The following is a 576716-nucleotide window of genomic DNA, read 5'->3' as shown; positions in this document are numbered from 1 at the left end:
GAGAAGACAGGAATTTCCAGCTTAATCCCTCAGAATTTTTCTATAGGGGATAACTATAAGACTCACACCCAGCACAAGAACCCTAGGAAACCAATGGGGGAAACACTTAGAACTCCACCAAGCTCAATGAGAAAAAAACAATATCACTTAAGATATAAACAATACCAGTAAATCCCCAAAATGTTTTTAGTGAAAAATAATTGGGATGTTCAATGAAATGATAGCACAGGAGTCAACAAAGCATAGGAAAGTATGAGAGTGGAAATTTTAAAAAATGCAGTAAGAAATGACAGAAATGAAGAATATGGTAGATAACATAATACAGTCAATAGAAACTCAATAACATAATAATAGCAGAATAACAGACGCTGAGCAAAAGATTAAAAAGTTCCAAGATGAGAAGAAGGAAACCACTAGGAAACAACAAAAGGTAGAAAATAATCTGAAAAGTAATGAACAGCATAGCAGAGAAGTATGGAATGAGTTCAAGAGAAAGAAAACAAGAATTATTGGAGTCCCTGAAGAAAAGGAAGGCAAATGTGATGAAAAACCATTAAAGAAATTTTCTACAAGAACTTCCCAGAGTTGAGTATTACAAGCAATGAGATCCAAGGCCCAAGAGTACCAATAAAAATAGAGCCAGTTAGGAAAACTCCAAGATACTTTATACTCAAAATGACAAAATCCAATGATAAGACAGAATGTTGAATGCAGCAAGAACAAAAAAAGAAACTTAAAAACAAAGGAAAGCCCATAAGATGTACAGCAGATCTATCAAATGAAGCCCTACAAGCCAGAAGAATATGGAAGGTTATAGTACAAAAAGTCAATGAAATAAACACCTAAGAACAAATCTATACAGCTAGATTATTATTCTGGATAGGAATAGTCTCTCCAGCTAGATTCAAAAGAACTATACAGAGATCATGGAGAGGCAAAAGCTTAGGGTACTTGTAGCCTTGAAACCAGTTTTCAAAGAACTTTTAAAAGACCCCCTTTAAAGGATAAGATAAAATTCCCATACAATGAGTATGGCACTCACTAATGGTGCATATGGTGGTTGTCCAGCTAAGGTAAGAAAGGTTAAAAACGGGCTAGAGAGATAGTATAATGGGTAAGGCATTTTCCTTGAACATGGCCAACGTGCATTCAATCCCTGATATTCCATATGGTCCTCTGAGCACCTGCAGGAGTGATTCCTGAGTAACACTGAATAATCAGGAGTAACACCTGAGCATCACCAAGTGTAGTTCAAACTGCTCTTCCTACAAAAAAATTTAAATATAGAAATTAATAACAGCCAATTGATTTACTGATAATTGTATTTGCCATTCCTCTAACTTTTACTAGGACAAACTAATATGAAATAAATTTATTATATGCCAGCCAAGGGGGCAGGTTGAAAGGTCAGGGGGAACCAGGGAATATTGGTGGAGGAATGGGGACATTGGTGGTAGGATTGTTGTTGGAATGTTGTATTCCTGAAACAACTCTATTATGAACAACTTTGTAAATTACAGTGTCTCAATAAATATTCCTGAAAAGAAAGAAAGAAACAGAGGCACTGAAGGAAGAAATGCAACATCTGGGTTTAATAGAAATTTACAGTGCTTTTATCCCCAGAAAGTTTCCTATACTTTTCCCTCCAGTACACATGGGTCATTCTCTATGATCCACTATATGCTGGGTCATAAAAAACAAGCCTATACAAAATCAACAAAATACAAATTATATCAATTATCTTCTCAGATCACAAATAGGAAACTGGGGAAATTTGAACACCTGGAAGCTGAACAACACACTCCTAGATAACCACTGACTCAAAGAGAACAACAAGACACATTGTAATAAACATGACAAGTACCAGAGAGATAGTCTCCTTTAACCAGCAAGAGAGACACAAAGTCTTAAATTCAAGGAAACCCATAACATTCATATAAGATTGTTTTAATTTGGGGGGTAACACGCAGCATTTCTCAGGGGTCACTCTTGGCTATATTCAGGGGACCATATGGGATGCTGGGGACCGAGCATATAAGGCAAGCACCTGACCTGCTGTATTATTTATTCAGCCCTCACATCAGATCTCTCAAATGAAACTCTGCAAGGAAGTAGGGAAAGGAATGATGTATTTCAAGTTCTGAATAAAAAGAAGTCCATAACCATAAATCTTCAACTGTAAGGTGATTTGAGGGAGTGAACATTCTCAGACAGACAACAACAGCTGAAGACATTTGTAGCATCTAAATTGGCTCTTCAAGAAATACTGAATGGACTCCTAAGTAATACAAATATTGGGTGGCAAAAATAACTAAAATACACATAAGGAGAAAGGGTACATTTTCCCTTCATATAAGTAATTTCTCTAAATATCAATGGACTGCAATCTCTTATCAAATGTAAAAGAGTAGTGGAATGGATTATAAAGCAAATTTTAACTTCCTGATGCAACAAGAGACACACTTGAAGTCTCACAATAAACACCAGCTCAGAGTAAATGATTGGAAAACAATAATACAGTCCAATGGTAGCATAAAAATTAAAAATTAGAAACAGTCATATTTGTAACAGATCAAAAGAAAATTCAGACTATATAAAAGATAAGATTGACAATAAATATTGGTGAAGGAATCAGTAGATCAAAAGAACTTAATTCTTGTTAACTTATATACACCAAAGAAGGGGCAACAACATTTAGAAAGGAACTACTAGTGAACTGAGAAGATACATAGCCAGAATAGCACATAGCCAGAATAGTCCCTGAGTACCACGTGGGTGTGACAAATGATGAAGAAAGAAAGAAAGAAAGAAAGAAAGAAAGAAAGAAAGAAAGAAAGAAAGAGAGAGAGAGAAAGAGAGACAGAAAGTCAGAATAGCCCCTGAGCACCACCAGGTGTGACAAATGAATAAGAAAGGAAGGAAGGAAGGAAGGAAGGAAGGAAGGAAGGAAGGAAGGAAGGAAGGAAGGAAGGAAGGGGGAGAAGGGGAAAGAGAGGAAGAGAGAAAGGAAGATATAAAAGGGAAGAGAAAAGAATTATAGAGAAAATGACACCCTTTGCTGCCATTTCTTCAAAGTACACCAGACCTGTGTATAAAATAAGCCTTTCATGAGATTCACTGTGTCACTGTCATCCTGTTGTTCATCAGTTGCCTTGAGCAGGCCCCAGTAATGTCTCCTTCGTCCTAACTCTGAGATTTTAAAAAGTGTCATATTCGAGGATCTTTCAGGGTCAGGAGAATGAGACCGATCATTGTTAGTGGTTTTGGGCATATTGAATATGACACAGGGAGTTGGCCAGACTCTGCCGTGTGGGAAGGATACTTTTGGTAGCCTGCCAGGTTCTCCAAGTAAGAATTAGATGATAAGATGTCATGCTGACACAGATGCCTCCGAGTGCTTCAGGGAGCAGGGTTTTATAGTCTCTGGGTCTTGGCGGTTGATGGGATTACATGGCACCGGGGGCAGTTGGTTTAATGCCTACATACTGGAAGACATGGATCTGGGTGGAGGAGGCCCCAGTCCCAATCTGAGCAGGCTTGGAGATCTACTCAAGAGGTCCCGCACACCTGGGTTCCTCTGCCGGTTACTTCATGCATGAGGCTCGTCCAAATGCGTGGAGAGTGGCCTTAAGCATGGCTGTGGCTAGTTCCGGAGGTCTTTGGCTGTGAAGGCTCTGATCATGGAGGGGAAGGAAACCCACCCCCCCCCCGGGGTCCTGGTGAGGATAGCCAGGAACAAAGGCAGGAGACTCTGCACTGTTCTCTTCCAGGAGCAGGATTTTATAGTCTCTGGGTCTTGGCCATTGATGGCATTACACGGGCGTCGGGAGCAGTTGGTGAGTGTAACGCCTACATGCTGGAAGATGGGGATCTTCATGAGATTAACTAAATAATACACCTGGTATTCTTAAAAGATTACATGAAGTTTATATTATGTTTACAGTTGTAAGAACTGAGAAAATCCTGTTCACTCAATAAGTAAATTAATCAAAATAGCTTTATTACAGGAGTCACTACTGCTACTCCACGTATTTTTTGCCAAAAATCAAATAGAGGTTGTGTTAACGATGTGTTATGGATAATAATTATGTCCTCCTTTCAATTACTTGAGAAGAAAAAAGTTGAAAGCATATGATTTGCAAAAAGAATTTTTAGCCAATCTCTTTCTAATTTGCTAAGAATTATGTAAAAAAAAGGTTTTACTGTAAAGTTCATAAAATGGCAATTTATTATTCCCGTTACGCTTTCACTTAGCAGTAATTTGTGTAATATGTATACAGAGCGGACATTGTTCAGTTTTATATTATCTTTTAATCTATAAAAATGTTTTTCAGTGCGTTTATTTTATCATGTAAATCAGACAGTATACCAAAATCTTGGTTTTGAAAATAGAGAAGAAAACATGAGTGAATGAAGTCTCATTTTCTTTATTAAAGAGTGGGACAACTAGCCCATCCCCACCCTAGAATTTCTGGGAATGACCTCCATAACAATAAAGTAAAATAAGACATCACTTGCCATGCTAAAGATTCAATTGGTTTAAATGTTCTTTCTGCCTCCACTGCCACCAGTTAAAGTACTTGTGGCAAAAGTGGCTGTGGAAAAAAAAGAATCAGGCTCTGGAGTTCACCTGGATTGTCACTCATCCTGTAGAAAATAGAATCAGGGATGCTGTCAATTTTGAGTGTTTCATAGTAGTCAATTTTGAGTTGTTCAAGAGAGGATCAAGGTGCATTAAAAAGTTGGGAATCTTAGTGGAGGGGTTGAAACCACTGAACACAGCAAGATCAAGTTCAATGTCACACCTAACATGACTTTTCCCAACACGTCTTTGAAGCATCTTACAAAACTATTTGAAGAGATCTGCACGGGACGGGAACTGAGACACATCTCGCGGAAACAAAGCTGAATGGCTCCGGGCACTCTCTCCTCATTCAATCAGGTACTGCCTGGCGCCAAGCGCCAGGGACCCTTTCCGGAGAAGTGGCCACTAACGTGGCTGAGAAGTATTCTCCCACTACATATCCCATAGGAACCATAAATTACCCTCTTAGATGGAACCTTCTCTAAGTTAGCTCAACCACTAGAAAGAGATTAGCCAATAACTCGTTAAGCCTATCTCAATTCATTCTGCATATCAAGCAGAATAGTAACAGTGAACGTGAAGGTCTAAACCAAACTGGTGACAATGGTAAAGCAACGCAAAAGTCCACCAAACTTTCTTATTGAAGAGGCTAGCCCAGAAGACATCAACAGTATTGTAGTGTTAGACAACCTCTCTGACAAGGAATTCAGAAGGGAGCTAATTAGAATGCTTAGGGAAGTAAAAGAAACAATGGAAAGCAATGCCAATAAAAGACAAGAGGATTTGAAGGCAAAAATGAGGAAAATGCAAACGGAAATGACAGACCTGAAAAATCTGGTAGCCGAATTGAAAACCTCAGTGGAAGGCCTCAGCAGCAGAGTAACAGCGGCTGAGAACAGAATCAGTGAGCTCGAAGATCAAGTTCAGAGACTTGTCAGAAAAGAGCAGAAAATGGAAAAGAGACTCACAGTTCAGGAACAGATGGCAAGAGAAAATCGTGATGAAGCCAAGAGGGATAAGATAAAAATAATTGGAGTCCCAGAGGGACAGAGAGTAAACCTAGATGAAAAAGAAACTGTCGAGCCGCGTGGGACGGGCACAGAGGCCCAGCTCTGGGCAACAAAGCTGAACGGCTCCAATTCCAACAGGTACAGCCCGCCCCCAAGGGCCTGGGTTCCTCTCTGGGCACGCGCAGCTAGAAACAGCCCCGAGACAGCCGGTTTTCAACCCCTGAGCCGCGTGGGACGGGCACAGAGGCCCAGCTCTGGGCAACAAAGCTGAACGGCTCCAATTCCAACAGGTACAGCCCGCCCCCAAGGGCCTGGGTTCCTCTCTGGGCACGCGCAGCTAGAAACAGCCCCGAGACAGCCGGTTTTCAACCCCTGAGCCGCGTGGGACGGGCACAGAGGCCCAGCTCCGGGCAACAAAGCTGAACGGCTCCAATTCCAACAGGTACAGCCCGCCCCCAAGGGCCTGGGTTCCTCTCTGGGCACGCGCAGCTAGAAACAGCCCCGAGACAGCCGGTTTTCAACCCCTGAGCCGCGTGGGACGGGCACAGAGGCCCAGCTCTGGGCAACAAAGCTGAACGGCTCCAATTCCAACAGGTACAGCCCGCCCCCAAGGGCCTGGGTTCCTCTCTGGGCACGCGCAGCTAGAAACAGCCCCGAGACAGCCGGTTTTCAACCCCTGAGCCGCGTGGGACGGGCACAGAGGCCCAGCTCCGGGCAACAAAGCTGAACGGCTCCAATTCCAACAGGTACAGCCCGCCCCCAAGGGCCTGGGTTCCTCTCTGGGCACGCGCAGCTAGAAACAGCCCCGAGACAGCCGGTTTTCAACCCCTGAGCCGCGTGGGACGGGCACAGAGGCCCAGCTCCGGGCAACAAAGCTGAACGGCTCCAATTCCAACAGGTACAGCCCGCCCCCAAGGGCCTGGGTTCCTCTCTGGGCACGCGCAGCTAGAAACAGCCCCGAGACAGCCGGTTTTCAACCCCTGAGCCGCGTGGGACGGGCACAGAGGCCCAGCTCCGGGCAACAAAGCTGAACGGCTCCAATTCCAACAGGTACAGCCCGCCCCCAAGGGCCTGGGTTCCTCTCTGGGCACGCGCAGCTAGAAACAGCCCCGAGACAGCCGGTTTTCAACCCCTGAGCCGCGTGGGACGGGCACAGAGGCCCAGCTCTGGGCAACAAAGCTGAACGGCTCCAATTCCAACAGGTACAGCCCGCCCCCAAGGGCCTGGGTTCCTCTCTGGGCACGCGCAGCTAGAAACAGCCCCGAGACAGCCGGTTTTCAACCCCTGAGCCGCGTGGGACGGGCACAGAGGCCCAGCTCTGGGCAACAAAGCTGAACGGCTCCAATTCCAAACAGGAGACATTCCCAACTCCTCGCCCAGTGCCAGGGACTCTTTCCGGAGCCGCGGCCGCTAACGCGGCCGCGAAATATTTTCCCACTACATATGCCATAGGAACCATAAGCTAACTTCTTAGATGGAAACTTCTCTATTTTAGCTCAGCCACTAGAAATACAGTTGCCAATAACTCATAAGCCTATCTTAACTCACACTGCATATCAAGCAGAATAGTAACACTGAACGTGAAGGACTAAACCACACCTCTCACAATGGTAAAGCAACGCAAAAGCCCACCAAACATTCATATTGAAGAGTCTAGCCCAGATGACACCAACAGTACTGTAGTGTTAGACAACCTCTCTGACAAGGAATTCAGAAGGGAGCTACTTAGGATGCTTAGGGAATTAAAAGAAACAATGGAAACCAATGCCAATAGAAGACAAGAGGATCTGAAGGCAGAAATGAGGAAAATGCAATCAGAAATGTCAGACCTGAAAAATCTCGTAGGCGAATTGAAAAGCTCAGTGGAAGGCCTCAGCAGCAGAGTAACAGCGGCTGAGAACAGAATCAGTGAGCTCGAAGATGAAGTTCAGAGACTCTCCCGAAAAGAGCAGAAAATGGAAAAGAGACTCACAATTCGGGAACAGATGGCAAGAGAAGATCGTGATGAAGCCAAGAGGGGTAACATAAGAATTATTGGAGTCCCAGAGGGACAGGAAGAAAACCTCGATGAAGAAGAAACTGTCAAAGACATCATTGCTACAACATTTCCAGAGCTGAAGAAAACTTGTGACCACATTCAGGAGGCCCGAAGGGTACCAGCTAGAAGAAATCCGAATAAAAATACCCCAAGACACATTCTGATCAAAATGACCAAAACCTTAGACAGAGACAAAATTCTGAAAGCAGCAAGATCGAAGAAAGAAATCTCTTACAAAGGAGCATCCTTAAAATTCACAGCTGATTTTTCTGATGAAACCCTCATGGCCCGAAAACAGTGGTGGGACATAGTAAAAAAACTCAGTGAAATAAATGCCTCCCCCAAAATACTTTTCCCAGCAAGACTCTCATTCATAATAGAAGGAACAACACACAGTTTCACAGACAAACAACAGCTCAGGAACTTCATAGACTCAAAACCATGGTTACAAGAACAACTAAATGGGCTACTTTAAGGCAAGAAAGGCTCCTCAAATACACCCAATTTTAACAGAACAATGGGACAAAATCCCATAACAATAATCTCTCTCAATGTCAATGGGCTAAACGCACCAATTAAAAGACATAGAGTGGCAGGATGGATTAGAAAATTGAACCCAACATTCTGCTGCCTGCAAGAAACGCATCTCAATAGTCAAAGCAAACACAGACTCAGAGTCAAAGGCTGGAAAACAATCCTACAGGCAAACAGCTCCCATAAAAAAGCTGGGGTAGCCATCCTTATATCAGACCACATTGATTTCAGAGTGAGGAAGGTCATAAGAGACAGTGAAGGCCATTACTTATTGATCAGAGGATCTGTACAACAGGAAGAACTTACAATAATAAATGTATATGCACCTAATGAGAGACCAGCAAAGTACTTAAAACAACTACTCATAGATTTGGAAAAAGACATCAATAGCAACACAATACTAGTGGGAGACTTCAACACTGCTTTGTCACCTCTTGATAGATCAACCAGACTCAAGCTTAGCAAGGACATACTTCATTTGAGGGAAACAATGGAAGAAAGGGACTTAGTAGATATATACAGGACACTTCATCCACAAAAAGCTGAATACACATTCTTCTCAAGCGTACATGGAACATTCTCCAAGATAGACCACATGCTGAGCCACAAAACATGCCTCCATAAAATTAAGAAGGTAGAGATTGTATCAACAATCTTCTCAGACCATAATGCGCTGAAATTAGAAGTAAATCACACACAAAAACAGAAAACTAAATCAAACACCTGGAAATTAAACAGTGCACTATTGAACAACGAGTGGATTAGACAGGAAATCAAAGAGGAAATCAAAAGATTCCTAGAAACGAATGAAAATGAGAACACGAGTTACCAAAACTTATGGGACACAGCAAAGGCTGTGTTAAGAGGAAAGTTTATAGCTCTACAAGCATTCATCAGGAAGGAGGAGCGAGCACACATAAGTAACCTAACCTCACAGCTTAAGAGCTTGGAGAAGGACCAAAAAAAGGAGCACAACCCGAACAGGAGAAAGGAAATAATAAAACTCAGAGCAGAGATTAACGAGATGGAAACCCAAAAAACAATCCGAAAGATCAATGAAACCAAGAGCTGGTTCTTCGAGAAAATTAACAAGATCGATAAGCCTCTAGCAAAACTCACAAAGAAAGGGAGAGAGAAAACCCTAATAAACCGAATCAGAAATGAAAAGGGGGCCATTACAACAGAAACCACAGAAATTCAGAGGATCCTCAGGGAGTACTTTGAGAAGCTTTATGCCACGGAACATCAAAACCTCGAGGAAATGGATAAATTCCTAGACTCCTACAGACTCCCAAGGCTGAACCAAGAAGACCTGGAATACCTGAACAGACCTATCACCATCAAGGAAACTGAAATGGTAATAAAAAGTCTCCCCAAGCACAAAAGTCCTGGCCCGGATGGATTCACTAGTGAATTCTTCCAAATCTTTAAAGAGGACTTACTCCCAATACTCTTTAAGCTTTTCCACGAAATTGAAATATCAAAAACACTTCCAAACAGTTTCTACGAAGCAAATATCACACTGATACCAAAAGCAGACAGAGATACCACAAAGAAAGAGAATTACAGGCCGATATCCCTGATGAACACAGATGCAAAGATCCTCAACAAACTACTAGCAAATAGAATCCAACTACTCATCAAAAAGATCATACACCATGACCAAGTAGGATTCATCCCAGGGATGCAAGGATGGTTCAACATTCGGAAATCAATCAACATAATCCACCATATCAACAAAAGAAAAGATAAAAAGCATATGATCATATCAATAGATGCAGAGAAAGCATTTGATAAGATCCAGCACCCCTTTATGATGAAAACCCTAGCCAAAATGGGTATAGAGGGGACCTTCCTCAACATAATTAAAGCCATCTACCACAAGCCTACAGCAAGCATCATCCTCAATGGGGAAAAACTGAGAGCCTTCCCTCTAAGATCAGGGACGAGACAGGGATGCCCACTCTCTCCACTGCTGTTCAATATAGTACTGGAAGTACTTGCAATAGCGATTAGGCAGGAAAAAGATATTAAGGGCATTCAGGTAGGAAAGGAAGAAATCAAGCTCTCACTATTCGCAGATGATATGATACTCTACTTAGAGAACCCAATAACTTCCACCAAAAAACTCTTAGAAACAATAGACTCGTATAGTAAAGTTGCAGGTTATAAAATCAATACCCAAAAGTCCATGGCTTTCCTATACGCAAACAGTGAGAGAGAAGAAAGCAACATGAAAAAAACAATCCCATTCACAATTGTGCCCCAGAAAATCAAGTACCTAGGAATCAGCTTAACTAAGGAAGTAAAGGACCTGTACAAAGAAAACTACAAAACGCTACTTCAGGAAATAAAAGAGGACATGAGGAAATGGAAAGATATCCCCTGCTCATGGGTCGGGAGACCTAACATTGTCAAAATGGCAATACTACCGAAAGCATTGTATAAATTCAATGCAATCCCTATAAGGATACCCATGACATTCTTCAAAGAAATGGAGCAAACACTCTTGAAATTTATATGGAACAATAAGCCCCCACGAATAGCTAAAGCAATTCTTGGGAAAAAGAAAATGGGAGGAATCAACCTCCCGAACTTCAAACTGTACTACAAAGCAGTAATAATTAAAACAGCATGGTACTGGAACAAAGGCAGAACTGCAGACCAATGGAACAGGGTTGAATACACTGACATCTCTCCTCAATCATATGCTCATCTAATCTTTGATAAAGGTGCAAGTAATGTGAAGTGGAGTAAGGAAAGCCTCTTTAATAAATTGTGTTGGCATCACTGGACGGCTACATGCAAAAAAATAGGCTCAGAACTCTGCCTAACACCATGTACAAAAGTAAGATCAAAATGGATTAAAGACCTCAACATCAGACCAGAAACCATAAGGTACATTGAAGATAAAGTTGGCAAAACCCTCCATGACATTGAAGCTAATGGTATCTTCAAAGATGCCACGCCACTGGCCAAGCAAGTGAAAACAGAGATAGACAAATGGGACTATCTTAAACTAAGAAGCTTCTGCACCTCTAAAGAAACAGTGACCAAAATACAAAGACAGTCTACAGAATGGGAAAGGATATTCACCGAATACACATCTGACAAGGGGTTGATATCCAGGATATACAAAATACTGGTTAAACTCCACAAGAAGAAAACATCCAACCCCATCCAAAAATGGGGCAATGAAATGAACAGAAACTTTCTCAAAGAAGAAATCCGAATGGCAAAAAAGCACATGAGAAAATGCTCTACATCATTAATCATCAGGGAGATGCAGATCAAAACCACAATGAGATACCATCTCACACCTCAGAGACTGGCCCACATTCAAAAGAACAAAAGCAACCGATGCTGGCGTGGTTGTGGCGAGAAAGGGACACTCCTTCACTGTTGGTGGGAATGCCGACTGGTTCAGCCCTTCTGGAAAACAGTATGGACGATTCTCAAAAAATTAGAAATTGAGCTCCCATTTGACCCAGCAATACCACTCCTGGGAATATATCCCAGAGAGGCAAAAATGTATAGTCGAAGTGACATCTGCACTTGTTTGTTCATTGCAGCCCTCTTTACAATAGCCAGAAACTGGAAGAAACCTGAATGCCCAAGAACAGATGACTGGTTAAAGAAACTTTGGTACATCTACACAATGGAGTACTATGTAGCTCTTAGAAAAGATGAAGTCATGAAATTTACATACAAGTGGTACAATATGGAAAGTATCATGCTAAGCGAAATGAGTCAGAAAGAGAGGGATAGACATAGAAAGATTGCATTCATCTGGGGGATATAAAGTAACAAAGTATGAGATTAATACCCAAGAATAGCTGAGATCAGCACCAGGAGGATTACTCCATAACTTAGAGGCCAGCCGGGTATCCTAGAGGAAAGGGCTATTCAGATAAAGAAGGGAGCACCAAATAAAGGATGTTTGGAGGATCCTCCCAGGAGGGGAGATGCATGTCGAAAGTAGACTATGGACTGAACATGTTTGCCACTCAATGCCTCTTTTGCAGACCACAACACCCAAAAGGAGAGAGAGAACACAGGGGATTGCCCTGCCACAGAGACGGGGGGATGGGGGGATGGGGGTGGGAGGGATATTATCCATGGTGGTGGAAAATGGGCACTGGTGGAGGGATGGGTATCTGATCATTGTATAATTGAAACCAAAGCACAAAAAATTGTAAATCTACAACTTTAAAAAAAATAAAATAAAATAAAGGGGAAAAAAAAATAACAGCATAAGAAAATGGAGAAAAAATAAAAGTAATTTTTAATTTAAAAAAAAAAAAAAAAAAGAAAAAGAAACTGTCAAAGACATCATTGCTACAACGTTTCCAAAGCTGAAGAAAACTTGTGACCACATTCAGGAGGCCCGAAGGGTACCCGCTAGAAGAAATCCGATTAAAAATACCCCAAGACACATTCTGATCAAAATGACCAAAACCTTAGACAGAGACAAAATTCTGAAAGCAGCAAGATTGAAGACAGAAATCTCTTACAAAGGAGCATCCTTAAAATTCACAGCTGATTTTTCTGATGAAACCCTCATGGCCCAAAACCAGTGGTGGGACAGAGTGAAAAAACTCAATGAAATAAATGCCTCTCCAAAAATATTTTACCCAGCGAGACTCTCATTCATAATAGAAGGAATAATACACAGTTTCACAGACAAACAACAGCTCAGGAACCTCGTAGACTCAAAACCATGGTTACAAGAACAACTAAATGAGCTACTTTAAGGCAAGAAAGGCCCCTCAAATACACCAAATTTCAACTGAACAATGGGACAAAATCCCAAAACAATAATCTCTCTCAATGTCAATGGGCTAAACGCACCAATTAAAAGACATAGAGTGGCAGGATGGATTAGAAAATTGAACCCAACATTCTGCTGTCTGCAAGAAACACATCTCAATAGTAAAAGCAAACACATACTCAGAGTCAAAGGCTGGAAAACAATCCTACAGGCAAACAGCTCCCATAAGAAAGCTGGGGTAGCCATCCTAATATCAGACCACATCGATTTCAGAGTGAAGAAGGTCATAAGAGACAGTGAAGGCCATTTCTTATTGATCAAAGTATCTTTACAACAGGAAGAACTTACAATAATAAATGTATATGCACCTGATGAGAGCCCAGCAAAGTACTTAAAACAACTACTCATAGATTTGGAAAAAGACATCGATACCAACACAATACTAGTGGGAGACTTCAACACCGCTTTGTCACTCTTGATAGATCAACCAGACTCAAGCTTAGCAAGGACATACTTCATCTGAGGGAAACAATGGAAGAAAGGGACTTAGTAGATATATACAGGACACTTCATCCTCAAAAAGCTGAATACATATTCTTCCTAAGCGTACATGGAACATTCTCCAAGATAGACCACATGCTGAGCCACAAGACATGCCTCCATAAAATTAAGAAGATAGAGATTGTATCAACAATCTTCTCAGACCATAATGCGCTGAAATTAGAAGTAAATCACACACAAAAACAGAAAACTAAATCAAACACCTTGAAATTAAACAGTGCGCTATTAAACAACGAGTGGCTTAGACAGGAAATTAAAGAGGAAATCAAAAGATTCCTAGAAACGAATGAAAATGAGAACATGAGTTACAAAAACTTATGGGACACAGCAAAAGCTGTGTTAAGAGGAAAGTTTATAGATCTACAACCATTCCTCAGGAAGGAGGAACGAGCACACATAAGTAACCTAACCTCACAGCTTAAGAGCTTGGAGAAGGACCAAAAAAGTAGCACAAGCCAAACAGGAGAAAGGAAATAATAAAACTCAGAGCAGAGATTAACGAGCGGTAAACCCAAAAAACAATCCGAAAGATCAATGAAACCAAGAGCTGGTTTTTTGAGAAAATTAACAAGATCGATAAGCCTCTAGCAAAAATTCACAAAGAAAGGGAGAGAGAAAACCCTAATAAACCGAAACAGCAATGAAAAGGGAGTCATTATAACAGAAACTACAGAAATTCAAAGCATCCTCAGGGAGTACTTTGAGAAGCTTTATGCCACGGAACATCAAAACCTCGAGGAAACGGATGAATTTCTAGACTCCTACAGACTCCCAAGGCTGAACAAAGAAGACCGGGAATACCGGAACAGACCTATCACCATCAAGGAAATTGAAATGGTAGTAAAAAGTCTCCCCAAGCATAAAAGTCCTGGCCCGGATGGATTGACTAGTGAATTCTTCCAAATCTTTAAAGAGGACTTACTCCCAATCCTCTTTGAGCTTTTCCACGAAATTGAAATATCAAAAACACTTTCTAACAGTTTTTACGAAGCAAATATCGCACTCATACCAAAAGCAGACAGAGATACCACAAAGAAAGGAATTACAGACCGATATTCCTGATGAACACAGATGCAAAGAACCTCAACAAACTATTAGCAAATAGAATCCAACTACTCATCAAAAAGATCATACACCATGATCAAGTAGGATTCATCCCAGGGATGTAAGGATTATTTAACGTTCGGAAATCAATCAACATAATCCATCATATCAACAAAAGAAAAGATAAAAAGCATATAATCATATCAATAGATGCAGAGAAAGCATTTGAAAAGATCCAGCACCCCTTTATGATGAAAACCGTAGCCAAAATGGTATAGAGGGGAGTTTCCTCAACATAATTAAAGCCATCTACCACAAGCCTACAGCAAGGATCATCCTCAATGGGGAAAAACTGAGAGCCTTCCCACTAAGATCAGGGATGAGACAAGGATGCCCACTACCTCCACTGCTATTCAATATAGTGCGGGAAGTACTTGCAATAGCGATTAGGCAAGAAAAAGATATTGAGGGCATTCAGGTAGGAAAGGAAGAAATCAAGCTTTCCCTATTCTCAGATGATATGATACTATACTTAGAGAACCCAATGACCTCCACCAAAAAACTCCTAGAAACAATAGACTTGTATAGTAAAGTTGCAGGCTATAAAATAAATACCCAATAGTCCATGGCTTTCCTATATGCAAACAGTGTGAGAGAAGAAAGCTACATGAAAAAAACAATCCCGTTCACAATTGTGCCCCAGAAAATCAAGTACCTAGGAATCAGCTTAACTAAGGAAGTAAAGGACCTGTACAAAGAAAACTACAAAACTCTACTGCAGGAAATAAGAGGACATGAGGAAATGGAAAGATATCCCCTGCTCATGGGTCGGGAGAATTAACATTGTCAAAATGGCAATACTACCGAAAGCATTCTATAAATTCAATGCAATCCCTATAAGGATACCCATGACATTCTTCAAAGAAATGGATCAAACACTGCTGAAATTTATATGGAACAATAAGCCCCCACGAATAGCTAAAGCAATTCTTGGGGAAAAGAAAATGGGAGGAATCAATCTCCCTACCTTCAAACTGTACTACAAAGCAGTAATAATTAAAACAGCATGGTACTGTAACAAAGGCAGAACTGCATAAAAATGGAATAGGGTTGAATACACTGACATCTCCCCTCAATCATATGCTCATCTAATCTTTGATAAAGGTGCAAGTAATGTGAAGTGGAGTAAGGAAAGCCTCTTTCACAAATTTTGCTGGCAGAACTGGACGGCTACATGCAAAAAAGTGGGCTCAGAACTCTGCCTAACACCATGTAGAAAAGTAAGATCAAAATGAATTAAAGACCTCAACATCAGACCAGAAACCATAAGGTACATTGAAGAAAAAGTTGGCAAAACCCTCCATGACATTGAAGCTAATGGTATCTTAAAAGATGCCACCCCACTGGCCGAGCAAGTGAAAACAGAGATAGATAAATGGGACTATCTAAAACTAAAAAGCTTCTGCACCTCAAAAGAAACAGTGACCAAAATACAAAGAAAGTCTACACAATGGGAAAGAATATTAGCCGAATACACATCTGACCAGGGGTTGATATCAAGGATATACAAAATACCTGTTGAACTCTACAAGAAGAAAACATCCAACCACATCAAAAAATGGGGCAATGAAATGAACAGAAACTTTCTCAAAGAAGAAATCCAAATGGCAGAAAAGCACATGAGAAAATGCTCTACATCATTAATCATCAGGGAGATGCAGACCAAAACCACAATGAGGTACCATCTCAGACCTCAGAGACTGGCCCACATCCAAAAGAACAAAAGCAACCAATGCTGGCGCGGATGTTGCGAGAAAGGGACAGTCCTTCTCTGTTGGTGGGAATGTCAACTGGTTCAGCCCTTCTGGAAAACAGTATGGACGATGCTCAAAAAATTAAAATTGAGCTCCCATTTGACCCAGCGATACCACTCCTGGGAATATATCCTAGAGAGACAAAAATGTATAGTCGAAGTGACATCTGCACTTGTTTGTTCATTTCAGCACTCTTTACAATAGCCAGAAACTGGAACAAACCTGAATGCCCAAGAACAGATGACTGGTTAAAGAAACTTTGGTACAGCTACCCAATGGAGTACTATGTAGCTGTTAGAAAAGATGAAGTCATGAAATTTACATACAAGTGGTACAACATGGAAAGTATCATGCTAAGCGAAATGAGTCAGAAAGAGAGGGATAGACATAGAAACATTGCATTCATCTGGAGGATATAAAGTAACAAGATATGAGATTAATACTCAAGAATAGCTGAGATCAGCACCAGGTGGATTACTCCATAGCTTAGAGGCCAGCCAGGCATTCTAGGGGAAAGGGCAGCTCAGATAGAGAAGGGAGCACCAAATAAAGGATGTTTGGAGGATCCTCCCAGGAGAGGAGATGAGTGTTGGGAGTAAACTATGGACTGAACATGTTTGCCACTCAATGCCTCTTTTGCAGACAACACACAAAGGGAGAGAGAGAACAAAAGGGAATGCCCTGCCACAGAGACAGTGTGGGATTGGGGGATGGGGGTGGGAGGGATATTATCCATGGTTGTGGAAAATGGGCACTGGTGGAGGGATGGGTATTTGATCATTGTATAATCGAAACCCAAGCACAAAAAAAATTGTAAATCTACAACTGTACCTCATGTTGTTTCACTAATAATAATAAAAAAGTGTATTTATCTGGAATATTTTGTATGAGTTCTTGAATAAAAACTGAAAACCAAAAAAGAAAATACTAAATAAAATAATGGCTGTAGATGTGGTTCAGTGGTAGAGTATGGGCCCTGCATGTGTCAGACACTGGATTTTGTTTCCCAGCACTGTAAAAACCGTAAAGAAAACGGATATAGGAAAGGTTTAAAACACTATATATGAGTATTGTAATAGATTAATGTGACTCATATTGCTTCACTTGATCACTTGACCACTTGACATCCTGTTACTCATCGATTTGCATGAGCGGGCACCAGTAAAGTCTCCATTCATCCCTGTCGTGTGCTAATGTAGCGTAATGGTGTCTGCTTACTCCAGGAACACAAAGAGCCTCAAACCAATCGTTCAGGGTCTTGACTAAGAAGTCTGACCATCTTGTAGGTGAGCGGCCACGCGATCTTTTGACATCCTGTGGAATCCAGTCAGTATCGGCTCTAGTCAAGCGGTTATCTCCAAATCGCATTATGTGTCTGCACATCTGATTTTCAATGCCTTGACAAATGAGACAGCATCCCTGATTCCAATCGCTGACAGAGGTCAGAACTTCGGATTCTTTTTCTCACTTGTGTGAAGCGTGATACTCCAAGCATAGCTCTTTCGATTCCTCTTTGGGAGACCCGAATAGCATTCTCATCCTGTTTTCATGTGGCCAGGTCTCTGAGGCGTAAGTTAATGCAGGAAGAACAGTGGAATCGAAGAGATGTTCCCAGAGCCAGAAGTTCTTCGTCCTCTTAGCTATTTCTTCAATGCTCTTGAAGGCGTTCCAAGCCGCTCTCTTCCTCCTGCACAACTCAGGTGCCAGGTCATCCGCCATGTTGAGTTCTCAACCTAGGCACACATAAGTGTTACATTCAGAGATGTTCATTCCATTGAGAGCAAATGGACCATCAGGAACCAGACTGTTTCTAATAAACATTATCCTCGTGAGATTCAGCTGTAGTCCAACCTTTCCACACTCACGTTCGAAGTCGGCCAGAATTTGTGTTGCTTTGCTAATGTTTGGTATTAGAATGATGTCATCAGCAAAGCAGTGTTGGTGTAGTTGCCGACCACTTATCTTCACTTCCATTCCTTCCCATTCCAGTCGTCGCATGACGTTCTCAAGTGTGGCACAGAAGAGTTTCAGTAAAATGGTATCACCTTGCCGAGTCCCTCTCTTGACATGGATGATCACTTCCTTGTAGAATGGTGAGATCCTGGTAGTGAATCCATAATACAGCTCATGGAGGATCCTGATGTACTGAGTTTGAATGCCCTGTTTGGCTAGGGCTCTGATGACTGCTTCAGTCTCAACAGATGTAAAGGCCTTCTTTAAATAAACTAACGTTAGACAGAGTGGCATCTTGAACTCCCGAGAAACCTGAATGAGTTTGGCTATTGTGTGGATATGGTCGATCATGCTGAATCCTTTTCAGAATCCAGCTTGCTCACATGGCTCTCCTTCATCTAATGTTCTGCCAATCTTCTTCAGGATAACTCGAGTAAACAGCTTGTAGATGACAGACAAAGGCAGATCAGGCAATAGTTGCCAATGTCGGGCAAGTCTCCCTTCTTGTACAATAGAACAAGAAGGTTTTCCACTGGGACGGAATCTTGCATTCAGACAGGTATCATGTGAAGAGCAGAGCCAGTATATTGATGAGTACTGACGGCAGGTTCTTCAGGTGTTCGGGTATGACCTTGTCTGGGCCAGGTGCTGTTCACTTCTTTAACTATGAAATGGCGTATCGGATTTTGGAAGGGAGAACGTTGGGGACAACATATCCTTCCTGCGGAATTTGGTATCTGGAGAAGTGGACATGGCTATCGAAGAGGTCTTAAGTAGAAGTCATGGATAATCTTCTCCATTGACCTTCTAGAAGATGTGATAGATTTATTTAAAATGCTTCACAATTATTTAATATTTGTATTTTGAAAAGGTAATGTATGGAGTACTGTTCTGAACTCCATCAAGTAAGGTATGCAATCTGTATGGTTCTCACAAAGTCCTCCAGAAAAATGATTGTGGCCCCTTCCCTGGTAATTCGATGTTAGGTATTGTTCCTGTACCCAAAAGCAGACCCTGAAATGAAGATGCTCTTGCATGAGAGATTTATTAAGGAAGTAAGCTACTCACAGGAATTCAGGGAGTGAGGTAACCAGAGCATGCAGAGCTAGGGAGGAAACTAAACAGGAGTGAGATATCAGATGGACCTTATCTCTGGGAGATTCTGGAATTTAATACTAACACATTTTGTTCCATCTCACGGCAAAGGATTGAAGTTTTCATACTCTTATACTATTAGCCAAATAAAGTACTTTCACCTAAGGTCTTGTATTGTTTTATTCTGAAGGTAATACAAATAATTTCCTCATCCTGTTAGAAGAAACAGCTCTTCCCCAAACTTAGAGTACTTGCTCCATACCTAGGCATGTTTGAAGCAGAGCCTCTTCTCTTCAAAGTTGATTTTATTTTCTGAGTACCTTCTTACCATTTACTTCACTACATGCATAGTTATCAACTGGTTTTGCATAGTTAGGCATTAAATGAGTGCCTTTCCTTTGGCACTAATCTCCCCAGAAGGAGAGAACTTGAAGTTTTCCCACTCAAGCTTCTTAAAATTTGCTCTATTTATTTTTTGCACTTCTATATCAAAGCCCAAGTAACAAAATCAGAAAAATTAGTTTTATAAAATAATCTCTCTGATTGTATTCCTTGGGTGTCCAGTAATGTTACTACAGTATTTTCTATCTTGGTCATTCCTTTCTGGTCCCTCTCAAAACACAAGGATTCAATTGGATTATTCTCATCATTCCTAAATACACCACTTGAAAAGACAAATGAAAGTCTTCAAAAACTACTTGAAAAACACACTTCTATCAAAAGACTTGTACTCAAAATTCAACAATAAGAAGACAAACCATTTTTTTAAAAAATCAACTGATATAAATTTGTCACTAAAGAACAGATGCAGATGACAAAAAGTACATTAAAAAGATGTTTAGTGTAAGAGAGTCAACACAGTGGACTGAGTCATGTATGTTCAAGATGAGAGAGAGAACATAGTGGGATTTGCACACATGAGGCCTGGGTTTTATCCCTGGTACTGCATCATCCCCAGAGTAGTTCCAGGAGCAACTCCAAACACTGAGTTGGAGAAGCCCTTGTACATTTCCAGGTTTTCTCCCCAAATAAAATAAATAAGTAAATAACATACTAAATTTACCCACTGTACAATCGCCCCAGCCCCCTCTCTCATGAATTTTGTGAAATTCAGACTACACTAAAACACAGTTCAGGAGGGTCTCTCTGGCAGTTCTTAGGATGCATGCAGTCTTCTTCCAGGGATGGTCATTTAATGACAAAGGCTTGGGCCACCCTGGTGCTGCTGGAGGACCTCCCAGCCTGCACCTGGCAACGCTTGGACAACCACAGCAGTGCTAGGGAACAAACCAGGGATGGCTGCATATAAAGCAAGTGCTGCAAATCCTGAAACTATCTTTCCCTCCCCCACAGAACATTTTCTTTATTTTTGGTTTTGGGGTCACACCCAACAGTGCTTAGGACTTACTTCTATTTATTTTATTTAGTAATTATGGGTGTTGTTTTCATTTATACATGACAAATGTCATATTAATTATGCTGGGTTTACATTGTACACAATGTGAAACAAACTAAATAATGTCTAGCTAGAATCCATCAATATCCATCACTGCAATTTTTATTTTTGTGATACAAAACTATTCTCTTATGAACTTTATTAGTTTTTGTAATCTGTGGTAATTTTTTTAAATTTTATTAGTGAAACATTATGAGGTACAGTTGTACACTTACAAATTTTTGTGCTTGGGTTTCAATTATACAATGATCAAATACTCATCCCTCCACCAGTGCCCATTTCCCACCACCAGGGATCCCAGTATCCCTCCCACCCCCATCCCCCCCAACTCACACTGCCTCTGTGGCAGGGCATTCCCTTTTGTTCTTTCTCTCTTATTGGGTGTTGTGGTTTGCAAAAAAGACAACGGGTGACAATCATGTTTGGTCTATATTCTATTTTCAGCATGTTTCTCCCATCCTGGGAGGATCCTCCCAACACCCTTTATTTGGTGTTCCCTTCTCTATCTGAGCTCCCTTTTCCCAGAGCATGTGTGGCTGGCCTGCAAGCCATGGAGTAAAATTCCTGGTACTAATCTCGGCCATTCTTGGGTGTAAGTCTCCTATTTTGTTACTTTATGTTCCCCATATGAATGCAATCTTACTATGTCTATCCCTTTCTTTCTGAGTCATTTCGCTTAACATGATACTTTCCATGTAGTACCACTGGTATGTAAATTTCATGATTTCGTTTTTCTAACAGCTAGATAGTACTCCATTGTGTAAATGTACCAAAGTTTCTTTAACCAGTCATCTGTTCACGGGCACTGAGGTTTTTTCCAGATTCTGGCTATTGTAAAGAGTGCTGCAATGAACAAACACGTGCAGATGTCACTTCGACTATATTTTTTTGCCTCTCTGGGAAATATTCCCAGCAGTGGTATTGCTGGGTCCAATGGGAGCTCAATTTCTAATTTTTTGAGAATCGTCCATACTGTTTTCCAAAAATGCTGAAACAGTCAGCATTCCCACCAGCAGTGAAGGAGGGTCCCTTTCTTGCCACATCTGCGCCAGCACCGGTTGTTTTTGTTCTTGTGGATATGGGCCAGTCTCTGTGGTGTGAAATGATATCTCATTGTGGTTTTGATCTGCATCTCCCTGATGATTAATGATGTGTAGCATTTTCTCATGTGCCTTTTAGCTATTCGGATTTCTTCTTTGTGAAAGTTTCTATTCATTTTATCTAATCATTTTTTGATGGGATTGGATGATTTCTTCTTGTGGAGTTCAACCAGTACTTTGTGTATCCTTGATATCAACCCCTTATCGGATGCATATTTGGCGAATATCCTTTCCCATTCTGTAGACTGTCTTTGCATTTTGCTCACTGTTTCTTTTGAGGTGCAGGAGCTTCTTAGTTTAAGATAGTCCCATTTGTCTATCTCTGTTTTCACTTGCTCAGCCAGCGGCATGACATCTTTGAAGATACATTAGCTTCAATGTCATGGAGGGCTTTGTCAACGTTTTCCTCAATGTACCTTATGGATTCCAGTCTGATGTCGAGGTTTTTAATCCACTTTGATCTTACTTTAATACATGGAGTTAAGCAGAGATCTGAGCCCACTTTTTTTTAATGTAGCCGTCCAGTTTTGCCAGCACAATTTAATAAAGAGGCTTTCCTTGATCCATTTCACTTTTCTTGCCCCCTTATCGAAGATTAGATGGTTGTATGCTTGGGAGGAGATGTAAGTGTATTCAACCCTGTTCCATTGGTCTACAGCTCTGCCTTTGTTCCAGTACCATGCTGTTTTAATCATTACTGCTTTGTAGTAGAGTTTAAAGTTAGGGAGGTTGATTCCTCCCATTGTCTTTTCCCAAGAATTGCTTTAGCTATTAGTGGGGGCTTATTGTTCCATATAAATTTCAGGAGTGTTTGCTCCATTTCTTTGAAGAATGTCATGGGTATCCTAATAGGGATTGCGTTGAATTTGTAAAGTGCTTTGGGATGTATTGCCATTTTGACAATGTTAATTCTCCCTATCCATGAACAGGAGATATTTTTCCATTTCCTAATGTCCTCTTATATCCTGAAGTAGCGTTTTGTAGTTTTCTTTGTACAGGTCCTTTACTTCCTTCTAACTAAGGAAGTTAAGCTCATTCCTAGGTACTTGATTTTCTGGGGCACAATTGTGAACGGGATTGTTTTCTTCATGTCACTTTCTTCTCTTTCACTATTTGCATTTAGGAAATCCATGGACTTTTGGGTATTGATTTTATAGCCTGCCACTTCACTATACAAGTCTATTGTTTCTAGGAGTTTCTTGGTAGAGGTTTTAGGGTTCTCTATGTATAGTATCATCTAAGAATAGTGAGAACTTGATTTCTTCCTTTCCTACATGGATGCCCTTACTATCTTTTTCTTGCCTAATCGCTATTGCAAGTACTTCCAGTACTATATTGAACAGCAGTGGAGAGAGTGGACATCCTTGTCTCGTCCCTGATCTTAGAGGGAAGGCTCTCTGTTTTTCCCCATTGAGGATGATGCTTGCTGTAGGCTTGTGGTAGATGGCTTTAACTATATTGAGGAAAGTCCCCTCTATCCCCATTTTGGGGAGGGTTTTCATCATAAACGGGTGCTGGATCTTGTCATATGCTTTCTCTGCATCTATTGATATGATCATATGATTTTTATCCTTTCTTTTGTTGATATGATGGATTATGTTGATTGATTTACGTTACTTCTATTTCTGAAGGAAGGGGAGAATATCGACCAGAAGGATGAGACAGGAAGGGAAGACATGGTATATTATGTCAAATATTATAAAATATTTAAGCAAGTTTGTCAATATCAATGTAAATATTAAATAAAACATTTAGGCATTTGATACAAATATTGAAAACTTTTAAATTTGATTTGAAAATGTAGATATGTGAGCCTGTGAGTCTAGATTGTTAACAGCAAATATGAAATCTAGAGATAAAAATTTAACTCTTGAATTGAGATGAGTATTAAGTATAAAATATTCACTAAGTACAAAGGCTACACATTTTAAGTCTCAATAATTTTATGCTAATTATTCAATATGCCAAACACAGTAACCAGTCTCACAATTTTACTGGGCCCGCTGCAGCTAATCGATAAACAATGGGAAAACAGTGACAGTGACAGTGATTCAATGAAATAATGCTTTGTATGCCTCATTAAATCAATTATGTGAATGAAATCTTAAAAATTAAAAAATAAACATAACTAGTCATTGGTTAAATAAATTAAAACCACACTAAAAACAAACACGCTAGAATGGCTGAAAACTTTTAAGCATCATAATAGCAGATCATGCTAAGTACCAATGAAGATGTGAAATACCTAGAACTCTCATAGGTGACTCACAGGAGTACAAAATATCAACTTTACATAATAAAACTTTTTCTCCCCTTTCTGAGGATAGCTCACTTCCAGTGATTAACTAGTGAAGGAATATAGAGATCCAGAGATTTTCCCAAATTGGAACACTTCTGAAGGACCAGCTCAGCTCCAGCGTTCCACCAAGGGATTAGCTGAACTGACTTTTGAGACTTTACTCTCAATCTGACTTTTCCCTCTGCCAATTGTCATTCCTTATCTTGAGTCCTTCTCATCCTCTATAAATGCTGACTCCATGAGTATTTCCTAAGAAACTATCTGCAAACTTATCTTCCTCTTCAAAGCTACTTCTAGGGCAACCCCATTCGTAGGACATTTTCTATCTAGTTTCCTCTCTGAAGTTCCTGACATTTTTTGTTCATTGTTACCATGGGACAATATCCTATTTTAAGGATCCAAGGATAAACTCTTTTGAAATAAGATCTAAATCTCTAAACAGCTATTAGACTGTTACTTAAAATAGGGTCAAATCCAAAGGAAATCTCTACATAGTCAAGGATCTCCTAAGTGCCTGAAATTTAAGTCCACTACAAATGAATACTTATATATCCAGACTCTTACCCTCCTGAAGACTGGCTGGGTCCAAAAGAGAGTTGACATTCAGACAAACATGCAATTACATTACTAAAGAGTGTTCTTTGGATCAACACACTGGGAAAGTGACGGTAGCATGATCAGGCAGAATAAATTGGGCTGTGGTGCAACCACAACAAAGATATGATAGGCAAAACAATGATTCCTCCCCAAATATTTTCACATCCTAGTTCCTGGAACACTTGAATATCTTATCTTCAATGACAAAAAGGAATCTGTGTATGTGATTAAATTAAGGACCTTGAGATAAGAAAGTCATCCTAGATTATGCAGATGGGCCCAGTATAATAACACGGGTTATTATAAAGAAAAGAAGGAGGCAGGAGGGCCTGAGTCCCAGAAAGAAGGAAAAAAGCAAATGTTACTGAGAAAAGACGATGCTATACTGCTTACTTTGAAGATGGAACAAGATATTGTAAGCCAAGGAAAACGGAAACCTCTATATTCTAGAAAATGAATTAAAACATTCTCCCCAATCAGTGTCCAGAAGTAATGCATTTTTACTAACGCCTTAATATTTAGCCCACAGAAATTTATTTCAGACATCTGATCTCCATAATCATAAGGAAATGATTTTTTATTAAGAACCCCAATTTGTGGTAATCTTTTACAGAAAAAATTAAAACGCAGGCAGGAGCAATAGTACAGCCTTGCCTATGGCCACCTCGGGTTCAATCCCCAACATTTCAGATGATCCCCCAAGCACAGCCAGGAGTAATTTCTGAGTACAGAGGCAGGAGTAATCCCTGGACATCATCAGGTCTACCTCCCCACACCCCCCAAATTTAAAACACATGTAAAAGGCTTGGGATGGTTTTTTAGAATTATCTTAAATTGGATTATTATGCTGGAATTTAAACACGGTCAAACTTACTATCCACTGAATGTAAGCTCTGTCCCAAGAAAAAAGTGCCACGTTGTGCAATAGCAGTTTTTTCAACAAAAGGAAATTCTCAGAGAACACTTATAGCATTTCTAGGAATTGCTGAAATCAGTGCTTAGGTCTTCAAAAAGAAGGAGATGGAACTAGGTGGCATACCATAGAATCCAATGCACTATGAAAATCTGTATTCTCTCTGTCCTCACCTCCAGCTCTTTCAGTGCTAATATGTAGTCCCAGGAGGAAAAACAGATTTAGTTAGATATGCTATCATCAAGAAAATTAAACTCCTTTATCCTATTCTTACTTCAGCATTCTTGAACTTACTTGCTTTATTGGGGGAAAAGTGGAAATAGCAATATTTAAGTTCTCCACCATTCAATTCACCCGGGTTTTGAGATTTTAAAAACAAGCTTCCAAGTGCAGATGTTTTTCCTAGCAACTACTCAAGGAGCAAAATCAACGCAATTATTCTCAAACATGCAAAAAATGTAAGGAGGATAGCGTTTACCTAAGGATTCTAGGGGAAAAATAGAAATTCAATTTCCTGATAGGCTCAAGATGGCCAAATAGGGATAACCGGTGTTTGCATCATTCCATGATCACTGTAAAAATTATAACACCGTTGAATATACTGACATCTCCTCCCAAGCATATGACCATCTAATCTTCGATGAGGGGGCAAGAAAAGTGAAGTGAAACAGGGAAAGCCTCATTAATAAATTGTGCTGGCAAAACTGGACAGCTACATGCAAAAAAGTGGGCTCAGATCTCTGCCTAACCCCATGCACAAAAGTAAGATCAAAATGTACTAAAGACCTCAACATCAGACCAGAATCCATAAAGTTCATTAAAGACAAAGTTGGCAAAACCCTCCATGATATTGAAGCTAACGGTATCTTCAAAGATGTCACGCCACTTGGCCAAGCAAGTGAAAACAGAAATAGACAAATTGGACTATCTTAAACTAAGAAGCTTCTGCACCTCAAAAGAAACAGTGACCAAAATACAAAGACAGTCTACAGAATGGGAAAGGATGTTCGCCAAATACTCATCTGACAAGGGGTTGATAACAAGGATATACAAGTTACTAGTTGAACTCCACAAGAAGAAAACACCCAACCCCATAAAAAAAGAAGAAATCCGAATGGCAAAAAAAACACATGAGAAAATGCTCTACATCACTAATCATCAGGGAGATGCAGATCAAAACAACAATGAGATATCATTTCACAACACAGAGACTGGCCCACATCCAAAAGAACAAAAGCAACTGGTGCTGGCGCGGATGTGGTGAGAAAGGGACCCTCTTTCACTGCTGGTGGGAATGCCGACTGGTCCAACCCTTTTGGAAAACAGTATGGACAGTTCTCAAAAAATTGAAAATTGAACTCCCATTTGACCCAGCTATACCGCTCCTGGGAATATATCCCAGAGAGGCAAAAAAGTATAGTCAAAGTGACATCTGCACTTATTTGTTCATTGTAGCACTCTTTACAATAGCCAGAATCTGGAAAAATCCCGAGTGCCCAAGAACAGATGATTGGTTAAAGAAACTCTGGTACATTTACACAGAGGAGTACTATGTAGCTGTTTGAAAAGATGAAGTCATGAAATTTACATACAAGTGGTACTACATGGAAAGTATCATGTTAAGCGAAATGAGTCAGAAAGAACGGGATAGACACAGAAAGATTGCATTCATCTGGGGAACATAAAGTAACAAATTCAGAGACTAACATCCAGGAGTGGCCGTGATTAGTACCAGGAATTTTGCTCCAATGGAGGCCAGCCACATCTGATAGGGGAAAAGGAAGCTCAGATAGAGAAGAGAGCACCAAATAAAGTGTGTTGTGAGGATTCTCCCAGGATGGGAGAAGCATGCTTAAAGTAGACTATAGACCAAACATGATTGCCACTCAATGCCACTCTTGCAAGCCACAGGACCCAAAAGGAGAGAGAGAGAGAACAAAAGGGAATGCCCGGCCACAGAGGCAGGGTGGGATGCGGGGATGGGCGGTGGGAGGAATGCTAGGACCCGTGGTGGTGGAGGATGGGCACTGGTGGAGGGATGTGTACTTGATCATTGTATAACTGAAACCCAAGCACAAAAATTTGTAAGTCTATAACTGTACCTCTTTTTTTTATCATTTTTTTATTAGTGAAACACCATGAAGTACACTTATAGACTTATAAATTTTTGTGCTTGGGTTTCAGTTATACAATGATCAAGTACCCATCCCTCCACCAGTGCCCATCCTCCCCCACCACGGGTCCTAGCATCCCTCCCACCCCCCATCCCTCCCCGTCCCACCCTGCCGCTGTGGCAGGGCATTCCCCCCTGTTCTCTCTCTCTTCTTTTGGGTACTGTGTTTTGCCAGAGAGGCATTGAGTGGCAATCATGTTTGGTCTATAGACTACTTTTAGCATGTCTGTCCCACCCTGGGAGGGTCTACACAACACCCTTTATTTGGTGCTCTCTTCTCTATCTGAGATTCCTTCTCACCTAGCACATGTGGCTGGCCTTCAAGTCATGGAGCAAAATTCCTGGTACTAATCTGAGCCCTTCCTGGGTGTTAGTCTCCCGTTTTGTTGCTTTATGTTCCCCAGATGAATGCAATCTTTCTGTGTCTATCCCGCTCTTTCTGACTCATTTCGCTTAACATGATACTTTCCATGTAGTACCACTTGTATGTAAATTTTATGGCTTCAACTTTTCTAACAGCTACATAGTACTCCATTGTGTAAATGTACCAAAGCTTCTTTAACCAGTCATCTGTTCTCGGGCACTCAGGTTTTTTCCAGATTCTGGCTATTGTAAAGAGTGCTGCAATGAACAAACAATTGCAGATGTCACTTCGACTATACCTTTTTGCCTCTCTGGGATATATTCCCAGGAGTGCTATAGCTGGGTCAAATGGGAGATCGAATTCTAATTTTTTGAGAATCGTCCATAATGTTTTACAAAAGGGTTGGACCAGCCTGCATTCCCACCAGCAGTGAAGGAGGGTCCCTTTCTCGCCACATCCGCGCCAGCACTTGTTGCTTTTGTTCTTGTGGATGTGGGCCAGTCTCTGTGGTGTGAAATGATATCTCATTGTTGCTTTGATCTGCATATCTCTGATGATTAGTGATGTAGAGCATTTTCTCATGTGCCTTTTTGCCATTCGGATTTCTTCTTTGCGAAAGTTTCTGTTCATTTCCTCGCCCCATTTTTTGATGGGGTTGGGTGATTTCTTCTTGTGTAGTTTAACCAGTACATTGTATATCCTTGAAATCAACCCCTTGTCGGATGTGTATTTGGTGAATATTCTTTCCCATTCTGTAGGCTGTCTTTGTATTTTGGTCACTGTTTCTTTTGAGGTGCAGAAGCTTCTTAGTTTAAGATAGTCCCATTTGTCTATCTCTGTTTTCACTTGCTCGGCCAGTGGCGTGACATCTTTGAAGATACCACTAACTTCAATATCGTGGAGAGTTTTGCCAACTTTGTCTTCAATAAACATTATGGATTCCGGTCTGATGTTGAGGTCATAAATCCATTTCGATCTTACTTTTGTGCATGGGGTTAGGCAGAGATCTGAGCCCACTTTTTTGCATGTAGCCGTCCACTTTTGCCAGCACAATTTATTAAAGAGGCTTTCGTTGCTCCATTTCACTTCTCTTGCCCCCTTATCGAAGATTAGATGATTACATGTTTGGGAGGAGATGTCAGTATATTCAACTCTATTCCATTGGTCTGCAACGCTGCCTTTGTTCCAGTACCATGCTGTTTTGATTATTACTGTTTTGTAGTAGAGCTTGAAGTTAGGTAGGTTGATTCCTCCCATTTTCTTTTTCCCAAGAATTGCTTTAGCTATTCGTGGGGGCTTATTGTTCCATATAAATTTCAGGAGTGTTTGCTCCATTTCTTTGAAGAATGTCGTGGGTATCCTTATAGGGATTGCATTGAATTTGTACAGTGTCTTGGGAAGTATTGCCATTTTGACAATGTTAATTCTCCCCATCCATGAACAGGGGATATTTTTCCATTTCCTCGTGTCCTCTTTTATTTCCCGAAGTAGCGTTTTGTAGTTTTCTTTGTACAAATCCTTTACTTCCTTAGTTAAGGCGATTCCTAGGTACTTGATTGTCTGGGGCACAATTGTGAATGGAATTGTTTTCTTCATGTCACTTTCTTCTCTTTCATTATTTGCATATAGGAAAGCAATGGATTTTTTGGTATTGATTTTATAGCCTGCCACTTTACTATACAAGCCTATTGTTTCTAGGAGTTTCTTGGTAGAGGTTTTAGGGTTCTCTAAGTATAGTATCATGTCATCTGCGAATAGTGAGAGCTTAATTTCTTCTTTCTCTATCTGGATGCCCTTAATATATTTTCTTGCCTAATCGCTATTGCAAGTACTTCCAGTACTATATTGAACAGTAGTGGAGAGAGTGGGCATCTTTGTCTCGTCCCTGACCTTAGGGGGAAGGCTCTCAGTTTTTCCCCATTGAGGATGATGTTTGCTGTAGGTTTGTGGTAGATGGCTTTAACTATATTGAGGAAAGTCCCCTCTATCCCCATTTTGGCAAGGGTTTTCATCATGAATGGGTGCTGGATCTTGTCAAATGCTTTTTCTGCATCTATTGATATGATCATATGATTTTTATCTTTTCTTTTGTTGATATGATGGATTATGTTGATTGATTTCCGAATGTTGAACCATCCTTGCATCCCTGGGATGAATCCTACTTGGTCATGATGTATGATCTTTTGGATGAGTTGTTGAATTCTATTGGCTAGTATTTTGTTGAGAATCTTCGCATCCGTGTTCATCAGGGATATCGGCCTGTAGTTTTCTTTTCTTGTGGTGTCTTTGTTTCCTTTTGGTATTAGAGAGATAAGGGCTTCGTAGAAACTGTTTGGGAGAGTTTCCGTTTTTTTCAATTTCCTGGAAAAGCTTGAGAAGAACTGGCAGCAGGTCCTCTTTAAATGTTTGGAAAAATTCACTAGTAAATCCATCTGGACCTGGGATTTTGTTTTTGGGAAGACTTTTGATTACAGTTTCAATTTCCTTGATGTGAATAGGTCTATTCAGGTACTCTATATCTTCTTGCTTCAGCTTTGGGAGATGATAGGAATCCAGGAATTTATCCATTTCTTCTAGGTTCTCTTGTTTCGTGGCATACAGACTTTCAAAGTAGTCTCTGATGATCTCTTGAATTTCTTTAGTTTCTGTTGTGATATCCCCATTCTTATTTCTGATTCGATTTATTAAGGCTCTCTCTCTCTGTTTCTTTGTGAGTGTTGCTAGTGGTTTATCTATCTTATTTATTTTCTCGAAGAACCAGCTCTTGGTTTTATTGATCTTTCGGATTGTTTCTTTGTTTTCCATGTCGTTGATTTCTGCTCTAAGTTTTATGATCTCTTTCCTTCTGCCTGGTTTAGGCTCTTTCTGTTGATCCTTTTCTAAGGTCTTGAGCTGTGAGGTCAAGTTGTTTATGTGCATCGTTTCTACAGTCCTAAGATATGCTTGCAGAGCTATAAATTTTCCCCTTAATACAGCTTTCGCTGCATCCCATAAGTTCTGGTAGTTTGTGTCTTCATTCTCATTTGTTTCCAGGTATCTTTTGATTTCGTCCTTGACTTTGTTCTTGACCCACTCATTGTTCAGCATCGAGTTGTTTAATTTCCAGGTGTTTGATTTTGTTCTCCGTGTCAGTGTGTGATTCACTTCTATCCTCAGTGTGTCATGGTCTGAAAAGATGGCTGATACTATTTCTATCTTCCTGATTCTGTTGAGGTATGTTTTGTGTCCTAGGACATGGTCTATTTTGGAAAATGTTCCGTGCGCACTGGAGAAGAATGTGTATTCTTTATTTTGGGGGTGTAAAGCTCTGTATAGGTCTATTAGCCCTTTCGCTTCTATTTCTTCTTTCAAAGCCAATAATTCCTTGCTGGGTTTTGTTCTTGTTGATCTATCCAGAGTTGATAAGGGGATGTTGAAGTCTCCAAGTACTATTGTTATAACTGTACCTCTTGGTGTTTCACTAATAAAAAAAATTTAAATAATTTTAAAAATTTTATAACACCAAAGCTTGGCTTAATCACACAAACATACCTGAATCTGAGTTTGGTTTTAATTCTCCCTGAATAAAAAACAGGGAGAGCTCCCTGAAAAAAGTAGAGAGAATGGAACCCTCTTCAGGAAATAAGTGCCAAGTGTGCTGCACCAAGTGACAATCAGGAAGCTATTTGTAAGGGCCCACTAAGCTTTAAGCCTGACCAACAGCAATCTATAGCTCGCCTACACAATGATGTAGACCAGGATAAACATCTGAATACCTGATAAACAACAGGCAGAAGTGTTTGAGGAAATTCCAGGTAGGAATAAAGTCTTTAGGACCTAATCTGGGACCCAGGTCCATTTGACCTACACGGGAAAGAATTCAATCCTGAGTCAGAGAAATAAAGAATGGGAATGTTTATTAGAGAATAGTATGCACTTAATAATCAGAATACAGGCATAAACTAAAGAAAGAGGCATTGTTTCTGAGTCAGGAGATTTACTAAAAGCATTAATAAATGTTCGAGTAGTAAAAACAAGGGAACACTCCAAAGAAAGTAGCACCATTTATACACAGATCTCTACTTTATACTGTTATAGAAACAGGAAAATGAATATGGGATGGGAAATGAATAACATTTTCAAAAAGGTAAGTTTTGAGGCAATAATTAGAGTCAAGGTACCACACTGATTCTACACATATTTTGCACTTATATGATCCACTGAGCACCATTTCAAGTAAACCACCAACAATGAACCAGTAGTAGATTCTCAGCAGTACCAAGTGAGTGTGCGCCACAAACAACAAAAAATATCCTACAAGGTATAAACTGGGGTGAGATTCACAATCTTGCTGGGGGACACTGAAAACAGAAGTCACAGTTTCTCCTCTTTAGCTGCAAGAACCCTGCATGCTCCTTAGCACCGGGAAGCCACAGATTCTCAAGGTCAAAAATCATCCTTAAGTCCCTTTCCACCGCCCAAGCGGAGCTGGTCTCTCTTCCCCAATCCCCAGGTCAGTTTTCACGCCGTTTCTCTGACTCAGGACTTGGATTCCACCGTGCAAGCCGGGAGGCATCCCCCGGATTCCGGGAGACAAAGCTGATCTGAACCTCTCTGCCTCTAATTTTCCATGGCCCAAGCCGAGGTGGTCTCTCTTTTCAGATCCCCAGGTCAGCTTTCACACCATATCTCAGACCTGGGACTTGGTTTCCATTGTGCAAGCCCGGAGGCGTCCCCCAGACACTGGGAGACAAAGCTGATTTGAGCCTCTCTGCCTCTCCCTTTCCGCAGCCCAAGCCGAGCTGGGCTCTTCTCCCCACCCAGTCTTTACTCCCCAGACACACACCAGGTATCCGTGGGGGTGTGGCCACTTTAGAAGTGGGTGTGACCGTTTAAAAAGTGGGTATGGCCTAATTCTTAGCAGGCAAATGCTTACACGGCCACAGGTAGTTTACTCAAATCAAGAAATCTCACCCCTACACCTACACAACAACAAGAAGAAACAACGCAAATCCCCGCCACAGGGAGACCACGAGGAAATAAGTCCAGAAGCCTCAGTAGGTGCTAGCCACCTTAGGGACTTCTCTGACAAGGAATTCAGATATGAAGTCATTAAGATGTTCAATCAACTCGATGAAACAGTCAGACAGATACCCGCTCAATTAAAAGAGAACATGAAAGGAGCAATCAATCGCACAATCGACAAAATACAGCAAGAAATGAGAGCGGAGATTGGAAAGCGTCACATAGAAATGGCACGGATCACAGTTTCCATAGATGAAGTCAAAAACTCACTCTGTGCCCTCAAAAATAGAATGACTGCAGCTGAGGAAAGAATCAGTGAGCTGGAAGATCAGCTGCACCAAGCCAACACGCAACAAAAAACAGTGGCAAAGGACCTCAAAATAGCTCTACAGAGAATCAGAGTCCTACGAGACAATTCCAAAAGAAACAATATTAGAACCATTGGACTACCAGAAGCTCAGGGAAACAATCCGAATGAAAAAACCATGCTTAAACAAATCATTGCCGAGAAATTCCCAGAGCTCCACAATACAGCCATTCAGATTCAAGAAGCCCAAAGGGTGCCAGCTAAGAGACTCGAAGAGAAACACTCCAAGACATATCATAGTTAGAATGATCAATGCTGCCGATAGAGACACAATAATGCAAGCAGCAAGGGGGAGGAAGGAAAGCACATACAAAGGAGCACCACTGAGACTCACAGCAATCCTATCAGAGGAAACGCTACAAACCCGAAGGCAGTGGCGAGATATAGTGAAAAAAACTCACTGAAATGAATGCTTCACCAAGAATACTCTATCCAGCTAAACTCTCAAGCAAAATCGCAGGAACACTACACTATTTTCTAGATAAACAGCAGCTCAGGAACTTCATAGACTCGAAACCAAACCTAAAGCAAGGCCTAAAGGCTACTATAAGACAAGAAAAACCCTACAACCACACACACCCGCCGAGAAACATGACACAAAACCCCATAACCATACTCAATGTCACCGGTCTAAATTCACCATTTAAGAGACAAAGAGTGGCAAAATGAATACAGAGACAGAACCCAACACTCTGCTGCTACAAGAAACTCATCTCAACACTCAGAGCAAGTACAGACTCAAAGTCAAAGGATGGAAAACAATCCTGCATGCAAACAGCTCCTGCAAAACAGCTGGGGTGGCCATATTAGTATCTGACAACATTAATTTCACCTTGAAAAAGACTAGAAGGGACAGTGAAGGCTATTTTCTCTTCATCAAGGGATACGTACAACAGGAAGAAATCACACTCTTAAATGTATACGCACGTAATGAGGGAACAGCTAAATATTTAAAACAACTACTAACAGATTTTAAGGAGGACATTGCAAACAACACATAGTACTTGGAGACTTAAACATTGCCCTATCACCTCTGGACAGATCAACAAGCACAAAAACCAGCAAGGAATCATTGGCTTTGAAAGAAGAAATAGAAGAGAGAGGACTTATAGACCTATACAGGGCTTTACACCCCAAAAATAAAGAATACACATTCTTCTCCAGTGCACACGGAACATTTTCCAAAATTGACCATGTGCTAGGACACAAAACATACCTCAACACAATCAGTAACATCAAAATAGTATCAGCCATCTTTTCAGACCATGATGCACTGAGGATAGAAGTGAATCACACACAGTCATGGAGAACCAAATCAAGCACTTGGAAGTGGACAGCATTCAGCCGAAGAGAAGGACTACATGGAGGGCGGGATCCACAGATCCCGAAGGAAAAAAAAATAAACAGTTTCCAAAAAGAGCCGAGATCATCAGGAAGTCCGAGATGGGGTAGGTACCGCATCCCGCCTCCCCCAGATGGAACCTCGGTGACCAGAAACCTCTAAAAGCACAGCTCGAGTATGCAGGAACTAGGACTTTTTCTCAAGACCACGTGGCCGCTTACACGGCCGCGCGACATCTCTCTATATACAAAGTGATCCATGGGAAGTAAACCACCTAACGTTTCTCTCTGAAAATCATAGTTAAGCTTGGAGCACGGCCACAGCCCCAGAAACACAAGGACTTAATGCATAACCCAGCAGCTTGGAGCAGAAAAGTGAATGGGCTATGTGTTAACCCAGGCCATCAAGTATGCCAGAGGGGAAAGGGTGTTGGTCCCTTCTGCCCTCCACCCTCTGGAAAGAAAGGTGGCGGCCACATGGGAGCCTTGTGGACAGCAGGTATGAGCCGGGGGTGTGGGGGCGACTAAAACCTCATGGGAAGGGGGGCGTTCCAGTCCGTCCTTCACGCCCTACCGAGTTCACCAGTTGCCCCCCACGAGCGGCTCTCCAGCACGGCCACAGCCCCAGAAGCACAAGGACTTAATGCAGAACCCAGCAGCTTGGAGCAGAAAAGTGAATGGGCTATGCGTTAATCCAGGCCATCAAGTCTGCCAGAGGGGAAAGGGTGTTGGTCCCTTCCGCCCTCCTCCCTCTGGAAAGAAAGATGGCGGCCACATGTGAGCCTTGTGGACAACAGGTATGAGCCGGGGGTGTGGGGGCGACTAAAACCTCATGGGAAGGGGGGCGTTCCGGTCCATCCTTCATGCCCTACCGAGGCCACCAGTTGCCCCCCACGAGCGGCTCTCCAGCACGGCCACAGCCCCAGAAACACAAGGATTTAATGCAGAACCCAACAGCTTGGAGCAGAAAAGTGAACAGACTATGCGTTATTCCAGGCCATCAAATCTGCTGGAGGGGAAAGGGTGTTGCCCCATTCGCCCTATCCTCTCTGGAAAGAAAGATGGCGGCCACATGGGAGCCTTGTGGACAGCAGGCATGAGCCGGGGAAGCGGGGGCGACTAAAACCTCATGGGAAGGGGGGCGTTCCGGTCCGTCCTTCACGCCCTACCGAGGTCACCAGTTGCCCCCCACGAGCGGCTCTCCAGCACGGCCACAGCCCCAGAAGCACAAGGACTTAATGCAGAACCCAGCAGCTTGGAGCAGAAAAGTGAAAGGACTATGCGTTAATCCAGGCCATCATGTCTGCCCGGAGGGGAAAGGGTGTTGGTCCCTTCCACCCTCCTCCCTCTGGAAAGAAAGGTGGCGGCCACATGGGAGCCTTGTGGACAGCAGGTATGAGCCAGGGGTGTAGGGGCGACTAAAACCTCATGGGAAGGGGGGCGTTCCGGTCCGTCCTTCAGGCCCTACCGAGGTCACCAGTTGCCCCCCACGAGCGGCTCTCCAGCACGGCCATAGCCCCAGAAGCACAAGGACTTAATGCAGAACCCAGGCAGCTTGGAGCAGAAAAGTGAAAGGACTATGCGTTAATCCAGGCCATCAAGTCTGCCAGAGGGGAAAGGGTGTTGACCCATTCGCCCTCTATTCTCTGGAAAGAAGGATGGCGGCCGCATGGGAGCCTTGTAGACAGCAGGTATGAGCCGGGGGTGTGGGGGCGACTAAAACCTCATGGGAAGGGGGGCGTTCCAGTCCGTCCTTCACGCCCTACCGAGGTCACCAGTTGCCCCCCACGAGCGGCTCTCCAGCACGGCCACAGCCCCAGAAGCACAAGGACTTAATGCAGAACCCAGCAGCTTGGAGCAGAAAAATGAAAGGACTATGCGTTAATCCAGGCCATCAAGTCTGCCAGAGGGGAAAGGGTGTTGACCCGTTCCCCCTCTCTTCTCTGGAAAGAAGGATGGCGGCCGCATGGGAGCCTTGTGGACAGCAGGTATGAGCCGGGGGTGTGGGGGCGACTAAAACCTCATGGGAAGGGGGGCGTTCCAGTCCGTCCTTCACGCCCTACCGAGGTCACCAGTTGCCCCCCACGAGCGGCTCTCCAGCACGGCCACAGCCCCAGAAGCACAAGGACTTAATGCAGAACCCAGCAGCTTGGAGCAGAAAAGTGAAAGGACTATGCGTTAATTCAGGCCATCATGTCTGCCCGGAGGGGAAAGGGTGTTGGTCCCTTCTGCCCTCCTCCCTCTGGAAAGAAAGGTGGCGGCCACATGGGAGCCTTGTGGACAGCTGGTATGAGCCGGGGGTGTTGGGGCGACTAAAACCTCATGGGAAGGGGGGCGTTCCGGTCCGTCCTTCACGCCCTACCGAGGTCACCAGTTGCCTCCCGCGAGCGGCTCTCCAGCACGGTCACAGCCCCACAAGCACAGGGACTTAATGCAGAACCCGGCAGCTTGGAGCAGAAAAGTGAAAGGACTATGCGTTAATTCAGGCCATCATGTCTGTCTGGAGGGGAAAGTGTGTTGCCCCAGTCGCCTTCTCCTCTCTGGAAAGAAAGATGGCGGCCGCATGGGAGCCTTGTGGACAGCAGGTATGAGCCGGGGGTGTGGGGGCGACTAAAACCTCATGGAAAGGGGGGCGTTTCGGTCCGCCCTTCACGCCCTACCGAGGCCACCAATTGCCCCCCACTAGCGGCTCTCCAGCACGGCCACGACTCCAGAGCACAGAAACCAATTTCTTAACTATCTGACTTTCAGTATAAATACTTCCAGGGTCAATAAGTAAAATAGCAGAAATCCAAAACCAACATTTAATTTTTCAACCCAGCTGTAGAAAGCAAATCACGTCACAATGCTTTTTCAGCATGTCTGATTGGGGGGGGGGGGGTAAACTCTAAATAATAGTGGTGAATCTTTTATTGAAACAATGAATCTAATCAAAGCAGATAGAGTGTTAACTAGAATTCATCTGCCCCACAGGGACTGGGAGGGGTGGGGGGTGGGATTTTATTGGGGTTGGGAAATGTGTTTGATATTTGCATGACTGAGACCTAAACCTGTAAGCTTTGTAACCTTTCCCACGGTGATTCAATAAATAAATAAATAAATAAAAAATAAACAATTCAATGCTGAACAACGAGTGGGTCAGGAATGACGTCAAGGACAAAATCAAAAGATTCTTGGAAACAAATGAGAATGAAGACATGAGCTACCAGAACCTATGGGATGCAGCGAAAGTAGTTTTAAGGGGAAATTTATAGCTCTGCAAGCATATCTTAAGTCTGTGGAAACGATGAACATAAACAACTTGACCTCACAGCTCAAGACCTTAGAAAAGGATCAACAGAAAGAGCCTAAATCAGGCAGAAAGAAAGAGATCATAAAACTTAGAGTAGAAATCAATGACATGGAAACCAAAGAAACAATCAGAAAAATCAATGAAACCAAGAGCTGGTTCTTCGAGAAAATAAACTAGATAAATAAACCACTAGCAACACTCACAAAGAAACAGAGAGAACCCTAATAAACCGAATCAGAAATGAGAAAGGGGATCTCACAACAGAAACTAAAGAAATCTGAAAGATCATCAGAGACTACTTTGAAAGTCTGCATGCCACGAAACAAGAGAACCTAGAAGAAATGGAAAAATTCCTGGACTCCTATAATCTCCTAAAGCTGAATCAAGAAGATCTGGAGTATCTGAATGGACCTATTAACATCAACGAAATAGAAACTGCAATCAAAAGTCTTCCCAAAAACGAAAGCCGAGACCAGATGGATTCACTAGGGAATTTTCCCAAACATTTAAAGAGGACCTGCTGCCAGTCCTTCTCAAGCTTTTCCAGGAAATTGAAAAAACAGAAACTCTCCCAAATAGTTTCTATGAAGCCCATATCTCTCTAATACCAAAAGAAAGCAGAGACACCACGAGAAAAGAAAACTACAGGCTGATATCCCTCATCAACACGGATGCAGAGATTCTCAACAAAATACTAGCAAATAGAATTCAACGACTCATCAAAAAGATCATACACCATGACCAAGTAGGATTCATACCGGGGATGCATGCTGGTTTAACACTCGGAAATCAATCAACACAATCCACCATATCAACAAAAGAAAAGATAAAAATAATATGATCATATCAATAGATGCATAGAAAGCATTTGACAAGATCCAGCACCCATTTATGATGAAAATCCTAGCCAAAATGGGGATAGAGGGGACTTTTCTCAATAGAGTTAAAGCTATCTACACAAGCCTAAAGCAAGCATCGTCCTCAATGGTGAAAAACTGAGAGCCTTCCCTCTAAGATCAGGGACGAGACAAGGATGTCCACTGTCTCCACTGCTGTTCGATATAGTACTGGATGTACTTGCGATAGCAATTAGGCAAGAAAAAGATATTAGGGGCATCCAGGTAGGAAAGGAAGAAATCAAGCTCTCACTATTTGCAGATGATATGATACTATACTTAGAAAATCCTAAAACCTCTACTAAGAAACTTCTAGAAACAATAGGCTTGTAGAATAAAGTGGCAGGCTACAAAATCAATACCTAAAATTCCATGGCTTTCCTATATGCAAATAGTGAAAGAGAAGAAAGTGACATGAAGAAAACAATCCCATTCACAATTGTGCCCCAGAAAATCAAGTACCTAGGAATCACCTTAACTAAGGAAGTAAAGGACCTGCACAAAGAAAACTACAAAACCCTACTCCAGGAAATAAAAGAGGATACGAGGAAATGGAAAAATATTCTCTGTTCATGGATCGGGAGAATTAACATTGTCAAAATCGCAATATTTCTCAAAGCACTGTATAAATTCAACACAATCCCTATTAGGATACCCAGGACAATCTTCAAAGAAGTGGAGCAAACACTCCTGAAATTTATATGGAACAATAAGCCCCCAGAAATAGCTAAAGCAATTCTTGGGAAAAAGAAAATGGTTGGAATCAACCTCCCTAACTTCAAACTCTACTACTATGCAGTAATAATTAAAACATCATGGTACTGGAACAAAGGCAGAGCTGTAGACCAATAGAACAGGGATGAATATACTGACATCTCCCCCTAAGCCTGGCAAGCTCCCCGTGACGTATTCGATATGCCAGACACAGTAACAACAAAGTCTCCAATGGAGACGTTACTGGGCCCGCTCGAGCAAGTCGACGATCAACGGGAGGGCCTTTACCTTTACCTTTACCCCCTAAGCATACGATCATCTAATCTTTGAAAAGGGGCTAGAAAATGAAGTGGAGCAAGGAAAGCCTCTTTAATAAATTTTGCTGGAAAAACTGGACGGCTACATGCAAAAAAGTGGGCTAGATCTCTGCTAACTCCATGTACAAAAGTAAGATCAAAATGTACTAAAGACCTCAACATCAGACCGGAATCCATAAGGTACACCGAATAAAATGTTGGCAAAACCCTCCATGACATTGAAGCTAATGATATCTTCAAAGATTTCACACTGCTGGCCAAACAAGTGAAAACAGAGATAGACAAATGGGACTATCTTAAACTAAGAAGCTTCTGCACCTCAAAAGAAACAGTGACCAAAATACAAAGACATTCTACAGAATGGGAGAGAATATTCGCCAACAACATATCTGATAAGGGGTAAATTTCAAGGATATACAAAGTACTGGTTCAACTCCACAAGAAGAAAACATCTAACCCCATCAAACAATGGGAGATGAAATGAATAGAAACTTTCACAAAGAAGAAATCCGAATGGCTAAAAGGCACATGAGAAAATGCTACACATCATTAATCATCAGGGAGATGCAGATCAAAACCACAATGAGATATCACTGCACACCACAGAGACTGGCTCATATCCGCAAGAACAAAAGCAACTGGTGCTGGCGAGGATGTGGTGAGAAAGGGACACTCCTTCACTGTCGGTGGGAATGACGACTGGTTCAGCCCTTTTGGAAAACAGTATGGATGATTCTCAAAAAAATCGAAATTGAGCTCCTATTTAATCCAGCAAAACCACTCCTGGGAATATATCCCAGAGAGGAAAAAAGTATAGTCGAAGTGACATCTGCAATTGTCTGTTTGTTGCAGCACTCTTTACAATAGCCAGAATCTGGAAAAAACCTGAGTGCCCGAGAACAGATGACTGGTTAAAGAAACTTTGGTACATTTACACAATGAAGTACTATGTAGCTGTTAGAAAAGACGAAGCCACGAAATTTACATACAAGTGGTACTACATGGAAAGTATCATGTTAAGCGAAATGACTCAGAAAGAAAGGGATAGACATAGAAAGATTGCATTCATCTGGGGAACATAAAGTAACAACATAGGAAACTAACACCCAAGAATGGCCGAGATTAGTACCAGGAATTTTGCTCCATTGGAGGCCAGCCACATGTGCTAGGTGAAAAGGAAGCTCAGATAGAGAAGAGAGCACCAAATAAAGGGTGTTGGCCGGATCCTCCCAGGATGGGAGAAACATGCTGAAAGTAGACTATAGACCAAACATGATTGCCACTCAATGTTTCTTTTGCAAACCACAACACCCAAAAGCAGAGAGAGAACAGAGGGAAATGCCCTGCTCCAGAGACAGGGTGCAATGGGAGGGATGGGGGGTGGGAGGGATACTGGGATCCGTGGTGGTAGGAAATGGGCACTGGTGGAGGGATGGGTATTTTATCATTGTATAGTTGTAACCCACGCACAAAAATGTGTAAGTCTGCAACTGTACCTCATAATGTCTCACTATTAAAATAAATTTTAATAAAAAAATCATCCTTAAGGCCTTAGGCTAAAGAAATAAGGCAAATTTGACCTAGGTCAATGGTCAAATATGTGACCTAAAAAAAAAGCCCTAATCTGGAAAAATAGTATAGGGCTGTGAACCCCTCCACCATATTTCCTCCCCCAAGCCCTTCCAAAAATGATCTCTGAGCAAAGAGGAAAGAGCAAACTTAATATCACTGGGTTTGGCTCAAAAACTGAAAAATAAAAGACAAGACAGCCTCACCAATCTAATTGGGAATACAAGGTCTTTAGCTTTGAAACAAAAAAAGAGCCTCAATTAACAAGTCTTCTCTAGGAAAAGGTAGGAAACAAGTGAGAATCCTCTGATACTTTGTTTGATAAGAAACCCAAAGAGTTAATTATCCTATAAAAATCCAAGACAATGAACCATACTTTTAACTGAATCTTCTGTTAAAATTATTCCCTGTGTAGGTGAGTTTCTTCCTCTTCTTTTCAATAAATGTGTCTGCTTCTGAATCTAACCACACTCATTAAATATTTTCAATCAATAAATGGTGCTGAGCCAGTCGATCATATTCTTCATCAATGTTTTCAACGACAGCATCTTCCCATGTTGCCACAATAATGCCAAAGAGCTCCCAGTTGGTGGTCGTTCTGAGACTTCTCTTCTTAAACTTTGCAGCCCTTTCTCCCTACTCTGTGAAGTAGAATTTTTCATGAAGGAGAGGGTGGTCTAATGCCATTTGGAATTTGGAGACAACAGCGACATCAGTCAGGCAAGACCGTCGATTGAATATGATGTGATCAATTTCATTGTGGAACCGTCCACCAGGAGACTCCCATGTACAACGTTTAGATTCAGCCTTCTGGAACTGTGAGTTACCATGGATGGTCTTGTTTGACATGATAAACTCAATATCTCACCCTGTTCGTTCCATTCTAGGCCATGGGACCCATGACTGGTGATCAGTCCCATGACTAATCTTCTCGGTCCTATCTTGACATTAAAATAATCGACATTGATATTGTAGAAGGTGTAGTGTTCTTTATAGAACTTCTCCAGCTCCATGTAGAACTTCTCAATTTCTCCTTCATCATAATTGGATGTTGGTGTGTAGACAACGAAGATAGAAACTGCTGGCACTGAGCCACATCTATTCAAGTGTAATCGTCCAATTTGGGTTGTTAGGCATTTGAATGAATCAAAGCTCATGGCCAAGTTTGTGTTTACAAGGACACAGACACCACCAATGCCTCTTTTGCCGCATGTCCTGAGGAACAGTTCTCCAGTGTTGAAAATGGCGTGATATGATTGATGCCTTCTAGTTTCAGTCAGACCAATGATGGTGTACTTGATCTTTCGTGCTTTTACCATCAGGTCCTCGATTGATGCATCTGATGTCAGCGTACATGCATTGAAAGTACAGTCATTTTTGTCATTCTTCATTTTGGCAGCCTAGTTTGGCCTTGAGATTTTATCAGCCTCTCCTTCCTCATCCTTCTTAATGCTGCCATATTGGTTGCTCTTCAGGTTCGGGGGAATGGGACCCATTGTATTTACTGGTTTGGGCATCTCTAATACGTAATTGTGTAAGGAATGCTGAGAGAGAGAGCCACAAAAAGATGTCTGTTTCAAAAACTCTTGAGCTCATTTGCCAACATGGCTTGGCGCAAGCCTCAGGCAACTGCAAACAAATGTTCAAGCTCACAAAGCAGTGCAGAGAAGCAATAAAGGAAGATCTTAAAGAGAGAAGAGCAGCAGTGCTGGCAGATGTGGCAGAAGCTGGAAAAAGCATTCTCAATGCCCGCCTCTCTTTCACCAACTACAACACCAACATGACTGCCCTCCAATGTCTGACGGATCTATCACATCTTCCAGAAGGGCAATGGAGAAGATTATCCATGACTTCTACTCAGACCTCTTCGATAGCCACGTCCACCTGCCCACATACCAAGTTCCGCAGAATGAATATGTCGTCCTCAACGATCTCCCTTCCGAAATCCAGCATGCCATTTCATAGTTAAAGAAGTGAACAGCACCCGGCCCAGACAAGGTCAGATTCGAACACCTGAAAAACGTGCCATCAGTACTCATCAATACACTGGCTCAGCTCTTCACATGCTATGGTTTGAATGCAAGTTTCCGTCCCAGTGGAAAACCAGCAGGACTGTTCTAATGTACAAGAAGGGAGACATCCACGACATTGGCAACTATTGCCCAATCTGTTGTCTGCGGTCTACAAGCTGTTCACTCGAGTCATCTTGAATAGGATTGGCAGATCACTAGATGAAGGAAAACCATGCAAGCAAGCCAGATTCCAAAAAGGATTCAGCACGATCAACCATATCCCCACAATAACCAAGCACATTGAGATTTCTCAGGAGTTCAATATGTCACTCTGTGTAACATTCATTGATTTAAAGAAGGTCTTTGATTCTGTTGAGATTGAAGTGGTCATCGAAGCCCTAGCCAAACAGGGCGTTCAAACATCAGAATCTCCCATGAGCTTTATTACGGATTCACTACCAGAATCTCACCATTCTACAAGGAAGTGATCATCCATGTCAAGAGAGGGTTTTGGAAAGGTGATACCATTTCACTGTAGTTCTTCAAAGGGAGTGAAGATAAATGGTAGGCAACTACACCTCCTCTGCTTCGCCGATGACATCATTATAATAACACCAAACATTAGCCAAGCAGCACAAATGCTAGCCAACTTCGACCGTGAGTGTGGAAAGGCTGGACTACAGCTGAATCTCATGAGGACAATTGTTATGAGAAACAATTTGGTTCCTGATGTTCCATTTGCTCTCAATGGAACGAACATCTCTGAATGCAACAGTTATGTGTACCTAGGTCAAGAAGTCAACATGACGAATGACCTGGCACCTGAGTTGCACAGGAGGAAGAGAGCAGCTTGGAACACCTTCAAGAGCATCGAAGAAATAACTAAGAGGACAAAGAACCTCCAGCTCTGGCCAAATCTCTTCAATTCCACTTTTTTTCCTGCATTAACTTATGCCACCGAGACCTGGGCCACATGAAACAGGATGAGAAAGCTATTAGGGTCTCCCAAAGAGGAATCGAAAGAGCTATGCTTGGAGTATCACACTTCACTCAAGTGTGAGGAAGAATCTGGAGTTCTGACCTCCGTCGACGATAAAGAATCAGGGATGCTGTCTCGTTTCCCAAGGCATTGAAAATCAGATGGGAGGACACGTAATGCGATTTGGAGATGATCGCTGGACTAGAGCCATTACTGACTGGATTCCATGGCTGTCAAAAGATTGTGTGGCTGCCCACCTACAAGATGGTCAGAGTTCTTTGTCAAGACCCTGAACGATCAGTTTGTGGCTCTTCATATTCCTAGAACTAGCAGATGCTTTTGTGCTACACCAGCACATGATAGGGACAAATGGAGACGTGACTGGTGTTCTCTTGAGCAAATCGATGAGTAACAGGATGTCAAATGATCAAGTGATCAATCTAGAAATATTAAGGAACCTGGTAACCTTGGACTTACACCATGCCAAGTTGTATAGTTGTCATAGTAATGAAGTCACCGATAAGCATCCTTTTTGTGTCCTCTTGCAACTAGACTGGAAGACTATGTATCTTATTACAGTTGCCAGAGTAACTGAGTTACCAGCAGAAACCATTTTGGTGACCTTTTCAAACAGTGCTAGAAGACTGTCATGTCTTATTGGACCTCTTTTCTCAGGGGGAGACCCTGAGACCGAATTCCTTTTTTGTTTTGTTTTGTTTTGATTTGGGACCACACCCAGCAATGTCCAAGACTTACTCCTGATTCAGAGCTCAGGGATCACTCTTGGTGGTGCTCAGTAGACCATATGGGGTGCCTGGGATCAAACCCACGGTGGACAAGTGCAAGACAAGATATCTCGACTTTGATGTCTTAGTTGGGGAGATAATTTCCCACACAAATCAGTAGAAGCAAGGAAATAATAAATATTAGAGCATAAATAAATTGACCCATACTATTGATCCTGAAGACCCTAGACAGTGTGACACCTCCTACTTCTCAATGATAAAAGTCCACTAAGAGCACAACAAATAAATGGGAAAGTAACATGGAATCTGATTAAACTCAACAAAACAATAACACAGGCGGCTCCACCAGCAACAAACAGCTTAATAAATTCTTAGAAAAGGACTTAAACTGGTGATCAGATACAACAATTTTCACATTTTTACTTAATAATTTAATATTGGAACTTTGTTATCTAATCAATTTTAATTGTGGAAATGTATCAACAGTTGCTGTGGCTTTTTTCTACATTAAAATAAATTTTAAATTTTTTAAAAAGAAATTAAAGACTCTCCTAAAGATGAACTGGTTTCTTAAAAACCAAGAGTTGGTTCCTTGAAAGAATAAACAAGATTGATAAACTCTCACCTTAGGTCATAAAGTATAAGGAGAAAAATTCTAATCAATATATGGAGGTTACAACATATATCACAGAAATGCAAAGGATTCTACAAGGAGAGAATACTGCACAGATTTAATGACACTAAATTGGAAAATCTAAATGAAATGCATGAATTTTTATGTTCATACAACCTTTAAAGACTATAAAAAAGAAAACCTCAGAAGGCTAATTACAAGCAAGAAAACTGAAACAGTCATCGTCTCCCTAAATATGAAAGACAGATCATGACTGTTTTGTCACCAAACTCTACCAAATCTTCAGAGATGACTTAGAATATAACATCCTGAAGCTCTTGAAAAAAATCAGAAATATGGAAATTCTCTCTAAATTGTTTTTATGAGCACAACATTTCTCTGATACGAGAGCAGAGACATCACACACACACACACACACACACACACACACACACAAACACACCAAAATCAGTATCCCTAGTCTGGTATTACGGAGATATCAGAAGAACATACAATCAAAATTCAATAATACACTATAAGATTAGTATATAATGACTGAATGGTATTTATTCAAAAGATGGTTCAACAAAAGAAATAAATTTTATATTTTATAAAAGATAATCACTTAATCACTTAACTTCCCGTTAGTCGTCAATTTGCTCGAGTGGGCTCCAGTAACGTCTCCATTTGTCCCTGTCACGTGCTAGTGTACCCCAATGGCATCTGTTCGCTCTGGGATCATGAAGAGCCTCAAACCGATCGTTCAGGATCTTCACGAAGAAGTCTGACCATCTGGTAGGTGGGCGGCCACGTGGTCTTTTGACATCCCGTGGAATCCAGTCAGTAACAGCTCTAGTCCAGCGGTCGTCTTTAGATCTCATTACGTGACCAGCCCATCTGATTTTTGACACCTTGGCAAATGACAAGCATCCCTGATTCTTGATCGTCGACGGATGTCGGAACTCCGGATTTTTTCTCTCATTTGAGTGAAACGTGATATTCCAAGCATAGCTCTTTCTATTCTTCTTTGGGAGACCTGAATAGCATTCTCATCCTGTTTGCATAGGGCCCAGGTCTCTGAGGCATATGTTAATGCAGGAAGAACAGTGGAATCAAAGAGATGTGCCCGGAGCCGGAGGTTCTTCGTCCTCTTAGCTATTTCTTTGACGTTCTTGAAGGCATTCCAAGCCGCTCTCTTCCTCCTGTGCAGCTCGGGTGCCAGGCCATTTGTCATGTTGACTTCTCGACCTAGGTACACATAGCTGTTGCATTCGGAGATGGTCATTCCATTGAGAGCGAATGGGGCGTCAGGAACAACGCTGTTTCTCATAAACATTGTCTTCGTAAGATTCAGCTGTAGTCCTACCTTTTCACACTCACGGTCAAAGTCGGCCAGCATTTGTGCCGCATGGTTGATGTTTGGTGTTATTAAAACAATGTCATCAGCAAAGCGGAGGTGGTGTAATTGCTGACCATCTATCTTCACTCCCGTTCCTTCCCATTCCAGTCGTCGCATGATGTTCTCGAGGGTGGCACTGAAGAGTTTTGGTGAAATGGTATCACCCTGCAGAACCCCTCTCCTGACATCAACGATCACTTCTTTGTAGAATGGTGAGATCCTGGTAGTGAATCTGCAATACAGCTCACGGAGGATCTTGATGTATTGGGCTTGAATGCCCTGATTGGCTAGGGCTTCAATGACCGCTTCTGTCTCAACAGAATCAAAGGCCTTCTTTAAATCAATGAACGTTAAACAAAGTGGCATCTTGAACTCCCAAGAAACCTCAATGAGCTTGGTTATCGTGTGGATATGGTCGATGGTGCTGAATCCTTTGTGGAACCCAGCTTGCTCGCATGGTTGTCCTTCATCTAGTGTTCTGCCAATCCTATTTAGGATGACTCGAGTGAACAACTTGTAGATGACAGACAAAAGGCAGATCGGGCGATAGTTGCCAATGTCATGGATGTCGCCCTTCTTGAACGGTCCTGCTGGTTTTCCATTGGGACGGAACCTTGCATTCAGACAGGAAGAGCCTGGCAAGCTATCCGTTTTGTATTCGATATGCCAAAACCAGTAACTACAATTGGTCTCATTCACCTGGCCCTGAAGGCTTCACCAACATGGCAGCACTGAGAAGGATGAGAAAGGAGAGGCCAACAAAATCTCAAGGCCGACCTAGGCTGCCACAACGAAGGAAGACAAAAATGATTGTCTCTACTTTCAATACACGTACGCTAGCATCAGATGCATCCATCGAGGACCTGATGGTACAAGCGCGAATGATCAAGTACGACAATTTTGGTCTGACCGAGACAAGAAGGCACGAATCTCACCATGCCGTTTTCAACACTGGAGAAGAATTGTTCCTCGGAACATGCGATAAAAGAGGTGTTGGAGGCGTCAGTGTCCTTGTCAACACAAACTTGGCCAAAAGCATTGATTCATTCGAATGCCTAACAACCCGAATCAGACGTTTACATTTGAATAGATGTGGCTCACTGCCTGCAGTTTATATCTTCGTTGTCTACGCCCCAACATCTCATTATGATGAAAGAGAATTCGAGAAGTTCTACATGGAGCTGGAGAAGTTCTATCAAGAATACCACACCTTCTACAAGATCATTGTGGGTGATTTTAATGCCAAGATAGGACCGAGAAGATCAGCTGAAGAACTTCACATCGGGACCCAGGGCCTAGAATGGAACGAACAGGGTGAGAGACTGTCTGACTTCATCATGTCGACCAAGACCATCCATGGTAACTCACAGTTCCAGAAGGCAGAATTTAAACGTTGGACATGGGAGTCTCCCGGTGGACGATTCCACAACGAAATAGATCACATCATATTCAATTGACGGTTTTGCCTGACCGATGTCGCTGTTGTCCCAAAATTTCGAATGGGATCAGACCACCGTCTCCTTCGTGCAAAATTCTACTTCACAGAGCGGGGATAAAGGGTTGCAAAGTTCAAAAAGAGAACTCCCAGAACGACCACCAACTGGGAACTCTTTGGCACTATTGCGGCAACATGGGAAGATGCCATTGTTGACAACATTGACGAGGAATACGATCGACTGGTTCAGCACCTCCATGAATGTGCGAGGAACGCCAAGAGAGAGATAGCCACAAAAAAACGCCTGTCTTCGAAAACTCTTGAGCTAATTCGCCAGCGTGGTTTGGCGCATGCCTCAGGTAACCGCAAGCTAATGTCCGAGCTCACAAAGCAGTGCAGAGATGTGATCAAGGAAGACCTCAAAGAGAGAAGAGCAGAAGTACTGGTAGATGTGGCAGAAGCCGGGAAAAGTATTCGTTACGCCTGCCTGTCCTTCGCCAACTACAAGATCAAGATGACTGCCCTCCGACGTCCTGATGGATCCATCACATCCTCCAGAACGGCAATGGAGAAGATTATCCATGACTTCTACTCAAATCTCTTCGATAGCCATGTCCACTTGCCGACATACCAAATTCCACAGGATGGATATGTCGTTCCCAACTTTCTCCCTTTCGAAATCCGACACGCCATTTCGTCGGTAAAGAAACAAACAGCACCCGACCCAGACAAGGTCAGACCTGAACACCTGAAGAACCTGCCGTCAGTACTCATCAATACACTGGCTCAGCTCTTCACTCGCTACCTGTCTGAATAAAAGATAAAATGTATAATATTAATTGAGGCATAGAAAACTTTTGAAAAGATTCAAAAACATATGATAAAAACTCTCAACACCATAAGGATAGAAGGAACATACTTTAACACAGTAATGGCCATATATAAAATAATTACATCTAACAATACCCAATGTTGAAAAATTTTAAAGCAGTTCTCTAAGGTCTGATTCAAGACAAGTAGGTCAACTTTCATCACTGTCATTTATTAAACATAATGTTAGAAGTCCTGCCTACTACAATTAGGCAATAAGTCGGCAATAAATTAGGCAATAAATACATAAAGTGTAATAAATAATCATAAATAATAAATACATAAACTTGGTCAAGTTAAGCTATCACTATTTGCAAATGTTAGATGATATAGATAGAAAACCTAAGAGTATACAAAAAAAGTATTAAAATTCTAAACTAATACAATAAAATGGAAAGTTATAAAATCACTATAAAAATAAACTATATTCGGGGGTATGGTGCCACTAGCAGGTCAAACTGTACCTGTGAGGCGAGTGGATCAGCAGCCTGATGGCACCGTCAGACTTTCAGATACCCCAAAATTGCTGCTGTGCCTTTGGCCAGATGCCAAAAACTTGGGCAAAGTTTAAAAAGAAAGTAGAAGGCCAAAAGTTAGGTATGTGGGAGACACACCCACAAACCACCTCCAGCTAAGCTATATAATTGGAGGCATGGCCTCTCTGGTTCATGATCAAACTGATTAACGGCCATGATCCCAGAGACTCAGAAACAAATCTTGAACCCAAAGGCTTTTGGGAGAAATGCCTCCTGTTCCTGCAGTAGGTTACTGGCGCTGGGCAACTCCAGGTGGGAATAGGTTTCATGCCTTGGCCTGTTTGCCCTGGCAACCCAGTGACCCCATCCTCCAGAGGCCACTGAACTGTCAGGTTTGGACCAGCAGTGACGAGCCACGTGGGGCGTCACCAGATGGGGGTGGAACCGGCCCTTTCCTACCCATCCCAACGAGACCATGAGACACAAACTACAAATGGCCTCTCTGGCTCCTCATCAAACTGATTAACGGCCATGATCCCAGAGACTCAGAAGCAAATCTCAAAACCCAGCGGCTTTGGGCAGAAATCCATACAGATTTCATACAAGGTGGCTGCTGCCTCAGAGCTTATTGGAAAGCCAGGTATGAGCTGGTGGTGAAGGGGTAACTATAGCCTCATGGAATGGGGGCAGTACCGGCTCGTCCTTCACACCCTACCGAGGTCACGAGTTGCCCCCCACGAGCACTCTCCAGCACAGCCATGGCTCCAGAGGCAAAAGGACATAGTAAAGAGCCCAGCAGCTTGCGGCAGAAAAGTGTATGGAACATGTGTTAAACTACGGCGCCATGCCCCTCCGGGAGGGAAGGAGTGTTGCTCCCTTCTACCATTTTCACTCTCAGCAGCAAGATAGCTGCCACCTTAGAGCTTATAGTAAAGCCAAGTATGGGCCGGCGGTGATTGGGCAACTGAACTCTCATAGGAAGGGGGGTGGTACTGGCTCATCCTTCACGCCCTACTGAGGTCACGAGTTGCCGCCCATGAGAGGCTCACCAGCATGGCCATGGCTCTAGAGGCAAAAGGACTTAATCCTGAGCCCAGCAGCTTGCGGCAAAAAAAGTGAATGGACCATGCGTTAAATTATGGTGCCATGCCTCCCCGGGAGGGAAAGGGTATTGCTCCCTTCCGCTTCCCTCCTCCTCCCCCCCCCTGCAGTCTCATGGGAAGGGGGATGGTACCGGCTCGTCCTTCATGCCCTACCGAGGTCATGAGTGTCCCCCCCACAAGAGACTCTCTGGCACTGTCATGGCTCCAGAGGCAAAAGGACTTAGTCCAGAGCCCGGCAGCTTGCGGCAGAAAAGTAAATGAACCATGTGTTAAACTACAGAGCCATGCCTCCCCGGGTGGGAAAGTGTATTGATCCCTCCCTCCTATTTCCCCACTAGCAGCAAGGTGGCCGCCGCCTCAGAGCTTATAGGAAATCCAGGTATGAACCGGCTATGATGGGGCAACTGCAGTCTCATTGGAAGTGGGGCGGTACCGTCTCGTACTTCACGCCCTACTGAGGTCACAAGTTGCCCCCCATATGTGGCTCTCCAGCCCAGCCATAACACCAGACACACAGAAACCAATCTCGTAATTATCTGGCTCTTTGCGGAAATCCAAAATCGCGAGGCTGCTATTGCGGCCATGCGAGATTATATGATTCTCATAACCAGCAACAGAAGACAGAGTATTTCACAATACCTTTTGAGCAATTCTGATTGTTGAGGGGGAATTCTCAACAATTATGGTGCCTCTTTTGTCGAAATAATGAATGTAATCAATGTAGAGAAGAGTTAAGTGGAAATCATCTGCCCCACAGGCATTGGGAGGGTGGGGAGGGGCGTATACTGGGGACAAGCACAACATACCCTTACAGAAAGATGACACAAAGCCCCATAACTATAGTCTCTCTCAACGTCAATGGAATAAATTCACCAATTAGAAGAAACAGAGTGCCAAAATGGATTGAGAGACAGAAGCCAACGTTATGCTGCCTAAAAGAAACTCATCTCAACAGTCAGAACAAACCAAGACTCAAAGTGAAAGGATGGAAAACAATCCTACAAGCAAACAGTTCCTTCAAAAAAAGTTGGGGTGGCCATACTAGTATCTGACAACAATAACTTTAGGTTGAAAAGATTAGAAGGGACAGCGAAGGCTATTTTATCTTCATTAAGGGATACGTACAACAGAAAGAAATCACACTCTTAAATGTATAAGCACCTAATGAGGGAACAATTAAATATTTAAAACAACTGCAAACAGATCTTAAGGAGGATAATGCTAGCAAAACAATAGTAGCTGGAGACTTCATCATCAACGTCATGGAAACCAAAGAAACAATCCGAAAGATCAATGAAACAAAGAGCTGTTTCTTAGAGAAAATAAATAAGAGAGGTACACTGTAGGATAATACTCTTTTGTCCTTCCTCAGGTAGCTTAGGTTTGTCAGCTCACACTCATCTAAGGACACTGAACTTGTATTGTAAGCAAAGTCCTTTCTGTGTGGACACAGGAAGACAATTAATATTATGCTTTGTAACTTGGGAGTTGATTGACTCCGAATAATATTTACTCCTGGGCATCTGATTTCTTGACTCAGTTGCCATTAGTTCCTAGCACCCCAAAAGCAGGGTCCCGACGAGGGACTGAATGAACCCAGGGCAAGCAGTGAGCTACCCTGGCATCGAAATGGGCCAGGCCAAAGAGCCACGATACTCAACTATAAGTTGAGGGCATGATCATGGACAAATGCTGTCATGATCCAAAAGTAAGTAACGACGAGACTAGGACCCTGCTGGAGCTAGGAAGATTAACCTGGCCTGAGGACTGCGAACGTATAGTGAGATGTTCTCAGGAAGAACCAAACTAAATTTATATCTCTTACTGTGCTCATACAGAATGACATTGCTAGAAATATTAAAAGTAGATTTATTACAACTATTTAAGTAGATTACTAACTGAGGGAAGAACACACCCTTGTTGGGATCCCACCCTTGGGTGGATCTCCTAGTAATCTGAAGTAATCTCTGTAGATGAGATTTTATCCTTGAGCTAATATCCTGGAGGAGTGGTCTTACCTCTCTTTGCTGATTCGTCAGTATTCAACCCACCTTTATGTCACCGCCTTATGTGACTGCTTTATAAACTAAGATGTAAGCTCGGAAAGGGAGTCAGAAGCGAGAGAGCTCGGGCTCCAGAGATCCAGAGTCAGATCCAGGAGGAGAGAACTTCCAAGACTGGGGCCCAGGAGAGAAGGAGGCAGAGAAAGACAGGAGTGAAGAGGATTGGAATAAACTACTATTGATATAGACAGGCCTGGCCCCCGTTTCTCCTTCCGTCTGCCCTTGGCCAACAGCTGTTCCGATCCAGGCCACAAACAGCGGCTCAAGAGCACCAAACGCAGGCGGTGAGACAGTGCCGTCCAGTGAGCCCGTGAACACACAACCTTCTGCGTGATAAGATTTTACAGTACACCACTAGCAACACTCACAAAGAAACAGAGAGAGAACCCTAATAAATCGAATCAGAAATATGAATGGGGATATCACAACAGAAACAAAAAAAATTCAAAAGATCATCAGATACTACACTGAAAGTCTGTATACCACGAAAAAAGAGAACTTAGAAGAAATGGATAAATTTCTGGATTGCTATCATCTCCCAAAGCTGAACGAAGAAGATATAGAGTACCAGAATAGATGTATTAACATAAAGGAAATTGAAACTGTAATTAAAAGTCTTCCCAAAAACGAAAGCCCAGGTCCAGATGGATACACTAGCGAATTATTCCAAACATTTAAAGAAGACCAATTTCCAATTCTTCTCAAGCTTTTCCAGGAAATTGAAGAAACAGTAACTCTCCCAAACAGTTTCTATGAAGCCCATATATGTCTAATACTAAAAGGAAAAAAAGACAACACAAGAAAAGACAACTACAGGCCGATATCCCTATTGAACACGAATGCGAAGATTCTCAACAAAATAATAGCAAACAGAATTCAACAACTCATCAAAAAGACATTGCACTATGACTAAGTGGGATACATCCCGGGGATGCAGGGATGGTTTAACATTCGGAACTCAATCAACATAATCCATCATATCAACAGAAGAAAAAATAAAAGCCATATGATCATATCAATAGATGCAGAGAAAGCATTTGACAAGTTTCAGGACCCGCTTATGATGAAAACCCTTGCCAAAATATTAATAGAGGGAACTTTCCTCAATATAGTTAAAGCCATCTACCACAAGCCTACAGCATGCATCATTTTCAATGGGGAAAATCTGAGAGCCTTTCCCCTAAGATCAGGGACGAGACAAGGATGCCCACTCTTTCCAATACTGTTCAATAGAGTACTGGAAGTACTTGCAATAGCGATTAGGCAAGAAAAAGATACGAAGGGCATCCAGTTAGGAAAGGAAGAAATCGAGCTCTCACTATTTGCAGAGGATATGATACTATACTTAGAGAACCCTTAAACCTCTACCAAGTAACTCCTTGAAACAATAGACTTGTATAGTAAAGTTGCAGGCTATAAAATCAATACCCAAAAGTTCATGGCTTTCCTAAACACAAATAGTAAAAGAGAATAAAGTGCCATGAAGAAAACAATCCCGTTCACAATTGTGCCCCAGAAAATCACGTAGCTAGGAATCAGCTTAACTAAGGAAATAAAGAATCTGTAGAAAGAAAACTACAAAACGCTACTTCAGGAAATAAAAGAGGACACGAGGAAATGGAAAAATATCCCCTGTTCATGGATCGGGAGAATTAACATTGTCAAAATGGCAATACTTCCCAAAGCACTGTATAAATTCAATGTGATCCCTATTAAAATACCCATGACATTCTTCAAAAGAAATGGAGCAAACACTCCTGAAATTTATATGGAACAAGAAGCCCCCACTAATAGCTAAAGCAATTCTTGGGAAAAGGCAATGGGAGGAATCAACCTCCCCAACTTCAAACTCTAACACAAAGCAGTAATAATGAGAACAGCACGGTACTGGAACAAAGGCAGAGCTGTAGATCAATGGAACAGGATTCAATATACTGACATATCCCCCCAAGCATATGACCTAATCTTCAATAAGCGGGTAAGAAAAGTGAAGTGGAGCAGGAAACGCCTCTTTTAAAAAAATTGCTGGCAAAACTGGACGTCTACATGCAAAAAAGTGGGCTCAGATCTCTGCTTAGTGCCATGTATAAAAGTAAGATCAAAATGGATTAAAGCACTCAACATCAGACTGGAATCCATAAGGTTCATTGAAGACAAAGTTGGCAAAACCCTCCATGATTTTGAAGCTAATGGTATCTTCAAAGATGTCACGCCACTTGCCAAGCAAGTGAAAACAGAGATAGACACATGGGACTATCTTAAACTAAGAAGCTTCTGCACCTCCAAAGAAACAGTGAGCAAAATACAAAGACAGTCTACAGAATGGGAAAGAATATTCGCTGAATACACATTCGATAAGCGGTTGATATCAAGGATATACAAGGTACTCTTTGAACTCCACAAGAAGAAAACACCCAACCCCATCAAAAAATGTGGCGAGGAAATGAACAGAAACTTTCGCAAAGAAGAAATCCGAATGGCTAAAAGGCACATGAGAAAATGTTCTACATCACTAATCATCAGAGAGATGCAGATCAAAACAACAATGAGGTATCATTTCACACCACAGAGACTGGCCCACATCCAAAAGCACAAAAGCAACCAATACTGGCGCGGATGTGGCGAGAAAGGGACCCTCCTTCACTGCTGGTGGGAATGCTGACTGGTCCAACCCTTTTGGAAAACAGTATGGAAGATTCTCAAAAAATTAGAAATTGAGCTCCCATTGGACCCACCAATACCACTCCTGGGAATATATCCCAAAGAGGCAAAAAAGTATAGTCAAAGTGACATTTGCACTTGTTTGTTCATTGCAGCACTCTTTACAATAGCCAGAATCTGGAAAAAAAACCTGAGTGCCCGAGAACAGATGACTGGTTAAAGAAACTTTGGTACATTTACACAATGAAGTACTATGTAGCTGTTAGAAAAGATGAAGTCATAAAATTTACATACAATTGGTACTGCATGGATAGTATCATGTTAAGTGAAATGAGTCAGAAAGAGAGGGATAGACATAGAAAGATTGCATTCATCTGAGGAACATAAAGTAACAAAATAGGAGACCAACTCCCAAGAATAGCTGAGAGAATTATCTGGAGTTTTACTCCATGGCTTGGAGGCCAGTCACACACGCTAGGGGAAAAGGGAGCTCAGATAGATAAGAGAGCACCAAATAAAGGGTTTTGGGAGGATCCTCCCAGGATGGGAATTGCATGCTGAAAGTAGACTATAGACCGAACACGATTGCCACTCAGTGCCTTTTTTGCAAACCGCAGCACCCAAAATGAGAAAGAGAACAAAAGGGAATGCCCTGCCACAGAGGCAGAGTGGCATGGGGGTGATGGGGTGTGGGAGGGATACTGGGACCCGTGGCAGTGGAAAATGTGCACTAGTGGAGGAATGGTTACTTGATCATTGTATAACTGAAACCTAAGCACAAAAATTTGTAAGTCTACAACTGTACCTCATGGTGTTTCACCAATAAAAATTAAAAAAAAATAAACTGCATTTATGCTTACAAGCAAGAAACTAGAAAATAACCAAATAAAAACCATCCCTTTACAACTGTATATGAAAAAATCAAGTATTAGAAATCAACAAGGAGGTGAAAAACTTATACATCAAAAAGTGCTGAGAGTTCAGAGACTGGCCCACATTCAAAAGAACAAAAGCAACCAATGCTGGCGTGGATGTGGCGAGAAAGGGACACTCCGTCACTGTTGGTGGGAATGTCGATTGGTTCAGCCCTTCTGGAAAACAGTATGGACGATTCTCCAAAAATTAGAAATTGAGCTCCCATTTGACCCAGCAATACCACTCCTGGGAATATATCCCAGAGAGGCAAAAATGTATAGTCGAAGTGACATCTGCACTTGTTTGTTCATTGCAGCACTCTTTACAATAGCCAGAAACTGGAAGAAACCTGAATGCCCAAGAACAGATGACTGGTTAAAGAAACTTTGGTACATCTACACAATGGAGTACTATGTAGCTGTTAGAAAAGATGAAGTCATGAAATTTACATACAAGTGGTACAATATGGAAAGTATCATGCTAAGCGAAATGAGTCAGAAAGAGAGGGATAGACATAGAAAGATTGCATTCATCTGGGGGATATAAAGTAACAAAGTATGAGATTAATACCCAAGAATAGCTGAGATCAGCACCAGGAGGATTACTCCATAACTTAGAGGCCAGCCGGGTATCCTAGAGGAAAGGGCAGTTCAGATAGAGGAGGGAGCACCAAATAAAGGATGTTTGGAGGATCCTCCCAGGAGGGGAGATGCATGTCGAAAGTAGACTATGGACTGAACATGTTTGCCACTCAATGCCTCTTTTTCAGACCACAACACCCAAAAGGAGAGAGAGAACACAGGGGATTGCCCTGCCACAGAGACAGGGGGGATGGGGGGATGGGGGTGGGAGGGATATTATCCATGGTGGTAGAAAATGGGCACTGGTGGAGAGATGGGTATCTGATCATTGTATAATTGAAACCAAAGCACAAAAAATTGTAAATCTACAACTGTAAAAAAAATAAAATAAAATAAAAGGTAAAGGCCCTCCCGTTGATCGTCGATTTGCTCGAGCGGGCCCAGTAACGTCTCCATTGGAGACTTTGTTGTTACTGTGTCTGGCATATCGAATACTCTCGGTAGCTTGCCGGGCTCTCCGAGAGGGGCGGAGGAATCGAACTCGGGTCTGCCATGTTGGCCGCGTGTAAGGCGAACGCCCTACCTGCTGTGCTATCGCTCCAGCCCGTGGTCCAAAAATAAAATCAAAAATATTTTTCCTATGTCCTTATGCTATCAATCACCATTCCAATCATCTGTTCACTGTAGTCAGATTGATTTTTCTGAACATGTTCAATTAGGTCATGCTTTTAGTCAAACCCTTTTAGTATCTCAACATCAAACCAGTTGCAAAATGTTCTTCTCCCTAGCATCGAATGATGTTCCCCAAATACCTTTCTGGTTACTTGCTACTCCCTCCACCATCACCGTATATTTAAATTATGATAGAGTCAAAGTATAATGCTTAAAGTAATCTAAAATTTTGTATTGATCTTCTTTCATTACAGTTCATCCTTCAAACAGGTTCACTTTACCCATTCCTGGCAATTTAAATTCGACCCATATGAAAATGCAAATGTTATGAATAACCACTTAAAGTCTTTGCTGATTAAATGAGGTAGATGTGAACTCTAACACATTTACGTCTCGATAAGACCTGCTATATCCAAGTATTATTTTAACTGCAAGTAAGAGATATATACTCAGTGTCATGCTGAGTGAAATCAGCCAGAGAGGGACAGACACACAATATCTATTATATGTCAGATACAAAGAAGGAAAGTGAGGAAATAAAAATTGCCAAAGGCAACAGAAACTGAGAACACTTACCATGACTGGGATATGGGGAAGAGAGGTGGGGTATTAAAGGGAATTACAAGACAGTGGTGGAGGGCAGCAGACACTGTGGTAAAAGGGGGTAGTTTTGGATCATTGTATGCCTGAAACAGCATCATTAACAGTATTTTAAATCACAGTGACTAAGATAAAACTTTAAAAAAGGAATACAAAAGACAAAAGGAATCTAAAACAAAAATGGGAATTTAGCTGAAATATAAAGGTATGTAAAAAAATCCAAAGTTCCAAACTGCAATAGCGTGTCGTGAACTTTAAGGGGAAAATCTAGGGTTATTCGGGCCAGAGACTGCGTGGCGAGTAGGGTGCTTATGTTGCACACAACCAACCCAGGTTCAATCCCTGACACTACACTACACTACTCCCCCAAAATCAAAAAGAAACTAGGGTTAGAGAGTTTACTGGGTAGAGCACTTGTCTTGCATACAGCTGAGTTGCACTTGTATGCACTGATTCCCAGCATCACATATGGATCCCTGAGCACTGCCAAGTGATCCCCAAGTACAAAGTCAGGAGTAAGTCCTGAGTACAACTGGGAGTGGCCCCCTCCAAAAAAGAAAGAAAAATCTAACCCAGAATCCGAGGAGATTGCTTTTTTAAAAAGATTAAATAATCTCTTAGAAATTGAAAACATTGTTTGTGGTAAAAAAAAATTAATGGATTAAATAGCAAAATGAACATAAAGAAATAATCTTATACCAGATATCAGACCCAGGACTTCATACATGTAAAGCAGGTACTCTACCACTGGACTAGATATCAGTTCACCGTCTGTTGGGCTAATTTCAAAAATATATATATCAAAAAAGTCAAGACAGAAAACCAAAATATACTAAAGGGGGTTATATATCTTGAAAATTGAGATGTTGATAAAATATTAATTTTCAACTCCTAAACGTTTCAGCTAAAAAGCATTAGCAGGGAAATAAGATATATAGCTTCCAAAACACTATGGGTAGTATATAGAAGTAACAGGAGCAAAAAGAAAAATAATTTTATTCACCAATTTCCTTTATCAAAATAATTATCAAAATAATAGATAAGAGACCAAAAAATAGAGAACTCTTTTTTAATCTGCTGTTTTCCATTACTCACCTTTTAGGGTGCTTATTACATTATTTTCATCTATTCTTTAAATTACTGTTTGTACTTTTCCCATGAATATATATTATCATCTTAGTCATTTAAGAAATTGATTTATAGTACTATATGTATATAGTACTTTTTATGTGGAACTTCTCTGAATATCAATACTTTAATAACTGAACTGAAATAAAGTATATTTTATATACAAACCTTTTTTGTCACAACAATTTTTAAATGTTTAGAAAAATGTGACAGAATTATGTTCTGGATACTACAATTATATTATAATGCTTTTTGATCTCCCATTATTTCTTAAAGAAAAAATTAAATTCTACATCAAGACCATAAATGTTAACAGTATTATAAACATATTGTTTAAAATGTGTAAACTATTGTTATCTTAACTACAACAAGAATAGAATTTTTTTGGCTTTTTGGCTCACACCCAGCAATGCACAGGGGTTACTCCTGGTTCTGTACTCAAGAATCACTCCAAGCAGTGCTCAGGAGACCATATGGATTGCTGAGGATCAAACCCGGGTCAGTCATGTGCAAAGCAGACGCCCTGCCCGCTGAACTATCGCTCCAGCCCCAAGAATAAAATACTTTTGTTCTCTCTCTCGTTTGGGGTGTTGTGTGGCCATCATGTTCGATCTATAGTCTACTTTCAGCACTAATAAAAAATTTTAAAATAAATAAATAAGAATAAAATACTTTTAAAGGAGAAATGCGCATATAATCTAAGGAAGGTCAGGTGCTCAAAATAAAAACAATTAACAGGATAATAATGACAGATTTAACTACAGAATATTTTTTTAATTTTATTTGAAAAAGAATGAAGGTGATTTAATAGCAATATTATGCCTACTACAGAACACTTATGTACTTGCCCAAGGCCAAAGAATGTTTAAAGGCAAAGAATATTTCAACCTAAGTTGCCTGACTTCAGGACTCATGGTCAAAAATTCTGTTCTATGATGCTACCTCTCAGACTAACTGCAGAAAACTAACTTTCCGGAGCACAAGAAAGTTGGATGTGGACACACTTTTTCATAGCCACCTGGGTACTGACCTTACTTTAGTCCCTATGATGATATTGCTTGGGTGGGTGCTAAACTTGCCTTACAACCCAGGAAAATAAAATGTTTGCAAAAATTGCAATAAACTGAGCTATACAGATTTTTTGTGTATGATGGTCCAGAATAGTAATGGAAGGCACAAAAGGTCTGTTGCATAGCAACAAAAGAACTACTTTTCCCCCAATCATTTATCCAGTCAGTGCACCCAGTTTTCCTTTGTAATCTTTTCAGGTTAAAAAAGAACACTAATATACGCTTCACAGGTCCCTTCTCTGTATAGTACTTCATTTTCATAAAGCTGTGAATCATAGATACATATATCAAGCATTATGAAAGGAATGACACCGAAATTGAAAGAAAGACTATGAATTGTGCAACTGTAGCAGACCAGAAAAAGTGATTTTATAAATTAAATAGGGTTATAGAGATAATACAGTGGGTAAGGCAGCGATCCTGCATGTAGCCAATCTGGGTTCAATAACTGACACCACATATGGTCTCCTGAGCACCACCAGAGGAGTAATCCCTGAGCACAGAGCCAGGAGCAAGTTCTGAGTACAGCTTAGTATAGACCAAAAATAAATCAAATATAAATACATGCAAAATATGTTAAATAGACCCCGATTCATACGATCACCAATTTATATCCCCTGGTCTACATAAAAAGCAAAAATAACAAAATAAACAAGTGCTATTGTGAATGAAACTGCATTTGATGGAATAAATAATAACTGCAATATTCTGTGTCAATCATGGTCCCAGTAGGAAACATGTGGTACAGTCAAATTAGAATCACTTAAAAAGGGAGTATTACAGGTAATATTGCCCAAGAGATAGACTGAAATGGTGATTCACTGTCACTGTCCTCCCGTTGTTCATCGATTTGCTTGAGCAGGACCAATAACGTCTCCATTGTGACAATTGTTACTGTGTTTGGCATATCGAATACATCACGGGTAGCTTGCCAGGCTTTGCTGTGCGGGCGAGATACTTTTGGTAGCTTGCCAACTCGGGTCGGCCATATTGGCTGCTTGCAAGGCAAACACCCTACCCACTGTGCTATCGCTCCAGCCCAGAAATGGTAATTAGCAACAGGAATTTTCAGTATGAAGTGCTCTGTGGTTTCAAATTTTGAGGAAGAAAGGAAGGAGAATTGGAAATTGAGCTATGATGCTGTATCAGCCACAATCTCAGCAAACCCTACCGAGAAAGTAATGCTAGATTGGTCCTTCACAGTTGCCACGCATTGGAGTTAAGGAATCCTGGCCTTTATACTCCTTGCATTGACCACTCATTGAATACAGGCTATCCATGGGAACTGACATTACTTGGGGAAAGACATTTTTTAGAAGTCAATTGCCAGAAAGAAGAGAATTGATACCTCCAATTATCTACTGCAGTAAGTGAATTCTAATACAGTATCTAGTGCAGTAAGTGTATTCTGAACAGGAATCATGACAACACATCACAGCAGTTGCTAGAGTTTATTAATGAAAATATTTGCCAAACTTGCTCATATGCACAATGTATGAAAATTCCCATTGAAAATTGCTGGAAAACTTTATTCATAGAAGAATGTGTTAGCTCTTCCTCTTCGTCCCCAGTGCTGGGCGGGTCTTCTTCCCCTCCCAGGTAAGTTAACCCGCAAGTATTTGAACCCGGGACATGGCTCTCTCCAGGCAAGAGCCCCAGGCGTCCTCTAGGACCCTGGGACAAAAGCAGCACTGAGCCTCTTCCTTCTCATCCCCAATGCTGTGCCAGTCTTCTTCCCCTCTCAACTTCCCCCCCCACACACCAGGTTGCCATGGGGACGTGGCCTCTTCAGAAGTGGACGTGGCTTCTGCGAAGTGGGCATGGCCTAATTTTAGGCAGCCGTAGGTAGTTTACTCATAACAAGAAATCTAGTGTAACATCTCAGTTCTCATACCTACACACCAATATGAAGAAACAACACAATTCCCTACCAAATGGGACGAAGATGAAAAGAGGCCACAAAACATAACTCAATAGAATCAGGAAGATAGAAATAGTATCAACAATCTTTCCAGACGATGATTCACTGAGAATAGAAATGAATCACACGCAGAAAAGGAGAACCAAATCAAACACCTGGAAATTAAACAACTCGATGTTGAACAAGGAGTGGGTCAGGAAGGAAGTCAAGGACGACATCAAAAGATACCTGGAAACAAATGAGAATGAAGACACGAACTACCAGAACCTATGGGGTGCAGATACAGCCATGTAAGGGGAAAAATTATAGCTCTAAAATCATTTCTCAGGAAGGAAAAAAGGATGCACACAAACAACTTGACTTCACAGCTCAAGATCTTAGAAAAGAATCAATGAAAGGAGCCCCAAAAAGGCAGAAGGAAGAAAAACCAAGAACTGGTTCTTCGAAAAAATAAACAAGATAGATAAACCACTAGCAACACTCACAAAGAAACAGAGAGAGAGAACGCTAATAAACCGAATAAGAAATGAAAAGGGGGATATCAGAACAGAAACCAAAGAAATTCAAAAGATCATCAGCGACTACTTTGACACTCTGTATGCCACGAAACAAGAGAACCTAGAACAAATGGATAAATTCCTGGAATCTCAAGGCTGAATCAAGAAGACCTATAGTACCATAATAGATGTGTTAACATAAAGGAAATTGAAATTGTAAACAAAAATCTTCCAAAAAACGAAAGCCCAGGTCCAGATGGATTCACTAGCGAATTTTTCCAAACATTTATAGAGGACCTATTGCCAGTTCTTCTCAAGCTTTTCCAGGAAATTGAAGAAACAGTAACTCTACCAAGCAGTTTCTATGAAGCCCATATCTCTCTAATACCAAAAGGAAACTAAGACACCACAAGAAAAGAAAACTACAGGCCGATATCCCTATTGAACACAAATGCGAAGATTCTCAACAAAATAATAGCAAAGAGAATTCAACAACTCAGTGGGATTCATCCCCCGGATGCAGGGGTGGTTTAACATTCGGAACTCAATCAACATACTCCATCATATCAACAGAAGAAAAAATAAAAGCCATATGATCATATCAATAGATGCAGAGAAAGCATTTGACAAGTTTCAGGACCCGCTTATGATGAAAACCCTTGCCAAAATGTTAATAGAGGGAACTTTCTTGAATATAGTTAAAGCCATCTACCACAAGCCTACAGCAAGCATCATCCTCAATGGGGAAAAAATGAGAGTCTTCCCTCTAAGATCAGGGACGAGACAAGAATGCCCACTCTCTCCACTGTTGTTCAATAGAGTACTGGAAGTACTTGCAATAGCAGTTAGGCAAGAAAAAGAAAGGGCATCCAGGGAGGAAAGAAAGAAATCAATCTCACACTATTCGCAGATGATATGATACTATACTTAGAGAACCATAAAACCTCTACCAAGAAACTCCTAGAAACAATAGACTTGTATAGTAAAGTTGCAGGGTATAAAATCAGTACCCAAAAGTCCATGGCTTTCCTAAACACAAATAGTGAAAGAGAAGAAAGTGACATGAAAAAACAATCCCGTTCACAATTATGTCCCAGAAAATCAAGTACCTAGGAATCAGCTTAACTAAGGGAGTGAAGGACCTGTACAAAGAAAACGACAAAACGCTACTTCAGGCAATTAAAGAGGAAATGAGATGTGGAGCAAAGAAAGCCTCTTTAACAAATTGTCCTGGCAAAACTGGATAGCTACATGCAAAATAATGGGCTCAGGTCTCTGCCTAACACCATGTACAAAAGTAAGATCAAAACGGATTAAAGACGGGGGTTTGGCGCTGCCAGCAGGTAAATCTGTACCTGTGAGGTGAGTGCATCAGCAGCCTGATGGCAACGTCAGACTTTCAGATACCCCAAAATTGTTGCTGTGCCTTTGGCCAGACCCTAAAAACCTGGGGCAAAGTTTACCAAGAAAGTAAACGGCCAAAAGTTAGATATGTGGGAGACACACCCACAAACCACCTCGAGATCAACTATATAATTGGAAGCATGGCCTCTCTGGTTCCTGATCAAACTGCTTGATGGCCATGATCCCAGAGTCTCAGAAATGAATCTCGGAACCCAAAGGCTTTTGGCAGAAATGCATCCTGTTACTGGGTCTGGGCCACTCCAGGTGGGAATAGGTTTCATGCCTAGGCCTGTTCCCCCTGGAGGCCTGGTGAGCACCATCCTCCAGAGGCCACAGGAAAGTCAGGTTTGGGCCTGCAGTGATGAGACACACGGGGCCTCACCACATGGGGGTGGAGCCGACACTTTCTCCCCATCCCAACCAGACCCCGAGTCACCGCCTAAGAATGGCCTCTCTGGCTCCTGATCAAGCTGATTAATAGCCATGATACCAGAGACTCAAAAACAAATCTTGAAACCCAGCGGCTTTTGGCAGAAATTAATCTGGACTGCATACAAGGTTGTTGCTGGCTCAGAGCTTATTGGAAAGCCAGGTATGAGCCGGCAGTGACGGGGCAACTGCAGTCTCATGGGAAGGAGGGTGGTACCGGCTAGTCCTTCAAGCCCTATCTAGGTCACGAGTTGTCCCCCACAAGTGGCTCTCTGGCAAGGCCATGGCTCTAGAGGCAAAAGGACTTAATCCAGAGCCTGGAAGCTTGCGGCAGAAAAGTGAATGGACCATGCGTTAAACTATGGTGCCATGCCTCCCCGGGAGGGAAAGGTGTTGCTCCCTTTCACCTTTTCCTCCCTGGGCAGTAAGGTGGCCGCCACCTCAGAGCTTATTGGAAAGCCAGGTATGAGCAGGCAGTAACGGAGCAACTGCAGTCTCATGGGAAGGAGGGCAGTACCGGTTTGTCCTTCATGTCCTACTGAGGTCACGAGTTGCCCCCCACAAGTGGCTCTCTGGCATGGCCATGGCTCTAGAGGCAAAAGAATTTAATCCAGAACCTGGCAGCTAGCGGCAGAAAAGTGAATGGACCATGTGTTAAACTACGGCGTCATGCCTCCCCGGGAGGGAGGGAAAGGGTGTTGCTCTCTTCCACCTTTTCCCTCTCTGGCAGCAAGGTGGCCACCGCCTCAGAGCTTATAGGAAAGCCAGGTACGAACCGGCAGTGACAGGGCAATCACAGTCTCATGGGAAGGGGGGCAGTACCGGCACATCCTTCACGCCCTACCGAGGTCACGAGTTGCCCTCCATGAGCGGTTCTCTGGCATGGCCATAACACCAGAAACACAGAAACCAATCTCCCAATTATCTGTCTCTTTGCAGAAATCCAAAATTGTGACCTCGTGACATTATATGGTTCTCATAACCAGCTATAGAAAACAAAATATTTCACAATGCCTTTTCAGCAATTCTGATTGTTTGGGGGGAAATTCTAAACAATAATGGTGCATCTTTTGTCGAAATGATGAATGTAATCAATGTAGAGAACAGTTAAGTAGAAATCATCTGCCTCACAGGCATTTGGAGGGGTGGGAGGGGGAGTATACTGGGGTTCTTGGTGGTGAAGAATGAGTACTGGTGAAGGGAAAGGTATTTGATCATTGTATGACCGAGACTTAAAACTGAAAGCTTAGTCACTTTCCCCACAGTGATTCAATAAATAAATATAAGAACAAAAAATAAATAAAAATTAAGGTGGAGTTCATGACCAGTTCAATGGCTGAATAAATAGCAGTACTCCTACAAAAAAATGGATTGAAGATCTCAACATAAGACCGGAATCCATAAGGTACATTGATGACAAAGTTACCAAAACCCCCCAGGACATTGAAGCTAATGATATCTTCAAAGATGTCACGCCACTGGCTAAGCAAGTGAAAAGAGATAGACAAATGGGACTATCTTAAACTAAGGAGCTTCTGCACCTCAAAAGAAACAGTGACCAAAATACAGAGACAGTCTACAGTCTACAGAATTAGAAAGGATATTCGCCCAATACCTATCTGACAAGGGGTTGGTATCAAGATTATACAAAGTACTGGTTGAACTCCACAAGAAGGAAACATCCAACCCCATCAAAAAATGGGGTGATGAAATGAACAGAAACTTTCTCAAAGAAGAAACCTTAATGGCTAAAACGCACATGAGAAAATGTTCTACATCATTAATCATCAAGGAGATGCAGATCAAAACAACAACGAGATATCATTTCACACTACAGAGACTGGACCACATCCAGAAGAAAAAAACCAACTGGTGTTGGCGAGGATGTGGCCAGAGAGGGACCTCCCTTCACTGCTGTGGGAATGCCGACTTGTTCAGCCCTTTTGTAAAGCAGTATGGGCAATTCTCCAAAAATTAGAAATTGAGCTCCATTTGACCCAGCAATACTACTCCTGGGAATCTATCCTGGAGAGGCAAAAAAGTACAGTCGAAATGGCATCTACACTTCTGTGTTCATTGCTGCACTATTTACAATAGCAAAAATCTGGAATAAACCCAAGTGCCCGAGAACAGATGACTGGTTAAAGAAACTTTGGTACATCTACACAACGTAGTACTATGTAGCCATTAGAAAACATAAAGTCATGAAATTTACATACAAGTGGTACTGCATGGAAAGTATCATACTAAGTGAAATGAGTCAGAAAGAAGAAAGAGAGGGACAGACATAGAAAGATTGCATTCATCTGGGGAACAAAAAGTAAGAAAATAGGAGACTAACACCCAAGAATAGCTGAGAGAAGTACCTGGAGTTTTACTCCATGGCATGGAAGCCAGCCGCACACGCTAGGGGAAAAGGCAGCTCAGATAAAGAAGGGAGCACCAAATAAAGGGTTTTGGGAAGATCCTCCCAGGATGGGAATTGCATGCTGAAAGTAGACTATAGACTGAACATGATTGCCACTCAATGTCTCTTTTGCAAACCACAGCACCCAAAAGGAGAGAGAGAACAAAAGGGAATGCCCTGCCACAGAGGCAGGGTTGGATGGGGGAGATGGGGGTGGGAGGGATATTGGGATCAGTGGTGGTGGAGAATGGGCACTGGTGGAGGGATGGGTACTTGATCATTTTTTAATAGTGAGACATCATGAGATACAGTTGCAGAATTACAAATTTTTGTGCTTGGGTTTCAGTTATACAATGATCAAATACCCATCCCTCCACCAGTGCCCATTTCCCACCACCACGAATCCCAGGATCCCTCCCACCCCCCATACCCCCATCCCACCCTGTCTCTGTGGCAGGGCATTCTGCTCTGTTCTCTCTCTCCTTTTGGGTGTTGTGGTTTCCAAAAGAAATATTGAGTGGCAATCATGTTTGGTCTATAGTCTACTTTCAGCATGCGTCTCCCATCCAGGGAGGATCCTCCCAACACCTTTATTTGGTGTTCCCCGCTTTATCTGAACTCCATTATCCACTAGTATGTGTAGTTGGCCTCCAAGTCATGGAGTAAAATTCCTGGTTCTAATCTCGGACATTCTTGGGTGTTAGTTTCCTATTTTGTTACTTTATGTTCCCCAGATGAATACAATCTTTCTATGTCTATCCCTTTCTTTCTGAGTCATTTCGATTAACATGTTACTTTCCATGTAGTACCACTTGTATGTAATTTCATGACTTTATCTTTTCTAACAGTTACATAGTACTTCATTGTGTAAATGTACCAAAGTTTCTTTAACCAGTCACCTGTTCTCGGGCACTCAGATTTTTCCAGATTCTGGGCTATTCTAAAGAGTACTGCAATAAACAGACAATTGCAGATGTCACTTAGACTATACATTTTTTGCCTCTCTGGGATATATTCCCAGGAGTGGTTTTGCTGGATCAAATGGGAGCTCAATTTCTAATTTTTTGAGAATAGTCCATACTGTTTTCCAAAAGGGCTGAACCAGTCGGCATTCCCACCAACAGTGAATGAGTGTTCCTTTCTCACCACATCCGCACCAGCACGGTTGCTTTTGTTCTTGTGGATATGGGCCAGTCTCTGTGGTGTGAAGTGATATCTCATTGTGGTTTTGACCTGCATCCCCCTAATGAATAATGATGTGAAACATTTTCTCCTGTGCCTTTTAGCCATTCGGATTTCTTCTTTGTGAAAGTTTTTATTCATTTCATTTCCCCATTTTTTTGATGGGGTTAAATGTTTTCTTTTTGTGGAGTTCAACCTGTACTTTGTATATCCTTGAAATTAACCCCTTATCATATGTGTAGTTGGTGAATATCCATTCCCATTCTATAGACTGTCTTTGTATTTTGGTCACTGTTTCTTTTGAGGTGCAGAAACTTCTTAGTTTAAATAGTCCCATTTGTCTATCTCGGTTTTCACTTGCTTGGCCAGCGGTGTGACATCTATGAAGACACCATTAGCTTCTATGTCATGAAGGGTTTTGCTAACTTTTTCCTCAATGTACCTTATAGATTCCGGTCTGATGTTGAGGTCTTTAATCCACTTAGACCTTACTTTTGTACATGGAGTTAGGCAAAGATCTGAGCCCATTTTTTGCATGTAGCCGTCCAGTTATGCCAGCATAATTTGTTAAAGAGGCTTTCCCTGCTCCACTTCACTTTTCTTGCCCCTTATTGAAGATTAGATGCTCGTATGCTTGGGGGGAGATGTCATTATATTCAACCCTGTTCCATTGGACTACAGCCCTGCCTTTGTTCCAATACCATGCTGTTTTAATTATTACTGCCTTGTAGTAGAGTTTGAAGTTAGGGAGGTTGATTCCTCCCATTTTCTTTTTCCCAAGAATTGCTTTAGCTATTCGTGGGGGCTTATTGTTCCATATAAATTTCAAGAGTGTTTGCTCCACTTCTTTGAAGAATGTCCTGGGTATCCTAATAGTGATTGCGTTGAATTTATACAGTCCTTTGGGAAGTATTGCCATTTTGACAATGTTAATTCTCTCGATCCATGAACAGGGGATATTTTTCCATTTCCTCGTATCCTCTTTTATTTCCTGAAGTGGCATTTTGTAGTTTTCTTTGTATAGGTCCTTTACTTCCTTAGTTAAGGTGATTCCTAGGTACTTGATTTTCTTGGGAACACTAGTGAATGGAAATGTTTTTTCATGTCACTTTCATCTCTTTCACTATTTGCATATAGGAAAGCCATGGACTTTTGGGTATTGATTTTATAGACTGCCACTTTACTATACAAGTCTATTGTTTCTAGAACTTTCTTGGTAGAGGTTTTAGGATTTTCTAAGTATAGTATCATATCAGATGCGAATAGTGAGAGCTTCATTTCCTCCTTTCCTACCTGGATGCCCCTAATATCTTTTTCTTGCCTAATCGCTATTGCAAGTACTTCCAGTCCTATATTGAACAGCAGTAGAGAGAGTGGACATCCATTTTGCGTCCCTGATCTTAGAGGGAAGGCTCTCAGTTTTTCGCCATTGAGGACGATGCTTGCTGTAGGCTTGTGGTAGATGGCTTTAACTACATTGAGAAAAGTCCCCTCTATCCCCAATTTGGCTAGGGTTTTCATTATAAATGGGTACTGGATCTTGTCAAATGCTTTCTCTGCATCTATTGATATGATCATATTATTTTTATCTTTTCTTTTGTTCATATGGTGGATTATGTTGATCGATTTCTGAGTGTTAAACCAGCCTTGCATCCCCGGCATGAATCCTACTTGGTCATGGTGTATGATGTTTTTGATGAGTAGTTGAATTCTATTTGCTAGTATTTTGTTGAGAATCTCCGCATCCGTGTTGATGAGGGATATCAGCCTGTAGTTTTCTTTTCTCGTGGTGTCTCTGCTTTCTTTTGGTATTAGAGAGATATGGGCTTCATAGAAACTATTTGGGAGAGTTTCTGTTTTTTCAATTTCCTGGAAAAGCTTGAGAAGGACTGGCAGCAGGTCCTCTTTAAATGTTTGGGAAAATTCGCTAGTGAATCCATCTGGTCCCGGGCTTTTGTTTTTGGAAAGACTTTTGATTGCAGTTTCTATTTCGTTGATGTTAATAGGTCTATTCAGATACTTCAAATATTCTTGATTCAGCTTTGGGAGATTATAGGAATCCAGGAATTTGTCCACTTCTTCTAAGTTCTCTTGTTTCGTGGCATACAGACTTTTAAAGTAGTCTCTGATGATCTTTTGGATTTCTTTGGTTTCTGTTGTGAGATCCCCCTTTTCATTTCTGATTCGGTTTATTAGGGTTCTCTCTCTCTGTTTCTTTGTGAGTGTTGCTAGTGTTTTATCTATCTTGTTTATTTTCTCGAAGAACCAGCTCTTGGTTTCATTGATCTTTCAGATTGTTTCTTTGGTTTCCATGCCATTGACTTCTACTCTAAGTTTTATGATCTCTTTCCTTCTGCCTGATTTAGGCTCTTTCTGTTGATCCTTTTCTAAGGTCTTGGGCTGTGAGGTCAAGTTGTTTATGTGCATCGTTTCTACAGACCTAAGATATGCTTGCAGAGCTATAAATTTTCCCTTTAATATGGCTCTCGCTGCATCCCATAGGTTCTGGTAGCTCGTGTCTTCATTCTCATTTGTTTCCAAGTATCTTTTGATTTCGTTCTTGACTTCTTTCCTGACCCACTCGTTGTTCAGCATCGAGTTGTTTAACTTCCACGTGTTTGATTTGGTTCTCCTTGTCTGTCTGTGATTCACTTCTATCCTCAGTGCATCATGGTCTGAAAAGATGGCTGATACTATTTCTATGTTCCTAATTCTGTTGAGGTATGTTTTGTGTCCTAGCACATGGTCTATTTTGGAAAATGTTCCGTGTGCACTGGAGAAGAATGTGTATTCTTTATTTTGGGGGTGTAAAGCCCTGTATAGGTCTATAAGCCCTCTCTCTTCTATTTCTTCTTTCAAAGCCAATGATTCCTTGCTTGTTTTTGTGCTTGTTGATCTGTCCAGAGGTGATAGGGCAATGTTGAAGTCTCCAAGTACTATTGTGTTGCTTGCAATGTCCTCTTTAAAATTTGTTATTAGTTGTTTTAAATATTTAGCTGTTCCCTCAATAGGTGTGTATACATTTAAGAGTGTGATTTCTTCTTGTTATGCGTATCCCTTGATGAAGAGAAAATGGCCTTCACTTTCCCTTCTAGTCTTTTTCAAGGTGAAATTAATGTTGTCCGATACTAGTATGGCCACCCCAGCTGTTTTGCAGGAGCTGTTTGCTTGCAGGATTGTTTTCCATCCTTTCACTTAGAGTCTGTGTTTTTTCTCTGACTGTTGAGATGAGTTTCTTTCAGGCAGCAGAATGTTGGGTTCTGTCTCTGTATCCATTTTGCCACTCTGTGTGTCATAAATTGTGAATTTAGACCATTGACATTGACAGAGATTACTGTTATAGGGTTTTGTGTCATCGTTTTGTAAGGATCCGTTTTGGTTGTAGGATTTGTCTTGTCTTATAGTAGCCCCATTAGCCCTTGTTTTAGGTTTGGTTTTGAGTCTATGAAGTTCCTGAGCTGTTGTTTATCTTGGAAATAGTGTAGCGTTCCTTCTATTTTGAGTGAGAGTTTAGCTGGATAGAGTATTCTTGGTGAAGCATTCATTTCAGTGAGTTTTTTTCACTATATCTCGCCTCTGTTAGCTTCTTGTCCTTCTCCAGGATGGTCTGGTCACACTGTTGCAGGAGGCGCTTCAGGGACAGCACCTCCTCCTTCAGCTGCCTGATGAGGACAATATTGTCCATTCCCCCACTATCTGCTGAATGATTTATAGAGCTACTATCTCCGTTAGATAGCTTAGATTCCAATTTGGGCTTTTTCTTTGGAGTTTCATTCTGAATTGCAGCAGAAGATTTATGGCTCTGTTTCCACAGTCCCTGGTCTTGTTCTGGACCCAAATTGCTGATTTTGTGTTGGCCGCTGCTGTGCCGGTAGTGGTGGTGGTGGTGATGGTGGTGGTGCTTTGAGTGATGCTGGTCTTTCTCAGGAAGGGACGAGGAGGAGTTGGAATGGGAGGTGCCCAGGCTCTTCCTCTGCTCCTTTGTCTTCTGTAAGACTCTTTTGTATGACAGAGTACAAAGCCAGCAGAGTAACTTTCCATCAACCTTCCTCCTGCCCTCCTCCTTCCGATCGAAAGCACACTGCTGCTTGCAATGCTCACAAGTCTGAGGCGCCCCATACTTCTTTTCGGAATTCGTGCAACGCTGACACTTGGTGCCAATAAACGCGGCTATTATGTTACAGTACTGACAAGGCTTGGGCGTGCCAAACTGTTTCACATTTTGAGCACACTTCTTACAAATTGTGTTAGTTTTGCTCTCTTGCTGAAATTCGGATCTGCAGTAAGTACATTTTACAATAGGATGTGCAATCCGACATTCCTTGCAGAGCTGCTGTCCCTTCGAGAGTTCCTCGAAGGGGTAGCGCTGCGTGCACTTGGTGCAGGCCTACAGTGCTGACGCCGCCATCCCGCCGCCGCCGCCACTCCCGGACCGGCCCGCCCGGGCTGCCGGCGCCACCGCTCCCGCCTAGGCCCCACAAGCGGTGGAGGGACACGCAGCCCGATCCCTATTGTCTGTCATCTACAAGTTGTTCACTGGAGTCATCCTAAATAGGATTGGCAGAACACTAGATGAAGGACAACCATGCGAGCAAGCCGGGTTCTGCAAAGGATTCAGCACCATTGACCATATCCACACGATAACCAAGCTCATTGAGGTTTCTCAGGAGTTCAAGATGCTGCTCTGTTTAACGTTCATTGATATAAAGAAGGCCTTTGATTCTGTTGAGACAGAAGCGGTCATTGAAGCCCTAGCCAATCAGGGCATTCAAGCCCAATACATCAAGATCCTCCATGAGCTGTATTGCAGATTCACTACCAGGATCTCACCATTCTACAAATAAGTGATCATTGATGTCAGGAGAGGGGTTCGGCAGGGTGATACCATTTCACCGAAACTCTTCAGTGCCAACCTCGAGAACATCATGCGACGACTGGAATGGGAAGGAACGGGAGTGAAGACAGATGGTCGGCAATTACACCACCTCCGCTTTGCTGATGACATTGTTTTAATAACACCAAACATCAGCCAAGCGGCACAAATGCTGGCCAACTTTGACCGTGAGTGTGAAAAGGTAGGACTACAGCTGAATCTTACGAAGACAATGTTTATGAGAAACAGCCTCGTTCCTGATGCCCCATTCGCTCTCAACGGAACCACCATCTCCGAATGCAACAGCTATGTGTACCTAGGTCGAGAAGTCAACATGACAAATGACCTGGCACCCGAGCTGCGCAGGAGGAAGAGAGCGGCTTGGAACGCCTTCAAGAACGTCGAAGAAATAGCTAAGAGGACGAAGAACCTCCGGCTCCAGGCACATCTCTTTGATTCCACTGTTCTTACTGCATTATCATATGACTCAGAGACCTGGGCCCTATGCAAACAGGATGAGAATGCTATTCAGGTCTCCCAAAGAAGAATAGAAAGAGCTATGCTTGGAATATCACATTTCACTCAAATGAGAGAAAAAATCCGGAGTTCCGACATCCGTCGACGATCAAGAATCAGGGACGCTGTCTCATTTGCCAAGGTGTCAAAAATCAGATGGGCTGGTCACATAATGAGATCTAAAGACGACCGCTGGACTAGAGCTGTTACTGACTGGATTCCACGGGATGTCAAAAGACCACGTGGCCGCCCACCTACCAGATGGTCAGACTTCTTCGTCAAGATCCTGAACGATCAGTTTGAGGCTCTTCATGATCCCAGAGCGAAGAGATGCCATTGGACTACACTAGCACGCGACAGGGACAAATGGAGACGTTACTGGCGCCCGCTCGAGCAAATCGATGACTAACGGGAAGTTAAGTGATTAAGTGATTAAGTGATATCTCGGCACTGCCTTCGGGCTTGTAGGGTTTCCTGTGATAGGTCTGCTGTGAATCTCAGGGGTGCTCCTTTGTATGTGATTTCCTTTTTTGCCCTTGCTGCTTGCAGTATTGTGTCTGTATCGGCAGCATCTATCATTCTAACTATAATATGTCTTGGAGTGTTTCTGTTCGGGTCTCTTTTAGCTGGCACCCTTCGGGCTTCTTGAATCTGAATGGCTGTATTGTGGAGCTCTGGGAATTTCTCGGCAATGATTTGTTTTAAATCACAAAACCCATCTATAAAACTATAAAACCCAGCTCCCGGAAGAGAACAGCGCAGAGTCTCCTGCCTCCGTGCCTGGCTAAACTCGCCAGGGCTCCTTGAAGGGGAGCGGGTTGAGTTTTCCTCCCCGCCCCCACCAGGGCTCCGGCTGCCAAAGACCTCCAGAACCAGCCACCACCATGCTGAGACCACTCTCCGCACACATGAAGGTACCGGCAGAGGAACAAAAGACACGCGGGTCCCGGGGCTGAGATCTCCAAGCCTACTCTGATCGGGACTGAGCATCCTCCACCCAGATCCTCCAAATTCCAGTAGGCGGTGGTCACACCCACCAACTGGCCCCCTGGCGCTGTGTAATCCCATCAATGGCCAAGACTCAGAGACTATAAAACCCAGCTCCCAGAAGTGCGCTGCTGCATTCGCGGCCTCGAGAAATCTTATCAACTCATTCCTACTTTGGACAAACTGGCAGGCTACTGAATGTAACCTGCCCACACGGCAGAGTCTGGCAAACTCCCCATGGCATACCCAATATGCCAAATACCAGTAACAGTGAAGGGTCTCATTCTCCTAACTCTGAAAGAGCCTTGAATATGGCACTTTTTTAAAAAAAAATCTCAGGGCTATGACAAAGGTGATTTAACTGGGGCCTGCTTGAGGCAATCGATGAATAACAGGATGGTTGTGATTGTGATTGTTGATTTGTTTAAGCATGGTTTTTTTCATTGGGATTGTTTCCCTGAGCTTCTGGTAGTCCAATGATTCTAATGTTGTTTCTTTTGGAATCGTCTCTTAGGACTCTGATTCTCTGTAGAGCTATTTTGAGGTCCTTTGCCACTGTTCGTTGTTGTGTGTTGGCTTGGTGCAGCTGATCTTTCAGCTCACTGATTCTTTCCTCAGCTGTGGTCATTCTATTTTTGAGGGCACAGAGTGAGTTTTTGACTTCATCTATGGAATCTGTGATCCGTGCCATTTCTGTGCGAAGCTTTCCAATTTCGGCTCTCATTTCTTGCTGTATTTTGTCGATTGTGCGATTGATTGTTTCTTTCATATCCTCTTTCAATTTAGCAGATATCTGTCTGACTGTTTCATCGAGTTGATTGAACATCTTAATGACTTCATACCTGAATTCCTTGTCAGCGAGGTCCCTAAGGTTGCTAGCACCTACTGAGGCTTCTGAACTTATTTCCTCGTGGTCTCCCTGTGGCGGGGATTTGCGTTGTTTCTTCATGTTGTTGTGTAGGTGTAGGGGTGAGATTTCTTGATTTAAGTAAACTACCTGCGGCCGCGTAAGCATTTGCCCGCTGAGAATTAGGCCACGACCACTTTTTAAACGTCACACCCACTTCTTTTTTTTTTTTTTTGGGAGACATCATGAAGTACAGTTGTAGACTTACAAATTTTTGTGCTTGGGTTTCAATTATGCAATGATCAAATGCCCATTCCTCCACCAGTGCCCATTTCCCACCACCACGGATCCCAGTATCCCTCCCCCCTTCCCACCCCCCATCCCACACTGCCTCTGTGGCAGGGCATTCCCTTCTGTTCTCTCTCTCTTACTGGATGTTGTGGTTTACAAAAGAGGTAATGGGTGACAATCATGTTTGTTCTATAGTCTACTTTCAGCATGAAGAGCAAAGTCTTAGAGCAATTCTTAGAGCAAAGTCTCTTCAAGGAAATGGCCTGCATGTGTAGGGTCATTTCTGACTTTTGAATCAAACATCCAAGAGAAATTTCCTGGTATCAAAGGTACTTCTGAATGGTCTGGGGGAGACCCTAAAGGAAAACTCCTTCCCCCCTGATGAAGGCATGTTCTGGATTTTCTTTAATATAGTGTTTTAATTGACTTTTGCCACTATGACCAGGATCACAGTGTGGGTATCTTTAACAGCAGCATAGAGGTTAGAAGTCAAAGGTCAAGGTCTTGTGGTCCTCTCTGCTTGAGAGTGCAATCTTCTTGGGAGGTTCTTTCTTTCTTTCTTTCTTTCTTTCTTTTTTTTTCTGGTTATCCTATATCATCTATTTGTTTTTTTTCTTTTTTATTAGTGAAACAACATGAGGTACAGTTGTAGATTTACAAATTTTGTGCTTGGATCTCGGTCATACCACGATCAAATACCCATCCCTCCACCAGTGCCCATTTTCCACCACCAGGATAATATCCCTCCCCCCCATCCTCCCATCCCCCCATCCCCCCTGCCACTGTGGCAGGGCATTCCCCCCTGTTCTCTCTCTCCTCCTGGGCGCTGTGATCAGCCAAAGAGGCATTGAGGTCACACCCACTTCTAAAGTGACCATATCGCCACGGATACCTGGTGTGTGTCTGGGGAGTAAAAACTGGGTGGGAAGAAGAGCCCAGCTCGGCTTGGGCTGCGGAAAGGGAGAGGCAGAGAGGCTCAGATCAGCTTTGTTTCCCGGTGTCTGGTCGACACCTCGGGGCTTGCACGGTCACAAAGTATCCTATTTATATAAGAAGATAAGGAAGGGAAGTAATGAGGGAGTGGGGGTCAGGGGCTATGGGGACATGGGTCAGTTGGGGGAGTGATATGGTTTTATATTCAACCCACAGTGTCAACAACACTGAAAACATGAGATCCAAATGACAATGAGAAAGATTTAAAATGTGCCTGTTAAGGTAACACGCTATTGGGCTTGGAGGGAACTTGGGCACACTGGTAGAAGTCGACACTGGTGGTGGGATTGGTGCTAGAACATTATATGTCTAATATTAAACTATCAATAACTTTTTAAATCATGGTTCTTTAATAAAACTTTAAAAATAGAAGAAAAATTTAAGTATCATATTTCTAATTTAAAAAGATACTTGGTGTCTGGAGTGATAGAATCACAAGCAGCTGACCCGAGCTTGATCCCTGGCACATACGTGCCTATAAATGCCATGTCAAGTGTGGATAAAACAACGTAAGTTATATAAGCCATGTGGATTCAGAACTATAATGAAAAAAGAATGGATGGAAAGAAACTTTGGACATTGTTCAACTGCCTGCCCTATGCAGCCTGTAACTCTGAAGTATGTGATTAAGAAATATGATTTTTGTTTCAACTGAAAGCAGCAGCACCAAACCCTAGAGCAATTAGAAAAATGCTGGACAATGCTTCTGGACTCAGGAAGAAAAGGTGCAGTCAGGAGAGGGAGATAGGAAAGCAGAACTATAGGGAAGGTTCTTTCCTACAGAAGTGCTAGGAGGGCTGAAGGCTGTAAGGGTTTCTGGTAACTGTACTGTTCATTTACTCTCTTTGTGTTGCTGAAACATCACCAAAGGGCTTCAGAAAATATTGGACTTAATGGAAGGGTTGGTTTGGACTAGATGTCATGTACACATCCAGGGAGCAGAGAACAATTCAGATTATCTGTCAAGGAAATTTCAGTTTATGCTTTCATCTTCAATAAGATATTCCAGGCAGTAAGCATGAAGCCAATGTCTGTACCTCTGATATGGTAAGTACCACTTGGCCTCACATTATGGGTTGCAAACTGTTAATAGAAATCACAGATGCTCTATGTCCCACATAATTACCTAATTCCCTCCAATGAAACGAAATAAACATGTTGTTAAAACTATGATATTTTTTTCACATTAATGGAAGTTCCATGTTCTAACAGTGAATATATGATTTCAGGGAGTTTGTTAACAACAATTCATTAATTTAAACCATTCATTTGAAGGGGGTTTACTAATGGGATCCAGCTTCACTTACTTCAGGATCAAGAGACTCCACAGACATACTTGGAACACAACTAGAAACTTCACTGGAAGATATAATTTTACTAAAAACCCACATATTCAAGAAACATTAATGGGGGAGGGCAAGAGGTCAAAAGAAAAAGAGAAATCATAGAAGGTTAGAGAAAGAGAACAGGAAAGGGCAGAAAGGCAAAGAATAAGGGAAGCAGGTTCTAAAACAAAGGAGAAATGGAAAGGGAGAAAGAAAGAGTAGAGGGAAGAAGAGGAAGGAAAAGATTATGAGAAAAATGTATCACTGTATAACTGTCATCCCATTCTTCATTAATTTGCTGGAGCGGGCGCCATCCATCCCAGTCCAGAGATTTTATTTAAATTTTCTTCTGATATTTTATTTTTTTAATTTTTATTAGTGAAACACTATGAGGTACGGTTGTAGACTTAAAATTTTTTGTGCTTGTGTTTCAGTTATACAATGATCAAGTACCCATCCCTGGACCAGTGCACATTTTCCAACACTACGGGTCCCAGTATCCCTCCCACCCCCGTACTCCCCATACAACCCTGCCTCTGTGGCAGGGCATTCCCTTTCGTTCTTTCTCTCTCCTTTTGGGTATTGTGGTTTGCAAAAAGGCATTGAGTGGCAATCATGTTTGGTGTATGGTGGACTTTGAGCATGCATCTTCCATGCTGGGAGTATCCTCCCAACACCTTTCATTTGGTACTCTCTTCTCTATCTGAGCTGACTTTTCCCCTAGCGTGTGTGGCTGCCCTCCAAGCCATGGAGCAAAATTTCTTCTTTGAGAAAGTTTCTGTTCATTTCATCGCTCCATTTTGTGATGGGGTTGGATGTTTTTGTCTTGTGGAGTTCAACCAGTACCTTGTATATCTTTGATATCAACCCCTTTTCGAATGTGTACTCGGAATACTCGGGAATATCCTTTCCCATTCTGTAGACTGTCTTTGTATTTTGGTCACTGTTTCATTTGAGGTGCAGAAGCTTCTTAGTTTAAGATAGTCCCATTTGTCTATCTCTTTTCACTTGCTTAGCCAGTGGCATGACATCTTTGAAGATACCATTAGGTTCAATGTCATGGAGGGCTTTGCCAACATTTTCTTCGAAGTACCTTATGGATTCCTGTCTGATGTTGAGGTCTTTAATCCACTTTGATCTTACTTGTGTGCATGGCGTTAGACAGAGATCTGAGCCCACTTTTTTGCATGTAGCCATTCAGTTTTTCCAGCAGAATTTATTAAAGAGGCTTTCCCTGCTCCACTTCAATTTTCTTGCTCCCTTATCAAAGATTAGATGATCGTGTGCTTGGGGGGAGATGTCAGTATATTCAACCCTGTTCTATTGGTCTTCATCTCTGCCTTTGTACCATGCTGTTTAAATTATTACTGCTTTGTAGTAGATTTGAATTTAGGGAGGTTGATTCCTCCCATTTTCTTCTTCCCAAGAATTGCTTTAGCTACTCGTGGGGGCTTCATCGATTGCCTCGAGCAGGCCCCAGTAACGTCTCCTTTGTCCTAGCCCTGAGATTTTTTTTTAAAAAGTGCCATATTCAAGGCTCTTTAAGTGTTAGGAGAATGAGACCCTTCATTGTTATTGGTATTTGGCATATTGGGTAAGCCACGGGGAGTTTGCCAGACTCTGCCGTGTGGGCAGGTTACATTCGGTAGCCTGCCAGTTTGTCCAAAGTAGGAATGACATGATTCGCGGCCACGTGCTTCCGGGAGCTGGGTTTTATAGTCTCTGAGTCTTGGCCGTTAATGGGATTATACGGCACCAGGGGGTCAGTTGGTGGGTGTGACCCCCGCCTACTGGAATTTGGAGGATCTGGGTGGAGGATGCTCAGCCCCAATCCGAGTAGGCTTGGAGATCTCGGACCCGGAACCCACGTGGCTTTGTTCCTCTGCTGGTACCTTCATGTGTGCGGAGAGTGGTCTCAGCATGGTGGTGGCTGATTGTTCCATATAAATTTCAGGAGTGTTTGCTCCATTTCTTTGAAGAATATCATGGGTATCCTTATAGGGATCGCATTGAATTTGTACAATGCTTTGAGAAGTATTGCCATTTTGACAATGTTAATACTCCCAATCCCTGAACAGGAAATATTTTTTTCCATTTCCTCATGTCCTCTTTTACTTCCTGAAGTAGCGTTTTGTAGTTTTCTTTGTACAGGTCCTTTACTTCTGTTGTTAAGCTGATTCTTAGGTTCTAGATTTTCTGGGGCACAATTGTGAACGGGATTCTTTTTTCATGTCACTTTCTTCTCTTTCACTATTTGCATTTTGGAAAGCATGGACTTTTGGTTATTGATTTTATAGCCTGCAACTTTACTATACAAGTCTATTGTTCCTATGAGTTTCTTGATAGAGGTTTTATGGTTCTCTAAGTATAGTATCATATCATCTGCGAATAGTGGGAGATTGATTTCTTCCTTTCCTACCTGGATGCCCTTAATATCTTTTTCTTGCCTAATCGCTATTGCAAGTACTTCCAGTACTCTATTGAACAGTATTGGAGAGAGTGGGCATCCTTGTCTCATCCCTGGTCTTAGGGGAAAGGCTCTTAGTTTTTACCCATTGAGGATGATCCTTGCTGTAGGCTTGTGGTAGATGGCTTTAACTATATTGAGGAAAGTCCCCTTTATTAATATTTTGGCGAGAGTTTTCATCATAAATGGGTCCTGGATCTTGTCAAATGCTTTCTCTGCATCTATTGATATGATCAATGATTATTATCTTTTCTTTTGTTGATATAAATTATTTTGTTGATTGAGTTCCGAATGTTAAACCATCCCTGCATCACCGGGATGAATCCCACTTAGTCATGGTGCATGATCTTTTTGATGAGTTGTTGGATTCTGTTTGCTATTATTTTGTTTAGAATCTTCCCATTTGTGTTCAATAGCGATATCGGCCTGTAGTTTTCTTTTCTTGTGGTGTCTTTGTTTCCTTTTTGTATTAGAGATATATGGGCTTCATAGAAACTGTTTGGGAGAGTTTCTGTTTCTTTAATTTCCTGGAAATGCTTGAGAAGAACCTGCAATAGGTCCTCTTTAAATGTTTGCAAAAATTTGCTAGTGAATCCATCTGGACCTGGGCTTTCGTTTTTGGGAAGACTTTTGATTACAGTTTCAATTTCCTTGATGTGAATAGGTCTATTCAGGTACTCTACATCTTCTTGATTCAGCTTTGAGAGATTATAGGAATCCAGGAATTTATCCATTTCTTCTAGGTTCTCTTGTTTGGTGGCATAAAGTCTTTCAAAGTAGTCTCTGATGATCTTTTGAGTTTCTTTGGTTTCTGTTGTGATATCCCCATTCTTATTTCTGATTCAATTTATTAGGGTTCTCTCTCTCTGTTTCTTTGTGAGTGTTGCTAGTGGTTTATCTCTCTTGTTTATTTTCTCGAAGAACCAGCTCTTGGTTTCATTGATATTTTGGATTGTTTCTTTGGTTTCCATGTTGTTGATTTCTGCTCTACGGTTTACGATCTCTTTCCTTCTGCCTGATTTGGGCTCCTTCTGTTGATCCTTTTCTACGATCTTGAGCTTTGAAGTCAAGTTGTTTATGTGCATCCTTTCTTCCGTCCTGAGATATGATTTCAGAGCTACAAATTTGCCCCTTAATATGGCTTTAGCTGCATCGCATAAGTTCTGGTAGCTTGTGTCTTCATTGTCATTTGTTTCCAAGTATCTTTTGATTTCGTCCTTGACTTCCTTCCTGATCCACTCGTTATTCAGCATTGAGTTCTGAAATTCCCAAGGTGTTTGATTTGGTTCTCCGTGTCTTTGCGTGATTCACTTCTATTCTCAGTGCTTCATGGTCTGAAAAGATTGTTCATGCTTTTTCTATCTTCCTGATTCTATTCAGGTATGTTTTGTAGCCTAGGACATGGCCTATTTTGTAAAATGTTCCGTGCACACTGGAGAAGAATGTGTATTCTTTATTTTGGGGGTGTAAAGCCCTGTATAGGACTATAAGCCCTTTCTATTCTATTTCTTCTTTGAAAGCCAATGTTTCCTTGCTGAGTTTTGTTCTTGCTGATCTATCCAAAGGTGATAAAGCTGTGTTGAAATCTCCAGCTACTATGCTGTGATTTCTTCCTTTTCTACGTATCCCTTGATGAAGCGAAAATAGCCTTCACTGTTCCTTCTAATCTTTTTCAACCTAAAGTTAATGTTGTCGTATACTAGTATTGCCACCCCAACTTTTTTGAGGGAGCTGTTTGCTTGAAGGATTGTTTTCCATCCTTTCACTTTGAGTCTGTGTTTGCTCTGTCTGTTGAGATGAGTTTCTTGTAGGCAGCAGAATGTTGGGTTCTGTCTCTGAATCCATTTTGGCACTCTGTGTCTCTTAATTGGTGAATTTAGACCGTTGACTTTGAGAGAGATTATTGTTATGGGTTTTTTTGTCATCTTTCTATAAGGGTCTGTTGTGCTTGTAGGGTTTGTCTTGTCTTATAGTAGCCCCTTTAGACCTTCTTTTAGGTTGGTTTTGAGTCTACGAAGTTCCTGAGCTGCTGTTTATCTAGAAAATAATGTACCTTTCCTTCGATTTTGAGTGAGAGTTAGCAGGATAAAGTATTCTTGGTGAAGCATTCATTTCAGTAAGTTTTTTTCACTATATCCCGCCGTTGCCTTCGGGCTTGGAGGGCTTCCTCTCATAGATCTGCTATGAATGTAAGGGGTGCTCTTTTGTATGTGACTTCCTTCTTTGACCTTACTGCTTGCTGTATTGTGTCTCTATCAGCAGCATCAATCATTTTAACTATGATAGGTCTTGGAGTTTTTTTTATTAGGGTCTCTTTGAGCTGGCACCCTTCGGGCTCCTTATACCTGAATGGCTGCATTGTCGAACTCTGGGAGTTTTTCAGCAATGATTTGTTTTACCGTGTTTTTTTTCATTGGGATTGTTTCCCTGAGCTTCTGGTACTCCAATGATTCTAATTTTGTTCCTCTTGGAATCATCTCCAAGGACTCTGATTCTCTCTAGTGCTATTTTGAGGTCCTTTGCCACTGTTCGTTGTTGCCTGTTGGCTTGGTGCAGCTGATCTTCCAACTCAGTGATTCTCTCTTCAGCTGGGGTCATTCTAGAGTTGAGGGCACAGACTGAGTTTTTTATTTCATCTACCTGATCTTTTATTCGTGACATTTCTGCTCTCATTTCTTCCCCTAATTTGTCTATTTTTTCTGTCATGTTACTGGATATCTGTTTGACTGTTTCATTGAGTTGATTGAACATGTTCATGACTTCCTAACTGAATTCTTTGTTGTAGAGGTTTCTTAGGTGAGCTATATCTACAGAAGCTTCTGGATTCTGTTCGTTGTCCTTCCCATGTGGTGGGGATTTGCATTGTTTTTTCATTTTGGTGTGCAGGTATGGGGACTAGGTTCCTTGGTATGGCTTAACTATCTGCAGCTGCGTGAGCATTGGCCCGCCTAAAATTAGGCCACGACCACTTACACAGAAACCACGCCCCCTTCTGAAAAGGCCACTCCCCCATGGGTACCTGGTGTGTGGGGTAGTAAAGACTGGGTAGGGGAGAAGACCAGCACAGCTTGGGATGAAGAGGAAGAGGCAGAGGCTCAAGGCTGCTTTTCTCCCAGTGTCCAAGAGGATGCCTGGGGGGCTTGTAGGGAGAAATCCAAGTCCCGGGTTCGAATACCGGTGGATGAACGGACCTGGGTTTGGGAGAAGATCAGCACAGCTTGGGGGACAAAGAGGAAGATGCAGAGGCTCAGGGCTGCTTTTCTCCCAGCGTCCGAGAGGACGCCTGGGGGTTTGCAGGGAGAAATCCATGTCCCGGGTTCGAATACCGGAGGATGAACTGACCTGGGTTTTGGAGAAGAACAGCACAGCTTGGGGGACAAAGAGGAAGAGCCAGTCCTCATATTTTAGCAGCCTCTCCTTACTCATCCTTCCCAACAGTGCCATACTGGATGCTCTTTCAGGGTCAGGGGAATGAGGCCTGTTATTGTTACTCTTTTTGGCATATCATATATGCCATGGAGCTTACCATGCAAAATGAAAGAAGATAAAACCAAACGAAGCAATTGTGATTGAAAGGAAAACAATAACAAAAAATGTTTTTATTATTCTTTTTAAAAATATTTTAGGCAAGATGGCTTACAATACTGTTTATGGTAAGATTTTACACATAAATGTTCCAGCACATCCTCCACCAGAGCACCCGCATTTCTCTACCATTGTCCCAGTGTCCCCTCCCCCCGCTCTATCATGCCCATCTGTGCCTCCTCCCTACTCTGTTCATGGTTAGCTTCCTACTAAAAACCAGTTTTCAGTTTGTGACCTTTGGGCACTTGATGTTTCCTTACTATGTTTCTTTAAATCTCAAATAGAAACGATATCATTCTGCATCTGTCCTCCTTCTGAGCAACTTCACTCAACATGAACCAGCTTCACTCCAGATCCATATACATAACAGCATATTGCATGATTTTATCTTTTCTTACAGCTGATAAGTATTCTTTTGTGTTTATACACCACAATTTCTTTACCCAGTAACTTGTATTATTTCCTTATTTGGGCTACTGTGAATAGTGCTGCAATGAACATACGACTGAATAGAATTTTGGGACTCTTGGAATATTGCCAAAAAAGTAGAATTGCTCTGTCATGTGGAAGAACTAGCCCTAGGTTTTTTTGAGAAGTAATTATATTTTTTTCGAAAAAGGTTGGACCAGTCTACATTCCCACCAGCAGTGAATGAGGGTCCATTTTCCCCCACATCCATACCAACATTGATCATTTTTGTTCTTTTTTGTATGTATCAATCTCACTAGTGTGGGATTATGTCTACTTATTGTTTTATTTGCACTTATCTGATGAGAAGTGATGCAGATCATTTTTCATGAACCTGTTCGCCATGTATATGCCTTCTTCTGGAAATTTATGTTCATCTCACCCCCATTTATTGATGGGTTTGATTTTTCTCTTGTTGCATTCTGGTAGTGCTTTAATGTAACTTGGATATTAACTCCTTGTCAGAATAAAAAGACACCCCAAAAACTGGGGTGAATACTTTTCCCAGTTTTGTTGTATGTCTTTTTATTCTGATCATTATTTTTTGTTTAGTTTTGGGTTTTGCAGTGCAGAAATGTCTTAGTTTGATGTAATCACATTTGCTTATTTTTGTGTGGCTAATGGCATTGAATCATCAAAGGTATCTCTAGATTCAATGGAAATGCATCCCCCGTTCATAGATCAGAAGAATTAATATTGTCAACATGATAATCCAGCCCAGACTACTATACAAACTCAATACAGTCCCTATAAAGATACCCATGACAGTTCTTAAAAGACACAGACCAACTGCTGTTGGAAAATAGCCAAGAGCCAATCATAGGGAAAGACAAAGATGGGAGACTTCTTATGCGCCCAATGTTAAGCTACACTACAAAGCTGTAGTAATCAAAACAGTGTGGTAGTGTAATATGGACAGACCCCCCAGGCCAATGGAATAAAACTGAGACCTAAAGCCAGATCCTCAGGAATAAAATTGAGGCCTAGAGTCAGATCCTCAACTATTAATCTTTGACAAAGGAGCAAAATAGCATGAAGTGGAGTAAGAAAAGCCTCTGCAAAAAAATGGTGCTGGGAAAACTGGTCAGTTACATGTAAAAATACAAATTCAGAAATCTTTCTCATAACATGCACAAAACTAAATTCAAAATGGATTAAAAACTTCAATGTTTTACCTGAACATATAAATAATATTAAGGTAAATAGAACACTTCATGACATTATTATTTCTTAACACAGAGAAGGTTTGGGCCGCCTTTGCTGGAGTAGCCATACTCCTTGTTAGCTGAGCAATTTTATGGAGAAGAACAATAGAATCATATAAACAACCCTAAATAGAGAACAAAAGTAGACAGAAAGGAAGGCTGAAGATGAAAGGATGGTGTCATTTTTAGTTATTATTGCTAGAATGAAGGGAATCCCAAATAGGACAGCCTTCAATATATTTCTGGTCTGATTTTAGTTACATTTCTAACCTTGTTTAGAATTGCTGTAATTCACAGAAGACAGATTTTATTTTGGAGAGAAGAAAAGGGGAAAGCACATGTTATCAAATGTTATGTACCATTTTAGTTCCCACCTAGCATTGAAGCAAAAGTAGAAAGCAATGTGAAAAAAGTGAAGGTAGTAAGTTTCCAAAGGGTTTTCACAGAGTCACAGTGCAGTCTGACAGAGACAGAATCACACAGGAGCAGGTACTGAGCACTGTGGAAAGAGCGGCCTTTATCAGACTTTACCCTCTGTAAGTATTTTAAGTACTTTAAAGTACTTTAAGTACTTTAAACACTGTCAAGTCTGCCCCCCAAACTAATGGCGATAGCACAGCGGGTAGGGCGTCTGCCTTGCACGCAGCCAACATGGCCGACCCGAGTTTGATTCCTCCGCCCCTCTCGGAGAGCCCGGCAAGCTACCGAGAGTATTCGATATGCCAGACACAGTAACAATAATAATAATCACAATAATAATTGTAATAATTAATCAGATCCTGATTAAATGTTTATAGTACATGCATGAGTATGTTGTTACCAGTGAGGGTAAAGTGATACTCAGCAGCCTTTCAAAAGGTTTTAGCAAGTATCATTTTGTTCAGTAGTTTTCCTTTTAGAATGGTATGTTTCATTATTGCAAAATAATTGCAAAATATTTCAAAATTAATATTTTAGCAGGCAATCACAAAAATAAGATGTATTTTTGAAAAGTTTCAAAACTTAGTACTGAAAGCTGAGGTGTAAGGGTCAACAGTAGCAGCATCTGGGACTTGGTTACAAAAGCGGAATTTTGGCCCAAGCACTGGCATTTAAATCTGAATCTGCATATTTAATCAAACGTTTATGATAATCTAGCACTGAGGAAATTTGAACAGTCCTAGCTAAAAGATGATATGTAAACAACTCAAGTATTCATTGACCTGAGACCTCATTCCATCTAAGATAATTTCTGCCTATCAAGGTATAACTTGTAACTAACATGTACAAGCTCTAACTCCTTCCCCATTTCATAGCCTGGGCAGAAATTTCTAATTTTCTATAGTTTGTACCATAATCACTGTTCTGACTAGTAAAGCTAAATCTACCTTAGAAGAATCTGGTGGAAGGTATGATGCTGTAATGTTTTATGCATGAAACTCTATTATTAACCGTATTGTAAAATATGGTGCCTAAATAAGATATTAAAAATTAAACAGATAAATAAAGTGGAGCTGGAGAATATAGTACAGTGGGTAAGGTACTTGACTTGCATGTAGCTGACCCGGGTTTGATTCCTGGCACGTAAGGTCCCTAAACCCTTACAGTAGTAATCCTTGAGCAGAGAGTCAGAAATAACTGTTTGCACTACCAGTGTAGACCAAATACAAAAGAAATAAGGCTGGAGAGATACTACATGGATTAAGGCACTTACTTCCCTCACAAGGCAGTTGAATCAGCTTGATACCCAACATAGCACATGGTTCCATGAGCACTACCAGGAGTGATCCCTGTGCACAGAGCCAGGAGTGAGTTCTGAGCACTGTGAAGTCTGGCCCCCAAACTAATAATAATCATCATAATAATAACTGTAATAATTAATAAGATCCTGATTAAATGTTTATAGTGCATGCATGAGTATGTTGCTTTTAGTGAGAGTCATGCTGTAACAGTCTTATCATCTGCAGGACTTGCTAAAACACAAATTGCCAAACTCCAATCTTACAGTTTTTTAATCAGTAGGTCTGGGGTATGGTCTGAGAGTTTGCATTTATAATTTGTTTTCAACGATAATTGATATAATTAACAGTTATCTAGATAATTTGTTCTCTGCTAATACTGGAATCATACTCTAAAAACCACTAGTATGTATTCTCTTTCATATAAAGACACTGTTTCCAGAACCTTGTTATGTGCAAGGTTGGACCTATGTGCAAGACTGTTATGTGCAAGACTGCTTGATGCAATCTCAGATATTAGCTGCTTACTCTGTAATGCTTAGGATAACAAAAGATTTTTAAAGGAACTCCTAAGAACATTGTTTTAAATGGTTGAATTTTTCAAGCATCAAATGTTGGAGATTACTACCTGCATTGCAAAACCCAAAAGGAGAGAGAGAGGGAGAGAGAGAGAGAAAGAGAGAGAGAGAGAGAGTAAAAGGGAATTTTCCTGCCACAGAGGCAGGTTGGGGGGGTAGGGTTGGGATGGCTTGAGAACATTGGTGGTAGAAAATGTGCACTGATGGAGGAATGGGTACTCGATCATTTTATGACTGAAACATAATCACAAAAGTTTGTAAGTCTGTAATTGCACATCATGGTGATTCATCAAAAAAAAATTTAAAAGAACTCTGTCTCCTGAGTACCATCACCTAAAGAGTTGCTTCTCTAAGGCCTATCACCAGATCGTAGGACAGTCTCTGGGAATACAGTCAGCAAGGTACAGGTCACTCTCTAGGCAGGGCCTTTATTATATAAAGCTGGGAAGTGGGTGGGAAGTCTACGAAAAGTGAGAAAATACTTTCTTGCAACACTGTTGGGAAACAAAGAGGCCTTCACTGTTTCTGAAAATGTTAATTCCTCTTTATATTAAGGAATAAATTTAATGCTAGAGACAGAAAGTAAAATACAACAGAGTTTTAAGATCCAAACATGCAATTACAGGATATTTTGGATAATATTAACTGTTATATCACAATCCTGGTGTAATCTGAAACTGCTCCCCCGGACTCTCATTCATAGTGGGAAAAAAAAGAGAAAGACCGGTCTATACTGTCACATGGCAGTTTTAATCACCAAGAGGCATTAAAGAGGCTTTACTTGGGTAAAATTTATAAAACAAGCATGTCATTTTTTACATTCACCCAGTTAACAAATCTTAAAAGTTTATATATAGGGTATGACTTCGATTAAAAGCCAGGGGCCCAGGAGATGGCTCAAAGGTCTGAAAGCACATGATTTGCGTGGCAAAACTTGAGTTTAATCCCCAGCAATGCATAATTCTCCAACCACCATTCTGGGAGAGGCCTCAAGAGCTTCCCAATATTAAGCACAGCATCTGGATGGTGTTAGTCACACATTTATTCTTGGGAATATGTCCTGGGAAGTTTCTAGGATTCGAGAACGTTCTGAAAGTGAGGAAATCAAATCCACATTATTCCTTAGTGTATATAGAGAAGAGTGGCCTCTGATGTCCTTTATCCAGCTCCAAAATTAACAAATGTTCTTTTTATTGTCTTCCCCAATAATTGGACAAGTGAGAACAAGATGTTACAGAAAGAGAGGCTCATTCGGCCCAGTGATTTGACAGATTTCCTGGAATAGGGGTGACCTAATTGATTATTGAATAATGGTCAAGAATTAACCTTTGACAGAGAGTAAAATGGTAGATTCCCTTACTAGAATTATTACATGAGCAGCTTTGTGGAGTAGATATTGGAAGAGTTAAGTCTTAAAACAGGGAATTGATCAAAGATGATTGCAATAGGCCATGAAGATCCAAACTTAAAAAAAATCAATGATTAGAGCAAGAAAAGAATAATTCAGGATTATTACAGAAAAGAATGGTCAGATCCTAAATTAGCTGCTGATAGCTTTATGTAGTCATTCTTTTCAAGGCAGATGCCCAAAGGTCTGATCATATCTCATTTATCACTTCATTTCAAAGACTATCTTGTTTTATTCAATTCCATATTAACACTGATTTCTTTTCCTTCTATTCTCTGGGTTCCTCTAAAAGTGACCAATCATCTTCAATCTTCTAGGTTACAGTCATGTCAATCAAACAGAACTCCATATAGAACATGTCCTTTGTAACCTTCCTTTTCTATCTGCCCTGATGTCTCTTCCCTTGCTTATACATCAAACTCTACAATCAACCAATCTACAGATTTCAATATTACCTGGCCATCTGTGGAACAATCGTATATATATCAACTCTTCTAGCAAAGAGCATCACACATTTATACAATAATTTCTTGCTCAGTGGTACCTTAGTAATCTATTTATATTCCTACCACAATAAAGTACTAATTTTCTTTCTGAATCGAGTCTTAGTTGCCAGCCTTCTCAGTAAAGTCCCAACTCCAAGTGATTCAATAACTTGAGCCTCAGAGAGTTATGTGCCATTAATATTTTTATATTTAACCCACAAGGCATCTCAATATCCACCATTTGGCCACTCTAGAAGAAATTTCTACTACCCTAGTTATATACCAAGGAGCCTCTTCTATTGCTTTGTTGTCATTGTTGTTGCTTTGGGGCTCAGAATTTACTTTTGCCTTGGGGGTCACTTGCTAGTTCTTGGGGTACCATATTCAGTGCTGGCATTTAAGCTGGGGGCTGGCTACATGCAAGGAAAACGTCTTAATCTCTACACAATCTCTCTAGTCCCAGGCCCTCCTCTGATTTTAGCTAAAGTTATGAGTAGAGAGTGCTGTGCAAAATTCCATTTCTGCAGTCCTTTCACCTCAAGGCACACCTTTTAGCTTATTGCTCTAGCACCTTCTCCAATATACTAGCAGTTTGCTCGCTCTACATATAAACATGAATCAAAGGATAGGGACATAATGTCCCCAGGGCAATTCTCAAACAATGTGGGTTAGGGAGTAATGGGAAAAGAAGATAAAACACTCCAGTCTCTGTCTCTGTGCTTCTTAAGAAACCTCAGAGGGTCTTGTTTCTTACAGCAGTGACTTCCATTACAGACACTTATATTAGGTTTTCCACCTTCTCCATCTTATGCCACTTCATTTATCTTGATTCATGAAATCATCTCCTAAATAAACCACCTACACTCAGGTTTTGACTCTTAGTTTGAGTTCTGTCTTTGAAACCATATACTATATTTCAGATCCTCTTTAAAAATTATTATTCATATAAAATGCCATACAATATTATAAAATTTAAGTGGAAGAAATATTTAACTTAATCCTAACAATTAAGACTGTTAGATCATACTTACCACTTTGAATATACACATTCTCTGAGCATAACCCTAAAATGAACCCATCTTGCTCTCATAAAATGATGATACTGCATTTAGCTTCATGGAGGTGCACTACTACTAAGACCTCCCTTAGAGAAAGTGCTTTTCATTCAGCTGTGAGAGGTTCATCTGGCTGACAGTTTCATGTTTTTGAGTCAAGGCTGGGTTTCCTCTGAAGACCCAGTTACTAACTGAATACTAGAACTTGACAATTTTGTATAGTGTGGGATTCCTCTTATGAGCTACCTTTGCCCTGTAGCTCTCTGCTCTGTTAGTCAAGTTTGCAACACAGTCAGAGGCTTTCCTGCCCAGCCCAGTTTCTTTTTTTTTCAGATTAATTTTATTTATTTTTATTTATTTATATTTTAAACAAATGACTCACCGTGGGGTACAGTTACAGACTTACAAACTTTTTTGCTAATGTTTCAGTAATACAATGATCGAGTATCCATCCCTTCACCAGTGCTCATTCTCCACCACCAATGATTCCAGTATCCCTACCACCACCACCACCACCCCACCCCGCCTCTGTGGCAGGGAATTCCCTTTTGCTCTATCTCTTTCCTTATGGTTGTTATGGTTTGCAATAGAGGTATTGAATGGCCATAATTTGGTCTGTAGTCTACCTTCAGCACGTATTTCCCATCCCAAGCAGCCCCTCCATGCACCCCATACTTAGTGGTCCCTTCTCTATCCGAGCTGCCTTTCCCCCCAGCATGTGAGGCCGGCATCCAAACTGTGGATTAATTCTTCTGGTATTCATCTCTACGATTCTTGGGTGTAAATCTCCCATTCTGTTACTTTATATTCGACAAATGAGTGCAATCTTTCTATGTCTGTCCCTCTCTCTCTGACTCATTTTATTTAACATGATACTCTCCTTGTTGATCCACATATATGCAAATTTCATGACTTAATCCTTTCTAACAGCTGCATAGTATTCCATTATGTAGATCTGTTTTCAGTCATCTAATGTTCCAGTCATCTGTTTTTGGGCACTCAGGTTTTTTCCAGATTCTGGCTATTGTAAACAGTGCTACAATGAACACAGAAGTTCAAATGTCATTTTTATATATATTTTGCATCTCTGTGATATATTCCCAGAAGTGGTATTGCTAGGTCAAATAGGAACTCAATTTCTAATTTTTTGAGAAGCATCAATACTGTTTTCCAAAAGGGCTGAACCAGTTGGCATTCCCAACCAGCAGTGAAGGAGAGTCCCTTTCTCTCCACATCCATGCCAACACCGGTTGCTTTTGTTCTTTTGGATCAAGGATATCAAGGCACTGGTTGAACTCTACAAGAAGAAAACGTCCAACCTCATCAGAAATTGGGGCGATGAAATGAACAGAAGCTTTCTCAAAGAAGAAATCCGAATGCCCAAAAGGCACATGAAAAAATGCTCTTCACCACTAATTATCAGGGAGATGCAGATCAAAACAACAATGAGATACCGTTTCACACCACAGAGACTGGCCCAGGCCAGCTTCTATCCCCTTCACTCCAGAATCCACTCAGCATATAGGTCTTACAGCATTTTGGTCTTAAAGCTTTACTCTGTCCAACCCTGCTTCCTCTAACCTTCCTTGGGTATTTATTTCCCAATATACCACTTGTACTCTTAACTATTTCTCAATTTAGGTTTCCTGGAATACCCAACTAGAACACTGACTAGTGAGCAAATGAGCAAAAAAATATCAAGGGAAAATTGTTCTATTGCAAGATATATTTTCTTACGGATAAGTCAGCTGTGGTAAAGCAATGTAATTCTAGTTCAGTAAAGCAGATTGTGCTGAATATGCCAAATGCTTTCTCTTAGCAAGAGGGAGTGCTTCCCTGAGACCTGTCACCCACTAGTACTTATGGGACCATTTCTGTCTTAGTGATCCATTCCCTCTTTATGGAGATGATTGCTTTGCAGCCCTTCAATAGGTATTTACCATCAGGGCTATTATAGCCCACTGAGTCATCCAGGAGAGAAATCCAAGTTGATAATTAACATCCGGAAGAAGATAATTGTGGAACACTTAAGTATGGGGCCATAACTTCTGGTTCAGTGTCAGTAAGGACAACCTGTAGGGCATTTCATACTTAAATGAGTAGGTAGCTACCTAAGATGATTACAAAAATCCAAAGCATATTACTTTTATCACCATGTGCAAAAGCTGCAGATTATGTCCTTTTGACCTATTTTGTGCTTTCATTCCAAGTTAAATAATAACTATTCAGTAGTGGAGGTAACAAATGATTCTCCTCCTTATTAAAAAACATTATATGTTCACAATATGTATCTCTAAATAGGAAATTTGCAGTGCAGGAGATCTTCCTCTAGTACCCACCTAAGGTAATTTTCTCTTTTAACTACACAAATAATTTGTCTTCTTACTTTGGGTTAAAGAAAATTTGTGGGTACTCACACATTACAGTCCACAAACATAATATGCATCGATAATTAATGGGACAGAGTCTTCGTTTGACCTTGAAAATAAAAACTGAAGCATTTTCCATCACATAAAGGGGGACACATATCAGGGACAGTAAAACTTTCCAAGGAACAGTTTTAGTCTTTCTAAACTTGATCTATTAGTTTTAGACACTGATGGTTGAAATGTAACTTTTAATTAAACTCTGAAGAATACTATTTTATGCCTGCTTATTTCTTGGAATTTGTTCTCATCCTTTATACTTGTGCTATTCTCTGTATACACAAAACAGATGGTTTTTACCATTGCCCAATGGCATTAGTTCAGGTCCTGTGGTAAGGAGGCATTGAAAATGAATTAAGAGTGCAAGATGTAAGAGTAATGACTGTGAAAAATAAATGGAGGGAAGGTAGTATTGGGCTCAAAGATGTTTAAAACTATACTGCCAGTCAGACTCCTGTGAAAGTAAAGGTAAGGTAAAGGTAAAGGCCCTCCCGTTGATCGTCGATTTGCTCGAGCGGGCCCAGTAACGTCTCCATTGGAGACTTTGTTGTTACTGTGTTTGGCATATCGAATACTCTCGGTAGCTTGCCAGGCTCTCCGAGAGGGTGAAAGTAAAGAAGGAATTAAAATTCAACAGGCAGAGCTTTAGAATGAAAACAGGTATGACAAACTTGTCTAACATGGTAAAGAGTACTGGCACAAAGACTCGCCCATTAGCAAAGAAACAGCCAGTCCCTACTAAATTCCCATCGTGCTCAGTCATTGTCTGGGGGTTAATCTTAACTTGTTGCAGTGGATCTCAAAGGTGCTGCAGCTGTGAGCTACCTACATTACTTGCACTGGAGCTTACTGTAAGCTATTTATTGATGGGTGATACCAACAGCACATTTCCATGGATGCCATGATAACAAAGTTCAGAGAAACTGTGCTAGAACTAGCAATAGTTCCTTTCTCAATCACATTATATATTACTCAAAAGCTGACTGTCTCTATTCTTATTTGTACTCAATTCAGGACCCAAATTAAGAAAGCTGCCATGAGTTGAAGTATAGCCAATACATGACAAAGGATTTATCTTTAGAGGACTTCATACAAATAGGAGCTCACAATTCATGAGTCTAAAAGAGATATGGGGCTTGTGCAATAACAGAGCCAGTAGAGAGCTTGCCTTCCATGGAACTGACTAAGGTTCAATCCCTAGCACCCCATATGGTTCCCATATGCGGTAGCATCCCAGGGTCCTAGAGGACCTCTGGGGCACATATGCGGTTCAATCCTAGGTTCAATCCTAGATTCAATCCCTAGCACCCCATATGATCCCTGAGTACACATCCAGGAGTAAGCCTTAAGCGCCACTGGATCTGGCCGAAATAACAGAAACAAAGTGCCATATGACCCCATTCCAATACAAAAAGGCAGGAAGTTCAATCATACGTCTAAAAAGTGGAGAGCTTGAAACAAGCAACAATATAATTACAGCAATGAACAAACTGACACTTTTCTCAAAACTTCTTTCTACAGTCTATATAAAACTTAAAGTATAATTTGTGAAGTACTCAATAGGGTCAAATATTTGTTTTTCCTGATAACTTATGGTTCATCATTTCTCAATGAATTTTTCTATATATATTAATACAGAGAGTATTAATCAGACACTTGAATCAGACACTCTTTGTTTTGTAGGGAATAAATTAAGTTCTCCTTTTGATTGTAAAGATGCAAAAAATGCAAGTAAAACACTCTATTTGGGGAAGATAATTTGTATCACTAGTTTTTGGTAGTTGGGAGAGAAACACTCTCACCTATCAACCTCCCCACGTTCACCCGCCATGCCCAACTTGTTCCCGTTTCCATTCATTGTAAAACACTTTAAGCATTATGAAAAGTCTTGGGAAGTGATTATGGACAATTCCTGTAAGAAAAGAGGTTGAGCTTCTTCCTCCCCCAGGTCAGTCAGTATTCGAACCTGGGACTTGGCTTTCTCTGCATATGTGTGCCAGAGGTCCTCTAGGACCCTGGGATGCTCGCCATCACTGAGCCTCTTCCTGTTCGTCCATAACGGTGTACCCGGTCTTCTTCCTCCCCCAGGTTGTACCCCCCCACACACAGCAGGTACCCACAGGGGGCGTGGCGTCTTCAGAAGTGGGTGTGGTTTCTGTAAAAGTAGTCGTGGCCTATTTTGGGCCTGCGAACGCTCACGTGGCTGCCAGTAATTTACTCATAACCAGCAATCTCGAAGAACATCTCATTCTCCATACCTCCACACCAACATGAAAAAAAGCAAATCCCCAACACGAGGGGAGGATGATGAAAGGAGTGCAGAAGCCTCAGTAGGTGCTACTCACCAAAGGGACATTTCTGAAATAGAATTCAGATATGAAGTAATGAATATGTTCAATGAACTCAATAAAACAGTGAGACAGACATCCAGTAAATTAAAGGAAGACATGAAAGAAACAATGGAGAAAATATGTGAAGAAATCAGAGTAGAAATTAGAAAACTACTCACAGAAATGTCACGAATAAAAGATTCTGTAGATGAAATAAAAACCTCAGTCTGTGCTATCAACCGTACAATGGCCAGAGATGAAGACAGAATTAGTGAGCTGGAAGGTCTGCTGCACAAAGCCAACAGGCAACAACAAACACTCGCAAGAGACCTAAAAAATAGCTCTAGAGTGAATCAGAGTCCTAGGAGATGATTCCAGGAGGAACAACATTAGAATAATTGGAGCACCGGAAACTCAGGGTAACAATCTCAATAAAAAATCCACGGTTAAACAAATCATTGCTGAAACCTTGCCAGAGCTGGACAATGCATCCATTCAGATTCAAGGGGCCTGAAGAGTGCCAGCTAAAAGAGATCCTAACAAAAACACTCCAAGACATATCATAGTTATAATGATTGGTGCTGTCGATAGGGACACAATACTGCAAGCAGCAAGGTCAAAGAAAGAAATCACATGCAAAGGAACACCCCTTAGATTCACAGCAGACCTACCAGAGGAAACCCTCCAAGCAGAAGGTAATGCTGGGATATAGTGAAAAAACTCACTGAAATGAATGCTTCACCGAGAATACTCTAGCCGGCTAAACTCTCACGCAAACTGATGAGATGGTACACTATTTTGTGGATAAACAGTAGCTCAGAAACTTCATAGACTCAAAACCAAACCTAAAAGAAGGGCTAAAGTGGCTACTATAAGACAAGACAAACCCTACAAGCACAATATACCCTTACAAAAAGATGACACAAAACCCCATAACAATAATCTCTCTCAATGAGTCAAGGGTCTAAATTCACCAATTAAGAGACACAGAGTGGCAAAATGGATTCAGAGACAGAACACAACATTCTGCTGCCTACAAGAAACTTATCACAACAGTCAGAGCAATCACAGACTCAAAGTTAAAGGATAGTAAACAAACCTGCAACAAACAGCTCCCTCAGAAAAGATGGGGTGGCCATACTTGTATCTGACAACATAAATTTCAGGTTGAAAAAGATTAGAAGGGACAGTGAAGGCTATTTTCGTTTCATCAAGGGATACGTAGAAAAGGAAGAAATCACACTCTTAAATGTATACGCATCTATGAGAAAACAGCTAAATATTTAAAACAACTGCTAACAGATTTTAAGGAGGACATTACTAGCAACACAATAGTAGTTGGAGAATTCAATATCACCTTATCACCTTGGATAGATCAATAAGAACAAAACTCAGCAAAAAAGCACTGGCTTTGAAGGAAGAAATAGAAGAGAGAAGACTTATATACCTATACAGGGCTTTACATCCCAAAAATAAAGAATACACGTTCTTCTCCAGTGCACACGGAATATTTTCTAAAAGAGACCATGCGCTAGACCACAAAACATGTCTCAATAGAATTAGGAAGCTAGAAATAGTATCAACAATCTTTTCAGACCATGATGTACTGAGAATAGAAGTGAATCACACACAGACAAGGAGAACCAAATCAAAAACCTGGGAATTAAACAACTCAATGTTGAACAAAGAGTGGGTCAGGAAGGAAGTCAAGGATGAAATCAAAACATACCTGGAAACAAATGAGAATGAAGACACAAGCTACCAGAACCTATGGGTTATGGGGAAGATTTACAGCTCTGCACGCATTACTCAGGAAGGCATAAAGGGACCAACATAAACAACTTTACTTCACAGCTCAAGATCTTAGAAAAGGACCAACAAAAGGAGCCCAAATCAGGCAGAAGGAAAGAGATCATAAAACTTAGAGCAGAAATCAACTAAATGGAAACTCAAAAAACAATTTGAAAGATCAATGAAACCAAGGGCTGGAGCGATAGCACAGTGGTAGGGCGTTTGCCTTGCACGCAGCCAACATGGCCGACCCGAGTTCGATTCCTCCACCTCTCTCGGAGAGCCCGGGAAGCTACCGAGAATATCTCGCCCCCACGGCAGAGCCTGGCAAGCTCCCCGTGACGTATTCGATATGCCAAACACAGTAACAACAAGGTCTCCAATGGAGACGTTACTGGGCCCGCTCGAGCAAATGGATGATCAACGGGAGGGCCTTTTACTTACTTAATGAAACCAATAGCTGGTTCTTTGAGAAAATAAACAAGATACATAAACCACTAGCAAGACTCACAAAGAAAGAGAGATAGATAACCCTAATAAACCGAATCGGCAATGAGAAGGAGATATCACAACAGAAACAACAGAAATTCAAAAGATTATTAGCGATTACTTTGAAACTCTGTATGCCATGAAACAAGAGAAACTAGAAGAAATGGACAAATTCCTAGATTCCCATAATCCCCCAAGACTTAATATAGAAGATATAGAGTACCTGAATAGTCATATTAACATCAAGAACACTGAAACTGTAATCAAAAGTCTTCCCAAAAACAAAAGCCCAGATCCAGATGGATTCACTGGCGAATTTTTTCCAAACATTTAAAGAGAACCCATTGCCAGTTCTTCTCAAGCTTTTCCAGGAATTTGAAGAACAGCAATCCTGCCAAACAGTTTCTATGAAGCCCATATATCTCTAATGCCAAAAGAAAACAAAGACACCACAAAAAAAGAAAACTACAGGCCGATATCCCTAATGAACACAGATGTAAACATTCTCAACAAAATACTAGCAAATAGGATTTAACAATTCATCAAAAAGATAATATACCATGACCAAGTGGGTCATGGTATATTATGGTTTAACATTCGGAACTCAATCAACATAATCCACCTTATCAACAGAAGAAAAGATAAAAACCATATGATCATATCAATAGTTGCAGAGAAAGCATTTCACGAGAACCAGCACCTATTTATGAGGAAAAACCTCGCCAAAATGGGGATAGAGGGGACTTTCCTCAATATAGTTAAAGCCGTCTACCACAAGTTTATGGCAAGCATCATCCTGATGGGGAAAAACTGAGAGCCTTCCCTCTAAGATCAGGGACGAGACAAGGATGTCCACTCTCTCCACTACTCTTCAATAGAGTACTGGAAGTACTTGCAATAGTGATTAGGCAAGAAAAAGATATTAAGGGCATCCAGGTAGGAAAGGAAGAAATCAAGCTCTCACTATTTGCAGATGATATGATACTATTCTGAGAGAACCATAAAACCTCTACCAAGAAACTCCTAGAAACAATAGTCTTTTATAGTAAAGTTGCAGGCTATAAAATCAATACCCAAAAGTCCATGGCTTTCCTATACGCAAATAGTGAGTGAGAATAAAGTGACATAAAGAAAAAAATCCTGTTCACAATTGTGCCCCAGAAAATCAAGTACCTAGGAATCAGCTTAACTAGGTATGTAAAAGACCTGTACAAAGAAAACTACAAAACACTTCTTCAGGAAATAAAAGAGGACACGAGGAAATGGAAAAAATATTTCCTGTTCATAGATTGGGACAATTAACATTGTCACAATGGCAATAGTTCCCAAAGCATTGTACAAATTCAATGTGATCCCTATAACAATAACCATGACATTCTTCAAAGAAATGGAGCAAACACTCCTGAATTCATTTGGAACAATAAGCCCCCACGAATAACTAAAGCACAATCAGGATCACGATCATCCTGTTGTTCGTTGATTACCTCGAGCAGGCACCAGTAACGTCTCCTTCTTTTCAGCCCTGAGGTGTTAAGAGAGCCATATTCAATGCTCTTTCAGGGTTAGGAGAATGAGACCCATCATTGTTACTTGTATTTGGCATATTGAGTACGACACGGGAAGTTTGCTAGACTCTAAGGAAATTCTTGGGGAAAAAATGGGATGAAACAACCTCTCTAACTTCAACTTCTACTACAAAGCAGTAATAATTAAAACAGCATGACACTGGAACAAAGCAGAGCTGCAGATCAGTGGAACAAGGTTGATTATACTGACATCTCCAACCAAACATAAGATAATATCTATCTTTGTTAAGGGAGCAAGAAATGTGATGTGGAGCAAGGAAAGCTTCTTTAACAAATTCTGTTGGCAAAACTAGACAGCTACATGCAAAAAATGGACTCAGATCTCTGCCTAACACCATGTACAAAAGTAAGATCAAAATGGATTAAAGACCTCAACATAAGACCGGAATCCATAAGGTACATTGAAGACAAGGTTGGCAAAACTCTCCACAACATTGAAGCAAACGGTATTCAAAGATTTCACGCCACTGGCCAAGCAAATGAAAACAAAGATAGACAAAATGGACTATCTTAAACTAAGAAGTTTCTGCATCTCAAAAGAAACAGTGACCAATGGATGGGTACTTGATCGTTGCATAATTGAAATCCAAACACAAAATTTTGTAAGTCTACAAATGTACCTCATGATGTTTCACTAATAAAAATTAAAAAAAAAGAAAAAAGAAACTGTGACCAAAATACAAAGACAGTCTACAGAATGGGAAAGCATATTCACCCAATACTCATCCAACAAGGAATTGATATCAAGGTTATACAAAGTATTGACTGAACTCCACAAGAAGAAAACATCCAACCCCATCAAAAAAAGGGGCGACGAAATGAACAGAAACTTTCCCAAAGAAAAATCTGAATGGCAAAAAGGCACCTGAGAAAATGCTCTACATCATTAATCATCAGGGAGATGCAGATCAAAACAACAATGAGTTTGGCCCACGTACAAAAGAACAAAAATAACAGGTGTTGGCGTGGATATGGCGAGAAAGGGACCCTTCTTTACTGCTGGTGGGAATGCTAACTTGCTTTCGGAAAACATTATGGATGATTCTCAAAGAATTAGAAATTGAGCTCCCATTTGACTCAGCAATACCTCTCCTGGAAATCTATCCCAGAGAGGCAAAAAAAAGTACAGTCGAAATAACATCTGCACTTCTATGTTCATTGCTGCACTATTCACAATAGCCAAAATCTGGGAAAAAAACCGAGTGCCCGAGAACCGAATAACTTGTTAAAGAAACTTTGGTACATCGACACAATGAATTACTATGTAGCTGTTACTAAGTATCATGCTAAGTGAAATGAGTCAGAAAGAGAGGGACAGACATAGAAAGACTGCAATCATCTAGGGAACATAAAGTAACAAATTAGGAGACTAACACCTAAGAATAGCTGAGATAAGTACCAAGGAGGTTCACTCCATGGCTTGCAGGCCAGCCGCACATGCTAGGGGAAAAGGCAGCTCAGATAGAAAAGGGAGCACCAAGTAAAGAATTTTGGGAGGATCCTCCCAGGATGGGAGATGCATGCTGAAAGTAGACTATAGACCAAACATGATTGCCACTCAATGCCTCTTTTGCAACCCACAGCACCCAAAAGGAGTGAAAGAACAAAAGGGAATGCCCTGTCACAGAGGCGGGGTGGGATGGGGGGTATGGGGGATGGAAGGGATACTGAGATCATTGGTGGTGAAGAATGGGCACTCATCGTAGAATGGGTACTCGATCATTGTATAACTAAAACCCAAGCACAAAGATTGTACGTCTACAACTGTACTTCATGGTGTTTCACTAATAAAAATTTTTTTAAAAAAAGAAAAGAGGTTGAGATTATAAAACTTTTCCTGAGGCTCAAAGTTATAAAAGCCCATTATGATGGCTAGAGGTGTGTCTGGCTATGACCTGGTGATAGAAAAGACAGTCAGTCCCTGGTAGTGAAAACTTCCTGAAATTCGAAAAAAAATATGTCCAGGATGGTGGTTTCTATGTCTGGACTTACCTCGCTAAAGGGGACTATCCCTATGGTGTTTTTAAAGGCCAATAAAAAGAAAGTTCTGCCCCAAGCTTCCAGTTTGTAGAATTTGACCTCAGGTACGTGTCTATGAGTAGAAATTATAAACAAAAAATCATAGATAAGAACTTTAACTCAGAAACCCAGGCAAATATGGGGCAGTCTACAACTGTGGGTATCAAGAAATATACTACCATTTGATTAGTCACAGCACCTTGATAACCAAAGGTCACCTAATAAAAGCAGAACTGAATTTTTGGCAAGAAAAGAGGTTTCTCTTCAAATTCCAAATGTGGTTTTCTCCTCAAATTACCGCAATCAAAATGAATGCTTAGGATGAAGTAAATAACCACACTTGGTTTAGTACCAAATTCTGGAACCTAGAGAAAAGTGGCTAATATAAATACAGAAAAACAAGAGGGTCTCAGAGTACAGTATTTTCAAAAATTATATTTTCCTGCATCTAACATGACTCAGAAAATGTTCATATACAAAGATACATTTTTCAGACCGCAACAAAATCTCTGAAAGCACATTTCTATGTTTTTAAATGAACTGTCCTTATTCCTAAGGATATGAAACATAAAACTGTACAAGTCAGCAATATCAGACCTATTTCAGATTTTCCCCAGAATCCCTAAAGCAAGATCTTCAGGCTTGGATGGGTGGAAGTAGCAGGAGGAAGAGAAGCATTTTACAGAAGTCTTTAGGGACACCTCAGTTGAGTTCACGAGCATATTTCTCTTTGCTACTTCACAGCATCAGTCATTTCTCATTCTTCTTGCTATCTTTCTCTGTAATGGAGATGTCACCCCAGTCAGACTCTCAAGAGACAATGCCCTACAGTTTATAAAAAGTTGCCACGGCATTGACAACCTGTGAGAGAACTTTATGGAATGACTTAATGGGCTAGAGAGATCTCACCTATGTACTCATTATAGCTGGGCCATCAGAATTGGAGACAATTCCTCCAAACACATCTTTGTATTTTGAATGCTTTGAGTCCTTATGTCCCAGTTATTTGAAAGTGACTATTCTGCCCATTTTTACATGCATTTTTCTCACTCAAGGTCTCAGGCTAGATTATAGGACTGGCTGAGTGTTAGGCCATGCTGATACTGTACATCATTCCATTCATTCAAATTCAAGTTTGGGGGATAGTTCTTTGGAAGTAGAGTTAGATACTTCAGTTCCCTTCGAGGAGATATTTCTCAACAGACTTCTAGGTCCTCACTGAAGAATAAATATGGAAAACTCCTAGTTTATGGAGAGACTACCACTATACATACAAAAGTCATATGGTCCATGATTAATGTAACACAATGGCCAGACAGTTGGGTGGAGAGTGTAAAAAGTGAAATATCTTAGTACTTGAGAGCTGGGGTCATATATGTTTACTTCATATTTAAACTAGATCCTGCATCTGTCACTTGCACGGCACTAATCTATTATGTCTAGAAAATAGAAGTGGCAGAAAAATAAGGAAAAACCTTCTCAGATGCATATGGTACAGGTACTAAGATTGTCAAATGTGCTGGGGTACGGTAACATGATCTGTTTAAACGACATAAAATGATCCTGTAATGAAGGTAAAGGTAAAGGTAAAGGCCCTCCCGTTGATCGTCGATTTGCTCGAGCGGGCCCAGTAACGCCTCCATTGGAGACTTTGTTGTTACTGTGTCTGGCATATCGAATACTCTCGGTAGCTTGCCGGGCTCTCCGAGAGGGGCGGAGGAATCGAACTCGGGTCGGCCATGTGGGCCGCTTGTAAGGCGAACGCCCTACCCGCTTTGCTATTGCTCCAGCCCGTAATGAAGGTATGGAAGAATATTTGTGTGTGTGTGGAGATAATTTTTATTGAAACTCACCGTGTCCCCAAATGCCTAGTATTGAAAATGGTGCTGTGGAACTACTACTATTCCACAATTTTTGAATCTGCCAGGCTCTGTGCTAAGCACTCCAAATAGATGAGCTCATTAGTTCTCACTCTTTTTTTTTAATTTTTATTATTGAGACACCATGAGGTACAGTTGTAGACTTATAAATTTTGTGCTTGGGCTTCAATTATACAATGATCAAGTACCCATCCCTCCACCAGTGCCCATTTCCCACCACCACGGATCCCAGTATTCTTCCCACCCCCCATTCTCCCCATCCCACCCTGCCTCTGTGGCAGGGCATTCCCTTTTGTTCTCTCTCCCCTTTTGGGTGTTGTGGTTTGCAAAAGAGGCATTGAGTGGCAATCATGTTTGGTCTATAGTCTACTTTTAGCATGCTTCTCCCATCCTGGGGAGGATCCTCTCAACACCCTTTATTTGGTGCTCCCTTCTCTATCTGAGCTGTCTTTCCCTCTAGCTTGTGTGGCTGGTCTCCAAGCTATGGAGCAAAATTCCTGGTACTAATCTCGGCCATTCTTGGGTTTTAGTCTCCTATTTTGTCACTTTATGTTCCCCAGATGAATGCAATCTTTCTATGTCTATCCCTCTCTTTCTGACTCATATCGCTTAACAGGATAGTATGTAGTATCACTTATATGTAAATTTCATGACTTCGTCTTTTCTAACCACTACATAGTACTGCTATGGAAGAATTTTAAGGAATGTAGCTTGTGGGCAAATAGAAGGTGGTCTTAACTATCAGACTATCAAATTTCAATGGAATATTTTTATTATTTATAACATTCCTGCTGAAACAAGATTGCTGGTCAGGGTCCAAAGCTAGTACGTAGTTAGTACTTGCATGCACCTTATGATAAATATTTGCTAGTATGAGTTGAAAATTGAATTAAAATAGAAAGATTATTCAAAAATACCCTGACCTCAAATAGTTCTGTCTTTCATGCTTTATCACAGAAGGCCAAATTACAAAACAGTAAGTGCTATCAGAGCAGTAGATAGATATGGCTTTTCTGGGCATGCAGTGAAATCTATTTATCCTTGCTCTGCCTGGTGGAACCAAACAGAGGATCATGGATGAAGCAATGTCTAAACTAAATATTATTTATTTTCCCTTTCTTTCCTTCCCTATTTTGATGCTGCCACAACAATTAGGGGCCAGACGCATAACTGATTTTGGCATTCATACATTTGGTTCAAGTGCTTGCCAAGGGCCACAAATTTGGTTGAAGTTCCCGAACATTCCTTCTGAGCGCTCATCAGGGATCACTCTGGTGCGTGCCAGGGTCCCATTCCCTTAGTTGTGGTGCTTGGGAATATTCTAGTCGTAGTGCTCACCAGGGATTACTGCCAGGCTTAAACATAATCTCACTGGGAAAATAGGACGCCTGGCTATAATGTTCTCACATCATTTAAGTTGCAGATCTAAGTTACAGTCATACATGTTAATTGTGGCATTTGCACACACATGAATGTGGTATGGTAATTCCACTGTAAGTGTGCAGTTTCAGGAAGCACAAGCAACAGAATTGCTAGGTTCAAAAGACAGAGCTGGGGCTGGAGTGATAGCACAGCAGGTAGGGCGTTTGCCCTGCACACGGCCGGCGTGGGTTCTGTCCCCAGCATCCCATATGGTCTCCCAAGCACTGCCAAGAGTAATTCCTGAGGGCAAAGCCAGGAGTAACCCCTGAGCATTGCACGGTGTGATCCAAAAAGAAAAAAAAATACACAGCTGCCAGGATGCCACTGGACAATAGGATGGCACCAGGGATCAAACTCATAGCTTCACACTTGCAAGGCAATTACTAAGTTATCTCCAGACCTCTAAACATTATAGAATAGATATCCTTTTACCAGTACAAAATAAGGCCATATTCAGAAGAAAAATAAATATGCAAAGGTAGATAAGGCATGAAAGGTAAGGTGAGATTTGTTGGTCAGAAAAGTAGACATTTTTACTGAATGTCTTTGTTGTTCTGTTCTGTTTTGTCTTGACCTCAGGTTCTGCATTGAAGGCACGTGGCTAATAAAGTTTTGTGTGTAGGTAATGAGAAAATGAAAAAAAACTAATAGGTTTTTCTAGGCCATGCTGTTCCTAAATGAAGAGAAACAATGCACACAGAATATAAGCAATGTCTGAACAAGTACTCTGTGACCATATTTGGAACACAACAGGGACAAGGACACTCTATAACCACAGTAGCACACACCATGATGAATTATCCCCTTCCTGAGAAACATAAATAATGGATGCTGTTTATCAGTAACAACTGAAGAAAAGGCCTCTCTAACATGTCCAGAGTAGGCCTTCCAAAGATGTGCTACATTGCTGTGTGGATTATGTTGAGCTATGGAAAATCAAGGTCCTATAGGTTCAAGAGAAACATATGCTACTCCCTTAGCTACCTATAAAACTTTAAATTGCAGGTATTCTTCAGATTTTACAAAGCATATGGTCCTTTTGTCATCCTTTGGCCCCAGATGCTATCCTATTCCTTAGATCAGTAGAATAACCCTCATTTTATCTCATTTACTTAGAATTTATATTGATAGAGTACCTCTACATGTGCTTAGTCTGTACTTAAATTTTTTTCTACTAATAATTGAATGTTCCTTTGCTTACTTGATCAGTCAGCCCAGCAAAAACTCAGAGGGTAAAAGGGAAATTCCTCTCAGCCCCAGTGTAAACCTAGCTCTACTTTATTCTTCCTATCTCCTAAATAAAAATTAGAAAAAATAATGAATAACTCAATTACTTCTGCTTCCTTGTGACATCTAAATCAGAAGTGATACCAACTTTATAAGATCCTCTGCTAAAACCTCATGGGAAGGGGGGCGTTCCGGTCCGTCCTTCACGCCCTACCGAGGTCACCAGTTGCCCCCCACGAGCGGCTCTCCAGCACGGCCACGGCCCCAGAAGCACAAGGGCTTAATGCAGAACCCAGCAGCTTGGAGCAGAAAAGTGAAAGGACTATGCGTTAATCCAGGCCACCATTTCTGCCCAGAGGGGAAAGGGTGTTGCTCCCTTCCACCCTCCTCCCTCTGGAAAGAAAGATGGCGGCCACATGGGAGCCTTGTGGACAGCAGGTATGAGCCGGGGGTGTGGGGGCGACTAAAACCTCATGGGAAGGGGGGCGTTCCAGTCCGTCCTTCACGCCCTACCGAGGTCACCAGTCGCCCCTCACGAGTGGCTCTCCAGCACGGCCACGGCCCCAGAAGCACAAGGACTTAATGCAGAACCCAGTAGCTTGGAGCAGAAAAGTGAACGGACTATGCGTTGATCCAGCCCATCAAGTCTGCCGGAGGGGAAAGGGTGTTGCCCCATTCGCCCTCTCCTCTCTGGAAAGAAAGATGGCGGCCACATGGGAGCCTTGTGGACAGCAGGTATGAGCCGGGAGTGTGGGGGCGACTAAAACCTCATGGGAAGGGGGGCGTTCCGGTCCGTCCTTCACGCCCTACCGAGGTCACCAGTTGCCCCCCACGAGCGGCTCTCCAGCACGGCCACAGCCCCAGAAGCACAAGGGCTTAATGCAGAACCCAGCAGCTTGGAGCAGAAAAGTGAACGGACTATGCATTGATCCAGGCCATCAAGTCTGCCGGAGGGGAAAGGGTGTTGCCCCATTCGCCCTCTCCTCTCTGGAAAGAAAGATGGCGGCCACATGGGAGCCTTGTGGACAGCAGGTAGGAGCCGGGAGTGTGGGGGCGACTAAAACCTCATGGGAAGGGGGGCGTTCCGGTCCGTCCTTCACGCCCTACCGAGGTCACCAGTTGCCCCCCACGAGCGGCTCTCCAGCACGGCCACAGCCCCAGAAGCACAAGGGCTTAATGCAGAACCCAGCAGCTTGGAGCAGAAAAGTGAATGGACTATGCATTGATCCAGGCCATCAAGTCTGCCGGAGGGGAAAGGGTGTTGCCCCATTCGCCCTCTCCTCTCTGGAAAGAAAGATGGCGGCCACATGGGAGCCTTGTGGACAGCAGGTATGAGCCGGGAGTGTGGGGGCGACTAAAACCTCATGGGAAGGGGGGCGTTCCAGTCCGTCCTTCACGCCCTACCGAGGTCACCAGTCGCCCCTCACGAGCGGCTCTCCAGCACGGCCACGGCCCCAGAAGCACAAGGACTTAATGCAGAACCCAGCAGCTTGGAGCAGAAAAGTGAACGGACTATGCGTTGATCCAGCCCATCAAGTCTGCCGGAGGGGAAAGGGTGTTGCCCCATTCGCCCTCTCCTCTCTGGAAAGAAAGATGGCGGCCACATGGGAGCCTTGTGGACAGCAGGTATGAGCCGGGAGTGTGGGGGTGACTAAAACCTCATGGGAAGGGGGGCGTTTCGCTCCGCCCTTCACGCCCTACCGAGGCCACCGGTTGCCCCCCGCGAGCGGCTCTCCAGCACGGCCAGGACTCCAGAACACAGAAACCAATTTCTTAACTATCTGACTTTCAGTAGAAATACTTCCAGGGTCAATAGGTAAAAGAGCAGAAATCCAAAACCAACATTTAATTCTTGAACCCAGCCGTAGAAAGCAAATCACTTCACAATGCTTTTTCAACATGTCTGATTTGGGGGGGGGGGGTAAACTCTAATAGTGGTGAATCTTTTATTGAAACAATGAATCTAATCAAAGCAGATAGAGTGTTAACTAGAATTCATCTGCCTCACAGGGACGGGGAGGGGTGGGGGGTGGGGTTTTATTGGGGTTCTTCATGGTAAAAAATAAGTATTGGTAAAGGGAAATGTGTTTGATATTTGCATGACTGAGACATAAACCTGAAAGCTTTGTAACCTTTCCCACAGTGATTCAATAAATAAATAAAAAAAAAAGATCCTCTGTAGGATTATCTGGCATACAGTACTCTGATCCAGTAGGAAGTTCCTCTCTGTTCCTTGTTCCTGAGAAGTTCCCAGAGTGTCTTCTCTCTTGCTGAAATAAACAAGACAGACATATTTAATATTATCATTGTTATTATAATTATTTGCAAAAGATCTAGTAGTATTTCTTTCATGCGTTCTAACAATAATTTATTTGAAAATGCTATCTGGGCTCAAGTGTAGGGAACAAGAAGTGGGGTTATGAAAGGAAGAAAATTTAATATAAGGATGTGTTATCGAATTGTTTTCTACTATTGTGGTCTATATACACAATAAAACAGTGTTCAATTATTAGAAAAGATGAACTCTTGCCTTTTGCTGCAATAAGCATGGAGCAAGAGGGTCGTGTTAAGCAAGTGAAAGGGAAGAAAATTGACAAATTATTTCCTTCATGTGAAATATATATAATATATATAAATTAAATGAATGGACAATATCCAGTGAAAACATAACCTTTTATTTCACAACAAAACTGAGGTTATCAAGCAGGAATGAGGCATTGGAGGAAAGGTGGGGCAAGGGATAAGGTGAATCAGAAAGAACCTAGAATCAGAGAGAGATTCTAGGGATTCTGGCAGTTTGGGATTGGCAATACAGTAAGCGTATACAAGTAAAGTACAAACAATACAATTATAAAGCATGATTCCACAAAAAATATTTAAATAAATTGGCCACACTACAAGTGACCAATGACCTAAGAAACTTGTGAAATATGTCTGAGAATTTTCTAAGGAAGAAAAGCAGATTGCACTGGCTCATTAGTTTATGTTCGTCTATATGAAGCCTCATCAGAAAAGATCCTGGATTAGAAGCACAACTCATTGGAGGGTCAGGACCCAGGACTGTCTGGCAGCAGTTATGCGAAGTGGTAGAAGCCTGGTCAGGACTGGTCGTAAGGGCCGCATAAGAGACAGAACTATGGGCCGAAGTAGTCTATGTGTCTGCTTTGCAAGCAGGGTACCCAGGCACCATCCCAGCACCGCATGGTCCCCTGAGCACTGCTGGGAGTGACCCCTAAGCACTGAGCCAGGACTATACCCTGTGCTTCATTGGATGTGCCCATTCCCTGACATAAACAAAAGAAACGAATAAACAAAAATAGGTAGAGGAAAGTATATTTAAAGTTATATTCTTGCAGCTATTCCCCCCCAATAAACATTTCTTTTGCATGACAAATTCCAGTTCCAATATGAGAAGCAACTGATACAGGTAAAGGGTAGCAAAATATGTCACCCCAAATTATGCTTTTTTGGGATAAGGATTGTTTGGTGAAAGAGCAGACACAGAAAGTGATTGGAGAATAGTAGAAAATACCTGTTTTGGTAGGAAGCTTGCATTCTTGCATTTATATATATATGTGTGTGTGTGTGTGTATGTGTGTTTAATTTTATATATATATTTCCCTCTCTGTACCCAACCCAGAAGGATGCCTAAAAATAGGATAGTTTTATCAATGGAAAAGATACTAAATCAGGCTAAATCTGCTTAACAAATATTATTCTTGTTTACTTTGATTTTCTTGATCACCTATACATAACCTCCCCGCTGCCACCACCATCACCACCATAGCACTTTTTTCCCTGTTTTTAGTTGAAGATAGTATTTATGCCTGAACGAGGCTACCTTGAAGAGTTACTCAATTTTTCTTTGGATATCTCCCGTGTATACATGTCAATAAACGTCTCTTTGTTTTTCTCTTGTTGATCTTTTATTTCAGGAGATTCAGCCAAGAACTCAGGACTTGGAGGAAGAATTATATTTTCCTTCTCTTAACAACCATATAACATTTGTAAAGGAAGCCTAATCACTAGTGAAAATTGGAGGGGGGGGGGGGAGATGATAAAGCAAGCACCAGCTCCAGTGAGAAAACAAATAAAGACTATGAGCCCTTTGTGAGGTAGAGGGATAGAGTTTCTGGGAATTAATTACATTGACGTATGCAGCATCATGAAATAAACGTTTAATTCCTGAATGGTGAAAAATGGGGAGAAAGTGTGCAAAGAGACACAACAAAGAAAATTTGTTTTATTTTAGAAACTGATTTTTAAAGGACGACTTTTTTTTAAGGCTCGTTACTTAGAAGACAGCTGACCTCTGAAATAAGCAGATGTGTCTCCACCACCAGGAGACAGTTTTAGAAAGGATTCCCACTTGTTAGCCAGAGTTTATTCGTATCCCTAAGCACACACTGCGTAGGGGTTTGGGACATGGGTTGATTGCAGAACTGCATAAGTTGAAAGCCACAGAAGCATTCTGAGGAATACAAACGCTGGAACCAATCTGCCTGTGATGAAAGACTGGCTGTGACAGCTAACTAGTTGTTTGCTAGAGAGCAGTTAGTCCCTCTGAGTCTGTTATTCTTATTTGATATATAAAGATAGCTGCATCACACAACTCTGGTGATAATTACATGGCAATATATGAAAAGCACACAGTTACTGACACATAACCATTCAAAAGATGATTACATTAAACATTTTATATACAATTTTTTAAGATTAGCAAAATCAAAAATATATTTACTTATATATTTACAGACCTAATGTGCTTTGAAATTTCGTTTATAGTATTTCCTTATATATGTTTTATTTTTCAATCTATTTACATAAATATCCAGAAATCCATATTTGTTTTACATGCAAGGAAAAAGTCCACCATCTTGAACCTCATGGAAAATTAGTTCCCAGCAAACTGAAACTTTTAAGACTGTAGTACAGTGCTGGCATCTTGTGGCAAAAAGCTATATAACATGGAATTGAAATTCTTTCCGTTAAAATTTGTGGAATAGACCAACACCTATCACAAGCTTTCAGAGATCTGTGATGTTTGAGAACTTATTCAAGTTTTAAAATATAAAAGTCTTAAGCGTTCATAGAGAAGAACTTACAGATGGCCAATAGACAGATGAAAATATGCTCATCCTTTGTTGATTAAGGAAATGAAAACAATCAGATACTACGATGGAGACATCAAATTGTCAAACATTGAAAAGTCTACAGCTCTAACCAGTTGGTGACAAGGAAGTGGAAAATGGGAACTTTTAAATGCTGTTATCCAACTCTAAAGTACTATTTTGTTGTAACAACAGCAATTTAGTACTTGCTAGCACTGTAGAACTGCAGCACTGTCCTCCTGTTGTTCATCGATTTGCTTGAGTGGGTACCAGTAACGTCTCCATTGTGAGACTTGTTGTTAGTGTTTTTGGCATATCAAATACGTCATGAGTAGCTTGTCAGGCTTTGCCATACAGGTGGAATACTCTCAGTAGCTTGCCAGTCTCTCCGAGAGGGCAGAGGAATCAAACCCGGGTCAGCCACTGTGCAAGGCAAACACCCTACCTGCTATGCTATCGCTCCGGCCCATACTATCTGTATAAACACTGAATCACAATTAAAGCATGCAACTAATTCTGGTAGGAATAATACATACCAGTTTCAGCACATGGATTGACTCTGTTGAAGAGAACTGTGGGATTAAAGATAAAAAGCATAAAGAGACTTTATATCTACAATGATTCAATTCAAAAAATTTCCCAGTTTTTCTGTCATTTTATTTATATTATATATATGCCTATTTGTCTTTTCTTTTTCCTTTCTTTTACATTTTGCAGTGCCAGGAATCAAGGCCTCATACATGGAAGACAGGCATTCTATCGCTGAGCTACATACTTGGCCCCATTTTTTTCTGAATATTTTTAAATGCAAAAAAGAACTTCTGACATGATATAAATAAACCTTTAAGACATTGTGTTTCATAAAAAAATCCAGACAGAAAAGTGAAAACATTGTATGATTTCAATAACTTGAAGTTCCTTGTCAAAATCATAGAGATAGAAGGAAGAGCATAAGTTCTTTTCTATGAACGCTTAAGACTTTTATATTTTAAAACTTGAATAAGTTCTCAAACATCGCAGATCTCTGAAAGCTTGTGATTGATGTTGGTTTATTCCACAAATTTTAACAGAAAGAACTTCAATTCCATGACAGTGCTAAGTGCTAAGTTACGACAATGAAAATAAACACGTTTTTGAAACCCATAATCCAGGTAATAGAGAGATAGTTCCATGGACTGAGCACTGGCTTTGGAAGTGGAGGTTTCATTTCAATATCCAGAACTTCTTGGTCCCCCAAGTATAGCCAGAAGTAACACCCAAGCACACAGCCAGGAATAGACCCTGAACACCATGGGTGTGGTTCCAAAACAAAACCCAAAGGCAAACTAAAATACATAAACCAGTTCCTGCCCTGTAGGCAACAATCAAGAGTGTGGCAGGAATATAAATGGATGGACCTGGAGAATATCATGCTGAGTGAAATGAGTCAGAAGAAGAGGGATAAATAGAGAATGACTGTATTCATTTGTGGGATATAAAAAATATAGTTAACACTGTCCTCCAGTTCTTCATTGATTTACTCGAGCCGGGCCCAATAACGTCTCCATTGTGAGACTTGTTGTTAATGTGTTTGGCATATTGAAAACACCACGGGGAGCTTGCCAGGCTTTGCCGTGCAGGCGAGATACTCTCGGTAGCTTGCCGGGCTCTCCAAGAGGGTCGGAGGAATCAAACCCAGGTTGGCGGCATGCAAGACAAATGCCCTACTCGCTGCGCTCCAGCCCGGGAAACATCGCTGTATGAAAATTAATGATTTTCATAAAAATATAAAAATATTCCATTCATTGATAATTCATTAGATCTATAATAAATTATACAGGATGATAAAAAAAATAGTATGAGAGATATATCCAAGGTCAGAGAAAATGGGTGCCAGAAGCACTGGTCAATGTTTGGAATCTACCACAAATGGGGGCGGGGGGGCAGAGTATAGTTAGGATAGAGAAGGGACCAGTATGACAACAATAGTTGGAAATGATCACAATGAACAAAAAATGAGTGTTGAAAGTAGGTAAAGGGATATGTATGACCTTTCAGTGTCTGTATTGCAAACCACAATGCAGAGAGAGAGAGAAAGAGAGAGAGAGAGAGAGAGAGAGAGAGAGAGAGAGAGAGAGAGAAAGAGAGAGAGAGAAGTGCCTGCCATTAGAGGTGGGCTAGGAGCAGGTGTGTGGAGATGGAGGGGAAACTGGAGACATTGTTGCTGGGTAATGTACACTGGTGGAGTGGTGGGAGGAAGGGTGTTAGAACACAACATGACTGAAATATAATCATGAACAGTTTTGTAAGGGACTACTTCACAGTGATTCAATATAAACAAACTCTTTTAAAGAATGTGGCAGGGACATATGCTGTATCTTTGTTTATGTATGCAAGGATATGCTTGCAGTCACATTTGATAAATCATTGGAGAGATGGGGAGATTGTTGCAGCTATATATCCAAAACACGGAATCCACAACACTGAAAACATGACATCTAAGCTAAAACTTTGTAATGTGCCTGTCGAGTTGACAAGCAGGGATGGGGTGGGTGTTGGGGTTGGGAGAGAATATGGAAACACTGGTGGAGGGAAGCTGACACAGGTGGGTTGATGCCATGTGCCTGAAAAACAACAATTAATAACTATTAATTAAATAACTTCGTTTAATTTTTATTAGTGAGACACCATGAGGTGCATTTGTAGACTTACAGATTTTTGTGCTTGGGTTTCAATTATACAATGATCAAATACCCATCCCTCCACTAGTGCCTATTTCCCACCACCATGGATCCCAGTATCCCTCCCACCCCCCAACCCCCCATGCCACATTGCCACTGTGGCAGGGCATTCCCTTTTGTTCTCTCTCTCCTTTTAGGTGTTGTGATTTGCAAAAGAAGCATTGAGTGGCAATCATGTTTGTTCTATAGTCTACTTTCAGCATGCTTCTCCCATCCTGGGAGAATCCTCCCAACACCCTTTATTTGGTGCTCCCTTCTCTATCTGAGCTGCATTTTCCCCTAGCAAGTGTGGCTGGCCTCCAAGCCATGGAGCAAAATTCCTGGTACTAATTTTGGCCACTCTTGAGTGTTAGTCTCCTATTTTGTTACTTTATGTTCCCCAGACGAATACAATCTTTCTAGGTCTATCCCTCTCTTTCTGATTCATTTCACTTAACATGATACTTCCCATGTAGTATGTACTTGTATGTAAATTTCATGACTTCGTCTTTTCTAACAGCTACATAGTACTCCATTGTGTAAATGTACCAAAGTTTCTTTAACCAGTCATCTGTTCTTGGGCACTTAGGTTTTTTCCAGATTCTGGCTATTGTAAAGAGTGCTGCAATGAAAAAACAAGTGCAGGTGTCATTTCGACTGTACTTTTTTGCCTCTCTGGGATATATTCCCAGGAGTGGTATTGCTGGGTCAAATGGGAGCTCAATTTCTAATTTTTTGAGAATCGTCCATACTGTTTTCCAAAAGGGCTGAAACAGTCAGCATTCCCACCAGCAGTGAAGGAGGGTCCCTTTATCGCAACATCCGCACCAGCACTGGTTGTTTTGTTCTTATGGATGTGGGCCAGTCTCTGTGGTGTGAAATGATATCTCATTGTTGTTTTGATCTGCATCTCCCTGATGATTAAAATGTGGAGCATTTTCTCATGTGCCTTTTAGCCATTCGCATTTCTTCTTTGAGAAAGTTTCTGTTCATTTCGTTGCCCCATTTTTTGATGGGGTTGGAAGTTTTCGTCTTGTGGAGTTCAACCAGTACTTTGTATAACCTTGATCTCAACTCCTTGTAGGATGAATATGGGGCGAATATCCTTTCCAATTCTGTAGACTGTCTTTGTATTGTGGTCACTGTTTCTTTTGAGGTGCAGAAGCTTCTTAGTTTAAGATATTCCCATCTCTTTTCACTTGCTTGGCCAGGGGCATGACATCTTTGAAGATATCATTAACTTCAATGTCATGCAGGGTTTTGCCAACATTTTATTCAATGTACCTTATGGATTCCGGTCTGATGTTGAGGTCTTTAATCATCTTTGATATTACTTTTTTACATGGGGTTAGGCAGAGATCTGAACCCACTTTTTTGCATGTAGCCGTCCAGTTTTTCCAGCAAAATTTATTAAAGAGGCTTCCCCTGCTCCACTTCACTTTTCTTGGCCCCTTTTCAAAGATTAGATGATCGTATGCTTGGGGGGAGATGTCAATATATTCAACCCTGTTCCATTGGTCTACAGCTCTGCCTTTGTGCCAGTACCATGCTGTTTTAATTATTACTGCATTGTAGTAGAGTTTGAAGTTAGAGAGGTTGATTCCTCCCATTTTCTTTTTCCCAAGAATTGCTTTAGCTATTCGTGGGGGCTTATTGTTCCATATAAATTTCAGGAATGTTCGCTCCATTTCCTTGAAGAATGCCATGGGTAACCTAATAGGGATCGCGTTGAATTTGTACAGAGCTTTGGGAAGTATTGCCTTTTTGACAATGTACATTCTCCTGATCCATTAACAGGGGATATTTTTCCATTTCCTCGTATCCTTGTTTATTTCGTGAAGTAGCGTTATGTAGTTTTCTTTGTAAAGGTCCATTACTTCCTTAGTTAAGCTGATTCCTAGGTACTTGATTTTCTGGAGCACAGTTGTGAATGGGATTGTTTTCTTCGTGTCACTCTCTTCTCTTTCATTATTTGCGTTTAGGAAAGCCATGGACTTTTGGGTATTGATTTTATAGCCTGCAACTTTACTATACAAGTCTATTGTTTCTAGGAGTTTTTTGGTAGAGATTTTATGGTACTCTAAGTATAGTATCATATCATCGGTGAATAGTGAGAGCTTGATTTCTTCCTTTCCTACCTGGATGCCCTTAATATCTTTTCCTTGCCTAATCGCTATTGCAAGTACTTCCAGTACTATATTGAACTGTAGAGGGTGAACATCCTTGTCTCGTCCCTGATCTTAGGGGGAAGGCTCTCAGATTTTCCCCATTGAGGATGCTGCTTGCTGTAGCCTTGTGGTATATGGCTTTAACTATATTGAGGAAAGTCCCCTTTATTCCCATTTTGAAGAGGGTTTTCATCATAAACACGTGCTGGATCTTGTCAAATGCTTTCTCTGCATCTATTGATATGATCATATGATTTTTAACCTTTCTTTTGTTGATATGATGGATTATGTGGATTGATTTCCGAGTGTTAATCCATCCTTGCATCCCCGGGATGAATCCCACTTGGTCATGGTGTGTGATCATTTTGATGATTAGTGGAATTCTATTTTCTAGTATTTTGTTGAGAATCTTCGCATCCTTGTTCATCAGGGATGTCGGCCTGTAGTTTTCTTTTCTTGTGGTGTCTTTGTTTCCTTTTGATATTAGAGAGATATGGGCTTCATAGAAACTGTTTGGGAGAGTTTCTGTTTTTTCAATTTCCTGGAAAAACTTGAGAAGGACTGGCAGCAGGTCCTCTTTAAATATTTGGAAAAATTTGCTGGTGAATCCATCTGGACCTAGGCTTTTGTTTTTGGGAAGACTTTTTATTACATTTTCAATTTCCTTGATGTTAATAGGTCTATTCAGGTACTCTAGATCGTCTTGATTTAGCCTTGGCATATTATAGGAATCCGGGAATTTATCCATTTCTTCTAGGATCTCTATTTTTTGGCATACAGACTTTTGAAGTAGTCGCTAATGATCTTTTGAATTTCTTTGGTTTCTGTTGTGATATCCCCCTTCTCATTTCTGATTCAGTTTATTAGGATTCTCTCTCTCTGTTTTTTTTTTTGTGAGTGTTGCTAGTGGTTTTTCTATCTTGTTTATTTTCTCGAAGAACCAGCTCTTGGTTTCAGTGATCTTTTGGATTGTATCTTTGATTTCCATGTCGTTGATTTCTGCTCTACGTTTTATAATCTCTTTCCTTCTGCCTGATTTAAGCTCTTCCTGTTTATCCTTTTCTAACGTCTTGAGCTGTGAGGTCAAGTTTTTTATGTTCATCTTTTCTTCAGTCCTGAGATATGCTTGCAGAGTTATAACATTTTTCCTTAATATGGCTTTCGCTGCATCCCATAAGTTCTGGTAGCTCATGCCTTCATTCTCATGTGTTTCCAGGTATCTTTTGATTTCATCCTTGACTTCCTTTCTGACCCTCTCGTTGTTCAGCATTGAGTTGTTTAATTTCCAGATTTTTTTTGCTTCTCCGTGTCTGTGTGTGATTCACTTCTGTCCTCAGTGCATTGTGGTCTGAAATGATGGTTGATACTATTTCTCTCTTCCTGATTCTGTTGAGGTATGTTTTGTGGCCTAGCACATGGTCTATTTTGGAAAATGTTCCATGTGCACTGGAGAGGAATGTGTATTCTTTCTTTTTGGGGGTGTAAAGCCCTGTATAGGTCTATAAGCCCTCTCTCTTCTATTTCTTCTTTCAAATCCAATGATTCCTTGATGAGTTTTGTTCTTGTTGATCTATCCAGAGGTGATAAGGCGATGTTGAAGTCTCCATCTACTATTGTGTTGCTAGCAATGTCCTCCTTAAAATCTGTTAGCAGTTGTTTTAAATATTTAGCTGTTCCCTCATTAGGTGTGTATACATTTAAGAGTGTGATTTCTTCCTGTTGCACGTATCCCTTGCTGAAGCGAAAATAGCCTTTGCTGTCCCTTCTAATCTTTTTCAACCTAAAGTTAATTTTGTCGAATACTAGTATGGCCACCCCAGCTTTTTTGCAGGAGCTGTTTGCTTGCAGAATTGTTTTCCATCCTTTCACTTTGAGTCTGTGTTTGCTCTCACTGTTGAGATGAGTTTCTTTTAGGCAGCAGAATATTGGGTTCTGTCTCTATATCCATTTAGCCACTCTGTGTCTCGTAAATGGTGAACTTAGACTGTTGACATTGAGAGAGATTACTGTTATGGGGTTTCTTGTCATCGTTTTATAAGGGTCCATTGTGGTTATAGGATTTGTCTTGTCTTATAGTAGCCCCTTTAGGCCTTCTTTTAGGTTTTGTTTTGAGCCTATGAAGTTCCTGAGCTGCTGTTTATCCAGAAAATAGTGGAGCATTCCTTTGATTTTGGGTGAAAGTTTAGCAGGATAGAGTATTCTTGGTGAAGCATTCTTTTCAGTGAGTTTTTTTTCACTATATCACGCCATTGCCTTCGGGCTTGGAGGGTTTCCTCTGATAGTTCTTCTGTGAATCTACGGGGTGCTCCTTTGTATGTTATTTCCTTCTTTGACCTTGCTGCTTGCAGTATTCTGTCTCTATGGGCAGCATCGATCATTCTAACTATGATATGTCTTGGAGTGATTTTGTTAGGGTCTTTTTCAGCTGGCACTCTTTGGATTCCTTGAATCTGAATGGCTGCATTGTCGAACTCTGGGAATTTTTCAGCAATGATATGTTTAACTGTGGCTTTTTCATTTGGATTGTTTCCCTGAGCTTCTGGTAGTCCATTGCTCCTAATGTTGTTTCTCTTGAAATCGTCTCCTAGGACTCTGATTCTCTCTCGAGCTATTTTGAGGTCCCTTGCCACTGTTTATTGTTGCCTGTTGGCTTGGTGCAGCTGATCTTCCAGTTCACTGATTCTTTTCGCACCTGTGATCATTCTATTTTTGAGGGCATATACTGAGTTTTTCATTTCATCTGTGGAATCTTTCATTTGTGACTTTTCTGTGCATAGCTATCCAATTTCTGCTCTCATGTCGTCCTCTATTTTCTCGATTGTGCGATCCATTGTTTCTTTCATGTCCTCTATCAATTTACTGGATATCTGTCTGTTTCATTGAGTTGACTGAACATCTTTTATGACTTTATATCTGAATTCTTTGTCAGAGAGGTCCCTTATGTGAATAGCACCTACTGAGGCTTCTGGACTCTTTTCATTGTCCTCTCTCTGTTGTGGGAATTTGCATTGTTTCTTCATGTTAGTGTGTAGGTATGGGGACTAGATTTCTTGGTATGGGTAAACTATCTGGGGCCGCGTCAGCGTTGGCCTGCCAAAAATTAAGCCACACCCTCTACTACAGAAGCCACATCCTCTTCTAAAGTGGCCACACCCCCATGGGAACCTGGTGTGGGGGGGGGAGTAAAGACTGGGTGAGGAAGAAGACCAGCTCAGCTTGGGGGACGAAAAGGCAGAGGCAGAGGCTCAAAGCTGCTTTGTTTCCCAACTTCCGAGAGGATGCCTGGGGGGCTTGCAGGGAGAAATCCAAGTCCTGGGTTTGAGAAGCGGCTGATAAACTGACCTGGGTGGGGAGAAGACCAGCTCAGCTTGGGGACCTTAATTATATATCTTTAATAAAAAGGAATGAAAGAAATACTATAATAGAATGAAATGCAGACTTAGTCTTTGGTAATTTAAGACTAGACAGTTTTATTTTACTGCTTCTTGAAATACTGGACTTTCTTGCCCTCAGACTAACAAGGGACTCAGACCAGTGAAGTTTGCTTTTTTTTTCTTCTTTTAAAAATAAAGCCTAGGGGCTGAAACAATAGTACAGCAGATAAGGCACTTGCCATGTATGTGGCTGACCCAAGTTCAATCCTAGACATAACATTTAGTCCCCTGAGCACCACCAGGACTAATTTCTGAGTCCAGAGCCAGGAGAATTTCTGTGTGTGGCCTTAAAATCAAAAAATGAAATAAAATAATAAATAAAGTCTACTGAGGACAGAGTACAGTGGATCAGGCAATGATGGCCTTGCATGTAACTGACCCAGGTTTGATTCCAGGCACCCTGTATGGTTCCCCGCAGTCCACCAGGAGTGATCCCTGAATATAGAACCACAAGTTAGCCCTGAGAATTGCCAGGAGTTGTCCAAATTTTTTAATTAAATTTAAAAAAATTAAGTCTACTGCTTCCACTCCTCTTGGGCTTCCAATCCTCTGGAGAAATGCAACTTGGTTCATATTTTTTTATGAGTCTTTCTTATTCAGCGTAGAAATCAGCATGAGTAATAGTTAAAGTTTATCTTTAAGAGACTTTTCAAAAAATGTCAGACTCTAGGAGTGAATACTAGGGGGTTTGTATAAAGTATTAAATTTATTAATTTTCAGATTCAACATTGATAATAATGAGAGATATTAACATACAACTAACACAAGGTGGATGCAGAATATTACTTGCTTTTATTTGGGGGCTGGAGCGATATCACAGCAGGTAGGGTTTTTGCCTTACACGCTGCCGACCAGGCCGACCCAGGTTCGATTCTTTTGCCCCTCTCGGAGAGCCCGGCAAGCTACTGAGAGTATCTTGCCCGTACGACAAAGCCTGGCAAGCTCCCCGTGATGTATTCGATGTGCCACACACGGTAACAACAAGTCTCACAATGGAGACGTTTACTGGTCCCACTCGAGCAGATCAATGAACAAGGAGAGGACAGTGCTACAGTGCAGTGCTTTGTTGCTTTGACAGGAAACCAGAAGATGGCAGCAAAAGTCCATCCAGTGTAAAAGTTCTGCCAGATGCCAAAGTGAAACAGACAAAAGAACTTAGGGTGGGCTTTGACAGCCAGGCTCCCAACTCATTTCCAAACTGAGCTAGCTTAGTTTCTTCAACCAGTCATCTGTTCTTGGGCACTCGGTTTTTTCCCAGATTTTGGCTTTTGTGAATAGTGCAGCAATGAACTTAGAAGTGCAAATGTAATTTCAACTATACTTTTTTTGCCTCTCCGGGATACATTTCCAGGAGTGGTATTGCTGGGTCAAATGGAAGCTCAATTTCTAATTTTTTGAGAATCGCCTATACTGTTTTCCAAAAGGGTTGAACAAATCTGCATTCCCAACAGCAGTGAAGGAGCGTCCCTTTCTTGCCACATCCACACCAACACAAGTTGCTTTTGTTCTTTTGAATATGGGCCAGTCTCTATGGTGTGAGATGATATCTCAGTGTTGTTTTGATCTGAATCTCCCTGATGATTAGTGATGTAGAGCCTTTTCTCATGTGCCTTTTAGCCATTCGGATTTCTTCTTTGGAAAAGTTTCCGTTCATTTAATCACCTCATTTTTGATGGGGTTAGATGTTTTCTTCTTGTAGAGTTCAGCCAGTGCTTTATATATCCTTGATATCAACCCCTTTTCAGATAGGTATTGGGTAAATGTCCTTTCCCATTCTGTAGATTGTCTTTGTATTCTGGTCACTGTATCTTTTGAGGTGCAGAAGCTTCTTAATTTAAGATAATCCCATTTGTTTATCTCTGTTTCCACTTGGTTGGTCAGTGGAGTGTCGTCTTTGAAGGTACCGTTAGCCTCAATATCGTGGATGGTTTTGCGGACCTTGTCTTCAATGTCACTTATGGATTTTGGCCTGATGTTGAGATATTTAATCCATTTTGATCTGACTTTTGTGCACGGTGTTAAGTTGAGGTCTAAACCCATTTTTTGCATGTGGTTGTCCAGTTATGCCAGCACCATTTGTTAAAGAGGCTTTCCTTGCTGCTTTGGTACATTTGCACAATGGAGTACTATGCAGCTGTTAGAAAAGATGAAGTCATGAAATTTAAATACAAGTGGTACTACATGGAAAGTATCATGCTAAGTGAAATGATTCAGAAAGAGAGGAACAGACATAGAAAGATTGCATTCATCTGGGGAATATAAAGTAACAAAATAAGAGACTAACTCCAAAGAATAGCCGAGATAAGTACTAGGAGGTTCACTCCATGGTTTGGAGGCCAGCCACACATGCTAGGGGAGAAGGCAGCTCAAATAGAGAAGGGAGCTCCAAATAAAGGGTGTTGGGAGGATCCTCCCAGGATGAGAGATGCATGCTAAAAGTAGACTATAGAACAAACATGATTGCCACTCAATGCCTCTTTTGCAAACCACAGCACTGAAAAGGAGAGAGAAAACAGAAGTGAATGCCCTGCCACAGGAGTGGGGTGGCATGGAGGGCATGGGGGGATGGGGTGTGGGAAAGATACTGGGAGTACTAGAGGTGGAGAATGGGCACTGGTGGAGGGATGGGTACTCAATTATTGTATAACTGAAACACAAGCACAAAAATTTTTCCGTCTACAACTGTACCTCATGGTGTTTCACTAATAAAAATTCTTTTAAAAAAGAATAAACCAGTAAAGTAAAAAAAAACTGAGCTGGCTTAGTGTTCCGATGATGAATAATAAAGTTTTGTCTGAGCCAGGAGAGTGGCACCAGGTACAAGGTCATCAACATTTGTTCATTTAAGAAGGGCACTCACAAAGTGAGAGGAACAATCATAACAGAAAGGTGAATCAGCTTAGCTAAATTCACTGCAAACCTCCTAGGATCTAGGCTAGGTTGTTCCAAAGCTCAAAAAATATATCTTCCCGTGATATATATCTCTTGCCGTGAGATATTCTGCTTAGCGGGGATGTCAATCAGATAAGCCTGCATGAGGAAAAACACAAGACAGTCCTGTGCCCAAGATGTTTGGAATAATACCTGTGCTGGGTAGTTTTTCATTGCCCTCCAGATCAATTTTATTTTTATTTTTATTTTTAGGTTTTGGCAGTGTCAGGGGTGTCACCTGGCTGTGCTCAGGGCTTACTACTGGGAGTGCTTAGTGGTCCATATGTAATGCTGGGGATCGAACAAATGAAGGTCCGTCTCATGCAAAGCAACCACTTTAACTCTGTACTATCCATTTTATATCCTTTTTAGATCCACTTTATATCCTTTTCCTTACTGATCTCTACATTGAGAAACTGATCTGTATAGTATGGAAGACAGGCCGCAGGAGTTAGCAAATGCAGAGTGGGATATCTGATGGAAAAAGTAACTATCAGGTTTTATTCCCATTACACTCCCTACACGGGAAGCTTGGGCTCACCTTGTTGCAGAAGGTCGGTTCCCCTCAAGTGAATCCTGCCTTACAGAATTCTCTTTCATTCTAGTTTCCAGCAACAGTAATCTCCTCTCATGTTTCCGGATCTTGTGGTAGTAACAGCAGCTTCTAGTCTTGCGTTCCTGCACTATCTTTTGCAGATCTCTTTACTCACCTATATTATAATTAAACCCTTTATAAATAAAACCTCATTAAATCACCATCATTTGTTTGCCATCTGTTTCCTCTTAGGACTCCGTCTGATACAACAGCTAGTTAAGTCATTTTCATCCACTAGAATTGAGTTCATGGAGAGAAAGTTTATTAAAAATGATGTGATTTACATGGGAGATGTTGACATATTTTCATGGAGGATCATGAGTAATTCAGTACCACCAGAAAATAAGTAATTTGTAAGATACAGCAGTTCAGTTGAAGCGCAAAGACTTGTTATTATGACAAACAAGTTTTCCTTATCTGATATTCACTGTCAGAGAGTGTGTAAGTAAGAAAAGCAGCTTTTGAAGAGTGTTTATCAGTGTTCTAAAATTTTGAATATAGTTTCCAATCTAACATAAGAAATTGGAGTGGTTTAGGCAGACATTCACAACATTGAAAACCAGTTTATGCAGAAATTCCACAACTGAGGAAAGAAAAGAGATTATGATTAATAATAATGACATTTTGAACATATTTCATAAATAATTATATGATTAAAATACAGGAGAACTGGGTAAACATTAGAAGTGTCAAAGAACTAAGTAAGAACTGTCACAAGCTAAAAATTTACAAAGTTGAGTCTATTAAGTTCATAAGCAAAAGAATATATACTCGTGAAAATAAACACTTGTTTGTTCACTGGGGGAGTGTGGGATGGGGTGGAAATATGCCAGAAAAAGTTGCAAAGTGTTTTATTCACTGAAAATTAAAAACTAACACTCTGGATATATAAAAATTAATCCATAGGTCTGACATGGTTGGATTTTTTGAGTCCTATTAATTACTTGTCAGAAAAGTATCATAGGGTAGTTCCAGCTAGGGTCTGGCTTGCCTAGGGCACTCAAAAAGTGTGTTATTTTGCCATTTTTGGTGGATTATAGCTGATTGTAATGACACCCAGCACTCAGGTTTGATAGTTCCTAGGCATGCACTGCTAAAAGTGGAACATTTTTCTTTCATGGTATTAGGTTATGGAAATGAGATGATGAGATAGTTAATATTATCATTCAAATTTGAAGAAACTATACAGAGTTTCAATGGACAGGCAACAGATTAAGAATTCATAATATTAAAAACAGTTTTTTAAGAAGCATCAAAAGAGCTTCTTCAAGAGACAAGACAATCTTCTCAGCACTTTGCCACTGAGTATGGCATTCACTCATGGCACTGATGGTTGCCCTCTACTGATTTAAAAAGGTCTGTTTATACATGGAAAGTATCATGCTAAGTGAAATGAGTCAGAAAGAGAGGGACAGACATAGATAGATTGCATTCATCTGGGGAACATAAAGCAACAAAATAGGAGACTAACATCCAAGAATAGCCGAGATAAATACCAGGAGGTTTACTCCATGGCTTGGAGGCCAGCTGCACACTCTAGGGGTAAAGGCAGCTCAGATAGAGAAGGAGCACCAAATAAAGGGTGTTGGGAGGATCCTCCCCGGATGGGAGATGCATGATGAAAGTAGACTATAGACCGAACATGATTGCCACTCAGTGCCTCTTTTGCAAACCACAGCACCCAAAAGGAGAGAGAGAACAAAAGGGAATGCCCTACCACAGAGGCAGGGTGGGATGGGGGATTGGAGGGTAGGACGGAGACTGGAATTAGTGGTGGTAGAAAATGGGCACTGGTGGAGGGATGGGTACTCGATCATTGTATAACTGAAACCCAAGCACAAAAATTTGTAAGTCTACAACTGTACCCATGGTGTTTTTTTAAAATATAGTACCAGTTAAAAAGAAGATAAACAATTAAAAAGAATTTTAGCAACTTATCACTGATATATAATTTTGTGGAGTTTCAGGAGTTTAGCTTTATACGTCTATATGTGTGGAAATGTCACCACCTCCATAATAAAAGAAGTTCTTTTATGTATGGATATAAAGAAACATATTATGAGAACAACAAATAGCCAAAGTCATTAGAACTGGAGATTTTTTCCACAGAATTGAGTTTTCATGGTAGGAAGGTGGCTTAGAGGGCCCCTGGGTAACAGGTGGAGGGAAGTGGGTGCATGTGGCAATAGGTATGGTGTTGTGATGATGCAACCATAAAAAGAATAACTAGCATTACTGTACTAGTACCTCAATAAAAATTACTTTTAAAATACAGATTTTAGATTTATAACTTCCATAGTCAGATGAGCACTGATGTTTCACATCTTTATAAGGAAGTTGGAAAGACACAGGTAGCACTTAACCAAGTCTTATAAATGAAAATGGAAAGTACTGCATTCATACAAAGACATTTTTGGAAAGAAAAACATCCCATTCTCAACCATCAAACAACCTATGCAGGATTGCCTAGGGATTTTCGGCAAGGAATTTTCTACTGAGTCAGTTTGTGATCTAACTTCCTAAGATAAAAAAGGTACGAGACTATACCTAAGGTAACAAATTAGGCATAATGGATTTATAACTCTTTTAAAAATAATGTCATGAAACTCAGAGCTTAGGCCCAACCTCTGTGGAATGGTATAATAAATTTATAACTAAATAATATGAGCCTAGGTAAGTGTAGGGTGACATTGCTTTTTCCTTCTTCCACAAGAAGCTTAGGTTTATCTGGTTACACCCATCACAGTGCTCCTGAGGCACTTCCATTACATTATGTTTATCTGTAAACAGTCTTCCATATGCTCTCCTCCCCACCCAGTTAATCAGCTTTCCCCTTAATCAGACTCTGTTAATTTGTAAGGTCAGTTTCCCCGAAATCTATGATTTTATATGTATGAGTGAAATATTGCCTTTCTCCTCTCCTTATGCCTTATGAACAGTTTACTTTAAAGCAATGCCCTTTTGTATAGATACAGGAAGACCATTAACATTATGCTTTGTAACTTAGGATTTGATTGGCTTTGAATATTATTCACTCCCAGGCATCTGCTTTCTCGACTTAAGCCTCAGTTGCCCTTAGTTCCTAACACCCCAAAAGCAGGTTCCCGACGAGGGACTGAATGGACCCAGGGCAAGCGATGAGCTACCCTGGCATCAAAATGGTCCAGGCCAAAGTGCCATGATTCTTAAGAGTTTGATCATAGACAAATGCTGTCATGATTCAAAGGTAACGACGAGACTAGGATCCTACCAGGGGTGGGAAAGACTATCTGGCCTGAGCACTGTAGCCTGAGATCGAGATGGCCCTAGGAGAGCAATTCTATAAGTTATTTCTTACTGTATCCATACAAAATGATTTATATTATATATGCTTATATGTTTGCTAGACAAGGAGAGGAGAAACACACCCAGGAGAATCCGCTCTAGGGTGGATTGATCTGATAATGAGGATCTGTCCTAGGAAAGGCTTTTCCTGATGCTAAGATTTCTACCCCTATTGATTGTGATCACACCTATGTGTAATTATTACCCCAACCCCTCATGCTTTGGGATTTAACTAGACTGTAGGAGTGGGCTGGGGGTTCAGAAGGGATCAGAAGGGGATCAAAAGGAAGAGAAAGAGGGATCAGAACCCAGACTTCAGAGAAGAAGGATGAAGGGGAATGGAGAAGGAGAATGAAGTAGCATGGGGGAGGGGGAGGAAGAAGCGGGAGCAGAGGCAGAGAAGGGAGACTGGTGTAGATGGAGAGAGGATCGGAATAAACTGCGACTAATACCAACCAGCCTGGCCCTCGTTTCCTTCCTCCTCCTGACCATCGCCATAGACCCCCCCGGGGTGGGAGAAGGGTGAGACTACCAAACGCGGGCGGCGGGAGAGATAGAGCCACCGCCGCTGTGTGCTGTGCCCCCTTTTGTGTGAGTTTACACATCTGGCGTCCCTGGGTGGGCACGAACCACCAACCTTTCGGTTAACAGCCGCTGTGTGCTGTGCCCCCTTTTGTGTGAGTTTACAAAGTAAGATAGCTGCTTGTTTGAGGAAAAGGAAAAAATCTAATGAAAAAAATAAAATCGAAGAGGAAATAAATCCACTCAGGAAAGTCAACACTTGTTATGTCCTGACTTTAATGACACAGAGCAAAAGAAGAATCTAACTTTTGTACATTGGAGATCAATTCATAAGCCAGTTAAGATTTTAGAGGAAATGCACAAAAATTCTAAACATCTGTCATAATATGACAGAACATGGAGCAAACCCAGGAAAATTATTAGGACCAGATTAATCTTATATCAACAGGATTAGTAAACTGGATAGTACACTTGAACCAGCCTTTCTCAAGTTAGGAGCAAGCAAGATAGTTTACCTTGAAATGTAAGAGTAAATATTTTATAAACATTTTTAAACGAACAAAAAGAAAATTAAAATTACCGACAATCCCTCATCTCAGAGATAATGTGTATGTTACATCCTTTCTTGTATCTTTCTGCATATACATTTTTCATTTTCATTTTAAAAGTTGGGAGAAATACATAATGGTATATTGAGTTCTAAAATTGTTTTATTTATCGCATAATCAAAATTTAACATAAGTTATAAGACTTATAATGAAAATAAACGTTTTCCTTATTTCTAAACCTTAATATTTTATAAGTGAAGTTACCATGAAAAATGAGGCATTTAGTACTCTTACATAATATCAGCCTTTCTCCTTTCTAATATTATATCTATTTCTGACTAAACAAATATTTAATAGTTTCCTTACTCTGCTTACTTTGGTTCCCTTTTAAATAGTAAATATGACTATGATTCCTTTTGGATAATATCCTAACCCCACTTCTTGAATTTATTTGCCTTGTTTTCCTGTCTTTAATGTTATATACTTCGCTTTATGTGTTGAAACAGATACCTATCCATATTGTTTTTCACAGAATTTTTAAGTCCTAAACAGTAACTATTCTTTGATAATTTACCTATGATGCAAACTGCAAAGTAATACTTCTCTTATACTGTATGTCCAAAACCATATACATCTTCAGCATATTGATATTGATAGTGTACACTTTCTCATCATTAAGAAAGAGAAGAAAGAACAGCATAAAATTTGAATATAAAGTAACAAAGTATGAGATTAATACCCAAGAATAGCTGAGATCAGCACCAGGAGGATTACCCCATAACTTAGAGGCCAGCCGGGTATCCTAGAGGAAAGGGCAGTTCAGATAGAGAAGGGAGCACCAAATAAAGGGTGTTTGGAGGATCCTCCCAGGAGGGGAGATGCATGTCGAAAGTAGACTATGGACTGAACATGTTTGCCACTCAATGCCTCTTTTGCAGACTACAACACCCAAACGGAGAGAGAGAACACAGGGGATTGCCCTGCCACAGAGGCAGGGGGGGATGGGGGGATGGGGGTGGGAGGGATATTATCCATGGTGGTAAAAAACGGGCACTGGTGTAGGGATGGGTATCTGATCATTGTATAATTGAAACCCAAGCACAAAAAAAAATTGTAAATCTACAACTGTAAAAAAATAAATAAATAAATAAAAATATGGAAAAAAAATTTGAAAATGGGTTGTTTACTTTTCTTCGTATATTTTCGTCATTTCTTTTTTGAGTTCTGGGAAATTCATTACACTCACCTTCCCATCCATATTGTTTTGGATATTGTTAGTAAGAATCCTGAGCACCTTAATGAAGTGGCTAGTTTTATCTGCCTCTTCAAATCTGAAAGATGACCATAATCGCTCATTACCCAGTAGAGAGTTGGTATTGTTGCTCATGTATCCAGGTATTTTAAGTATTTCCATTGTCTAGAGTCAATGGATTTCCATAGGCTAGAGTCAAAGTGACAAATATTAGGGAAATTTGAAGGTATTTGGTATATCTATTTGAGCATCTGCCTCAAGTAGAGTTTCAAGGTTTGAAACACTCTACCAAATGGCTTAATGACTCATTGCTGTATTTACAGCATAATCGTTTGCTCACTTTAAATCTTTTTTTTCTACAATTTTCATTTGCAAATATAAGACCAGGCCCCTTTTTCGTGCCATACTATGGTGCCAAGACAACTTTCTCCTTTCATTACATTTTAAGACTGACTTGAGATGTGTGGAATTTTCTTTTCTTCTTCCCTTTTATTTTGCAGTCTTTTAACTTCATTTTTTCCAAGGAGAAAATACATAATATTCCAGCCTGTGCTCGCCGCGCCTCCCGCCGAGCGCCCCCCGGAGTGCGGCCTCCGCCGCCGCCGCAGCAGGCCTGGCCGCGCGTCCCCGCCACCCCGGCGCTCCCGGGCTCCCGGCTCCGCAGCCCGCGGCGCTGCCCAGAAATATTTTTGAATAATAATTATAGAAGCATACGAATTCAGAGCCCCAAACATTGTCCCAAAGAGCAGAAAGATAACGTCAAAAATTACATAGCCACTTGTAAATGGTTCCTTTGTAGAAAGCTAGGAGATGGCAGGCATGGGGCTGGGAGTTTGATGCCTGGTGCCACCGAAAGTTGCTGAACTCTATCTGGCAGCACTACACTCGCAGGGATTGCCAGCAGTTTCCTACCATGGGCAGCCAGGTATGAGATTTTTCTCAGGGCTGGAACAGTAGCACAGCAGGTAGGGCATTTGCCTTGCACGTGGCCAACCTGGGTTTGATTCTTCTGTCCCTCTCCAAGAGCCTGGCAAGCTACCGAGAGTATCCTGCCTGCACAGCAAAGCCTGGAGTTTGACAAGAAACCGAAGTTTTGGTCAGACATTTTGAATTTGAAATCAGACATGTGCTAGAGTTTAGATTCCTTCATTTGCTTAAGGTACAGCCCGCCCCCAAGGGCCCGGGTCCCTCTCTGGGCACGCGCAGCTAGAAACAGCCTCTAGACAGCCGGTTTTCAACCCCTGATCTGCGTGGGACGGGCACAGAGGCCCAGCTCTGGGCAACAAAGCTGAACGGCTCCAATTCCAACAGGTACAGCCCGCCCCCAAGGGCCCGGGTCCCTCTCTGGGCACGCGCAGCTAGAAACAGCCTCTAGACAGCCAGTTTTCAACCCCTGATCTGCGTGAGACCGGCACAGAGGCCCAGCTCTGGGCAACAAAGCTGAACGGCTCCAATTCCAAACAGGAGGCATTCCCAACTCCTCGCCCAGTGCCAGGGACTATTTCCAGAGCCGCGGCCGCTGACGCGGCCACGAAATATTTTCCCACTACATATGCCATAGGAATCATAAGCTAACTTCTTAGATGGAAACCTTTCTATTTTAGCTCAGCCACTAGAAACACAGTAGCCAATAACTCATAAGCCTATCTTAAATCACACTGCATATCAAGCAGAATAGTAACACTGAACGTGATGGACTAAACCACACCTCTCACAATGGTAAAGCAACGCAAAAGCCCACCAAACTTTCATATTGAAGAGTCTAGCCCAGATGACACCAACAGTACTGTAGTGTTAGACAACCTCTCTGACAAGGAATTCAGAAGGGAGCTACTTAGGATGCTTAGGGAATTAAAAGAAACAATGGAAACCAATGCCAATAGAAGACAAGAGGATCTGAAGGCAGAAATGAGGAAAATGCAATCAGAAATGTCAGACCTGAAAAATCTCATAGGCGAATTGAAAAGCTCAGTGGAAGGCCTCAGCAGCAGAGTAAGAGCGGCTGAGAACAGAATCAGTGAGCTCGAAGATGAAGTTCAGAGACTCTCCAGAAAAGAGCAGAAAATGGAAAAGAGACTCACAATTCAGGAACAGATGGCAAAAGAAGATCGTGATGAAGCCAAGAGGGGTAACATAAGAATTATTGGAGTCCCAGAGGGACAGGAAGAAAACCTCGATGAAGAAGAAACTGTCAAAGAAATCATTGCTACAACATTTCCAGAGCTGAAGAAAATTTGTGACCACATTCAGGAGGCCCGAAGGGTACCAGCTAGAAGAAATCCGAATAAAAATACCCCAAGACACATTCTGATCAAAATGACCAAAACCTTAGACAGAGACAAAATTCTGAAAGCAGCAAGATCGAAGAAAGAAATCTCTTACAAAGGAGCATCCTTAAAATACACAGCTGATTTTTCTGATGAAACCCTCATGGCCCGAAAACAGTGGTGGGACATAGTAAAAAAACTCAATGAAATAAATGCCTCCCCCAAAAACTTTTCCCAGCAAGACTCTCATTCATAATAGAAGGAACAACACACAGTTTCACAGACAAACAACAGCTCAGGAACTTCATAGACTCAAAACCATGGTTACAAGAACAACTAAATGGGCTACTTTAAGGCAAGAAAGGCCCCTCAAATACACCAAATTTTAACAGAACAATGGGACAAAATCCCATAACAATAATCTCTCTCAATGTCAATGGGCTAAACGCACCAATTAAAAGACATAGAGTGGCAGGATGGATTAGAAAATTGAACCCAACATTCTGCTGCCTGCAAGAAACGCATCTCAATAGTCAAAGCAAACACAGACTCAGAGTCAAAGGCTGGAAAACAATCCTACAGGCAAACAGCTCCCATAAAAAAGCTGGGGTAGCCATCCTTATATCAGACCACATCGATTTCAGAGTGAGGAAGCTCATAAGAGACAGTGAAGGCCATTTCTTATTGATCAGAGGATCTGTACAACAGGAAGAACTTACAATAATAAATGTATATGCACCTAATGAGAGACCAGCAAAGTACTTAAAAAAACTACTCATAGATTTGGAAAAAGACATCAATAGCAACACAATACTAGTGGGAGACTTCAACACTGCTTTGTCACCTCTTGATAGATCAACCAGACTCAAGCTAAGCAAGGACATACTTCATTTGAGGGAAACAATGGAAGAAAGGGACTTAGTAGATATATACAGGACACTTCATCCACAAAAAGCTGAATACACATTCTTCTCAAGCGTACATGGAACATTCTCCAAGATAGACCACATGCTGAGCCACAAAACATGCCTCCATAAAATTAAGAAGGTAGAGATTGTATCAACAATCTTTTCAGACCATAATGCGCTGAAATTAGAAGTAAATCACACACAAAAACAGAAAACTAAATCAAACACCTGGAAATTAAACAGTGCACTATTGAACAACGAGTGGATTAGACAGGAAATCAAAGAGGAAATCAAAAGATTCCTAGAAACGAATGAAAATGAGAACACGAGTTACCAAAACTTATGGAACACAGCAAAGGCTGTGTTAAGAGGAAAGTTTATAGCTCTACAAGCATTCCTCAGGAAGGAGGAGCGAGCACACATAAGTAACCTAACCTCACAGCTTAAGAGCTTGGAGAAGGACCAAAAAAAGGAGCACAACCCGAACAGGAGAAAGGAAATAATAAAACTCAGAACAGAGATTAACGAGATGGAAACCCAAAAAACAATCCGAAAGATCAATGAAACCAAAAGCTGGTTCTTCGAGAAAATTAACAAGATCGATAAGCCTCTAGCAAAACTCACAAAGAAAGGGAGAGAGAAAACCCTAATAAACCGAATCAGAAATGAAAAGGGGGTCATTACAACAGAAACCACAGAAATTCAGAGGATCCTCAGGGAGTACTTTGAGAAGCTTTATGCCACGGAACATCAAAACCTCGAGGAAATGGATAAATTCCTAGACTCCTACAGACTCCCAAGGCTGAACCAAGAAGACCTGGAATACCTGAACAGACCTATCACCATCAAGGAAATTGAAATGGTAATAAAAAGTCTCCCCAAGCACAAAAGCCCTGGCCCGGATGGATTCACTAGTGAATTCTTCCAAATCTTTAAAGAGGACTTACTCCCGATGCTCTTTAAACTTTTCCACGAAATTGAAATATCAAAAACACTTCCGAACAGTTTCTACGAAGCAAATATCACACTGATACCAAAAGCAGACAGAGATACCACAAAGAAAGAGAATTACAGGCCGATATCCCTGATGAACACAGATGCAAAGATCCTCAACAAACTACTAGCAAATAGAATCCAACTACTCATCAAAAAGATCATACACCATGACCAAGTAGGATTCATCCCAGGGATGCAAGGATGGTTTAACATTCGGAAATCAATCAACATAATCCACCATATCAACAAAAGAAAAGATAAAAAGCATATGATCATATCAATAGATGCAGAGAAAGCATTTGATAAGATCCAGCACCCCTTTATGATGAAAACCCTAGCCAAAATGGGTATAGAGGGGACCTTCCTCAACATAATTAAAGCCATCTGCACAGCGGGTAGGGCGTTTGCCTTACAAGTGGCCAACATGGCCGACCCAAGTTCGATTCCTCCGCCCCTCTCAGAGAGCCCGGCAAGCTACCGAGAGTATTCGATATGCCAGACACAGTAACAACAAAGTCTCCAATGGAGACGTTACTGGGCCCGCTCGAGCAAATCGACGATCAACGGGAGGGCCTTTACCTTTACCTTTACCTTACCTTACCACAAGCCTACAGCAAGCATCATCCTCAATTGGGAAAAACTGAGAGCCTTCCCTCTAAGATCAGGGACGAGACAGGGATGCCCACTCTCTCCACTGCTGTTCAATATAGTACTGGAAGTACTTGCAATAGCGATTAGGCAGGAAAAAGATATTAAGGGCATTCAGGTAGGAAAGGAAGAAATCAAGCTCTCACTATTCGCAGATGATATGATACTCTACTTAGAGAACCCAATAACTTCCACCAAAAACCTCCTAGAAACAATAGACTCGTATAGTAAAGTTGCAGGTTATAAAATCAATACCCAAAAGTCCATGGCTTTCCTATACGCAAACAGTGAGAGAGAAGAAAGCAACATGAAAAAAACAATCCCATTCACAATTGTGCCCCAGAAAATCAAGTACCTAGGAATCAGCTTAACTAAGGAAGTAAAGGACCTGTACAAAGAAAACTACAAAACGCTACTTCAGGAAATAAAAGAGGACATGAGGAAATGGAAAGATATCCCCTGCTCATGGGTCGGGAGACTTAACATTGTCAAAATGGCAATACTACCGAAAGCATTGTATAAATTCAATGCAATCCCTATAAGGATACCCATGACATTCTTCAAAGAAATGGAGCAAACACTCTTGAAATTTATATGGAACAATAAGCCCCCACGAATAGCTAAACCAATTCTTGGGAAAACGAAAATGGGAGGAATCAACCTCCCGAACTTCAAACTGTACTACAAAGCAGTAATAATTAAAACAGCATGGTACTGGAACAAAGGCAGAACTGCAGACCAATGGAACAGGGTTGAATACACTGACATCTCTCCTCAATCATATGCTCATCTAATCTTTGATAAAGGTGCAAGTAATGTGAAGTGGAGTAAGGAAAGCCTCTTTAATAAATTGTGTCGGCATCACTGGACGGCTACATGCAAAAAAATAGGCTCAGAACTCTGCCTAACACCATGTACAAAAGTAAGATCAAAATGGATTAAAGACCTCAACATCAGACCAGAAACCATAAGGTACATTGAAGATAAAGTTGGCAAAACCCTCCATGACATTGAAGCTAATGGTATCTTCAAAGATGCCACGCCACTGGCCGAGCAAGTGAAAACAGAGATAGATAAATGGGACTATCTTAAACTGAGAAGCTTCTGCACCTCCAAAGAAACAGTGACCAAAATACAAAGACAGTCTACAGAATGGGAAAGGATATTCACCGAATACACATCTGACAAGGGGTTGATATCCAGGATATACAAAATACTGGTTAAACTCCACAAGAAGAAAACATCCAACCCCATCCAAAAATGGGGCAATGAAATGAACAGAAACTTTCTCAAAGAAGAAATCCGAATGGCAAAAAAGCACATGAGAAAATGCTCTACATCATTAATCATCAGGGAGATGCAGATCAAAACCACAATGAGATACCATCTCACACCTCAGAGACTGGCCCACATTCAAAAGAACAAAAGCAACCGATGCTGGCGTGGATGTGGCGAGAAAGGGACACTCCTTCACTGTTGGTGGGAATGTCCACTGGTTCAGCCCTTCTGGAAAACAGTATGGACGATTCTCAAAAAATTAGAAATTGAGATCCCATTTGAACCAGCAATACCACTCCTAGGAATATATCCCAGAGAGGCAAAAATGTATAGTCGAAGTGACATCTGCACTTGTTTGTTCATTGCAGCACTCTTTACAATAGCCAGAAACTGGAAGAAACCTGAATGCCCAAGAACAGATGACTGGTTAAAGAAACTTTGGTACATCTACACAATGGAGTACTATGTAGCTCTTAGAAAAGATGGAGTCATGAACTTTACATACAAGTGGTACAATATGGAAAGTATCATGCTAAGCGAAATGAGTCAGAAAGAGAGGGATAGACATAGAAAGATTGCATTCATCTGGGGGATATAAAGTAACAAGGTATGAGATTAATACCCAAGAATAGCTGAGATCAGCACCAGGAGGATTACTCCATAACTTAGAGGCCAGCCGGGTATCCTAGATGAAAGGGCAGTTCAGATAGAGAAGGGAGCACCAAATAAAGGATGTTTGGAGGATCCTCCCAGGAGGGGGGATGCATGTCGAAAGTAGACTATGGACTGAACATGTTTGCCACTCAATGCCTCTTTTGCAGACCACAACACCCAAAAGGAGAGAGAGAACACAGGGGATTGCCCTGCCACAGAGACAGGGGGCATGGGGGGATGGGGGTGGGAGGGATATTATCCATGGTGGTGGAAAATGGGCACTGGTGGAGGGATGGGTATCTGATCATTGTATAATTGAAACCAAAGCACAAAAAATTGTAAATCTACAACTTAAAAAAAAAATAAAATAAAATAAAGGGAAAAAAAAGAAAATACATAATATTCCAATAGGGGGCTGGAGAGATGGTACACTGGATAGAGAACTTGCCATGCACACAGCTGACGTACCTGGGTTCAATCCTGGCATCCTATAAGGTCCTCTGAATACCATCAGGAGTAATTCCTGAGTGCAGAGCCAGGAGTAAGCCCTGAGAATCACTGGGTGTGCCCCCCAAAAGAGCATAACACTCCAACAGAAGAGAATTTTTTACTAAAAGGACAATTAACTTCAGGATATTTCACATACTCAGATTACATGCATATATATTTGTCATACTTATCTTGTTTTCTGGAAGTCACACCATACACATCACAAGAATAAAATTCTGTGGTTTCTTTCTATATATTTCCTACTAGGAAAGTGATTAAAGTAATCAAAATTTGTATATTCCTTTACATGGAAAATTATGAGTTTCCAATATCATAATACTGGATACAATCCCTTGAAATTTTTTCTTCTACAGTAGAAGTGCTACAACCCTCCAGACAAAAGTGGTAAATCTCAGGAAGGTGCTGAAAAGATGGGCATCAAGAAGGAACTTCACCTCTGAGAAAGGCTCTAATCTGGTTGAGGTTGTCAAGATGGAATCTGCTGCAGCATCACTCAGGGCTCATACAGTTGTCCAGCAGAGAGCGATGTATGACAACTCATACAGTTGTCCAGCAGAGGGTGATGTTACCTACAGACTCCAACGTGACAGTTAAATGGAGGGTTGGGTGGAAGCCACTTTTTAGAAGCTTTAAGTATCTAGCTACCCTTTTCCAAAAAGAGTTTTTGGAATACTAATCAGCTCAAAGAAAAGATGAAACCACACAATCTGCTGCTACATGGAGGAATTTGAAGAATATTATGCTAAATGAAGTTGGTCAGAGGAAGAGAGACAAAACAGAATGATGTCTCTCCTATGCAAGATACGAAGAAACATAGTAGGGGAATGACAAATACCCAAGGCAAAAGAAACTGAGAAATGGTCTTCAGTAAGAAGTTGGAGAGGGGAAAGGGGAGGGGAAAAGCATAGGGAGAAAGACATCAGGACAATGGTGGAGGAAAACAGGCACTCTGGTGGAGAGTGTGGTGCTGGGATGGTTTTGTGAAAGAAACCCTACCATTAACAGAACTACCAACTACACAGTGCCTAAAATAAAAATTTTAAAACCATATAGCTATCTCAGCCACAGAATTTGACAGCTTATAAAACTCAACCACAAGAGTATTATTCTGTTGTTTATTATTTTGTTAGTTTCTCATAACATTATCACTAGTTTCTTAGGCTCTACAATAGAATTTTAAAAAAAACATCATTATTCTCAAAATGTCACTCCTTTTTTTAAAAAAAAATTTATTAGTGAAACACCATGAGGTACAGTTGTAGACTTACAAATTTTTGTGGTTGGGTTTCAATTATATAATGATCTAATACCCATCCCTCCACTGGTGCCCATTCTCCACCACCACTGATCCCAGTAGTCCTTCCACCCCCCATCCCCCCCACCCCCCTGCCTCTGTGGCAGGGCATTCCCTTTTGTTCTCTCTCTCCTTTTGGGTGCTGTGGTTTGAAAAAGAGGAAAATGTCACTCCTTAACACATTCTGTGCTTGATGTCCTAGGATTAAAAGCTTCTCTAGTACACTATATATTTAGAATATCCCTCTAGTTTTCAGTGCAGTTATGAGAGTTATGGTTTCTGGATTCATAAAAGGACCTAAGCTTGGGGATTACATATTCACTGTGGACTTTTAAAATAATTTCTGTAGTTTTCAGCACTATTTCTCAGCTTACTTTCTGAGTTGCAGTATTTTGTGCTGCGGATTCCTTGTCAGCAGCCTGAATCAGAATATTTGCTAAATCTTCCCTAATAGCACTTGTTATTAAAAGGAGACAGAGAAGCTGAAAACATGTTCTTAGCTTCCAAAGATGTGTTGATTTTTTTCCGATGGTTCTAAATGCTTTAAAATTAGAGAAGTCAAACTGAAATGAGAGATAAGTATTAATCCTCAAAGGCAAACACTTCCAATTTAACATGTTTAAACATTAATCTTACAACCTTTTCCTCTTTAGGTTTTGTAAATTGTTACTCTGTCATTAACAGCTTTCATAGAAATAATTTGCATTATGAATTACAAATGAGTTAATACAAATGAGTTAATACTTCAGAAATTAGCATATTGACGGTTCTTTCCTATTCTCACTTTCCTCCAATAATTTGACTTTTCAGAGGGTGGGGAGGGTTGAACCACAGTCAACGATGTTCAGGACTTACTCCTGATACTGTTCTCAGAAAGCACGCAAAATGATGCTCAGGGAACCATATGTGGAACAGGGGATCAAACTAGGGTTGCCCACATGCAAAACAAATACCTTAACCGCTGTATTATGCCTCCACCCCCAACAAAAATCTGACTTTTACTGATTTTCTTATTAGTTTTTAGAGTGTAAGTTAAATACACATTAATTCTGTAGCACTGTCCTCCCGTTGCTCATCGATTTGCTTGAGCAAACCCAGTAACGTCTCCATTGTGAGACTTGTTACTGTGTTTGGCATATCAAATACATCACAAGGAGCTTGCCAGGCTTTGTGCAGCGAGATACTCTCGGTAGCTTGCCAGGCTCTCTGAGAGGGGCAGAGAAATCGAACCTGCGTCAGCCACGCCAGCGGCATGCAAGGCAAACGCCCTACCTCTGTGCTATCGCTCTAGCCCTATTCATTACATCAAATAATGTTGGCTATAAAAGATGAAGAAATAGGCACAGTAAATGGAAATAAACCCTACAAATATAGACAAGACAGTGATGTCCATCATCCCTTTACATTCTACTCTTAGTAGTAAAACAAAATGTTTTACTTAGTAGTAAAACAAAATGTGAAGGCCCAAACATCTTTTAGCCATTCACATACTTAGTTACATTTAATGAGTTATTTTACCATAGACTTCTTTTAGTAATCTGATAGGAATGAAAAAAACGGGAAGGAAAGAAATCAAGTGTGTGTGTGTGGAGGGGGGGTAGTAGAAAGAGGTGGATGAGAGGTAAGAAGGCAGGGCTCAGGGATCTCAAGCATATCAGAGCTTTGTATATGTAGATATCTAAACCACAGTTAACAACACTGTAAGCATGAGATTAAAACTTCAATAATTGCATGTTTTTTCTATGAAAGGGGTTCATTCCATGAGATATAGAATGATCATTAAATGTATTTGTAGTTGGGGTCTGAGAGATAAGGCAGTTAGCAAGATGCTTGACTTCCCACATCTGACCCAAATTCAATTCCCAGCACTACATATGGTCTCCTGAGACAGGTCAGGCATGATCCCTGATCACAGATACAGGAGTAAATCTGAGAACAGCAAGGTGTGGCCAAAGTACTAAAAAAAAGTAGACATTTACCCAATTATTTGTACAAATTAGGGCAAAAAAAGTATCCAAGCAAACAAAGCAAATAACCAAAGAATTTTATACATAGCAATCACTCCTTAAGTAGTGAACAGGGGCTGGAGCAATAGCATGGCGGGTAGGGCAATTGCCTCACACATGGACAACCCTGATTCAATTCCCAGCACCCCATATTGTCCCCTAAGAACCACCTGGAGTAATTCCTGAGCGCATCGCCGGGTGTGAGCCAAAAAGAAAAAAGAAGTAGTGAACATTGAAGAATGGGAATTTTCTTATTTATGAAAAGCTTTTAAATTAAAAAATACTAAACCAGGACCTAGAGGCAAAGAGATAATATTAGAAATGTTAATAGATTTCAGTGATGAGCGCTGTGACCAAAAATAAAAACCTTAAGCTGACAGGTAAGAGATCGCCAGTAATAAGAAAAAGAAAACATAAAATTGTAGATTAGTTATTGGTTTCAAGGCACTAAAAACTTAAGTGATAGCCCAGAGCAAATAAATGGAAAAAAGAATTTAAAAGAATAGATGAAAAAGAGTCCAGGGAGAGCTGGCACATAATTGTATTCTGTTTACATTCCATTCCTATTGCTTGCTGTGATGTTAGCAGCATCTATCTTCTTCCAAATCCTTTTTGAAAATCCCTTGATTATTTCCCCTTCCATTTAAAAGATGAGCTGACAGAACTTCTTAAATACTTTTTTCTGTCAGTATATTTTCCATGAGTGTATATATCTGTTTTGTGTAATGTTTTTTAAAAACTATTGGCTTTTATTTTTTTTTTAAATAAAAACATTTACTTTTTTCAGGTCAAAAATTCAAAGTTTTCATTTTTTATTGACGATATTTTTCTTATGAGTATTAGTCTCCTAAAGATTATTTCAATCCCCTCTGTTAATTTTGATCTATTGCAGGAGGTTTGTGGTAGACACATTGGACCCTATTTCAGGAAAAGAAACTTCCACTCAATAAATATTGATTTGTATAAGGAACACTGCCAATATGACTTCTCCCAAAAATCACATGAACAAAATGTGGTTTACTGTCTGCATTCTATTCTACTTCATCAACTTTTTCTCAGAACCATGGAGCCTGTAGCAACCACATAGTGCTTCCTAGCCAACTATGATAACCAAAGATTTTAGGTTGTTTCTCAGGTGTACTTCTCACTTTAGAGAACTCTGACAGTTTTGCTGCGATCCAAAGCCATAAGAATTCTCTTTCCCCTCGGAATCGGCTTAACTAAGGAGGTAAAGGACCTGTACAAGGAAAACTACAAAACGTTACTTCAAGAAATAAAAGAGAACACGAGGAAATGGAAAGATATCCCCTGCTCATGGATTGGAACAATTAACATTGTCAAAATGGCAATACTCCCCAAAGCAATGTACAAATTCAATGCGATTGAAGGATACCCATGACATTCTTCAAAGAAATTGAGCAAACACTTCTGAAATTCATATGGATACCCATGACATTCTTCAAAGAAATGGAACAAATACTCCTGAAATTCATATGGAACAATAAGCCCCCACGAAAAGCTAAGGAAATTCTTGGGAAAAAGAAGATTGGAGGCATCACCTTCCACAACCTCAAGCAAAACAGTAATAATTAAAACATCATGGTATTGGAACAAAGGCAGAGCTGCAGACCAATGGAACAGGGTTGAATATCCTAACACACACCTTCAAATATATGATCATCTATCTAATCTTTGATAAGAGAGCAAGAGATGTGACGTGGAGCAAGGAAAACCTCTTTAACAAATTGTGCTGACAAAACTGGACAGCTACATGCAAAAAAAATGGGTGCAGACCTCTACCTAACACCATTCATAAAAGTAAGATCAAAATGGATTAAAGACCAGAATTCATCAGGTACATTGAAGACAAGGTCGGCAAAACCCTCCACAATTTTGAAACCCAAGCACAAAAACGTGTAAGTCTGCAACTGTACCTCATGATGTCTCACTATTAAAAAATTTTTTAAAAATTTTTAAAAAATAAAGGTGACACACCATTAGCCAAGCAAATGGAAACAGAGATAAACAAATGGGACTACTTTAAACTGAGAAGCTTCTGCACCTAAAAAAATACAGTGAGGGACTTGGATTGCACCTTGCAAGCCCCGGAGGCGTCCCCAGGGCGCCGGGCGACAAAGCTGATCTGAGTCTCTCTGCCTCTCCCTTTCTGCCGCCCAAGCCAAGCTGGTCTGTCTTCCCCAATCACCAGGTCAGTTTTCGCGCTGTTTCTCAGACCTGGGATTTGGATTGCACCGTACAAGCCCTGGAGGCGTCCCCTGGACGCTGGGCAACAAAGCTGATCTCTGCTATCTGCCTCTCCCTTTCCACCGCCAAAGCCGAGATAGGCTCTTCGCCCCACCCAGTCTTTACTCCCCAGACACACACCAGATATGGGGTGGGGCACTTAAGAAGTGGGCGTGGGTTTTAAAAAGTGGGCGTGACCTAATTCTCGGACTGCAGCCTCTTACGCTTAGGCAGCAGCAGGTTGTTTACTCAAATCAAGAAATCTCACCCCTACACTCACACAACAACATGAAGAAACAACGAAAATCCCTGCCACAGGGAGACCACGAGGAAATAAGTCCAGAAGCCTCAGTAGGTGCTAACCACCTTAGGGACCTCTCTGACAAGGAATTCGGGTAGGAAGTCATTAAGATGTTCAATCAGATAAAACAGTCAGACAGATATCCGCTAAATTGAAAGAGGACATGAAAGAAACAATCAATCGCACAATCGACAAAATACAGCAAGAAATGAGAGCCAAAATTGGAAAGTTTCGCACAGAAATGGCACAGATCACAGATTCCATAGATGAAGTGAAAAACTCAATCTGTGCCCTCAAAAATAGAATGACCGCTGCTGAGGAAAGAATCAGTGAGCTGGAAGATCAGCTGCACAAAGCCAACACGCAACAACAAACAGTGGCAAAGGACCTCAAAATAGCTCTACAGAGAATCAGAGTCCTACTAGACGATTCTGAAAGAAACAACATTAGAATCATTGGACTACCAGAAGCTCAGGGAAACAATCACAATGAAAAAACCATGCTTAAACAAATCATCGCTGAGAAATTCCCAGAGCTCCACAATACAGCCATTCATATTCAAAAAGCCCGAAGGGTGCCAGCTAAAAGAGACCTGAATAGAAACACTCCAAGACATATCATAGTTAGAATGATCAATGCTGCCTATAGAGACACAATACTGCAAGCAGCAAGGGCAAAAAAGGAAATCACATACAAAGGAGCACCCCTGAGATTCACAGCAGACCTATCAGAGGAAACCCTACAAGCCCAAAGGCAGTGGCGAGATATAGTCAAAAAACTCACTGAAATGAATACTTCACCAATAATACTCTATCCGGCTAAACTCTCACTCAAAATTGAAAGAACACTACACTATTTTCTAGATAAACAGTAGCTCAGGAACTTCATAGACTCGAAACCAAACCTAAAATAAGGCCTAAAGGGGCTACTATAAGACGACACAAACCCTACAACCACAACACACCCACACAGAAACATGACACAAAACCCCATAACCATACTCTCTCAATATCAATGGTCTAAATTCACCATTTAAGAGACACAGATTGGCAAAATGGATACAGAGACAGAATCCAACATCCTGTTCGCTACAAGAAACTCATCTCAACATTCAGAGCAAACAAAGACTCAAAGTGAAAGGATGGAAAACAATCCTGCAAGCAAACAGCTCCTGCAAAAAACCTGGGGAGGCCATACTAGTATACGACAATATTAATTTCACCTTGAAAAAGACTAGAAGGGACAGTGAAGGCCATTTTCTATTCATCAAGGGATACGTACAAGAGGAAGAAATCTCACTCTTAAATATATACGCACCTAATGAGGGAACACCTAAAAATTTAAAACAACTGCTAACAGATTTTAAGGAGGACATTGCAAGCAACACAATAGTACTTGGAGACTTCAACATTGCCCTATCACCTCTGGACAGATCAACAAGAACAAAACCCAGCAAGGAATCATTGGCTTTGAAAGAAGAAATAGAAGAGAGAGGGCTTATAGACCTATACAGGGCTTTACACCCCAAAAAGAAAGAATATACATTCTTCTCCAGTGCACATGGAACATTTTCCAAAATAGACCATGTGCTAGGACACAAAACATACCTTAACAGAATCAGGAAGATAGAAATAGTATCAGCCATCTTTTCAGACCATAATGCACTGAGGATAGAAGTGAATCACACACAGACATGGAGAACCAAATCAAACACTTGGAAGTTAAACAACTCGATGCTGAACAACAAGTGGGTCAGGAATGAAGTAAGGACGAAATCAAAAGATACTTGGAAACAAATGAGAATGAAGGCACGAGCTACCAGAACCTATGGGATGCAGCGAAAGCCATATTAAGGGGAAATTTATAGCTCTGCAAGCATATCTTAGGTCTGTAGAAACGATGCACATAAACAACTTGACCTCACAGCTCAAGACCTTAGAAAAAGGATCAACAGAAAGAGCCTAAATCAGGCAGAAGGAAAGAGATCATAAAACTTAGAGCAGAAATCAATGACATGGAAACCAAAGAAACAATCGGAAAGATCAATGAAACTAAGAGCTGGTTCTTTGAGAAAATAAACAAGATAGATAAACCACTAGCAAGACTCACAAAGAAACAGAGAAAGAGAGAGAACCCTAATAAACAGAATCAGAAATGAGAAGGGGGATATCACAACAGAAACCAAAGAAATCCAAAAGATCATCAGAGACTACTTTGAAAGTCTGTATGCCATGAAAGAAGAGAACCTAGAAGAAATGGACAAATTCCGGGACTCCTATAATCTCGCAAAGCTGAATCAAGAGATCTGGAGTATCTGAATAGACGTATTAACATCAACGAAATAGAAACTGCAATCAAAAGTCTTCCCAAAAACAAAATCCCGGGACTGGATGGACTCACTAGCGAATTTTTCCAAACATTTAAAGAGGACCTGCTGCCAGTCCTTCTCAAACTTTTCCAGGAAATTGAAAAAACGGAAACTCTTCCAAGCAGTTTCTAATGAAGCCCATATACCCCTAATACCAAAAGGAAACAAAGACACCACAAGAAAAGAAAACTACAGGCCGACATCCCTGATGAACAAGGATGCGAAGATTCTCAACAAAATACTAGAAAATAGAATTCAACTACTAATCAAAAAGATCATACTCCATGACCAAGTAGGATTCATCCCGAGGATTCAAGGCTGGTTTAACACGTGGAAATAAATCAACATAATCCACCATATCAACATAAGAAAAGATAAAAATCATATGATCATATTAATAGAAGCAGAGAAAGCATTGACAAGATCCAGCACCCATTTATGATGAAAACCCTAACCAAAATGGGGATAGAGGTGCTTTCCTCAATATAGTTAAAGCCATCTACCACAAGCCTACAGCAAGCATTGTCCTCAATGGCGAAAAACTGATAGCCTTCCCTCTAAGATCAGGGACAAGGATGTCCACTCTCTCCACTGTTGTTCAATATAGGACTGGAAGTACTTGCAATAGCGATTAGGCAAGAAAAAGATATTAGGGGCATCCAGGTAGGAAAGGAAGAAATCAAGCTCTCACTATTCGCAGATGATATGGTACTATACTTAGAGAATCCTAAAACCTCTACCAGAAAACTCTTAGAAACAATAGGCTTGTATAGTAAAGTGGCAGGCTATAAAATCAATACCCAAAAGTCCATGGCTTTCCTATATGCAAATAGTGAAAGAAAAGAAAGTGACATGAAGAAAACAATCCCATTCATAATTGTGCCCCAGAAAATCAAGTACCTAGGAATCACCTTAACTAAGGAAGTAAAGGACCTGTACAAAGAAAACTACAAAACGCTACTTCAGGAAATAAAAGAGGATACGAGGAAATGGAAAATTATCCCCTGTTCATGGATCGGGAGAATTAACATTGTCAAAATGGCAATACTTCCCAAAGCACTGTATAAATTCAACGCAATCCCTATTCGAATACCGATGACATTCTTCAAAGAAGAGGAGCAAACACTCCTGAAATTTATATGGAACAATAAGCCCCCAAGAATAGCGAAAGCAATTCTTGGGAAAAAGAAAATGGGAGGAATCAACCTCCCTAACTTCAGACTCTACTACAAGGCAGTAATAATTAAAACAGCATGGTACTGGAACAAAGGCAGAGCTGTAGACCAATGGAACAGTGTTGAATATACTGACGTCCCCCCCCCCCAAGCATACGAGCATCTAATCTTTGATAAGGGGGCAAGAAAAGTGAAGTGGAGCAGGGAAAACCTCTTTAACAAATTATGCTAGCAAAACTGGACGACTACATGCAAAAAAATGGGCTCAGATCTCTGCCTAACTCCATGTACAAAAGTAAGATCTAAGTGGATTAAAGACCTCAACATCAGACCGGAATCTATAAGGTACATTGAGGAAAAAGTTGGCAAAACCCTGCATGACATAGAAGCTAATGGTGTCTTCAAAGATGTCACACTGCTAGCCAAGCAAGTGAAAACAGAGATAGACAAATGGGACTATCTTAAACTAAGAAGCTTCTGCACCTCAAAAGAAACAGTGACCAAAATACAAAAACAGTCTAAAGAATGGGAAAGGATATTCACCAACTACACATCTGATAAGGGGTTAATTTCAAGGATATACAAAGTACTGGTTGAACTCCACAAAAAGAAAACATTCAACTCCATCAAAAATGGGGAGATGAAATGAATAGAAACTTTCACAAAGAAGAAATCCAAATGGAAGGCACATGAGAAAATGTTCCACATCATTAATCATCAGGGAGATCCAGATCAAAACCACAATGAGATATCACTTCACACCACAGAGACTGGCCCATATCCACAAGAACAAAAGCAACCGGTGCTGGCGCGGATGTGGTGAGAAAGGGACACTCCTCACTGTTGGCGGGAATGCCGACTGGTTCAACCCTTTGGGAAAACAGTATGGATGATTCTTAAAAAATTAGAAATTGAGCTCCCATTTGATCCAGCAATACAACTCCTGGGAATATATCCCAGAGAGGCAAAAAAGTATAGTCGAAGTGACTCTGCAATTGCCTGCTTATTGCAGCACTCTTTACAATAGCCAGAATCTGGAAAAAAACTGAGTGCCCGAGAACAAATGACTGGTTAAAGAAACTTTAGTACATTTACACAATGGAGTACTATGTAGCTGTTAGAAAAGACGAATTCACAAAATTTACATACTAGTGGTACTACATGGAAAGTATCATGTTAAGCGAAATTACTCAGAAAGAAAGGGATAGACATAGAAAGATTGCATTCATCTGGGGAACATAAAGTAACAAAATAGGAAACTAACACCCAAGAATGGCCGAGATTAGTACCAGGAATTTTACTCCATGACTTGGAGGCCAACCACACATACTAGGAGAAAAGGGAGCTCAGATAAAGAGGGGAACACCAAATAAAGTTGTTGGGAGGATCCTCCCAGGATAGGAGAAGCATGCTGAAAGTAGACTATAGACCAAACATGATTGCCACTCAATGTTTCTTTTGCAAACCACAACACCCAAAAGGAGAGAGAGAACAGATGGGAATGCCCTGCCACAGGGACAGGGTGGGATGGGTGGGATGGGGGGTGGGAGGGATACTGGGATCCGTGGTGGTGGGAAGTGGGCACTGGTGGAGGGATGGTATTTGATCATTGTATAATTGAAACGCAAGCACAAAAATGTGTAAGTCTGCAACTGTACCTCATGATGTCTCACTATTAAAAATTTAAAAAAAAACACTGGAGAAATGACTCTAGTGAGATCTATTAATTTTAAACTATAATTTAATTGATGAAAAACATCCAGGTGTATATCAAAGCGTGAATTCAAATATATGTTTATATATGCACATTCATATATGTATATGTGTATACATATATATTATAAAGATATCAATATGATGTAATCTTTCTTATTTGCTATATTGAGTTGCTTGACTAAGAATTTCAGTATTAATATCCCATTTTCCCCAGTGATACTCTTTAATAAAGTTTTCCCCTCATAAAAATACAAAAGTCAGCTCAAACTGTTGGCTTTCATATCTTTAGTGTTACCCATTTTGAGCACTCCATATGTTGTCTTTTGTACCTTTGAAGATAAGATGTAATTATCGAAAAAATTGGATCAATAAAATAAGAGATTTGGGGGCTTAAAAAAAAGAAAATAGATAATTTTCTTATTATCTATGAACATTATTTTCCTCCTCAGAACACTGATCTGTTTTCATTGCAAAGGATCGTCTAGCACACAATAGATGTTTAAACAATCAGTTTCTTTTATGAATTTCTTTCTTTCTTCACTGCAGAAAATGGAAGGTATAAATATTAGTAAATATTCATAGAATGCTTCTAAGAATAAAATGATAGATTATTGGTGCATAGCAATGGTTTTGAGCTAGACAATAAAAGCTTTTCTGGAAAAAAAAATACAGTGACCAGAACACAAAGACAGTCTACAGAATGGGAAAGGGTATTCACTAAATACCCATCTGATAAGCGGTTGATATCAAGGATTTACAAGGCACTGATTGAACTCCAGAAAAGGAAAATATCCAACCCCATAAAAAAATGGGGCAATGAAATAAACAAAAACTTTCTCAAAGAAGAAATCTGAATGGCCAAAAGACATATGAAAAAATGCTTCTCATCACTAATCATCAGGGTGATGCAGATCAAAACAACAATGAGATACCATCTCACACCACAGAGATTGGCCCACATCCAAAAGGACAAAAGCAACCGGTGTTGGCGCGGGTGTGGCGAGAAAGGGACCCTCCTTCACTGTTGGTGGGAATGCGGATGGATTCAGCCCTTTTGGAAAACAGTATGGACGCTTCTCAAAAAATTAGAAATTGAGCTCCCATTTGACCCAGCAATACCACTTCTGGGAATGTATCCCAGAAATGCAAAAAAGTATAGTAGAAATGACATCTGCACGTATATGCTCATTGCACACTGTTTACAATAGCCAGAATCTGGAAAAAACCTGAGTGCCCGAAAACAGATGACTGGTTAAAGAAACTTTGGTACATCTACACAATGGAATACTATGTGGCTGCTAGAAAAGATGAAGTCATGAAATTTGCATATAAGTGGATCAACATGGAAAGTATCATGCTAAGTGAAATGAGTCAGAAAGCGAGGGAAAGACAGAAATATTGCACTCATTTGTGGAATATAAAGTAACAGAATGGGAGACTAACACCCAAGAACAGGAGAAATAAGTACCAGGAGGATTACTCCACAACTTAGAAGCCAGCCTCGCATGCTGGGGGAAAAGGTAGCTCAGAGAGTTAAGGGAACACCAAGTAAAGGGTGTTGGGAAGACTCTCTCAGGATGCAAGATGCATGCTGAAAGTAGACTATAGACTGAACACGATGGCCACTCTATACCTCTATTGCAAACCACAACACCTAAAGGGAATGCCCTGTCACAGAAGTGGGGCAGAGTGGAGGATTTGGGGAGGTGGCAGGGCTACTGGGTTCATTGGTGGTGGAGAATGGGCACTGGGTACTTGATCATTGTATAACTGAAACCCAAGCATGAAAGTTTGTAAGTCTACAACTTATATGGTGTTTCACTAATTTAAAAAAAAAAGAGTAAAATACTAGTTATGGTTAAAATATAAAGAAGCTTTTCATTTAACATTTCACAGAAGGGTAGTTAGTTTATTTTATGGGTAGTTCCACAAGAAGTTTTCAAACATATTTTAAAACTAGATCTACTGAATGTATCTTTTCTACTATAACTTTTACAAATCACTTTTTTTAAAAAATGGAGAAAACCTTGTTTCATATTTAAATTTTTTCTTAAAGCAATATTTTTTATAAAATATTTAAAATGTACACCATGATGGTTGATAATTGTATATTTTGTGAAAAGATCCATAATGTTATCAATGAAAATTTTATAACCTTTCATATTTTCTATGTGTTTTTTGTTCTGCTGAGAAAATTTATCAGTAAATTTCTATTAAATAACACAGTGTTATCAACAAAAGATAATATATAATACATTTAATTTTTAGAACTTGCAAGTTATAAGTTCATCTTATAACTAAAAATTTGAAAACTTTAGAAAGCCTATTCATATTTTATTCTCTCTAGTAACCCTCAACAACTGTTAAATTACTCTTTGTTTCTATGAGTATTCCCCCTGCCCTCCCTCCCCCAGTAAGTGATAAAATGCTCTATTTCTGTATTTTCTCTGACTGGACTATTTCATTTAACATAATGCCCCAGGTTTACCTAGTTGCTATTGGCAAATATATTCCTCTTTGTTTATTTCTAGACTATTTCTTATGCTCCATTGATCTGTATGACTGACTACTATAGTTTGGTAAAATAGCTTAAATCAGAATACATGATGTTTTGTTCCTATCTCTTAAGATTTCTGTACTCATTATGGGTTATTTGAGATTCAACACATTTTTTAAAAGTTTTTCTATTTCTTATTGAATGTAATCAAAGTAGTGAGAGAGTAATGTGGAAATCATCTGTCCCACAAGTAAGGGGAGGGTGTGGGATGGGGAGTATACTGGGGGTTTTGGTGGTGGAAAATGGGCACTGATGAAGGGATGGGGGTTTCATCATTGTATGACCGAGATTTTTTTTATTAGTGAAACACCATGAGGTACAGTTGTAGATTTACAATTTTTTGTGCTTGGGATTGATTATACAATGATCAGATACCCCTCCCTCTACCAGTGCCCATTTTCCACCACCATGGATAATATCCCCCCCACCCCCATCCCCCATCCCCCACCCCTGCCTCTGTGGCAGGGCAATCCCCTGTGTTCTCTCTCTCCTTTTGGGTGTTGTGGTCTGCAAAAGATGTATGACCGAGATTTAAACCCGAAAGCTTTGTAACTGCTCTCACAGTGATTCAATATATAAATTTATAAAAAGGAAAAAAGTAAGGAGGAGTTCATGCCCAATTCAATCAGCGTAATCAATGGCTGAATAAATAGCAATATTCCTACATTTTAAAAAAAAGTTTTTCTATTTCTGTGAAAAAAAAGTCATTTAAAGTTTTCTAAAAACTTTACTGAAAATTCAAATTCCTTTGGTTAGTATTGACATATTGCCACTATCAATTCTTCCAATCAGTAAGTAAACGTGGAGTGCCTTCTCATTTATTTGCTTTGAAAATAATCCTGTAGTATTTTACTGTTTAATGTGTAAGTAAACAATTGCTCTCTTAACTTCTCTTTCTGGTAATGTGGTTAATAATACATAGAAACAAAACCAATCCTTATATATACACTATGTATCTTGCAGCTGTACTAAATTATTTTTGGAGATCTTTTGGGTTCCCCTCATTAGTCCTCAGAAGCCCCAGAATGACTCCCAGCCAGCATTGAGCCAGAAAATCTCTCCTGACACTTTGGTGCTCAAAATGATGATGTAGTGCTACTTGAAACGGGTAATTCTGGGAAATACAGGTTGAGAGTGGAATGAGGGAAAACCATGTGTGCCTCTCTGTGAATACACCTGGAAATTTATCAACAAATAAAGGCTATTTTATTCTTTTGCTAAAAAAAGGTAATATTTGGATAAGTTCTTGTACTGCCCTCATATCTTCCCAGACTTTTGGCTTAGATCTGCTGGATTCTTTATAAGTTTTATAAAAAGACTTTAAAAGGAAATGATTTGGGGGACAGAGCAATAGTATAGCAAGTAGGGCATTTGTCTTAGATCCATGGAGTGGACACAGTAACGGGGATCAACCTATAAGGTTCTCGGGAATGAACAGATGCTGCGGACAGCATTCAGCCGAAGAGAAGGACTACATGGAGGGCGGGATCCACAGATCCCGAAGAAAAAAAAATAATAATAAACAGTTTCCAAAAAGAGCCAAGATCATCGGGAAGTCCGAGATGGGGTAGGTACCGTATCCCGCCTCCCCCAGATGGAACCCCGGTGACCAGAAACCTCTACAAGCACAGCTCGAGTATGCGGGAACTAGGACTTTTCCTCAAAACCGCGCGGCCGCCTATAAAAGTGATCCATGGGAAGTAAACCACCTAATGTTTCTCTCTGAAAATCATAGTTAAGTTTGGAGCACGGCCACAGCCCCAGAAACACAAGGACTTAATGCATAACCCAGCAGCTTGGAGCAGAAAAGTGAACGGGCTATGTGTTAATCCAGGCCATCAAGTCTGCCAGAGGGGAAAGGGTGTTGGTCCCTTCCGCCCTCCTCCCTCTGGAAAGAAAGGTGGCAGCCACATGGGAGCCTTGTGGACAGCAGGTATGAGCCGGGGGTGTGGGGGCGACTAAAACCTCATGGGAAGGGGGGCGTTCCGGTCCGTTCTTCACGTCCTACCGAGGTCACCAGTTGCCCCCCACAAGCGGCTCTCCAGCACGGCCACAGCCCCAGAAGCACAAGGACTTAATGCAGAACCCAGCAACTTGGAGCAGAAAAGTGAACGGGCTATGCGTTAATCCAGGCCATCAAGTCTGCCAGAGGGAAAAGGGTGTTGGTCCCTTCCGCCCTCCTCCCTCTGGAAAGAAAGATGGCGGCCACATGGGAGCCTTGTGGACAGCAGGTATGAGCCGGGGGTGTGGGGGCGACTAAAACCTCATGGGAAGGGGGGCGTTCCGGTCCGTCCTTCATGCCCTACCGAGGTCACCAGTTGCCCCCCACAAGCGGCTCTCCAGCACGGCCACAGCCCCAGAAGCACAAGGACTTAATGCAGAACCAGCAGCTTGGAGCAGAAAAGTGAAAGGACTATGCGTTAATCCAGGCCATCATGTCTACCCAGAGGGGAAAGGGTGTTGGTCCCTTCCGCCCTCCTCCCTCTGGAAAGAAAGGTGGCGGCCACATGGGAGCCTTGTGGACAGCAGGTATGAGCCAGGGGTGTGGGGGCGACTAAAACCTCATGGGAAGGGGGGGCGTTCCGGTCCATCCTTCACGCCCTACCGAGGTCACCAGTTGCCCCCCGCGAGCGGCTCTCCAGCACGGCCACAGCCCCAGAAGCACAGGGACTTAATGCAGAACCCGGCAGCTTGGAGCAGAAAAGTGAAAGGACTATGTGTTAATCCAGGCCATCATGTCTTGTCCGGAGGGGAAAGGGTGTTGCCCCAGTCGCCTTCTCCTCTCTGGAAAGAAAGATGGCGGCCGCATGGGAGCCTTGTGGACAGCAGGTATGAGCCGGGGGTGTGGGGGCGACTAAAACCTCATGGGAAGGGGGGCATTTCGGTCCGCCCTTCACGCCCTACCGAGGTCACCAGTTGCCCCCCACTAGCGGCTCTCCTGCATGGCCACGACTCCAGAGCACAGAAACCAATTTCTTAACTATCTGACTTTCAGTATAAATACTTCCAGGGTCAATAAGTAAAATAGCAGAAATCCAAAACCAACATTTAATTCTTGAGCCCAGCTGTAGAAAGCAAATCACTTCACAATGCTTTTTCAGCATGTCTGATTTGGGGGGGGGGGGTAAACTGTAAATAATAGTGGTGAATCTTTTATTGAAACAATGAATCTAATCAAAGCAGATAGTGTTAACTAGAATTCATCTGCCCCACAGGGACTGGGAGGGGTGGGGGTGGGGTTTTATTGGGGTTCTTCATGGTAAAAAAATAGTATTGGTAAAGGGAAATGTGTTTGATATTTGCATGACTGAGACCTAAACCTGAAAGCTTTGTAACCTTTCCCACGGTGATTCAATAAATAAATAAAGAAAAAAGGAAAAAAATGAACAGATGCTGCATCATGTACTTTACTGACCATGCTTTTGTTTTATCATCTTTTTTTTATGTAGGAGTACTGCTATTGATTCAGCCACTGATTAGCTGATTGAATTGGGCATGGACTCCACCTTACTTTTTAAAATTTTTTTTATAATTTTATTTATTGAATCACCATGAGAGCAGTTACAAAGCTTTAGGGTCTAAATCTCGGTCATACAATGAAACACCAGTACCTTCACCAGTGCCCATTATCCACGTTCAACAACCCCAGTATACCCCCATCCCACACCCTCCCCTTACCTGTGGGGCAGATGATTTCCACATTACTCTCGCTCTGCTTTGATCACATTAAATATTTTGAAACCAGACCCATCATTATTATTTGAGATTTTACCCCAACACTCAGATCTGCTGAAAAGGCAACAGTAGACAATTTGTTTTCTATTGCTGATTATGAATAACATATGATGTCGCGTGGCTGCAGGAGTGGATGTGCAATTTTGAAATTCTGAAATTTTATCACAAATCTGGAGGGATTTCTGTCAAAACCTGCTGGGTTCTGAGATATGTTCCTGAGTCTCTGGGATCATGGCCGTTAAGCAGCTTGATCAGGAACCAGAAAGGCCATTCATGGGCCGTGACTCGGGGTCTCATTGGGACAGGGAGGAAAAGGCCGGCTCCACCCCCATCCATGAGGCCCCAAGTGTCTCATCACTGAGAGCCCAAACCTGACTGTCCAGTGGCCTCTGGAGGATGATGGCCACCGAGCCACCAATGGGGAGCAGACGGAGGGACACCACCCTTTCCCCCCTGGGGTGGCCTGGTGACAGAAACCTAATGCAGGGTCCTGACGTATTTCTTCCAAAAGCCGCTGGGTTTCGAGATTTGTTTCTGAGTCTCTGTGATCATGGCCGTTAAGCAGCTTGATCAGGAGCCAGAGAGGCCATTCGTGGACGATGACTTGGGGTCTCCTTAGGGTGGGGAGGAAAGGACTGGCTCCACCCCCATCTTGTGAGGCCCTGTGTTTCTCGTCACTGGGGGCCCAAACTTGACTGTTCAATGTCCTCTAGAGGATGGCAGCCACTGGGCTGCCAGGGGGAATAGGCCAAGGCACGAAACCTATTCCCACCTGGGTTGGCCCAGCACCAGTAACATATTTCAGGGACTGGGCGCATTTCTGCCAAAAGCAGCTAGGTTTCGAGATTTCTTTCTGAGTCTCTGGGATCACGGCCATTAAGCAGTTCAATCAGGAACCAGAGAGGCCATGCCTCCAATTATATAGCTGAGCCGGAGGTGGTTTGTGGGTGTGTTTCCCACATACCTAACTTTTGGCCGTTTACTTTCTTGGTAAAATTTGCCCCAAGTATTTGGGGTCTGACCAAAGGCACAGCAGCAATTTTGGGTATCTGAAAGTCTGAAGGCGCCATCAGGCTGCTGATGCACTTGCCTCACAGGTACAGACTGACCTGCTGGAGGCATCATACCCCCATCTTTTATCATCTTTTGCAAGATTCTTTTCATATTTTCTCATGCTTCATGTTTTATTCTTGTTATACATCATGTGCTGTGAATTTCTGTTTAGGACATATGAATAAGATAAAAGGCCCTCCCGTTGATCGTCAATTTGCTCGAGCGGGCCCAGTAACGTCTCCATTGGAGACTTTGTTGTTACTGTGTCTGGCATATAGAATACTCTCGGTAGCTTGCCGGGCTCTCCGAGAGGGGCGGAGGAATCGAACTCGGGTCGGCCATGTTGGCCGCTTGTAAGGCGAACGCCCTACCCGCTGTGCTATCGCTCCAGCCTTTGAATAAGAGAAAGTGGGAATTCCCAGTCTATTACCATGTCCTTCTACACCCATTACTGCTTGTCTTTCTTGAATGGTCTTCATAAGAGAGAAAATCATGTAATTATATGAAGTTTGGGGTTTTTTTGGGGGGATGGGATTTTGGTTTTGGCTTGGTTTGGTTTTGCTTTGTTTGCTATTGTTGCTATTTCAAGAACTTTGGAATTATTCTCAAAAAATGTCTTTAACAGGTAGGATTTTACCATTGTCAGCCATCTAGAGTTATCTAAGTCATTTCCAAGAGATTTTAACTATAATTGAATGGCATGCTTATTCTAAAGTCAAGGCAGAACCTGGCAAGCTACCCGTGGCATATTTGATATGCCAAAAACTGTAACAATAACGGGTCTCATCCCCCTGACCCTTAAAGATCCTCCAATACAGCAGCGTTGGGAAAGATGAATGAGAGGCTGCTAAAATCTCAGGGCTGGGACAGATGGAGAAGTCACTGGCGCCTGCTTGAGTAAATCGATGAACACTGGGATGACAGTGATACAGTGATACCTATTCTAAAGTGTGAGTATATTAATTCCATACTATATTTGAACTCTTTAACTAAAACAGTGGACACAACAAATATTTTGATATCATACATATCATACATGATTATCTCTCAAATTATTTGAGAAATTAAGCTATACGTGAATTTTTTTTATAAAGCAGCCTAAGGAACTTCAGAAACTTGTCTACCTATCCCAGATCTCCTCAATGGTTTTAGAGATTTGAAAAGTCTTGACCAGGACAATTAGGCACCTCAGAAGCAAGGGCCTATCTCAGTGAGAATTTTCTGTCTCAACTTTAGGACTAAATATTAGGATTTCTTTGAAATTCGCATTTAATGCGGAACTTCTTGAATCAATAATAAGTAAAAAAAAGACTATTTTGAAATTAAATCAAAGAAATTCCTTGTGTTTTTACAAATTTTGTTGGTGCAAATATTTGTTTAAAACTACTATACATGTCTGAATTGTTTCATTGAAGTTTAAGTAGCATGGTGATAATAGTAATGATTTTCAGGGTATTCATGAACAAAGGTGGGCTTGACAGGAAGTGCTCTGGGATGATATCAACATGGTCAATGTAGCATCAAAACTGCAATTGTATGGACGTTTCATACAGAATGGAGCACTGTTGTTTCCAATTCTAGGCCTGTCTCCACTTCAGTAGTTGAGTCTTCTGGGAAATAATCTGTCCTATTAGACACCTTCAACTCCATTATATAATCACCTTTCCACGTCCTCAATATATTATTATTCCATTTTATTTCTAAGGGTTTAGAATCTAGTCTAAGGAAAGACCCTGCTCTCAGATAAATGTACAATAAGCTAATGCCTTAGAAGTATCTAGAAGAACAGCCTTATGTGGTGCTTAGTGAGATACAAAAGGAACTGTAGTCATAAAATGAGTTAGTGGTGCAGCTGGGCAAACCAAAGTTTGACTTAGAGTACCAAGGTTAGGAACCAAAAAGGGATTAGTCCCAGGAAACTGAGGAAGCTCAGTGACATTGGGGCCCTGTTTTAACTCAGGATCACCATTTTGTGCCCCAGGTCAGGATTGTCCCTGGTCCTCTAAGTGGTTAAGGACAGAGATTGCTGCTTAACCACACTGGCTTGGCTCCATCCAGCCCCAGTCCCACGAAAGTGAGGAAGTTCAGAAGAGTAGGTCACCCAGCTTTATTCTCAGGATCACCATTTTGACCCCCAGTTTGGGATTCCCTCCCTCCCATTTGCTATAGTCTGCAACCATGCATTTCTTCATCTCTCCATACTCACTGAAAACATACAAAAATATCTTTCTTTTTTTAATGTTACATAATTTATTTATTTATTTATAATTTTTTTTAAAAATGTAAAAAATTTTTATTAGTGAAACACCATGAGGTACAGTTGTAGACTTACACATTTTTGTGCTTGGGTTTCAGTTATACAATGATCAAGTACCCATCCCTCCACCAGTGCCCATTCTCCACCACCACTAATCCCAGTATCACTCCCACCCCTCATGCCCCCATCCCACCCTGTCTCTGTGGCAGGGCATTCCCTTTTGTTCTCTCTCTCCTTTTGGGTGCTGTGGTTTGCAAAAGAGGCATTGAGTGGCAATCATGTTCGGTCTATAGTCTATTTTCAGCATGCATCTCCCATCCTGGGAGGATCTTCCCAACACCCTTTATTTGGTGCTCCCTTCTCTATCTGAGCTGCCTTTACCCCTAGAGTGTACGGCTGGCCTCCAAGCCACGGGGTAAACCTCCTGGTACTTATCTCGGCTATTCTTAGGTGTTAGTCTCCTATTTTGTTACTTTATGTTCCCCAGATGAATGCAATCTTTCTATGTCTGGCCCTCTCTTTCTGACTCATTTCGCTTAGCATGATACTTTCCATATAGTACCACTATACAAAAATATCTTAACTGTAGGCACCTAGCCACAAAACAATACACATGAAACAGCTCCAGACTGCAAAGGTCACAATGGTAAAGCAATGCAGAACCCCACCAGGCTTAGTGAGTGAAGATGTTAGCCCAGAAGACTCAACCAATAATAACGAGCTATATAAACTCTTTGATAACAAATATAGAGAGAAGTTATTGGGATGTTTAAGGAAAAGAAACAATGGAACAGACTATCTATAAAAACAAGCAGAAATTAGGAAACTACAAACAGAAATACTGTCACTGTCACTGTCCTCCCGTTGTTCATCAATTTGCTCGAGCTGGCCCAGTAAAGTCCCCATTGTGACAATTGTTACTGTATTTGGCATATCTAATACGTCACAGGTACCTTGCCAGGCTCTGCCATGTGGGCGAGATACTCTCGGTACCTTGCCGGGCTCTCCAAGAGGGGCGGAGGAATCCTACTCAGGTCGGCCATGTTGACCACTTGCAAGGCAAACGCCCTACTGCTGTGCTATCGCTCCTGCCCACAAACAGAAATAACATATCTAAAATAGATGATAGGTGAAATGAATAACTCATCGGAAGGTCTCAGCAGCAGACTAACAGATGCTGAGGACAGAATCAGTGAGCTCCAAGATTCAGAAAACCTCCAGACTAAAGCAGAAGATGGGGGCGAAAACTTCAAAATAAGCCAACAGATGACAAGAGAACATTAGACGACTTAAAGAGAAACACAGAACCAATGGGGTCCTAGAAGGTCAGGAAAACATACCTGAGAAAGAAGTAACAGTCAAAGCCATCCCTGCTGAGATATTCCCAGAGCTGATGGGTGCATATACCCAGATCCAGGAGATTCAAAGGGCACCAGCTAAAAGAAATCCAAATAAAAATACTCAAGACACATACTAATCAGAATGATGAAAAACAGATAGAATACTAAAAGCATAAAAATCAAAGAGAGAAATTATATTCAAAGGAGTATTGAAACCTTCCGGGCCCGAAGACAGTGGTGGGATGTGGTGAAATAACTCAGTGAATTTGAATAGTGAAGTGGCAGGCTACAAAATCAAAACACAAAAGTCCATGATTTTCTTATATACAAACAATAAAATAGATAAAAGACATTAAAAAGCAATCCCATTCAGGGTCTGGAGCGATAGCACAGCAGGTAGGGCATTTTTCTTGTATGTGGCAGATCCGGGTTCGATTCCCAGCATCCCATATGGTCCCCTGAGCACTGTCAGGAGTAATTCCTGAGTGCAGAGCCAGGAGTAACCCCTGTGCATTGTCAGGAGTGACCCAAAAAGCAAAAAATAAATAAATAATTAAAAAAGCAATCCCATTCATACCTATGCCACAGAAAATCAAGTACCTTGGAATCAGCTTAACTAAAAAGGTGAAAGAGCTATACAAAGAAAATTATAAAACATGGCTTCGATAAAGTAGCAAAAACAATGAAGTGGAGCAAGGAAAGCTTTTTCAACAAGTGGTTCTGGGAAAACTGGCCAGCTACATGCAAAAACTTAAACTGAGGCTCTTTTAAAAACCATGCACAAAAAAAACAAATCAAAATGGACTGAAGACCTTGATATCAGACCTGAATCCATAAAGTGCAGGGAGGAAAACATATACAGAACTCTCCATAACACTAAGCTAAAGGCATCTTCAAGGATGAAACACCACTGGCCAAGCAAACAAATGGGACTACATTAAACTAAGAAACTTCTCCATGTCAAAGGAATCAATGGCCAGAATACAAAGATAGTCTATGGAATAGGAAAAATGATTTATCCAACACCATCTGATTAGGGGTTAACATCTACAATATATAAGGCACTGGGTAGAACTTTACAAGAAAAAAAAACACAACCGCATCCAAGAAGAGATGAACGGAAACTTCCACAAATAAGAAATACAAATACACATGTAAAAGTTCTCTATGTCACTTATTATCAGAGATGCATATCAAAAAAAATGAGATATTATTTCATGCCACAGAGGATGGCACATAACAAAAATAAATAAATTGCAGTGCTGGTATGTATGGCTGACTCTCATTTACTGCTGATTGATATGGTCTTTATGAAAATCATATGATCATTTCTCAAAAAAGTGGGAATTGAGCTTCCATATGATCCAGAAATACCGCTGTAGGGAATATAACCTATTGGCCCAAAAATACAATGTAGAAAAACCATCTGCACTCCCATGTTCATTGTAGCACTATTCACAATAGCCAGAATCTTGAAACAACCAAAGTGCCCAAGAAGAGATGACTGAATCAAGGTCTATGGCACATCTACGCAATGGAAAACTATGCAGCTGTTAGGAAAAAATCAAGTAATAAAATTTCCTTATACGTGGACGGAAATGGAGAATATCATGCTGAGTAAAATGAGTCAGAAGGAGAGGGATGAACATTGAATCATTGCACTCGTTTGCGGCATATAAAAAGAAAATATAGTATGTGAATATACCACAAAACAGTAGAAATAAAGGCCAGTGTAGAATAATATTGGTTTGCCCTTCCTTCCTGACCGCTGGGAGCTTGTGTTTGTTGATTGCCCCTCAACCTGGCAATCACCTTTGTCTCCTGATCAGACTCTGACTTGTAAATATTGTCTTTATCTTCTCCTTAATGTCCTTTGTATGGTTAGTTATTTTAGAGCAATTGCTTTTTGTAGGGCTGGATCAACAGCACAGCAGTAGGGCGTTTGCCTTGCATGCAGCCAGCCCAGCCGAGCTGGATTCAATTCCTCCACTCCTCTTGGAGGTCTGGCAAGCTACCGAGAGTATTTCGTCCGCATGGCAAAGGCTGGCAAGCTACCCGTGGTGTATTCAATATGCCAAACACAGTAACAACAAGTCTCAAATGGAGACGTTACTGGGCCCGCTCGAGCAAATCGATGAACAACGGGAGGACAGTGACAGTGACAGTGATGGATACAGGAAGACAGTTAAAAAGACAAGCCTGTGCCTTGAGATTTAAGATAATATTATCTCCTGGGCATCTGCTATCTCAACTTAAGTCTCAGTTGCACTTACATCCTAGATACCCCAAAGCAAGGTCCTAATGAGGGACTGGATGGAACCAGGGCAAGTGGTGAGCTAACTGCTCTGGCATCGAAATGGACCTGGCCAAAGTGCCATGATGCTTAATTATAAGTTAAGAGCTTGGTCATGGACAAATTCTGTCATGATCCAAAAAATAATAACTAGATTTGGACCCTGCTGGGGTTAGGAATGATTGATCCAGCCTGAGCACTGTAGTCTGAGTCCATACCAAGATGTCTCTAGGAGAGTCACCCTACAAATCTAAAAGTGTCTATACTGTGTCCATACAGAATGGTAAATATTAGGAAGGAGAATTAAAGATGTTAAAATGTTGCATGTCTAAGGAGAGTAGAAACACCCCTTAATGGCTGTTTTGTCTTCATGGGCTGCAGGTGGTCGGAAAGACTGAAAAAACGTTTTGATTGTGCTTCCCATGGGAAGGTGTGGTTGGGGAGGCGTGGTGAGAGAGAAGAAAAAGAGCAGCTGCTGAGGGACGGTGATGGACAGAGGGACAAGTAGATTAACAAAGTTAGACGGAAAAGAGACACAGAGAGAGACGGAAGGAGGAGTAGATTGAGTGAGACAGAAAGTTTGAGAGAGAGATTGAGGAAGAGACAGAAACAGAAACAAAGAGAAGAAAAGACATAGGGTTAGGAGAGAAGGTTGTGAGTTAGAGAGAAGGCTGAGATCTGAGTGTTATAAGAGTGGCTGGGGAGATTGGAGAGGAGTCACGGAGAGTGTTTCGGAGCGTGTTAGAAAGAGGGTTAGAGAGAACTGGGAGAGACGAGAGATTGAATAAACAGTAACTAACCAGCAACCAGCTTGGCCCTCATTCTTCCTTTGTCTATCCAAGCAACAGCCATCCCAGGTGGGGAAGTGGTTTGAGAGCACTGAACACGGCTGGCAAGAGAGAGCCGCCCAGAGAGCCCAAGAACATCTGTTAACGTGTACTCCTTGAACAAAGGAATTTACACAGCTCCGCAGAGAGGGGTTGTCACAGCCCAAGTGGAGATTGTCACAGGGCAGTAGGACTGGTCCATAGTAGGAAGCCTGCGACAAATGCAGAGGGAGTGTGCAGTTAGGATAGAGACAGGACCACTATGACAATGATACTTGGAAACAATCACTCTGGACAAAAACTGAGTTCTGAAAGGAGGTAAAGTGATATGTATGATGCCCTTTCAGTAACAGTATTATAAACCACAGTGCCTAGAAGGAAAATTAAAGGGGTGTGGGAGAGGAAAAGTGTCTGCCATAGAGGCAGGCTGTGGGGACAGGGAGAGGGGGGCCCAGGGGTGGAGGGTGGAAGGGAACCTGGGAACATTTATGGCAGAAAATGTGCACTCATGAAGGGATGGGTGTTGGAACTTTCATTGTATGACTGAAACTCAATCAAGAACAACTTTGTAGCCACATATCTCATGGTGATTCAATAAAAAAATAAGAAACTAAATGCAAAATTCTTTAAAATTCTAGGATCTTATAGTTTTGTTGCTGTAGCTTATGGTGATTCAATAAGAAAATAAAATTCCAGGATGCAGAGGTCAGGAGTTAGTACAGCAGTAACGGTATATGCTTAGCATATATCAGGCCCAGATCTGATCCCTGGCACCACATGGTCCCCTTATCACAAGATATAGCCCTGGAGGCCTCTAGCACCTCCAGAGCGACCCAGGACCAATATCACAGAGCCTGTGCAGTACCACATCTCAGGCTCATGTATTCAACCACCAATCCAGCTAGTTGAGAAATGCCAAGACCCAGACCTCCTGAGTACTGCTTGGGAGGCCCAAGAACAACAACAACAAAATTCCAGGATCCAGCAGAACATCTGGACACAAACTGAAATAAGATTGGGAAACTGATAATAAAGGAGAAATGCGCAAGTGAGAGGAAGAATCAAAGTCACTGTAGGACAAGCCACGCACTGATTAAATCTTACTTTTTTAGAAAGTAAAATTAATGTTGCTTTTTGAATTTACACGTCAACCCCATCTCTATATAAATCAAGAAAAAATGAGGCTTATAATGGCAATGTGAAATATGTGTCCACATAACTCATCATAGCCCAATTATTTATTCACATGATTATATGTAGAAAGAGTCTTCAATAAAAGCAATATCCACTTTGGATACAAACTTAGCAATTTAGAAAAACTAGTCATCTTAAATTTGATTAAAAAACTATAGTGAAAATGAGGGCTAGCATAATGAAAACAGAGTAAGTTAAGAAAAGAAAAAAGGACAACAAAGTAACATTAAAATGTATAAATAATTATGTGCAAAAAACAAACACAATGTACAAAATAATCTAATATAGTATGGGAACAAAATTCCAACATAGTAGTTTCTTCTTTTGGATTTTTACTATTCTAATTGGGTTGCTATATTTAATATGTTATTCATACTCTTCCTATACAGTTTAGCATCATAGTTAACATCCATCTGCCACATTCACACATATGTACACATTTCTGTATATAGAAAATATTTATTTCAATTTATTTGAGACATATTTATCATGTTAAATATAAAATGTTAAATGATATCTATCATTTATATCATAAAATATCAAAATATTATCATTTTGACAGTGATACAGATTATGGTCACATTTAGTCTCCATCATCAAAAAGGGTATGACTTACCTAAGTAAATTTACATTCAATTTTTATCACACCCGGCGATGCACAGGGGTTCCTTCTGGCTCTGCACTCAGGAGTTACTCCTGGTGGTGCTCAGGAAACCATATGGGATGCTGGGAATCGAACCCGGGTCGGTCACGTGCAAGGCAAACGCCCTACCCGCTGTGCTATCTCTCCAGACCATTATCTATGAAATTTAAAATATATATAGAGGATCAAGCACAAGTTTAGAGGTAGAAATTACTTATGGGTTACAAGTGAAGATTGAGACTGAATTAAAGTCATGAAAGGGAAGAAACTTAAATTTTTAGATTGTTTCCTTGTTTCCAGGCTGTAAACAGTAGTTTAGAACTTGTAGATATTACAGCATTCTAGTCTCTGAACTTCTCTGAACCTTTTTGTGAAGAAAAATAATGTATGATAGAGAAAAGAAGCGAAAGGAATTGTCAGAGGTGAACATATGTTTTTGGTGAGGGTCAGGGGCTGCAGGGAGGTTCCCAAGCAATTTTAAACCAACCAGGCTGGTGGTTCAAAGTAAGGGTCTGAAAATATTGAGCTTCTCAGGCACATCAGCAAGTGGAAATTCGGCCACATCAGTGGTGCTTGAGGGCCCTCAGGGCTGCACCCAGCATTACTCAGGGGACCATGTGGTGCTAGAGATAGAAACTGGGTGGAGTGTATTCTAGGCATACACCCAAAATGCTATAATATCTCTCTGTCCCTAGCCTTTTCTTTTCATTCTTTTCTCTTTTCTTTTCTGTTTTCTTTTTCCTTTCTGAGTCATACCCATAAGTGCACAGGGATTCCTCCTCGTTCTGCACTCAGGAGTGACACACTCCTGGCAGGCTGGCCAGACCAAATGGGATGCTGGGGATTGAATTTGGGTTGGCTGTGTGCAAGACAAGGCGCTCTACCCATTGTATTATGACTTAGGCCATCAAAATCAGCTTTTTGTTCTGATTTGGGGCTACACCCAGCAGTTCTTCCTTTCTCTCCTTAGTGAATGAAACTAGTATAAAGTAATCAGATTAGACTTTTATAAGGAAGACGTTCACAAAAATGCTGTCAGAAAGAATTGTGCAAAAATGTCTGTCCTTTCTTGGTATAGAGAAGGGGGACAGGATATGTGTGCATGTGTGCGCACACACAAACAGATACATAAATATGGTGGGAAATGACTAAGAGTGTACATATGATATGTTTGTTTTAAATTGCCAACATCATTGCAAGCAAATATTTCTGTTTCTCTTCTATTTTTCCTGCTTCCCAGTTTCTATAATCAATAAATTGTCTTGATGCTTACTTTATAAAATAATAATAAAATAAAGCCAGACAGCTTTTCTTTTCCTTTATTTTTACTTTTTATGCATTTTTAAAATGTTAGTAAAGCAACATCAGGCTGCTTTTCATAAGTGCTCGATATGATTCCTCTCCCATGCTTTAAAATTCCTTTTTTTATATTATCACATTAATGTTAACATCATAAAGTAAACTGTAGAAATTCTCATGTTTTTTTAAACTCTGCATCCAGGGAGTGCATCAAATGGGAGAGCACACTATTAGCACAGATGAAGCCCCTGAGCACCACTTGAAAAGGTCCTTGTGGCCCCTGAGCAATAAAAGGTTGTCCCTATTGACCCCTAAGCACTGCTGAGCTTGAGGAACAAGTCTTCAGGTCCAGCTCCCAGGCTGAACATCACAGGGAGTAGCCCTGGGCACCCACAACAACTGATTTTAGAGCAAAAGACAAATTATATTTTTTTCAAAGGTTCTTGCACAGAGAACTGTTTGTTCACTGACAAAGTACTTGGTCTTGCTGCCCATGTCCCAGCAGCACTACTGTAGTACAGTGTGCAATCTCTGAAGCACTGTAGCCACGTTTGTGCAAGTGCCATAACTGAAGATGACCAGGACCCAGGACTTAGATCCCCAGTGTCCAAATACCTAAGTAGCACAACAAAGCTGGTATGTGACCACCACCATTGCAACAATAGCAAAGGGCCTGGAGGGAAGTCTAGCATGATTTGCAAACCAATGCCCCACAAAAAAACTGTGAATACTTTGGAATTACAGCATTAAATTTAAAAGAAACCATTTAAAAAAAATCCTGGGGCCAAGGATATAGTTTCATTTGTGAGGCTCTGAGTTTAATCCCTCATACTAAGAAAACAATTGCATGTTTGTAGATTAAAATGAAAAGCCAGTTTTACTTAAATATAAAAAACTTTAAAGGTTCATATTATAATTTGCAGTTGCAATGACTTGGAGAGAAATATTTCTTGATACTCTTCCGCTAGTCTTTTCTGTATCTGTTATCCTAACTTAATAAGTGACAAAATAGATTACTTTCTCATTCTGAGCTAATTTTTAACTTATCACATCCAAACAGGAGCCTTTCACTGTCCATGATTTGTCTGCCAAGTGATTTTATGAAATTAAATCTCTATCCAACTCTGATTAGATCTAAAAAGTTTTAATATTACTAAGAGCAGGGAAAAAAACAGGTCTTTAGTGCTTTGCAAATGAAGAAACCCAAGATAAAAAGCTTTCTCCTGAATCCTAACCATATTAGAAAGACAAACTCATACATGAGCAAAAATCAAAAGAGGGAAAAATTATCAAGGCAATTGATCACAGAAGAGTCCAGAAAACACAGGGTTAGTCAGATTAGAACAGAAAAACAGCAGCATAAACTTCCACAGCTGAAGTTGTATTAACCCCAGCTAACAATCTGGGAAAGTCCTTTATTATGGCCTCTCTTATAAAGGTAAAGGTAAAGGTAAAGGCCCTCCCGTTGATCGTCGATTTGCTCGAGCGGGCCCAGTAACATCTCCATTGGAGACTTTTGTTGTTACTGTGTCTGGCATATCGAATACTCTCAGTAGCTTGCCGGGCTCTCCGAGAGGGGCGGAGGAATCGAACTCGGGTCGGCCATGTTGGCCGCTTGTAAGGCGAACGCCCTACCCGCTGTGCTATCGCTCCGGCCTCTCTTATAATTTGATTAAATAAAGAAAGCCCCATATTATTAGATTAATTTTGGCTAACTGATTTTAGAGCAAAAGACAAATTACATTTGAAAGTTACTGACAATTTGAACACAGCTGAATTTTGAGACCTAAATTTCTACTATTAGGAATGAGCAATGAAACTCACCCTCGAAGAAGGTTCTTTGGTTCAATGTTTTGTCATTATGACATATTATTGAGGGGGGAGAATGAATGCCAAATGGACTTGTTGTATATGTGGGGTTTGCATGTGATTACCATGTCTGCAGACATCCCCATATCTGCTCCCCATGTCTGCTTTGGTTTTCTCCAGGTATACTACTTCCCTCAAACAGCCCATAGATGTTCATATTAGGGTTAGGTTTATTTGTGTCTAAATTAATGGCCCCTGGTTGAGTTACTATGAATATGAATGTGTGTGAGCCCTGTGAATAAGGAGTGTCCTCTCTAGAGCTGGTTCCTACCTTCTGCCCTGAGCAGCTGATATAGGTCCATGAAACTCAACTAGAATAAGTGGGTTTGAAAACAAAATAACCGTATGAATGAATACAAATTGCTTAGGGGGCTGGAGAGCTAGTTTAGCAGACAGGGTGCTCCCCTTGCAAATGTCTGACCCTGAGTTCAATCCCTGACATCCCATATGGTCCTCTTCGCCTGGCAGAAGAGATCTCTGAGTGCAGTCAGAAGTTCTGAATACGGCCAGGTGTGTCCCATAAAAAGTTGTTTAATATTCACTTAATCACTTAATCCCCGTTATTCATCGATTTATTCGAGCGGGTGCCAGTAACGTCTCCATTCATCACGGTTGCGTGCTAGCGTAGCCCAATGGTATCTGTTCGTTTTAGGAACATGTAGAGCCTCAAACCGATCATTTAGGGTCTTGACGAAGAAGTCTGACCATCTTATAGGTGGGCGTCCACGTGATCTTTTGATGTCTCGTGGAATCCAATCAGTAATGGCTCTAGTCCAGCGGTTGTCTGTAAACCTCATTACATGTCCAGCCCATCTGATTTTTGATGTCTTGGCAAATGAGACAGCGTCTCTGATTCTTGAGCGTTGACGAAGATCAGAACTCCGGATTCTATCTCTCATTTGAGTGAATCGTGATATTCCAAGCATAGTTCTTTCGATTCCTCTTTGAGAGACCCAAATAGTGTTCTCATCCTGTTTTCGTAGGGTCCAGGTCTCTGAGGCATATGTTAATGCAGGAAGAATAGTGGAATCAAAGAGATGTGCTCGTAGTTGGAGGTTCTTTGTCCTTTTAGTTATTTCTTCAATGCTCTTGAAGGCATTCCAAGCCGCTCTCTTCCTCCTGCGTAACTCAGGTGCCAGGTCATTCATCATGTTGATTTCTCAACCTAAGTATATATAACTGTTGCATTCGGAGATGGTGGTTCCGTTGAGAGCGAATGGAGCGTCAGGAACAAGGCTGTTTCTCATAAACATTGTCTTCGTAAGATTCAGCTGTAGTCCAACCTTTCCACACTCACGGTCAAAGTCCGCAAGCATTTGTGCTGCTTGGCTGATGTTTGGTGTTATTAGAACGATGTCATCAGCAAAGCGGAGGTGGTGTAGTTGCCGACCATCTATCTTCACTCCCATGTTTTCCCATTCTAGTCGTCGCATGATGTTCTCGAGGGTGGCACTGAAGAGTTTCGGTGAAATGGTATCACCCTGCCGCACCCCTCTCTTGACATCAACGATCACTTCTTTGTAGAATGGTGAGATCTTGGTAGTGAATCCGCAATAGAGCTCACGAAGGATCCTGATGTATTGAGTTTGTACGCCCTGATTGGCTAGGGCTTCCATGACCGCTTCCGTCTCAACAGAATCAAAGGCCTTCTTTAAATCAATGAACGTTAGACAGAGCGGCATCTTGAACTCCCGAGATACCTCAATGAGCTTGGTTATTGTGTGGATATGGTCGATGGTACTGAATCCTTTTCGGAATCCAGCTTGTTCACATGCTTGTCCTTCATCTAGTGTTCTGCTAATCCTATTCAGGATGACTCGAGTGAATAGTTTGTAGATGACAGACAATAGGCAGATTGGGCGATAGTTGCCAATGTCGTGGATGTCTCCTTTCTTGTATAGTAGTACAGTCTTGCTGGTTTTCCATTGGGATGGAACCTTGCATTCAGACAGGTAGCGTGTTTAATATTATAAGAAGCATTTTTGATCTTTAGAAATTTGGTGATTTTTTTAAGTAGAAGTGTGATATTATGTTAGTGTTATCAGTTTATTATACTAATAATACATAAATAAAATGTTATATTTGCTAACGTATTGTATTAGCCTTCATTTGTTGAGGGTCTCTCTGTGCCAAGAGCCCCTTTAAACCTGGAGTTCCATTTTTTACTGCCTCTGCAAGGGAATAAAGAGGCTCTTTTAAATTTCTGGGCATTGTCTCCCCCACCTTCTCAGTATGGGAAAATGTAGTGGGGGAATTTACAAACCCTAACAGTTCTCATTGCCCCTTTTGGCTCATCTCCACTGTTGGACCCACCCTCTGTTGTACCACGAAGGCTATAAAATCCATGCAGAGGTGTCTTCAGAGCAAACGGTCTTGGCATCTCCATTCAAACAACTGACATGTGGCCCTTGGCTCCGAGAACTACAATCAGCTTTGTTTTGTTGGTTTTGTGGCAACACTCAGTGGTGTGTGTTCAATCTCTAACACCACATATGGTCCCATGAAGTCCATCTGGAGTGACCCCTGTGTCACTGTCACTGTCAACCTGTTGTTCATCGATTGCCTCGAGCAGGCCCCAGTAATGTCTCCTTCATTCTAGCCCTGAGATTTTAAAAAGTGCCACATTCGAGGCTCTTTCAGGGTCAGGAGAATGAGACCCATCATTGTTACTGGTTTTTGGCATATTAAATGCGCCCCAGGGAGTTTGCCAGACTCTGCCATGTGGGCACGATACTTTTGGTAGCCTGCAAGGTTCTCCAGAGTAAGAACTAGATAATAAGATGTTGCACAGCCGCATTTGCAGCCGTGCGCTTCCGGGAGCAGAGTTTTATAGTCTCTGGGTCTTGGCCGTTGATGGGATTACATGGCGCAGGGGGCAGTTGGTGGGTGTAACGCCTACATACTGGAAGGTGGGGGATCTGGGTGGAGGAGGCCCCAGTCCCAATCTGAGCAGGCTTGGAGATCTACGCCCCGAGTCCTGCACACCTGGGTTCCTCTGCCAGTTCCTTCATGTGTGAGGCTCATCCGAATATGTGGAGAGTGGTCTTAAGCATGGCTGTGGCTGGAACCAGAGGTCTTCAGCTGCAGATCCCTGTGTACAGAGCCAAAAGTAATCCTGAGCACCACTGGTTGTGGGACTCCCCCACCTCCCTAACCTCCCCCAAATAACCTGGTCTCCTTGCCTAAACTTTATTTTGTAGTTATGTTCCTTATCTGTTCCCCCTGCACTATTTCCTGATAGCATAGTCTGGTCCTAGTTGAGTGAGAACCTCAAAGACCCCTTCCCTGGGTTCTAATATGAGTTTCACTTAGCAGTGGTTGCAACTAAATTAACAGTGTCCAAAAACCTATATATAACAATAAAGATTTACGATACGGTACCTTATGCTTGGTTTCAATTAAAACCTAGAGTCTCATCCCAATTCAGTTACTTACTCAGTATCCATGAGCAACTACACAGCCAAAAAGTTTCAGTCGTTTGGTCATGAAGTAAAGATTTCACTGAGATGTCTGAATGTGAAAATAGAACAAAAATGGAAAAGCTTTGTGAGCTGTAAAACACTGCACAGTATAAAGCTCGTACTGCTGACAAGCCAAGATCTTAATTCTCTGAACCAAATATAAAAGTAGCATAGCACCAATTTCAAACAAAGTAAATCCTATTGTGGCAGGAATAATCTGCAAGTCTAATAAATCATTTTCAGTAGTCATTAAAATGTTTTTCTGAGATTTTCTTAATTAAACTTTAAACTCAGATCCAATAATAAAAGATAATTGTTTTCAGAAGAAAACTGACATGTGACCAGTGAGAATAGCACATATCAAAAATAGTAGGAACACTCTCTGTTGGCAGGGATGTGGTGGAAAGGGAAGTCCCACCCACTGCTGGCTGGAAGTGTTTTTCACCCCTGTGAAAAAAGTATGGAGAGTTCTCAGTAATCTTAGAATTAAACTGCCATGCGACCCTAAAATACCACTTGGGGGCATCTATGTCCCAGGGAATAAAAACTCTAAAAAAATCTCTCAAAAGCACATATGCACACATCATCATCCATTGTTGTACTCAGCACAATAGTTAAGATATGGAGTCAACACACACACACACACACACACACACACACACACATACATATATGAATACTATGCAGCCAAAAGAATGAAATCATGCAATTTGCTGCAATATCATTAGAACCGAATGATATCATGTTGAGTGAAATAAGCCAGAAGAAGAAAAACAAGCACAGGATGGTTTCTTAACTATCTTCACTCTTATTTGTGGTATATAGAATGCTGGATGAGGAAAAGCACTGCATTAAAAAGGGGATGCCAAGATCACCCTCAACCCCAGTGTTTAGAGAGAAGTAGAAAGAAGGAAAGAAATCAAGTTGAGATGGGGGGAAGAAAACAGGAAGTAATGGGTGAACAGACACTTACACTGGTAATATGGGTAAGTGGTATAGCAATCTACCCCAAACACAGACTCAACAAAACTGAAAACATGATATCTAAGCTTGCAACCATTGAAACTTTATAACATACCTGTCATAGGGAGGGAATAAGGGAAACGCTGGTGGAGTGATATTGTCACCAATGGTGGGTTTGGTGTTGAAATATTATATCCCTAAAACTCAACTATCAATAACTTTGTAAATCATAGTCCTTTAATTGATTTTTTAATTTATAAAAAAGGAACTTTACATACAAAAGAAAAGTCCATAAGATTCACAGCACATTGTTAGGCTCTACATGTCAGAAAAAGAGAATGGAGGGACATAGCACAAAAACTCAATGAAGTGAACATGTAACCAAGAATACTCCGTTCAGCTAGATTATCTTTCAGATCTAAGAAATGATACAGATCTTCATGGACAGGCAATAGCTTAGGGAATCCATGGCCTTGAAACCAGAGTTGCAAGAAACGTTAACGGAGCTTCTTTAAAAGGCAAGACAAACTCCTCAGTACTTGGTATTTAGTATGACATCCACTCATGGTGTTTATGGTAGCTCTCTACTAGATTAAGAAAGATTTATTTGCTCCTATCATGCTAAAGGAGTGTAGGTAATTGCAATAGCAAATTAACATTTAATTTATATTGAATGCTATATATCTGATCAGGTGTTTTTGCATCAATATAGATTTTTATTACAATCTTTACATACTCTGCAGATACTTAAATACTATCTATAATATAACATTTCCTAACAGAAAGCCAATATTATCTTTCTCAAGATAAAACACACCTTTTACTTCCATAGGCCTACTAAAATTCTCCCCTTAAATGTTCCTTAACTATCTTCACTCATTAATTTTACATTTGTAAGATTTGTCTAGTTCATGTAAATCTCAAAATGTATCTGTAGGATAACATTGATTTGTCCTTTCTCTTTGCCACAGGGAGCTTAGGTTTATCAGGTTACACCCATCACAGTCTTCCGGAGTCACTCTCATTCCTTTGCTTATCTATAACCTCTTTTTGGTCTGCTTCTCCAACCAGTCTATCACCTTTTTCCCCTAATAAGACTCTGTTAACTTGTAAGGTCAGATCCTTCTAAGGACACTGGACTTGTATACATAAGAGAAATATTGCTTTTTTTCCTCCTCTTATGTCCTTTTGCATAGTTTACTCTAAAACAATGTCCTTTTTGTATAGATACAGGAAGACAGTCAATATTATGTTTTTGTAACTTGGGAGTTAATTGACTCCAAAAAATATTCAATCCTGACCTCTGCTTTCTAGACTTAAGCTTCAGTTTCCCTTAGTCCCTAGCACCCCAAAAATCAGGGTTCTGGACAAGGAATGGGATGGACTCTGGGCAAGCGTTGAGATGCCCTGGCATCAAAATGGGCCAGGCCAAAGCACCACAATACTTAACTATAAGTTAAGAGCATGGTCCTGGAGAAATTCTGTCAAGATCCAAAAAATAACCAAATTAAGACCCTGCTAGGGTTAGGAAAGACTAATCTTGTCTGAGAACTGTAGTCTGAAGTTTACAGCAAGAGGGCCCCAGGAGAGGAGTCCTATAAGCTTAATGTATCTCTTACTGTGTCCATACAAAATGACTAATATTATGAATGTTTATATGATTATTTGACTAAGGGAAGGAGAAATGCACCCATAGATGGAATTTCGCTCTTGGGTGGGTCGTCCTATTGAGTGAGAATTTGTCCTAGAAGAAGTTTCCCCTGATGGAAGAAATTTACCTCTGTTGATTGTATGACCAAACCTACTGTAATTATTTCCCCAACCTCTCATGAGCGACAAGTACAACATCATTGGTCTGACCGAGACGAGAAGGCATCAATCATATCACTCCATTATCGACATTATAAAGAAGACCTCTCCATCTACAAGATCATTGTTGGTGATTTTAATGCCAAGAGAGGACCGAAAAGATCAGTCAAAGAACTCTACCTCGGGACCCATGGCCTAGAATGGAACTAACAGGGGGAGAGACTGTCTGAGTTCATCATGTCGACCAAGACCATCCATGGTAACTCACAATTCCAGAAGGCCGAATCTAAGCATTGGACATGGGAGTCTCCCGGTGGACGGTTCCACAATGAAATTGAACACATCATATTCAATGCATGGTATTGCCCGACCCATGTCACTGTTGTCTCAAAATTCCAAATGGGATTGGAACACCGTCTCCTTCGTGCAAAATTCTACATCACAGAGTGGGAAGAAAGGGCTGAAAAGTTTAATAAGAGAACTCCCAGAACTACCACCAACTGGGAGCTCTTTGGCACTATTGCAGCAACATGGGAAGATGCCATCGTTGACAACATTGACGAGGAACACGATCAACTGATTCAGCACCTCCATGATTGTGCGAAGAACGCCGAGAGAGAGATAGCCACAAAAAGATGCCAGTCTTCGAAAACTCTCAAGATCATTCGCCAACGTGGCTTGGCGCTAGCCTCAGGCAACTGCAAGCGAACATCCGAGCTCACAAAGCAGTGCAGAGAAGCGATAAAGGAATGTAGGATGACATTGCTTTGTCCTTCTTCCACAAGGAGCTTAGGTTTATCTGGTTACACCCATCACAGTGCTCCTGAGGCATTTCCATTCCATTGTGTTTATCTGTAAACAGTCTTCCCTATGCTCTCCTCCCCACCCAGTTAATCAGCTTTCCCCCTAGTCAGACTCTGTTAACTTGTAAGTTTAGATTCCTCAGAAATCTATAATTTTATATGTATGAATGATATATTGCCTTTCTCCTCTCCTTATGCCTTATGAACAGTTTACTTTAAAGCAATGCCCTTTTTCGTATAGATACAGGAAGACCATTAACATTATGCTTTGTAACTTAGGATTTGATTGGCTTTGAATATTATTCACTCCCGGGCATCTGCTTTCTCGACTTAAGCCTCAGTTGCCCTTAGTTCCTAACACCCCAAAAGCAGGGTCCCGACGAGGGACTGAATGGACCCAGGGTAAACGGTGAGCTACCCTGGCATTGAAATGGGCCAGGCCAAAGTGCCACGATTCTTAACTATAAGTTAAGAGTTTGATCAAGGACAAATGCTGTCATGATCCAAAAATAATGACGAGACTAGTATCCTGCTAGGGGTGGGAAAGACTATCTGGCCTGAGCACTGTAGTCTGAGATCGAGATGGCCCTAGGAGGGCAATTCTATACGTTTAAGATATTTCTTACTGTATCCATACAAAATGATTTTTATTATATATGTGCTTATATGCTTGTAGGACAAGTAGAGAAGAAACACACCCATGGGATTCAGCTCTAGGGTGGGTCCTCCTACTGAGAGAGGATCTGTCCTAGGAGGGCTTTCCCTGGGCTTTCCCTGAGGGAAAGAATTCTACTCCTATTGATTGTGACCACACCTATGTGTAATTATTACGGTAATCCCTCATGCTTTGGGATTTAACTGTACTGTAGGAGTGGACTGGGGGATGAGAAGGAAGAAGCAGAGGATCAGAAGGAGAAGAAAGGAGATCAGGATCAGAATCCAGACTCCAGAGAAGGAGGATGAAGGGGGGATGGAGAAGGAGAATGAAGTAGCATGGGGGAGGAAGAAGCAGAGGCGGAGGCGGAGGCAGAGAAGGGAGACTGGTGTGGATGGAGAGAGGATTGGAATAAACTGCGACTAAGACCAACCAGTCTGGCCCTCGTTCCTTCCTTTGCGTGCCCATCGCCATCGACCTCCCCGGGATGGGGGAAGAAGGGTGAGACTACCGAACGCGGGCAGCGGGAGAGATAGAGCCACCACCGCTGTGTGTCGTGCCCCCTTTTTGAGTTTACACAAAGGAAGACCTCGAAGAGAGAAGAGCAGCAGTGCTGGCAGATGCAGCAGAAGCTGGGAAAAGCATTCACAACGCCTGCCTGTCCTTCGCCAATTACAAGACCAAGATGACTGCCCTCTGACGTCCTGACGGATTTATCACATGTTCCAGAAGGGCAATGGAGAAGATTATCCATGACTTCTACTTGGATCTCTTTGATAGCCACGTCCACCAGTCCACATACCAAATCCCGCAGGATGGATATGTCATTCCCAAAGTTCTCCCTTCCGAAATCTGACATGCCATTTCGTTGATAAAGAAGTAAAGAGCACCTGGCCCAGACAAGGTCAGACCCGAACACCTGAAGAACCTCCCATCAGTACTCATCAATACACTGGCTCGGCTCTTCACACACTACCTGTCTAAATGCAAGGTTCCGTCCCAATGGAAAACCAGCAGGACTGTACTACTGTACAAGAAGGGAGACATTCACGGCATTGGCAACTATTGCCTGATCTACCTGTTGCCTTTTGTCTACAAGCTGTTCACTAGAGTCATCCTGAATAGGATTGGCAGAACACTAGATGAAGGACAACCATGCGAGCAAGCTGGTTTCCGCAAAGGAGTTAGCCCAATCGAACATATCCACAGGATAACCAAGCTCATTGAGGTTTCTCGGGAGTTCAAGATGACGCTCTGTGTAATGTTCATTGATTTAAAGAAGGCCTTTGATTTTGTTGAGACTGAAGTGGTCATCGAGGTCCTAGTCAAACAGGGCGTTCAAACTCAATACTTCAGGATCCTCCGTGAGCTGTATTGCGGATTCACTACCAGGATCTCACCATTCTACAGGGAGATGATCATTGATGTCAAGAGAGGGGTTCGGCAGGGTGATACCATTTCACCGAAACTCTTCAGTGACACCCTCAAGAACGCCATGCGATGACTGGAATGGGAAGGAATGGGAGTGAAGATATTCGGTCGGCAACTACACCACCCCGCTTTGCTGATGACATTGTTCTTATAACATCAAACATCAGCCAATCGGCACAAATGCTGGCCAAATTTGACCATGAGTGCTAAATCTCACGAAGACAATGTTTATGAGAAACGGTCTCGTTCCTGACATTCCATTCACTCTCAATGGACGAACATCTCTGAATGCAACAGTTATATATACCTAGGTCGAGAAGTCGACATGACAAATGACCTGGCACCTGAGTTGCACAGAAGGAAGAGAGTGGCTTAGAACACCTTCAATAATGTCGAAGAAATAGCTAAGAGGACGAAGAACCTCTGGCTCCAGGCACATCTCTTTGATTCCACTGTTCTTCCTGCATTAATATACGCCTCAGAGACCTGGGCCCTACGAAAACTGGATGAGAACACTATTTGGATCTCCCAAAGAGGAATCGAAAGAGCTATGCTTGGAGTATCATGCTTCACTCAAATGAGAGAAAGAATTCGGAGTTCTGACCTCCGTCAGCGATCAAGAACCAGGGACACTGTCTCGTTTGCCAAGGCATCAATAATCAGATGGGGTGGACATGTAATGAGATTTGGAGACAACTGCTGGACTAGAGCCTTTACCGATTGGATTCCACGGGATGTCAAAAGATCGCGTGGCCACCCACCTATGAGATTGTCAGACTTCTTCGTCTAGACTCTGAATCATCAGTTTGAGGCTCTTCGTGTTCCTAGAACGAGCAGACACCATTGGGCTACATTAGCACGTGACAGGGATGAATGGAGACGTTGCTGGCGCCAGCTCGAGCAGGTCGATGAGTAATGGGATGTCAAGTGATCAAGTGATCATTGATTTACAATTTTGTGGAATTCCAGGAGACCAACACTATTCACCCTTATGTGTGTCACCACCTCCATAATTAAAAATAGAAAAGAAAGATTTGTCCAAAATATAAGTCAAAATATAAGTCAGAGAAGAAACATAACAAATGACCAACAAATGGTCAAAGTCTAAGATCTGAATATTTTGTCTACAGAACTGAGCTTAGATATTTGGGAAAGAGAGGAGTCACTAGGACACTGGCAGAGGGAAATGGGCTCTCTGGTAATTGGTGTGGTGTTGGAATTATGTATCTACAAAAACTATAATTAACACTACTGTAAATCCAGGTACCTCAATAAAATGGCATTAAAATGAAATAAAGTATGCCCTATAGTTAATGATTATGCATTAATGTAATGATAACAATGTAACATTATAGCTAAGATATGAATTGGGGGAAATATGGGAACTTTCTGTTCAATTACTATAATTTTTCTTTAAGTCTAAACTTGTAAAAACAGCTTACTTAGCAAATAATTGATTGCATTTATGGCTTTTCTAAGTAGAAAATTCACAAATAAAGTTTCAAGTGAAAATAAATCAAGTAGTAGGCCAATGTTAAATTCTTTCTTTCATTCTTTTTCTGTGTATGGTACTAGGAACAGAATCCAAGCGACATGCACGCAAATCATGTGCTGAGTCACACTACTGGACCTTGATTTCTATTTAATTCTTTAAATGAAAATTACCCATTTATTATTGAATACTTGCATAATTTCAGAAATTGTACAAAACATTAAAACCGTCATTCATGCCCTTTAAGGGGAAAAATGGCCATTCTGTTGCACTTACTTTTGCCTGACATTAACATTTTTATTCCACTGTCATAAATAGCCATCCTTCAAGATCTGTGCAAGGGATACATTCCTAATCAACAGGAATAGACTTTGCAGAGTAATGCAGATAAAGTTAACTGAAGATTTTTCTTTTAACTGTTACTCTAAATGTCCTCTACTCTAAAATCACACCCCCCCAAAAGAAAATGTGGTATACATACACAAGTCAGCTATGAGAAAAGATGAAACCTTGTGGTTTGCTACAACTTGTATAGAACTGAAGTCATGCAAAGTGGAGTCAGAAAGAAAAAGAATACTAGTTGATCTCACTCATATGTGGAGTATAAAGAAACAAAGTGAGGGACTAGACAGTCTCCAAAGTGAAAAACCCTGAGATATAGTCAACAGAACCATGATCTGAGAATGCTGGATTGGGGGAAGCAATGTTGTGCTAATGATGGAAGGATCTAACACTCTGGTGGTGGGCATGGTGAAGTAGCAATAGGAGTATAAAAAATAATATTGATACCGAGAGTATCTCGCCCGCACAGCAAAGCCTGGCAAGCTGCCCATGACATATTTGATATGCCAAAAACAGCAACAAGTCTCACAATTTGTTGTGAGATGTTACTGGTGCCCGCTCGAGCAAATTGATGAACAACGGGAGGTCAATGCTACAATGCTGCTGTAAAAATAATGATTAAGTAGTCTATAGACCAAACATGATTGCCACTCAATGCCTCTCTTGCAAAACACAGTACCCAAAAGAAGAGACAGAGAACAAGGGGGAATGCCCTGCCGCAGAGGCAGGGTGGGGCGGGGGGGATGGGGGGTGAGGGGGATGCTGGGACCCGTGGTGGTGGAGGATGGGCACTGCTGGAGGAATGGGTACTTGATCACTGTATAACTGAAACCAAAGCACAAAAATTTATAAGTCTATAACTGTACCTCATGGTGTTTCACTAATAAAAAATTTAAAAAAATAATGATTAATTTAAAAGAGTCACATAATTCACATGATGGTTCACATCCTACTTGTTTGGAAAAACTAAAATATGCAATGATTATGTAGTGAAATATTGATATTAAAAAAGATAAAACACCTGTCAAAGAGGCAGGTGGGTAGGAAACTGAGGACATTGGTTGGGAGAAGTTGGCACTGGTTATGGGATTGGTTTTGGAATATTACATGCCTAAAATTCTATTATGAACAACTTTGTAAATCATAGTGCCTTAATAATAACTTCAAAATAAAAAGGAAAAACAAAACAAAAAGCAGATGATGAGCATCTAATAAGAGATGCCTATGACTGATAGGAGGCCATAATATATGAGATTGAATGGGTAAATATTAAGGAATAACATTGACGCAGTAAGCTATAAAATAGTTTCACTTCACATAGTCATGAAAGGCATGAGAGATCACAGAAGATTCTCTGGATCATAGGAAAGAGGGTAGTAGGTTTATAAAAACAATGATTGACACATTAGCTCACACCGATCAAAGACAATTTTAGGATGTTAAAGAGAAACAATTCGGGTTGAAAGATGCGTGCCAAAATTAGACTATAGACCAAATACGATGGCCTCTATTGCAAACCACCACACCCCAAGGAGAGAGAATAAAAGGTAATGCCCTGCCTCAAAGGCAAGGTGGGGTGGTGGGGGATGGGGTGGGGGTGGTGGGAGGGATGCTGGGAACATTGGTGGAGGAGAATGGGCACTAGTGGGGAAACGATCATTGTATGACTGTAATGCAAACACAAAGGTTCGTAAGTTTGTACCTACCTCACGGTGATTTACTAATAAAAAATAAAAAAATTTAAAAAATAAAATAAAGAGAAACAGATTCTTGTAGCAAGATTTTTCTGGGCAGAATTTCTTTAAGGCATTTATTGAATCATTATGAATTACAAAGCTACAATGTAATTCATTATTGGGTTTCAGGAGCACAATGTCCCAACACCAATCCCATCAGCAGTGTCCACTTTCCTCCACCAATGTTCCCAATTTCCCTACCACCCATCAGCCTGCCTCTCCTCTGCAGCACTTTTTTCTTCTTTTTCCCAGCCCTTTTTGACATTGTGGTTTACAATAATTTTACTGATAAGTTATCATACATATCACTTTACCTCCTTTCAGTACCTAGTCCTCATGCAAAGTGACCACTTCCCTCTATCATTGTCTTAGTGGCACCTCCCCTGACCTACTCTCTCCCCTTCCCCAGTGTCAAACTTCCTATTAAGGATAAATTCTTCTGCTCTCCATTTCTATTGCCTTTTGGCATTAGTTATTTCTCTAGTATGTTTCTTTATATCACACGTATGAGTGAGATCATTCTGCCTGCCCCTCTCGGAAGAATTTCTGCTGGTCTGCAAGGAACATTGTGAACACTGAACAAGGGTTATCTGTCATGAGTTTCACAAAATTTGTTGTTTCCAGGATTTCTGGAAGAGACCATTAGAATCTACTCCACAAATATTTTTTCAAAACATATTTTAACCCCAAAGACTTCAGCCTAACAACTTCACTAAATATCCTTTTGGTAGGGAAGCCTCTGGTACAGGTTGACCATGTGGGCTGATCTGGGACCCCTGATCCTGATCTTGACCATTAGGTGGTGTCACATATAGTTAATCCCATTCTGCTGTTCGAGACATCAAGGCACAAACCAACTGCGTTTCCCATTCCCTAAGATTCTTTGGGTTTTCTTCTTAATAATGAGATGATGTAGGCCCCAAACACTTCAGAAAAGTGTCTAATCTTTCACTGAAGTGTTGTATGGCCCAGTATATACTTGGGGATAAGATAACATGACCACTTAATGGCACTCTGGCCACTAATCCCATTCTCGAATTTGATTGTTATTGCTGGCATATATAAAAGTGGTCTGTGGTCCTGTACATTAAAGTCTTTATGGCTTTTAGCCAGAAACCAGACCTCTGTAAATCTTGTAACATGTGCCTGGGTAAAATGTTCTGGTGCCTCTGAAGATTTCCTTGATAATCTATTAGTGTCTTGTGCACTTAAAAACTGTCCTCTTCGTTCTGCAGACCCAACAGGGTCTCTCTTTCCCAAGCCAAGGATGCCTCTCCAGGTCTCTCTCCACAATCTTATGGTTGGACTCCATATGCTTCCCCATACTTCCAAAACGTTTCCTTGTATAAACTTTCCTTCCTCCACCCCATTTCCAACCATGATGTCTCTTTTCATATTATGCAAGACATTTACTACAAATGTCATGAACATATTCATAAATTAAAATTGGTTTAAAAACAGAGAATAAGAGAGGAATTGAGAAAAGGAGAAAAGCCAAAACTGGGTATTAAACCTAAAACACAGCAGGATAATACCATCAGAATAAGGAGTGTTAACCACATTCTTAACAAGAGTTTTAGTACCTTATGTTTTTAGAAAAGGGAAATATCACCACCCCCAAAAACAGGCTCCTGCGATACTTGACGCTTTGTGTGACTAATAGGGCCAGCTGTCTGCTACCAAACTCCACATAGAGAAAACTGAGGACTGTGCCATCATTCATCATCACAGAACCATGTGGCAAGATCCCTTGCTAACAGGAACCATATTTCTTTTTCTTTAATTTTTAAAATTTATTTCCATAAGGTTATTCACATTAATTGACTCCATTCAATATTGCAACACCAGTCCCACCACATTAAACCTTCCCACCACCATTATTTCAAATTTTCCCACCACCATTCAAGCCTGCCTGCCACAGGAAGATGCTACATAATTTACTTTCTATTGTTTATTATGAATATCACGAGATGTCACATGGCAGCTTTTGTGGCCATGCACTCCTGAGATTTTAAAATTGTAAATGACTGGGGTCTGAAGACATATCTACAGTGGGTTAATCCATTCTGAGATTCATTTATGAGACTTTGGATCAAGGTTGGTTAAAGTTCCTAAATGGCACCCCGAGGCAGTTCGTGGGATGATAGTCAGGATCCTTGAAGAGGCGAGAAAATGGGAAGGATTGGCCCATCCCCACCACCTTGTAGCCTGGAGTCTTCAGTCCCTGGTCCTGTGCACCTGGGTTTTTCTTCTAGAAGTTTGTGGGCACTGTAGGTTCATTTGGAGTAGGTGGAGAGAAAACTCCTGCTCCATCTGAGGTGCTCTGATAAAGTAGCTCAGCACCGGGGTCCAGAGAAATCTCCGGCAATCTGCTGCCTTTGGGATTCATTGCTGAGTCTCTGGATCAAGGCTGTTAATGAGCTTAAATGGCACCTGGAGGCAGAAACCATTTCTCTTGTGCCTATTGATACCTGGGACAAAATAATGGTCAAATTTCAATCTGATAGTTTTGGTATTTAGATTCAACATGAATATTTTCCTCCCCAAACAAAAACACTAAACCACTTCTAAACATATTAGAAGCAGTATCCACTCTATATGAGGTTTCTAATGTGGACACCAGAACTATCTTTGTTCCCGTCTCTCACAGGCTGGAGTGATAGCACAGCGGGTATGACTTTAACCTTGCACGTGGCCAACCCTGCCGACCCGGGTTCAATTCCTCCACCCCTCTTGGAGAGCCTGGCAAGCTGCCGAGAGTATCCTGCCCGCAAGGCAAAGCCTGGGAAGCTCCCTGTGACATATTTGATATGCCAAACACAGTAACAAGTCTCACAATGGAGACGTTACTTGGCCCGCTTGAGCAAACTGATGAACAACGGGAGGGCAGTGCTACAGTGCTAACTTAGCACAATCAAATCAAAATATGAGCTCTTCTCAGAGGATTCCTCTGGAGTTGTCAAAGCTCCAGAATATTGCAATGGCCTCTGATTTCATTAGCAGGACATCTGCATTGTCTTCATTACTTAGTGCTTCTTCACTTAATCACTTAACTTCCCATTAGTCGTCGATTTGCCGAGCGGGTGCCAGTAACGTCTCCATTTGTCCCTGTCGCGTGCTAGTGTAGCCCAATGGCATCTGTTCGCTCCGGGAACATGAAGGGCCTCAAACTGATCGTTCATGATCTTGACGAAGAAGTCTGACCATCTGGTAGGTGGGTGGCCACGCGGTCTCTTGACATCCCGTGGAATCCAATCAGTAACAGCTCTAGTCCAACGGTCGTCTGTAAATCTCATTACGTGACCAGCCCATCTGATTTTCGACACCTTGGCAAATGAGACAGCGTCCCTGATCCTTGATCGTCGACGGATGTCAGAACTCCGGATTCGTTCTCTCATTTGAGTGAAACGTGATATTCCAAGCATAGCTCTTTCTATTTTCTTTGGGAGACCTGAATGGCGTTCTCATCTTGTTTGCGTAGGGCCCAGGTCTCTGAGGCATATGTTAATGCAGGAAGAACAGTGGAATCAAAGAGATGTGCCCGGAGCCAGAGGTTCTTCATCCTCTTAGCTATTTCTTCGACGTTCTTGAAGGCGATCCAAGCTGCTCTCTTCCTCCTGCGCAGCTCGGGTGCCAGGTCATTTGTCATGTTGACCTCTCGACCTAGGTACACATAGCTGTTGCATTCGGAGATGGTCGTTCCATTGAGAGCGAATGGGGCGTCAGGAACAAGGCTGTTTCTCATAAACATTGTCTTCGTAAGATTCAGCTGTAGTCCTACCTTTCCACATTCACGGTCAAAGTCGGCCAGCATTTGTGCCGCTTGGCTGATGTTTGGTGTTATTAAAACAATGTCATCAGCAAAGCGGAGGTGGTGTAATTGCCGACCATCTATCTTCACTCCCATTCCTTCCCATTCCAGTCGTCGCATGATGTTCTCGAGGGTGGCACTGAAGAGTTTCGGTGAAATGGTATCACCCTGCCGCACCCCTCTCTTGACATCAACGATCACTTCTTTGTAGAATGGTGAGATCCTGGTAGTGAATCCGCAATAGAGCTCACGGAGGATCCTGATGTATTGGGCTTGAATGCCCTGATTGGCTAGGGCTTCAATGACCGCTTCCGTCTCAACAGAATCAAAGGCCTTCTTTAAATCAATGAACGTTAAGCAGAGCGGCATTTTGAACTCCCGAGAAACCTCAATGAGCTTGGTTATCGTGTGGATATGGTCGATGGTGCTGAATCCTTTGCGGAACCCTGCTTGCTCGCATGGTTGTCCTTCATCTAATGTTCTGCCAATCCTATTCAGGATGACTCGAGTGAACAACTTGTAGATGACAGACAATAGGCAGATCAGGCGATAGTTGCCAATGTCATGGATGTCTCCCTTCTTGAACAGTAGTACGGTCCTGCTGGTTTTCCATTGGGACGGAACCTTGCATTCAGACAGGTAGCGAGTGAAGAGCCGAGCCAGTGTATTGATGAGTACTGACGGCAGGTTCTTCAGGTGTTCAGGTCTGACCTTGTTTGGGCCGGGTGCTGTTTGTTTCTTTACCGACGAAATGGCGTGTCGGATTTCGGAGGGGAGAACGTTGGGAACAACATACCCATCCTGTGGAATTTGGTATGTTGGCAAGTGGACATGGCTATCGAAGAGATTTGAGTAGAAGTCATGGATAATCTTCTCCATTGCCTTTCTGGAGGATGTGATGGATCCATCAGGATGTCGGAGGGCAGCCATCTTGGTCTTATAGTTGGCGAAGGACAGGCGGGCCTTACGAATACTTTTCCCGGCTTCTGCTGCATCTACCAGTACTTCTGCTCTTCTCTCTTTGAGGTCTTCCTTGATCGCATCTCTGCACTGCTCTGCAAGCTCGGACGTTAGCTTGCGGTTGCCTGAGGCATGCGCCAAACCACGCTGGCGAATTAGCTCAAGAGTTTTCAAAGATAGGCGACTTTTTGTGGCTATCTCTCTCTTGGCGTTCCTCGCACATTCATGGAGGTGCTGAACCAGTCGATCGTATTCCTCGTCAATGTTGTCAACAATGGCATCTTCCCATGTTGCCGCAATAGTACCAAAGAGTTCCCAGTTGGTAGTCATTCTGGGAGTTCTCTTCTTGAACTTTGCAGCCCTTTCTCCCCGCTCTGTGAAGTAGAATTTTGCACGAAGGAGATGGTGGTCTGATCCCGTTCGAAATTTTGGGACAGCAGCGACATCAGTCAGGCAAAACCGTCGATTGAATATGATGTGGTCTATTTCGTTGTGGAATCGTCCACCGGGAGACTCCCATGTCCATCGTTTTGATTCTGCCTTCTGGAACTGTGAGTTACCATGGATGGTCTTGGTCGACATGATGAACTCTGACAGTCTCTCACCCTGTTCGTTCCATTCTAGGCCATGGGTCCCGATGTGAAGTTCTTCAGCTGATCTTCTCGGTCCTATCTTGGCATTAAAATCACCCACAATGATCTTGTAGAAGGTGTGGTCTTCTTTATAGAACTTCTCTAGCTCCATGTAGAACTTCTCAATTTCTCTTTCATCATAATGAGATGTTGGTGCGTAGACAACGAAGATAGAAACTGCAGGCAGTGAGCCACATCTATTCAAATGTAAACATCCGATTCGGGTTGTTAGGCATTCGAATGAATCAATGCTCTTGGCCAAGTTTGTGTTGACAAGGACACCGACGCCTCCAACACCTCTTTTATCGCATGTTCCGGGGAACAATTCTTCTCCAGTGTCGAAAACGGCATGGTGAGATTCGTGCCTTCTTGTCTCGGTCAGACCAATGATGTCATACTTGATCATTCGCGCTTGTACCATCAGGTCCTCGATGGATGCATCTGATGCTAGCGTACGTGCATTGAAAGTACAGACGATCATTTTTGTCTTCCTTCGTTGTGGCAGCCTAGGTCGGCCTTGAGATTTTGTCGGCCTCTCCTTTCTCATCCTTCTCAGTGCTGCCATGTCGGTGAAGCCTTCAGGGTCAGGTGAATGAGACCAGTTGTAGTTACTGGTTTTGGCATATCGAATACACAGCGGATAGCTTGCCAGGCTCTTCCATGCGGGCGGAATACTCTCGGTAGCTTGCCAGTCTTTCCGAGAGGGATAGAGGCTTTTGGGGTGACCTCTAATCACCCTTGTAGGTGTTACCATATTTGAACCCTATCAAATATGGTACGATTCCAGAAGATGGGTATTTAGTGTCTTATGATGTGTCGCGCGGCTGCAAGCTTCTCTACACTACTTCCACTACCCAGCCGTCGCCACACTCCAGGACGCTTTCCGGACCCGCGCGGCAGCTCTGGCCGAGACCCACGCACAACTGAAGACCCACAGAACAAGATAAGTGGAACTCTCTGAGACCTTGGACTCCAGGCTTGGCGGACCCAGGGACAGAGCTTCTCTGCTTGCTCCCACCACCACAGGTGACAAAGGGATTCTAATCAGGAGCCCCACCCTACCCTGCCCTGTCTGCTTCCATCAACCACCCAGGGATCGAATTGTGCACAGGAGACCCACCCTACCCTAGTGCTTCTTAGAGGAGAAATATTGCATTATAGAACAAGCTGTTACCATGCTGAGTAACTGGCAGCCCACCAACCAAATAACTACAAGGTGGCAAAAGAGACTGTCTCCGCCCATGAATACAATTGGAAAGTGCATATCAGTTGTCCAGACCTCCACCACTGAGATCATGTGATCACCTGCCTCATTGCAGGCATGAAGCAAGCATCCATGATATATATACACTGTCCTCCCGTTGTTCATCAATTTGCTCGAGCAGGCCCAGTAACGTCTCCATTGGAGACTTTGTTGTTACTGTGTTTGGCATATTGAATACATCACGGGTAGCTTGCCAGGCTCTGCCATGCGGGCAAGATACACTCGGTAGCTTGCCAGCCCAACTAGTCGCCACCCCAACAGGTCTGTGGACTAGCATCTGGACTGGCTGGGGATATGCCCACCACTTTAGAGGGCGAGGCTTCCTCAAAAGTGGGCGTGACCTTCTTCAAGGCAGGCGGCTGCAGTTATATTTCCCACTCCTGGCACTCTGGACTTTCATCCCAGCCTTTATCACCTAATTCTGTGGAAAAATTCTGGCCACCTCAACTACTATACAACAATAATCCGCTGTCCTACTCCAGTTCTAACAAAGACCAGTATGCAAGAAGCTGTACAAGCCCAATATTAAAGAGTTCCCACTCCAAAACTTCACTAAATGCCCGTCATAAGCCAAAAAATAAGAGGAAGGTCAGACTCTAGAAAGGGAGAAGGGTGACCTCCATCGACTGACCTTATCCAGAATCCTTTCCTACAATTAGAGGGAACAGTATTAGTGAATCTCACGGTTTTACCACTAGACAACCAAAACAACATGAAGAAAAAGCGCAAATCTCCACTACAAGGAAAGGATGAATAAAAGAGTCCCGAATCCTCAACCACGGTTATCCACAAATTTGCTATCTCCCATAAAGAATTCTGAGACAAAATGCAGAGGATTTTCAAGGATCTACTCAGAGAATCAATGGAGGAAATATCCAGAAAAACTAAAGGAAGAAATGAAAGAACCAGTAGTATGGATAGTTGAGAAAATACAGGAATAAATGAGAGGAGAATAAAAAAGCTACAAAAAGAAGTGTCACAAATAAACGATTCGGTACACAAAACTAAAAACTCAGTAGGTGCCCTTAGCAGTAGGATGAATACAGCTGAAGACAGGATCATTGAGCTTGAATCTGAGCAACAGAAATTGCATAGGGAACAACAAACAATGGGAAAAGACCTCAAAGTAGCTCTAAGGAGAATCAGAGACCTAGGAGATGACGCCAAGAGGAACAACATTAGAATCATTAGAGTATCAGAAGGACAGCGAGGCAACCCCAATGAAAATGCCACAGTCAAAGAATTCATTGCGCCTACAGCAAGCATCATCCTCAATGGGGAAAAACTGAGAGCCTTCCCTCTAAGATCAGGGACGAGACAGGGATGCCCACTCTCTCCACTGCTGTTCAATATAGTACTGGAAGTACTTGCAATAGCGATTAGGCAGGAAAAAGATATTAAGGGCATTCAGGTAGGAAAGGAAGAAATCAAGCTCTCACTATTCGCAGATGATATGATACTCTACTTAGAGAACCCAATAACTTCCACCAAAAAACTCTTAGAAACAATAGACTCGTATAGTAAAGTTGCAGGTTATAAAATCAATACCCAAAAGTCCATGGCTTTCCTATACGCAAACAGTGAGAGAGAAGAAAGCAACATGAAAAAAACAATCCCATTCACAATTGTGCCCCAGAAAATCAAGTACCTAGGAATCAGCTTAACTAAGGAAGTAAAGGACCTGTACAAAGAAAACTACAAAACGCTACTTCAGGAAATAAAAGAGGACATGAGGAAATGGAAAGATATCCCCTGCTCATGGGTCGGGAGACTTAACATTGTCAAAATGGCAATACTACCGAAAGCATTGTATAAATTCAATGCAATCCCTATAAGGATACCCATGACATTCTTCAAAGAAATGGAGCAAACACTCTTGAAATTTATATGGAACAATAAGCCCGCACGAATAGCTAAAGCAATTCTTGGGAAAAAGAAAATGGGAGGAATCAACCTCCCGAACTTCAAACTGTACTACAAAGCAGTAATAATTAAAACAGCATGGTACTGGAACAAAGGCAGAACTGCAGACCAATGGAACAGGGTTGAATACACTGACATCTCTCCTCAATCATATGCTCATCTAATCTTTGATAAAGGTGCAAGTAATGTGAAGTGGAGTAAGGAAAGCCTCTTTAATAAATTGTGTTGGTATCACTGGACGGCTACATGCAAAAAAATAGGCTCAGAACTCTGCCTAACACCATGTACAAAAGTAAGATCAAAATGGATTAAAGACCTCAACATCAGACCAGAAACCATAAGGTACATTGAAGATAAAGTTGGCAAAACCCTCCATGACATTGAAGCTAATGGTATCTTCAAAGATGCCACGCCACTGGCCGAGCAAGTGAAAACAGAGATAGATAAATGGGACTATCTTAAACTAAGAAGCTTCTGCACCTCCAAAGAAACAGTGACCAAAATACAAAGACAGTCTACAGAATGGGAAAGGATATTCACCGAATACACATCTGACAAGGGGTTGATATCCAGGATATACAAAATACTGGTTAAACTCCACAAGAAGAAAACATCCAACCCCATCCAAAAATGGGGCAATGAAATGAACAGAAACTTTCTCAAAGAAGAAATCCGAATGGCAAAAAAGCACATGAGAAAATGTTCTACATCATTAATCATCAGGGAGATGCAGATCAAAACCACAATGAGATACCATCTCACACCTCAGAGACTGGCCCAAATTCAAAAGAACAAAAGCAACCGATGCTGGCGTGGATGTGGCGAGAAAGGGACACTCCTTCATTGTTGGTGGGAATGTCCACTGGTTCAGCCCTTCTGGAAAACAGTATGGACGATTCTCAAAAAATTAGAAATTGAGCTCCCATTTGACCCAGCAATACCACTCCTGGGAATATATCCCAGAGAGGCAAAAATGTATAGTCGAAGTGACATCTGCACTTGTTTGTTCATTGCAGCCCTCTTTACAATAGCCAGAAACTGGAAGAAACCTGAATGCCCAAGAACAGATGACTGGTTAAAGAAACTTTGGTACATCTACACAATGGAGTACTATGTAGCTCTTAGAAAAGATGAAGTCATGAAATTTACATACAAGTGGTACAATATGGAAAGTATCATGCTAAGCGAAATGAGTCAGAAAGAGAGGGATAGACATAGAAAGATTGCATTCATCTGGGGGATATAAAGTAACAAAGTATGAGATTAATACCCAAGAATAGCTGAGATCAGCACCAGGAGGATTACTCCATAACTTAGAGGCCAGCCGGGTATCCTAGAGGAAAGGGCTATTCAGATAGAGAAGGGAGCACCAAATAAAGGATGTTTGGAGGATCCTCCCAGGAGGGGAGATGCATGTCGAAAGTAGACTATGGACTGAACATGTTTGCCACTCAATGCCTCTTTTGCAGACCACAACACCCAAAAGGAGAGAGAGAACACAGGGGATTGCCCTGCCACAGAGACGGGGGGATGGGGGGATGGGGGTGGGAGGGATATTATCCATGGTGGTGGAAAATGGGCACTGGTGGAGGGATGGGTATCTGATCATTGTATAATTGAAACCAAAGCACAAAAAATTGTAAATCTACAACTTTAAAAAAAAATAAAATAAAATAAAGGGGAAAAAAAATAAAAAAAAATAAATAAAAAAAAATAAAAATTAAAAAAAAAAAAAAAAAAAAGAATTCATTGCTGAAAAGTTCCCAGAGTTAAAGAATTCAGACATACAGATCCAAGGAGCCAGAAGGGTGCCAGCTAAAAGAGACCCGAATAAAAACACTCCAAGGCATGTCATAGTCAGAATGATGGATGATGTGGACAGAGACACAATATTGCAAGCAGCAAGGTCAAAGAAGAAAATCACATAAAAAGGAGCACCCCTTAAATTTACAGGAGACCTATCAGAGGAAACCCTCTAAGCCTGAAGACAACGGTGGGATATACTGAAAAAAACTCAATGAAATGAACACCTCACCAAGAATACTTTATCCAGCTAAATTCTCCCTCACACTCGATGAAATTATACACCATTTTATAGATGAACAACAGCTCAGAAACTTCATAGACTCAAAACTAAATCTAAAAGAAGGATTAGAAGGGTTCCTGTAAGATAAGAAAGAAAACACTTAGAAACACAACCACCCCCTACAGAAAGATGGCACAAAACCCCATGACAATAATCTCTCTCAATGTCAATTGTCTAAATGCACCAATCAAGAGACACAGAGTGGCAAAATGGAACCAGAAACTGAAACCAACATTCTGCTGTCCACAAGAAACTCATCTGAACACTCAGAGCAAACACAGACTCAGGTTACAAAATGGAAAACAATCCTGCAAGCAAACAGCTCCCTCAAAAAAGCTGGGGTGGCCATACTAGTATCCAACAACATAAATTTCAGATTGAAAAAAATTAGAATGGACAGAGAAGGCCATATTCTATTTGTCAAGGGATACGTACAACAGGAAGAAATCACACTTTAAATGTATACGAACCTAATTAGGGACCAGCTAAATATTTAAAACAACTGCTAACAGATGTTAAGGAGGACATTCCTAGCAAGACAATATTAGTTGGAGACTTAAACATCACCTTATCACCTCTGGATAGATCAACAAGAACAAAACTCAACAAGGAAACATTGGCTTTCAAGGAAGAAATAGAAGAGAGAGGTCTAATAGACCCATATAGGGCTTTACACCCCCAAAAGAAAGAATGCACATTCTTCTCCAGTGCACATGGAATATTCTCCAAAATAGACCACGTGCTAGGCCACAAAACATACCTCAATAGAATCAGGAAGATAGAAGTAGTATCAACAATCTTTTCAGATCATGATGCGTTGAAGATAGAAGCGAATCACACAAAGACATCGAAAAACAAATCAAACATCTGGAACTTAAACAACTCAATGTTTAACAACGAGTGGGTCAGGAAGGAAGAAGACGAAACCAAAAGATACCTGGAAACAAACGAGAATGAAGAAAGTGACCAGAACCTATGGGATGTAGCTAAAGATGTGCCAAGAGGAAAATTTATAGCGCTGCAAGCATTCCTAAGGAAAGAAGAAAGGGCCTATATAGATAACCTAACCACACAGCTCAGATCTTAGAAAAAGACCAACAAAAGGAACCCAAAATTGTCCGAGAAAAAGAAATAATAAAACTTAGAGCAGAAATTAATGACATAGAAATAAAAAAAAAATCCGAAAGGCCAATAAAACCAAGAGATGGTTCTTTGAGAAAATAAATAAGGTTGATAAACCACTAGAAGACTCAAAAAGAAAGAAAGAGAGAGAACCATAATAAACCAAATCAAAAATGAAAAAGGGTATGTCACAACAGAAACCAATGAAATTCAAAATATCATCATCAGAGACTACTTTGTTTGTCTGTATGACACGAAACAAGAGAACCCAGAAGAAATAGATAAATTACTGAATTCCTATAATCTCCCAGGATTGAATCAGGAAGACTTGGGATACCTGAATAGACCCATTGATATCAAGAAAATTGAAGTGGTAATCAAAAGTCTTCCCAAAAACAAAAGCCCAGGCCCAGACGGAATCACTAGTGAATTCTTCCAAACAATTCAAAGAAGACATTTTGCCAGTTATCCTCAAGATTTTCCTGGAAATTGAAAAAACAGCGTCTAAGAGGCACATATGTCCCTAATACTTAAAGCAAACAAAGACACCACCAACAAAGAAAACTATAGGCCAATATCCCCGATGAACATGGATGCGAAGATCCTCAACAAAATATTAGCAAATAGAATCCAAAAACTCATCAAAAAGATCATACACCACAACCAATTGGGATTCATCCCGGGGATGCAAGGATGGATTAACATTCAGAAATCAATCAATATAATCCATCACATCAACAAAAATAAAGAAAAAAAGCCAATGATCATATCAATAGAGGCAGAGAAAGGTTTTGACAAGATCCAGCACCCGTTTATGATGAAAACTAACCAAAATGGGTTTTGAAGGAACTTTCCTCAAGATAGTCAAAACCATCTATGACAAACCCATGGCAAGCATTATCCAGAATGGGCAAAAACTAAGGGCGTTTCCTCTAAGATCAGAGACAAGACAAGGATGTCTACTATCACCACTTCTGTTTAATATAATACGGGATGTACTTGCAATAGCGATTCACTTAATCACTTAATCACTTAACTTCCCGTTAGTCGTCGATTTGCTCGAGCGGGCACCAGTAACATCTCCATTTGTCCCTGTCGCGTGCTAGTGTAGCCCAATGGCATCTGTTCGCTCCGGGAACATGAAGGGCCTTAAACCGATCGTTCATGATCTTGACGAAGAAGTCTGACCATCTGGAAGGTGGGCGGCCACGCGGTCTTTTGACATCCCGTGGAATCCAGTCGGTAACAGCTCTAGTCCAGCAGTCGTCTTTAAATCTCATTACGTGACCAGCCCATCTGATTTTCGACACCTTGGCAAATGAGACAGCGTCCCTGATTCTTGATCGTCGATGGATGTCAGAACTCCGAATTCTTTCTCTCATTTGAGTGAAACGTGATATTCCAAGCATAGCTCTTTCTATTCTTCTTTGGGAGACCTGAATAGCGTTCTCATCTTGTTTGCGTAGGGCCCAGGTCTCTGAGGCATATGTTAATGCAGGAAGAACAGTGGAATCAAAGAGATGTGCCCGGAGCCGGAGGTTCTTCGTCCTCTCAGCTATTTCTTCAATGTTCTTGAAGGCGTTCCAAGCCTCTCTCTTCCTCCTGCGCAGCTCGGGTGCCAGGTCATTTGTCATGTTGACCTCTCGACCTAGGTACACATAGCTGTTGCATTCGGAGATGGTCGTTCCATTGAGAGCGAATGGGGCGTCAGGAACAAGGCTGTTTCTCATAAACATTGTCTTCGTAAGATTCAGCTGTAGTCCTACCTTTCCACACTCACGGTCAAAGTCGGCCAGCATTTGTGCTGCTTGGCTGATGTTTGGTGTTATTAAAACAATGTCATCAGCAAAGCGGAGGTGGTGTAGTTGCCGACCATCTATCTCCACTCCCATTCCTTCCCATTCCAGTCGTCGCATGATGTTCTCGAGGGTGGCACTGAAGAGTTTCGGTGAAATGGTATCACCCTGCTGCACCCCTCTCTTGACATCAACAATCACTTCTTTGTAGAATGGTGAGATCCTGGTAGTGAATCCACAATACAGCTCACGGAGGATCCTGATGTATTGGGCTTGAATGCCCTGATTGGCTAAGGCTTCAATGACTGCTTCCATCTCAACAGAATCAAAGGCCTTCTTTAAATCAATGAACGTTAAACAGAGCGGCATCTTGAACTCCCGAGAAACCTCAATGAGCTTGGTTATTGTGTGGATATGGTCGATGGTGCTGAATCCTTTGCGGAACCCTGCTTGCTCGCATGGTTGTCCTTCATCTGGTGTTCTGCCAATCCTATTTAGGATGACTCGAGTGAACAACTTGTAGATGACAGACAATAGGCAGATTGGGCGATAGTTGCCAATGTCAGGGATGTCTCCCTTCTTGAACAGTAGTACGGTCCTGCTGGTTTTCCATTGGGACGGAACCTTGCATTCAGACAGGTAGCGAGTGAAGAGCCGAGCCAGTGTATTGATGAGTACTGACGGCAGGTTCTTCAGGTGTTCAGGTCTGACCTTGTCTGGGCTGGGTGCTGTTTGTTTCTTTACCGCCGAAATGGCGTGACAGATTTCGGAAGGGAGAACTTTGGGAACGACATATCCATCCTGTGGAATTTGGTATGTCGGCAAGTGGACATGGCTATCGAAGAGATTTGAGTAGAAGTCATGGATAATCTTCTCCATTGCTGTTCTGGAGGATGTGATGGATCCATCAGGACGTCGGAGGGCAGTCATCTTGGTCTTATAGTTGGCGAAGGACAGGCGGGCGTTACAAATACTTTTCCCGGCTTCTGCCGCATCTACCAGTACTTTTGCTCTTCTCTCTTTGAGGTCTTCCTTGATCGCATCTCTGCACTGCTTTGCAAGCTCGGACGTTAGCTTGCGGTTGCCTGAGGCATTCGCCAAACCACGCTGGCGAATTAGGTCAAGAGTTTTCGAAGATAGGCGATAGCGATTAGGCAAGAAAAAGACATTAAAGGCATCCAGATAGGAAAGGAAGAAATCAAGCTCTCACTATTCACAGATGGTATGATACTATATCTTGAGAATCCTAAGTACTCTACCAAGAAAATCCTAGAAACAATAGACTTGTACAGAAAGTTACAGGCTATAAAATCAATGCCCAAAAATCTATGACCTTTCTATACACAGATAATGAGAGAGAGGAAAGTGACATTAAAAACAATCCCATTCACAATTGTGCCCAGAAAATTAAATACCTCGGAATCATCCTAAAAAGAGGTAAACGACCTCTACAATGAAAACTACAAAACGCTACTCCATGAAATAAAAGACACGAGGAAATGGGAACATATCCCCTGCTCATGGATAGGAAGAATTAACATCGTCAATACGGCAGTACTCCCAAAAGCATTATACAGATTCAACACGATCCCTATAAGGATATCCATGAAATTCTTCAAAGAAATAGATCAAGAACTCCTGAAATTCATATGGAACAACAAACTCCCAAGAATAGCTAAAGCAATTCTTGGGAAAAGACGTGGGGAGGCATCACCCTCCCCAACCTCAAACTCTACTATGAAGTGGTAATAATTAAAACAGCATGGTACTGGAACAAAGGCAGGGCTGCAGACCAAAGGAAAAGAGTGGAATATCTGTACACACAACTCCAAATGTATGAACATCTAATCTTTGATAAGGGAGCAAGAAATGTGAGGTGGAGCAAGGAAAGCCTCTTTAACAAATATTGCTGACATACCTGGACAACCACATGCAAAAAATATCAGCTTAGACCTCGACTTTACACCATGCACAAAAGTCATATCAAAATGGATTAAATATCTCAACATCAGGCCAAAATCCATAAGATACATTGAAGACAGGGTCGGCAAAAACCTCCATGATATTAAGGCTAACTATATCTTCAAAGGCGACACTCCACTGACCAACCAAGTGGAAACAGAAATAAATGGAACTATCTTAAATTAGGAAGCTTCTGCATCTCAAAAGATACAGTGACCAGAATACAAAGACAATCTACATAATGGGAAAGGATATTTACCCAATACCCATCTGATAAGGGGTTGATATCAAGGATATACAAAGCACTGGTTGAACTCTACAAGAAAAAAATCATCTAACCCCGTCAAAAATGGGGTGATGAAATGAACAGAAAGTTTTCCAAAGAAGAAATCCGAATGGCTAAAAGGCACATGAGAAAATGCTCTACATCATTAATCATCAGGGAGATGCAGGTCAAAACAACAAAGAGATATCATCTCACACCACAGAGACTGGCCCACATCTAAAAGAACAAAAGCAACCAGTGTTGGCGTCAATGTGACGAAAAAAAGACCCTCCTTCACTGCTGGTGGGAATGCCGACTGGTTCAGCCCTTTTGGAAAACAGTATGGACGATTCTCAAAAAATTAGAAATTGAGCTCCCAATTGACCCAGTAATACCACTCCTGGGAATGTATCCCGGAGAGGCAAAAAAGTACAGTCGAAATGACATTTGCATTTCTACGTTCATTGCTGCACTATTCACAACAGCCAAAATCTGAAAAAAACCCGAGTGCCTGAGAACAGATGATTGGTTAAAGAAACTTTGGTACATCTACACAATGGAGCACTATGCAGCTGTTAGAAAAGATGAAGTCATGAAATTTACATACAAGTGGTTCTACATGGAAAGTATCATGCTAAGTGAAGTGAGCCAGAAAGATAGGGACAGACATAGAAAAATTGCATTCATCTGGGGAACATAAAATAACAAAATAGGAGACTAACACCCAAGAATAGCCGAGATAAGTACCAGGAGGTTCACTCTATGACTTGGAGGCCAGCTGCACATGCTAGGGGAAAAGGCAGCTCAGATAGAGAAGGGAGCTCCAAATAAAGGTGTTGGGAGGATCCTCCCAGGATGAGAGATGCATGCTGAAAGTAGACTATAGATCAGACATGATTGCCACTCAATGCCTCTTTTGCAAACCACAGCACTGAAAAGGAGACATAAAACAAAAAGGAATGCCCTGCCACAGGAGTGGGGTGAGATGGGGGGATGGAGGGTGGGAGAGTACTGGCAGCATTGGAGGTGGAAAATGGACACTGGTGGAGAGATGTGTACTCAATCATTGTATAACTGAAACTCAAGCACAAAAATTTGTACATCTACTACTGTACCTCATGGTGTTTCACTAATAAAAATTAAAAAAAGAAAACATATCAACCTAAATTTTGAATTTGATGGCTACAGTATATTGGCAAGATATTTTATTGGCCACTATGCTTCTTGGTGTCGGGTGAAATTTATGAAAACTGGATTAGTTTCCACAAACCTCTCTACCCATTCTCCTAAATACAACTTTTGTATCTTTAAAAACTAGAGGGAAATTAATTAAGCCAATAATAGCTGGAGACAGCTAGACAGAGATGAGATGCTGGTCCATTTCATGGCCTACAGCTATAGTCAGTGCCTCGCTGACTCTGAGGTCCCCCTGAGGACTCTAGCACTAAGGCCAAATGGGTGTCCATGAGTTTCAACAACAGGATCATATGTCTGCTTCTCTTGTTACTAGAACTGGTGACTTCAATCACACCTACCCACCACCTGACAATTTTAGCAAAACCAAACACAAAAAGTAAAATTTTCCCACTACCCATACCTGGTGAATGCTTCTCCACTTCCAGCTTCTGGAACAACAGCTTGTGACCCTGATAATAAGCCATAAGGAGCCCATAGAGAATCTCCTTATTTATGGAACCCAGAAGCATATTCACACCCCTACATTCTCCATCACTTTGGGCAAATCTATGGTGAACCTAGATGTGGAAGGCACAAAATGGCATTTTTGGAAGATACTGTAGCCATGTTTTCTGCCTTACTGGACCAATTTATACCTCACCCGTTATTCTTATGGTGTTGATGGCCAGCCTAAGATTGGTTGCTTCACAGCACCATTAGCCTGATTACTAGATGGGCTCATTTTTAACAGCTAATTTGTAGTTCTCTTTTCCTCTCTGATTTCCCTGTGGGAATGCATTATCGCAACCAAATTACAAAATACGCTAATGGTCTTTATCTTCAAAATATGTACTGCCACAAAAAAACATTACAAATGACCTGAAATACCAACTGTTCTCACTGCAGTTCCTCTGAAAATCTGGAATGCCTCAATCCCAGGCTGTGACCTTTTTGTCATCACAGTACATGTACACCCAAAATAAATCCATATTTCCTAAAAAAAATTACCCCCAATAGCCTTTTAAAACCTGATGCTGTATAGTGGTTACTCCCCCTCATATAAAAATTTCTCCAATATGGATTCTTTAAACCCTGCTACATATCATGCAATGCTCCCATTTTGGCCATTAAAAAGTCAACCAATCTGGTACAAGACTTAGGAGCCATCACCAAGGTTACTCCCATTCACCCTATAATCCCAACCCATACACCCTCTCTAGTCACATCCGAATACAAAACAAGTGTTCACAGTACTGGATCTAAAGGATGCTTTTTAAAAATTTTTTTATGTAGGAGTGCTGCTATTTATTCAGCCACTGATTAGCTGATTGAATTGTGCATGAACTCCACCTTACTTTTTTTTTCATTTTTTTATCACTGTCACTGTCACTGTCCTCCCATTGTTCATCGATTTTCTCGAGCAGGCCCAGTAACGTCTCCATTGGAGACATTGTTGTTACTGTGTTTGGCATATTGAATACATCACGGGTAGCTTGCTAGGCTCTGCCGTGCAGGCGAGATACTCTCGGTAGCTTGCCCGGCTCTCCGAGAGGGGTGGAGGAATCGAACTCGGGTCGGCCATGTTGGCTGCATGCAAGGCAAACACCCTACCACTGTACTATCGTTCATTTTTCTATAATTTCATTTATTGAATCACCATGAGAGCAGTTACAAAGCTTTCGGGTCTAAGTCTCGGTCATACAATGAAACACCCGTACTTTCACCAGTGCCCATTCTCCACCCCCAACAACCCCAGTATGCCCCCATCCCACACCCTCCTCCTAACTGTGGGGCAGATGATTTCCATATTACTCTCTCTCTATTTTTATCACATTCAATATTTTGACACCAGACCCACCATTATTATTTGAGATTTTACCCCAACACTCAGATCTGCTGAAAAGGCAACAGTAGACAATTTGTTTTCTATTGCTGGTTATCAATAACATGTGATGTCACATGGCTGCAGTACTGGCCTCGCGATTTTGAAATTCTGAAATTTTAACACTTAAATCTGGAGGGATTTCTGCCCAAACCTGCTGGGTTCTGAGATTTTCTCCTGAGTCCTGAGATCATGGACGTTAAGAAGCTTGATCAGGACCAGAAAGGCCGTTTGTGGGAGATGACTTGGGGTCTCCTTGCAGTGGGGAGGACAGGACCGGCTTCACCCCCATCTTCTGAGGCCCAAAATGTCTCATCACTAGGGGCCCAAACCTGACTTTCCAATGGCCTCAGAAAGATGATGGCCACCAAGCCGCCAGGGGGAAGCAGGCAGAGGGACAACACCCTTTCCCCTCTGGGGTGGCACAGCAACAGTAACCTACTGCGTGGTCTGGATTCATTTCTGCCAAAAGCCGTTGGGTTTTGAGATTTGTTTCTGAGTCTCTGGGATCATGGCCATTAAGCAGCTCGATCAGGAGCCAGAAAGGCCATTTGTGGGCAATGACTTGGGGTCTCGTTGGGACAGGGAGGAGAGAACCGGCTCCACCCCCATCCCATGAGGCCCAACAAGTTTTGTCACTGCGGGCCCAAGCATGACTGTCCAGTGGCCTCTGGAGGATGGCGGCCACTGAGCCACCAAGGGGAAGCAGGCGGAGGGACAGCACCCTTCCCCCCCTGGGGTGACCCGGTGACAGTAACCTACTGTGGGGTCTGTACACATTTCTGCCAAAAGCCACTGGATTTTGAGATTTGTTTCTGAGTCTCTGGGATCATGTCCATTAAGCAGATTGATCAGGAGGCAGAGAGGCCGTTCGTGGGTGATGACTTGGGGGTCTCGTTGGGTTGGGGAGGACAGGACCAGCTCCACCCCCATCCTGTGAGGCCCAAAATGTCTCGTCACTGAGGGCTCAAACCTGACTGTCAAATGGCCTCTGGAGGATGGTGGCCACCGAGCCACCAGGGGGAAGCAGGCGGAGGGAAAACACCCTTTCCCCCCTGGGGTGGCATGGCGAAAGTAACCTACTGTGGGGTCCGGACACATTTCTGCCAAAAGCCGCTGGGTTTTGAGATTTGTTTCTGAGTCTCTGGGATCATGGCCATTAAGCAGTTCAATCAGGAACCAGATAGGCCATGCCTCCAATCATATAGCTGAGCCAGAGGTGGTTTGTGGGTGTGTTTCCCACATACCTAACTTTTGGCCATTTACTTTCTTGGTAAACTTTGCCCCAGGTTTTTGGGGTCTGGCCAAAGGCACAGCAGCAATTTTGCGGTATCTGGAAGTCTGAAGGCACCATCAGGCTGCTGATTCACTCACCTCACAGGTACAGATTGACCTGCTGGAGGCACCATACCCCCTAAAGGATGCTTTTTATATGTGTGCAACCATTTAGTCCTGCAACCATGCATCCAGGCTCCAACCCCAATTTAGTCACTGCACATGCTTGCACCAAAGTCATGACCTGACCCACAAGACACTCCACTCCCTAATCCTGATATATATATATATATATATATATATATATAGGAACATGCTTATATATAATATATATATTATATATATATACTGACCCGACCTGACATGCCCAAACACGTGTATGGGGTCTGGGCAGACGTGGGGCAAAGGATGACGGGTGTGCAGAGTAACATGCTCCAGGAGTAGCCAATGGCTGTTCACTTTATTCACTTTATAAAATACACACATATTTTATAGACGGTCTCAGCTTACAAGAAGGCCCAATCACATAAATTCAGCATTACTGGCCTATCACCTTTTCTTTTTGCTTTGCCCTGGTCCAATCCCAATCAAGGCTTGATGCTGTGGTTAGGATAACCTGCTAAGCATACATGACAGTTTCTATGTCTTTGGCACATATGACTAGGTGGTTGAGTGAGGCTCAAGGCCTAACACCCCGTGCTGACACCATGTTCTTGTCAACTTTACCCAGATACTCCCTTTTGTGAGGTTTCGCTTCTGGGCTACTTTGCATGGTCGGGTCTTATCTGCTCTAGTGCCCATCGCCATGTTCTGTGTGTATATATATATATATATATATATATATATATATATATATAGAGAGAGAGAGAGAGAGAGAGAGATACAGAGATACAGAGAGACAGAGAGGGATCCAACTGCACTGTAAACTGAAGACCTAAGCTACAATAATAAAGAAAAAGTGGCAGGGAAGGGGTGAAGAGACAGATGAGAGGGAACAGGGGATAAAGGTACAAAGGTGGTGTTAAGGAATGGTGTTAAGCCAAATATCAAAATCACAGAGTCAACAACACTGGAATCAAGAAATCAAAACTTTAACAACCAAATTTAGAAAGGTGCCTGTCTAGAGTGCAGACTGGAGGGGTGGAGGGATCTGGGAGGGAACCTGGGAAAATTGGTGGAGGGAAGCTGACTCTGGTGGTGGGATCGATGCTGCAATACACTAAGTCTAAAACTCAACTATGAATGTCTCTGTAAATCGTGGTGCTTTAACAAAAAAAATTTTTTTTACAAATGTGTCTGTAAAGGAGACAAACTGTTTATGGAGGGGTGGGACAGAAACTAGGGATATTGGTGGAGGGAAGTTGACACTGATAGTGGGATTGGTGTTTTTATGGAAAACACCAATGGTGGGAAAGTTGTTATTATTAACAACTTTATAAATGGTGGTTCCTTAATTAAAATAAGTACAGAAACAAAATAAAAGGAAAAAATACTCTGAAGTAGTTACAGTCCTTACAGATTACTAAATTCCTAGATTTGTTCTGCCACAATCCTAACAATCAGGTAGTGGGCTAGTCTTTTTCTCCAACATCACACGAACCATTAGTAAAATCCTACAAATCCAGGATCATCTACACACTTCCTGGCACCCCAATTCCTAGGTAACATAAAAAGAGCTTACCAAGAAATTAAAGGCACCTGACAAAACTAATGTGTGACACTCAACAATCATAGATCTCCCTACTACCCAGAGCTTTACTCAGAGCCAGAATAACCTGAAAGTTCTCCCTCAAATTAGTCCTTTTGAAATCCACTATGGCAGGCACTCTTAAGCTTTATCATTCCAAAGTTTACCTGCCTTAGGATTTATTCTTCAAGAATTTATCATTTATGGCTAGATATATATTTATGCTTTGTGTGGGTTTCTGGGCCTTTGTGTCTGAACTGAGTTCAAACTGGTTTCCTGCTTTTTTCCCTCCTCCTCCTCCTCCTCCTCCTCCTCAAAAAAAGAAACAGGGTATATGACCTAAACAACATTTTCCTATAGCCTGAACTCAATATATACTTGAATTCTAGGTGGAACGTTGAACTTGAAATTGTAACATTCTCCTCTGATTATCATTTTGTAAGTGAAAAGCTTCTCTGAAAATGTCTCAGAGGCTGACCCTGGAGTAATTCTTGACAGGCAGGTAAGAATATTTTTCTTATTAATTATTGAGCCATTTATCTTCCCTCCTCCATTTCATGGGTCCCGCTTTAAAATCCACTATCCTCCTCTCATTATCCATGACAAGCTCACTCCTGTCACAGCACCAAATCTCTTTTTCACACAACTGAGAAATTTATCACTTTGTTTCACCTTTTCCTATCGTGACAAGATAATTACAGTTACCAGAGTAAAGAGTGCCACTAAATAAACTCTTCCTTACTATATTATACTCTCACTCCATATTCTTTCACCCATTATTTGCCCTACTCCCCTCTTTTCCAAACTCCCTATCACTTTTATTTTGACATGAGCAGGACCAAATTCATAAGATATTTCAAAAGATACTTTGTTAGATTCTCATGGTCTCTTGCAGAAACATTAGAAACAGAACATTCTGTGACTATCCTATTATAGATAACCCTCACTTAGTATTCACAGCTGCTAAAAAGACCTTGCAGACTAGCAGAAATTGTGCCAGGTTTTCACCAGAAGAAAACTTGCTATAAGAATTTGAATTCTTTTAAACATTAAATTCCTTGCTTGGTATAACCTAATGCATAAATCCCTCTGTGTAGACCCACTCCCTCCTTTATTATGAGCCAGAGAATCTCCTATGATCTCTCATGCTCTTCCAGACTATGCAAAGTAAAACTTTACAATTCAATGTCTCCCTCTAGTCTCTAATATTTAACTGTTCAATCTCATCTGCTCCGACTTTCATGGAAATCTCTTACGTGTTCCATAAGAAACCATGGCTGGATCATCCAAGTCTGTGTCAGGAGTGCTGGCTTACTCACTGGGTACCACAAGTGCTGAGCCCAATTGACTCACCATATGTCTGTCAATTGCTAAGGAATTCTCATCATCACAGGAGTCTCAAGAGATCCAGCCAGTGAAAAGGCTGGAGAGGAGTGAATAAAAGAGAAACAGAGAGTTGTCCAACAACAAATACAGGTTAGCTTGAGTATACTACCATTATTTCCTATTCCAAACAATGGGAGTAGGTCATATCTCAAGAAAGTTCTACACCCTACAAGGCCATGCTTAGCTCCAAGGAAAAAAACCTGTTTCTTCCTATTCCATACAAACTTATTTTACTTTTCTAGGTCTTTGAAGAATGTCGTCTGAATTTGGATGGAGATTGCACTGAATCTATATAATAGCTTAGGCAGAATAGTCATTTTGACAATATTGATTCTTTTGATTCATGAGCATGGAATATTTTTTCCCATTTCCTAAGGTCTTCTTCTATTTGAAGTTATTTTGGTATAGATTTCCCACATCTTTTGTTAAGTTGATCCCAAGATAATTTTAATTTTCAGATATAACACACATATGCACACAATAAAATACTCTTTAGCTGTAATAAAGAAATCATGCCATTGTAAAACATTTACTTACTTAACAAGCTAGCACCCTAACAAGAGAGATAGCACAAGGAGTTGTCTTGCTATGGCTAACCCTGGTTTGATCCCAGTGATGCATATGGTCCACAGCATCAATATCAGTGACCCCTGAATACAGAACCAACAGCAAGCCTACGAAAAAAGGCTAGTACCCTATCTCTTAAGCACTACTGGAAAATGCATTGGATGCCCTCAACGTCACTGCGGTGACCTCAGCACTACAATTAGCATTATATCCTCAGGTTACTGCACTGAACCACTGCCCTAGTTGGCCAGGAATTGTTGGCAGTGGGCCCCAGATTTCTTCCTGAGCACATATTGGGAGTTCCCCCCCAAAAAGTTAGCACTGATTCAGCAACTGTAGTTCAGCTCCCTCATGGAGTTACAAAAACAAATTCACTCACTGATTTCTTCCTATCCATGACCTCAAAAGAAGAACATCCATACCCTGTTCTCTCTTCCAAATGATTAAAAGGACACAGGAAGGCCATCTCTGATGATTGTTATAAGATCCCACATTGCAATAATTGAATTGAAGATTCCTATGGAGCAATGCAAAATTTTCCAACAAAACACTTAAGTTTAGTGAGAACACTCCTTTGTTTAATTTAATCCTTTAAAACTCCTGTAGGTCCTCTCTCTGTTGAAACATGCCTCAGGACCGCCCCTTGTTTGTAAATCTGAAGCATAATTTCTGTTCTCCAATACAAGTTTTCTTAATTACAAAAGAATGATCTTATTCATCTATTATAAATTCTATTTATTTTAACATATAGTACAGGTTTCAAACTATGTATCTGCACTTAAAACCTCACATGTGTTTACCTGTCCCAAAAGTTACACGCTTATTAATGTAAAAAGGTTATACTTAACCCAACCTATGAATTTTAGAAATATACTATGAGCCCCTAACTTACTATTTATACTTATCACTTGTCTTTTTTGGGGGAAGTGTTTTATATCTGGCTGTTCTCAGGGATTACTCCAAGCCCTGCATTCAGGGATCACTACTGGCAGAATTGGGGGATTATATGTGGTGCCAGAGACCAAATCTCGGGTCAGCTACAGCCAAGGATAGCACCTAAGCTGCTTTACAATCTCTCTGGCCTTGCTAAACACTTTTTAAAGATGTTCATCTATTTAATTTTATTTTCTATAACAGAATTGTATTATCGAATTATAGCATAATAATGGTTGTCCTCACCAGGGCCCCTTGGAGGGGGGAGGGTTGAGTTTCTCTCCCCCCCCCCGCCCCGAGCAGAGCCCCAGCAGCTGAGAACCTCCGGAGCCAGCCACGGCCATGCTGGGACCACTCTCCACACGTCCGAACGGGCCTCATGCATGAAAGAACTGGCAGAGGAACCCAGGCATGCGGGTCGCAGGGCTGAGGTCTCCAAGCCTACTCGGATTGGGACTGGGCCTTCTCCAACCAGACCCCCCATCTTCCAGAAGGTAGGTATCACACCCACCAGCTGCCGCCAGCGCCAGTTTGGTCCCATCAACGGCTAAGACGCAGAGACTATAAAACCCAGCTCCCGGAAGCACGCGGCCGTGTGACATTTTATTATCTTATTTTTTTCCTTTGGAGAACCTGGCAGGCTACCAAAATTACCCTGCCTGCATGGCAGAGTCTGGCAAATTTCCCGTGTCATACTCAATATGCCAAATACCAGTAACAATGATGGGTCTCATTCTCCTAATCCTGAAAGAGCATTGAAATGGCTCTTTTAAAATCTCAGGGCTAGGAAGAAGGAGACGTTACTGGTGCCTGCTCGAGGAGATCGACGAACAACAGGATGATCATGATCGTGAGCATAATAATGAAACATAATGGATTTTGTCTTATTTACAAATAATATGAAATAATTCAGAGTATATCTAAAAGCAGACATGGTCCTTTACTAATTGGGGAAATTTTTTTCGATATGTTTGGATTACATGATCTCTAAAATAACAAATGTTAGCATTTGAAAGGTCACTGAGTAATGGAGCTACATAGCCGGAAGCTCTCTTGATCTCCACCCACATACATACCCAATCGGTATACTGCCTGCTAACTCCAATGACAAGCATCAGCATCTAGCAACATGTAGAAAACCTAATAGAACTTCAGGATCCAAAGAATATCTACAGAACTTGAATTTTTGATTCTCTGGAAGCAGATACTGTGATAGAGTTTGGGTTGCTAGATGCTTATTAGAAACTTACATTGATTGAAAGAGAGAGAAGAGGAAGAAATTGAGCTATAATGTAGTCTAATACAATTCTATCAATGAGGACTCTCATTGATTAATAAAAGAAAGGTTTATCCACTAGAGTGTTACCCGTTAGACCAAAATAGGGGATTTAGACATCAAATGTAGGTTATCCTTAAAGGGAATGTCATTCACCAAAGCTGTTATCTACAGACGAGACAGCCACTGAAGGTCCTGAAGGTCCTGAAGGACTCTGTCTGCTGAATGTACACCTAATAGTTGGGTAGTAACTGGGTAACATATTTCTATATTGAGCACAGAACCAGATACATCTTCCTCTGTAGGAGAGGATGTTGTTTTTCTGGGAAAAGAGTTATTCAGACTAAGAGATTTGAAAGAAGGGTTCTTGGGAAACAAAGAGGCCAAACCTTAGTTTAAGAAAACTGGTAGAGTGGCCTCTTCCACTGAAAAACCTGTCTCTGGAAAAATGGGAAGGACAGTCAAATGAATTTGGAATTCTAATTTCTATGTCCACTGTCTGTCATACTTTTTCAAAAAATGCTTTATCTCTTTAGGGAAAGGAGTCTATTATACACTATCTCCATCCCATGCTGTACACTATCCCTATCCCCCACCTCTTGACACAAACTTTCAGTCATATCTCGGGGAGAACACAGTTATTATTTCCGGCAGTGGAAAGTTTCCTACAAAGGGAACAGGAAGAACCAAGACTCTAAGAGAAATGTTCTAGATAGAACATATGCAGGAAATAAGATCAAACTTTTTAATTATGTTTATAGATTAGCAAATTATACCAATTAAGAAAGAAGGGAGTGATCCTAGGACACTCCTGATTTACCCACAAACATTCTACCTTGTGGAGTAAGGCAGATTTTTCTGAAACATTTGCCTTGGAGCCAGAATGTACTTTAACTTAACTTTAGTTCTGTCACAGGGTATTAATAGTGGTGGGGGAATTGATTAGGAAACTAGTAAATAACCCCAAAAATACAAATGGTTCAACACAATAAGAGATTATTTTCTCAACTGTATTCCAAATATTCAGTGATGCTATACTTTCAATCACTGGAGGCATAGAAGTTATACCATTTTGAGAAATAGACCATTCAGAAAACAAGTCCTCCACCCATCTCAACACCGAAATTCAGTCATATTGTTGCAAACTCAATGTAATGGAATTTGGGGAGCTATGTATCTACACAGTGGTAAATGAAATGGGATCTGTAAGTAGACAGCTATCTTTGAGGAGGGATAGCTGTGCAGTGGTGGATACTAATATAATTCTAAATTACACTTTTGGAGACACTTTAGTACCTAGCAATTACTGCCTAAACTTATCTATAAACCTTGAAAAATGTCAGGATATAACAATGATGAGTACTACTTTAAAACTATGCTAATGTGCTCAGGTTCAAATAATCTTCACAATTTTAAGAAGACTTGAATTGATAGGACTAGACTTTGACAGGACTTCAAAACATCAAGGAGAAAGATCAATCTTTCTATATTTTTCCTCAGAAATAAGTACAGTAACCACTTAAGATTGTTTCTGGTAGCTAATATCTTTTTTCTAAACAAGCTATTTTTCTTTTCCCCCCTTTATTCCTTTCGTTGCTTTTGTTGGGATGACTGGGGGCGGGGGTCACACATACTTGGTTTTGGTGTTTGTATAGTTTGCCAGGTATTGCATATCTCACTTTCGTGCTCATATATTCAACAGAAATACTCATCAGGGATCAGACACTTTATTTGTGGTACTTGCACATGTGCTCATTCAGGGTTATACTCATTTAGTTGTGCTGCAGCATATTATGGATGTAGTGCTTGTCAGGGTCACTGTGGGGTTCATACACACTAGTTCACGGGGGGAGGAGGAACTCACTTTTTCACATCTACCCTATATCTATTTCACTGGGATTCCCTGTAAACTCTCTTTCAAAAAGATAACTGGAATAATAGAGCTTTTTCATCTCCACTGCCTTCATTTACTTAATCAGTTTAATCACCGTATTGATTCAAGGCACTAGCACTTTCACCTTTACTACCAAAGTAGCATCTGTTAAAGGTTTAAAATTCAACTGAGTCAAATTTAATTATCCTGTCAAGTTCTATTAAGTAACACATAAATAAGAATCAGGTTACATTCAATATGGCAAATGTAAAGAAGCTCGAAAGAATTATGCAAGGAAATGCATGTTATAGGCAGAAGTGAGGAAGAACCCCGAAGTTGTATTATGCAAAACTGGGTTGGTTATTGCAAGTTTATTTTCCTTAGAGAAGGAGCATAGTATTATGCTCCTTAGTATTAGAAAAATTACCAAACTAGTGACAATCTGGAGATTCATGATTGATGGGTTTAAGATTTCACTTATGAGAAATCAGAAACTAAAATTCTCATTTAGGTTTAGTGATATGGGGTTTAGTCTGGATGTCCTGTATTTTTTTAATTGAATAACCATGAGATACACAGTTACAATCATAATTTGGAGCCCCAAAACTCACTGCAGAAAAGCCTTTTGCACTTCTATGTTCATTGCAGCACTATTCACAATAGCCAGAATCGGGAAGCAGCATGAGTGCCTGAGAAAAGATAACTGGATGAAGAAACTACAGTACATCAACACAGTGGAATACTATGCAGCCACCAGGAAAAATGAAGTCATGAAATTCACTTGTAAATGGATGGAGAATATCACACTTAGTGAAATGCATCAGAAGGAGAGGGACACACATAGAATGATTGGATTCATTTGTGGGATATAAGAAAACATAATATGAGAATAATACCGAAGTACAGTAGAAACAAGGGCCAGGAGGTCCACAGCTAGAAGCTTGCTACAAGTGGCGGGGAGCAGATGGCAGTCAAGATAGAGAAGGTCCCACTATAACAATGATAGTTGGCTATTTTGTCTTTATCACCTTCTAATCTGTCACATAACTACTCATCTCTTTCCATCCATTTACACACAGTGACTAGAACATATTATTACATTCTTTTATGCAACTCTTTCAATGGTTTCCAACTTCTCAGAAAAATCATAGCATTTTAATTATTCTCATAATACTTAAGACTATTTACAGTAACCTTATATGCTTTAGATTAATCTGTCTTGTCTTTATACCCGAAAAACTGAGAACTTCACTCCCAGTTCCCAGGAATATTGGTAACTGATAGATATCTGCTCAGGAGTTTCCAAAAGATTAAATGAGCCAACCAACTGCCTTAAGATCACGATCACTCTCTGAGGATAGCCTTTACCCAGAGATTAGTTAAGGTTGAAGTAGAAAGCCTGGTCTCCTAAATTCAAGAAGATAAAATAACTTTGAAGGGTTATCCTTATCTACATAGCTTCATTGGAGATTAGTTAAAAACCTTTGCTGTTATTGCAACATAGTTCAGATCTGCTAGTTCTTGCTTATTTCACTTTTCTTACATACTTTCCTGACAAAGATCCAAAATATCCTTCACCCCTCTCCTTAACCCTCTCCCTGGGATATTGTTTTAGGAGTAAGAAATTGAGAAACTTTGAAAACCGGTTAATATGAGATTGAGCAATAAAAAGGTTTATCTTAGATTTACTTTTGTTGTAAGCATGCATCAGTATGTGGTTATTTCAGAACTGCAGACCAAAGCAGATATACTGAGTTTTAATTTGTGGTAAATTTTTCAAGAAAAAAAATTTTTGATTTTTTTTTTGCTTTTTTTGGGTTAAACCCGGTTTTGTACAGGAGTTACTTCTGGCTCATGTACTCAGGAATTACTCCTGGAGATGCTTGGGGGACCATATGGGATGCTAGGAATCAAACCCGAGTTGGCCACGTGCAAGGCAAACGCCCTTGCCACTGCGCTATCCCTCCAGCCCCCAATTTTGATTTTAAATGCCTAAAATAAAGCAAATAAATAAATAAAATATTGATACTTCAGATATGTATTTAATGGAATAATAATATAACTCAAAAGTAATCAGTTTTTTAAAAAATATTTTAAGGCATAGTGATTTACAAAGTCATTCAAAGGAGAATTTCAGGCATACAATATTTCAATACCAATCCAACTACAAATGTCAACTTCTCTCCACCAATGTCCCCAGGCTCCATCCCAGCTCCTACACAAGTCTGCCTCTTTGACAGACACATTTTTGTCTACTATAGTTTATTGAAATGACAGGGAAGAAAGTAAAGTAATGGGGGATAAGACCTGGCCAGGAGGTAATGGAGCAAGAGTCAGGAGCTTCCGGCACATGAGTGGTATAGAAGTGAGGTATGTGTATGTATGTATGTATGTATAGTCAAGAGTAAGCATGACTAAGCATAATAAACAAACTTAAAAATATGCCTGTCAAAGAGGCAGGCTGGGGTAGGAGCTGGAGAGAAGTTTACATTTGTAATTTTAAAAGTTTGTAAAAACTTGGGAAATGCTCTTAACTTTAAGCTATGTGAATAAAAGAAGATACACACATTCTGTATTTATTCTTTGTTGAGTAGAAATTTTTTCTTCCAAATGACAACACTTTATTTTTTTTTATTTCATAGGTCATATTTATTTGGAAATGAACTTGTAAATTTGTTTGCTTTGAATCAGTTATATTTAAAACTGTTTCCAAAGTTAAGTAATCTTCCATTTAGTTAGTTAACAATGCAAGTAACCAAGGAGCGATATTATAGTGGAAAAGATGCTCTGTGTTGCACTTGGACAACCAGGGTTCAATCCCCAGAGTCCCACGGATATGGGCCCCTGAGCCGACTTGACATGAATGCTGCATTCAGAGCCCAGAGTAATCCCTGAGCACTGCCAGGTATGTCCAGAACACTTCTCCAACACCCCCCCCCCCAGAAAAAAAACTTATGTTCTATTTAGGCTTATTTATAAAGTCTGCTTGTGTTTACAATCTGTTCATCTGTCCAAAATATACTCTTGTTCTTTGGGGGAGGTATTTTTCTTTCCAACAAATTATTTGTAATAGCACTCTTTGTCTTTTCTAGATAGTAAAGGCCCTCCCGTTGATCATCGATTTGCTCGAGCGGGCCCAGTAACGTCTCCATTGGAGACTTTGTTGTTACTGTGTCTGGCATATCGAATACTCTCAGTAGTTTGCCGGGCTGGAGCGATAGCACAGCGGGTAGGGTTCGCCTTACACGCAGCCAACATGGCCGACCCGAGTTCGATTCCTTCACCCCTCTCGGAGAGCCCGGCAAGCTACCGAGAGTATTCAATATGCCAGACACAGTAACAACAAAGTCTCCAATGGAGACGTTACTGGGCCCGCACGAGCAAATCGACGATCAACGGGAGGGCCTTTACCTTTACCTTTCTAGATAGATGTAAGAATATAAAGGAGACTAAGGAAGTCAGTCTCATGCTGATCAGAGTAAAACTTCTAAAACAACAGAATCTTTCAAAAGTATTATAAAGGTAACATACTGAAATCGTAGATTAGATTGAAAATGACAACACTTTAAAAGAATTATATCCTGTACTCCAAAATATTTTTCTCTCAACAATTTAATACAGAAAAGACATTATCCATATGTTTTGTTAATTTTAAGGTAACTGTTATAATCTTGAACATGACTCTTCATATCAGTTTTCTCCAGGAATTGGACAGAATTTCTCATTGAAACTTTTAATGAAATACAATACAGTAGTAGGTTAAAAATTTGTCCCACTTTGGAATGATTTCCAAGAATGTAAGGTCTTTTAGACAGTCTAAAGTCCTGGGTGTTCACCTAAACTCTATCTGCTCTAGCAAAAGCAGTAAAAGACTTTATTTAGTAAACCACCAAAGGAATTTTGCCTCAAGGTCAATGGATGAGTAAAGCCCAAAGACTTTACGGTAAGAGGCTGTACTTCATTATTTACTAGCTATTGTCACATAATTTGAGCAGTATTAAATCAGAAATACAGTTCATGACTTTATATCTTATACAAATGTTTCAGAACTAATGCCAGAGAGAAGTACTAGAAAAATAAAATACTTGTATTATATGTGTCTACATTTCCATTCAGTAACATTAAGGGAAAAATTATCAGGAACCAGAAAGTTCAAGTACTAAGGTAAATGCCTTACATTCTTCCAGCTCCCATTTCATGCACAGCACTGCATGGCCCCCTCCCTCAAGTATCACTGAGTGTAGACTGGAAGCCCCTGAGCACCCAAGGATTCTCCTGAGCATTGTTACAGCATCCTTCAACTTCACAGTTGATCAAAAATCACCTGGTGTGACCCCTAGAGTCCCGAACACAAGGAAGGAAGGAAGGAAGGAAGGAAGGAAGGAAGGAAGGAAGGAAGGAAGGAAGGGAGGGAGGGAGGGAGGGAGGGAGGGAGGGAGGGAGGAGGAGAGGGAGGGAGGGAGGGAGGTCTTCAGATAGTTTGATCTATGACTCAGTCTTATTGCACAGGATTACTTTGATACACATTAAACCTAATCCTTTATGGGAGCAGTACTTTAAGACACATGTTACCAAGAATTGTGTTCATGATTAAACACCTTCAGTGTTTATTTTTTTCAAACCAAAAAGTGTGGTGAGAAATTAACTATATGCCCTCTTGACATGTGAATTTGTAAAAGTTATTCTTAATGCGTTAAATACTGTAGCTATTGAAATAAAAATCAATAGCTTTATTCGTTTTTATATCTGAATTTTATTGCCTTATTTGTTCCCAGTGGGCTGGAGCGAGAGCACAACAAGCAGGGCGTTTGCCTTGCATGTGGCTAGCCTGGACAAGCCGGTTCGATTCCTCTGCCCCTCTCAGAGAACCCAGCAAGCTACCGAGAGTATCGTGCTCGCACAGCAAAGCCTGGGAAGCTACCCCTGATGTATTCGCTATGCCAAACACAGTAACAAGTCTCACAATGGAGATGTTACTGGGCCCGCTCGGGCAAATTGATGAACAACGGAAGGACAGTGATACACTGCTACAATGCTATTTCTTCCCAGTGGGATATGACTTTCTATAAGGGGGCCATGGATTTTAGTAGCAAGAAAATTGATTAGAACATTATTATTATGTGTCCTAAGAAAAGACTTACATGCACTCCTATACTGGGATCCGTGGTGGTGGGAAATGGGCACTGGTGGAGGGATGGGTATTTGATCATTGTATAATTGAAACCCAAGCACAAAATTTGTAAGTCTACAACTGTACCTCATGGTGTCTCACTAATAAAAAATAATAATAATGAACTTTATTTATTTTTTATGTAGGAGTACTCCTATTTATTCAGCCACTGATTAGCTGATTGAATTGTGCATGAACTCCTCCTTACCTTTTTTTTCATTTTTTATAATTTTATTTATTGAATCACTGTGAGAGCAGTTACAAAGCTTTCGGGTCTAAGTCTCGGTCATACAATGAAACATGCGTACCTTCACCAGTGCCTATTCTCCACCACCAAAAACCCCAGTATGCCCCCATCCCACACCCTCCCCCTACCTGTGGGGCAGATGATTTCCACATTACTCTCTCTCTACTTTGATCACATTCAATATTTCAACCCCAACCCCACCATTATTATTTGAGATTTTACCCCAACACTTAGATCTGCTGAAAAGGCAAGTAGACAATTTGTTTTCTATTCTGGTTATCAATAACATATGATGTCGCGTGGCTGCAGTAAGGCCATGTGATTTTGAAATTCCAAAATTTTAACACTTAAATCTGGAGGGTATTCTGCCAAAAGCCACTGGGTTTCAAGATTTGCTCCTAAGTCTCTGGGATCATGGCCGTTGAGCAGCTTGATCAGGAGCCAGAGAGGCCGTTCCTGGGCGATGACGTGGGGTCTCGTTGGGACGGGGAGACCAGGACCGGCTCCACCCCCATCCTGTGAGGCCCAACATGTTTTGTCACTGTGGGACCAAGCCTGACTGTCCAATGGCCTCTGGAGGATGAACAGAGTGAACAGACAGACTGAACTGAGAGGGGGAAGCAGGCGGAGGCACAGCACCCTTTCACCCCTGGGGTAGCACAGCAACAGTAACCTACTGCGTGATCTGGACGCATTTCTGCCAAAAGCCACTGGATTTCGAGATTTGTTTCTGAGTCTCTGGGATCATGGCCATTAAGCAGCTTGATCAGGAGCCAGAGAGGCCATCCGTGGGCGATAACTTGGAGTCTTGCTGGGGTGGGGAGGACAGGCCTGACTCCCCACCCCTCTCCCATGAGGCCCAACAAGTTTTGTCACTGCGGGCCCAAGGCTGACTGTCCAATGGCTTCTGGAGGATGGCGGCCACCGAGCCGCCAAGAGGGAGCAGGAGGAGTGACAACACCCTTTCCTCCCTAGGGTGTCCCGGCGATCCGGGATCCAGATGCCAAAAGCCTTTTCTGCCAAAAGCCGCTGGGTTTCGAGATTTGTTTTTGAGTCTCAGGGATCATGGCCGTTAATCAGCTTGATCAGGAGCCAGAGAGGCCATTCGTGGGCAATGACTTGGGGTCTCGTTGGGGTGGGGAAGACAGGACCGGCTCCACCCCCATCCCATGAGGCACTGTGTGTCTCGTCACTGGGGGCCCAAACCTGACTGTCCAGTGGCCTCTGAAGGATGGCGGCCACTGGGCCGCTGTGGGGAACAGGCCAAGGCACGAAACCTATTCCCACCTGGGTTGGCCCAGCACCGGTAACCTACTGCAGGGACTGGACGCATTTCTGCCAAAAGCTGCTGGGTTTCGAGATTTGTTTCTGAGTCTCTGGGATCATGGCCATTAAGCAGTTCAATCAGGAACCAGAGAGGCCATGCCTCCAATTCTATAGCTGAGCCGGAGGTGGTTTGTGGGTGTATTTCCCACATACCTAACTTTTGGCCATTTACTTTCTTGGTAAACTTTGCCCCAAGTTTTTGGGGTCTGGCCAAAGGAAAGGCACAGCAGCAATTTTGGGGTATCTGGAAGTCTGAAGGCGCCATCAGGCTGCTGATGCACTCTCCTCACAGGTACAGAGTGACCTGCTGGCGGCACCATACCCCCCAAATAATGAACTTTAAAATAAAAGTCTTTCTTTTTATATGTAGTTAAAGAAACCCATAATGCAAAAGGGCAATAGAAAAAAATGATAAAACATCTTTGGGGGCTAGTTATTGGATACAATAATTTTCTTAAGTGTGATGATAGTTTCAGCTGTGTACATTTATGATAAAATGTGTGAAATTATAGGGACCTGAGAGAGAGTACAGTGGGTAAACCACTTGTTCTTGCACATAAACAACGCAGGTTCTAGTCCCAGTACCACATGTCCCCTGAGCTCTGCCAGGAGTGCTTCCTGAATGCAGATCGAGGAGTAAGCCCTGAGCACAGCCAGTGTGCCCCTCCCCCTCAAAAAACCCCCAAAATCATAAAATTGTATTCTTTAGATATGTGTATTTTGTTGATGACATTTATGCTTTAATGAAATTCATAAAACTAATATAAATAAGAAACAATATTCAGCAAAGCAAATGATGTAAAAAAATGTAAGATGTGCTGACTGTACTTCCTTTAGAAATAATATAAGATAAGCAGGTAAGGTGCTTATTTTGCATGAAGCTGACCCAGGTGAAATCCTCCACACCACATATGGTCTCCTTAACACCTCCGGGAGTGATCGCTGAGCAAAGTCAGAGGAAAGGAAAACAATCATCAAAACTGCGTGTGGTCCTCAAACTAATAAGATTTACAAATCCCGTTTTTTTAAAAAGATTTGTTTGGGAAATTTTATTTAGGATACAGTAGAAAGCTGTAACAATCATGTAAAATGAATAGTCACTAAAGAGTTTACTACGTATTCTGCTAGGTAATAACACCCCTGAGGTAGAAATATTCAATTAACATACCAACATGGTAGATATTTGGGGAGACAAAATGAAATACTGTGAAAAGTCTTGGTTTTGATTGACCTACTCCAGGTCAAGTATCACCTGAAGTTCCTCCATCCAAAATCAGAGTCTCGTTAAATACACAAAGGACACTTACCTGACCAATTATTTCTATTTTGATCGTGTGTGTGTGTGGGGGGGGGGGGGGGTAAGGTGGCTATACAGTGCATATGAGGATACATCATCCTGTAGAATTTCTTCACTTAATCAAACACCACCTGTGACCAATTTCCACCAGTATACACAACCATCCATTATTATTAAAACTTTTTAACCTAAAAGAAAAAACTTACATTTAACTTAGGTAAAGCCAAATAAAAAGAGAGAATGTGATAGCAAAGAAAAAATAGAGGCCTTAGAGTTCTTCAGTCCTTGATTTGCTTTGCCAGCCACAGAAGCTGATATCCTAAACAAGTTAGGAATATTGAATCTGCTTTCATCCTCGAGCAAGGGAATTAATCCTATTGATATATCTTCTCTCTAAGGCTGTTTTTATTTTTATTTTTTGGGGTCACACCCAACAATGCACAGAGACTACTCCTGTCTCTGCACTCAGGAATTACTCCTGGAGGTGCTCAGAGGACCATATGGGATGCTGGGAATCGAACCCGGGTCGGCCGTGTGCAAGGCAAACGCCCTACCCACTTTGCTATCAATCCAGCCTCCTCTAAGGCTGTTTTGAACTGCTGTTTCATTCTAAACCTTCTCTGAATCCAAAGCTTTGGGCTTTAGGGTCATTTTTTAAATGATCGTTATGTAAAAGGAAAGAATATGCTAATGTCTAAACATGGTTCAGGAAAATGAGGAGAAAGATAAGGAGAAAAGACAAATAATTCAAATAGGAATTAAAAGAAGTAAGAAATTCCCTTAAATATGATTGAGGGTAAAAAGGAACTGGATGGCCTAGAAAAACAGACCCTGGAAAAAACTTAGATCCCATTCTACAGCATTTGTTAATATAAACAACTTTCTAAGTACCAGTGATTAATTTAGTCTAGAAGAATAGGTGGACCTCATCCAGGAATAATTACATATAGAGGCAGAGTAAAGCCCAAATTCAGCACAAGTAAAAGCATCTCATGATAAAATATGGACTTGCTCTTGCTGGTGCACCATAAGAGGTTGTAGGGAACAAGTAGATGGAAAGGACAGTGGAGGATCAAATCAGGAAACTGATAGTGGCAAAATAATGAACTAACTAAACTATAACTCTTATATTTTACCAAATAACAATAATTTTGAAGTTGAAGTGTTCATGTTTAAATAGTAATGTGTATATAAATCAAGTATAATTGATTACTCAAGCTTACGTAGACTCATTTGGAAATAACTTTAGTGATGTGTTGGAGCAATAAATAGATGGGGCACTTGCCTTGTAGCCAACCCAGGTTCAATCCTTGGCACCATGTATGATCCCCCAAGCCCCTTCAGGGCCAGGAGTGATCATCCCTGAGCACAAAGCCAGGAAAAATCCTTGAACATAACCAGCTGTGGCCCCCAAACAAACAAACAACAAAAAAGAAATAACCTTAGTGGTTCTATTCAACATTCATCAGCCTATTTAAGTATACTTTCTAATGTGAGACACAGCCAAGACACTTCTTAGAGAAATGTGCAAACCACTTGGGTTTCTGAGGAAAGCAAATAAAGGAAAAAACACGATCCAAGTTGTTAATAAAAGTTCAAGGTGGAAACAGTCCTTTTAGAAGAACTACTTGCTGGTCTCCAGTGGTAACTCTATGTGATCCAAAGGTAACAGAGGAATAAATCTTTTAGTCTCTTAAAATGAAAATGGGGCCGGAGTGATGGTACAGTGGGTATGGCACTCGCCATTCATGTGGCCCACTCAGGTTTGATTCAAGGCAGCCCATATGGTCCCTGGAGTACCAACAGAAATAATTTCTGAGTGTAGAGCCAGGAGTAACAACTGAACATTGACATGTGTGGCCCCAAAACAAAACAATAAAGAAAAAAAGAAAACAACGACCCAAAATGAAAGCACTTATGCTAAGCCCAACAAGACTTAATGTCTAACATAACTTCAGTTCCAACACTTCTTTGGTTTCGAATTCCCCAAGTAAAGTAGTCTCAACTGGTCAGTATGAAATTTTCTGGTCAGCACCAATGAAGTAAAACATATGCGATAACCTGTCACAAGACTTTTATACCCTACTCAGAGGGAGATTACCTAAACAGAAATAATTATGTGTTCCTTTATCTCACCCTTTCTGCCTTCTAATTTCTACAGCTTTTCAGAAAACTCTGTACTTTCTATATTGGTTACCACCCAACACAGACACATACATATACATATATGCATATTTTTGGGCCACACTCAACAATTCTCTAGGCTTACTTGTGACTCTCTGCTCAGGGATCTCTCCTAGCGGTGTGTGGGACATCAAGTCGTGCCAGGTTGAACCTCGGGGAGCCACGTGCAAGGGAAGCTCCCTTACCCAGTGTGTTTTCTCTTGGGCCTGACTCATGAATCTTTAATAAAATAAATTATATCTTTAAAATTAAATTGGCTAAATACACCTTATTTAATAGGTGTAAATGTTAAAGTAGTCATTTGCTCTTTCTGCTGGGATAGCAACCATAGTTTGGAATAAGCAAATTATGACTCTGATCTATGAAGCTTGGCTCTTTGTCTTTTATTTCACATTTTGAAAACTTGGTTTCCAAAATGATGTAGGGAAGAATATGACTCTTTTTCCTCTACCTGTTTCTGGTATTCAAGGTGAGCACCTTATAAGTTAATTAAAACATAGATTAAGGGGACAGAAGAGATAGTTCAGCAGACAGGGTGCTTGCCTTGCATTCTGCTGATCTATGTTCAACCCCCAGAACCCCATGTGGTCCCCCAAGCATGGTCAGGAGTGATCTCTAAGCTCAGAGCCAAGAGTAAGCCCTGACTGCCATTGGGTGTGGTCCAAGAACTAAAAATTAAAATCCAAAGTAACAAGCATGGTGAGGATCACAAATTTATTAACATATGCACTACGCAAACACAGGAGAGCACTCAGTATATGTTAGAATTTGGGCTTATATAGTATCTTTTTTTGTTATATTTATTTATTGAATCACTGTGGGAAAAGTTACAAAGCTTTCAGGTTTAAGTCTTGGTCATACAATGATCAAACACCCTTCCCTTCACCGGTACTTATTTTTCACTAGCAAGAACCCCAATGTACCCGCCTCCCACCCCTCCTGATGCCTGTGAGGCAGAAGATTTCTACTTAACTCTCTCTCTGCTTTGATTAAATTCATTATTTATCAAAAGATGCACCATTATTGTTTAGAATTTCCTCCCAACAATCAGATTGCTGAAAAGGTATTGTGAAATAATTTGTTTTCTATAGCTGGTTAGGAGAACCATATGATGTCACGCGGCCACAAGAGTGATATTTTACTAATTCAGTCTGGAGGGATTTCTGCCAAGAGCCAGATAATTACGAGATTGGTTTCTGTGCCTCCGGAGCCATGGCTGTGCTGGAGAGCCACTCTTGGGGGGCAACTGTGACCTCAGTAGGGTGTGAAGGACAAGCGAGTACCGGCCCCCAACCCATGAGGCTGCAGTAGCTCCATCACCGCAGGCTCATACCTGCCTTTCCAATAAGCTCTGAGGTGGAGGCCCCCTTGCTGCTGGAGATGGGAGGAAGTGGAAGGGACAGACACTCTTTCTCTCCTGGGGAGGCATGGTGCCATAGTTTAATACATAATCCATTCACTTTTCTGCCACAAGCTGACGGGCTCTGGATTAAGTCCTTGTGCCTCTGGTGCCATGGCCGTGCCGGAGAGCAGCTCGTGGGGAGGCAACTCGTGACCTTGGTAGGGCGTGAAGGATGAGCCAGTATCGCCCCCCATCTCATGAGGCTGCAGTTGCCCTGTCCAGGGCTTATATAGTATCTTAACAAAAGAATAATAAACTTGCAGACCTGTAACAAGACAAAGGGAAGCAAAGAGAAAAAGTTTTAAGTTTCCAAGAGCAACAAACTGTGGGGAGGTATACATATGATAGGAACTAATAGAAGATAAGGATTATCTGAGCAGGTTGATTTTGGTGTTGATTTTACTTGTCATAAAATTTGCCTGTAATTAATGGAAGTCTGAATTTCTCCGTTTATGTTTTCAGTCAGATAAGAAAATCTCCACGAAGGTATAATTTTAATCTGTTGATTTTCTAATGAAAATCATTTGATAATAAGCTTATGTGAGAAGTGACAAGTTTTGATGTGACATACTCTGCTACCTTTCACTGGAAACAGAAGTAAAGGAGAATGAGTTCCTCTGAACCCAGGTGACAGTATTCTTAAATAACTTCTCCTTGAAAGTTACTCCACCTAAAATCAAATATCTATTTTATCAAAGAGAAATAGAAAAAGTGATGATTTATAACTGAAAGTCAATAGAGACGAGAAATGTCATTGATTTCCAAGTTAGAGCTAGTTGTTTAAGGCAAACTATCATAAAGATTTTGTCATTTGGATGTCTAGATAACAATTTTTCTAAATTAATAAAGTAGGGCCAGAAAGATAGCATTACAGGGTGAACTCATGCTCTCAATGCAGAAGACTGTGTTTTGATCCCTGGAATGACATGCTATCCTAAACATTGCTAGTGTAACACCAAAACGCATATAAATAAATATTAAGAAACCAAAATATTTTAGATTAGAAACAAGTTGCATCAAGACACAGTTAATAAAGCATTTAAATTTATAGAAATTAACATTTTTATTAGTGCATTAGATAGGAAGGTCTAAAGTGGGCTAGGCAATATGACTAATATTAAAATATTGTGATAAATATAGAAGACTTTCAATAATTGCTATATGAAGGGGCTGGAGTGATAGCACAGTGGGTAGGGCGTTTGCCTGCACTCGGCCGACCCAGGTTCGAATCCCAGCATCCCATATGGTTCCCTGAGCACTGCCTGAGTGCAAAGCCAGGAGTAACCCCTGAGCATCGCCGGATGTGACCCAAAAAGCAAAAAAAAATTGCTATATGATATGATGATGCATGTGATTCTTGTTGATGACAGTAATAGGCACAACTAACAGTACTGTGGTTTGTTACTTACACTTATAATGGATATAAATCATAGTTTTAGTTACAGAATGTTAAAAATGAAGAGTTGTTTTTTTTCTTTTTAAGATCACAAGTCCTCCTGAGTTCTGTTAGTTCAACCAAAGTTAATGACTCACAGTCTAGGGAGTGTGGTGCCACAAGCAGGTCAAACCTGTACCCGTGGGGTGAGTGCATCAGCAGCCCGATAGTGCCTTCAGGCTCCCTGATACCCCCAAATTGCCACTGTGCCCCTGGTCAGATCCCAACAACTTAGGACCAAGTTTCCCAAGAAACTATATGGCCAAAAATTAGGTATGTTATCCAGACCCACAAATCACCATTGGCTCAGCTATACAAGCTCATTTATAACCCTTGCTTTATAGACTGTATCACTGTCATCCAGTTATTCATCTATTTGCTCGAGCGGGCACCAATAATGTCTGCATTCGTCCTAGCCCTGAGATTTTAGTAGCCTCTTCTTACTCATCCTTCCAAACAGTGCCACATTGGAGGCTCTTTCAGGGTCAGGTGAATGAGACACATCATTGTTACTGTTTTTGGCATATGGAATATGCCATGGGAGCTTGCCAGGCTCTGCAGTGTGGGCAGGATACTCTCGGTAGCTTGACGGGTTCTCCGAGAAGGAGAACTAGACTATATAAGAGGTTGCTCTGCTGCTTATGCGGCCGTGCTTCTGGGGGCTTTGTTTTATAGCCTCTGGATCTTGGCCGTTGATGGGATTTAATGGTGCCAGGGGCAGTTTGTGGGTGTAACTGCCTAGCTACTGGAAAATGGAGGATCTGGGTGGAGGAGGCCCAGTCCCAATCCGAGCAGGCTTGGAGATCTCAGTCCCGGGTCCCGCACACCTGGGTTCCTCTGCCGGTTCCTTCATGCGTGATGCTCGTCAATTGTGTGAAGATTGGCCTTGAGCATGGCTGTGGCTGGGTACTGGAGGTCTGCAGTTGCTGGGGCTCTTCTCAGGGAGGGGAGGGAAACTCAACCCACCACCCCCTCCATTTAATTACACCACAAACTTCCCTCAGTGCATCATGAAATCCCATCAATGGCCAAGATTCAAAGACTATAAAACAAAACTCCCAAAAGAGAGTGACACAGTCTCCTGCCCATGTGCCAGGCTGTCTTCACCAGGGCCCCTCAGAAGGGGGCGGGTTGAGTTTCCCTCTCCACCCTGAGCAGAGCCTCAGCAGCCGAAGACCTCTGGTACCCAGACAGAGCCATGCTCAAGACCACTCTCCACACACTCAAAAAGCCTCACGCATGAAGGAACCGGCAGAGGAACCCAGGTGCATGGGTCTCAGAGCTGAGATCTCCAAGCCTGCTCGGATCAGAACTGGGCCTCCTCCACCCAGATCCCCCATTTTCCATTAGCTAGGCAGTTACTCCCACAAACTGCCCCTGCGCCATGAAATCCCATCATTTCTTCAGAGACACAAATCTCAAAAGAAATCAAAAGTCACAGTTAATCTCAGACCTGTGCAAGGCTGAACAGACCAGGGTAAATCAGAGGGTTGTGGGTCAGCCTGTTGCCTGCCCACGCAGAGCCCCTAGCAGCCACTTGTTCCCACAATATAAAATCACTGCCATGACCCTGGCCAGACTTCACCATTTCAGGACTGACCTCTCCAAGATATTAAACTGTTGAAAATTCAGATATGCAAGTGTTTTGACGAAAAACTTTAGGCCTTCTGAGAACTGGGATGGGCTACTTTCCCCCATTTCCCTATACTTCTGGAAGCATTGGCAGTCACCCCCACGAAACAACTCCAGTGGCACCATGTAGTTTTTCTACTGTCTCCCTTCTTCAGAGATTCATAATTAAATATCGAAAGAGATCAAAAGTCACAGTTATTCTTGGACCCACACAAAGCTGAACAGACCAGGGTAAACTGGAGGGGAGCAGGTCAGCCTTGTGCCCACCCAATCAGAGACCCCAGCAGCAGCTAGCTTCCACAATCCAAAATTGCTGCCATGCATCTGGCCAGACTCCACTGTATTGGGATGGACCTCATCGAGATACTAACCAGCTGAAAATTCGGGCATTGTGACTAAAATCTCAAGGCTTTCTTAGGGTCAGGATGGGCTTCCTTTCCTCACCTACCTGAACCTACAGAAGCCCCAGCAGTTACATCCACACCCTAAAGTGCCAAACAAACAAACAAACACTGTCCTCCCATTGTTCATCGATTTTCTCGAATGGGCCCAGTAACGTATGTCTCCATTGTGAGACTTCTTGTTACTGTGTTTTGCATATCGAATACAACACGGGGAGCTTGCCAGGCGTGTAGGCGAGATACTCTTGGTAGCTTGCCGGGCTCTCTGAGAGGGGCAGAGGAATCAAACTCGGGTCGGCCATGTTGGCTGCGTGCAAGGCAAACGCCCTACCCGCTATGCTATGGCTTCAGCCCAAAAGTGCCACCAAGTTTAAAATGCTACTCCAGCCTTATCTTCCTGATAAAAATACTGATCACCCTCAATAAACACAATGACCTCTTAGTACCTGCATTGCAAACCATAATGCACAAAAGGAGAGAGAGAGAAAGAAAAAAAGTGCCTGCCATAGAGGCAGGATGGGGGCTTGGGGGATGGTAGAAAGGAAATGGGGGATATTGGTAGTGGGAAATGTACATGGGTGGAGGGATGGGTGTTGGATCACTGTATGACTGAATCCCAATCATGAACAGCTTTGTAATCGTCTGTCTTACAAATATTCAATAAAAAATAAAACTAGAATTTCAAAAATAAAGAACTCCCAGTCTAAAAAATATTAGTAGTTTTATTGCATACCTCATACACGGAGTCTGCTATTGTGTCCTGAGAAAAATAATATTATATATCAAAGTTGGAGAGATAGCACAGCAGGTAGGGTATTTGCCTTGCGCGCAGCTGATTCTTCTGCCCCTCTCAGAGAGCCCGGCAAGCTGCTGAGAGTATCTCGTCCGCACGGCCAAGCCTGGCAAGCTACCCATAATGTATTCGATATGCTAAACACAGTAACAACAAGTCTCACAATGGAGACATTACTGGGCCTGCTCGAACAAATCGATGAACAACGGGAGGACAGTACTGCAGTGCTATATCAGAGTACATGCTCACAGATAGTAACAAAGTCTTTCCAGACAGGCTCCCCCTTCAAATCATAGAAAATAGTCAAGAGACTGTCAGTGGCTGGCAGGCCTGCAATTTGCATAATATCTATTATGAATTTTTATTCATAATTTTCTGCTTTCCCCAGTTGTTGATATATCTCTACATCACTCTCACTTTTAAAGAATATATTACAGCAATCAAAATTTAAGATTTTATTTCCCTCCAGGGAATATTTCTAAAATCTATCTTTAATATGGTTGTAAATTAAAGGAATTTCCACAGAACACAGGTGCTCTGTACTTGCACCAAGAGTTTTGAATTTTTCATTCAGAACATGAAGCAATAGAAACTAATGAGGTTGACTCATGCTCACACTAATACAAACAATTCAAAAAATTTTTATCCTCATGCAAAAGATTGTGGTGACTGAATGTTAGGTTTTACCTTCTCTTTTCAAATACTCTTTTTCTGCTCACAAATTAAAATGGCATACTCACCATGTGTATACATTACAATCTCATTTTGAAATATTTTAAGGGGGCACATTCCACTAGAAGTAAACATAGTTCCAAAGTCCTGCTTATCCATAGGTATATTGATGGGATTGACCATTAATTAGGGTTGTGATAAGAAATAGAAAAATTCACTTTAGGGTTTTTTAAATATATTTCTTAAGAAGAAAATATTTGAAAAGTTATGGACAGGGTTAAAAGAACCAATATGGTGTGCTGATGCACTCAGGGAGAAGCAATGATGAAAGCCATTACTTAGCCATTACAAAGCATGGGAGGAAAAATGGTATTAAAGAGTTACATCTTAAAACTGGAGTTATATATGATGGAAGGACAGAAGGTAGCATTAAGGGAGGCAACCAAGACCATGTCTTGATCTGAGAAGGGGAGGAAGGGGCAATATTGAGGTTGACTGAATAAAAATCTAGTCCGACTCAACCAATCCACACTCCCATGGCCCAACCAAACCAGATGCTAAGAGGCAAAAGTGCTCTGCATTTCAAAGGGTCAGAGCAGGATAGAGAAGGATGAAAAATCATTGTGGAGGAAGGAGAAATGGAGAAGAACCAGCACATGACCTCAGTCCTTTTAAGCACTGTTTATACAAATACAAGTTGAGAAAATTGAAGGCAGTTATCTAGTTTCCAATTCAAGTCCCTTTTTAAGATGATTCTTTTAAGGAAGGTTTTGTTTACCTGATATTCCCATTCCATACTGATCAAATTGTGTAGATAATTGTTTGTTTGCCTTACCATTTTATTTTTCCTTCCTGGTTTGAACCAGTGAGAATGCCTGGAGCGGCAACTCTTAAGTGAAACTGATTCGAAGTTAATTGTTTATTGGTTCAAAGGAGAGCACTGCCTGTTTTTTTCCTTTTAAATCATTCTTGTTGTTCAAATTCTGTCTTGAAATATTGAAAGTTAAAGGGATGATTTAGAGAAGAGCCTGAACTTTAAGTTGCCTAGAGCCACATGATTCAGAGGGTTCTCTGACTCTTGTCTACTTAGGTGAAGAGAGGAGTAAACACGTTTATAAATGTCAGACATGGCCCCTGTAGGGGCTATTGATGCAGACAGAGCCATAACTTAAAAATTATCTAAAGGGCTTGACTCAATATAATTACTGACCAGAAGTCTGAAAAAAAACTGATACTGATGTGCTTGGAAAGCCTTACATTTCCCTAATTCTGTCTCTGCACATAAGAACTCTTTAAAGGAACAAAAAACTCTTGCAACCTGAGTATCTGTATAAAAACTTCAACTTCAACCATTGAGCAGCTGGGCTTTCATGACTATCCCACATTACTCCTCTACATGCAATATCTTAATTAAACTTTAAGTTAACCTGTCGTTTGTTAAGAAATTTAAGGACATACATTTATATTTCTTCTCGAATCTGGGACACTTTTGAGAAATCAATTTAGTACATGTCTGTTATGTCTCAGTGATAGCATTATCAGCTATCATCATGACCATCAGTGTGGCTCTTTCCCACACAGATGCTGTAATTCAAAGTACTATTCTGATTGTGTTTTATGCTTTCCCAAGCCACTCTTCACTCTCACTGGTGCTTAAAAAGGTCCATTCTACTTCTTCAGTCTGCATTAAAGATAAAATAAAGGTACATAAAAAATTAAACGAAAACTAGAATGTGTCAAATAAAAAGTATCAGAAACATATGCCAGATTTCTCCTGAGATTAGATTCTCCCAGAGACAGATGAGAACTAAGGTAACCTGGAAAAAGATAGCAAAATTGAAACCAAGTGGAAACTGAAGAATAGGAGGAATATAGTTTCTCTCACAACAACCAGATAGCCGAATAAAAGAGCAAACCCTTTAGTTATCCTTAATCAACTCATAATCTGTGCAAAATCCACGTTTTAACAATACTAGACATCTTTAAGGTAAAGGTAAAGGTAAAGGCCCTCCCGTTGATCGTCGATTTGCTCTAGTGGGCCCAATAACGTCTCCATTGGAGATTTTGTTGTTACTGTGTCTGGCATATCAAATACTCTCGGTAGCTTGCCGGGCTCTCCGAGAGGGGCGGAGGAATCGAACTCGGGTCGGCCAGGTTGGCCGCGTGCAAGGCAAACGCCCTACCCGCTGTGCTATCGCTCCAGCCCCTAAATTCTCCCCAATTCACCCCTGACTAAAAGGTGGAGATGGGAAGTATAAAAGGAAAACCTAAGCCCCTGAATTGAACAAGAATGGTTAAGAATATTCTCATTGATCTGTTCTTTTATGCAACACATACACACATACACACACACTTCTTTTTGCTTAAACCTCTATTGCTTGGAGTTATCAGTTATGAACATCTGAACCTATTCCTTCTGTGTAGTTATTAAAATGTGTGTGAAATAGCTCAACAAGGATACACCCAACTTTTAAAGAAAACTTTTGGGTACTCTGACACATTTCTAATGATATCAACTTATGAGAATTTAGTCACACTGAGCAAGAAAGACTGATAAATTAGGATCCAGAGCAATAATGCCGCAGGTAGGGCGCTTGCTTTACACACATCCTACCCAGTTTTAATTCCTGGCATCCCATATGGTCACTTCAGGTCTGCCAGTAGTGATTCCTGAGTGCAGAGCCAGGAATAACCCTTGAGCATTACTGGTTATGGCACCAAAACAACAATAAAAAGACTGAGAAATCAGTTTTTATTTTAAACAGCAAAAGTTTTTAGTTTTATTTCTAAGAGAAGACAGATACTAAGTGATAACTATCTTTTTCATAAAATAAGAGTGATATTAAAAGGTAAAGGTAAAGGCCCTCCCGTTGATCGTCGATTTGCTCGAGCGGGCCCAGTAACGTCTCCATTGGAGACTTTGTTGTTACTGTGTCTGGCATACCGAATACTCTCGGTAGCTTGCCGGGCTCTCCGAGAGGGGCGGAGGAATCGAACTCGGGTCGGCCATGTTGGCCGCTTGTAAGGCGAACGCCCTACCCGCTGTGCTATCGCTCCAGCCGAGAGTGATATTTTAGTGATATTTTATTTTATTAAATATAACAGGTCCACAATGGGGTTGCAATGTTAAGTTTCATCTGACTAAAAAGACTTGAGTTAATTATAACTTGAGTTATAATTTCAGTTATCCCACAAATGGAACCTTAAACTAGTAAATCAGGAATAACCTGAGCAGATTTGTACACAATCTGCATAATTGGTGCTCTGTTTGCATATAAATTTATCAATGTTCTTTTTTGAGCAAGGGAATTTGCATTTTTATTTTCTACTGATCATGATAATTGTTAATCTGTCCCTGACCAGGCTCCAGCCTGAATAAATGTTTATCCCATGATTCCACTATGGGTATTATACCTCCTACTGCACATATTATAAACTCCTATATTAAAATTGCCTTTTTATATATATTCTTCTACAATATGAGCTACTATTTTTAGTATACTACAATTTTCTTTTACTGTAGTATTTTTGGTAATTCCATTAGCCATTTGGTTATAACAAGCAATATAAAACAAATTATTTGTGCCTACTAAGGGGCCAGGCACGGAAGGTGGCTGGGATGTTGAGGACATAGAGAGGGAAGATCTCTCTGGTGGTGGGATTATTATTGGAACACTGAATGCCCAACCACCACAACTATATCATGAACAACTTTATAAATCATGGTGTTCAAATAAAGAGGAAATAAAGAACTTAACATCAAAAAACACTAAATGGGGTCAGAGAGACAGTGTAGTGGATAAGGCATTTGCCTTAGCAAGCAGCCCTGGCATCCCAGATGGTTCCCTGAGCACAGCAAGGAGTGATTCCTGAGTGCAGAGCCAGAAATAAGTCCTGAGTATTACTGGGTATAGACCGAAAACAAAAACACTAAATGTGGGATATAAATAAACATAGTGAGGAAATAACTAATGTCCATAGGCAACATAAATTGAGAACTGCCCTTCAGTAAGAAGTTTACCATGGCAGGGAGGATGGAGGATAGGGCAAAGGAGGAGGGGGTTGCATGGAGAAGAGGGGAAGCAACACTGGGATAATGGTAGAGAAGCAGATACTCTGGTGCTAGAATATTTTATGTATAAAACCTTAACATTAGCAGTATTGTAAATCAAATTTCCTAAAATAAATTTTAAAAATTCATAAAACACTCAGCTGAAATGACATAACCAAAATCTGAAGCAGAGGCAGTAAAAAATAGAACTACAGAAAATCAAGTCAGTAATATGAAAGATAAATTTGATTAGTTTTTTAGAATTCAGAGGAAAAGGCCAGATATATGACAACAATTATAAATGACACTGAATGAGATAACCCAGTAACATAATTTTTATAGGTATTTCTCGGGAAGAAATCACTTAAAACAAATGCAATATTTGAAGTTAGAGTAGAAGAAAAATGTCCTTCTATTTTAGAAAGAGATTAATAAAAACTCAAAATTCAAACTTCATAGGTTAAAATAATTTATAAAACACACACATTCTCACAAAATTATTTAATTTTAAGGAAAAATCATAGTTTCCTAGGACTATTCTTAAAACAAAAATATCTTTTAAAATATATTATATAGGACTACCAAATATAAATTTTGCAGATTGCAAATAACATAAACCCAATGAAATTAATGAAAGGAATGTTTTCCATTTATGAGATGGGCCTAACATCCCTTTAATATATAAAATAAAGAATATGTAAGGCTATTACAAATAACTTATAAAGAAGAGTATAAAAAGGTACTCATTCCTCCATCTGGTAAAACTACTTATTCAAGCAACATAAACAAGTAAATCAATGTGTTATTTATGGGAATGTGGCAATAAGCAGGTCAGTATAACAGAAACAACAGGCCTAAACCAGAGTTCAGTATTTGTTAGGTGAGGTAAAACAAATCCATGGAAATGGAAGGAATTTTCAGTAGTCAATTTTGTTACCATTGTTTAACTATTCAGGGATGGGTGTAAGGTCCACTTAGAGCCTTGCCCTGTAGTACAGAGCAAAATACTTACCAGTAAATTAGGATTAGGTGATCATATTAAAAATAATAAATCATCAAAAATAATAAACCAGCAAAAGAAAATAGTTTTATCTGCCAGGTCTCTAAACAAAAACAATGAAAGAGATTACTAATAAAAGATACACGCATATGGGGGAAAAGGCAGCTCAGATAGAGAAGGGATCACCAAATAAATGATGCTTGGAGGACCAGCTCGGGATGGGAGATGTGTATCGAAAGTAGACTATAGACAGAACATGTTTGCCACTTAATACCTGCATTGCAGACCACAACACCCTAAAGGAGAGAGTGAGAGTAAAAGAGAATCAGCCTGCCACAGAGTGGGGAGGGAATGGAGTGGAGGTGGTGGGAGGGATACTGGGAACACTGGTGGTGAAGAATGGGCACTGGTGGAGGGACGGGTACTCGATCATTGTATGACTGAAATGTAACTGTATCTCACGGTGATTCATTAAAAACTTAAAAATAAATAAATAAATTTATTAATATTTTATAATTTTAAAAAATCTATGAGATGGTCAGACTTCTTCATCAAGACCCTGAACTATCAGTTTGAGGGTCTTCGTGTTCCTACAATGAGTAGATGCCACTGGGCTACATTAGCATTCGACAGGGATGAATGGAGACGTTACTGGTGCCCATTCGAGCAAATTGATGAGTAATGGGATGTCAAGTGATCAAGTGATCAATTCAAAAAAATATACAAGCATATACATTTTAAAATTTTCTGCATATTGAAAATGTCATAAACCACACCAAGGTGAGAAATAAAATCTCTGCACTGAAAATACCAAACTGTTTTAATGTTTTAAAGTACTTATAAAAGAAATCAACTACAGAAAGACATGAGTGTTCATTACTGAGAATAGAAATGGTTAAGGAATATATGAAAAGTAAGCTTCATCAAAAATCAAAGAAATAGTAGTTAGAATAGTAACACAATGCTGACTTTTCACCTTTCAAGTGAAAACCTTTACTGCTTAATACTGCATGTGGGGTTGGGGTATAAGAAGGCCAACACGCTGGAGGTGTACAGATATATAGCAGAGAGGATAAGGGAAATGTATTTTATATGGACAACAGAATCAGCACAACCGCAGGTGCTTGTACTGAAGCACCTGCTCACTGATTGAGAACTGCCCAGAGGGGTCCTAGGACCTCCCGAGAACCCCTTGGGATACTTACATGCCCCAATAGGAGAATAGTCATAGTTACATGACCTATAAATTTGTATGCTCTCTTTGGGCAAGTAACTTGGTAACTACAGCCAAAGAGTTTTAAAACTGCTAGTACTCTCTTACCTCATACATCTATTTTTTAGGATTCTATCTCAAGAAAATTCTAAGAAATTTGTATAATATTTTATGTGCAAAACATTTATCTCCATATGACGTGCTGTATTTAAAAATTGGAAAACAGGGGCCAGAGCAATAGTACAGTGGAAATCAGTAAATGCTCACTGCTAATAATGATAAAGTAAATTACAATTCACAACAATAAAGCTCTTGAATATTAAAATATAAATACGTATCAGTTGTTGGGTAACATTGCTTTGTCCTTCAAGAAGCTTAGGTTTTATCTGGTTACACCCACCACAGTGCTCCAGAGGCACTTCCACTTCCATTGTGTTTACATGTAAACATGTAAACAGTCTTTCCTATGCTCTCCTTCCTACCCAGTTAATCAGCTTTCCCCTTAATCAGACTTTGTTAGTTTGTAAGATCAGTTTCCCAGAAATCTATGATTTTATATGTATGAGTGAAATATTGCCTTTCTCCTCTCCTTATGCCTTATGAACAGTTTACTTTAAAGTAATATCCTTTTTGTATAGATACAGGAAGACCGTTAACATTATGCTTTGTAATTTAGGATTTGATTGGCCTTGAATATTATTCACTCCCGGGCATCATCTTTCTCGACTTAAGCCTCAGTTGCCCATAGTTCCTAACACCCCAAAAGCAGGGTCCCGACGAGGGACTGAATGGACCCAGGGCAAGCAGTGAGCTACCCTGGCAGCGAAATGGGCCAGGCCAAAGTGCCACGATTCTTAACTATAAGTTAAGAGTTTGATCATAGACAAATGCTGTCATGATCCAAAGGTAACGACAAGACTAGGATCCTGCTAGGGGTGGGAAAGACTATCTGGCCTGAGCACCGTAGTCTGAGATCGAGATGGCCCTAGGAGAGCAATTCTATAAGTTTAAGATATTTCTTACTGTATCCATACAAAATGATTTATATAATATTTTATATGCTTGTTGGACAAGGAGAGGAGAGGCACGCCCATGGAATTCTGCTCTAGGGTGGGTCCTCCTGCTAAGGAAGGATCTGTCCTAGGAGCGGTCTTCCCTGAGGCTAAGATTTCTACCCCTGTTCATCTCCACCCCTATTGATTGTGACCACACCTATGTGTAATTGTTCCCCCAATTCCTCAGGAGAGAGGATTTAACTGTACTGTAGGAGTGAGATAGGGGCAGGAGAAGGAAGAAGAGAGTTCAGAGAGGGGCAGGAGAAGGAAGAGAGTTCAGAGAGGGGCAGAAGGAAGAAGCAGAAGTTCAGAGAGGATCAGAAGGAAGAGGAGGATGAAGGGGGATGGGGAAGGAGAATGAAGTAGCATGGGAGCAGAGACAGGAGAGACGAGGAGAAACAGAGAGAGATGGGAGCAGAGAGAGAGAAGGAGAGACAGAAGGAGAGATGAGGAGAGAATCAGAATAAACTACGACTAATACCTACCAGCCTGGCCCTCGTTCCTTCCTCCGCCTGACCATCGCCATCGACCTCTCCGGGGTGGTAGAAGGGTGAGACTACCGAACGCGGGTGGCGGGAGAGATAGAGCCGCCGCCGTGTGGGTGCCGTGCCCCCCAATTTGTGTGAGTTTACACAATCAGTTATCTAGTATTAATCATTCACTGGCTGAACCCTCACTGCAAAGTACTAAATATCTTACCTTGGTCCTTCCAGATGCCCCTGCTAGGATGTTTGGTCTTCTGAAGGTTGACTTACATGGAGTGTATCAACATGCTCCCTTCTCTTCCTGGGTTAGGTCAATTGAGAGAGATGAGCAGGAGACTGGAGGGAGACAGGAGAGAAGATTGAGAATTTATTTATTTATGATTATTGAACCAGACCCTGCAGTGTTCGAAGCTTACACCTGGTTCTGCAATCAGGAATCAATCCTGGAGGGGCTCCAAGGACCACTTTGGGTGCTGGGGATGAAACCCAGATCCCCTGCATGCAACGAAAGTGTCATCTGCTGTACTATCTCTCGTCTGCAGATTATTTGTCTCCAGCCCCATTTTTTCTAGTTCTTTATGGGCCAGCTGACTCCCTGAACTACAGAACACAACTTAGGTCAGGGAGTACTTTCCAAACAGCTCTCTTCTGATTTTTTCCCTTTCCCCATTTCTCTTTCAGAGATGCCTTCTGTTGAAACCAACCTAGGGGTTCTGCATACAATTCTTTGGGGTTTCCACTGTCACTGTCCTCCCGTTGTTCATCGATTTTCTCGAGCGGGCCCAGTAACGTCTCCATCGTGAGACTTTGTTGTTACTGTGATTGGTATATTGAATACATCACGGGGAGCTTGCCAGGCTTTGCTGTGCGGGCGAGATACTCTCGGTGACTTGCTAGGCTCTCTGGAAGGGGCGGAGGAATCGAACTCGGGTCGGCCATGTTGGCTGCGTGCAAGGCCCTACCCACTGTGCTATCGCTCCAGCCCCTGTCTTGACTATACCTTTTAAAATATTTTCTTTAAGACATGCTCTCCAAATGATCTAATTAGAGCTTGCTTTTTTCCTGTTGGGACCCTGATTCAATAATTTATGAAATTCTATAGGGAGACAAGAACAGAGTAGTTAATTTGCTCAAGGTCACATAGGGGAGGAAATAATACATGTATATATTATTATCACCGTAATCTCAGACCTAATCTAAAATAAAATTTATTTTTATTACTAAAGATATAAAAATGTACAGGAGAAACAAGTCAAAGAGCAAAAACATATTTACTCTTCTTTATTCCATTTATTATTTATATATAAAGATCCACATTTTTATCTCCAGTCAAATTCCTGCTTTGATACTCAGGGTTTTTGTTTGTTTTACTATAACTTTCATCTGGATGTTCCAGAGGCATGTGAAATCCAACATATTGAAAACTCTGATCATGATCTTCCAAATCATATCAGTTTTACATGTTTATGTCTCTAATATATCTACAACTTCCCAGCTACACTGCCATACCCACCTCTGGCCAAGACAACATCACCTCTTTCCTCGAAGAATTCTAAACTTCAGTCTCCCTGTATCTATCAATTCTTGTGCCTTTCAATCCATTATTCACATAGCAGGCAAGGAGACTTTTTCAAAATGGAATCTAATCTCATGGCCTCTAGTTTAAAATCTTGCAGTGACCTACACTGCTTTAAAATAGAGTTGGCCCAGATGGCCTCAACAGCTTGATCTCCTGCACTTTACTTCCTATTGCCCTTTCACTGGCTTTCCAATGCTCTAATCAGCCACACTTCTTTCACTGCAAGCCATTGAATCCCTATTGTATTCTCTTCTGGAGATTTGTCTACAGTATTCAAAGGTACCATCCAGAATAATTAAAACAGCCTAAAGTGTACTTTAAGTATATTATTTCCTTTCTGAATGTCTCACAAGAAAAAATGGCCCCAATTTCATCTTAAATCTGAACTCCATTTCTAGGAAGCTAAAACTATTCAAACTTGATAAAATAAAACATTTGGGGGTGGGGGAAGTGCACCTAGCAGTGCTAAGGGATACTCCTATCGGGCTCCTAGGACCATATGGGTTGTCAGGCATGGAAACGAGGTTTTTAATCATATACAAGGCAACTAGGTCCCTACCCATTTTACTATTGCTCCAGCTCACGAAATTATTTTTTAAAAAAAAACAAGTATTTTAATTTAGGCACTGTGATTTATAAATGTGTCCATAGCAGGGTTTCAAGCATATTCTAAATTCAGTTCCCTAAGTTTATTTAACAAGGCACTGTTACAATGGATGGTGAAGGGGGTAAACGGTGAACGTGTAAAACAAATCTTACAGGTATTAACAGACATTAGTTTACCTTCTAGACTGCACTAAATTGGACTTAGATAATCACATCCATTTTTGAGGGTTCTATTGATAAAGAGAACCCAGATACGAAATGGACCTACTCATCTAGGCTTGGTTAAAAACCTCAGCCTGAAATACCCCAGAGAATCACTTATTGAAATTTTCCCAGCAAGAGAATTCCTACTCCCCCGCCCCGGCCCCAGGCCCCTCGAGGGGGAGGGCGAGGCCTCCAAGACCTTACCCCGCCCCTTTTGACGTCACAAAGGAACCAGCCCAAGTGGGGCGGACGTTTGGAGATGCCGTTAAGTTCGTTTGTTTCAGTTATCTGCTTCCCTAGGTCCATCCTGTCCCAACGTCTTTTCTCAAGAGGGGTCAAAAGGCATCGGGTTGAGACCCGCATGCCGTCGTTCTTAGGCTCTGCCAGCCAACGAACAAACCGGCCCTTTGCTCCGCCCAGTTTCCGTGGCACCGCCCAATCCTCGTGGAAGATAGGGGTTTAGGGCTGCGCCCGCCCAGCTGCACGCTAATGGGGCGGAGCCAGACCACTGCGACGCGCGGCCTCAACGCCAGGGCCGGACGGCCAGTCTGGGCGGGATTTTGAGAGAGGGCGGGATTACAAACTCTCGGGCCGGGAGTCGCCTGCTCGTGGGGGCGTGGCAAAGGACGACCGTTAGCCTAGGCCCCGCCCTGCCCCGCTCTAGACCACTCCGCGGTCCCACAGCTCCGCCCCTCCCACAGCGGAAGTGGTCGCAAGGCTGCGGCGCGAAGCGCTCAACGTGCTCGCAGCCATTCTCGGCGCCACGCTGCTTTCTACTCTCGGTTACCAGATGCAGATCGCAGAGGACTGATAAGGACTTCAGAGACTTAAGACTCGGGCTAGATGTCGACCACTCGCCCGAGTACCCCCGAGGGGGATGTCCCAGCCGTCGCTGCGGCCGTCCCTGAGGCCGTCCCTGCTGCCGTCCCAAGCGCCGTCTCGGATGATGTCCCAACCGCCCTACCCGCCGACGACTCAACCGCCGTATCTGCTGATGTCCCAGCCGCCGTCTCAGCCGCTTCAGATATTGACAACACACGTGCAGAAGTTTCAGGTCCTCATCTCCCTTTTGTCACTTCAGTGGGGTCCATCGCTGACTCCACCACGCCCACAATCTCCACCTACCCAGGGCTTTCCAGCGTGATGACTCCGTCATCTAGTATCTCCCCGCGAGTGTCGTCAATCGAGAGCGAGTCACCCATGCTCCCTAGTTTAGTGACACTAAGTGAACCAGGAGTTCCTTCTCCCGGTTACAGGTCTGAGGCATTGGCACATGGCGTCTGCCTGCCGCCCACTTTAGGCTTCCCGTGGGATATGCTAGGAGGATTTGAACCCGCCGGTGCCTGTCGCGCCTCAGCCCAAGAGCACCCCTTAGTGTGCGGCCTCCCTGACCCAGATGCAAAAGTCCCGTTCTCAGACTCCTCTCGAGAGTCCATCCAAGGGTCCGCACCCTCTTCGTTACCCATGTCGTCCCGGCTCTCAATCCTGGACCCTTCCTTCTCAGAATCCTCCCGCTACTCGTCGGAGTTAGGGTCCAGCCTGTCTTCCTTGCCTAGCACCGTCCGAGAAATGATGCTCCAGCCTCTCACTCCCATGAACTCCCTAGGATCGGGCATAGATTTCAGCTCAATAACGGGACTTAGCCCCCTAGTTTCTAGCCAAGACGCGTCTTCGTCCCTGGACTATTCGAGAGCCACGGCCGCTGGCTTGGTGCCGCCCTGCCGCGGCTTCGCACCGCCCAGCCAGCCGAGCTCCTCCCAGTTCGGGAGTGATGAATCGTCAATGCTCTCGCGCCCCCAAACCCGGAGACTGCAAGAGTCCGCCGCAGCACTGGACCTTTCCGCTCCTTTTCACAAGCATTGGGGCTCTGCGAGGCCAGCCATGGCGAGTCCGGAGAAGACCAGGATCCACAAGTCCGATGTCGTGGTGCTAGGAGGCGGCATCTCAGGTGAGTATAGACCTTCGCGGTATTCTTGTTGCGCGCGGAGCGGGGGGTGGGGGGGTGGCTTGTACCCCTGGGCCAAGAAATTTGCAGCCCAGCGCCGTGGCGTTGGATGGGGACGGAGGACTGGGGCACGGGTGGGCTTGCTGGTGCAGGACTGTGGATTATCAGTGTCCAGGCCCGGATCCTGGCGCGAGTGGGGGCTGGGCCAGCGTTACTGGTGTGAACTGGGAATGCAGTAGGGACAATCTTTTTACTATTACTACTCACGTGAAATGCTGACATGGAATTAGCTCATATTTTGCAGTTATGCGTTTGCCCTTTACGTGGAGCTTGTTATTCAGTCCTGTGATGTGAATACTCCTTTTGTGCCTGTTAAAGAATATTTAAAAACAAAACCAGAAAACGAGGCCAGGGCTAGGGTTGGAGGGATCGATAATTAGAAGTCAGTTTGCCTAACTGAGAAGTGACCGTGATTTTGTTCCTGTTTAAGACCCTCATGATTTCTGAGATGGTGGCTGCTTTTGATTTCATGTGCTTTGCTTTAAACCAAATCTGTCCTGTCGTATTTTAGTCTTGCTCTTTTCTAGTCATCCTTGAAAATTTGCTAAGTGAAGGTGGAAAAAATTTAGGAAAAGATTGAGAGGCTGAACACCTAGTTGTAATTTTGTCCTGTCGTTTTTAGAACTTGCATGCAGGAAGGCGTAGGGCATTTACTGACCGAAGAGAATTCCTTTGTGTTGTCGGGCTGAGGGTTGGTCAGGGAATTCCCTTGGTCCTAATTTAAAAATAATTCCACTGCCTGAATCTTGTCTTCAGGAAACTGCTTGGCAGTCAACCCTTTCGTGATCCTAGCTTGGGTTTGTTGTAGCTGACCAGTTGTGTGGTACGCGAGACTTTTTAGGAAATCTTATTGCAGTGAACACATCGCATTGTCGACGTATTGTGTCTTAATTTGGGAAAAATGTTTGAAATTTCTAAATTCCGTTTTAATATGATGTGCTTTATATTCTCAATTGTGTGTTATGCCTTTTGCTGTACATACGGAAGCTCAGAAGGACACACATTGTTTTATTCTTGACTGGGTAAAAAAAATACTTTTTTTAGCCAGACTTAGAAACCTACGCTGTCCACTCCCATAAATGTATTTCTGAAATAAATTTATAGGACCTGGCTTATAAAGAGGGGGAAAGGTGGGAGGGAGTATATAAGGGTTTCCTCTATTTACTCCCTGTAGCCATTTCTATGTATAACATTTTTGAAGAGACTGACAGCATGCTAATTGCTTCTGGGTGGAAATAGCTTTTGATGTAACCTGTTGAAGTTAGTCTTAGAGTGGAGACTGGTTTGAATTGTTGCTTTGACAACTATAGCCAGTTTCAGCAAAAACATTTTCATATCCTGGGGCATTGGAAGAAAGCAGATACTGGTGAAGAGTAAGAAAAAGAAATATTTCCCTTTTTTTGCTTTTATTCATCCTTTGAACACTTACTGAGAGCTGGCAATGAAGCGGGATAGTGGGTCTGAGAATCTGGTCCTAGTCAAGCCTCCTAGAAGCAATCTATATTTTTGTTACATGCAGAAATGAATATAATGATACTCAGTCGTGTAAATTGATTTTGGAGTTCTGTCTCTTCTTTATAACACATAAATTTAACAATTAAGGTTTTTTTCCCCTGGGATTGTATTGTTTTGGTGCTCCACTATTCCTAAAAGAGCATTTTGTTCTTTTTGCTCTCTCTCGCTCTATGTGCTGTTTTCCTTTTCCACACTTTACTCCCAGTTCTTGGTTGTGAACAGAGGTTTATTTACCATGTTGGTGCTTATACATTAGGACCTTTAAGCTGCAGTTTGCTTCTGATTTTCTTTCTAATTAAAATTACAAATTATGAGTGGTACTCTCAAAATCAATCTATGTCAAGGAAATTAGATTTCATTTTTATAATTATTTTCAACTGCAAAAATAATTGCAGCATTTTAATATTTCCTTTTTGTCAAAGTAAAATGCATAAAACAGCTAGGCAGCTTCCCCTCTTGTTCTGGCACCTTATAAACCATCTTTAAGTCACAATAATCCCTGGTTTCTGTCCACTTGCCACTTAAATCATTTTGCGTACTATGTGAGTAGTTGAGAGAGGGGAAAACGCTGCTTATTTCAGTGGAATACCTTCTTTAAAGTGCTTTCACCTTTATTCATCCATTACTCTTCAGCCATTCCTTTATGAAACTCCTTTCGTGTTTTTTTGTGTCACTGCTGGATCCTGAATTTTAATCCTGCATTGATCTGTGCTTTTTGTTCCTTTAATTGTGGCTGTAGTCTTGCAATCTTCCAGCTTCAAAATGGCTCAGAGAATCAGCTGTTCATCAGTTAGGGGCCCTGCATCTATCCTCATTTTACAACTTCTTTCCCTTATCTGTATAAAGTTCTTAAGTCTCTAATTTGGATTATTTTCTTTGTCTGAACTACCTATTGTCCCATAGCTTGTCTATTCCAGGGTGTGTTTTTTTTTTCACACTTGAATGTCTTGTTCCTACTTCATTGTCCACATGTCCCAAGAACTATATTCTCCAACCTAGCTTGTTTTCCTCATTCCTTTGACTGTCACCATTATCCCTTTTTTAAAAGCTTTACCTTAGCTTCTTTAGCTGTGAACTTCTGACACCATATGGGTTTACATAGCTGAATGTGGGGGTCCTGAATATTTGACAATAGTAAAAGGTTTCTGAGTGTATAATTAACAAAAGCGATAGCACAGCGGGTAGGGCGTTCGCCTTACAAGCGGCCAACATGGCCGACCCGAGTTCGATTCCTCCGCCCCTCTCGGAGAGCCCGGCAAGCTACCGAGAGTATTCGATATGCCAGACACAGTAACAACAAAGTCTCCAATGGAGATGTTACTGGGCCCGCTCGAGCAAATCGACGATCAACGGGAGGGCTTTTACCAATTCAAAATCAAATGCATAATAAATATGAGGTGTTTCTGGTAGCGCTCGCCTATCTTGTATTTTTTAGGTGAAAGGGAGTTGCTAGTGGAAAAAGTTTAAGAAACCCTGCTGTATCTTGTCAACAGAGATTTCTTATCTTTGTTGCTACTCCTATTTTCCATTCCCGGTGATTCTTTTGACTCAGCTGGTTATGACTCATCTTCCCAGTGGCCCCCTTTGCTTTGGGCTCCTTATTTGCGTACACCCTGTAGTGTTCTCTGAGACTTGATCTTTTAAACAATTCTTTCAATCCTTTGCTTTTCCTCAGATATTTAATAGTCTTTCACCAGCCTTTCACATTATCTGACTTCACCATGGGACAAGTAGCATTTCCTGCTATCTCTGTCATGGACTTGAGTTTTATTCATGCTGGTTTTTTTTATCCTCAGTGGAATACCATGTTTATTTTGTTCCTTCATTCCTTCCTTGTTCTTGCTATTTTAAACATACAAGTGCTTTATTTCTGGCCATTTATATCCTATCCATTTTTTTATCATTCTTGATTCCCCTTAATTTTTCTTCTCCTGGGAAGCATTTATCTGGAAATTCACATTTATTTTTATCTCTATTTTGTGATGCCATTTTAAATATAGCAGTTTAGTTGCTGACATTACATGCAAGTCCTCTCATTTATGACCTAATGTAGATGTGACAAATGACAGAAACTAAATAGCAGTAGACTTAAAAATCTGCCCTTAACGGAGAATTTCTGAATTGGATCTCTTTTGGGAAATCAAAAAAAATGAAAGGAAGGAAGGAAGGAAGGGAGGGAGGGTGGGAGGGAGGGAGAAAAAGAGAAATGCCCACCTCCAGGGTACAATGTAAATTTCAGTCTCTTAGAGTGAAAAGGCAGGCTTTCTCTAATTTGTTTCACTGAGCTTGATATCCTCTTTTCGTATTTGTATTGTTGTAAATGGAAATTTTAATACGTATTTTAATATGTTAGTATACTTTAGAAATATAGAAGCCAAGCTAAGTAAAACTCTAACAAACTTAGATTATCAGCTCAAATTAGTGGTTGCTAGAAGGATGGGGGAGTGAGGTGGGCAAATCAGGTAAAAGGGGTCTTTTATGGTGGATAGAATTGGACTTTCTAGTTGAATTATGATGCACACCTGCAACTTTTTGTTTTAATGCCATATTACTTTAATACAAAAATTTCTTAAAATAAATTTATTAAAAATAAAAAATATATTTTTAAATGGATGGAGCGATAGCACAGTGGGTAAGGCCTTGCATGCGGTCAACATGGCCGATCTGGGTTCGTTTCCTCCGCCCCCTCAGAGAGCCTGGCAAGCTACCGAGAGTATCTCGCCCGCACGCCAAAGCCTGGCAAGCTCCCCGTGATGTATTCGATATGCCAAACACAGTAACAACTCACAATTTCTTGTGAGACATTACTGGTGCCTGCTCAAGCAAATCGATGAACAATGGGAGGACAGTGCTACAGTGCTATATTTTAAAAAGACAGTATAGTTCAAATACTTAGGATTTTAACTATCCTCAGTGATTATTTGACTATCAATGGCTAGATCATGGCGAAAGAGGTATATAAAAATGAGATCAGGGCAGGGGAGATAGCTCAAGTGGTAGAGCACATGAGAGGTCCTGAGTTTGATTCCCCAGCACAGTAGGTCCCCTGAGCACTGCTGGGAATATCCGTGGTGCTGTCCACCAAGGCTGGGCTCTCAAACACCTAACCATCAGGCCTGCACAACTGGGCCAAGGATTGAAGGATGTGGTTCCTACTAACAACAAATGAGTAAATAGTGTCCCTGCAAGTAAGATGCCCCATTATTTGTAAGAAGTAATCAAATGGGAAAATAATTTACATTAATATTAATATGAGAGAAATGCTTACATCGTGAAATGAGCACCATGAGCACCAATATATAAAATAAGATGATAGGGAAAAAGGACCAAAATAAGGGCTAGAGAGATAATACAGTTTGTAGACTGCTTGCCTTGCACTGGCGACCCAGGTTTGATCCCTTGTACCACATGTGCTCCCTTTCCCCCTGCCACAAGTGATCCCTGAGAGCAGAGCCAAGAATAAGCCTTGAACACTGCTGGGTATTGCCTAATGGGAATGGACAGTATCCAACAGTGAAAACTCCTTAACCTTGGATTGCAAAAATGTTAGATAGTGGGGATTGAAGATTGAAATAGCTATGACTTTAGGATACCATTTTGGTGATGGAGTGCACTAACTTTGTATATCAAAGCCATAAACTTTATTTTTTAAAAAATTTTGTTAGTGAAACACCATGAGGCACAGTTGTAGACTTACAAATTTTTGTTCTTGCGTTTCAATTATACATTGATCAAATACCCATCCTTCCACCAGTGCCAATTTTTCACCACCATGGATCCCAGTATCCCTCCCACCGCCCATCCCCCCCATCCCACCCTGCCTCTTTGGCAGGGCATTCCCTTTTGTTCTCTCTCTCCTTTTGGGTGTTGTGGTTTGCAAAAGAAGTACTGAGTGGAAATCATGTTTGATCTATAGTCTACTTTCAGCATGCTTCTCCCATTCTGGGCGGATCCTCCCAACACCCTGTATTTGGTGCTCCCTTCCCTATCTGAGCTCCCTTTTCCCCTAGCATGTGTGGTTGGCCTCCAAGCCATGGAGTAAACCTCCTGGTACTTATCTCGGCTATTCTTGGGTGTTAGGCTCCTATTTTGTTACTTTATGTTCCCCAGATGAATGCAGTCTTTCTATGTCTATCCCTCTCTTTCTGACTCATTTCGCTTAGCATGATACTTTCCATGTAGTACCACTTGTATGTAAATTTCATGAGTTCATCTTTTCTAACAGCTACATAGTACTCCATTGTATAGATGTACCAAAGTTTCTTTATTTTTTTCCCCTTAAATTTTTATTAGTGAAACACCATGAGGTACAGTTGTAGACTTACACATTTTTTGCATGGGTTTCAGTTATACAATGATCAAATATCCATCCATCCCTCCACCAGTGCCCATTCTCCACCACCACCAGTTCCAGTATCCCTCCCACCCCCCATTCTCCCATCCCACCCTACCTCTGTGGCAGGGCATTCCCTTTTGTTCACTCTCTCCTTTTGAGTGCTGTGGTTTGCAAAAGAGACATTGAGTGGCACTCTTGTTCGGTGTATAGTCTACTCTCGTAACGCATTTCCCATCCTGAGAGGAACCTCCCAACACCCTTTATTTGGTGCTCCCTTCTCTGTCTGAGCTGCCTTTTCCCCTAGCATGTGCGGCTATCCTCACATCCATGGAGTAATCCTCCTGGTGCTTATCTCGGCTATTCTTGGGTGTTCGTCTCCTATTTTGTATGTTCCCCAGATGAATCAATCTTTCTATGCCTGACCCTTTCTTTCTGACTCATTTCGCTTAGCATGATACTTTCCATGTAGTACCACTTGTATATGAATTTCATGACTTCATCTTTTCTAACAGCTGCATAGTACTCCATTATGTAGATGTACCAAAGTTTCTTTAACCAGTCATCTGTTCTTGGGCACTCAGTTTTTTTCCAGATTCTGGCTATTGTAAAGAGTGCTGCAATGAACAAACAAGTGCAGATGTCACTTCGACTATACATTTTTGCCTCTCTGGGATATATTCCAGGAGTGGTACTGCTGGGTCCAATTTCTAATTTTTTGAGAATCGTCCTTACTGTTTTCCAAAAGGGCTGAACCAGTCGGCATTCCCACCAGCAGTGAAGGAGGGTCCCTTTCTCGCCACATCCGCGCCAGCACCGGTTGGAAAGCCATAAACTTTTATTACAACAGCAGTACAGAAACTATCATAATTTTTTTCAAGAAACACACAAAATACCCAAAGTAGCAAAAATGAGAGACTGTTGACATACAGAAAAGGTGTAATGAGTCTATAAATGATCAATGCCTGGTGTTTGGTTTAAGCCCATGAGAAGCATAAAAAAAAAAAGAAAGAAAAATAGTTGCCTGCTGTGATCCTGGTAACTATTAAGATCACCCTACGTGTGCCATATCTTCCCATGGTTTTTGTCATCTGTGATTAGAGTTTTTCCATTTTTTTAAATTAAATTCCAAATGTCACATAGTTATTTCAAGTAGTGTCTAAGTCATAGAACTCCCGTATAATTTTGTCTTTGAGCTGATCTCCACTAAAAGAATTAAGCATATTATTATGCTACATAAAATCAGCAGGGATTGAATCTTTCTCGATAACTGAAACAAAAATTGTTTTGCAAGATTAACTAATGTTCAGAATTCTAACAGTTCAGTCCACAGCACACCACAACTTCCCCTTTTTGTTGAAATAACCCTGAAAAAATCTTTTCTACTAGGAGTGTTTTAACCCAGAACTTGGCAGCACATACTATGTGGTTTTGTAATGATTATGAAAATCTTACATTTTAAACAATGATTATTTTGATGTCTTTTTTGCTTGGATACTCTGAGATTTAAGTATCTAAGTGTTATTTTCTGCATTTTAGGATGCTTCTTTCCCTTATGTTTTTCCAAACTATGATGCTTATATTTATAAAAGTACTTATACTTTTAAAGTATTTATAAACTTTCTTATGTTTAACAAAAAATATAAATGTTAAATTTATTTAGGTTTTGAATTTTTGTTGCCATCGTGGTTGAATGAACTTTGGGGTTTATTTGACATTTCGTGTATAGCTGTAGCATTTAATCAGTATTTACCAGTTTAAATCTGCAATCTTAAGGTAATGTGATAAATACATTTAATAAATAGATTTATATGTAGTATACTATGTTAGTATTGTTTAAATATAATAAAATTGGATCACAGTGACCTCTGTTGAAGAATATAAATATGTTTACTATTATTGGCATATGTTGGTTTATGAGGTTTTGCTGTTGGTTTATATTAAATTCAGTGGTTTATAAGAATGTCTAATCCAGTTACACAGAAAGTATAGATACACAATGGACACTTGTTTGAAGAATATGCTTGCTCGTATGATATCATTACCATAGTGAACGTTTAAGTTTGATTAGAAATGAACAAATGGAAAACAAAACAATTGGATTTACATTTTTCTGGGTTTGTTTATTTGGTGGGGGTGCTCCTAGGAGGTCAAGAGCCTCCAGGAGAATTTTGTCCAACAGTTCGATACAAAGGCATGAGGGTGCAGTGCTGCTCTGGTCCTGCAGTGCTGGGTATTATCCAGGCCTTTTTAGTTCTACTTGGGGTGCCTCTAGGTTGCACCTGGCCATGCTCTAGGGACCCTGTAATGCCCAAGATTAAATCAGCCAGACAAATGCAAGTCATGGCCCTTTATCCCTGTACTATCTTTCAGGCTCCTGAGTTGCAATTTTAAGATATTGGAACAAGTTAGGCTTTTAATTCATTGTGGAAAGCATTTTATAGATTTATTAGCAATTTGTATTTTCGTTTGGACAATCTGTTCCCTATTGTGTTGTGGTCTGATATTATGAATTAGAATAATTTAAAAATCTTTGGTTTTACAAAACCATGGTTTTGTAATTTGTAAGATTGGAGGCTGAATTGAGTTAAATATGATATATTTTCCAGTATCTTTCTTTTTGCAGTTAACTGGCTTGATAAAGATTTTTCTCTTTGATTTTCTTTTTTGCACTCCCTCCTCAACACTGTTTTTGTTTGCACATTTGGAGTGATTTGTTTTATTGCTTACTTTGACATAAATCTTTCACTAGCATAATCCAACTCTCTGTCCTTTATTTTGGTTTTGGTATCTCAGAGCTAACTACTGGCTATGTGCTCAGGCATCACTCCAGGCAGTGCTTGGGGGACCATATGCAGTGCTAGGGAACAAACTTGGGTCAGCAATATGCAAGACCATTGTCTTAGCATCTGTACTATCTTTTGGGCCCTGTTTTTCCTTGTTTAAATTTCAACTTCTCAAATGTATTTCAAACATGTTTTATGGTATGTAGTTCACTAGAATAAAAATATAAATTACTCCTTAAAAGAGAAATAACACTTTATATCCATCTTTTCAATGTTTTTAATTGAGATGATGTTGCTATCTTGTTCCCCTCTTTGAGCACTGTGGCTTGTAAGACTGTCCCTGATAAGGCATAGTGCACGCTGTCTGACCGCCTTTCCATGCCAAGTCTTGTCCAGAGTGGCCACTGCCCTCTTGTTGTTGTAGCTTCCTATGAGGAAAGTCCTGCTCTTCATGTCACTGCCTCCAGACATTAGTGAGTCCCCAACTACGTCTTGGGTTTATTTCTTGCTTGTGTTTGTGCTTGTGTGTGTGAGTGTGTGACTTGCATATACTAAACGATCCTCCCATCGTCTACCATGCTTTTCTTTAGATCCTGCACATGAGAGATGATTCTGTCACTCACACTCTGACTCATTTTACCCATCATCATTCTTTCAGATCCACCCACGGATTGGCAAATTTCATGACTTCATCTTGTACAGATATCTACAGATTCCATTGTGCAGATGTATCATAGTTCATAGTTCCTTTATCCAGTCATATGTTCTTGGGCACTAGGGTTTCTTGACCCTGAGTTAGCTTCCAATACGGCAGCATTGGGAAAGACGAGTAAGGAGGGGCCGCTAAAATCTCAGGGCTGGGACGAATGGAGATGTTACTGGCACCTGCTCAAGCAAATCAATGAACAGCGGGATGACAGTGATACAGTGATACAGTGATGTTGCTATACCAGACTATATTTTTAGTTTTTATTTGTATTTATTTATTTTTGGGTTTGGGGGCACACCTGGTTTTACTAAGGGCTTACATCTGACTTTGTGCTCAGGGATCACTCCTGGTGAGCTCAGGGGACCGTAAGAGTGCCAGGGATCAAACCCAGATTGGCACTGTGCAAGGCTATACAATCTCTCTGGCTCCCAGACTGTATATTTTAGAGGTACAGTTTCACACTTCTTCAAAATATTTGTTACCACACCACAGGTAAGGTTTTCCTTACATGTGCTAATATAATCCTTCTCACAATTCCTCTGATCCTTAGTCTAAAAGCTCTTTCCTGGTAGTTGGTAGACTAAAATAAATAAAACACCACTTTCTAGCAATATTTAATTGAATCATTAGATAAGAGTGTCAATAAGAACATAATATCCAAGTGATAAGCTTTGAGAATTTTGCATAATTGCTTATTAACCACACTCAAGTGTCAGAATTGCACCCAGAAAGAAATAAAAGGGAGTAAAACAGAAATTCAGAAGGTTCAGCTGAGTGACAACAAGACATTCTCTTTTTTTGTGGGCCACACCCATCCCTTAATCCTGACTTTGCACTCAAGTATCTCTCCTTGTGGGGCTCAGTGCCATATGGGATGCTGGGACTCAAATCAATATCTGCTGCATGCAAGGCAAGGACCCTACCCACTGTATTTTATCGCCAGTCATTCTTAGCGTATAATTTGACTTTAAATGCTTAGGACAGCACTCCTGTATATATCTCATCACTGGGTTGCTTTATGAGCTCTTTCATAAATCTTGTAAGGTCTCCATCGTGAGACTTGTTGTTACTGTGTTTGGCATATCGAATACATCACAGGTGGCTTGCCAGGCTCTGCCGTGCGGGCGAGATACTCTCAGTAGCTTGCCGGGCTCTCCGAGAGGGGTGGAGGAATCGAACTCGGGTCAGCCATGTTGGCTGCGTGCAAGGCAAACGCCTTACCCGCTGTGCTATCGCTCCAGCTACCGAGAGTATTCGATATGCCAGACACAGTAACAACAAAGTCTCCAATGGAGACATTACTGGGCCCGCTCGAGCAAATCGATGATCAACGGGAGGGCCTTTACTTTTACTTTATTCATAAATCTTATCTGCATTAAAGTACATTGTTGTTTTACTTTAAAATTTGATAGTCTAAAATCTAGTGACTGCAGTTTCATAGTGGTTTGGTTTTAGAATATTCTACATGGAATATTATACATGGAGTGTTACTGCTTTGTAAACATTTAAATTTAAAAATATTTAAAGGGGGCCAGTTCAGTTTGATTCCCAGCACTACATATCATCTCTTCCAGGAGTGATCCCTGAGAGCAGAGCCAGGAATAAGCCCTGAGCATCACTGGGTGTGGCTCAAAACAAACAGAAAGATATTTAAAGTATGGGGTTTTCTAATGGGTCAAATATCTTAGATATGAAGATTTTTTTTCCTTTCTGAAAATTCCAAGAGCGATGACCTTTAAGGTGACTTTCCAGATTCAGTGGAACTATGATTTAAAGACACCGTTTGCATGTATATATTCTTGATTTCAACAAATCTGCTGATTGAGTATTCACTGCGTGCCTTGAGGAATTTTTTGCTGTTTTTGTTCTTTAGGTACATTGCATCTAAAACTTCAGTATGAATCTGCAGCACTGATATTTGATTATGCCCTTTTGTTTGGTTTTGGGTCACATCCAATATTTCTCAGGGCTTACTGCTGGCTCTACACTCAGGCATCACTATTTGCTAGAGGGACCATATGACGTGGACCATCCTGGGATGCCATGGATCCAACCCAGGTCTGCCATGTGCAAGGCTGTGTGCCTTCCCACTATACTATCTCCAACTCCTGAGTAATGGGTTATTTATTTTATTATTATTATTACTGGGGTCACCAAGGCCAGCTATAGTGGTGCTTTCAGGTATGTATCTAGGGGTGCAGTGTGAGGCTGGGCTGTAAATTGAGCTCTGGGCCTCTCACCTAATAGGCATGTACTCTCTGCAAAGCTTTGCACTGACCCATAGCCAACTCCTAATTGATTATACTTTTTTATTGTTCTCTGAATATTCAGTCCAAGAATCCTAAAATGTAGTTTATGCAAAAATTTTGTTGATCAGAGGCCACTGAACAATAGAAAATTAACTTAAAATTTTAATATTTGATGCTACACTATTCATATTTCTAAGTTTTAGTGAACACAAAAATTGAAAAAAATACAATGTGGGGTAAAGAATCAGGAGAACCAGCAAAGCATAGCTTTGCTTCCATGCTCTTATTTGTGCTTTAGGCATTATTCTCCTAGGAGTTTATGACTATAAATATTTAGACAATATATTTTTGTATATTTTGGCCCACACCTAGTGATACTTGGAGGCTATTCCCAGATCACTGCTCAGGGGATGCTCCTGGCATGCTTGGGGACCATACTAGGGAACAAACCTTGGCCTCTCACATGCAAAATGTGCATCATCCTGGCAAGATATCTTTTCAACCTCTTTATTTAAGTATTCTATGAGCTAGAAAGAATAGGGTGCTTGCCATGGACATACCTGACCCTGGTTTGTCCCTGACAATGTATATGTCCTCCAGGAGTGGCCCCTGAGCAAAGAGCTAGGAGTAAGCCCTGAACACTTCTGTGACCCCTCCCACCAAAATAAAAACAAAAGCATTCTTTGAGTAATTTAAAAGATAAAATCAGTTTTCCCAAAGGGTTAAATATATATATTTTTTATCTCTTTTCAGGCAAAGAATAGAAAAATGCTGAATTAAATAGATTTCTTCACTATGGGGCTTATTCGGACCTTTAATTTACTATTGCATGTCATGCATTTTCTAGAAGGAAAATAGTATGAGATCTCCCAAGTTCTATGAATATTGATAATTTTCCCTGGAGCATTTTAAGAACTAGTGTTTCGTAAAAATATTTTGGAAACTTCCTCTTTAAACCACAGCACATTCTAGTATTGTGGACAGCAGTGTGAAGTGCCTTTGTTGTATTTTAAATTTCAGTAAAAGAACAGGGTGAATAATGAATTAAGGGATAATTGCATTCCTTAACTTAGATGAAATCCACTTATCTTAAAGTGAAAATGAATGCCGAACAGTAATCAAATAAATTAGGACTGTCTAGACAGTCAGTCTCTCCAATTCAAGGACAAATTGAAGTTAATCGTTATTCAGCTATTTATAATTTGAGAGACAGAGAGAGTGCTATCTTTTTAGCTTCTCCAAAAGATAAAAGATTTGTCATTTTCTAAAACAAAATTACTTATCTGAAATAAATTTTTTAAATATTCAGTAGTGTAAGAGGGACAGAATGTGACAAGTAACTTGATTATTTGTATTGGCAGTGGGGTCACTGGATATTTTTCATGCTATATTTCAAGATCTGTTTTACTGAGAGAGGAGGGGGTACACCAGATCATTTGTTGAAAAAGAAAATAAGAAATTGAACTGGAAAAGTTGCATGAGTAAATTGGATATTTTTTTACCCATAAAATAGAGCAATGCAATGGTGCTTGAAGAAGAAATGTAAAGGAAAGGGCTCATGATAAGGAAGAGAAAATAGAGGTAGGCTAGGTTCCCAGTGACAAGATAACCTGAGATTCATATCCCAAACACTTCCTTGAAAGTTTTATGACAAATATTAAGCCCTCCACCTGTGTTTTGTGGGCAAAATCATTTCCTTACTATTAGGAGGATTGCCATCTCAGGTTGTTGGAAGTACTGCAAAACCTCCGGGTAGTTTCCAGGGTCAGTGTCTTTAAGAAGCTTGAGGTGTCTGCATTCATCATCCTACCTAGGTTGTGCTGACCTAATAACTAGAACTAACATTGAAGTGTTTTGTTTTGAGACTTGAGAGTTTTTCCTTTCCCTAATCTCTCAAATCCATTAACTTGTTTTTAAAAATTTCTATAAAGCCCAAATAATTGAAAAGAGAGATGAGAAAATGAGATTTCCTTTTTAAATGTAATAATCCCTATTTAAATTGTGAAGTGATTAGCAGCCTTTCTGAGATTTCTGTTTTCAGTTTTTGCATTGTGAAAGTGATCAGATTCATATTTACACAGTAAAGCCTTGACAAACTCTTCCTGAATGTAATGTCTCTGGGTTTCCATTTGCATAGAAACCACAGGACATTTGGGACAGAATTCTGGGTCTTCTTTCTTCTAATTACCTTTACTTTTCATGATCCAGGAGAGGAAGACCTCTTGGTGCATGTGCAGTAGATTTTGCCAAAACCCACTTAGATCTCTTGCTTCAAACACACTAGTTCGGGAATTACAGACTTTTGGATATAGTAAAGTAAAGGCCCTCCCGTTGATCGTCGATTTGCTCGAGCGGGCCCAGTAACGTCTCCATTGGAGACTTTGTTGTTACTGTGTCTGGCATATCGAATAAGGACACCTGAATTTCTAAAACCTAGATTCTTAAATTTGGGCGAGAGTTGTGAAAGATTTCACAATTTTTTAAAGCTTTCAGAATGCATAAGCATCAAAAATCAATTCAAAATGAACCGCATAATTAAACTGAGGTGTTTGCAGAAGCATTTCCGTGTTACATTTTTCAGGTGAAAGGGGGCTGCAAGTGGAAAAATTTTTAGTGACCCTGGTCCAGAATACCCATCCAGGGTGGTCATTTACCCTCTGCAATTCTAATTCTAATGGCCTCATTTTCATTAAGCAAAGTGGTGTTTTGAGCATTCACTCATATCTTTTGACTCAGTAATCTCCATTCTAGGACATAAGCCAAAAGAAATAGAGGTAAGAAAAAGACCTTATGTCAAAACATGTTTTATAACATATCTTCATTCCCCTCCCACTTTTTTGTGGTGCTAGGGATCAGACCCAAGACCTTGCATGTGGAAGGCAACTGCTGTATAACTGTGTCAATTCCTGGCCCCAATACATCCCCCCCCACACACAATTTTTAAAAAATAATGACTAGTGTAAGAATCCTATGCTCTGTCCCAGGAAACACATTGCAACATATCGTATGCATTTATTTAAACTCACAGTCTTTCTTTGTGAGCAGATTGCTCACAATACCTAAATATATAAATGGATGTTAGTAGTGTAAGGACTTAGTGAATTTGAAGACAGAAACATATGGTGGAATATCTCAAGCACGTGGGTAGTGCTAAGAGAGGTAATATTCTGCACCAAAAGCAATACTGTTAATTAAGAAATAGGGTGAAGGACAAAGGTGGGAGGGAAGGAACATTGAACTGTAATAGATTGGCATGGGGGAGGGTCATGGACACTTCCATGACAGGGATGGGCAGTGTCTTTGTTATCAATAACAGGAACTCAAACACTATTGTAACCTTATCACATAAATTATACTAAAGATATGTATATTGTGGGCTGGAGCAATAGCACAGCGGGTAGGGCGTTCGCCTTACAAGCGGCCAACATGGCCGACCCGAGTTCGATTCCTCCGCCCCTCTCGGAGAGCCTGGCAAGCTACCGAGAGTATTCGATATGCCAGACACAGTAACAACAAAGTCTCCAATGGAGACGTTACTGGGCCCGCTCGAGCAAATCGACGATCAACGGGAGGGCCTTTACCTTTTTATATGTATATTATTAATGGTGTATAAATATACTTTGACTCACATAGAACATATGTAGTTTGTATCTGATTTTGAAGTATTTTTAAATTAAATAGTTAAGTTATTGGAAAAAGTAACTAAGGAAATTATTTTTTATTAAAGAAAAAAGTTTACAAAGAAATAAAAATGTATAAACATTGGACTGGAACTATAGCACAACGGGTAGGGCATTTGCCTTGCACACAGTCAACATGGCTGACCCGAGTTCGATTCCTCCGCTCCTCTCAGCCCAGCAAGCTACTGAGGGTATCTTGCCCACATGGCAAAGTCTGACAAGCGACCTGTGACGTATTCTATATGCCAAACACAGTAACAACAATGATGGATACATTGCTGGGCCCACTTGAGCAAATCCATGAACAACAGGAGGACAGTGCTTTGTAACCTAGATATAAATCATAGGTGAATATTAAAGAGCATTTTAAAATTGAAAAAAAGCAGTTATACTGTAGCTTGGTATAATGAAGGCAAGTAACTAGAAAAATATGCTTTTTGTTTACATAATTAGGATTTTTTGAAAGAAAAGAAACTAGAAATTGATTTACGGGTTCAGTCAACAAAGTCTCTTGCATTTGATCTGATCTGATCACTGAAAAGGTATAAGAAATTGATATATTGTTTCTGTCAATCAGTTTTACAGTAGAAAATAAAATCATGATAAAGTTGGTCATTTAGTTAATCACAGTATGGTTAGAATTTACTGGAGAGATCACAAAAATCAATCTGTTGTATATGATGTTCTACATTATTTTATGTACAGTCCTATTTAAATCCTGAGTTTTTTAAATGGTTATATTTATTCATGTTTTTTCTTTAGGATTGGCCGCTGCAAAACTCTTATCAGAATCTGGTTTTAAAGTTGTGGTTTTAGAAGCCCGGGACAGAGTTGGAGGAAGAACATTCACTGTACGGGTAAGTGGTTATAATACAAAGACCTCACACTGTATACAAATACAAATTTGTATACAAATACAAATACCGCAAACTGTAAGTGAAGCCATGTAAATTCACAAGACTAAAGGAGATTTTTTTAAATTCATGAAATTATTTATTTGTTTTAATTTAAATATTTAGGTAAATTTCTTTTAATTTGTTTTCCAAAGCCTTTAAGATAGCCTATTAAATAAATGTCTCTTCTCTCAGAATAATATAGTCACTCTGATCTACTGAAAGCAGATAACGTCATGTGAACAAATTAATAGTTTTACAAATTTCATACAAGAGATTTAAATAGAATCTCTAGTGTCCCAGGTGAGATTACAGTTCTGTACTGGAATTGTATACCTACTGTCACTGTCACTGTCACTGTCCTCCCATTGTTCATCGATTTGCACGAGCGGGCCCAGTAACATTGTGAGACTTATTACTGTGTTTGGCATATTGAATACTTCACAGGTAGCTTGCCAGGCTTTGCCCTGCGGGCGAGATACTCTTGGTAGCTTGCCGGGCTCTCTGAGAGGGGTGGAGGAATTGAACTCATGTCGGCCATGTTGGCTGCATGCAAGGCAACTGCCCTTACCCGCTATGCTATCGTTCCAGCCCTGTATACCTACAAAACACACAAACACAGTCTAGGTTCCTTTTTAAATCCAAGCATACACAACTAACAGGAAGTGCTGCAATGACTATAGTAAGCAGAAGCAGACATAGCTTATGTAGCATATTTTTGTGTAATTTGTCCCTTGGACATGTTCCCAGATATATGTGCTGCAGCTGGAATCACTCTTTGTCCAGGTAGGTTTGGCAGATAAGAGAAGCCCAGCACTACAGTACTGCCTTTTCCTACTTAGATTTACATCACCATTGTGGGAAAATCCACACTATTGTTTATTTTTCTTTCTTTATTTTTTCTATCTTTTGATTGTAGCACTATAGCACTGTCCTCTAGTTGTTCATCAATTGGCTCAAGCAGGCACCAGTAGTGTTTCCATTGTGAGATTTGTTGTTACTATTTTTGGCATATTGAATATGCCAGGCTCTGCCTTGTGGGCGGGATATTCTCGGTAGCTTGCCAGGCTCTCTGAGAGGGACGGAGGAATTGAACCGGGTCTTCTGCATGCAAGGCAAATGCCCTAACTGCTGCTCTATCACTCCAGCCCTCCAAAATCAATCTTTTGATTAAGGTTCTGTAGTTTACAATACCGTATATGATGGTTTACCATGCACATGTTTACTGCTATATAAAGAAAAGGCTATGTGTGGTTGAATCTGTGGGACCTTATGAACTTTTACAGGTAGAAAGGAAATAGGGTTAAAGGTAGAAGTTTGAGGAGAATGCATATGTAAAAGGGGAAAGCAGAGGAAGAAAAATCAGAAAAAAGTTGAAGCAGGGGAGGAGAACCAGACAAGAATATGTCATGCGAGTCAGTAAAGAGGAAGGGGTCAACAGAGTCAAATGCTTTTGACACTGACATACGGTGAGGGCTAAAAAGAGACTTTTGAGTTTGTCATTTAGGAAGTCATTAACAAGACCCTTTGCTAGAGCACACACATACCATATTGATTGGCAGCAAAGACACAACGAAACTTTTGAAATGACTGAAAAGTCCAGAAGTATCTAATTAGATGTATTAGACTTACTACAATGGTTTCTGCCTTACAAACATGCAATTATTTCATATAAGAAGTGTTATATAAAATAATAGGTCTTAGTCTATGTAAACTAATAAAACTTCTTAAATGAAATAGTGAGCTGGAGCAATAATAGCACAGCGGGTAGGGCATTTGCCTTGCATGCAGCAGACTCAGATTCAATTCCTCCACCCCTCTCAGAGAGCTTGGCAATCTACCGAGAGTATCCCGCCCACATGGCAGAGCCTGGCAAGCTCCCTGTGACCTATTTGATATACCAAAAACAGTAACAACAAATCTGACAATGGAGACGTTACTGGTGCCCGCTCGAGCAAATCGATGAACAACGTGAAGGACAGTTACAGTGCTACATATAAAACAGTAAGAATTTTATTTTTTATAACAATATTTATGACATCAATATATAATACTAAGAAGGAAGGTAGTTTTTCAGGCTGGTGTTCAGCTTTGCTATCAAGTCTAGGTTATTCCTGTATTGCTTGGTGATTTTTTTATATTAAAATGCCATGATTTACAAAGCCATTCATAATACAGTTGTTTCAAGTATACAATGTTCCAGCATCAATCCCATTACCAGTGTGACCTTCTCTCCCTCATCCCAGTCTGCCCCCTTAGCTTGGTGCTTTTTTGCACATTTTTTTATTGCTTATGTGGTAGCCACATATCTACTGTAACTTCAAGCATCAGAACCTATTCAAACAGCAAAGAACATGATGGCTGGAATCATTCCAGTCTTATCAATAATAAAACTTTTCCCTTACAAGAAGACTCCATCAGATATTTGCTTTGGTCTTGTCATCCAGAATTAGGACACATAGTGGTACTTGGAAGCCTGGGAAAGCAAATATTTAACACTTTCAAGATACATGGAATAGCTAACCACCAACATCTGAACCTAGGATATTGTACCAGCTCTTTTAAGTCGCCATGCCGTGACCTTTGGTCATTCACTTCTTATCTTTTGATATATGCTTGACTTATCAGCCTATTTCCACTATGTTCAGCTCCAAGTTTTCTATAGTTTTGCTAAACAGAATGTGATTTGTAGACCAGTAGCATTGGAATTCCTTAAAATTTTGATAAAATTATAAAAATATAAATACTCAGGCCCTGTGCCAGACCTGCTGAATCCAAAACTGCATTTTGAAAGATCTCTAGGTCTACCACAAAGATGCTGCTCTATGCTGTTTCTTTTCTTGCTTTAAATTTATATAAGTTCATGTCAATTGTGCTTCAAGAATTCCCAAATACTTGATTTAGTCCTCTAGGAAGTTATTGATGGGAAAGTGAGGTGACTAGGATTCTATCCCCTGCTCTGGTCTGATTGTCTTACGTTAGGTAAGTCCTATTAATATTTAGCATCTCAGTTTTCCCAGCTAGATAGTGAGATCTAGTACATCTAAATGTACTTGAAACTCTCTTCTGACTTTAAATTCTAATTGAAGATAGTGTGTTGGAGTGTGGAAAAATAGGGTTGCATATTTTGCTAGAATGTTAATCTTACTAGATACTATTCTGTCAGTTTCTGAAAAATAATCCTTCATTTTGGAGATGCTTATGAAGTTGTCCCTTATTCCTACTTTTCTTATCTCTAAAACCTTTTGATTATTAAATAGAAGCATCACTCATGTTGCAGATCTTCAGTTAAGAATGCATTTCATTGTATAAGGGAAATGAGAATTCCAACATGTTTGTCCTATCTATGTTATTACCTCAGGTTGCTTTCTCCTGATGTATCATTTATATATGTCAGCACTATACAGGGCCTGTTGTATATTGAGCATAGTTATGTGAGAAAGGAACTGAAACACTTTGAAATAAGGACTAATATGTAAAATTGTCAATTGAAGAAGAAACACTGATTTTAAAAAGTAGGTACAGAAAGAGGTTAATATGAAATTGAATTGAATATTGTTAGAATTTCTTCTAATAGCATAATCAGAATAAATTTAGGAGGATATGTCAAAAAAACTTCTAGATTTTTTTGGCTTTTTGGATCACACCTGACTATGCTTAGGGGTTGCTCTTGACTCAGCACTCAGGAGTTTCTCCTGCCAGTGTTCGGGGGACCATATGGGATGCCAGGAATTAAGCCTGGGTCAGCCGTGTGCAAGACAAATACCCTACCCTCTAGGGTTTTTTTTCATTTTTTATAATTTTATTTATTGAATCACTGTGAGAGCAGCTACAAAGCTTTCGGGTTTAAGTCTTGGTCATACAATGAAACACCCATACCTTCACCAGTGCCCATTCTCCATCACCAAAAACCCCAGTATACCCCCATCCCATACCCTCCCCCTACTTGTGGGGCAGATGATTTCCACATTACTCTCTCTCTACTTTGATTACATTCAATATTTTGACACCTGGCCCAACATTATTATTTGGGATTTTACCCCAACACTTGGATATGTCAAAAAGGCAATGGTAGACAATTTGTTTTCTATTGCTGGTTATGAATAACATATGATGTCACGTGGCTGCAGCAGTGACCACACAATTTTAGAATTTTGAAATTTTAGCAATTAAATCTGGAGGAATTTCTGCCAAAACCTGCTAGGTTTCTAGATTTGTTCCTGAGTCTCTGGGATCATGGCCGTTTAGCAGCTTGATCAGGAGCCAGAGAGGCCGTTTGTGGGCATTGACTCGGGGTTTCATTGGGGTGGGGAGGAAAGGGCCGGCTCCATCCCCATCCATGAGGCTCCGTGTGTCTCATCACTGTGGGCCCAAACCTGACTGTCCAATGGCCTTTGGCAGATGGCAGCCACCGAGCCGCCAAGGGGGGAGCAGTCGGGGGAACAGCACCCTTTCCCCCCTGGGGTGGCCTGGCAACAGTAATCTACTGCAGGGTCCAGACACATTTCTGGGTTTCAAGATTTGTTTCTGAGTCTCTGGGATCATGGCCGTTAAGCAACTTGATCAGGAGCCAGAGAGGCCGTTCGTCGTGGCGACTCCGGGTCTCGTTGGGACGGGGAGGAAAGGGCTGACTCCACCCCCATTCCTTAAGGTCCCACGTGTCTCGTTACTGTGGGCCGAAGCCTGACTGTCCAGTGGCCTCTGGAGGATGGCAGCCCACCAAGCCGCCAAGCGAAGGAGACGTACCCTCTAGATTTTTAAGCACTGAAATGAAGAGTCAATTTGACTTTGTCATTTAGCAGAGAGATGTTCAGAGAGGTTTTCTGTTATTGCAGATCTTCCTCTTTTTCCTTGTATGATACTTCTTAAATTCTTCAGGATCAAAATCATAGAGTTGAATGTCTACTAAAGAAACTATGTGTTTGTTTCTTTATACACTTGGATATAAGTCACCCATTAAAAAGATGAGATGACATCATAATCAAATCAGTGGAAAGACTGATGTGCAACTAGTTGAATGCAGTATTAGCTTTTAGCATCTTCTTTGCCCAACTGGATGAACCTACTTTAGACTTTATAAAGAAACGTTCTGTAAAGTTCCTCACACTTTTTACTACTTCCTTTAGGATAATTGATTTTAAAGATAGTGTCAGTGTTCTAAGACATCTTATTTCAAGGAGTTCTTTCTGTCTTAGAGCCAACAAATCTATTGTGGTACTCCAATTTTTTTGTAATGTGTGATAAGGGATGTTATGTTGGAAACTAGAGGTTTGGAAAATTGCACCAATAGTTAGTATAAGATAAAGAGGACTGGAGAGATCATGCAGCATGTAAAGCAATAGCATTATACCTCATATGACCCCCTGAGCCCCACCAGAAGTGACCCCTGACACACAGCCAGGAGTAAGTACTGAGCACCATTGGGTATGGTCCAAACATCAAAAAAGATAATATAAGGATTATATGAGGGGCAGATTTAAAAGAAGGAAATTTCATTATCATTATGACAATGAAAGCTTTGATTAACTCTCCCAATTGAAAAATTAAACAAAACAAACAAACACTGTCCTCCTATTGTTTGATTTACTCGCACAGGCCCACTAACATCTCCATTTTGAGACTTGTTACTGTGTTTGGCATATTGAATACGTCACCGGTAGCTTGCCAGGCTTTGCCGTGCAGGCAAGATACTCGTGGTAGCTTGCCAGGCTCTCCGAGAGTGGCGGAGGAATCGAACACGACTTGACTGGGCTGGCTGTGTGCAAGGCAAATGTCCTACCGCTGTGCTATCACTCCAGCCCAACTGAAAAAGTCACTGTACTCCCATTGTTCATCGATTTGTTCGAGTGGGCCCAGTAACATCTCCATCGTAAGATTTATTGTTACTGTGTTTTGACATATTGAATATGTCATGGGTAGCTTGCCAGGCTTTGCTGTGCGGGCAAGATACTCTCAGTAGCTTGCCGGGCTCTGGAGAGGGGCGGAGGAATCCAACTCGGGTCGGCCACGTTGGGCTGCTTGCAAGGCAAACACTCTACCGCTGTGCTATCGCTCCAGCCCAACTGAAAAAGTAAAACAATTAAAATATACTATCTTGCCCTGACATGGAAGTTAGAATTTTGCAGATAAACTTCAAGAGATATCTCAAACTGAAAACATTTAATCAAATTTCTTTTTATATTTTTTAATTTTGGATTTGGGGGGGCCACACCTGAAAGTGCTCAGGGCTTATTCCTGGCTCTGCTCAGGAGTGATCCCAGGCATCACTCCTGGTAGTGCTCAGTGTGCCATATGGGGTGCCAGGGACAGAACTAGAGTTGTTTGGAGTACAAGACAAGCACTTTAACTTCTTGCTTTATTTCTGATTCCTCAAATTGAACTTCTAATTTTCAACAAGGCACAAGACTCCTGCAACCTCCCCCATATCAGCCACTACAAAAATTTTTGGTATCGTGCTCAATACCTTCAGAACATACTCTGTCGGGAAATACTTTATTTTTTATAGCACACATGGTTTTATTGTTACATACATTTTATATAATCAGCTATAAAACATATTGGAGTTTCGGTATATAAACTTTTATGAAAAATTTACTTATCACTGTGTACATAACGTCCAATATAAGATATTCAGCAGAGCCCAAACAGCTAAATTAAGTGAATGATTTACAGTTAGGTTTATTTTTATTTGTTGAGAATATCCAAGTTATAATTTAATAGATTAATTATTTTATAGAATATTTACCAACCATGCTTTTTAGGTAAAGGTTATCAAGTGAGTAAAGAGTATACAAGAAGCAAATATTCAATAATGTTAATGTAAGGTTAAACAATATAAATATACACATACATGTAGAATGTTTAAGGAGATCATTTGTAGGAGCTGGAGAGATGGCACAGCAGGTAGGGAGCTTGCCTTGCACAAGACTTTCCCAGGTTCCATCCTAGCACCCCATGTGATCTCCTGGGCCCCACTAGCAGTGAATCTGAGCGTAGAGCCAGAAGCAAGACCAAATTGATTAACTGAGTGTGTACCACATCTTCTACCAAAACTGCTGTTTCACGAAGAGGCCTCCAAGCATCACCTAAAGAAAACATCATACTCTGTAATTCTGCAGCAAAGCTTATACGCTTTCCTGTACTTCGCCCACTACTTGAAGTAGCAGTAGACATTGGACTGGCTGCAGCATTATTCATCTCTGCTTTAAGGACATTTGTAGGCACAGCTGCATGTCCCGCGTGGAGAATTGTGTGGAAAGAGACCCTTCGGTGTCTGCTGCTGCGGCCACGCTTGGAAAGGGGCGAGTGAGGGGACTAGAGTGTAGAGAAGGGAAAAGGTGGCGGGGATGAAGGGGGGAGAACGCAAGATGGTGGGAGCCCGCTCTCTGTCAGGAAATACTTTAGACTTTATCTTCAGTGAGATAGCCAGAATTCACTTCTCACCACTTCCATGGCAATGATAGTAACTCTATTACTGCAGTAACTTCTTGACTGGATTCCCTGCTTCCACACTTGCCCCTTGTAATCTAATCTTAGTGTAGTAGCCAGAATGAACTTTTCAAGTCAAGACAGATCTTGTCATTTCTCTACTCACAATCCTCCAGAGGTACTCCTTCTCACTCAGAATAAAGCCAGTGTCCTTTTAATATCCTTATAAAGTTTTACATGATTTGCCTTCTCCACTCTCCCACCTAGCAACCTCTTTTACCTCATCCCCAATTCTCTTCCCCCCCTCACACTGTTCTAGCCACAATGGCTTCCTGTTTCTTCACCATATCAGATATGTTTCTGATAAGCACTGACTCTTCCTCTGCCAGGAATACTCTTGTCTGACATATATTTTGAATAATTATCTTGTATCCTCAAGTCTTCCTATTAATGCAGACTGTCAAAAGGAGGCTTACATCCCCACTGTATTTTAAATTTCCCCTTCTGTCTCTTTCCGCTGAAGGTATATTCCATGAAAATATTTCTTTGTTTTGCTCACTGATGTAACAGAGGTCCCCTGAAAGTATCTGATAGATAATATATAGATATAAAAGATGTATCAGGTATAAGATATATTTCTTGAGTAAACATAAAATCTGAAAAGTGAAAATAGAAGCATGAAGCCTAAGTTCTCGGTAGAGAACCAGTAAAAGATAGATTAATTTATTTGAAGTGACTAATTAAAAATGTCAAATGTTTGATAAGACTGTTCAAGAAAAAGAAAAATATCTTCATATAATAAAACCTAAATTGTACTCCGGGCATCTGGAGTAGACTCCTGATGATACTCAGCCAGCTAGGCCTGCAGTTTAATGCTAAGGGCCACAGGATGCAGTCCCTCTTGGGCCCTGAGGTACCAGGATACAGGGGATTGAATTAGGATCGACCACATACAAGGAAAGTACCTTAACCCCTATACATCTCTGACCTCAGTGTAAGTGTTTTATAATAGAATCAAAAGCCAGTCTGTGTGATGTCTTCAAGAGGTCATCTGATGGAAACCAGATTTAGGCCTAATAATTCGCAGAGTGTTTCTGCTAGCTTCAACTCCCCACCCCCCAGAACCTAAGTACTAATCTCAATGCCTTGAAAAGTATCTAGAGCAGCAGTATGTACTGCACCACTCATTTTTCTGTGCACATGTTCTTACTAAATCAATCACCGATGAATAGAGGTGGCGTTGCCTAATGATTAGTATCATACAGGGCTTACCCAGTTCTTGAGCGGATGAGAAAAAATTGTTATTTTCAGTTGCACTTTATAAGAGAGATATATAAGGGATTTCCCCTTGTGAAAAAGTAAATAGGGTTATTATTTTATGAGTACTTTTTTTTTCAAATTTTAGCTAAAATCATCTTACTACTTTTTCTACAGAATGAACATGTTGATTATGTTGATGTTGGTGGAGCTTATGTGGGACCCACTCAGAACAGGATCTTACGGTTATCTAAGGAGCTGGGTTTGGAGACATATAAAGTGAATGTGAATGAACGGCTCATTCAGTATGTCAAGGTAAGCATGATTTTTTTTTAGTAACCAATGTGGGAGGAACACTGCATTGGGGAAAACATTTTTATTTGCTTCTGCTTTTAAAGCAATCATTGGAAGCCTTTTAGTCTCAAAGAAGTAGGATTCTTCTTTTTTCTTCTCTCTTTTTAATCATCCATGTGGCCTCCTGGAATCATGGCAGGGTCACAGCTTTGCCCTCCTCCATAAAGTCCACTGAGACTGCATCCCTACTCCTACTTCAGCCAGAGTAGGGGTAGGAGACTCAACTTCCTTCCCTCTTCCCCTCTTTCCCTCTGGTCCTTTAACTGGAACATGGGTAGGGTGACTGCACCAAATGTACACATACAGACAGCCCTAGGCAACTCCAAAGGCACATATATGAAAACTCTAGGTCCCTTCTTAAGACTTTGGGGAGTTTATCTTAATTCACAGCCAGATATTTTTGCATGCTTTGGTAATTACCTCTGATTCTAGACTTTATTCTCGGGAAGTCTAGCTTAGTTGTGCAGTTTCCTACTGTTTAAATAAAATAATATTTAAATTCTAACCATTAATATCCTTCAAATAGCAGCTGTTGTGTATGTTATCATTTTTTACTAAAGCCAAACATGGAGTGTCTGGAGTTGGAAATGTGCCTTGAAAAATCAAAGGAAAGCATCATTCAGTCATTCTAATATCAGAATTTCCATATGAGTAAAGGTAAAGGTAAAGGCCCTCCCGTTGATCGTCGATTTGCTCGAGCGGGCCCAGTAACGTCTCCATTGGAGACTTTGTTGTTACTGTGTTTGGCATATCAAATACTCTCGGTAGCTTGCCGGGCTCTCCGAGAGGGGCGGAGGAATCGAACTCAGGTCGGCCATGTTGGCTGCTTGTAAGGCGAATGCCCTACCGCTGTGCTATCACTCCAGCCCAAGGTAAAGGCCCTCCCGTTGATCATCGATTTGCTCGAGCGGGCCCAGTAACGTCTCCATTGGAGACTTTGTTGTTACCGTGTCTGGCATATCGAATACTCTCGGTAGCTTGCCGGGCTCTCCGAGAGCGGCGGAGGAATTGAACTCGGGTCGGCCATGTTGGCCACTTGTAAGGCGAACGCCCTACCCGCTGTGCTACCACTTTATATATTTTTTTCATAATGTAGGAGTACTGCTATTTGTTCAGCCATTGATTAAGCTGTTTGAATTGGGCATGAACTCCACATTACTTTTTTTATTTTATTGTATCACCGTGAGATAGGGGATGGAGCGATAGCACAGCAGGTAGGGCATTTGCCTTGCACGCAGCCAACATGGCGGACCCTAGCTCGATTTCTCCGCCCCTCTTGGAGAGCCCAGCAATTTACTGAGAGTATCTCGCCCACACGACAAAGCCTGGCAAGGTACCTGTGATATATTCGATATGCCAAAAAAACAGTAACAACAAGTCTCACAATTTGTTGTGAGACGTTACTGGTGCCTGCTCGAGCAAATCGATGAACAATGGGAGGACAGAGCTACAGTGCTACCGTGAGATAGAGTTACAAAATTTTCATGTTTGAGATTCAGCCATACAATGATGAAACACCCATCCCTCCACCAGTGCACATTTTCCACCACCAATGTCCCAAGTATCACCCCCCCCACACACACACACACATAGTAGGCCTCACCCTGCCTCTATGTCAGTCTCTCCAATACTCTCTCTCTTTCTAATTTTGGGCATTAATCTTGCTCGAATTTTCCCACCACTATTCAAGCCTACCTGCCAGGGGCAGACTCTACATAATATATTTTCCATAGCTCATTTCAAATATCACAAGAGTTCACGCAGCCATGATTGTAAATGTAAATTTCTATATTGTAAATGTTTGGGTTCTATAGACATCTGTATATGGCACTAATCCATTTTGGGATTCAGTTGGGAGTCTCTGGGCCAGGGCTGTTGGTGTGCTAAGATGGTGCCCGGAGGCTAATTGTGGGCTTGACAGCCAGTCTTCTGGGTGGGCGAGGTGGGGGGCGGGGAACAGCAGCCACCATGCGGCCTGGAGATTTAGTTCTGAACCTGCATACCTGGGCCTTGCTTATGAAAGCTCTTGGTCACCGGTATTCCATCTGGAGTAGGTGGGGAGACTGCACTTGCTCCATCTGGGGTACCCTGGTGATACTGGCTCAGTATGAGCCCGGAAGGATCTCTGGTGCTGTGGTATCTTCTGGGACTTGCTGCTATGTTTCTGAACCAGGGCTGTTGGTGTGCCAAGATGGCGCCTGGAGGCAAATTGTGGGTGTTACTGGGACTTGCCCCTGTGTCTCTGAGCCAGGGCTGCTGGTGCGCTAAGATCTACATTACAAAATTTTCAGCAGATTATATCTTGGTGAGGTCCATCCTGAGACGGTGGTCAGGCTTGGGGTATGGCAGCAATTTTAGATTATGGAAGCAAGTGGCCACCGGAGACTCTGTTTGGGCGGGCACAGGCCAACCCACTCCCTCCAATTTACTCTGGTCTGTTCAGCCATGTATGGATCTGGGCTTACCTACAGCTTTTGATCTCTTTTGAGATTTATTTAGGGGTCTCTTAGGCAAGGCCAATAGTAGAGCTTACAGGGTGGAGCTGGAGTTGTTTTGTGGGGGTGACTGCCAGTGCTTCCCATGTATTGGGAAGTGGGGGAGGTAGCCCATCCCAACTCTGAGTGAGCTTGTATGGTTGAGCCGGAGGTGGTTTGTGGGTGTGACTCCTACATGCCTAACTTCTGATTGTTTAATTTTTTGGTAAACTTGTTCCCAAGTTGTTGGGGTCTGGCCAAAGGCACAGCAGCAATTTGGGGGTATCAGGAAGCCTGAAGGCAACATTAGGCTGCTGATGTACTTGCCCCGCAGGTGTAGGTTGACCTGTTGACAGCACCATACCCGGCCACTTTATTTCTTAACACATCTACACACCCAAGGCAATCATGTAGGTGTGGCATCTTTGGGACCTTTTGGAGCTGGGAATTAAGGGTTACTTGGGATTTAAGGTCTACAGCCCAATAAAAGGAGATCAGGGAATCTTGAGAAAGTTGATAGCCAGGGATGCTTGATAAAGTCTTGAGATAATACATGATTAAAAAGTAACCTTTGAAATATCCAGTAACTGTGATCCAGGTAGGAATTGTAGAAAATGTGTGAAAGTGTATAGAATGATGAGTAATTCTGGCTTCAGCAGACCACATACTATCTGCTAACAAGGAAAATCTTTTATTTCCTCACTTCCTTTTTTCTGCATGACAGTGTTTTCCTGGATAAGTAGTAATGATAATGGTAAAAATAATAGCAGCTAACATTTATGGAGTATTTTTTATGTACATTAGCATTTTAATGCAGGGTGAGAGACCAAATACTTTGGACTCAACTACCAATGAAACAGTCACATAAATTCATTATAATCCAATAGGATATGAAAGAAATGTGATGACTATTTTGGAATCTGAAAATACGTGCTTAAAATTGTTCATCCCTAACATTTCAGTGCTGTGAAATTTTCATTTCCCTTGAAGTGGCTCACAATGAACAAATAAAGTGCTTTTTAGGCATACACTCATTACATCCTTATACTCTGGTAAGCAGGCATGATTAGGATACCCACCCCACCCCATTTTAGAGGGGAAACCTGAGGTTCAGTTGGTAAAATGGCTTGACAAAGTTGTAAAACTAGTAACAGTACTCACTGAAAGCATATAATGATCCTGGTATATGACAGAAAAAAATAGGGTCCTGCTGGACCTCAAATATTTGTTTGGCTGAACACATAACCATTGTAAGGCACCTCACTGTCTATTTCTCGGAACTCTGTTCAAAACATTGTTAAGAACAAGCACCTAGGAATGTACTGCCAGCCCCTGAAGTTCTATGAGAGGTTGTAAATAATAACTTGGTACTCAAAAATAGAGTGAGAAGAGACATAAAACATGCAAACATAACATTGTGCAAATAAATAGTAACTCAGCATGCTGTTGAGTTTGCCAGGAAGTTAAGTGGGCAGAGGAAACTGAGAAAGATTGAATCCCAAGGGAACTAGAAGATATATATATATATATATATATATATATATATACATATACATATGTGTGTGTGTGTGTGTGTGAGAGAGAGAGAGAGAGAGACAGAGAGAGAGAGAGATGGGGCGACTTGAAAAAAAGGCAAACTGGATTGAGACTTGAGGAAAACATAATAGGATGTGAAAGATGTACCCACATCAACTATGAAGGATTTGTTTAGGTCAAGTAGATATATATATATATATATACATATATATATGAGAGAGAGAGACTTTGAATATGTGTCTTTGTAAAGGGGGGGTGATTTTTAAACTACTAATATAACACAATACTGTCATCTTATTTCATGGACCTCTATGTAGATTATTTATAATTTAATGCATTATTCTGTGGGGAGGGCCATACTAGATGGTGCTCAGGTTCTACACTTTGTTCAGTGCCTAGAGATTGCTCCCAGCAGTGCATAGGGGACCATGTGGTGCTATCATTGAGATTCGGGTTTTCACATGAAAACCATGCTTACCAGCCTTCTAAACTATTTACCTGGCTCATTTAATGCATTATTATGAACTGAGTTATTTGAAAAGAAATCACCAAAATATTGTCCTTACATACTTGTCACAAAATAGTGGGATTAAAAATGTACCAAAGGTACATAAGGGTTGGACAGACATGTTCCAAAATCAGAACAAAAGATGTCTGTTTATTTTTTAAATGATTAAAGGAAAGTATTTGGCAGCCTTTCTCAGTGACCTATGATACTCTTCAATAACACTAACTTCCTTTTTAACTGAACTATTAAAGTACATAGGGACGAAAGATTACAGTGTGCCAACAGTAAATGCTAGTTGCTCACTATAAACTTGGCTTATCTTATAGGACCAATAACCAAAAAATGATGTGAGGATCGTAAGCTGTTTTTCTAACAATAGTCTTCCATTATTATGAACAGTGGTTAGTTGAAGATAAAGTTACGCAGAGGGACTTAAAGTATTTTGGGCACAATTCCAGGGACCTTGTGTTCTAAGTAGAATATAAACAATTTCTGTTCTATCAAGGACACTGTTTTAGAAATTAAAGGCCATTTGGAAAGGGCAATAAGCTTCAGAATATAGACACAAAAAATGTACTTATCCTTTACATAAGATTTTCTGAGGGGCTGGAGGGATAGTACAGCAGGTAGGGCATTTGCCTTGCACGCGGCCAACCCGGGTTTGATTCCCAGCATCCCATATGGTCCCCTGAGACCGCCAGGAGTAATTCCTGAGGCATGAGCCAGGAATAACCCCTGTGCATGCATTGCCAGTTGTGACCCAAGAAGCAAAAAAAAAAAAAAAAGATTTTCTGAGTTCCTGTCTCACTCTTGGGACATAAAGGCATTCTTGCTAAGAAGTAGTTTAGGGTTTAGAAACTGCTCAGACTTTTGTGAGAAAACCATAGTATTACTATGTTTGCTATTTTTACTATTCTGTCTAAGAGACAGAAAAGGTCTGGTTCACACGTAGTTCTCTCTCTGCCAGATCATTTCCAGATCCTTTCACTTTATTACTGTAGTGGTTCGTATCTGCAAAAAGTTTTCTTAAGTTATCCTGTCAAGAAGCAGACCTTTCAGGCGTTTGAAAGAAAGAAAGAGATTCCCATTCCACATATATGTATTTCCTTACCAGATGTTTGTCTGTGGAATGAAAATGCCAAAGACTAGAAACTGCTGAAAATGAAATTAATGAAATTCCTTTATCAATTTGGTATCTCTGCGGAAGGATAAAAATTAACATCATGATGGATCTTAATAATCTTTTATAATAATCCACAACCCTTTTTTTATGTAGGAGTGCTGCTATTTATTCAGCCACTGATTAGCTGATTGAATTGTGCATGAACTCCACCTTACTTTTTTTTTTCATTTTTTTATAATTGTATTTATTGAATCACTGTGAGAGCAGTTACAAAGCTTTCGGGTCTAAGTCTCGGTCATACAATGAAACACCCGTACCTTCACCAGTGCCCATTCCAAAAACCCCAGTATACCCCCATCCCACACCCTCCCCCTACCTGTGGGGCAGATGATTACTCTCTCTCTACTTTGATCACATTCAATATTTCAACACCAGACCCACCATTATTATTTGAGATTTTACCCCAACACTCAGATCTGCTGAAAAGGCAACAGTAGACAATTTGTTTTCTATTGCTGGTTATGAATAACATATGATGCCGCATGGCTGCAGTAGGGCCATGTGATTTTGAAATTCTGAAATTTTAACACTTAAATCTGGAGGGATTTCTGCCAAAAGCCACTGGGTTTCGAGATTTGCTCCTGGGTCTCTGGGATCATGGCCGTTGACGCATTTCCGCCAAAAGTCACTTGGTTTCGAGATTTGTTTCTGAGTCTCTGGGATCATGGTGGTTAAGCAGCTTGATCAGGAGGCAGAGAGGCCGTTCTTGGGTGATGAGTTGGGGTCTCGTTGGGGTGGGGAGGACAGGCCCAGCTCCATCCCTATCCCGTGAGGCCCAAAATGTCTCGTCACTGCGGGCCGAGACCTGACTGTCCAATGGCATCTGGAGGATGATGGCCACCGAGCCACCAAGGCGGAGCAGTCCGAGGGACAACACCCTTTCCACCCTGGGGTGGCCCGGCAACAGTAAAGCACTGTGGGGTCAAGGCGCATTTCTGCCAAAAGCTGCTGGGTTTCGAGATTTGTTTCTGAGTCTCTGGGATCAAGGCTGTTAAGCAGCTTGATCAGGAGCCAGAGAGGCCATTTGTGGGCGATGACTTGGGGTCTCGTTGGGGTGGGGAGGACAGGCCCGGCTCCCCCCCCCCCCTCCCATGAAGCCCAGCAAGTTTCGTCACTGTGGGCCCAGGCCTGACTGTACAATGACCTCTGAAGGATTACGGCCACTGAGCCGCCAAGGGGGAGCAGGCAGAGTAACAATACCCTTTCCTCCCTGGGATGGCACAGCGACAGTAAAGTACTGTGGGGTGCAGGCGCATTTCTGCCAAAAGCCACTGGGTTTCGAGATTTGTTTCTGAGTCTCTGGGATCATGGTCGTTAAGCAGCTTGATCAGGAGGCAGAGAGGCCGTTTGTGGGTGATGACTTGGGGTCTCATTGGGGTGGGGAGGACAGGACTGGCTCCACTTCCATCCTGTGAGGCCCTGCGTGTCTCGTCACTGGGGGCCCAAACCTGACTGTCCAGTGGCCCAGATGGCGGTCACTGGGCCGCCGGGGGGAACAGGCCAAGGCACGAAACCTATTCCCACCTGGGTTGGCCCAGCACCAGTAACCTACTGCAGGGATCAGACGCGTTTCTGCCAAAAGCCGCTGGGTTTCGAGATTTCTTTCTGAGTCTCTGGGATCATGGCCATTAAGCAGTTCAGTCAGGAACTAGAGAGGCCATGCCTCCAATTATATAGTTGAGCCAGAGGTGGTTTGTGGGTGTGTTTCCCACGTACCTATCTTTTGGCTGTTTACTTTCTTGGTAAACTTTGCTCCAAGTTTTTGGGGTCTGGCCAAAGGCACAGCAGCAATTTTGGGGTATCTGGAAATCTGAAGGCGCCATCAGGCTGCTGATGCACTCGCCTCACAGGTACAGATTGAGCTGCTGGTGGCACCATACCCCCACATAACCCTTTTCGTAATAGATTTTCAGGCTAAATTTTTCTCTCTCCTTAAACTCACATCTCCTCCGACATCTGGGGTTATTCCTGACACTGCACTTTGGAATCAGTCCTGACAGTGCTCCGGGACTCTTATGCTAGGAATTAAATCGTGGTCAGCTATGTACAAGACAAGCCTCCCTAACCTCTGTGCTATCACTCTGACCCAAGATTTGTATTTTATGTATTTCAGAGTTACTGTTCATTTAGATGAATTTAAGATATCTTTAGAACAAACCTATTTACATTCCATCTGCCAGGTAGGAGGTGAAGAAGCTCAGTATTTGTGGGCAAATCTTTGAGAGCAAGAAATTTCAGTCTACTATTTTCTTGCTAATATTAATATTAATAATATCCTTCATATTTTTCATTTATGAAATATCAAAAAATGTCATGAAGGTGGTAGTGATAAAGTATTGAGTCTTGAAAGTTATATTGCATCGTTACAACATAGCTTTATCAAGTAAGAAGGCTGATTACATAATAGGCCAAAGACAGTTAAATTTTCTACTACTGTAAAGGAAATGTTACTCCTTTTTCTCTTAATGGCTCTCATATATTCTCACTCAGTTGAAGTGTGTATGCATGCATTCCATGTGCACACATGAATGTAGATATTTGTCTGTTTTGTGTCTCTACATTGTTGATTGTTAATCCTATATAAAAATAAAACACAGCTATTAATATTGTGCATTGCACACAGTGACATTTCTGTAAATATTAAATGTGTTTTTATTCAATGGAAAAGGTCAGATTCTGGGTCAGAGAAATAGTTTAGGGTTTAAGGCGTTTTCCTTGAATGTGGCCCATCATGGTTCATGGTTCATGTGTGCCCAGCACCACACACTGCCTGTTGAGAACTTCCATGAGTGATCCCTGAAATGTGATCCAGGAGTAACCCCAGGGTGCCAAAAAATAATGAATTATATTCTAGTGCAAAATGTGTACTAGTTGATAATCTTTTGACCTCCCAAAACAAAATTTTGTTTGAGAGATACATCTGGCCATGCTCAGTGGATTCTGGGGGACAGTAGGAGACGCTAGGAATCAAAATTGGGTCTCTAGCATGGAAAGCAAGGTATTTTATTCTTTACAGAAAAAAAGGAAGTATGTTTGACTTTAGACCACCTGGACTTGCTTTCTTTTCCTCATAATTCACCTTTCCCCTTAGCTAGCACCTCCCCTGCATTTGCATAGCACGAAATCTATTGTGGAATTGTACGATAGTAAAAATGGCTCATAAATTCATCATCTTCATGATAGAAATCTTGATATCAAGGAATGGTTACTAAACCAGGCAAAAGAAAAAGGGTTTACTGAAAGGAAGGTATTAATGAAAAAATATTACCAAATTTGGAAGCTAGAAAATGGGCAGACTGGGAAAGTTCTGGCAAGTTAGGACCAGGATCGACAGCTGTAGTTTTTGTAGCTACACCCATAAGTCTTTGTAGTAGGAAACATCTGCTTAGCATGCTGGTACAGGTTGGAGAAACCAGAATCAACTTTCTTCTGTCTTTGAGTGGCCCACTCCAGACCCACAGTTGTCTGATAGTATGTTTAGATTGCAGGCTAATGGCCTGACTCCACTAGGGGATAGAGGGGAAAGTAGTGCTGGGGAAGAGAAACACATAGAGTTCTGCAACAGAAAATGGTACATAAGACAGTTATCTGTATAGAACTATCCCCAAAGAAGAAAAGGTGTTTTCTCAGGAAGAAAATAGGGTATTACTAAGAAAACAGAACAGGTTTGAAGTCACCAAAAATGGAAACAGCTATTATTCCCCATTAATAAAAAATATTTTATGACTTGGGGCTTAGTCTGTAGTCTAACCTTTCTTTATTTAGCACATGTGAACCTTAAAGCACACTGGGATATTTGCTTTGTTATTCCAGTTCTTTATGAAGTCGAAGAACACTCTTTGTCATATTCCGCTCACATCTGAATGGGAACACCCTTTGAAACAGATTCAGTAAAAATTTAGAAGCTAACAGTAATGTAGCCCGACAATTATTATTTATAGTTTAACTAATATAAAAATCTTATAAACATATAGCATTAGTTTACAAAACTGTGTATGTTTGGGTAGTATATCTTGAAATGTTTGTTTCTATATCTTACCACACCTAATAACCCTCCACCACAGTCCATGGTAGCATCAGCTATAGGTACTAAGATGAGATACCTTTATTCATTTGTTTTTTCTGTGTAAGCAGAAATAAATTTAAAGTTATTATACATTTTAAAATACTAATATTCCTGGGAAATTTTATTAACGTAGTTGATAATTTGGCATCTCTGTAGGTAAGATATATTTTCCTACATTATCAAAAATGCTTTTGATATAGTAGAAGATACTTTGAAGATGGCTCTCAGGTTGACTTGTTTGGGGTTTTAAGAATACCATCCTAACTTATGGTATCATGCTTTACTTTTATGTTATAGGGGAAAAGTTACCCATTTCGGGGTGCCTTTCCTCCAGTATGGAATCCTCTTGCTTATATGGATTATAACAATCTGTGGAGAACAATGGATGACATAGGAAAGAAGGTAAAGTGTGTTCATCTTGCACATGACCTGTTACAGAAATAATGGTAGCAACTGTTTGATATCCTTACACAGTACAGGAAGCTGGATATTGATGTCTATAATTTCTAGTGTAGCCAACAACTGTGCTGATTTGCCAGTACTTCCAACTTAGAACCCATTTGACCCAGCAATACCACTCCTGGGAATATATCCCAGAGAGGCAAAAATGTATAGTCGAAGTGACATCTGCACTTGTTTGTTCATTGCAGCACTCTTTACAATAGCCAGAAACTGGAAGAAACCTGAGTGCCCAAGAACAGATGACTGGTTAAAGAAACTTTGGTACATCTACACAATGGAGTACTATGTAGCTCTTAGAAAAGATGAAGTCATGAAATTTACATACAAGTGGTACAACATGGAAAGTACCATGCTAAGCGAAATGAGTCAGAAAGAGAGGGATAGACATAGAAAGATCGCATTCATCTGGGGGATATAAAGTAACAAAATAGGAGATTAATACCCAAGAATAGCTGAGATCAGCACCAGGAGGATTACTCCGTAGCTTAGTGGCCAATTGGGCATTCTAGAGGAAAGGGCAGCTCAGATAGAGAAGGGAACACCAAATAAAGGGTGTTTGGAGGTCCCTCCCAGGAGGGAGGGGAGATGCATGTCGAAAGTGGACTATGGACTGAACATGTTTGCCACTCAATGCCTCTTTTGCAGACCACAACACCCAAAAGGAGAGAGAGAACACAGGGGATTGCCCTGCCACAGAGGCGGGGGGGGATGGGGGGATGGGGGTGGGGGGGACATTATCCATGGTGGTGGAAAATGGGCACTGGTGGAGGGATGGGTATCTGATCATTGTATAATTGAAACCCAAGCACAAAAAATTGTAAATCTACAACTGTACCTCATGGTGTTTCACTAATAATAAAAAAAAAAAGAAATGAGGAAAATGACTACCTTGGAGGATTTATATAATTTTCCCCAAGACCATAGAGCATAAGAATCAGGATTCAGATACATTGTCTCTGATATTAATGCCTGTGTGCTTACAGTTTCATGCCATTGAGCATTTATGGTACATTTTTCACATGCCTTATTTCTAGTTGCCCTAGTCTTATAATTTGTTACTTTAGATAGTAAAAAAGAGTTTGCCTCCTCTGACTTTTTTCTTCACTTATTCTGAGGCTCCATAACATCAATATTATAAAACTTAAAACTAGGAACTTTAAAAGGGTGTTAGCTTTTAATTATCTTCATTTTAATTATGTATTCATACATTTATATGTTATTAATATTGTTTTTACAACAGTTTAAGTTATGGAATCTAAGGAACTAAACATCGTGATCCCACCAATATTCAAACAAAAAATCCTATGCTAAACACACATTCCAAAGGAGAATGTGGACTTGTTTTTGGAGTTTTTCCTGAGAACCTCTTGGTAGGACAGTTAACAGTAATCAGTACACCTGAATGTCAACTCTTTCACTGCAGATTCCAGCTGATGCGCCTTGGGATGCCCCCAATGCAGAAGAATGGGACAAGATGACTATGAAAGATTTCATTGATAAAATCTGCTGGACAAAGTATACTTGACTATATGAAATTTTAGTTTATTCTCCCTCTGAAACTTTCTGTCCTATCCTGAGCTGCAGTGTTTTCTATAATCAACTTTTTAAAATCAGCAGCAACTTTGAAGTTATTTTAGATACTTTAGGGGAGGTTTGATTTTTATTGTTGTTTTATGTAGGAGTACTGCTATTTATTCAGCCACTGATTAGCTGATTGAATTGGGCATGAACTCCACCTTACCTTTTTTTATAATTTTATTTATTTTTATATTTATTTATTTATTAAATTACTGTGGGAATAGTTACAAAGCTTTCAGGTTTAAGTTTTTTTCCAGGAAGGGGCCACAGTGGATGGGGAACTGATTAGAAGGCAGGCTAGTTGGGAGTTTGAGGCATGGGAAAGTTCAAAGGTGGGAGGCAGACGTTGGTATCTTCCAGAAATTTTCTACAGAAAAGTAAGATAGGAAGTGTTGCAGGATGGTGCCATCTGGATTTGAGCAACAGATGATAGGGAAGAAGAAATTATTGTGGATGAAATGTTCTAGGAATGAGCCACAATGGTTAGGGTGAAGTAGACAAGAATCTTTGATGGTGTAGGGGCAGCATTTTCTTCCAAAAAGTAGCCAGTTCAATGGAGAAGTGGGTGGACAAAAAGGGTATGTTTGTGGAGTCACTGTTTTCAGAAATGAGCCACAGTGAACTGGGTAGTTGGGATGAATGGCTGTGTGAGGAGATACTGTCTTTTAGGAAAAAATGACAGATGAATGAGAAAAATAGAATGGTTTTATGGAGGGAGGAGATAGTATGTCTTCCAGTAATAAACCACAGTGAGTAGAAATGGTGAGAAACAAAATTGGTATATGGTGTACATGTGTGTATTTGCATGTGTTTGTGGGGGGGAGTGTTATATGCAGCAAATGATAGTAGGAAACAGGAGGTGTTTTATCAGGAACAAGCCACAGTGTATGTATTGGGAGAGACTAGTAGAAAGGTGTGCTATCTTTCAGGAAATAACCATGGCTAATATGAGAGAGAATGGTAAATTGGTATAGAGAATGGGATCTCCCAGGAATGCTCTACAGTAGTTGGGAGGTGGGTGGGAAACAGTTACGGTATATAAAATTTAGGGTTATACTTTCCTGAAGTTAGGTACTGATGATGGAGTGTTAGCGGATGGATAACAGGAACTGATAGGAAGGAGACGAAACTGTGGGTGAAATGATAGTATCTTTTAGGAATTATACACAGGAGCCATGGTATATGTGCAGAAATAGGAGTGGCTGGAATAATGGTGTCTTCTAGGAAGGAACCACAAAAATGGTGGATTGAGTGACAGGAAAGCTGGGGGAATAAGATGTTTTGTTCTAAGAATTGACCACAGTATATTGAGGTAGATTGGATGGGCAGAATGTATCTTCTGGAAATGAGCTATAGTGAATATGGAATATACAGAAGGGATACAATGTGTGAAATAATTTATTTGCCAGGACTAAAATACGGGAGACAGAAAAAGTGAGAGGTATTTAGGATTAAACCACAGTGACTGAGGGATTGGGCAGGTTAAGTTTTAGAGTGGTAATATGGTATTTTCCAAGAACAATCCACAGTGATTTGGTGGTTGGGACAAGATAATAATAATTGAAGTTAGCCCCATATTAGCATATTTAGAGTTACCCCACTGTTCCTTAGAAGCAAGAGAAACCCTTATTCCCCCAACCCAATAGTTAAACACTTTTCTTAAGCCATTGAGTCCATGGGTATTTTTTCCAAAATCAATAAGAATGCTTTTAACCATACTAAATTGTGATTTAAAACATGATATCTGATGCATTTAAGTCTAACTTCTGTTCTTGTTCTGTGTCAGGACTGCTAGAGAGTTTGCATCACTCTTCGTGAATATCAATGTGACTTCTGAACCCCACGAGGTCTCTGCCTTGTGGTTCTTGTGGTATGTGAAACAGTGTGGAGGCACCACTCGGATATTCTCAGTTACCAACGGAGGCCAGGTATGGAGGGCCCATTCTCACATCATAATGTATTTGTGGTTCTCCCCTGATTCAGAGCAGTCTTAGTATTTTTTTGTATTTTGAAACATGAATAATTAGCAGCTTGAAATGATCTCAACAAACATTTCTGAAGATAAAAATTGTTTTTTATTCATCCTAAAACTAAGTTCACAGCTAAAGAATGCTTTGTTTTGAATTAACTAGCTTTTGGGAATTCTGTTTTTTCCCTTTTGGAGAAAGGTAAGAATTTAGGTTATTTATGTAGAGGAACTGCATTTTAAAAGTACCTTTTCTAATAGGCAGAAATACCACATTATCCCCTTCACATATATTTTACTTCCTGGAGTATCAGACTTATGTTTAATATTCATATCTCTCATTCAGAAGAGCCAATATATGTCCAGCTAAACTGTTTGGGAAGTACATTTTTCATTATGACTATGAAAGCATTATAACATATTTTTTAAAGTACTTTGGTTTCTTCATTAATAATTAAGCAAATACTAAGCCAGGGAGATAGCTCACAGGGGTGAAGAACATGCTTTGCCAGCAGGAGTCACAGGTTTGATCCCTGGTACCACATGGCCCCTAAGCACTGAGCTAGGTGTAGATCATGAACATAATTGGTTGTGACCTAGAAGCACCCCCAACAAAAAAAATTTCAACTATACGAAACACTGAGGGCTAGTCATTGAACACCAAATGGAAATATGTTTGTGGTCTTTCCTCTATGCAAGAGTCTAAGAAACCTTTGAGAAACAGTCTTAAATCAAATGGCTTCAGTTTCTTAAGGAAAGTCAGATCATGAATTTAGGCCTAAACTACCATGTGATTACTTTTTGGGGGCTTCTTTTGGGGTCACAACTGGTGGTGCTCAGGGCTTTCTCTTGGCTATGCACTTGGGGATCAATCCTGGCAGGGCACAGAGGACCATATGGAGTGCCAGGGATTAAGTTCAGGTTGGCCACATGCAAGGCAAGCATCCTACCCACTCTACTATCTCTCCAGCCCTATACTGTGTGAATATTTTTACAAGAAATGTGAGTGTGATCTTAGACTATGCCCAGTTTTTTTTAAAAAATCACAAAAATTACTGAGACTGTTTTTTTTAGTCACATTTATTTTATTTTATTTTTTTTAATTTATTGAATCACTGTGGGAAAAGTTACAAAGATTTCAGGTTTAAGTCTCGGTCATGCAAATATTAAACACATTTCCCTTTACCAATACTTACTTTTCACCATGAAGAACCCCAATAAACACCCCCTCTCAACCCTCCCAGTGCCTGTGAGGCAGATGAATTCTAGTTAACACTCTATCTACTTTGATTTAGATTCATTGTTTTGACAAAAGATGCACCATTATTTAGAGTTTACACCCCCAAATCAGACATGCTGAAAAGGCATTGTGAAATAATTTGTTTTCTACAGCTGGTCACAAGAATCAAATGATGTTGCGCAGCAGCCGCACAATTTTGGATTTCTGGTATTTTACTTATTAAGCCTGGAAGTATTTCTGCTGAGAGTCAGATAATTATGAGATTGGTTTCTGTGCTCTGGAGCCATGGCAGTGCCGGAGAACTGCTCGTGGGGGACAACTCGTGACCTTGGTAGGGTGTGAAGGACGAGCCAGGAATGCCCCCCTTCCCATGAGGTTTCAGTCACCCCATCACGACCGGCTCATACCTGGCTTTCCATAAAGCTCCAAAGTGGCTGCCATCTTTCTTTCCAGAGGGAAGAAGGCGGAAGGGAGCAACACCCTTTCCCCTCCGGGCAGGCATGGTGGCATGGATTAACGCATAGTTCATTCACTTTTCTGCTGCAAGCTGCCGGGCTTTGCATTAAGTCCTTGTGCTTCTCTAGCCATGGCCGTGCTGGAGAGCCGCTCGTGGGGGGCAACTCCTGACCTCGGTAGGGCGTGAAGGACGAGCCGGGCACTGAGACTCTTTTTATTTAAGGTTTCTTGGAAGAGCATGATTCATATACCTAATTGTCCCATATTGGACCATGCTTCAGTTTCCATATAACATGTAAGGAAATGTAAGGAAATATTTCCTTTCTAATAATTAAAAGAAATTTGTACAATAGGCTAAAATTGTCCCCCTGATAATTATAAAATACATTGTATTGAAAACTTACTTTCTTAGATTTCTATGATGAGAGTAGCAGACTTCAGTGGAACAGAATAAACATGGTCATTGGGCGCTGCTCAAGGGAATGAATTCACTGATTAAGAGAAACTGCACCTGTTAAGAGAAGTACAGGATACTCCCTTTCCCAGAACTCCCTCTATGCACTGTACTTATGAGCATTTTTAGCTGAAAGACTTGCATATATTTGTATTACTGTCAAATTTGAACTGGTGTATATAGGGTCATTTGAACTCCCTCTATACACTGTACTTATGAGCATTTTTAGCTGAAAGACTTGCATATATTTGTATTACTGTCAAATTTGAACTGGTGTATATAGGGTCATTTCTTCTGATTCTGTGCTTTTGTAGACTAAAATTGCTTTTCCATTGCTGTGCAGAGCATGATGTTTGAGGTACCTTGCTGTAGACTGTGTCTCTGTCCTTATGAATTCCTCCAGCAATTAAATATGTGGAAGACAGAGCTATGGCCCTTTACGTTCTGGGAGTCTTTCTAGTCAATAGCAATATGATTTTCCTTCCTTGGACTTTAGTAACTTTCTCTGTTTTTCTCATAGGAACGGAAGTTTGTAGGGGGATCTGGTCAAGTGAGTGAACGGATAATGGCCCTGCTTGGGGACAGTGTGAAATTGAACAGTCCTGTCACATATGTTGACCAGTCAGGTGAAATCATCGTTATAGAGACACTGAATCATGAACAGTACCAGGTAATTCAGTTCTGTCAGAAGAAGCACATATGTACTAGAGAGAGTACAGGTGTTAAGGTACATAACTTGCATATGGCAAAACCTGGTTGATTCTCAGTGCCACATGGTTCGCACACCCTAGCTTCTACAGTGCCTGAATAGCACTGCATCCTCAGGTTCTCTCTTTAACTGGTGGACCACTTAGTTAAGTATCAGAGAGAGTCCCCAAGCTTGCTGAGCACCAGTTGAGAGGCTTTCCCCCTCCCAAAATGAAGCACATAGGAAATATTAGCCTTTGTATCATCTACTCCAGCAATTGCATAGTTAATACTGGAATTTATCCCCTACTCAGTCTTTGAACTTATCACCTTTGGTTGATCCCTTGTTCTATTGTGTTGCCTCATATAAGCCTCATTTTGTACCTTATACTTTCCTATGACTAACAATAATAAAGATATTTCATATCCTCTGGAAGATTGTAGTTCACAATTAAAGTTGGTATTTTTATGTTTGTGTTTTAGTGCAAGTACGTAATCAGTGCAATCCCTCCAGCTTTGACTGCCAAGATCCATTTCAAACCCCCTCTTCCACCAGAGAGAAACCAGCTAATTCAGCGTCTTCCAATGGGGTCTATCATCAAGTGCATGATGTACTACAAGGATGCCTTTTGGAGGAGAAAAGGTAGAGTACTCTTACTCTGGTTTAAATTACATAAAGTGAAACAGCTGTACTCTTTTAAGGCTTTATACTAGGCACTGAAAAGAGTTATGTATCAAAATCACAATCTTTCCATCCTCAGTAACCCCTAAAGAACACAAAATTAACCAAGAGCATGTGCTGGGAGTGGGAGAGAAAGAAGAGAATTATACCAGTTGCAGGGCCACCATTATCACTATAAAAAGAACCTTGCTTTGAAGTCACATGTCTCTGGGCTTGTTCAGTAGATAAGGCTTACTAGCTCTAGATGTGACACCTCTGCTCAACATTAACTTCTTCCTGTAAAATGTTTATAAGACCTATTATCAGTGTGTTATGCAGATTAAATTAATCAGGGTCTAAGTGGATATGATAACTTCAGATGGTCAGCCTTCTCCACTCAAAGAATTTTTTTCTGTCACTTCTTCCATGTGTCCATTGGGGGAACTGCCTCCAAAATGCCCCCCCATTGGGGTTGGAGAGATAGCACAGCGGGTAGGGCATTTGCCTTGCACACACCCAACCGGGGTTCGATTCCCAGCATCCCATATGGTCCCCTGAGCACTGCCAGGGGTGACTTCTGAGTACAGAGCCAGGAGTATCCCCTGTGCATCGCTGGGTATGACCCAAAAAGAAAAAAAAATGCCCCCTATTCACCCCTATTCCAGGACCATTTTACCCTTTCAGCCATATGTGACCTTTATATGAAAGTCATCAGTATGTGTCCTTTTTTGTGTCTCTGGGTGAACAGATATCCCTGAATAGTCAGTGTGTATTTAAAATGAATTAGCTTCTCTAAGGTTGAGTCACAGAGACTGATAGTTTAAGATTTGCTTTCTTCTTAATAATATACATCAAATTTTCTCCACTCCCTAAATTTCTAATGTCTATTATAATATTGATATTCTTACTAAGATTTCTGTGGGTGCATGATTATTGAGGATGAAGAAGCGCCAATTTCAATAACTCTTGATGACACAAAGCCAGATGGATCGATACCTGCCATCATGGGGTAAGCCCTGCTTTTTCTAAATTGTGTGGATGCTGCCCAAGCATATTGTTTTGAACAGAGTTCATGCACTAACAAATAAAATTACAGAAATGACTCATGTTTCCCTGTATTAAAATGATTCTATAATGTTATGTATGTGCTACAAAATTACTGGGAAACTCTTTACCAAAACTGATTTGAACTTACTATTATTTATTTCTTTGTCCCATAAAACTTACATGTTGAGGAGAGAATGAAAGAAATAACTTGACAGGTGACTAGAGTTGGTTCTCTGTGTTGTGGGTTAGGTATTATGGCATCTATATTTCATTCTTCAGAACTTTATGCAGCTTTGTTAATTATAACATACATGGCAAGTGCCTTCCGGAAGTTAATGGGTTACTTAGGAAGTTCCTTAAAATGAATATTTTAATCTCTTTTATATGGATAATTGTTCCCACCCTGTTCTTGCCTTCAAGATAGATTGTCTCCACCCTGCTCTTTGTTCTGGGCAAGGGCATCCTTGAAGATAGGAGTAGTAATCTCAGCACTCTGCCATAACTAGTGCCCTTTGGAAACGAAAGGAATTGTACTTTAGAGCAGTGTAAAGTTGTCGACCCAAAGCTCGCTTGTTTTTTCCTCAATAAAGCAAAGTTAAAGGATAAGTTGCCTGAAGTAATAATTAGATCAAAGAGGTTATTTCATTCACAACTTGAGATTGGATAGAAATAGCCAACACTAATATCCCTTTAAAATTTGTGTTGTGGAATTGTGGAAAGTACTCCCAAATCTAAAATGATTTTCAATTAAATTATTTTATTTAAAAATTAATTTTTATAATCTATTTATAATTTTCACTGATATATTGTATGTCTGGGTTTGAGCAATAGCACAGTGGGTAGGGTGTTCGCCTTGCGCGCAGCCGGCCCGGTGGAGCCGGGTTCAATTCCTCTGCCCCTCTCGGAGAGCCCGGCAAGCTACCGAGAGTATCTTGCCTGCACGGCAAAGCCTGGCAAGCTACCTGTGGTGTATTCAATATGCCAAACACAGTAACAAGTCTCACAATGGAGACGTTACTGGGCCCGCTCGAGCAAATCGATGAACAACAGGAGGACAGTGACAGTACTGTGTGTCTAAAATAATTTATTCTTAACATAAACTAAAAACATAAGTTATTAAACTGAACAAAATTATGAATATATCCCATAAATTTTAGTAGTTTTACTTGCTTTTATTTTTATTTTTATTTTTTTGCTTTTTGGGTCACACCCGGCGATGCACAGGGGTTACTCCTGGCTCTGCACTCAGGAGTTACTCCTGGCGGTGCTCAGGGGACCATATGGGATGCTGGGAATTGAACCCCGGTCGGCCGTGTGCAAGGCAAACGCCCTACCTGCTGCGCTATCTCTCCAGCCACCAGTTTTACTTGCTTTTAAAAGTCTACAACTTCTTTGGAAGTGCTTCTATTCTCTGGATCAACACTAAAGTGTTGCTTCTCCAGATGATCTTCAATAACAACACTATAAAACAGTTTCATTTGGGCACAAGGACGAGGATGAAGTCTATTTTCAACCCTCGAGTTTCAGTCCTGATCTACCTGTCTGTTTGGTAAGGAAGCAAAGAAGTGATTTTTAAAACATCCTTTTTTTGTGGAGAAATTACTTCCATTGTCATTTAAATAGTTTGAATTTTAAAAAGTTTTTCAAATAGTGCAATTAAGGACTCCTTATCACAGTTTTGTTCCTTTCTATCTTATTTTTTCAAACTTTGTTCTTTAAAATATATGTGATTAATAAGTGGCACACTAAATAGGATCCACTTGATTAAAAGGAAGCAGCTTGATTACAGTAAGGTTTTACTAAATTACTAAATATTGGAGGTTCTAGCAGGGGAGCGCAGCTACTCGTATACCCTCGACCGAAGACTGGTCCGTCTCTATCGGGGAAGGCCGTCCTCTTGGACCGAGCGCGCAGCTTCGGGAGGGACGCACATGGAGCGGTGAGGGAGGAAGGGGACACCCACCTAGCCAGCCAGATCAGCCAAATCAACCCTGGCGATCAATGGGGTGACAGATGTCGCAGCCAGCGATAGCACAGCGGTAGGGTGTTTGCCTTGCACGCAGCCAACATGGCCGACCTGAGTTCGATTCCTCTGCCCCTCTCGGAGAGCCCGGCAAGCTACCGAGAGTATCTCGCCCGCACGGCAGAGCCTGGCAAGCTCCCCGTGAGGTATTCGATATGCCAAACACAGTAACAACAAGTCTCCAGTGGAGACGTTACTGGGCCCGCTCGAGCAAATCGATGATCAACGGGAGGGCCTTTACCTTTACCTTACTAAATATTGGGATTCCATAATACTAGTGTCCCATGAAGACACCTCAGAGATGGAAATTTGGGTACAGGAGATTTTTCAGATGTTCTCTGGAGATAACTACCCATGGGAAGGGAAAGAAATCAGGAACAGGCACAGGGAGAGGTTGCCCCATGTTGGCCTTAGTCACTCCATAGGAAGGTCTGGATCTAGTTACCCTTCAGAACTATCCCACACTGAACTGAGGGGACTGTCCTAGGTTTCCACTGCGCCCCAGAACCAGCCATTCTGAAGATAGGGAAGACTTGAACCATGCAGTTCTTTGCTGTAACATGCTATTTCTAAGAAAATTGTTAGCTGTGAACGGAGGGCACAGCTTAGTCTTGAAAGAGGATCTCAATAACTCTCCATGATATTCGCTACAGGCACTTATTTATATTTGTTATTCCAGCTTCCATTAAGTATTGGTACAAGGCAACCATGATTAGCAGTATAATAACTTAATACAACATTAATCCATCCAGTACTTGATTTCCTAGTATTTGCCAAGAACTGTACTAAATTCGAGGGGTAAAATATTGAACAGGAGATAATCTATTATTTAAGAGTTCACAGCCTTGTAGGGATTTGGGACACAGAGGCAGAGTAAAAAGAGCATGGTGTTTGCTGTGGTAGTGGAAAATGATGAGAGAATGTGGGAAAACTCCTTAAATGCTCTAGGTAGAGCCAAGAACACTTCAAAAAGAAAGTTTTTAACCCCTGAAATTAATTTTTCATATGTATCCTCTTTTTCCAGTTTCATCCTTTCTCGCAAAGCTGATAAGCTTGCTAAACTTCATAAGGAAATAAGGTAGGAATTTACATCTGAAACATGTAAAAGGTTAACTTTGTGTTGTGCTGTATTGCAATGCTGACAAGCTTGGTAAACTTCATAAGGAAATAAGGTAGGGATTTACATCTGAAACATATATAAAAGGTTAACTTTATATTGTGGTACCAATAACAACTTTATGGAAAACCCCAAATCCTAGTGAATTAACCTTTAGCTTTTTGCTGCAATCCTTTGACACAGTCATTGCCAGTAGCATGTTAATTTAATTTCATAGGTTTGTGTACATTTTACACTGGTTAAAAAATAGTCTTCCCAGAATATAGATGGTGAAATATCACCCAAAAAAGCCTTAGAGAATGAGTTCTGGTCACCTTACAATGTTAGTAGCAGTTTTCCAAGGTTCTCTGACAAGTATGGAAATCTTACATACATAAAAGTAATTCCTCTACAGTTGATACTCCTTTTCCAGTGGCTTCTGATTATAAAATGAGTTCTTTTAGAACAGTCTCTCCCCCCCCCCCTTTTTGTCTTTCTGCCTAGTTGTATTTGTTTGGTTTTACCTTCAAATCTTTTGTTTGGTAAAATCTTACCAGAAATAGTCACCTGTCTCTTCCAGAGCTGAGAAGTTATAGGTTTCCCTTTCTTAGGATAGCACTAAATTCCTTTATTCATGCAAACATTTCTCTCCAAATTTAATTTAAAAATGAAGCAGTAAATCCACTAGAAGTCCTCACTTGAGAGTTGCACTGATGACTGGATGTCAGGGAAAAGCTACAGAATGACGTATGTTTGCACACAGAATTGTGTATTTAAATCACTGTGGCTTAATTTATGAAAGGGAATTCTTTTAATATCTACCCACTTAGTTTGTAAAGACAACTTTGGGTGTACAGTTGTTGAGGAATGATTAGTCCAATGTCGCACAACTTACGGAAAAAACTTAAGAAAATTCCAAGAGTGACATGCCTTTTTGCTATGCCTCACTAAGATTGAAATTCTCTTGAATTTCCTGCTTTCCCTACTTATTAATAGTAGTATAAATACCAACTTGAATGTAATTTCACATGCTATAAATAATTTCACATGCTATAAATTTGTAATTTCACATGCTATAAATACCAACTTGAATGTAATTTCACATGCATGCTATCTCCCTTACCTATTTATTGGTAAGATATAATGTATTCCACGTTCTGGACTAGTAATATATGTTACTAGTTTTCAACCACTGATCCATACTGTTGCAGGTTCACAGGTGTGAAAGGTTGAAAACCACTTATTGGGGGCTGGAGTGATAGCACAGCGGGTAGGGCGTTTGCCTTGCACGCAGCCGACCCGGGTTCTATTCCCAGCATCCCATATGGTCCCCCGACCACTGCCCGGAGAAATTCCTGAGTGCATGAGCCAGGAGTAACTCCTGTGCATCGCCGGGTGTGACCCAAAAAGGAAAAGATATAAATAAATATATAAATTTTTTTTAAAAACCATGTATTTACATATCAGATTAAGAGGGTAATTAACGATTGTGTCTTAGGTAATATCAAATTGCACATCATCATAAATTATTCTGTTAAGTAACAGGATGACCATAAGCCTCCCCTGATACAGCATATTTGATGTTGTGCTTAAAAGATTAAATAAACTTTCTATGTTTGTAAATTTAAAAAACAAATATCAAATAGTTAAAAGACACCATCATACGTACTGTAGACTTATCAAAGGGATTTTCCTAGAATTTTTTATATTCTGGTTAAGTGACTGCCTAGATAGAGTCAGTTCTTAAAACTGAATTTAATTTCATTTTTTTCTGATTTTGCTCTCAAATATTATATTGTGCAATGATAAAATATAAAAATGAAGGAAAATTCTATGGAATCATCAGTTTATTGCATCAAGGCATAGAGAATTGGAGTATAAAGATTTATGGAACTGTTTTGTATATTTACAGAAGGCCATTGGCCATTGATTTAAATTTTTCTTTAATAAATCTTGTTCATCGGCAGGAGCCCTGAAACTCATTGGATTTATTCTGCACTAACTACTTATTACTTCCTTATAGAAAGAGGAAAATCTGTGAACTCTACGCCAAAGTACTAGGATCCGAGGAAGCTTTACACGTAAGATACACCCAGCTTTTAATCCCTAACAAGTTTTGTCATTTGCTCTAAGTATAAAGAAAAGCAGATTATAGTTTCCTAATAGTCTTATAAGAGAGTATAAAGGGATATGCTTACTGAAGGATTAACTTTTGCAGTCACAAAAAGTCATTAAAAGCTGCTATCAGGTGATTGCAATTTCTTTTTTTTTTTTTGATGCAAACTAATGCATGACTTTTTTTTTTAATTTTATTTTTTTTTTATTAGTGAAACACCATGAGGTACAGTTGTAGATTTACTATTTTTTGTGCTTGGGTTTCGATTATACAATGATCAGATACCCATCCCTCCACCAGTACCCATTTTCCACCACCATGGATAATATCCCCCCCACCCCCATCCCCCCATCCCCCCCTGCCTCTGTGGCAGGGCAACAGGTGATTGCAATTTCTAATCTGGATTCCTTGTTATAATGTTCACTAAATAGCTGGTAACCATCTGTAATCAGAACCTGGAGCTGCTGTCATATTATATCTGGATGGTTGAGATCAGTTTCCAGAACAGAAATTCTGACCTCCTAAATATGTCACTATTTATTAATGAAAGCATAATATATATGTGTATGTGTGTATATATATATATATGAAAATAGAATCAATCTAGTCTCTGCTAAGGCCAAAGCCATACAAATTTATTATTCCATCTGTAGGGTCAGTACAGCTGTTTAGGAATTTCAGTACCCTTACTCACTGGAAGTGATTACAGAATGAAAGTTCTTTTTGAAAAATGTCCCAGCTGGGGGATTATCTCTGGACTATTGAAATAATAAGGTTGCATAATTTGTAGGGTAAATTAGTGAAGGCTCTCTCATATTCCTTGGGAAGATATTTTCATCTTTTTATTTTGGGGTCACACCCAGCAGTGCTTAGGACTTACTTATGACTCTGAGCTCAGGGCTCATTCTTGGGGGAGCTCTGGGGACCCTGTGGGATAGCAGGATTGATCCAGGGTTGATTGACCATGTGTGAGGCAAGCACTCTTCCTGCTATACTATTACTCAGGCTCAAGAAAATTTTCATCTTAATTGTTCCTCTTTTAGCAGGATTTCTGTCATTTAGTTCTTGAGCTAGGAGAAATTGTTCCGGGTGGGCGGGGAGAACTTTTTCATATACTGTGTTTGTCTTCTACTTTCTTTTCTCCCTGGTATTGCTTCCATAGATATGGAAGAACATCTGTTATTTAGAGCAGTGTTCTTTAGAAGCCTTTTTTACATCTGCTGACTGGTACTTGTCCCAGGTAACCCAGCATATGCAGACTGGAAATTACTAAAAGCCTATGATTTTTAGGCTTTCTTTTTTCTTTTTCTTTCTTTTTTTTGGCTTGTTTTTGCTTTGGGGATACTCCCAGCGGTGCTCAGAACTTACTCCTGGGTCTGTGCTTAGGGATTACTCCTAGGGGAACCATATGAAGTGACAGGAATCAGACCCGGGTTGGCAGCATGCATTTTTCAGACTTTCTATGCCTGGAGACCAACATCAGCCAATGAACTGGTGGTTGAAGACCATTGATTTAGAGAACCCAGAGATTTAAGCAGACCTTTCTAGAACCAGATTATTGATGGGTTTTTTGGTAGGTTTAGATATAAAGATTTCATGATCTAGGTAGAGATATCCTCTCTTCCAGATTCTGGGATACATTATGTTTCGGCTAATTAACAGTAGCAATCATATTTTGTCATTTGTTGCCTCATATAAGGCCATTTGTAACTTTCAATTGTCATTTTTCTCCTGTAATGAGTTAGAAAAATAAGGTCACCTTTTTTTAGTCTACACTATTTTTTGTTAAAGTAAAACACAAGTCATGGGTATTCGATCATTGTATAACTAAAACCCAAGCATGAAAGTTGGTAAGTCTACAATTGTACCCCATGGTGTTTCACTAATAAAAATTAAATTTAAAAAAGTAAAACACAAGTCTTCATTGTTGACCATAACATTTAAGCTTTGTTTTTCCTTTGTAATTTTCTCTGCACTGAACTGCAGCCAATACACTATGAAGAAATGAATTGGTGTGAGGAGCAGTACTCTGGAGGATGCTACACTGCCTACTTTCCACCTGGCATTATGACTCAGTATGGAAGGTACTATTCAGACACAATACCAACAATGCCAGCTATTAAAGCACATGACCATCAAACTTTAAAAAAGAGATTAGGATTTTAGAACCAGTAGTTAATATTCTTATTTCTAAAGTTCTAGAATGTGTATTTCTGGTTGTCTGTTATGTATGTGCATATATATAAATCAATGTATAGAACAATAGCTGCCATCCTGTCGAACAGTAGCGAACACTGACTTTCAGGTGTCAAGATACATGCAAGAATTCCACAAGGGGACCTTTCTGAAGTCAGCTCGACATTTAGTCTTACAGGACAACTTTGAACCCCTAGGCACCAGTCTGCATGGAAGGTATGGGCCAGCACCATACTCAGGAAAGCCCAAAGTTACAGCCTCTTACCAAGTAGCTACAATTCATGAATATTCTTCCCCAGTTTACCAATGTGGGATAAAAGGAGGCATGTTCTAGCATAAGCATTGCTTTCTGGCAATAGGTGACATTGTACCTTCATCAGATTTCTAGGGAACAGAAAATTAACTTAAGGTCATGGTTGTCATAGAGAAGGAATAAAAATTTGTTAACCTTTCTTTACATATGCTTCATGTTAATCTGTTTGATTCTCTTTTTATTTTTGAGCTATACCTGGCTCTGCACTTAGGGATCACACCTGGTGGACTCAGGGGAGCATGTAGGGTAACATGGGTTAAATCCTGGTCAATAACCAGGGTTGTTTCAATAAAGAAAAGAGACAGGGCTAGGGTAGGAGATTTATTGGGGATGTCTCTTAGGATGTAAACTGACCTGAATATGAGGTTCACTCCATAACTCGGGTTTTCCAGAACCCCGACCCACTGTACTGTCCCTCCACCCCTGTTTGATTTTCTTTAATTGAATCATCAAATATACTCTGTGATATCAGAATTGATTAGTTGCATAGTTCTGGAGTAAAAGTGGAAGCCCAGAGGATAGTGATAGGATCAGGAATAGATAAAGTCAGAGATTCCTGAATGGGTAAAAAAGTGATATGGATTGAGGTAAAAAGCCTTTGGAGTGGATGCTCAAGAGATGCCATGAAAGTCTAGGCAAAAGTCAAAGCCAACAGGGTAGGACAGATATGATAGGCATCCATAGCCCAGCCATGCGGGTTTCTTTTTAAGACCTCTTTGTAAGGGAAGGACCTTGTCACGTGTCCTCAAATACTCAGATACTCCGGTCAATACACAGAAGTTCACTATATAGGGGTTATTTGGGTGGGGATTGGTACCCAGTGGTATTGGTATAGTTCTATGCTCAGGGATCATTCTTGGGTGTACAAGGCAAGCTCCCTCCCTGCTGTATTATCTCTTTGGCTCCTATAGAAGTTATTTTTAAGGAAACAAACATAAAATCCTCAGGCTTTCCCCTTAACAGAAATCAGTTGATCTGTCTTGCCACTCACCACTATGATTTCTCTTGATATTTTTCACAGTGCTTGCAAGTCTAGAGTTTGTAGTCATATGCAGTTTCATAAAGAATGTACTCATTGGGAAAGATCGTTTAGGGAACAGGGTGAACCACGAACAGAAAATCATGGTAAATCTGAGTATGAGGGCTGGAGCGATAGTACAGTGGATAGGGCATTTGCTTTGTATGCAGGCAACCTTGGTTCAATCCCCAGCAACCCCTATGGTCCCCCGAGCACCACCCTGAGTGAAGATCCAGGAGTAACCCCTGAGCATAACCAGGTGTGACCCAAAAACCAAAATATATGAATAAATAAACCTGAGTATATATATGCATGTTATTGCATTCTAGTTTTGGTTGTCTTGGAAAAGGTCAGCTTCACTGTTAGTGAGGATCTGACAGTTTAATTGTCTTCATCTTGAAAGTTCAGATTCTTGAGTGTAGATCTGGGGGAAAAAATGAGGGGATTTTCTCCATTGAGTGGGTATTTGGGAGGGGAAGTTTCGACCACACCTCTTGGCTGTGTTCAGAGCTTTTTCTTTCCTTTTAAGTTTTTGGGCTTCACCCAGTGGTACACAGGTCTTACTCCTGGCTCTACAAGAATTCACCCTCGGTAGTTCTCAGGGGACCACGTGAGATGCTGGGATAGAACCCAGGTCCACCCCATGCAAGACAAACATCCTACCCTCTGTAATATCTCTGGGACCCATTGGGGCTTTTTCTTGGTGTGTGCTCAGAGATCCCTCTTGATAGTACTTGGGGGATGATATACAGAGCTAGGGATTGAATTCGAGTTGGATCTGGGCAAGGCAAGCACCTTAACTCCTATATTATATTTGAGGTCCCTTACACTATTTTTGAAGCCACTTAAGTTTCTCTGTTTTGTTGAACAAATAAAGGCAATTACCGATTCATTTACCCTCAACACCTTCCTAGGTAACTGTATGTGTTCTTCATGTTTCCTTGAAGGGTGATTCGCCAACCTGTTGGCAGGATTTATTTTGCTGGCACTGAGACTGCAACACACTGGAGTGGTTATATGGAAGGAGCAGTGCAGGCTGGAGAACGGGCAGCTCGAGAGGTAAGGGAGGAAGGTCTACTTTCTCACTCAATCTTGACAGATCTTCATACCAATTAATCTGTGTGTAAACTCACACAAGTAGGGGGCACGGCACCCACAGCGGCGGCGGCTCTATCTCTCCTGCCACCCGCGTTCGGTAGTCTCACCCTTCTACCACCCCGGAGAGGTCGATGGCGATGGTCAGGCGGAGGAAGGAACGAGGGCCAGGCTGGTAGGTATTAGTCGTAGTTTATTCTGATTCTCTCCTCATCTGTCTCTCTATCTCTGCCCCCATTTTTCCTCCCCCAGCTACTTCATTCTCCTTCTCCATTCCCCTTCATCCTCCTTCTCTGGAGTCTGGGTTCTGATCCTCTCTGAACTCTCTTCTTCCTTCTCTTCCCGTCTCTCTCTGCCCCCCATTCTTCCTCCTCCAGCTACTTCATTCTCCTTCTCCACCCCACTTCATCCTCCTCTCTTCTGATCCTCTATGAACTCTCTTCATCCTTCTGCCTGCCTCCAGACCCGCTCCTACAGTACAGTTAAATCCTCTCTCCTGAGGAATTGGGGGAACAATTACACATAGGTGCGGTCACAATCAATAGGGGTGGAGATCAACAGGGGTAGAAATCTTAGCCTCAGGGAAGACCGCTCCTAGGATAGATCTTTCCTCAGCAGGAGGACCCACCCTAGAGCAGAATCCCATGGGCGTGCCTCTCCTCTCCTTGTCTGTCAAGCATATAAAATATAATATAAATCATTTTGTATGGATACAGTAAGAAATATCTTAAACTTATAGAATTGCTCTCCTAGGGCCATCTTGATCTCAGACTACGGTGCTCAGGCCAGATAGTCTTTCCCACCCCTAGCAGGATTCTAGTCTTGTCGTTACCTTGGATCATGACAGCATTTGTCCATGATCAAACTCTTAACTTATAGTTAAGAATCGTGGCACTTTGGCCTGGCCCATTTCGCTGCCAGGGTAGCTCACTGCTTGCCCTGGGTCCATTCAGTCCCTCGTCAGGACCCTGCTTTTGGGGTGTTAGGAACTATGGGCAACTGAGGCTTAAGTCGAGAAAGATGCCCGGGAGTGAATAATATTCAAGGCCAATCAAATCCTAAATCACAAAGCATAATGTTAACAGTCTTTCTGTATCTATACAAAAAGGATATTACTTTAAGGTAAACTGTTCATTAGGCATAAGGAGAGGAGAAAGGCAATATTTCACTCATATATATAAAATCATAGATTTCTGGGAAACTGATCTTACAAATTAACAAAGTCTGATTAGGGGGAAAGCTGATTAACTGGGTGGGAAGGAGAGCATAGGAAAGACTGTTTACATGTTTACATGTAAACACAATGGAAGTGGAAGTGCCTCTGGAGCACTGTGGTGGGTGTAACCAGATTGATGGGTGTAACCAGATTAAAGGGTGTAACCAGATAAAACCTAAGCTTCTTGAAGGACAAAGCAATGTTACCCAACAAATCTGCACATTTACTTTTCCCCTTAATCTTTTCATGGGGTTCATCTTTGCTATAGATACGGGCTTGAATCTCACAACTACAAAGCTTCCTTTGCTAATACTGTAACCACTTCTTTCAGGTCTTACATGCTTTTGGAAAGGTGGCAATGAAAGATATATGGGCCAAAGAACCTGAATCAAAGGTAAATTTGGTAAATTCATCCCCATAGACCAATAACTTAACGTAAAACTTCTTTATCTGTGTCTGCTACTGTACCTCATGATGTCTCACTAATAAAAATTTTAAAAAAGTAAAATAAAAAAAACTTCTTTATCTGTGTCATTCTATCTATCCTTTGATGTGTCTGTGTTAAGATGCAACTCTCTGGGGTCTATTTATGCATTGATTGTCCAGAGAAGTTTTAATTGTTTCTTGTCGGTGCTGAAATTTTCTACTAATGGTCTGTGTTCATTCCTCTAGGATGTTCCATCTGTCGAAATCACTCGAACCTTCTGGGAAAGAAATCTACCATCAGTTCCAGGCCTCTTGAAGATCATGGGCTTTTCTGCATCAGTAACTATCCTGTTTATTGTGTTAAGCAAATCCAAGCTGCTAACACTATCCTGAGCTCCCAGTGTCCAGCTCTCTATTTGTTCTTTCTTTATATCAAAAGCAAAATGTTGATGATTGTCACCTTGGATAATTTCGAAGTCACAAAGTGTAATCCTTAAGTTTGGTTTGCTAGTGCTAATCGTAAAAACAACACAAAGAATCACTTTATCAGCTTCAGTAGTATCAACTTCCATTGTGGAGTCTGTGTGCCTAGCTAGTATTACATGGTAGAATGAAACCAACCATGTTCTCAGTCACTTAATTTCAAGATGTTACATTTGAAGTATTCGTCAGAAATATGTCATATTTTTTTCTGTCCTTTAACCACAAGTGGTGAAATGGTGAGGTCATGGTCCAGAGCTTTAGAGAGTCAGCTTCCTGGAGTAAGCTGGTGCACACTGAATAAGAGAATGAAAACTGGTAGTAGATCAACAGGGTTGCATCTTTCAGGCTCCTGCCTCAATTATCTTCTCACTATTTCTAATTCACATAATGTTTCTACACAATCCTAAAATTTGTGATATGTTTTTCTCTTCTTGAAGAGGATAATGCTCATGTTCTTTAAAAAATTGACTTGTGTAGTTCCCCAGGTGAGCAGAGTAAAGTAGTTGCAAGACTGTCTCCCTAAATGCCTCTTTGACTAGCTCCACAATGAGACCAATTGCAGTGGGCACTTTCTTATTTTCTTGGAAGGTGACTAGACATCATTTTGCATCAGAGATAGCATTTCTGCCAACTTCAGGGCATTTTTTCCTTCTTTAGGCACTCTAGCTATTTGAAATCCCCTTTTGGCACTTATTTTTTTTCCCTTTTCCCTATAACTATAGTAGAATTAGACAAATTTTGTTAGTGTAAATAAATCTTCAACAGGGAAAACTCTGGGTAAATAGCAACATGCCAATTTCTCTCAAATAAGTACTGAAAACACCTAGTTTATTTCTAATAGCTATTTGTTGAGATGGCCAAATATATAAAAGAAATGAGAGCACTATAGTATAAGAACACTTGTTTTAGTTACCAAATTTTATAGAAGACATCAAATTGAATGATTTTATATATGAAGACTAAATTCTCTATCTTAGAAATAATTGGGCTGAGAACATTGCTCACTTTTGGCCTTACCATTTTCGAAAGAGATTTTTTAAAACCCCTTCCAAAGATCTCAGCCATAAAATGCTTTTTAAAATATAAACATATGGAAAATCACAAATGTGAGCAAAAAAGCAGTTGAGAAGATTCAAGGGGCTTGTGCATGCAATGCAGGTATACAGTATTAACTGATAAACCACATAATAAATGAGACATTTTAAGTCAAGTTTCTGGATAGCTGAAGCTTACTCTTGCGTGCCAAATTTTTTAAAAAATATTTTGATGAACATACTGTAGCACATAAGTAAGCTAGATTCAAATTCTTATTTTTATTGCATGACATTGTGCCTCAGTTATTTTCTACTTTTATAAGAGAAATCATTGTGTTTGCCCCTATAGTGAATGTTGCACAATTATTTTATAGCTAGTATACTGCTTTTCCTATCTTTTTCCATTCTTAGAATTTTATTTTGTTATCTTCATTTCCTCAATACTTTTTAACATAATCTATTTTTTTATTGAACAGGAGTTAAAGATTACCAGAGGAATGTTTTACAAAATTAACCTTATCATAAATTCAAAATTAAGATTGGATACTGGTGTGAAGATTTAAAGTATTCTAACATTTGGCCTATCCCCCAAATAATGAGCAATATCAATTTAATTAGCCCTGTTAAGCTACATATGTTCAAAATGTATATCAATCCAGGTGCACCTGGAAATGAAATTCGAGCTAAGAATTTCCACCATATATTAGGTGGTACCAAGGTCTTTGGTCCAACCCAGATCAACTAACATCAATTTCAGCAGCTGATAAATGACCCCATTAAGGCATCCACTTCACAGATTAGAGGGCTGTTTGGCTTCACTCCATAGTAAGATTGAGAATTAGATTTTAAAAGTTATATTGTCACAACTATTAAGTAAAATCTTATACAACATTAAAGAAACATTAGATTGTGGATTGTGAACTCTGTTTAGTTTGATTGTGAGCTTGGAGTCTAATGTTCCTGTCTGAAATGTGCATCAGTACTAGATGTGGGAGTACGCATACATGTGTGTTTTGCCACTGAAATACAGTTTTGCCTGTATGGTACTGTTTTTGTTTAATAAAGTACACTACTGTTTATGAATCAGATATGGCTCCTTTGTTTAATCATCTTAAGATTCAATGGCTTCTTAAGCTGAAGGTCACTGTGCAGTGTTGTCTATGGAGGATGGGCTTAAAAGATCACTTCGTTTTTGTCTCCAGTTTCTCGTAGGTTTTTTTATTTAACTGTTTGAGATTTTAAGAGAACTGATTAAATACTAGAATGTTGTTATCTGGCTGACTGGGTCACAAAATGTGGAGTCTGATAAAACATTTTTATACCTGATTCACTTTATTATACCCTGAGAAAATTACTTTGGTTCTCTGCTTCAGACTCATCTGGAAAAGGGAAGGGTTGTTGCACTTGATGGATTCTAGATTCTAAGAATTCATTTCATGGAAGCATTGTATTATCTGTGCATTTACTGCCAGTACATTGTTTGCCTGTCAGTATGGTGAGAAAGTTACTCAGCCTTTCTATACTTGATTCATTCTTTGTCTTAGGTTGAGTTCACTGGAAACAGACTCTAAGAAACAAGGCTAGAGGGGTCAGAGAATTAGTACAGCTGGTAAGGCACTTGCCTTGCAGCAAATGTCCCTTGTTTGATCCCCAGCATCCCATATGACCCTCTGAATCTTTCGCTAGTGAGCACTGCTGGGTGTGGTCCAGAAACAAACATACAAGAAACAGGGCTCTAGTAGGAGATCTATTGGGATATCTCTTAGGAAGTGAAATGAAGTGAAAGCAGGGTGGTTAGGAGTTAATCTACAAAGAAATAGCAACTGAGGGGCCTTCAGAAAATTATATGGTGGACTAGGGAAGGCCCTTCCCAATTCATCATTGAGTCAGTGGGGGGGGGGGGCGTCAGGCCTCTTTCTTCTTCAGTTATCTCTGGAAGGAAAACTCAGATGATCCCTTGAATAAAGTAGGTTCAAGTACAGTGCCTAGTGAGGAACCATATTGAGAGGTAAACAGTGAGATCAGCATTTTGACAATTCATGGAAGGGTACCAAAAGTAAACACCTTATTACTCCCACCTCAAAAACATGTAATAAATAGCCCTTTGTCATGGAAAATATGTGGATTAAGACTTTGGCTTTACAAGTAGGATGGAGCTATTTTTTGTGAACCTATCTCTTAAGTAAGGGAAATGCATTTAGAGGATTATATTCCTATACTGCTCTAAAGACCGCAGGACTAGAGCTGTTACTGACTGGATTCCACGGGATGTCAAAAGACCGCGTGACCGCCCACCTACCAGATGGTCAGACTTCTTCATCAAGATCATGAACGATCGGTTTGAGGCTCTTCATGTTCCTAGAGCGAACAGACACCATTGGGCTACACTAGCACGCGACAGGGACAAATGGAGACGTTACTGGCGCCCACTCGAGCAAATCGACGACAAACGGGAAGTTAAGTGATTAAGTGACTGTTCTAAAAAATTAGGTACCCCTAGTTTACAATACTGACCATCAAAGGTTTAGTTGTCATTTACCATTAATTGGATTCCTCTATTCATCTTTCATTTTTTATATTCTTTTCCTCTGGTAGTGACCATTTTGTTATAAGAGTAAGGATTTGTTTTTGTTTGTTCATTTAGTTTCTTTATATTCTGCACATGAGTAAAATCACACAATTTTTGTCCTTGTTCTATTTCTCTAGCATCTCAAGATCCATCCATGTTGTTTCAGATAACAAGGTCTTATCATTTTGTATAGCTGTGTAGTTTTTCCCTGCTTGTACATACACATACACATGCATCAGTTTATGAGCACACATTGTTTCCCATGTCCTGGCTATAGTGAATAGTACATTTCTGAACTAGTATATGGAAGAAAAGAATAATTGGAAGGAATTCTGGAAATGTACCAATATTGTTTCATTGACCGAAGCCCTCTACAGCTTACTAAGAGAAAAATTAGATAGGAAAAATGTGTATTTACAATCAGGAGTCAAAAGTTCAGTGTTTTTAGGAATCAGACAACCAAAAATAAACAGCAGGGATCATAGAGTAGTGGAGAATGTGGCCGAAATTCTTTAAGAGGGCTGGAGCAGTAGCACAGCGGGTAGGGTGTTTACTTTGCACGCAGCCAACATGGCCGACCCAAGTTCAATTCCTCCGCCTCTCTCGGAGAGCCCAGCGAGCTACCGAGAGTATCTCGCCTGCATGGCAAAGCCTGGCAAGCTCCCTGTGTTGTGTTTGATATGCCAAACACAGTAACAACAAAGTCTCATGATGGAGATGTTACTGGGCCCACTCGAGAAAATAGATGAAGAATGGGAGGACAGTGACAGTGACCCCTTAAGAGTATTTGTATTCTAATTGATTTAAAAGATTATTCATCTACAGCCAGAGAGCTAGTGCAGTACTTAAGGCACTTACTGGCCTTCCATGTGACCATCACTAGTTCTCTTTCTGGTACCACAAATGAGCCCTGAATGCTGAGACAGGAGTAAACCCTGAGCCCAGGCAGATGTGCCCATAACGCGCCCCCCTACCCCCCCCCCCCCGCAATTAAAGCTTGCTAATCTAAGCATGTGAAGTACAAATTGCTGCATACTCATATTGGTATATGCAGGATTGAGCAGATACCTCAATCCTGTCATATAGGAATTTGTCATATAGATGACAGATTCCTTTTAGAGATCTTCACTTTTCTGAGAAATAAGCACCTAGACCTGCAATCATTTTCGTAAAACTGTCTGGAACAGTTGAAAAACGCCTCTAGGAAAGTAAAAACTAGGGTGGTAGGGATGCCAAAAATCCCTCTTGTACAAACGTCTCCCTTGAGAAATAATTATTTCTCCCAGACCATACCAAGGGAGTGCTTATCTCCTACCTTATCAATGACATGATTGATGAGAGTAGTGCCAAAATTTATTGGGAAAAAAAGCATTCTTAGAGTAAGAAATCATAGCTCTTCTCCCTAGCATTTAATCTGCTTACTGCAGTATAATTTCAGGGAAAAATAATAACATTGAATGGATTAATATTTATAAGGGCCACAGCCAGTGTAGCTGGAGTTCCTGGGGCCCACTCCAAGAATGTGGGCCCCATGTGTTGTGCTCAGGGCTCACCAGGGCTACATTGGACGGTGTTGAGGTCTGAACTTGGGGCTTTTGCACATACTATGCATGTACTCTATTAGAGCTAGCTCCCTAGCCTGAGTGGTTTAAGTTTTAGAAACGACACCATGTTGGGCATTTGGGTGGTGATAAGTTACACTAACAACCAAGTTATCAATACTATAAAATGTTACAGTACTTGGTAAACATGTTGCATAAGCAGAACTATAGAGTGTAAATTGGTGAGCTGGCTGAATAGGAATAAGGAATAGGATAGCAACAATGAAAAATAGTAGCAATTCATTTTAATAATAGCAATTCATTTTCCTCAATCAGAACTCAAAGTTTGGTTTCATAGCTTAGGCCATTCTCTTCAGAGTTCAAAGGTAGGTTTTGAAATGACAATAAGAACTAGTTGTTTTAGCTTATCGCCACATTTCTAAACACAGTGTTGTGACTTCGTGAAAAAATTGACTTGATGAAACCAGTTCCCTTAAGGTAGATCATGGGCCACTCAGTCTAGGTTCTCTTTAATGCTTATTTGACTCATAAAAGACTGTTATTTATTTATTTACTTTCCTTTACAGTTTACCTGTAACCTAATTAGCCTCATATATTTTAGAAGCTACTGAGATTCATGGATAAAATTGAAATGTAGTGGAGTATAGTGGTGTGAGTGAATGTTAGGGGTGGGAAGGAGCAAGAAAAGGAACGGAAAGGAAATGTATATAAAGAGCAACACTGAGAATCTTGTTTGGTTGATACTGCCTAAAGAAGGCAGTGCAACCCCTGAATTTTGTGTCATTGACTCTGTCTCTTGTGGAGAGTGGTCTCAGCATGGTGGTGGCTGGTTCTAGGAGGTCTTCAGCTGCCGGAGCCCTGGTCGGGGTGGGGAGGAAAACTCAACCCGCTCCCCTCCAAGGGGCCCCGGAGAGGACAGCCAGGCACGGGGGCAGGAGACTGCACTGTTCTCTTCCGGGAGCTGGGTTTTATAGTCTCTGGGTCTTGGCCGTTGATGGGATTACACGGCGCCAGGGGGCCAGTTGGTGGGTGTGACCCCTGCCTACTGGAATATGGAGGATCTGGGTCGAGGATGCTCAGCCCCGATCCGAGCAGGCTTGGAGATCTCAGCCCCGGGACCCACATGCCTTTGTTCCTCTGCCGGTACCTTCATGCTTGTGGAGAGTGGTCTCAGCATGGTGGTGGCTGGTTCTGGAGGTCTTCGGCTGCTGGAGCCCTGGTCAAGGTGGAGAGGAAAACTCAACCTGGGGCTGAGATCTACAAGCCTGCTCGGATCGGGCCTGAGCATCCTCCACCCAGATCCTCCATATTCCAGTAGGCAGGGGTCACACCCACCAACTGGCCCCCTGGCGCCGTGTAATCCCATCAACGGCCAAGACCCAGAGACTATAAAACCCAGCTCCCGGCTGTGACATCTTATTCTTACTTTGGACAAACTGGCAGGCTACCAAATGTAACCTGCCCACACGGCAGAGTCTGGCAAACTCCCCGTGGCGTACCCAATATGCCAAATACCAGTAACAATGATGGGTCTCATTCTCCTAACCCTGAAAGAGCCTTGGATATGGCACTTTTTAAAAAATTCTCAGGGCTAGGACGAAGGAGACATCACTGGGGCCTGCTCGAGGCAATCGACGAACAACAGGATGGTCGTGATTGTGATTGTGACTCTGTCTCTAGCCAATCACTTTGTGACAGAACACTTACATATAGGTTCTTAGGAAAAGAGACACAGATGAGTACATAGAATAACAAATGTCACTGTCACTGTCAATGTCCTCCTGTTGTTCATTGATTTGCTTGAGTGGGCCCAGTAACGTCTCCATTGTGAGACGTTGTTACTGTGGTTGGCATATTGAATACGCCACGGGGAGGTTGCCAGGCATTGTCCTACAGGCGAGATACTCTCAGTAGCTTGCCAGGCTCTCCGAGAGGGGTGAAGGCTGAGGAATCGAACTCCAGTCGGTGGGGCTGGCCGCGTGCAAGGCAAATGCCCTACACGCTGTGCTATCACCCAATGAAAATTCGCTGCTGTACATTGATATTCAGAATAAAAGGAGGGACATTGTTCTTTTGTTGTTTTGGTTTGGGGGTCTTGTGGTGCTCTCTGCACTCAGGGATCACTCCTGGAGGTGCTCAGAGGATTATATGGGGTTCCAGGGATCGAATCTGGGTCCTTCATGTGCAAGGCAAGCACCTTACTGGCTGCATTATCATTCTGACATCCTTTAAAAATATTAATAAGTAATTACCATTAACAATTTGGGGAGAGTTGGGGATGGGCCACACCTGGCTGCGCTTGGGGTTTACTCCTGGCTCTAGGTTCAGGGATCACTCATGGCAGTGCTTGGGAACCATACAGGGTGCCAGGAATTGAACCCAGTTGGCCACGTGCAAGGCAAGCACCCTACCCTCTATCCTATCGCTCTGACCCATAAAAAAATTTTATTTATTCACCTTGAATTTTTAGAATCTTTCAACACATATGTATTGAACGTGCACACATGCTGGCATTCTACAGTGACAAATTATATCCCAGTCCGTGGAGTACATAGTCTACTGTAGATATCAAGCAGCAGCATATTTGTTGTGACTCTGGTGAGTGCTATGGCAGAAAGGTGGAGGATACAATGAATGTAGGGGAAGTTTCCAGGAATACATTAGATTTCTTAAGGAGAATGATAATACCTTTAGTATTACCTTTTGCATGTCAGGAAGTGTACTGCATAGAGAAGAGGATGCAAGTTAAAAAATTGAGCGTCTTTTGGGGCTGCTGTAACAAACTACCATAGACTAAGTGGCTTACAGACAAACTGATCATAGTTTTGGACACTGGAAAGTCCAAGATCAAGGTGTTAGCACATTCTATGTATGGTGAGAGCCTGTTTCCACATTCAGAAATAGCCATCGTCTTCCTGTGTTGTCACATGCTGGAATGGATGAGAGAGCTTCCTGAGGTCTCTTTTGTAAGAGCCATAATCCTTTTTATGAGGGCTATGCCATATAGTTTCATCACTTCCTAAAGACCACATCTCCTATTTCAATTGAGGTTATGGGAACACAAACCATAGCAGACCATAGCAAATAGTATAGATAAATATTAAAGAAATCACATATATCAATAAACAAGTGCTGAGTGTTAAATCCATTTACCCCATCAGTTCACCCCATCAGTCTTTTCTATCCGTTTCTAGATCTTTATCAACTAGAACTCACTCTATCCCAATTCTCTGTATTAAGGGGACACCTATATTTGTTTTATGTTTTATTATTATTTTTTTTTATTTCACCTAGATTTGTTTTAAAAGAGTGCCATCTTCTGGCCAAATGCTGCCATTTCCTTCTAAAGGAAATAGCAAAGTATTAAAATCAGCAAAAATGTTTCCTAAAGAGGGAAGCTAAGAGGTACCACCTCCACCCCGAATTTCTTCCAACATATTTGCCAGTTCTTACTTTTCAGTTGTAAGATAAATTAAAAATATTAAAAACTTAATCTTCCAGGAAGTTTTTTGGTTAGAGCTGCTGGTTTCCTCAACTTCTGTTGTATCCATTTGGGTAATGGAGGAGAAAGAAAATTGGTGGGGACTGAGAGAGATGAAATTGATTAGACTATGCAAAAACAGTCCAAAGATCAGGAGAAGAGATGGGTATAAGAAAGAGAAATATTCAAAAAGTCAGCTTAAATCTATGCTGTATCGCTGGAAAGAGAGTAATTTCAAAATCTGTACCAGCCAAAGGAGACACAGAGAATAAAAGCATTTCTTTTAAGGGCTATGGCAAGAAAGTGTTTGGTGCAGTAAAGATCCACACCACTCTTTGGAATAATTGTTTGATAATTGAGCGATTATTATTACTCTAAAGCTTTGGAGGAATAATTGTATTTTGTTTTTAGATGCTGTATCTTTCTGAGACTACCTTCGAAATCTCCTGAGGCATATTATTCTGGACATCCAGAATATATCTGGTTAATAGTGGCTGGAATCTTGAATACTGTCTAAGAGTTTGGCTCAGTTTATGAAACTCAACAGCAATAACTGCAGCAACTTTTCCCTGAGAATATCAACATCTAAGCTAGTTTACTCTTCTCCCCAGGCTGAAGAGACACTATATCTAGCAGGGAATTCATCTGGGGAACATAAAGTAACAAAATAGGAGACTAACACCCAAGAATGGCCGAGATTAGTACCAGGAATTTTGCTCCATGGCTTGGAGGCCAGCCACACATGCTAGGGGAAAAGGCAGCTCAGATAGAGAAGGGAGCACCAAATAAAGGGTGTTGGGAGGATCCTCCCAGGATGGGAGAAGCATGCTGAAAGTAGACTATAGACCAAACATTATTGCCACTCAATGCCTCTTTTGCAAAACACAGCACCCAAAAGGAGAGAGAGAACAAAAGGGAGGCAGTGTGGAATGGGGGAGATGGGGAGTGGGAGGGATACTGGAATCCGTGGTGGTGGGAAATGGGCACTGGTGGAGGTATGGGTATTTGATCATTGTATAACTGAAACCCAAGCACAAAAATTTGTAAGTCTACAACTGTACCTCATGGTGTCGTCAGTTGTTCTGAGCATTAATAGTAAAATGGAGGTATCCTAAAATTTAATGTTAGCCTTACAGCGCGGGGGCAGGAGACTGCATTGTTCTCTTCCAGGAGCTTGGTTTTATAGTCTCTGGATCTTGGCCGTTGATGGGATTACACGGCGTCGGGGGCAGTTTGTGGGTGTAACTGTCTAACTACTGGAAAATGGAGTATCTGGGTGGAGGAGGCCCAATCCCAATCTGAGCAGGCTTGGAGATCTCAGCCCTGGGTTCCACACACCTGGGTTCCTCTGCCGGTTCCTTCATGGGTGAGGCTCGTCTGAGCATGTGGAGAGTGGTCTTGAGCATGGCTGTGGCTGGGCTCTGGAGGTCTTCAGTTGCTGGGGCTCTGCTCAGGGCGGGAGGGAAACTCAACCCACCCTCCTCTGTTGGAGTACACGGAGCTTAGGTTTATCAGATTGCACCCATCACAGTGCTCCCGAGTCACTCCCATTACTTTGTCTGTCTGTAACCTCTTCTATGCTCTCTTCCCCAACCAATTTGTAAGGTCTCATCCTTCTTAGACACTGAAGCTGTACTGTAAGTTAATATTGTCTTTCTCCTCTCCTTATGTCTTTTGAGCAGTTTACTTTAATGCAATGTCCTTTTGTATAGATACAGGAAGACAATTAATTAATATACTCCGTAACTTAGGAATTGATTGGCTTTGAATGTTATTCACTCCTGGGCATCTGCCTTCTCAACTTAAGCCTCAGTTGCCCTCACTTCCTAGCACCCCAAGGGCAGGGTCCCGACGTGGGACTGGATGGAACCAGGGCAAGCCGGTAAGTTATGTGCTACCCTGGCATCGCGATGGGCCAGGCCAAGGTGCCACGATTCTTAACTATAAGTTAAGAGTTTGATCATGGGCAAATGCTGTCATGATCCAAAAGTAACAACGAGACTAGGGCCCTGCTGCTAGGAATAGGAAAGATATCTGGCCTGAGCACTGCAGTCTGAGATCGAGATGGTCCTAGGAGAGCAATTCTATAAGCTCAAAGTATTTCTTACTGTGTCCATACGAAATGATTAATATTATGTATGCTTATATGTTGGTTGGACAAGGAGAGGAGAAACACGTCCTAGAAGCAGTTTCCTGAGTGTCCTGACTAGCTTGGATGAGACTGCTTTTTGGAGATGTAGATTCCAAGCTCTAGCAGACTGGTCTTTGTTGTGCTAATCTAAGTGCTTGTAGCTTGTGAAAAGGTGAGGCCAGGATTACTGGCCTGCGGATGTAAGGAAACAATGTATGTTTGCCACCTCAGTGTTCTTTCTGTAACTCCTTTTGATGACATCATTATATTGCGCCCTTTAGAGGTACTATAATCTATATAAGGGAGATTTCAGGGCTCTCTGGGGGGGACACGTGCATCAGAGAACCTGGGAAGATGGGGCTGAGGACAGAAGCTGAGAGAACAAAGGCGCACGTGCTCAAGGATTCCTGAGGCCTCCATGACATACATCTCTTCCATGTAATAAACGGCTACTAAGACCAACCAGCTTGGCCTCGTTTCCTTCCTTCACCTGACCATCGCCTTCGACCTCCCTGGAGTGGGGAAACGGCAAGACCGCCGGCCTTTTATTTTTTGTGTGTTTACACACTCCTCGAAGAGGCCCCGGTTAGGACAGCCAGGCAGCTGAAGACCTCTGGAACCCAGCCACAGCCATGCTCAAGGCCACTCTCCGCATGCTTGGACAAGCATCACACATGAAAGAACCGGCAGAGGAGCCCAAGTATGCGGGACCCGGGGCTGAGATCTCCAAGCCTGCTCAGATCGGGACTGGGCCTCCTCTACCCAGATCCCCCATCTTCCAATAGCTAGACAGTTACACCCACAAACTGCCCCTGGCACCGTGTAATCCCAACAATGGCCAAGTTCCAGAGACTATAAAACCAAGCTCTGGAAGACCTCTTATTGTCTAGTTCTTGCTCTCGGAGAACTCGGCAGGCTACTGAGAGTATCCTGCCTGCATGGCAGAGACTGGCAAGCTCCCCATGGCGTATTCAATATGCCAAAACCCAGTAACAATGTTGGGTCTCATTCCCCTGCCCCTGAAAGAGCCTCCAATGTGGCACTTGCTAAAATCTCAGGGCTAGGACAAATGGAGACATTATTGGTGCCTGCTCAAGGAAATCTATGAACAACAGGATAACAGTGATACATTGATACAGCCTTATAAAAGAAAATTCAAGATCAGTTTATAATCAACCACTCCTATCCCTCAAGTACATACTGAAATACTTTTCTCTTCTGTTACTTTTTCCCTTTCTAGTTACTAAACTCCTGTCCCAAAATGTCCTTGTTTCTCTTTGACCACACTATACAAATAGCTTTGGTGATATTTTAAGTATTGCCAATATGATTCTATCTGGTGGAACTCAGATCTCTCAACTACCTGATTGTTGTTGTACTTTGAAAATGAAAGATCATTGCTCCCAAGCCTTGCATGTTCTGTCCCCTTGTATATCCTTTCCTCAAACTACCTTCTTATCCCTCAAAACTTTTCAGACATCTGGTTCTGCTTTTATATCCTCAGACACATCCAGTTACTTTCTGTCTCGCTTCCCTCTTCTGGGAAGTTTCTTTCCTCCAATCATTATTTTGCTAAATCCTTCGGGTCACTGATGAAATATTACTTTCTCACAGATGCTTTTTCCTAACTATTCCAACAACTAATCTTCTATCATATAATGTTTTATAGTAGTCTTTACTTTCTCTGCATCAATATTTGAAGTAATGTTATTTATTTAAATGATTTTAATATATCCACAAATGACAGACCCTACAAGAAGTGTATTTTGTGTGTGTGTGTGTGGGTGTCCACAGGCAAGTGTAGACATGAAGTTCATCAGACTTCAAACCATAAGATGGGGTCTTTGATGTCTGATATCCCCAAACTCCTCACTTCTAAGCATAGAATCTTGTGACTTAGCTCATATGCCATACAAATTGAAATATTTTTCCCTTTATGTTATTATGTGGGAAATGTTAGGGAGCACTATTTTAAGCTAGTATTTTTAGTATTTCTGAGATAAAATCACCAATATTCATATTTTACTGTGAAATCTCTCGCACGAGAGTAATTAAAAACTACTCTTCTTTTTCTGGACCACAATTTCAGTGGTTTCCAGCAGCATAATAGTGATTACATAGCTTCAAATATATCTAACAACATATTCAGGTTTGTTGCAATTTAGTTATTTTACTTCTATTGTAACATGCCCTCAAAAGAAGGAATTTAAATGAGCCAATTAGTAACTGGAGGTCAGTCTGGAAGAAATAATTGACAAAAGCCCTTCTCAGATCTCATCCGGGCTACTTGGATTTAAATTGGAATCCAAGCGAGAAACATTTATTCATTATTTATTTTATTCAATCATTTATGACATGTCCAGTCCTGAGGGGAAACTGGGTAGCTGGCTGAAATATAAAATTTAAAAATTTAAATTAACAAGCACAGAAAGGACACATTCTGTCTTGTCCCCAGCTGAGTTCAAGAGCTTGAACTGACACTGGGCACACCTGGCAAGACTTCTCAAAGTTGGCTCAACCCCTCCTTCATCCCTTGCAATCCCATTCCCAGCTACACACATGGATCTTTCCATGACAGAAATTTCTGGGTAAGGTCAAGAGATGATGTGATTGTGATATAAAGGCATACATTTCTCACCTCAGCAGCTTTGTATGCCACACCACACTCACCACCAAATGTCCAGTTACCCTCTACCAACAACTGTCTTCCTCTACCTGTTCCAGAAGAAGAGATTTCCACAGAAATCATCCTGCTGTAGGCTAGTGTTCTGCAAAGGGAACTTCCTTTGATGAGAAGTTCCTCTTTCTCCACCCTATCTGAAACTCTCCTTCTGCCTCTTACTCATAAAGGGTTCACGGATGAAACCATGGTCCATGTGACTTTTGGCAGGTAAGTGGTCAGTGGTTGCAACTGTGGTCCAGTCAGGTTTTGTGTGATTCAACAGTTCTCAAAAATCATCTTCCTGCTGCAGCCTAGAGTCCATGATGAGGCCTTTGCCACAGTGTGGGTCTTCTCCTGACTTCTGGGTTACCTGGAAAAATCTCCCTCTGTCTCTCATTCACTGGGGCTCCAAGGACATTTATGTGATTAATCCAAATTTTGTTGTAGATTTTTCAGTGACCACCAAAGGATGCCAAGAGAGGTTCTCTATATTCTGCCATCGTGGGCCTGGTTCAGATAAGTGTTTCTTAAATAAGGGGATCACAGTTTTCTGCAATAGAGCACACATGCATTTATCTCAAACATTTGACATGTTATGTTTGGGTGTCTCAGAGTTCATCCTCAGGCATTTATCTATACTCAATTCAATAGCTCTTCCAAACTCTCCCCTAAATGTGTATAAGTATAGACAGCAAGATACATGACAGCTCCAATTGGATGACCATGGATATCTGGATATCTAATAGATATCATCTGTACATACACTGGATCAAGTCACCAGAATCTCTGGCTTGTATTGCTCTCAAACTATTCTTCCACATCCGTTCAAAAATAGCTGATTGTCCAAATTGCAAAATGTATCATAGACTAGATTACTCAGGAAGCCAATCTGAGGTTGAGATTTGCATATGGGAAGTTTATTGGGATATGACATTGAATCAACACCCATGAGGTAATGATGGCAACAAACTTGGGCAAAGGGTGAAGTTAAAGTCTGATGGAATTGGAATTGAGATTTCATCAGATTTCTTGGGGGCTCTGGAGTTTGGAAGAGATCTTTTTACACTGACATGGGGCCAGGAGGCCACAAACGGGTGTTAATCAATGAACTTTCAGCCTCCGAACTATTGAATTGGAAGAATAAATGCATCAATCTCGAAGGGATCTGGGCAGTTGCACCAGTTTCTACAACTGACTTTTTGATTCTTGTAAAATATTTGCCAAACTTTCTTCTCTCTTATTAGAAAGCTTGAGATTGGTCTTCACACTTAGAATGCAAGTGAATACTTTTACTAGGGCCTAAAGTGTTCTTTTTTTTTGTATGGGGTTACTCCTGGCCCTGGTAGTGTTCAGGGGACTGAATAGGATGCCAGGGATAAAACCTGGATCAGCAACGAGCAAGGCAAATGCCCTACCTTCACCCCTACCATACTATCGCCACAGTCTAAGATTTTTTTCTATGTCTTAAGTCACTTTTGGCTTCTCTCAAGTGATAAATTGAGAGAGATGTGTTCCCCATGGATCCTCAGAAGTTCTCTCTTGAGCCTCCGAAGCCCCTAGAAGTGACCAATTTAATAATAATTCCTTGGACTGACTTTCTCCTCTTCCTTCTTGGTTTCATTCTTTCCAGCTCCACTTATGCCACCTAATATTTCTTCCCAAAGAAAACTATTTACATGAACGTCCTTGTTTGAGACTTCTGGGAAGGAGCCATCCTAAGACAACCTGGCTTTTAAATTATGATAGCATTTATTCCTGAGCCCTGCCAGGGTGGTCCTAGTGGTCCTCAACATTTCAGGATTCTAGAATCACCAGAACCTCAGGAACTACACTGCTTAATTGGCTAAATATTGCCAAGTCACACTACCATGGAACAAATGATTCATAGCCTTTGGCTTAGAGTCAGAGCAAGTCTATGATGAATCTAACTCACTATGAAACCTGCTAAATAAAACTTTCCAAATAATTCTTATATTTCACTTGATCACTTGGTCCCCCATTTTTCATCGATTTGCTCGAGCGAGCGCCAGTGATGTCTCCATTCATCCCTGGTTGCGTGCTAGCGTAGCCCAATGGCATCTGCTCGTTCTAGGAACATGAAGAGCCTCAAACCTATCATTCATAGTCTTGACGAAGAAGTCTGACCATCTTGTAGGTGGGCGTTCACGCGATCTTTTGACGTCCTGTGGAATACAGTCGGTAATGGCGCTAGTCCAGCTGTTGTCTCTAAATCTCATTATGTGTTCAGCCCATCTGATTTTCGATGCCTTGGCAAACAAGAGAGTGTCCCTGGTTCTTGAGTGTTGACAGAGGTCAGAACTCCGGATCCTTTCTCTCATTTGAATGAAGCATGATACTCCAAGCATAGCTCTTTCAATTCCTCTTTGAGAGACCCGAATAGCGTTCTCATCCTGTTTTCGTAGGGCCCAAGTCTTTGAGGCGTATGTTAATGCAGGAAGAACAGTGGAATCAAAGAGATGTGCTCGGAGCTGGAGTTTCTTCATCCTCTTAGCTATTTCTTCAATGCTCTTGAAGGCGTTCCAAGCCGCTTTCTTCCTCCTGTGCAACTCAGGTGCCAGGCCATTCGTCATGTTGACTTCTCGACGTAGGTACACATAACTGTTGCATTCGGAGATGTTCATTCCATTGAGAGTGAATGTAACATCAGGAACAAGACTGTTTCTCATGAACATTGTCTTTGTGAGATTCAGCTATAATCCGACCTTTCCACATTCACGGTCGAAGTTGGTCAGCATTTGTGCCACTTGGCTGACGCTTGGTGTTATTAGAACAATGTCATCAGCAAAGCAGAGGTGGTGTAGTTGCCGACCATCTATCTTCACTCCCATTCCTTCCCATTCCAGTTGTCGCATGATGTTCTTGAGGGTGGCACTGAAGAGTTTCGGTGAAATGGTATCACGCTGCTGAATCCCTCTCTTGACATGGATGATCACTTCTTTGTAGAATGGTGAGATCCTGGTAGTGAATCCGTAATACAGCTCACAGAGGATCCTGATGTATTGAGTTTGCAACTCCCTGATTGGCTAGGGCTTCGATGACCGCTTCCATCTCAACAGAGTCAAAGGCCGTCTTTAAATCAATGAACGTTAGACAGAGCGGCATCTTGAACTCCTTAGAAACCTCAATGAGATTGGTTATCGTGTGGGTATGGTCGATGGTGCTGAATCCTTTTCAGAACCCGGCTTGCTCGCATGGTTGTCCTTCATCTAGTATTCTGCAATGATACATAGAGATAAAGTAGCATGGTATGTGTTCAAGGGAAAACAAGGGCTTGAAGAGCAGACCCCATCAAACACTCTTTTTAAAATTTTTTTTTATTTTTTAATTTTTATTAGTGAGACACCATGAGGTACAGTTGTAGACTTACAATTTTTGTGCTTGGGTTTCAATTATACAATGATCCCTCCAATTATACCATTATATCCATCCCTCCACCAGTGCCCATTTCCCACCACCACGGATCTCAGTATCCCTCCCACCCCCCATCCCCCCATCCCACACTGCCTCTGTGGCAGGGCATTCCCTTTTGTTCTCTCTCTCCTTTTGGGTGTTGTGATTTGCAAAAGAGGCATTGAGTGGCAATCATGTTTGATCTATAGTTTCAGCATTCTTCTCCCATCCTGGGAGTATCCTCCCAACACCCTTTGGTGTTCCCTTCTCTATCTGAGCTCCCTTTTCCCCTAGCATGTGTGGCTGGCCTCTAAACCATGGAGCAAAATTCCTGGTAATAATCTTGGCCATTCTTGGGTGTTAGTCTCCTATTTTGTTACTTTATGTTCCCCAGATGAATGCAATCTTTCTATGTCTCTCCCTCTCTTTCTGAGTCATTTCGCTTAGCATGATACTTTTCATGTAGTACCACTTGTATGTCAATTTCATGACTTTATCTTTTCTAACAGCTGCATAGTACTCCATTGTGTAAATGTACCAAAGTTTCTTTAACCAGTCATCTGTTCTCGGGCACTCAGATTTTTTCCAGATTCTGGCTATTGTAAAGAGTGCTGCAATGAACAAACAAGTGCAGATGTCATTTCGACTATACTTTTTTGCCTCTCTGGGATATATTCCCAGGAGTGGTATTGCTGGGTCAAATGGGAGCTCAATTTCTAATTGGTGATAAGGCGCCCATCAAACACTCTTAAGAGTGACTATTGTTTAAACTTTGCAATGTTCCTGTCAAGGTGGCAGGAGGGGGATGGGATAGGGGAAGAGATGGAGTACAGGAACACTGGAGGAGGGAAGCTGATACTGATGGTTGGTTTTGTATTGAAATATTATATGCCTAAATCTCAATTGTCAGTAACTTTGTAAATCACAGTTCTTTAGTTAAATAAAAATTATTTATTATTTTTTAAAGTGGCTATAGTTTCTTTGAGTCACAAATCACATTTTCAACCCAATAATTTGAATGTCCAATACTATGAAACAATAGAACCTCTAAATATGATTAAGAGTTTGTTTTTCTCCCTTATTTTAGTTAGGACCAGCTCCAGGTGCTCTAGTTACATCTTAAAGGAATCTAGGTTAGGTTAACTTTTGCCTCCTTTCTACTCCTTGATCACTTTGACAAAAGAAAGTATGTTACTAAACACTTCTACTCGAGAGTCCTCTTGTAATACTGTTTAATGTTTCTGGTTAAAAGATGTTATGATAACTGAACTTTTTTCTTTGCTAATTTTGAGGAGACATTAGTTTACGAGAATATAAATGTTTATGTTTTGGGTGTACAATACTACCGCTCCACACCCACCATCAATGTGCCAATATTCTCCCACCACTATTTTTGTTTGTTTTTGTTTGGGAACCACACTCAGTGATGCTCAAGGATTACTCTTGGCTCTGCACTCATGAATTACTCCTGGCAGTCTTCAGGAGGATATGGGATGCCAAAGATTGAACCTGAATTGGCAGTGTACAAGGAAATGCCATACCCACTGTACTATCAATTTGGCCCCTCTCCCACCACTATTGATACAATCTTTTCTTTCTACTTCCTCCACATACATATTTTAAGGTAGCCTTAATTCTGTTACCACTGTCTATGTTTTTCTTTTTCATTGTACATCCTTCCCTTGCTTGTTTCTGTATAGTGCCACATTAAGTGAAATAAGTCAGTATCAGAAATACAAATGCCACATGATCTCACTCATAAGTAGTAAATAAACTGTTATGGAGACACTTTTAGTTCCCCCCCCCCCCAGAGGACTTGTCTCAGTCCTCTGGCTTTGATTACCCTGGTATAGGCAGTATTTCTCCTTTGCTTAGTCATCACTTTTGGTCTGGACTCAGCTCCTGCTTTCTGTGGCATTCTCTCCCCTTCTGAACAAAAGCATCTTGAGCAGGATCCAGGATTTTAGATTTACAAGGGATATAATAGGCTCACGGGGAGGGGGGTCTCCTTGAAGCCCTTCTCACTAGATTTGGGGTGATAAAGTAGCCTCCTAACCCTCCTTTGTGGTGTAGACTGGATTCAAATCATGGCAGTTCTCTCTCTCTCAAGAGATCTCATAAATCTGACCTTTAAAAAATCATCATCGCACCCCCAAAACCTTTAAGAAATTTCAAGAGAGAAGAAACTGATTTTTAGGAACTTCTTTTGAATTTTCCCCCAAATTTGCCTATTTCAGGATTTAACTTTGTAACTGATATATAATAAACTTGGTATATCTGTCAACTAACGCAATTTAATAAGATGGCACAATGGCAGTATATGTAAATGAAGGACAAGATATCTATACATGTAGCATCGGGAAAACAAAGAAAGGAACTACCTTATCCAGCTGGAAAATGAGTGGTTCAGGACATTCCCAGATGAGACCATTCCTTTTCGACTTCCACACTTAAAATTTGACTTATCATTGGTTGACAATGTTATAGATCTTCAGGGGTTTATCTGCTTATCTTTTTCTGTGTGCAATAGTAAACCTCTCTACACAAATTGTAGTGCCATGCCTCCATTAAAAAGACCCCTCTGCTTATTCCTTCTACCCCATTCTCTTTCCCTCTGATAGCCTCCATAGTTTTCACCAAGAATTTGACTTTTTCTGAATGAACATGTTGAAGTAAGTAATATGATGATTTTGTGGTAGAGGGATGTTTTGGAAGGACAGCGTGTTCAAAAAGACATCACCATGCCAAATATATTACGTTTTAGACACATTCAAAAACAATGCCTACAAAGAAATCTTTAGTAATTAATTTCCATTTCTCATGTTCCAGTTAACTTACACATGCAAATATCACTGTAAAATCAGAATCATATAATATTGATTAATTCTGGTAGATTCCTTATATTTCATTTGTGCCAGTAATAAATTTCATTTTACAAAGGACAGTATGAAAATTGTCATGTATGGATTTGAAATATATCTTAATAAAAACTGACTTTGGAAGATCAGGGGTATTAGTACTCTGAAAATATTATTTCATTTAAAAATTACTTCAGAAAAGATTCAATGAACTGTGAAAAAAAGTAGTTTTAACTAAATGAGTTTATATAATAAAATGCTTTGTACTGATAGGTATGAAAGGTTAGCTGAAATATTGTGATGGTCTTAATAGTTTAAACATCTTTTTAAATATGCCAATTATTTTGACATATTTGAGAGAGATAAAAGCAAGGAACATTCTTTTAGCATCATTATCACATAATTATAAATCAGTTATTAAGGCTCACATATGAATACATGTATCATATCATCTGGGATTTATAGAAATTTTAACTGATTTTTTTTGCTTTTTGTGTCACACCCGGCGATACACAGGGTTACTCGCAGCTTATGCACTCAGAAATTACTCCTGGCGGTGCTCGGGGTACCATATGGGATGCTGGGAATCGAACCCGGGTCCCCTGTATGCAAGGCAAATATCCCACTTGCTGTGCTATTGCTCCAGCCCCCTAAATTTTTTAAAGTCACGATTTATGCCTCATGTTAAATTTTGACTTGATCTGCTAAAATCTGGAAATTCATTATCTCCAAAGAAAAGACAACAGACATCAGCCCAATCAACTTTATTTAAATGTTCTAAAATGCATACTAACTTTTAAATTTAGGCATATTGTAGGATACAAAAGGGAAAAAATATAACTACCCCTCCCCAAATATTTAGTGTCTTAAAGATACAAAGACTTAAGGAAACATACTGAGCAAGCCTTAAGAATACTCATTGGATAACATCAGAGTAATACATAGCAAGTTAGTTCAGAGCGAAGTCATATAAAGGAACACCAACAGTGACCATAGAAGGATGTGAAGGAGGGCGATTGGAACATAGACTTTCTGGGTGTTGGGGAAAAAGTCAATGGGTCTGTGTTCTGCTCTCCTAGCTTTCAGTGGCTTATTGTAGATATTGAGAATTTAGATCTGTTTCTCAGCTGCAGTATGTTCAACCCTAAAATAGAAAGTATGGGACAAAGAAAGTCTGCTAAGTATCCAATCAATTACAATATTGAACTCTAAATCGAAATTCGGAGAACTTGGAAGATAAGGATATTTCAGGTAAGAAGCAGGACACAAAGTCATAGAGACGGGAAGAAGTTTGTTGTGCGTGGGCAAATTGTGGGACAGCAAGGATCTTTAATAAGCTTATTTAACTACTTTAAAGATTTTGGGGATAGTAAATTTGCAAGTGGGGGAAACTGCACTAAGCCCAGTAAGGAACTACAAACAGGGGTCGAAATAAAGATTTTTTTTGTTATCATTGTCTGACTTATCTTAGTACCCCAACATCACTCTATGTTCTTTATCTTTTCATAGAATTTTACAGATGTTCTTTCTTTAGACCCTCACAAATAGCCCCCTTTTGTGGGCCAGGTATCCCAGAGCAGTTGCTGAAATGACGGTGGTGAATCCAATCAGCCTCAGCAGGCCTGGCACAGAGGGCAAATGTCTCTCCAGGAAGGTCATGGTAATTGGTCTCGCAGGAACATCCTAGATTCAGATAACAGTTAGGATCAGTACAGGGCTTGTTCACTTCACCCCAGAAAGTCTGCTATTTCCTGAACATCATGATCCCCCTTGCCAGTCTCTGGCCCATCTTCATAGTCCCTCCGCTCACAACATGGTCCCTCTGCTCACTCCAACCCCTCAAGTCTCAAGATATACCTCACTTTTTAAAAGAGATATTCTTGCATCCCCCAAATAACATTAACCCTTCTTATTACATTCCTAGAAAGTCCTATTCATTATACTTGTACTATTCAATTACCTGGTAATTGTATTTCGCACCACACATTGAGCTCCATGAAAGCACTGCTGCACCCTAATTCTATTGTCTGATGCAGAATGTGTACACAATGCCTATTTATTGAGTGTGACTGTATCTATGGTTCACTTAGCTCTCTCAATGTCATCTTAAAGAGGAGCGCTAAGAAAATGACTTCAAAGTAGCAGATACCTGTTTTTTAATATTTATAGAGGAATGATTGATTTTTTTCTGCCCCGACCCCAGAATGATTGATTTTTATTTCTTTTTTTCTTTGGATTATGGAACCTGGTTTCTTATTCATGGAAAGCATCTTCTTCACCACTGAGCTACATTCCTGGCTCAAGTAGTCTTCTGGACTACTTCTATAAGACTTCTATAAGTTTCACCCTATCCTCTGAATGTCTTTCCTTTTATTTCTTAATTTTTAGAGCATTACAAATCTGTTCATGATTGAATTTCAGTCCTGCAGTATTCCAACACCCATCCCTCCACCAGTGTACATTTCCCAGCCTCAGTGTCCCAAGGTTCCCTCCCATCACCTCCCACCCCCACCCTTTGCCTGCCTCTTTTTTATTGAATCACCATGAGATACAGTTACAAAGCTTTCACGTTTGAGATTCAGCCATAATATGATCAAGCACCCATCCTCCATCAGTGAACATTTTCCACCACCAATGTCCCCAGTATTCACCCCCTCCACACACACACCATCCCAGTGCTCACCCTTGCTTGCCTCTTTGGCAGGAACTTTTCCTCTCTTTGTCTCTATCTCTCTCTCTTTCTCTCCTTTTTGGAATTGTGGTTTGCAATGTTATCAAGAATATCCCTTACCTACTTTTAACGGTCAGATCTTGTCCAGCGTGATATTCCCCAGCTATTATTGTCATAGCAGTCTCTTCTCTATATTACTTATCCTAAGCCCCCCACCCCCCCACACACACACTTATGGTTAGTTCCAGCCATTGACCAGCCTCCTAAGCCCTGTTTATCCTGGCCATGGATATGTCTTTCCTTTGAGTTGGGAAAACTTCCTGGGGTTCCATTATAAAAATGGTAAGTATATTGAAAGTTCATTTTTCTTTAAAGTTTATTTTAGGCACTATGTAGTTTACAAAACTGTTAAGTGTAAGGGTTTCATGCATAAAACATACAGCACCACACCCCCCGACAAGAGTGTCCCCTTCCCTACATCATTGTTACAGTGTGCCCCCCCACCCCCCATCCCTTCCCTCCTACTGAAGATCAGCTCTCAGTTTCTATTGTTTTGGGACACTTTTCATTCCCGTACTTTTAAAATTTATCTGTTCTATATTATCCTACTCCTTTGCCCTGGGACAGGAAATGCTGAGATATCTTCGTTTTATTTTCTATGCCCTATTGAAAATAATCAGATTTGGTATTTTTGCAATTGGTGTCTATGAGATCTTGCCATGTATAGAACTCTTTGTGAAATGTGTGTACCAAGCAAAAATAAAATCACAACTCCTCTAATAACCTGAAGTAGATATGGCAGGTACAAATTTATTAAAATTCTTCTAAATTGTTCACCTCTGCCCCACTCCAAGCCTTCTCTTTAAACATTCATGGGTTGACTCACTTAGAGAAAGGTATGTGAAGATAAAGAACATTGCAAACAAACATTTCTAGAGAGATTTAAATTCACAAAATAAAATGTCACCTACCACAAACTCTGGTTCTGACTGCCATATTTCATCTTCTGGGATCTTCCCAATGGCATGCAGAATCTTAAAAGAAAGAACATCTTGGTGAATAAAATTACAGTCATTCTCTTAATTTGCCCTTTAAATAAAGGGCAAACTAAATGTCACTTGAGATATCTATGAAAACACCAGGGTAAAAGTCAGTGCAGTCCATTTAACCTTTAAAGGCTTTCAAAGGTCATTCTTTCTATACCATGGCCCTCCCATTGATCATCGATTTGCTCGAGCGGCCCCAGTAACGTCTCCATTGGAGACTTTGTTGTTACTGTGTTTGGCATATTGAATACGTCACGGGGAGCTTGCCAGGCTCTGCTGTGCGGGCGAGATACTCTCGGTAGCTTGCCGGGCTCTCCGAGAGGGGCAGAGGAATCAAACTCGGGTCGGCCATGTTGGCTGCATGCAAGGCAAACGCCCTACTGCTGTGCTATCGCTCCTATACCATAAAGAAGTTCTAACCATTAGGCTCATAAATATTAATAGTGGTGGAACATGCATTAGAAGAGGTGAAATCAGAGGAATTTTTGACAAATACATAAATAAACTCTGACTAATAATAGACACAGGCTTAGTTTTATAATATTAAACCTAGAATATCTCTCAAGAGAGATAGCCACAAAAAGACGTCTGTCTTTGAAAACTCTAGAGTTCATTCGCCAACATGGCTTGGCGCAAGCCTCAGGCAACCACAAGTGAACGTTCGAACTCACAAAGCAGTGCAGAGAAGTGATAAAGGAAGACCTCAAAGAGAGAAAAGCAGCAGAGCTGGCAGATGCGTCAGAAGCTGGGAAAAGCATTCACAACACCTGCCTGTACTTCGCCAACTACAAGACCAAGATGACTGCCCTGCGACATCCTGATGGATCTATCACATCTTCCAGAAGGGAAATGGAGAAGAATATCCATGACTTCTACTTGGATCTCTTCGAAAATCATGTTCACCAGTCCACATACCAAATTCTGCAGAATGGATATGTTGTTCCCAATGTTCTCCCTTCTGAAATCCAACACGCGATTTCATTGGTAAAAAAGCGAACAGCAAAATTCCTGGCACTACTCTCGGCCATTCTTGGGTGTTAGTCTCCTATTTTGTTACTTTATGTTCCCCAGATGAATGCAATCTTTCTATGTCTATCCCTTTCTTTCTGAGTCATTTCACTTAACATGATACTTTCCATGTAGTACCACTTGTATGTAAATTTCATGACTTTGTCTTTTCTAACAGCTACAGAGTACTCCATTGTGTAAATGTACCAAAGTTTCTGGAAATGGGCACTGGTGGAGGGATGGGTATTTGATCATTGTATGGTTGAGACCCAAGCACAAAATTTTGTAAGTCTGCAACTGTACCTCATGATGTCTCACTAATAAAAATAAAATAAAATAAAATAAAATAAAAATTTTAAAAAAGAAATGAAAAGCACCTGGCCCAGACAAGGTCAGAACCGAACATCTGAAGAACCTGCCGTCAGTACTCATCAATACACTGGCTCGGCTCTTCACATGCTACCTGTCTGAATGCAAGGTTCCATCCCAATGGAAAACCAGCAGGACTGTACTACTGTACAAGAAGGGAGACATCCACAATATTGGCAACTATTGCCCGATCTGCCTGTTGTCTGTCATCTAAAAGCTGTTCACTCAAGTCATCCTTAATAGGATTGGCGGAACACTAGATGAAGGACGACCATGCGTGCAAGCCGGTTTCTGAAAAGGATTCAGCATGATCGACCATACCCACACAATAACCAAGCTCATTGAGGTTTTGCGGGAGATCAAGATGCCGCTCTGTCTAACGTTCATTGATTTAAAGAAGGCTTTTGATTCTGTTGAAACTGAAGCAGTCATTGAAGCCCTAGCCAAACAGGGCATTCGAACTCAGTACATCAGGATCCTCTGTGAGCTGTATTACAGATTAGCTACCAGGATCTCACCATTCTACAGGGAGGTGATCATTGACGTCAAGAGAGGGGTTGGGCAGGGTGATACCATTTCATCAAACTCTTCAGTGCCACCCTCGAGAACGTCATGCGACTACTGGAATGTGAAGGAATGGGAGTGAAGATAGACAGTTGGCAACTACACCACCTTCGTTTCACTTATGACATCATTCTACTAACACAAAACATCAGCTAAGCGGCACAAATGCTGGCTGACTTTGACTGTGAGTGTGGAAAGGTTGGACTACAGCTGAATCTCACAAAGACTATGTTTATGAGAAATGGTCTCATTTCTGACGTTCCATTCACTCTCAATGGGACAAACATCTTCGAGTGCAACAGTTATGTGTACCTAGGTTGAGAAGTCAACATGACGAATGACCTGGCACCTGAGTTGAGCAGGAGGAAGAAAGCGGCTTGGAACGCCTTCAAGAGCATTGAAGAAATAGCTATGATGATGAGGAACCTCCAGCTCCGAGCACATCTCTTCTATTCCACTGTTCTTCCTGCATTAACATAAGCCTCAGAGACCTGGGCCCTACGAAAACAGGATGAGAAGGCTATTCAGGTATCCCAAAGAGGAATCGAAAAAGTTATGCTTGGAGTATCATGCTTCACTTAAATGAGAGAAAGAATCTGGAGTTCTGACCTCCATCGATGATCAAGAATCAGGGTCACTGTCTTGTTTGCCAAGGCATCGAAAATCAGATGGGCTGGACATGTAATGAGATTTGGAGATGACCACTGGACTAGAGCCATTAACAACTGGATTCCACAGGACATCAAAAGATCTCATGGCCACCCACTTATGAGATGGTCAGACTTTTTCGTCAAGACCCTGAACGATCGGTTTGAGGCTCTTCATGTTCCTAGAATGAGGAGATGCCATTGGGCTACACTAGCACATGATAGGGACGAATGGAGATGTTACTGGCACCTGCTGGAGCAAATCGATGAGTAACGGGATGTCAAGTGATCTCTCAAGCATAGCCACGGTAATCTTTGGCTCTCTGGTTTCTTTCTGTCTTGAATGGCATGCTAGATATCTTTATTCATAGTTTAGGTGTAGATATTCACTTTATTCAAGATTATTTAATTCATTATTCGTTATTTATGTTGTTTTCGGGTCACATCTAAATGTGTTCAATAAATATTCCTGACTCTGTGCTCAGAGATCACTCCTAGAAGGATGGAGAACCATACAGGGTGCCAAGGATCGAACTTTGGTCAGTCCTGTGCATGGCAAGAGCCTTATCCTCTGTATTTTCTCTCTGGCCCCATCTGAGACTATTTTTTAAATGGTGTTCCAGAAGTCTTCAGATATAAATGACTGGGGTTTTAAACTCTAAGTAAACAGAATATATATGTATTTTTCTCATATAATGTATTTATTTTTGGAGAAAACAATGATTCACCAAGATCGACATACCCCCACCTATTTCCTACTATCTCTTGCTTTTGACAATTTAATTAAAATATAACCTATAAAAATGTATCATTCCTCTTCACAGTAATTTGGAGGGGTGGGTTGCTGAAAGGGTTAACGTAAAAATTTTTTTTGACACAGTGATTTGCAATATTACTAATAATAGAATTTTAGTCAAACAGTGTTCCAATTCCATACCTACCATCATATCAGCATTCGTCAACATTTCAAGGCCCTCTAATACTCCCTCAACTCCTTGGTAAATTTTGAAAGATATACTTACTATAGTATTGATATCATGATTACAGTAGTGTTAAATGCATTTGATGTGCAAAATTACCTTCCCTATCCCCAGAGAAGTGCCCTAGATCCACCCCAATGACGTTATTTTATAGCCAATCTATCTCATTGTTAGCTGCCACCCATTCCCTGCCTTACTTGACATTCTCAGCTGTACTTTGGAGGCAGTGGGATTGGGGGCCACAATTGGTGGTACTCAGTTTTTACTCTTGGCGGTGTTCAGGGACCCCATGAGGTACTGGAAATTAAATTTGAGTTGGTCAAGTATGAGGCAAGAGCCCTACCTGCTGTACTCTCTCTAGCCTAGATATTCTCAGTTGTAATTCAGTATCAAGAGTTTGCCATTGTTTGAAACCTTCCACTCCCTTATTTGCTCGAGCGGGCCCAGTAACGTCTCCATTGGAGACTTTGTTGTTACTGTGTCTGGCATATCGAATACTCTCGGTAGCTTGCCGGGCTCTCCGAGAGGGGCGGAGGAATCGAACTCGGGTCGGCCATGTTGGCTGCTTGTAAGGCGAACGCCCTACCGCTGTGCTATCACTCCAGCCTGCACTCCCTTGTTTAGTTTCTTTAAATACCAAAGATAAGTAATATAATGCAGTATTTGTTTTTCTTTGATTTACTTTTTTTAACATGCTACCCATCAGTCCTATCCATCCAAAGATGCATGATTTTGTTTCTTCTTGTTACTTGACTGCATAGTATTACATTGTATGTATGAATAAGAAGTAGTGGTATGTATATGTACACGAGAATATTCCCTCAGCACTGCTGGGTGTGGCACTAATACCATCCTCACAAAAATATAACTGAGAATGTCAAGGCAGGAAGTGTGGGTGGCAGGGAACAAAGAGGCGGATTGGCTGCAATATAAGGTCATTATTCGTTCACTGCTATTGTAAATTTGTATTTTTGTTGTTTCTATATGCTGACTATTATACCAAGCTCTGCAATGAATATTGGATTGGTATGCCTAGTTTTAAAAAAATTTTATTAGTGAATCACCGTGGGGTACAATTACAGACTTACAAACTTCTGTGCTTGCATTTCAGTCATACAATGGTCAAGTACCCATCCCTCCACCAGTGCCCATTCTCCACCACCAATGATCCCAGCATCCCTCCCACCACCCCCGCCCCATCCCCTCCACACCACCCCGCCTCTGTGGTAGGGAATTCCCTTTTGTTCTCTCTCTCCTTTTGGGTGTTGTGGTCTGCAGTAGAGGTATTAAGTGATCATCATGTTCGGTCTATATTCTACTTTCAGTTTGCATCTCCCATACCGAGTGAACCCTCCTACCACCCTTTACTTGTTGGTCCCTTCTCTATCTGAGCTGCCTTTTCCCCCAGCATGCAAGGCTGGCTTTTAAGCTGTGGAGTAATCCTCCTGGTACTTATTTCTACTGTTCTTGGATGTTAGTCTCCTATTCTGTTACTTTATATTCCTAGTTTTTGAATTAATTTTGTATTCTTTGGGTAGCTGGCAAGAAGTGGAATTGCTAGGTTGTATAGAAACGCTATTCTTGCTTTTTGAGAAATCTTCAAGGACAATGAACAGACAACATTTTTTCACCATATCCCCACCATTGTTTCCAGTCTTATTGATATATGCAAATATCACTGGAATGAAATTATTTCATTACATTTTGATTTTTCATTTCCCTAATAATAAGTGACATTGAACACCTTTGCATATTCTTATTGGCCTTCTTTATGTCCTGTTTATGGAATTGTCTGTCCAACTCCTTGTCTCATTTTCTGATGGAGATAGAAATGTTGTTGCTGAGATTTCTGATTGCTTTGTGCATTTTCGAAGTGAGCTCTTTATTTGATGTGCCAAGTGCAAATATTTTCTCCTATCCACTACGGCATCTTTTTATTTTAGCCTGAGTTTCTATGGCTGTATAAAAGCTTTCCAATTAGATGTAGCTTCATTTGCTTATTTTTTTTGGTATCTTTGCTAATGGAATCAAATAATTGAAAACACCTCTGAGGTCCATAGCCTGGAAAGTTATGCATACATTGTCTTCAGTTTATTTTATGTAGTCTAATATTGATGTCTGAATCCATTTTGAATTAACTTTTATGTACAATGTGAGATATTAGTTTGATTTCATTTTGTATTTTTTTCAGGTGGCTCTTCAGTTTTTCTAACACCATTTATTGAAGAGACTTTCTTTGCTCCACTTCGTGTAGCCAAATATCAAGGACTCTAGGCATTTTTACCTGTTTTTTCAGGCTTATGATTTGTTTCTTTTGTAACTGTCCATAATCTCAGGTCCTACCTCTCGGGCTGCTCTCTCCCCGGCCTGCACGGCTCCCTCCATGTATCCACTCCACTGTGTGGCAGTCTCGGTGCCTGCAAAATAAATCCTTCCCACTGGCTGGCGCAGGACTCTTGAAACAAAAGCAAAGAATAAATCGATCAGTCACAGAAAGTGAGAAATGAGCCTTCCCACAAAAACCAAAGCTGATCATTTCCACAGATTCTAAACTCCAGGTACTGTATTTCAACAATTTTGGAATAATGGCTATAGGTTTCTTGAGTTCTTGCATTCTGTTTGTCATAAGCAAAATGAAATAAAAGTCAAAGTTTACTTTTGTATCAAGATATTACAGATAAGAGGACTAATATCAATATAAATAAAAGATCTATGTGAAGTGAGTGATCATAGGAGCCTACAGCTCCTCTTAGGCTCATTAGCTCAAGCAAGTTGACACATGCCCCCAGCTCCCCACTTGGCAATTATACCTACAAATTTTAAGTTACTTCCTCTTGGGCTTCAGAGATAGTACAGGGCTAATGCTCTTCCCTTTCATAAAATCAATGCCGGTTCCATCATGTTCCCCCGAGCACTATCATAAGTGACCCCTGAGAGCAGATCCAGGAACAAACACTGCAAGGTGTGAACCTCCTCCCCCTCCCAAATTACTTCTTGTTAAGCTCTTCTTTCCTCTTCTCCCAAATGACCAGTGACTTCTAATGCTCTTTCCGTAGTAGCTTGTAACAAATCTGTGCTCTGACTAATGCTCCAAATTATTGAGTATCTATCTCTACCAGTGTTAAGAACTCTAATGAGTTAAATCATAACAGATAACATTTGTTGGGTACCAAGCATACTTCCATGTGCTTTAATTCTAACCACAACTCTATGATGTTAGTATTATTAGTCCTATTTGCAAATGAGGATGTGGAGGTACAGAGAGTGTGCTGGAGACTGTGGAGACTTCCAAAAGCTCTCTTCAACAACTAAAAACTCCACAGTTTCTGAGAGTGCTGCAAGAAAATGACCTTTCTTGTGACAACCTTCTTTGGAGGTTATTTTTACTTTAGAAAATTGCCTTGCCCAAGATATGCCTCCTTTCAGAAGCAATTGCCTTCAGAAGGGTAGAAAAACGGATCTTTTCACCCCACTTTAGGGAAGATTTTATTTTTGCTTTTTTTCTAATTTAGATTTTTAAAGAAAAGTTATTTATTTATTTAATTGAGTCACTGTGAAATACAGTTACAAAGGCTGTTCATGATTGGGTTTCAGTCACATAATGATCCAACACCCATCCCTCCACCAGTGTACATTTCCTATCACCAATGATCTGTTTCTTTCCCACCACTGCCCCTCTCCCCAAGCCTGCCTCTCTGGCCCTATGGCAGGCAATTTCCTTATCTCCTTTTCTCTCTCCCCTGTCTCCTTCTGGGCACTATGGTCTGCAACACAGATACTGAGAGGTTATCATATTTATTCCTTTACCTACTTTTAGTGTGATGTTCCTACCCAGAATGATCATTTCCAACTATCTTTGTCATAATGGTGCCTTCTCTATTAGGACAGTTTTTAAGGGCTATCCTAGTTCTGTCGATCCCTGTGGAGTGAGTTGAAGTACAAAATTTCCATCTGCATCCTTCTTCTTTCTCCTTCTTTCCACAGCTGTTTATATAGAGGTGTCTCCTTAGTCTGTATCCTCTAAGCTAATCTTTGGTTCAGTCTACTCTCTGGAGACTATAACCAGGAGCAAATACAAAGTAATTTGCTCTAGATCACAGGTAGTAATAGCAGAGCAGGTATTTGATTAGGCTATCTGATTTTTAACCAATTACTTATACTGCCTTTCTTTTCTGATATATCTATCTCTTTTGGTTGGTGTCAAAGTGGTGATGGTGGTGGTATTTCTTCCACCACCTAACTCATTGGTCCTCCTGGCAGCACTTGGAGGATCTTATATGGTGCCAAGGATAAAAACCAGGGTGGGACACTGAGCTAAGCACTTTACCCTCTGTACTATGTCTCCACTCCCTGAAATATCTCTTAAAGTTTATTTTGGGGAAGTGATGGTCACACCACTAATGCCCATAGGTTACTCCCGGTTCCTAACTCAGGAATAACTTCTGGTCATGCTTTGGAGACCCCTAAGGGGTGACTAAGATCGCACCTGGGTAACTCACATGCAAGTCAAACACCCTACTCACTGAACTAGCCCTATGGCCCCATATCTCTTTAGTTTTTAAAGAACTTTAAACTTCTATGTCATAACTTCTATGTCATGAGGAAACTGATGATTAGAGAAGTATGCAGTGACTTTACGAGCCACATTGCCACAAAATAGTCTATCTAAGGGGCTTGTAGTGGGTAGTATAGTAAGTATGTAGGGCACTTGCTGACCCAGGTTCAATCCCTGGCACTCCATATGATCGATCCATCGAGCCACATCATGAGTGATCCCTGAGTACAGAGCCAGTAGTAAGCCCTGAGCACCGCCTGGTATGGTCCCAAGGCTTCTAAAAAAAGGAAAAAATATATAGTCTAGCTAGGATTTGGAATTAGATCTACAAGCAGTCAAAATCTGTTTTGTCCTCAATGCTTTACCTAATGTGTAATCATCATTACTTAACCAAGAACAGAAGTATCCAGAAGAGAAGCATCAGAGCATTGGACTTTCAAGAGGGACAGTGTATCATTATTCTGACAAAAATACCAAAAGGAAACCATTATCAGCACACCATTATGCATCCTATTCCAGGTCTCCATGATATCAGACAAGGGATGATATGAGTGTCTAAAGATAAAACCCATCCTCTATTTTAGTTGATAATGTAAGCCACTTGGATTTGCATGTGAGAACCAAACGGTTTGGACTGATGGATTTCCCTCTATCTTTCTTTATTGCAGCCATTAAGAAATTAAAATGAGACCAGGGAGTTAGCTCAACACTAGGTGTAGCTTTCAAGTCTTCTGGACACAAGTGAAATGGCCTTCGTAATTCCTGGCAACAGCTGGGCTCCCAAACAGCTTTACATCCTTGGGCCTCCCAGCACTAAACCCAGACCTGTTGACTAAGTATTACAGGAGTCACTCCTGAGCATTCTGAGCACTGCTTGGAATGCTCCCATAACAAAGAAAATTGGGAGAAAACAGAAAACAAGGTACTCTGGAATATTATAATAGCAATAATAATATATGGGATAATGTATGATTGCCCATAGCCAGCATGAGCTGAAAAGCCTAAGGGAAAATAAATTTGCAAGAGAAGTTAGATTTGTTCTCTCCATTTTCATTAGACAATACTGCTTTTCATCACATGTTCACTTTTTTTTAAACACAGGGAACCACTTTCAAATTGGAAACCTCTGGGAGGTTTGACTAAAACACTAGAATCAAATGTTACAAGAGAGTAAATAACTAATCATGTTAGCAATAGAAGTTTAAAAATGCAAAGCCAAGACTTAATTTTAAATATGTAGATAATTTCTACACTATTTGTAAGCATAAATTTTCTTTCAGGGAAAACCATTGAACAGGTGGAAAGAAAAATTATCCCTGTTCCTTCTTTTACAGACAACTGAGAAGACATACACAAAAAGGACAGTTCCATGTATATTTCTCATGGCCTGATGGAATTAAATATTTCCTTAAGTGTTCTACTGTTTAATTGACACAGTATGTTTTTAACTCTCCCTAGAACTAAAAGTTCCTATGAACTGTGTGATAAATACTTTACAAAATACTTCCTTACTAAATACTTATACTTCCAATGAGGCTAAAATTCCTTGAATATCTCAAATGTTATGGACCTGAAGGGTCAAGGAAAATTTATTGCTCAGACTAAAAGTTATCCCACTAAGATATTCTGCGCTTTCATTTCCTCTCTATAGATGGAAGTTTCTGAAATATATCTCTATCATTAATTTGACACATTATCTGGGAAGGAATAAAGATGAAAAGAACCATTATCATGTCACCACCAATGCCTGGCCCAATGGGGTTTTTCTTGATTATCTCATGTGCTCAAGGTCAGGCCAGTAAGTGAGTGTCTTTTTCGCTACTGTCTTATACAACCATCATCCAAAAGTATTTTTGGTGATGTATTTTTCTGATACTCTTTGTGAGATTTACCATGAAACTTGATGCTCCAGGTTCAGAAATCTAATCACACAACAAAACCAAAAACAAATGCTCTAATAGAGTCTTCTCTGTTGAAGACATAAATGAAACAATAAATTCCTGAATGAAATAAATGATCCTGCTTACCTGACTGATTTTCCTTTTCTTCCTCCAAATAACCCAGAGTCCAGTTATACAGATATTTTCCCCAGATGCTTCATACAATTGTAGAATTCTAAGCATTTGCTCATATTGTTCAATCTGCCTATAATCTTTTCTCTTTTGCCTTCAATAGTCTTCAGGTGGTATATTTACTATCAAACCTTCTCATATTTCCCTAGGAAAATCTAATCTTTCCTCCCTGTGTCCCTATGGCATTTAAATACCCTCTATTAGAGTACTTACACAGTACATTAGAGTCTGTGTTTGATGCTCTTTTCTTTCCCCATCCATTCCCACCCTCCAACATCATCGATTCCTTTCTATCAGAGAGGGATTTTCTGATACCAAAGATTTCAGCACAATGCTTGGTAAATGCTTAGTTGATACTTAACCAATAAAAATGGAACAAAATAATTACCATTGACATTTTATTTTTGTTTGTTTTTGGGCCACACCTAGTGATGCTCAGGAGTTACTCCTGATTCTGCACTCAGGAATTACTCCTGGTGGTAGATGGGTAGGGAGCAAGGTAGCTGTCCGTGTTCAAAGCAAGCACCCTGCCCATTGTGGTATCTCTTGTCCCTCTCTCTCTCACCTTTTTTTTTGGTTTTGGGGCCACACCTTGTGTTATCAAAGGTTACTCCTGTCTCTGTATTCAGGAATCACTCCTGGCATGTTCAGGGAACAATAAGGGGTGCTGGAAATCTAACCTGGGTCCATCGCGTGCAAAGCAAGCATCATACCTGCTGTAGTTTCATTCTGATCCCTCTTAAAGTTTTTTTTTTAAATGCATACTATCAACAGTCTTATACTCACTTTATGGTTCCTATTTTGTTTAGGTTGAGTTTTTGAGTTCTTAGGTTGAATTTAATATATTAATATATTTGATATAGCTGATAAGCTTAATATTACTATAATGGTCATGATCATAACTGCTCTATCATTGCTATTGGTATTCAAATATAATTGAAATCCAGAGAGTACATGCTTATATTTTTACATACTTGCACATCCAATTCTGTAAACGGTAAAAGTTATTCAATTGTTCACATTGAATTGGTGAACTGTGCAATATATGAATAACATCTCAATAAAGTTGTAAGAAAATAATTCATGCTATAATGAAATACTGGTTATTTTCCACCTTTGTACTTTCTTATGTGGTTGCTAAAGAAACTTCAGAAAAGAGAAGTGACATGTCTAGGATAAGAAAGTTGGCTGTTGGTAGAATTAGGAGTAGAACCCTAGTCCCTTCAATCCTAGTTTATTTTATTTTGTTGTGCTGTACCTATGTTGGAATTTATACAGTTTTATTGATAAAAACTTTACTGAACATTAAATTCAGGATAAAGACACTCTTTTGACAACATAAATGAATTCTTTGTCCAAAATCCTATACTTGCGCCACCAGCCTCTGTTTATACTGATTGGGGCTGCTGCTTCAGATGAATTCATAAAAGTGAAAGCTATCATGGCATTGAATTGTGTCTTCATTCATAGAATTCATGGATACACAAATTGTTTTTCTTTTTTTCTTCCTTTCTTTTTTTGATTTTTAGTATTTATAAGAAATGGAGAAAAATTACTTGAACTTAGAGTGTGAATTCAGGCTCAAAGAATTTCAGATAGAACTTAGTACACTTTTACTCTACCTTCCATACTGAGTCATGATTCCTGGTGGGAAGTAGGTTGTGTAGCAGCCTCCTGAGTACTGCTCTTCACACCAGTTCTTCTCTTCGTAGTGCACTGGCTGCAAGTCAGGGTGAAAAAAAGCTCAGAGGACACACAAAATATGTCATGTAGTCTATAATATATCAAGCACAGTCTAATGGAAATCGTATCAGAGAATCAATCTGTTCTGACACACAACCATATTATCCCCAATGACAGCGATATGTCTTTAGGCAGATAAGTGACCACAATAATAAACTAAGAAATTCTGACTCAGAATTGTTTTTTCATTTTGTTCGTTCAAGTCTCAGGAATTGTTCATAAACTACATGATATAAATCCTATTTCAAAATTTGTCTTATCTATTAAGACATGCTTAATGATTTCAAAACATTTTTTGAAGAATGTATGCTTACTGTAGCAATTGGAGCAGGAAAGAAAGTAATAAAAAATACACGTTATAGTATTTTATTAAGACTGCTGCTTCAGAGGAATTCGTAAAAGTGAAAAGTATGTTGTTGAATTGTGTCTTCATAAGATTCAAACACAAACACAAACACAGTCCTGCCATTGTTCATCAATTTGCTCGAGTGGGCCCAGTAACATCTCCATTGTGAGACTTGTTGTTACTGTGTTTGACATATTGAATACGTCACGAGTAGCTTGCCAGGCTTTGCAGCGCGGGCGAGATACTCTCGGTAGCTTGCTGGGCTCTCCGAGAGGGGTGGAGGAATCGAACCCAGCTCGGCAGGACTGGCTGCACGCAAGGCAAACGCCCTACCACTGTGCTATTGTTCCAGCCCTATACAAAAATTGTTTTTCTTTCTTCCTTTCTTTTTTTGCTTTTTAGTATATATAAGAAATGGGAGGGGGCTGGAGCGATAACACAGCAGGTAGGGCGATTGTCTTGCATGTGGCTGACCCGGGTTTGATTCCCAGCAACCTGTATGGTCCCCTGAGCACCGTCAGGAGTAATTCCTGAGTGCAAAGCCAAGAGTAACCTCTGTGCATAGCTGGGTGTTAAAAAAAAGAAAAAAGAAAAAAGAAAAAAAAAGAAATGGGAGAAAAGTTACTTGGAAAGGACAATGATGAAGGGATTAATGTTGGAACATTGTATTCCTAAAGCTCAACCACAAATGTCTTTGTAAGCTTGTAATTCACAGTGATTCAATAATAAATAAATTTAAAAGCTAAACATAAATACAATACAAAAACCAAAAAAAAAAATCCCTCTTTTGGTCATTGTTGCAATAACAAGGATATTGCATATACTTCGTTTCGGCACTTGAATGAATATTTGGTAATACTGATCCCTGAGGATCACATATTTCATTGTGCTGTCAGAAACTCCAAATGGCAATGCTGTCAGGATTTCACTTGGCATTTTGGAGTAGTACTATGGGTCAAATTCATGGGGTCATGTTTGTTAGGAAGGCTTTCTACCAAATGATCTATCTACATGGTCTCCTAAAATAACTAAGCTTAAGAATTAACAATAATTATTTGTGTTTAATTATTACAGTTTGGGTTATGAGATTACAATAGTGTTTCATGAGATTACAATAATGTTAACCCTACAATTTTTAGGTACAGTTACCTAACCATCATCAAAGTGCCCAAGACCCTCCACAAATGTCCTCATGTTATATTCAGTCCATCTCATCTTTTGCCCCTGCACCTACTGCCCCCTTGACTTGATATCCTCAGTTCTGTAATCCAGGACCAAGGGTTTGTCATCATTGGATACATTCCATTCTCTTGTCTTATTTCTCTATATACCACAGGTATGTGAGTTTTCCAAGGGATGGGGGTAGTTAGCAGGGAATCTTGATACAATGGTGGAGGGACACTAACAGTGGTGATGGGTGTGGACTCAGAAGATTGTATACCTGAAATCAACTATTAGAGTATTGTAAATCATGGTGCTTAAAAATATTGCAAAAAAAGATACAAGACATTATTCCATTTCCCTGAAAATATTTTAGTATACATTTGTAAAGTGTTTAAAAATATTTATTTAAAGATTGCATTCATCTGGGGAACATAAAGTAACAAAATAGGAGACTAACACCGAAGAATAGCCGAGATAAATACCAGGAGGTTTATGGCTTGGAGGCCAGCCACACATGCTAGGGGAAAAGGCAGCTCAGATAGAGAAGGGAGCACCAAATAAAGGGTGATGGGAGGATCCTCCCAGGATGGGAGAATCATGCTGAAAGTAGACTATAGACCAAACATGATTGCCACTCAATGCCTCTCCTGAAAACCACAGCACTCAAAAGGAGAGAGAAAACAAAGGGGAATGCCCTGCCACAGAGGCAGGGTGGGACGGGGTAGATGGGGGGTGGGAGGGATACTAGGATCCATGGTGGTGGGAAATGGGCACTGGTGGAGGGATGGGTATTTGATCATTGTATAATTGAAACTCAAGCACAAAAATTTGTAAGTCTACAACTGTACTTTATGGTGTTTCACTAATAAAAATAAAAAACAATATTTGGTTAATTTTGTATTAAAAACAAAGGTTTTGAAAAAATGAACTCAACATGGTAAGTTTAATGAGAAAAATGGTTAGTTTAAAAATACATTTAGAAAAGGTGTTTAAAAACTGTAGTCATAATATAGCTATGTGATAAAGTTTATTTAATATTTAGATGATTTGTTTACTGAATGAAATAAAGAGTGTATAAACAAAGTTTTAAATTTCCAAAAAAGTAATTTTGAAACATTGCAGCCATATATTTCACAGTGGATAGTCATTTGTTCTGTATCTTGTTTAAAGCCCAAGGTCATGCTTAAGGTGGGAAATGGCTCCTGATGCCTAACATACAGCCTCTCTCCTAGGCATTTAGAAGTGACAGATGAGATAGTTACAGTGGGTACGGTATTTGCCTTGTACATGGCTGACCTTGGATAAATCCCTGGCACTCCCTATGGTTTCCCAAACCTTTCAGGAGTAATCTCTGAGTGCAGGACCAGGTTTTAATATTTGAGCACAGCTGGGTGTGGCTCAGAAACCAACAAAAAAATAGAAAATAAAAGTGGCATTCAACTTCAGCTGGATATTTCCAGTTAAAAGAAATATTTGAATTAATCTTTCATCTTTTATTGCTCCCAGGAATTGTTTCCTTCTGCACAGTCAACACCAAAACAAGAATAAACAAACACTGTACAATTTCACTTTTATGTGAAATAAAGAGGAACAAAGCAAATGAAGAGAAGAAAATTAACAAACCTTTTTGATATAGAGTGTCTACCAGGATAAACTATCCTCACTTCTATTGATTTATCATTGGCTGAGAATACTATAGAATTTCAAGGTACAACTTCCCAGTATCTTTATATGTGTTTAGAATTTACCACACTTCCTCCCCACCCCCACCAATTCCAGGGCCATCTTACCACCAAACACTTTTCTAATGTTTCCTACTGTTCTCTTTTTCTTTCTGGTAACTACCATAGTTTTTACTGAGCCTAGGAGTTAGTTTTGTTGCTGAGCAGCATTTTAAAGCAGACAAAAAATTCCAGTAATTTTTAACAGATGTGAAATGACTCTTTGTGTTTGTGGTTTTTGTGTGCATGCATGCGTGTGTGTGTGTGTGTGTGTGTGTGTGTGTGTGTGTGTAAAAGCTATGCTTATGTTTAACTTTGTAAAATGCATTCAAATGCCAAAACTAAAACCAAATTTACCATTATTATGTTTCTCTCCAGAACAGTCAATGTATAATTATTTTTCATTTGTGGAAAAAGAGCTCCAAAATTTTTCTACCGTATGTGGTTTGGGTAGAAATCTGGCTTTAAAGGAATTAAGAAAAAAATTTCAAAAAGCTACAATAAATTAATTGACTAGGAAGAAGCAAGACAATACACAGTGAACAATATAAGTTTTAGAGTAGTAAGATTAAACTATGTAGCTATTCAACTAGGGTTAGTAGGTAGGAGTTTGCACTGAAGATATTTGACTTTTATTATTTTTTTTTTGTATTTGGATTTTAAGAAGATTAATCAGTTTTACCCCTCAGTTTTTTCTCTCAAGTTTTAACTGCTCATTTATTTGTAAGGTCTCCATTGTCTTCAATTAAACAAGAAACTATTGATTGAGATTGTGTGTTTTACAAAACTATTATTAGTGACTTCCTTGTCTTCAAATGCTTCATGGATCCCTAGACTTAATAACTGCTTTCAAAATGCAGTTTAATCCTTGTCAAAGCATCAAAAACTCAGGCAGGCTTGTAATGTATGAAGATATCACTGAAATATTGCTAGTGTCGGTGGTTGTGACTTCAAGCTCTGAGCACCTTGAACCCTCTGACCTTTGCCAGCTCCCTTTATCTCACTGCTTCTGGACCCCACCACAATTCTACCTTTAGTCAACTGGGCAGAAGGGGCGGGGTGCCCATGGACTGACACTTGTTTAACTTGAAGATCACCATTTCCTCAGGCTATATTCAAAGGTGTTTCAGTCAGCTGACAAGGCTAAGTGACAGACATTCTCTGAGTGAGTCTTCCTTGAACCCCTTCCTCTCACAAATGGTCCAGAGTAAAGTAAGGCAAAAAAGGATATTGAGGAGGTGGACAGACCATCATTTGGGGAGTGTTGTGTTTTCTGGGGGATAGGGGCACACCAGGTGATGCTTAGGGCTTATTCTTGGCTCTATATTCAGGGATCAATCCGAATGTTGCTTAGAGTACCATATGGGATGCTGGGGATCAAACACAGGTCAGCACATGCAAAGCAAATTCCCTACATGCTCTGTTATGGTCCCAGCGCAGCCCACCATAATTTTACCCTTGAGACAATCTGGACTAGGTTGGGTGTTAGGGAATTCTTATATTTTAGTTTATGTAAACAATGAAAGGCAAAGTACTTTTAAAAATCCCCATCCTAGGCTGCTATTGGAATGGGTTGCAGAATTTTCCTTCTTTTATCTTGTGGCAAAGCTGCAAGCATAATGTTACCATGTCCTGCTCCAGAAAAGTCCTGGAGCTCAGGGACAAATATTGCAACACCTCTGGTGTTGCAGGGTTCCTAAACTGCCACCAGCATGTTCAGAATCCATATTTTCTGGGACAGTTTATAAGTGGATGACAATCCTGCGCAGACCTCTTTGAGAATATATCAGGAAAATAAGAGCTCTAGGGTTTTAGTTGCATGAAATGATTCCTGCTAACCCCTCTGAGGACAAAGCGTGATCACTGTAGTTTATGACAGGGTGTGGAAGTAGCCTTACCTGCAAGGCTTCTGGGGATCGCAGAACTTTTGCATATTGCTCACAAAGTTTCTTCAGTCTATGGGGAGGGAGAAGGCAAAAGTGAAAATGAAGAATATGACGGTTGAGGTTTCTGAGGGTCGGGGTTGTGGCTCAAAGTGATGTGTTAGGCTCTGGTTTTAATCCCAGCATCGTATGTCTCCATGAGCACCTCTGCGTGTAGCTCTGACTATCCCAGCATAATCAGTGGGGTCCCCACAACAATAGCAGCAGTACAGACTTTTATAAGTTTCTGAAAGAAGTATCTAATACTTCATTAAAAAAGACTGAATCATTGCTTCCATTGATGCTTTATTCTAATTTTCTTTGAAATTTTTGGACCACACAAAACAGTGCTCAGGGTTGGTTATGTGCTCCGGGGACCATACGTGATGCTGGGGATCAAACACGAATCAGCCATGTGCAAGGTCAGTGCCTTTTCTGTTATTGCTCTGTCCCCATTCGAATTTCTAAAACACTGTTGGTAGGATTGGTGCTAGAATATTGTATGCCTAAAACTCAACTCTGAATAGCTTTGTAAGTTACAGTTTTTTTTAATTAAATAAGACATTTTAAAAACCAAGAAATTTTGTTCAATTTAAAACATTTGAAATCTTGGGGTCAGAGATAGTACAGCAGGTCATGTGCTTGCCTTGCACACTTCTGACCTGAGTTCAATCAATATGGCATTCAATGTGGTCCCCTAAGAACAAACAGGAGTGATTACGGAGTGCAGAGTCAGGAGTAATTCTTGAGCATCACCAGGTGTAGCACAAAAAAGTCTGAAATCTATAATGTCGCAAGTAGTAGTATTAAAGAAAAATAAAGTGATGCACTTTCTGAATCACTGGGGGCAATTTGTTCTTTCATTTAAGAATATGGTGTGTATCTCAAAAGTGTCAGTCCCTAAAACACTAGAGATTCTAAGAGGATGAGCATATAATCCTTGTTTGCTTGTCTTGCTTCCTCCACTCCCCTTCACAGCTAGAGACAGAATACAAGAAGGAATAAGAAAAGTTTGGAAATCTGCTTCTGCCTCATACATAGTATGAGGTCTTCAACAGGTTACTAACGTTTTCAAAGTTTCAGTTGTATCAAGATTTCTGCCATTCATAATGTAAAACGAACCAGGTTTTGAAGTATGAGATTATAATTTCAATTTGACTTTCTTAGAATGGTAATTCTATGGGGATCTTAAAGATGACTTAGAGTAGGTCAATGCTTTTCAAAAATATAATTATGTTATATATTTTTGAGAGGGTTTCTCAAGTAGTGTTCAGGTGTCCTGGGGGCTCCTTCTAGCCATACTCAATCTGGCTAGCTAGGTTCAAGGATGTGGTGCTGCTTAGGCACTGTGGTGCCAGGGGCCACCAGGGCCACCTCAGTTGTGCTCAGATATCTCCATAGCCATACTGGTGATTCTAAGAGAACTAGGCGATATCAGAGACTGAAAATAGATTGGATTCATGCACACCCTAACCCCTGTATGATCTCTCTGGCCCCTCATTATTTATTTTAATTCCAGGAACACTTTCTGTAAACAAGGACATATGAAAATGCTTAATTTTCCCTCCACTTTTCAACATTTTCTTATTTTGTTTCTATTTTGCTTTGTTTTCCAAAAATGACATCATTTGGCAAAGCAGTGGAAGAGTCAGAGAAAATAAATGCAAATAAGTTCATAAATAGAATCCAAAGCATAGGAAACTTGGACTACAAAAAGTGAGAGCTTTAAAAGACTGAGGAAAAGATAAATGACACTCAATAAATAAATGGCACTGGGGCAAATATCTAGTCATGAAAGAAGCAAAGCTGTATTTCTAACCAAAACATTTAAGAAGAATTTGGGCCATAATGATAATACTATGTGTAAGGCACCTATCTTGCATGCAGCTGACCTAGGTTCAATCCTCAGCACCCCATATGGTTACCTGAGCACCTTCAGGAGTGATTCCTAAGCACAGAACCAGTAGTAACCCCTGAAAATAGCAGTGTGTATCCTCCCACCAAAAGATTTACATGCAACAGCTAGAACAATAAAAGCAATGAGAAATATAAAATATTTAAAATAATCTCGAAACAGGAAAGTTATTCATAGTGTGGTATACCATTCAAAATCATGCTTTTTTAAAATGGACAAATTGCTTTGTAAAAAGTGAAAATTTTGTCATAGTACCAAAATAGGTTATAAACATGATTTAAAAAAAAACTGGGCAATATTTATTGTAAGCTTTGTTCCAGGCACAAGACATCCAGCAGTAAGCCATATAGACAAAACAATAGTCAGAGAGCTGGATAGTAATGGAGGAGTAGATATGTGCTATTATTTTAGAATATGTTATGATGGTGGTATAGGAATAAAGAATTGGCAGTGGTGAATTCCAATGGACACTTTCACAGAAATTAGTAGTTCCTCTGTACCTATAATCTTATAATTGTTTTACTTCATAGGTGCAGGATATACTGCAGACGCTCCTACCATATAGTCATTTGTCTATCTGGTATCTCCACCCTGTCAGTTTTTATCACCTGGGTTGTTTTCTATTTGTACATTTAACATAATAACAAGAATGGTATTTTATGCTCACAGAATCAATGGGTATTAATTTGAATTCTTTCTTCTTACATTATCAGCACTGGGTCTTCATACAAGATCCCTATAATTAATGTGACAATCTTATAATATTTAGAATACACATAGTGTTAAGGTAAAATATGCAAAATTGAATAGGCAGGGAAGTTTGCAGAATGAAAGGAGGACGGAAGAAAATGAAAGCTGCACTGGAAAGGGCGGGGAACTTTGAGGGAAGCAACAGAACAGAAGAGTGGAAGGAAAAAAAGACATTTTTCCTTTACCTTTCTTCTTTTGTAAGACGTGCCAGTTTTCTGGCTTTGTTGACAAGAATAAATCTGAAACATACAAATAAGAGAAGGGGAGAATATCAATGGCTGCTTTTATTCTAGCTTTGTCTCTTTAACTACAACTTTGTTCAATGAACAACTTAAAATTAAAGCAGAAGAAACAAAGTATACACCAGCACATTGCATGTTCAATGTTTACTATTTATAGGAAACATGAATGACACTGAAAGACAAGCTTCAAGGAACTAAGGGACAAAAATCCCAGATGACTGATTCAATAGGTTTAAGCCCTTTGTTTCCCATGTTCACTTAAGGTCTAAGCCTTCCATTAGCATCCAGTCCTTGCTCTTTGCTTCTATCTCTACTATGATATCTCCCCAGTGTCTGGTTTTCCAGTACCCACCTTAAGTTATAATCCTGTTTTCTTTTAACTAACAACTAGCTTTGAGCTCCTTGTTATAGTTTGTGTGTCGCTAGGATATGAGAGATTCATATTCTAGGGTCCATAACTAGGTTGGCTATCCCAAGTAACCATTGCTGTCTGATATCTCCCAACTGTGCTAGCATTCCCCAATGAGCCTGGGACCAAGTTTTCTGTAGAGGAGCTTGAAAAACCTTAGTGTTCCACAAAAGTATTATTGGTGTCCACAGGTAGGTCTCAATAAAAAACCCAAAGTTAGACCTTTATATCATGCTTTCATAAGAGATGATTACTAAACTATATCTACTCTAGCACTATATATATGAAGCAGAAAATTAATATAATAAAAGAAAGCTTTTACTGGTATTACTTTTCCTTTCTAAACACTCATTGGAAGATCTTTTTATAAAATCAGTAAGAATTTGTCCACTGTTATATTTGAAGAATATAGCCATTGTGTAATAAATTATTTAACAAAGTTTAGGGCACATTGATTCATAATATGGAAATATCCTATCAATCCTGACAACTATAACTGTGCCTTACCCCATTATGGCAGGATAGGTACCATCAGGTTTGGTATCATCCAAAGTGTAAGGAATTGGAGCATCCTCGTCTTCAACAATCATGGTTCCACAGAAATCTTGGGGGAGAGCAAGATACAAGATGGTTATTACCCTAGCAATTTACCCATAGAGGTTACAAGAAGAATTTACTTTTTTTACTAGAGAAGACAGAAATCCAAATATTGTATCATTTAAATTAAATGAAAATAGCAAGTCCTTTCTGCAAAAGAAATTCTAATAGCAAGTCCTTCTCTACAAAGTAAAAAGCAGTATGATATGAATGAATCCAGACCCCCTTTTATTTTTTTCATTTTTTATAATTTTATTTATTAAATCACTGTGAAAGTAGTTACAAAGCTTTTGGGTCTAAGTCTCGGTCATACCATGAAATACCCGTACCTTCACCAGTGCCCATTCTCCACCACCAAAACCCCAGGACACCCCCATCCCACACCCTCCCCCTACTGTGGAGCAGATGATTTCCACATTACTCTCTCTCTACTTTGATCACATTCAATATTTTGACACCAGGCCCACCATTATTATTTGGGATTTTACCCCAACACTCAGATCTGCTGAAAAGGTAACAGGAGACAATTTGTTTTCTATTGCTGGTTAAGAATAACTTATGATGTTGCGTGGCTGCTGTAGTGGCCGCACAATTTTGAAATTGTGAAATTTTAACACTTAAATCTGGAGGGATTTCTGCCCAAATATGCTGGGTTCTGAGATTTGTTCCTGAATCTCCGGGATCATGGCCATTAAGCAGCTTGATCAGGAGCCAAAGAGGCTGTTTGTGGGCGACAACTTGGGGTCTCATTGGGGTGGGAAGAAAAGGGCCGGCTCCACCCCCATCCCGTGAGGCCCAACGTGTTTCGTCACTGAGTTCCCAAACCTGACTGTTCAATGGCCTCTGGAGGATGATAGCCACCGAGCTGCCTAGGAGGAGCAGATGGAGGGACAGCACCCTTTCCCCCCGGGGTGGCCTGGTGACAGTAACCTACTGCGGGTCTGCACGCATTTCTACCAAAAGTCACTGGACTCCGAGATTTGTTTCTGAGTCTCTAGGATCATGGCCATTAAGCAGCTTGATCACGAGCCAGAGAGGCTGTTCGTGGGCAGCGACTCGGGGTCTCGTTGGGGTGGGGAGGAAAGGGCCGGCTCCACCCCCGTCCTGTGAGGCCCCACGTGTCTCATCCCTATGGGCCCAGACTGTCCAATGGCCTCTGGAGGATGGCGGCCACTGGGCCGCCAGGGGGAACAGGCCAAGGCACGAAACCTATTTCTACCTGGGTAGGATCAGTGCTGGTCAGACCCCCTTTTAATGTAACCTTATTTTCCTTGCCATTAATATTTGTGTCCCATATATCTCCTTATTAATAAAAATCCATATAAAACTAAAGATGTGTAGAGGAGATACTAATTCATTATTGCTCTTCGAAGTAGCCTCTGCACACCTAGATTGCACAGTTAAATAACAAATGAAAAAAATCAGAAACATCAGACCAGAAACCATAAGGTACATTGAAGACAAAGTTGGCAAAACCCTCCATGACATTGAAGCTAATGGTATCTTCAAAGATGCCACGCCACTGTCTGAGCAAGTGAAAACAGAGATAGATAAATGGGACGATCTTAAACTAAGAAGCTTCTGCACCTCCAAAGAAACAGTGACCAAAATACAAAGACAGTCTACAGAATGGGAAAGGATATTCGCCGAATACACATCTGACAAGGGGTTGATATCCAGGATATACAAAATACTGGTTAAACTCCACAAGAAGAAAACATCCAACCCCATCCAAAAATGGGGCAATGAAATGAACAGAAACTTTCTCAAAGAAGAAATCTGAATGGCAAAAAAGGACATGAGAAAATTCTCTACATCATTAATCATCAGGGAGATGCAGATCAAAACCACAATGAGATACCATCTCACACCTCAGAGACTGGCCCACATTCAAAAGAACAAAAGCAACCGATGCTGGCGTGAATGTGGCGAGAAAGGGACACTCCTTCACTGTTGGTGGGAATGTCCACTGGTTCAGCCCTTCTGGAAAACAGTATGGACGATTCTCAAAAAATTAGAAATTGAGCTCCCACTTGACCCAGCAATACCACTCCTGGGAATATATCCCAGAGAGGCAAAAATGTATAGTCGAAGAGACATCTGCACTTGTTTGTTCATTGCAGCACTCTTTACAATAGCCAGAAACTGGAAGAAACCTGAATGCCCAAGAACAGATGACTGGTTAAAGAAACTTTGGTACATCTACACAATGGAGTACTATGTAGCTCTTACAAAAGATGAAGTCATGAATTTACATACAAGTGGTACAATATGGAAAGTATCATGCTAAGCGAAATGAGTCAGAAAGAGAGGGATAGACATAGAAAGATTGCATTCATCTGGGGGATATAAAGTAACAAAATATGAGATTAATACCCAAGAATAGCTGAGATCAGCACCAGGAGGATTACTCCATAGCTTAGTGGCCAGTCGGGCATTCTAGAGGAAAGGGCAGCTCAGATAGAGAAGGGAACACCAAATAAAGGGTGTTTGGAGGATCCTCCCAGGAGGGGAGATGCATGTCGAAAGTGGACTATGGACTGAACATGTTTGCCACTCAATGCCTCTTTTACAGACCACAACACCCAAAAGGAGAGAGAGAACACAGGGGATTGCCCTGCCACAGAGGCAGGGGGGGATGGGGGGATGGGGGTGGGGGGATATTATCCATGGTGGTGGAAAATGGGCACTGGTGGAGGGATGGGTATCTGATCATTGTATAATCAAACCCAAGCACAAAAATTGTAAATCTACAACTGTACCTCATGGTGTTTCACTAATAAAATAAAATTTAAAAAAAATTAGAAACTGTTTTTTAACTTTGCCTTTTAAAAAGCCTATTTATAAGGGACCAGGAGATAGTACATCAATTATAGTATTTGCCTTACAATTGGCTAACCTCGGTTAGATCCTCAACACTCCATATGGTCCCCTGAGCACCACCAGGAGATATCCCTGAGCACAAAGCCAGGAGTATGCCTGGAGCACCAGCAGGTGTGGCCTCCAAAACAAAAATTCTACTTTTGTCTATTTTATAATTATAATATTACATTTTAAGAGGTCAGTGTGCATAATTTAGGGTAAATATTCAACAGTTAATGTTTAGCTTTTAATCTTTTAATGTGCAAAGTTACAGAAATATTTTTCACCTCATTGACAAATACTCAAGCGGGCCCAGTAATACTAATGTAATAAATTTACTAGTCTAGAAAACTCTCGTGCATATATGAAAATTCAGTAGGATGAAATAATCATAAATAAGTTTTTAAAAGTTTTTAATAATCTAGGGGGCTGGAGAGATAGTTCTCTAATTAAGTCACTTTCTTTGAAGAGGTTAAACTTGGTTTGATCCTGGCACTGCATATAGTCTCTGGAGCATAGCTAGGAATGATCCCTGAGCACACAGTCAGGAATAGCCTAGAACATGGCTGGGTATGACACAACTGGCCTTGCCCACAAACTAAAAAAATTAAAAAGTGATACATCAAAAGAAAATATTTGTGAAATAACAGAAAATATCATTTATCAAATAATTTAAAATAACATCTAAGCTTTATAATAATAAACCCTACAGATGTTAAATAGGTTATTTTTCTTTACGGAATGATGTAATGTCAAAATATGTGTAAGCTGTTGATACTCATATTAACTGACTTCATAATTTTATTTTTATACATCTATCAAAAAGAAACATCTATCCAAATATGCATTGCTATATAAAGGAAGCATTTATTGCAGCACAGTACATAACAGCAATAACTTGGAAACAATTAGAATGCATAGCAATAGTAAACCTATTGAGCAAGTAGTGATGAAGGTATGGTTTCTTTGGTTGTGATTTGTGCATATGTATTTTGACTTGATAACATTTTCATGCGTCTCAGTCATTATTTATTTTTAATTGAGATAGAATTAATTTAAAAGGTAGTTTATAGGTTTTTTTTTTGCTTTTTGGGTTACACCAGGCGATGCTCAGTGGTTACTCCTGGCTCATGCACTCAGGAATTACTCCTGGCGGTGCTCGGGGGACCATATGGGATGCTGGGAATCGAACCTGGGTCTGCCATGTTGGCTGCGTGCAAGGCAAATGCCCTACTTGCTGTGCTATCGCTCCAGCCCCGATAGTTTATGGTTTAGGAGTACAATCTCTGATCTTAAATGAGGTAGACTTATTTATTTATTTATTTATTTATATAAATGAATCACCATGATATTTATATAAATGAATCACAGTTACAGACTTATAAACTTTCGTACTTAAGTTTCAGTCATACAATGATGGAGCACCCATCCTGCCACCTGTGCCCATTCCCCACCACCAATATTCCCAGTGTCTCTCCCCCCCCACTCCATCCCACCCACCCTACTCCTGCCTCGGTGGCAGGTACATTCCCTTTTACTCTCTCCTTTTGGGTGTTGTGGTTTGCAGTACAGGTATTAAGTGGCCATCATGTTCGGTCTATAATTTATTTTCAGCACACATCTCTTATCCCGAGTGAGCCCTCCAGTCATCATTTACTTGGTGGTCCCTTATGAGGTAGATTTAAATGCAATATAACAATGGTCATATTGAGAGGTGGTCAATTTAAATGGTAGATTTAAATTGCAATATGCAATTTAAAATGACACATTGCCATCAGAAAATCAATGTTCAGTATAATATGTACCACAGTTTTAAAAATGCTCTTAAAATGTATAACATATTTAAAAGTATAAGTTATATACACACTGTTATTTTCATTTTGTATATACATATATATTAGTACACATAAATTTATTTAAAGTTTTACCTAATACAATATATTTGAGAAGAACCAACTGAATTTTAAAAAAAAGGTTTCTAACAGTGACCAAAATACAAAGACAGTCTACAGAATGGGAAAGGATATTCACCGAATACACATCTGACAAGGGGTTGATATCCAGGATATACAAAATACTGGTTAAACTCCACAAGAAGAAAACATCCAACCCCATCCAAAAATGGGGCAATGAAATGAACAGAAATTTTCTCAAAGAAGAAATTCGAATGGCAAAAAAGCACATGAGAAAATGCTCTACATCATTAATCATCAGGGAGATGCAGATCAAAACCACAATGAGATACCATCTCACACCTCAGAGACTGGCCCACATTCAAAAGAACAAAAGCAACCGATGCTGGCGTGAATGTGGCGAGAAAGGGACACTCCTTCACTGTTGGTGGGAATGTCCACTGGTTCAGCCCTTCTGGAAAACAGTATGGACGATTCTCAAAAAATTAGAAATTGAGCTCCCATTTGACCCAGCAATACCACTCCTGGGAATATATCCCAGAGAGGCAAAAATGTATAGTCGAAGGGACATCTGCACTTGTTTGTTCATTGCAGCACTCTTTACAATAGCCAGAAACTGGAAGAAACCTGAATACCCAAGAACAGATGACTGGTTAAAGAAACTTTGGTACATCTACACAATGGAGTACTATGTAGCTCTTAGAAAAGATGAAGTCATGAAATTTACATACAAGTGGTACAATATGGAAAGTATCATGCTAAGCGAAATGAGTCAGAAAGAGAGGGATAGACATAGAAAGATTGCATTCATCTGGGGGATATAAAGTAACAAAGTATGAGATTAATACCCAAGAATAGCTGAGATCAGCACCAGGAGGATTACTCCATAACTTAGAGGCCAGCCGGGTATCCTAGAGGAAAGGGCAGTTCAGATAGAGAAGGGAGCACCAAATAAAGGATGTTTGGAGGATCCTCCCAGGAGGGGAGATTCATGTCGAAAGTAGACTATGGACTGAACATGTTTGCCACTCAATGCCTCTTTTGCAGACCACAACACCCAAAAGGAGAGAGAGAACACAGGGGATTGCCCTGCCACAGAGGCAGGGGGGATGGGGGGATGGGGGTGGGAGGGATATTATCCATGGTGGTGGAAAATGGGCACTGGTGGAGGGATGCGTATCTGATCATTGTATAATTGAAACCAAAGCACAAAAAATTGTAAATCTACAACTGTAAAAAAATAAAATAAAATAAAGGGGAAAAAAAGGTTTCTAATGAGACAGGGGAACAGGACAGCAGGGAAGGGTTCCACTTACTTTCACTCTCTGATAGTTTTATAGCAAACAAGTTTACTCTTGTAGACCTTTTTGAAAGTAGCTACGGTTTCTATTAACTTAAATTGATATAAATTGGATTTAAGGCCTCATTCAAACAGGTACCCACCCAGATCCAGGGCCCCTTTCTGGACATGCACAGCTAACTAGATCCCCTGAGAACAGCCAGTTTTCACCCTTGGTCTGCGCGGGGCTGGAACTGAGGCTCACCTTGTGGAAACAAAGCTCAACCACTCTGGGCACTCTCTCCTCATTCAAAGAGGTACCCGCCCAGCGCCAGGGTTCCTTTCCAGAGCCATGGCCGCTAATGCGGCCGTGAGTTATTCTTCCACTACATATCCCATAGGAACCATAAGTTACCCTTTTACATGGAACCTTCATTAGGTTAACTTAACCACCAGAAAAACATTAGCCAATAATTAATTAAGTCCATCTCAATTCATTCTGCATCTCAAGCAGAATAGTAAGAGTGAACGTGAATGTCTAGACCACACTAGTCACAATGGTAAAGCAACGCAAAAGCCCACCAAAATTTCTTATTGAAGATGCTAGCCCAGAAGAAACCAACAGTATCGGAGTGCTAGACAACCTGTCTGACAAGGAATTTAGAAAGGAGCTACTGATGATGCTTAGGGAGCTAAAAGAAACAATGTAAAGCAATGCCAATAAAAGACAAGAGGATTTGAAGGTAGAAATGAGGAAAATGCAAACAGAAATGTCAGACCTGAAAAACCTAGTAGGCGAATTGAAAAACTCAGTGGAAGGTCTCAGCAGCAGAGTAACAGCTGCTGAGGACAGAATCAGTGAGCACGAAGATGAAGTTCAGAGACTCTCCAGAAAGAGAAGAAAATGGAAAAGAGACTCACAATTCAGGAACAGATGGAAAGAGAAGACCATGATGAAGCCAAGAGGGGTAACATAAGAATTATTGGAGTCCAGAGGGACAGAAAAAAACCCTGATAAAGAAGAAATTGTCAAAGACATTATTGCTACGACATTTCCAGAGCTTAAGAAAACATGTGACCACATTCAGGAGGCCCGAAGGGTACCAGCTAGAAGAAATCTGAATAAAAATACCCCAAGACACATCCTGATCAAAATGACAAAAACCTTAGATAGAGACAAAGTTCTGAAAGCAGCAAGATCAAAGAAAGAAATTTCCTACAAAGGAGCATCCTTAAGATTCACAGATGATTTGTCTGATGAAACCCTCATAGCCCAAAAAGAGTGGTGAGATATAGTGAAAAAACTCAATGAAATAAATGCCACACCAAAAATACTTTACCCAGCAAGACTCCCATTCATAACAGAAGGAATAACAGACAGGTTCACAGACAAACAACAGCTCAGGAACTTCATAGACTCAAAACTATGGTTACAAGAACAACTAAATGGGCTACTTTAAGACAAGACAGGCCCCTCAAATACATCAAATTTCAACAGAAAACTGTGACAAAACCCCATAACAATAACCTCTCTCAACGTCAATGGGCTAAACGCACCAAATAAAAGACACAGAGTAGCAGGATGGATTAGAAAATTGAACCCAATTCTGCTGCCTCCAAGAAACACATCTCAATAGTCAAAGCAAACACAGACTCAGAGTCAAAGGCTGGAAAACAATCCTACAGGCTAACAGCTCCCATAGAAAAGCTGGGGTAGCCATCCTAGTATCAGACCACATTGATTTTAGAGTGCAGAAGGTCACAAGAAACAGTGAAGGCCATTTCTTATTGATCAAGGGATCTGTACAACAGGAGGAACTTACAATACTGAATGTATATGCACTTAATGAGGGACCAGTACTTGAAACAACTACTCATAGACTTGGAAAAAGACATTGATAGCAACACAATACTAGTGGGAGACTTCAACACTGCTTTATCACATCTTGATGGATCAACCAGACTCAAGCTTAGCAAGGACATACTTCATCTGAGGGAAACAATGGAAGAAAGGGACTTAGTAGATATATACAGGGCACTTCATCCTCAAAAAGCTGAATACACATTATTCTCAAGCATGCTTGGAACATTCTCCAAGATAGACCACATGCTGAGCCACAAAACATACCTCCATAAAATTGAGAAGATAGGGATTGTATCAACAATCTTCTCAGACCATAATGTGCTGAAATTAGAAGTAAATCACACACAAACACAGAAAACTAAATCAAACGCCTGTAAATTAAACAGTGTGCTATTGGACAACGAGTGGCTTAGAGACGAAATCAAAAGATTCCTAGAAAAGAATGAAAATGAGGAAAAGATTTACCAAAAGTTATGAGACACAGCAAAAGCTGTGTTAAGAGGAAAGTTTATAGCTTTACAAGCATTCCTCAGGAGGGAGGAGTGAGCCAACATAAGTAACCTAACCTCACATCTTAAGAGCTTGGAGAAGGCCCAACAATAGGAGGCCAACCCAAACAGGAGGAAGGAAATAATAAAACTTAGAGCAGAGATTAACAAAATGGAAACCCAAAAAACAATCAGAAAGATCAATGAAACCAAGAGTTGGTTCTTCGAGAAAATAAACAAGATAGATAAGCCTCTAGCATAACTCACAAAGAGAGGGAGAGAGAAAACCCTAATAAACCAAATCAGAAATGGTAAGGGGGTGATTACAACAGAAACTACAGAAATTCAAAGGACCCTCGGGGAGTCCTTTGAGAAGCTTTATGCCATGTAACATTAAAACCTCAAGGAAATGGATAAATTCCTAGATTCCTATAGACTCCCAAGGCTGAATCCAGAAGATCTGGAATACCTGAACAGACTTATAACCATCAAGGATATTGAAATGGTAATAAAAAGTCTCGCCAAGTGAAAAAATATGGCCCAGATGGATTCACTAGTGAATTCTTCCAAATCTTTAAAGAGTACTTACTCCCAATCTTCCTTAAGCTTTTCCATGAAATTGAAATATCAAAAACACTTCTGAACAGTTTCTACGAAGCAAATATCACCCTGATACCAAAAGCAGAGATACCACAAAGAAAGAGAATTACAGGCCGATATCCCTGATGAACACAGACGCAACGATCCTAAGCAAACTATTAGCAAATAGAATCCAACGTCTTATCAAAAAGATCATATACCATGACCAAGTAGGATTCATCCCAGGGATGCAAGGATGGTTTAACATTCGGAAATTGATCAACATAATCCATCATATCAACAAAAGAAAAGATAAAAAGCATATGATCATATGAATAGATACAGAGAAAGCATTTGACAAGATCCAGCACCCCTTTATGATGAAAACCCTTGCCACAATGGATATAGAGGGGACTTTCCTAAATATAATTAAAGCCATCTACCACAAGCCTACAGCAAGCATCATCCTCAATCGGGAAAAACTGAGAGCCTTCCCTCTAAGATCAGGGACAAGACAAGGGTGCCCACTCTCTCCACTGCTGTTCAATAGAGTAGTAGAAGTACTTGCAATAGTGGTTAGGCAAGAAAAAGATATTAAGAGCATTCAGGTAGAAAAGGAAGAACTCAAGCTCTCACTATTCGCAGATGATGATACTATACTTAGAGAACCCTATAGTCTCTACCAAGAAACTAGTAACAATAGACTTGTATAGTAAAGTTGCAGGCTATAAAATCAATACCCAAAAGTCCATGGCTTTCCTATAAGCAAAGAGTGAGAGAGAAGAAAGTGACATGAAAAAAATAATCCTGTTCACAATTGTGCCCCAGAAAACCAAGTACCTAGGAATCAGCTTAACTAAGGGATTAAAATGACCTGAACAAAGAAAACTACAAAACGCTACTTCAGGAAATAAAAGAGGACACGATAAAATGGAAAGAAATCCCCTGCTCATGGATTGGGAGAATTAACATTGTCAAAATGGCAACACTTCCCAAAGCATTGTACAAATTCAATGTGATCCTTATAAGGATACCCACGACGTTCTTCAAAGCAATGGAGCAAACACTCCTAAAATTTTTATGGAACATTAACCCCCCACAAAAAGCTTAAGCAATTCTTGGGAATAAGAAAATGGGAGGAATCAATTTCCTTAATTTCAAACTCTACTACAAAGCAGTAGTAATTAAAACAGCTTGGTACTGAAACAAAGGCAGAGCTGGAGACCAATAGAACAGGGTTGAATATATTGACATCTCGCCTCAAACATATGATCATCTAATCTTTCATAAAGGAGCAAGAAATGTGAATTAGAGTAAGGAAATCCTCTTTAACAAATTGTGCTGGCAAAACTGGACGACTACATGCAAAAAATAGGTTTAGATCTCTCCCTAACCCCAGGTACAAAAGTAAGATCAAAATGGATTAAAGACCTCAACATCCGACCAGAATCCATAAGGTACATTGAAGACAAAGTTGGCAAAACCCTCCATGACATTGAAGCTCACGGTATCTTCAAAGATGTCATGCCACTAGCCAAGCAAGTGAAAACAGTGATAGATGAATGGGACTATCTTAAACTAAGAAGGTTCTGCACCTCCAAAGAAACAGTGACCAAAATACAAAGACAGTCTACAGAATGGGATAGGATATTCGCCCAATACACATCCGACAGGGGGTTGATATCAAGGATATATAAAGAACTGGTTGAACTCCACAAGAAGAAAACATCCAACCCCATCAAAAATGGGGCAACGAAATGAACAGAATCTTTCTCAAAGAAGAAATCCGAATGGCAAAAAGGCACATGAGAAAATGCTCTACATCATTAATCATCAGGGAGATGCAGATCAAAACCACAATGAGATATCATCTCACACCACAGAGACTGGCCCACATCCAAAAGAACAAAAGCAACCGGTGCTGGCATGGATGTGGCGAGAAAGGGACCCTCCTTCACTGCTCGTGGGAATGTCGACTGGTTCAGCCCTTTTGGAAAACAGCATGGACTATTCTCAAAAAATTAGAAATTGAGCTCCCATTTGACCCAGCAATACCACTCTTGGGAATATACCCCGGAGAGGCAAAAAATATAGTCGAAGTGACACCTGCACTTGTTTGTTCATTGCAGCACTCTTTACAATAGCCAGAAACTGGAAGGAACCTGAATGCCCAAGAACAGATGACTGGTTAAAGAAACTTTGGTACATCTACACAATGGGGTACTATGTAGCTGTTAGAAAAGATGAAGTCATGAAATTTACATACAAGTGGTACAACATGGAAAGTATCATGCTAAGCGAAATGAGTCAGAAAGAGAGGGATAGACATAGAAAGATTGCATTCATCTGGGGAACATAAAGTAACAAAATAGGAGACTAACACCCAAGAATAGCCGAGATTAGTACCAGGAGGTTTACTCCATGGCTTGGAGGCAAGCCACACATGCTAGGGGAAAAGGCAGCTCAGATAGAGAAGGGAGCACCAAATAAAGGGTGTTGGGAGGAACCTCCCAGAATTGGAGAAGCATGCTGAAATAGACAATAGACCGAACATGATTGCCACTCAATGCCTCTTTTGCAAACCACAACACCCAATAGGAGAGAGAGAACAAAAGCGAATTCTCTGCCACAGAGGCAGGGTGAGATGGGGGGTGTGGGGGGTGGAGGGGTACTGGGATCCGTGTTGGTGGGAAATTGGCACTCGTGGAGGGATGGGTATTTGATCATTGTATAATTGAAACCCAAGAGCGAAAATTTGTTAAGTCTACAACTGTACCTCATGTTGTTTCACTAATACAAATTTTAAAAAATGGATTTAAGATAAAGTATAAAATATATCAATGGCCAAAAGAGAAAAAGCTGAAATGAGTCAAGTTGTTGGTAACAGCGTCCTTTTTCCAAGTGAAAATAAAAGAAGAGTGTCAGTCATGAGTTCCAAGGGAAGTGGGGAAGGCAAAGCCCTAATGATAAGGGTAGCTAGCCTTAGGATGTAAAACTAATAAGTTGGTGGGGAAACTAACAAATCCACAAAGGTATAACTTATCAAAAGACTGAGAGTAAGCAATAAAAATGGCTAGGTTTAACTATCATCAAAGAACACAATGCAGGCCAGAACACTGTACAGCAGGTAGGGTGTTTGCCTTGCACGGGGCCAACTGGGGTTCCATCCCCAGCTTCCTATGTGACCCCCAAGCACTGCAAGGAGTATTTCTTGAGCACAAGGTAAACTCTGAGTCAGTAGTAACCCTTGAGGGAAAAAAAACGAAACGTTACCTTTTCCTTATAATCCAAACCATACAGCACTTTTCAACAAAATAGGCACACAAACAGAAATCTTTAATATTTGCTAGTCACTGTGCAAGGCTGTTGGGGGTGCAAAATCACCTCTTTTCTTCTTAACTCATATTCTCTGAGTTTTTTCTTACTCATTATATATAGGTGTTTGATGGTATTGAGTGTCTGCTACAAAGCAAAGACCCAATTATGAAGAGTCGACTTTTTCAGATTTCATTCCCTAATAGAATCCTCTAAAAGGTTATTATTGAATCGCTTATCATTATAACAGGAATTATATTGGATATGAGTTCGGGAAGGGCTGGAGCGATAGCACAGTGGTAGGGCGTTCGCCTTACAAGTGGCCAACATGGCCGACCTGAGTTCGATTCCTCCGCCCCTGTCGGAGAGCCCGGCAAGCTACCGAGAGTATCTCGCCCGCACGGCAGAGCCTGGCAAGCTACCCGTGACGTATTCGATGAACAATGGGAGGACTGTGACTGTGATGAGTTTGGCAGCCTTTCTATGTTTCTATAGTAACCTAGATAATGACAATATTGAATTCAATATATTGTCATGCAATTATCCATTCACATGATTATCATCCTCAATTTTTAGGTTAAGGAATGTACCTATGAATTTCCAATGTCTAGTATATTGCCTGAGCTGGAGCTATAGCACAGCGGGTAGGGCGTTTGCCTTGCACACAGCCGAACCGGGTTTGATTCCTCCGCAGCGGCAAGTTACCCAAGTATCTCACCCGCATGGCAAAGCCTGGCAAGCTACCCATGACGTATTCTATATGTCAACCACAGTAACAACAAGTCTCAAAATGGAGATGCTACTGGGGCCGCTTGAGCAAAATAGATGAACAACGGGAGCACAGTGCTACAGTTGCCTGTCTCATACTAGACGTGAACACTCGCGGCTGATGGAATAAACACATTAATACAGTAACAAAAGAAAATTGAAAATGCTTTGGTGAATCTATCATATTTATAATTTTCTAAAGTATAGTTCAAAGTCCTTTATCAACAAGAACTGAATCAGACTCGCCTTTCCTTGAGAGTGGAAAATGTGTATTTTCCTTTTTATTTGCTCATTTGTTATTGGGCTGCACATGGTGGTGCTCTGAGAGGTGCTTGGGCATCATATGTGGTTCTTGGGGCACCATATATGGTGCCAGGGATCAAACTCGGCCTCCCTCCTTCCATTGAGATATCTCATTGGCTTAGACTTTGCTTTTGGTAGTCACTGTCACTGTCCTCCCGTTGTTTCATCGATTTGCTCGAGCGGGCCCAGTAAAGTCTCCATTGGAGACTTTGTTGTTACTGTGTTTGGCATACGAATACATCACGGGTAGCTTGCCAGGCTCTGCCGTGCGGGCGAGATACTCTCGGTAGCTTGCTGGGCTCTCCGAGAGGGGCGGAGGAATCGAACTCGAGTTGGCCATGTTGGCTGCGTGCAAGGCAAACGCCCTACCGCTAAGTTTTGGTAGTAGTACCTAATAATTAAATGTCCTAGCACACTACAGGGATAAGAAAAAAGTTTATACAGATTGATGGAAAGGAATTTATTCTGCTCACAAAGGCATTCTCAGTCATTCACTGTATCACTGTCCTCCCATTGTTCATCGATTTGCTCGAGCGGGCCCAGTAACATTGTGAGACTTGTTACTGTGTTTGGCATATCAAATACGGCATGGGTAGCTTGCCAGGCTTTGCCGTGTGGGCGAGATACTCTCGGTAGCTTGTCGGGCTCTCTGAGAGGGGCAGAGGAATCAAACTCAGGTCGTCCACGTTGGCTGCATGTAAGGCAAATGCCCTAACCACTGTGCTATAGCTCCAGCCCATTCTCAGTCATTAAGAGAAAAATCTTAACTCCATAGACAAAGTTCTATCCACATGACCCCAGCCTCTGTAGTGGGTGAGCTTGATCACCACAGCATGCAGCTCAGCACCAGCAAGTTCTTTACAAAGTGCTCACTGCATTTTGTAAAGGTTGATGGAAAATTCTTTGCTCAACTGATAACTGATATATCAATATAATGACAGTCCTCGGTAGGATTTCCTGCAAAGATGGAGAATTAGGTTGTCGTGTGGTGAAAAAAAAGGGTAACTACAGGAAGAATGGCCCTAAAGTATAAGTTCACCCTTTTACATCAGTCATGACCTTATCCTTTCTATAGTCTTGTTTTTTATTTCAGTGACTTAGGCCCATGTACTGACTGTTCTTTTTGTGTATGTGACACTTGCAGCAGCATTCAAGGCTTACTCATGGCTCTGTGCTCAGGGATCACTCTTGGTGGTGCTTGGGAAACCATATGTGGTGCTGGATAAAACCAGGCTCAGCTGCATTCAAATCAAGCATCTTAATCCCTGTACTATCTATCTGGCCTCAGTACTGACTGGGAAAGGGAAATTTTGGTTCCTTAGTCTTATTACGTATTAGTTCCTTAGTCTCTTGGGACTAGTGACTGCCACACTGAACACAGCAGGTCCAGAACATTTTCATCATTGCAGAATCCAAGTAATCTAGTGGGCATAGCCATGATTTTCTACCTGGCACAACAGCACACATACTGAATATATATGTATGCACAACTAAATGAATTTAAATTAATTTGGTAGAAACTTGACCATAATTAGAGATTACCTAGAAATTTCTAGGATCTCATGGTTGTAAATTTTTAATAAACCAACACGTTTTTTGTTTTGGGGCCTCATCCAACAGTGCTCAAGGCTTACTCCTCTTGGGGTTCAGGAACTATATGTGGTGATCCCAGGGATCAAATTGGGGTCAGCAGATTCCAATTGAAAGGCAAGTGCCCTACCTGCTGTACTATCTCTCTGGCCAATGAATCCATACTTTTAAAAGGTTACATTAGGAAATGCTAATCTACTTTCATAAGGTTTTATGGGAATATTAAACATTTTTAATTATAAGGAGTAAGTTTTCAAAGGAAGTTAATTTTGTGAGTTTCTGTCATTTTGTTTTACTTCATGTAATTGCTCTTATAATCTGGGTTGATATTTAATCACTAATGTAATTCTAATTTAAAAACTCTATTACATGTAAATTAATAATTTTGTACTGAGTTTCCTGAAACACTTCTTAGAGGTATTTATCTAAGTGAAGTGCTCACCCTTTTTCCTCCAGAAGGGCTCTTTGTAATAAACCATGCATTTGATGACTGTACCCAGAGGAACACGGGAAATCAGCTGGTTTCTCATCATCGGCAGAGGTGGGTTGAAATGAATCTTCATGCCCAGAGTAGGAGGAATAGCACTAATAACATATTTAGCCTGAAAGAAAAGCAACATGGTTAAGCATTGTTAGTAGGTTTTTGCCCCCAATATTTTTCCCTTGCTTTAACCCTTGCTCCTTACCCCTTTAATCTCTTTCTAACTAAACTCAAGAAGGATTTTGCCTTAGCGATCCCTTCTCTATTACAGCTGCCTTCTCCCCCAGTTCATGAGGCAGGCTTCCAACTATGGAGCAATATTCCTGGCCCTGTGTCTACTGTACTTGGATGTCAAAATCGTTCGTGATGGGAGATGTGTGCTGAAAGTATATAAAGTACCAAACGTGATAGTCTCTCACTACTTTCAGGTATCTATATTGCAAACTATAATGCCCAAAAGTAGAGAAAATGTATGGGGGAAGTTGTTTGCCATAGAGGCAGGGGAAGGGTTGGGAAGGGGTGTTGGGGACATTGGTAGTAGAAAATGTGCACTGGTGGAAGGATGGGTGTTTGATCATTTTATGACTAAAACTCAAGCATAAAAGCTTTGTAATTGTTTCTCACGGTGATTCCACTTAAAGAAAGGATTTTACTAAAATCACAATGAACCTTTATTGTTCTCTAGTTTAAAATCTCCAAAGAATTCCCATAATTTGGTGTCAAAATCATGTTCCTTACAGAAACCTCAAAAATAGTCACCCACACATGAATAGATCCCATCTCTGATCTACCTCCTGTTATTCTTTCCATCACTCTTCTTCCATGAACCATTTCAATAATCTTGCTTCTTTTCTATATACCAGTTTTGTTTTTATCTCAGGATATTTTCACTGGCAGATCTCTTTACCCAATACACTCCAGCCCCAGAGATTTTCCTGACTCATTCATTCCCTCATGTCTTTTGGACCTGTGCTCAAATAGCACCTTTGATATGAGGCCATTGAAGTGAGACCTCATTTAAAGACCACTTTGAAGTGAGACCTCATTTAAAGACCACTTTGAAGTGAGACCTCATTTAAAATTGTATGACAATGATTCAACTCTGCCTTCTAGTACACATTCTTCTCCTCTCCTGCTTGACTGTTTTCCACAGTAGTTAGCACTATGTGGTATGCTTTATTTTTTAACTGTATATTTGATTATGGCAACTCTACAACATTATTTGATTATGGCAACTCTACAACATTAAGGGAAAATACTTCACTATATGATACTTAATGTAAGATACTTTTGTTCACTACTATGTTCCCAATTCACAGAATAATTTTAGGCACATAAAAGCCACTTTATTAAGTATTTTTTCATTTTGTAATTTTATAGGTTTGAAATTTTGTGCTGGATTGATATTTTTGAAAATTTTCATTTGGGGGTATGGTGCTGCCAAGAGGTCAATCTGTACCTGTGGGGTGAGTGCATCTGCAGTCTGATGGTGTCTTCAGATTTCCTGACACCCCAAAATTGCCGCTGTGCCTTTCATTGGATCCCAACAACTTGGGAGCAAGTTTACCAAGAAATTAAATGGCCAAAAATTAGGTAGTGGGAGCCATGCCCACAAACCACCTCCAGCTCAGCTATACAAGCTCATTTATTGACCTTATTTTAGAGACCCATAGATAAAGATCTTTCGAGATTTACCCGTAGATAAATCTCAAAAGAGGTCAAAAGCCACAGTAAATATTGGACCTGCGCATGGCTGAACAGACTGGGGTAAAGAGGAAGGGGGCAGGTTGGGCTGTGCCTGCTCAAGCAGAGACCCCAGCTTGATTCCACAATCCAAAATCACCAACATACTCCCAGCCTGTTTCCAGCATTTCAGGACGGACCTCACCAAGATATAATCTGCTGAAAATTTGGGTATGCAAGTTTTGTGACTGCAATCTCCAGTCTTTCATAGAGTTGGGGTGGGTTATCTCCCCCCACTTCCAAATACACGTGGAAGCACTGGCAGTCACCCCCACAAACCAACGCCAGCACCATCCTGTAAACTCTATCACTGGCTTTGCTTCAAAGTCCCATAAATAAACCTCAAAAAAGGTCAAAAGCCAGAAACACAGCAGTGAGTCCCTCAAGACACCACAGAGCCGGAGATCTCTCTGGGCCCCATACCAAGCCAATTTCACCGGGACACCCCAGATGGAGCAGGTGCAGTCTCCCCGCCTACTCCAGATGGAATCCTGGCAACCAAGAGCTTCCAACAAGTGAGGCTCAGGTATGTGAGTTCCAGGACTAAATTGGGCTATCCCTCCCCTGCTCCTTGTCTGCTTGTCGGCTTGGCTGTCACACCCACAATGTGCCTCTGGGCACCATCTTAGTGCACCAAGAGTCCTAGTCCAGAGATGCCCAATTGAATCCCCAAATGGATTAGTGCCCTACAAAAATGTCTCTGAAACCCAACCATTTACAATTTAGGATTCCAGAAGCGCACGGCCATGGATCTCATGATATTAAAAATGAGCAATGGACAATAAATGATCTAGCACCTGCCCCTGGCAGGCAGGCTTAAATGGTGGTGGGAAATTTTGAGTAAAATATAATGCACAAAAGTAGAGATAGACTATTGGAGAAATTGTGTACCATGGAGTCAGGGTGAGGATTGGGATGGGGGGGTGATATACTGGGGACACTAATGGTGGAAATTGTGCACTGGTAGAGGGATGGGTGTATGGCTCTACCAATCACTGTATGGCTGAATGTCGAACATGAAAGCTTTATAACTGTATCTCACGGTGATTCAATAAGAAAAAAAAGTAATGTGGAGTTCATGCCCAATTCAATCAGTTTAATCAATTGCTGAATAAATAGCAGAACTACTAAATTAAAAAAAGAAAATCTCCATCCTTTCCAAAAATTCCCTTTTGTTCTTTCAGATAGACGTAGTGCTTTCATTTTATTTTATTTGGCAAGAGATAGCCTATCAAATATGGAATATTCTTGGCTTAATTTAACCTTTGGTTACCTATGGGACTCTGATATCTTTCTTCTAGAGTAAGGCTTATGGTTACCTCATAAATCTCATGGTTTAGAGTTTCCACAAGGACACTTTCTCCGGTTTGGTCAATGCGGATCACAGGCCTCTCCAGTTTCACGCGATCTCCAAGGATCTCCATTATCCGTTCACTCACTTGACCAGATCCACCTATAAATTTCCTCTCCTGGAGAGATAAAATACTTAAGAGGTGATTAGGAGATAATATAACAGGTATAAATTTCTAAGGAGCTAGTTTTCTCTATGTCTTTATGTGAGAAGTGTAAAATCTCATAATGTTGTGTCTTTCACCATTGTGAAAGTTCTAACTGTGGTTCTGACTTTTGATAATATGACAGTTTCTTTTTAACAGTCACCTTCCATGTTATGCTTTAGAAGACTGCCAGGCCCCAACATTAGCTGGAAGTCCTTAGCCTGATTTCCATGTCCTTCCTGCCTTGCCATCTTCCCTGCTCTCTGTTATATCTATATATTTTGGTTGGGGTTCTGAGTGTGGTGACGGTCTCCTTTCAATTGACTACACACTTGCTTGCATATGCCTAAATTATTGCCCTTTCCTTATTTATTAATCAGGCTCAGAACTTCTATAGCCCAACCCATACCAGCTTACTCCCTACTGCAGACTACCTGCTTCATCTCAAATAAGGTGCATTGTGTCTATGGAGACCACATTTCACTTCAATGCATTACCCCCTACCCTAAGACCTAGTAAAGCTTCCAAATTTTCTGGATGGTTGTGCACAGGCAAGAACTAACTACCTTATGAAATCTCATTTTGGTTATGTCTTTATAACTATTTCAAATAGACCTGAGAATAAGGGCAAAGTGTAGGAGAAAGAAGGAGAAAGGAAGAGAGTGGGAAGAAGGGTAGGGTGATATCAATATGTCACTTAAGAGGTGATGGAAATGGATAGGCACCTGTCCTCCATTGGTTGTGGAGATGATCCTGGTTGTACCCCCACACAGCTTCACATACCACAGGAACCAGAGAGCAGAGATCTCATGGGTCTCTGCAGTGACACACAGGTTCACAAAGAGAGTAGCAAATCTCTTTGCAGCTCTATTCAGAAAAAGGAGAAAAACTGGTAAATTCAGGAAAGAATATTCATTCTTAGGAAGTCATTCTAGCAATACACGTACTTAGTTAAGCACAGTTGGATAAGCCACAGAAAATTGTTTCTGGAATCCAATATTAGAACGTATGAGATCAAAGATTTTGAGAATATGAGATTTAAGTTTTCCTTAACCTAAATTCCTCACTCACAATTAGCATGCATTACATACTCGGTGCTGCTGTGGCTTCTACTACACAGATCTGCTGTTCTTCCAGTGTCTCTCAACTGAATGAAAGGCATCAGGACCAGGAGGATGGCTCAAAGGTTTGGAGCCCATGCACACAGCCCTGGGTTGGATCCCTGACATCACATGACTTATCAAACACCTCTGGGGAGGATGTCCCATCCCTCCCCAACCCCGAAAAGGCTTTGCCATTCAACCAGTTTCCAAGCCCAATACTCTAGAAATCAACTCTCTCCATTTCTATTATGTTCCTTTGATTATTCGAAAGAGCTGAACAATCATAGCTGACGATTGCAAATTGAAGAATACATGCAGGTTTATCCTAATACATCAGAAACTTTGACCATATCATTAGAATTCGTTACCACCGATTTAGCATCATTTCTTAATAGGAATGCTAAAAACACTTCCTCCACACTAGTCTGTTTCCATTCATCCTTACCAGGTATTCACCATACTTAAAGCCATAAGTTCTCATCTCCCTATTTCTCAAGTGTAGTGGCACTCTTTTTAAAGTGTGGATCAAGTTATGCACTTCCCTTGCTTAAAATCATCTGGGAGCTACCTATCAAAACTAGAATAAAATTTATATCTTCACCAAAGCCTGCAAAGACTTAAGTGACCTAGCCTATGCTTACATTTTCTATCTCATCCTTACTTCCTCCTACATTTCTACTGTCTCCTCAAAAAGGCACAATCTTAAACGTCCATACAAGTGTGAACTAACTTCTACATCTCCAGCACACTGAAATTTTCTCCCATTCCACCATAAGATCTGCAGAACTTTTTCTACTGTGAAAAATCGTTGATTCTTCCAGAATAATGCCAACTAGTGAGAATACAGATCTTAACTTTTTTGTTCACCATAGTACCCCCTTTAATTAAATAGTATCTGACACAGTGCAAGCATTCCATAATTATTGCATGGATGACTGAATGGCCAGTTGATGAAAAATACCACTGAAATAACCAAGATACTGGGAAAGGAACAAATTTAATAGTGTACCTGGGGTCCCCAACAAAACCACAACAAATATATATATATATATATATATATATATATATATATATATTACAGAATCCAGTGAGGAAGTTCACTGAACAACTCAGAAACCATCTCAAGAACATTCTCCATTATAGAACAAGGAGCAATGGAGCAGACCTGAGAGATAAGGAGGCGCCAGTCCAAGTTGAGGGTGGAGCAGCACTGGGCTGACTGGCGTCTCCCTTATACAGATAAAAGCCTGACTCAGACATCTGCCTTACTCCAAACAAATTGGCAGACCCTCCCAACCAGAGCTGACTGATTGCAAATTGAGGAGAGAATGCAGATTTTCCTCAGAGACTAAGAAAAACTGGCAGCAGATTTAACTGTACCTGCTGTGCCCAAGCCCAATCTTTGTTTGAACAACTGAATTTGGTTAGAGACTAAGGCCTGTCAAGCCTAGCTTGAGACCACAAGCTATTCATAGGTCAACTTGAGCCTGGGAGGAGACTGCCAAGTGTTGTTAATTATAAGCAACCTATTTTAAATTATCCTTAATACATAATAAATATGCTGAAAGCTGTTCTAGATTAGTAATAATTATGTATTCTGTTATGTTACTGCCTTAATGGACTTATGTGTGTGTTGGGGGGTATGATGAATAGAGTATAGATAGGTGAACTTTGTTTGTGGTTTGTAGGAAGACAGAGAGTAGTTAATTGCACAGTATCTGGAAGCAAACCAGAAAAGTGAATAATCTCATACAATTTCAACATATTTAGAATATCACAAAAATTCACTAACAATAATGTGGACATTAGGCTATCTTCAGTAATAGTCATCTCCATTTTTTGAAAACAATTTAGAAAGAATTTTATTAATTAAACAATTGATAAGCTTTTCAGTTACGATGTCAGTGACAAGTTAAAATGTAATGATTTATGTTAATTTTTTTTATTAGTGAAACACCATGAGGTACAGTTGTAGATTTACAATTTTTTGTGCTTGGGTTTTGATTATACAATGATCAGATACCCATCCCTCCACCAGTGCCCATTTTCCACCACCATGGATAACATCCTCCCCAACCCCCATCCCCCCATCCCCCCCTGCCTCTGTGGCAGGGCAATCCCCTGTGTTCTCTCTCTCCTTTTGGGTGTTGTGGTCTGCAAAAGAGGCATTGAGTGGCAAACATGTTCAGTCCATAGTCTACTTTCGACATGAATCTCCCCTCCTGGGAGGATCCTCCAAAAACCCTTTATTTGGTGTTCCCTTCTCTATCTGAGCTGCCCTTTCCTCTAGAATGCCCGACTGGCCACTAAGCTATGGAGTAATCCTCCTGGTGCTGATCTCAGCTATTCTTGGGTATTAATCTCATATTTTGTTACTTTATATCCCCCAGATGAATGCAATCTTTCTATGTCTATCCCTCTCTTTCTGACTCATTTCGCTTGGCATGATACTTTCCATGTTGTACCACTTGTATGTAAATTTCATGACTTCATCTTTTCTAATAGCTACATAGTACCCCATTGTGTAGATGTACCAAAGTTTCTTTAACCAGTCATCTGTTCTTGGGCATTCAGGTTTCTTCCAGTTTCTGGCTATTGTAAAGAGTGCTGCAATGAACAAACAAGTGCAGATGTCACTTCGACTATACATTTTTGCCTCTCTGGGATATATTCCCAGGAGTGGTATTGCTGGGTCAAATGGGAGCTCAATTTCTAATTTTTTGAGAATCGTCCATACTGTTTTCCAGAAGGGCTGAACCAGTCGACATTCCCACCAACAGTGAAGGAGTGTCCCTTTCTCGCCACATCCACGCCAGCATCGATTGCTTTTGTTCTTTTGAATATGGGCCAGTCTCTTCTCTCTCTCCATTTTGATTGACAAAAAATTGTATACCTGTAATCTGGGGCTGGAGCGATAGCACAGCGGGTAGGGCATTTGCTTGCACGAGGCCAACCCAGGTTCGATTCCTCTGTCCCTCTCAGAGACCCCGGCAAGCTCTCTGGTGGTAAGCAGTTCACTAAGTGGCACAATTTCAAACCAGGTAATATCTGATTCAGACTTCATGCTTTTAATATCTTCAAGTGCTTTATATTGAGTCATCATGCTCACCATGGGAGCACCTTCCTATTGAGTAGGATCTCTTGAACTTTTTCCACTAATGACCCCTTTTTGCCTGAAGAGTTTTTACATGATCCCTGAAAAATAAGAATTCAGTGCTGGAGAAATAATACAGAAGTTAAGAAACTTGCCTTGCCTGCAGCTTACCCTCATTTGATTCTTAGCATCACATGGTTCCCCAAGCACTGCTGGGAACAACCTCTGAGCACAGAACCAGGAGAAGCCACTTAGCATTGCCAGCATCCTCCAAATAAATAAAATAAAGTAGGTATATAAATAAAACATTTACTGATAATATATCAAAATTATATTTATTTTGAAACACATTTTTAAAAAAGTTTCATGACTCTATATGGTGTTGCAACTAAAAGTTTCAGATACCAGGCTCTGAAATACCTGGACTTGGAAGATTGTAGAATCATGTCCAATACATATGAATATATTTCACAAAATTTACAGCTATAATGACAATATTATCAGTCTGATAGCACTTTTGTGCTAGCAACCATCATTTAACCTGTAAGTAGTGTGATGTGTATGTTGGAGTGCATAAAAGTTCATTTTCTGAGATAACTAGGTAGATGTTGCTGTCCTGTGCTTTCCCTGCAGAGGCAATTTGTGGCATCTATTGAAAGCAATAGCCAGACATCAGTTTACAATATTACTTCAATGCGAAAACAACTTTTGCTGTTTCCTTATGTCCTGTTTCTTTCTCCCCTTGTTTCTTTTTCCCCTTGTTTCTTTTTCCAGATGAATTCTGGTGGCATTAGGCAACAGGAGTAAAATATATATAAAACCTGATACTGACCTAGTTATATAAACAATACTAAACATAAATATATAGCTGTGATTCTAATTGTTATTATACACAATTTAAAAGAAAAGAAATAATACTGTTAGAAATGGTGAGGTATATATAAGTAATTGTCTCCAGAGGGCCAGGCCATTACTAATCCTTTATTTGATTTACTCTGGGAGCTTTATGAGAAAGAAAAAATAAGAACAATATCTGAGAAATGGAAGGTCAAAGAAGCCGGTGCAATAATATTTTTGTGTTCTTTGCTCTGCTGACTTTTCAAAAGATAAATGTTATTATATTTTTCTACATGAAAAATTTATACACATTATATAAAATTTGGAAAATTCATAAAATAAAAAGATGATGGGATGAGTATCCTTCATATTTGTGCTCCAAATATAATCACTTACTTTATTTATTTTTTTCCTTATTTTTAGAAGTATACTTACATAGCTGTGACTGGTTTGTAAATTTGTGTTTCTTTGTATTTTATTTTATTTTTTGATTTGTGAGCCACAAGAGCAATGCTCAGAGCTTATTCCTGGATCTTTGCCCAAGGATCACTCCTGAAAGTGCTCAGAGGCCCAGTGTTTCTGATGATTAAACCCAGGCTAGCTGTGTGCAAAATAAGTGCCTTATCCACTGTAATATCTGGCTCCTAATTTTTGTTTCTGTCACTGTCACTGTCACTGTCTTCCCGCTGTTCATCGATTTGCTCTAGAGGGCCCAGTAACGTCTCCATTGGAGACTTTGTTGTTACTGTGTTTGGCATATCGAATACATCACGGGTAGCTTGCCAGGCTCTGCCTTGTGGGCGAGATACTCTCGGTAGCTTGCCGGGCTCTCCAAGAGGGGCGGAGGAATCAAACTCGGGTCGGCCATGTTGGCTACGTGCAAGGCAAACGCCCTACTTGCTGTGCTATCGCTCCAGCCTAATTTTTGTTTCTGAATATGATTATTTTTATTTGAAGTGTCAGGGGCTGAGACTATCATGTAAGCCCTTGAGCCATATGTTCACCCTAATTTGTGTTTCTGAAAATTATTTTATGAATGATGAACATTAATCCTGAAATATGATTATGCATTAGTCTGAATAATAATAGGCTATATATTTTTGGAATCAATTCTTTTAAACCAGGAAATCTATACATAAATATATATTTATATATGAATCTTAGGAAGGGTTAGAAAATTACTCTGTGTTCATATATTCCTGATATCTCAGAATGTTTTATTTTCTCAGCAAATTACTTAGAATAGTCAATAAGGGGTGACTAGGCTAAGGAAAATGGTAGAAAAAGTCAAATCTTGATGTTACCGTAGGAATATAATTGGTCTTTAAGGAGCTTCAAAACTCTCTGGAGAGAAAGACAACTGAATTCATTAAAAGCTGTTAGGAATGATGAAGTCATGAGATCTGGTACATCTACACAATGGAATACTATGCAGCTATTAGAAAAGAAGTCATAAACTTTGCATATAAGTGGATCAACATGGAAAGTATCATGCTAAGTGACATGAGTCAGAAAGAGAGAGACAGACATAGAAGGATTTCACTCATCTGTGGAATATAAAGTAACAGAATGGGAGACTAACACCCAAGAATAGCAGAGATAAGTACCAGGAGGTTTGCTCCACGACTTGGAAGCCGGCCTCACATGCTGGGGGAGAGGGCAGCTCAGATAGACAAAGGAAAACCAAGTAAAGTGTGGTTGGAGGACCCGCTTGGGATGGGAGATGCGTGCTGAAAGTAGACTATAGATGGAATACAATGGCCACTCAATACCTCTATTGCAGACCAAAACACCCAAAGGGAGAGAAAGAACAAAAGGGAATGCCCTGCAGCAGAGGTGGGGTGGGTAGGGGGGGTGGGGTGGGGGGTGGGAGGGATGCTGGCATCTTCGGTGGTGGAAGGTGGGCACTGTTGGATGGATGGGTGCCCGAGCATTGTATGACCAAAATACAAGCACTAAAATATGTAAATCTGTAACTGTACCTCACCATGATTCACTGATAATAAATTTAAAAAAAAGAAATTGTTTATAAGTGGATGGTCACGGAGAGTATCATGCTAAATAAAATGAGTCAGAAAGAGAGGGACAGACATATAATGACTGCACTCATTTGTGGAATACAAAATATCATAATATGAGACTAACACTCAAGGGCAGTAGAGACAGGGTCAAGAATATTGCTCCATGGTTAGGAGCTGGGGCAGAAGGTAGCTGGGATAGAGAAGGGATCACTATGATGGTTGGAAGGATTGCTTGGGATGGGAGATGTGTGCTGAAAGTAGGTAAAGGGCCAAACATGATGACCTCTCATTATCTGTACTGCAAACCGTAATACTCTTGAATAGAAAGAGAGTAAGAAGGAAACTGTCTGCCATTGAGGCAGGAGGTGGGTGGGACAGGGTGGGGGGAAGTATACTGGGAACATTGGTGGTGGAAAATGTACACTGGTCGAGGGATGGATGGGTTCAATCATTATATGACTGAAATTCAAACATGAAAGTTTTGTAACTGTAGCTCATGGTGATTCAATAATAAAAACATTTTCATAATATAGGTTATAAATCAAATGCACATAATTAAATATAACTATATATTAAAAGTCTAATGTTTAATATTTAAAAATAAATGCCACAAGATGACTATAATTAACATAGATTGTGTTTCATGATGTAACCTGAAAAAGTGATAAGCAATATTAGATAACTATTGGAAAGAATAAATATAATAGGCTTAATAGTAACAACTATAGTAATTGGTTTTATGACAATAAAATAATTTTACTACTCCAGATTAGTTGCTTTCAAAGATTGAAGGCATAAAGAAGAACAAAGATATTTAGTACAGATATCAAATAATAATATAGAATACAATGATAATAGTAGTTAAAAATGACATCATCAAATTTCCAATAGGATGATAGTAAAGTCTATGTTATATATTAAAATTTTATGTAACATCCTGCAATCATGAAATATGATATTGATGAAACTTTTTTCTTATTGAGTTTTGGGCCATATCCAGCTATACTCAGGGTTTACTCCTGGCTCTCTGTTCAGGGATAGGATTACTCCTTGTAGTGCTCAAGTGACCATATGTGGTTCTGGGGATCAAACCAGCGTCAGTGTTTGCATACAAGGTCAGTGCCATAACCACTGTCCTATGACTCAGGCCCTGATAAAGTAATTTTAATGAAATAAGTGTAAATAAATGTTTTCTTTATAATTTTAAGTGCTAAAAAGTATTTTGATGATGTCAATTTATTTACAGTGCAAATAAAAAATTCAAGTTTTAGAAGTGTGATCACATACTACATTATTCGTAATCAATGACAAACCACTCTTCTATGCATTTAATATCATGATTTTTTCAGTCATTAAATATTCATCTACAACATGATTTTAAGACTTCAGTGCTTTTTATTTTTATATGTCAGTCAGATGCAATTTTAAATTATTGAAAATATATTTTATCTTTTTTAGCCACACCCATTAATACTCAGGTGTTAACCCCTGACTCTGCACTCAGGAATTACCCCAGGTGGTGCTCAGGGGACGACATGGGATGCTGAGGATTGAACCTGGGTCAGCCACATGCAAGACAGGATGATATCATTTATATGTGATATTTAGAATAACTGGATGAAGAAATGCAATGGTTTAAAGCAGGATGCCAAATACCCAGCAAATGCCTTGCTCATGGCCCATATTTTATCTTTTAAAAAATGGTTGAGTGCGGGGCTGGAGTGACAGCACAGCGGGTAGGGTGTTTGTCTTGCATGTGGCTGACCCGGGTTCGAGTCCCAGCATCACATATGGTCCCCCGAGCACCGTCAGGCGTAATTCCTGAGTGCATGAGCCAAGAGTAACTCCTGTGCATGGCCGGGTGTGACCCAAACAAAGCAAAAAAAAGATGGTTGAGTGGGGGCAAAATAAATGATCAAAAATATGATAAAAAATGATCAAGGAAAGATGGCGGCCGCACGGGAGCCTTGTGGACAGCAGGTTTGAGCCGGGGGCGGGGGGCAGCGGGGGCCTCATGGGAAGGGGGGCGTTCTGGGCCGTCCTTCACGCCCGACCGAGGTCACCAGCTGCCCCCCACGAGCGACTCTCCGGCACGGCCACGGCCCCGGAGGCACAAGGACTTAGCACAGAGAACCAGTCGCTTGGAGCAGAAAAGCAAATGGACTATGTGTTAAACTGAGCCACCAAGCCTGCCCGGAGGGGAAAGGGTGTTGTCCCGCTCGCCCGCTCCTCTCTGGAAAGAAAGATGGCGGCCGCACGGGAGCCTTGTGGACAGCAGGTTTGAGCCGGGGGCGGGGGGCAGCGGGGGCCTCATGGGAAGGGGGGCGTTCTGGGCCGTCCTTCACGCCCGACCGAGGTCACCAGCTGCCCCCCACAAGCGGCTCTCCGGCACGGCCACGACTCCAGAGCACAGAAACCAATCTCTTAACTATCTAACTTTTAATAGAAATACTTCCAGGGTTAATAAGTGAAACAGCAGAAATCCAAAACCGCGCGGCCGCTATCGCGGCCGCACGACATCATTTTATTCTTAAACCAAGCTGTAGAAAGCAAATCATTTCACAACACTGTTTCAGCATATCTGATTGGGGGGGGGGGTCGTAAACTCTAAACAATAATTGTGTATCTTCTATCGAAACAATGTATCTAGTCAAAGTAGATAGAGTATTAACTAGAACTCATCTGCCTCACAGGAATTGGGAGGGGTGGGAGGTGGGGTTCTATCGGGGTTCACGGTTAAAAATAAGTATTGGTAAAGGGAAATGTGTTTGATACTTACATGACTGAGACCTAAACCCGAAAGCTCTGTAACTTTTCCCACAGTGATTCAATAAAGAAATAAACTATTAAAAAAAAAAGGAAAAAAAAGATCAAAAAATAAAGGAGATCAAAAGAACAAATATAGGTAGCTAAAAGGTGACATAGGATAGTAACAGGTGATTTTTTGGTACATTGATGGTGGTGGAATAACTTTGTACACCAAAAATATAACCATTAATTATTTTGTGTTCATATATTCCTAATACCTTTCAGTATTATTTCAATTTCAGACACTGAAAAACTTTGATTCCTGCCCAGAGTGAGCTTCTTAGCGATCTTTTGACCACAGCCATTGGGACAAGTGACAGGTGATGTTGTTTCTAGCTTTGGCTATTGTAAATAATGTTATAGTAAACATTAGAGTAGCACTGTAGCACTATCCTCCTGTTGTTCATCAATTTGCTTGAGCAGACCAGTAACATCTCCATTGTGAGACTTGTTGTTACTGTTTTTGGCATATTGAATACGCCACGGGGAGCTTGCCAGGCTCTGCCATGCAGGCAGAATACTCTCAGTAGCTTGCCGGCTCTCCGAGAGGGACAGAGCAATTGAACCTGGGTTTGCTGCATGCAAAGCAAACGCCTACCCGCTGTGCTATTGCTCCAGTCCAACATTAGTGTAACACTGTAGCACTGTCCTCCCGTTGTTCATTGATTTGCTCGAGCGCCCGGTAACGTCTCCATTATGAGACTTGTTACTGTGTTTGACATGTTGAATAGGTTACAGGCAGCTTGCCAGGCTTTGCCCTGCGGGCTAGATACTCTCGGCAGATTGCCGAGCTCTAGAGTACAAAGAATTATTTGAACCCCTGCTTTTAAATGCTTTTGGACACACAATATTTTGGAATTTCAGGATTATGTTATAATACAATTATCTTTTTTCTTCTTTAAAGACCCACAATACTACTTTTTTCCTAGAAGATGACCCACAATACTATTTTTTTCTAGAAGTTTTACATTTCCACAGTTTAAGAGGAGAACAACGATACTTGTTATTTTCTGTTTAAAATCATCTTAGTGGATGTAATATCCTGTTTCACTGTAATTTTGATTTGCATTTCCTCATGACTAGTAAAATCAAGTGTTTTTTCATCTGCACAGTGGCCATTTGCACATTATTTGTTGAGAAAATATTTTTCACTTTCCTTACCAATTTTTATTTTATTTTTTGTTATTTTTTGCTTTTATTTTATTTATTTTTTTATTTCTATTTTTTAATTTTTTTTATCTTTTTTATTAGTGAAACACCATGAGGTACAGTTATAGACTTATAAATTTTTGTGCTTGGGTTTCAGTTATACAATGATCAAGTACTCATCCCTCCACCAGTGCCCATCCTCCACGGGTCCCAGCATCCCCCCTAGCCCCCCATCCCCCCCGTCCCACCCTGCCTCTGTGGCAGGGCATTACCCCTTGTTCTCCCTATCTTCTTTTGGGTTTTGCAAGAGAGGCATTGAGTTGCAATCATGTTTGGTCTATAAACTACTTTTAGCATGCTTCTCCCACCCAGGGAGGGTCCTCACAACACCCTTTATTTGGTGCTCTCTTCTCTATCTGAGCTTCCTTTTCGCCTAGCACGTGTGGCTGGCCTTCAAGTCATGGAGCAAAATTCCTTGCACTAATCTCAGCCATTCCTGGGTATTAGTCTCCCTTTTGTTGCTTTATTTTCCCCAGATGAATGCAATCTTTCTGTGTCTATCCCACTCTTGCTGACTCATTTCGCTTAACATGATACTTTCCATGTAGTATCACTTGTATGTAAATTTCATAACTTCATCTTTTCTAACAGCTACATAGTACTCCATTGTGTAAATGTATAAAAGTTTCTTTAACCAGTCATCTGTTCTTGGGCACTCAGGTTTTTTCCAGAATCTGGATTTTGTAAAGAGTGCTGCAAAAGTGAACAAACAATTGCAGATGTCACTTCGACTATACCTTTTTGCCTCTCCGGGATATATTCCTAGGAGTGCTATAGCAGGGTCAAATGGGAGATCAAATTCTAATTTTTTGAGAACAGTCCATACTGTTTTCCAAAAGGGTTGGACCAACCTGCATTCCCACCAGCACTGAAGGCGGGTCCCTTTCTCGCCACATCCGCGCCAGCACCAGTTGCTTTTGTTCTTGTGGATGTGGGTCAGTCTCTGTGGTGTGAAGTGATATCTCATTGTGTTTTGATCTGCATCTCCCTGATGATTAGTGATGTAGAGCATTTTCTCATGTGCCTTTTTGCCATTCGGATTTCTTCTTTGCGAAAGTTTCTGTTCATTTCCTCACCCCATTTTTTGATGGGGTTGGGTGATTTCTTGTTGTGGAGTTTAACCAGTACCTTGTATATCCTTGATATCAACCCCTTGTTGGATGTGTATTTGGTGCATATCCTTTCCCATTCTGTAGGCTGTCTTTGTATTTTGGTCACTGTTTCTTTTGAGGTGCAGAAGCTTCTTAGTTTAAGATAGTCCCATTTGTCTATCTCTGTTTTCACTTGCTCGGCCAGTGGCGTGACATCTTTGAAGATACCATTAGCTTCAATATCATGGAGAGTTTTGCCAACTTTGTCTTCAATAAACATTATGGATTCAGGTCTGATGTTGAGGTCATAAATCTATTTCGATCTTACTTTTGTGCATGGTGTTAGGCAGAGGTCTGAGCCCACTTTTTTGCATGTAGCCATCCAGTTTTGCCAGCACAGTTTATTAAAGAGGCTTTCCGTGCTCCTTTTCACTTTTCTTGCCCACTTATCAAAGATTAGATGATTATATCATCTAATTTGGGAGGAAATGTCAGTATATTCAACTCTGTTCCATTAGTCTGCAGCTCTGCCTTTGTTCCAGTACCATGCTGTTTTAATTATTACTGCCTTGTAGTAGAGTTTGAAGTTAGGGAGGTTGATTCCTCCCATTTTCTTTTTCCAAGAATTGCTTTAGCTATTCCTGGGGGCTTATTGTTCCATATAAATTTCAGGAGTGTTTGCTCCATTTCTTTGAAGAATGTCATGGGTATCCTTATAGGGATTGCATTGAATTTGTACAGTGCTTTGGGAAGTATTGCCATTTTGATAATGTTGATTCTACCCATCCATGAACAGGGGATATTTTTCCATTTCCTCGTGTCCTCTTTTATTTCCTGAAGTACCGTTTTATAGTTTTCTTTGTACAGGTCCTTTACTTCCTTAGTTAAGGTGATTCCTAGGTACTTGATTTTCTCGGGCACAATTGTGAATGGGATTGTTTTCTTCATGTCACTTTCTTCTCTTTCAGTATTTGCATATAGGAAATCCATGGATTTTTGGGTATTGATTTTATAGCCTGCCACTTTACTATACAAGCCTATCCTATCGTTTCTAGGAGTTTCTTGGTAGAGGTTTTAGGGTTCTCTAAGTATAGTATCATATCATCTGCGAATAGTGAGAGCTTAATTTCTTCTTTCCCTATCTGGATGCCCTTAATATCTTTTTCTTGTCTAATCGCTATTGCAAGTACTTCCAGTACTATATTGAACAGTAGTGGAGAGAGTGTGCATCCTTGTCTCGTCTCTGACCTTAGGGGGAAGGGTCTCAGTTTTTCCCCATTGAGGATGATGTTTGTTGTAGGTTTGTGGTAGGTGGCTTTAACTATATTGAGGAAAGTCCCCTCTATCCCCATTTTGGCTAGGGTTTTCATCATGAATGGGTGCTGGATCTTGTCAAATGCTTTCTCTGCATCTATTGATATGATCATATGATTTTTATCTTTTCTTTTGTTGATATGATGGATTATGTTGATTGATTTCCGAATGTTGAACCATCCTTGCATCCCTGGGATGAATCCCACTTGGTCATGATGTATGATCTTTTTGATGAGTTGTTGAATTCTATTGGCTTGTATTTTGTTGAGAATCTTCGCATCCGTGTTCATCAGGGATATCTGCCTGTAGCTCTCTTTTCTCATGGTGTCTTTGTTTCCTTTTGGTATTAGAGAGATATGGGCTTCATAGAAACTGTTTGGGAGAATTTCTGTTTTTTCAATTTCCTGGAAAAGCTTGAGAAGAACTGGCAATAGGTCCTCTTTAAATGTTTGAAAAAATTCGCTGGTAAATCCATCTGGGCCTGGGCTTTTGTTTTTGGGAAGATTTTGATTACAATTTCAATTCCCTTGATGTGAATAGGTCTATTCAGTTACTCTATATCTTCTTGATTCAGCTTTGCGAGATGATAGGAATCCAGGAATTTATCCATTTCTTCTAGGTTCTCATGTTTCGTGGCGTACAGACTTTCAAAGTAGTCTCTGATGATCTCTTGAATTTCTTTAGTTTCTGTTGTGATATCCCCATTCTTATTTCTGATTCGATTTATTAGGGCTCTCTCTCTGTTTCTTTGTGAGTGTTGCTAGTGGTTTATCTATCTTATTTATTTTTGCGAAGAACCAGCTCTTGGTTTCATTGGTCTTTCGGATTGTTTCTTTGTTTTCCATGTCATTGATTTCTGCTCTAAGTTTTATGATCTCTTTCCTTCTGCCTGGTTTAGGGTCTTTCTGTTGATCCTTTTCTAAGGTCTTGAGCTGTGAGGTCAAGTTGTTTATGTGCATCGTTTCTACAGATCTAAGATATGCTTGCAGAGCTATGAATTTTTCCCTTAACACGGCTTTCGCTGCATTCCATAGGTTCTGGTAGCTCATGTCTTCATTCTCATTTGTTTCCAGGTATCTTTTGATTTCGTCCTTGGCTTCGTTCCTGACCCACTCGTTGTTTACCATCGAGTTGTTTAATTTCCAGGTGTTTGATTTGGTTCTCCGTGTCTGTGTGTGATTCACTTCTATCCTCAGTGCATCATGGTCCGAAAAGATGGCTGATACTATTTCTATCTTCCTGATTCTATCGAGGTATGTTTTGTGTCCTAGCACATGGTGTATTTTGGAAAATGTTCTGTGTGCACTGGAGAAGAATGTGTATTCTTTCTTTTTGGGGTGTAAAGCCCTGTATAAGTCTATAAGCCCTCTCTCTTCTATTTCTTCTTTCAAAGCCAATAATTCCTTGCTGGATTTTGTTCTTGTTGATCTATCCAGAGGTGATAATGCGATGTTGAAGTCTCCAAGTACTATTGTGTTGGTAGCAATGTCCTCCTTAAAATCTGTTAGCAGTTGTTTTAAATATTTAGCTGTTCCCTCATTAGATGAGTATACATTTAAGAGTGTGATTTCTTCCTGTTGTACGTAACCCCTGATGAAGACAAAATAGCCTTCACTGTCCCTTCTCATCTTTTTCAACGTGAAATTAATGTTTTTAGATACTAGTATGGCCACCCCAGCTTTTTTGAAGGAGCTGTGTGCTTGCAGGATTCTTTTCCAACCTTTGACTTTGAGTCTGTGTTTGCTCTGGCTGTTGAGATGAGTTTCTTGTAGGCAGCAGAATGTTGGGTTCTGTCTCTGTATCCATTTTGCCACTCTGTGTCTCTGAAATGGTGAACTTAGACCTTTGACATTGAGAGAGAGTATGGTTATGGGTTTTTTTGTCATGTTTCTGTGCGGGTGTATTGTGGTTGTAGGGTTTGTCTTGTTTCATAGTAGCCCCTTTAGCCCTTGTTTTAGGTTTGGTTTTGAGTCTATGAAGTTCCTGATCTGCTGTTTATCTAGAAAATAGTGTACCGTTCCTTTGATTTTGAGGGAGAGTTTAGCCTGATAGAGTATTCTTGGTGAAGCATTCATTTCCATGAGTTTTTTTTTTTACTATGTCTCGTCAATGCCTTAGGGCTTGGAGGGTTTCCTCTGATAGGTCTGCTGTGAATCTAAGGGATGCTCCTTTGTATGTGATTTCCTTCTTTGCCCTTGCTGCTTGCAGTATTGTGTCTCTATTGGCATTATCGATCATTCTAACTATGATATGTCTTGGAGTGTTTTTGTTGGGATCTCTTTTAGCTGGCACCCTTCGGGCTCCTTGAATCTGAATGGCTGCATTGTGGAGCTCTGGGAATTTTTCAGCAATGATTTGTTTGACGGTGTTTTTTTCGTTGGGATTGTTTCTCTGAGGTTCAGGTAGTCCCATGATTCTAATGTTGTTCCTCTTTGAATCATCTGCTAGGACTCTGGTTCCCTGTAGAGCTATTTTGAGGTCCTTTGCCACTGTTTGTTGTTGGGTGTTGGCTTGGTGCAGCTGATCTTCGAACTCACTGATTCTATCTTCAGCAGCAGTCATTCTATTGTTAAGAGAACAGACTGAGTTTCTGATTTCATCTATGCAATCTTTTAATCATGACATTTCTGCTCTCATTTCTTCGTGTAATTTGTCGATTTTTTCTGTGGTGTTACTGGCTGTTTGTCTGACTGTTTCATTGAGTTGATTGAACATCTTCCTGACTTTCCATCTGAATTCCATGTCAGAGAGGTCCCTTAGGTTAGCGGTATCGACAGAATCTTCTCGATTGTTCACATTGTCCTCCCCTTGTTGTGGGGATTTTCTTTGTTTCTTCATATTGCTGAATAGGTTGGGGACTAGATTCCTTGGGGACTAGGTTCCTTAGTATGAGTAAACAACCTGCAGATGCGGGCCAGAAAATAAGCCACGCCCACTTGTGAAGAGGTCACGCCCCTACGAAAACCTGGGTTTGGGATGAGATGGGCGCCGTGTGAGGAGTGAAGAGGGCAGGGCAGACTCTCAAAACTGCTTCTCTCCAGGAGTCTCGGGAGACACCTGGGGTCTTGCAGGGAGAGATGGAGGTCCCAGGGTCGCGAACTGGCAGCTGAGCTGACCTGGGTTTGGGATGAGAGGGGTGCTGTGTGAGGAGTGAAGAGGGCAGGACAGATGCTCAAAACTGCTTCTCTCCAGGCGTCTCGGGAGACACCTGGGGTCTTGCAGGGAGAGATGGAGGTCCCAGGATCGCGAACCGAATGTATATTTTTTTTGCTTTTTGGGTCACACCTGGTGCTGCTCAGGGTTTACTCCTGGCTCATGCACTCAGGAATTGCTCCTGGCGGTGCTCGGGGGACCATATGGGATGCTGGGAATCGAACCTGTGTCAGTCATGTTGGCTGTGTGCAAGGCAAACGCCCTACCCACTGTGTTATCACTCCAGCCCCCGCTTGCCAATTTTTAAATCAAGCTGTTGTTGAATTAAAGAGTTCTTTGTATTTTGAACAGTGACCCCGGAAAGGATGTATACATTTTATTTTTTTGTATCATTTCACGAGTTGCCTTTTTACACAGTTGGTTATACTCTCTTGTGCAGTTTTCAATTCTGATGTAATTAATTTATCTTTTCTTCCTATTTTTGTTGTTTTTGGTGTCAGGATGTTGTTTTTGATGTTGCTATCTTTGAAAAATTCAATGTCATGCCATCCCCACCACTTTTCCTTTTGAGAGTTTTATACTTTTGTGTTCTATGTTATATAAATCCCAGTTCTGTCAACCAAAACTTAATGATTGACTCAAGACTACCTGCTTATCACACTAAACAGGATTAGTTTTTCCTTTAAGGGGATCAATCAGTTCAGTCCTACATGTTTTCTTCACAGATAGGAACTATCCAGAGAACTTCTTTGGAAGTTCCTCTTCAAATCTTGTGTTTCAAATGCCGATTTTAATGCATCATCTTTACAGTTAACACCACTAGATAGAATTACAAAAGTATTCCAGTTCAAGGAAAACAGGGAAAACTACGATAAGAAGCAAAAAAGGACTATCTCATGTATCTAAAGAACAAAGTGGACTTGAGACATCAACCTAGGCAGCCTTGTGATTAACAACTTCCTGATTAACAGATATCTTTGAATTAATGTTCTTGTGTACGTGTGGTAGATGCCCAGGAATTGAACACATCCCTATGTTTCATGAATCACGAATCACGACCATCCTGTTATTCGTCGATTGGCTCAAGCAGGCCCCAGTAACGTCTCCTTCATCCTAGCCCTGAGATTTTTAAGAAAGTGCTTTCCGGGAGCTGGATTTTATAGTCTTTTATCCTTATGTTTATGGAAGCATTATTTGCAATAGCCACGATCTGGAAACAGCCCAAGTGTGAAACAATAAATGAATGGATAAAGAAATTGTGGACTATATGCACAATAGAAATAGATGAATTTTTGCTGTTTGATGCAGCTTGTAAGAAGTTAAGCTAAGTGAAATGAGTCAAAAAGAAAAGGATAAACACAAGATAATTGTACTCATATGTGGAGTATAAAGAAACAAAACAAGGGATTCGACAATTCCTGAGGGAAACAAACCCTGAGACAGGACAAATAGAACTGTGATCTTAGGGTGCTAGAGCAGGGAGAGAAGAAGAGACCTTGAGATCATGGTGGAGGGATCCTAGTATTCTCGTGGTGGGTATGGAGTAGCAGCATCACGAGTATTTAAAAAATACTGGTACGTGCTGAAAGTAAACTATGGACCAAATATGATGGCCACTTAGTACCTATCTTGCAAATCATAACACCCAAAAGGAGAGAGAGAGTAAAAGGGAATGTGTCTGCCACACAGGCAGGGGATGGGAAGAGGTGGGGGTGGATGGGAAGAATGGTGGTAGAGAATAGGCACTGGTAGAGGGATGGGTACTCGAACATTGATTGAAGCATAATCACGGAACTTTATAAGTCTGTAACTGTATTTCACAGTGATTCATTAAAATAAAAAAATACTGGTACTATTGTAAACAACAACCATTTTTAAAAAGAAAATATATTGGAAAACCAGTTCTAGCTAACTACTGGAGCATGTTCAGTAAGATCAATCATCTTCACTTTTCTCTACATTAAGTTCAAAATACATATTAATTGAAATATCCTCTAGCTAAATAATTACACATTAATGATACATGGGACACATCAGAAATAATGTAGTTCTTATACACATATACAACTTTAACACCACCTTGATCATGCCCAACATTTAAAGTGGTGCAATCTAGTCTATTCTGAGGGCTATGGAGAATCAGAGGCTGAAGTGATAGCACAGTGGGTAAGGCGTTTGCCTTGCACACGGCTGACATGGCTGACCCAGGTTCGATTCGTCTGCCCCTCTCAGAGAGCCTGGCAAGCTACCGAGAGTATTTCACCTGCACAGCAAAGCCTGGCAAGCTCCCTGTGAGGTGTTAGATATGCCAAAAAATAGTAACAACAAGTCTCACAATTTGTTGTGAGACATTACTGGTGCCCGCCTGAACAAATCTGTGAACAACGGGAGGACAGTGCTACAGTGCTACATGGAGAATCAGACCATCTTTGTTATGCAAAAATCATTCTTTGAAAAGCAGATTTAGTATGTAGATGTCTTTACCCAAGTCCTAGTTCCAAAATATTTTTTATCATTCTGCATGTGACAGTTTTAGAAACAAAGCAGCTACTGTAATCCCACACTTGCTGAATAGCATTACTACATAAATCTGAAGCATTCTCAGTAAATGCCTATGCCTAACAGTAGTCTTACTTAGTCCAGCAGATGTTGTCCAGTAACTGCTTCATAGTCATGCGGTCCCACTTTTCTGCATGGGGTGCCTTCCATGGGGCTTCATTTGGAATCTACAGTTAGAAGAAGATTTTTTAAAAGGGGGAAGTGTTCTTTTCCACTTAAATAACTATTTCAATAGTACGTAAAAACTAACTTAAAGAAAGAAAATTTGAGTTTTATAAATTCCCCATTAGTAACTTTTACTAATGCTATCAATGATGGCTTTGTAGTGTTTCTATTATAGACACCTACACCATACAATATATGTATGACACTTTGTACACAATAAATAAATGGAGGCTATGTTGTAATCGAGGTGTTTCTACACATTAATTACTAAACTGCTAATTAAGAAAGAACATTATAGATTCAACTAGAATTAGATAGTTGCACCAAATCAGTTCTAAATTTGACTTCCAGGTGAAGCTTCGTGTGAATTTATTTATTGGCTATTGGTTTGAACAGGGGTGGAGCGATAGCAGAACGGGTAGCACGTGTGCCTTACACGCTGCCGACAAGGCCGACCCGGGTTCGATTCTTCCACCCCTCTCGGAGAGCCTGGCAAGCTACTGAGAGTATCTCGCCAGCACAGCAAAGACTGGCAAGCTCCCCATGACTTATTTGATATGCCAAACACAGTAACAAGTGTCGCAATGGAGACGTTACTGAGCCCGCTTGAGCAAATAGATGAACAATGGGAGGACAGTGCTACAGTGGTGACTCAAAGGTCCAGAATTAGGTCTAAAGGTTTTTGAAGTAAGAAACTGCATCTCAGGAAGACTGAGTGATACATGATCTTCTTTCCTCATCAGTAATATACAAACACCAGTCTGTTATATAGATACATTGTTCTTTATAAAGATTAGAAAAAGTCCCATCCATTAATTTCACAAATCTTTACTGCTAGTCACTGTGTAGTAGAAAATATTCTAGGTCATTATGATGGCATCTTATTTTGGGTTGGGATTTCTCCCAATAGGTTCTCGTCGGGGGATAAAGATCACTCCAGGGGATACTCAGCAGCTGGCTTAATTAAAATTAAAAAATATTTGTTTAAAGATTGCATTCATCTGGGGAACATAAAGTAACAAAATAGGAGATTAATACCCAAGAATAGCCGAGATCAGCACCAGGAGGATTACTCCATGGCTTAGAGGCCAGCCGGGCATTCTAGGGGAAAGGGCAGCTCAGATAGAGAAGAGAGCACCAAATAAAGGGTGTTTGGAGGATCCTCCCAGGAGGGGAGATACATGTTGAAAGTAGACTATGGACTGAACATGATTGCCACTCAATGCCTCTCTTGCAGAACACAACACACAAAAGGAGAGAGAGAACAAAAGGGAATGCCCTGCCACAGAGGCAGGGTGGGATGGGGGGATGGGTGTAGGAGGGATACTGGGATCCATGGTGGTGGAAAATGGGCACTGGTGGAGGAATGAGTACTTGATCATTGTATAATAGAAACCCAAGCACAAAATTTGTAAATCTACAACTGTACCTCATGGTGTTTCACTAATAAAAAATAAAATAAATAAAAAAATCACTCCAGGGGATACTCAGCAACTGGCTTAATATTGATTTAGAGCTGCTTGGACCCAGTGGCACTGGGAACCACAAGGACCACATCTGGTAGTACTTGCGGGCCTTTAAAACTTTACTCAGTGGTGATGGACATGGAGAGGTGAATGTGCTGCCAGAAATCAAACCTGGGTCCCTGCAAATGACCCCCAGGCCATTTTCCCATATACACAGCTTTTTTCTTTTAAGGACTAAACTTTAAAAAATATCACAAATGTAGTCAAAGAAGCTTTAGGAAATTTTACCTCTCTTCCCATGTCATCCATTGTCCTCCAGAGGTTGTTGTAATCCAGAATAGTAATTGGATTCCACATAGGTGGGAATGGTCCCCTAAAAGGGTAGGATTTTCCCTGTGAAATACAAGAAGAATTTTTAAAAAAATATTATATTTTAAAAGAAAACATTTGCTTCACATAAAAGAAGTTAAGTCTGTCAAACAGATAAATGTCTACAAAATCACACTAGTTATTCACATATATTACATACTAAAATGCTTTCATATTTTCTGTCTTCCAAGTTGTGCTCAGGAGACCCCTAACCACTTCTGATGATTCTCAGCTAACATGGTCAGTGGTTCATTCTGAGGAACTGAGAATCTGGTGTCGTTTTGTGCCTGTGATTTCATGGACCACCAGGGTCACCCCAACAGTGTTAGGAGACCATCAATGCTACAGTTAGCAGTGCTGTCTTCAGCGCTACAACTAATGATGATCGGGGTGGGGGTTAATTTGGTTCTGATGATTGAATCCAGATTGGGTGCATGTAAGGCATACTAGGCTTTTCAGCACAGGTAATTCCAGAAAAACTCCTGTTACATTAACAAATTTTGTGACATAACCAATGAAGCAAAATGTTTCTCTCTGAAATTGAAACCCTTATCACATAAAAATTAAATGGTGGTATAGAAGTGACATTACCTAAAGTAGTCTCATTTATCTATGATGCTTGCAAATATCTAAGAGTGGGAGATCATGTGAGCCTGATGGGTGTAAACATTTTATCTATAAATACTATATAAATTATAAGAGGGTAAAAAACCAATAATGTGAATGAAACAATCCATATGAAAAGCCAAAAAATAAGTCTCAGCAAGCTTTTCACAAGGAATCAAGCGTGCTAATTAAACATTTTTAAAGATCAGGAATTTCATGGCAGAAGACACAACTTCAAGTCTTTCCTTATGTTTACAGCTACCTGTTTACAACTATCTTATTCTCCCAACACAGCAGGCTCACCTTTAAAAAGATATAGAGGGCACATGTTTCTTCAAGTTATAACAATAAATGTTTATTGTTCATCTCTGGGAGGCTTGAGTTAAGGGACACTCAGAAATCACTTTAGGTTAGATAGAAATACTCTTATAGTAGTCAAGATTTTTTTAGAGAAAGGAGAGAGAGAGAGAGAGCGAGAGAGAGAGAGAGAGAGAGTGTGTGTGTGTGTGTGTGTGTGTGTGTGTGTGTGTGTGTGTGTACTGTCTGGGAGACGTATAGGCATGAGTTATGGGGAAACATGAGGGTCTGGTAACTCCAAAATCTCAAAATCTTTAGGGTAAGCCTATAGATCTGTTTCCAGATCTTCCTCTTTCTGGGGAGACCTCAGTATTTTATTTTATTTTTTTTATTTTTCAAAATATTGGACGACGTCCTTCTACTTTGAGGAGCAATCTGTTTTATTCAGTCTACTAATTGGTTTACTGTAATTTCAGAGGCATACCCAAAGGTGCTTAGAGGAACATGTTGTACTCACATATGCAGACGACACATTTCAACCCTTTGAATACTTCCCCAGGCCCCATCCATCATGTTCGGTCCATAGATTACTTTCAGCAGGCATCTCCCATCCTGGGCAGATAGTCCCAGCACCCTTTATTTGGTGCTCCCTTTTGTATCTGAGCTGCCTTTACCCCTAGAGTGTGCGGCAGGCCTCTAAGCCATGGAGCGAACAACCTGGTATTTATCACAGCTGTTCTCGGCTGTTAGTCTCTTATTTTGTTACTTTATGTTACCCAGATGAAGGCAATCTTTCTATGTCTGTCCCTCTCTTTCTGACTCATTTCGCTTAGCATAATATTTTCCATGTAGTACCACTTGTATGTAAATTTCATGACTTCAGTTTTTCTAACTGCTACATAGTACTCCATTGTGTAGATGTACCAAAGTTTCTTTAACCAGTCATCTGTTCTCGGGCACTCAGGTTTTTTCCATATTCTAGCTATTGTAAACAGTGCTGCAATGAACAAACAAGTGCAGATGTCACTTCGACTATACTTTTTGGCCTCTCCGGGGTATATTCTGAGGAGTAGTATTGCTGGGTCAAATGGGAGCTCAATTTCTAATTTTTGAGAGTAGTCCATCCTGTTTTCCAAAAGGATTGAACCAGTCGGCATTCCCACCAGCAGTGAAGGAGGGTCCCTTTCTCGCCACATCCGCACCGACACAGGTTGCTTTTGTTCTTTTGAATGCGAGCCAGTCTCTATGGTGTGAAATGATATCTCATTGTGGTTTTGATCTGCATCTCCCTGATGATTAATGATGTAGAGCATTTTCTCATGTGCTGTTTTGCCATTCTCATTTCTTCTTTGAGAAACTTTCAGTTCATTTCATTGTCCCATTTTTGATGTGGTTGGATGTTTTCTTCTTGTGGAGTTCAACCAGTACCTTGTATATCCTTGATCTCAACCCCTTGCCTGATGTGTATTTGGTGAATATACTTTCCCATTCTGTAGATTGTCTTTGTATTTTGGTCACTGTTTCTTCGGAGGTGCAGAAGCTTCTTAGTTTAAGATAGTCCCATTTGTCTATCTCTGTTTTCACTTGCTTGGCCAGTGTTTGACATCTTTGAAGATACCACTAGCTTCAATGTCATGGAGGGTTTTGCCAACTTTGACTTCAATGTACCTTATGAATTCTGGTCTGATGTTGAGGTCTTTGATCCATTTTGATCTTACTTTTGTACATGGTGTTAGGCAGAGATCTAAGCCCAGTTTTTTGCATGTAGTCGTCCAGTTTTGCCAGCACCATTTGTTAAAAAGGCTTTCCTTACTCCACTTCGCATTTCTTGCCCCTTTATCAAAGATTAGATGATCATAAGTTTGAGGGGAGATGTCAGTATATTCAACCCTGTTCTATTGGTCTCCAGCTCTGCCTTTGTTCCAGTACCACGCTGTTTTAATTATTACTGCTTTGTTGTAGTGTTTGAGGTTCGGGAAGTTAATTCCTCCCATTTTCTTTTTCCCAAAAAATGCTTTAGCTATTCGAGGGGTCTTATTGTTCCATATAAATTTCGGGAGTGTTTTCTCCATTTCTTTGAAGAATGTCATGGGTATCCTTATAGGGATTGCATTGAATTTGTACAGTGCTTTGGGAAGTATTGCCATTTTGACAATATTAATTCTCCCGATCCATGAGCAGGGGATATTTTTCCATTTCCTTGCGTCCTCTTTTATTTCAAGAAGAAGCGTTTTGTAGTTTTCTTTGTACAGGTCATTCCCTTCCTTAGTTAAGCTAATTCCTAGGTACTTGATTTTCTGGTGTACAATTGTGAATGGGATTGTTTTCTTCATGTCATTTTCTTCTCTCTCACTATTTGTGTATAGGAAAGCCATGGACTTTTGGGTATTGATTTTATAGCCTGCAACTTTACTATACAAGTCTATCGTTTCTAGGAGTTTCTTGGTAGAGGTTTTAGGGTTCTCTAAGTATAATATCATATCATCTGCGAATAGTTAGAGCTTGATTTCTTCCTTTCCTACTTGGATGCCCTTAATATCTTTTTCTTGTCTAATCGCTATTGCAAGTACTTCCAGTACTATATTGAACAGTAGTGGAGAGAGTGGGCATCCTTGTCTCGTCCCTGATCTTAGGGGGAAGGCTCTCAGTTTTTCCCCATTGAGGATGATGCTTGTTGTAGGCTTGGCTACTCACAATTCTTGGGCCTAGTATTGCTGGGGAACCACCAGGCTACACTGACAATGCTGGAGGAACATTAGGTTCTAGGGATTGAATTCAGGGTCTCACACATGCAAGTCATATTTATACACCACCCCCTCTGAGTGCTCTCCCATGCTCCTAGAATAGTATTTAATCACGTATGGGTACTGTGACTTAGGAAATTTGATACATAAAATTAACCATCACACTTTGTTTGTTTGTTTGTTTATTTTGGCCACATCCAGCAGCGCTCAGGGGCTACTGTGGCTCAGTGTTTGGGAGCTGTTCCTGGTAATGTCAAGAGGATCATGTAGTACCAATGATCATACCTAGGCCTTCTGCCTGTAAATCATGTGCTCCAGCCTCTTGAACTATCTCTCCTGCCCACATCACATTTATTTTTATTTTTCATTTGTTTCACATAACATTTGTTGACCACATTTGTAAAGGTATAATTTACATACAATATACCCCTTTACATTTTTTGTTTATTTAAATTTTGTTTTGGCCACTATGATTTACAACTGTACAATATTGACAATGGTAGTGTTTCATACAATTAACATTTCAACACTACACCCACCATCAGAGCATCCATTTCTCACCATTGTCTCAGGGTCCACCCTCCATCTCCCCTTACCTCTGTTGGCCTCCATATACCCAACTTCTCATGTCTCACTGCCAGGGTATTCTCTGTTCTATATACCAGTTATTAGATTCTGCTGCTTTTGGCCATTTTAGGAACAGATTAATTGAGTAGACTGTAAGAGGGCAGTGAAGGAATTCTGACAAGATGCAAATTCTTAAACGTAAATGGCTGGCTGTCTTAATCTATGTATGCACAGTTGTAACCACTAGCACAATCAAATATAAAATATCCTCATTAAAACCCAATGTCCTCTTTTACCCTTTTCCAGTCAATTCTTGTCACCTAATCAGTCCCAAACAACCTTTGATCAACTTTCTCTTACTATCAGTTGACTACCACCTATTCTAGAATTTCTTTTATATAAAAATGGAAGTATGATCAACAAATACTTATATTTACTTTTAGATTGGGTATATATAAGAGAAAAATATGTAACGTTAAAAACCATTCAACATGGCTGAGATTAGTACCAGGAATTTTGCTCCATGACTTGAAGGCCAGCCACACGTGCTAGGTGAAAAGGAAGCTCAGATAGAGAAGAGAGCACCAAATAAAGGGTGTTGTGAGGACCGTCCCAGGGTGGGAGAAGCATGCTAAAAGTAGTCTATAGACCAAACATGATTGCCACTCAATGCCTCTCTTGCAAAACACAGTACCCAAAAGAAGAGAGAGAGAACAAGGGGGAATGCCCTGCCACAGAGGCAGGGTGGGACGGGCAGGATGGGGGGTGGGGGGACCCGTGGTGGGGGGATGCTGGGACCCGTGGTGGTGGAGGATGGGCACTGGTGGAGGGATGGGTACTTGATCATTGTATAACTGAAACCCAAGCACAAAAATTTATAAGTCTATAACTGTACCTCATGGTGTTTCACTAATAAAAAAATTTTGAAAAAAAAAACCATTCAACAAAACATTATGAAGATTTCTCAATAAACTTAGAATTGAACTGCCATATGACTCAGCAATTCTATTTTTGGGTATCTACCTCCAGGACATAAAAGCACTCTCTCAAAAGGACATATGCACTCCATTATTCATTGCTGCACTCAGTATAATAGCTAAGATATGGAATCAGCGTAGGTGTCCAACGTATATAATGGAATGTGCAGCTGCAAGTAACAATAAAATAATGCACTTAGCTGAAGCATGGTTGGAAGTAGAAGATATCACGTTGAGCGAAGTAAGGCAGAAGAAGAAACACAAATATAGGATGATCTCACTTATCTGTGATATATCGAACACTGGATGTGGAAATGTATTGTAGTGAAAAGGGGGAGGTATAGATCACCCTTGACCCCAGTGTTTAGAGAGAAGAAGGCCAGAGAAGGCAAGAAATCCAGGGAGGTGGGCAAGAGAATAAAAATTAATGGATAAACAGGCATAGGACTTCAGTTATACTGGTAATATGGGTGAATGGTATAATAATATATCCAAAACACAGACTCAACAACACTGAAAACATGAGATATAAACTGCAAACACTGAAACTTCATAATGTGTCTGTTAAATTGACAAGAGAGGATGGATTAGGGGTTGGGGTGGGTACGGAATATGGGAACACTCGTTGTAGAGAAGTTGACACTAGTGGTGGGATTAATGTTGAAACATTAAATGCCTCAAACTCAACTATCAAAAATTTTGTAAATTGCTGGATATCAACCCTAAGTGTTTCAGGCTTCACCTGTGAATTGCCTCTTTCTTCCTCCTAGAGAAGTTTAATTTGCCCTTGCTAACATCCCTAATTTGGTTAAAGTCTATCTTCAACCTTTCCTTTGTGTTGGCTATTAACCCTAAGTGCTTCAGGCTTCATCAGTGAATTGCCCCTTTTCTTCCTCCCAGAGAAGTTTAACATGCCCTTGCTAGCATCCCTATCTTAGTTAAAGTTTATCTTTAACCTTTCCCTTGTATTTTACCTCTCATTGTCACAGTTCCACAAGTTATTCTTGATTACTTGTAGGCCAAAACTTTCTGGTAATTCTGAACTTGTATTTGCACTGCTTTGTATTTGAAGTGTTGTATATTTGTACCTGCTTTCCTATTTCCCCTATAGCCTTTTTATATTTTATATTTTATATTTTTTATATTTTACTATAGAGCAATGTTCTTTGGTTAAACAAAGAAAGACCATTAATGCTATGCTCCTATATTTGGGAGTTGACTGACTCCGAAATGTATCTGCTTTTGGGCATAATTCTTTGGTCATAATTACTTGACTCAGGCTTCAGTTTCTGTAGTTCCTAATACCCCAAAAGGAAGGCCCCACAGTGGGACTGGCTTGGACCCGGGGCAAGTGGCAAAGCTACCGGGCATCAAAATGGTTATTCTAGAAACCATAAATGCATGGTCTTGATGCAAACTTAAACCTAAGAAACAGGACCCCCCTGGGGAAGGACAAGCTGAATTGGCCTGAGGACTTAGTCTGGGATTTACGGTAAAATCCTTGCTTGCTCTTATAGCCCAGAGAACTAAGGGTTAAGAGACTTGCTTGCTCTCAGCCCAGAGAACTAAGTTTTGGGATCTTTGTCTCTTACTGTGTTTATGCAAACAACTGGAAGTATTGATAATTAATACAACTAGAAAGAAAGATAAAAGCAATGTAGATGTCCCTGGGAGACAGTGTCTTCTCGAGTTGATCTCCCCAAGAGAATTTCCTCTGCCAAATGTTTTTCTCTGTAAATGACCAATCACACCTGTCCTTACCTCAATCCCCCTTCAGATGTTCTATAAGTATGTTAGCAACTCTGCATTAAACGGGTCATTTTCACCATCAGAATGCAGTCCCCAACCTCCCCATCTCCCCGCCTCTGTGTCTCTGTTGGGGAGCCCTGTGGAGGTGGGGAGACGGGGAGGTGTCTCAGGACCATCAAAGGCACACGCACAGGCAGCAGCCCCGCGGATTACTTTGTGAATTTACAGTAAATCATAGTTCTTTAATTAAAAAATTAAAAATGAAATGAAAAAATTAAAAAAAAAACAAAATGTGGAAGTATGGGCCAGGGAGATGGCTTAAGTGATAGGAGGACATGCCTGAATGCATGGGACCTTGAGTTTGATCCCTAACACTGACTCCTGAGTTCTAGTTGGTGTTGCCCTAATGGTTATTGTGCACTGCTGGCCTGAGCACTGCAGAGTGTGGCTCAAGTAAAAATGGCCCATATAGTCTACATGAAACCATTTTTATCTCTGGCTCTTTTGCTCAGCATGATGTTGTGGAAATATGTCCATGCTTTAGTCTGTTCCTTTTAACTACTGAGTATTATTCCATTTGCAGCATGGATACATACACACACATATATGTTGGTTTGTTTATCCTTTTACCTGCTTATGTTTTTTAGTTTTGATTTATTGTGAATAAAAACTGCTATGAAAATTTTTGTTCTGCTCTTTCTGTGTACATATTATTTTTCAGGCAAATTCCTAGGAATGGACTGAACTGTATAGTGGGTAAATGTTCATTTTTTTGTTTAATAGTTTCTCAGAGTGGTTAGACTACTTGACATTCTTACCTTATAGTATGAATGTCTAGAGTTCTATTTGCTGCACATCCCAACAAATGCTTACAGATTTTTCTATCTTTTATTTTAAAATATTAGGTTTACAGATTTGCTCTAGCAGGCCCAGTAACATCTTCATTGTGAGACTTCTTGTTACTGTGTTTAGCATATTGAATACTTTCAGTAGCTTGCCAGGATCTCTGAGAGGGGTGGAGCAATCAAATCTGGCTCGGCCAGGCTGGCTGTGCGCAAGGCAAACGCCCTACCGCTGTGCTATCACTCCAGCCCAGGACAGCACAGAGGATAGGGCGTTTGCCTTGCATGCACAGTGGATAGGGTGTTTGCCTTGTATCTCGCCCGCACGGCAGAGCCTGGCAAGCTACCCGTGACGTATTCGATATGCCAAACACAGTAACAACAAGTCTCAGGATGGAGATATTACTGGGTCCGCTCGAGCAAATCGATGAACAATGGGAGGACCGTGACCGTGACCGTGGAAGGTTTACAGATAAATTGTTGAAGTAACACATGAGGAGCCCCATAGCTCTTAATTAAATTTTGAAAAGTTACTGACGTATATAATTATATTTCAGGAGCCAGAGAGGTAGTATAGGAGTAGTTTCAAGGGTCATTCCTGAAGAGCCATGAATAGCCACTGAACACTCCAGATGTAGCCAAAAATCCGATAACTATTTGTGAAATTTGAGACTTTATTTGGACTTCAAATGTTTGTCAACTAATGCAATTTTTACGTCCAGGATAAAACACTAATGAATGCATTATATCTACTTAGCTATCAAATTTCCATGTTGTGCTGGTCCACGAGAATTTCTGTCTTTACCTATTTTTCATGACCTAGTCAATTTTGAAGTATATTGGTCAGGTATTTTGTTTGTTTGTTTCAGGGCCATACCTGGCAGTGCTCAGGACTTACTTCTGCTCTGCACTCAGAAATCCCTCCAGGTGGTGCTCAGGGAACTATATGATGTGCTGGGGATTGAACCCGGGTCAGCTATGTGCAAGGCACTAAGTACATGCCATACTTACTATACTATCTATCTGGCCCCTTGATCAGGTATTTTGTAAGCTGTCCCTGAGTATGAATCTGCCCAAAGTTTTTTGTTTTCTTTTTTCACATGAAGTTTGTAAGTTTGAGGAAAGAATACAACAGAGGCAAAGTGTCTTGCTCATAACATTATCTCAGAGGGTACATGATTTATCATTGGTAATATTAACCTTTATCCCTTAGTTATGATAGTGTCAAACAGGTTTGTCCCTTTTTTAGTTATTGTTTCCCCTTTCCATAACTTGTTCTTTGTAAGAGTCCTTAAGTTCAATCCATAATCAAGAGGAGCTGGTGTAAATTAGCTTCCTGGAGGCCGAATATTCACACATTAAAAGAAATTAGTCTCAAGGTCAGAGCAATAGTACAGTGCACAGGGCATTCGACTTGCATGCATCTGACCTGGGTTTGATCCCTGGGGCCCTATATGGCCCACCGAGTCCATCAGGAGTGATCCTTGAACTCAGTGTCAGGATTAAGCCTGAGCACTGGTGGGTGTGGCCCAAAAAAACAAGACAAAAATAAATTTTAAAAAATTAGTCTCTAAGGAAGATTTGTCACATTTACCCCTGCTACTTATTTATATAATAAATATAAATTTTATGTACTTTTAATTTTATATTTTGGGTTATAAAATTTGAATGTTTTTGCTCAAATTGCTTCCACCTGTGGCCACTGGAAGTTCCACCAGAACAGTCCTCATCCTCTTGTTTTTTTGACCTATTCCTTCACCTATGGCACTAGAAAATTCTTCAGGCTCATCATTTATTATCTCTACACGAGCCTTAGAATCCATCATGTCTACAACAATCCTTTGTTACTTTTATATAAAGAATTGTATTTAGAAAGTGACTTAGGGCTGGAGGTTCATGATGTTTTGTTTTTTAAAACAAGATTAACTTTATTTAAACATAATCTATTTACCACACCATAAAATTTTCATGCTGATTTTTTTTTGGTGAGTCCTCCCAAATGGTGCCCAGAGGTCCCTCCAACAATTCTCAGCCAAACAGTGCAAATAGTTCAATGTGAGGTCCTGGGGATGTGCTGCCCAAGCCCTACAGTGTAAAGAATTAGGTGGGCGACCCTAGTGATGTTCCAGAGACCATATAGTGCTGGGGATCAAACCACAGCAAGCTGCTTGCAAAGCATGGCCTTAACCACTGTACTGTCTCTGCAGCCCCTCACACTGGCATTTAAAAAAACTTCTGCTCATGCCTCCATCAGCACACGCAATTTACTAAGTAGAAACTTCTGAGTTGATCCCTGGGATAATTTTCTATAGAAGACACATGGCTCCCATTTCAGTTCTGCAGTACCCAAGTAATTGGTACAGAGCAAACAAATTCCTCGTCTGCTTAGGCCTCAGGTCTTTCCCATTCATTCCTAGTCAACATCTTTGACTTTTAATTTCCTCTAGAAAGTCCAGATTATTCTAACCAACTGGGTTAGTTGGCCTCGTTGCTCCTGGGCTCACTGTTAATTTTTTTACCTGCAACTTCACTGTAATTGATTCATGAAATTTCCTTTCTGTGCCACCTGTTAGTCTTTAATGAGCTCTAGAGTCAAGTCGTGACTCTGTAACTCATTGGCTATGTTAAGTTTCTTAGTCTCTCTGTTTAGCTGGGCCTCTGTTTGCTTTTGTTTAAAATAGAATAGGGACCGGAGCAATAATACAATGGGTAGGACACTTGCCTTGCACATATTAAACCAAGGTTTGATCCTCAGCACTCCATATAGCCCCCGAACTCACCAGGAGTGATACCTGAGCACAAAACCAGGAATAAGTCCTGAGCATTGCTGGTTGTGACCCCAAACCTAATAATGATAATGATAATAATAATAATATAGTAAAATAGATTAACAGTAACTACCTCATAGCTATATTGAGAAGATGAGATGAATAAATTCTTTTAGATAACTTTGTGAATGGCTGGCATATTGAAAGTATTCAATAAATGTTGTTACTACCACTGTAATTATAATCTTTGCATGGCTAGGGCTTATTGGTGTAGATTACTGACAAAGTACGTTCACAGTAAGTATTTGTTATCAACTCAATCGTCACGATCACAATCACGATCATCCTGTTGTTCGTTGATTTCCTAGAGCAGGCACCAATAACGTCTCCTTCTTCCTAGCCCTGAGATTTTAAAAGAGCCATTTCAATGCTCTTTCAGAATTAGGAGAATGAGGCCCATTATTGTTACTGGTATTTGGCATATCGAGTATGACACGGAAAGTTTGCCAGACTCTGCCGTGCGGGCAGGATACTTTTGGTAGCCTGCCAGGTTCTCCAAAGGAAAAATAAGATAATAAGATGTCGCGCAGCCGCAAATGCGGCTGCGTGCTTCCAGGAGCTGGGTTTTATAGTCTTTGCATCTTGGCCATTGATGGGACCAACCTGGCACTGGCGGCAGCTGGTGGGTGTGACGCCTACCTACTGGAAGATGGGGGGGTCTGAGTGGAGAAGGCCCAGTCCCAATCCGAGTAAGCTTGGAGACCTCAGCTCTGGGACCCGCATGCCTGGGTTCCTCTGCCAGTTCTTTCATGCATGAGGCCCGTCCGGACATGTGGAGAGTACATGAAAGAACTGGCATGAAAGAACTGGCAGAAGAACCCAGGCATGTGGGTTCACCCAGGCATCAACGGCCAAGACGCAGAGACTATAAAACCCAGCTCCCGGAGGAGAACAGTGCAGAGTCTCCTGCCCCGGTGCCTGGCTGTCCTCACCAGGGCCCCTTGGAGGGGGAGGGTTGAGTTTCTCCCCCCCCCCCCCCCGTCCCGAGCAGAGTCCCAGGAGCTGAGGACCTTCGGAGCCAGCCACGGCCATGCTGGGACCACTCTCCACAACTCAATAGTATAACTTTGAATTTTTTATTTATTTGGGAGGGAACTACGTGGTATAAGGTTCGAACTAGGGGCCCCCACATGCAATGAACTCCATCCATTTGAGCATTTTTCCAAACTCAGAAAATTTTCCCCTCTCCATATTTTCACATTTCTAAGCACTGAGAGCACTTTATCTTCTGATTGCAAAACTGGAGGGAGAGGCAGACGGTAACAGCAGTATTTTTGTAATCTGTCAGCAACACTATCATATGAACAAGTGTTAATATTTCAAAGTAATTAAAGTACAGCTACAACCATTACAATAGAATTGTTAGTGATACAATTACAGGCAACTTAATATGACAAAATTAAAAGGAGAGTTAAATGCGAAAAATGTAATGAATAATAAAACAGCCATTTCAAATCTGTGAAAGACATAAGATTCAACACTTAAAGGTGAATCAGCCACGGTTCTTTGCAATGTGGACACAATTTGAACGTACAGTAATGTTACAAAAATTTTTGTGTCAGTTTTATTCAGGTGGGTGATGTCAGCGTAAGAATGACTAAAGAAGTAAAATTAACAAAAATGTGTAAAACAGGCATTTTATTAGCCTCAATAGCAGTTAACGTCCTGATATTGGGCCGGAGAGATAGCGCAGCTGGTAAAGTGCTAAGTTTCACGCAACTGACCTGGGTTTGATTCCCCGGACCACATAGGAGCACCTGAATTAGACTGAGGAGAAAACCCTGAACACTGCCAGATGTAGCACCAGCCGCCACGATTCCCCCAATAAATAAAAAAAATCGTCTAATATTATTCTTAATTTCTTTTTTTGGGGGGGTTAATATGGTGCCTATGATGCTTTGGTGAAGTGCCACGGGGACCAAACTGTGCCAGTATCAAACCAACTCTGCCATGTAAAGCATGATGGCTCTAGTTTCCTGAGTTGCTTCACAGCCCCTTGTCTTTTAAACTCATCTGGGCGCCTCCCAAGTGCTGCCCCGGATATCCAGGCTGTCCCATGCGTGGGTCAGATGGTTCGACACTTGCCTGTGCACCGGGCATTATGGCGTTGCTAAAGTACAGCAGTGCTGGGGGCCACCTAACGGCTGGGCATAGTAATTCGGGACTTCCACAGGTCAGGCTATCTCTCAGGAACGTTAAGTTATATTTTTGTCACAGTGAATTTTTCTGAGACACTTCCTTCCAAATAAGCTGTGGCTGATTTGCCCTCACACTTTCTGAGCAAAGGAAACTCTCAGGGGCAATAAAGTGCTTAAAAGCCATTTTAATCATGGAGGACCTGACCTTAACTTCCAGTTTGGGGGGGCAGCGTGGCGTCTTCTGCGCATGACCTGCTCAGGCAAAGACATACAGGAACAGCGGACAGTGCATGCGTTTAAGCTTTTCCTTGGTGCCGAGTCCTGTGTCCGAGGAGGTCGTGTTTTTTTGGCCGTTCTCTGCTTTCGTGCTTCCTCACCAGCTGAAATTCAGCAGGTAAGCCCCCAGACTAGTCTGTCTAGGGGATGGAGTGTGGGGAAAGTGTGAGGAGGGGTGGTAGCAGCGCCACAGAGGAACCTGTAGGGCAGCGCTGTCTGGCGTGTGAAAAGGCCTCGAGGTCGTCGTGGTAGTAGTCGTAGTCTTAGTCTTAGTTATGAATGCCTTGATGCCCTCCTTGACCTCATGGAACCGGGACAAGGGAAGCAGGCAGGGGTGAGGGGCAGCCAGAGTGACAGGGGCATCCCTAGAGGGCGTTTATTTGAAGTTGGGGGGTGGTGGCCGAAGGGGATGGGGTTAAAGGAAATGGAACAATAGTGGGACATTAAAATGGGGATTCATGGAGGGGGTGGCTGGGTGGAACAGGAAGGAGTTCTAGGGGAGGTGGGAGGATCTGGGGAGCATTATTTGTGGTTGTTTGGCGGGAGGCAGAGAACAATAGGAGGAGTCTGGGAAACATTACTTATAGGCAGAAGTGGCTGAAGTGGGACAAGTCAGGGGCTTATTATTTAAGGTATGGGGGCAACATAAGGGAGGTCAGAAGATAGAAGGATTATAGTGGACTGATGCTGGTTGGGGCATCTCAGTCTCAAATTGTGGAAGAACAAGAGTTAAAAGGGAGGTGCCAGAAACATGGGATGGAGACCACTGAAGGGTTCTAAATGCTTCCAGCAGTTGCAGCGTTGTAACAGAACCTGTTAAAGTGACCTCCATGATAGGCATGATGCCCTACAGATGGTCCATCTGCTTTAAATTTTAGAGGTGTGAAGGACAATGAACCTACTTTGATGAAAGCAGCATTTACTAAAGTTCTAACTCTGTTTTCACAATGCATCAAATTTATAAAAAGAAATTCTGTCGGGGAAGTCCACTGTTTTTGGTTTTGAGGGCCACAACACTTTGATGTTTGTGGTGACTCTGGTAAAGCCAGGACACCCTTGGCACTGCTTGGGGGACCATGTGTTGCTGAGGACTGGGAATGGAATGTGGGAATCATATACTCTACATCTTTAAGCCACCTCGCCAAACCCAATGCACCATCTTTTGCATTGCACAACAATTTGTGTCTGTTTGATACCTTTGGACACTTCATGTTATTTGAAACCATGGGCAGTTTTACTAGCTGAAAATACTTTCTAAATAAAGTAAATAGGGGAGGGCAATAGATAACGCTAAAGGATAGGGTGCAATAGACCTCCCATTTTGATACTTGGCACTTCACCCTTTACTTCCCTCTTCCATGCCAGGGTGTATCTGGTGTACTTTGAACAGTACTTGGGATATACTGTTTGTGTAGTTATCCTTTTTATAGATGCAGTGTCTAAATTATAGTGATTTGTTTTTAGTAGGAAATACGAGTGGGTATGCTGTTACCAGTCCAGTGTCCAAGAAGACAAAAAAACTGGAGATGCCCCAACTAACTGATTGTAAGACTGTGAGTGGTCAGCATTTGATATTTTATATTTCCAAAGTTTGTTTTTTCTAAAATTGCTGAACTAGTGTTGATACAGCTCATTGACAATGATAGAAAGTGATAGTAGGAACTCATAAAGAAAACTGATGCAGAAAGTTTACTTATGATGTTGCATAGATGTGTTTCTAACTTAAATGCCCATATTTTGCTATATGATTTCATTTGCGTTGATAATTTATTACATGCATTCATCCATTATGAATTAAAATAGTTTCACAAGAGAAAGATATATATATATATATATATATATATATATATATATATATGAAGGGAGAGAAGAGGGATGGAGGAGAGTGAGAGAGAGATCAGCAGGTAGACTGATTTGGGCTGCCTCCTCCCCAGGAGTAATCTTTGAGAGTACAGTCATGAATAAGTTCTGAACACCACAGGGCGTGATCGCGACAAAACCCCCAAAGTCTTAAAGGTAACATTTCACTCAGAGTTGGTTCTCTGTGAATTTAACAATATATAAATTTCTGTTGAAAAACTTTCAGACTTACTATTATATATCTCTCTATAGTACATATATCTATTTACATATATTGAGTTCTGTGTATATTTATATTTAGGTTTGTACAAACATTCATACTTCTAGAATCAGCAATACAGTGATGAACAACCTAACCTGCAAGATGCATCAGCTGAGATTCTGGATGTTTACTCTTCTGAGGAAATTGATGTTGAAGGATTCTCTGATAATGAAGGTGAAAGGAGAAGGGAATAAAAGTGTCTGGTGGGTCTGGTTGGTGAAGATATATTTGTATATAATATATTATGGTGATCCACTAAAAAGTATAAAGAAACAGAAGTTCATCTCAAATAATCGCTCTGGGGAGGAAGTGAGGCAAGTGCAAGTACAATTGTCATAAAACTTTCCTATCTTTTTTTAAAAATTGTTTTTTTTTATTGATGTGACAATTGCATGTAAGTCTTAGTTTCCAGAGCTCTTTTAGGATTTGTTCAGAACTTTCTGCCCATGGCTGATTTTCCTATGGGACCATTAGAGTTTGGAGATTCCTGGTCTTCCATTTTCTGCCATTTTACTGACATCGACATATATTTTTAATTTATTAATGAATTTGGGTCACACCTGGATATGCTCAGGGGTGAGAACTCCTGGTTCTGCACTCAGGAATTACTCCTGGCATTGCTCAGGAGGCCATATGGGATGCTAGGGATCAAATCTGGGTCGGCAACATGCATGACAAATGCCCTACTTGCTGTACTGTCTCTCTGGCCCCCCACATGTATTTTTGTTTGTTTGTTTGTTTTCTTTTTGGGTCAAACCCAGTGATGCACAGGGGTTACTCCTGGCTCTGCACCGAGGAATAACTCCTGGTGGTGCTCGGGGGACCATATGGGATGCTGGAAATTGAACCCGGATTGACTGTGTGCAAGGCAAATGCCCTACCTGCTGTGCTCCAGCCCCCCACATGTATTTTTAAGACAAACTTGCAACACATTTTATTAGTGCCTACTCACGCCAAGTAATATATGTAATATTACATATATGACATCAGTTGATCACTTGATACCCCGTTATTCATCAATTTACTCGAGCGGGTTCCAACAATGTCTCCATTCATCCCTACGTACTAGCGTAGCTCAGTGGCATCTGCCTATTATAGCAACATGCAGAGCCTCAAACTGATCATTCAGAGTCTTGACGAAGAAGTCTGACCATCTTGTAGGTGGACGTCCATGCGATCTTTTGACGTCCCGTGGAATCCAGTCAGTTATGGCTCCAGTCCAGTGGTCATCTGTAAACCTAATTACGTGTCCAGCCCATCTGATTTTTGATGCCTTGGCAAATGAAACAGCGTCCCTGATTCTTGAGCGTTGACGGAGATCAGAACTCCGGATTCTATCTCTCATTTGAGTGAAGCATGATACTCCAAGCATAGCTCTTTCAGTTCCTCTTTGAGAGACCCGAATAGCGTTCTAATCCTGTTTTGTAGGGCCCAAGTCTCTGAGGCATATATTAATGCAGGAAGAACAGTGGAATCGAAGAGATGTGCTCAGAGCTGGAGGTTCATTGTCTTCTTAGTTATTTCTTCAACGCTCTTAAAGGAATTCCAAGCCACTCTCTTTCTCCTGCGTAACTCAGGAGCCAGGTGATTCATCATGTTGATTTCTTGACCTAGGTATATATAACTGTTGCATTCGGAGATGGTGGTTCCGTTGAGAGTGAATGGAGCATCAGGAAAAACTGTTTCTCATGAACATTGTCTTTTTGAGATTCAGTTGTAATTCGACCTTTCCACACTCACAGTCGAAGTTGGTCAGCATTTGTGCCGCTTGGCTGATGTTTGGTGTTATTAGAACGATGTCACCAGCAAAGTGGAGGTGGTGTAGTTGCCAACCATCTATCTTCACTCGCATTCCTTCCCATTCCAGTCATCGCATGATGTTCTCGAGGGTGGCAGTGAAGAGTTTTGATGAAATGGTATCACGCCGCCGAACCCCTCTCTTGACATGGATGATTATTACTTTGTAGAATGGTGAGATCCTGGGTAGTGAATCCGTAATAGAGCTCATGGAGGATCCTGATGTATTGAGTTTGTATGCCCTGATTGGCTAGGGCTTCAGTGACCGCTTCTGTCTCAAGAGAATCAAAGGCCTTCTTTAAATCAAAGAATGTTAGACAGAGCGGCATCTTGAACTCCTGAGAAACCTCAATGAGCTTAGTTATCATGTGGATATGGTCGATGGTACTGAATCCTTTTTGGAACCTGGCTTGTTCACATGGTTGTCCTTCATCTAGTGTTCTGCCAGTCCTATTCAGGATGACTCAAGTAAACAGTTTTTAGATGACAGTCAATAGGCAGATTGGGTGATAGTTGCCAATGTCGTGGATGTCTTCCTTCTTGTATAGTAGTATAGTCTTGCTGGTTTTCCATTGGGATGGAACCTTACATTCAGACAGGTAGCGTGTGAAGAGCCGAGCCAGAGTATTGATGAGTACTGATGGTACATTCTTCAGGTTTTCAGGTCTGACCTTGTCTGGGGCGGGTGCTCTTTGTTTCTTTACCGATGAGATGGTGTGTTGAATTTCGGAAGGGAGAACATTGGGAACGACATATCCATCATGCGGAATTTGGTATGTGGGCAAGTAGACGTGGCTATTAAAGAGTTCTGAGTAGAAGTCATGAATAATCTTCTCCATTGCCCTTCTGGAAGATATGATAGATCCATCAGGATGTCGGAGGACAGTCATCTTGGTCTTGTAGTTGGTGAAGGACAGGAGGGCATTATGAATGCTTTTCCTGGCTTCTGCCGCATCTACCAGCACTGCTGCTCTCCTGCCTTTGAGGTCATCCTTGATCGCTTCTCTGCATTGTTTTGCCAGCTTGGACGTTCGCTTGTGGTTGCCTGAGGCATGTGCCAAGCCACGTTGGCAAATAAGTTCAAAAGTGTTCGAAGAAAGGTGGTTTTTTGTGGTTATCTCTCTCTTGGCATTCTTTTTTGTGGTTATCTCTCTCTTGGCATTCCTCGCACAATCATAGAGGTGCTTGATTGGGTACACCACGGGAAGTTTGCCAAACTCTGCCATGTGGGCAGTTTACATTCGGTAGCCTGCCAGGTTGTCCAAAGTAAGAATGAGATAATAAGATGTCGCACGGCTGCATTTGAAACACATATAATACACACACTAAATACTGTAAGAGATATTTTTTGCCTAAAACTCATAGATTGAAACAAACCACAGATTCAGTATAAGTAAAATAGCAGATAAGTAGAAAGGAAAGAGTTAAAGCAGCTTGTAGAAAGGCAAGGGTAATACTTGAAAAACATGTTTCCCTCTATCTGGTCACTCCTGCAATATGTAACTTGGGTTTTATATATATATATATATATATATATATATATATATATATATGTGTGTGTGTGTGTGTGTATAACTTTTTATTAGCAAAATATCCTTCAGGCTTTTGCTTCATAGTACTGAAAGGAATGAATATTATAATTTATTTATATGTTATGTCTCCTTAAATTAACAACTGTTATTTTTAACTTTTCTGAAGTGGAAAATAATGAACAGGAGGAGACTCTGATAAAAGTTGTGGATGAACTTGGAGATGGTCCAGATATTAAGGAGGGGGTTCTGCCAAGCCTGGAACCTGTTAAGCTTCCTAAAGCAGTTATGGTATCCATTTAGATACAAATTATTAGGTTTATGTTTTCCACAGCAGTATATTTCTAATAGAAGTAACACTACTGCTATTTTAATAACTTCATATAGCACCGTAGTACTGTCATCCCGTTGTTCATCAATTTGCTCGAGTGGGCACCAGTAATGTCTACATTGTGAGACTTGTTACTGTTTTTGACATCTTGAATATGATATGGGGAGCTTGCCAGGCTCTGCCATGTGGGCAGGATACTTGGTAGATTTCTGGGCTCTCCAATAGGAGATGGACGAAGGAATTGAACCCCGGTCGGCCGCGTACAAGGCAAACATCCTACCCGCTGTGCTATTGCTCTAGTTCAATAGCTTCATGTATAAAAGTTATTTTAAAAATTGTTAACACTACTTCCACTACCCAGCCGTCGCCACACTCCAGGACGCTTTCTGGACCCGCGTGGCAGCTCTGGCCGAGACTCACGCATGACTGAAGACCCACAGAACAAGATAAGCGGAACTCTCTGAGACCTTGGACTCCAGGCTCGGCGGACCCAGGGACAGAGCTTCTCTGCTTGCTCCCACCACCACAGGTGACAAAAGGATTCTAATCAGGAGCCCCACCCTACCCTGCCCTGTCTGCTTCCATCAACTACCCAGGGATCAAATTGCGCACAGGAGACCCACCCTACCCAGATAAATACCCCACTGGCAGACTTCCACTCTCGACACTACTTCCACTACCCAGCCGTCGCCACACTCCAGGATGCCTTCCGGACCTGCGCGGCCGCAAAGCGGCCGCGCGACACACCATAAGACACTAAATATCCATCTTCCGGAATTGTCATACCATATTTGATAGGGTTCAAATATGGTAACACCTACAAGGGTGATTAGAGGTCGCCCCAAAAGCCTCTATCCCTCTCGGAAAGACTGGCAAGCTACCGAGAGTATTCCGCCCGCACGGAAGAGCCTGGCAAGCTATCCGTTGTGCATTCGATATGCCAAAACCAGTAACTACAACTGGTCTCATTCACCTGACCCTGAAGGCTTCACCGACATGGCAGCACTGAGAAGGATGAGAAAGGAGAGGCCGACAAAATCTCAAGGCTGACCTAGGCTGCCACAACGAAGGAAGACAAAAATGATCGTCTGTCCTTTCAATGCACATACGCTAGCATCAGATGCATCCATCGAGGATCTGATGGTACAAGCGCAAATGATCAAGTACGACATCATTGGTCTGACGGAGACAAGAAGGCACGAATCTCACCGTGCCGTTTTCGACACTGGAGAAGAATTGTTCCTCGGAACATGCGATAAAAGAGGTGTTGGATGCGTCGGTGTCCTTGTCAACACAAACTTGGCCAAGAGCATTGATTCATTCGAATGCCTAACAACCCGAATAGGACGTTTACATTTGAATAGATGTGGCTCACTGCCTGCAGTTTCTATCTTCGTTGTCTACGCACCAACATCTCATTATGATGAAAGAGAAATCGAGAAGTTCTACATGGAGCTAGAGAAGTTCTATAAAGAAGACCACACCTTCTACAAGATCATTGTGGGTGATTTTAATGCCAAGATAGGACCGAGAAGATCAGCTGAAGAACTTCACATCGGGACCCATGGCCTAGAATGGAACGAACAGGGTGAGAGACTGTCTGACTTCATCATGTCGACCAAGACCATTCATGGTAACTCACAGTTCCAGAAGGCAGAATCTAAACGATGGACATGGGAGTCTCCCGGTGGACGATTCCACAACGAAATAGACCACATCATATTCAATCGACGGTTTTGCCTGACTGATGTCGCTGTTGTCCCAAAATTTCGAACGGGATTGGACCACCATCTCCTTCGTGCAAAATTCTACTTCACAGAGCGGGGAGAAAGGCCTGCAAAGTTCAAAAAGAGAACTCCCAGAACGACCACCAACTGGGAACTCTTTGGCACTATTGCGGCAACAGGGGAAGATGCCATTGTTGACAACATTGACGAGGAATACGATCGACTGGTTCAGCACCTCCATGAATGTGCGAGGAACGCCAAGAGAGAGATAGCCACAAAAAATCGCCTATCTTCGAAAACTCTTGAGCTAATTCGCCAGCGTAGTTTGGCGCATGCCTCAGGCAACCGCAAGCTAACGTCCGAGCTCACAAAGCAGTGCAGAGATGCGATCAAGGAAGACCTCAAAGAGAGAAGAGCAGAAGTACTGGTAGATGTGGCAGAAGCTGGGAAAAGTATTCGTAACGCCCGCCTGTCCTTCGCCAACTACAAGACCAAGATGACTGCCCTCCGACATCCTGATGGATCCATCACATCCTCCAGAATAGCAATGGAGAAAATTATCCATGACTTCTACTCAAATCTCTTTGATAGCCATGTCCACTTGCCGACATACAAAATTCCACAGGATGGATATGTCGTTCCCAATGTTCTCCCTTCCAAATCTGACACGCCATTTCGTCGGTAAAGAAACAAACAGGACCCGGCCCAGACAAGGTCAGACCTGAACACCTGAAGAACCTGCCGTCAGTACTCATCAATACACTGGCTCGGCTCTTCACTCACTACCTGTCTGAATGCAAGGTTCCGTCCCACTGGAAAACCAGCAGGACCGTACTACTGTTCAAGAAGGGAGACATCCATGACATTGGCAACTATCGCCCGATCTGCCTATTGTCTGTCATCTACAAGTTGTTCACTCGAGTCATCCTAAATAGGATTGGCAGAACACTAGATGAAGGACAACCATGCGAGCAAGCAGGGTTCCGCAAAGGATTCAGCACCATTAACCATATCCATATGATAACCAAGCTCATTGAGGTTTCTCGGGAGTTCAAGATGCCGCTCTGTTTAACGTTCATTGATTTAAAGAAGGTCTTTGATTCTGTTGAGACGGAAGCGGTCATTGAAGCCCTAGCCAATCAGGGCATTCAAGCCCAATACATCAGGATCCTCCATGAGCTGTATTGCGGATTCACTACCAGGATCTCACCATTCTACAAAGAAGTGATCGTTGATGTCAAGAGAGGGGTGTGGCAGGGTGATACCATTTCACCGAAACTCTTCAGTGCCACCCTCGAGAACATCATGCGACGACTGGAATGGGAAGGAATGGGAGTGAAGATAGATGATCGGCAACTACACCACCTCCGCTTTGCTGATGACATTGTTTTAATAACACCAAACATCAGCCAAGCGGCACAATGCTGGCCGACTTTGACCGTGAGTGTGGAAAGGTAGGACTACAGCTGAATCTTACGAAGACAATGTTTATGAGAAACAGACTCGTTCCTGACGCCCCATTAGCTCTCAACGGAACAACCATCTCTGAATGCAACAGCTATGTGTACCTAGGTCAAGAGGTCAACATGACAAATGACCTGGCACCCGAGCTGCGCAGGAGGAAGAGAGCGGCTTGGAACGCCTTCAAGAACGTCCAAGAAATAGCTAAGAGGACGAAGAACCTCCGGCTTCGGGCACATCTCTTTGATTCCACTGTTCTTCCTGGATTAACATATGCCTCTGAGACCTGGGCCCTACGCAAACAAGATGAGAACACTATTCAGGTCTCCCAAAGAAGAATAGAAAGAGCTATGCTTGGAATATCACGTTTCAATCAAATGAGAGAAAGAATCCGGAGTTCTGACATCCGTCGACGATCAAGAATCAGGGACGCTGTCTCATTTGCCAAGGTGTCGAAAATCAGATGGGCTGGTTACATAATGAGATTTAAAGACGATCGCTGGACTAGAACTGTTACCGACTAGATTCCACGGGATGTCAAAAGACCGTGTGACCGCCCACCTACCAGATTGTCAGACTTCTTCGTCAAGATCATGAACGATCGGTTTGAGGCCCTTCATGTTCCCGGAGCAAACAGATGCCATTGGGCTACACTAGCACGCGACAGGGACAAATGGAGACATTACTGGCGCCCGCTCGAGCAAATCGACGACTAACAGGAAGTTAAGTGATTAAGTGATTAATATCACAGTGACTGTCAAATTTATGAGATTTATATATAAATTTTATATTTATATTAAAATTTATATAAATTATCTCTAAAAATTTATAATTAGAGATAGAAAATAATTGAGTCAAAATTATTATTTCAATTTTTAGATCCACATTACTTTCTCCACTATAAGTCATTTAGCCCATAAGTATTTTATAAAGACCTTTTAATAAGTACATAATGTGGGGCTGGAGCGATAGCACAACAGATAGGGCATTTGCCTTGCACGCAGCCGACCCGAGTACAATTTCCAGCATCCCATATGGTCCCCCAAGGAATGCCAGGAATAATTCCTGAGTGCATGAGCCAGGAGTAACCCCTGTGAGACGCTGGGTGTGACCCAAAAAAGCAAAAATAAATAAATAATAAGTACATAATGTGAAACACAAAACATCACTTTATAATTTTCTGTCACTAGTGATAGTAATTGCTTAAAACTAGTGTGAACATCAAAAAATGAAATGCATTTATATATGTAAAGCAGAAATGCAGGTGGAAGTGGAGAATACATGTTTACCCCATCTAGAACGAATACATAAGGACAAAATTATATCAAATGTTTTTGCATGTTCCCACAATAGAGGCAATAGAAACACAATACCCTTTTATTCACCTAGCAGTTCCAAACACATCCCATATTCAGAGTATTATTCCAATCAAAACATTAAAATATTTTTCTTTTTTGTATGGTCACTAAAATATATACAAATTTTCCTTTGCCTATTTTTAAATAGCTTTATTTAGTTTATTCTGAACATAATATTATTGCATTATTTCTATTAAAATATAATTACTAAAATAACTAAATATAGCTGATTGATTAGCTTCAGTATATATACAGAAGTTAACCGACTATAACCAAATGGTTGCACTTGTGATTCTGGTTTTGATCCCTCAGAACTGTAGTGTCTTATGTATAGCTTTATAATTCATCTAATTCAAATTCTGGATAAGTAATGTACTCTGGGCTGGAGCGATAGCACAGCGAGTAGGGCATTTGCCTTGCATGCAGCCAACATGGCTGACCCGAGTTTGATTCTTCCGCCCCTCTCGTAAGGCCCGGTAAGCTACCAAGAGTATCTCACACGCATGGCAAAGCCTGGCAAGCTACCCGTGATGTATTCGGTATGCCAAACACAGTAACAACCAAGTCTCACAATGGAGACGTTGTTGGGCCCGCTGGAGAAAATCGATGAACAATTGGAGGACAGTGACAGTGAATGTACTCTAATTTCTGCTTTTATTACAGGTGAGGGACAGAACCAGCTGTAAACAAAGATAAAAAGAAGTCAGATGTGCTGTCATACTATTTGAAATAAAGCCGCAAATTTCTGGAAAGCATTCTAGCATAATATGTGAATTTATTTTTAGACAATGCTTTTGAAAATTCCCCTTTATCAAAAATATGTGTACATTGCTTTTTCTTGTCACACTAAGTTTAGATATTTGGGGATTTTTAAAGAGGAAACGTGGGAACATTAGTGAAGGAAAGTTGACACTGGTGGTGGGATTAGTGCTGCAATATTGTATGTCTAAAACTCAACTATGAATAACTATAAATCATGGTCTTTAAAAATATAATTTAAAAATTTTAGAAATAAAACATCTTTGAAATATTTTGCCATTTTCAAACATACCTTTTCTTTTGTACATTTGTGTAATTGAACAGGAAAACTCAGTACTATTTGAGTATAGCTAGTGGAAATGCACCTAGTGGTCTTTTTTCCTGCCAGACATGGAATTTTCCACACATGTATGCTTACTTTTTGCAAGCAAATTTTATTTCAGTATGGATAGTCCATTCTCTTTGTAGTTTGCTTAGCATAATTTGTTGAATATAGAATTTAATTTACATGGTGCTTCTGTTGAAATGATAGGACTTGATTTCCTCCACTAAATAATGTAGTGAATTGCGTTCATAATTATATCACATCATTCAGACCTCATTTGCCTCTTCACACCCCAATAAAAAGTTATGCTCAAAAGACTTTACTCAGTATATACCCTGCTGGAAGACTGTCAGCAATTACAAGAAAACATTTCTCCTTCTTTCAGAGGTTTTAAAATATCTACTGGGGCTGGAGAGTACAACAGGTAAGGCACTTGCCTCACCAGGGTGGGAAGAAAATGCCTGGGGGTCATTGGTGGAGGGAAGTGAACACCAGTGAAGGGATTGCCAAAGTGACTAGTTTTTTTTTTAATTTTTATTAGTGAAACACCATGAGGTACAGTTGTAGACTTGCAAATTTTTGTGCTTGGATTTCAGTTATACAATGATTGAGTGCCCATCCCTCCACCAGTGCCCATTCTACACCTCCAATGCTCCCAGTATCCCACCCCACCCCTGTGACAGGGCATTCCCTTTTGTTCTCTCTCTCCTTTTGGGTGTTGTGGTCTGCAAAAGAGGCATTGAGTGGCAATCATGTTCGGTCCATAGTCTACTTTCAGCATGCATCTCCCATCCTGGGAGGATCCTCCAAACACCCTTTATTTGGTGCTCCCTTCTCTAACTGAGCTGCCCTTTCCCCTAGAATGCCCGGCTGGCTTCTAAGCCATGGAGTAATCCTTCTGGTACTGATCTCGGCTATTCTTGGGTATTAATCTCCTATTTTGTTACTTTATGTCCCCCAGATGAATGCAATCTTTTTATATCTATCCCTCTCTTTCTGACTCATTTCACTTAGCATAATACTTTCCATGTAGTACCAGAAAGTGACTAGTTTTTATTTTTTAATTTAATTTTTTTTAACTTTATTTATTTAAATTTTTATTAGTGAAACACCCCTAAGCTCTGCCAGGAGTGAGACCCCCAAACCAAAATAAACTAAGTAAATATTTACTTGATTGAAAAAATACTGAATTGTCTGAAAGTATTAGGACTAAATTAGAAGAAAATGAAAATGACTAGGACACTTGTTGAAACAATTATTTGGGCTTTCCATACTGTCTCTTTTTTTATGTAGGAGTACTGCTATTTATTCAGCCACTGATTAGCTGATTTAATTGTGCATGAACTCTGCCTTACTTGTTTTTTCATTTTTTATAATTTTATTTATTGAATCACTGTGAGAGCAGTTACAAAGCTTTTGGGTCAAAGTCTCGGCCATGCAATGAAACACCCGTACCTTCACCAGTGCCCATACAACAACCCCAGGACCCCAACAACCTCAGTATATCCCCATACCACACCCTCCCCCTACCTGTGGGGCAGATGATTTCCACTTTACTCTCTCTCAACTATGATCACATTCAATATTTTGACACCAGACCTACCATTATTATTTGAGATTTTACCCCAGCCCAACACTCAGATCTGCTGAAAAGGCAACAGTAGACAATTTGTTTTCTATTGCTAGTTATCAATAACATATGATGTCGCATGGCTGCAGTAGTGGCCGCGCAATTTTGAAATTGTGAAATTTTAACACTTAAATCTGGAGGGATTTCTGCCAAAACCTGCTGGGTTCAGAGATTTGCTCCTGAGTCTCTGGGGTCAAGGCCGTCAAGCAGCTTGATCAGGAGCCAGACAGGCTGTTTGTGGGCGACAACTTGGGGTCTTGTTGGGGTGGGGAGGACAAGACCGGCTCCACCCCCATCCTGTGAGGCCCAACAAGTTTTGTCACTGCGGGCCCAAGCCTCACTGTCCAATGGCCTCTGGAGGATGGCGGTCACCGAGCCACCAAGGGGGAGCAGGCGGAGGGACTGCACCCTTTTCCCCCTGGGCGACAGTGACCTACTGCGGGGCCCGGACACACGTCTGCCAAAAGTCACTGGGTTTCGAGATTTGTTTCTGAGTCTCTGGGATCATGGCCGTTAAGCAGCTTGATCAGGAGCCAGAGAGGCATTCGTGGGCGATGACTTGGGGTCTCGTTGGGGTGGAGAGGCTAGGACCGGCTCCAGCCACAGACCATGAGGCCCTGTGTGTCTTGTCACTGCGGGCCCAAACCTGACTGTCCAGTGGCCTCTGGAAGATTGCGGTCACTGGGCCGCCAGGGGGAACAGGCCAAGGCACGAAACCTATTCCCATCTAGGTTGGCCCAGCACCAGTAACCAACTGCAGAGACTGGAAGCATTTCTGCCAACAGCTGCTGGGTTTCGAGATTTGTTTCAGTCTCTGGAATAATGGCCATTAATCAGTTCAATCAGGAATCAGAGAGGCCATGCCTCCTATTATATAGCTGAGTCAGTGGTGGTTTGTGGGTGTGTCTCCCACATACCTAACTTTTGTCCATTTACTTTCTCGGTAAACTTTGCCCCAAGTTTTTGGGGTCTGGCCAAAGGCACAGCAGCAATTTTGGGGTACCTGGAAGTCTGAAGGCGCCATCAGGCTGCTGATGCACTCACCTCACAGGTACAGATTGACCTGCTGGCGGCACCATATCCCCATTTCATACTGTCTCTTTTATGACTATGACATGAAATAGTCATGGGTTTCATCCCGGGCTCATGAAATACTGGCTTTGTGATGGTGCAAAATAATAAATTCTTTGGATTTGATCCTTCCTGTTTCTAAAATATAAAGTAGAATTTTACTCTGTTATTTCTATGAACCCTGAATAGCACTAAGTATATCCCCGGAGACCCACTGGGTGACCCTGGTGGCCCTTAAGCACCACTGGGGTAGCTGTAGGGAACCAAGAACCACTAGGTCCAGAAGCATCACATTTCCAGGCCTGAATATTGAACTATCTGGTCTTGATGGGCTGGAGCAATAGCACAGCAGTAGGGTGTTTGATTCCTCCGCCCCTCTCGGAGAGCCCGGCAAGCTACCGAGAGTATCTCGCCCGCACAGCGAAGCCTGGCAAGCTCCCCGTGATGTATTTGATATGCCAAACACAGTAACAAGAAGTATTACAATGGAGACGATACTAGGCCCACTCAAGCAAATTGATGAACAACGGGAGGACAGTGCTATAGTGTTGGTCTTGATGGAATGATCTTAGTATCACTGAAAGTGGCCTCAGGCTCTCTGAGCACCGCTTGGGAGGCCTTTCCAAAATAATTATTGCAATGAAAAATAACCAAACTGGAGTTTGGGAGGTTAGCTCATTGGTTAGGGGAATGTGCCTTGCATGTTCAGGGACCTGAGTTCAAATCCCAGCATTACATTGGCTCCCAGAGCACTGCAGAATGTAGCCCAAGAGGCCCCAGTGATCTTAGCATAATGGCCTGAGCTGCACAATGTCATTCGATCTGAGTATTGAGCCACCCTGCCCTATTTTTCAGGTATCTTGGAAGCCCTTCTTTCACAAAGAATAAGTGAAGATGCAGAGTAGGCATAACAGTAGAACTAAGTGTTATTTTACATCCATTATTTAAATTTATTTTGTTTTCATCTAGTGTTCTGCCAATCCTATTCAGGATGACTCGAGTGAACAGCTTGTAAACGACAGAACAGGTAGATTGGGCAATAGTTGCCAATGTCGTGGATGTCTCCCTTCTTATACAGTAGTACAGTCCTGCTGGATTTCCATTGGGATGGAACCTTACATTCAGACAGGTAGCATCTGAAGAGCTGAGCCAGTGTATTGATGAGTACTGACGGCAGGTTCTTCAGATGTTCAGGTCTGACCTTGTCTGGGCCAGGTGCTGTTCGCTTCTTTACCAATGAAATGGCATGTCAGATTTCGGAAGGGAGAACATTGGGAATGACATATCCATCCTGCGGAATTTGGTATGTGGACTGGTGAACATGATTTTCGAAGAGATCCAAGTAGAAGTCATGGATAATCTTCTCCATTGCACTTCTGGAAGATGAGATAGATCCATCAGGACGTCGGTATGGAGTAATCTTGGTCTTATAGTTGTTGAAGGACAGGCGGGCATTGCGAATGCTTTTCCCAGCTTCTGCCACATCTGCCAGCACTGCTGCTCTTCTCTCTTTGAGGTCTTCCTCTATCGCTTCTCTGCACTGCTTTGTAAGCTCCAACATTTGCCTGAGGCTTGCGCCAAGCCACGTTGGCGAATGAGCTCAAGAGTTTTCGAAGACTGGCGTCTTTTTGTTGCTATCACTCTCTCGCGTTCTTTGCACAATCATGGAGGTGCTGAACCAGTCGATCATATTCCTTGTCAATGTTGTTAATGATGGCATATTCCCATGTTGCGGCAATAGTGCCAAAGAGCTCCCAGTTGGTGGTCATTCTGGGAGTTCTCTTAAACTTTGCAGCCCTTTCTACCCGGTTTGTGAAGTAGAATTTTGCATGAAGGAGACAGTGGTCCAATCCTGTTTGGAATTTTGGGACAACAGTGACATTGTTTGGCAAAACCGTTGATTGAATATGATGTGGTCAATTTTGTTGTGGAACCATCCACCGGGAGACTCCCATGTCCAACGTTTAAATTTGGCCTTCTGGAATTGTTAGTATGGATGGTCTTGGTCGACATGATGAACTCAGACAGTGTCTCACCCTGTTCATTCCATTCTAGACCATGGGTCCCGATGTGGAGTTCTTCGGCTGATATTCTCAGTCTATCTTGGCATTAAAATCACCGACAATGATCTTGTAGAAGGTGTGGTCTTCTTTATAGAACTTCTCCAGCTCCATGTAGAACTTCTCAATTTCTCCTTCATCATAATTGGATGTTGGTGCATAGACAACGAAGATAGAAACTGCCTGCAGTGTGCCACATCTATTCAAGTGTAATCGTCCGATTCGGGTTATTAGGCTTTGGAGTGAACCAATGTTTATGGCCAAATTCATGTTGACAAGGACACCAACAATACCGATGCCTCTTTTGTCGCATGTTCTGAGGAACAGTTCTTCTCCAATGTTGAAAACAGTGTGATGTGATTGATGCCTTCTCGTCTTGGTCAGACCAATTATGTTGTACTTGATCTTTTGCGCTTGCACCATCAGGTCCTCAATGGATGCATTCGATGCCAGTGTACCTGCATTGAAAGTACAGATAATCATTTTTGTCCTTCTTCATTTTGGAAGCCTAGTTCGGCCCTGAGATTTTATCAGCCTCTCCTTCCTCATCCTTCTTAATGCTGCCGTATTGGTGGCTCTTTCAAGGTCAGGCGAATGAGACCCATTGTATTTACTGGTTTTGGCATATCAAATACAACACGAATAGCTTGCCAGGCTCTGTCGTGCGGGTGGGATTCTCTTGGTAGCTTGCCAGGCTCTCCGAGAGGGATAGAAGCTTTTAGGGCAGCCTCTAATTGCCCTTGCAGGTGTTCCCATGGTTCAAACCATATTTGAACCCCATCAAATATGGTGCAATAATCTTGTATTAAGTGTTTTGTGATGTGTCACAAAGCAGCCGCGTGGTCCAGAAAGTGTCCTAGAGTGTGGCGGTGGCTGGGTAGTGGAGATAGTGGAGGTAATGGAGGTCTTCCAGGCTGCTGGGAGGAGGCAGAGGATCTCTGTTCCTGGGTCTGTTGAGCCTTTAGTCCAAGGTCACAGAATTCCGTTTCCCTGGTTCTGTGGGGTTTCACTCGTGCGTGAGTCTCAGCCTGAGTGTCTGGAAATCGTCCTGGAGCGTGGCTGGGTAGTGGAGGTAGTGGAGGTAATGGAGGTCTGCCAGGCGGCTGGGAGCAGGCAGAGGATCTCTGTTCCTGGGTCCTTTGAGCCTGGAGTCCACGGTCACAGAATTCCACTTCCCTGGTTCTTTGGGGCTTCATTCATGCATGAGTCTTGGCCTGAGTGTCCAGAAAGTGTCCTGGAGCGTGGCGGCGCTGGGTAGTGAAGGTTAAGAATCAGGTATCACAAATATGCAGACAAAAGATCTTGCCTTGATCCCTCTGGGCTAGACAGTTGCTCAAGATTAAAGAAATGGTTCGTTCAGATTAAGAGTTGTCAAATCTGGAAAAAACCTGAGTGCCCGAGAACAGATGACTGGTTAAAGAAACTTTGGTACATCTATACAATGGAGGACTATGTAGCTGTTAGAAAAGATGAAGTCATGAAATTTACATACAAGTGGTACTACATGGAAAGTATCATGCTAAGTGAAATGAGTCAGAAAGAGACAGACACAGAAAGGTTGCATTCATCTGGTGAACATAAAGTAACAAAATAGGTGACTAACACCCAAGAATAATCGAGATGAGTACCAGGAGGTTCAGTCCACGGCTTGGAGGCCAGCCGCAAATTCTGGGGGAAAAGGCAGCTCAGACGGAGAGGGGAGCACCAAATAAAGGGTGTTGGGAGGATCCTCCCATGATGGGAGAAGCATGCTGAAAGTAGACTATAGACCAAACATGATCGCCTCTCAATGCCTCTTTTGCAAACCACAGCACCCAAACCAGAGCACCCAAAAGTAGAGAGAGAACAAAGGGGAATGCCCTGCCACAAAGACAGGGTGGGATGGGGGGCATAGGGTATGGGAGGGGTACTGGGATCATTGGTGGTGGATAATGGGCACTGGTGGAGGGATGGGTACTCGATCATTGTATAATTGAAATCCAAGCACAAAATTTTTTAAGTCTACAACGGTACCTCAAGGTGTTTCACTAATAAATAAATAAATAAATATTAAAAAGGAAAGAAAAATAAAGAAACTATAGTACATATAAAAAAAGATTTGTCAAAGTACTCAAGGTCTTGTGAGCTGAAAACTGTCTGAAAATAATGTTGAGAAAATTCAAGGAGAGGCATGGCAGAGAAGAGATGGAATATTCAGAACATAGGAAAATGCTTTGCAACCCAGGTGGTAAAATATGTCTTGTTCCAGGTTATAGTGTATGTGTGCTCTAGATACTGATGCATTATAGACACATTTTAATTTCCTTATTCATCATCACCCTACTCATCAAAAATGAAAGTGTGACTCAAAAAATGAAAGTCTGACTAGTTCAGTATTTCCATTTTACAGGAGACTACTGCATTTTAACATCTTGAACATATGTTCATGTAATTACTTTTAGTTTATTTACCTATCTATGCTTGCTTCCCCTGGACATGCTATATTGGATTGCCTTGTGCTTTTTTTTAGATTTTAATATACCTATTCTTGATTATTCTGGGCTCTTATGGTAATACACTTTTTTCTTGGAGACCTCATTTCTTTTGCTCCATAGTCAAGCCCTTTACTTTTTTTTTCTTTTCTTTTTTTTCCCTTTATTTTATTTATTTATTTTTTTTTACAGTTGTAAATTTACAATTTTTTGTGCTTTGGTTTCAATTATACAATGATCAGATACCCATCCCTCCACCAGTGCCCATTTTCCACCACCATGGATAATATCCCTCCCACCCCCATCCCCCCATCCCCCCTGTCTCTGTGGCAGGGCAATCCCCTGTGTTCTGTCTCTCCTTTTAGGTATTGTGGTCTGCAAAAGAGCAAGCCCTTTACTTTAACAGATGATCTTTCATTACACATTATTTATTTTGATAACTTCTGTTTTTCTTTTGTTTTTCTGTTAGCAGTAACTGGACATTTCTTTTTAGGCACTGTGGTTTACAATAACAACAACAACAACAACAACAGTGTATTATGAATAGAAACGTATTGCACCAGAATGGCTATCTGAGGACCAAAATTCCTCCATTACTTTCTCTAGGTTCCTTCTTGTACTCCTATAACCCCATACACCCTTAGCACTAAGGTCTGTAGGCAGAATATCAGGGTCTGTTAGCATCGGCTGTGGTTTATTTCCTTACTATATACTCTATATACAAGTGAGATGATTTGGTATTTGTCTTCCCTCTGACTCACTTTGCTCAGTATGATATACCTTCCATTTCCATACAAATTGCTATGAACTGTAAAAGTTTATCTTTTCTTATTCCTGCGTTATATTCCACTCTGAATACATAGAACAATTTCTTTATCCATGTATATATTGCACACATGATGTTTTTCCAGATCTTGGCTATTGTGAATAGTGCTATAATGAACATAGGCACACAAAATTCTTTTCAAAATAGTGTTTCTTTGTCTCAGGAAGTTTTGCCTATGTGGGAAGTTTTATTATTTCATTTAATTTTAGCATATTTGTTCCATGTTCCCAAAGAATGTCATGGGAATTCTGAAGGGGGTTACATTGAATCTGAATAGTGATTTGTGAAGGATGGTCATTTTACAATGTTAATTATTCCATTTCCTGTATTTCCAGTTTCTTCTGTCTTCTATTTCTTTTAAGAGTGATTTGTAGGTTTCTTTGCATAAGGCTTTCACCTCTATTGTTAACTTGATTCCCAAACTTTTTAACTGGGGTGGGGACGCAATTGTAAATGGCAATTAAAATTATTTCCTTCATCTTCTACCTCATTGCGTATAAAAATGAAATAGGTGGGAGGGGGCAGAGGGATGGTATCGTAGATAAAGTGCTTGCCCCCTCCATAGCAGACCCAGTTTTGATTCCCAGTCTTGGCATCTCTTGAATAAATCCCACTTTATGATGTGTATTAACCTTATAGTGTATTATTTGAATTATGTTTGCTAGAATTTTGTTGCAGATATTTGCAACTATGCTCATCAGGGATATTGGTTTGTAACTTTTCTTTTCCAGTGATATCTCTGTTGTTGTTATCGGAATACTATTGGTCTTCAAAACCACTGCCCAGAATTCCTGTATCTTCAGTTTTCTGGAAGAGTATGAGAAGGATAAGAAATAGGTCATTTTAAGGGAATGCCCTGCCACAGAGGCAGGGTGGGATGGGAGTATAGGGGTGGGAGGAATACTGGGACCCGTGGTGGTGGAGGATGGGCACTGGTGGAGGGATGGGTACTTGATCATTGTATAACTGAAACCCAAGCACAAAAATATTTAAGTCTACAACTCTACCTCATGGTGTTTCACTAATAAAAAATTAAAAAAAGAAATATGTCATTTTAATATGCAAATGGAAAGTATTTGAAGATTTAGAAGAACTCACTAATGAACCTGTCTGGACCTGGTTTATTGTTTTGAGGGAGACTGGAGTACTGTTTCAATTTCCAGGCTAGTATTGATCTACTTATCTTAATTCTGTCTTGGAGGACAATAATATTCTAAAAATTTATTTTTTTCTTCTAGGTTTTCTAATACCATGGCATGAAGTTGTTCATTATATTCCTGAACTAACTTCCCTTTTGTTTCAGATCATATTAAGTGGAGTTTTCTCTCTTATCTTGATGATTCTAGCTAAGGGCTTGTCAGTCCTGTTTATTCTTTCAAACACTTTGGGCTTCAGCAATACCAATTCTGGAAATATTTCCTTGGGGTGAAGAAAGCACAGTAAAAATGACATCTGCACCTGTATGTTCATCGCAACACTGTTCACAATAGCCAAAATCTGGAAACAACCCAAGTGCCCAAGAACAGACAACTTGTTAAAGAAACTATGGTACATCTACACAATGGATACTATGCAGCTGTTAGGAAAGATGAAGTCATGAAATTTGCCTATAAGTAGATGGATATGCAAAGTATCTTACTAAATGAAATGAGTCAGAAAGATAGGGACAGGCATAGAATATTTTCACTCATTTGTGGAATATGAAATATCATAATATGAGGCTAACACTTAAGGACAGTAGAGACAAAGGTCAGGAAGATTGCTCCCCGGTTAGAAGCTTGCCTTGTGAGCTGGGGGAGAAGGCAGCTGGGATAGAGAAAGGATCACTAAGTGAATGATTGTTGGAGTGTTTGCTTGGGATAAAAGATGTGTGCTGAAAGTAGATAAAGGACCAAACATGATGGCTTTTCAGTATCTGTATTTCAAACCATAATGCCCCAAAGTAGACAGAGAGTAAGAATGAAATTGTTTGCCATAGAGGCAGGGCTGGAGGTGGTGGGAGGAACACTACAGACACTGGTGGTGGACAATGTATACTGGTGGAGGGATGGGTGTTCTATCATTTTATGACTGGAGAGAATGTGTACTTGGCTTTTCAAGGATGGAAAGCCCTGTACATATCTATTATCACAGTTCCTCCATTTCTTCCTTTAAGGCTAACATATTTTTGTTGAATTTTGTCTAGTAGATCTATCAAGTTATAATAGGGAAGTATTAAAATCTAGTACTAATGTGTTGTTGTCAATGTCTTTGTTCACATGTCTGCAGTTGGTCACATATTTTAATGGTTTTTCATTTTATGCATGTATGTTAGTGAGCATTGAATCATCTTGATGTATAAATCCCCTAATCATTGTATAGTATCCATCTCTCCTTTTTATTTCTAAATTTGAAGTTTATTTTTTTCTAAATATGGTTTTCATGGCCTTTGTTAGACTTCTATTGGCCTGTAAGGTTATTTTCCAGCCTGATGCTTTGAGCAGGTGTTTATCATGACAGTTCAGGTTTGTCTTTTGTAAGCAGCAGAATGTTGAGTACAGTTTACTGATCTGTCCAGCCATGATGTGACTTTTGATTGGTGAGTTCAGGTCATTAACATTAAGTGAGATTATTGAAGTGAAGGTGTTTATTGCCATAGTTTGTATGGATTCGTGACGTTTGTGAAGTTTTTTCCTTGCTTTTGGGGCCTTCTTTAATTTTATTCTTTGATTCCTAAAAGAACCAGGAGTAAGCCCTACACACAGCCAGGTGGGGCTAAAATAACAAATAGAAAAAGAGTGAATAGGACGATATTTTAAAAGTTCTGAAAGAAAAATAAACAGGCTATCAATAACATTAAACTCAATAAAAAGGTTCTTAAAAATGGATAATTAAATTTTCAGACTCCAAAATCCTAAGGGAATTGATCACCACTAGACCTGGTTATGGTAAATGCCAAATAAAAGAAGTCCTTCATATAGAAACAAAAAGTCATTAAGTAATAATATGAAAACACTTGAAATTCTGAATCTCACTATTAGGGTACATATGCGTTCAGGTTCAGAATTCTTTAATGCAGAAATAGTGGTGTGTAAATATTTTTTCCTCTAAGAAAATAGTATTACATTACCTATATTTACAACACATTGTTAGCAGAAGGACAATATAAAATGTGTAGATGTGATCTCAGTAGCAGTAAATGTGGTTAGAGAAGAAATAAATCTATATAGATTAATTGTGATTGAAGGTAGTTATCAGAGGTTCATAAAATCCATGCATCTAGTATTCCTCATTCCTCTTTGTATATCTGATTTCCATTCACATTTATGTCTTTCTTCTGCCTTGAAACTAATTTTAATATTTCTTATAATACACTTCTGGTGATAATAAATTATCTCAGATTTTTTAGTCAGGAGAAATACTTATTTCTCTTTCTTTTTATATATTTTTTGTAATTATGGGGGAGGGTCTTTGTACCATATCTGGTGGTACTTAGAACTTACTCCAGACTCTGCACTCAAACAACCTCCCTACAAGGCTCAGAGAACCATATGGGGTTCCAGGGATCGAACCCAGTTCAGCTGCATACAAGGTAAGTGCCTTACCTGAAGTACTAAAATGCTCTGGCCCTCTCTTTCTATTTTAAAAGGTATTTTGGGAGTGGCACGGAATTTGATTTTGACAGTTTTTACTTTTAGAACATAAAAGATGTCACTTCATGTCCTGTATGGTTCTTCATCTGGATCTTTGGGGCTAGAGCATCTGCTCTTCATTCTCCAGTGACTTAAACCTTTTATTCTATAAAGATAGATTCAAACAGACATGCATGACTTTTACAGAAAACTATTACCTTCCTCCAGGCCTGCAAAGATTTCTTAGCTCTGTTGTATTTCCTCCATTTTTTTCTCATGAACATTCAGTGAACGTTTATGGAAAGCATGTATAAGTGGGTTAAAAATGCTGTTGTTTTTGTGGACCTCAAGATTTTTTATACACATGTACTATACACATATACACATACACATTTTTATACATGTATATACTACTACATACTTGGCCTTTACCAATTCATTAAAAATGCTAGCAGAAGTTTTCTCATCTACCTATATGATGGTCTGTCCTCTGTTCTCTGTCCTTAATGAGTCAGAGATCTTGTCTTGACTCCTCTTAGAGGCATCTTTCTTTCCTAGAGTTCAGGTAAATGAGCTGCCTCAAAATAGTTTTCTAATGAACTCAAGGAAAATTGTGACTTTTTCTTTTTTTTATCTTAAAGTCTTTATTATTTAAACATATAACTCTCTTTTTAATAAACATATCCTGAGTCCTAATTATTTGCTATGAGTTGATAATTTATCAAGAGGAAAAAGGATGAATAAAGTTGCTCAATATCATGAATCATACTTTTGGAACAGCTCTCTAGTACCTTTGAGTACCAGGAAACTTCTAGGTGTTAGGAAAGTAAAAGGTGAATCACAAACTCTCAAGAGTCATGTCTTACATTTTTCAAATTTGGAGGATGAAAAAAGACCATAACTATGATGATGATGCTGGCAAGTTTTAGAGCCCAGACAAATGCATTCTCTCCTAGGTTAGTAGGGTTGCAACAAGCTCACCCAAACTCAAGGAGAGATGGACAAGAAGCTTCCTTTGTCTTTCCCATTTATTTCAATTGTGACTTTTTCTTTTTATTAGTATGAAATTAATGTTCTTCCAAGCACTTTACATCCAAAATAGAAGCCACATCCTCCACATATTGTTAAAATTTGTTGTGTAAAATAGACGCAGTGCACTCACAATAAGCTTGCTTAAAATTCTATTTGATAAAAGAAATCTATCTTATCAGCTGCTTAGGCACACTTATTATTAATTGTACTATTCCCAAATGCTATAAAATGAAAATAGGTGATTGATTGCAATTAAGAATAATAACCTTGTGGGGGCTGGAGCGATAGCACAGCGGGTAGGGTGTTTGCCTTACACGCAGCCAACATGGCTGATCCAGGTTCGATTCCCAGCATCCCATATGGTCCCCCGAGGACCGCCAGGAGTAATTCCTGAGTGCATGAGCCAGGAGTAACCCCTGAGCATCGCCGGGTGTGACCCAAAAATCAAAAAAAAAAAAGAATAATAACCTTGAGCTAGAGAGAGAGTAGAATGGATAGGGTGCTTGCCATGCATGTGGCCGACCTGGGTTTGATTCCTAGCATACCATTGCTCTGAGTGATCCCTGGATACAGAGCAAGGAGTAAGCCTTAACCACCGTGCAAACTCCCCAAACAAAAATAAATAAATAAATAAATAAATAAATAAACTTGCTTTCTGATTAACCATCTGTGGTGGACCCATCTGCACCAAGTTGTAGATTTTTGTGAACTCCCCCTTATGGAGAAGACTATCATTCTCAAAGTTGAACCCTTGAATATAGTAAAAAATGTAAAGGACAAGATCCAGGATAAAGAAGTAATAACTTTTATGAACAAAGTTTGATCTTTGCTGGTAAATAACTTCATACATTGTCTGACTACAACATCCAAAAGGAGCTCACTCTTCATCTTGTTTTGAGATTTTGGGGCAGCTCTAAGAAAAGGAAGAAGTCTTGTATCACTCCCAAGAAGAATAAACATGAGAGAAAGAAGGTTAAATTGGCTGTCTTGAAATACCACAGGTGGATGAGAATGATAAAAATTGGTCGCCTTTGCTTGGAATGCCCTTCAAATGAATGATGTGTTGGAGTTTTTATGTATAGCCACTTTGACAGACATTGTTATGACAAATGTTGCCTCAGCTATTGTTTCAAAAAACACAAGATGGATTGATAAAAGGCATGGCCTCTAACATTAATTGTTACATTTTCTCTTTTGATTAAATAGTGTTTTAAAGCATAAAATGGTAAACTTGGGCCACACAGATAGTGCCAAAGTTAAGGCACTTGCTCTGCATATAGCCAAGTGTGGCTCAGTCCCTGGCACCACATGTTGTCTCTGAAGCACCACCAGGAGTGAATTTCTAAGCATAGAATAAGGAGTAAGGCCTTACTCCACCAGATGTGCATTTATAAGCATATTTCTATTGTGAATTCACCAGATGTGAATTCTAAGCATTCACTAGATGTGAATTTCTAAGCACCACCAGGAGTGAATTTCTAAGCACAAAGTAAGTAGAGTAAGCCTTACTCCACCAGATGTGGACCAAGTAAAAAAAAGGTAAATTTCCGGAAAGAACTGTATTACCTGTTTATAGAAAACTGGATAAAGATGTGGCATATAGGCATAATGGAAAACTATTTATTAATTAAAAGATGAATGTCAGAGCTGGAGCGATAATACAGTGGTTAGGGCATTTGCCTTGCACGCGGCCAACCTGGGTTTGATTCCTAGCATCCCATATGGTACCCTGAGCACCACCAGGAGTGATTCCTGAGTTAATGAGCCAGGAGTAAGCCCTGTGCATCGGCGGGTGTGATCCAAAAAACAAAAAAAAGAGATGAATGTCATCTATAGAACAATGGAAGGAAGTTGAGGGGACTATATAAAGCAAACTGAGTTAGAAAGAAAAAAATATTGAATGACTTCATCCATGTGTGCAATGAAAGGATATAAAATTGGTGAACAGAAAAAATAAAAATAAATTACTCAATACATAGAACTAAGGTCACTTAAAAGGAAGTGGGTGGTTGGGGAAGAAGAGTTTACAGAAAGGATAAACAGATGAGTGGTGGGCTTAAGTATTTTAAATGTTAAGTTATTTATTTTCCCTTTCACTTTATCTTTGTCACTGGTTCAATGACCAGGGGTTGCATACCTGCTTAATTGTGGGGCACACCCACTTGAGTATAGTGCTGCCAGGGGTTGAACATCTGGTTGCAGTGCTTGCACACTCCACTTTGGTACTCACTGGATGTTGCATCCTTTCATTGTGGTACTTGCACAATTACTCACTGGGGGTCACCCTCTTTTTAAATTGTGGTTGCATGCATTTATGTAGTAGTGCATTCTAAGGGTTGTTGTGTAGCTGCAGTCTTTAACATCTTTAGTCACAGTACTTACTAGGTATCACAAACTTCAGTCACAGTGCCCACACACACCTGTAGACCAGGGATCATACACTCTATTGTTCTAGACAGCACAGCCAAAGGGACCAGTCTCAGTATATGTGGGTGATACTGAGAATAGAACTCACGGTTTTATGCTTTCAAGGGAAGCACTTTTTTCTACTAACCTGTCCCAATGCTCCTTTTTGGTTTTTAAAAAAAATATGAAGAGAAATTCTTCAAGGTCTGGAATAGATGTTTTATTGTATGCATTTTAAATATAACCAACGTTAATTCCTTCTGAAAACATTAAAAATGTTTTCAAACTAAGTGGATGAAAATTGTAACTTTTCTCTCCTTTGAAGATTTAATCAGTATTTTTGATCTCTTTACTTTTATAATCTACTGCAAACTGACAATGATATAGGCCTGAATTTTACTGCGAAAAGTCTCTAAAATTATGTCATATAATTACCTCTGACAATAAGTATGTTTTAGGATTATAAAAACATTCTGAAATTTTGATGTGGTGATTTATACTCTTCTCTCGAACTAGGGATTCTCTGACAATCTGTGAAGAACCAGAGGAGCTCTTTGTTAAAGTGCATGCACACAGAGAGCAATTCTGTATGTAACATTGATGTGTGTACTTGAAGTTTTTAAGACCTGTTCTCAAGGAACAGGACTTTGAAGTTGAGAAAGTCTGATGACCCTGTAAAGCTTTTGTGTCAATAAGCAGCTCTAACTCTCATACTCAGCTAATAAGTATCTCATACTTTGGAAGACTGTTTAACCAGTCTTCTTGTTTAACTTAAGGTGCTTTTGTATATAACTGTGGCCAACTTTCTAGGTATATGCCAAAGAAAATATTCTACAAATTCATAAAGAAGAATCTTAAATCCGTTAAAAGTAATCTGGGGGTTGGAGCAATACCACGGCGGGTAGGGCTTTTGCCTTGCATGCGGCCGACCCAGGTTTGATTCCCAGCATCCCATATGGTCCTCTAAGCACCGCCAGGGGTAATTCCTGAGTGCAGAGCCAGGAGTAACCCCTGTGCATTGCCAGGTGTGACCTAAAAAGCAAAAAAACAAAAAAAAAGTAATCTGGATAGGTAATCTGGAGCAATAGCACAGCGGGTAAGGCGTTTGCCTTGCATGCAGCCGACCCGGGTTTGATTCCCAGCATCCCATATGGTCCCCCAAGCACCGCCAGGAGCAATTCCTGAGTGCAGAGCCAGGAGTAACCCCTGAGCATCGCTGGGTATGACCCAACAAGAAAAAAAAGTAATCTGGATAAATAAAACTGAATTATATTCCCAATAAAATACTATACAGCAATGGGGATAAGTAAATTATAGTTATATATAATAACATGGATTAATTTCACAACTTAAATTCACAAAAGAAGTCAGATGCATAGGTGGCAGAGCATATGATTCCATTTAAACCAAGTTCTAAAGCAGATGAACTTAACCTGTGGAAGTAACAGAACTAGGGGCTAGAGAGACTGTACAGCAGGTAAGACGCTTGCCTTGCATGGGGCTGAACCAGGTTTGATCCATGACATCTAATATGGTCACTCAAGTACTTTCTCCCTTTCTTCCTTCCCTCCCAGGAGAGATTTCTGAGCACGGAGCCATGAATAAGCTTTGAATACTATCAAATATGCACCCCGCCCCAAACAAAAAAAAATGTAACAGAACTCAAGATAGCAGTTATCTTTAGGAACAGAAGTGTCAGTAAAAGAGCATGATGAGGCCACTTGGGGGCTGAACTATGTTCTTTTTCTTGGTCTAAGTGCTTACTTCATAGTTGTACTTACTCTGAAAATTCATTAAGTATGCATTTACATTCCACCATCACCTCTTTTATGTTGACATGTCACACATCAATATAAATTTACATAATCTGAGTAGATGAAAAAACATTGAATTGCGCACTCTAAGTGGTAGTTTTTGCTATATCTGTTTAGCTGTTGAGTAAAATGGTCAGCTGGAGAGTCCAGGAAATTTCACTGATTCATTCTATTCTTTTTTCCAACCTAACTATCTTTTGGCCAGAAAACAACAATCTATTCATCTCTAAAACCACGGAATACAATTGATTAATTGTCTGGACTGAAAAACACCCTTGATTCCTCTTTCTCTCCTATTGCATACATAATCAGACACCAAACACTGCTATTTCTACATTCAGAATATATCTAGAATCCAACCATTCTTCTCTCAGTCCCTGAAGCCACTTAACTTCAATTATTGAGTCTTTGGCTTCAATTACTGTCGTTGCTTCCTAAATTCACCCCATCTTTTCGATTGGTCTCCAGAATCTCTCAGCATCCAGAACAAAATTTATAATATTCATTTCAGAAAATTTAATTACCCTGACCCAGTTTCTTGAGTGGCTGACCACTTATGGAAATCCAAAGTCATTTTGATGGTCAGCAGGACCAACATCCTTCTCTTTGCTCACTTACCAATTTCTCCCTTTGTTCAGAACACACTGACCACTTTGATGTTCTTTAAACATCAAGTTTCCTTCCTTCCTTCCTTCCTTCCTTCCTTCCTTCCTTCCTTCCTTCCTTCCTCCTTCCCTCCCTCCCACCCTCCTCTCCCTTCCTCCCTTCCTTCCTTCCTTCCTTCCTTCCTTCCATCCTTCCTTCCTTCCTTCCTTCCTTCATCCCTCCCTCCTTCCCTCCCACCCTCTCCTCCCTCCCTCTCTTCCTTCCTTCCTTCCTTCCTTCCTTCCTTCCTTCCTTCCTCCCTCCCTTCCATCCTTCCTTCCTTCCTTCCTTCTTTCCTTCCTTCCTTCCTCCCTCTTTCTTCCTTCCTCCCTCCTTCCTCCCCTCCCCCTCCATCCCTCTCTTTCTTCCTTCCTTCCTCCCTCCTTCTTCCCCTCCCCCTCCCTCCCTCTCTTCCTTCCTTCCTTCCTCCCTCCTTCCTTTCCTCCCTTTCTTCCTCCCTACCACCCTTTCTTCCCTTCCTCCCCCTCCTTTCTCCCTTTCTTCCTTCCCTCCCTCCCTTCTTTCCTTCCCCTCCCTCCTTTCCTCCCTTCCTTCCTCCTTCCCTACCTTCCTTCCTCTGTCCCTCCCTCCATCCCTTTCTTCCTCCCTCCCTCCTTTCATTTCTTCCTCCCTCCCTTCCTCCTTTCCTACCTCCCTCCTTTCCTCCCTTCCTCCCTGCCTCCTTTTCTCCCTCCCTTCCTTCCTTCCTTCTTTCCTTCCTTCCTTCCTTCCTTCCTTCCTTCCTTTTTTTCTTTTCTTTTTTTTTTGCTATCAGACTACACCTGACAGTGTTCATGACTTACTCCTGCTCTGTGTTTAGGGATCACTCCTGATGGTGCATGAAACCACATGCAATATCAGGAATCAAAGTCAGGCTGACCTGTGCCCAAGGCAAGTGCCTTAACCTCTGTTCTATTTTTCCAGCCCTAAATACTAGAAATTCTGTCAGTATACACATGAGTAACCAATTTTCTGATTTAAATCTCTATTCAAATGTTACTTCCTCACAAACATTTTTCTTGCCAACCCTTAATATTTTTATGCCAAGTGAGTGTGGTATAGTTTGCATATGGAACATGAGCCCCATGCATGTAGAAATATTGACTGTTTCACTGGTGTATTACTAGAACCTAGAGAAATGTTAACTATGTTCTTGATGAACACATACATTACAATATGATACACAAAAGTAGCAAAACTGAGAACTGGTTCTTTGTAAGAAGCTACCATAGAAATGTGATGGGAGAATTAAAATCAGGGGGAGACACTGAAACAACAGTGAAGTAAAGTGGACACTCTGTGGGAGGACTGTGTTATGCATGAAACCCTGTCATTAACAGTATTAGGAAATTATGGTACTAAAATTAAGCACTGTAGCACTGTTGTCCCGTTGTTCATCAATTTGCTCAAGCGGGCACCAGTAATGTCTCCATTGTGAACCTTGTTACTGTTTTTGGCATATCGAAATGACACGGGGAGCTTTCCAGGCTCTCCCATGAGGGCAGAATACTCCCGGTAGCTTGCTAGGCTCTCCAAGAGGGTCGGAGGAATTGAACTCGGGTCTGCCGCGTGCAAGGCAAACACCCTACCCGCTGTGCTATCGCTCCAGCCCACCTAAAATTAAATATAAATTAATAAATTAATTGGGTTGCCTACTATTGGGGAATGAGTGTTGGAATGATGGGGAGTGGAAGTAACCTCAGGTAGAACTGGAGGCAGTTGTTTGCTTGCTTAAAGAAACAAGAGGCAGTGAACAATGTTTTCTTTTTTTGTTGTTGTTGTATTTTCTGAAAAGGAGGTGGTAGACCAAGTACATATGGGAACATCTTGTAAAGGAACTCAATTCTCTGGTCTCTGGGCTAGCTAAACCTCATGAAAAACATCTAGAATGAGAGGAAATGTGGTCTCATTTGAGAATAGAGGTGCTGGAATCAGAATGGAGGTCCTAATGTATTTCTCCATGATTATCATTAGAGATTTGTTCAAGAAAATGGAAAATGCAGCAATAATTCCTTCAAGCATACTCAGATAGGTTAATAGACTGAAAGGAGAAGATTGAGTGGGAAAAGTTTATGGTCTAATCTAAGACCCACAAAGCACAGCTCACTTTTACACCACTGGTCATAATTTTAATGAGCAAGAGTAAATTTGCCATATTAAAAATGTCTCCAATGACCTTTAAGAAAACTGTGTCTTAGTACAGAAAACAGATTGGTGTATGATGTGTGAAATGACTGAAATGGGTCAGAAGGTATAATCATTCATGCCTTTTAATATTATCTCTAGCTGTACTAGCTTACATGCAATGTCACTGTCACTGTCCTCCCGTTGTTCATCAATTTGCTCGAGTGGCCCCAGTAATGTCTCCATTGTGAGTCTTGTTACTGTGTTTGGCAAATCAAATACGTCATGGGTAGCTTGTCAGACTTTGCTGTGCAGGCATGATACTCTTGGTAGCTTGCCAGGCCCTCCGAGAGGGGCAGAGGAATCGAACCTGGCTCTGCTGGGCCAGCCGTGTGTAAGGCAAATGCCCTATCCCTGTGCTATCGCTCTAGCCCTTGAAATTAGAGACAAGATACTTTTAGACTCACTAAATGGCTTCATAAAAATTTTACAGGATTATGTTATTGATTTCCGAATGTTAAACCATCCTTGCATCCCTAGGATGAATCCCACTTGATCATGGTGTATGATCTTTTTGATGAGTTGTTGAATTCTATTTGCTAGTATTTTGTTGAGAATCTTTGCATCCGTGTTCATCAAGGATATTGGCCTGTAGTTTTCTTTTTTTGTGGTGTCTTTGTTTCCTTTTGGTATTAGAGAGATATGGGCTTCATAGAAACTGTTTGGGAGAGTTTCTGTCTTTTCAATTTCCTGGAAAAGCTTGAGAAGGAGTGGCAGGTCCTCTTGAAATGTTTGGAAAAATTCACTAGTGAATCCACCTGGACCTGGGCTTTTGTTTTTGGGAAGACTTTTGATTACAGTTTGAATTTCCTTGATGTCAATAGGTCTATTCAGGTATTCCATATCTTCTTGACTCAGCTTTGGGAGATTATAGGAATCCAGGAATTTATCCATTTCTTCTAGATTCTATTGTTTCGTGGCATACAGACCTCAAAAGAAACAGTGACCAAAATACAAAGACAGTCTACAGAATGGGAAAGGATATTCTCCAAATACACATCCAACAAGGGGTTGATATCAAGGATATACAAAGTACTGGTTGAACTCCACAAGAAGAAAACATCCAACCCCATCAAAACAGTGGAGCAACAAAATGAACAGAGACTTCCTCAAAGAAGAAATCCGAATGGCTAAAAGGCACATGAGAAAATGCTCTACATCATTAATCATCAGGGAGATGCAGATAAAAACAACAATGAGATATCATTTCACACCACAGAGACTGGCCCACACTCAAGAGAACAAAAGCAACCTGTGTTGGCGCAGAAGTGGCGAGAAAGAGACCTTCCTTCACTGCTGGTGGGAATGCCGACTGGTTCAACCCTTTTGGAAAACAGGATGGACGACTCTCAAAAAATTAGAAATTGAGCTCCCATTTGACCCAGCAATACCACTCCTCAGAATATACCCTGGAGAGGTCAAAAAGTATAGTCGAAGTGACATCTGCACTTGTTTATTCATTGCAGCACTGTTTACAATAGCTAGAATATGGAAAAAACCTGAGTGCCCGAGAACAGATGACTGGCTAAAGAAACTTTGGTGCATCTACACAATGGAGTACTATGTAGCAGTTAGAAAAAATGAAGTCATGAAATTTACATACAAGTGGTACTACATGGAAAATATTATCCTAAGCGAAATGAGTCAGAAAGAGAGGGACAGACATAGAAAGATTGCCTTCATCTGGGTAACATAAAGTAACAAAATAAGAGACTAACACCTGAGAACAGCTGTGATAAATACCAGGTTTTTCATTCCATGGCTTAGAGGCCAGCCGCACACTCCAGGGGTAAAGGCAGCTCAGATAGAAAAGGGAGCACCAAATAAAGGGTGCTAGGAAGATCTGCCCAGGACGGGAGATGCCTGCTGAAAGTAATCTATGAACCGAACATGATTGCCACCCAATGTCTCTTCTGCAGACCACAGCACCCAAAAGGAGAGATAGAACAAAATGGAGTACCCTGACACAGAGGCAGGGTGGGATGGGGGATGGGGGTTGGGAGGGATACTGGGATTGGTGGGGGTGGAGAATAGGCACTGGTGGTGGGATGGGTACTCGATCATTACATAACTGAAAGCCAAGCACAACACCTTGTAAGTCTACAACTGTACCTCATGTTGTTTCACTAATAAAAATTTTTTTACAAGAAGGTAGTTTTCTAAGGTCTAATACTCTAGTTTAATCAATAAATCTAATGTACTTTTTCATAGACAAAAATCAATACAATCTTGTTAAAATCACAATTATTAAGGGATTGGAGAGATAGTATGGCGGGCAGGGTGCTTGCCTTGTACATAGCCAACCTGGGTTTCAACTTCATTTGTAGTCTACCTAGGGCCATATGTGGCAGACAACAGATGCGTTTCTACTATTTCAAAGATATTACCTGAATTCTTTTAATGTCTCTAAATTATAGAGAAGATGAAAGAGCACTTTGTAACCACAGTACAATAACAAAGAAAGAATAAGAGAGAAAGAAAGAGAGAGAGTCCAGAACAAACACAGAAGTGAAATAAAAACTTCTCTTTATAATTTATTATGTTTATTTAAAAGACCATGATTTACAAAGCTATTGATAGTTGACTTTTAGGCATAAAATATTTCAACAGCAATCATCACCAGTGTCCCATGCCTGCTCCTGTAGCCCCCACCTCCATCTGCTACCTTGACAGATGTTTGGTGATTTGCAGCTTAGATCTCATGTTTTCAGTGTTGTTGAGTCTGTGCTTTGGATGTATAGTTATACCAATCTCCCATATCATGGTATACCCAAGGTCACTGATACCTGATTCCCCATTACTTCCTTTTCTCATCTTTTTCTTTCCCCCTTCGATTTCCTTCTTTCTCTGCCCTCCTCCATATACTCTGGGGTCAAGAGTGATCTAAAGGCTGATCCCTTTGCTGCTTTACATTTTTTTCATGCAGTTATTCTATAAACCACAGATAAATGAGATCATCCTGTATTTGTCTTTCTTATTCTGGCTTACTTCACTAAACATGTTATCTTTCAATTTCCAACCAGGTTGCAGCAAATTGCATGAATTGGAAAAATGAAAGCTTATGCAATTATTTTTTTCTCAAATGGATTTTCCCCTCAGATATCAATGATCACCTTTATTTAAGAAACTATAGTTTTTAAATACCTGAACCTATAATGATTTAAGCCTGGATAAAAATTGTGTTTGAAAGAGCAATTTGTTTTTAAAAATTCCATCATAAACAGTTTCTCTACCACGAGTTCAAAAGAATGTCACTTTACCTGATATTTATAAAAATCATTGTATATCTCATCACACTTAATTTTCTTGCAGCACTGAGAGGCAGAAACTAATAGTTGCACTTTTCAGATCTGGTATTGTGGCTTCTAAGAAGCTGTAAATTACATGTCCAGGATCAATAATGAATTTTCTGAAAGCCCGAGGCTGTAACAGAGGTCTGTGACTCCATATTTAGTATATCGCCCTCTGTAAAGAGAGAGCCATGGAGGTCCTAATGGAACGGAAATTCATGTACTAGACTGTACTCCAAGCACAATATATATTCTCTTTGTCCAGTTTCAAAGTCAGTCTCTGATTAATACTGGCATAGATACCAATTTTTCAACCCAAAAGATGTTTGGGAAATGTGTTTAATTTCTCTAACTATACAAAACAAATTATATTTCACTTAGAATCATCAAAAGATAACCTTCCAAAGCAATCAAATGCTTTGAAATAAGAACTCCACTTTGAAATAAATGAAAGGAAATTTTAAGCATAAACAAAAAGGCTTCCTCAGCTCCACACGGAGATTGATTGTTATGAATATTAACCATTGTGTAAGATTGTGTTGATTTGAGGCAGTGAGAAGGGTGCTGGGGCAGATTCAATGATAAGAATATTCTGAGATCTAGTAAAGAAATCTAGTAAAGAAAATCTAGTAAAGAAATCTAGTAAAGAAAGTCTAAGTTCACCAACTGGACTGAGATGAAAGAAGTATCCCAGAGGCATCTGTTTATAGAAACAATTATTTTCAGGAAGAGTTTTCAAACAAATTCACTAAGGATATGGATGCCCATATGCTTATCACTATGACAAGGGAGAAGTTATGAGCAAGTTGAATGTGAATAAGATAAGTAAGAACTGTGAAAATCAAGTACTATAATTACCCCCTCCACCAACATAATCACACTTTCTGAACATTTGTTTTGTACCAATGATTCTATCCAATTTAAAAATGAAAGTCATTTATTTCTCCCACAGGCTCTATGAAGATGGTATTATCATCATCATTTTATATCAAGAAAGAGGGGCACGGCAAGGTTAATAAACTTGCTACATACCACACACTAAAATTAAATTAAATTAAAATTAGATTGCTCCGTGTTTGAACCTTGTGATCCCAGTCTCTATACTGTTGCAGCCTAGTTTTTATCTTTGATTTTACGAAATATAAATTATTTTCAATATGTGAGGAGCTTGAATACCCGAAAGATGATGGAAGATATTATCAAAAGACTACTAGGACAAAAGTTATTTATAGGAAAGAAGCTCCTTCAAATGTATGACTATTGGCCTTTGTTAAATTTATGAACATTTACCTCTTTCTCCTTCTTACATTACTTTAAATTCGGGTACTAGATACTTATGTATTGGTGATCAGGAAATCTCTCACTATACAAATGATTCTACTTTTCTTATGTGTATCATTTAGAATCATTCCAATAAATCTAAATATATGTTGAAGGTTCCTAAAACACCCCAGCAACATTTATTTGTTGGTTTGGGAGCCACACCCGTAGAACGCGTGTTACCCCTGGTTCTGCACTCACGGATCACTCCTGGCATGTTTTGGGAAACCATGTGGGATGCACAGAATCAAACCCAGGTCATTCATTTGAAAGGCAAGCACTCTACCCACTGTATTACCTACCCCAGCACTATTATTATATGCATAGTTTCAATTTAATTTAGGGATATTATTTCATTCATATGATTGCTTTAAATTCCAAGGAAAGCCTTAGGTACTAGATACGCTGACCTGAATTAGGTTAAAATTATAACCAGGATAATGAGAAATGCAGGATAGTTTGAGTGTAGTGTTAAATTGCTTCCTTCAAAAGTATTAAATGTCAATTGACAATAATTAAGTTTCTCAAATATATACACCAATTCTAATAGAATGCTTTGAACTTCAAAGCTAGAGAAGAGAGAAAGATCTTTAGAATACTTTCATCATCTACTAGCAAAATGAATGACTATAATTATAATGACAAGGCTTTATATGCATCTGAATTTCACTTTTATGAGAATACTTCTAGTAAGTGAGTCATATATTCTTAAAAAATCATGATGATATATATGCATTTTTATTTAAGGATGGGTGTTTTTGGTTAATTGCCAGGATGAAGAACATATCAGCCAAAGACAAGGTTTATATTATTCTTTTATATCTGCCGAAAGGGCTGGAGTGATAGCACAGCGGTAGGGCGTTTGCCTTACAAGTGGCCAACATGGCCGATCCGAGTTCGATTCCTCCGCCCCTCTTGGAGAGCCCGGCAAGCTACTGAGAGTATCTCACCAGCACGGCAGAGCCTGGCAAGCTACCCGTGACGTATTTGATATGCCAAACACAGTAACAACAGGTCTCTTGATGGAGACATTACTGGGCCCACTCGAGCAAATCGATGAACAACGGGAGGACCGTGACCATCTGCCGAAAAGCAAGAGCAGTCCGATAGCTCGGATGAACTGAACATATATAAAGAATATGCGTATAGACCTTATGCTTACTCCTATGTCAACCTAGATGAAACTTGCTTCTGACTAACATCACTGGGCCTAATAATGAATGGGAGGTAGAGTCTCCTCTCCTTTCCAGGTTGATCCTAGCAGCCTCCACACCTGACCTTTACCATATAAAAGGATTTGTATCACATCTCCTTACCTTCTTTGTTACTCTGCCATCCCAGGTCAGGCTTGCCTCTCCCTGACTTACTGGACCTAATCTGGAGGTGGAAGAACTCTCCCCTGTCTTCTATGTCCCAGCAGACTCCACATCCAACTTTTACCATATAAATGGGCCCAAGCCACAGCTCCTGAAGCATGCAGTCACATAAGCTGCCACACAACAGATCTACTCAGCACGCCACTCACAATTATTCTCCTGTCATTTGGTGAAGATCGGCAAAGAATAAAGATAAAATAAAAAATAAAGATGCCTAATTCCTCAGCATCTTCTGGGAGTGGGGGTTAGTCTAACTAAAAAGATTTACCTCAGCATAGCAAGAACACCAAAATACTGATGGGAAAAACACCATACTCAATGAGAAAAAAATCACTGAAGATATAAACAATACCAGTAAATTCTAAGACAATATCGGTTGTGACACCAGGATGAGGATGTTCAACTAGCTCAAAGAATGTTGGCACAGGGAAGAATAAGAGTTCAAATAGAAAAACTGCTACATTCAGAAATTACAGAAATGAAGAACATGATAGGTGATATTAAAGTCAATAGAAGTTTTGAATAGCAGAACAACTGAAACTGAGCAAAAGATCGAGGAGCTCCAAGATGAGAAGAAAGAAACTGCTAGGAAACAGCAGAAATGGTGAAAAATAGTCTGAAACAAAATTAGCTGTATGCCGAATAACTATGGGATGAGTTCAAGAGGAATGATAAGAGAATCACTAGAGTTCTTGAAGAACAGGAAGGCAAATGTGATGGAAAAAATAGTTATAGAAATCATCCGAAAAAATCTCCCAGAGTTGGGGTCGGAACACTAGTACACTGGGTAAGGCATTTGCCTTGCACACAGCCAGCCCTGTTTAGATTGCTGGCATTACAAATCCTGAGTGCAGAGCCAGGAATCACACGTAACCATCACTGGGTGCAAGCACAAAAATTAAAAAAAAAATTCTTAAAGTTGAACCATAGTGCCTAAAAGAAAAGTGTCTGCCATAGAGGCAGGATGGAAGACACTGGTGGAGGACAGTGGATACTGGTGAAAGGATTGGTGTTGGAACAATATAGGCCTGAATGTTAGTCATAAAATTTTTGTAACTTTGCAATTCACGGTGATTCATAAGAAAAGAAATCTTAGCCCTAGCTTGGATGCAAACACAAATAAGATGCCAACAGTGAAACAGAGAAAAGCCTAGAAACAATAAAAGGGAAATAGAAGGCTGCTGGATGAGCAGCAAGCTATCCTGACTTATGAGTAGTAGAAACTTAATGACAATCCTTTAAATGAACTCTCATCCCAACCAGGTACAGCCCGCCTCCAGGGCCTGGGACTCTCTCTGGGCGTGCGCAGCTAGCTCGATCTCATAGAACAGCCGGTTTTTTCCCCTCATCTGCGTGGGACAGAAACTGAGCCGCACCTCTCAGGAACAAACCTGAAAGTCTCTGGGTACCCTCTCCCCATCCCAACCAGGTACAGCCTGCCTCCAGGGCCTGGGACTCTCTCTGGGCATGCGCAGCTAGCTCGATCTCATAGAACAGCCGTTTTTTCCCCCTCATCTGCGTGGGACGGGAACTGAGCCGCACCTCTCGGGAACAAACCTGAAAGTCTCTGGGTACCCTCTCCCCATCCCAACCAGGTACAGCCTGCCTCCAGGGCCTGGGACTCTCTCTGGGCATGCGCAGCTAGCTCGATCTCATAGAACAGCTGTTTTTTCCCCCTCATCTGCGTGGGACGGGAACTGAGCCGCACCTCTCGGGAACAAAGCTGAACGTCTCCGGGTACCTTCTCCCCATCCCAACCAGGTACAGCCTGACTCCAGGGCCTGGGACTCTTTCTGGGCATGCGCAGCTAGCTCGATCTCATAGAACAGCCAGTTTTTTCCCCTCATCTGTGCAGGACAGGAACTGAGCCGCACCTCTCGGGAACAAAGCTGAATGTCTCCGGGTACCCTCTCCCCATCCCAAACAGGTACAGCCTGCCTCCAGGGCCTGGGACTCTCTCTGGGCATGCGCAGCTAGCTCAATCTCATAGAACAGCCGTTTTTCCCCATCATCTGAGCGGAACCAGCGCAGGGACCCTTTAGCGGCAGCAAAATATTCTCCCACTACATATGCCCTAGGAACCATAACCTACCTTCTTAGGTGGAATCTTCTCTATTTTAGCTCAGCCACTAGAAACACAGTAGCCAATAACTCATAAGCCTATCTCAACTCACACTGCATATCAAGCAGAATAGTGACAGTGAACGTGAAGGACTAAACCACACCTGTCACAATGGTAAAGCAATGCAAAAGCCCACCAACCTTTCTTATTGAAGAGGCTAGCCCAGAAGACATCAACAGTACTGTAGTGTTAGACAACCTCTCTGACAAGGAATTCAGAAGGGAGCTACTTAGGATGCTTAGGGAACTAAAAGATACAATGGAAAGCAATGCCAATAAAAGACAAGAGGATTTGAAGGCAGAAATGAGGAAAATGCAATCGGAAATGTCAGACCTGAGAAACCTAGTAGGCGAATTGAAAAACTCAGTGGAAGGCCTTAGCAGCAGAATAACAGCTGCTGAGAACAGAATCAATTAGCTGGAAGATGAAGTTCAGAGACTCTACAGGAAAGAGCAGAAAATGGAAAAGAGACTCACAATTCAGGAACAGATGGCAAGAGAAGATCGTGACAAAGCCAAGAGGGGTAACATAAGAATTATTGGAGTCCCAGAGGGACAGGAAGAAAACCTTGATGAAGAAGAAACTGTCAAAGACATCATTGCTACAACGTTTCCAGAGCTGAAGAAAACTTGTGACCACATTCAGGAGGCCCAAAGGGTACCAGCTGGAAGAAATCTGAATAAAAATACCTCAAGACACATTCTGATCAAAATGACCAAAACCTTAGACAGAGACAAAATTCTGAAAGCAGCAAGATCGAAGAAAGAAATCTCTTACAAAGGAGCATCCTTAAAATTCACAGCTGATTTTTCTGATGAAACCCTCATGGCCCGAAAACAGTGGTGGGACATAGTGAAAAAACTCAATGAAATAAATGCCTCTCCAAAAATACTACACCCAACGAGACTCTCATTCATAATAGAAGGAAAAACACACAGTTTCACAGACAAACAACAGCTCAGGAACTTCGTAGACTCAAAACCATGGTTACAAGAACAACTAAATGGGCTACGTTAAGGCAAGAAAGGGCCCTCAAATACACCAAATTTCAACAGAACAATGGGACAAAATCCCATAATAACAATCTCTCTCAAAGTCAATGTGCTAAATGCACCAATTAAAAGACACAGAGTGGCAGGCTGGATTAGAAAATTGAACCCAACATTCAGCTGCCTGCAAGAAACACATCTCAATAGTCAAAGCAAACACAGACTCAGAGTCAAAGGCTGGAATACAATTCTACAGGAAAACACCTCCCATAAAAAAGCTGGGGTAGCCATCCTAATATCAGACCACATTGATTTCAGAGTGAAGAAGGTCATAAGAGACAGTGAAGGACATTTCTTATTGATCAAAGGATCTGTACAACAGGAAGAACTTACAATAATAAATGTATATGCACCTAATGAGAGACCAGCAAAGTACTTAAAGCAACTACTCATAGATTTGGAAAAAGACATCAATAGCAACACAATATTAGTGGGAGACTTCAACACCGCTTTATCACCTCTTGATAGATCAACCATACTCAAGCTTAGGAAGGACATACTTCATCTGAGGGAAACAATGGAAGAAAGGGACCTAGTAGATATATACAGGACACTTCATCCTCAAAAAGCTGAATATACATTCTTCTCAAGAGTACATGGAACATTCTCCAAGATAGACCACATGCTGAGCCACAAAACATGCCTCCATAAAATTAAGAAGATAGAGATTGTATCAACAATCTTCTCAGACCATAATGCGCTGAAATTAGAAGTAAATCACACACAAAAACAGAAAACTAAATCAAACACCTGGAAATTAAACAGTACACTATTGAACAACGAGTGGATTAGACAGGAAATCAAAGAGGAAATCAAAAGATTCCTAGAAACGAATGAAAATGAGAACACGAGTTACCAAAACTTATGGGACACAGCAAAGGCTGTGTTAAGAGGAAAGTTTATAGCTCTAGAAGCATTCCTCAGAAAGGAGGAACGAGCACACATAAGTAACCTTACCTCACAGCTTAAGAGCTTGGAGAAGGACCAAAAAAAGGAGCACAACCCGAACAGGAGAAAGGAAATAATAAAACTCAGAGCAGAGATTGAAGAGATGGAAACACAAAAAACAAACCAAAAGATCAATGAAACCAAGAGCTGGTTGTTCGAGAAAATTAACAAGATCAATAAGCCTCTAGCAAAACTCACAAAGAAAGGGAGAGAGAAAACCCTAATAAACAGAATCAGAAATGAAAAGGGGGTCATTACAACAGAAACTACAGAAATTCAAAGGATCCTCAGGGAGTACTTTGAGAAGATTGATGGCACAGAACATCAAAACCTCGAGGAAATGGATAAATTCCTAGACTCCTAGAGACTCCCAAGGCTGAACCAAGAAGACCTGGAATACCTGAACAGACCTATCACCATCAAGGAAATTGAAATGGTAATAAAAAGTCTCCCCAAGCACAAAAGTCCTGGCCCGGATGGATTCACTCGTGAATTCTTCCAAATCTTTAAAGAGGACTTACTGCCAATCCTCTTTAAGCTTTTCCACGAAATTGAAATATCAAAAACACTTCCAAACAGTTTCTATGAAGCAAATATCACACTGATACCAAAAGAAGACAGAGATACCACAAAGAAAGAGAATTACAGACCGATATCCCTGATGAACACAGATGCAAAGATCCTCAACAAACTACTAGCAAATAGAATCCAACTACTCATCAAAAAGATCATACAACATGACCAAGTTGGATTCATCCCAGGGATGCAAGGATGGTTTAAAATTCGGAAATCAATCAACATAATCCATCATATCAACAAAATTAAATATAAAAAGCATGTGATCATATCAATAGATGCAGAGAAAACATTTCACAAGATCCAGCGCCCCTTTATGATGAAAACCCTAGACAAAATGTGTATAGAGGGGACTTTCCTCAACATAGTTAAAGCCAGCTAGCACAAGCCTACAGCAAGCATCATCCTCAATGGGGAAAAACTGAGAGCCTTCCCTCTAAGATCAGGGACGAGACAAGGATACCCACTTTATCCACTGCTGTTCATTATAGTACTGGAAGTACTTGCAATAGAGATTAGGCAAGAAAAAGATATTAAGGGCATTCAGGTAGGAAAGGAAGAAACCAAGCTCTCACTATTCGCAGATGATATGATACTATACTTAGAGAACCCAATAACCTCCACAAAAAACTCCTAGAAACAATAGACTTGTATAGTAAAGTTGCAGGCTATAAATCAATACCCAAAAGTCCATGGCTTTCCTATACGCAAACAGTAAGAGAGAAGAAAGCTACATGAAAAAAATGATCCCGTTCACAATTGTTCCACAGAAAAATAAAGTACCTAGGAATCAGCTTAACTAAGGAAGTAAAGGACCTGTACAAAGAAAACTACAAAACGCTACTTCAGGAAATAAAAGAGGACATGAGGAAATGGAAAGATATCCCCTGCTCATGGGTCGGGAGACTTAACATTGTCAAAATGGCAATACTACCGAAAGCATTGTATAAATTCAATGCAGTCCCTATAAGGATACTCATGACATTCTTCAAAGAAATGGAGCAAACACTCCTGAAATTTATATGGAACAATAAGCCCGCACGAATAGCTAAAGCAATTCTTGGGAAAAAGAAAAGGGGAGGAATCAACCTCCCTAACATCAAACTGTACTACAAAGCAGTAGTAAATAAAACAGCATCGTACTGGAACAAAAGTAGAACTGCAGACCAATGGAATAGGGTTGAATACACTGACATCTCCCCTCAATCATATGATCATGTAATCTCTGATAAAGGTGCAAGTAATGTGAAGTGGAGTAAGGAAAACCTCTTTAACAAATTGTGCTGGCATCACTGGACGGCTACATGCAAAAAAGTGCGCTCAGAACTCTGCCTAACATCATGTACAAAAGTAAGATCAAAATGGATTAAAGACCTCAACATCAGACCAGAAACCATAAGGTACATTGAAGACAAAGTTGGCAAAACCCTCCATGACATTGAAGCTAATGGTATCTTCAAAGATGCCACGCCACTGGCCAAGCAAGTGAAAACAGAGATAGATAAATGGGACGATCTTAAACTAAGAAGCTTCTGCACCTCCAAAGAAACAGTGACCAAAATACAAAGACAGTCTACAGAATGGGAAAGGATATTCGCTGAATACACATCTGACAAGGGGTTGATATCCAGGATATACAAAATACTGGTTAAACTCCACAAGAAGAAAACATCCAACCCCATCCAAAAATGGGGCAATGAAATGAACAGAAACTTTCTCAAAGAAGAAATACGAATGGCAAAAAAGCACATGAGAAAATGCTCTACATCATTAATCATCAGAGAGATGCAGATCAAAACCACAATGAGATACCATCTCACACCTCAGAGACTGGCCCACATTCAAAAGAACAAAAGCAACCAATGCTGGCGTGGATGTGGCGAGAAAGAGACACTCCTTCACTGTTGGTGGGAATGTCGACTGGTTCAGCCCTTCTGGAAAACAGTATGGACGATTCTCAAAAAATTAGAAATTGAGCTCCCATTTGACCCAGCAATACCACTCCTGGGAATATATCCCAGAGAGGCAAAAATGTATAGTCGAAGTGACATCTGCACTTGTTTGTTCATTGCAGCACTCTTTACAATAGCCAGAAACTGGAAGAAACCTGAATGCCCAAGAACAGATGACTGGTTAAAGAAACCTTGGTACATCTACACAATGGAGTACTATGTAGCTGTTACAAAAGATGAAGTCATGAAATTTACATACAAGTGGTACAATATGGAAAGTATCATGCTAAGCGAAATGAGTCAGAAAGAGAGGGATAGACATAGAAAGATTGCATTCATCTGGGGGATATAAAGTAACAAAGTATGAGATTAATACCCAAGAATAGCTGAGATCAGCACCAGGAGGATTACTCCATAACTTAGAGGCCCGCCGGGTATCCTAGAAGAAAGGGCAGTTCAGATAGAGAAGGGAGCACCAAATAAAGGATGTTTGGAGGATCCTCCCAGGAGGGGAGATGCATGTCGAAAGTAGACTATGGACTGAACATGTTTGCCACTCAATGCCTCTTTTGCAGACCACAACACCCAAAAGGAGAGAGAGAACACAGGGGATTGCCCTGCCACAGAGACAGGGGGGATGGGGGGGTGGGGGTGGGAGGGATATTATCCATGGTGGTGGAAAATGGGCACTGGTGGAGGGATGGGTATCTGATCATTGTATAATTGAAACCAAAGCACAAAAAATTGTAAATCTACAACTGTAAAATAAAATAAAATAAAGGGAAAAATTTGATTTTAAATTGCTTGTCTTGGACAGACTCTCTCTACCAGGGCCACATGACCCCTTGTGGGTCCCCAGGGGCTGATAGCATGAGAATAGGGGGTAAACCAGTATGGAGGGAAGGAAGGAAACAGGTTGGAAGGGGGCCACAGCTAGTAAAAGGGTTTAGAGACTCTGACTTAGGACTCAAAATGCATTTGTGTGTTTCACTCAACATGGGAGCCCAAATTATGAGTAATTATGAAATGTGGATATTTTTCCTCTTGGTTTGCACATGACTAGATGCTATCTGTATCAGCTGTCCTTAATATTTGCCAGCTTTTTATAGGGGAAGTAGTAGATGTCAGCAGCAAAATGTTTCTGATCATTCTGCTCAGAGTTTTAAATAAAGTATATGTCCTGAAAGATGCAATGTATAAACAACAAATGTAGCACTTAATCCACTGCTTAAATTTTCTTGACTTCATCACTGAGACAATTTAACTAAACTATTAATATAATATTACCGTATAAAAGGTATTTCTGCTCCCTATAAAGATTAGTCTCAGATTCACTTAGTGATATACTTTGTTTTGGGAAGTGTTCAAAACATTCTCTATGGCAGCATCTCCGACTATATTTAGTTACAAATTACTTGATGTTTTATGCACGAAAATCTCAGGGATATGGCATTTGTCTTTATTTCTAGGAAAGTTCTCACAAAAAATTAAAAATTTGTTAGGCCTTAGGAAACAAAGCATATAACTTGTTCACTTCCAAGTTCTTTGTAAAGTCTAATATTTGAAGTTGACAGAAAAAGTGAAGTTAATCTGTACCTTAATGTTAATGTAATGTTGTAGAATATAAGCATCAGTTTTGAACAGGTAATTTTTAAAAAATTAAGATGGATTAGAAATATTAGCGAAAGTAAATTAGATCTGGTAAACTTTAGAACTGTGCAGTCCAATACAGTAGCTACTAGCAATGTGTGGCTATTGGGCATTTGATATGTGACTAGTTCGAATTAAGATGTACTATTCATATAAAATGCATAGCAGACTTCAAGAGATTAGCACAAAATGTAGATATCTTATTAACTATGTTTTTTATTAACTACATGTTGAGATGTCAAGTGTTTTGGATATATTGAGTTAAATAAAGTACACTTTAAAAATTAATTTTATGTGTTTCCCTTTACTTTTCAGTTTCGTTACAAGAAAATTTTAAGTGACATATGTGGCACATATTTTATTTCAGCTCTGCGTACAGATATTTTGGTAAGTCTCTCCAAATTTCATACACATGTCAAATGGCGAAATTTAATGTATTTTGATTTTCTAAACTATGGGTAATATCTGGGTTAGTAAACTTTGACATGTCTACTGTTTCTTGACATGTCTATGGGAACAAAAAAGCACCTGCACTGCCACTTAGTAACCCAGAGGGAAGAGTCTGAAGTAGGCACAATAATATACAGTGTTCCATGAATCCAGATCTAAAAAATCAGATAAAAGAAGAGAGAATCTTTGGTAACACAACCAGCAAAAGGAGATTTCAATTTCTTTGTTCTATTATCTGTTTACTCTGTCGGGGCTTATAAGTTGAGTTGTAGCCAAATGCTAATATCCTGGCATATTAATGATATGGGAACAAAGAAAGAAGAAGAAATTACTGGATTTTAGAAAAGGGAGGCATTATATTTCAGTGTATTATAAACCTATGAAACTAATTTCAGGTGAGTTTACAGTCTGGTTCTCGTCTAAAAAAAAAGTGAAGTGCTGTCTTACTTGCTGAATCACCATTTAGATTCTTACTTGGTAGTAAGACTCTCCAGAGCCCATTAGAAAAGTAAAAGGAGAGAGAGAGAGAGAGAGAGAGAGAGAGAGAGAGAGAGAGAGAGAGAGAGAGAGAGAATGTGCCTGCCATAGAGGCAAGTGTGAAGGATGGGTTGGGCGTGGTGGGAACATTGGTGGTGGAAAATGCGCACTGGTCGAGGGATGGGTACTCGATCATTTTATGACTGAAATGTAATCATGAAGGTTTGTAAGTCTGTAACTGCACATCATGGTGATTCATTTAAAAATAAAAAAATAAATAAAAAGAAAAGTATTTATTCATTTCCTGTGCTGCGGATGGGAATTCAGAGTTTAACACTTGCAAGCCAAGTGCTCTATGTCTGAGATAAATCCCGCACCTCCTGCTTTCCTTTAAAAAACAAAATAGTGGAGCTGGAGCGATAGCACAGTGGGTAGGGCATTTGCCTTCCATGCGGCCAACCCGGGTTTGATTCCCAGCATCCCATATGGTCCCCTGCACACTGCCAGGAATGATTTCTGAGTGCGAAACCAGGAGTAACCCCTGAGCATCGCCGGGTGTGACCCCCAAAAAAGTTAAAAACAAAATAGTGTCTGCCATAAAGGCAGGGTGTGGGGGTGGTGAGAGGGATACTGGGGACACTGGTGAAAGGATGAGTGTTCAATCATTCTATGACATAAACTCAATCATGAAAGCTTTGTGACTGAATCTCATGGTGATTCAATAAAAAATGTTCTGGATCAGGTATGTAGCTCAGAGGTAGACCACTCTCCTTGTATATGTAAGACCCTAGCTTTGATCCCTCGCACCACCAAAAATAAATAAATGAATGAATGAATAAATAGATAAATAAAAAGGAAAGGGGGGGGGAAGCCCTGAGCACTATGAGTGTGGTCCCAAAACCAAAAGAAAAGAAATTTTAAGAGAAAGTTACCCTAGCCCTCCTATCAAGACACTCTTAGTATGTTCATTGCATCATAGTGCCCTTGTTGCTGAGTGTTAATCAATATCTCCTGTTATCGTTTGGGGTGTGGTGTTGGGACATTTTATGGTCCTGAAACTATATCACTTATTGTATTCTAAGTCACGGTGCCTAAAAACATTTTTAATAGGGAAGGTACAAATATCATCTCATTCCTACTTTGGACAAACTAGCAGGCTACCAAATGTAACCTACCCACACGGCAGAGTCTGGCAAACTCCCCGTGGCATACCCAATATGCCAAATACCAGTAACAATGAAGGGTCTCATTCTCCTAACTCTGAAAGAACCTTGAATATGGCACTTTTTAAAAAAAATCTCAAGGCTAGGACGAAGGAGATGTTATTGGGGCCTGCTCGAGACAATCGACGAAGGTACAAATATATTCTTTTTATTACATATGGAGAAATTAAGACATTAAAGTATAAATAAAATGATCAAGATCACATGAAAAGTTAACAATAAAGGTTTAGAGAGAAAATCTCAGATACTGGGAAAAAAATCTGTTCCACACTAATACCAATATAGCTAAGACAGCCTTTGAGATTCTGCATTCAAACAGCTGCTTTGGAATCTAGACTCAAAGGACTAAAGTTCAGTCACTAAGCCTAGCTGAAAGCAGTATGATTATTTTAAATAGATATGTAACCCTTAGACTGTTGCCTAAGCAGAAGAGATCTGAGATCTGCTGGTGAGACTTGCCCTAATTTGCAGCTAATGACAATGAGCTCTCAAAAGTTGCCTGGCTGATCACATTTTAAAACATAAAAATGAGAGGAGATTTTTATAAAATGTTCTAGCAGTTAAAAAAATGCTACATGCTGAAAATAAACTATAGACCAAACATGATTGCCACTCAATGCCTCTTTTGCAAACCACAACACCCAAAAGGAGAGAGAGAACAGAGGGGAATGCCCTGCCACAGAGGCAGGGTGGGATGGGGGGATGGGTGGTGGGAGTGATACTGGGATCCATGGTGGTGGGAAATGGGCACTGGTGGAGGGATGGGTATTTGATCATTGTATAATTGAAACCCAAGAACAAAATTCTTAAGTCTACAACTGTACTCATGGTGGCTCACTAATAAAATTTTTTTTAAAAATGTTACAACGAAGGCAACTAGTTACTTAGATTGCAACATTTATGGTTAAATAGCTATAACATTTGTTATATGTTAGACTGTCTAGTATTATATTCTAGACATTCTTGAAAGAATCTATCAATAAAAGGTAGATATATGTTAGGAGGATGTATAGAAATTGACACAGATAGATAATAATCTACTGTCCACTGTCTTCCCGTTGTTCATTGATTTGCTCGAGCGGGCCCAGTAACGTCTCCACTGTGAGACTTGTTACTGTCAAATGAATGATTAATGATAAAGGAAAGAAACAAAAAGGAAGGAGGGGGAAAATGGAGTAAAGGAAAAAGAAATTAAAGAAATATCTGAGAACTAACCATATTTTTTGTTTCTTACCCATACCCCCCTCTATCCCTTCCTCTTGGTTTTTGGGCCACTCCCAGCTGTGTTCAGAACTTATTCCTAACTCTGGTTCAGGGATCACTCCTGGTGGGCTCAGGCAACCATATGTAGTGCCAGAAGTTGAATCCAGAGGGGCTGCATGTAAGCCAAGTGTCCTACCCACTGTACTATAATTCCAGTTCTACTTTCTAATTTTAATGAAATGAATGAACTTAAATTAAGTAATAGAGGAACCAGAGAGATAGTTCGGGAATTAAGGCATTTAAACTGCATTTAAGGCATTTAAACTGAACACCACCAAGAATGATCCCTGAGCACAGAGCCAGGATTAAGCCCTGAGCACAACGAGGTATGGCCCCAAAACCCTAAATAAATAAATAAATAAATTTTATGGAAGAAACACAAATAGAAGAACACTAAAGGAAGTGCTAAGCTTTAATCATCACAGCCTTTATGTTCAACTTCTAATTCGCAATTCAATAATGCCTAATTGTTTGGACTCACATTTGTGAAACTTACATAATTTATAGGCATACCTCATTTTATTTTGTTTGACTTTATTGTGCTGCACAGGTATTTTAGTTTTTACAAAATTATTTTCTAGCAGAAAGATTATGACTCACTGATGATTCAGATGACAGTGAATATATTTTTTGCTACACAGTTTTTTATTCAGAATTTTTAGGCATAAGAAATGTAAGTTACACTGCACACTTTATAGACAAAAGTAGAGTATATATGCAACTTTTGTATTTTCAGATATAAAATTTTTGGAAAGCATAAAATTGATGACTTGCTTTATTGCTCTGAAACCAAACCTGAGAGGTGCCTCTATTATGTGTTAAATTACTTAACATTTTTCAGATGTCTATACCAAATTAAAATTACCATTGTTATCAATTGCTGCTTGCAAAAGGTTTTAAAAGAAGCTTTATGAGTAACAGACTAAGAATCCATATCATAATCTTTCTGCAGGCTGCTACAGAGGGAGTAGTAAAGTAGACTAACGTGCTTTAGGCCATCTTGTTCATTCTACCAATATGTGCCACTTTTACTACAGCTATGTGTTGTGTGTGTGTATACAGAGAGAATATTTTTATGAATTTTGTCTTATTTAAGTTTCAAATGGGAAATTTAAAGACAGGAATAAATTAATCTCATATCCCCAATTATTGCTCCAAATCCAGTCATAAAGAGACATAATTTTCAGCAAATTATTACATGCTGAAGATCTTCTGGTACTCACTAAAGAAGACAAATGACCATTATTGTTTCCAGAGTAACTTACATAAGCATCAGAAAGATCACCAGAACAAATGGGTCTCACTTTTTGAAAAGGAAATTACTGTTCTTCTCATTTTTTCCTTTTAAAAAATAAAACCACCCATAATGATAAGACATAATTATTTCCGACAAGTATGAAATTAAATGGAGGGCAGATGGAGGCAAAATTGATTCTCAGCTAGAGCAAACTTATGGAGTCAGCCAGCTCTGCTGGAACATATGAAGCTCATGTGAAATTGACAACTGTTCTGGGAAATAACAGGTTGGACAAATTTCTGTCATCATAAGAGAAACAAATAAACCCTGGACTTTGACCCAGGCATTGCTGGATTAACATGATCCCTGTTAAGGACCTGCAAAAAGGGATAGTGATTCAGGAGAAAATGGAACACCTTCAGGTTACTGATTTCTGGAAAATGCTGAGTTCCTGCACAAGATGATTTCCATTTGCCAGCTGTCATAATTTCAAGGTTTCCCCCAATATTTTCACTTCAATTCTGTTGCTAGTCCTCAGTTTCAAGAGACTGTTTATGGTCAGAAAGATGATACAAAGTTTAAAGTGTTTGCCTAGCTAAGGGCTGCAGCCATGACACTGGCTCAAATCCTGGCAACATGCATGGTCTCCCAAGCAAGACCCCTGAACACAGTCCTGTACTCACAAACAAAAAGAGACAGTTTATCACCTGTCTTTTTTTTAACCTCTTCAGAAAAGTGCATTGAACTTAGCCTATGGAGATGTATGGTTTCTGATTTCTCCTTTATGTGTTCTGTATATATCATATTTCCACATGAATTGCAAGGTTCTCAACAAAGGGAGGCACTGTGCTCAAATAGTGCATCCTTCATGAGGTTGATTGAGCAATAGAAGTTGTAACAACAGTTAAGCAATATATCTGAGAGAAGGCTCCTCATTCATTTTCCTTTTTAAGCACACAGGCTGGCCCCTATCTACATGCTATGCAAATGGAACTGTGACAGTGAGTTAATGAGCTTGGATTCTACCCACTTAGAATGCAGACTAATACCAGAAAATCTGTCCCCGCCCCCCCCACACACTCAATTTCTCCAGATAGCTCATTTGGAAACTGTCAATAACATGAAATCATGCTCTTAATTTTAATTCATTCTGTATCTTTACATTTATCAAACTCTTAACAATTAGCCTTCAAGTCTAAAGCAGTTTCATGTGAACTTTAGTTCCAAATTTCAGATTGAGAAAAAAATCTGAGGTCGAGAAACTATACCAAAATTCTCCACCTTTTATTTGCTTAAACAAAATAAAATAAAAACAAACAGGCTCCATTCACAAAAAAAAAACCAGACAAATATATATGCACAAGATACAACCATGCATAAAAATATAATTAGATGAAAGGGGACAAGGCATAAGTAAAATGAAAGCAAGTTTACTTAATAGGTTTTAATTTTTTGCCGTTCATTTAATTATGATAAAGTCCCTTAAAAGGAACAATTTTGGCAAGTCACTTTCAAGGCATCTAATCAGATGTCTTCTAAGTCACAGTAGCAGAAGTTAACATAATTATTTGCAAAAACAGATAAAATTTTAGTAGATTCTTAACACTAATTTTATTTTTTATTATATATATATTTTTTGTTTTCTGGGTCACACCCAGTGATGTTCAGGGGTTACTCCCAACTGACTCTGCACTCAGAAATTACTCTTGGCTGTGTTCAGGAGACCATATGTGATGCCAGGGATTGAACCCGGGTCAGCTACATTCAAGGCAAATGCCCTACGGGCTGTATTACCACCCTAGCCCCAGTATATAGGTTTTTTTTTTAAATTTTTCTGTAAGGTCACTTTTTTATTTATTTTTAATTTTTTTTTAATGAATCACCACTAACACTGATTTTAGATGTGAGGAAGGATGTTTATAAATTATAAAGAGTTGAGCTGAATGATCAGTTTTACAACTGATAATTAAATCTCAACATTGCTTGTATCACATCTTTTATTCACAAACAAGGCTTTGGAAAATATTTTAACAAAATAAGATAAATAGTAGCACTAAAAATAAATGGCACTCAGTAAATATAAACATCTCTGGCATATTGGAGTCAAACAACAATGGGGTCTGCATATCAAAATTCACTAGGGGTCTATAGATGTTTGATATGAGACTGGCATGAACATATGCCATCTATCAGTATATCATTTCTTCTAGGGGCTGGAGCAATAGCACAGCGGGTAGGGCGTTCGCCTTACAAGCGGCCAACATGGCAGACCCGAGTTCGATTCCTCCGCCCCTCTCGGGGAGCCCGGCAAGCTACCGAGAGTATTCGATATGCCAAACACAGTAACAACAAAGTCTCCAATGGAGACGTTACTGGGCCCGCTCGAGCAAATCGACGATCAACGGGAGGGCCAGTATATCATTTCTTCTGAGTACTAGGTGACACTGGGAGCCATGGTTTCTCGTGAGTGGGCTATCAGTAAGTTTTTCCTTTTGGAAGTTTGTTTTGATAGCAATGAGCATGTCCAATTTCCCTACCTTAATATTAACAAAAAAACATTAGAAACTTCAAAAGCAGATCACTTCAGCAGGATGGTTGAAATAGCAGGATCTGACAATAAGGTAAATGTCACACCAGATACTTCGGTTTCAGAAATACAGACTTTGGTTTCAGAAACACAGCTTCTTTGAAGCAAATAAGACAAATATTATATATTTGCACAAAATTACTTTGTAATTGGGAAGAGTAGCTGCTAAAAATTGTAATAAGAGGTTAATGGGAAAAATGCCAAAAATACTGGCCTGAATAATAGTACAGCAAGTAGGGCATTTGCTTTGCACATAACTGACCCAGGTTCAATGCCCAGCATCCCATATGGTCCCCAAAGCACCAGTAGGAGGAGTAATTCCTGAGTGCAAAACCAGAAGTTACTTCTGAATATCATTGGGTGTGGTCCCAACCCAACCACTCAAAAAGTGCTTTAGTACTGTGTAATGTGAGAAAGGATATAAATTTTCAAATTATATTATCTGACATATATAAGAGAAATTTCAATCTCCTGATCAATTCCAGAAATGCATAGTCATTCAAGAATTTTTTTACACATCAAAAAAGAAACAGAATGACTTGAGAAGAGACCTGGAGGTAGCGATTTTAGAAAACAAGGATTTTACTTTTGAGAACATTTTAGCTCATAAAGTCAACATCATTATTTGTTATAATATGGTTCTTCCCCTGCTATGACCACAACCAAATTAGTTAAAATCATTAGTCAAACTAATACCTATCAAGATTGCAAAAAACTTTTTCCATATACTAGCTAGTGTTCCAGTTGTCTCATTAGTGAAAATCAATTAGTTATATTAAACATACACAAATACACATATGCATTTGTATACAATATACCGACAAAAGTATACCGACACTTCTCATTTCCTCCAGTAGAGGTCAGAAAATAGCAATACAGGAATATTAACAACTTACAAATGAATAGAGTATTTTAAAGATAACTTCTCTAGATAGAATTATGAAGGGTGGTTAAAATATTGCCCATATTTTCTCATTATGGTTTTAAAATGAACATACTTTACTTTTGTGATGAACAAAATAACAATAGGGAAATCTTTTATCTGCATTGTACCAAATAAGTGAACATTTACTTCCAGTTTTATGAAATGATCCATTATACACAATTCGTAATTTTTTCTTATTGATATCACTCACAAATATAGGTGTCAAAATTGCTACGTAAATCAAAATCTGCTGATACTGGTATTTTCAGTCTCCTAGAAGAATGAATTCTACAGTTCAAGAATATTTCTCTATATTAGAAATGTTGCAACCATTTGTATAGCATGAGGTATGAGGAAGTTCGTGTTAAGTAGTACACAGGTTTTGTATCATGTGACAAAGTCATAAGTTTTAAAATATATGTATTAAATCAATCATAAAAGTTTTCCTCTATTAGTTTTACTAAAGATTTTACCATATGGGCAAAACATATCCAACTTTCTCAAATATGTTTAGAATTTCCCCTTAATTAATCATGATAAAGGAGTATCATAGAGGCTGGAGCGATAGTAAAGCGGGTATGGTATTTGGCTTCAACATGGCCAACCTGGATTCAGTTCCTCAGCACACTGAGACTGCCAGGAGTAATCCCTGAGCACAGACCCAGGAGTAAGCCCTGTGTAATGTCGGGTGTGACCCCCAAATGAAAAAAATGCATCACAGTTACTAAACATGTTTATGAAACATGTATACATAATTTCACTATGCAGAGATTATCTAAAAGAATGATCTGGAATTCATATATGGAAAGACCAGTGGATTAACCTTTACATTCTTCAAATAATTAGATGCAGGCTTACCTTCACATGGTGTATCAGTCTTTGCTCTTCATTAACTTTATAGGTCTCCACTCCTAGCTCTTTGGCTAATCTTAAAATGCGATTCTGAGTTGGTCCAACGTAAGATCCTCCAAGGTCCACATATTTAACTTTTTGGTTCTATTTTGGAAAAAAAGTTAATATAAAGACTTGTGAAATTTTTTTTCCTAAGTAAAAACTGTAGCACTGTAGCACTGTCCTCCCATTGTTCATTGATTTGCTCAAGCGGGCCCAGCACCGGTAGCTTTCCAGGCTTTCCTGTGGGGGTGAGATACTCTTGTTAGCTTTCCAGGCTCTCTGAAAGGGGCAGAGGAATAAAACTCGGGTCCGCTGTGTGGGCCGCTTGCAAGGCAAATGCCCTACCCGCTGTGCTATCGCTCCAGCTCCTCTAAGTAAAAAATTAGAGCAAAATAAGTAAATTTGTATCCATGGAAAACTCTACTCCACTCATATGACTTAGAAATTATTAAATTATTGCTTAATTCAAAGCAAATTAATTTGACTATGAATAGGAAAGAGAATGTTAAACTTCGTCATTCACAAATCGTTCCAATGTGGTTTGATTTTAATGCCACAAATCTAATTTTTTTAATTCAGTTTAATTTTATTATTTTTTACAAAGCTGTCTACACAGCTTTGTCTATACTATGCAGCTGTCATAAAGCTAATTTTGATGGATCAAATGCTATGAGAAAATCAAGAAAAAAATCATCATTTCTTATATGCTTTGCAATTCCACATTTGAAAGATTGTAGTAGGAAAAATTTGATTATAATTTTAGACTTTTTAATTGCTCTTGTGTTCAGTAGAAATTTTTATATATAGTTTTGGATCAGCTTCAATATCAGTTATTGAGGACCAACCTTGGAAAGAGATATGAGTAGAAAAGTTCTCTATGTCTGAAAAGTTCAAACATGGCTAGGTACCTATTAATCAGGGGCACTAAAGAATGTCTTACTTTTATGTTTTTGTTGGTTTATTGTCTAGTACTCATGAACTCTCCCCAATACCCAAAGAAAAAAAAGAATTTTCACAAGGGCAGAGATCTTGTTTTAATCAATGTGTAGCCCAAATATTTACTTTCAATAGCTTATTTGGTAACTAATATAATGAAATAAGAAAAGGGTTGAAAAGTAATTAAACTGAGAGATAGACTGTGAAGAGTAGTTAACAGTAATTTCTATGGTCTTAGTAAGATTTGAATGAAATTCCGAACTTTCAAATGGGCAAATTCAACTATGTTTTAATCCCGTGATTCTCCACCCTGTCTTTAGAGTCTTACCCTAATGGTATAAGTCCTGCCTCCTACACGGTCACGGGCTTCCAGAACAATCACATTCAGGCCAGAGTCATGGAGAAGTTTGGCTGCTGACATACCTGGGAGGAAATACAATAAGAAATCATAATTAAACATGTTATAAGATTCTAGATATTGGCTTCTTAAACTATGGGTCACAACTGAGATGATATAATTGAATGTGAGGTCACAACTGAATGATGAAAAAAATATGGCAGCAATGAAAGGTTTCTGAGCATGTGATTGTCACCAATTAATTCAAAGTCAACTGTGTGATGAATTCAAAGTGTTTCTGAAAGTGTTTGTCATGTTGCATTTCTTGGGTAAAAAGGTGTCATGTGTAGATGAAGTTCAAGAAGTTTTGGTAAGATTTTCATCCTAACAGCCCAGGTGGAAAGTCACATAAACGTGGCTTACAGTTGCATTCAACTTGGAAGTCATTCTATTTTTTGTTTTGCTTAGGCACCATACCCAGTAGTGCTTAGGGTTTAATCCTGGCTCTGTGTTTAGGGCTCACTCTTGGCAGTGCTCAGAGGCTATATGCAGTGTAGGAGATTGCAACAAGGTCGGTTGCATACCAGGCAAACTTCCTACCCACTGTGCTATCTTCTGATCCTATGTTTCTCTTAAGTGAGACCCAAATTACAAGTTAGGGAACAATTTCTGTTTCCAGAAAGCCCAAAATGATAAATGTCTCATATCATTAAAGCATCAGTGTTTACCATGTCAAAATATCTTTAAGAATGAGCTGAAATTGCCTGGTTATGTCAGATAACAGAAATAAAAAATGAGGCCACAGTTAAAATAAATATATAAACCCTAGCAGAAACAGCACTGTCTGTCTGTCTGTCCTCCCGTTGTTCATTGATTTGCTTGAGTGGGCACCAGTGACATCTCCATTGTGAGACTTGTTGTTACTGTTTTTGGCATATCTAATACGTCATGGGTAGCTTTCCAGGCTTTGCTGTGCGGGTGGAATACTCTCGGTAGCTCTTTGAAAAAAATCATTAATATAGCAAAAAACAAAAAAGTCTTGTTATCATAAATTTAGCTTTATAAAAACACTTTATTAAGAACATTTACACAAAATAAAGTTTACAATTAAAATCAATGAATTTTGACAAAGTTCAATGCTTAGTTTAAAATTGACATAAGAAATTTTGGGCATATTTGCATCTTAGAAGTAGTTTTTCACTTCACTGTAACACTGTATCACTGTCATCCCGTTGTTCATTGATTTTCTCAAGCAGGCCAAGATGAACTGAATTCTCCATTCTTTTTGAGAGCAAATAAAACCAAGGAAATGCCAAGACACTATGACTTACAGATAAATGAACCACATATATCTTGTTCTATCTTTTAAATCTCACTACAGAAAAAAAAATCCTACAAAGATAGCTAAGTTATTAGGTCAGTCATATATCACAATTGGTAGACCACAGATTTAGACTGTTCAAGATCATGAGTTTAATTTCCAGCACAGCATGGCCCCCTGAGCACTGCTGGATGTAGTCCCTATTTAAAAAATAAAATATTTTAAAATAACTTATGCTATAGACAAGGAGACACAAGAAACTCCATTTTGCTCTCCACAGGGTTTTTAGATCTTTCTCTTACCCCTAGCTTCTGTCTTTCTCCTATTGTTAAGAAATATTTCTATAAATTGTGTGTTTATTGTCAAACTCGGACCCAATCACAAGTGAGAGGAAAAGAGAAAACAATGGATTGAACAGATGTGAACAGATATCTGCCCGTCTACTGAAAGCCAATGTTGTAGGATAGTGTTATCTTTTTGTTGTTGTTGTTTCCTTTGGGGCCATATTAATGGGTGTTGAGGGCTTACTCCTGGCAGTGCTTGGGGGGGGGGAACTCCCTGCCTGCTCTGGCCCCTATAATATTGTTATCTCAAGTTCTACAAGAAACATGTTGGTATTAGCAAGTGAGTTCCAGAAATCACTGATGCCAGCAGGATGCTGTGTGACGACCCCATCTCCTCTACTAACATTTTTCTTGCTTCTGCTTCCTTTCTTCAGCTTCTCATAAACCCCCAAGCCCCAGCTTGAGCAGAACATGGTTTGAGGCAACAATTCCATTATATTCTCAAGGTGGTAACACCAGAATAAGCCTGTTTCTCTGCCAACAACTTGTCTATTGAATGTTGGCCTTCAAGTGATGAGCAAAGAGTACTCATGTCACTTGATATAGTTTTAAGGATTTTAATTATTAATTACAAAATCTCTCGGAGCAACACAATGAGATTGTACTACTCCTAGTTCCATTTTATGGGTCAGAAAACTGAAGCAAAGAGGTGTCCAACACCATATAAGGACCTGGTAGGCAGAGACTGGCAATTTGCCTCTATTGTCTGAATTAGTAGCCACTAATGCATACTGCTTTCCACAAGATCTCATAACCATCATCTTCACAGATTACATCTTTCACTTTTACCCAAAAAGCCCAATTTTTTCCCAATGATATTCTTCATTTTATTTGGATCAATGTATGTATTTTTAAAACTTCACTTTTATTTTTAGTTTGATAAAACCTGTGGAACAAAAACTATGAGTCCTCTACAAAAGCCATTATGAAAAACTAATGGTTCATTCCCTGTCTATTGACTTTCCTGAAAAACAGACCCAATTTTTTACAGGCTGATTTGATATTTCATTCTTGGAGATAATCCATATTTTTATTGCTGTCCTTGTGGGCAAGAGAAAATCCCATGTTCAACATCGTGTTCATAAGCACTGCACAACCCTAATTTAGGAAGACAGGGTTTGGATTTTAACTCCAGTTTTCTAATTTTCTCTCTATATTGAAAAAAATATTTTTTATTTGGACTCAAAATTGCAAATAATTCAATGCCGTTCCTCTTCTCAAGCCTCAGTTCAACAAATAAAATATGAAATAGCCTACATCCATAGTAACAGCTATTATCAGTGAATTCAGACAAACCCACTGTGAATGTTAATGCTTAGACAAAAGGATTCAGGACAAAATACAACTTCACTAATATACACTAGCATTTCTAAAAGATGCTGATTAGTAAGTGCAATTACCTAATAGTATCTGATACTAAACATAAAGTTATTAAAACAAACCTGAGTCTTAGTCAAACCAGTGTTCCATTTCAGCCATAAGTGAAAAATTACCTAAATATTTATTTACACAGGGCAATATGAGTGTATGCTGTTGGAAATATTCCACTGGTTTTTTTCCAGTGTTTCTAGGACAATTTTCAAAATGTTTGTTGACATCAAATGACAAAATAGGTTTGAAAAATAATTGCCCCAAATGTTGGTTATGTAGGAATATCATTGCAATTTAGAAAGAAGGAATATTTTGTTTTTCTAACCTAATACTGAAATTGAAGTGTTGGAACCTGGACAGAAGGTGATTAAGTCAGTTTAGAAGTAGAGTTCAGGGGCCAGAGAAAGAGTACAGCAGGTAGAGTATTTGCCTTGCACGTGGCCAACTTGGGTTCAATCTCCGGTACCCCATATGGTCCCTGAGTGCCGCCAGCAATATTTTTTGTCCACACTGACTAAAGTTTCTTTAATTCATTTCATGTCCATTTTTTGATATAGGGCCTCATTTAGGATTCTATACACATTTTTAAAAATTGAATCACAGTGAGAAGCACAGTTACAAAAAGCTGATCATGGTAGTGTTTCAATCTTACAGTGTTCCAACACCCACCCTTCTACCAGTGTACATTTCCCACAAACAATGTCCCCAGTTTTTCTCCCTCAACCCTTCCCCCACCCTGTCTCTATGACAGGCACTTTCCTTCTCTCTCTCTCTCTCTCTCTCTCTCTCTCTCTCTCTCTCTCTCTCTCCCCCCCAACTTTGGGGCATTGTGGTTTGCAATACAGGTACTGAGAGGTTATCATGTTTGTTCCTTTACCTATTTTCAGCATGCAGTTCTTATCCTTCATGTGAGTGGAGAGTGGTCTCAGCATGGTTGTGGCTGGTTCTGGATTTTATTTATAATTCTGGAAATTATTGCTGGCTGCACTCTCCACATGCATGAAGATACCAGCAGAGGAACAAAGGCTTGCGGGTCCAGGGGCTAAGATCTCCAAGCCTGCTCGGATTTGGACTGAGCATTCTCCACCCAGATCCTCCATCTTCCAGTAGGCAGGGGTCACACCCACCAACTGCCCCCAGGCGCCGTGTAATCCCATCAATGGTCAAGACCCAGAGACAATAAAACCCAGCTCCGGAAAGTGCGTGGCCGCATTCACGGCTGTGTGACATCTTATTATCTCATTCTGGATTTGGAGAACCTGGCAGGATACCGAATGTAACCTACTCACACGGCAGAGTCTGGCAAACTCCCCGTGGTGTACCAATATGCCAAATACCAGTAACAATGATGGGTCTCATTCTCCTAACCCTGAAAGTGCCTTGAATATGGCACTTTTTAAAATCTCAGGGCTAGAGCAAAGGAGACGTTACTGGTGCCTACTCAAGACAATGAACGAACAACAGGATGATCGTGATCGTGATAGTGAGTTCTTATCCAGAGTGATCATTTTCAACTATTTTCAACTATCTTTGTCCTGGTGGTCCTTTGTCTATCCCAGCTGCATCCTCCCCCAGCATTTGAAGCTAAAAGCCTCTTCAAAGATTAAACAACATTCATTGAGCAAGTGGAAGCAAAGATAAACAAATGGAATCACATTAAATTAAAAAGCTTCTGCACCTCAAAAGAAACAGTGACCAAGATACAGAGAGCCCACACATTGGGAAAAAATATTTACACAGTACCCATTTGATAAGGCGTTAATATTCAAGATATATAAGGCACTGTTAAAACCTTAACAAAAAAATTCAACCCCATCAAAATATGGGATAAGAAACAAACATAAACTTCCTCAAAAAAGAAATACAAGTGGCAAAAGACATATGAAAAAATTATCAGGGATGTCCCTTTCCGCCGCCCAAGCTGAGCCGGTCTCTTTTCCCCCACCACCCAGGTTAGTTTTCGCGCCGTCCCTAGGACCCGGGGCTGAGATTCCACCGTGCAAGTGTCCCGAGGCGTTCCCCGGACGCTGGGAGGAAAAGTGGATCTGAGCCTGTCTGCCTGTCCCTTTGCGCCACCCAAGCTGAGCTGGTCTCTTTTCCCCCACCCAGTCGTTTCTTCCTGGACAGACACCAGGTATCCGTGGGGGTGTGGCCACTTTAGAGGTGGGCGTGGCTTTAAATGGGAGTGACTTAAAATTCTTTTTTTTTTCTTTTTTTATTAGTGAAACACCATGAGGTACAGTTATAGACTTACAAATTTTGTGCTTGGGTTTCAGTTATACAATGATCAAGTACCCATCCCTCCACCAGTGCCCATCATCCACCACCACAGGTCCCAGCATCCCCCCCACCATCCCCCCCGTCCCACCCTGCCTCTGTGGAGGGTATTCCCCCTTTTTCTCTCTCTCTTCTTTTGGGTACTGTGTTTTGCAAGAGAGGCATTGAGTGGCAATCATGTTTTGTCTATAGACTACTTTTAGCATGCTTCTCCCACCCTGGGAGGATCCTCACAACACCCTTTATTTGGTGCTCTCTTCTCTATCTGAGCTTCCTTTTCACCTAGCACGTGTGGCTGGCCTTCAAGTCATGGAGCAAGATTCCTGGTCCTAATCTCAGCCATTCCTGGGTGCTAGTCTCCCTTTTTGTTGCTTTATGTTCCCCAGATAAATGCAATCTTTCTGTGTCTATCCCGCTCTTTCTGACTCACTCTGCTTAACATGATACTTTCCATGTAGTACCACTTGTATGTAAATTTCATAACTTCATCTTTTCTAACAGCTATATAGTACTCCATTGTGTAAATGTGCCAAAGTTTCTTTAACCAGTCATCTGCTCTTGGGCACTCAGGAGCACCCCTTAGATTCACAGCAGACCTATCAGAGGAAAGCCTACAAGCCAGAAGACAGTGGCGAGATATAGTCAAAAAACTCACTGAAATGAATGCTTCACCAAGAATACTCTATCCGGCTAAACTCTCCCTCAAACTTGAAGGAACGGTACACTATTTTCTAGATAAACAGCAGTTCAGGAACTTCATAGACTCAAAATCAAACCTAAAACAAGGACTAAAGGGGCTTCTATAAGACAAGACAAACCCTACAACCACAACACACCCGCACAGAAACATGACACAAAACCCCATAACTATACTCTCTCTCAATGTCAACGGTCTAAATTCACCATTGAAGAGGCACAGAGTGGCAAAATGGATACAGAGACAGAACCCAACATTCTGCTGCCTACAAGAAACTCATCTCAACAGCCAGAGCATACACAGACTCAAAGTCAAAGGTTGGAAAAGAATCCTGCAAGCACACAGCTCCTGTAAAAAAGCTGGGGTGGCCATACTAGTATCCGACAACATTAATTTCACCTTGAAAAAGACTAGAAGGGACAGTGAAGGCCATTTTCTATTCATCAAGGGATACATACAACAGAAAGAAATCACACTCTTAAATGTATATGCACTTATTGAGGGAACAGCTAAATATTTAAAACAACTGCTAACAGATGTTAAGGAGGACATTGCAAGCAACACAATAGTACTTGGAGACTTCAACATTGCCCTATCACCTCTGGACAGATCAACAAGAACAAAACCCAGCAAGGAATAATTGGCTTTGAAAGAAGAAATAGAAGAGAGAGGGCTTATAGACCTATACAGGGCTTTACACCCCAAAAAGAAAGAATACACATTCTTCTCCAGTGCACACGGAACATTTTCCAAAATACACCATGTGCTAGGACACAAAACATACCTCAACAGAATCAGGAAGATAGAAATAGTATTAGCCATCTTTTCAGACCATGATGCACCGAGGATAGAAGTGAATCACACACAGACACGGAGAACCAAATCAAAAACTTGGAAATTAAACAACTCGATGCTGAACAATGAGTGGGTCAGGAACGAAGTAAAGGACGAAATCAAAAGATACTTGGAAACAAATGAGAATGAAGACACGAGCTACCAGAACCTATGGGATGCAGCGAAAGCTGTATTAAGGGGAAAATTTATAGTTCTGCAAGCATATTTTAGGTCTGTAGAAATGGTGCACATAAACAACTTGACCTCACAACTCAAGTCCTTAGAAAAGGATCAACAGAAAGAGCCTAAATCAGGCAGAAGGAAAAAGATCATAAAACTTAGAGCAGAAATCAATGACATGGAAACCAAAGAAACAATCTGAAAGATCAATGAAACCAAGAGCTGGTTCTTCGAGAAAATAAACAAGATAGATAAACCACTCGCAACTCTCATAAAGAAACAGAGAGAGAGAGAACCCTAATAATCCGAATCAGAAATGAGAAGGGGATATCACAACAGAAACCAAAGAAATCCAAAAGATCATCAGAGACTACTTTGAAAGTCTGTATGCCACGAAACAAGAGAACCTAGAAGAAATGGATGAATTCCTGGACTCTTATAATCTCCCAAAGCTGAATCAAGAAGATCTGGAGTATCTGAATGGACCTATTAACATCAACGAAATAGAAACTGCAATCAAAAATCTTCCCAAAAACAAAAGCCCGGGCCCAGATGGATTCACTAGCGAATTTTTCCAAACATTTAAAGAGGACCTGCTGCCAGTCCTTCTCAAGCTCTTTCAGGAAATTGAAAAAACGGAAACTCTCCCAAACAGTTTCTATGAACCCCATATCTCTCTAATACCAAAAGGAAACAAAGACACCACGAGAAAAGAAAACTACAGGCCTATATCCCTGATGAACACGGATGCGAAGATTCTCAACAAAAGAATTCAACTACTCATCAAAAAGATCATACACCATAACAAAGTAGGATTCATCCCGGGGATGCAAGGCTGGTTTAACACTCAGAAATCAATCAACATAATCCATCATATAAACAAAAGAAAAGATAAAAATCATGTGATCATATCAATAGGTGCAGAGAAAGCATTTGACAAGATTCAGCACCTATTTATGATGAAAACCCTAGACAAAATGAGGATAGAGGGGACTTCTCTCAATATAGTTCAAGCCATCTACCACAAGCCTACAGCAAGCATCATCCTTAATGGCGAAAAACTGAGAGCCTTCCCTCTAAGATCAGGGACGAGACAAGGATGTCCACTCTCTCCACTGCTGTTCAATATAGTACTGGAAGTACTTACAATAGTAATTAGGCAAGAAAAAGATATTAGGGGCATCCAGGTAGGAAAGGAAGAAATAAAGCTCTCACTATTCGCAGATGATATGAAACTATATTTAGAGAACCCTAAAACCTCTACCAAGAAACTCCTAGAAACGATAGACTTGTATAGTAAAGTTGCAAGCTATAAATTCAATACTCAAAAGTCCATGGTTTTCCTATATGCAAATAGTGAAAGAGAAGAAAGAGACATGAAGAAAACAATCCCATTCACAACTGTGCCTCAGAAAATCAAGTACCTCGGAATCACCTTAACTAAGGAAGTAAAGGACCTGTACAAAGAAAACTACAAAACGCTACTTCAGGAAATAAAAGAGGATACGAGGAAATGGAAAAATATCCCCGTTCATGGATGGGGAGAATCAACATTATCAAAATGGCAATACTTCCCAAAGCACTGTATAAATTCAACGCAATTCCTATTAGGATACCCATGACATTCTTTAAAGAATTGGAGCAAACACTCCTGAAATTTATATGGAACAATAAGCCCCCGCGAATAGCTAAAGCAATTCTTGGGAAAAAGAAATGGGAGGAATCAACCTCCCTAACTTCAAACTCTACTACAAGGCAGTAATAATTAAAACAGCATGGTACTGGAACAAAGGCAGAGCTGTAGACCAATGGAACAGGATTGAATATACTGACGTTCCCCCCCACCCCCAAACATACGAGCATTAAATCTTCGATAAGGGGAAAAGAAAAGTGAAGTGGAGCAGGGAAAGCCTCTTTAATAAAATGTGCTGGCAAAACTGGATCTCTGCCTAACTCCATGTACAAAAGTAAGATCTAAGTGGATTAAAGACCTCAACATCAGACCGGAATCTATAAGATATATTGCGGAAAATGTTGGCAAAACCCTTCATGACATAGAAGCTAATGGTGTCTTCAAAGTTGTCACACCGCTGGCCAAGCAAGTGAAAACAGAGATAGACAAATGGGACTATCTTAAACTAAGAAGCTTCTGCATTTCAAAAGAAACAGTGACCAAAATATAAAGACAGTCTACAGAATGGGAAAGGATATTCGCCAACTACACATCTGATAAGGGGTTAATTTCAAGGATATACAAAGTACTGGTTCAACTCCACAAAAAGAGAACATTCAACCCCATCAAAAAGTGTGGAGATGAAATGAATAGAAACTTTGACAAAGAAGAAATCCAAATGGCTAAAAGACACATGAGAAAATGTTCCACATCATTAATCATCAGGGAGATGCAGATCAAAACCAAAATGAGATATCGCTTCACACCTCAGAGACTGGCCCATATCCACAAGAACAAAAGCAACCGGTGCTGGCGCGGATGTGGTGAGAAAGGGACACTCCTTCACTGTTGGTGGGAATGCGGACTGGTTCAGCCCTTTTGGAAAACAGTATGGACGATTCTAAAAAAAATTAGAAATGGAGCTCCCATTTGATACAGCAATACCACTCCTGGGAACATATCCCAGAGAGGCAAAAAAGTATAGTCGAAGTGACATCTGCAATTGTTTGTTCATTGCAGCACTCTTTACAATAGCCAGAATCTGGAAAAAACCTGAGTGCCCGAGAACAGATGACTGGTTAAAGAAACTTTGGTACATTTACACAATGGAGTACTATGTCGCTGTTAGAAAAGACGAAGTCATGAAATTTACATACAAGTGGTACTACATGGAAAGTATCATGTTAAGCGAAATGACTCAGAAAGAAACGGATAGACATAGAAAGATTGCATTCATCTGGGGAACATAAAGTAACAAAATAGGAAACTAACACCCAAGAATGGAAGAGATTAGTACCAGGAATTTTACTCAATGACCTGGAGGCCAACCACACATGTTAGGGGAAAAGGGAGCTCAGAAAGAGAAGGGAATACCAAATAAAGGGTTTTGGGAGCATCCTCCCAGGATGGGAGAAGCATGCTGAAAGTAGACTATAGACCAAACATGATTGCCACTCAATGCCTCTTTTGCAAACCACAGCACTCAAAAGGAGAGAGAGGGAAATACCCTGCCACAGAGGCAGGGTGGGATGGGGGTTGGGGGGTGGGAGGGATACTGGGATTGGTGGTCTTGGGAAATGCGCACTTGTGGAGGGATGGGTGTTTGATCATTGTATAATTGAAACCCAAGCACAAAAATGTGTAATTCTGCAACTGTACCTCATGATGTCTCACTATTAAAAAATAATAAATAAATAATAAAAAAATTATCAGGGAGATGCAAATCAAAACAACAATGAAATACTACAGAGACTGGTACATCCCCAAACTTGAACTCTTGGCCACCATCTTTGTTCCAAAAATGAAAAAGAAAAAAATTCAAAATCCAGTAACTCTCTATATTGACTAGTATTATCTATCATAAACGATTCTGCTCTCAACTTAGCTCTATATTAAGTTCCTCCCAGATATGGGAGTTTCTTTCCTTTCTTCCTATTTGCCAATAAACCTTTCTATTGAAAATATTCTGCTCCCCATCAAATATAAGAATCTAAAAATTTTAGCTTTTTTTCTTAAATAGGTACTAAATTTTCTCTGAATGATTAAAAAAATATTGTAGTCCCTTTGCAACTTTAAAAAATAATTAAAACTTGGGTTTAGCATGCAGGGTCCATTAATATTTTATTAACAAATTACTTTTGACACTTCTATGGGTTCTTGACTGACTTTTGATAAAAATCATACATTTGGTAATTCTAAACAGTGTTGGGTCTAAGGGCTGGAGCGATAGCACAGCGGGTAAGGTATTTGCCTTGCACATGGCTGACCCGGGTTCGATTTCTCTGCCCCTCTCGGAAAGCCCGGCAAGCTACCGAGAGTATCTTGCCGGCACAGCAGGCAAGCTCCCCATGACGTATTCGATATGCTAAAAACAGTAACAACAAGTCTCACAATTTGTTGTGAGATGATACTGGTGCTTGCTCAAGCAAATCGATTAACAACGGGATGACAGCGCTACAGTACTACAGTTAGGTCTAAAGTATTTTGGTTCAAAGACCCTCACTTGGATGAATAATCATATCCAGGCTGAGCTGAATAGCAGTAGTTGAAAATCAATGCTAATGGAATGAAAGTACAAAATATTGTATTTTTTCCTAAGTATTTTATTTGAAAGGGATTTCAAATAGTTGAGATAGTCATCTAGGAGATGATCATCCAACCAGATTACCTTAAATACCTATAAATCAGCAGATTACCTTAAATACCTATAAATACCTATGATCTGCAGTATCCTATACTTCCAGTTTTGTGCCATGGACAATGGTTCAATAGTTAGATGCTAAAGGAGATCGAAGTACAAAAGATAGGTAATAAAAAGGATTTTTCAAGGTGTCTTAAAAGCACCAGGAAATACGTGGGACTAGAGCAATAGTACAATGGATAGGGTGTTTGCCTTGCACACAGCCGACCAGGGTTCGATCTCCCGTATCCCATATATTCGCCTGAGAACCGCTAGGAATAATTCCTGAGTCCAAAGCTAGGAGCAAACTCTCAACATTGTTGGTTATGCTCCCACTTCCCCCTCAAAAGAGCACCAGGGAATTCAGAAACAGTGGGAAGGACAACAAAAGTCAGTCATCATCTTCTCCATTCTTTGCCTTTTCAATTTGTCACATGTCCTTCATATAAAATTATGTTTAAAAATTATATTATTTTAGCCTCCCAAGTGGTGTCAGGGGTTCTGGAGGCCTCTCTTGGCCATTCTCAGATAACTGCACCAGTGATTCAGTGAAGGATCTGAGGATGCATTGCTGCTCTGGCCCTGTGGAATTGAAGATTACCTCAACACCCAGGCAGTGTTCCTGTAGGAGGTAGGTGAGGAGGTTCCAGGTCTGCAGCCAGCTGTGCTTGTGGTCCTCCACAGTATTATTGCATCATACTCAGGGGATCATGCGGTGCCACAGGTTACCAAGGTTATTTACTTGCAAGGCAGGCACCTTAACCCCCCTGTATTATCTCTCTGACCACTAAAAATCTGGCACTGTACAAAAATTTTGAAGTGTTTTAAAATGCAAAGCTAAATGCTTTGGAAACATTATGAAACATCAGTAATTTGAGACTACATAAGAACTTCCCAGTTTAAAGTTACAAGAAAAATGTTAACCAAAGCTAGCAATGAAATTTAGGGTACTTCAAAGCATTTCTAAACCTGGCAAATGATGTCGGTATTCTCCAGGAAGAAAAAAAGTTAAAAATCACAAATAACCCTCGTCTCTTCAGTCAGCTCTGTCAAAGCAAAGATTTTAGGAGGAAATTCTAAAAAAAGTCAAGTGAACTTCTAATCAAAGAAATGGAATTCTTTGATGTTATGCAAGAAATGTTTTTTTTAAATTATTTAACACAAATACATGCCAAAAAGATCTAGGATAATAAGGAAATATGGAGCCAAGGAGATAGTTCACAGGATTGGAGTACATACCTGAGCCCTAGGTTCAATCCTCAGTGCTATATGGTGCTTTCTGCATTTCCAGAGTGGCCCCTGAGCACTATGACAGGAGTAGCCCTCAAGTATTGCGGCAGTCTCAAAAAAAGACCCCAAAATGGGAAAAGAATAAAAGAAAACTATGCCCAATTTGAAATTAAATTCATATAATCAAATGGTATTTGTAGGAAGAGTGCAGATGTTAGATGATTTCTGAATTTCCAACATGTACTGAGGTAGGTAAAGGTATTATGAAAATAAGTTAATATTTTAAGCACCTGTATTCCTGTTTCTATTCTAAATATTCTGTATGTAAGAATTTACTTATTATCCCTACAACTCTATAAAGATATATAAATGAAGCACAGTGAGACCAATTAAAGTGCCCAAGATCACTCAGCTAGCAAGTGACAGAGCCAGTGTTAGAATTAGGGCTATTAATATGGCTATACATTCTTCATACTAAATGGTAAAACATAGAAGCTGTTTTATTGAACATTACAGACCAGACACACATCAGGGTCACTGCTAAAACATTACACATCTTTGTTTAAATTACAAGAAATCACACCAGCCTGCTATGCAGATTTCAAAACACATCCTTCAACCCAAACTGCAAACTGCTTTCGTGGCAGAGCAGCTCCTCAGTCAGGCAAACGGTTTGGTGCTGCGGTCTTGATATTCAGAAAACTAAATTACTGAGTGGTAAGAGTTTCATTATTTATTCTCTGTCTTCTCTATGCCAGGACATAGTCAGTGCTTTGTTGAATGAATTCGTTTAACACTCTTCAACAAAGATACTATTTAACTGTTTAATGAATACAATTCTACAATGAAGACTAAACACAATTTATCTATTTTTGTATTGATTTATTGATTTTATTTTGGGGCCACACCTAGCTGTACTCAGGGCTTATACCTGGCTCTGTGCTCAGGGGTCAGTCCTGATGGTGCTTGGGGTCACCATATGTGGTGCCAGTAGTCAGGCTGGAGTCAGATGCATGAAAGACAAGTACTTTAACCTCCGTACTATTTCTCCAGCATCTAATACAATATTTTTTAATATAGCATAGAAAGACAGTATTTGAACACACTGAAAATAAATTTTCTATGAGCACACCAGAAATAATAATGATTCCCTTATATTTTTCAAAGACAAAGAGCTGGGAGAAAGGACAAACTAATATTAATAAATACTTTACAGTACTATGAGTTCTAATATTCACACACATCCAATTTATTTATTTATTTATTTATTTTTTATTTTTAAACTTTCATTAGTGAAACACCATGAGGTACAGTTGTAGACTTACAAAATTTTGTGCTTGGGTTTAAGTTATACAATGATCAAGTACCCATCCCACCACCAGTGCCCATTTTCCACCACCACGGGTCCCAGTATCCCTCCCACCCTCCATCCCCCCAACCCACCCTGCCTCTGTGGCAGGGCATTCCCTTTTGTTTTCTCTCTCCTTTTAGGTGCTGTAGTTTGCAAAGAAGGCATTGAGTGGAAATCATGTTTGGTCTATAGTCTACTTTCAGCATGCTTATCCCATCTTGGGAGGATCCTCCCAACACCATTTATTTGGTGCTCCCTTCTCTATTTGAGCTCCCTTTTCCCCTAGCATGTGTGACTGGCTTCCAAGTCATGGGGCAAAATTCCTGGTACTAATCGCGGCCACCATTGGGTGTCAGTCTCCTGTTTTATTACTTTGCGTTCCTCAGATGAATGCAATCTTTCTAGGTCTATCCCTCTCTTTCTGACTCATTTCACTTAACATGATACTTTCCATGTAGTACCACTTGTATGTAAATTTCATGACTTCATCTTTTCTAACAGCTACATAGTACTCCATTGTGTAAATGTGCCAAAGTTTCTTTAACCAGTCATCTGTTCTTGGGCACTCAGGTTTTTACCAGATACTGGCTATTGTAAAGAGTACTGCAATGAAAAAACAAGTGCACATGTCATTTTAACTATACTTTTTTGCCTCTCTAGGATTTATTCCCAGGACTGGTATTGCTGGGTCGTGGGCTGAAAAGATTGTTGATACTATTTATATCTTCCTGATGCTATTGAGGTATGTTTGTCTCCTAGCACATAGTCTATTTTGGAAAATGTTTCTTGCGCACTGGAGAACAATGTGTATTCTTTCTTTTGGGGGTGTAAAGCCCTGTGTAGGTCTATAAGCCCTTTCTCTTCTATTTCTTGTTTCAAAGGCAATGTTTCCTTGCTGAGTTTTGTTCTTGTTGATCTGTCCAGAGGTGATAGGGCAATGTTGAAGTCTCCAAGTACTATTGTGTTGCTTGCAATGTCCTCCTTAACATCTGTTAGCAGTTGTTTTAAATATTTAGCTGTTCCCTCATTAGGTGCGTATACATTTAAGAGTGTGATTTCTTCCTGTTGTACGTATCCCTTGATGAATAGAAAATGGCCTTCACTGTCCCTTCTAGTCTTTTTCAAGGTGAAATTAATGTTGTCGGATACTAGTATGGCCATCCCAGCTTTTTTACAGGAGCTGTGTGCTTGCAGGATTGTTTTCCATCCTTTGACTTTGAGTCTGTGTTTGCTCTGGCTGTTGAGATGAGTTTCTTGTAGGCAGCATAATGTTGGGTCCTGTCTCTGAATCCATTTTGCAACTCTGTGTCTCTTAGTTGGTGAATTTAGACCAATGACATTGAGAAAGATTATTGTTATGGGGTTTTGTGTCATCTTTTTGTAGGGGTCTGTAGTGCTTGTAGGGTTTGTCTTGTCTTATAGTAGCCCCTTTAGTCCTTGTTTTAGGTTTGGTTTTGAGTCTATGAAGTTCCCGAGCTGCTGTTTATCCAAAAAATAGTGTACCCTTCCTTCAAGTTTGAGTGAGAGTTTAGCCAGCTAGAGTATTCTGGTGAAGCGTTTAGTAGTGAGTTTTTTCACTATATCCACCATTGCCTTCAGGCTTGAAGAGTTTCCTCTGATAGGTCTGCTGTGAATTGAAGGGGTGCTCCTTTGTATGTGACTGCCTTCTTTGACCTTGCTGCTTGCAGTATTGTATCTCTATCAGCAGCATAGATCTTTCTAACTAAGATGCGACTTGGAGTGTTTTTGTTAGGGTCTCTTTTAGCTGGCACCCTTAGGGCTCCTTGAATCTGAATGGCTGCATTGTGGAGCTCTGGGAATTTTTCAGCAATGATTTGTTTACCGTGGCTTTTTCATTGAGATTGTTTCCCTGAGCTTCTGGTACTTCAATAATTCTAATGTTGTTCCTCTTGGAATCATATAATAGTTATTTTAAATAGACGATTAGACTCCCCATTTATGTGTCACTATGATTCTGAGTATTTGTATTTCTTATACAATATGTCATAATGATCAAACTTTTTGACATTTGTTTTGTTTTTCCGTTCCATGGCTCAAGTTTTGGAGTTATGGTCTTTCTATTTTTCATGGCATCGGGTGTGTGGGCAGTGAGAGTTCAAAGTTTCTGAGGTTCTCTTTTAGTCACTGCCCTAAGGGAGGAGGAGGACCAGCAAGGAAATTAAATATCTCATTATTCCCCACTTCCCCTGATATAACAGCAATTCCGCAATCTGAGCACAAAATCCATAGTCTTATTTTTTTCCTCAAGCCCAGTTTCAGATTTCTGCAACCAGCAGAATTTGCTCTGAAAATATAGTTCCCTAGATTTTCAAGAGCAGAGGTATTCATATTGACACACTAGAACAGTTAAAACTCCTGTTGAAGCTTTAGTGTTTGACCACAGTACACAGCTTTTGGAAGACTATGGAGATTGTATTCTCCTCTGTTAATGAACTCACAGGAATTTCTAGAGACTTTTGTGTACCGATAACCTGACTTCTCTTCAGTCAGCACACAATCCATGACACCATGGCTCTCTACTTTTCTGTGTCTATAGGTGCCTAAACTCCTTCTCCCAACTACACCAGTACCAAAGTTCACTTTCTTTGTACATGAGCGTGCAAGAAGTGATCAGGAATCCTCCAGGAATAGGTTGATGGGGTATTTGTGACACATTTAGCCTTTTTTTGGGGGGGGGGGGCGGTCACACCCGGCATTGCACAGGGGTTACTCCTGGCTCTGCACTCAGGAATTACTCCTGGCGGTGCTCAGGGGACCATATGGAATGCTGAAATCGAACCCAGGTTGGCCGCGTGCAAGGCAAATGCGCTACCCGCTCTGCTATCGCTCCAGCCCCCTGTGACTCATTTAGATTATTACTGGTTGTAATTTAAGATTCCTCCTGCCAAAGTGTGGTTTATTATATCATGTTTTCTGGGTGTGCCTCCAATTTGACTTTTAGAATCACAAACAAATTTAAGGTATATGTACAATTACAGAGATACCACACTCCCTTAGTTCACTTTAGTTAACTGTTACCTAACCTTTGAAAGAGCTAGGTGTTACGAATGGCTAACAGAAGATAGTCTGATGTAGAATGTCTCAAATAGTTTTCCATTTAAGCATCTTTCATTAAAAATGGAATGGTAGATTGGGAATTTTAGAAGATAAGATAAAATATGGGCATTCTCAAGGAAAAGATTCCTGGGTAAGTTGTAAAAATAAATTAGAAAAAAAGATGTCACAAAGTAGAGGTCAGAGCAATAGTACAGTAGGTATGATGTTTGCCTTGCATGCAGCTGAGCTAGGTTGGATCTGCGGCATCCTATAGGATCTCCTGAACAAAACTAGGAGTGATCCCTGAGTGCAGAGCTAGGAGTGTGTGGCCCCCAAATATAAAACAGAAACCCTCAAAAGTCACAAAGTAGTCACAAGTAATAGCCAGCCTGTCTTGCTCTCCATAGGATCCTGGTACAGGAGCTATACATTTTCTGCCCCTGGAAAACACCCATGAGCCAAAGATCAAGTCAGTCAGCAGGGTATAAGGAGCATAGTGGAAAGAAAATCTCATCTGACTCAAGGACAAAATAGAACTTTGCCATTCTCATTCTATACAAAATACTCTTTGCTGAATAGGCTAGTGGCTGGCTATATGACCTCAGACAAGTGTCCTTATTTCTATGGGTCTCACTTTTCTTAGCTGTAAAATGAGGTGATTAAATTATACCTTTTATATTTTGTGAAATAGAACAGAACGATGATTTTATAATAATAAGCTGAAACTTAACTATATAGCTGCTGCCTTCATCAATCCCAAAAGCTCTGAATTTTCCCTGTGGAGCATGAAATTTGACTGCCATCGCTAACTGCTAATAATTAATGAAACTTTGTGCCCATATAGGAGAAGAAAATCCTGATTCAAGAAATGACACCTAAGGACAGGTGTATAAAGTAATCAGGAGTATTAAAGGTTCTGATGTCTGTGTCTTATGAAAAACAAGAGGGACTGTGCCAGAGTACTATGCTTAGGATGTTTGCCTTGCACAGGGCCAACCTGGGTTTGATCTCCGGCACCCCATATGGTCTTCCAAGCCCACCAGGAGTGATCCCTGACTGCAAAGCCTAGAGTAAGCATTGAACACCACCGGTGTGAACTGAAAACAAAACAAAACAAGAGGAACAAATAGATGCAGAGAAGCATAGATAAGTGGAATAAGCAAATCTAGCAAAAATGTTAACAGCAGAATTTGGTTGGTAGGGATCTTTAAGGCCTAGGGGATATGTCTCAGCAGGAACACCAGGGAAGGGAAATGGACCTTCTGAGGTGCCATAAATTAGGCCAAAGAAAGGTGGATAAGTAAACTGAGGTATCACAACATTAGGAACTGAACCATTCCCTCCTCAAATTCTTATGTTGAAGCCCTATTTCCCAGTACTTCAAAATGTGGCTTTATGTGAAGATAGTTTTTAAAAAGCCTCTTAAAATGATTAGGTAAACTATAATCCAGTATCACTTACATCCTCATAAGAGAAAATCCAGGGACAGATTTGCACTCACAGAGAACACTATGTGAAGATGAAGATAGCAGATTCATGTATCTTCAATACAAAGATCGCAACAAACCATGAGAGCTAAGGGAGTAAGGGAGATACAAAACACATTCTTCCTTCAGAAAGCACCAATATTGTTAAAACTTTGATCTTGGTGTGCTGGCCTCCGTATTTGTTATTTTAAGGCATGAATTTTATAGTGAGTTATGTCCTCCATTTTATTTGTTTGGTGTGGGGGCCACACTTGGTGATGCTCAGGGGTTACATCTGGCTTTGTATGCAGGAATTATTTATGGAGGTTCTTGAGGGACCCTTTGGGATGACAGAAATAAAACCTGCGTTAGCTGCATACAAGGTAAGTACACTATTCACTTTACTATCGCTCTGGTCCATGTCAGCCATTTTAAGTGAGTTATAATTGTGGTATAGCAGCCACAGCAAACTTATAAACGCAGGAAATGTTACTATAATTTTTAATCCTATAATATTATTTTAAATTAATTTTTTAATTGATTCACTGTGAGATATAGTTACAAAGCAGTTCATGATCGGGTTTCAGTAATACAATATTCCAACATCCATCCCTCCACCAGTGCACATTGCATACCACCAATGTCCCCAGTATCCCTCCCGCCACCACACGCCCCCCAACCTGTCTCTATGGCAGGCACTTTTCTTCTCTCTCTCTCTCTCTCTCTCTCTCTCTCTCTCTCTCTCTCTCTCTCTCTCTCTCCCTCCCTCCCTCCCTTTCTCACTCCACTCCCACTCTTTCTCCCCTTTTGGACATCTCTCTCTCCCTTTTTGGCATTCCCACCTACAAGGAATTTCCCTTTCTCCCTGCATCCAACACTGGTTGTTCTTGTTCTTTTTGATGTGTGCCAGTTTCTGAGGTGTAAGGTGATATCTCATTATTGCTTTAATTTGCATCTCCCTGATGATTAGTCCTGTAGAGCATTTTTTCATGTGACTTTTGGCCATTTCTATTTCTTTTTTGAGGAATTTTCTGCTCATTTGTTTTCCCCATTTTTTGACTACAATAAACTAAGGAACTACATTAAACTAAGAAGCTTCTGGACCTCAAAAAGAAATAGTGACCAGGAGGCAGATACAGTCAACTGAATGGGAAAAATTAATTATCAATACACATTAGATAAGGTGTTAATATCCAAAACATATAAGGCACTGGTTAATATCCAAGGTGTATAAGGCACTTTACAATAAAAAAAGCATCCAACCTCTATAATAGTTCTTATCATGAAGTCATTTTACTGTTCCTTGAACTTTATTTGGGATAACATGGAGATGAGAATGCTAGATGCTCAGAAAAAACTACACGTTTTTAAGTTATTATGAGTATTATGAGTATTATGGTATTAGGTAGGGAATGAGGTATAGTGTCAGGGCAGAGAATGAAAGAGGCTTATTGGCAGTATTTTTCAATACCCAATTGTACATTAGTTTAAATAAGTGTTATTTGAGTGAGTTTCATGGTGAAAGAGATTAAGGGTCTGAATTTTAGTTTTCAGTGAGCAGTATAATAAATAGGGGGCCTTTTATCATTTAACACAGAGCAGGTAGAGCAGGTAATAATTATAATAATGGTACATGAATGATTTCAAATCTTCTGTTATGTGCACTAGGAAATTAGTTATAGCCAGTATAACATAGTCTATAGAGTAAATTGCTTCTATAATTTTCACAGTATTTAAAGAATGCCTGCTGTGAATTTTTTTATTAAACTCTACTAAAAATGCAATGGTTATCAATGACATTTATAAAATCATTAACTCTATATTACACAGAATGAAGAGAGTCAAACAAGAATATAGATAATATTGAAAAATGACAAATTCTTGGACTTGTACTACAAAACCAATTACCAAACACTGGGATAGGAGAGAAAAAAAGATCAAGAAGAATAAACATAGGGACTACACTGTGGGTCATGGCACTTTGGTAGTAATTTTGTATACAGATACCATAAGCTTTAACTATTGTAGTCACCTAAAAGACAATAAATAAAAATTTCAAAAATTAAATACAATCACTGATACACTTGTCTTTAGAGTCTCACATTGCTTTACTTAATTACCACATTCATTCTTAAGCTCAGTTTCTCTGGAAGCAACCAATATCTGAGGAAACAATACTATATTACAAACACATCTCCCATCCTGAGAGATAACTCCAACTGTCATTGACTTAGTGACTTAGTGAACAGTGCCTTAGTGATCTCTCCCCCAGCTCATAAGGCAGGCTTCCAACCATTAAGGCACCTTTCTGGCCCTTGTCTCTACTGTCCTTGGATGTTAGTTGGAAGCTTGGCATAGTGGGCGTGGGGCAGGGGGGAGAGGGAAGTTAGGATAGAGAAGGGACCACCCTGACAATAATAGTTGGAAATGATAATTCTGAACAAGAATTGAGTGCTGAAAGTAGGTAAACAGATATACATGATTATCTTTCAGTACCTGTATTGAAAACCATAATGCCCAAAAGGGGAGAGAGAGAGAGAAGAGAGAGAGAGAGAGAGAGAGAGAGAGAGAGAGAGAGAGAGAGAGAGAGGAAAAGTGCCTGCCATAGAGGCAGACTAGTGGTGGAGGATGGGAAGGAGGGAAACTGGGGACATTGGTTGTGGGGATGTTCACTGGTGAAAGGACAGGTGTTGGAGCATTGTATGACTGAAACCCAACCATGATAAACTTTGTAACTATGTATCTCACGGTGATTCAATTAAAAATAACACTGGGAACTAAGTCAGAGTAGTTACTTTGGGAGGATAGAGCAGCATTGTCATGGGTCTTCACTAATTCCTCAGTTCCCTGTGTGCTTCAAAGATTGTGACTCTTTCTGTCCCAAAGCAGGACTCTTACTTCATCAAACCACCAAGGAAATAAGCTACTTTTTAGCATATTTACCAATGCAAAGATGATTGGAAAACCTGAAACAATTAAGTAAATACTATCTATTTCTCACAATTTATCTTGGACCTAGTCATTTACCTAAGGGATAAAGTCTAAAGTCTATATCCTTTAGTTTTTCTAGTCTCACTTCTCATCTTACCCGAATGTTTAATGTCCTACAGGATCCAGTGTGGAATTTTGCTTCTGCTCCCAACCCATCCTTGAGCAATATTAAAACCTCTATGTTCATGGGTATTTCCATATGCTCACACTATAAAAGTTCCCATGCCTTGGTCCTATTGTGAAGTTTTCACCCAAATCCAATTTCTCCTGTCAAATATAACCTAGGCTTTAACAAGTTTCCTGACAAAAAATTTCTTAGGCTCTAGACAACTTGCTTTAACAAACAGTTTGCCTGTATAAACCCTCAGGTATGTTAGGAGCTCCAAGATGGGGTTTCTGTAGTAATGAATACATTACAACCCTTTTAGATCCCCTACAATAAGACTAAGGAGACCATATGGATTGAAGCAAAATTTAAATCTAAAGCCACAAGAAGCGGGGACTTGGATTTCTCCACGCACACGCCCTAGGCGTCCTCTAAGACGCTGGGACGCCCCAGCAACTCTGAGCCTCTTCCTGTTCATCTCCAACGCTATGCTGGCCTTCTACTCCACTCAGGTCAGTGAATGCGAAAGTATTCAAACCAGGGACTTGGCTTACTCCGCGCACATGCCCCAGGCGTCCTCTAAGTCCCTGGGATGTCCCAGCATCACTGGGCCCCTTCCTGTTTGTCCCCAATACTGTGCCAGGCTTCTTCCCCTCCCAGCTGGTACCCCCCCCACCAGGAACCCATGGGGGCGTGACCTCTTCAGAAGTGGGTGTGGCTTAATTGTAATTAGGCGTGGCCTTATTTTGGGCCAGCCAATGCTCATGAGGCCTTAGGTAGTTTAATCACACTAAGAAATCCAGTGTACCAAGATTGGCCGAGATTAGTACCAGGAATTTTGCTCCATGGCTTGGAGGCCAGCCACACATGCTAGGGGAAAAGGGAGCTCAGATAGAGAAGGGAGCACCAAATAAAGGGCGTTGGGAGGATCCTCCCAAGATGGGAGGAGCATGCTGAAAGTAGACTATAGACCAAACATGATTGACACTCAATGCCTCTTTTGCAAACCACAACACCCAAAAGGAGAAAGAGAACAAAATGGAATGCCCTCCCACAGAGACAGGGTGGAATGGAGAGGTAGGGGGGTGGGAGGGGTACTGGGACCCGTGGTAGTGGAAAATGGGCACTGGTGGAGGGATGGGTACTTGATCATTGTATAACTGAAACCCAAGCACAAAACCTTGTAAGTCTACAACTGTACCTCATGGTGTTTCACTAATAAAAATTTAAAAAAGAAAGAAATCTTGTGTAACATCTCAGTCCCCATACCTCCACACCAACATGAAGAAACAACGCAAATCCCTACCACCTGGGGAGGACAATGAAAAGAGTCCAGAAGCCTCAGTAGGTGCTACTCACCTAAAGAACCTCTCTGAGAAAGAGTTCAGATGTGAAGTAATGAAGATGTTCAGTGAACTCAATGAAACAGTCAGACAGATATCCAGTAACATGACAGAAACAATCGAGAAATTACAGGAAGAAATGAGAGGAGAAATTGGAAAGCTACGCACAGAAATGTCATGAATAAAGGATTCTGTAGATGAAATAAAAATAAACTCAGTCTGTGAACTCAAGAGTAGAATGAACACAGCTGAAGACAGAATCAGTGAGCTGGAAGATCAGCTGAACGAAGCCAACAGGCAACAATAAACAAAGGCAGAGACCTCAAAATAGCTCTAGAGCGAATCATAGTCCTAGGAGATTATTCCAAGAGGGACAACATTAGGATCATTGGAGTACCAGAAGCTCAGGGAAACAATCTCAATAAAAAAGCCACAGTTAAACCAATCATTGCTGAAAAATTCCCAGAGCTCCACAATGCAGTCGTTCAGATTCAAGGAGCCCGAAGGGTGCCAGCTAAAAGAGACCCTAACAAAAACATTCCAAGACATATCATAGTTAGAATGATCTATGCTGCCGATAGAGATACAATACTGCAAGCAGCAAGGTCAAAGAAGGAAATCACATACAAAGGAGCACCCCTTCAATTCACAGCAGACCTATCAAAGGAAACCCTCCAAGCCTGAAGGCAATGGTGGGATATAGTGAAAAAACTCACTGAAATGAAAGTTTCACCTAGCTGACAAACTCTCACTCAAACTCGAAGGCAGGGTACACTATTTTTTGGATAAACAGCAGCTCAGGAACTTCATAGACTCAAAACTATATATAAAAAAGGGCTAAAGGGGCTACTATAAGACAAGATAAACCCTAAATCACAACAGACCCTTATAGAAAAATGACACAAAACCCCATAACAATAATCTCTCTGAATGTCATTGGTCTAAATTCACCAACTAAGAGAAACAGACTGGCAAAATGGATTTAGACACAGAACCCAACTTTCTGCTGCCTATAAGAAACTCATCTCAACAGTCAGAGCAAACACAAACTCAAAGTTAAAGGATGAAAACCAATCGTGCAAGCAAACAGCTCCCTCAAAAAAGCTGGGGTGGCCATACTAATATCTGACAACATAAATTTCAGGTTGGAAAAGATTAGAAGTTAAAGCGAAAGCCATTTTCTATTCATCAAGGGATACGTACGACAGGAAGAAATCACACTCTTGAATGTATACACACCTAATGAGGAGACAGCTAAATATTTAAAAACAACTGCTAAAAGATTTTAAGGAGGACATTGCTAGCAACACAAGAGTATCCAGAGACTTCAACATCACCTTATCACCTCTGGATAGATCAGCAAGAACAAAACTTAGCAAGGAAATATTGGCTTTGAAGTAAAAAATAGAACAGAGAGGGCTTATATTCCTACACAGGGCTTTACACCCCAAAAAGAAAGAATACACATACTTCTCCAGTGCACAGGGAACAATTTCCAAAACAGACCATGTGATAGGACACAAAACAAATCTCAATAGAAATAGAAATATAGTAATAGTATCAACAATCTTTTCAGATCACAATGCACTGAGAATAGAAATGAATCACACACAGACACGGAGAACCAATTCAAACACCTGGAAAGTAAACAACTCAATGCTGAACAACGAGTGGGTCAGGAAGGAAGTCAATGGATGAAATCAAAAGATACCTGGAAACAATTGAGAATGAAGACTCGAGCTACCAGAATCTATGGGATGCAGCTAAAGCCATGTTAAGGGGAAAATGCTCTGCAAGCATTTCTCAGGAAGAAAGAAAGGGCTCACATAAAAAAAATTTGACTCAACAGCCCAAGATCTTAGAAAAGGATCAACAAAAAGAGCCCAAATGAGCCAGAAGGAAAGAGATCAAGATATCATAAAACTTAGAGCAGAAATCAACAACATGGAAAGCAAAAAAAAAAAAACATATCCAAAAGATCAATAAAACCAAGGGCTGGTTCTTAGAGAAAATAAACAAGATAGAAAAACCACTAGCAAGACTCACAAACAAAGAGAGAGAGAACCCTAATAAACCGAATCAGAAATGAGAAGGAGGATATCACAACAGAAACCAAAGAAATTCAAAAGATCATCAGAGAGTACTATGAAAGACTGTATGCAACAAAACAAGAGAACCTAGAAGAAATGGATAAATTCCTGGATTCTTATACTCTCCCAAGGCTGAATCAAGAAGATCTAGAGTGCCTAAATAGACCTATTAATATCACGGAAATTGAAACTGTAATCAAAAGTCTTCCAAAAAACAAAAGTCCAGGTCCAGATGGATACACTCGTGAATTTTTTCCAAACATTTAAAGAGAAACTATTGCCAGTCTTTCTTAAGCTTTTCCAGGACATTGAAGAAACAGAAATTCTCCGAAACAGTTTCTATGAAGCCCGTATCTATCTAATGCCAAAAGGAAACAAAGACACCACAAGAAAAGAAAACTACAGGCCGATATACCTGATGAAAACGGATGCGAGGATTCTCAACAAAATACTAGCAAATAGAATTCAACAACTCATCAAAAAGATCCTACACCATGACCAAGTGGGATTCATTCCGGGAATGCAAGGATGGTTTAACATTCGTAAATCAATCAACATCCTCCATCATATCAACAAAAGAAAAGGTAAAAACCATATGATCATATCAGTAGATGCAGAGAAAGCATTTGACAAGATCCAGCACCAGTTTTTGATGAAAACCCTCTCCAAAAAGGTTATAGAGGGGACTTTCCTATGTACAGTTAAAGCCATCTACCACAAGCCTACAGCAAGCATCGTCCTCCTCAACGTGAAAAGCTACAAGCCTTCTCTCTAAGATCAGGGATGAGACAAGGATGCCCACTTTCTCCACTGGTGTTCAATAGAGTACTGGAAGAACTTGCAATAGCAGTTAGTCAAATAAAAGATATTAAGGGAATTCAGGTAGGAAAGGAAGAAATCAAGCTCTCATTATTTGCAGATGATATGATACTATACTTAGAGAACCCTAAAAACTCTACCAAAAAACTCCTAAAAACAATAAACTTGTATAGTAAAGTTTCAGGGTATAAAATCAATATCCAAAAGTCCATGGCTTTCCTATATGCAAATAGTGAGAGAGAAGAAAGTGACATGAAAAATACAATCCCATTCAAAATTGTGCCCCAGAAAATCAAGTACCTAGGAATCAGCTTAACTAAGGAAGTAAATCATGGTCACGGTCCTCCCATTGTTCATCGATTTGCTCAAGCGGGCCCAGTAACGTCTCCATCATGAGACTTGTTGTTACTGTGTTTGGCATATCGAATACATCACGGGTAGCTTGCCAGGCTCTGCCGTGTGGGCGAGATACTCTTGGTAGCTTGCCGGGCTCTCCGAGAGGGGTGGAGGAATCGAACTCGGGTCAGCCATGTTGGCCACTTGTACGGCAAATGCCTTACCACTGTGCTGTACAAAGAAAACTACAAAACCCTACTTCAGGAAATAAAAGAGGACACAAGAAAATGGAAAGATATACCCTGTTCATGGATCAGAGAAATATAATTGTCAAAATGGCAATACTTCCCAAAGCATTGTACAAATTCAATGTGATCCCTATAAGGATACCTATGACATTTTTCAAAGAAATGGAGCAAACACTCCTGAAATTTATATGGAACAATAAACCCCCACGAATAGCTAAAGAAAATCTTGGGAAAAAGAAAATGGGAAGAATCAACTTCCCTAATTTCAAATTCTACTACAAAGCAGTAATAATTAATACAGCATGGTACTGCAAAAAGGCAGAGCTGCAGACCAATGGAACAGGGTTGAATATACTGACATTTCCCCCCAAACATGTTCATCTAATCTTTGATAAGGGAGCAAGAAATGTGAAGTGGAGCAAGGAAAGCCTCTTTAACAAATAGTGCTGGAAAAACTGGACAGCTACATGCAAAATAAATGGGCTCAGATTTCTGCTTAACACCATGTACAAAAGTAAGATCAAAATGGATTAAAGACCTCAATATCAGACCGGAATCCATAGGGTACATTGAAGACAAGGTTGGAAAAAACCCTCTATAACATAGAAGCGTACAGTATCTTCAAAGATGACACGCCACTGGACAAGCAATTGAAAACAGAGATAGAAAAATGAGACTATCTTAAACTAAGAAGGTTCTGCATCTCAAAAGAAACAGTGACCAAAATACAAAGACAGTCTACAAAATGGTAAAGTATATTCACCAAATACCCATCCGGCAAGGGGTTGATATCAAGGATATACAAAGCACTGTTGAACTCCACAAGAAGAAAACATCCAACGCCATCAAAAATTGGGGCGAAGTAATGAACAGAAACTTTCTCAGAGAATAAATCTGAATGGCAAAAAGGCACATAAGAAAATGCTCTACTTCATTAATCATGAGGGAGATGCAGATCAAAACAACAAAGATATCATCTCACACCACAGAGACTGGCCCACATCAAAAAGAACAAAAGCAACTGGTGTTGGCGTGGATGTGGTGAGAAAGTGACCCTTCCTCACTACTAGTGGGAATGCTGAAAGGACTATTCTCAAAAAATTAGAAATTGAGTTCCCATTTGATCCAGCAATACCACTTCTGGGAATATATCCCAGAGAGGCAAAAAAGTATAGTTAAAGTGACATCTGCACTTGTTTGTTCATTGCAGCACTGTTTACAATAGCCGGAATCTGGAAAAAACCCGAGTGCCCGAGAACAGATGACTGGTTAAATAAACTTTGGTACATCTACACAATGGAGTACTATGCAGCTATTAGAGAAGATAAAGTCATGAAATTGACATACAAGTGGTACTACATGGAAAGTATGCTAAGCGAAATGAGTCAGAAAGAGAGGGACAGACATAGAAAGATTGCATTCATCTGATGAACATACTGTAACAAAATAGGAGACTAACACCCAAGAATAGCTAAGTACCAGGAGGTTTACTACATGGCTTGTAGGCCAAATTCACATGCTAGGGGAAAAGGCAGCTCAGATAGAGAAGGGAGCACCAAATAAAGGGTGTTTGGAGGATCCTCCCAGAATGGGAGAAGCAAGCTGAAAGTAGACTATAGACCAAACATGATTGCCACTCAATGCCTCTTTTGCAAACCACAGCACCCAAAAGGAGAGAGAGAACAAAAGGGCGGCAGGGTGGGATGGGCTGATGGGGGGTGGGAGGGATACTGGGATTAGTGGTGGTGGAGAACGGGCACTGGTGGAGGGATGGGTACTTGATTATTGTATAACTGAAACCCAAGCACAAAAACTTGTAAGTCGACAACTGTACCTCATGGTGTTTCACTAATAAAATTTTAATAAATAAATAAATACATTCACAAGAAGCTCTTGGAATCACCACAATTTTAAACCTTTTACTCAAATTGTTTTTGAAATGATTTTCCTGCTTTTTTATTTAGATCAGAAATATGTTGAAAACTCCATTTCTGGCCAAAACCCAGCTTGTAGTTTGATAAACGACTTAACAAAAAGTCAAAGCAAGCTGGCTATGTTTGCAAAGATAAAGCCTCAAATATATCTCAGATTAAGTTACTTATATTTTTACTAGTTTTTATTGTTTTCAGAAAGAACTTGTGTTCTCAAAAACAGAGAAACTTCAAATTTTAGTAAGAAGACATATATCTGTCAGTATCATATCAGATGAGTACTTGCCATATAAAATTAACACTAGTGATCAGAGAAAAACATAACCATCTATTTCCGTGTGGGATAATTGTTTCCTGGGTGCCTATAGCTGGGATAAATTTAACCATTCACTTAGGACATTTGCTCAGTCATTCTAAATCAAAACAAATCCATATACTTTTAGGCAGAATATTTAAATGCCATTCAAAGTGGTGGGCCTCTGTAATCTTTTGTGCTGGGTCTGCCATTGGTTATGCCATTTGTTCCCTTTTTAAAAATTTAATACATGAAAACGATTCAAAATTATTAACTCTGCTTAGTGTGACTAGTTGTGAAAAAAATACGATGCCTTGTAGGCAGAGTTGGTGAAAAAACTACATATGCACAATAGCTTGCAAATATTGGGTCTGGTGTTACTCTCTATTGATAAGCAGGCTGGACTTTGGAATTCATCATGCATTTACTTTTTCATTTCCACTCCTTCCAAGTGATTGTTGACAGCTTAAGGCTTCTTTTTAAAAAACTTAATTCATTTTTTATAGCTTCAATGTCATGGAGGATTTTGCCATGCTTGTCTTCAATGTACCTTATGGATTCCGTTCTGATGCTGAGGTCTTTATTCCATTTTTATCTTACTTTTATACATGATATTAGGTATAGATATGAGCCCATATTTTTTGCATGTAGCTGTCTAGTTTTTCCAGCACAATTTGTTAAAGAGGCTTTTCAGCTTTAGTTTAGGGTTTTTTAGAAGAAGAGAGCAATATAGGCAAAAAATAAAAGAGAAAACTGTCACAACTTTATAGCTTAAGGGTGCAAGCTGATTTATTTTGTGAAATACCTCCACCTCAGCTCTGTTGGTACCTATTGAATGTTGATGTCCTTAATGTCTCTGTCAACTTAAACAATGACTCACATGTTGGAAACCAGGGCAGTGCAGTAATACTGTGTTGAATAAATGGCCAGCCTTTGAATTCACCAATGTTTTCCCAGTTGAACCTAAAGCTTAGATAGCCCTTGTGTATCTATCTCCTTGTGTGTCTGTCTCAGTCTCTGCAACAAAGCCCTGATGGATGGGAGACTGAAGATGCAAACCTGATTGGCAGTATTATGGTAAATTGCCACATAAAATTAAAAGTACCAACATAGAAGTGGAATCTTATCTGGAAAAGGATTTAAATGGGTCCTCAAATTTTTACAGTTCAATAACAGCTCCACAACTAGTTTGATTCACATATAATGTCTACAGAGTTTTCTTTAAACTGGGCACTGATCATAAAATTAAACTGCTTCCCCTGCTGAATATCACCCAACATATTATTGGAAGGCGTTTTGAGAATTTTATTATTCATTTCTCTGAGGCATTTAAATGTCATGCCTGCATCATTAGATTGTAGAACAGAAGGGCATCTTGTCTATATAGTAGCAGCTATTAACAGAAATTTCCTGTGTTAAATGTGGTTTAATGCTTTTATCTATCTAAAGCATCATTGTGTGTTTTATCACTTTAAATACTTGCTGTTCACAAACTTTGGAAATAACCCCAACACTCTTAAGGGTGAAATGGGTAAAATCACCTTCATTTATTTAAAAAAATGTGTTGCCCAAAGCTGGTTTTACTTCTGGCTCTGCACTCAGAAATCACTTCTGTTGGTGCTAGAAGAGTGGGGGTAGATTAGCAAGGCAAATGTCCTATCTACTGTATCTGCTTTGGTGCTAAAATCACTTTTAATGTGAGCGGTTAACTTCATCTTATTGAATAGAACTGTAGTCCAGTGCTAAGAGTCTGTGTTCCTTCACGAATTTCTCCTAGACTTGGGGGCAATGGAACTCAAAATGGCAATTTCACGACTTACATTATCGTTGAAAATACATATTTTAAAGTACCTGTTAGGAAAAGGCGCAAATCCAAAAACTTATGCTGCATTCTATGAGTTTTATTTCTGGGGAACTTTTGCTCTATATTTTGTGGGTTCTCCATGCATGTTCTTAGCACACTATATCCCTCTGTATCCTACACATTCCAAATTCTTTTAGTCTCTTTTTTACTTACATTAAAAAACAATAAATATCTATTTCCCCATTTGTTTGACTTGGCTAAAAGCATGCAGGAGTTTTGAAATTACATTACTAATGTGACTAATTTTAAAATTACTGACTTCCAGGACAAATGATAGTACAGTACAGTGGGTAGAGCATTTTCCTTGCCTGAGGCTGACTAGGTTGAATATCTGGATCCCCATACTGTCCTCTGAGCCAACCAGGAGTGATCCATTAGTGCAAAGGCAGAAGTAACCCCTGATCATTTCTGAGTGTGGCCCAGAAACAAAACAAAAAAATTGCTGAGTTTCCATAGAAGGTTGTAAAAGTGGTAAAATCACGATACAAATTTTACACAAAATAATACCACAGGAAAAACATGATCAAGGAAGTATACTTATTGAATTACATCGTTCTAATTGCAGTATCAAAATCATCCATGGCTATAGGCCATACACCTGGTTTTGAAATCTGTATACACTAAAAGTGGGTGAGAAGCTCCCGGAAGATTATTGGTATTGGAAGAACACATGATTCTCAAAAACAGTATTTCAACACCTTTACTAAAATGTGTCTAGTGTTAGTTACTTACCAGTTTAGAACATAAACATAAACAGAATGCTGGCATATTAAAAGTTAAATTCCATTCCATATTCTAACTACAAGTGAATATAATATAAAATTAAGGTAACTGTTTCAGAATATATAACTGAATGATAAGGTAAGGTAAAGGCCCTCCCGTTGATCGTCGATTTGCTCGAGCGGGCCCAGTAACATCTCCATTGGAGACTTTGTTGTTACTGTGTTTGGCATATCGAATACTCTCGGTAGCTTGCCGGGCTCTCCGAGAGGGGCGGAGGAATCGAACTCGGGTCGGCCATGTTGGCCGCTTGTAAGGCGAACGCCCTACCACTGTGCTATGGCTCCTGAATAATAGACACACAAAAATGTTCAACTTTGCTACCTATTGCATACTAAAAACAACCATTTTCGCTTGATATGGAAAGCAAACAAATACCATTTTAACTTGCAATCTGAGAAAGGTTTAAAGAAAAGATGATTTTTAAAAAAAAATTTTATTAGTGAAACATCATGAGATACAGTTGTAAACTTACAAATTTTTGTGCCTGCGTTTGAATTATACAATGATCAAGTACCCATATCCCACCACCAGTGCCCATTTTCCACCACCACTGATCCCAGTATCCCTCCCACAACCCATCCCCCCATCCCTCTGTGGCAGGGCATTCCCTTTTGTTCTCTCTCTCCTTTTGGGTGCTGTGGTTTGCAAAAGAGGCATTAAGTGGCAATCATGTTCAGTCTAGTCTACTTTCAGCATGCTTCTCCCATCCTGGGAGGATCCTCCCAACACCCTTTTTTTTGGAGTTCTCTTCTTTATCTGAGCTGCCTTTTCCTCTAAAATGTGTGGCTGGCCTCCAAGCCAGGGAGTAAACCTCCTGGTACTTATCTCGGCTATTCTTGGGTGTTAGTCTCCTATTTTGTTACTTTATTTTCCGGAGATGAATGCAATCTTTCTGTGTCTACCCCTCTCTTTCTGACTCATTTCGCTTAGCATGATACTTTCCATGTAGTACCACTTGTATGTCATTTTCATGACTTCATCTTTTATGCACATTTTATGTATAGGCAAATACAGGTAAGTATTTTCTCTAGGTTGGTTTTCCTATCGATTTGCTCAAGCGGGCCCAGTAACGTCTCCATCGTGAGACTTGTTGTTACTGTGTTTGGCATATCGAATACATCACAGGTAGCTTGCCAGGCTCTGCCGTGTGGGCGAGATACTCTTGGTAGCTTGCCAGGCTCTCCGAGAGGGGCAGAGGAATCGAACTCGGGTCAGCCACATGCAAGGCAAACGCCCTTCCCGCTGTGCTATTGCTCCAGCCCAATGTACAGTATTACGTGAAATATACAATAATTATAGCAATAGCACAGCGGGTAGGGCGTTTGCCTTGCACGCAGCCAACATGGCCGACCCGAGTTCAATTCCTCCGCCCCTCTTGGAGAGCCCGGCAAGCTACCGACAATATTCGATATGCCAGACACAGTAACAACAAAAGTCTCCAATGGAGACGTTACTGGGCCCGCTCGAGCAAATCGATGATCAACGGGAGGGCCTTTACTTTACTTTTATATAGACAAATTGTATATACAATAATATATAGCTAATATATCACTGGAGCGATAGCACAGCGGGTAGGGCATTAGCCTTGCATGCAGCAAACATGGCTGACCCGAGTTCAATTCCTCCGCCCCTCTCGGAGAGCCCTGCAAGCTACCGAGAGTATCTCGCCCATGCGGCAAAGCCTGGCAAGCTCACTGTGACGTATTCGATATGCCAAACACAGTAACAAGTCTCACAATGTTACTGGGCCCGCTCGAGCAAAATCGATGAACAACGGGAGTACCATGACCTTGACTGTGGTTTTCCTATCAATGTGGGGATACTTTGTGCAAAGAATCTCTTCCAATCAAAACCAGCTAAAGAAAATACATTGAAGAAGTAGGCAGTTCAAGCAGTCAGACATATTTTGCTACACGAGAGGCCCCTCTGTCCCATTCCAATCTCTTTGATGCATGCAATCTGTCTTCTTTACAGATAGCAACACAATATGTTGTTCTAGGGTGTATCCACACTACGTGGTATCCACAAAAATTACTGAAGATCTTATTTTTAAATCATAAGACAACAATTGCCGAAAGATAAGTATAAAAACATGTTGATCAAAGCCATCTACAACAAACCCATGGCAAGCATTATCCTCAATGGGGAAAAACTAAGGGTCTTTCCTCTAAGATCAGGGACAAGACAAGCATGTCCACTATCACCACTTCTGTTTAACATAGTACTGGAAGTACTTGCAATAGCGATTAGGCAAGAAAAAGACATTAACGGTATCCAGATAGGAAAGGAAGAAATCAAGCGCTTACTATTCGCAGATGATATGATACTATATCTCGAGAATCCTAAACTCTGACCAAGAAACTCCTAGAAACAATAGTCTTGTACAGTAAAGTTTCAGGCTATAAAACCAACGTCCCAAAATTTACGGCCTTCCTATATGCAAATAATGAGAGAGAGGAAAGCGACATGAAAAAAATAATCCCATTCACAATTGTGCCCCAGAAAATCAAATACCTAGGAATCAACCTAACTAAAGAGGTAAAGAATCTCTACAATGAAAACTATAAAACGCTAGTCCATGAAATAAAAGAGGACACACGGAAATGGAAACATATCCTCTGCTCATGGATAGGAAGAATCAACATCGTCAAAATGGCAATACTCCCTAAAGCATACAGATTCAATGAGATCCCTATAAGGATACCCATGAAATTATTCAAAGAAATAGAGCAAGCACTCCTGAAATTCATATGGAACAACAAACGCCCACAAATAGCTAAAACAATCCTTGGGAAAAAGACTGTGGAGGCATAACCCTCCCCAACCTCAAACTCTACTACAAAGCGGTAATAATTAAAACAGCATGGTACTGGAACAAAGGCAGGGCTGCAGACCAATGGAACAGGGTTGAATATCCCTATGCACAACCTCAAAAGTATGAACATCTAATCTTTGATAAGGGAGCAAGAAATGTGAATTGGAACAAGGAAAACCTCTTCAACAAATGGTTATGGCATAACTGGACAACCACATGCAAAAAAAATGGGCTTAGACCTCGACCTCACAACATGCACAAAAGTCAGAACAAAATGGATTAAAGATCTCAACATCAGGCCAAAATCCATAAGATACACTGAAGACAAGTTCGGCAAAACTCTCCACGATATTGAGGCTAACAGTATCTTCAAAGACGACACTCCACTGACCAATCAAGTGGAAACAGAGATAAACAAATGGGACTATGTTAAATTAAGAAACTTCTGCACCTCAAAAGATACAATAACCAGAATACAAAGACAATCTACAAAATGGGAAAGGATATTTACCCAATACCCATCTGATAAAGAGTTGACATCAAGGATATACAAAGCACTGGTTGAACTATACAAGAAAAAAATATCTAACCCCATCAAAAATGGGGTGATGAAATGAACAAAAACTCCCAAAGAAGAAATCCGAATGGCTAAAAGGCACATGAGAAAGTGCTCTACATCACTAATCTTCAGGGAGATGGAGATCAAAACAACAATGAGATATCATCTCACACCACAGAGACTGGCCCACATCCATAAGAACAAAAGCAACTGGTGTTGGAGTGAATGCAGCGAGAAAGGGACTCTCCTTCATTGCCGGGGGGAATGCCGACAGGTTCAGCCCTTTTGGAAAACAGTATGGATGATTCTCAAAAAATTAGAAATTGAGCTCCCATTTGACCCAGCAATACCACTCCTGGGAATATATCCCAGAGAGGCAAAAGAGTAGAGTCGAAATGACATCTGCACTTCTATGTTCATTGCAGCACTCTTTACAATAGCCAGAATCTGGAAAAAACCTGAGTGCCCAAGAACAGATGACTAGTTAAAGAAACTTTGGTACATCTACACAATGGAGTACTATGCAGCTGTTAGAAAAGATGAAGTCATGAAATTTGCATACAAGTGGTACTACGGGGAAAGTATCATGCTAAGTGAAATGAGTCAGAAATAGAGGGACAAACATAGAAAGATTGCATTCATCCGGGGAATATAAAGTAACAAATTGGGAGACTAACACCCAAGAATAGCCAAGATAAGTACCAGGAGATTCACTCCATGGCTTGGAGGCCAGCTGCACATTCTGGGGGAGAAGGCAGTTCAAGGAGGAAGGGAGCACTAAATAAAGGGTGTTGGGAGGATCCTCCCAGGATGAGAGATGCATGCTGAAAGTAGACTATCTACCAAACATGATTGCCACTCAATGCCTCTTTTGCAAACCACAGCACCCAAAAGGAGAGAGAGAACAAAAGGGAATGCCCTGCCACAGGGGTTGGGTGGGGTGGGATGGGCGAGTGGGGGATGGGAAGGATTCCGGGAGCATTTAGGTGGGGAATGGGCACTGGTGGAGGGATGGGTAGTCGATCATTGTATAACTGAAACCCAAGCACAAAAATCTGTAAGTCTACAACTGTACCTGATGGTGTTTCACTAATAAAAAAAAATATTTATTATATGATCCACTTTTAGGAAAGGAAAGAGAGAGAAAAACACAAATCCACACAAAATATGTGTACTAATGTTAATAGCTGCATTATTCACAATAATTGAAAGGTGGAAACAATCCAATGTCCACTAAGTAATGAGCAGATAGACAAAATATGTTATATCTATACAATGGAATATTATTTAGCCATAAAAAAGGAATGAAGAACTGAAGGAATGAAGGAATGAAGGAATGAAGAACACCTTACAACTTAGATAAACCTGAAAACAATATATTGATTGAAAGAAGCCCAGACACAAAAGGTCCTGTATAGTACCATTTAATTTGTATGAAATGACAAAAATAGAAAAACCTAGAGACATAAACTATATTAGCGGTTTCCAGGAGTTAGGGGTAATTGGATAATGGCGAATAACTACAAATGGGTGCAGGGATTCCTATGGGGGAGGCAAAAATATTTTAAAATTACACTGGAGTAGTTGGCAGAATCTCCTGCCCCCACGCCAGGCTGTCTTCACTTGGGGTGGGGAGCGCGTCGAGTTTTGCTCCCTGCTCCAAGCAGAGCCCCGGCAGCTGAAAATCTCCAGAACCCAGCCACAGCCATGGTCAAGGCCACTCTCCACATGCTCGGACAAGCCTCACGCATGAAGGAAACTGGGGGAGGAACTCAGGTATGTGGGACCTGTGGCTGAGATCTCCATGCCTGCTTGGATTGGGACTGGGCCTCCTCCACCCAGATCTCCAGTTTTCCAGTAGCATGGCAGTTACACGCACAAACTGCCTCTGGCTTCATCTAATCTAACCAATGGCCAAGATCCAGAGACTATAAAACAATGCTCCCTGAAGAGAACGATGCAGAATTTCCTCTCAGAGAGCCCCGCAAGCTACCAAGAGTATCCCGCCCATACGGCAGAGCCTGACAAGCTACCCATATCTTACTCAATATGCCAAAAACAGTAACAATGACGGTCCTCATTCCTACCCTGAAAGAGTCCCCAATACACCATCGGGCTACACTAGCATGCAACAGGGATGGATGAAGACATTACTGGGACCTGCTCAAACAAATTGATGAACAATTGGATGACGGCGATACAGTTATACTGGGGTAGTGAACTTTATAAATAAAATGAAAAAAGTGCAGCGTATACTTTAACACTGTCACTGTCACTGCCCTCCCGTTGTTCATTGATTTGCTCAAGCGGCCCCAGTAACATTGTGAGACTTGCTGTTACTGTGTTTGGCATAATGAATACTCAAGGGTAGCTTGCCAGGCTTTGCAGTGTGAGCAAGATACTCTCGGTAGCTTGCGAGACTCTCCAAGAGGGGTGGAGGAATCGAACCCCAGTCAGCAGGGTCGGCTGCATGCAAGGCAAATGCCCTACCCACTGTGCTATTGCTCCAGCCCACTTTAATACTATGTCTGGTAAAATTATATTTCAATCAGCTGTTGTGAAAAATCTTAAGAAAATTTTTGAACTCAAGTTTTATCACTGATGTGATAAATTATCATTACCTTTACAAATAATTTTATTGAAGTAACACTGGTTTGTAACAGTATATAACTTTCAGGTGTAAAGTATTGTAAATCTACATCTGTAAACATCATGTAAACATTATGATCAACACCAAAAGTTTTCATCCATCACCACACCCTTAGATTCCTTTACTCATTTTATCCACATCAAGCCCTTTACCCTTTTGTAATAACCAATCTGGTTTTTGGTTATTTCAGAGCTTTTGTTTACCCACTGCTTTATTTCTTTATTTTCTACATTTAAGTAAAATTATATAGCAAGAGTCTTTCTCCATATTCTACTTTCCATGCTGTTGCAAATGTCAGAACTTTACCTCTTTCTGTAACTAAGTAGTATTGCATTGTGCGTGCATTTTATATCTCTATTTTTCCAAACATCCATCTCTGGGCACTTCTGTTGTCTTAATGTCTTGGCTGTTGAGAATAATCTTGCAATGATCATATGGGTGCATATATCTTTTTCATATTAGCGTTTCGTATTCTTTGGATAATACTGCCTTGAAATCACTTGGAGGTTTAGTGGAAGATTTTGTAGCTGGTGCTGTCAAGCTCCCATGTACCTCATTCTCTTCTATTTGAGCCTATGATTGTCCCTACTAGAGGTTTTTTTCCCCAACTGCAAGTCAGTCCATTAAGTACCCCCACCACTTCACACTTTAATGGGAAATTAATGAGGAGTATCCTACACTGTCTCCCAAGGAACTGAAATTTAGTTGCCCACAGTGAAAGAATGCTTGAAAATCTACATTTTCCTGACTTCCGAGCCTCATCTATTTGTGTTTCCAGGAACACCTCTCAAATAAACTCACATCTTGCTCCAGGTTCATTTTTTAGGAAGATTCAAGCCAAGGTAGTCATTACTTCTTTCTTTCTCACATAAAATTTCGTATTGCCCCACTAGAAACATCTGAAATGATCCAGTAATTGAAAGAAAGTTCTTGTCATTATCTGCTTAACCAAGAGGAAGACAGGTTTAGAATTAGATTTAATTGACTAGTGTTTACAAAGAATGCCATGTTTCCGTCAATAACCATTAACAGTCTATCTTAATATATTATGTGTATAACAAATAGGTATTCTTGAGGAAGGGTCTCTAGATTCACTTTCTTCCCCAGAGGCTCAGACTAGATGATTCTGAAGCCTTATCTTACAGATGTAGGTGGAGCAGTTTCTCAGAACTACCTTTTGAAAAGGGCAATAACAGTATCTTCAGCCTATAAAACAGTATCAAAGGTTTCAGAGGCCCAAAGCAAGGGACTTTGGAATTTGAAATGTCAAATATATGGAAGGATTAAGAGTCAGCCAATTATTAAGTTGGGAATCCTCCTTATTCCTGGGGTACAGTATGAAAGATGACCTTATTCAAAGGGACATAAGGCTACCTCAATGTACCTCCCATAACCCAGAGAAGTGCTGTCATAAAGATAGGAAAAGGATAAAGCTGAAAAACTTTGTTGAGACATTAATTTTTTGATAAAAAATTTGGTGGTACAGAAAAAATAAAGTCATAAAATTTGCTCCTAAGTGGATGGACATTGCAAGTATCATCCTGAGTGAAATGAGTGAGGAGAGGGACAAACTGATCACACTCATTTGTGGGACACAAAAAAATGCATAGTATGAGACTAAAACCCAAGGACAGTAGAAACAAGGACCAGAACTGGTTCACAGTCGGAAGTTTGCCACAAGTGGTCTGGGGAGGGAAGCTAGGATAGAAAGTGACCAGTATGACAATAATAGTTTAAAATGATCACTCTGGACAAGAACTGAGTGCTGAAAATAGATAAAGGGATATACATGATAACCTTTCATTATCAGTACTATTGTACTGTGAACCATAATGCTCAAAATGAAAGAGAGAGAGAAAGAGAGAGAGAGTTTGTTATAGAGCATAGAAGTGGGCTAGGGAGAAATGCTTTTTGGGTCACACCTGGCAATGCACAGAAGTTACTCCTGGCTCTACACTCAGGAATTACTCCTGGTGGTGCTCAGGGACATGGGATGCTGGGAATCGAACCCAGGTAGGTTGCATGCAAGGCAAATGCCCTACCCGCTGTACTATTGCTCTAGTTCCTAAGTTTATATTTTAAAAGCTCCTTATCTTTCTTGGGAACAAAATGCAGATAGAATTTAGAATTTTTGGGCTGGAGCGATAGCACAGCGGTAGGGCGTTCGCCTTACAAGCGGCCAACATAGCCGACCCGAGTTCGATTCCTCCGCCCCTCTCGGAGAGCCCGGCAAGCTACCGAGAGTATTCGATATGCCAGACACAGTAACAACAAAGTCTCTGATGGAGACGTTACTGGGCCCGCTCGAGCAAATCGACGATCAACGGGAGGGCAAAAAAAAAAAAAATAGGACATACTAGTACATGGGCACATATTATGTAACAACCCTAGGGACAGCTAAGACAACCGCTCTAAAATTATGCATTATTATGCCTTCACTAAAACAAATAATGGCAAACCAGACACATTAGTCCTGGCCAGGTTTTACTGGAACTCCAAAAAATAGTTTTAACTTTCACACATCTGAGGAGTTGGGAAATGCAGATGAGAGTGAAACCTATATTGTGGTAAATTTTAAATATGTGAAATAACAAAGACGTGGAAAAAATAAGACGAGAAAAGTCAGGAAAAATTGAGAAAACTTAAATCACAATTTTCTTAGTCAAAGACTTAACAGTTAATAACTCATCATAATAACTGTATTGAAGTAATTCTAAAGAAGGTTAGATAGAAAGGTAGAAATGCATTTTAATTCAAAGATCTAATTTTTTTTCTGAAATAAAGTTTTAAAAAGTCACTTGATCACTTGATCACTTGACTTCCCGTTAATCATCAATTTGCTCGAGTGGGTGCCAGTAACGTCTTCATTCGTCCCTGTCACATGCTAGTGTATCCCAGTGGCGTCTGTTCATTCTAGGAACACGAAGAGCCTCAAACCGATCATTCAGGGTCTTGACGAAGAAGTCTGACCATCTTGTAGGTGGGCGGCCATGCGGTCATTTGACGTCCCATGGAACCAGTCGGTAACGACTCTAGTCTAGCGGTTATCTCCAAATCTTATTACGTGTCCAGCTCATCTGATTTTCAAAGCCTTGGCAAACAAGACAGCGTTCCTGATTCTTGACCGTCAATGGAGGTCGGAACTCCAGATCCTTTCTCTCATTTGAGTGAAGCGTGATACTCCAAACATAGCTCTTTTGATTCCTCTTTGGGATAACCGAATAGAGTTCTCATCTTGTTTTCATAGGGCCCAGGTCTCTGAGGTCATGTTAATGCAGGAAGAACAGTGGAATCGAAGAGATGTGCCTGGAGCCGGAGGTTCTTCATCCTCTTCGCTATTTCTTCGATGCTCTTGAAGGCGTTTCAAGCCGCTCTCTTCCTCCTGTGCAACTCAGGTGCCAGGTCTTTCGTCATGTTGACTTCTCGATGTAGGTACACATAACTGTTGTATTTGGAGATGGTCGTTAGGTTGAGAGTGAATGGAACATCAGGAACAAGACTGTTTCTCATAAACATTGTCTTCGTGAGATTCAGCTGGAGTCCAACCTTTCCACACTCATGGTTGAAGTCGGCCATCATTTGTACCGCTTGGCTAGTTTGGTGTTTTTAGAATGATGTAATCAGCAAAGCAGAGGTGATGTAGTTGCCGACCATCTATCTTCACTTCCATTCCTTCCCATTCCAGTTATCGCATGATGTTCTCGAGGGTGGCACTGAAGAGTTTTGGTGAAATAGTATCACCCTGCCGAACCCCTCTCTTGACATCGTTGATCACTTCTTTATAGAATGGTGAGATCCTGGTAGTGAATCTGCAATACAACTTACGGAGGATCCTGGTGTATTGAGTATGAATGCCCTGATTGGATAGGGCTTCGATGACTGCTTCCGTCTCAAAAGAATCAAAGGCCTTCTTTAAATCAAAGAGTGTTAGACAGAGCGGCATCTTGAACTCCCAAGAAACTTCAATGAGCTTGGTAATCATGTGGATATGGTCGATCATGCTGAATCCTTTGCAGAACCAGGCTTACTTGCATGGTTGTCTTTCATCTAGTGTTCTGCCAATCCTATTCAGGATGACTCGAGTGAACAGCTTGTAGATGACAGACAGTAGGCAAATTGGGCGATAGTTGCCAATGTCGTGGATGTCTCCCTTCTTGCACAGTAGTACAGTCCTGCTGTTTTTCCACTGGGACGGAACCTTGCATTCAGAAAGGTAGCGTGTGAAGAGCCAAGCCAGTGTATTGATGAGTACTTATGGCAGGTTCTTCAGGTGTTCAGGTCTGACTTACATGCAGTCACTTCGCTTCGCTTGGTGGTTGTAGTAACAGTGTGCCTGGACTCATGAAGCAGATGGAAGGTATGGAGAAAACTTGTCAAACATGGTACTACAGGAAAGTAGACCTGGAAGTTCAGTGTGGTTTGCGAAATCATTCTCAAAGGACCATGCTTCCCAAAAAGTGAGCTTAAAATAAACTTTTGTCTGAGGCCCAGTGTTTGATTCCCTGATACTGTACTGAATAAATAAATGTTTTAAAAATATGCAAAAAATAGCAACTATTGGCTAGGTTGTAGAAAAGGAGAAGCTTTGCATGCTGTTGGTAGGATTACAAATCGGTGCAGCAACCATGCTTAATAGTATGCAGATTCATCAAAACGTTAAAAATAAAGCTACCATATGATCCAGCAATCCAAGTTCTGGGTATTTATCCAACCAAAAATACTAACTCAATGAGAGCTGGAGAGATAGAACAATGGGTATGGCACTTGCCACAGAAGCAGGTTGGGGTGTGGGAGGAAAATTGGGAACAGTGGTGGAGGGTAGTGGTCACTGGTGTTGGAATATTGGTGTTGGAACATTGTATGCCTGAAACACAATCACAAATGCCTTTGTAACTTTGTAATTCAATAAAAAATATTTTAAAAACTTCTCATCACCACAAAAAATTAATTATGTACATAACACATGCTAACTAGACTTATGTTTACATTCCTTTCACTATACTTATATAATATGTATTCCTCAATTAAATTATTATGTTGTATAGCTAAGACTAATTTAATGTTATATTTCAATTATGCCTCAAAAATTCCTGTTTTTTTGAGGAAGTTCAAAAATAAAATAAATTCCACAAATGGAGAGCTAGGAAAAAATTCCACATGGAGAAGTGAAACTATAAAGACTAGAGATTGTGCTACATTATTTGAGGATTTTAAAGGCAGATGGCTTCTAAGAAAATGTGGAAGATAAGGCCACAGCAGGCAAGGCTCAGATCTGCAATGAAACTAAACCAATGTTATCATTTTAGACTTTATACTAGGATTAATAAGAGACCACTAAAGGATCTAAAGTTAAAGATGCAACTTCGGGCAAATTGTATTTTACAAAGATAATTCTGACAGAAGAAATTTCTAAAAGAATATATGCCAAGTAATTAACATGAGTCACCCTAAAAAGGTCAGGATGAGGTGAAAGCTGTCAGCTATGTCTTTGAACAACTCCCTTTGTTTAACTTCAGATAATAAACATTTTATTTTGCAGCTTAAAATATCCGAATTGCTTTTCACATTAAAAACAAATTATTATTCTTTTAGTGTAAGAATGTACTGGATGGATAAACATTGAAGACACTAAGGTAAATGATGTAAGCCAGACACAAAAAGACAAATACTGTATGATTCAATTTATATGAAACTCTCAGAGAAGTCAAATTCATAGAAGCAGAAAGTATAATAGAGATTTCCAAGGGCTAGCTTGGAAGAAAGGAAGGAATAGGGAATTCGTATTTAATGGTTACATAATTTTAGTTTAGATGATCACAAAATTTGGGAGGCCATCTCAAATCTCACTGGTAAAGATCCTAGCAAGTTGAGATGAGAAAGGGAACATAAGGCAGTAAAGGAGCAGTATCAAAGAGATTGCTACTGATGCTACTGGCACTTGATCTCACTGTGGACCTCCAACAGGTCATGTAGAACATGGCCCAGGGATTCAATTAAGATGTGAGGAAGCTGGAATAATTATCATTAGCCATAGAATAAGTCATTTTGAGATTAAAAGCTGCTGCTGAAGGTCATGGATCACATGTCACTGATGGACTGTCCTGGACGGGGGCCAAGAAAAATTCCCATGGTCAGGGAAAGAAAGTCTTCTGGAAAAGGCTTGCAGAAATCTGAAGCCTGAGGTCCCTTGATATGGGAATGGGTGCCATTGGAAGTTGATAGCACTACTACAATGTTGCTGTGACTGTCCATTATCATAGCTTGAAAGTGGTTTGAAGATGGTTGTGATTCTTGAAAAAGGGGGGGGAACACTGGAGAAGTACACAGTGAGCAAAGGGAGAGAGCTTGCAAAAAAGTCTGCAAGAGCAGGTAGAAAAGCAGGAGGGAAGCAGAAAATTGAAATCATGAGAGTGTCAAGAAGGAATGGTGTTATTTATTTGATTATTTTCAAGCAGAAAAATATTTTATTATGGTAGTATTTTACAAACAGGATACCAACCAGGGCACATAATTCTTGGAAATATTGAATTCATCAGGAATGAATGAATTCATCAGTGTGTATTCAATTTGTGCTTTTTAAGTAATTCACTTATCATTAGTTTACAGATTGTGGAATTTCTGTTTTTTTTCCTTCACACATCTATGCTTATGTAATTGTTACCATCAAAATTCCAATTCCAGTGTCATCTCAACACCAAAAGACCCCTTATTTATTGCTCCCACTCCTTCTCTTTCATTTTGTAAGCACCATAGTTTTCACTGGGTCTAGAAATTAGCTTTGTTATGTTTTTCCGGTTTCTTTGATCTAACTATAATTTTCCACATAAGTGAGTCCATATGATAATTGTCTTATACGTCATCATTTATTTTATTCATCAGGAATACTTCTTGCACCATCCTTTGTTCAGACAACATGCCTTTATCTTTTTAATAGCAGAAAATATATTCTATTGAGGAGATGTACAATAGCTATTTTATTCAATTATTTATCAATTTTTAGAATGAGTAATATTTTAAAAATGCGCAGTCAATACAAAAACAGCATAGGAAGCTGAAACATTTTTTTTACTTCTTGGGAATTATTGTGCAAAAATATATTCATTAAGTTACAGTTATAGGGTTCAAGAATCCTGACACACTGCTACACTGGGAACCGAAGCCAGAAATGTAGAAAGCAATATTCATCTAGACTAGACAAATTTCAATGTGAAAGAAATATAAACTCTCAATGTGCTTTCACCTTTCATCCCTTCACACTTAATGTAAAATTATGGAAATAGACATACTGTACATATCACTTTATAGGAAGGATTTATTTATTAAGAAAACAATAATAATGCTTTTCTTAACTTTGCAAGAATTACATGTAACCAATGCCATAATTTTTCACTGTCATGAACTGAGTCTTCATCTATTGTATTTTGAAAATATATTGACAAATAATGTCAAGAATTTATATTTTTATGATTAGATTTTTTAAAATTTTTAATAGTGAAATACCATGAGGTACAGTTGTAGATTTACAAATTTTTGTGCTTGGGTTTCTATTATACAATGATCAAATACTCATCTCTCCACCAGTGCCCATTTTCCACCACCATGGATCCCAGTATCCCTCCCACACCAATCCCCTCCCATCCCACCCTTCCTCTGTGGCAGGGCATTCCATTTTGTTCTCTCTCTCCTTTTGGGTGTTGTGGTCTGCAAAATAGGCATTAAGTGGCAATCATGTTCAGTCCATAGTCTACTTTCAACATCCATCTCCCCTCCTGGGAGGATCCTCCAAAAACCCTTTATTTGGTGCTCCCTTCTCTATCTGAGCTGCCCTTTCCCCTAGAATGCCCTGCTGGCCTCTAAGCCAAGGAGTAATCCTCCTGGTACCGATCTCGGCTATTCTTGGGTATTAATCTCCTATTTTGTTACTTTATATCCCCCAGATGAATGCAAAGACCTCAACATCAGACCAGAAACCATAAGGTACATTGAAGACATAGTGGCAAAACCCTCCATGACATTGAAGCTAATGGTATCTTCAAAGATATTACGCCACTGGCCGAGCAAGTAAAAACAGAGATAGATAAATGGGACTATGTTAAACTAAGAAGCTTCTGCACCTCCAAAGAAACAGTGACCAAAATACAAAGACAGTCTACAGAATGGGAAAGGATATTTGCCGAATACACATCTGACAAGGGGTTGATATCAAGGATATATAAAGTACGGGTTGAAGTCCACAAGAAGAAAACATCCAACACCATCAAAAAATGGGGCAATGAAATGAACAGAAACAGAAGAAATCCGAATGGCAAAAAAGTACATGAGAAAATGCTCTACATCATTAATCATCAGGAAGATGCAGATCAAAACCACAATGAGATACCATCTCACACCTCAGGGACTGGCCCACATCCAAAAGAACAAAAGCAACTGATGCTGGCAAGGATGTGGAGAGAAAAGGACCCTCCTTCACTGTTGGTGGGAATGCCGACTGGTTCAGCCCTTTTGGAAAACAGTATGGACAAGTCTCAAAATATTAGAAATTGAGCTCCCATTTGACCCAGCAATACCACTCCTGGGAATATATCCCAGAGAGGCAAAAAGGTATAGTCGAAGTGACATCTGCACTTGTTTGTTCATTGCAGCAGTCTTTACAATAGCCAGAATCTGGAAAAAACCTGAGTGCCCAAGAACAGATGACTGGTTAAAGAAACTTTGATACATCTACACAATGGAGTACTATGTAGCTATTAGAAAAGATGAAGTCATGAAATTGACATACAAGTGGTACTAATGGAAAGTATCAGGCTAAGCGAAATGAATCAGAAAGACAGGGATAGAAATAAAAAGAATTTATATTTAAAAAGAGTATTTGAGGGGCTGGAGCAATAGTAGAGCCGGTAGGGCGTTTGCCTTAGATGCTGCCGACCCGGGTTCAATTCCCAGCATCCCATATGGTCCCCCAAGCACCGCCAGGAGTGATTCCTGAGTGCAGAGCCAGGAGTAACCCCTAAGCATCAGCTGGATGTGACCCCCCCAAAAAAAAGTGCACTTGAAGATTGATTTAAATTCAGCTAAGACATTTTCCTAAAAAGTACAATTTTCTTTTTCTTTCTCTTTTTTTTTACAGGCTACACGAGCAGTGCTAACGGCTTACTCCTAGCTCTGTGCTCAAGAGACCATATGTGATTATGGGGATTAAACCTGGGTCACGTGGATGCTTCAACCCCTGTACTACCTCCTATCTCTCCTGCTCCTGTCCCTACTTTTCGAAGGAAAAATATTCCAACACCTCAACATACATAGATAGTCACTGGAAATTTAAAAATCATTAGTACTTTTTTCCTTACATAACGTATACAATTTGAGTTAATCACACATAGTTTTATTTATCAAAGAGATGAAGACATAATGATTAAAGAAAATGCTGAACAAAGAACAAGAGGACACAGATTCCCCCACGCATGTCAGTAATATTTCCACCTACAGGTTACTTAAAATATAAGAGAGGAAATGATAGGAGTCCTTGACACAGCACTGAATTCAGAATGTAAACAACATCTCTCTATCATATCATCAATTATCAGAATAGAATCAAATGCAAATCCATGAGGAGCTTGTCTCATGATTATGAATGAATGGGCCATCTTCCTGAGAACAAGAAGGGGAGGATTTTGCTGAAGAGGCATAAAGCATATAAAATCAACACATCGAATCTCATTTAACAGTTTGGAAAATATTTACACACAAGAGTCCTTGTTCTACCTACCCCCAAACATAACCATATCACAAAATCTGCACTGGCAGTTAAATCAAAACAACTGAGGTATTGGAAATATCAGTACTTATGCCAAAAGAGCCCTTTATCATATTGTAGCAGAAAACCATAATAAAATATGTTTGCCATTTGAAGTATCAAATACAAATTCTAGAAATAATGTTTTTAACCTTAAAGATTTGCTTTAGATTTATTCGCAAGCAATCTAAACATACAAATGCCTTTCAAAAGAATACATCTTTAGGAAAAGAAAGTCAGATTTAAAAATTCACTGAATTAGAGACCTTTAAAAAAACAAAGTCCCTCAACGAAATAGAAACTGCAATCAAAAGTCTTCCCAAAAATAAAAGCCCGGGCCCAGATGGATTTACTAGCGAATTTTTCCAAACATTTAAAGAGGACCTGCTGCCAGTCCTTCTCAAGATTTTCCAAGAAATTGAAAAAACGAAAACTCTCCCAAACAGTTTCTATGAAGCCCATATCTCTCTAATACCAAAAGGAAACAAAGACACCACGAGAAAAGAAAACTACAGGCCGATATCCCTGATGAACACGGATGCGAAGATTCTCAACAAAATACTATCAAATAGAATTGAACTACTCATCAAAAAGATCATACACCATGACCAAGTAGGATTCATCCCGAGGATGCAAGGCAGGTATAATACTTGGAAATCAATCAACATAATCCACCATATCAACAAAAGAAAATATAAAAATCATATGATCATATCAATAGATGCAGAAAAAGCATTTGACAAGATCCAGCACCCCTTTATGATGAAAACCCTAGCCAAAATGGGGATAGAGGGGACATTCCTCAATATAGTTAAAGCCATCTACCACAAGCCTACAGCAAGCATCATCCTCAATGGCGAAAAACTGAGAGCCTTCCCTCTAAGATCATGGACGAGATAAGGATGCCCACTCTCTCCACTGCTGTTCAATATAGTACTGGAGGTACTTGCAATAGCGATAAGGCAAGAAAAAGATATTCGGTGCATCCAGGTAGGAAAGGAAGAAATCAAGCTCTCACTATTCGCAGACGATATGAAACTATACTTAGAGAATCCTAAAACCTCCAGCAAGAAACTTCTAGAAATAACAAGTTTGTATAATAAAGTGGCAGGCTATAAAATCAATACCCCAAAGTCCATGGCTTTCCTATATGCAAATAGTGAAAGAGAAGAAAGTGACGTGAAGAAAACAATCCCATTCACAATTGTGCCCCAGAAAATCAAGTATCTAGGAATCAGCTTAACTAAGGAAGTAAAGGACCTGTACAAAGAAAACTACAAAACGCTACTTCAGGAAATAAAAGAGGATACGAGGAAATGGAAAAATATACCCTGTACATGGATCGGGAGATTTAAGACTGTCAAAATGGCAATACTTCCCAAAGACCTGCATAAATTCAATGCAATCCCTATTAGGATACCCATGACATTCTTCAAAGAAGTGGAGCAAACACTCCTGAAATTTATATAGAACAATAAGCCCCCACGAATAGCGAAAGCAATTCTTAGGAAAAAGAAAATGGGAGGAACTAACCTCCCTAACTTCAAACTCTACTACAAGGCAGTAATAATTAAAACAGCATGGTACTGGAACAAAGGCAGAGCTGTAGACTATGGAACAGGGTTGAATATACTGACATCTCTCCCCAAACATACGAGCATCAAATCTTCGATAAGGGGAAAAGAAAAGTGAAGTGGAGCAGGGAAAGCCTCTTTAACAAATTATGCTGTCAAAACTGAACGGCTACATGCAAAAAAATGGGCTCAGAACTCTGCCTAACTCCATGTACAAAAGTAAGATCTAAGTGGATTAAAGACCTCAACATCAGACCGGAATCTATAAGGTACATTGAGGCAAAAGTTGGCAAAACCCTTCATGACATAGAAGCTAATGGTGTCTTTAAAGATGTCACACTGCTGGCCAAGCAAGTGAAAACAGAGATAGACAAATGGGACTATCTTAAACTAAGAAGCTTCTGCACCTCAAAAGAAGCAGTGACCAAAATACAAAGACAGTCTACAGAATGGGAAAGGATATTTGCCAACTACACATCTGATAAGGGGTTAATTTCAAGGATATACAAAGTACTGGTTGAACTCCACAAAAAGAAAACATTCAACCCCATCAAAAAATGGGGAGATGAAATGAATAGAAAATTTCACAAAGAAGAAATCCGAAAGGCCAAAAGGCACATGAGAAAATGTTCCACATCATTAATCATCAGGGAGATGCAGATCAAAACCACAATGAGATATCACTTCACACCACAGAGACTGACCCAAATCCACAAGAACTAAAGCAACCGGTGCTGGCGCGGATGTGTTGAGAAAGGGACACTCCTTCATTGTTGGTGGGAATGCCGACTGGTTCAGCCCTTTTGGAAAACAGTATGGATGAGTCTCAAAAAATTAGAAATTGAGTTCCCATTTGACCCAGCAATTCCACTCCTGGGAATATATCCCAGAGAGGTAAAAAGGTATAGTCGAAATGACATCTGCACTTGTTTGTTCATTGCAGCACTCTTGACAATAGCCAGAATCTGGAAAAAAAACCTGAGTGCCTAAGATCAGATGACTGGTTAAAGAAACTTTGGTGCATCTACACAATGGAGTACTATGTAGCTCTTAGAAAAGATGAAGTCATGAAATTGACATACAAGTGGTACTACATGGAAAGTATCATGCTAAGCGAAATGAGTCAGAAAGAGAGGGATAGACATAGAAAGATTGCATGCATCTGGGGGATATAAAGTAACAAAATAGGAGATTAGTACCCAAGAATAGCCGAGATCAGTACCAGGAAGAGTACTCCATGGCTTAGAGGCCAGCAGGGCACTCTAGGGGAAATGGCAGCTCAGATAGAGAAAGGAGCACCAAATAAAGGGTGTTTGGAGGATCCTCCCAGGACGGTAGATGCATGTTGAAAGTAGACTATGTACTGAACATGATTGCCACTCAATGCCTCTTTTGCAGACCACAACACCCAAAAGGAGAGAGAGAACAAAAGGAAATGCCCTGCCACAGACACAGGGTAGGATGGGGTGATGGGTATGGGAGGGATACTGGGATCCATGGTGGTGGAAAATGGGCACTGGTGGAGGGATGGGTATTTGATCATTTTATAATCGAAAACCAAGCACAAAAATTTGTAAATCTACAACTGTACCCTATGGTGTTTCACTAATAAAAATTTTAAAAAACAATAAAATAAAAAAGTTTGTCTTTTATATCAGCTTCTTACATTTTTCTCTTCACAAATATAAATCAAGTAGCACTGTAGCACTGTCCTTTAGAACTGTCCTCCTGTTGTTCATCGATTTGCTCGAGAAGGCACCAGTAACGTCTCCATTGTGGGACTTTTTGTCACTGTTTTTGGCATATAGAATATGCCACGGGTAGCTTGCCAGGCTCTGCCGTGCGGGCAGGATACTCTCGGTATCTTGCTGGGCTCCCCAAGAGGGACAGAGGAATCAAACCCAGGTCGGTCGCATGCAAGGCAAATGCCCTACCCGCTGTTCTATCGCTCCAGTAGAAAAAAAAGCAAGTCATGAAATTTACATACAAGTGTTACTACATGAAAAATATCATGTTAAGCGAAATGACTCATAAAGTAAGGGATAGACATAGATTGCATTCATCTGGGGAACATAAAGTAACGAAATAGGAGACTAACACCCAAGACTAACACCCAAGAATGGCCGAGATTAGTATCAGGAATTTTACTCCATGGCTTGGAGGTCAACCACACATGCTAGGGGAAAAGGGAGCTCAGATACAGAAGAGAACACCAAATAAAGGTGTTGGGAGGATCCTCCCAGGATGAGAGAAACATGCTGAAAGTATACTATAGACCAAACATGATTGTCACCCATTGCCTTTTTGCAAGCCACAACACCCAATAAGAGAGAGAGAACAAAAGGGAATTCCCTGCCACAGAGGCAGGGTGGGATGGGGGGGGTGGAATGGATACTGGGATCCGTGGTGGTGGGAAATGGGCACTGGTGGAGGGATGGGTATTTGATCATTGTATAATTGAAACCCAAGCACAAAAATATGTAAGTCTGCAACTGTACCTCATGTCTCACTCACTATTAAAAATTACATAAATAAATAAATAAAATAAAAAATGCGAACTTGCACAGTGAAAAAAACCTTAAATGATTTTTTCTGCATAAAAATGTTTTTACATCTTCTATGTGGTCAAGAAAACATCTTTGTATTTTGCTCCACCCCCAGACCTGCCCAACTGGAAGCTCAATATTGTGTACTGACTGATTTTTCTACAGAAAACTCTTTTTCCCCTTGAGCATATTACCCATGAAATCAGAGAGGAAGGAGCAGAAGAGAAATGCAGATCACAGGCAATGTATTTTGGATGTTTTGCCTATTTATCAACTAGGGCCATGTGATTTCCTTTCAGACTGTTTCAGTAGACAGCCTGATTTCTGATAATATCAAAGGCATATATGCTATTGTACTTAACCCTTATAGGGCCAGATATACCAAACCACCTATGAGTAAGACTAAAAGAGTTAGCAAATGACACAAAACTGAAAAAATAAAACTAAACCAAAAAACTGAACACTAAAACCAAAGTTATTGTAACATGCAGTCTAATCTGGTCAAAATGTGACCTTTTGGAAGGCACTCAGGATTCTTTCATTTAAAAAGTACGTTTTTGTGTGTGTTAGCAACAAAAACAAGCACAGAAAATTTTACTTTGACATAATTTCCTCTGTGTGTGAGTGTGCGTATATGTGCATGGACTACCTTCTGATTGTTCCCAGCTCCTAAATAAGGCACTTAAAATCTTCTAAAGAGAAGATAGTAGCAGACAAGCAGACAAGCAGATAGATACATTGGCATGTTGTCAGCTATGATTTGGCATAGACAGTGTATATGAGACTGGATCACAAGATTAAAAACTAGCCCACAATGTTCTTTTAGTGACATTTCCATTTGTAATATGAATTATCTATTAAAATCAGAAAACAGACTTTAATATTTATAATTTGACGATAACATTCAATTGGGGGTTAGGGCATGGGAAGGAAAGGATTTCTCCCACCCCAGCCCCTTCACCCTCTCTCTATATCTTTCTATAGCTCTCAGTCCCTCTGCTTTGCTGTGGAATCGAACAAAGTACATATCCCCTGGGACTTTATATAACACTGAATTATATATAGCCTCTGTCTTTTTTCTAATAATCTCTAAGAAAATGAGCTGGTAAGGAAGCACCTTTTGTCTCCAGCTCTTTCTGCTAACCCCTGAGCATATTCCTCTGGCCCTTTTCAGTTCTGCAGCAAATCAGACACACAAATCAGCAGGTGAAATATTATCCCTCACAGCAATGCCCAAACATTTTGAAAAGAGATCTCTGTAGAATCTTCAGGGCCAAAAGTGATGGATGCTTGCCTTCTCAATCTGGCAGAGGAGTTTGTCAGAAAAAATAACTTGTTTATTTGACTCCATAGATAGTGATTTGAATCACACTATGAATTGTATTGATGGACGATTCAAAAAGCTGCAACTCTCACTTACATGCTGTTAACGTTGTTTCCAACATGTACAATTTAAAAGTCAACTGAGCAAACTCTATAACTTACACTCACACAGCCACAATCTTCTATTCTTTTCATTTAGTTGCTCAAATCCCTCTAATATAAATTTGCTTTATTTATTTTTATTTCGCTTCTTATTTGGGGGGCCATACCCAGTGGTTTTCAAGGCTTTCTGATAGCTGTGCACCTTGGAATCCTCCAGGCAGGCTTGGAGAACCATATATGGGAGAACCATATGTGAACCAGGTCACACCTGGGTGGGCCGCATACAAAGCAAGCATCCTATCTGCTGTAACAATAATTCTCTGGTCTAATAGTAATTTGCTTTAAACCAAGACCCCCCACACACACACTCCCGATCAAGTAATGTCTCCACTTGAGCATTATAAATGAGCTCCCTGATAGTTTTACTTTCTCTCATAATCACACAGAAGTCCAGTGCCCATTTTATCATTACTTTCAGCATCTTCAACTCCTTATCCTACACAAAGTTGCATAAAATGGTAGTAGGACTAAGGGAAGACTAAGTATACAACAATGGTTGCTATTTTTACCAAGAAGATACAATCTGAGCTAGATCCAAAACAGACTTTCTGTATCCAGTATTCATAGAATAGAGTTTATAATTATGTTTATAATTTACCCCTTGACTGAAATGCCACAAATTTCTCCAATAAATGGCGATCTTCATGTTTTCAGAATAACATAACAGAGTCTATCAATCTCAATCTAAGCATTAAAACAGCCCACCAAATTGTAAGAAAAGAATTGTATTCACCAGTTTGTTTGGACTAGAGTAGAGATCAGACTCTACCCTCCACCCTTGTGCTGAGAACTTACAGGGTGTATGAGCAAGGTTATCCAGATTTATGAGACTAGGACTCTACATAGATTCTGTTGATCTATAGCATTTCTCAACAAAGGCAAAGTTGTTTAATTGCCTCCAACTCCAATTGACAGAAGTGTCATGATCAGAACATCTTGCAACATGCAGAACAAATATGTTATTATCAATTATTGTCTACCTGGATTAGGGTTCATGGAAAGGAGCTCTTGAGACAGATTTGCTGTAGAAGTTTTGTTAAGGATTAACATACTTGAAGAAGTAGCAGAAGCAAAACAAGTGGGGTAACGAATTGAACTTTCATACCATACAGAGATTTCAGTCAATTCTGTAGTGATCTCTGGAACTAAGATAGTTATTTCAAGTTATCCTGAATTGGGGCAAGAGAGTCTGAGTTCAAATCTGTTGCAGGGTGACCTCAGGGAAGGACATACTCTCGAAATAATAATTCCCAGTTAGAAATAATTTCAGAGAGAGACTTTGGACAATATATAGTTAATAGTGTTAGCAGGTGGGGAAATGCTTGTCAAGAGGCTCAGGAATCCCATTACATTGCATTACAATTGTATTTGCCGCATTTCAATTTTAGGAATATCAATAAGAATGAAACTGAAATTACAAATGTCCTGTCTATATTAGAGCTATATTTAAATGTTTTTCACCTAAAGCTATCTTATTTGGTGGGTAGTTTTTTTTTCTTGGTGAAGCAAGAAAATTTTAATTGAAACATATAGAAAGATGTGAGGGGAGATAAAGGTAGGGTGCATGTTTGAGAAAGAACACAAGCTTCTCCAGAGTGACAATAGGCAAACAAAGAAACACAGAGACAGCCAAGCAAGATACATGTTCAAGGGAGTACATAGGCTTGAAGAGTAAGCTAAAGTTATTTTTCAGGCTTGAAGATTAATATAAAGCTATGTTTCAAGGAAAAAGTATCAAATTGGCTAATTCATCTTTTCAATGAATCCTATCACTAAATCTTCTTTAAGATCCTATTGATCATTCTTTCAGATCATATTTTATTCAGAAGCTGCCATTCTCCTCTCCTTTATGTCACCTAAATCAGACTTTCTTCCACTTTTGCCCCCAAACTTTTATAGGCCCCAAGTATACAAAATCTGTATAGAAATAAAAATCATAAACTTATTTTAATATCAAAAATTGCAATCCCAACATTCAGTTCCATGACCCCATGTGGGATAATGATTTTTAATTTTAACTTATTTTAATTTTAAAAACCTGGAAGCTGGTGCTGCGCCTGCTTTGCACATGGCTAGTGTAGTTCAATCACAAGCACCCCATATGATCCTTTAAGCACCACCAGGAGTAATCCCGAGTGCTGAGCCAGGAGTAAGATCCAAGTATTGTAAGGTGTGACCCCAAAACAAAAAGAAGAAGAAGAAGAAGAAGAAGAAGAAGAAGAAGAAGAAGAAGAAGGAGGAGGAGGAGGAGGAGGAGGAGGAGGAGGAGGAGGAGGAGGAGGAGGAGGAGGAGGAGGAAGAGGAGGAAGAGGAGGAGGAGGAGGAGGAGGAGGAGGAGGAGGAGGAACTAGGAGGTAAACTAGATGAATTATCATCTGAACTAGATGAACTCAGCATTGAATACCCATCAGAGCGTCACCTGCATGTGGCTGTAAATACCTCCCTCTTGCTATATTCCCTCATAGATGAGAACATGTTTTACCCATCTGTTTATTCCCACACCTATTCTATAGGGGGTTATTGAATGAATGAGCTAATCAAAAATGAGCAAACTTTATTCTCCTGAATAAAAAAGATAGGAAAATATATTTGATGAAAGATAACTTATTTGAGTGTATGCCTTCATGTATGTTTATTGTCAGTGCTTTAAACAAGGATTGTTTGATTTAGACTAACTGGCAGAGCATAAAAGGACTATTATGAACCAGTGAGCTGTATCTTACAGGCTTCCTAAATAAACTAAAATCTATCATAGGATTGAAATGCAAACAAGAGAGGAAGCAAAAATGTAGAACATGAAACAACTGTTTGATCAGCTGTTACAATAGACTGTGGACAAAGGCTATTTTCGTGTCTTATCTAGATGTAAAAAATAATCATAAAAAGTTTGATAAGAATTGTTTTCTGCACTGAAACACAGCAGAATTATGTAATTAATACTGTCAACTTTCTAGAAGCAAGGGATAAATGATATTAAAAATTTTAAAGTCCTATTTAAAAAACGTGTTCATAGTAAATAATTGTAGGTAAAAAGCAAAAGAGGACTTGCTTCACATTGTTGACAGCAAAATTTACTTGCGCCCACTGAAATTTTACAAAACTGAAGGTATTTCTAATTTATAGTATCTACAGTTGAAGAATCATGGTTTTCTCTGCATTGAGTTAGAGGGGTAAAATGTTGGTTTCCTGGGCCAAGGGGATGGCTCATGCTTTAAACACTAAACACCATAGTTCAATCAATCCCCAGCACTGCAGATACTTCCCATCCAAAGAACAGAACAAGTAGTTACCACTGAGTACCGCTAGATGTGGCCTCCAAACAAAATGTTGGTTTCTTACTAAAGTAACTATGAAACTGATTACTATATTTCTACCACAATGTCAATTAACAAAACTTTCTTGAACTGACAATTGTGTAAAATATTAAAAAAGATTTCTAACATTTATTTCTAGAAATTTCATAAAGTTTAGTGATAGTGATGCTCATAATAACTTTGTTTAGAATAGCAGAGATTTGGAAACAACACAAATGTTCAGTAAAAGGGGGATGGCTCAATAAGTATAATTAGTTACATAAGGTTAAATGAATTTACCCAGCTCATAAATAAGAAGAGCATTTAATACACAGTTAAACTTTCTTAGTATGTCATATATTTAAATGGGCTATCAATGAATATTGTAAATACAGCAGATGGGTTTTTTTTGTTACAAGAGTAGCAGTTTTTTAATTAACCACTTGTGGTTAGATTTTCAACAAAAACTTAATTTAGGATGGCTTTTGTTGACCCCACTCTGCAATTTATAGATTTTCACACTAAAGATGCCTGCAACTCAACTTACTAAGAATATCTCAAAAATCTTAACTGCAAATCACCCTTGAAGAATACAATCTCTTATTAGTATCAGTGGAATTTATTCTTAAAACTGTTGAGGTCATTTCTTATTAGTTAATGTAACTATCAACTCTTCACTTATTCTTTAAATTATCTGAAAAACAATACTTGTATAACAAACACAGTTCCAGAATGCTTGTTTCTTTATTGCGAAAAACTGAAAAAAAACCTTTAGAAGTAAGATATAACGTAAGAAATTCTAAAGACATATTTTAACATAGTAACTCAACTTGGATCACAGGAATGAAAAATAACACCAGCTGTAAACAAAGAACTCAAAATTCCCAATTCAATATAAAAGTATCATTGAAAATGTCTGAACAGTAAACCAAAAGGGAAGATCATTTAGACTGGAAGAAGTGAAAATAAACTGAGCACCTAGCAGAAGATAACTAAGGACCTTTATTATGCTGATATTAATGATGTTATATGACACCAGAGTGAAAGATGTTAGAGTTGAGGGATGACTCAAGAACTTATTCTCTAACATGAAGGCAAAATTAACTAGACTATGACATTTAAGAAGTCATTAATTGGATTAATCAGGTTAACATTTGAAAGGTCACATAGATTAGAAGATGCAGATTGCCCCCCTTTCTACCCAAGCAACAGGTTTATTATAACAAATAACAGGTTTATATAACAAATAGGATGAACTAGTCACTCTGTATTTGATATTGCCAGAGATATTTATCTGTGAGTAAACTGAGCCCTTAGAAAGAAATTCTCTTTGATATTTTTTTCAAGTAGGGAATTTTAAAAATGCAAGAAAACCCTTCAATTCCAATCAGGAGGAAAACACTATTTTGGAGAAGCTTTTAGTGGTAGTCTTGCAAAACAAAAGCAAAGTGTATTTTTGTAGTCCTTCCCATTCTTGTTTCCCTCTCCCCTTGTCAAGTTAATCCAATTCAACGTAATTCATCATGATCACCTCTTAAACTGTTACTAAATTTCTACACATCTCTCTGCTTCCCTGACTCTGGGGCAGTCTTCTTTGACATGTTAGTCTCACAACGCTCCACCTTATCTTTACAGAAAAGTTTTCAAAGGCCCCTTATCATTTCTAACTACAACAAAACCTGACTGCTCATTTTGCTTCTCAAGGTCTCATTGTTTGATCCTGGCCTCCCATACATTTTTTTTTAATTTTATTTCCCACATATCCCCATCCTATTCTTCTAGCCTGGCATACAACTTTTCCTATGGGCTGGAGCGATAGCACAGTGGGTAGGGCATTTGCCTTACACACGGCAGACCTGGATTTGATTCCTCCGTCCCTCACAGAGAACCCAGCAAGCTACCGAGAGTATCCGGCCCGCAAGGCAGAGCCTGGAAAGCTCTCCATGACATATTCAACATGCCAAAAATATATTCAATATGTCAAAATATATTATTCAAAAATATTATTATTCATATTATTCATAATATATTATTATTCATAATATAATTCATATGAATATATGTTCAATATGCCAAAAACAGTAACAACAAGTCTCACAATGGAGACGTTACTGGTGCCCACTCCAGCAAATCGATTAACAATGGGAGGACAGTGCTACAGTGCTACAGTGCTACCTGTAAACTAGAGTCTGTGTCTCCATTAATCCTTCCATCTTCAAGGCCTTTCTTTTACCTGCTCACCTAAACCTCGGCTGTTCTTCAGGACCTGTTCGAGTTCCACTCTCCTAGTGAAACCTTCTCTAGCCCCCTAGATCTTTGGTGTTTTATTTCTAACTTAGCCTTTGATTCCCAGAGTACAGAATTGAATTATACATAATTTTATTTTTAATCATCCCTTACTGCGCTTGTGTTTCCAGCAGCATTTTAACTTAGTCTTATTCTTTTTCTGCACCAGTAAGTATATACTTTATATTGAGAAATATTGTTTACGGACCACTAACCAAGCAAATGGAAGCAAAGATAAACAAGTGGGATTACACTAAACTAAGAAGCTTCTGCGACTCAAAGAAAATGGTGACCAGGTTACAAAGACAGCCCACAGAATGAGAAAAATAATTTAGCCAACGCGTATTTGATAAGGGGTTAATTTCTAAGACATATAAGACACTAGTAGAACCTTATCAAAAAATCTAAACCCATCGTAAAATGGGGAGAAGTGAGTAGAAACCTCCTCAAATAAGAAAAACAAATGGCCAAAAGGCATATGAAAATATACTCTATATCACTAGTCATCAGGGAGAGGTAAATTAAAACAACAACAGGATCTCATCTCATCCCACATAGACTTGCACACATCAAAAAGAACAAGAAAAAGACCAGTGCTGGTATGGGTGTGAGGAGAAAAGAACTCTCATTCATTGTTGGCAGAAATGCTGATTGGTCTAGTCTTTTTTGGAAAACAATATGGGCATCCCTCAAAAAACTAGAAATTGAGCTTTCATTTGACCCAGCAATGCCACTCCTAAACTCTTATGTTTATTGAAACACTATTCAAAATAGCTAAAATCTGGAAACAACCCAAGTTCCTGAGAGCAGATGACTGCATAAAGAAACTATGGTACATCTATACAACTCAAGACTACTCAGTCCCCAGGAAAAAATGAAGTAATGAAATTTGCTTACAAATGAATGGACATGGACAGTATCCTGTTGAGTAAAATGAGTCAGAAGGAGAGGGACAGACAGAGAGTGATCGTTCTCCTTTTCAAGACAGAAAAACCACAGCATGCCACTAATACCCAAAGACAGTAGAAACAAGAGCCAGGAGAATTTGTCCATGGTAGAAAGCTTGCCACTAAGAGGAAGAGAGAGTGAAATTAGGGACTACTATGACAATGATAGTTGGAAATGATCACTCTGGACTAGAATTGAGTGCTGAAAATATGCAAAAGAGGACTACATGTTAACCTTTTAGTATCTATATTGCAAATGCCCAGAAGAAAGAAAGAGAAATAATTTTTAAATATAAAAAAGAAAAAGAAAAAAGAAAGAAAGAAAAGGAAGAAAAGTGTCTGCCATAGAGGTAGGTTGGGGATGAGCGGTGGGAGGGAAAGTAGGAACACTGTGGTGGAAAATGTACGCTGGTGGAGGTACAGGTGTTGGGACACTATATGACTGAAACCCAATCATGAACAACTTTGTAATTTTATTTCTCACAGTTATTCAATTAAAATAAATAAATAAAATTTAAAAACTATAACTGTTTAGTATCACTGCAGATAACATTTATGCATGTTCCATTTAAGATCACATTATATAAAACCATAAAGTACTGAGAAGTAAGTTTCACAAAAGAAGCACAAGGGGAAAAAAGAAATATTATTTACTGAAACTTGGTTTCCTACAGTACCTTAGTTTGCTTAGTTAACTGTGGAGGTTTGGAACACAAAAGTAGAAACTTTCTATTCAAAGTATTAGTGATGCTTAATCCCCCAACAAGCACCCTTTGGTTAGGTTCTTGTTCTAATTGCATTTCCTTCTAAAGCTGCAATAGCTTTTTTGCCAAGAGTAGAAGTGACTGCAAGGCCTGGGACCAGCATTTTGACCTCTTGAACTGCTTTTCATCACACTGAAAACCAGGTATTCTCACTAATAGGCAAAACTCTTAAAATGCTTCCATTTTCAGTCACTAATAATTCTACCACAGAATACTATTTTCTAGTTCACAGGAAACTTGGATGTTATTTGGATGCTCAAAATTAGGAAGGAATTTTATACTATAGTACCCCCCCCATTTTTAAAGAAAATAATGTCTTTTAAGCAGGAACACTGTCAAAAGCTAAGTATGACTCACATGGAAGCCCTGTAATATGAGAATGCTCCACATTTTTTTCCCTTTATTTTATTTTATTTTTTTTACAGTTGTAGATTTACAATTTTTTGTGCTTTGGTTTCAATTATACAATGATCAGATACCCATCCCTCCACCAGTGCCCATTTTCCACCACCATGGATAATATCCCTCCCACCCCCATCCCCCCATCCCCCCTGTCTCTGTGGCAGGGCAATCCCCTGTGTTCTCTCTCTCCTTTTGGGTGTTGTGGTCTGCAAAAGAGGCATTGAGTGGCAAACATGTTCAGTCCATAGTCTACTTTCGACATGCATCTCCCCTCCTGGGAGGATCCTCCAAACATCCTTTATTTGGTGCTCCCTTCTCTATCTGAACTGCCCTTTCCTCTAGGATACCCGGCTGGCCTCTAAGTTATGGAGTAATCCTCCTGGTGCTGATCTCAGCTATTCTTGGGTATTAATCTCATACTTTGTTACTTTTTATCCCCCAGATGAATGCAATCTTTCTATGTCTATCCCTCTCTTTCTGACTCATTTCGCTTAGCATGATACTTTCCATGTTGTACCACTTGTATGTAAATTTCATGACTTCATCTTTTCTAACAGCTACATAGTACTCCATTGTGTAGATGTACCAAAGTTTCTTTAACCAGTCATCTGTTCTTGGGCATTCAGGTTTCTTTCAGTTTCTGGCTATTGTAAAGAGTGCTGCAATGAACAAACAAGTGCAGATGTCACTTCGACTATACCTTTTTGCCTCTCTGGGATATATTCCTAGGAGTGGTATTGCTGGGTCAAATGGGAGCTCAATTTCTAATTTTTTGAGAATCGTCCATACTGTTTTCCAGAAGGGCTGAACCAGTGGACATTCCCACCAACAGTGAAGGAGTGTCCCTTTCTCGCCACATCCATGCCAGCATTGGTTGCTTTTGTTCTTTTGAATGTGGGCCAGTCTCTGAGGTGTGAGATGGTATCTCATTGTGGTTTTGATCTGCATCTCCCTGATGATTAATGATGTAGAGCATTTTCTCATGTGCTTTTTTGCCATTCGGATTTCTTCTTTGAGAAAGTTTCTGTTCATTTCATTGCCACATTTTTGGATGGGGTTGGATGTTTTCTTCTTGTGGAGTTTAACCAGTATTTTGTATATCCTGGATATCAACCCCTTGTCAGATGTGTATTCGGTGAATATCCTTTCCCATTCTGTAGACTGTCTTTGTATTTTGGTCACTGTTTCTTTGGAGGTGCAGAAGCTTCTTAGTTTAAGGTAGTCCCATTTATCTATCTCTGTTTTCACTTGCTCAGCCAGTGGCGTGGCATCTTTGAAGATATCATTAGCTTCAATGTCATGGAGGGTTTTGCCAACTTTATCTTCAATGTACCTTATGGTTTCTGGTCTGATGTTGAGGTCTTTAATCCATTTTGATCTTACTTTTGTACATGGTGTTATGCAGAGTTCTGAGCCTATTTTTTTGCATATAGCCGTCCAGTGATGCCAACACAATTTATTAAAGAGGCTTTCCTTACTCCACTTCACATTACTTGCACCTTTATCAAAGATTAGATGAGCATATGATTGAGGGGAGATATCAGTGTATTCAACCCTGTTCCATTGGTCTGCAGTTCTGCCTTTGTTCCAGTACCATGCTGTTTTAATTATTACTGCTTTGTAGTACAGTTTGAAGTTAGGGAGGTTGATTCCTCCCATTTTCTTTTTCCCAAGAATTGCTTTAGCTATTCGTGGGGGCTTATTGTTCCATATAAATTTCAGGAGTGTTTGCTCCATTTCTTTGAAGAATGTCATGGGTATCCTTATAGGGATTACATTGAATTTATACAATGCTTTCGGTAGTATTGCCAGAGAATGCTCCACATTTAACTGGAGCAAAACTCCAAACTATTCTCTCATAGGGGTTAAAAGCACTGATCTGAATATAGAAGAGCCTTTGGTTTTATACAATTTCAGGATCCCTCCCTTAAGAGTTGCCTATTGACTGTTGCAAATTGCACACTTAATACTGAGCTGTGCACATAAGAAGTTAAACTCGGGGCTATCTATCTATTACTGTATTTTATAAGTGAGGATCTAAAGTCTAAAAAAGTGGTTAACTAACCCAAGCTACGTAGAGGAACAGATAGAATTTGAAGCCAAGTTCCAGATCCTGGGAATAAAATTCAATGTTATCTTACTTTGTTCTGAGGGTGAAATGACTAACTCCATCCCATTTGTAAGTTTACCTTTAATCTTGAACTTTTACCTTTAGTTAGGTCCTAATGCTACAGGTAGGAACAAAGGGGACCCTGGTAATTCATGTTGGACAAAACTGTCTGAAACCTAAACCAGCCCAATGGTGTAGAGATCTTTGACACAGAGACCCATCTCAGGATCCCAGAAAGCCATTGACATGAATTCCAGGTCCAAGCATGATGTATACCTGAGAGAAGCTCCAGAAATGCAGGAATAAAACTGTGATAGAAACTCAAAAATGGCCCACTAGAAGCTCAGTGCTTTTACCCCAAGAAAAGCCCCATTAACTCCTATTTGTGTAAAGAATTTGGGACAAAGAAGATTATGGAGAATATCCACACTTAGTCTCTCCACCCTAAATGCCATTACTCAAGGCTTTCTCCATTCTGAGGAAGCACGTGTTCTCTCTTGAATTCATCTCAAAATCTACCTCTTTCCTTCCCTCCCTTTATTTCCCCAATAAACTTGTTTTATTTCACTATTCACCTCCACTTGAAATTCTTTTCTGTGAAGGAAAGCTGGCAGAACTAAAAAGTCTGGGTTTAGGACTGACTTTCCTTTTTCTACAAAGAGAAATTCTTTGCTCCAGCCTGAGTCCATGGGTCCTGAAGAAATCATGTGCTAGGGATCATCCCCCCGTGCAGTGCAGAACAAGTGGACTTCAAGTGCAGTTTGATGGCTGCCTTGTGAGGCTGGCAGATTCGAGTATCAGTGCTGGGAAGGGACATATCACAGAATTTTATCTGTCCTGAATTTCCCAGGAATTTCCCCAGGTGACCAAAGTAGGTAGAGATGAAAGTGATTAATTTCCTTCTCGAGACTGCTGTCTCTCTATCCTGACTTCCATAAGCCACATGGGAATCCCTACTCGTTTTCTGGTAAGGGCCAAGTCTACCGCTGGCAATACGGCCTGAGAATAATCAAAGGATCTAGTCAATTTAATACAATTTCTAGGGTTGAAGGTGGCCGAGGTTATTTGCTAAACACCAGAGATAGGAAGAAAAATAATATAAAAATCTTGGTTTTCAAGCAGCCTATAATCAAATGAGGGTACACAAATACTTACATAGGTGATTTAAGTAAACATAGTGAATGATGGACAGGATAAATAATACAGTGAGTAGGATACCTATCTTGCATATGGCCAATTTTGGTTCAATCCTCAGCATCACATATGGTGTTCAGGGCATAATAGCCAGGTATGGTCCAAAGATCAAACAAACAAGAACTGATGGTGAATGAGAGATGTAAATAGAAATACACACTGAAAAATGTTGAGACAAAAAGTATAATGACCATTAATTCCAAAGATGAAATTGAATTTAGTGGTAATTCTAATACCAGGTTACAAATACACATATAGACGTTTCATTTGTTAGACAAAAGTACTAACATCTGCCATTATACTGTTACCTTGTCATTAAAAATTTAATATTCACTAATTCTAATGTCACTTAAATAGTAGAATTCTAACTCAATAAAAAAGTCAAGTGTATGTGCATATATAATTTGAATCTCCATATGAATAAAAATGCACTAAAATATTAGAATTTGATGACCTGGTGAAATAATGCTTGAGACTCAATTATTATATGGACTTTACAAAGTCAATTGACTGTGAAGAAGTTAATGAGGGTCAAACTGATAGGAATGTAGGTTATAACAGCAATTTTTCTTTTTTTTTGCTATTATTTTGTGATTTAATTGGCAATAATATAATTTCTCCATAAGATGGCACAAACATCTTAAAAAATGCATCATTAGTATATGGAACTGACCAAATTATTATTATTTTTTAATATTTATTTATTTTTTAATAGTGAGGCACCATGAGGTACAGTTGTAGACTTACACATTTTTGTGCTTGGGTTTCGATTATACAATGATCAAACACCCATCCCTCCACCAGTGCGCATTTCCCACCACCATGGATCCCAGCATCCCCTCCCCCCCAGCCCCCATCCCACCCTGCCTCTGTGGCAGGGCATTTCCCTCTCTCTCCTTTTGAGTGCCATGGTCTGCAAAAGAGGCATTGAGTGGCAATCATGCTTGGTCGACAGTCTACCGTCAGCATGCTCTCCCATTGTGGGCGGATCCTCCCAACACCCTTTATTTGGTGTTCCCTTCTCTTTCTGAGCTCCCCCTTCCGCTAACATGTGTGGTTGTCCTCCGGGTCATTGAGTAAAATTCCTGGTACTAATCTCTGCCATACTTGGATGTTAGTTTCCTATTTTGTTACTTTATGTTCCCCAGATGAATGCAATCTTTCTATGTCTATCCCTTTCTTTCTGACTCATTTCGCTTAGTATGATACTTTCCATGTTGTACCACTTGTATGTAAACTTCATGACTTCGTCTTTTCTAACAGCTACATAGTACTCCATTGTGTAAATGTGCCAGAGTTTCTTCAACCAGTCATCTGTTCTCGGGCACTCAGGTTTTTTCCAGATTCTGGCTATTGTAAAGAGTGCTGCAATAAACAGACAATTGCAGATGTCACTTCGGCTATACTTTTTTGCCTCTCTGGGATATATTCCCAGGAGTGGTATTACTGGGTCAAATGGGACCTCAATTTCTAATTTCTTGAGAATCATCCATACTGTTTTCCAAAAGGGCTGAACCAGTCGGCATTCCCACCAACAATGAAGGAGTGTCCCTTTCTCACCACATCCGCGCCAGCACCGTTTGCTTTTGTTCTTGTGGATATGGGCCAGTCTCTGTGGTGTGAGGTGATACCTCATTGTGGTTTTGATCTGCATCTCCCTGATGATTAATGATGTTGAACATTTTCTCATGTGTCTTTTAGCCATTCGGATTTCTTCTTTGTCAAAGTTTCTATTCATTTCATCTCCCCATTTTTTGATGGGGTTGAATGTTTTCTTTTTGTGGAGTTGAACCAGTATTTTGTATATCCTTGAAATTAACCCCTTATCAGATGTGTAGTTGGCGAATATCCTTTTCCATTCAGTTGACTGTCTTTGTATTTTGGTCACTATTTCTTTTGAGGTGCAGAAGCTTCTTAGTTTAAGATAGTCCCATTTATCTATCTCTGTTTTCACTTGCTTGGCCAGCGGTGTGACATCTTTGAAGACACTATTAGCTTCTATGTCATGAAGGGTTTTGCCAACATTTTCCTCAATGTATCTTATAGATTCCGGTCTGATGTTGAGGTCTTTAATCCACTTAGATCTTACTTTTGTACATGGAGTTAGGCAGAGATCTGAGCCCATTTTTTTTTGCATGTAGCCGTCCAGTTTTGCCAGCATAATTTGTTAAAGAGGCTTTCCCTGCTCCACTTCACTTTTCTTGCCCCCTTATCGAAGATTAGATGCTCGTATGCTTGAGGGGGGGGACGTCAGTATATTCAACCCTGTTCCATTGGTCTACAGCTCTGCCTTTGTTCCAGTACCATGCTATAACAGCAATTTTTCAACTTCTGGTTTGTGTACCAGCACCAGACTACATAAATTTCCAGCTGGTCCTCAAAAAATAGTTTCTTCCTTTAACCGATTGTAAACCTGGACAACGTTCTTATAATAAGCAAATGTTTTTATATTTTTCCTTAGTTGTCTGTGAAATATTTCTCCAGTTATCATTTGTCAGCAGGTGTAAAAAGGCTGAAAACCAATGAGTTAGAAAATAAATTATCTCTTCAACTTTATGAGATAATTTTGACCCAGAAGTCAGCTGTGTTTATTATCAAAAAGGTAGAAATCAGGGACCAGGGAGATATCTCAAAGCAATAGAGTACATGCCTAGCATGTATTTTATCTGAATAAGAGCCCCAGTACTGCATGACTTTCACACCCCCACCCTATTTTGTTTTGTTTGGTACTGAGTGGCCCCTGAGAACTGAATCGTTTTCTTGCATCTCTGGGAATACCCCCTGAGGCCCCCTAAGCACTGATGGAGGAGGCCCATAATTTTTCCAAAACAAGGATCATTAAAATTGTTGGTTTTCACTTGCAATTATGACATTTTTAAATGATTTGATGACAGATATTTTAGATGTATAGAGCAATCATGTTACTAAAAGTCCCTCACTTCAGATGCCTTTGCAGCCAAGATATCAAGACAAATTAGAAAATATTTTTAGTTACAAACAAATAGCTGCTCTGAAAACGAACAGAAGTTGAGACCATCATATTTATCTAGAAATTCAATTTTTATTGGGAGTAGAAGAAATCAAATAGCAAAATGAATGCTGAATTAACAGTGAGGTAATCCTAATATTGACATCTATCAGGAACCAAATGAATTAGAAGCGCTCATACAGACATATATTCTACACTTAGAATTTATGACATATTTAAATCTCAGTCCCATATTCAATAGAGTTCATTTCTTTTTCAAATTTAGCTGTTAAATTTCTTACATCATCTGTGTTACTAAATCATAATAAAACCAATAAAGTAAACTGAAAACAACATCCTTGTTACAAGATAATATTCCATGTGTGTGTACAAATGTGTGTGCATGGGTATGTTAGTGCATGGACATGCACAGACACTAACCACTTCCTCAACTTTTGCTTTGCAGTGCAGTAAGCTAGCACCCTAGCATCTTGGATTGCCTAATCTCCTAATCTCCTAGTATTGGATGTTTAGGAGATCCAAGTTAGCCTGAGTTACTAAACTGCTTGACAGACACCAAATTCCATGATAAGTATTTTGCATGAATTTCTCTTAATCATGCCAATGTTTTTATTAAGCAGATGATGTTTTATCAGTATTTTCTTCACTTATAAAAACTAAGAAGACAGAGAAAATTACCATTTTTATTAATGATGTTCACAATGGTGAAATCAAAGTAGAAGCCATGCTTTTAAATTCTTTGCTCTACAACTTTTCTGTATGACATACAGCATAGATAGCAACACCCTCTCAGCAGAGAAGAAAATTGCATGTCACTGACAATGGACAGTCTCAGTCTTAAATCTGCTGTGGTCACTTCTGAGCTTCTTACAAGTACCTGGAAAGTGTGGTTTTGGTGAGAATTGGTTCTGCTTACATGATCACCCAAACTGGCTCCTCCTGCCAATGTGAATCATCATATTTCAGAATTAAACGGAAGGTATAAGGATTACCATTCCTGTTCCCTTCCAACCCAGTAACAGGGATGGAACATAGGGTCTTATGCATGCAAAGTAAATGCTCTATTGTACATCCTTGCCTGCAGTTTTGTCATTCTGAATCCTGAAAAAGTGCTGTCAAAGCCAGTTCTCCTAAAGAGGCCTTTTACCGCATGAAGATGCTGCTCAATGTTCTAGCTCTCTCTTATTATTACTACACAGGTAATAGTAACAGCAATTAAATAAATAATATTGTCAATGTAATACAATTGTCATATATTAAATTTAAGATAGGAATCAGGTAGCTGAATGAAGATCAGATCAGAGTCAGAATAATAACCAGGCTAGGGTCAAGTATCTCATACTGAGGAAAACAGTGTGGAAAACACCAGGAACTGTGGTGAGCCTGACATTCTCAGAGCTGTTGCTATAGGGACAAAAAGGCAAGACAGGAGTAAGATGAGGAACTGGCAGGTCCCAACTTATGCCTACATATTATGTTACTTACTGTTGCCAACTTACAAATGATTCAGAGCAAGAAAAATTATTGGTTCGTTAGGAAGAAGTAATTAAACAGAAATGCCTTCTTCTTCTTCTATATATCAAAACCATCTAGACGTCAAACAAGGGTATATTCTCCAAAAGATACACTATGTCAACCAGGAGCATCAATAGTCCCTGGAATCAAATATGTATAATCCTTGACATCACATATGTATGGCCCACTGAGCCCTGCAAAAGTAATCCCATAGTTTAGAGCCAAGAGTAAGACCTGAGCACCAATGGGTATGACCTAACCCGCCTCCAAACAAACAAAGAAATCAAAGAAAGAATGTGCTAATAGCAAGTTAAAGCCAACCTGGCTACCATAGACAGCCTGCGCTCTTCCAATAGCAGCATCAGTAATATCATTTTAAAGATGTAACAGATCCACACCTGGCACCTTCTGTCATATAAACAGCCCAACTCTGCAACTGAACCTCATCAAGCTGCCAAACCACAAAATTGTTCGTGTTCCATAAACTTCTCAGGCATGTGGCTTTGAATAATACCAGTGTGAGACATGCACAGCAGAGCCTGGCAAGCAACCTGTGGTGTATTTGATATGCCAAAAACAGTAACAATAACGGGCCTCATTCCCCTGACCCTGAAAGAGCCCCCAATATGCCACTGGACTACGCTAGCATGCGACAGGGACAAATGGAGTCATTACTGGCACCTGCTCGAGCAAATCAATGATCAACGGGATGACAAGTGACAAGTGAGATATAACAATGAACCTGCCCCCAGCACCATCTTACAGCACACAGCAGCGAAGAAAAAAACCAGCTGGAGGACCCCACAGCTCCTGGAGAATTCTCCAGGGCCCATACAGAGCCGCTATCACCGGGAAGTTCCAGATGGGGTAGGTGCTGTCTCCCCGCCTTCTCCAGATGGAATCCTGGTAACCATGAGCTTCTACAAGCATGGTTCTGGCATGAGGGTACCAGGATTATTTTCTGACATTTCCTGATATGCAAAGTGATCAATGGAAAGTAAATGATCTAGCATTTGTCCCTGAAAATCAGGCTTGAATGGTGGTGGGAAAATCTGAGCAAAAGATAATGCCCAACTGAAATACATCTGGACTGTGTATTTAACTGTGGTGCTATGCCGCCCTGGGAGGGGAAGGGTGTCTGTCCCTCCGCCTGCCCCCCTTTGTGGCAGTGACATGATGGCCTACATCTTTTAGAGCCTAACTAACAGCCAGGTATGAGACTGCATTGACGAGGCACAAGGGGACTTGTGGGATGGGAGGTGGAATTGTCCCTGCTCCCCACCATGACAATGATCCAGGTTGCCACCCTCAAACACCTCCTCCAGCTTCTGAACGACCATGATCCCAGAGACACACAAACCAATCTCAAAACCCAGGGGCTTTTGGCAGTAATCTCTCTAGGTTTATTACTAAAATATCAGAAATCCAAATTCGCATGGCCGCTATTGTGACCAGACAACATCATATGCTCTTCATAATCAGCAATAGAAAACAAATTTTCTAATGATGTCTCTGTGGCAGTTCTGAATGTTGGGGAAAGTTCCAAATGACAATGTTAGGTCTTTTGTCGTAATATTGAATGTGATCAACGTAGAGAGAGAGAGAGAGTAAAGTGGAAATCTGCTACACAGGTGGGGGGGGTGGGAGGGTGGTATACTGGGGTTCTTGGTGGTGGAAAATATGCACTGGTGAAGGGACGGGTGTTTGATCATTGTATGACCAACTGAGACTTGAACTGAAAGGCTTTGTGACTGTTCTCATGGTGATTCAATAAATAAAGAGATATAACAATGATCATGAAATTACTTTTATTGTTAAATCTTTTGATAATTCCATTTGCCTTTTTTGTGCTAACAGGCAATGTGAAGTAAATTTGCTTATGCCTGCTAGGGTTTCAGACTTGAGGAAGTCTGCTAAGGGTAAATTTGTGATGTTTATATCTTAAATCCATATTCAGTACAGTTCATTTTCTTCTTCAAGTTTACTGTTGACTATTTTTAAATCATCTGTATTACTAAATCACAAAAAAAAGCCAAGAAAGTAGAGCTGAAAAGAAGTATCTTTATTACAAGATAATATTCTGTATGTTTGTGGATATGCGTGTACATGTGTATGTCAATGCATGTATATGCACAGACTACTACTAACCACTTCCTCAACTTGCTAAGGGTGGGGAACTGGGGATACTTGTGGAAGGAAAAACACACTGATGTTGAGACTGTTGTTAGAACATTGAATGCCTGAAACAATTGTATCATGAAAACTTTTTTTTGTAAATCATGGTGTTATAATAATAATTTTTAAAATATGAAACAGCTGAATAACAAGGGGGTGATGAAACTTTTAAGATTGCACAATAGGTAAATTTAAGAAATGAGATTCACAAAAAGTCTGACTCAGTACAATGTGCTATTTTCATCTCTCTATTGTCTCCATAAGAGGGAGGTATAAATTTTCAGCCCCTGCTACACAAATTTTATTTTTAGAACAGTTACAGGTCGGTTTTAGGAGTTCAGGGATATTTCTTCATCAAAGATATGAAGGACACTTTGCCATTAACTCATGGATGACAGTTGCCTACTGTATCCCCCAACTGGTGGTGTTCCCTTGTGTCATGTCACTTCTATTTCCTGACTAGGTCAGCCCCACCAACCTACAGCATCACTCCTGGGCCACACAGACCATCTCCTAGTTGTTCACTGTAAAATGCAAGTTTGATTCCTGCTCTTTCACAATCTTAGCCAAGATCTTAGCCTGTTGCCCACAGTTGGCAAAATCGCCATTCACGGGCCTTGAAAAACTTTCTCCTTCCTTTCCTTTCTGTTTCAAGGCTTTCTTTTGAAGATTTAGCAAGTTACGTCAGAATCAGCCAAGATGGTTTCCATGGTGCCATCAAACCAAACACTAAACGCTGAGACTTTGGACAGAAGCAACAAGCTACTGCTAGCTACATGTTGAAAATGCCATTATGCTTCCACGTCTTCAAAGATAACCTATTCCTTGGATGAGAGAAAAGCATTTAATTTATATGCCACCCACCTTTATAAAGTAAATTATTCAACAATTGCCTTGGAAATTTTTTAACATCATAAAAAAGTTATACATTAACCAGTGTACCCCCAATTCATCTCCAGTGATCCCAAAGGGAGTGATTAACATTTGCTGACAGCTTTAAATGTTATCAGATAATTCCAGAATGTCCCAAGTTTAATAATTAACAGCATTTAAAACTCACAGTGAAATGCAGACACTCTTAAATATAAATCACCATATCAGTTACCTACTCATTCTGAAATTCTGAGTTTTCTATTATGATGTTGGCAGGAAAAGCAAACAGGTTAGAAGTAAATAGATGTGAAATTTGGACCCAATTGATTGCTACTTCATTGATGGAAAGTTAAAGTTCATGAATTCAATACATGTGTTAAGGGTTAACTGGACCTGGTTGAGCTCTAGAGCTGGGAGTAAGGTTATAAAACAGAAGCTTCTCCAGGTTCCAGAGGCTTGCAGATTAGTGGAGAACTAGTAATGATGCTACTAACTGAATAATTCAAAACTGATTACAAAAGACAAGGTATTCAAAGAGATTAAAGAAGTTTAGGGAAAGAAAGTCGAGCAAAAATACATGGAGCCAGAGCAATGGTTGCCTTGATGGTGCTTGTCTTGCATGTAGCTGACCTAAGTTCAATTCCTGGTACCTCAGATGGTCCCCCAATCCCATCAAGAATGATACCTGAGACCAGAGCTAGGAGTAATAATCTCTGAACACCACAAAATAAATAAGCAGATGAATAAATAAAATGATAAGGTTAATGAAGTGGGTGTATTAGTCTCAGAGTCCTCATCTCCCTTTTCAGACTGCAGAGAATAAGTGAAATCTGTTACTTTCTGAGGAAGAGTTAAAAAGCATCTTTTCCAGTTCTGTCCTGGGCCTTCTCCACACTTTCGGTTTGGGTCATTTTGTGTTTTTTCTTGTTTTAGGGTCACACCTCCTGGCAATGTTCAGGGGTTACTCCTGGTCCTGCACTCAGGACTCACTCCTGGAGGTGTTCTGGGAACCATTTGTAATGCCAGGAATCGAATCCAGCTTTGCCACATCCAAGGAAATCACCCTACCTGTTGTACTATCACTCTGGCCTCTGGAATGTCTGCTTCCGGTGAGTTGAACAAAAATTTCTGGCCCACACATCTGCAAATCCAACCTATTGTCCTGTTTCTTACTGCTAAACTGGGGTATCCTTTCAGCACCTCCAACAAGAGGTTTCCCATCCTCCTCCCCGAAACCATCTCTTCCTCTTCTCTTTCCATCTTTCTTTTTGTGAACACCCTTCCTGTCCCTTGACATGTCATCCATAAATGAGAAACCCCTTGACCATATAATGAATTAGAGCATTTGTGGACAACATACTCCACAAAGCTCCTCAGAATTTATCACATTGCATCTTTATAACTTGGTCTTCCACCAACCAGACCCCACCTGCACCCTCCCCATTTAAGGTTTCCCAAATATGCTTCCGTGTTCCTTTATAAGCTTATGATTTTATAAAACTGTTCCTTAGCTTAAAATGCTTTCCTCAGGAGTAGGAGAGATGCTACAGGTTAAGGCATCTACCTTAATCACAACAGGTCTGATTCTATTTCTATCCTCATCACCATACATGATCGGTCCCCAGAATACTGCCAGAAGTGACTCTTGAGCATAGAACCAGGAATAAGCTTTGAGCACCACTGGATGTAGCTCAAAAACCAAAAGTAAAATAAATCAAAGAACTTTCTTCACCTATTCTCCTGGTAAATGCATATTCACCCTTTGACTGTCATCAAATATCACCTCTTCTATAATGCCTACCCAGATTTTCTCAGGCAAAGGTTGACATTTGAATCAACTTAGAACTTTGTAACTCTGTGCCTGCCTGTACTACAAAAACATCCATCATGGGTCATTAGCACTAAATTTTTATGACTCTCTCTCCCACATTAGCTAAAGAGCATGCCTGGGGCAGTACCCTGTATAGTTTATTTTATTTCCTTCAGGATAAGATGTGGAACAGGAAATCATTGTTCACTGAATTAATAAATAACAAATTCATGAGTGGGCCACTCTTGTAGCACCTCCAATATCTATATAGGTATCTCATCTTCCTTCCAGATTGAGAAATATAAGGCAGAAACAATGTGATACAATTATGCATCCCTTTACCAGACTAACCTGATGTCCACTGTTTAACTAGGGCTACTCATAGGACTTTGTGCTATTTGTCAGACTTCACAAAGTTATTTTCACACATTATTTCCCTTGTCTTTCATAATGACCCTGTAATCTAGCTATGACTAATTTGTTATCATCAATGTACCAGGTAAAACAATTGAGTAAGGCTTTGGAACTCTTCTTGTAACATATAACAATGCTTATTCCATAGAATGATCTTCAGAAATACAGTTAGTATAACTTGTTTTCCAACTTTGGAGGTTAAAAGATCTTTGCTGCTGCTTGTAAAATCTGGACAAATTCTTAATAGAATTTTTCACCATAATAATTTTGGTGAGCTTGATCTGGAGTATGGCTCAGAAAGGACAAAATAAAGGGGAAAATAGAAGAATTTGAGGCCAAAGTGCAATACAAAACACTTTGGAGACTTGAAACAGAACTTCCAGCTTCCATATTATGGGTTTCTATAGAAGACAGCATCAAGATGCACTAAGCAAAAACTTTTTGAAAACACCTCGGTAGATAACCTTCTAAATTCACGTTCCGCTGAAAGAAAACTGAATGTATAGAACCTTAGCCCACCTGGACTGGGTGCTCTGCTTAAGTATCTTAAATAACTACAGCATGGGGCACAAAGCCTGGTATAGGAGAGCTCAGGAGGTCCAGATAAATAGAAAGTGTAGCCTGAGATCTAACCCAAAGGTGAGTAGGGCTGAAGAGAAGAAAATAGCACAGGAGCACGGTCAGCATCCAACATCCAGCGCCTTGATTTCCTCACCAGGCAGAGCCCTAGTACCTTTGCCCTCACAGGAACAAGGCAGAACCTGCTCCTAGATCCTGGTTGAACAAGCTGTAGACAACATATCCATGTTTGGGGTTTGGGAGGTATCCAAATTATTTCTCAACCATCAAGTGACTTTGGGAGTTGGCCAAAGCAATCCCAGAGAGCTGTTAAACAAGCTTTGCTGAGAGAAGTGCCACCATCACTCTCCTAAGAGCAACCTGACTGTCCTCAGAGAGTGGGTTTTCCCTGGTGACATCCCCACAATCCTCCTCCAGGATTCTGGTTTGAGAGATCCATCCATAAAATCCAGCCTCCACTTCCCTTGACCACCACCACTCATGCCCCACCCCCAAATACACCCACACATACATAGTGTGAGGGTAATCTCTGTTCCCATAAACCCATTGGGTCCAGTTTCTCCATCACAACTCTACTTGCTGTCTTGGCCACAATGCACCAGGGAGCAGAGAATGGCAGAAGAGGCATTTGCCAAGAAGGTCTAGCACCCCATGCCCCGCTGTGTACATGTACACTGCAGCCCCATGTACACAGAACTGTAGAGAATAGCGGCAAGGGGGTCTTTGGCAATGGATGGCCCAGGGGTCAAAGCCCTTCTCTTTGTTCCCGGGCCTGATCGTTTTCCTGTTCCCAGGAGAGAAAGGTGAGGCCTCAGCTGCTCCAAACAAGATCGTGGATCATCCAGGTCAGGTTGGGACAAAAATAACTGACTTATTGGGCTGTGTTTTGCTCTACCCTTGAAGTTGCTCTCCTCCCTTGCCCCTTTCCTTTGCTTCAAAGATTTCCGTCAAATCCAGCCTTGGCAGTTCTCCAGGGGAGTTCGAAGTGAGCAGACTTCAATTGGGGCTTCTGTTCAAGGGCTCACAGAATCCTGCGCACCCAACTCCTGCCTCCCCCCACCTTCCCACTTCCCCGCACCCCAGCCACAGCCCACGGAGGGTTCCGAGCGCCTGACTCGATCGGGTTAAATAATCCCGCGGGTAGAGCGGAAGTCCATGTGCTCCAGGGAACACACACCCCCAGTCCCTGCCCCAAGTTAGCCTTCCAGGGGGCCACGGGTCACTGCGCGGAAGGAGGATGGAGAGGGCGCCACTGACCTGAGATGCCGCCCCCCACCACGACCACATCGCATTTGCTGCTCATGGTGCTCAGCCCGCTCCGAGTCGCTCGTGTGCCCGCAGCTCCGGTGTCTGAGTCTCTGCCCCCTCCTGCCGAGCTGCCCCGCGCTGTCGCCAGAGCCCCGCCGCTATATTGCCCGCCCCGGGCTCCAGGGCGCAGAGCCCCGCCCGCCTGCTGACGCGCCTACCCGGCCAGCGCCAGCCCACCTCCCCCGCCCGCGGCCCCTCCGCCCCGGCCTGAGCCGGCGCCAGGGACGAAAGGTCACCTGCGGCGTCCCAGAGTCCCTCCCAGGAGTCACCATCCCTTGGCCTTCCAACAGCATTTTTCTGTCAACATCCCTCCAGCAGGATTGCGTTCGAGCCCTGGAAGCTTGGCCGCTAGGGCTGACTTCTCCCAGTGCCGGGATTGCTTACTCCCGGGACACCGAGTAACACCAAGAGGAGCAAGGTTCTTCCCAAGTTCAGGCATCCCTTAGTCATTGCTTTGTAAGCATGATTCCAGTTCGAACTTACCACGACCCACTTCGTGTGAGAGGGAGCCCCTGGGGAAGACTGGGGGGTGAAAAGAAGCAATGGGGCAAGTTGCCAGAAAGGGCTGAGAGCCTGAAGCAAAGGACGCCTGTCTCAGTCGCCACTCTACTATCCACTTGTTACCACAGTAATCCAAACTCCTATTGCCCTCACATTTGGATGTATTTGTGGTTTGGATGTCTTTGTGAAGGCACTAGTGGCAGACAAAACTCCGGTCTTGTCTGACTTTCATTCTTTCCATCTCTCCTGATTTGGGAGAAAACAGTCCCTTGGCCACACTCCAAAACACTTTGTCTCCACTGCTTCACCCTTCGGACAGTCTCTCTTGGTCACCTTGCAGACCCTATCTGTCCACTTACATCTACAGGACTCAGAAGCGTCAGGCTGTATCCATACTGCCTTGTTATATAAGAGCCTGGAAATAAATCTCTTGCCCACGAGGGTAGGGCGGGGCAGGTGGACAGGATCCTTTGGGTTCCCTTAATTGCTTGACTCCCGCAGTGTTGTCAGCCAGGGTCCTGTTCGTTTTGAACTTTGAGTCCAATAATGGCTCACTATCCTTTCTCCATGTCTAATTAGCCACAAAGCCATGGAGAAAATTCATTGGCAAACAGTATTTTCCCTGAAGGCAGTGAGTAATTTGTGCTCTGTGGCTTGAATTCACCTCTGTGGAACACTGGAGATTTCGCAAGAAGAAAAAAAAGACTAAAATCCCCATACAATACAGATTCCAATCCTTGATACCTATCCCTAAACACAAAAATATTTATTTAAAAGGTTATATGCTTACCTATGTCTACTGCATTACAATAGCTAATATATAAATAACCAATTGTCCACTATATATGAATGGATCAAAAAGTTCTGAGATATATACATGCTTACTTATATGCCTATATGTGCACACAATGGAATACTATTCAGCTGGAAGAAAAGAAAAAAAATAATTTTGTTTGCATGATAATGCAGATGGAGATGGAGAGTGTTATTTTAAGAGAAATAAGTCAGATGGAGAAAGACAAATACCAGTTGGTCTAACTCATATACTGGATACAGAGAGGAAAACACTTATTATTGGAGTAGAAAATCAGTTACCAAGGGTAATGGGAGGTCAGGAAAGAAGACCAGACTAGAAGAGACAGAGGCACAATGGCGGAAAGCATGAACACTTTGGTGATGGTGGGTGGTACAATAATTTTCAATATTAATACCATAAAATTTAACATATTAGTAACTACCTAAAGTATGATAAACAAAATGAAATATTTTAAAGAATGGATTGAATTTGAACTCAGACCTTGGTCATAAGGAAAACAGGTGCCTTTAGAGAATATTAGAGACCAATCCTTGAACTGTTTGAGGCCTGTTTGATGTCCTCATTCTCTTGATGGGGTGACTCCCAAGGTCATTCCTTACCTGTGTATCATGGGACTCAATGAAGCCTCTAAAAACTGTGCTTCTTAAACTTGGTCATGCATGTAAATCACGCAGGTTTGAAGTGGGCTCTGGAAAACTACATTTCTTTCTTCCTTCCACCCTCCCCCACCTTTTATTTCAGTTGCAAAACAAAGCAAGTTTTATTAAAATATTTAAGAAATTTATATACACATATACAAGAATTCATCACAAATTCCTTTATTCCCATTCAGAGTGGAGTCTGCTCCTCTGTCCTCGGATGTGAATTAACCCGATGGCTTGCTTTAACCAAAGGGATGTTTGCAAATTTGAAACATGCATGTGCATCAGGGAGTTGGCTCTCACTTCAATTCTGAAAACCATTCTGGAAGATTCGACTCATTCCCCTAGTTCTTCCTATTACTCCAAGCCAATAGCCAGCCAGCCTTGAGAAGCTGCATTTCCAGCAAGCTGCAGATGACACCAGTGCTGCTGGTACAGGAACCATACCCCTTTAGCACACTCTTAACTTCAGATATGTGCTCCCAGTCAGTGTCAGAACTATCTCCTTACTCCCTAACCTGTGAGGTGTCAATTCATTATGCAAGCAATTCCTGAACACCTGCTATGTTGAGCGCCAGGGAAGAAAGGAACTATTTCCTTTATTTCTTCCCTAGAAAACATTTCCTTTTTTCCCTAGAAAGAAAGCTATTTCTGCCTCTGGCATCTCATTCTATCAGGGAAGAGATCCAGAAGAATGTTTACTTGCATTCTATACTTGAGATATGTTTCAATTGGATATGTAGCAGGGCCAGGAAATTGTGGATGACCTCCAGGAGAAAGTGACTTTTCTTCTGGGTCTTGAAGAATGAATAGGAGTTCATCAACTACTGAGGAGATGAATACATCAGGCAGAGTTAGGGAGCAAGCCTGAGACAGTAACATCAACAGAACTGCAGATAGAACAATTTTTTTGTGTGTGGTGCTAGCGATTGAATACAGGGCCTCAACCATATAGGGAAAAGTGCTCTATTGCTCAGATACTTTTCCAGCCCCTATAATGAATATTTCTGATCAACTTTAGGACTTATTATAAATACTGTAAGACTAATAGCAATAATAAATTCATGGAGTTAAAAACTAATTATGAATAGAATGATAGGAAACATCATTTATTTTTTGGCATGTTTGTGTGTCTTCTCAAGTAGATAATAAATTCATGAAGATTGGCATAATTCATTATCTTTTATTCATCCATTCAAGAACAATTTATTGAGCACGAACTGCATCAGGCACTGCTTCTCACTATAGGAAATATATATATATGTATATATATATATATATATATATATCACGATCACGATCATCCTGTTGTTCATCAATTGTCTCGAGCAGGCACCAGTAGCGTCTCCTTCTACCTAGCCCTGAGATTTAAAAAGAGCCATTTCAATGCTCTTTCAGGATTAGAAGAATGAGATCCATCATTGTTACTGGTATTTGGCATATTTAGTACGACACGGGAAGTTTGCCAGACTCTGTCGTGTGGGCAGGATACTTTTTGTAGCCTGCCAGGTTCTCCAAAGGAAAGATAATAAGATGTCGCATGGCTGCGAATGCGGCCGCGCTTCCGGGAGCTTGGTTTTGTAGTCTCTGCGTTGATGTGACCAACCTGGTGTTGTCAACACCTGGTGGGTGTGATGCCTACCTACTGGAAGATGGGGGGTCTGGGTGGAGAAGGCCCAGTCCCAATCCGAGTAGGCTTGGAGACCTCAGCCCCAGGACCCACATGCCTGTGTTCCTTTGCCAGTTCTTTCATGCATGAGGCCCATTCGGACGTTTGGAGAGTGGTCCCAGCATGGGATATATATAAGAAATGATGCTGCTCTGCTTTTGTTCCAGTACCATACTGTTTTAATTATTACTGCCTTGTAGTAGAGTTTGAAGTTAGGGAGGTTGATTCCTCCCATTTTCTTTTTCCCAAGAATTGATTTAACTATTTGTGGGGGCTTATTGTTCCATATAAATTTCAGGAGTGTTTGCTCCATTTCTTTGAAGAATGTCATGGGTATCCTTATAGGGATTGCATTGAATTTGTACAGTGCTTCGGGAAGTATTGCCATTTTGATGATGTTGATTCTTCCCATCCATGAACAGGGGATATTTTTCCATTTCCTCGTGTCCTCTTTTATTTCCTGAAGTAGCGTTTTGTAGTTTTCTTTGTACAGGTCCTTTACTTCCTTAGATAAGCTGATTCCTAGATACTTGATTTTCTGGGGCACAATTGTGAATGGGATTGTTTTCTTGATGTCACTTTCTTCTCTTTCACTATTTGCATATAGGAATGCCATGGATTTTTGGGTATTGATTTTATAGCTTGCCACTTTTCTATACAAGCCTATTGTTTCTAGGAGTTTCTTGGTAGAGGTTTTAGGGTTCTCTAAGTATAGTATCATGTCATCTGTGAATAGTGAGAGCTTAATTTCTTCTTTCCCTATCTGGATGCCCTTAATATCTTTTCTTGGCTAATCGCTATTGCAAATACTTCCAGTACTATATTGAACAGTAGTGGAGAGAGTGGGCATCCTTGTCTCGTCCCTGACCTTAGGGGGAAGGGTCTCAGTTTTTCCCCATTGAGGATGATGTTTCCTGTAGGTTTGTGGTAGATGGCTTTAACTATATTGAGGAAAGTCCCCTCTATCCCCATTTTGGCAATGGAACAGAGTTGAATATACTGACATTTCCTCCCAAACATATAATCATCTAATCTTTGATAAGAGGGCAAGAAAAGTGAAATGGAGCAGGGAAAGCCTCTTTAATGAACTGTGCTGGCAAAATTGGACGGCCACATGCAAAAAAGTGGGCTCAGACCTCTGCCTAACACCATGCAAAAAAGTAAGATCGAAATGGATTTATGACCTCAACATCAGACCAGAATCCATAATGTTTATTGAAGACAAAGTCGGCAAAACTCTCCATGATATTGAAGCTAATGGTATCTTCAAAGATGTCACGCCACTGGCCGAGCAAGTGAAAACAGAGATAGACAAATGGGACTATCTTTTTTTTATTATTAGTGAAACACCATGGGGTACAGTTGTAGACTTACAATTTTTTTGTGCTTGGGTTTGATTATACAATGATCAGATACCCATCCCTCCACCAGTGCCCATTTTCCACCACCATGGATAATATCCCCCCCACCCCCATCCCCCCATCCCCCCCTGCCTCTGTGGCAGGGCAATCCCCTGTGTTCTCTCTCTCCTTTTGAGTGTTGTGGTCTGCAAAAGAGGCATTGAGTGGCAAACATGTTCAGTCCATAGTCCACTTTTGACATGCATCTCCCCTCCTGGGAGGGTCCTCCAAACACCCTTTATTTGGTGTTCCCTTTTCTGTCTGAGCTGCCCTTTCCTCTAGAATGCCCGACTGGCCACTAAGCTATGGAGTAATCCTCCTGGTGCTGATCTCAACTATTCTTGGGTATTAATCTCATATTTTGTTACTTTATATCCCCCAGATGAATGCAATCTTTCTATGTCTATCCCTCTCTTTCTGACTCATTTCGCTTAGCATGATACTTTCCATGTTGTACCACTTGTATGTAAATTTCATGACTTCATCTTTTCTAACAGCTACATAGTACTCCATTGTGTAGATGTACCAAAGTTTCTTTAACCAGTCATCTGTTCTTGGGCATTCAGGTTTCTTCCAGTTTCTGGCTATTGTAAAGAGTGTTGCAATGAACAAACAAATGCAGATGTCACTTCGACTATACATTTTTGCCTCTCTGGGATATATTCCCAGGAGTGGTATTGCTGGGTCAAATGGGAGCTCAATTTCTAATTTTTTGAGAATCGTCCATACTGTTTTCCAGAAGGGCTGAACCAGTGGACATTCCCACCAACAGTGAAGGAGTGTCCCTTTCTCGCCACATCCACTCCACCATTGGTTGCTTTTGTTCTTTTGAATGTGGGCCAGTCTCTGAGGTGTGAGATGGTATCTCATTGTGGTTTTGATCTGCATCTCCCTGTAAATGGGACTATCTTAAACTAAGAAGCTTCTGCACCTCAAAAGAAACAGTGACCAAAATACAAAGAGAACCTACAGAATGGGAAAGGATATTCACCAAATACACATGCGACAAGGGGTTGATATCAAGGATATACAAGGTACTGGTTAAACTCCACAAGAAGAAATCACCCAACCCCATCAAAAAATGGGGTGAGGAAATGAACAGAAACTTTCGCAAAGAAGAAATTCGAATGGCAAAAAGGCACATGAGAAAATGCTCTACATCGCTAATCATCAGAGAGATGCAGATCAAAACCACAATGAGATATCATTTCACACCACAAAGACTGGCCCACATCCACAAGAACAAAAGCAACCTATGCTGGCGCGGATGTGGCGAGAAAGGGACCCTCCTTCACTGCTGGTGGGAATGCCGGCTGGTCCAACTCTTTTGGAAAACAGTATGGACGACTCTCAAAAAATTAGAATTTGATCTGCCATTTGACCCAGCTATAGCACTCCTGGGAATATATCCCAGAGAGGCAAAAAGGTATAGTCGAAGTGACATCTGCAATTGTTTGTTCATTGCAGCACTCTTTACAATAGCCAGAATCTGGAAAAATCCTGAGTGCCCGAGAACAGATGACTGGTTAAAGAAACTTTGGTACATTTACACAATGGAGTACTATGTAGCTGTTAGAAAAGATGAAGTTATGAAATTTACATACAAGTGGTACTACATGGAAAGTATCATGTTAAGCGAAATGAGTCAGAAAGAGCGGGATAGACATAGAAAGATTGCATTCATCTGGGGAACATAAAGCAACGAAAAGGGAGACTAACACCCAGGAATGGCTGAGATTAGTACCATGAATTTTGCTCCATGAATGGAAGGCCAGCCACACGTTCTGGGTGGGAGGGAAGCTCAGATAGAGAAGAGAGCACCAAATGAAGGGTGTTGTGAGGGCCCTCCCAGGGTGGGAGAAGCGCGCTAAAAGTAGTCTATAGACCAAACATGATTGCCACTCAATGCCTCTCTTGCAAAACACAGTACCCAAAAGAAGAGAGAGAGAACAAGGGGGAATACCCTACCACAGAGGCAGGATGGGACGGGGGGGATGGGGGGTGGGGGGGATGCTGGGACCCGTGGTGATGGATGACGGGCACTGGTGGAGGGATGGGCACTTGATCATTGTATAACTGAAACCCAAGCACAAAATGTGTAAGCCTATAACTGTACCTCATGGTGTTTCACTAATGAAAAAAGAAAAAAAAATAAAAATAAATAAATAAATAAAATTTAAAAAAAGAAATGGTGCTAATTACAGGAAAACCAAATATGAAACAGACAATTACAATAAACCTAATTCATGTTCCACTGGAGCAATACTCAACACCTCTAACCAAGAAGCACAGAGGGATACTGTTTGCCCAGGTGAGTGTTTATTTGCCTTTCCAACATGATGAAATCCATGTTTCTTTCTTCAATTAAAATGAACGTTCTTTTCCTTCATTTTTTATTAGATGACTGCCAAGGAAATAAAATGTCCTTTTTACTTCTTTCTTGCATCCAGCTTTTCATTAGAGGATATTTCTGTGAATCTTTTCTGATGCCACAGGAGCTTTCAATAAAGCGACAGGCTATGCAGAACAGAGTTTGGGAGATATTATCTAAGTTGTACATTTATCTCTTTCTCTCTCTCCTTTAAAGCTGGAAGCTTGGCAGACGATGAAAAATTTGTTTTAAAATTAATTTCTTTGCAGCGTTCCAGTTTATTTGCAGCTTTCCAACTTCTCTGTTTATCATTTGAAAGCATGCTTTGGGAATGAAATGATTAAAGGCCGACAATTGAATCTATAGTAGTTCTTTAACAATGCTGAGTTGAAAATGTAATAGGTCCTTTGGTTAGGAGCAGAGAAGCAAACATTTTCAGCATAAATATAAATTTAGAGAGTGTCCAAATATCTTCCGTGGGAACAACGAGAAGGTGGTGGAGGCCAAGACTTTGTTTTGGACTTTCAACTTGCTTAGGTAGCCCACCAGTTAAGAGCATTCAGCTTCACCCCAAGTCAGAGCTTTTCACAGCAGAGTTGGGGCTCTCAGATACAATTCAAAAGTTCAAAGACTAGTATAAGTTTCCCAAAGACAGATAAGCTTCAGAGCCAGGAGACTTATCAGAAACCCTAACAAAATAAAGCTAGACCCCTGAAGCTGGGCGTAGCCCCTGACCATTGCTGGATGTGGCACCTGAGTAAACCGTACTGAGTGTGCCCCCAACTTTTTATGCTTCTCAGCACACACTATCCCCCCAAAAAGTAGAGTTAGTAGGGAACAAGCCATATGAAAAATGAGTGTTTGTGACTCATCTCAATAGGTCAGTAGGGGACAGCTTTGTGGACGTGTTGAGCTGGGTTATAACAAGAGTGGGGTTAACAGAAAAAAAAATGACAGTTCTTACCCTAAGAACCAGAGTGTGGTTCTTTCTCCTATGATTTAATTCACATAACATAGACAGGACAGGGGAAAAGGTGCACAAACTAGAGGGGCAGATTACAGAATATGTGAAGCCCAGCAGAGACGAATTACAAAACTTTAGAGAGACAGAGGTCGTACTGAACATGTTGAAGAGAGAAAAAACTTAATCTGTAATATAAGTGCTACATAGATTTAGAATGAAAGTTTTATAATAACTGATATTGAAACTAAGAATATTTCTGCAGGACCAGGTTCAAGTGATAGAGCACATGTCTTGCATGCATAGGGCCCTGGATTTGATTCCTGGTACCTCAATGGTCCTTCTCCAGCACTGTTGAGGTTTGTCCCAGTGGCCCCAAGAACTTCTAGATGTAGACCCTTCATAACAACAGCAACAATAAATGATATTTCTACAAATAAACAAGGGGTGATATATCAAATTAGATGATGTAAGACTGTAAAGACTGCACAGGGTACAAAGAAGAAAGATGAAAGGGGAAAAATTTAAAACATATATTTCCCAAGAATGTTTATATTAAGAGTTTCTACCATTTGGGGGTGGGACTAGGAAATTAATATTAAAACCTCCATGCATATTAATTGTTGAGTTATGCTTACTCTTCTTTATATGATTTTAACTTTATACCATGAGGTCATGGTTGCAAAAGGAATATTTTGATTATTTTATGTAGTTCTGAGTTAAATAATATCTGCCTGTTTCTCTATAAAAATACATTTTGGCCATTTAGATGCCAGATCATGATTAAGAGTATGGTGACTACAAGGAGTCAGAGAGACAGTACATGGGTAAGGTATTTGCCAACCTCCAGAACTGCATATGATTCCCCCCGCCCCCCTCCCACCGTACTTCTAGGAGTGATCCATGATCACTGAGCCAGGAGCATACCCTGAGCATCTCTGGGTGTGTCTTACACCCCAAAGCATAGTGACTATGATAATCAGATGAGAAAAGAAGCTCTTTTTCTGCAAATTTCTATAGAAAGTCACTAAAACAGAACTGGGTAGAGAAGGATTGTATAATTTAAAATGACTTCAGTAGCTGGAATTTAAGTTGATTTAAATTTTCTGAGTAATAAATATTGGGGTCAGATGAAATGAGCAAAATAAAAGTGTTTAATACTAAATTGCTCTTCATTATGGATACTGTAGCTACTAGGATTTTGAATTATGACTAACTATATATTAAATGAAGTAAAAGATGGATAAGGTAAAGGTAAAGGTAAAGGCCCTCCCGTTGATCGTCGATTTGCTCGAGCGGGCCCAGTAACGTCTCCATTGGAGACTTTGTTGTTACTGTGTTTGGCATATCGAATACTCTTGGTAGCTTGCCGGGCTCTCCGAGAGGGGCGGAGGAATCGAACTCGGGTCGGCCATGTTGGCCGCTTGTAAGGCGAACTGTGCTATCTCTCCAGCCGGAGTGATAGCACAGTGGTAGGGCATCCGCCTTACAAGCGGCCAACATGGCTGACCCGAGTTCGATTCCTCCGCCCCTCTCGGAGAGCCCGGCAAGCTACCGAGAGTATTCGATATGCCAAACACAGTAACAACAAAGTCTCCAATGGAGACGTTACTGGGCCCGCTCGAGCAAAAGATGGATAATCTACCACAAAAACCTGAAATATCTGACAAAAATTTAGAAAACCTAAGTATACCACTGAAAATTAATAAGTAATTATATTGAATTTATATTTAATCTATATTAAAATAATTATGGTGGTTAGAGGCTCCCACTGAGGTCTATTTTATCTGTGATAATATTTTCAAGATTGAGCAGCAGCTGCTGAGGATTGTTAGTGGTACAAGGACTCTACATCAGACATAATATTATAATAGTTTTAAAACTGGGCACCCATATCTTTAGAGAAAGAAAAATATTCTATGATAGGGACAAATTAGAGACACTACAGGATCATTATCTATGTGGTTCCTGAAGAGGTTAGAATTCTTTGGAATCAACAGTATCAGGAAAACATTGGAATACTAAAGCTTGAGATTGAGGGCATCATACTAAAATCTATGGGATCAAGGAGTGTGTTTACAATTCAACCAAAATCTAGAAGACTGTGACATAGTCTGGAATATCCAGGAAGTGCTAGAAGACAAACTGAGGGGGGTGGACATTAAAATGTTCAGAGTTCATCTGATAAATCATTGAGTTGAATGGCACAGCACCATATAGGAGGTGGTTAGGAGCACTGCACCAGTAGAAACTAGGGGGAAATCTTTTAAAGGGGAACACACGGAAACAAAGCAAGGAATTGTCAGTTGGCTATAATTTAAGCAGTAGTCTGGGAAAGTCTAGTTGGCTGTTTGTAATTAGCTGTTCTTCAGTTTTATTTTCGAAGTGTATTATAAGTACATTAACTGTGGCTCAGTTAATGTAAAGCATCAGAGCCACCTTAGTCTAATGACTCCCTAGTTCAATCACTTTAACAGAGACTAGTGAGCAGTAGCTGTATTACAGAGTGCTTTCAGAGGCCATGCTCGTGAAAGGGAAAGAAAAGAAAAGCATGAAGTTGAAGATGAACTGCAATATACTTTCAATGGAACTCAGCCAGGGGCTGGGACTGGAATGGACCAGCAGATTTTTTCTCTGTATTTTGTATTTGAGAACAACTCTGGACCTTAGTACTCGTTCTCTCCATCCCTCTCTGAATATGGACCGCTTGGGGAGATGAGTGCTGATTGCTTTTTAAATTTAGTATCACCTTAGTCTCCCCTTTGCTGTCATGGTTGTTATTACCTCTGATGTTTCTATGACTGGGGGTCATGCACATTTGGATAAAACGCACCATAGAAGGCACACATTGCTGGGATACTGGTGCCACCATGTGCATGTGAGGCAGTGCCAGTTATCAAGCTTATATCCTCATGCCTACAAGGCAGGCAGTCTACCATTAAGCAATCCCAGGTCCCCAGAATGTTGATTTTTTTTATTATACAAGAACATGAAATCTTTTTGCACATTTTCACACTTGAATTTGAGTATTTCCTGCTTTGTAATTTTCCTTATATAGACTTTGGGTGTTACCTTGTTAATAATAAGACTAAGGGTTTTATTTATTATTTTACTGTGAACAAGACCAATTGCTTCACTAGATTTGCATATAATACATACTAATGGTGTGCTTTCTTTTGTGTATTTATTTGTAAACTTTTCATTTATTGTATATTCATTTACAATATTCACTGTTTACAATATTCAACTTTACAATATTCACAGCAAACCTTGCAGTTTATTGTCATTTTCCAACATATTCCCATTTCTATACAATTTTTTACAAGCAACATATATAAAACAGTTTTATCTTAAAATACCTAAGAAAATCTTGAAAAATATGAATAAAAGGAAGCAGAGAACTGTATTTATTAGCTATAAAATCATATTATAAAGTATCTCTGAAACAATAATGTTAGCTTAATAAATGAATAGAAGAAAAATAAATAAGCTGATTCATGTGTATTTTTGCAAGTCAGATAAAATTGTACATGAAAATTTTTAAAATCTAGAACTATTATTGTAAACTATCTCATGTACAAAAATATTGCAAACACAGTACAAATAAAATCTTATTCTGTTGGAGCACTTGAGATTAAGTTGTTGATGTGGTACCTCATTACACACATACCCTCTCCATACACACACACAATGCTTTAGTACATATTCTGTATTCAAATGAGCTACTACAAAACTCTTATCATATTTTTTTCTCAAAATTTCTTTGATTACTATGGTGTTTTATGATCCCACACAAATTTTAGCAGTGATTGCTTTGTTCCTGAAGAATGTCATTGTAATTTTGATGGGCCTTACATTGAATATAAATATGGCTTTGTATAGAATGTTCATTTTCACTTCATGTACTTTTATGATCCATGAACATGGAATGTTCCACTTTGTTTGTCTCCTTCTATTTCTATAGTGGCATATATTTCAATGTGTAAATATTGCCATACTTTGCTAGTTGATTCCATGGAGCCCATAATGGCTCTATTGGCAAAGAAAACAAAAATAAGTGTTACTATATAAAATAAAATCTTTTGTGTGACAAAAAAGCACATATCAGAAATACACATCAAAACTACAATGCTGTATTATATCAAATCAGTGAGAATAGCATATATGAGAAAGATTAGAACACAACACTATTTGCAGAAATGTGGTGGAAAACATAGCCCCATTCCTATTGGCAAGAATATAGTGTTTTGGGCTGGAAGGACAGCACAGCGGATAGGGAGTTTGTCTTGCATGTGGCCGACCCGGGGTTTGATTCCCAGCATCCCATATGGTCCCCTGAGCACTGCCAGGAGTAATTCCTGAGTGCATGAGCCAGGAGTAACACACTTGTATCACCAGGTGTGACCCAAAAAGCAAATTAAAAAAATATAGTGTTTTAGTTTCTGTGGAAGACAGTATGGACATTTCTCAAAAAAGTAAGAATAGACTTTCCAAATGACCTGGTGATTCCATTTGTTAGTATCTAGCCCCGAAAACAAAAACATTAACTTGAAAAGACATGCATACCTGTTTGTTGCAGCACTAAGTATAATGGCAGGGATATGAAAACAACCCAATATCCAATGGCAGATAAAAAAACATAAGTTGTGGTACATAAACACAATGGACTACTACTTAGATATTATTAAAAGATAAAATTTTGCTTTTTTTGAAACTGGGGTGAAATTGAAACTGGAAAGTATCACGTTAAGGAAATCAACCAGACAGAGAACAAACACCCTGTTGTTAAAATGAAAATAAAACAAAACAAGGAAAAAGATTTGGAAATTTTATCTACATCAATAATGCAACAAAGTCAACAAAATTTAATTAAATCCTTTACTTATTTTCTGAAACATTCTGCATAACAATGGCCATGGTGACACTGGTTCTTTGTCACTTGAAGAAGTTCTAAATATACAACCTGACATTTTATGTACTATAACTCACTTATTCATAAATATTTTGCCATTTAGTTATTATGTTAAGCATTCCTTGTTCTCTGAATTTGTATAATGTTCTCAATTCAAAATTGTAAAACAAAAGATTAAATTATGCTTACTATAGAAGAAACAAGATAACCAAACCAAATGCAATGTGTAGATTTGTTTGAATCCTAATTAGAGGAAAACAATTGTATTTGGGGACACAAGAGGAGAAGTTTAATTATATATTAGTTACTAGCTGATATTAAGTAATTACTAGTCACATTGATATATACATGGACATTACAGTTATAGACACATCTACAGTATTGTAGGATGAAAGAACAGATTAAACATCTGTTTTAAGATTTTCTTTAAGGGAGGGCTGTTGGAGTACACGGAGCTTAGGTTTATCAGATTGTACCCATCACAGTGCTCCCGAGTCACTCCCATTACTTTGTCTGTAACCTCTTCTATGCTCTCTTCCCCAACCAATTTGTAAGGTCTCATCCTTCTTAGACACTGAAGCTGTACTGTAAGTCAATAATGCCTTTCTCCTCTCCTTATGTCTTTGAGCAGTTTACTTTAATGCAATGTCCTTTTGTATAGATACAGGAAGACAATTAATTAATATTATGCTTTATAACTTAGGAATTGATTGGCTTTGAATATTATTCACTCCTGGGCATCTGCCTTCTCAACTTAAGCCTCAGTTGCCCTCACTTCCTAGCACCCCAAGGGCAGGGTCCCGACGTGGGACTGGATGGAACCAGGGCAAGCCGGTAAGTTATGTGCTACCCTGGCATCGCGATGGGCCAGGCCAAGGTGCCACGATTCTTAACTATAAGTTAAGAGTTTGATCATGGGCAAATGCTATCATGATCCAAAAGTAACGACGAGACTAGGGCCCTGCTGCTAGGAATAGGAAAGATATCTGGCCTGAGCACTGCAGTCTGAGATCGAGATGGTCCTAGGAGAGCAATTCTATAAGCTCAAAGTATTTCTTACTGTGTCCATACGAAATGATTAATATTATGTATGCTTATATGTTGGTTGGACAAGGAGAGGAGAAACACGTCCTAGAAGCAGTTTCCTGGGTGTCCTGACTAGCTTGGATGAGACTGCTTTTTGGAGATGTAGATTCCAAGCTCTAGCAGACTGGTCTTTGTTGTGCTAATCTAAGTGCTTGTAGCTTGTGAAAAGGTGAGGCCAGGATTACTGGCCTGCGGATGTAAGGAAACAATGTATGTTTGCCACCTCAGTGTTCTTTCTGTAACTCCTTTTGATGACATCATTATATTGCGCCCTTTAGAGGTACTATAATCTATATAAGGGAGATTTCAGGGCTCTCTGGGGGGGACACGTGCATCAGAGAACCTGGGAAGATGGGGCTGAGGACAGAAGCTGAGAGAACAAAGGCGCACGTGCTCGAGGATTCCTGAGGCCTCCATGACATACATCTCTTCCATGTAATAAACGGCTACTAAGACCAACTAGCTTGGCCTCGTTTCCTTCCTTCACCTGACCATCGCCATCGACCTCCCTGGAGTGGGGAAACGGCAAGACCGCCGGCCGTTTTATTTTTTGTGTGTTTACACAGAGGGCTGTAGAAAGATAGTCTAGTAAGTAGATAAGAAACTTGTTTTGCATGGGGCTCTAATGGGCTCAACACCCAGTACATCATGTGGTCCCCTAAACCTCACCAGGTATAATCCTTGAACACAAAGCCAGGAATAAGCCCTTAGCATGGCTTGGTGTGGCCCAAGTCTCCCAAAATAGTCTAGAAAAAATAGTGGTGAATTTAAATAGAACAAAACTGGCATACAACAATTGAAGTTCAAGCTGGGTGATAGGTGTGTAAGGATTATATTATATTATTATCTAAAAGTGCTGTTCAGTGGCTACTCTCAGGGGTTACACCTAACTCAGGGTAGAGGAGTCTATCCTTAGTTGTGCTTGGAGGACCATGTGAAGCTGAGAATCAAACCTGGGCCTACCACATGCAAGGCAAGTTCTCCAGCCCTTTGAGTCATCTCCCTGGTTATATGCTATTCTTTCCCTTGTGTGCATTTATGAACCTTTCACAATAAAACATGTTTTTTAAAAAATCTATTGACTATAATTTAATCAAATGTATTTGTATTATGTGCAAATGATTTGGAAATTGGTAATGCATTGCTAAAGTTGTGTTAATTTAATAAATGTCCAACTATGATAAATCATACAAGTTTTGCTGCATTCTAAAGAAAAAAATTGTTTCATCTTGCATATTGTAGTTAATCGTTTCACTTTTTGTTCTCAATCTTGAATTTCCTAAGACAAATACAAATAGCACTTCATACATTCTCAGGACAGAAGAGAAGTTAATACCATTCAAGCTTACAAGAACAGATATGAGCTCCAAGGCTTTCAGAGTTATCTGGTCTACCATTCATTGTCATCTCCTTATAGTAGGTCATTGAAAGCCTTGAGAACAAGCCTTATGTAAGAAAGTGGAACAGAAGGCTCTAGATAGAAATAGAAGGCGATTTTGTATGTTTGTTTGTTTGGTTTTTGGCTACATCCAGCTGTGCTTAGGGTTTACTCCTGGCTCTGTGCTCAGGGATCACTTCTGGAAGGTTCCATGGACTATATTGGGTACCAGCAATTGAACCCAGGTCAGCAAGCACCCTACCCACTGTACTATCACTAAGGCCAAAATATAAATATGTTTCTGACATCCCTTTCTCTCTCCTGAAAACAACAACCCTTATTTCTTCCATAAGTATCATGATGTTAAATAAAAAATTAAATTCACGGTCACGGTCATGGTTCTCCCATTGTTCATCGAATTGCTGGAGCGGGCCCAGTAACGTCTCCATTGGAGACTTTGTTGTTACTGTGTTTGGCATATCGAATACATCACGGGTAGCTTGCCAGGCTCTGCCATGCAGGCAAGATACTCTCGGTAGCTTGCCCGGCTCTTCGAGAGGGGCGGAGGAATAGAACTTGGGTCAGCCATGTTGGCTGCGTGCAAGGCAAACGCCCTACGGCTGTGCTAAAAAATTAAATAATTAAATAAAATTTACTTAACATTAAATGTTAAATTAAAATTCCTGGCTATGAAAAAATCAAATGTTGCAAAGTGGTGATGTTAATTTGGTGATGTTTATTGCTCAAGCGGGCCCAGTAACGTCTCCATTGGAGACTTTGTTGTTACTGTGTTTGGCATATTGAATACGTCACGGGGAGCTTGCCAGGCTCTGCCGTGCAGGCGAGATACTCTCGGTAGCTTGCCGGGCTCTCCGAGAGGGGCGGAGGAATCGAACTCAGGTCAGCCATGTTGGCTGCGTGCAAGGCAAACGTCCCACCGCTGTGCTATCGCTCCAGCCCCGGTGATGTTTATAACTCCTGTTTTTACATAATTCCTCTGCTATATGTATAACATTCATTTACTCACATATTTTAAATAGAGCTACATTTTGAGGATTGAAAAAATACAATTCTGGAAGTGATTGTTGCAAATAGAAACTCTGACCAACTGGACTCCAGGATTGATGCTATTTGGCAATGGTTGTTTATGTTTTGGGTTGTTAAGTAATTTCATCAGTGTTGAAATTTGAGGAACAGCTCTGTAAAGTTTCAGTTACAATGTTGACAGTAGAAATAGCATGTTCATTGGCAGCAGCATGCCAGATTGAAAAAACCTATTTGGAGTTATAGTTTCATGACAGATTATCCAAGTAATTGTGGTTAAAACAAAAAAAATTTTACCTGTGCCTATATATACATATATATACATATATATATATTTCTTTATATATTTTGATGTATTAATGCTGTATGTGAAACTGTCTTGGAATGTATGAGACTAAAGGTCAAACTGTTACTTGTTCTATCCTCATCACTTAATCACTTATCACTTAATCCCCGTTATTCATCGATTTATTCGAGCGGGTGCCAGTAACGTCTCCATTCATCCCGGTTGCGTGCTAGCGTAGCCCAATGGTATCTGTTCGTTTTAGGAACATGTAGAGCCTCAAACCGATCATTTAGGGTCTTGACGAAGAAGTCTGACCATCTTATAGGTGGGCGTCCACGTGATCTTTTGATGTCTCGTGGAATCCAATCAGTAATGGCTCTAGTCCAGCGGTTGTCTGTAAACCTCATTACGTGTCCAGCCCATCTGATTTTTGATGTCTTGGCAAATGAGACAGCGTCCCTGATTCTTGAGCGTTGACGAAGATCAGAACTCCGGATTCTATCTCTCATTTGAGTGAATCGTGATATTCCAAGCATAGTTCTTTCGATTCCTCTTTGAGAGACCCGAATAGTGTTCTCTTCCTGTTTTCGTAGGGTCCAGGTCTCTGAGGCATATGTTAATGCAGGAAGAATAGTGGAATCAAAGAGATGTGCTCGTAGCTGGAGGTTCTTTGTCCTTTCAGTTATTTCTTCAATGCTCTTGAAGGCATTCCAAGCCGCTCTCTTCTTCCTGCGCAACTCAGGTGCCAGGTCATTCATCATGTTGATTTCTCGACCTAGGTATGTATAACTGTTGCATTCGGAGATGGTGGTTCCATTGAGAGCGAATGGAGCGTCAGGAACAAGGCTGTTTCTCATAAACATTGTCTTCGCAAGATTCAGCTGTAGTCCGACCTTTCCACATTCACGGTCAAAGTCGTTCAGCATTTGTGCCGCTTGGTTGATGTTTGGTGTTATTAGAACGATGTCATCAGCAAAGCGGAGGTGGTGTAGTTGCCGACCATCTATCTTCACTCCCATGTTTTCCCATTCCAGCCGTCGCATGATGTTCTCAAGGGTGGCACTGAAGAGTTTTGGTGAAATGGTATCACCCTGTCGAACCCCTCTCTTGACATCAATGATTACTTCTTTGTAGAATGGTGAGATCTTGGTAGTGAATCCGCAATAGAGCTCACGAAGGATCCTGATGTATTGAGTTTGTACGCCCTGATTGGCTAGGGCTTCTATGACCGCTTCCGTCTCAACAGAATCAAAGGCCTTCTTTAAATCAATGAACGTTAGACAGAGTGGCATCTTGAACTCCCGAGATACCTCAATGAGCTTGGTTACTGTGTGGATATGGTCGATGGTACTGAATCCTTTTCGGAATCCAGCTTGTTCACATGGTTGTCCTTCATCTAGTGTTCTGCTAATCCTATTCAGGATGACTCGAGTGAATAGTTTGTAGATGACAGACAATAGGCAGATTGGGCGATAGTTGCCAATGTCATGGATGTCTCCTTTCTTGTATAGTAGTACAGTCTTGCTGGTTTTCCATTGGGATGGAACCTTGCATTCAGACAGGTAGCGTGTGAAGAGTCGAGCCAATGTATTGATGAGTACTGATGGTAAGTTCTTCAGGTGTTCAGGTCTGATCTTGTCTGGGCCAGGGGCTCTTTGTTTCTTTACAGACGAGATGGCATGTTGGATTTCGGAAGGGAGAACATTGGGAACGACATATCCATCATGTGGTATGTGGTATGCGGGCAAGTGGATGTGGCTATTAAAGAGATCTGAGTAGAAGTCATGAATAATCTTCTCCATTGCCCTTCTGGAAGATGTGATAGATCTATCATGATGTCGGAGGGCAGTCATCTTGGTTTTGTAGTTGGTGAAGGACAGGCGGGCATTATCTATCCTCATACAGAAAAAAAAAAATTCTAAGGGCCTAGATTAGCTCCTACTTTGATATTTTAGAAGTTACAGCTTGGACACTATTTCCAAGAAGGCTGTGCCTACTTCAGATTGTGGCTGATTTAATTATGGTGTGAGTATGAACTAGAACAAATTTCTTACTGTTCCTGTCTTTGAAGAAAATATGTTTTAGCATTCTGTCTACTTCGAAAGAATGAGGCAACCACTTATTTGAGAAATTACTTGACCACTTATTTCACTGTTCGTTTAGTACCTAACTACACTGGAGGAGCTGGAGAGAGAGTACAGAGGGTAATATGCTTGCTTGATCTGGCTTGATTCCTAGAGTCAACTGCTGACTGTGTGGCCTAGTCAGGAGTGATCCCTGAGCACAGAGCCAGGAGTATGTATGATGAATTTGAGGTGTGACCCAAACACCAAAACAAAACAATGAACACATTAGAGAAAATTTCTCTAAACAGTACTAATACATATAGCAAAGACAAATAAAAATGGATTAAAGACTTTGATATCAGACCTGAATCCATAAATTATATTACAGAAATTGTAGGTAGAATATTTCATGATATTGAATCTAGTGGTATTGTCAATTACACATCAAGCTGAGAAGCTTCTGTACTGCAAAAGAAATTACATCCAGAATAAAAAGACACCCCAAAGACTAGGGGGAGAATGTTTTCCCGCTACTCATTTGAAAAGAAATTAATATCCAAGACAATTAAAACACTGGTAGAACTTAACAAGCAAAAGCAACCAATCCCATCAAAAATGGTGGTGAAAGATAACAGAAATCTCTTCAAATAAGACAAACAGATTGCCAAAAGACTCATGAAAATGCAAATCAAAACAACAATGAGATATCACATACCAGTGAATCCTGGCACACATTACAAAGAACAAAAGCAACCAGTGTTGGTGTGGATAGAGAGTAAAAGGTACCCTTATTCACTGCTTTTGGGAATTTTGAATGGTCGAGCCTCTTGGGAAATCAATATGGGGACTTATCAAATAACTAGGAATCGAGCTTCCATATGACCTAGCAATTCCACATCTCAGCATCTATTCTTTGGGACTAAAAACTCTAGTCAGAAAAGATATTTGCACTCCTATGTTCATTGCAGCTTTTTTTCACTATAGCCAAAAATCTGGAAACAACCCAAAGGTCCAGGAACAGATGATTAGATAAAAAACTGGTAAACATACACAATAGAATACTACTCAACTTTAAGAAAGATAAAACCATGCCAATTGCTGCCTCATGGATAGACCTAGAGAATATCATGCTGAGTCTAGTTAGTCAGGATAGAGACAGACACAGAATCGTCTCTCATCACTTGTATCACTTGTCTTCCCGTTGCTCATCGATTTGCTCAAGCGGGCACCAGTAACGTCTCCATCCGTCCCTGTCTCGTGGTAGTGTAGCCCAATGGCATCTACTCGCTCCAGGAAGATGAAGTGAGTCTCGTTATTGTTATTGTTTTTGGCATATCAAATACATCATGGGGAGCTTGTCAGGCTCTGCTATGCGGGTGGGACACTCTCAGTAGCTTGCCTGCCTCTCCGAGAGGGATGAAGGAATCGAATCTTACCGTGTCCATACAAAAGGATTTATATTATGTATGCTTATATGTTTGTTGGACAAGGAGAGGAGAAACACACCCAGGGGATTCTGTTCTAGGGTGGGTTGATCTGCTAAATGAGTATCTGTCCTAGAAGCAGCTTTCCCGTGTGTCCTGACTAGTTTGGATGAGGCTGAACATTTTTCCCCTTCAAACTGCCTTCAGTAAATAATTTCAGTATATTGTAAGGGGCAATTTTCCTTTTCTCACAGAAACCTGGCTGGTCTTAGATAAGCAGATCTTGGGTGCTAGCCAGGCCTGATCTTTGGGATGTAGATTCCAGGCTCTCTCTAGCCAGACTAGTCTTTGGGATGCAAATCCAAGTGCTTGTCCTGCCCTGTCCTGTCCTCCCGTTGTTCATCGATTTGCTCGAGCGGGTCCAGTAACATCTCCATTGTGAGACTTCTTGTTACTGTGTTTGGCATATTGAATACTCTCCGTAGCTTGCCAGACTCTCTAACAGGGACGGAGAAATCGAACCTGGCTTGGCCAGGCTGGCTGCGCTCAAGGCAAACGTCCTACCACTGTGCTATCACTCCAGCCCCTAAGTGCTTGTATCCCAAGAAAAATTTCAGTTTTGGGGTCTCTTTTTATTTATTGATTGATTTTTATTAGTGAGACATCATGAAGTACAGTTGAAGACTTACAAATTTTTGTGCTTGGGTTTCAATTATACAATGATCAAATACCCATCCCTCCACCAGTTCCCATTTTCCACCACCACGGATCCCAGTATCCCTCCCACCCCTATCCCACCCCACCCCCCATCCCAACCTGCCTCTGTGGCAGGGCATTCCCTTTTGTTCTTTCTCTCTTATTGGGTGTTGTGGTTTGCAAAAGAGGCAATGGGTGACAATCATGTTTGGTCTATAGTCTACTTTCAGCATGCTTCTCCCATCCTGAGAGGATCCTCCCAACACCTTTATTTGGTGTTCCCTTCTCTATCTTAGCTCCCTTTTCCCCTAGCATGTGTGGTTGGCCTCCAAGCCATGGAGTAAAATTCCTGGTACTAATCTCGGCCATTCTTGGGTGTTAGTCTCCTATTTTGTTACTTTATGTTCCCCAGATTAATGCAATCTTTCTATGTCTATCCCTTTCTTTCTGGTATTTGTATTTTCTTTCTGGAGGCCAAAATTACTGGCCTGCAGATGCAAAGAAACAATGTATGTCTTGCTGCCTCAATGTTTTTTCTGTAACTCCTTTTGATGACATCACTGCATTGTGCACTTTAGAGGTACCATGATCAATAAAAGGAGATTTCAGGGCTCTCTACATGGTGACAGGTCTGAAAGAATCTGGGGGTCACAGATCTGAGAGAACCTGGGCCCTCCATGACATAAATTTCTTTTATGGGATATAATGAGACTGTAAGAGTGGGCTGGGGGAGGCAGAGGAGAGACAGGAGTGAATGGAGACAGGATTGGAATAAACTGCAACTAAGACCAACCAGCCTGGTCCTTGTTTCCTTCCTTCGCCTGCCCATCAACATCGACCTTCTTGGAGTGGGGAAACGGCCTGACACTACCGAAACGTGGGCAGAGGGAGAGATAGACTGCTGCTGTCCCTTTTCAGTTTCATACTTTTATTTATATACTCCACAAATAAATGCAGTCATTCTATCTCTGACCCTTTCCTTCTGACTCATTTCACTCAGCATGATACTATCTAGGTCCATCCATTTACAGGCAAATTTCATGACCTCATTTTTCCTAACAACTCTGTAGGAGTTGTGTAGATGTGCCATTGTGTAGATGTGCCATACCTCTTTTATCCATTCATCTATTCTTGGGCACTCAGGTTGTTTCCAGATTCTGGCTATTGTGAATAATGCTGCAATGAATATATAGAAGTACAGGTGGTGTTTCTACTGTGTGTTTTGGACTTTCAAGGTATATTCTCAGAAGTGGTATAGCTGGGTCAAATGGGAGCTCATTGTCTAGTTTTTTTTGAGGAATGTCCATCTTGTTTTCCAAAATGTCTGGACCAGTTGGCATTCCCACCAGCAGTGAATAGGGTCCTTTTCTCTCCACAGCCATGCCAGCACTGGTTGTTCTAATTCATTTGAATGTGTGCCAGTCTCTATGGTGTGAGATAAGATCTCATTGTTGTTTCGATTTGCATCTCCCTGATGATTAGTGATAGAGAGGATTTTTCCCTGTGCCTTTTGGCCATTAGAATTTCTTCCTTGAGGAAGTTTATGTTCTTTTCTCCCCATTTTTGATGGGGTTGGATGGTTTTTTTTTCTTGTAAAGTTGGATGCTCTTTTCTTGTAAATTTCTTGTATATTTTTATATTAACCCCTTATTAGATAAGTATTAAGACCAGGGAAAATGGGTCAGGAGGATTGGTCAATGGCAAGAAAGCACCACAAGAGTTGGGGGGATGGAAAGTAGTTAAGATAGAGGAGGGTCCCTTATGACAACAGTAGTTGGAAATGAACACTCTGGACAAGATCTGAGTGTTGAAAGTAGGTAAAGGGATATTCATGATAACCCTTTAGCATCTGTATTGCAAACCATAATGTCTAAAATGAGAGAATGAGAGAAAAGAGAGGTGTCTGCTGTATAGGCATGTGGGGTTAGAGGGGGCATGGAGGGATGGGGGATAAACTGGGGCACTGGTTCTGGGAAAGTACACTGGTGGAGGGATGGGTGTCTGAACATTGTATGCCTGAAACCCAATAATGAACAGCTGTGGGGGGCCCCACCAGACAAATCCTCTGGCCCACGGAGGTAGCCCTAGGGTCCGTAGGTGCAAGGAGGGACCAACCGAATGAACACAAGACACAAGAGACAGAGTGCAGTTTAGAAACAGAGAGAAAAAGGGACAGAGCAGACAGGACAGCAGACAGGATAGGACAGGACTGAACAGAACTTTATTCACGGCAGCAGGGGCTTAAATACCTATCAGTACAGGAAAAGCACAATGCAGTTACACAAAAAGGGTCATGTCCATATATGGTTAGGACTGTATGTTTTCACATACCAAGTTAATCACTGTCAGTTACTTCTTGTTATTACTGACAGTCATGACAGATGTTTTCTCAAGATAACCATACATCAGGATAACCATACATCAAGATAACCATACATAGCACAGACTGTGCCTGCCGCGGGGTCACTTAGGTCAAGATGACCATACATAGCACAGGTATGTAGGCCCTTAGCCACTTAAAGGGCCAGCTTCCTACAAACAGCTTTGTAAACAAACAAATAAATAAGTTTTTTTTTGCTTTTTGGGTCACACCCGGCAATGCACAGGGGTTATTCCTGGCTCTGCACTCAGGAATTACTCCTGGCGTCGCTCAGAGGACCATACGGGATGCTGGGAATCAAACTCAGGTCGGCCGCGTGCAAGGCAAACGTCCTACCCGCTGTGCTATTGCTCCAGCTCCTAAATAAATAATTTTTTAAAGAACAGCTTTGTTTGCTTTTGTATGTGGGTGTATATTTATACCATGGATTAAACTGAGGGCCTCTTACATATAAATCATGCACTCTATAACCAAGTCACATCTCTAATTCTGCCCCACCCGAAATTTTATGTAGTAGTGATTCTGAAATTTTTGACTGAGAAGAAATTTTCCCAATTACTCACTCTACACATTGCACTTTCTGTTGTTGGTGGTGGTGGTAGTGGAACTAATAAATCATGAGAAAAAATGTATAGAATCATATCTTAGAAAGACTAACATAATGTATAGATTAACATATTTAAATCAACTTCCAATTTTCCAGTAGAATCCTTGTCACCTGTCAGTGGCCTATGGATTATATATGTGTGTATATATATATATATATTTTTTTTCATTTGGGGCCACATCTGGCAGTAGTCAGAATTGAGTGCTGGCTCTCTGCTCAGGGATCATTCCTTGTGGTGCTTGGGGGACCATATGGTGTGACAGGGATTCAACTCAGGTAGGTCGTATTCAAGGCAAGTGCCCCCCCATCCACTGCATCATCCTTTCAGCCCATCAGAACTATAATTTGAGAAACCGTTGACTAGAATAAACATGTTAAATTTCATTAGATATAAAAATGAAGAGATTAGATATAAGATTTTTAACATTTTGCTATGAAATTGTCAATATTGAGAATATATAATCTGTTCTGGCAGACTATTTTGCAGGCAGAGCACATCCTCAGCAGTGCTGGTAGAGGATCCTGATGTCAATTCCTGGTGATACTAATTCCAGCAGTGTGGGCCTGGTGGTTTAGTGATTGGGTCTGGATTTGGACCCATTGGTGCTTTGTGGACAAAAGGCCTATTCCTAGGTACTTAAAAGGGCACACATAGTGCTGGGGATTGATCTTGGGGGTGGGGGTGGGGTCTCACACATGTAAGGGATAAGCTCCAGCCCTTCCTCTACCTCACCAGTTCCTGGTCTGGCAGACTTTAAATTAAGTTTTTGTTTTGGGGCCATACTCAGCAATTCTCAGGATCTTCACTTGGGATCACTTCTGGCAGTGCTCGGAGGACCATATCGGATGCTAAGGGTGAAATTCAGGTCGGTTGCGTGCACACTATCCATTGTACTATCTCTTTGTCCCTAAATGAAAAAATTTAAGATCCTTTAAAACCATCTGAAAGAAAACTAATTGATTTGCTTTTCCCTAAATAGAACTCCCATACAACCCAGCAATGCCACTTCTCAGTATCTACCCCCCGAAAACAAAACAAAACAAAACAAAAAAACAATTTGAAAGGATATGCGCACACCTTCATCACAGTGCTTAGTACAATAGTCAAAATATGGAAAGAAACAAATGCCCAATGACAGATCAGGAAATTGTGATATATACACAATGGAATACTATGTAATTCTAAGAAAACCAAACCAATGCAATTTGCCACAACATGGGTAAATACTGGAGGATATCATGCTAAGTGAAATCGCCAAAAGGAAAGGAATAGGAAAAGGGAGGAGGGGAGAGAAGGAAAGGAAGAGATACGGAATTTCTCTCTCATATGTGGGCCTTAAGATACACAGCAAGATTGCAAATAAGGGCCAAAGGCAACACAACAGGAAAATTGCTCCACAGAGCTGAGTTTGTGGCAGGGTGGAGTAGTAGTGCGGGTGTGTGAAGATGAAGACCTTGGGCTCCTGGGAGAAAAAAGGTGCTTACACTGGGATGGGTGTGGTGTTGAAATTATGTGTGCAGGAAGCCATAATTAGCAGTATTGTAAATTGCAATTTCTCAGACAATAAAGACAAAATATATAAAAAATAAAAAAGTAAATGATTTAAATTATTACTTCAGGTTAGATGAAGTTTCTCAATTTCTACCAGTTGACATTTTGAACAAGAAAAATTACATTTTACTATGACTCTCTGGTATATTGTAAGATTCTTAGTAGCATTCCAGGTATGGTGATTAATTTTATGTGTCAACTTGATCATCGACAAGGTGCCCAGATTAAACATTACTTCTGGATGTGTCTGTGTGCTTATGTCTGGATAAGATAAGCACTTGAATTCATGAATCTGAAACATCATTCTCATCAAAGTGAGAGAGCATTATTCAATCTGTTGAGGCCTGAGCAGAACAAAAAGAAGGAGGACAAATTTGCCTCAGACATACCAACTTGACTTGTGTCATCCTGTCTAATATTTTTTTATCCTCATACTTGAATTAAACCATTGATTCCCTTGGTTCTCAGGCTTTTGGATTTGACTGAATTTTTAAAAAAGCAAAATCAGCTTTCCTGGGTCATGGAACTTCTTATAGGTGGATGATCATGGAACTTCTCAGTCTCCTTAACTTACGATCAAGTTCTTCATGATAGATACATACGCACTTACTGGTATAAGCCCACACTTATAATTAAGGATATCTGCAGAACGCTAACTAATATGCCAGATCTCTCCCACTGAATGCCAGTAGTTGCACTCCCACTCTCCTTCCCATTGATTTGTGAATAACAAAAATGTCCCCAGACATGGGGTTGGGAAATCCTGTCATACTAAGAACCATTGGTTTAGATAACAGCAACTAAAACCTTTTGAATTATATATCCAAAAGGTTGCTAATGTAATTTTTCCTATGTAACTGAGAAATAAGAGACAATGTGAATAAGGTAATCCTATGCATTTGAGTAGCTTAGCTCTCATATGAGTAAAAATTATGCCAAACATGGAAACTGAGAGATGAAAGGCAAGGATGAACTATGTCTATTAATATCACATAAATTATCTTATAAGGTCTTCATTGTTCTTGGGTCATGTTTCTGCATTGCTGTAAGTGCACCTGACAGAGACTAAAGAGATAGTGTAGCATACAGGGCTGTTACCTAGCATGCAACAGACCCGGGTTCAATCCCCAATACCCCACATGTTTCCCTGAGCTCCACCAGGAGTGATTCCTGAGCACAGAAATAGAATTAATTTCTGAGCACTGCTAGGTATGACCCTAAAAACAAAAGGAGAAAAAGAAAAGTGTACCTGACAGTGAAATACAGGTAGTTGCTGGCTAATCAAATGTAATTAATGCATATTTCTTTATTTAAATTATTCATTAAAAATAATAAATGTCTTTGCATCTATAATTTTTGGCAAAAAAATCACCATCATACAGAAAAATGAGAAGAAAAATACAAAATCTGGAATCCATTCAAGAAACAATTCTCCCCAGTAGATAAACACAGTATCCTATAGGTTTTAAAACCCTCAGGAAGGTGAAGCCAAGGCCCGTGTGCTGTGCCTGCCTCTTTGGGCCTGGCCCCTTAGGCAGCTGAGATGCTCCTAGTCCATTCTGGGGAGGAAATCCCTCATCCCATGATGCCAAGGGGTCACTTGTTAGCCCAGGGCCCAGCTCACCAGCTGGGTCCTGGATTGGGGGCCCTATGGCAACCTGTGAAACTCCCTACTGAGGTATAAACATCCCTGGAAAATGTTGCCTGAGCCCCCCCCCCCCCCCCACTCACCCACTCACCCTGGATGACCAAGGACACTGTGCACCCCTGGGAGCCTGGTTGCGAGTTCCAAGAGGCAGAGGGATGGCACAGCTGCTCCCCAAGAACGAGGCCCCAGGCTAAGAAGATGGAAGAACAGGTGTTTAAAGCTAATCCTGACACCCTCACTCCATCTCCTTGTTGGGCAGCGGGTTCCTCTCCTTCCACCAGGCAGGGTCCGTAGATGTGCTCCTGGCCCTGGCCCCATGGATGCCAGACACTGCCCATCACTTTGTGAGGACGTTGGAAGCGGCTGTGGTGGCCACCCTGGTCATCAGTGGGATCGAAATGGACGAATATCTCCAGGTGCTCAATGTGGGAGTGGCCGAGGTGAGGAAGTCCTTCCTGGTACCTCTGGCCCCATCCTGAAAGATGGTGCAGATGATGAGGCAGTTTCTGTGCCACGTTGTGCTTGAGGACTCCTACAACGAGGCCACATGGAAGCTCCATGTGAGCCTCACCCAGCTCACAGATGGAGAGAATGTCGTGATTTCAGAGTTCACCATGAAGGCGGAGCTCCTCGAGGCTTTGTACTGCAGCTTTTTCATCCCTGTCTATTGTGGTCTCATCCCCACAACCTACTGTGGCAAGCAGTACATCTGTGGGAACTTCACAGGCATGAAGTCTTGCTCCAACTGCTTCACCATCTCCACCTTCAGCAGGCAGCAGGACATCTGCCCCCATTACTGCTTGCCATCTTCCATGACTTCCTCATGTTCACTTCTTCCAGTTTTCCCTGGAGAACATCACGAGGATGACTCACGCACTATTCCCCAACCCCCACCTCCAACCAGGTGATCCTGCAAAACTACTACCAAGGGTGCGAAGATGCTGTTTCATAGTTGAGGCAGTTGAATGCAGTGTACCTTAATTCTCCTTCCAAGAGAGTGATTTTTCCTCGGGTAGAAGTATGTACTGGCAGAAAGAACTCGCCCTGGGCAATGAATGCCCTGAATGCAGTCAGTAAAGCTCACCAGCAGAGCAGCCCAGTCTGGAGGACGTGAAACAACTGCATGCACAGTGCTCTTTCAAAGGGGCAGGAGACATAGCTATGCTATACCAGAGCTCCCACCTATGCTGGCACCTGAACACACCTGTGAGTATATTCCACCTATGCAATTACCCGTCTTACCACCTATCTACTCACCTGCACCACCACTCACTTCGGCATCATCCCCTTCCCCCACTGCTTTGCCACCTGCATCACTGCCAGCTGTGCACTTACCACCTAACGCAACACCTGGACGAACACCCACAGCAGCAGGTGCAACTGACATCTGGATCTCCACTCAGATCCCTACCCTTGCAGTAATCTGTGTCGTCCAGGTCCCTGTTGGGGTGGTCAGTTATGGGGGACTCTCAAAAATTTCCCTCATGTTCTTCTTTATAACCTGAACAATAATTTGTGTAGGAACTGGGCTCAGAACAGCTCCAAGCTCTGCTCATCTCTTCATACCTGAGAAGTGCTGCACAGCTGCCTAAAGGGAAGGAAGCTCCCAGCAAGCCTCTCACAATAGAGAGTCAACCAAAAACCCCTGGATCCAGAAAAGGATTCCAAAGATATTCTCGTTCCAAAAAAACAGGCAGCAAAGTGTACCCTGCCTGCTTGACTTCTCTCTGCATTCACCTTCCAAGATTGTCTGGGTCATTTACCAGATGCATCCCAGCCAGATCCAGGAATACAGTTATCCTGAGGTGTGGCCCTCTCCAGGGTCTCCCCAATGTTCCAGGCACCCATAAACTCCAGCTTTCTTTCCGTCCCCACCTGCCTCTTCCTCATCATAGACAAGATCAACCACACACAGCATCTTGTGCACTGAGAAAACAGGGTTGTTTCCAGGAAAACTTGAGTACCAGCTGCTGTAAGATTGTCAGCATAGACTCATCTTGCAAGAATAATTGACAGCCACTGCTAGAAGTCTCTAGGAAAGATATACAAGCTGCAAAACAATATAAGTAGCCTTGAGAAGACCACAAAGAATATGTGCCTACCCATTTTCACCGGCATGTCATTTTGTGCAGTGCAGATTGCACGATTGTCCCTAGCACTCCAGTTGCCATTTTGCCCCTTCTCTCTTCCTGAAAAACGAAGCATTAAACTTGGACCTTTGGTCAATGGAACAATGTTCCAAACTCTCCTAGCAGAGGAGAACTCCATTTGCAGAGGAACAAAGGACGCTTGTGTGAAAAGCCAATCTCCAACTGCCTTTGTGTATGAATTGAAATTTCCAATGTCCATGTGTCTAGTTTAGCTCTCAAGGGGTCTGGGTGTCTGCTTGGAGTGCTTGGGCATCTGATGTGCTGAGGAGCATGCTCAAGGGGAGAATATGGAAGAGAAGGGACTTAAGTGATGAGAATGTGACCTGTGTTCCTAGGAAACTCTGAATCAAGAGAGAAAACTGAACAGGCAGGGGAGAGGACCCAAGGGTCCTGAGGCTGAGGCTTCTCCTACATGCACGAGACTCCTTCCTCTCGCCCTAGGTTTTCAGGGACCTGGTCTGACACCCTCTATGAAACCTGTTGGTTGAGAGGGCTCTGCTCCTTACCCCAATATCCTTCCTGCCCCGCTGTGATCCTTCCGGTCCTCCCACCACCCTGCTCTGTCGCATGGCTGGGCAATGACAGGTACAGCACAGTGTCCTCCTGGATGGTGGGTTCAGAGCCTTCTTTCCAGCCCTGGACTGAGCTTGTGTCTTTGAGAAAGAGCAGATTATTCCTAGTAGCTACCCTCCCAAATCCCCTCATGCATTCCACCAAAGTTTATCCAAGAGGACAAAATTCCTGATGGGCAAGGTAGGGCTCAGCTCCAGATGGACTTTCCTGTCTCCTGTGTTGGCAGAAGAGTGACTTCTTCCCTTGTTGGACTTTGGACTGGTGGTTACTGAACTCAGAACTGCTGGGCTCTGTCTCAGCCACGCGCAGGAATTTCCTGTTGATTTGGTCTGGCCTGTGGCCTGTGTCAGAGTACTGAGTGTTGTTCAATACTGACCAGTGTTCAATACCGGCTGGCCACTGGGGTTTCCAATGACATGAGAAGTTTTATGAGGAACTGGGGGTTGTCCTGGGCATGAAATACGTTCCCATTTCCTCTCCCAGCCTGCTTGAGGGCAGATGCTGTTCACACCTACGTGACCATGGTTTATCCTTCTGGAACCTTCTACCTTTGTTTTTTCAGCCTGTATTGAAAAATCTTAATAGCCCACTAATTTCCAGAATGTGACTGGCCTCAAGCATTCTGCCAGGCTGAAGAAGGAAGCCAGGACTGCAACCACAACTGGGAAGCAGATGTCTGTGTTGAACAAATCCTAGATGGCAGCCCTCAGAACTCAAGCAGGGGGAACTTGACCCTGAGCGGAGTGGGAGCACCTGAGGAGCACAGGACCAGTGTGCCATGGAGAGGTACGTTGTGGTGAGGAGGCCTGAGGAGCCCAGCCTCCACAGGACCAGGTCCAGGAACATGAGCGCAGACAAGACCCTCCTGCCTGGGAGAGCCTTGCTTGCTGCCTGGGAAGAATCAGCCACAGATGTTCTGGAACCTTCTCGATAACCAGTGGAGGGACGTCCCCTGGGGGTCCACTGGTGAGAAGAGATGGATCCCTGGAATGGCCCCTGGGGTGGTACGCAGTTTCCTCCAGGACAGGACTTGTGATTTTCAGATGAATATGTGCCCCATGAGCCAGGGGGCAGGCTTCCTCCTACACATCACAGGAGTGTGTATGGCACATGAGAGAGACCCACCACAATAATGGCTGCTATTTTAGACCAAAGTCCAGATATGCGCATGTCACAATTATGCTATAAGTAGGAATACATTTCCTTGTCTACAAACAAACAAACAAAAACACCCTCAAGAATTTTGCCCATTTAAGATCATTGCACAGTGTTTAGGTTTTAGGTCTCATATTGTTTGTCTCTGCCCACCCTTTCCTCTTCTCACTGCTTTGAGAAAAAATTTCCTACTTTTAATTTCAACTATTAGGAAGCTCTTTAAGAATACTGACACTCTGGTGCAGGGGAATTGGGAGGGAAAGTAATATTGCAAATATAACACAATAATATGGAAACTCTACCTCACATTACAGCAATTAAATTACATTACCTCAATTTAAAAAGAAATCAGGGGACTGGAGTCTTATCTGTACAGCAGGTAAGACTCTTGCCTTGCAGGAGTCTGAACCGGGTTTGGTTCCCAGGACTTGTAGGGTCCCCCTTTGCCAAACAGGTGTGATCTCTGAGATTAGAGTTAGAAGTAAACCCAGAGTACAGTTGGGTGTGGCCCAAATTTTTTAATTTTTTTCTTTATTAGTGAAACACTATGAGGTACAGTTGTAGACTTACAAACTTTCATGCTTGGGTTTCAGATATACAGTGCTTGAGTACGCATCTTTCCACCAGTGCTCATTCTCCACCACCAATGATCCCAGTAGCCCTCTTCCCCACTCTGCCCCACCCCACCTCACCTTTGTGGCAGGGCATTCCCTTTTGCTCTCTCTTTCCTTTAGGGTGCTGTGGTTTGCAGCAGAGGTATAGAATGGCCATCATGTTCGGTCTATCGTCTATTATCAGCGCGCATCTTGCATCCTCCAAACATCCTTTACTTGGTGTTCCCTTCTCTGTCTGAGCTTCCTGTTACCCCAGCATGTGCTGCCAGCTTCCAAGTTGTGAAGCAGACTTCCTGGTACTTATCTCAACTATGCTTGGGTGTTCATCTCCCATTCTGTTACTTTATATTCCCCAGATAAGTGCAGTCTTTCTATGTGTGTAACACTCTTTCTGGCTCATTTCACTTAACATGATACTTTCCAGGTAGAACCACTTGTATATAAATTTCGTGACTTCATCTTTTCTAACAGCTGCATAGTATTCCATTGTGAAGATGTACCAAAGTTTCTTTAACCAGTCATCTGTTCTCAGTGTTTTTTTTGTTGTTTTTTTTTTTTCCAAATTTTGGCTATTGTGAACAGTGCAGTAATGAACATACAAGCGCAATGTTAATTCTCCCGATCCATGAGCAGGTGATACATTTCCACTTTCACGTGTCCCCTTTTAGTTCCTGAAGTAGCGTTTTGTAGTTTTCTTAGTACAGGTATTTTTTGTCCTTAGTTAAGCTGATTCCTAGGTACTTGATTTTCTGAGGCACGATTGTGAACGGGATTGTTTTTTTCATGTCACTTTGTTCTCTCTTATTATTTGTGTATAGGAAAGCCATGGGCTGGAGCAATAGCATATCAGGTAGGGCATTTGCCTTGCACCCAGCCAACATGGCCAACTCGAGTTCGATTCCTCCGCCCCTCTCAGAGAGCCCGACAAGCTACTGAGAGTATCTCGCCCGCACAGCAGAGCCTGGAAAGCTACCCGTGATGTATTCGATATGCCAAACACAGTAACAAGTGTCACAATGAAGATGTTACTGGGCCCGCTCGAGCAAATCGATGAACAACGGGAGGACCGTGACTGTGACTCCGAAGGAAAGCCATAGAATTTTGGGTATTGATTTTATAGCCTGCAACTTTACTATACAAGTCTATTGTTTCTAGGAATTTCTTGGTAGAGGTTTTTGGGTTCTCTAAGTATAGTATCATATCATCTGCAAATAGTGAGAGCTTGATTTCTTCCTTTCCTACCTGAATGCCCTTAATAGCTTTTTCTTGTTTAACTGCTATTGCAAGTACTTCCAATGTTATATTGAACAGCAGTGGAGAAAGTGGGCATCCTTGTCTCATCCCTGATCTTAGAAGGAAGGCTCTTAGTTTTTTCCCTTTGAGGATGATGCTTGCCATGGGTTTGTTATTGATGGTTTTTACTATATTGAGCAAAGTCCCTTCTATACCCATTTTGGCCAGGGTTTTCATCATAAACGAGTACTGGATCTTGTCAAATGCTTTCTTTGCATCTATTGATATGATCGTATGGATTTTATCTTATTTTTTGTTGATATGATGGATTATGTTGATTGATTTCTGAATGTTACACCATCCTTGCATCCCCGGGATGAATCCCACTTGGTCGTGGTGTATGATCTTTTGGATGAGTTGTTGAATTCTATTTGCTAGGATTTTGTTGAGAATCTTTGCATCCGTGTTCATCAGGGATATAAGCCTGTAGTTTACTTTTCATGTGGTGTCTTTATTTCCTTTTGGTATTAGAGAGATATGACTCTCATAAAAACTTTGGAAGAGTTTCTGTTTCTTCAATTTCCTGAAAAAGCTTGAGAAGAACTGGCAATAGGTCCTCTTTAAATGTTTGGAAAAAATCGCTAGTGAATCCATTTGGACCTGCGTTTTTGGTTTTGGGAAGACTTTTGATTACAGTTTCATTTTCTTTGATATTAATAGGTCTATTCAGGTATTCCAGATCTTCTTGGTTCAACTTTGGGAGATTATAGGTATACAAGAATTTATCCATTTCTTCTAGGTTCTCTTGTTTCGTGGCATACAGACATTCAAAGTAGTCTCTGATGATCTTCTAAATTTCTTTGGTTTCTGTTGTGATATCCCCTTTTCATTTCTGATTCCGTTTATTAAAGTGATCACTCTCTTTGTGAGTTTCGCTAGTGGTTTATTAATTTTATTTATTTTCTCAAAGAACTAGCTCTTGGTTTCATTGATCTTTTGCATTGTTTTTTGGGTTTCCATGTCATTGATTTCTACTCTAAAAATGATCTCTTTTATGATCTCTTTCCTTCTGTGAGGTTTGGGCTCCTTTTGTTGGTCCTTTTCTAAGATCTTTAGCTGTGAAGTCAAGTTGTTTATGTGGGCCTTTTCTTCCTTTCTGAGAAATGCTTGCAGAGCTGTAAATTTTCTCCTTAACATGGCATTAGCTGAGTCCCAAGATTTTGGTAGCTCGTGTCTTCATGCTCATTTGTTCCAGGTATCTCTTGATTTCTTCCTTGACTTCTTTCCTGACCCAGTCATTGTTCAACATTGAGTTGTTTAATTTTCAGGTGTTTTATTTGGTTTTCTACATCTGTACATGATTAAATTCTATCTTCAGTGCATTGTGGTCATAAAAGGTAGTGGATACAATGTCTATTTTCCTGATTCTGTTGAGGTACGCTTTGTGGCCCAGCACATGGTCTATTCTAGAAAATGTTACATATGTACTGGGAAAGAATGTGTATTCTTTTTTTGAGGAGATATAAAGCCCTGTATTGATCTATTAACCCTCTCTCTTCTGTTTCTTCCTTCAGAGCCATTATTTCCTTGCTGAGCCTTAATCTTGATCTATCCAGAAGTGATAAGGCAATCTCCAACTACTATTATGTTGCTCGCAATGTCCTTCTTATGTCTGTCAGCAGTTATTGTAGATATCTAGCTGGTCCCTCATTGGGTGCATATATGTTTAGCAGTGTGATTTTGTTCTGCTGTACATATCCCTTGATTAATAAAAAAATGGCCCTCACTGTCCCTTCTAATCTTTTTCAACCTGAAATCTATGTTGTTTGATACTAGTATGGTCACTCCAGCTTTTTTGACGGGGTTGTTTGCTTTCAGGGTTGTTTTCCATCCTTTGACTTTGAGTCTGTGTTCATTCTGACTGTTCAGATGTGTTTCGGGTAGGCAGCAGAATGTTGGGTTCTGTCTCTGAATTCATTTTGCCACTCCATGTCTCTTAATTGACGAATTTAGACCATTGACGTTGAGAGAGATTATTGTCATGGGGTTTTGTAAAGATTTTTTGTGCTTGTAGAAGTTTGTCTTATCTTACAGTATCCCCTTTAGCCCTTATTTTAGGTCTATGAAGTTCCTGAGATGTAGTTTATACACAAAATAGTATATCATTCCTTCGAGATTGAGTGAGAGTTAAAGTATTCTTGGCGAAGCCTTCATTGAGTTTTTTTACTAAATCCCACCACTGCCTTCGGGCTTGTAGGGTTTCCTTTGATAGGTTTTCTGTGAATCTAAGGGGTGCTCCTTTGGCTGTGATTTCCTTCTTTGACCTTGCTGCTTGCAGTATTGTGTCTCTATTGATGGCATTGATCATTCTAACTAAGATAAGTCTTGGAGTGTTTTTGTTAGGGTCACTTTTAGCTGGCACCCTTTGGGCTCCTTGAATCTGGATGCCTGCATTCTCTAGCTCTGGGAACTGTTCAGCAGTGATTTAACTGTGGCTTTTTCACTGGGATTGCTCCCCTGACCTTCTGATACTCCAATGATTCTAATGTTGTTCCCTTTAAATCATCTCCTAGGACTCTGATTCACTCTAGAGCTATTTGGAGGTCACTTCCCATTGTTTGTTGTTGCTTGTAGGTTTCCTGTAGCTCATCTTCAAGCTCACTGATTCTGTCTTCGGCTGTAGCTATTCTACTGTTGAGGGCACAAACTGAGTTTTATATTTCATATACCGAATTCTTTATTCGTGACAATTCTGTGAGTAGCTTTTCAATTTCTGCTCTCATTTCTTCCTGTAATTTCTCGATTCTCTGATTCATTGCTCCTTTCATGTCCTCCTTTAATTTACTGGATATCTGTCCCACGGGGTGAAGCCCCACAGAGCCGGGAAAGCGGAACACTCTGACCTTGGACTCCAGGATCAGTCGACCTGGAAGCAGAGATCCTCTACCTGCTCCCAGCAGCCCAGCAGACCTCCATTACCTCCACTACCTCTACTACCCAGCCACCACCACACTCCAGGACACTTTCTGGACCACGCGGCCGCTTTGCAACACATAAAAAAACACTTTAATACAAGATAACTGCACCATATTTGATAGGGTTCAAATATGGTTTGAACCATGGGGTTCAAACCTGCAAGAAAGAATAGAGGCCGCCCTAAAACCCTAGTCCCTCTAGGACTGGCAGGCTACTGAGAGTGTTCCACCCTCAAGGCAGAGCCTGGCAAGATATCCATGGTGTATTCGATATGCCAATACCAATAAATACAATGGGTCTCATTCCCCTGACCCTGAAAAAGCCACCAATATGGCAGCATTAAGAAGGATGAGGAAGGAGAGGCTGATAAAATCTCAGGGCTGAACTAGGCTGCCAAAAAGAAGAAGGACAAAAGCGACTGTCTGTACTTTCAATGCATGTACACTGGCATTGGATGCATCTGTCGACGACCTGATGGTGCAAGCACAAAAGACCAAGTACGACATCATTGGTCTGACCAAGACGAGAAGGCGTCAATCACATCACGCTGTTTCTGACACTGGAGAAGAACTGTTCCTTGAAACATGTGACAAAAGGGGCATCGGTGGTGTCACTGTCCTTGTCAACACGAACTTGACCATTGATTCATTGATTCATTCGAAAGCTTAACGACCCGAATCGGATGATTACACTTGAATAGATGTGGCTCACTGCTGGCAGTTACTGTCTTCGTTGTCTATGTACCAACATCCAATTATGATGAAGGAGAAATTGAGAAGTATTATATGGAACTGTAGAAGTTCTATAAAGAGGACAACACCTTCTATTAGATCATTGCTGGTGATTTTAATGCCAAGATAGGACCGAGAAGATCAGTTGAAGAACTCCACATTGGGACCCATGGCCTAGAATGGAAAGAAGAGGGTGAGAGACTGTCTGAGTTCATCATGTCGACCAAGACCATCCATGGTAACTCACAATTCCAGAAGGCCAAATCTAAACGTTGGACATGGGAGTCCCCCAGTGGACGGTTCCACAACTAAATTGACCACATCATATTGAATCGATGGTTTTGCCTGTCCGATGTTGCTGTTGTCTCAAAATTCCAAATGGGATCAGACCACCATATCCTTCGTGCAAAATTCTACTTCACAGAGCGGGGAGAAAGGGCTGCAAAGTTTAAGAAGAGAACTCCCAAAACGACCCCCAACTGGTAACTCTTTGGCACTATTGCGGCAACATGGGAAAATGCCATCATTGAAAACATTGACGAGGAATACAATCAAATGGTTCAGAATCTCCATGATGGTGCGAAGAATGCCAAGAGAGAGATAGCGACAAAAAGACGCCCGTCTTCGAAAACTCTTGAGCTCATTTGCCAAGGTGGCTTGGCGTAAGTTTCAGGGAACCACAAGCGAACATTCAAGCTTGTAAAGCAGTGCAGAGAAGCAATAAAGGAAGACCTCAAAGATAGAAGAGCAGCAGTGCTGGCAGATGCCCGCCTGTTCTTCACCAACTACAAGACCAAGATGATTGCCCTCCGATGTCCTGATGGATCTATCACATCTTCCACAAGGGCAATGGAGAAGATTATACATGACTTCTACTCAGATCTCTTTGATAACCAAGTCCACCTGCCCACATACCAAATTCCGCAGGATGGATATGTCATTCCCAATGTTCTCCCTTCCAAAATCTGACACGCCATTTAATCAGTAGAGAATCGAATAGCACCTGGCCCAGACAAGGTCAGACCCGAACACCTGAAGAATCTGCATCAGTACTCATCAATACACTGGCTCGGCTCTTCACACAATACCTCTCTAAAGGCAAGGTTCTGTCCCAGTCAGAAACCAGCAGAACTGTACTACTGTACAAGAAGGGAGACATCCACGACATTGGCAACTATCGCCCAATCTGCCTGTTGTCTGTCGTCTACAAGCTGTTCACTTGAGTAATCCTGAATACAATTAGCAGAACACTAGATGAAGGACAACCGTGCGAGCAAGCTGGTTTCTGAAAAGGCTTCAGCACAATTGACCATATGCACAAGATAACCAAGCTCATTGAGGTTTCTCGGGAGTTCAAGATTCCGCTCTGTCTCATATTCATTGATTTAAAGAAGCCCTTTGATTCTGTTGAGACTGAAGCAGTCATCGAGGCCCTAGCCAAACAGGGCGCTCAAACTCAATACATCAGGATCCTTCATGAGCTGTATTATGGATTCACTACCAGGATCTCACCATTCTACAGGGAGGTGATCATTGATGTCAAGAGAGGGGTTCGGCAGGGTGATACCATTTCACCAAAACTCTTCAGTGCCACCCTCGAAAACATCATGTGATGACTGGAATGGGAAGGAATGGGAGTGAAGATAGATGGTTGGCAACTACACTACCTCCGCTTTACTGATGACATCGTCTTAATAACACCAAACATCAGCCAAGTGGCACAAATGCTGGCCAACTTCGACTGTGAGTGTGGAAAGGTTGGACTACAGCTGAATCTCAAGAAGGCAATGTTTTTGAGAAACGGTCTCTTTCCTGACATTCCATTTGCTCTCAATGGGACGAACATCTCCAAATACAACAGTTATGTTTACCTAGGTCGAGAAGTCAACATGACGAATGACTTGGCACCTGAATTGCACAGAAGGAAGAGAGCAGCTTGGAACGCTTTCAAGAGTGTCGAAGAAATAGCTAAGAGGACGAAGAACCACTGTTCTTCCTGCATTATCATATGCCTCAGAGACCTGGGCCCTACAAAAATACGAAGAGAATGCTATTTGCGTCTCCCAAAGAGGAATTGAAAGAGCTACACTCGGAGTATCGCGCTTCACTCAAATGAGAGAAAGAATCCAGAGTTCCGACCTCTGTTGATGATCAAGAATCAGGTAAGCTGTCTCATTTGCCAAGGCATCAAAAATTAGATGGGCTGGACACGTTATGAGATTTGTAGACAACCGCTGGACTAGAGCCATTACCATTACTAGAGCCATAACTGGATTCCATGGGACGTCAAAAGATCTCGTGGCCACCCACCTATGAGATGATCAGACTTCTTTGTCAAGACCATGAATGATTGGTTTTACGCTATTAGTGTTCCTAGAACGAGCAGACGCCATTGGGCTAGACTAGCATGCAACAGGGACAAATGGAAATGTTACTGGTGCCCGCTCAAGCAAATCGATGAGTAGTAACGCGATGTCAAGTGATCAAGTGATCTGCCCCACTGTTTCTTTGAGTTCATTGAACATATTCAATAGTTCATCTCTGCATTCTTTATCTGAGAGCGCACATTTGTGAGTAACGCCTGCTGAGGCTTCTGGACTCTTTTCTTTGTCCTCTCTTGGTGGTGGGGATTTACGCTGTTTCTTCATGTTGTTGTGGTGCTATGGAGACTGATATGTGACACCAGATTGCTGGATCCGGGTAAAATAACTGCAGCGCTGGCCCCCAAATAGGCCATGCCCACTTCCTCAGAGGCCACGCCCTCTTCTGCAGAGTCCACACCCCCTACGGGTACCTGGGAGAGGGAGAAAACCAGCAACAGATTTGGAGATGAACAGAAAGGTGCTCGGGGAGAGTGAGCAACCCAGGGTCTGAGAGGATGCCTGGGGCCTAGGAGTGGGAAGGTGGCATCCTGGGGTCGATTCAGCCCCAATTTTTTAAAAATTTTTATTAGTGGAACACCATGAGGTACAGTTGTAGACTTACATTTTTTTGTACTTGGGTTTCAGTTATACAATGATCGAGTACCTATCCCTCCACCAGTGCCCATTCTCCACCACCACTGATCCCCGTATCCCTCCCACCACCCATCCCCACATCCCACTCTGCCTCTGTGGCAGGGCATTCCCTTTTGTTTGCTCTCTTCTTTTCAGCACACATTTTTTAATGAAAAAACTGTTAAAAGTTTTTTTTTAGTGAATCACCATGAGGTAGAGTTGTAGACTTACAAAATTTTGTGCTTGGGTTTCAGTTATACAATGATCAAGTATACATCCTTCCACCAGTGCCCATCACCCACCACCACAGGTCCCAGTATCCCTCCCACACCCCATTCCCCCAATCCCACCCTGGTTCTGTGGCAGTGCATTTCCTTTTGTTCTCTCTCTCCTTTTGGGTGATGTGATTTGAAAAAGAGGAATTGTGAGTGGCAATCATGTTCGGTCTATAGTCTACTTTCAGCATGCTTCTCCCATCCTGGATGGATCCCCCCAACACCCTTTATTGGTGCTTAAAAGATTTTTTAAAAAGGAATGATTCTTATGGGAAAAATAACCAAGGTTATGTATTCACATACAAATTTTCCCATATTTTCCTGAGGCAAAAACTAAATTTTTACTAGAATGACATTGAAAAACAATTAGTTCTAGAGTCAGAGAAATCCTATAGGAGTTCAGATACAAGTCTTGCATGTGGCTGACACTGTTCAACTTCTGGTCCAATATACCCCTATCATAGCAGGGCACACAACCTTGGAAACCTCAGGCACTGTTTAAACTTATTAACTTGTCCCGTTGGCCAAGGATATATAACGACTCCAGGCCCCCTGAGTAATGTTCGAGAGCAGATCCAGCAATTTATTTTGTATGAGTTAGGTGGAATTTAGCATGATGTTCAAAATATGGACAAAATGGATTTATATTTAGAATGTTCACTGTTTAAAGAAATCATGGACTAAATGTAAGAAGAAACATCTTTATCTTAGTTTTTTAAAAACGTAAAAGCATTTAATGAAATTTTTGAGACTGCAAGAGAAAAATGTCTGTAATTATATGTTAATAAAGTTCCATAACTTTGTAGAGTTTTTATTTAAGCAACATTATATCTAGACACCATATGCTTGAGAATTTTTCCAATACAAAACAGCTAAAAATGCTAGATAAAATATAACAGCTATAAAGCTAAATAAAATAAGTCAAACATAAAAGAACACATATTTTCTTTCTTTCTTTTTTATTATTAGTGAAACACCATGAGGTACAGTTGTAGATTTACAATTTTTTGTGCTTAGGTTTGATTATACAATGATCAGAAACCCATCCCTCCACCAGTGCCCATTTTCCACCACCATGGATAGTATCCCCCCACCCCCATCCTCCCATCCCCCCTGCCTCTGTGGCAGGGCAATCTCCTGTGTTCTATCTCTCTCCTTTCGGGTGTTGTGGTCTGCAAAAGAGGCATTGAGTGGCAAATATGTTCAGTCCATAGTCTACTTTCGACATGCATCTCTCCTCCTGGGAGGATCCTCCAAACACCCTTTATTTGGTGTTCCCTTCTCTATCTGAGCTGCCCTTTCCTCTAGAATGCCTGACTGGCCACTAAGCTATGGAGTAATCCTCCTGGTGCTGATCTCAGCTATTCTTGGGTATTAATCTCATATTTTGTTACTTTATATCCCCCAGATGAATGCAATCTTTCTATGTCTATCCCTCTCTTTCTGACTCATTTCGCTTAGCATGATACTTTCCATGTTGTACCACTTGTATGTAAATTTCATGACTTCATCTTTTCTAACAGCTACATAGTACCCCATTGTGTAGATGTACCAAAGTTTCTTTAACCAGTCATCTGTTCTTGGGCATTCAGGTTTCTTCCAGTTTCTGGCTATTGTAAAGAGTGCTGCAATGAACAAACAAGTGCAGATGTCACTTCGACTATACATTTTTGCCTCTCTGGGATATATTCCCAGGAGTGGTATTGCTGGATCAAATGGGAGCTCAATTTCTAATTTTTTGAGAATCGTCCATACTGTTTTCCAGAAGGGCCGAACCAGTCGACTTTCCCACCAACAGTGAAGGAGTGTCCTTTTCTCGCCACATCCACGCCAGCATCGGTTGCTTTTGTTTTTTTGAATGTGGGCCAGTCTCTGAGGTGTGAGATGGTATCTCATTGTGGTTTTGATCTGCATCTCCCTGATGATTAATGATGTAGAGCATTTTCTCATGTGCTTTTTTGCCATTCGGATAAGAACACATATTTTTTTAAAAAAATTTTATTAGTGAAACAACATGAGGTACAGTTGTACACTTACAAGGTTTTGTGCTTGGGTTTCAGTTACACAATGATCGATTACCCATCCCACCACCAGTGCCCATTCTCCACCCCTAACATTCCCAGTATCCCTCCCACCTCCCATCCCCCATTCCACCCTGCTTCTGTGGTGGGGCACTCCCTTTTGTTCTCTCCTTTTAGGTGCTGTGGTTTGCAGAAGAGGCATTGGGTGGCAGTCATGTTCAGTCTAGAGTCTACTTTCAGCATGCATCTCCCGTCCTGGGTGGATCTTCCCAGCATGCTTTATTTGGTGCTCCCTTCTCCATCTGAGCTGCCTTTACCCCTAGAGTGTGCGGCTGGCCTCGAAGCCATGGAGTGAACCTCGTGGTATTTATCACAGCTGTTCTTGGGTGTTAGTCTCTTATTTTGTTACTTTATGTTACCCAAATGAATACAATCTTCCTATGTCTATCCCTCTCTTTCTGACTCATTTCGCTTCGTATGATATTTTCCATGTAGTACTACTTGTATGTAAATTTCATGACTTCATTTTCTCTAACAGCTACATAGTACTTCATTGTGTAGATGTGCCAAAGTTTCTTTAACCAGTAATCTGTTCTTGGGCATTCAGGTTTTTTCCAGATTCTGACTATTGTAAAGAGTGCTGCAATGAACAAACAAGTGAAGGTGTCACTTCGACTATACATTTTTGCCTCTCCGGGGTATATTCCCAGGAGTGGTATTGCTGGGCCAAATGGGAGCTCAATTTCTAATTTTGTGAGAATTGTCCATACTGTTTTCCAAAAGGGTTGAACCAGTCAGCATTCCCACCAGCAGTGAAGGAGGGTCCATTTCTCACCACATCCGTGCAAACACAGGTTGCTTTTGTTCTTTTGGATGTGGGCCAGTCTCTGTGGTGTGAAATGATATCTCATTGTTGTTTTGATCTGCATCTCCCTGATGATTAATGATGTAGAGCATTTTCTCATGTGTCTTTTAGCCATTAAGTTTTCTTCTTTGAGAAAGTTTCTGTTCATTTCGTTGCCCCACATTTTGATGGGGTTGGAAGTTTTCTTCTTGTGGAGTTCAATCAGCAATTTGTATATCCTTGATATCAACCCCTTGTCGGATGTGTATTGGGTGAATATCCTTTCCAATTCTGTTGACTGTCTTTGTATTTTGATCACTGTTTCTTTTGAAGTGGAGAAGCTTCTTAGTTTAAGATAGTCCCATTTGTCTATCTCTGTTTTCACTTGCTTGGTCATGGGCGTGTCATCTTTGAAGCTTCAATGTCATGGAGGGTTTTGTCAACTTTGTCTTCAATAAACCTTAAGGATTCCGGTCTGATGTTGAGGTCTTTAACCCATTTTGATCTTACTTTTGTACATGGTGTTAGGCAGAGATCTGAGCACAGGTTTTTGCATGTAGCCGTCCAGTATTGCCAGCACCATTTGTTAAAAAAGGCTTTCCTTACTCCAATTCACATTTCTTACTCCTTTATCAAAGATTAGATGATCATATTTTTGAGGGGAGATGTCAGTATATTCAACCCTGTTCCATAGGTCTGCAGCTCTGCCTTTGTTCCAGTACCATGCTGTTTTAATTATTACTGATTTGTAGTAGAGTTTGAGGTTCGGGAGTTTAATTCCTCCCATTTTCTTTTTCCCAAGAATTGCTTTAGCTATTTGTGGGGGCTTATTGTTCTATATAAATTTCAGGAGTGTTTGCTCCATTTCTTTGAAGAATGTCATGGGTATCCTTATAGGGATCGCATTGAATTTGTACAGTGCTTTGGGAAGTATTGCCATTTTGACAATGTTAATTCTCCCGATCCATGAACAGGGGATATTTTTTCATTTCCTCACGTCCTCTTTTATTTCCTGAAGCAGCATTTTGTAGTTTTCTTTGTACAGGTCCTTTACTTCCTTAGTTAAGCTAATTCCTAGGTACTGGATTTTTGGGGGTACAATTGTTAACAGGATCGTTTTCTTCATGTCACTTTCTTCTCTCTCACTATTTTTGTATAGGAAAGCCATGGACTTTTGGGTATTGAATTTATAGCCTGCAACTTTACTATAGAAGTCTATCGTTTCTAGGAGTTTCTTGGTAGAGGTTTTAGGGTTCTCTAAGTATAGTATCATATCATCTGCTAATAGTGAGAGCTTGATTTCTTCCTTTTCTATTTGGATGCCCTTAATATCTTTCTCTTGCCTAATCGCTATTGCAAGTACTTCCAGTACTATATTGAACAGTCGTGAAGTGAGTGGGCATCCTTGTCTAGTCCTTGATCTTAGAGGGAAGGCTCTCAGTTTTTTCCCCATTGAGGATGAGCTTGCTGTAGACTTGTGGTAGATGGCTTTAACTATATTGAGGAAAGTCCCCTCTATCCCCAATTTGGCAAGGGTTTTCATCATAAACAGTGCTGGATCTTGTCAAATGCTTTCTCTCTGCATCTATTGATATGATCATATGATTTTTATCATTTCTTTTGTTGATATGATGAAGTATGTTGATGGATTTCCGAATGTTAAACCACCCTTGCATCCCCGGGATGAATCCCACTTGGTCATGGTGTATGATCTTTTGGATGAGTTGTTGAATTCTAATTGCTAGTATTTTGTTCAGAATCTTTGCATCCATGTTCATCAGGGATATCGGCCTGTAGTTTTCTTTTTTGTGGTGTCTTTGTTTCCTTTTGGTATTAGAGAGATATGGGCTTCATAGAAACTGTTTGGAAGAGTTTCTGTTTTTTCAATTTCCTGGAAAAGCTTGAGAAGAATTGGCAATAGGTCCTCTTTAAATGTTTGGAAAAATTCACTAGTGAATCCCTCTGGACCTGGGATTTTGTTTTGGGGAAGACTTTTGATTACAGTTTCAATTTCCTTGATGTGAATAGGTCTATTCAGGTACTCTATATCTTCTTGACTCATCTTTGGGAGATTATAGGAATCCAGGAATTTATCCATTTCTTTAGGTTCTCTTGTTTCGTGACATACAGACTTTCAAAGTAGTCTCTGATGATCTTCTGAATTTCTTTGGTTACTTTTGTGATATCTCCATTCTTATTTCTGATTAGTTTTATTAGGGTTCTCTCTCTGTGTGTTTTTTGTTTGTAAGTCTTGCTAGTGATTTATCTATCTTGTTTATTTTCTCGAAGAACCAGCTCTTGGTTTCATTGATCTTTCGGATTGTTTCTTTGGTTTCCATGTCGTTGATTTCTGCTCTAAGTTGTATGATCTCTTTTCTTCTGCTGATTTGGGCTCCTTCTGTTTATCCTTTTCTAAGATCTTGAGCTGTGAAGTCAAGTTGTTTATGTGCATCCTTTCTTCCGTCCTGAGGAAGAAATATGCTTGCAGGGCTATAAATTTTCCCCTTAATACGGCTTTCACTACATCCCATAAGTTCTGGTAGCTCGTGTTTCATTCTCATTTGTTTCCAGGTTCCTTTTGATTTTGTCCTTGACTTCTTTCCTGAACCACTCGTTGTTCAGCAGTGAGTTGTTTAGGTTCCAGTTGTTTGATTTGTTTCTCTGTGTCTGTGTGTGATTCACTTCTATTCTCAGTGCACCGTGGTCTGTTAAGATTGTTGATACTATTTCTATCTTCCTGATTCTATTGAGGTATGTTTTGTGGCCTAGCACATGGTGTATTTTGGAAAATATTCTATGCGCACTGGTGAAGAATGTGTATTCTTTCTTTTTGGGATGTAAAGCCCTGTATAGGTCCATAAGACCTTTCTCTTCTATTTCTTCATTCAAAGCCAATGTTTCCTTGCTGAGCTTTGTTCTTGTTGATCTATCCAGAGGTGATCAGGAGATGTTGAAGTCTCCAACTACTATTGTGTTGCTAGTAATGTCATCCTTAAAATCTGTTAGCAGTTGTTTTAAGTATCTAGCTGTTCCTTCATTAGGTGCGTATGCATTTAAGAGTGTGATTTCTTCCTGTTATACGTATCCCTTGATGAAGATAAAATGGCTTTCGATTTCCCTTCTAATCTTTTTCAGCCTGAAATTAATGTTTTCGGATACTAGTATGGCTACGCCAGCGTTTTTGCAGTAGCTGTTTGCTTGCAGGATTGTTTTCCATCCTTTAACTTTGAGTCTGTGTTTGCTCTGATTGTTCAGAGGAGTTTCTTGTAGACAGCAGAATGTTGGTTTCTGTTTCTGGATCCATTTTGCCACTCTGTGTCTCTTGGTTGATGCATTTTGATCATTGACATTAAGAGAGATTATTTTCCTGGGGTTTTGTGCCATCTTTCTGTAGGAGTTGGTTGTGTTTATAAGTGTTTTCCTTCTTATCTTACAGGAACCCCTTTAGTCCTTCTTTTAGATTTGGTTTTGAGTCTATTAAGTTCCTGAGCTGTTGTTTATCTACAAAGTGGTGTATCGTTCCATTGAATTTGAGTGAGAGTTTTGCTGGATAGAGAATTCTTGGTGAGGTGTTCATTTCATTGAGTTTTTTCAATATATCCCACCATTGCCTTCGGGTTTGGAGGGTTTGCTCTGATAGGTCTGCTGTGAATCTAAGGGGTGCTCCTTTGTATGTAATTTCCTTCTTTGACCTTGCTGCTTGTAATATTGTGTCTCTGTCTAAAGCATCCATCGTTCAGACTATGATATGCCTTAGAGTGTTTTTTCCTGGGGTCTCTTTTAGTTGGTACACTTCTGGCTCCTTGGATATGGATGTCTGCATCCCTTAACTCTGGGAACTTTTCAGCAACGATTTCTTTGACCATGGCTTTTTCACTGGGGTTGTCTCCCTGTTCTTCTGGTACTCCAATGATTCTAATGTTGTTTCTCTTGGCATCATCCTCTAGGTCTCTGATTCTCCTTAGAGCCATTTTGAGGTCTTTTTCTATTCCTGGTTGTTCCCTGTGGGATTTCTATTGCTCATCTTCAAGCTCGCTGATCCTCTCTTCAGCTGTACTTATCCTATTGCTAAGGGAACTTACTGAGTTTTTAGTTCCATCTACTGAGTCCTTTATTTGCGACACTTCTTTTTGTAGATTTTTTATTTCTGCTCTCATTTCTTCCTGTATTTTCTCGACTATGTGTTCTATTGTTTCTTTCATTTCTTCTTTTATTTTTCTGGATATCTCTTTCATTGATTCTTTGAGTAGATCGTTGAATATCCTCTGCATTTGTCCTGGAATTCTTTATCGAAGAGAGCATAATTGTGGACAACCTCGGTTGAGGATTCGCGATTTTTTTCTTCGTATTCTCCTTGTAGTGGAGATTTGAGCTTGTTTCTTCATGTTATTTTGGTTGTCTAGAGGTAGAACCCTGTACTGTTCCCTCTTACCTTAGGAAAGGATTTTAGATAAGGTTGGTCGCTTGTAGTCACCCTTCTCCCTTTCTAGAGTCCGACCTTCTTCTCAGTCAGGCATTATTCTTTGCTTTATAACGGACATTGAATGAAGCCTTGGAGGAGATGCTCTTTAATATTGAGCTTGTACCGCTTATTTCATACTGGTCTTTTGTTAGAAATGGAGTAGGAGAGTGGAATCTTGTTGTATTGTAGTACAGGTGGTGAGAAATTTTTGGTTGGTATTAGGTGACAAAGGGTGGGATAGAAGTCCTGAGTGTTCGGATTGGGAAATATAATTGCGGCTGCTTAAGTGGCCGCTAGCCCTGGATAAGGCCACGCCCGCTTCTAGGATGCCACGCCCCCTACATAGTGGCCACATCCCGGCCCATCCCAGGGTCACTCGGGCGCAGGATCCTGGAATGGAGGGGCTGGTGAGGTGATTGTTTGTCCCATGGCGGAGCTGCGGCCGGTGTCCCCCGCTGGAGGGTGTCCGGTTCCGCGGTAGAAGGGCGCCGGGCTGGGGGGGAAGAGCCGCCTAGACTTACAAATTTTTGTGCTTGGGTTTCAGTTGTACAATGATCCAATAACCACGCCTCCACCAGTGCCCATTCTCCATCATTTACATTTTTTAAAATTTTTGTTAGTGAAACACCATGAGGTACAGTTGTAGATTTACAATTTTTTGTGCTTGGGTTTCGATTATACAATGATCAAATACCCATCCCTCCACCAGTGCCCATTTTCCACCACCATGGATGCCAGTATCCCTCCCACACCCTTCCCCCCATCCCACCCTGCCTCTATGGCAGGGCATTCCCTTTTGTTCTCTCTCTCCTTTTGGGTGTTGTGGTCTGCAAAAGAGGCATTGCAGTCCATAGTCTACTTTCAACATGCACCTCCCCTCCTGGGAAGATTCTCCAAACACTCTTTATTTGGTGCTCCCTTCTCTATCTGAGCTGCCCTTTCCTCTAGAATGCCCTGCTGGCCTCTAAGCCAAGGAGTAATCCTCCTGGTACTGATCTCAGCTATTCTTGGGTATTAATCTCCTCCTATTTTGTTACTTTATATCCCCCAGATGAATGCAAAGACCTCAACATCAGACCAGAAACCATAAGGTACATTGAAGACGTAGTGGCAAAACCCTCCATGAAATCGAAGCTAATGGTATCTTCAAAGATGTTACGCCACTGGCCGAGCAAGTAAAAACAGAGATAGATAAATGGGACTATGTTAAACTAAGAAGCTTCTGCACCTCAAAAGAAACAGTGACCAAAATACAAAGACAGTCTACAGAATGGGAAAGGATATTTGCCGAATACACATCTGACAAGGGGTTGATATCAAGGATATATAAAGTACGGGTTGAAGTCCACAAGAAGAAAACATCCAACCCCATCAAAAAATGGGGCAATGAAATGAACAGAAATTTTCTCAAAGAAGAAATCCGAATGGCAAAAAAGCACATGAGAAAATGCTCTACATCATTAATCATCAGGAAGATGCAGATCAAAACCACAATGAGATACCATCTTACACCTCAGAGACTGGACCACATCCAAAAGAACAAAAGCAACTGATGCTGGCAAGGATGCAGAGAGAAAGGGACCCGCCTTCACTGTTGGTGGGAATGTCGACTGGTTCAGCCCTTTTGGAAAACAGTATGGACAAGTCTCAAAAGATTAGAAATTGAGCTCTCATTTGACCAAGCAATACCACTCCTGGGAATATATCCCAGAGAGGCAAAAAAGTATAGTCGAAGTGACATCTGCACTTGTTTGTTCATTGCAGCAGTCTTTACAATAACCAGAATCTGGAAAAAACCTGAGTGCCCAAGAACAGATGACTGGTTAAAGAAACTTTGGTACATCTACACAATGGAGTACTATGCAGCTGTTAGAAAAGATGAAGCCATGAAATTGACATACAATTGGTACTAATGGAAAGTATCAGGCTAAGCGAAATGAGTCAGAAAGAGAGGGATAGACATATAAAGAATTTATGTCTATATAATTGGGTTTCAGTTGTACAGTGATCAAACACCTATCCCTCCACCAGTGCCCATTTTTCACCACCACGGGTCCCAGTATCCCTCCCATCCCCCAATCCCCCCATCTCACCCTGCCTCTGTGGCAGAGTATTCCCTTTTGTTCTTTCTCTCTTTTTGGGTGTTGTGATTTGCAAAAGAAGCATTGAGTGGCAATCATGTTTGGTTTATAGTCTACGTTCAGCATGCTTCTCCCATCCTGGGAGGATCTTCCCAACACCCTTTATTTGGTGCTCCCTTCTCTATCTGAGCTCCCTTTTCCCCTAAAATGTGTGGCTGGCTTCCAAGCCATGGAGCAAAATTCCTGGTACTAATCTCGGCCACTCCTGGGTGTTAGTCTCCTATTTTGTTACTTTATGTTCCCCAGATGAATGCAATCTTTTTATGTCTATCCCTCTCTTTCTGACTCATTTCGCTTAACATGATACTTTCCATGTAGTACCACTTGTATGTAAATTTCATGACTTTATCTTTTCTAACAGCTACATAGTCCTCCATTGTGTAAATGTCCCAAAGTTTCTTTAACCAGTCATCTGTTCTCGGGCACTCAGGTTTTTTCCAGATTCCGTTTATTGTAAAGAGTGCTGCAATGAACAAACAAGTGCAGATGTCACTTCAACTATACTTTTTTGCCTCTGTGGGGTATATTCTCAGGAGTGGTATTGCTGGGTCAAATGTGAGCTCCATTTCTAATTTTTTGAGAATCGTCCATACTGTTTTCCAGAAGGGCTGAACCAGTCTGCATTCCCACCAGTAGTGAAGGAGGGTTCCTTTCTCATCACATCTGCGCCAGCACCAATTGATTTTGAAAGAACACACATATATATTTTTATTTTTGTTTGTTTTTCAGTTTTGTTTTGGTCACTATGAAATTACAAAGTTTTCATGATTGGGTTTCAGTCTTCCACTGATTCAACACCAATTCCTTCACCAGTACCCACTTCCCTCCACAAATTTCCACCACTTGCCTCCCACCCCCAGTCTGTTTCTGTGAGGCAGACTGTATGTTTTGGCATTGTGGTTTACAGTACTATTGCCGATAGGGTATTGTAAATAACACTTTACCACCTTTCAGCGCCTCCTCCTCATTCCAGTTATCTTCCCTATACCCTAGTCATTGTCCTCTCCATATCCTGTATCCCAACCCTCTAAAGCAGTATGCTTCCATCTGATTGCCAGTTCTCATGTTCTTTGTTTCCTTTGTCTTTGAGCATTCATTATTTCCCTATTATGTTTCCTTATACCCCCATATAAGAGAGATCATCTGTGTTTGTCTTTCTCCTTCTCACTAACTTCACTTAATTTGATACATTTCCAGATAGGAAAAGAAGAAGTCAAGCTCTCACTATTTGCAAATGACATGATACTAAATTTATAAAATCCTAAAGACTTTATAAAAAGTCTCCTAGGAAAAATAGATTTGTATAATCGAGTTACAGGCTACAAAATCAGTACCCCAAATTCTTGGCCTTCCTATATACAAATAAATAAAAAGAAGAAAGTGATATTTTAAAAAATCCCGTGGGAGATGCGTGCTGAAAGTAGACTATAGACCTGACACGACGGCCACTCAGTACCTCTATTGCAAACCACAACACCCAAAAGGAGAGAGAGAACAAAAGGGAATGCCTTGCCACAGAGGTGGGGTGAGGTGAGGGGAGATGAGGTGGGGGTAGTGGAAGGGCTATTGGGATCATTGGTGGTGGAGAATGGGCACTGGTGGAGGTATGGGTACTCGATCATTGAATAACTGAAATGCAAGCATGAAAGTTTATAAGTCTACCACTGTATCTCATGGTGATTCACTAATAAAAAATGTAATAAAAAAATTTTAAAATCCCATTCACAATTGTGCCTCAGAAAATTAAGTACCTCGGAATCAGTTTAAGTAAGGAGGTAAAGGACCTGTATAAAGAAAACTACAAAATGCTACTCCAAGAAATAAAAGAGGACACGAGGAAATGGAGATTCATCCCCTGCTCATGGATCACGAGGATGGACATTGTCAAAAAGGGGACTGGAGCAGTAGCACAGCCGGTAGGGTGTTTGGCTTGCACGTGGCCTACCCGGGTTCGATTCCCAGCATCCCATATGGTCCCCTGAGCACTGCCAGGGGTGATTCCTGAGTGCAGAACCAGGAGTAATTTCTGTGCATCGCCAAGTGTGACCCAAAAAGCAAAATATAAATAAATAAATGAATAAATAAATAAAAATAAAACTAGCAGAGCCAGAAGACCCGGCAAGTCCACACTTTGAAAAAAATTGTCAAAACAGCAATACTTCCCAAAGCATTATACAGATTCAACGTGATCCCTATTAGGATACCCATGACATTCTTCAAAGAAATAGACCAAACACTCCTGAAATTGGTATAGGAAAATAAACCCACATGATTATCCAAAGCAATCCTTGGGAAAAAGAAGTGGGAGGCATCACCTTCCCCAACTTCAAACTGCACAAAAGAGTGGTAGAAATTAAAACAGCCTGGTATTGGGAAAAAGACAGATCTGCAGACCAATGGAAAAGAGTTGAATATCCTGACACAGACGCTAAAATATTTGATCACTTAATCTTTGATAAAGGAGCAAGAAATATGAAGTGAAGTAAGGAAACCCTCTTCAACAAGTGGTGCTGGGAAAACTGGGCAGCAACATGTATAAAACGAACTTAGACATCTTTCTAATATCATGCACAAAAGTTATGTCAAAATCCATTAAAGATGTCAGCATCAGACCTGCATCCATAAGGTATATGGAATAAGACTTAGGCAAAACCCTCCATGACATTGAAGCTAAAGGCATCTTCAAAGAGTAAACACCACCGACCAAGCAATTAAGATACACAAACGGGACTATAGTACACTAAGAAACTTCTTCACCTTGAAAGAAACAGTGACTAAGATACATAGAAAGCCCATAAAATGGGAAACTTTGTTACTCAATATCCATTTAAAGGGAGTTAATATCAAAGATACATAAGGCAGTGGTAGAACTTTACAAGAAAAAACATCCAACCCCTTCAAAAATGGGGAGAAGAAATGAACAAAAACTTCCTCCAAGAAGAAATTCAAATTACCAAAAGGCACATGACAAAATGCTCTAATGCCTAATCATCAGGGAGATGCAAGTCAAAACAACAATGAGACATCATCTTACACCACAGAGACTGGCACACATCCAAAAGAATAAGAACAACCAGTGCTGATGCAGATATGGGGAGAACGGGACTCTCATTCATTTTTGGTGGGATGTCAACTGGTCCAGATTTTTTAGAAAACAATATGGGGATTCCTCAAAAATTTAGAAATTGAACTCTCATATAACTCAGCAATACCACTTCTGGGAATGTGCTCCGGGGGTGAAAAAATACACAGCAGAAATGGCATCTGTACTTGTATATTCAGTGCGGCACTGTTCACAGAAACCAGAATTTGGAAATAACGAAAGTGCCAGAGATGATTGTATAAAGATACTTTGGTACATCTATACAATGGAATACCAAGCAGCTGTTAGGAAAAATGAGGTCATAAAATTTTCTTGTAAATGGTTGGACATGAAGAGTATTGTGTGTTTTCAGAAGTCTGGTGGCACGTTGTTGCTCCTGCCGCCCGCGTTCGGTAGTCTCGAGCAGTTTCCCCCACCCCGGGGAGGTCAATAGCAGGTGAAGGAAGGAACAAGGTCCAGGCTGGTCGGTATCAATTGTAGTTTATTCCAATCTTCACTCTCACCTCTGACTCTGCCCTCTGGAGCCCGAGCTCACGAGCCTGAGCCCACGCCTCAGCCTGAGCCTCTGCCTGAGCCTCAACCTGAACCTCAGCCTGAGCCTCAGTCTCTGCTCTCTCTAGCCCAAGCCCAAGCCCGAGCTTGAGCCTAAGTCTGAGCCTCAGCCTCCTCCTCAGCCTGAGCCTTCTCACCCTGCTCTCTGGAGCCCAAGCCCCCTCCGAGCTTACAGTCTTAGTTTATATAGCAATAACGTAGGGTGGTGACACAAAGGTGGGTTGAACATTAACAAATCAGCAAAGAGAGGTAAAACTATTCCTCGAGGAGATTAACTCAAGGATAAAATCTCATCTAAAGAGATTATTCCATATTACTAGGAGATCTGCTCAAGGGTGTGTTTTTTCCTCAGCTAGTAATCTACTTAAATAGTTGTAGTAAATCTACTTCCAATATTTCTAGCAATGTCATTCTGTATGAACACAGTAAGAGATATAAAATTACAATTTGGTTCTTCTTGGGGACATCTCACTACATATTCCGCAGTCCTCAGGTCAGGTTAGTCTTCCTAGCCCAGCAGGGTCCTAGTCTCGTCGTTGGTTACTTTTGGATCATGACAACATTTGTCCATGACCATGCTCTCAACTTATAGTTGAGTATCATGGTGCTTTGGCCTGGCCCATTTCAATGCCAGGGTAACTCACAGCTTGCCCTGGATCCATTCAGTCCCTCGTTGGGACCCTGCTTTTGGGGTGCTAGGAACTAAGGGCAACTGAATCAAGAAAGCAGATGCCCAGGAGTAAATATTACTCTAAGTCAATCAACTCCCAACTTACAAAGCATAATATAGCTCTCTTCCTGTGTCCATACAGAAAGGACATTGCTTTAAGGTAAACTATGCAAAGGACATAACTTACAATACAAGTTCAATACAATACAAGTCCTAAGAAGGTTCTGATGTTACAAGCTAACAAAATCTGATTAGGGAGAAAAGGTGATTAAATGACTGGGGAGGAGAGCACAGAGAAGAGTTTACAGATAAACAGAGGAATGGCAGTGACATGGGAGCACTGTGATGGGTGTAACCTGATAAACCTAATCTCCCTGTGGCAAGGGAGAAAGGACAACCCAATGTTATCCTACAAGCATCATGCTAAGTGAAATTAGTCATAATTAGAGAGACAGATGTAGAATGACTGTAATCATTTTTGGTATATAAATATATGTAAAATATAAGACTAATATCCGCGGCCAGGAAAAACAGGGGCCAGGAGGACTGGTAAGTGGTTGGAAGCTTGCCACAAGAGTGTGAGGGGGCAAAGGGCAGTTAGGAGGGAGGGAGATGGAAACAGTGTGAAAATAATAGTTGGAAATGATCATTTTGGACAGGAACTGAGTGTTGAGAGTAGGTACAGGGTATACCCGATAACCTCTTAATATCTGTACTGCAAATCATAAGGCCCAAAATGAGACAGCCAGAGAAAAAGAGACAAGAGAGAGATAGAGTGAGAGCCAGAGAGAGAGAGAGAAATAAAAAGTACCTGCCATAGAGGCAGGTGGCAGTGGTAGTGGGAGGAAAACTGGGGACATTGGTGGTGGGAAATGGACACTGATGAAGGGACGGGTGTTGGAACATTATACGACTGAAACCAATCATGTACAACTATGTAACTTTGTATCTCTGTGATTGAATTTAAAAAATTAAAAATAATTTAAAAAGTAGAAAAAGGAAGCTAGGAATCTAATTTATAGAAAAATAATTTAAAACAGGTTAAAAAGAATAAGAATATAAACCAACACAGAAACAGCAAACTCCAAATAATTAAAAAGAAAGTAAAAAAAAAAAGTAAATGCATACTCCTTCATTGTGAGGAAAAATAACAGCCATAAATTGATAGTGGGTGAAAATTTCTCACCAAAGATGGGCTGAGGCTCTCATCATAAAAGAAAAAGAGTGGCAGAGTACAAAATACAGAGGTCGCACTTTGAAACTTTGAGTATTTATAGATGACTTGAAACCCAAGTCACTTCTCATAAAAACACTGTAAGACTATCAGGATGGATATCACCCTCCTCAAAATGTGCCACTTTGTGGTATAAAAGAAACCCTGGGGCAGAAAGTGAGAGGCCCAACATGAAGTTGTTGATAAAATGTATCAAGATGAGTCACAGGATAAGTTTCTACCTGTGTAGAACTGAATACAATTTCAATGGTAGGTACACCCCCAAATGTGATAGTAGTATGTGAAACACACACCTGAGGGTCTAATCCACTGCTTTTGTCATGTAGAAGATCCACAGTTGCCTTTTTATAAGAAACAAGCTTTGGGGTGAAATATTAGTGTTATTCCCCATTAGTCTGTAGCAATTTTTTCTTCATCTCAGTGACAATTTGGATTGGCAGACATATACCATGTACCCAAACCCAGATAAAATTAGAGCTCACGCCTTAGGATTTCTCCCTTCCCAAATCCCTAATCACAGCTCACATTTACACAGTGGCTGTAATGACCTGTTCTTTGCATAATTACCTAATCATTCAATTTCAAGTACTATTACAATGAGACTCCTTAAATTCTACATGATCTCACTTAATCTCTAGTGGGCCCCTTAATATTCTTGGTAGAGAACAACTGAAATCAATTCTATTAATCTTAAGAAAGATGTTGTTGTTGGTCACATGATCAGTGGAAAAACTAAAGAACTAGACTAATAAACAGGAACAAAAGTTACAGGATTAGTTAGGTTATGTTTAAGCAGCTTAAATCAATGTGTTCACTTGTTGCTCAATCCACATATCCATCTTGATTGTTGACAGAAGGTCTCAGCTCAATATAGTCCTGAGAAACACCAGACAGTTAAATAAATCACCACCTCAAGCCTTGCCAGAGATCATGCATAAAAGTCTATCTGAAAGGTCTTAGACAACCAATTAAATTGTCAGCCCTAAAGTATTACTCACGACACTTTCAGCACAATTCATTTCTCATAACAAAGCACATGACTCCTCTCAACTTCAATGCTACTGGTGAATGAAATTTCACAATATGAACTCAGAAAAAGGAAAGAAATGAAAATATTCGACAAGCAGTATTCAAAACTACTGTAGTCACAGTCGCATTAGGAAATACTATCATAGTCCATATCAGAGAAAGAAAACTCTCTGGTTAAGGTGCTACCACTGAGCATTGTGGCCCACTATTAGCACTAACAGAATGAAGCCAAAACATCTATGATTGCTCATTCTAATTCTAAAGTTTCCAT

The 576716-nt window shown here is 40.7% G+C and overlaps 2 protein-coding genes and 2 pseudogenes across 2 annotated transcripts; 2 read left to right on the top strand and 2 right to left on the bottom strand.

The window, feature by feature from the left end:
• Nucleotides 1-32024: 32024 nt before the first annotated feature.
• On the bottom strand, nt 32025-73378 carry LOC130039236 (protein FAM76B-like; annotated as a pseudogene).
• A 162711-nt stretch (nt 73379-236089) lies between these two features.
• LOC130039340 (amine oxidase [flavin-containing] A) lies at nt 236090-293906 on the top strand. Its single transcript, XM_056131216.1, has 15 exons — nt 236090-236225; nt 252317-252411; nt 261310-261447; nt 271551-271655; nt 273139-273230; nt 275080-275221; nt 277930-278079; nt 278580-278739; nt 279670-279766; nt 282852-282905; nt 284947-285004; nt 287026-287123; nt 289514-289625; nt 291209-291271; nt 291550-293906. Exons 1-15 carry the CDS (start codon nt 236159-236161, stop codon nt 291694-291696), a joined length of 1578 nt encoding a protein of 525 aa, XP_055987191.1. The 5' UTR covers nt 236090-236158; the 3' UTR covers nt 291697-293906.
• Nucleotides 293907-312243: 18337 nt separating this feature from the next.
• MAOB (monoamine oxidase B) lies at nt 312244-520328 on the bottom strand. The gene is made up of 15 exons (XM_056131148.1): nt 520197-520328; nt 444872-444966; nt 443572-443709; nt 376005-376109; nt 374161-374252; nt 355622-355763; nt 354720-354869; nt 351619-351778; nt 336126-336222; nt 335153-335206; nt 332279-332336; nt 327029-327126; nt 321123-321234; nt 315137-315199; nt 312244-313177 (listed from the first exon to the last, which is right to left on the bottom strand). The coding sequence occupies exons 1-15, from the start codon at nt 520240-520242 to the stop codon at nt 313025-313027; spliced, it is 1563 nt and encodes a 520-aa protein (XP_055987123.1). The 5' UTR covers nt 520243-520328; the 3' UTR covers nt 312244-313024.
• Nucleotides 520329-547884: 27556 nt separating this feature from the next.
• Nucleotides 547885-549191, top strand: LOC130039235 (omega-hydroxyceramide transacylase-like; annotated as a pseudogene).
• Nucleotides 549192-576716: the final 27525 nt, after the last annotated feature.

The sequence above is a fragment of the Sorex fumeus genome, unplaced genomic scaffold (genome assembly GCF_029834395.1).
Source record: "Sorex fumeus unplaced genomic scaffold, SorFum_2.1 ptg000086l, whole genome shotgun sequence".
Taxonomy (NCBI): domain Eukaryota; kingdom Metazoa; phylum Chordata; class Mammalia; order Eulipotyphla; family Soricidae; genus Sorex; species Sorex fumeus.
This window is presented reverse-complemented; position numbering and strand designations above follow the sequence as displayed.

Bases quoted from the DNA above. Each gene is read 5' to 3' on its own strand.
- LOC130039340 (XM_056131216.1), top strand. From the start codon at position 236,159: ATGGCGAGTCCGGAGAAGACCAGGATCCACAAGTCCGATGTCGTGGTG. The intron at 273,231-275,079 runs GTATACTTGACT...GTTCTGTGTCAG, and splicing joins GATAAAATCTGCTGGACAAA to GACTGCTAGAGAGTTTGCAT. The intron at 279,767-282,851 runs GTAAGCCCTGCT...CTCTTTTTCCAG, and splicing joins TCGATACCTGCCATCATGGG to TTTCATCCTTTCTCGCAAAG.
- MAOB (XM_056131148.1), bottom strand. From the start codon at position 520,242: ATGAGCAGCAAATGCGATGTGGTCGTGGTGGGGGGCGGCATCTCAG. The intron at 376,110-443,571 runs GTAAGCCTGCAT...TGTATTTCACAG, and splicing joins GACTGATACACCATGTGAAG to GGAAAATCCTACCCTTTTAG. The intron at 313,178-315,136 runs GTAGGTGACATT...ATCTGAATCTAG, and splicing joins AGTCAGAACCAGAGTTTGTG to GATGTTCCTGCGAGACCAAT.